Source organism: Aythya fuligula, chromosome 1 (assembly GCF_009819795.1).
Source record: "Aythya fuligula isolate bAytFul2 chromosome 1, bAytFul2.pri, whole genome shotgun sequence".
NCBI lineage: Eukaryota > Metazoa > Chordata > Aves > Anseriformes > Anatidae > Aythya > Aythya fuligula.
Window position 1 is genome coordinate 196,393,455 of NC_045559.1, and position 576,716 is coordinate 196,970,170.

The following is a 576,716-nucleotide window of genomic DNA, read 5'->3' on the forward strand; positions in this document are numbered from 1 at the left end:
AGCGGAACACCAAACTCTAAAGAATTAGAAAGGAATAAGAAGAATCAATGCCAGAAGATGGAAACAATCATTAAAAAAATATGGAATTAGGCAGAACTTTTTCTACTGGAAGTTATTAACAAAGGAACAAACCAGCAAGCAATGAATGGGCTGTTCCTTATGTCTTCATATTTGGCTAGATGTCAGTTTGGAAGGTTTCCTTCAGTCTAGAACAAGACTTAGTCCATGTATGCCTGGGTGAAATGCAGTGGTCAGTGTTATGCCAGGCTTTGTGAATCACTGAGTATTTTACCTTCCCCCTACTGTTGTGTCTTCTGTTGCCTCCCATCTCCAGCTTGCCTGCATAAACACTGAGTATAGGAAACCTGAGCACTTCAGACCTTTTATTATTATTTACCCAGTCCACAGGCCATCTCCTTGAGTGCAGGTTGAAATGATCTCTTCAAACATCAGAACACAGACTCACAACTATCCATGTATTAATCATAAAGTTCTGTAATCACGGGTTCCATGCTTTGAAAACCATCTAGTGACTCATGGATGTTGTCAAGTTATGCAATGTTCACAATACAGTCTACTCAGTGATTTGTTTTTAAATTTTTAGCAGGCTGCTTACAAAGATTTTTTATATCAAGCATTGACATAGAAACAAGTGATATTAATGAAAGATAACCAGCATCTCTTCATAATTAATACTACCTAGTCATCAGCAATAGCATAACAAAGAATCAGGTTGACATTTGTTTCAAACCATTTCCAAAATAATTTTGCCTACTATAATTACATCTGCAGAGCAAGTCTACTTTCCATATATGGTGTGTGCTCTATTTTACTCAAGATATTACCAAACTAAAGAAAAATAAATCAGTTTAGTGTTAGTTGTCAGTTTACCATGCCTTTGTTTATTTCTTCAGACTTTTAGTCTCTGCTATAATACACCTACAATTAAATTTGAGCAACCTGATTTAGTGGCAGGTGTCCCTTCCCATTGCAGGGGACTTGGAACAAGATGATTTTAAGGTCCCTTCCAACCCAAACCATTCTATGATTCTATGAAAATAAGTTTTGATGACAGCTCTTCCCTAATGTGGAATACTAACAAGAAATCTTACTTGTTTCTCAATCAATTTGCTTCTTTTTCAGAACATTTCATAGCAAGCTTTCATATATAGTTTTCATGATGTAAATTTGGGAAAGAGAATGAGGACATAACTGTGTGTATGAATAAAATGATCAAAAATAATTAAATGCATAATTAAGAGACAGTCATGCATTATTCCCTCTATGAATAGGACAGTGTCTATAAATGTGGGAGTGGTTAGGTGTGACCATCGATTTGTGACTCTCTTTAGTTTCCTTGTACGTTTATTTACTCTTGAAAGATGTGTTATTCTTAGAGTGAGAGGAAGTTCCCTTGAAGGTGAGGTGGCCAATTTGTATTCTGTGGTGATCATTAAATTAATTTCTTGCCCACTGCTGGTATTTCAGCAGAAGCCAAAACTGCTACCTATTACATCCTGTGCAACTCCTGTGACTTTTGTAAGATTGTATGAACTATAAATTAGTGCAAAAATTGGTCCAATCTTTATAATATTCTTTTAGGAACTTATAGCACCATTTCCCAGTAAAAGAAAAAACGTGTTTATTTGATAGAAGAGCTACAACCTAGAGTCCTTAATAGCATATGGACAGAGTAAACCACTTGGAAAAGAAGTGTCCTTGAATTTTCTTGCACAATCAAAAGTGCCATTTTAAGTGGCATGATTCATAACTTCGCAAATTCTATAGTTTTGCAAAGAGCATTTATACATGAACTTAGAATACAGGGTGTTTAAAATGAGTAAGTAGTGCTTAGGGTTATTTCTATTAGAATAGATCACATTAATTAGCCCTGGTATGGAGGGAGGAGAATTTTCTCTTGAATGCTGTACTTTGCAGTGCATTATTAATTTTCTCTTTCATTCCTTTTTAGCTCATTAGCTTTTAAATGTTATAGCTTGATGCTGAGGTGAAGCTGGAAGTATCTGTTCACTCTGCCAGCCATTTCACACCATCTCACAGTTGTTTTCATTAGTATTCATTTATAATGTGGTAGTGCCCAATCTAGGTTAAGAGTGCAAACAGCTCGTAGGGATGACCATTATGAACTCTTAATGAGAGATTTCTTTCTATGCCATGTTAACAACATTTTAGGGTCAAAATAAATTAATGGAAGTAATGAATTAGAACCCAAATAACTTTCAGGTTCTAAATGCAAATGGCATAGAGGGAGAACAGAAATATGCAGTGGTGAGATTATGGCATACAATGACTAGGATCTGGAAAAAGAACTGAAGACTGGAAGATTTCCCCTCCAGGTGGAGTGTTGCACTGTGTAACCACATCACTTAACACTGTCTTTGGGCTCTGACTCATGGCCAAACAGCTAACATTTAACAACTGAACTATTCTTGGGAAAAAGTTGGTAAAAATATATAAAAGCCTCATAAAATGTAACTAGCCTTATTGACAATGTAATTTGGATGCATAGGGGAAAAAACAATATGCTTACACACTCCAGTAGTCTCACCTTATGAGACTGAAGAGTCTGACATTCCTTTCCTGTGACAGAGGGAAGGAATAGCTAGTTATTATAGCATCAGGACATTGAACCTCATGCAGTGTTTTAGTCAACAAACATGCAACCAACTGTGGTACAGTGGAGTTTTAAATTCAGTTGTTAAAGGAATGCGTAAGTAAAGGGAGAGCCAGACTGTAAACATCTTTGCTATCCAAATACTGATACTTTATTTGGAAATTTCACACCATAGTTCCATATTGCCTATGGAAAATACATGTTAGCAGATAGTGCTAAGCAACTGCATCTTCCCTCTCTTTATAGACAGCAAGTGCAAGAAGGAAGCCTTGTTATAAGTTGATGATGACAGTATCAACAAGATGGGATAAAAGGGTTTTATTGAAAATGGGAGGAAAGATTGTAAGTGGGATAAGAAATGGCAAAGGGCAATACACCACAATCCTAATGCCATATGGAGTAATTTTAATATACAGAAAGATAAGTGCAAGGTAAAGAAAAACAAAAGGAATGAAAGGATGCGCTGGTTGTTGCTGCAATGTGGAAAATTGAAAATGAATTGTCTGTTTAGAGGAAGAAAACAAAAGATTGAAAGGGAATTATCAGCCAAGAAGTTACAATTAAGTACAGTCAGATTTAAAGTGAACAGTGTGTCTGAACAGAGGGCATACCTTGAAAAACAGTTAGTGCCACAATTTAAGGAGAAGGAGAGAAAACACTGTGCAAAACTATTACAAGGTAGCATAGACCTCATGAAGGTTTGGACAGCTATGTATGATTGTGATTGGGGTAGAGACATTTGGGACAACCCAGATGAATGTGATGGGAAAGTAATTAATTCTGTATTGATGTGACCTCTGAAACAAGAAATCACTAATGGTGCCCCACAAGAGGACAACCCACAGAAGCCAGAGACCACTAAAGTTCAAGATTTTAAAACCTATGATCTGCAGAAAGCTCCAGGAACATATCAAAAACAACCTGTGGAATCAATAGCGGAACGGTTATGCTGACTTTGGCATAATAGGGTGGGAGGAGTGTCTCCATTCACAAGAGAGGCAGATGATTTAGATCCCTAAAGAACCTGCCTGTGTTGTATCTGGTGACACCTGAGGCTGTAAACAGTTGTCCTGGTTTTGGTTGGGACAGAGTTAATTTTCTTTGTAGAGGCTCGAACAATGCTGTGTTTGGATTTTTAATGACATTAGCAATGATAACACCCCGATGTTTAGCAGTCACAGAGCAGTGCTAAGAGCCAAGGACTGTTCAGCTCCTGGTGCTGCCCTGCCAGCGAGGTACCTGGGGGTGCACAAGGAGCTGGGAGGGGACACAGTCAGGAACTGACCCAGGCTGACCAAAGGGATGTCCAACACCATGTGGTGTCATGCTCAGCAATAACAGCTGGGGTAAAGAAGGAGGAAGGGGGAGATGTTCGGTGTTTGTCTTCCCAAGGAACCAAAAGGTGTGATGAGCCCTGCTTGCCTGGAGGTGGCTGAATACCTTCCTGCCAATGGGAAGCAGTGAATGAGTTCCTTGGTTTGCTGTGTTTGCATGCACAGCTTTTGCTTTATGTAGTGAGATATCTTTATATCAACCCATGAATTTTCACACTTTCACCTCGCTGACTCTCTCCCCCCCATGTGTGTTGGGGGGTGAGCAAGCTGCTGAGTGGTGCTGAGCTGCCTGCTGGGTTAAACCACAACAACAATCCTTTACATTATTCTTTTGACATACTCCATGCTACGAATGTCATAAAGCTCTACTTAACTGACCTACAATTTCTCATGGATAATTTCTCAACCTACCTGCAATTTCGCCTTTTGTCAAAGAGGTTTGTGTCAGGTACACTGCAGAAAGTGTACCTCTACCCCTGTGCCAGAAATTAAAAGCACCAGGATCTGGTGTTCTTAGGACACAGCTGAAACATGTGAGTTATCTGAGTGCACTAAGATCTGTCTTTTATGTGTTAAGAGTGTACTGCCAGAAGGATTATACAGGACGACAGGGAAATATTTTCAGGCGGATAAGGTTTCTCCCACACTGTGAAAAACATATGACTCATTCGATGTTAATCACATCATATTTTTGTGGTGGTTTGTGATAGCAATTTCTTCAGTTCTTGTCAGTAATTTACCTTCCTAATAAGGTGGAGCTACTGAAAGGGAACTGAGAATCAGTAGATTTTGAAAGTCAGTGAAATCTGAAATGTGAACCTAATGATGAAGCTCCTCAGCTTTATACTTTCTCCCCTGATCCTCTTATCCCCCTTCAAGTCCCTTCTAGAAATCTGCAATATTTTGGAGATCTGGTAATTTTGTTCCTGAGTCTGACCGTACCTCTGGTTTTTGCACTCATTCATGGATTGAATCAGCACACCTGCCCTTGGATGTCAGCTGTAAAACTTGCACATGTTGTATGGCTTTCAACAGGGGTACCTTATTACATGGCTTTGTGTCCCCTACCTGGAGACAGATGGTTTTCAGTAGTGCCAAATCGTCTGTGGACACATCCTCTCTAGGAACTGGAAGGTCATGCAGAGGTACAGAACCAGTAAAGACTTGAGGCAGTAAAGCTACATTATGTGGTACAAGGTGGCATGGACCTCTGTGCCTGGTAAGAGCACAGTCTTGCTTCCACCATGATGTGTGCAAGCTGGGAACAGCCCTACCTTCCTTCCCTAGCTTAACAGCACATCTTACCCCATGATGGGTAACATGTTGGGCACCAAAAAGGACCGTGGTGGTTTTACTCAGGTGGGCAGCCAAGCTCCACCACAACTGCTCTCTCACTCCCCCTCTCCTCAAAGAGGAAGGGGGAGAAAATACAACACAGAGAACTCGAGGTTTGAGATGAGAAAGGTTTAATTAAAGGGAAAGGGAATGGGGAGGAAAAACAGAAACAAAAGAAACAATCAGTCCGCACGGAAGCACAGAGAGAGAAAAAAAAAATATTCTCTACTTCCCATCAACAAGTGGTGTTCGGCCACGTCCTGGGAAGCAGGGCCTCAAACGCGTAGTGGTTGTTCAGGAGGAACAGCCCCCACCCCACGAGAGCCCCCCCTTTTATTGCTGAGTGTGACATCAGGTGTTATGGAATATCCCTTTGGTTGGTTTAGGTCAGCTGCCCCGGTAATGTCCCCTCCCCATCACTTGCCCACCCCAGCCTGCTGGCTCTTGGGGGCTTGGAAGGAGTCCTGATGCTGTGCCAGCACTATGCAGCAATAGACACAACACTGGAGTGATATCAGTGCTGCTCCAGCTACGAGTGCAGAGCACAGCACTGTGTGGGCTGCTGCAGGGAAAAGGTGACTCCAACTCAGACAGACCCAACACAATAGGGAACTAGCTTCCAGAAATACATGAGGTCTGAACAAATCCTCCATGCTGAAGAGGCTCAGGACAGTAGTCTTGCTCCCAACACAAGTATGTCCTTTAGGAGGTGGCGGTATATTGTTATACTGACTGGGTAGCTCTGGATCTAATGGTGCCTCCCAGCTCAGCAGTTCAGGTACAGCATCGCCCCAGGGAGCAGTCCTATTCCCAGTGAGGGCACAATCCACAGACCTCCAGTTTGGGGTTAACACTGCATTAGAGCTCTCTGTGCCTATGGCACAGGTAGTCTGAGTCATCTAACATGGGCCGTTAGGTGACACGTGGAAAGGAAAGCATTATATGTATTATAATGTTCCAGGGAACAGAGTGTTCATTCAATTATAAATGACTTTGTTAGCACAATTCTCGAATAATTATTCTCTTGCATCACTTTTTTTTTTTTTTATCTTTGCTATGATAATAGTTTTAGTGTATTTCATTCTAACCCATTAGAAATTAAGTTTCCAGCCTCCAGAAATTAAAAGTTTTGCAGATTCATTTGAGCAATGCAGTGTGTGCTACATCATAGATAAAATACAGATTACAAATTCATCCACAGTTAATGCTGTTACTATATAAAATATATGGGGAAGCAGAGATTTAGGTAAAGCTTAAAACAGTGGGGCCATTTCAGCAGCTAATTCAAGATATAAAAAAAGGATGTTGATGCAATGAAGACATGGCAGCCCTGTGTCCCTGAACTCTCTTCTAGATCAGAAAGACTTTTACTTCTACATGTTCTCTTATTTAATTCCTAGAAATATCAGCTTTCTGAGTCAGCCAAGGCCAAACCTGTACATTTCACTGACAATTTCCACAGCACTGAAGGAGGTCAGAGCCCTTTCATCAGGCCAACTACTGTAGTTCCACCTACACAATCTCAAAATCAACATTCTGGATGGTCCTCTTCATTGCACAAAAGCATAAAATACTTTCAATGCAATTCATTCAACATAGTGTTTACAACAAAATTTAAGTGAGATGCAGCTGTTACAACAAAATCTTCCATTTCCTATGGCATTGGTATAAATTCCTTCCCTTTCCCTCTGCCCCCAAATCAGTAATCCCCCCCCCGTTTTTTTTTTCTTTGTATATGTATGTATGTATGTGAAGAAATGAATAGAGAAAATAAAGACACTTGGAGAATAGAGAAAAAATAGAGAAAATACCTGCTTTTTAGCTGAAAGGCCTATTTTACATAACCTGTTTCTTCAAATTTTCCCTTTTTTGTGTGCAACAAGCTCTCTGTCAGTGTCCCAGCATAGCCCATCTGAGTCCTGCCCAGAGAACAGTAACTCCCCACCACGTCTTCTTTCTCTTAATTCAGAAAAGAGAGGCTGGGAGAACCCTACAGAGAGACCCTCTTCCTTTGCAACATGGATATGGAAATTTCAGAGTTATCCAGCTGACTGGGCATTGAAGAAGCTTGGCTCATCTTGTTTTTGAACTTGAGTGTATTGCAGTTAACTGATGAACAGTATGACAAAGAATGAGGCATAAAATTTTTTCTCTTCTCCCTTTCTCTCAAGTGTTTGTTCATTTATCTTTTGTTATACTGGAAACTCATTAGAGAGAAGTGCTCTGAATCAAGGTTCACGTGAGTCATCACATTAGCCATGCTACATGGTAGTGGAGGTGGAAAAAAGTGGAAGAGAAGATTTGAGTGAGAAACTTGAGCAGAAGGTAAAAGCCTTAAGGCACCTGAAATTCTCCAGAAATGCTGCTAACTGGAAACATCACTGGCAAGAATTTTGTCTACTCATGAATGCAAATAGAGCTTCTGGAAAGGAAGACATGCAAGAGGTAGCTATTTTTATTTTAATATTAATGGGTTGGACACACTAGATATAATAACTATGTTTAAGCGAAGAAGAGCATGACAGCTAGACAGTCAGACATTTGAAGAGTTCTGTGCTCTGGGAAAGAATGATTGCATTTGAAAGACATTGGCTTGATAGAGAGAAAGGGAGGAACTGCTGCATCATTTCTAACAGATTTGAGGTCGCAGGGCTGAATATGCAGTTTTGAATGTCTTGCAGAATATGAGCCCAGATATTCAGGTATTCAGATATGTCAGGTATTCAGAAACAGAATGGCTAAAATTACTTTTTTTTTTTTTAAGCTGAGAAAAAGAAATCAGAATCTTTCAGGCTGAAAAAAAAAAAAAAAAAAAAAAAAAAAAAAGCTGCTTGGAAGGAACAGAACAGTGCATAGTGGACTGGATCAGGAAGATCCAACTAAATTTACAGAGGAAAAAACAAGCCACACATCCTGAGAAATGCAAGATAGATTTGCAAGAAGTGGCAAGATAAATAAAGTGAGAGTTTGTCTTGAGGAGATCTAGTATGCCCATAAGAGGCAGTTATTTTGCAAAAGCATTAAAAAAAAAAAAAAAAAAAAAAAAAAAGGAAATAAAGTACTTAAGGAAAGGATTCCTAGTCTATTCAGACAACCAGAAATCCTCGTGAGAGTTGTTCAAGATACAAGTACATCCACTATATCCACTATATAGCTATTACTCTGAGGAAAAATGGAACCCCTATAAATATGGAAGCCCTATAAATAGGCTCAAATACATGGGGTATTGTGCAGAGAATATTTTATATATTTGAACAGAGGAAAAAAACAACAACCTTATAGTGTAAAATTATTCTTTGTGATTGTAGCATAAAATCATTCTTTGTGATTGTATGTCTCTTACTATTTCTTTTTTCATTTTTGCTCAGGAAATAGTTAAAAGCCAAAAGTTATTATTTATTTATTTATTTATTTATTTATTTATTTATTCTCCCTCAAATGTTACCTATTATTGAGTTGGAACTCAGCCTGCACCAGGGCTGGGAACAGTCTCACCTAACTTGAGATGTCTTCAGTGTAGACATCTTCACCTGAGCTAGCCCACTGTGTCCCCTTATATGCAAGAGTGGAACAAAATATTTTTTAATTTAAAATGCAACCAATGCATTTATTTTACATGTCTGCATCAGGGTGGAATGAATTGTGCCTAAGAATTTCCCATTTCTCTCTGCCTGTTGGGACACAGAGGGAAGGTGGCTCGCTTAGATGAATTCTGATAAATCCCACTGAAGGTCTCAATGGTGGGGTTTGTGCTTTAGGAGGGTGAGAACCCAAAAGGTTGCAATCAGTCTGTCTTCTGGATTCAGCAGTGCTGAGACAGAATACACCTTACTATCCCACTTACAGATATTCTCAGGGAAACACGACATTGTGTGTAAAACATTGGGCTTGTTTTTATCCACTGGGGAAAAAAAAATATTTATCCATATCCACTTCCAGAAACCGTCGTGGGTTAAACAGGACATCTTCTTTATTAATATATTTTTACTGATTATGATAATTTGTATGACAAACAATACCACTTATAATAATGGGAGATCGTCATAATTGGATCACGATGATTTGAAGTGTTTCACACAAATACTGTGATTTTAAACATTTGCAGTCTAAAGTGTACACAATATAATGGTCTTACGGGGACAAAAAGCTGTGTGTTGTGATGGTATGAGTTCAAAAGACAGTAATTTCTTGTGAAATGGCATTTCCAGTGACAAATCTAAACTGCACTTCTGAAGACTATGTGTATGGACTGGTAGCCACCATGCTGTGAGGAGATTTTCCCTGGACTGAACAGTGACACGATCCATGAGTGGCTAAGCAAGGCTAAGCAAGGCTCTATTGCATGCTGAAGGGTTATCTCGGGGTTATCTTGGGGGTTATTTTGGTTACAAGCTTCCTAATATAATTCTCTTAACCACAACTGATGTACCCTTGCCTAACTACTCTGCTTACGGAGCTCCAGCCTTGTGTCCGGGCTATGGTGACTCGAAAGACTTTAACAAGTTCCTGTCTGCTGCAATGAGATCATTCTCTCCCTTAAGAACCATGTTCCTAAGTATTTTTTTAAGGAAAGCTTACGATAGAATGTTACAGGATTGTGGTGACTCTTCTCGTAAGCCCATATGACTTTTATGCATCCCTCTTTACCTTTTATATGCAGCAAAGTGAAAAGAGCAATAATTCAAAGCAGGGACTGGCTACAGAAACATCTATGTGCAGTTAAAGGCAATACCAGTTAGGGGCTGAAAATTAAAATTATACAATTTTCTACCCACATTTTCCTGCTTACTCTAAAACACTGTTCTTGCACTGCATGAAGTCTGGTCAGGGGTTGCAAATGAGTGGAGCATCAGAAAATCTGAAATAGCAAAGAAAGTGAGCGTACCAATGGGTCACCTAGCTGAGCAGTTGTTGTCTGATCTCTGAAGCCTCTACCCAACATGGCACAGTTGTACCTGAGGAGATCTGCTGCTTCACACACAGGCTGAGCTGTGCAAAAAAGGCATGAAAAACTCCAGTAATGACAACATGGGCTCCTACCAGCAAATGTCCATGTGGGGTTTTGGCATGTTCATCATGCTAGACCTAGCTGTACATTCTTATGTTGTGTTCAGTTTTCTGATTTCTTCAGTTTGGCTGTTCTTTCACTCCAGTTTTTATCTAGGCAGATAAACCTGCCCTATCAGTGCTGCTTGCCTCCGCCTAAGAGTTTTGGGTAGAGAATTAATTTGAGATATAAAATGAGAGGAACAGTCATCCCGCTTGACAGTCACATTAGTGATTACTCATATTTTCAAATGGGTTATAAATTAACTTGCTTTTCTGGAGTGTTTCAAGTTGTTTGAACTGCAAACTTAACCTTCCCAGGAAACAGAGGGTAAAAAATCTCTAATGCAACAGGGCTCCACAATAGGGCTTCTTCTTGTGGGATGCTTTGCATTTTTCAAGGTAGAGCTGACAAGTGAGGCTTTGCAGTGCATCAATTAAAACAACAATGAATTTACCTTTAATCTTTGAATTGATAATCCTGATAATAGCAGATAATGAATCACCACATAAACAGTCATTTTGTAATTTGTCATGTTTTTAAGAGTAGTATTTTGCTTTCCCAAGTAAGAATCTTGCAGTCCCCTTTCCTATGACTGTCCCCAGGACTGGACATTTTGAACATGCTGGATACTAAACTATTACATGCAATTATATATATATAATATAATTCTGTTGTATATTAATTCTTTCAAGAAACACATTTTTGTGAGTATTACTGCCCAGGGATAGAGAGATGTCATCATTCAACAAAGATCTCCACCACTAACCATGTATTTTGAAGTACACAAGTGGGAAGAACAGGTAACACCTCTATTTCTCCATGCGTCAAGGCTTGAAAAAGTTGTGCTTGCATATGTGGTTAACTCTAGTCTGCCAAGTCAAATTTGCCAAGTGTAGACAGCTGTGGTGGTGTCAGATCTTCCTGTCTTACAGGGTTTGTTACAGCCCCTTTGCCATTGGAGTGGGTGAAGTTGAGTGAGTGCCCATGCCTCGGTTCGCAGTGTGCGTGCCATGACTGCTGTGCATCAGCTGAGACAGGGACCTGTAGTTGTGCACAGCTTTAGACCTTCAGGTTTTTAATGTGCTATTCAGAGGAAAAAACCCAGAGGAAAAAACAAACAAACAAACAAACAAAAAAACACAACATGCTTTTATTAAAGATTGTATGCAAAGATTCCAAAAAGTTCTATACTGTATGTGAGATCAGACTTGAAGTTTTCAGGAATAACCTGAAAATATTTTATTCTTTCCCAATAGCCTTTTTCTTATCTATTAGGGCTCATTCTCCTAGCAAGCTTCCAAGGAGGGTAAGGAGACATCATGTGTTTCTTTGTTCCTCCTTGTGGTTGCCTATAGCCCCCTTCTATACAGAAGGGAGAAACTGTTAAGAAGATGCTGTTTCTGTCTCAAAAAAAATGTTCCAGGATGTAGAAAAATAATTAATAGTTTCATATCTGAATGATAATTCAAAATCTAAAATTATTTTTGTAAAGAACTGTGACAATATTTTGGTTTCAGCTAATAAAAATACTAGCTTCTCAGTCATTTAGAAGGTCTTAGGCACATTTTAATGTGCATAAATTAAATTTTAATTTTTAATGTTTGTGGCTTAAATTAAAACTCTAAAGGAAAAGCTCCTTTTTCTTGAAGAATATCAAATCCAACAACACTGCAAAGAGATGTTTAGACAAGTTGGATTTCTAGACATTTGCCTGGAAGGAAAAAAAAAAAAAAAGTTTGGTTTCACCAAATTGGCATTTAATAAGAAAAATGCAATGATTTTCTGAAATGTTCATTTGTTTTCATGAACCCGAGTCCTTTGTATTTTCTCTAGCATTATCCATCTCAATTGCATTGGTAGAGAGAGTGGAGTAAGGTAAGGGACTGGTTAGCCTAACTTCCCCGTCAGTGTTTTAGGAATGTGCAAAATACTTTGGCAAATCCTGGTAGGAAATGTAATGTCTCCACAGTGGTTGTACTGGGGGTGAATGCATTAGTCTTAAAACTGTAAATTCATTATCATAAAATCCTTACTGTATGGCTGCACAGCATCATGTCCAAAAGAGCTTACTCTCATTGGGGTCTTGAAGCAGAATAATATATGATATATATTCTGATAGCAAAATATATATTCTGGTATAAAAGATAATAAATAATTAAAGGAAAGGAAAGTGGAAATGTGAAAGTTGCACCTGTGTGATCACTCTGTTGCTCTGTTACACCAACAGAGATAATTACCTGCCATTCATATTTTTCAGAGGATAAACTATAAAAGTATTCAGATAAAGAAATCCAAATAAGTCTTGTACCATCTTCAGTTGGATTCTAGTGCCTTACAAAACAAATGAATGTCTTGGGACTGTCTGAAGGAGAGCTAATATGTTCAAAATGAAGAAAACTTCCATCCCCAAAGTGTCTTTTCAAAGTCACAAATGTTCATGAAACACTTGAACTTGTTTTGAAATTGTCATATTTTCTACAAAGGGGTTCATCAGAGGACAGTATGTACCTGCATATTTTTCCTACAGTACAACAGATGCAACCAGCTCACAATATCTGCGCCCATGTCGATAAGCTAATTGCAGGTGAATCAGTGCAAATGTTGTGTATTCACAACTGCTTAGGGCTAGGCAGTCACATGGGAATAGCAATTTCAGCACAACTGTTCCTAAATAACTATCTGCATAAAGACGTTTACTTGGGAATGAGTGTTCATGCATGAAATAGCTACTGTCCTTTATTTTCATAGCACAAATTAATCTGACTTAACTGCTAGATGTAGGTGTATGCATTATAAAAATCTAATTTTCTATTCAAAGTTGAATATAGAGTAGAGAGACAGGAAAGGATTTAGTTAGAAAAGCAAAGCTTTTTTTATTATTATTATTATTTTTTTTCATTTTTTTTTCCAGCTTCAGGCTTCAGATTCCCTGAGAAAAGGGATTTTTTCCTTGTTTTGTCTTAATCCCAGACCAGACCATAGCACAGTCCATCCTGATCCCTGAAGAATTCTGTTGGCACAATGAGGGAGGAAAGGGAATTGTGTTGCTCATAAGGATATACCATGAGTGAGAGGAGGTTTGAAATTAGTAGAAATATTCATTTTAACCCCTAAAATCTTAAAAATCTTTTTACCTTTTTGTTCAAGGAATTTCCATGTTTCCTAGACTGCAGATTAGGCTGCTGTATATGGCTCATTACTTTTTAGCCCAATAAATGAAAAGGGCCACATTAGTAGAAAGTGACACTAATTTTATTAGAATATTATTCAAGAACATTAGAAAATATTATTGTCTTTTTATGGTTCTGGATTTTTTATATGCTTTCTATTTTATCTAACAAGGATCATTAACACTAAGAGAATAGTTCTGTTTTCTTGCACATGCTGCTAAACAAGTCTTAATACTTCAGGTATATTAAACAGAATGCATCAAAATGAAAGACCCAACTTTTAAAAGCTCCCAGTACCCTCATCATTATAAATGTCGAAATTTTGATACTCTTATTTAAAATAAATACGAGTTGAATATATTATTCTGGAAGCTGCACCATTAAGAATAATGGAGTAGTTTACATAGCAATGTACTGCTCACCAAGAATAAGGATATCTGCACAGCCCCTGTATGTAGGTGATAAAATGAAATAAGGATAGTAATATTAGCAGGCCTATGCTGAAATAAAATGTTTTATCAGACATTATAGCTCATGGGAGACAAGTCTGCTTTCTACTTTTTCAGACAGCTGTTAACCTCATCTTCAAGGACTAGTGCATTTGTCCTCATCTTTTCTTGCATTTTCCACTGAGAGGTCACACTCCAATATATTCCTCATCAGAACAAGTGGTAGAAGTCAGTGGTAGAAGTATTTAGGGCAAAGAAGACACCTAAACAGAGATAAGTGGACACTTTATGAGCAGAAACATCCTGCTTTAAGCGAACACATACCATCCCGTCACTTCTATGTGTGAATGAAAGAACTGCAATGGGCAGCACTTTGCATGATGGACTCTTTTCCAGTTTGTCTTCAGCTGCAGAGATGATTTCCTAAAGCTGCAGTGATGTGGCAGGCATTTGTGCTCAGGTGAGACTGAAGCACTGCAGAGGCCAGAGTCTCCAGGGAGAGAATTGCCTCACTCCATTTTCCTTTTTCAAGCATGCAGAAGTCATATGCCTATTACTGCTGTTCTTTCATTCCCTCCCCACCACTGGCTTCTTTCCACACTGCCTGCAAGTTCATGCCAGTCCTGCAGTGCTTTCTGCAGATCTCTGCACAGGTCCCCATGTCATCACCAGGAGACCCAGATATGCTTTGGCTCAAAAGGACTGTGTAACACCCCACTCCACCCCCCAAATACATTTTTTTTGTTAGTTAGCTAGTTTGTTTGTTTTCCAAAATATACCCCAGGAACCTGTGAAGAGATCTGTGGCTGAGTCTCAACCAGAGACTCAGCAGCTCCAGAGCTGCTGAGGCACTGGCAGTCCATCCCCGAGCAGCCATCAGACCCAGGCTTTCATTTATCACTAGTGCGTAGCTTCCAGATACCACCAGCAGGTTCTCAGGGGTTGCTGCTTTTGCATCAGCTTTCTTTTAGGCACTGGAAACAACAGCAGCTGCTGCGTGCTGAACAGAGCTGAAAAAATCATCACACTTGCTAGCATTTTGGGAAATATTACCCTTAGTGGAAACAAGCAAACACACAAACAGAAATCTGGGCAATGCTTTGCAGAAGCAGGTGGTCCTTTTCAGCAGAGAGCACAGGAGACAGGCCATGCAGTGGACTGGATGCTAGAAGGGGCTTTGGGAAGTCATAGGAAATAGTCATTTAGGTTGGAAATGGCCCTTAAGATCATCAAGTCCAGCCATTAACCCACCATTACCAAGTCCACCACTAAACTGGTGCCACGACCACACGTCTCTTAAACCTCCAGGGATGATAATGCCACTACTTCCCTGGGCAGCCTGCTCCAATGCCTATCCACCCTTTCCATGAAGAAATTGTCCCTAACATACAATCTAAACCTCCCCTTGCACAGCTTGAGGCCATTTCTTCATATCCTAAGTCCTTGCTGTGGAGTGCACTACAGACTGCATGAGGCCTAGTGCAGACCACTGAATTCCTCATCAGCAGGAGATGCAAGGTCACTGATGGACACCTCTGTATCTCAGGCCCAAATGGGTCATTGACAGCAAGAGAGAACTGAGGGCCAGAAGAGTCAGTGTGGAAGAAGGCACAGAAAGTAGAAGGTTGGACACAAGGAGAAGAGATCTAATGGGGCCAAGGAAAAGGAGTAAAATGTAGAGAAATAGAAGGCAACTTCTTGCTCCATCCTCTCCATCGTATACCTCTTCCCAACATTTTCCCCATATTTTGATTCTTGAAAATAAGCTGAAGAGCTCTAGTTATGGGATTATGAAAACCACCGTGAATCCATTAGTCCAAACCAGATTTTCTCTCCACCTTTTTCACACTTTTTAATACTGAAGGAAAACCTGTTCCAGAAGACAGAAGTTTTAGGTTGAAGTGACATACAGAGAGACTCCTGCTGGAAAATAACAGTTGATAAGGAGCTGATGCTCTGAGTCAGTGAGCTGTTGACAATAGCATTGCTCAGGCACTTCTATAAACCACGTGCTGTCCACAGCAGACATGCTACTAGCAGATAAAATACACCCTTACCAGATGAGCTGGATTAAAAATCTAATCCAGAAAGACAGCCCGCTAAAACTTTGCTATTAAAAGGTAACTGCAGTTGTCCACTGCTCAAACTAAAGACGAAATAGAAAAGCAGGACGAGGCAAAATTCAGGATTTATCCCTTGCTCCAGAGACTGCAGTTTTCTGCCCCGAATGTGGGGCTTTCAAAAGTCTGCTCACAGAAGTATATGGGGATCCCTGACCCAGAGCCATTCATGGAAGCCTTATATAGGTACTGAAGTGCCACTGCCTTTGTCAGAAAAAAATACATTACTAAGGAGTATGGAGTTTCCATTCTGAAGGCCTTGCAGTGCCTATCACTTGGCCCAAGTGGAGCACCTTAGCTGCTCTTTCCTGTTTAGGGTTCCCTCAGTAGGGAGCCTTGTGCTTGGCAGCTCAACCATGGAGCTTTCAGGCTGTTCTTTCTTATTTCTTCATGCCTGTGACATGTCCTGAGGCTGGAGCAAAAATATACTGACCTTTCACAGGCGGGGGAATACCTAGCATTTAGCTCTTGAGACTGGGATGTCTGGTAGCTATTGCTTCCGAGTGTCTGTGACTTTTTCTATGATGATTATTATTTTTTATTCTGTGATTATCCTACTGAGGAGCTCTCAGTATGCCTATGCATAGTTGGTGGTCTTCCATGCTGTTGTGGTTTAACCCAGCTGGCAGCTAAACACCACACAGCTGTTCACTCACCCTCTCTCCTCCCTCTCTAGGATGGGGGAGAGAAATGGGAAAGTGAAGCCTGTGAGTTGAGATAAAGACAGCTTATTAAGACAGAAAAATAATAATAACAACAATAATAATAACAATAATGATGATAATAGTACTACTACTAATAATGTGTACAAAACAAGTGATGCACAATGCAATTGCTCACTACCCGCTGACCGATGCCCAGCCTAAACCCCACCTCGGCCCCCCCGCCCCGGCTAGCCACCCCTATATGTTGTTTAGCATGACCCCAGATGGTATGGAACACCCCTTTGGCCAGTTTGGGTCAGCTGCTCTGGGTCTGTCCCCTCCCAGCTCTTGCCGCACCCCCAGCCTGCCCATTGGCAGGACAGAGTGAGAAGCTGAAACATCCTTGGCTTGGTGTAAGCACTGCTCTGCAACAATTAAATCAGCACGTTATCAGCACTCTTCTAGTCCTAAGCCAAAACATAGCACCCTGCCAGCTACTAAGAAGAAAATCAACTCTGTCCTAACTGAAACCAGGACACATGCCTACGTTTGTATCTTGCTTTTGTGGTGGGCCTTGGGAATACATTACAGAAACACACACACACACAAAACAAACAAACAAAAACAGCAACAACAAAACCCACCAGCTTTACCCTGTGATATGAGTGAGGATTTAACTGTTTGTCATATGAAAATCACATCCATTACCAAGCTGGTAACCCAAGCTGTCAAGACAGACATAAAAAGACCTCATGGTAATGAATAATTAATTCTCCTGTCCCAGATCAGACTCACTGATATGTTGGTGGAAAAAAGAAGTAAAATATTGTAAGGCAAATAGAAAATACACTAATTAAAATACAAAGCCTGAAGCACGGAGCAATGTGAATGGTAGGATCCTCCAGGAAGTGCTTCAAAAGTGATAGCATTTTCCTCTTTTGAAGTAGAAAGAAGGAAGTTCTTACTGTTTCAGGTTCCATTAAGAAAGAGGAGAGACAAATGGCATTTAAAATAATCAAAATTTCACATAGGAGTCAACAAAGTACAATTTTCTTGGAGGAGTCATTTCACCCTGACAGTCTTTAAACAGTTATTCTGGGAGATCTTTCACTCACCAGTCATAACTGGCGTTAAACTGTGTATGTCTGTGTCCTCCTGCCTGCTATGAGTACTCCTGGCATTATGCACACCGTGTAGGGTTATATCTTAAAGTAAGTGCCATTTTGAAGGCCTCTGGGGAGAGGATACTTCTCCATTCAGGAATGTCATTTTGTCATTGCTGTATATGTATGTTGTTTTCTACCATAATCTTTAATAGAGCCTTAGCAAGTCTAACTGCTGAGATTTACCATTTGAGTGGCCATGTTCTGGTGATGATAGATGTGACTAAGTGTCCATTTCTGAGGAAAATGCAGAGTTGTCCCAAGTGAACTGAGATCCTTGATCTGAAAATGACACAGCTGGAGACACTGTGCTTGCTGAAAGGTTTTCCTGCATTCTCTGCAATGGTCAGTTAGATGCCCTCCAGTAATTTCTCATTCCCATGAAAGCGAATATCATTGTACAAACAAGAGATACAGTTCATGCAGTTTACTGAGAAAAAAAGGTCATTTTCTTTTTATTCTAGACCTGCTGGCAATGCCATTTCATTGGCATGGCTAAAAATGACATTTCCTTGACAAAGGTATATTTACTATGGAGGCTAATTGCAATCTATCACACAATATTTTTATTTATTTATTTATTTCTACCATTTGAGCTTATCTTCAGTGCTTTTAACAGGTCAATACCTGATTTCTGTCCCCATTTCTGAAGGCAGGGTTTCTATTCCTATTGCAATGGTGTCTCCTCAATAGCACTGTATGAACTGGGTTAATGCGTCACTGCTTCCCTGCTATAAGAAATGGCTACGTGAGATGAAATAATGGTGGGTGGATGTCTTGCCTCCTCAGATAGAAGTGGCTTCTTGGGGTCTCTAAGAATCCTGGAAGTCATTTTTTCAGTACCTGAATGCATTTACTGAAGTTAAGTATGGGAATCCTCTGTCTAGCTTTTCTCTGGAAAGGGGATGATACCATAAGTCCTGGGAGAGAAGCTCAGCAGTGTTTCCGGGCTTGGGGGGGGAGGAGGTTTAGAAAAGTTTCTTGGCTCAGGGATTGGACTGGTAGCCCTTCTCCTGACTTATTACTGAAACAAGGTTCAGCTCTGTACAGTCTGCCTCCCTCACTGGGTCTGCTTTGAAAAAAAAAAACACAACTCATCTGTGTGGGCAAGAGGTTTCATATTTCTTTACCAAACAATTTTAACTTGAAGTCCTTATTTTTTAAAAATGAGCAATTGCTGAAACTCATCTTTTTCTGATCAGAGAAGGAGGGTGAGGTAACTCAAAAAACTCCTTATGAATTTCTCATAAACAAGCTTGAGAAAAAAATATTCTGTTTTTGTTTTTAAGCAAGCAGGATCCACTGATGCAAACTCTTTAAGCATCCTTATATTTTAAAAATACAGTGTGCTGCCAGAAGAAATAATAAAAAGCAAAGTGAATCTCTGCCTCCAGATACTCACTGCATCTAATGAGTCATCTAATCAAATGTCAAAGCAGATGCTTGAAATCAGACTGTACTTGAATGCAGAGGAGTGGCCTTCTTGAACCAGTCACCAGTATCACAGTGACTTAGTATTGTACTTGTAGAGTCTAAATTACCTTTTCTTTCATGCAGATAGCCAGGCACTCTCAAGTAAGTTCACCTTTTGTGTATTTTCTGTCTCAGATCCATCCTCTTATTTCTTTTAATATGGAACGTAAAGGGCTGTCTCTGAGAAATAGCTTCATGCTAGAGCACAGGGCTTCAAGTTTTCCACAAAGAAATCAGAAGTTTATTTTTTGATGTGATGAACCCACATTTTTAGGACAATCGTAAAGTGAGATTATGGACAACTGGCCTCCTAAATCAAAGTTTTTGTTTTTGTTTCTTTTATGAAAGTCTCAGATTTGAAGTGAATTTCTTTTCTTCCTGTTGCATGTCTGTAGGCACTCAGCACTACTATCACATATATGAGACATAAGACACAGATGTGAGGTTGCAATTCATTTTTGTCTGCTTATCAATAACGCAGTTCTTTATAATTAGCACTTAATTCTACTGCAGAATGAAAATTATCAGAAGAGCTCATTATGGAGTGTAATCTTTTAAGCCAATTGTAATTTTTTCCATCAAAACTTTTGTTCATTGAGATGAAAAAAGCATTTATTCACCATAACAAAAGGTTGAAGGGAAGAGAGATAGGAAATATCTCTCAATATTTTAGGAAAAAAGCTAATGGAAAAGAATCTTGGTCTCAATGGGAAAAAGTAATAACAAAATTGGGTGATATTCAAACCACCAACATTTTCTTGTGTCCCAGTTTAAGTGGCTCTTGCTTATCTAAAGCTCAAAGTGTTTCTAACGTGAAACCAAATTTTGTGAGTTGATGTTGCAGCAGACATTATCAAATGCTTTCTTCCCACTGTAGCTGCCCAGTATGCTCATTTCATTCAGTTTCCTGCATACCTAAAGTGATGTGCTGAAGAAGGTGATGTAGAAATGTCAGTGGACTTCACAATGCTGTGATTAAAGCAGTTTTCAGGAAACAAGTGACGTGGCTCTAGGCATTCTTTAAATCCATGAAGGGTTGATGCCATAAGTTTCCTGTTAAGGGAATCAAAGATGGGGGACTCTAAAACTCCATGGATTTCACCTTTGTAGCTCACTGCAGATGATGTTGGTTGGGCCTAAGATCCCGGGAGTTCCTCCAGTCTCAGTTCAATAGATGCAACTGCTAAAATGCTGGTACCGACGGAAAAACAAACATCACTGAAATAAACATGGATATCAGACAACCCGATCCTCTTTCTTCCTTTGCTGAGGGGATGAATTTGCTAATGGTTTCTCTCACACACACATCCATCCCTTCAGGAGCTGGCACTAGTGAATTTGTTTATTCAGTATCTGTCCCCTCTACAAGCTCTGCAGGTCCTGGGCTCCTGAACTCTGTGTACCTATGATCTGTGGTCCTATCTTCAGTTGCTGGACCTCAGACCCTTCATCCTGCTTACAAGATAGTCCACCTTAGTGTTCACAGTTAACTACACATGCTTACAAATACACACAGAGTACAGATTGCTCTCATACAGAAAAAAAAATAATATCACAAATAGGGTTTAACAAGATGTAATAGCCTGCAGTGATTAGGTGCAGGGATAGGCAAAACAAACATAAATACCATCAACTTGTTTACCCGTGACCAGATTTGTTTCTGCCTCTTCCTCTCCATTTTCACATGATCACTAACCTGATTTCCTTTTATGATAAGATCACCCATATGGTGGACCAAGGGAAAGCAGCTGATGTGATTTTTTTGGACTTCAGCAAGGCTTTTGACACGGTTTCCCATAGGATCCTACTGGACAAAATGTCCACCATACAGCTAAATAAAAACATCCTACGATGGGTGAGCAACTGGCTAACGGGCAGGGCCCAAAGGGTTATGGTAAATGGGGCTGCATCAGGCTGGCGGGCGGTCACCAGTGGGGTCCCTCGAGGCTCCATTTTAGGGCCGGTACTTTTCAATATTTTTATAAACAATCTGGATGTAGGAATAGAGGGTATTTTGAGCAAGTTTGCTGATGACACCAAACTTGGAGGAGTTGTGGACTCGAATGAGGGTGTAAAGGCCTTGCAGAGGGATCTGGATAGGTTGGAGAGCTGGGCGATCACCAACCGCATGAAGTTCAATAAGAGCAAGTGCCGGGTCCTGCACCTGGGACGGGGAAACCCTGGCTGCACGTACAGACTGGGCGATGAGACGCTGGAGAGCAGCCTAGAAGAGAGGGATCTGGGGGTCATGGTAGACAGCAAGTTGAATATGAGCCAGCAGTGTGCCCTGGCAGCCAGGAGGGCCAACCGTGTCCTGAGGTGCATCAAGCACGGCATCGCTAGTAGGTCAAGGGAGGTGATTGTCCCGCTCTACTCTGCGCTGGTGCGGCCTCACCTCGAGTACTGTGTGCAGTTCTGGGCACCACAGTATAAAAAGGACATGAAACTGTTGGAGAGTGTCCAGAGGAGGGCTACGAAGATGGTGAAAGGCCTGGAGGGGAAGACGTATGAAGAACAGCTGAGGTCACTGGGCCTGTTCAGCCTGGAAAAGAGGAGGCTGAGGGGTGACCTCATCACAGTCTACAACTTCCTTTTCTCCATTAACACCAGTGACAGGACCTGCGGGAACGGGGTTAAGCTGAGGCAGGGGAAATTTAGGCTTGACATCAGGAGGGGGTTCTTCACAGAGAGGGTGGTTGCACACTGGAACAGGCTCCCCAGGGAAGTGGTCACTGCACCGAGCCTGTCTGAATTTAAGAAGAGATTGGACTGTGCACTTAGTCACATGGTCTGAACTTTTGGGTAGACCTGTGCAGTGTCAAGAGTTGGACTTGATGATCCTTAAGGGTCCCTTCCAACTCAGGATATTCTATGATTCTATGATTCTATGATTCTATGATTATTCCTTCCTCAGCTAGCTCTATCCCTCCTTTTCCCCTCCTTTTCTCCTTCCCCTAAATGTTCCATAATACATCTTGCACATCCTCACAGTCCCATTAAAACATTCCATAACTTATTTTGCACAACCCCACAAGTGCCTCAAATATTCCATAGGAAGCTTGATTTTATAGATGAGACCCATGCTAATCTTATTCCTCCTACCCCTTCTTAACTTTTCTAGCCAGACCACCTCAAGAGAGCTCTTGAGTAGTTTCTTCAATATCCCACAAATGAGGGACCTGAAGGTTCTGGTCTATTATATTTTCTCTGTTATCTATACCTTCTTGTGATTTGTGTGGCAAGATGTTTAATTTATTGCTTCTTCTGTTTCTTGTCTATGTCTCCTATGCTAAATAGATGTTTAGCAGGTATTCTTACAAACAGTGATAATATGTATGTAATATATTTCACATACCCTTCCATTCGTTCATGTAACCATGGGCCACAGATTCAGACTCTGCCTTACTTAGATTCTCTTTGGCTCCTTAGATGTGTTTGAATCCACTCAAGCAAAGGAAGACCCAGCATCCTGATCACCTTCTTTCTGGGCAAGTCTGCCAACTTCCAGATTAATAAGCAAAGGCTATTGTGTAATTGCATCTTCTTCTGCCTCTTTTGTTAAAAATCATTCTCTGAAAGGTCTTGTTGTTCCTAATATTACATAAACAGCAGTGATGGCTCCAGTTCAGGCCCATATTAAGACATAGTCTGTGTTTTTTGTTGTTGTTGTTGTTGTTGTTGTTTTTTTCCCTTGCTAGTTGTTTCTCAGTGTCTTTGTTGCTCAATATCAAGATGTTGTGAATCAATCTGTAGAAGCATGAAGCTCTTAGGCATTTTGTTTAGTCAATATAGAGAAGTAGATTCTTTTTTTATGTGCTTTAAATCACTCTTGATAAGAACCAGCATCTCTTCAAAAGGTGTGTACGGCAGCTAGGTGCCTCACTTGGGTGCTCCAAATCATTGGTTTTAGGTAATGCAATAGCCAAGTTAGATACCAGAAGTATGCCGGTCTGAAAACAGCTCCCACTTCACATTTTACAATTCTATTGCTGACAAATGGGTCAAGGGGAATTTAAAAGCGTGAGTATTTCCTTCCTATCCACTCCCACTCCTTCTCTTTGTGTTTGCATGAACAGAAGTGTCTGTCAGCACTCAAGAATGATGTTTGAATCTGTTGCTGAACTTCAAGTAAGTCTATCAGAGAGTTACAGGGCTAAACTATGGGAAGTGCTCACAAGGTTTGTGAAGATGTGGGGCAGGTGAAGGAGACCCTGAAATGCCTCTACAAAGGGAAAGCTTAAGTACTACCAGTTTAGACATCATTGCCTACTCCTGAGACACAAAAACATTGTCAAGAAGGTTCCATTGACTTAGTTACTTAGAGAAATACTTGTTGCTTTAAGCATTCCCCCTTATTTTTCTGATAGAAAAAATAAAACAAGTCAACACAATCATTCCTCATACACCAATGAAGTACACCTTTTAAAACTTTTTAACAAATAAACATTTTTTTTTTAATGAAAAAAATAAAATATTATGTCATACGAACATTTTTTGCTGTGAGATAATCATTCTCATTTGACATTTTAGATGACTTTTTCTCACATGGTCCCTCCCAACCACTAAGTAGTCCAGAGAAGTTGTGGAGTCTCCCTCCTTCAAGGTTTTTAAAAGCTGCCTGGATGTGGTCCTGGGCACCCTGCTCTGGGTGTCACCGTTTGAGCAGGGGGTTGGAACAAATGGTCACCAGGGGTCCCTTGCAACTTCAGCCATTCTATGATTGTGTGATATGGCAGATGTGCTGGGAAATAGGGTTATGTCTACCTTAATTTAACATTTTTGTTTTCTTTGCATGTTTCCACATGAAGGTTTGTATTGGGTTTATGTGGCAAGGTGTTAGTAGTGGGGAGGCCGGAGGAGTGGCCTTTGAGAAGAATCTAGAAGCTGCCTCATGCTTCCTCTCATGAAAAGCCTACACCAAAGAGCAATTCAGTCCTGTGTAGATATATCTACATAGCAGTTGAAAGCCTCACAGCTAATGAATGATTTCATCAGCACAAAAAGCCCTGAATTACTGTCTTAGTTTTACTTAAAAGAAATTGGTCAAATCAGTATGAACAGGCAATGAAACCCCACATCAGTGAGGCCCAGATCTCTTTCCTCTTAGTAGACAATCCTTCCTACGCTACTTTGTAGGTATTGCACGTCTGAATCTGTTCCAGGAAATAATATGAGCTAAGAGCCACTTCTTCAGACTTAAGGGTATATGGCATGACACATCTTGACCTCAGAAAAGAGTGTCCTCATGCATGCAATTGCCTGAGAAAAGTCCCTGGCATGTTCTGACCTCACACCCGGGCATTGCTTGGTGAAATGCCATCTAGCGTGGGCCAGAATCAGACAGCATTACTTATGGTGTCATGCTGAGGTTCTCTAGAGGGGAACAGTTGTCAGAGAAGCAAGAAAAGGTGTCTTATTTTCTCCTCTCAAAGTTTGATCTTGATTTTTTATATCTATGTACTTCATGTCCAGATATGCTGATGAGCAAAAAATCAATGCATAATTAATAATGACGAATACTGACTAAACAGTAAGTCCTGAGGGGATTGCAGCAGCACTGGAAAAAAAATAATTTTGCTACCAACAGCAACATTCTCTTTAGTCTTATAATTTAAGAAAGAAGTGGTAACCTGTAGATGTTTCACTGTGTACTTTCGATACTGTCACCTGAGCCCTGGTTACCAACAGCTTGTGGTGCTTTTATCAGGCAGCACATGAAGCACAAAGCTACCACTCCATGCAGAAATATGACCTGTTCTCAAAAACTGAGAGTGACACTCACAGAGTAAAGGGTAGAACCACAATATTCACTGGTTTGATGTCACAGCTATGAATTATGAATTTCTTAGTCATTGCCTCCAGACTGGTATGCTAATAAGCAAGTGCAATTTCTCTCATTCATTTACTGTGGGTGTTAATATAAAGAGGCTTTTTTACACATCTTTAGCTATCAATGCAGAGAAGCTTTTCATCCATAAACAGAAGGCTTTAAAGTTCCTTACTATGTTTTAAGTGCTATTATGCTGGTTTTAGCTTCAAAAGGAATCAATAATTTTGGCTGCCTGTGTTTAGGAAGTCTCACTCTAAGTCTGAATTCTCAGCTCTCAATATGGGCTGAAAGCCTTTGTAATAACACCATATCTCAGAGCAACCTTCAGAAAGCCTGAAGGTCAGAATGTCGTCACCTTTTTCCAGCTACAGAAATGACAGCATACAGCCCAGAGAGTATCTAGCAGAAAACCAGAAAACCAAGCCACTTTTTTATTTTATTTTTTTTTAATTAAAGTTTCTTGCACTTGATTTTAAAGGGACTTTCTTGAAAAATATACGCTATTCCAAATGCAGATGTGCATGCATATATTTGTCTGTGTAGATTTAGATAGTGCCTTCAGGCCTTGTTCAAGATCAGCCTGCTATATACAAAAATTGTTATAAGAAATGCTTTCCATCCAATCTACTGTGTAGGATAAGGATCTGTGTAGTTAGTTGTCTTGTGCTGTTCAGGAACATAGATCCTCATCAATGACACTCTTCAGGACTGCAGAATCTTTACCCTTATGAGCAGAAAGCCATCTCCATCCTGCACTGTTTCTGTCCAATGTATTCTGTGTGAGACCTTCCATTTCCCTACAAGCAGAGGACAAATCACATAGATTGGGCACACGTTCACCAACAAAGACAAAACTAGCTGGGACATGTTCACACATGGGATCATACAGTAGGTGAGGTGGTGATCTATGAATTGAATTTTAGTTGTTGAAATGAGAGGATAAAAAATAAGAGCTGTTGAGTATCTACTTATACTGCCTGGGACACTCTCCTGCTGCTTCACAACTTGTTTTGTCCACAAAGTGGTTGTAGACCTGTAACAGGTTCCTGTAAAATGCATCTGATTCTTTCTTCCCATAATAATAACAGTTCCAGCAAGTCATACCTCATCTTCTGTTTACCTGGTTCAGACCCACTTGCCTATGTATCTGTTGTTTCTTTACCTGCCTGATGTTTCCTTTATTCTTTCAAAAAGGGATCCCTTCTCTTTGGACAAGTGCCCAAGTACTTTCTGCTTCAAGAGAGAGCTGAACAGGCTCAATCAGCCATTACTGTTAATTTCTAGAGCTTCCTGATTGTCTCTTTTCTTCATTTCCTACCTTCATGACTTCCTTACATAGCTTTTACAAACGAAGCAGGCTGATCTTTTGATGTCTCATACTTTGTGCTGTTGGATGGAGACTAAAGATCTTCACCTAGCCTCTGAATTGAATGATTGTTTTTTTTTTTTTTTTTTTTTTTTCAGACTCTGTAAACCAGGACAATCCAGAACATTACACACATGTGCAGAAAACAAAGCTTTTAGTGTAATGTGCAGAAAATGTATAGTGTTCCCTTCTCTGCACCAATATCACCACTTCACACAGACACACACATACACAAACGCATCCTGTTAAATTTTTCATTTTGCCATAGGATATCATGCATACTTCTGCATGACTGACAAGGGAAAAATGGGCTTTCAGGGAGATTTAGGGAATGTATGTCAAGTGGATCTAAACATTTCAGAAGCCGCTGGGCATACTTTAATGACAATTCCTCCGACAATCTTGTTCGCTGCTGTAGTCATGTGAACCAGACGTCTGATCAGGTGGTGAGCTCGGTGTCACATTCGTGATTTGATAATGTAGAGAAACCTGGAGATGAAACTGTGGAGTTATGGTAGTGTAGGAGACTAGGGGACCAGTGTGGTAATTCACAAAATTCAGTTTAGAATGTTAGCCCAAATGAACAGAAAGATCAGGAAAGAAAAAATACTAAAAAGATAAATTTAAATATGAATTTATGGGTGCAGTTATCTAAATGAATATGTCTAAAATAAATTGGATGATTTATGCCCTAAAAGTGCTCATTTCTTTCTTTTGAATTAAAAGGGGAATTTGATAGTATCTAGCTCAGATGCCAACATACATCTATATGATATTCTTGAACAAAAAATGATAAAAAATAAGTTAATAATATCAACCCACATTGTAAGGGAGCACTGGGTTTTGTGTTCCATAGCATATTAAATTATGAACATAAGAATGTAGGATTAGACTAATAACCCATATGTCATGTCTGCGATGGTGGCTAGTACAAGATGCTCTAAGAAAGAATAAGAAAGAATATAAGAAACAGGATAACTTTAATATGTAATGATCCTAATTACTGGAGAGGACTGGGAAAATCTCTTAGGAAACACCTGAACCAGAGTTTTTATTCAAACAGTTTCATTTAATAACCACCAAGGGATCTATGAAACATTCCCTTTTTAAACATAATTATAATTCTGTTCATATTTTCAGTTCCATTTATACTTTAGACTTCATAACTATTTTAGCAAAGAGTTTCACAAGTTAATTATGTGTAAAAAAATTACTGCCTTCATTTTGTTTCAAATCTACTGCCTAATAATTTCATTTGCTTCCTCTAATTCTGTATTAAGAACAGTGTATGATCATTTCCTAGTCATGCTTTCTAAAAAACACTCAAAATTACAGATGTTTATAGGTCTTTATTGTAAAACCTTTTGCTCTTTCTAAGATGAAATATTATGAAATATGTAAAATATATTACTGTATGGAAGAATACCATTATTGCTATCCATTCCTGCACCCTCTGTAGTTCAGCTAAGTCTAATGTGAGGTGGAATACCATAACAGCATACAGACATAAAGATAAGGGTGCATTGTGTATTTTGAAAAAAGTATAGTTATGTTTTTGCTTGTATTTTCAATTGCTTTCCTAATAATTCCTAAGGAGATTTCATTTTTCAACTTCCAATCATTAAGTTGATATTTTCTGAGGAAACTTCATTTTCGCAATGACTGCTCATGATGACTCCTCTACTGCTTTTCTGAATAAAAATACACAATTAGAGCCCATTATAAATGTAGTCAGAGTAATTTTGTGTTGCACAGTACCTGACATTTATCAACATAAAACTTCTTCTATTTTATAACGCAGTTACCCAGAATTGTGATAACCTTCTGCCTGTTTCCGATCAGCTTTAATTTTGACTATCCTGAATCACTTTTATATTATGTGTAAACTTCAGTACATCACCTCTATAAATAATTTATGAATATGCTGCACTGCCCAGGTTCTAGCACAAATCCTTCTGAAATTATTTTTGTAACCTCTCTGTAATATTAAAACTCATGACCTCTTCTAAACTTTTATTTCTTATGTTTAAAGTGTTCTTCCCCAGAGGGATTTCCATCTTTGCCTATCAGCTTAATTTCTTTGGTGAACTTCTCTTGATGGACCATACTGAAAGCTTTTTAAAGGTCCAGGTAAATCACATTGACCAGACAATTAATACAGCATCTTCACTGATGTCTCCAAAGAACTCAAGCAGACTTGTGAGAGATTACTTCTATTCACCAAATCAGTACCAACTCTCTTCTGATACATCATATTTATTCACATGTGGCTTAATTCTATTCTCTTTCATAGTTTCCCATTAGTTTCTTAATGCAGTGTTTGGACTTCTTTGCCTGTGGTTACCCGGAGCTAGCTATAAAAACTGGCTTCACAGTTGCTGCCTTCCATTCCCCTGCCACCCTTATTAGCTAATGCAGTAAGTGTATTAGTTAGAAATGCAACATTTACGAAAAAGAAAGATAGGGGTAAATCCTAGCTAGTCTAAGGAGTTAACATATCAATTCATGATGGGACAATCCTGGCTTGTTGGTAAATGTGTTTAAAGAAATTTAAATTACACTTATTGATCATATCTGATGCTACAAGAACTTACCTCCAGAAACGTAAGGGTTTTTTAAGCCCCAGTTAGATGAGAACCTTTACCCTATGCTTCAGTTTTGATGCTTTCAATAAAGTAGTACAAAAGAACTTCAGTTTTAATCTGTCTTCCTCTTACTGCTTTGCTTATATTATGCCAAGGAGCAAAAGCTAAGGCCTTCCAAACTTTCAGTGGTCAAATGTTCATGCAATGGAAGAATTTTTAGTATATTTAGAATATTAGTGGGGAATGTCATACATGCTCATTCTGTTGTTTCCATTCCCTAGGCATCCATTTATCGCCACTGAGGGTTTCTTTTCTCCCCACCACCTCAACCCCCTTCCCCAAGAATTAGGGATTTGCAGATGCTGGACACAGCGTGTTTCCTTTTGGAGACACCTGTGCTCTGGCCACAGCAGCCAGTGATAGCTGTGTATTAGCCTCATGTGCTGGCTTCAGAAGTGGAGCAGACATCCATGCTTTAGGGTTTCCACAGATATTCCAAGTCCTTACACAGCTTCTGAGCTGCCAGTGCCATACGTGTTTGTCCATGCATGCCATCCTTCTGCTGAGCCACATGGACCTTGGGCCTAAGCTGCTGTGGCTTTTTCTTTTATGTCCTTATAAGCCTAGGCAAAGCTCTAGGCAATACAGTCCCTAAGTGGATTTGAGTCTTACCACATTGCTTCAGTCATTTTAATTTGTCACAATATTATGAAGCATATTGAATATTAAGCAACTGGAGTTTGTTTGCTTTTATTTTCTTTTTTCTTTTCTTTTCTTTTTTTTTTTTTTTTTTTTTTTTTTTGGTGGGTGGTGTTTTAAACTTAAACCTTTAATTTTATTTTGAGGGTAGCATTGTGGATGGTAGCGGGCTTGTCAGCACTGGATTTTGTTCCCAGCTCAGCCACAGACTTTCAGTGTAACCCAGTTCCTAAGTTCCTGTTGTGAATAGATTGATTTGGTGCATTGAGAGTTAAGTTTTTCCATACTGAGCTAAATTCTAATTATCCCTTCTACTGTAAGTACCCAATTTATTTTGGGAGACAATGGTATGCAACTTAGCAAAAGGGCAGCAAAATTATTGCAATATTAATAAAAATGCATCACAACAGTTGTGGAATAAACTATAGGACTTTAAATCAGAGAAGTAATTACAGGCCTATTATCCAATATGGCTACAGCTGCTCTGTGTATTTATACACACAATTGCTTTCACATATACACCAGGAGGATTAGAATGAAATAAAACCCATGAAAGGAAGTATTTATCCAGGGAGTTAGAGCAGAAGCAAAGATTTCCTTTCCATACCAAGAAAAATGGAGCCAAGCAGCTGCTCAGTTATTTTGGATTCTTTTTCTTACTTGACAATGATTAAAAATGTTAAGAGCACCAAAATGACACATCAAGATAATAAATGAGGTTTTCTTTGCGATCAGCATTTGTCGTCAGAATTTCTATTCGTCTCAGCAGTATTTGGCAATTTATCAGAAATCCCTCCTTCCAAAAACGATTGCACTGAATTTGCTGTTTCACATAAGTCATTTATTTTTATTTTTTTTTTTCCCCCTTGAATATTGATATCTTTTTCATCTTAAACCTCTGGCAATCCAAAGAGGAAAATGAGGAAATCAGTCAGTAATAAGGGATCTCACAAATTGTCCATTTTAACTGAATGAAAATATAAAGCCTAAATAGATGAAATGTTTGTGGGTTTTAGGCTGGGGGAAATCACTGCTGATACAGCTATAAACTCCACTGTGGCCTGGCATCCACTTTCCTGCATTTCTGTTACGGCCATGCACAAATGTTTCTGCCATGCATCTTTTCTCAAATGTGATATTCAGTTGCATTCTGGCCCGATTCACAAATTATGTTTTTAAACGCTGCCTATTTACTGATAATGCTGCACTTTGGCATGGTGTGGTTTTATGTGGGCACAGAACGGTGTTTTATCCCCTTTAATTTGCTTTTAGAGAAAGAAAAAAGCACATGAAAAGAACTTTGAGGAGCAAAGTTTTTATGCTGCACTCAGGAACTGAGGGACAGCAAAAGACAGAAAGATTAAAGATGAAGCTGTATGCCCAGAGGTAGTTTCATAACCAGCTCCACTACAGAGCTACCAAGCTTTCCTTGCACTGCTTTGCAGGACAGAGGTGACACCACCATACACTTTAAGAAGCGATGAAATATACACCTAGAATAACATACCATGAAATCTTCTCAGATGGAAAGAGCGTAGGGAGGAGGAATACCTCAGCTTATCACAGCCACCACAGGCATGCTGGCTCCTGACAGCACCATCTTATCATGTCCTGAACAGCGGCTCCCAGGCAACTGGCTCCTTGCAGTGCCGAGACCATCAAAGAAGATTAGCTCTGAAAACAGTTAGTAGGACAAAAGCAGGTGTCCTGGGATCCTGCAGCATCCTGCTCTGCCAGAAAGCTGTGATATAGCTGACACCATGAACCCAGCCTGAGGACAAGAAGAACCCCCGGGGCATAAGCAACAGAAGCAACAAAGCAAGGGGAAGTGATGGTGGGGAGAGGTTATTGCTTGGTGGCAAAGCTGCATGGATGGAGTGCACATAGCAGGGAACCAGGCATCAGGATGTGAAGGAAAGGGCATGTGAGGGTTGTTGGCTGGTGAGCTGCATTGTATTTGTGCACTGGGCTTACACCAATGCCAGCATCGCTGCTGTGACTGTCTCGGGTCATGACCAGAATCTTCAACTGCCCAAGATGCTGCAGAGAAAAGTTCTTCTTCAGCTTGAGTATTGTCTCCTCCTTGAACCTTCTTTCAGTTAAAGCTGCTTTTTCATTCAGTGTGATTTCCCTGAGCTATTCTTTCCTGTCATCTCATTCCACATCGTTTATATATTTTCTGCTTCTTCAACCAAAAAGGAAAGCAAAGGTTAGAAAGGAGACAAGAATTCAACTAGGGGCTGATGAAAGGTCCAACCTTTCAGGAAAAAGGAGACAAGTATACTGAGATGGGAACAAACAAAAGACCAGAGTAAACATGGAGATGTCTTAGTGCTGGACAGAATGGACAGCTTCTGCCTGCTTCTGCCTTGCTGCCTCCTGTGTGGAGATTTGCTCTTTGCCTGTCAGATTGCTCTGGGCAGGAGGGCAGGAGACATTGCTGGGACTATGTAACCTTTGAGATGAGTCAGTGTATATTATTTCAGTGTTGTCTATCACATATTAGGTATTTGACAGCACGTTCATGAGAGTTTTACATCATTGTGCATTCCTTCATGTCTGGGAGGGACATGAATCTGGGAGTTGATAGCAACATGCTGAAAGATGGTTAGGTGAGCCAAGACATGGTAAATTTTTAAAGCACTTTGACTTGGTTGCAGTTAATTATGTAGCCATCACTTGAAATAAATTACTTGGATTTTGTTGAATTTCCCTAGGGCCATCATGGAATCTGGATGGGTAAACTCATTACTTACTTGCAAGCCTTCAAGTGCTTATCCAGTCATACATGCTAAATGGGTAGTTGATTTTCTTCCAAATCCTAAAAACCCAAGCTGACACTGAGTTTTTCAGCAGGACATTAACCTGAAATTCAGTGAGAAATATGTATCTGACTTGAATCAAAAGTGCAAAACTCAGTGACTGGCTTCTGCTGTTGAGGAAAATTAGTGTGGCAGTGTCTTTGTGAGCACTTACAGAGCACAATAGTTCTGTGGGAGGCAGCAGTAACACCTGACACAACAGCTTTCTCTATAATAAATCTCAAGATGTCATTGTCCTGTCACTCCGACACATATTCTAATTCCAGGACCTAGCTGAAAGCCCCAACTCTATTGTCTCCTGTACTGCCAAGGGTGTAGCTGTGATCATTCCTTATCTGTCTATGTGTGGGAACATGCCAGGGACCTTTATGTTACCTAAAGCATTCAGTCAGAGCTTCTACTGTGTGCTTTGGACAATTTGAAGTTTTTCTTTTTTCCTTAGTTCCTGTAAGTGATGAGTAATTCTCCCCCACATGATAAACTCTGTTGCCCCCCTGAAATGAGTCTCCTGTGAAGAAATCACGTCAAGGCAGTGATCTAATGTCAAAAACATCTCTGGCTCAAAAAAAAAAAAAAAAAAAAAAAAAAAAAAAAAAAAAGGCAGCAAAAAAGAGAGAAAATAAAAGACGGAGAAAAAAACACCTTCCCTGGCAATTTACAGGAAAATTTATTTCTTCCTACAGAGTACATGATGAGTGATTCATTTGCAAATGCTAAATACCCTCAGAAGGTGTTTTGGAGTAATATTGCTGAAGTCTTCTGCTCTCCATATTACAGGCAATATGATGAAACATCCGTGCTGGATTAAAAATATCATTTTACACAAGGAAAAAAGGGGGGTGGAGGGAGCGAAATAAGAAAGAAATATTACAAGTGACAAATTAGTGCTCATAAATCAACTACATGTCCCTCAATGGCTTCTAGCAAAGTTCAGGACTGCTGCAGCTCCGGCTGCTCAGGCACATGCCAGGGACGGGCAGGAGTACTGCAGGGGGCTCTGCAAGGCCCTAAGGGTCCTCTGGCCAGGTGCCATGTGGATTCTGTATTTTACATGCTTTTTGTTTCCTCTCTATGTGAATTGATCATTTATGTATGTATGTATGTATTTATTTATTTATTTAATTTATTAGCAATGGGAGGAATTAATTTTGATGACATTGGCTGGCTTTCTGTGTACCACAAACCAAACAAGTTTCCTGGGTGATCTGTCATTTCTTTAACTATTAGCTGAACCACAGCTTTTCCACCAGAGGGACAGATGCAGAATGGATCAAGATCAGACAGGTGTGATCTAAAGATGTCCAGTGATAGACACTCAATCCAAGCTCTATGTGAGTGATTTCTAGATGTTAATTCCCTGCCTTTGCTGTAGATCTAATCTAAAATAGGAACTTTTTTTTTTTTTTTTTTTTTTTTTTTTTTTTTTTTTCCCCCTGTGGTTATTTTTACCCATCTTTTGATACTAAATAAATAGAGATCCCAAACTTTTATTTTGTCACTGTAAAGTTTGGGTCACAACTCTCAGACCCATCCTGTTGCTTTTCTGAATGCTTTGCAACTTCACAATCTCCCTTTTTGAACTGTGAGGATTTGAATGAGTTATAGTAAAGATGGAAATATTATGTACCTATTACCATTTGGCATTTCCAAATATGCAGCCAAAGATTGCTTCTCAGCCACACATCAAGGTCCTACCATCACAGTTAAAACACTTACTCAAGGATTATCTACTCTACTACTTCTGAGTAGTTTACTAGGACACAGTACCAAGCCACGCTTCCTTCACCTTGTGAAACAGATGTATATTCACTTCTCTGAGATATATGATTGCATGTATTAAAAAGTGCATCCTAATCAAAAGGTTCTGGCTTGCCATATGCTCCAGCCTTCTCTGTATATTCAACCAGTTTCCATAATCATTTACCATTCAAACAATAGTTCTGTGTCATTGCATCATAAATTAGACAAGCAAAGACTTTACTAAGTCTTTTTAAAGACTTCCAGATAATTTTTGTATCAGTAGGACTTGGATAAGAATGGACCTCTTCTCTGTTCTTCTGGAAACTTGTGTGCTGGGTGATGATGATCCACAGATTTAACACTACAAGTCTGATATTTAAGTTATGTTACTTCAGTAACTGTTTTTCTTAGAACGTTTTCACCAAGTTATGCCAGCCTCTGTGGTCTGATTCAGCTCTAAATGCTGTGCATATCTGCCCTTCTATTTTCTTTTAGTTGAGACCTCAATGATATTGAGTTCCAGCTTTGCCCACATTAGCTGCCATTTAGTGACTGAACTTCACAGAAGCCTAATGCCTACTGGCCATACCTTCAAAACATATCGTACTAAGGGGCAATACAGCAACTCTACACACACAGGGCAGGGAATGTGTACCGTAGGGTGTGGAGCTCAGCCACACAACTGGATGAACATAGCCATGGTCAGTGCTTTCTGGTTGTACTAAGATTACTGTCTGTGTTCATGTGAATTACGGCGACTGCAGAGAAGGAAAGCAAAAAAAGATGATTGTGGTCTTTAATACTGTGCACGTGCAGCCCAGCAGCCCTGCCATTTGAACAGACTGTCATTCAATTTTCTTGAGGAGAGGAACAGGAGGGATCTGGGAAAGAAGATTTTTAAGGAGCTGGGCTGAATCAGTTGCCTAAATACAGGCAACTGAGCATGCATTCATCTAAGCCAAAGACATATGCACGTGACTGGCAAATTTGGCACAGAATCTGTAGATGTTTGTCCTTCTATACCAGAGCCTAGGTGGAATATCTGTCATCTGAAATGACACTGAAGTAAGCAGCTGAACTGCACCATAATGTTAATCCAAACGTAGGTGTCTGTGAGTCACCCAGGTGCCTAAACTCCCACTGTAGTTAATGGCAAACTAGTCAAGTAAATGACTCTAGACCAAGAGTGAGCCCTTGAGGACAAGATAGTCAAAGGGCATTGAGTTTACTTCTCTTACTTTATGTTGAAACACACAGTGCAACCATAATCAGACTCTGTAACTGCACATGTCTGTAGTCTGCTCTATAAGGGTCTACATATTTTGAAAGTTCATTCTACCATCTTCTCAACGGTAAGGCTGGTAATAGTTTGGTATAACTTCTGAACTGAAATAAATTTAGGCAGCTATCGAGCTTGCAGTTCGCAAGGAAGAGATACAGTGCTAGCAAAGCAACAGAAAGAAATTTCCCGTAAGGAAATCCCCAGAAAGATCAAGGACAGTGAGGCTTGGGCTCATTGGATCCCAGCAAGACCCAGTGGCACCAACCACAACAGCTCAGGCACCAACCGCAGCGGTTCAGGCAGGGTTTCACAAAGCCCAGACAGAAGGAGGGAGATGTTGGTACCGGAGGCACCAGATTACTCGCCAGAGTTATTAGGGCCTGGAAGCTTTGCTCAGGGGGAGCACAGCACCCTGTAGGGCTGTAAAAGCTGAGGCAAGCTGTGGCAAATGTCTCAGCTGTTAGCCTGGACTGTCTGTATTTCAGACAATATATGACAATTGTTGCAGAAGGTAATGAGAAGCTTTCTTATCATGGTAGAAAGTAGAAAATACAGGATCTCAGGGGAAAGAGAAAGAAGCAAGATCTAAGGTTTATCCGTGCAGCTAGGGCAGTGTTTAGGGGATCAAGAGAGCACACAAGGCAATAAGGGCACTATGTTGATCATAAATTGCAGGGTTCTGGTAGCATGGAGGTTTGGGGGTGACCTGTGTGGGAGGAGGTCAGGAACTGTCCACTATTAGTCAGAGCTGGTTCTGTCCAGCTCCAAAATGATGCAAACAACACACTGGATGCCAAAACTTTGTGCTCAAAGATGTTTAAGGAAAAATGTTAGCTACAAGGGTCAAGCAACATGGGAAGAGACACGTGGGAAGACATGGATGGAGGCATTGCTGGGGACATCTTCATGCCAGAGAAGGTACCTCAGGGGGACTGCGGCCATGGGACACCCACACCAGGGTGAGGACATGACTGGGGACTGCAGCTTGTGAGATAAATATTTCCCTAGCATTTTGTTTATTTGGTTATGTTTTTCTCTTCTTCTTCTTATTTTTTTTCCTTGCTACCCAAATGAGTAATCAAATTTTTGTGTTAATTGGAAGTGAATTAAATTAAGCAAAATTCCCTAAGTAGAGGCTGCTTTGCAAGCACCAACCTCTTTAGTATCACTGAGTGAAGCAATGCAAGTCTCTGTGTTCTCCAGACTCTTACCTGGGGATGTGCTGCTCTGCACCCAGCTACAGGCAGCCTGAGGGAATAACCTGACTGATGGTGGGAGGAGGCTGTACTGTGGTCACCAAGCTTCCTTTGAAGAAGGTGATCAAACTGCAGTATCCAACACTCTGGCTGATCAGGCCCTCATACTTTTAAAATGAAATGATTATATTCTTCTCAAGTTACTTAAGTTATTTCAGTTTGCAATTACTCACTTTTTTTTCTTTTTTTTCTTTTTTTTTTATTTTATTTAATTAATTAATTTATTTATTTTTCATGACATGGCTCTGATTTATTGCTAATGATAATCAAAGAAATATAAATATCCTCACCTCTGGCCTGGGGAAAAATCGATGCCACTTTCCAAAATGAGAGGTCTTTATAACACAGATGAAGCCTAGCACTTAGCAATATTACAGTATTATATTCACATGAGATCTCACAGCACTGCAGTCCTTCTGGTACTTCTGGATGTGGTCCTGCTGTGTTGTGAAGAAATCCTTCATCTTTGGAAGGGCAGGGTAAGCTCACATTTTCTTGCCATACCAGAAGTCACCCATTTTGGCTAATGGATATTCACAGAAAGGGCAAAGAGCATAGTCTTTAGCTTCTCCTGAAAAAAAAAAAAAAAAAAAAAAAAAAAAAAGCTTGGATGCCTCCAGCCTTACTGTTTTTTGATGTAGATTCTTCATATATCAGGACATAGTGTGCTGATCTAGGACTTCGTGGTCCAGGATCTCCTCTGCTTCTTATGTGAATACCAGCACCAGCTCTGTGAGTACCTAAGCATCCTATTCCAGCATCCCATTCCTTGCAGTTACACCAGCAGAGGCTTGTGCAAGCCCTATTCCTCACAGGTGGAGAAGATCCAGCTTTTTTTCCTGCTCTAGGAGAATGACATTGCTTCAGTGAACGTCTGTCCACGAGCCCACACTACCTGGTTCACAGCTGTAGGCCTCCAGAGAAAGCAACTTTCCTAAACACTTCTAGGTTTTTAAAAGACAGAGGGAGGAAAGAGCTAACCTTCTGGTTAACCTAATAAACCCTGTGTACTAAGCAGGTCTCCCTGACTGCCCAGGTGTATTGGTGTTTATCTTGAGTATTGTTGGCTACATCAGGCTATATGTGGATCCGTTCAATAGGAGACAATGTTAAGACACCATCTGTCAGCAGAAATTTTACAATGGGAACTAGGTCTTAATGAGATCTTTGTCTTCTTGCTTTAGGAACATATATATTTTTTCATAGAGTAACATGACTTTGAGGTTTGCATTAATTAGTGCTGCTAGAACTGAACAGTAAGCAGAGATAATTTTTTTTTTTTTTTTCCTGAGGACCTACTAAATAAGATTTAGGTTTACCGTAATTCATAAAAGGCAAATAACTTTTATACATGGCAACAGATGGATTTCAGTTGAATAGAAAACATTTTATTTCTTAGGACGGAACACACAGAAATAGAATCATAGAACCGTGTAAGTTTGGTCCCTTAAATTTTCCCCATATGTCGTATGCTCCAGCCCCCAACCATCTCAGTGGCTCTCCTGCCTCTGTCTGGTTTGCTAATCTCTCTCACTCATGAACAAAGATGCTTAAAACAATTACATGAACAACAATTCCCAAAAGCAAAACATGCACTGAATGTGGAATCCATAGGATCCAAGTTTGTGGCTGAGGCTATCATCTGGAATCCTTAATTGCCACTGAAGACACATGAGCTCTTCTCAGCTGTTGTCCTTCTAAAGTAGACATTAACAATGGATTAGGTGACTTAGCATCCTGAAGTGCCTACATCCCTTCACTGAAGGTAAAGCAGCCAAGGATGGCTGGGTCAAATGGAGGTGCCAACACTGGAGACATGTGAGGAGCCCTTGGCCTGTGACCGCATTTGTTCTTTGCTGGGAAGGAAACACAAGGCACAGTTTTTGTGCTGGAAAACCTGCAGGGAGCAAGCCCTAGTGCTCTGGGTATTAATCTTTGACTAAAAGATGCACAGAAGCTGTTAGTCTTGCTTTGCTCAAAGTGGGATGGGGAATGGATGGCACTTGGTTTCCTTGCAACCTGTCAATTCACACCTACATTGAACAAGGGTATTTAAGTTTCTGAAAAAAAAAAAAAAATCCAGGAGAAATCCTTCCTGCTTCTCTTTAGACAGTGATGTAGCCTCTGCTGTGTTGTAAACTCGCCAGGGGAGTTTTAGGTTAGATGTTAGGAAGAACTTCTTTACTGAAAGGGTTGTTAGGCATTGGAACAGGCTGCCCAGGGAAGTGGTGGAGTCACCATCCCTGGAAGTCTTCAAAAGACGTTTAGATGTAGAGCTTAGGGATATGGTTTAGTGGGGACTGTTAGCGTTAGGTCAGAGGTTGGACTTGATGATCTTGAGGTCTCTTCCAACCTAGAAATTCTGTGATTCTGTAATTCTGTGAAACATCCCATTCTCAGGGAGACCCAGTGAAGTCAGACACATTGAAGACAACAGGAGTGACCTAATGGACTTAATAAAACCAGCACGTCACCTTTTGTCTGTATTAAAGTTAAGTTACTAGCGCAACTTGATTTCTCATATGATCACCTTATGACATTATGTTTAATTAATGTATTTAATTTTCTGTATTTTTTTAAATAAAATAAATCACTTAAAGTGACTTGAATAAAAAAAGTTTGTTCTCTTTTTCTCTTTGTTATTGTCCATACAAGTGTCCCTGCAAACACTCCCAGGTAACTGATCAATAGGCCATAGCAGGCAACTTCTTTCTCTGCTTGGCCAGTTTACAGCAGCATTTATTCCCTTGAGAGCAATTCATGACACGTCTGAGCAAGCCAAGCATCAGCCAAATGGGACAGCGGGAATTGGCTTCTGTGCAGCTTCTTTGTACCTCTTCTCTTCCCTAGGCAACATCACAGCAGCTGAGTTGTGTCCACAGGGCTCAGTGGATTTACCTTGGCTTGCACCAGAGCACGTCTCCTGCAGGAGGTGCCTGCTGCTGTCCTTTGGCTCTGGTGGGAGCGCAGGTGAGGTGTGCTGCAGAGAAGTATTCTGGGGAGAACATACACCTGAAAGAATTAAACTAAAAGAGAAAAAAAACTGCTGTTACATTTTCCTGGCCTCCTCTTGCATGGAACTAGGCATGTTTCTACAGCCAGGAGCCTTTCCTCCAGCAGGCTGGTGTGCCCTTTGGAAAAGGCTTTCTTCCCTGAAACACATGATTGCTGGCTGAAAAGAGGCAGGGGGCTTCTGAATTGCTTTCTCTGAACTCGAGAGAAAGTCAAAGTCATTGCACTGACTTTTCCCCATTGAGTGGTAAGAGTGGGGGCAAGCAGCATGCAAAGGGGAAGCAGAAAGGATGTTACCAACAGGGAAAGGTCTTTGATCTGAAAATTGAGATTAAGTTTGAAGATAGGAAGGGCAATCTCCTCTTCATTTCCTGATCCCCAGAGAACTGTGGAAACCCCTGATTGTTTCTAAAGGGCTGGGAATGCTGGCCCTGCTTTCCATGCTGTTTTGCATTACAGGTATTTCTGTGGAAATAAAGAAGATTCTTCTGATAAAAACTCAGGTCCACTGAAATCACCAGAGCCATGGTTTCATCACCCGCTGCTTTCCATTTTTTCCCATTAGATTTTACCTCCTAACGTTTAGACACTATGTCTGCTGCTGGGTGATGTTTTATTCTCTGGCAGCACAGTCTGTGATAATGGGGGAAGCTGTTTTCCACTATGTTCACCTGGTTGTGCTGCAAATTTGCACAACCTGTTACTACAACACATGGCAGGAAGAAATAGTTCATTGTTGGCGTGAGTTAAGGGGACAACCAGTGGTGGAAATTTTTGACAGGACACTTGCATGAGCTTTGACCTCTTTGCCACCCCAGTTCTCATCTTTTCCATCCTAAAAGAAATACTGATGTTGTTCTCTAGCTCTGGACATTAAACTGAGGCAGGAATTTTAAGTCGTTCAGTCCTGAATGTTCTCCAAACTAGTCTTTCCTGTCTGCTTCTCTGCTCCATCTCACTATACCAGTGAACTTCGCTGACCTCTGGTACTACTTCCACTGCCATGAGTGTTTCACTGAGGATCAGTCAATATCTGCTGGGAAAGGTGGAAAAGCAGAAAAGCTCTTCTACAAGCAGGGAATATACAAACAGTGATATAAAAAGGAAACTGGCTTACTTATCCATTCTTGGAAAAATCTTGTTATTCTTAGGGGAAGAGAGACTTTTAATGTTGACTTGGTATTCTGCCTTTCCACAGTTTAAATCCTGTTTCAAGAATGTTGAAGAAGGGTATTTGTGCCTTGGCTAGCAGGCTTAGTTCAAACACTGCTCTGAGTCTCACATTTTAATAGGATACCACAATGCAAGCAGCATCCCTCCTCCTTGGTAGTGCAAGGCGTGCTCCTAACTGCTTCATGGCAGGGCACTCAAAGAGCCCTGGAGGGAACACTTCTTTCTGCACTGGGCTGTGGAGTAGATCAGATGTGTTCAAGGGGAAGTAGATGGAGTTCATCCCAGAATGAAGCCCCTGAGCAGACCGAGTATTGTGCCCAGCACAATGAGGGCTCTGTCTGGGCCAGTGCTTACACACCTGAGACCTCCCACCTGAATTTGTCCCAGCTGCTGGTGCCATGATGCTGGAGGACAGAGAAGCCCATCACAGGAGGCAAATCTGTCCTGCTGCGCTGCAGAGTGGGCTCCTGCTTTACACACTACCTCCGAGCACCCATCCCTCGTACCTCTGCTAAGCAGCTAACCCAGAACAGCTGAATTGCACCTGAATATGGCTGAGTTGATGGAGCTCAATGCCTAGATGGCTACATGATGTGTTGACACCCTTTGCATTGTTTAAGGTTTGTTGACAACCTTTGCATCGTTTAAGACTGTGGTTTTAATTAGGTAACCACATTAGTATACACACACCAGCCAAGCAACTCTTGGCAAGGATCCTGCAGTGTGAGTAGGGGCCCCTTTGGAGGAATTGCCATGTAATAATGAAATGAATTTGAAGAGTCCAAGCAAGTAGCATTTTCTGCAATACTGCACACAGTGAGGTAATGAAATGCTACATTCCTTGCAGAACTGATGTCTTATCTTGTTCCCTCCTTTGAAAGTAGGAGAAAAACCAAGAAATAATCAACACAGCTGGGCTTTTCTTTTTGTTTACTTGGAAAACTTGTTTTAACCATCAACTTTAGCAAATTTTGGCAGTTACAAACCTGTACACTTTTTTTGTTTTGTTTTGTTTTTATAGCAAAAGAACACAAGACAATACTGCCAACAGCAATTATGAAGGAACAATTAGTTTTCAGATGAGGGACTATACCCACTCAAAGTGATAAACCTTCCCTTTTGCATAAGGTTTAATCTGTTGTCATTGGAGATATGACATCTCTTAATAACTACTTGAAATGGCATAAAACTCATATCTCTAGGGTTGTTGTTTTTTTTTTTTTTGTGCAAAACACATTCATTTAAAAAAAGTCAATAAAAAACATCTTCTTAAAAACAGAAAAAGTTAAACAAAAAGAGAAGAACCAAAAGAAAAGTTACAGTACATTTTGAAATGATTAAAAAGTACCAGTTTTCAAATCTAAAACTTTTTTTTTTGCTGTTACCTTAAAAGTTTAAACCAACTTTGATGACCCTTTAGGTTTATACCAAACAAACAGACGAACAAACAAAAAGAAAATTAAAGCGACCTGATTGGCATCAAATATCTACAAAAGCCTGGTAATTTGAAACCATTATATACATTATTTTATAAACTTCTTTTTAAACACCAAAACATACATCTTTTACAAACCAGCCTGCTTGCAACAGGTAAAATTTACAAGACAATCTTTTCTGATACAGTGCTTTAAAGAGAACTGCTTTCATTCCTAAACATCTTTGTCACTTCCTGAAAAGCGGCAGCATGGGCTCATTGCATTGTTAAATAACAGCGATTCAGGTACTCCTATGACAGAAGAATGCTACAGTTCTGAGGGCTCCAATCTCTTTCCACAATACAGTTCAAGTGCACTCTTAACACTGGTAAAGATTACTTATGGCCTTTGTGTAATACGACATACTTGTAGTTATTGCTTTTCATTATTACATAATGAAATGAATTTAATTTCATTTCCTCCCCATCCACCCATCCCTGTGACGATGCAGCTGATTTACTAACTGAATGCTCCTTCTGGTCATGGAGATGTTAAATGTCAAGTTTATGAAACACAGGCTAAAGGCCATGGATAATGGGCAATACTGTAAATTTCTAAGGCTCTATTCGCAGTTTAGTGTATTGAGATGGACAGAGATGCAAAAAGCACAGTTTTACTGCATGGCAAATGATGGTAAATGATCAGAGGATGAACTTTAAGATGTAGCTCTCTCTTTGGAAACCTATGAAATATCCGTTATTATTCAGTTAATAGATCCCCCAAAATACCAACAAAGCATAAATGTACTTTCACTACTGGCTTTAAATTGCCTTTTTTTTTTTTTTTCCTCCATTATTAAGCATGCAACCTTTCCAAATGAAGTGTAGCAGAACTGGTCCAGGGCACCTTCAACTCTCCTGTGTCTGCAGTTATTAGTGGCTATGAGGATGCACTATAGCATTCCTTTAGCTTTTCAAACAGGAGCTTGATGAGGAGTAAAGCCATATTTTTAACCATTTTTTCTGTCCTGCCCATATGTTTCTTTACAATGGATGTTAAATTGAGCCAACAGCAACAATTTTCATGTCATATTCTTGAAGATTACCACCTGTCTGGCTCTCAGAGACAACAGGCTGCTGCCTCCCTAATAATCAGTGTTTCGGTGTCATGCATTGCTTCACCATGCTGTATCCAGGCTGAGTTTCTCACTGAAGAGGGCACCAATACATCAAGGCCAGCACTACTTCAGACTATACTAGAGAATTTAGAAAACAGAAGAAAAATACCAAGGACCTAAATCTAACTTGCCTGTGGGACATGCAGAGGGGTAGAGCCCGTGATGGAGCACACAGTTTTCTTCTGTCAGGAAAACAGAGGCAGCAAGAAGCCTTTGTCTCCTTCCAGCCTTGTGCTGCTCTACAGGGTAAAGAAAACCACAGGATAATTCAGGATCAAGGATGTCACCAAGCTTTAGGAAAATTTCTGGGCTGTGTGGAAATCACAGTACTGTAGTGAAGCTCTGCTGCCCCATCTTCCTGGTTGCTCTCCTATGCTATTTCCTATAGGAGCAGCGATAGGAAGGCAGCTTTATGGTGGTCTTCTAGCAGGGCTATCCATTTGGCCCTGTGGGAGGGAGGTGATGTTGTGTCTCCTGTCTCCTTGGGCCCTGTGCCCAGCTATAAGATACTGGGTCAGGATAGCAATCACATGCAATACCTTTGGGTCTATGGTTTGTTTTGTTTATTTTGTTTTTAGGATGTTTATAACCCAAAGGCAAAGTAATCAACACATTTAAGTACATAAGCCTTTTGCACAAGGCCACTTATTGTGGTATTGGCAGCATAAATTACGATGTCAGTCACTTTAAGGCTCTTCCCACTGCCAGAGTTATCAAAAGGCTCGCAGTGTGTATGGCATTCGGACCAAAACACGGAGAACATGCATCCTTTTACTCCCACGTACATCCCTCAGCAAAGTCAGTGATTTTTGACACGAGCATGCATTTGCATTTTAAAAAGTTGCTTATTTCTTGGTTTGCTTCTCTACAAAAAGCAAAAACTGTCTTGATCCTAAGGGTTTTAATCCACTGATAGTGCAAAGCACTTAAGTCTATGAAACCTCTCTTACAGCTGATCCTGAAAGAAAACACTGTGTAGTGGAGCCATCTACAGGAATGTGAGCTGAAATACAGACACGCAGGATCAAGGCCAACCAGATCAGCAGATGACAAGAGCAACAAAACTAGGGAGCTGGCAATGGCAGCAACAGCGATATAAAAATAACCATATGGCAGAAAAAGAATTAAATGTTGGATGGAACAATGTAAACACTAATTCTTACATCAGGTTGTGCATGTGTTTTTTATCTTCCAGCTTAGAAAATTAGGGCTTGTCCACATAGAGCAGTAATGAAAAAGAAAATGGTTTGGATTAACAAGAGGATGTTAATATGAAAATCTTACTCCCTAAGAGGTATTTCACCTTGGGATCTGCATTCAGGTTCTTATCACTATGCAAAAGGGCCAGAACAAAACCAGAAAGACCACATCAGTACCAATATCCACAGAGGGGCATTTGTTTGAGATGGAAAAATTAGATTAGGCTCATTTGCTTTGGAGGGGAGGAGATATTGAGGTATAGAAATGAGTGGGACAGAGAAGGCTGAACGGTGATCCTTGGCACCTTCCCCACAGCACTTTAGTTTGTAGGCGTTCAGTGAAATGAAATGGCAACAACATTAAAACAGAAAAAAGTACTATACATTGTATTTATGCATATTTACTAGTAAAATTCACTATCAACAAGATATTACTGAGGCAACAAGCTTGGTAAGAAACATTGATCTTTTCTGTATGGCAATTGCTAGGCTCCTGTGGTGTTCTCCCTTGTGACACTTCTGATATGTCCCAGTAAAGTTTTGATATCAGAGTCTTACTCAAGATTTTTCATTGAAGAAAAGAAGATGACAAGTACACTTCATAACTAGCTGGGGACTAAAACAGAAGTAATTGCATAATAGATAAAAATGTCTCACACCAAAACTGAGTAGGAGCAAACCCCATGTAAACTACAACTGGATGCTAAGAGACTATCACATTCTCAGAAAGTCATACCAGTTTTAAAATTGCTTCAGAGCAGCTAAGCTTGCAGCTTTGCTTTTCCAACTCAGTTGTACCTAATCTTGAAGAGACATCAATCTAATCCTTGCATCTCATTTCCTGCAACACAGACTTCATGAACTATGCAAATCATCCTCTGTCTGTGCCTCAAGGCTTGCCAAACCACTTTGTGGTTTATTGACAAATCCCTCAGTTCCTTGCAATCGCGATACAAATTTCCATTATTCTTTTTTTCTTGAAAACACAGAAAGAATAGCAGGGAAAGGGAGTTGAAACGTACCGTGAGCACATTCAGAATATATCACCGTTACAGAAGCATGTTTACTCTGAGAAGACCAAGTGACATTCATAAATTCAATGGACAGAAACTACTTGTGGACAAGTACTTGATAATACTTGTATGTGCAGTACATGTTATTTCCAGAAGTTCACTCATTTTTTCATGTACCTGTATAAATGAGATGTTTTCTAATGAAGAATTGCCGCATATTGTACCTACTCTGAGAATTTTAGAAATCCTGTTTTATTAAAAGTGTTACAAGCTGCAATTATTTCAATTATATTCTATTAATAATTTCTTCTTGTTGGGGGTAGTCTGTGAACGAACACTTTTTGTATGTCAAGAAATGGACAACAACTTAATTTTGGGTGAAGCTCAAGTCAGTCAAGAACACGCCCTGGAATACAACTGATGAACCTATTCAGTTAACATGTTTGACTAAGAGACAGGATATGGAAAGCAGCATAGGAAACCTGTTAATGAATCTACTTATTAGCAACAATGACATGCATTCAATAGCTTTTCAAAATGACTGAATTATGCCATGGCAGGAATGGATGAAACCGCAGCAGTAATGCAGACTACAGACTCACATTCATTGTATAAGGTATAGAGATGCTGTAAAATGAAGTGGTAGAAACATTTTCATAGCACTGAGCAATGGGTACATGTATTCTGCTTTAATACATTGAGCAAAAATGCTGTATATCCATATTGCACTTAGCTGCTCGGGCCAATCACTGTGAATGGCCATTTACTCCAGTCAGGCTGAGGGAAGAATAAAAGCATAGTGATGCCATGGTTTTCCTCATTCCATGATATTTTGATGTCTGCAAACAACCTTTGGAAGTCCTCAAATCCTACGAAATCACACAGATCCAACAGAAAATCTAAAACCGTATCTCTGGCCATGGCCCATCCGTGCAGTTCCACCGACTCAGTCACTTTACAGCAGCCGACAGCTCATCCCATAAGCTCTAAGGATGGACATTTGCCAAATGATGTTAAACTAACGATTTGAGATTATAGCAATATTTTATGCAACTTAATTGCAACTAATTTTACTGCAATAATTGTAGCATGATGACTGCTGTTAAAGAGGTGATTGCCCAAGCAAGGAATTTCAGAAAAATCAGCCATGCTACATAGATACCTAGGTTTGCTAGCTGTTTTCAGATCCATGTTCACGCTGCATACAGAAGTCAAGAGAAGCTGTAGGTATGCGTCTGAGGCAGAACCAGGCTGCTAATGAACCAGACTCTGACATTGCTAGAAGTTCTCATGGGTGAAGTTGTACACACGCATCTGACATCAGGTGTTAAAACACGGCAACCAAAGCGGGCCAACTTAAATATATAGGCTGTATATATGTTGCTGTATATATGTTGCGGTATATGTATACAAAGTAGAATGAAATGCTATGTAACAAACAAAAGTGTAGATAAATATTTATGGACAAATGACTGGTAGCTTGGCTTTGATATACCAATTTGTAAGTGCTGTTTTTTAAGCCATCTGACATGTTGTACATAGCAGCCTCAGCGATCAATTGCTTTCACTCTTTCACTGACATAATATTTCATGCAATATTGCATCTTGGAATGATCCATACCAGTTCTTTAATACTGTAGGGAGATCATAACACTGTAACACTTTTAATAATACAATACTAAAAAAAACAACAATCCCCAACCCTGGGTAATGGTGGGAGGGAGAGAAGGAATTTATTTAGCAGTGAGATCGTTTCCCCCTTCCTCAAAAGCTCAGTTTTACTCTTGGTAATAAATAGAAGGTACATACTCTCCAGATTGTCTGTAACAATTTTGTGATGTGTAATACTTAACACAATTGGTCTCTTCGCGTCTGCACATACAGTATCATTTCTGAACAAGTTAATAATGGGTTATACTGTATTTTTGCATTGCCCAATATATATAGATACACCTTCAGCAAAATTTCTTCTCAATATTTATACTATTAATTGGACCAAATGACAAAAAATAAAAATAAAAAAGGAAGAAGAAGAAGAGGAAGAAGAAGAAGGGAGCTTCCTTTACACTTGTGTCTGATGCTGGGTCTCCACAAATGGAATGTGAACATTTTCTAGGTTGAGTTCCTCCACGCTTTCATAGTCACTCATGGCTACTTCGGAGTCATCAAAGCCACAGCTGGCTGAGACGTCAGAAGAGGAGGCATCTAGGGAGTTGTGCAAGGATAAGGGCATCTTACCTGCACTAACGTTTTCTGTGTTCTGGCTTGGGCCAACAGCAAAAGTACTAAATTCGTTACCAGTCTGAGCCCCTGCGGTGTCCGTCTCATGGGGGAACTGGTGAGGAGGGAGGTATTGGCTGGGGTGGAAGTGCGGCCGTCGTCTGCAGTCGGGGCTGAGCGTACTTGCCATTGAGACTGGCTGCGAGGGTGGAAGGGTTTCATATTGGTCTGGATAATCCTCTGGAAGAGGAGGTGGTAACTGGTCCTGGCTCATGAACTCCTCTTCGTGAGGGGGAGGGTAGTCGCTGTCGATGTCGTAGCCACCAAGGTAGTAATCTGTTTCCAGCTCTCTGGTGCTGCCATGGTGAGCTGAGCCTCCATCTGCTGTCTCGAAATTGGGCACTTCTTCGATGTCGGATAAACGAGCGCTTGGCATCCAGTCAGAGGTATCCCAATGATACGCTGCAGTGGGGAAGAGAACCAGAGCTGTTAAGATGGGGACACTAATGGCAAGGGGGTGTTGAGCATGCACTGGAGTTTGCTAAAGATCAAACTCTCAATCCTCACAGCACGTTTAAATCACAGCATGCGCCACAGGCCATTGCCGCGGGTCAGCCATGCTCTGACCAGAGCGGTAGGAGAGAAGGACGAAACAGCATGATGATGCTAATGCAAACAAGCAGAGAAACGAAACACAGCTAATCTAAGGCCGTGTTCACATCTTAGGATGTTACTAGGTTGTATTAGAAACTATGACGCTGACAAATCAAAATGACAAAAATCTCTGAATTAATGCTTTTCACAGTTAATTGGAAAAAAAAAAAAAGTCAGCATGCTTATGATACAACATCTAATCTCCCCTTCCACCTCCAATGACTTTGTTTGAAGAAAGGAAGTGTGCAAGCAAACAATCTGATCAACCAACAGACTGAGAACTGGATCCTGAAATAACAAAAAAGTGTCTGGCCATTCTCATGCAGCATTTGCAACCCAACAGAATTCAAACAAAAGAACATGTGAAGCAGTTCAAGAACAAACAGATCAAGTCAGTGTCCTCCCACCCCAGCACAGTCCAACAGGCAGAAAGGGTCTCAGAAAAATCACCTCTGTTGTAGTTCTGTCCTTGATCCATAACAGACACTGTTAGATACAAAGTGAAAAGTAAAAACTGGTAACTTTGAGCGTGTTACCAGCATAGTCTTACACGTGAAAATACAAAACTCTGCATGCATATTTCTAAAGTACAGTTGGCTCGGTGTCATTTTAATAGGATTTTAAATTGTTCTTTATTTTAACGTACAAGATAAGCTTGCCCAGTCAAATGCAGACATACATAAAGAAATGATTGTCATGTGCATTATACTCCTTTTCTATCATATCTTAATTATCTACCCTCACTGAACAGATATGGAATTACATTACAGCTGGAATTCTTAATACAAAAAGGGCTATCCACCATCTCTATGGTTTATAATTGCAAAGTACATTTCTCTCTCACTTTGAAACAGAAAAATAAGAATCTACCATTCTCAGGGCCGGTTCAAACAAATCTGGGCCCACCTGGGCTCAGATACCATGGTGATGGGCACGGTATAAGAACCTGAATAGAATAGAATACAAAGCCATTTAATGGGGCTGTCAGCTACAATGCCCCGCAACCCCGTACCCACCTCCCACCTGCACTGCCATGCTAGCTGGTGGGAAAGGAGGCATTCCAGTATGGAGAGGGTGCAGGGGCTGGGGAGAGAGCAAGGAAAGAGGTTTTGTGTGACAAGAGCGGGGAATAAGCTGCAGCGTTTTCTAGATGGGATGCTCTTGTTCAGCCACATGTTATTGGGCTTCATGCAAGAAGTCACCGGGCAAGGTCTCTGGACTGCCTTGCCGGAGGAGGTCTGGTCAGATGAGCAGCACCTGATGGCATGACAGTCCTTAATCTCTGGCACAGATGAGGTCAGAGAAGGCTATTCTCCAGGCCTCCATCTATTAACACCACTCTTGCCCTTGCTTATCACCACATATGCTGCGTGGTGACAGTGATTTATTTGTTAGCTCGTTAGTCAGATAGCAGCTTTCTACCTGCTCTGCATTAGCCTGGGCTGAGGAGGGTTAGGGCTACCGCAGCTTTAGCAGCACTGTCTGAACCGGCCCTAACCACTCTTCTCCTTTGTCATTCCTCTCTGCTGGATGAGGATGTTGCTGTCTTTCAGTCAGTGTAATGACATTGCACCCGAGATGTGTCGGGTCCTTCCGAGCTGCATGGTTTCAGGATCCAGGAGAACCTCACTAATGTGCTGACTCGCACCACCTGCTGCAGCTCCCTGGGGCAGGAGCCCAGTCCTCCCACCGTGATGCACCTGCAGCCCCTGTGCAACTAATGATGCACTGCTTCCAGCAGCTATGCTGCTGGGCATTCAAGATTAGTAACCCTTATGTAAGGAACTGGGAAGTGGGCAAAGCATTTTCAGTGACAGCCTCTTGAAATTGTTGCCAGGTTGGCTTTTTCTGACCTGTAAAGCATGATAGGAAGCCATTGTGTTTGCTTATGCTTTCCTTTAGGAATGCAGAGACAATTACAGTGGCTGTGCTTTCATTTCAGTGTTTTTTTATTTTATTCTATTTTATTTTTCTGAGTGAGACTTTCTTTTTAAGTTAACCTTGTCTAGTTCATTTTATACAACAGCCAGAAGAATGGCAATATTATACTTCAGAAAACACACTATGGACTATATTTTGGACTTGTGGATAACCAAGTTGATACTGAGTTGACATTTTCCCAAGAATAGCATAAGTGCTCTACAAATAAATAATACTAATATTTATTTTTGGTATATCACATTTCCTCAATGCTTTATCAAAGAGGCAAATTGTAATGTTCTTGTTTTACCGTTAGGGAAACCACTTGTAGCATGATGGGATTACCCTGAGGGCCAATGGCAGAGCTGAACGTTCAGCTCTGTTCAGTAGGCAGAGCAACCTCAGGGGAAAGGCAGTGGTGGGCAGGCTGCTTGCTATGTGTCATACCTGGAGTTGTGTCTATGCATCTGTTTGACACTATTACCTGGGAGAATCCAGCTACCTGCCCACTGCCACTTTGCTCCTCTCCACATAGTCCCAATGGAGTGCATAAGCCAGCTTTACTGCAGCCAGGATACTTTACAGCCTTCCTGCATCTTCTTCTGTTTCCCATCTTCTGTAGATGGGACAATCTCAATGACTTGGCTCCACTGTCAACCTCATCCTACTCTCTCTGAAGGCAATGGCAATAAGCAAGCAATAACATTGACTGAACAGAAGATGATGATGGCCTTGACACCTTTTCTACCACCTCCAATTACCCATAGATATCTTGTGTTACACCACCCTGGTGTTCTTGGGTTTGCTGGTGAATATGCTGATTTGCAAATCCCAATCCCCACCACAGGTTTGCTTGTCAGTGTAGATTAGTGAGGTTCTACTGGAGTGTTTCACAATGAAAACAAGAAGCATTGTTGCATAACAAGAAAGAAAAAAAATTAAATACCTTCATTTTCTATAGTGTCAACTACATTGTTGACAAGCTGTATGACAGTCACTATGGAAGCTTGCAGGGGAGGGAAAGCAGAAAATAAAGGGAAGGGAAGGACAGCTTCAGGTTAGTATTTAAAACACATGTCATATGTTACCACAATAAATTCTCTCAAACAGACAGAACTGACATAGAAAAAAAAAGTCTGCCAACCAATGCATGATTTATGCAGTGGGTTGCAGGACATTTCATTTCAGATAATCCAATACATTTTCAGAGTGGTGATAAATTCCAAACCAGCATTTCCAAAAAGGCATACGGCATGATGTGTATCACCTCATAAATTCAAGCAGACTGGCCAGCTGATTCAATTAAACAAAGCAGTATCTTGTCTACCTGACACTAATTTCTAATTCATTCTTGCTTAAAGGTCTCCAGAGACCATGCCATGTGCTCCAAGGGATCATTATCTTTTAGACCAACGCACCATCTGTAACTGTGCTAAGCTTAATCTATTTCCTAAGAGAATGTTTTACTTATTTACGGTTTGAGCCATGCAATGCAATACCTCTGGGACATAAAGCAGTACTGCCATAATTAGAAGGACACAGTCAAGTAGGTTTGGTTCAAATTCAGGTCTTTGCTTGACAGAATATTTTCATAAATGCCTTGTGTGTTCTCAGCAACTATTTAATCAAAATACACTTTTTCCTTGAAATAATTAATATATGCCACACAATGTTTTAACACAGAGAGGAACAGCGTGGGATCTCCTAGCTGATCTGAATTTTGGATAAACTAACAACATTGTCTTTGACTACTTGAGATAAAACCCAGTGAAACAAGAGGGGACTCCCATTACTTCCATTGGGTACTGGGTTTTCTGACGTCTTTAGCTAAAAGAAAACTGATTGCTTTGGAATAGGCTAAGAAGAGGACCCGAAATGTTGGGCAAGAAATACATTACTGTTTCACACAGCTGATAGACTTAGAGGTCACAAGAAGCATGTTGAAAGCAATTGCAGCTTTCAACTTCATGATGAACATTGAGGGGACTGTGTTAAATTTTGAGCATGGGATCAAGGATCTCATCCAATTTCCTCAGTCCTTGTGAGTGCTTGGCAAAAAGAGTCTTGATAAACCAAAGAAACCATGTTCTATGTCTCTGTTGAGTGTTTATGACATCAGTGGCACTGGTAATTGTGTAAGCAAGGGAGGCTTGTATTGGCTAATGCAAATAAACATTATGGAAAAGTAGGTGGCACCATGTAATTAGCTGTTGTGTGGCTGGAAAAAGAGGTGGGCAGCAGCCAAAAGATGCATGAGGAGCCTTGTCAGAGCTAGGGGGAACCACTGCTTTGGCAGTAAAGTTGCAGCCCCATCCTAGTCCTGGCTTCCCCACATATTGCTGATGTGAGTGAGACAAAGCAAGGAAGGAGTGGAAAGAAAAAGAACTCCACCAAGAAGAAAGTCCACTACTGGGAATGTCAGCCAAATGGGAGTGGGTAATAAGAGAAGGAAAAGTGGTGCTTCTGCCAGGGATCTGGGAGCTATGGACAACTGAGAGTAAAAATGGGAGGTCAAAAATCAGGCCCATCACAAGAGTCTTTGTGGCAGATAAAGGATGGCTCTGGTGAGAGCTGAGCAGAGAAGGGAGGGAAACTTCCACCCCAGGCAGTTCAGTGTAAGAGAACATCCAAATCTAGCACTTCCAAGGGTGGAAAATTGGCATCATCAACAGCAGTTCCTTGGACTGTTCAGCACAACCAGCAATTCAACAGCAGTAATAGTAACCTAAAAGTCCACTTTTGCCACATCCTCCTGTTTCCAAATTGCTTATTATGGAAACCTGCAACTTGCTTTTGAAGTGAGTTTTCAAAACATTATTGCTGAGACCAGCAACTATTTTTCTCTGTGACCATTAACAAAAATTGTTTTTTGATCACAGGGAATACCATTAAGTACTCTCAGCTAGACTAGGGGAGCTGAGAAATTTAAATGAGGTAGATATGAGAGTACACTTGGGCTCAATATCACACTCAAAATGTTTTCAGGCTGAAAAAAACCCCAACTGTTCAACCTAGTAATGCAAATCTGAAGACAAGGCTCCAAGCAACATGGAGAGGGTGAGTGGAGGTTGTCTGCACCTGACAGTAACTGAATAACATAGATCTGGTCACACCTTCAGCAAGATGCATCCCAATGCTTCTCTGGTGAAAAACAGGCTTCCTCAGTCAGAAACAAATCACCAGTTTCACAAGAGAGTATTGGCACATTTGTACAACAGCAAAACAAAAGCCTGTCCTTCCTGTCTAGCCACATGGACCTCAGCTTTGGAGGAAGAAGCCTGGCCTCTCCTGCCTCCCCAGAATGCTGAATTGTACCCATTGCTGTTTCAATGACAACCTTTTAACCTTTGCAGGGCTGTGAAGCAGAAAGAATTAAAATGACAGGAGGGGGAAGAATTTATGGTTTCAAGAGGGATATCCATTATCCCCTATGTACAACTATGTGAGTGTGAATATGCTTATTTATGCCTGTATTTGTATTTTAGGTTCTTCCACTGCAAGACCAACCTGACACTGAAAGAAAGCTAGAGCGTGCAGTCTTGCACTGACCTCTGAAAAATGACTCAGATGATTTAAGTTACTTTCTTCGTTCTCTCTGAAGTTATTGATTTGTTTAGACCTTGAACTTGAGTTGTTGCCTTTAAAGGCCATATTTTCATTGTAGGTTTCAGGAAAAATGAGTGGGCACAAAAGGCCCAATTCAATTTCAGTACCATGCCACTGCCTGAAATGGGGGCAGGATAAGATGCTTGAAAAGCCTTATTAGAATTTGGGAGATATAAAAAAGTAGCCATGTACAATAAATGAACACATGGATAATTATTATAGAAACAATATTACAAAAGTTTTTTTTGGGGGGGAGGGGGCACAGGAAAGTGCTGAGAAGTTTAACAAAAATATTCATGATGCTTCAGTCACAGCTGAACGAAAAGGAGCTGCAAGTGCCCTTCACTTTAAGTGCTTTTTCCAACATTCAGGAGTACCTAGGGAAGAGCTGCGTGACTTGACTGAGGAACTGAGTCTCCTGACAGTTCATTAACTGGCATCTGAGGAATCTAAGTGCAATGTCTTTGTGCTAATCTTTTTCTGTGTATCTGCATGAGGCTTCCCAGACATCCATCATCCCTCCCTGGCAGAAACATCAGGGCTTTTCTCAGCACCACTGCTCAACATGCATGGGACTTCAGAGCAAAGGTTTGGTCTGACTTTGCACACTGCTTTCTGGCTGCGTATGGCTCTGCCCACGTCACCCACAGAGATAATGATGTAGGACATGAGAGGGGCAACTAGTATGCACTGAGCAAGGATTTAATAGCGCTCTATTGTTAGCTGAACTGTGATTGCCAGGGAGAGGCCAAGCCACCAGGGACTGTCCCATCCACTCATTGTTGCGTGCTGAGCACCAGCAGAGTTTTGTTGGGACTGTGAATGAGACCTGGCAAACTGCAGAGAAATTCCCTTTCATTTGACTCACGAAACATGAAAGTCATCCTCTTTCAAGAGAAAAAATGATGGAAAATCTACAGTTTAACTTGCTACCTATTAGTCAACTTCTATCTTGGCAACATGAGTCTGCTCTATCATAACTGATTTACTGTAAAGCTTGGTACTGAGGCAAGAGTTCCAAGAATCAAGATTTTAATTACATTCCTGTAATTTAAAAAATGGCCACAAACTGAGGGTTTGATTCCATGGCTTTCTGACTTCCAGCATCATTAAAGGGTTTTCCAGATGTCATCTAATTGTTTTTAATAATGTTAGAAAGAGAGTTAAATGCCTTTGTCCCCAGCATAATAAAGAGAAAATCATTTCTTACCATTGTCATCACCCGAATCAGACTGGAAAGAGCTGAGGGACTGTACTTCAGAGTTGCTGCCTTTATTACTTCCTGCAAAACAGGTCACTTCTTCAGCGTCATCAACCCCTTTACCTTCATTGACAGCAAAAACAAAGCACAATGGTACTCTATATGTATGAGCATTTGTCTATTTATACCACGGAGCCATCTAAATGCTGCCCATAGGTAGTCTTCTATTATTTTTGTCAGAATAAAATTATTCCCTCCAGATAGAGGAATTGACCCATCGGTCACGAAGGCAGCTGATGACAATACCCAGATTTCTGAAGGGTTTGAAGCCCAAACAGTCTCTTGAGTAGCTAACACCATCATAATTTAGGAATAAACATCTGTATTCAGATACTTTTGATACCACGTAGTCTCAGTGGCAAAGAAAATGATGACTTTAAAAATGTGGTATAAACATCTTATACAAGAGATTACAGTTGCATTTATCTTTACTGTCCATTTTCTAACTTGAGAGCCTTTTTATAGGCTCACTCAAAGCTCAGAAAAGTTATTGGGCATCTTTTTATTTACATCAGTGGCCCTTGGATCCACCATAAATGTAGAGTAGATTATGCTACAATTTAAATTGTTTTTCATCACAGACATTTAGTCTTGACAGCTCTTCTACAGTTCAGAAATGTAACTGCAGCCTGTGGTATAAGTTCACATGTAATTAAAAACAGACATTCAAATACACATTCTATGAGTGATAACAAGGAAAACACATCATTCACAGTAAGCACTGAGAGACAGATGTGTTAGTTAATTATGAATGAACACACTCAGGTGCTGCAAACAGTCAATCCAGGTAAGTACAGCTCTCCACCTGCTATCTGTAGATATTTCTACCCAGCATGGGGCACCTGCATATAGTAACAGCTGATTTACTCCTGCTGAGAAGCAGGGTATATAGTGGATGGAGTGAGTGCTGCAGTAATGAAGCTGCACTGATTCAACTCATTGACAGCTGAGGTCCATCCCCATGGTGTGGTATCATGCTGTGCAGAAATTCATGCAGATACCAGAAGCGTCAGTGGCAAGAGCACCCAAGAGAATACAGAACAGAGCACGTATGGAGGCTTACGTGCTGATACTTTCAATCAGCAGAACTATATTTAATGGCTAAAAAGGTCAACCACAACACAATTGTGAAATACAGCCTGAAGGAATGAAAAATGCTCTATTCTTTCACTAGAAGACCTTGGCCAATGTGCTGCCTTAGATGAAAATGTGGAGGTTGGATATGAGGCAGTGCTAGGTTCCTCTCTCTGATGTCTGTTCTTATTCCCTAAAACAATAAGGCAAAAAAAAAAATCCTAGATCATGGAGTTTTAGTTGACAATTTTGATCAAAGTTGTGTCGTAACGGGGTTGAACACTCATTAGGAAATATTAAAAAGAGGAAGCATGGCTAAGAAAAGAAACCCTGTGCTCTGCTAAGGCAAACATCTCTCAAATAAATCAAATCCCTTCTTTGAGAAATATAACAATTTGAAGTTTGTTAGCCTTCAGGATAGAGCATTAAGTGTAGCTGTGCTGCTCTACCAGCTGCACCCTGAAAAAGACCCCTAGCTATGGTGGGGAAGAATGAGGACATCATGCAGTGCTACTTACTTTCTGTCCCAGCATCCCACGTGCTCTTCCTGATGGAGTCACAGTCGGAGCGACAGGGAGACACGGCGGGCAGGTTGGGAGCCACGCTGCACACCACAACACCCCGCCTGGCTGTCAGGATTCGAGGGGACTCGGGATGAAACGTTGTCATCTCCTGGTGCTCCACGCCAAGCCCATCCACTATCTTGTCCAGGTTATTCCGCGAGTCACTCTGGAAGCACGGGGTATAGGCCATTGGCCTAACGGGCACCTGTGGAGGCCCAACCTCTTGGTAGATGTTCCTGCTGTCGCCGCTGTTCCTGATGTTCTTGAACTGGATGCCGTTGCTCTTGTTGAGCAGGGCGGCAGTGGCTGGATCCTGTACAAGCGTGATGTTATTGCGGGAGTAGTTCTTCCTGAACACTTTCTTGCGAAAAATGATAAAGAGGACGATCAACACAAATATGACAAACAGGACCACAGCTATTCCTATCAGCTCCTCCTTGCCGACGTATGAATGCCCAGCTTGTATATTGGGAACCACCACAGGGCGAAGACCACAGTATTGTCCCACATAACCAGGCGTGCAGTTACACAGAAATGAACCAAATATGTTGACACAGGAGCCACCATTTTCACATTCTTCCCTTTCACACTCATTGATATCTTCTTCACACCTTAAAAGAAGAAAAGGAGAACATAGGGTCTGGGGAACACTTAGCAAACAGCCCAGCTTATAAGTGGTGACTTATCTTCTCAAAGTGGTACAGCTACAGTGAACAACTTGCTGGTGCTTGGCAAATTATCATATTATTATCATATTATTTAATGGCATTTAAATTTTTCTGCAGCTATTCCATGGCTTTTTAAGACAATAAAATGAAAATGTCAAGAATGAAATAAGAGTTTAAAACATCGGATAGGAAAAGGCTCCTTGATCCTAATAAGGCTCACAGAATGTATTAGAAAATATCAGAACTTTTATATCATTTTTGGACCATAGGATGGGATTCAATATAAATATCAGGGGGATTCAAGGAAAAAACAGAGTTGAGAAAAAATGTAGTAAAAATATTCAGAGACTACTAATTTGAGAGAAGAGGAGAATATACTGACTTCTACAATTTATTTAGGACTGGAGATAGAATGAGCAAATATTAGAGAAGTGGGAAGAAAAAATACAGGAACCCTAAACAGAGAGAAATGGGGAGAAGAACAAGTGATCAACAAAAACGCAAAAGAAAATAAAAAGTCCAAACAGACAAAGCAAATGAGAAAAAGGCAGAAAGTGGGTCAGAGGATTTTTTGTTTCTACAGCAAGTATATATATGATCAAGGTTTGAATTTAAAAAATGAATGCAATCTATTAGGTTTTTATGCTAGGTCTAAGGTGACTGAAACTGATCCATTAAAAAAAAATATATTACATACCAGCTACCACAGATTTTAATGGATTTATCAAAAAGCCTCTAACAGTGAAAACCATTTGAAGATCATAGCCTGAAACAAAACTTTGGAGCCAAGTTCAGAAACCTCATGGATTTCTCATCTCTCTTTAGCTTGCACTTGTTATAAGGACTAACTTTGGGGTTGTTATTTTTGTGGAGGAATCAAAGAATCGTCTAGGTTATAAAAGACCTTCAAGATTATCAAGTCTAACCATTAACCCGACCTACTGAGTCCCATCACTAAACCACGTCCCTTAGTTGAGTACAAAATGGCTAATCAGAAAATAAATCCCATCAGTGAACTGAGATGCTCCCGTTGCCCACCTGGGAAAGTTTACTTACGTTACTCCAGTCAGGCCATTCTTGCAGTTGCAGATGAAAGCGTTGCCAATGGGATCGCATGAGCCTCCATTCCGGCAGGGATTTGGGAAGCAGGCTGTGATCTCTGATTCACAATTTCTTCCAGTAAACTGGGAGAGGCAATTGCACTGGTAGCCTGGGAGACAAGGGACACAAAGAAATACATCAGAAGTCCACCGCTGTTATCTATCTAGAAGCAAGGAAATCCATTTGGCTATTGTCCTGGGGGGGAAAGAGGATGTTTATAGACATTCTGGTACATCTCCATGGTCCACACTAATTTCAGTAGAATATTTGCTTATCTCAGATGTCTGAGCAATTGGAGCTTATTTCTACAAGCAGGGGCAAAAGCAATCAGTGCAGCTCAAACTACTCTGAACATCATTCATGTAAGAATAAATGTCCTCTGTGAACAACCTTGGTTGTGGTAAATATTCTGGATATGCGATATATCTCTCACTTTTTTTGAAACAAAAGACCATATTTTTCAATAGTAGCAGCCAACACTTCTGTTGGGGCTCTATCAAAGATCAAACACATGAGCTGAGAGCTCTTCTACATCTGCCTTTTACAAGGACAACACAGCAGGGATGTGACTGAAATAATAAAACACCTGATAGTGACACAACGCTTTCATAAGGTGCATCATGCAGGCACGAACTATAAACTTCATAGCACCAGCTGAACTGGGCAACACCACCTCTAATCAGAGCTGATTAGGTGCCATGTGTGCTATTAAGAGATTGATTAATCACTAGCTGCAGTAAATCATGTGTAGCACCACTCAAGTGGAGGGGGACTCTACAGAGGATCAAAGTCTTTCTTCCACGCTTCTTGCAGAGAGCAACATCACTCAGAAACAGTTCCTGAAACCATCAATTCAACACCCAAGTACCAAATGTCAATCTTTTTTTTTTTTTTTTCCCCCCTTGTGACTTCATATGGCAGAATGACATTGATAAGAACCTTATTTAAGATCATAAAGAAATCCAGTGAGACAATGCATATCTTTATGTTGTGAACTGGATATTGATATCTGAGTGCTTCTTCACTTGAAAAGAGCAAGGAACACCTACTTTCAAAATCTAAGTGTCCCAAACCAATGCGTAGGCAAGTTTCAAGCTTCAGTTATGGGATTCTCAAACCAAAGCAACTGAAAATGGCGTATTAAGCACCTGTAACAAGGAATCTTCCTGCCATTAATACTGTTGAACCTAGAGCTGAAACGGTTCAATGCAGCTCAATTCAATGTCAAAATTACAGGAGATAAAGCTGGTATACCTGAAATACTGTGTCACAGTGGTGAGATTTTAAAACTCTTTTTTTTTTTTTTTTAAATCCCTATATCTACACATTTGAAATATATATATGCATTCTCCTAGTTCTAGGAAACAAGGCAGGAGTTTCTGGCACAGTTACAAGAAAGAGAATTTCACATCAACAGTACAGAGAAGCCCAGTGGTGGTATGAGGCTAAAGTAATTCTGAATTAGGACCCACACATCTTTTATGTCCTATCCAGTTCAATTCACCCTGCTGAGTTACCCTAATTGAATTTTTTCATGAGGACAGCTTTAGAGAACAAACTTGGAACCAGATTTACTGGCTTATTGAGTCAAGAGTCCAATCCCATCTAACTGAAGATATATGAAGTAGATACTCAAATACAATGCTGTTTCATTGTCATGATCGAAAAAAAAAAAAAAAAAAAAAAAAAAAGGAAATAGAAGCACTGTTGTTTTTTTAAAGTTGCAGAATTAAGAAAAGAAACAATTCCACTTTAAGGATTCCTAGAAGTCGTGTTTTGGACAGCACAAGAAAGATGGGATTATTTTTGGTGTCTTATACACATCTCACTCAAACAATGCCAACAGCTTTCTGGACCCGTAGAGAGCTGGGATTGAAGAATTACAAAATTGTGACTGCAGCAGGCATCACATTTTGATGCCATTCTAACAAAAGGTTCATTATTAGCTGGTAAAATACCTGATCTAGAAATGCCTGAGGTAGAAATCATAACATGAATAAGTAAGGCTGTTTCAGTGCTACTTTTTATGACTGAACAGTGACATCTATGGTTCAAAAATTTACAGTAATGTTTTGTATACTTTTATGGTCTCAGGGAGTTTAAGTGAAATGAAAATGTTCAGTGTTTGTTGCCTTATGTAATAGCAGAATAGATCTGTTCTTTTATTTGTTAACTGACATTTTAAAATGATATAGCTTTAAAGTGACTTTAAAAAACAGCTTTCTACACCCATGTTGCTAGTTGGCAGTCAGCAGGAAGACAAAGCCTTCAAATCATTCTTAACACCTCTTCTATTTGTTTCAGCTGCACTTAAGTTCTGGGTTGTCATCCTCTAACACATTCTGTTACATTTATTCACTGCAGACAACCTGAGAATTTGATTCCTTTTTTTTTTTAGTTGAAAAAAATCCTTTTTCCAATAAGTATAAAAGGAAGATGGACTTATTATTATTATTGCCAATTGTTTATAATAGAGATGCACTAATTTCAGTTAGCATTTGGTATCAAGAGGAGATAAAAGTGAATGCATCAGATGGGTCAGAGCTCTACTGGGTGATGTATGAGCAAAACTGAAATGAATAGTCTGCTTACGAAAGCCAACATTCTTGACTGAAGTTGATTTAATGATGGTGCAACGCAGTCAGATATTTGAAGGCTGAAGTATTCGGCATGGATTCTAAGTCTAGGGATCAAAGTTAGTAATAAAAAGGCAACAAAGCTAGGAATAAAAAGGCAATAAAACAAGGCAGTGTTAAATTACAATATTTATCACTGACTTTTCTTCCTTTTAGAAGTGCTGCCATACACCTGCCAATGCTGAGCCACTGGCAAAAGACATCAAACTTTCCCATGACACACACACACTCAGAGCTGTGAGGCATTCATCCGGGAGGGCTCCAGCACAGCAAAGCATATGTCCAAATCCATGGAGTAGGGAAGCGAAGAGCCGATACGATGGCTCAGTTCACAGCATGGGTTGACTCGGCCAGCAGACTTGCCAGACCTTTTATGCGTTTCCAAACCTCTCGGCAGAGGCTGTAATTTTGCCTGGTGCTGCACATTGTGGCCACATGGCCGTGGACAAAGTGCAATCCTAAATAAAACCTTTTTGGTCAGGACTGCATCCTAGGTCTAACGAAGAATTTTTATTACATTTTTATTTTAATATCCAGGCAATGTATCATGTATTTCTTCTCATCTGTTTAATGCAAGAATAATAAGCAAACTTCCCGTGTCCAAGGACAACACAGCTGAAGAAAAGGCCAAGTGCCCCTGTCCTCTCAGTCCAAAAAGAACATTACTCTTTCAAGAAATCTTGGGCTTGCTCCTGTTCACAATGAAGGCACTGGAAATCTTGGAAATTCATCAACATTTAAGATCATACAGTCCATCTGGCTTCCCTCCAAGAAATATGAATATTTCATTTTGCATACTGATGCTGAAGAATGTTGATACGCATTCTCCAAGGCAGCAAATCTTGTGCTGTCACCATTGCATGGCTTCAGAGGGAACCAGCAGAGGAAGACAGAAAGCTCTGACAAGCACATGTAGTAGGGTAGGACCAATGCTCCCAGCATGTGCCACAACAGCCTGTACCAACAGCTGACCTATAAGGAACCACAAGCAATGAACAATACTATTGCCCAACACTTACACAGACATACCCCTCTACTGCCTACATGTAGTTTTGGGCATTCCAGTTCTTTTATTAGGTTTCTCTCATGCTCATTCACTAATCTGAGTGTGTCCTCCTCTATCCCTCCTCAGGTAGCTGTGTCACATCCTCTGACTCCAGCAGCTTCTCTTCTTGACTTCTTGATATGTCCCTCTTCAGTCATGTAAAGAGTCAAGAAAAAAAGGGCTTTTTCAGCTCAGACTTTACTGAAGAGCAACAAGCGGAATGTGAGGACACCACACAGGCTTCCTGTCTATACCTATGTTTGCTTGGCACTTGGTAAGCAGCGACAGTGGCAAAAGGCAGGCACCATGCCATCAGCAGATGGGATGCTGTTATGCAGTGAACATCTCTGTTGGTAGAATTCCCAGCCTGAGCATCTGAATGTCTGTCTATCCTCAGGTTTACTTGGCTTTATTGAAGAGGACGCTCCTAACTGCTGCCAATTCTTTTTTTGAACATGTGTATGCTTCTCTTTCTATCTATCACATGCAAGAGGAGCTGGCTTTTATTTGCTATGTGCATTCGCTTTTGCATTTGATCTCCCCATGTAGTTTCTTCTCCTGCTGTGCTGCTAGACCTGACAAACTCAATGTCAAGAAACAGGCCTGCCCTTGGCCCTGCTTACATAGTGTCTTGTGGTAAGTTAACTGATGGGAAAGCTGAAGGTGAAAAACATCTTTCACAACATTTATGTTTTGGTGTGTTTAGAGATATACCTGGCCAGCTTCAAGAACCGTGTATTCTTCAGCCATACATATTCCTGCCACTTCAGATTAAACTTAAATGTCTTCAAAGAGATGATCATTGCTTTATGTTACAACTTGGTAGGGAAATGAGCCTCAGCCTATGTTGAACTGGTGTTTTCTATGACAGGATTAGTGTGTATTTGCTTTGAAACTGTGAATCTAAATCCAGATGTCTAAAAGCATAGCTACAAATAAGATTGAAATAATCAAGAATATGTAAAAAACTTTAAAAATGAACTGATGCACATTTGGTACTAACTCATGTCACAGCATTTTGTTTTGTTTGTGTTTGTGTGAAAGAGACACCCAGAATAGAGAGCTGGTGAATTCACAGCTATGGCAGTAATCCACACATTTTCCCCGATGTCATTATTACCAACTATCTAGACCTCAAAAACACCCATGTGGTTGATGTTGCCAACTTGCTTTAAAATGTATTAAAATCACCACCTAGGTACCATGCCACATTTTTCCTCCCATTGGATTTTAACTCTGTTCATAAAAACATAAAATGAAGGAAGAAAAAACCAGGGAAAAAAAAAAAAAAAAAAGCACTGACTTTCTGTCCTTACACTGTGCCCACAGTCCTTGACTTCCTTGATATTTTTGCTCAAATGCTTCCTATTCAAATAAAATTGCCTACTCATATAAGCCATTTACTTCAATCAAAGCCAGATGTATATAGGACTGATCACATTAAAAGGAAGTAACTATACTTCTAATTGCAGGCTTTACAAGTACGAGGTTTTCTCTGTGGTTGGAAAGCTTGGCGCAGTATTCAGATTTGATTACAGTAAAGCTTTCTATTGCTGTGATTGCTCATGTTGTTATTCAAGCAGATAAACATACACTTACTATTGGCAGAACTAGTAATGCCACTCTATTATTAAGGTTGTGTGACATTTCCCATTTTAAGACCTCGTATTCAGCAGCTTATAGCTTAACCACACTTTAAACACTTGGTTGAGTTTTCTTGGGAAATTTCAGTCCGAAGAGCCAAGTTGTTAAGGAACGCGAGGCAGTTTGTCAGGTTTCAAAATGCTAACAGCTTTCTTTAAAAATAGCTTTACTGACCCATACTTAAGGGCAGAGACTAAAAATCTGGAAGAATGTGGTCTACATTACAGGGTTGTGGTTTCCAATGGCTCCAAGAAAACTGTACTAAAGCTGAAGTCTCCTTTTGCTGGGATTCTCCTGATTGTTAGCAGCACTACTGGTGAGTGTTTTTCCCCCTTTCCCAGGCCCTTTTAAGCATGCATGAGATGTCCCCGTGGGGTTCCAGGACACACTGTACCCTGTTTCAGCTTTAAACAGATAGCACTCGACATCTACTGCTGCCACGGGACTTAATTCAGACCTGTGGAAACATGTGAGAGCAAGCTGAGGTTCCTGTTGTGGCCACTGGTCCAGAAATCAGATTTTGGAAGCAGAGAAGCTCTTCTGTGCTCCCAGCGATGTCTCAGAGCATCTGAGCTATCTATGCATCCTCCTGTAGCCTAAGATCCCCATCTTGTCCTCCTGTTCCATACCTTCACACTCCTCGTGCATACAAAGCACCACTTTAGCAATTCCCAAAACAGGGCCATAATATTATCCTATTCCCATAGCTGCAGCATGAACTAAACAGCAGTCAGAGGCAGCTTTTTATTAACGGGGAACAGGACAGTAGGCATTTACACTGAAAGGAAGAACTCACAACAGGAGTACTATTACCGAGTTTGCATTTTAGATGATCAATTTATGCAAATTGTGTGTAAATTAGACACGGCCCCTTTGATTTCAGGCGTCTAGCCAGCAACTTTCATGTTACAATGTTGGATAACCTTTAGTTGACTGTTTTCTTTTAAAGTTAGCTACAAATATGTGCTTTCTTTTTCTCTCTCTTAATTTCCTTATAAAGCACAGTAGGGTGTTTTTTTTTTTTTTAAGAAGAAGGATGTTAACAGCATATGAAATCTGCTCTGTGAAATTCATATTAAAGAATTCATTTATTAAAATAAATCCTATTATTATTCCAAGGGACCATTATTCTCCAGAAATGCTAATAGGAAGAAAATATCATATTAGTATGATATTAGTATTAGTAAAGAGATCTTGATGCTACTGAACGCCCTGGGACTGGAAATGTGACTTTGCTTGCACAGTGTATTTTTAAACATTTCCTCTCCCAGAAAGCTGCTGTTTCCTTTCTTAAGATAAAAAAAAAATGAAGATTTATTACATTTTTATTCTATTTTAAATGAAATCCATTTGCTAACGTCTATGTCAGCGAATACAATGTCTGGCGATTCTTAAATGCACATTGCAATTTGTGGCTCCGTAACTAGCATTTGCAGTGCTGTTGGGCTCTCTGCTCTAAGGAATTTAATTACATGGTCTTTTTGTGCATGGAGGACACTAGCAACAGAATTGTTTTGCCTGGTGGAAAAAAAAAAAAACCTGCCCATGACTTCTCCTGACGGGGCTGGGCTACAGAACCACCGATGTACAGTCAGGGCCCATTGCGCTGGAATTATGGCTTTATAACAATCCCGTATTTACATACGCTGCTGAGGCAGTAAAAACAGCAAACAGATTTTTGAACGGCAGGCAGCTGAAACATCCCCACAGGGCACATGCCCCCTCACCGAGGCAGGAAGGCAGGCAAGTTAAATCATCTCTGCATCTGCATTCCAGCAGTGAGTTATGTTGACAAGAAAACTGTGTGTGCCATTTCAGTAATAAAATGGGTCCAACCTTCAGAGCCACTGGTTTCTCCCCACCCCACTGCTCCCCTCAGTGTGAACTGGCATGCACAGGGAGCTGGGAAAAAAACACACACAATTGCTGTGAAGCAGTTCATTAGAAAGGTTTCAATTTACTCATCACGAGATCGTTGAGCAATACTGTAAATAGGCTTAAATAAAATCAATAGAAGGAGTTGTTCTCATGCTTCCTAGGATGCTAACTTAGGGAATGGTTAACCTCATTTATTAAGCATGGAGTCTGAATCAAAGCTGTGTTATGTCCATATACATATTATAGACCTATTTCCTAGGGATTTACGTAGTTTTTAAATAATTCTATCAGTGGCGGCAGCATCCTTCTTCCTCAGGATGAATTTATTTGCCCTTGTTGTGCAGCTCTCCTTTTCTTGCCTTCCCTCAGTAAATAAAGACCTATAATGGCAAAAGCAAGCAGCAGCATCCATACTTGTGCTGCACAGCCCTGTGTCTCATTGCTCCCACCTGACTGCACATCTCCATCCACCAACAGCAACGCCGATGGCACCCCTGCTGCACCCTTCACCCTGCTCACTACAACCCAAGGCAGGGTAGCAGCCCAGCCTCTAACATTTAGCAGGCAGAAGTGCTTGCTGGGCCAAACTATAAATAAATCCCAAATGAGCTGTGGACTTATTCTGCCTGTGGCTGCACAAGACACCCCAGAAAACAGCGTGGCTACACCCTGTGCTCTGCAGAAGCACAATCCAGCTCCTCCACTCAGTACAAACTCCTCTGTTGAAGTGCACTGTTAAATTTTTGGAGGGAGATACGAGATCACTGGCATCTATGTACTGTTGGAGTTCAGGACAGGCATAAATGTATGCATATATGTATTTAATTATTTTTACTAAAAAGGCATGGCTTGAAGATGGCCCAGGGTTTCTTAAGGTAGAAGGGTCAGAGCCACAAAATCAACTAACTATGGAGGACAATGAAAGTAAATGCTGGCACAGGAGATGACAGCTGAATCGAAGCCAAGGATCCAGAGGGGATGCTAGCTGAGACCTCGGCATCAGAAATCCACACTGCTGGGGCTTACTATATAAGGACAGAAAACTTCTGTCTGACAGTCAGTTTTGCTCATCAGATTTCAGCCTTGAAAACTAAATTAAACTGTTCTAAGGCTTAGGAGGTTTCTGAAGTTTAGGAACAAATAAATAAATGAGTAAATAAATAAATAACCAACAAAAGCAGTTCTGTGAACAGGACCTTCACAAAAATACCCAAATTAAAAGCACCACACAGGTTGGGCACAGAAAATCTCAGTCTTGGTGAGGGGTTGGAAGGACTTTAGAAGATACTGGTGCCAGCATTAGGATGCATGGGGAGGACAGGGAACGTGTCCTGCAGCTTCCTCCAGGTGTGCAGGTTTCAAAGACATTCTGAAGTAACAGCCAAACACTCAGCTAAGAAAATGAGCTAGAGAGTGCAGCAAAACACCTACTCCTGGGGGAACTAGGAGGGAAATATGAGAGTGAGGCTGAAAACAATGAAAAGCAGAAATTACATTTACAGGTATGGGGGAACTGCATAGACACCGTTAAGCAAAAAGCCCTGGACAGTGGTTAGATGGTTCATAAAAAAAGCCTAGCGGGATTTTCCCTAGGGAAACATGAACCAAACCACTAACAATAAGTGAATGGAAAGCTCTCTGCTTCCAGAAGACCTCCCTATTAAGCATCCTCCTTTCTGGACTGGAAAATGTCCTTGCCGGGACACGGGGAACATCAGATCTTGTCAGTTCACTGTGGCAAATTTTTAGTTTGCCAGAAAAGGTGAATAACACTTTCTGCTAATACAGTGTAGGAAACTGGATGGGAAAGCTGTACACTGCAGAGATAGAACAGCCCTACAAAAAAAGGCCCTGTATGTATGCCATTCGCTTTTTTCCTACTAAGATATTCTTACGGTCAGGGTACCTTGTGCATTAGATAACTAGGTAGTAAGTCACTATCACCAAATCACGCAAGTCACTGTATAACCACTGGATAGTAAAACCCTAACATGAGCACCGTTTAAATCAATGCCCTATAAACTTTGGTATTACTCAGACCTTGAAGCACTCAGGCCTCCAAGGAAGCTGTAAAATATACTTCTGGGGGTTTATAATAGTGCGGACTCACTCTTCTACATGCAGACATGGAATCAAATTACGTAGTCACAAAAGGTGTTTGTAGACAGCTCAGTAATTATTTCTGACAGCTTCAGAAACAGAGAAGGGCAACAGTACCGCTGCATCTGTGATGGACGTTCGAAATCACCATCTTCGTGTACAACCTTCGATGCTGTAAATGGATCCTGAAAAATCCAGCTGAGCATTACGGTAATTGCAATTCTATTGGTTTCTATAGAAATAGGATTATCCTAACAGCCAATAAATCAATTTCCTCCTGGAATACTAATGCAATGAGAACGGGCATGGTTTCACCCTTATTTATAGAGCAAACAGCTTTTACACAATTTGCAATATCCATCAGAGTTTTATAGAGTTCATTAGATTTTTTTGTTTTTTTCAAACATGCTGCTGCATAAAGCCATCTCCGACAATAAATTGTAGAGGAAAACGAGGGGGAAAAGCCATAAAGTAATGCAAAATATTTACCACCAGATGGCACGCTCGTACAGGTGCCGCCGTTCTGGCAGGGATGCCTCTCGCAGGCGTCGGGGTAGAGGACACAGCCAAGCTTTAATTCAGTCAGGCCAACCACTTCTGCAAAGCTGCTGCGTTTGTTTTGGAGCGGCAGCTCGTTGTTATTTAGGACAACTGAATCCAGGCAGCCCTGAAAGCCGCTCAAGACCTGCGTCGTTCTCTTGTCGGTCAGGCTGCGGACGTTATCCACTTGGACCTGGGCTCCGAAATAGACGGAGCTATCCGTGCTGAGAGTCTGGAAGTAGAGGGGGGCTTTGCGGCGCTCCACGTAGCTGTCGTCCAGGGACAAGCTTGTGAAATTGCGATTCAGCTCCAGGAAGACAGAATGCCAGCTTCCGTCGTTGACGGCCCTGCCAGAAATCCCCAGGATTCCCGGGCCGCTCCCGCAGTCCAACTGGAACCAGAGTTTGCCATCCACAATCTGCAGGAGGAGAACAGAAATCAAAGCGCTTCAGACACTCAGACGTCTCGTAACACGCTCTCAGAGAGAATCTGCAAACACAGAGGATTTCCAGTCTCTGTACAGTGCTAAAGATGTCTCCTACATGACGCTGAAATAGCAAAAGCTGTGCCTTTATCATCAGCAATAAACAAACAGTGGTTAACCATTACTACTTAGAATTCACCGAAAGCCAGTTACTGTAGGCAAACTGCAAATACGGAGAAAATACAGAAATATAGCTGCGAAACACATGGGAAGACTGGGAACCCAGGGTGTCTCACTGAACAGGGCATGGACCACAGGACTCCTGGTCTGCTGTAGTGCTGCTGCTATGCCGTCGTGCTTCTCTGTGCAAGTCCTGCTGTCCACATGTGTGCTGCATTTGTGCTGTCGGTGGTTGATGCTACCAGACAGTGCCTCAGGGCAAGCAGCCACCTCTGACGGAGAGAGATGAAGTCAATGATCACTGCTATCAGCTGTGATGTTACGTGCTCTGGTCACGCATGAATCCCGTGCTTACATAACCTTTTAGAGCATCTCAGCAAGGTGTGCATTTGTCCCTAAGTTCAGTTCCTCTAGGGATAACAGTGATATCGATGGGGAAGGGGACACCATCAGGAACACTGAGGTTAAGCCAAGAGATGGTGCAGCACTGCCTGAGGGTGGCAAGGCTAACGGGAACATTTATGATGCTCCAGGGAGCACTGAGAGTTCAGGAGCACATCCAAAATACTTGTATACCAACACACAGTATGAAGAATGAATGGGACAAAGTGGAAGTTCTGGTCCTTTTCCAGAGCTATGATACCATTGCTACCAGTGGGATGACTCCCACAGCTGGAGTGCTAGGAGGGACAGGCAGAGCAGGCGAGGTAGAGGTGTTGTGCTGTCCAAAAAGGAGAGATGTGGCTGTACAGCCTTTGTCTTGAGGATGGTGCAGCAGAGAGCCTCTGGGTGAGGTTTATGGGGACAGACAGCAAAGCAGATTTCATCCTGGATATCTACTATTGACAGCCCACCCAGCATGACAGCACAGATGAGCCATTTTATATGCAATTAGGGGAAATCTCTGGATCAGTTGCCCTCATCCTTAGGGAAGATTCCTTCTTCAGAGCCATATGCTGGAAATATACTGCTATGACCAGCAAGCCTGGGAAATGCCTAAAGCATGTTGGAGATAACTTCCTGACACAAGCACTTAGTGAGCCAAGGAGGAAAGGTGCCCTCCTGAACCTGCTGGTTGGGTAGAAAAGGCTGACTGATGTCCCATGCCTATCAGTGCTCAAGAGACATTTGGATAATGCCCTCAATAACATGATTTATCTTTTGGTTTGCCTTGAACTGGTCAGATAGTTGGACTTGATCTGTGTAGGTCCCTTCCAACTGAGCTATTCTAGTTCCAGTTCTAATTCTAATATTCTGGTTTGCCAGAAGTCAGTTATTTTCCAGGGAGGCTATGCTATCTGCTCTGCATATACCTCATGTAAGACAGCTTCCAGTTTTCCTCTTTTCCTCATGTTTATGCTGGTTTCATGGCTTTAGAACAACTTTTGTGACTTCTTATGATTGAGACACTAGAACAGGTTGCCTAGAGAAATTGCGGATGCCTCATCATTAGAAGTGTTCCAGGTCAGGTTGGACAGGGCTTTGAGCAGCCTGGTCTCGTGAAAGATCTCTGCCCATGTCAGGGGTTTGGACTAGATCTTTCACAGTCCATGCCAACCCAAACTATTCTATTATTCTGTGATTCTATTTTACGATTCCTCCCTCATGCCCCTTGTCCAGGAGGGTGGCTATAAAGGGAATATGGCTGACAAGTGCTAGGCAATTGGCAAGCTGGAGTGCTGGAGGAGAATGGGATGTAGATGTGCTTCCCATTTAATCTGCCCATGCATTGACTATAAAATACTATAGCCCTTCCCCCCTGATAGGGAAGGTCTAAAAGTAAAATCCATCAAGAACTATCTTATGACATATTAATTGGATTCAAGCTATCTGAAAGTTCTTGTAATTATTTTACCTTGATGCCATAATCTAAGATTTATTTATTCCTGCAAACCCCATCTCAAGACAGTTCTGTCCCATTATTTATCCCTCTGAAAAGCTCAAGGTGCTGTGTCCTTTTGCAGCCTTCCCTGCAGCACAAACTGTGCTGTGCACCACCTTGCCCATAACACAATGCTATTGCTCTCCTCTAGCAAAGCAGGGGTGCAACAGCTGTCAATTGCTCATAGGCCAAAATACTTGAGACCATACATTTTACTCTAGGCAAAGAAATACTCCTCAGATTACAGTCTGAGTACTGTTTGCCACTTGCCAGTGCTCCAGTCTTCACTAAACTTAAGTCTATATCATACATTAAAGCACAAGTTCCCCCTTGATAATCATACTATTGTTATTGTCAGCACTTTACTGCCCTTGGAGGTTCACAAAACTACTTGGAGAAAAACTATGGGTAAAACCTTGACTTCTCATGATCTCTGGACTTCGTGTCTCCACTTTCCAGATCTTAGTCTCATAACCAGTTGAATTTGAACCAGGGTGTAACCTGAAGCCAAGCCACGTGGTCCAGGTGGGGTGCCACCACACCACACTGCTCCACTGCTCTGCAATTGCTTGGACAGGGCAGATGCAGACACCAAACACAGTGAGCTCCACACAAATGCCCACTACCTAAAATATTCTGAATAGCATGAAGGATGAACAGCATGTTGAAGGAGCCAAAAGAACAAGAATTAGGTCCTGCTACGGGCAACTGGTTATATTGAAGTCCTTGACCTGTAGGATGTAATGAAACTGAGAAGAAATGAGGTCTGTGATAGTAACACATGTTTGAGGGATGGATGTTGCTTGGTACTCCTACAGCTCAATCAAAAAAAGGCTAATGGATGCATAGAAAAGTAAGTCTGGACCATTTTTCATTAGAAAGTCTTTTCTCAAAGGACTCAGAACTCAGCTATAAACTATTTCTGTAGATTGAAATTAGGCCTATTAATGGATCTGCTCAGGAGGAATCTCAGTAAACAAGATGCCCTGAGATGATTTCCTGAGATGGTGCAATAGCTTTACTTTTCTCTGTGCAACAAAATAGTCCACAAACCTTGAAGGTGCTGCTCAGAAAGCATGGTCTGTCTCAACAGGAATACAAATCGCACAGAAAAATACATGCCAACATATTACACTATGAAAAATGGCCATCATTGGATAGCAGTTAACTTTCCTCTTATTCTAAAGATTTTTTCCTATGGAAACTGTACTACTGATTGTATATGACATACATATACCTCCCCTAAGACTACTTATACCCTGAAGGACCTACTGCCTGCATGTCTATTGCCCTTATTCACAGAACATGCTTTTCCAATTATCTTTATAAATACAACACCACATATGAGCACCTGGGATAAATATTGCAACATTTATATATGGGAAACGATGATGTATAAGATTCACCATTAAAATATGTTTTATACATCTTTCTCATCCATTTTTATTTCTTTTTGCCAGCAGATGATCTGACATACACGATAAATGTATATTATCTGAAACGCTGTGCTTCCTTCCTTTTATTAAAAAGGCACTAGTGACCCCCACCTTAGGCTAGAGTGAAAGATGGGAAGGATGGTCCAATTTGCAGTACTAGCCTAAGATATGATAGATATGCATGGGAATCCACACTCTGCTACACTCTTCCTCTGGGATCTCAAGCAAGTCATTATTTTCAGGTCTCCATCGGTAAAACAAGGGTAACATCATTTCCCTACCTCACACCAGTGCTTTATGGATAAATACATTAAAGACTCTGACATGCACAGAATCCCCTAGCACTGGGACCATAAAAATAGTTTTATTAAATGGATGGTCACAGGCCTTGCTGTAGTGGGGCAGAGAGGAATTATTTGTCCCCTGCTGGCCCCGAGCCTCTAACAAGGTTGAGGAACACCAGAGGGCTCCTGTCCTGCATAATCAGCAGCTAGGCTGGCAGGGCAGGGAGGAGAAAGGTCTGCTGCAGAAGGGCAGAAAGACATCTCCTCCCCTAAGCACTGAGAATTCAGCTGCAGAACTTCGATTCAGCAGTTAATTCCTGTGATTCCTCCTAACTGATGTAACGTCAGGGGCACTGTTTCATCCTCAAAGAGGAATCCTAGGTTATAGCCTGGACTTTGGTACCATGAAAAGCTGAACTTTAAGTAAACTTCTGACCAAATGAGGTACATGCAAACAAATAGTATGGAAATCCAATAAAAGACCAATGCTTGTGCCAGGGCTCAGCGGTTATCCAGACAACAACCTCAGAGAGATGACTAGACTGACTGACAATTCGTAGCACCAGACTCTCAGCTCAGGACTGAACGTGTGACACTGCTTTTTTCTCCAGCTATGTAAAAAACAAACAAACAAAAAAAAAAACCACAGCAGAAAGCTTGAGTTATTCTGTCTTACAGCAGAGACCTGAAAACCCTGCAGCCCCTTGGTAATGCAGAGACCCTCTGCATCTAGATGAAACTTAGGAGATGCTGCTTCAACCACAGGGACACACAATTCCCATGGCGCTTCCAGCTGCCCACCTCTGAAAGCTTTCTGGGCTCAGTTATACTGCCTCTCATTGCACTCATTAGGACAGTGAGGTAAATGCACACTTAAACATGTATGCTCTTGTAGACACAAAGTTCCTCACATATAAAGTGGGCAGAGAAGTACAAAGAACGGAGACGGCTCCAAAAGGTGATGCAATCTGTTACATTTCAGTGGTTTCATTCAATGAGCAAAATGGAGCCAAGCACATACTGTAAATTATATTAGAATATTAGCCTGGCTAAGATGTTTGGCTAACATTCATATTTGTGTATCAACATAGGTAATAAAATGATCAAATGGTTCTTCTGAGACCACCTTAGGCTCACACAGTCCATCTGCAGTCACACACCATGGATACAGCATGCTGCCTACTAATCTATCTGGGGAAATATTTCGTTAGCTGAATTACATTTCGGGTTCGTTTGTGTAAAACGGTATATTTAATTAAAATATTACTTGTTTCAACTCCAGCCATAGCTGGGATCATATCCAAGCTTCAGTCTTATCCAGCATAAGCCATGCAGCAGTAATGCATTAAAATGTATAATACACACTTAACCATGCAAAGTTTCACATTAACTGCCTGGACGGGAGAACATATGCTTGCCTTTTACCATTTAACAGCTATGTTTCTGGAATGAGGAGAAACTCTTCCTTTACCTATTTTTAATCCTTTGAGTTTTAGAAATCAAATCAAATCTCCACTATATTCCTTTAAAAAATGAAATAAACTGTGGAATTTTCTTTTGGAATGGCCTCATTACGTTTTAAATTGTTAACTTTTATTTTTCCCAGATAGATGCTACATACGAAAAAGGAAATGGTGATGCTGTTTTCGGCATATGAAATCCTCCAAAGGAAAAAAAAAATAGCCATCGACCTGCATCTCATTTTGCTCCAATTGTCTTAAAAGCAGGAGCGCACAATGAAAAAATGGCCAACCTCTCAAAATCGATGGATGAGCTGCTTTATTTGAAACAGCTGAATAAATAACACCCTTATTATATTGTATCAACACAGTGTAGCTGGTAGGCTTTCAGCAAAGTAGTAGACGGGCAGTTTGCTCTATGGAATTGATTATTCATCCAAGGACACCGTGCTATGATTATGAAATATTTCCATCACTAAAGTTATCATAAATGTATGAGTTCACAAAATTAAGCTGGTCATTTAAACAGTGAAAACCATACTGCAGCATTAATTTTTAAATAGACTGCAACAGGGGAGACTTGCTTGAAAAAAATCAATGCCACTATACACCCCAACAATAATGTTGGCTTCTGCCTGTTCTCCCATGGGTTTGTACTATGTGGTGGGTCTAAACTTCTTCCAACTCCACCTTTGTTTGGGGTTTAGTGTTGGTGCTGGGCCTTCTGGTGCTAAACAAGCAACATACTTAAGTATATGCTTAAAATTAAGTTATGTGAGCAGTTCCAATTGCCTTCAAATACAGGAAGTTAAGCAAGTGATTAAGTGCTTTGCTGGAGTGGTGCCAAGGTGCTCAAAAGAGCACAGGATCCCATCCTTTATCATTTATTTGGAAAGCTTCTCCTCATGTTTAATTTAATTGAAAGCAATGCTCAAATGATAACAACTTCACATTTATAGACCTCTAATTAATCTACTCAATGGCCTCGTTTCTGAGAGCCTCCCTATCTCACAACATACGTACTTGGTTAAAAGAAAAAAAAAGAGAAAGCTTAACCTCTGGATTACAAATGAAAAAATATAAGCTCAGAAGATCTAAGGGTAACTTACCTGAAAACATTGGAGTAAGGGATCCCCAAAGTGCAGTTCATGAGTAAGTTGATATCCTTGAAGAGTGGCTAGGGCCACATCCCTTGAGCAGAATGCCACTTGTCTACCATTGAGCACCTTTGTGAGACCTTAGTCTGATGCTCCTCTGCTATATGAGCTTCATGAACAAAATTAGGAATTCCTGACCTTTTAAGTGATACCACATCTCCAAAACCACACCAAATGTAATGCTTTTCTTTTCCTTAAACCTCGTGCTTATAGAATCCAAGGGACAGATCTGGGAAAGGACTTACTTCAACAGAAAATCCTGCCCTACCTAAAAGATGAAAAGCAAGGTGTTAGACTCTAGGAGGGGAATTCCCTGTGTCATTCCCTGCCGGATGCATTGGAGATAATGGCACTCTTGCGTCTTAGCACTGCATACGTGACCCTGGAACTCACCCATCAGACACATGATGGGCCCAAAGATTAAGATTAAGTGTCATGAGATGGATTCAGATCCTTCCTTGCAGCTAGGAAGCAAAAAAAAAACAAAAAAAAAAACAAAAAAACATGACCCTGAGATTGGCCTCTGAGACAGGAGCAGAACACCAACTGTTCTTGTCACTGCTCCTTCAATTATCATTTTGTCTTCCCAGTACCTTTCAAAGCAAAATGATTAAGGTATTGTGGGAAACCATGGCCAAAACCATGAAACTCCTAATCCATAACTAAGAACCCAACCCAGACCACTGCCATGTGGGGCTCTCTTATTTATTTTTATGTAACATCATGAATTTTTCGCTTTTGGCTCCAAAATTGCCTGGCTTCAGCTGGAGATTTCCACTCAATTGCCTACAACCCAAAGATTATCAAACTTCTCCAGAAGGAGAGCAGCCTGAGTTCAGTCCATCAGCATCAACACATCTCCCACTTTGCAGCAGAAGCACTACCCAAGTCATAGAGACAGAGGTAACAGGATAGTGAAGGAGCAATGGCAGGATTTAATCACTGCAGCTAGGTCTATTCCCAGAATACTGTCAGATGAGCTTCATGGGATGTCTGGTTCCGAAGTAGGCTTTGGTGGCTGGCTTAGCTGTTGCAATGGTGATTCTGGGCATGCTTTCTCCTAAAGCCTAGGATACCTGGGGCTCAGGGGTTACTTCCCTAACCAAAGCCCTACCGAACTGCAGTACAGGATGAATTTCCCCATGGAAATAACTTTTCCTACCACCAAAGCAAGGGTTAGTGTTTTTACTTTCATCCATGCCTTCCATAAAACTAGGAATAATAACAATGATAACAAAAATTGTAATAATCAACTCACTTAAAATAATTATGTGGAAAGGTAGATGTTATACTTGCACTGCAGAGTCCACTTGTTTGTAATATTTGAAATAAATGTTATCTAGAACAGGCATGATTTAAAACACCATCATCCTGACCTGTTGGACTCCCTAATCACTACAGTTTTATACACTAAACTCTAAAAAAATAAATTTTCCTATAAACACTCTAACACCATTTCAGTCTGCTTCTGTATCATCTACTACCATTTTCAAGTGGCACCTTTCACCAGGGCCATTTGTTATTTTTATAAGCATTTTTCAAAACTAAATTGCAACATTCCCTACTGATAGATACTAAGAGCAACCTCACTGGAGGCTTCAAAAAAGATCTTCAACCTTTCAGCTTTTTTTTTTTTAACAAAAAGTATATTAAAAAGTTCTAACAGTGCCTTTCTACATGTCTCAAAGCAGACTTTAATCGTCTCATACAAATCTCAGCACTGCTGAGAGTTCCCAGAGAATGAAAGACAATACTCCTGCTGATGAAATATTTCAGTCCAACAGCTATAAAATCATTTGTTGCTTGTTAATAATAACTCATCTAGCAATTTTAACATTACCATTCAGCCAAAAGTGATGTGAAGATTGTAAATACAGACACAAAAGGCTCTGTGGCATCTCTCCCACTGCTGAATTACAGGACATGGCTGAGTTACCAAAGTCAGCATCTTCGTTTTGTACCCTACAGGCTCTAGCAGAAATACTACACACACATCTTGGATGAGCCCATCCCTCCTTTTCCATCCAGCAGATATTTGCCATTCAAAACAAACAAACAAACAAAAAACAAAACTCAACAAAGAATGAAAATGCACTGAGCTTATCAATTAAATATTGATCAGCTATCAATCTCCAGCTACCCCATGCCTCTCTGACAAATAATTTTAGTTCACATAAGGTAGAAATCTACATATTCAGTAGGAGACATGTTCTAAGCAGTTGGTTTCTGGAATTCACTCGACAGCAGCAATGGCATATTCTCTAACCACAGGCATGGACACAGGGGAAGAGCAGCTATTTCAGCATGCCTTGTTTTGACTATATGGTCATATAAATGGCCAAATCTTACATCTTGTGCAGATTGGCTCCTGCATGCAGACACATATAATATTCTCATAATGAACAGTGCCCAATAGAGCATTTTCCAAGTAAAGTACCACTAACAAGCTGCTTTTTTGATTGTTGTTGTTGCTGCCATTGTCGAAATTGCTGTTTTTTCCCTGTTAGCATCAAACTGATCAGGCTTCATCTTCTAAATCTACAGCTGAAATGAGAACAACATTCCCCAAATCAAGAGCCAACAGGAAACATATAATCAAGAAAAAGAACTGCAGAAAAGATAAGTTATTTTAATTACCTTCAGAATTATACAGGGATTCGCTCTGGTGTACATTATAATCCCATTGCTTTGCAGAGTTCGCAGACGTAGAGCCAACTTGAATTCCTCTTTCTTGCTATTTTCAGAAACACGGTATTTAATGTAACTATTCCCAGCAAAGCTAAGGGAAGTGTGGCCTGAAATAATCATTTTGAAAAGACACGTTCTTTTAGTGACACATGAAAAAATTCCATAACTGTCAATCTAGTTAATTACAGCAAATGAGAATGAGTTTAGGATGAAACTTGTAAATAAACTCCAACCTTGATGGGGAAAAAAAGCTTGCACCTACTAGTATATATGGTATTTTTTCATGAAATTGTTTTTCAGTGGATGGGGGAAAGGTCTATTTCTCCATATTTATAATAAAAGAGGGTTTTCTCCAAGTGTTCAGCATTTTTAAGGTTATCTACCCCTGGTCACACCTCTCTCTCCTCACTTGTAACAGAGGGAGTTAAAGACAACCATGTTTGTACAGCAGGGAGTTGAATTATGGGTATAAAGTCTGGTGTGGGCAGATGGCAGCCAAACCTGTACAGTTAATTCCCTGCAACCACTGCCCACGACCACTGTGAAAGAACTTATTATCTGCTGTGCTTTTTCCAAGAACACATCACGCAGCCTTGGATTCACTGAAGTAAATGGAAAGCTCCACTTCATGGGCTCCCTACCGCTCTCTTTGTATCCAAGGGAACAACACAGCTGCAGAGAACTGACACATGTCCTGAAAGTTTCTTTTTGGGATGCTGTAGTGTTTTCATTAGTAAAGGCTGGAATTTTGGTGATCTACATTGCAAGCAGGAGTTAACTATAGAGCTTTGCCCATGGCAGGAAAGCATCTAGCATACCAGTCTCTAGGAAAAGTCCTGTTTACTCAGCAGACTGTTTCAATGATCTGGGATTCAACCCAGTCAGTAGGAATTTCCCAACAGAAGCTTGATCATGGTCTTCATGCAGCCCCGTAGCTGTAAAGCCGATTTTCCAGAGCATATGAACAGATAAGATAGACCAAGTGCCAGTGCTGAGAAGGGTTAAACAGTAGGTCTTCTGTTTACTTCAGTGGCACCTCTATCTGCAATATGAGAATGACAGCCCTTTTTTTTGTTCAAGTATATCCCCCTTTACCACTGTGACGTGCACCTGAGCACTCGCCAAGCTTTCCAGGTGGGCATTGGCAGATGAATGGTCTCCGGTTAGCTTCGTACCCCACACACTGCATGTCCCCTGGACACGGCTTCTCCAGACAGGGATCATTAGACCCTGGGCACAGTCCTCCTGCAATAAGTTAAAATACTGTCAAGGACACGGTGTAAAACATGATCTTTAGTAATGCAGAACTAATAAAAGAAAGACAATTATTGATCTTGCTCTTCAGTACAAGCCAAGCATGGCTTAAGAATAATAATAAATAAATAAAAAATATTTCAGGAAGAGATGCCCTGCAGACAAATACTTAGCAAAACACTGCTAAGTTTTTTTCAAAGGGTGCTCTAAAACCTACGGCAGAATATTATGAAAACTGGCTATTATTAGCAGTGACTGGATATACATTGGTGTTGTGATGCTCAGACCAGTCATTTATTCACAAAGCCTTGTTTACAGGGAATTTAGGGCTACCAGAAAGCAAATAACTTGTAGTTACACAATCCTTTTGCCCAAGCATGCCCACGTAAAGCAAATTTAGAGAAGTAGAGTTCCCTGAGAGACAAAATAAGAAAAAACAATTCCCTGGCTATGGAATGACAGCTGAACTTTTCATCTTTGTACTGCACAGGGCACACTTGCAGTCTGAGCACAAGGCACAGGCTCTGTCTTCATGTTCCTCCTGGCTTTTCCAAGACCTCACATCCAATTGCACACCTTGCCCAGGCTGCCAAAAACCTATCCTCCTTTCTCATGGTTGTAACTACAGAACTTCTGTTGCATATGAAACTCCGTATGTCCAGGCCAAGACCAAGCAAACAAACAAAACAACAAACAAACACACACACACCAAACCAAACCAAACCAAACCAAACCAAACCAAACAAAACCAAACCACAACAACAACAACAAAACAAAACAAACAAAACAAAAACAAAAAACAGCAAAAGAGGAATACTTGTCTTGGACACTAAAAATGCAAAGAAATGTTGAAAATAAAAAATACAGTGACTGTATTTCCTGATATTACCTAATTGAGGAAAGAAACGATTTTAAATAGTTAGTTGCAACTGATGATTACAAAGGGGGAGAGTGTAATTTGGATAGAATTAGTTTGAATGCCGCTGTTAGCTCTTTCCTTATATGTTTTTAGTATGGAATATAATTTTGCTCAAGAAAAGGTGAATTCAAAACTACTACTAACTTCAAAATAGAAGTAATATGAAGAGACAGATGCATACTGTTTTTTAAATTCACTTAGAATACTATCATGTGATACAATTTCATTAAGGTTCTTTGAAACCTAAATTTTTAACGTGTAACATGCTGAGTATGACAATGGCTAACTTTAAAGCCTGCCAACATCATACTTCTTGGATAGAACTTCTATATAACTTTTTCAAAGTGTCTAAATATATGTTTCAATTGCTCTAATCTTAATTTTTTTTTCAAGCACTACCAACAGTATGCAAAACACAATACAACTGTTCATGCTCAATTTATGAATTCTCAGGATTACATGAATTTCTCAACGGTTAGCCTTTTGCTGGTCGTAATAAAGAATTTAGTACATGCAGGGTCAGCTTCTACCTCTGGATGTCTGTGTGCAACTGCTATGAAGTTATATGCTTTCAACTGCAGGAAAAGCCATTCCCGTCCTTGCTTCTATTGATTTGCAGCCAGGGCTTGAACTAAGAGAGACCCAGTTGCTGGGAATGGACTGGCTTCTCTTTTTTTTTTTTTTTTTCCTATCAAATTCATTTACTTCGAGTAATAGATACAGGCGATGATATTAATGATAAAAAGCCAGCACCTTCCTACCCATCAATTTCTGAATATTGGCAGTTCTTGGTTATTGTAGAACCTTAGTCATATTCAGATATTACTTTATTTTTTGAGCATATGTATTTTATTTACAATTTATAAAGGAAGAAATCAACCTGTCATAGAATAAATCCCTAAAGTAATGAAAAAAAGAATCTTATTGCTCTCACATTTTAGTACAAGCCAAGCAGAGCTCATAGCAAGCATAGCTGAAATTACCTGGTACTGTAAGTATTTTCTGGAAAAAGAAAAATTACCGCTGCAGGTTTCAAAGTGGACATGGGCTGACTACAAATATGGCAAGGACTGTAAATGTCTTGCTTGATGTACAGCACAGTCAATTTAATCTTTAACATCCTCCCCTCCTTTGTCAAACATTTGTTTGAGAGGTCTATGCAGTAAACGATTTACAGTACTGCCTGTAGCACTGTTAGAAAATGATGCATGGCAATCTTTATTAATCAGTTTAGTAGGTAACATTAACAGGAATAACAGCTGCAATATACAGTCATACTTTAAGTCTCATCCTATCAAGAAACAAATGTTAGTTTCTGCATTGCAGAATTATATTCTATTCAAATACAAGGTCTACAAAACTTAACCAAGAATATGTTTTTTATAGCTAATTTTTTAACCAGTTCTCTGGAATTCAGTAACAAGTTACAATTACTTCTGAAATTATATTGGGTGATTAAATATCTATATGCTGGGTTGTACATTCTACTTGGCTCTGTAGGCTATTTTAATTTATTCTTATGTGACAAATACACAGAACTGTGCTGTGTGCATAGATTCTCTCTTCCCTGAACACACTTAAACCTTATGTGAAGCTGTAATTCAAATGAACCTCTGCATAGCTGACAGACAAGTCATTTGGACAAAGGCCCCACAGCTTCTTGGTGCGAAGAAGAAAGGGACGGAGATTCTTGAATATGGCTCTACAAATTTTCACAACCCCTAACCCATGACTGCATCTTTGACATGAAGCAATAAAGCAACAGGTTACTTTGTTATCCATCTCTGCCAGTGTTTTAGCTGATTCAAGCTCTGATTTGTACTTGGGAGTCATCTTTCCAAAGGCCAAAAATATATGGAAAGGATCTAATGTGTTTAGTATAACTGCAGATACACTAAAGAACTGCTTATCCTGGCAGGCCAAGAATAGTTCTTCTGCTAAGCTACAAGAAAATCAACTTTTTATTCATCCTGCTGCAGCAGGATTTCATAGCTGTCACAAAAGTTTTAAAATATTCAGACTTGGGAGAATAAATGCTTTGTGCCTGTCTGTATGGTTATAAGTACGTAAGTTACAAATCTGTATTATTGCTTTGCCCTAGCTAACACGCATTTTCAGGCTGATTTCACAACTGTGTGAAGCAAAATTGTGAAATCGTTCAAGGGTACTTTGTCCACATCAAAGATTTACAGCTTGAGTTTAAATAAAATTATTCTAATATTGCATTTCCACTCCAAAGAACAGTCTATTTACCATTCAATAGAGTTTCAAGAAATATGGATTTGAATTGATCTCTTTTTTTTTTTTTTCCTGTACCCAAGTCCAGAAAACCCATGGTATTCTCTTGAAACTCACATTAGTATTAATAGAGCTGTTCTCTACAGGATATCCCAGAGACGTAAGGGATAGTGTCAACCAGAGCATGGCAGGGAAGGTGGAATAGGCCCACTTGATTCTGACAGTTCATCTTCAGTTTAATTGTCTGAATCAAGCTAAAAGTATTACAGACTCCCTACTGGTATACTGAGGAAGAAAACATATCAAAATGAGACATTTATTTAATTACTGTACACCCAAAGAAGGATCACTTCCAGGAATGTAAACATATTTTTTAAATTGCGTGCTTCATCAATGTTAACTTGAGCCTTGAGGTATTTGGTGTGTTTTTATAAGCCCATTCTCCTGAATCTCTTGGAATATATATGTATATATTCAGTATTAGCCCATTTCTCTCATTTGCAGAAAAAAGCTGGAAAGGTGACTCTGAAGGTCAGTCCCAGAAGGCAAATAAAGGGAAGTTCCCATCTGCTACTTTTAAAACAATCTAATGATTATTTTAGTGATATATTGGGTTTATATGGCAATGTTTTGGTAGCAGGGGCAGGTTGCAGAGGTGGCCCAACCTTGGGCTTGAGGAATTTGAGATAAGGGTGATAACTACATGAGGTAACGGACAAAACATGGACTGGACATGGTTGGAGAGTGCAATAACTGTAGAGAACTCGTATCGTAATGTGGTGGAGGGACAAAGAGTGTATGAACTGTCCACCTTTTGCTGCTGTTGCAATGATGTTATGTTGATTTGGTATGGGGGATTTTTTTTGTTGTTGATATAAGTGAAGTTTATGTGATGAATGTTTATGAATGTCTGTTTTAATGACAACTTAAATATGTTTCTCACAGAGGCTGGTAGTGGAATGCATTGGGCTTACATGGCAAGGGTTTAATAGCAAGGGGCTGCAAAGGTGGCCTGTGTGAGCAGAGCCCAGCAGCTGCCCCAGGTCAGATCAGAGCCAGCTCCAGACGGATACAAAAGGGATCCGCTGCTGGCCAGAGCTGAGCCATGAGCAATGCTCATTGGACCTCTGGGACAACAGATTGAAGAAAAGGAAAAAAATAAACTTGTGCTACAGCAGCTGGGAGAGTGAGGAGTGAGAACAACCCTGCAGCCCCCAAGGTGATTGCAGCAGAAGGGCAGGAAGTGCTCCAGGCACAAGGCAGCACAAGTTCCCCTGCAGCCCCTGGAGAGGCCCCTGGTGGAGCAGGCTGTCCCCCTGCAGCCCGTGGTCCCACATGGAGCAGATCTCCACGTTGCAGCCCCCCCATGGGTGGAGGAGCCCCCGGTGGAGCAGGTGGATGTGGCCTGGAGGAGGCTGCAGGCCATGGAGAGCCCCTGCAGGAGCAGTCCCTGGGCTGGAGCTGCAGCCCATGGAGAGGAGCCCACGCAGGAGCAGGGGGTCTGGGGGGAGCTGCCACCCACCCGTGGGGGACCCGTGCTGGAGCAGTTTGCTCCTGGGGGATGGACCCCGTGGGATGGAGCTGTGTGGGAGCAGTTCCTGAAGAGCTGCAGCCTGTGGGCAGCCCCCGCAGGCTCAGTTCGGGAAGGACGGCATCCTGTGGGAGGGACCCCACGTGGAGCAGGGGCAGAGAGGGACCGTGAAGGAGTGGCGGAGACGAAGCATCAGGGACTGACCGCAGCCCCCATTCCCCGTTCCCCTGTGCCTCTCAGGAGAAGGAGGTGGAAGAGGGTGGATGGAGGGAAGGTATTTTAAGTTTGCTTTTATTTCTCACCGATATAGCTTGTCAGCAAAAGGCAATAGATTATATTAATCTCCCTAAGCTGAGTACGTTTCACTTGTGATGGCAACTGGTGAGTGATCTCCCTGTCCTTTTCCCAAGCCATGAGCTTTTTTTATCATCATATTTTCTCCTCTTGTTCCTTTGAGGAGCAGGAGTGAGAAGGTGGTGTGTTGGAGTTTTGCTGCTGTGGTGTGAAACTACCACAAGCGTGAAGGGAAGACAGTCAACCCATGATACTTGGGTTGACTTGGTTAGCTTCTGTTGAAGAAGACTATGCTTGTTTAGCTTTAATTTGCTTTTAGTTTTGGAGCACAGTGACCAGGTATTGTAGGCAATGATTACAGTACACATATAAATGCATACACCACAAACTTGGTTCTGCACAGGCCAACCATGGGTTTCAGTTAGCTTGAGAGCCCCCAGAACACACTCACGGTATGTCCTAAGTATGTCCTACCACACAGTATGTCCCAATGAATCAGTTTCTCTTCCAGTTTTAGAAGAATGGAAGTTTGGCCTACTCCATCCACTGTTTGGTAACAGCTTCCCTTAAGACCTAGGTGACAGACAAAAATCTCCACTCTCCCTGATTCTACAGTCAGGTCCCCACTTCATGCTTCAGCTCTCCTGGGTTTCATATGAGATCCTGCATTCTCAGTATAGGTCTTAAAATAGAGAATATTCTCAGGGAGAAACATCTCCCCTTACACAAGCACAATGTTAAAAGGACTGTAACCAATTTAATGAAATCTATCAAATTTATCTGCAGTTCTTTGTTCCCAAGCATAGACAAGACACCTTTTCCTTTATTCTTCCTGGCTGTCTTGACAGGACAAGTCAAGAGGCACTAGTATGTGTGAGCTTCCTGGAACTGGAAAGAGCAGAGGTTGTTCAGGATCCTGGTATTAGGACTGGAGTTGTACAGACAAGAATCTGGGTTCCTTATGCCCAATACTGCAAAACATTCAGGACTCTATGAGGTGATGTGTGCTCTGAGGAACTGAGGAACAGACCACCATTTAAGATTAGTTCCTAGATAAATAGCAGGTCCTATAATGCATCACAGTCTATGATTTCCTTTTGTGAGAACATTCACGACATGCTAGAAGTGGCTTCATAAAGTCTGAATTGCCTGGTTTCACGAGTGGTCCAAGACTGCTATTCACTTGATTAAATAACATAGATGTGAGTGTCTGCACTTTCGCTGAACACTTCTGGGTCTATTAGAAAAATTCTTTCAAACTATTAAGCCAGAACCATATTAAACACTTGAAATGGAATTCATCTCATCTAACTTTAGGGCATGATTCATCTGACTGATTTTAGACATCCAAGGAGAGATGTATCACATCATTAAAAATACCTCATTCTTTCCACTGTCTGGAAATGAGGCCTGGAGTGACCAGCTCACATGTAGATATATACCCACATTTGTCAAGATAATTTCAATCAAGCCTTCTCCCGTATTAATGGAACCTCACTTTTATAAGGTTATAACACAGAGCCATCCACTATAGCAAAGTAGACCCAACAAAACCTGCTTCTTTCCTGCATCTTTGTCTTAACACAAAAGAATTACTTTGCCACATGAAAAAAGCAAAACAAAACAAAAAACACAGAAAAAGTGAAATAGATTTCTGCTTCTGAAAAATGAGAATGTCATGAGAACTATTTATTATATATACTTATTCTGGTCCTCCTATCTTTATTTCCCACAAGCACTGACAGATGTTTGCATGCCTTATATCACGTGATGGGAGATTGGCAATTGCATAGGCGTTGTAGACCCACTGAAACAAACTCCAGTTTGTTACTATATTTTTCACATGAACACAAGCAGAAGAGCCAGAAATCTAAGGAGACAGTCTGTTATTGGGAAAAAAAAAAAAAAAAGTCATTCAATTTTATTGATTTTAAAGGCTTTGATTGATATAGCTGAACTTTCGAACTTATCCTTCCAGAACTGAGCTGCTGATCCTTAGAAGTTCACACACTGCCTGCTTTACAGTCTCCCTGCATTTTTATGTTAGATAACTCCGTTTGCTCACAAAGGTAATCTAGGTAAGTTATGCACAGCTGGCATGCATAAATTGTGCATATCTGTGACATCTGCCAGTGGGAAAAACACTCCAAGTATGATACATATTTCAAGAACGAGTGAATTAGCTCAAACTCAAGCTTTCAGGGTCATAATTGAATCAGACCACTGAAAACATATGCGATATTTTAATGGGCTTGTCATATTTCAAGCTATTAATATTTACTGGACTGGGTCATTAAACTATCCTAGTAACAAAGGAAGTATAATGCTTTTATTATATTGATAGTATCTTGATAATGGTGTCTTGTAAAAGGAGGTATGATAGATTTATTCTGCTATTCTGTTCTCTTTTCTTCTGGTTTGCTGCATTTACGTCCATGTACAAAGGATCAAAGGAAATATTTGGATTTTTCTGATCAAAGGAAGTATTTGGATTTTTCTAAGTCTTACTGAGCCTAGACCTTAGTATTCATGAAAGTAGTGCCATACTCAAGTTTTCTAATTAATATATCCTCAGAAGCCTGTTAAGCTCCTAAGGGACTAAACAAAGTGATGTATCTGTGTATTTACCTAAACAGCAAGACATTTCTTGTGGCTCCTTTAATTAAAAACATTAGAAGAGGATGACACATTAAGTAATGTGCAGAAGGGCAAAGCATGAGGTTTTTTACTTCCTAACAAGGTCTCTTATTTCTGCACAAGTAATAGGCACCTATAGATCAACTATTTGGTGACCTATATATTTAAATCAGCGGCTTTGGATGAATTTCTGTTACAGTCTGGATGGTGGACTTGAGATGCACAAGCCCATGCTAAGGCTTCTGGATCAACATGGGAAATCTGCACCTAGCAGCTTGAATGGGAGATGTGGGACCCATCCAGCTTCCCAGCTGGACAAGGAAATATCTGCACCAACTGTTCTCAACAGCAGTCCTCATAGCCATGATAGATGGTCCAGAGGCTATGGACCACAGACAGTAATTTAGGCAGCCTGCAATACTTAGAACCACAGAATGGTTTGGGTTGAAAGGGACTTTAAAGTCCACCCAGTTCCAACCCCCTGCCATGGGCAGGGACACCTCCCACCACACCAGGTTGCCCAAAGCCCCATCCAGCCTGGCCTTGAGCACCTCCAGGGATGGGGCATCCACAGCTTCTCTGGGCAATCTGTGTCAGGGTCTCACCACCCTCAGAGTAAAGAATTTCCTCTTTATATCTAATCTAAACCTACCCTCTTTTAGTTTAAAACCATTCCCCCTTGTCCTATCCCTAAACTCCCTGAACTTTTTGAGGATTGATTGGTACATGACAGAAAAAAATAGAAATCACTGTCCTAGCTGATTTTTTGTGTTTCCATTGCAAACTTGCTGAGCAGAGAAGAAAAAGGGGAGAGCTGCTGGATCAGAACTGTTCTGTATTGTAAAACCCTTTTTTGGAGCTAAACTAATAGATTATGAGGCACATCCACTCACTATTAGTTTCTGAAGGGAATATACATCATTACTGACTTTAATAAGTAATGAAATGAAATTATACACAGTGAAAATCTTGGCTGCCAGAAAAACAATTTCTGACACAGTGAGGGCTATCACCATCCCTATGGAGATGAGGATTTGTGATTTCTTGGTACATAAATGAGACAAAGCTATGACTTAGGGAATATAAAAGTGTTTTGCAGACAATGCTCCTGCATTGGCTCCAGGACTCAGCTGGAGGATATTGCAGCATTGTCCCTTTCAAACCTGTGAAAATCCCTTTTTATTTCAGAGCCTTTCATGTGTAACAAAAAGCCAAGTATTGTTATAATAGATGTATCTGTTCAGAACCTCTAACGCTATTACTTAAAAATTGACCAAACAGTCTGCTCTTGACTACAGAAAACACCGCAGATAGAGAATTCTGATATTTTTATAGAGATGAACTCCTAAGGCATTACTATTCATGTGCTGCAGGACACAATGATTTCTGGTTAAGTTTTATGCATTAAGGCCTATTTTCATTCCCACTGAAGGCGATGGTGTGACATGAAGTCCTGCTGACTGCTGCAGAGACAAAGGTTGGCTATTAAGAGACACAGCTACTGAATTCTTGTACAATTGTGTGTGTGTGTGTCTGCATGTGTGTTTAAGATGAGGGAGACTTAGATGTATTGATTTTACAGCAGCTTTTTTCTCTGCTCTTAAATGAAGTGGAATGAGGAGCAAATAGCTTGGCAAACAAAAGAAACAGAACTATTATTATAACTGCCTGAGGTGTTGTACTCCAAGTACAGAATCATAAGGAAGATTGGCTCTTGAGTCTATTTGTCATATATACCCATGCAAAATCGCTGCCAAAATGTGGAACAGTCTGAAACACAGAAAAAAGAAACAAAAAAAAACAAAAACAAAAACAAAACAAAACAAAACAAAACAAAAAAACACCACCCTGACACCTACTGTAGCATTGAAGGTCAGAAATGGTGCTTGCTCTCAGTTACTCAGTGAATTATTTCATTGGTTTCCGCTCCACTCTGCAAAACTGGAGAAAGGTCTTTCCACCTGCATTGCTTAGATCATGGGTCCTTTTCCTTGGGCATTCTTGGTGCACTGCTGCAGACCAGGCTATTCTACTATGACTACACGACAGCTTTATTCCGGTGTTGTTGGAGACTGGATGAGAAACCACATCACTCCCTCTCTTATCCTTCCTCTCCCCTTCCTTCCCCTCCCCTGGAAGTTTGTTGATGGCTCTGATTATGGAGCCTCCAGGAAAGCAGTCTTTGTCATAAGAGGCCAAAGTTCATCAACTTCCATTTACATCAGTAAACACGAACAATTCTTCCTGAGCCTGAGAAATCAATTCCCACAATACATCAGCCAGTCGTGCTTTAACGGGCTGAATTGAAATGCCCCTTCTAATCTGCATCAGAGGAATAAAAACAATCCTATCGCATAATGTGTAAAGATGGGAGGGGACGAGGGAGCGGTACTCACCATTGCACATGCAGCGCACATTCCTGTAAAAGCGGGGGCACACAAAACTAATTCGTGCTGTGCTATAGGTCATCAGGGAATGTGAATCAATAGATAGACTTTGCTCACAGTGTTGTTCCTGACAATCCAGTCCAGAGCAATTCTTCTCCAAGATAGCAGAAATACGAATCACATTTTCCAAGTGTCTCCTTGCATTGGTAAGCTTCTGAATCAAAAAGGCAGGCTTATAGAAACCACCGTTGTGCATCTGAACTGCAAACAGCATGTCAAGCTGATTGTTGCCTGCCACCGGCTGAATACTGATGATGTGTAGGCTGTCTTGCTTTTGGGAGAGCACTGCGTTTCGCAAGGTACGCCGGAACCCATGCATGTGAAGGCCCACAAAGTCTTCTGGGGAAACATTCTCAAAACGAATGGTGACGGTGTTCTGCAGCATTTCTTGAAGCAACTGCTCGACGTGGACCACAACGTCGATGGGTACCTGGAACCGGCCATCACTGACAGAGACATTCAGGACATACTTGCCATTATCGAGCCCTCCAAGGGCAATGATCTTCCCATCATGGCTGTTAACCTTGAACAAACTTTTCTGCTCTGATTTCAGTGTGTAAGTGAGGACATCATACACGTCCTGATCTGTGGCGTGAATTTTCCCAATGACTCCACCTGGAAAATCATCTTCTATGGTGACAATGAAAATCTCCAGTGGAATGGCCGTCGGCTTGTGAATGCTCTCTTCAATAACCCTCACCTGAACGTAGGTGTGGGAAACCTGCTGAGGCTTCCCAGAGTCCTTTGCCTAATATAATTAAAACAAATAAAAATAAGCCAACAAAATATGACACACATACAATGCAGCTGTCAACCATAACTTTTTGCTATATGTATTTTCACAGCATCAGTAATTCTGAAGACCTCTCATAAGAACTTCCCAAACACATTTGCAAAATACATATGTAAAGAAATGTCTCAGCCATTTCTAGCAGTGGAACTTACAAACTCTTTAGGGAAGCACAGATATCTTATCTAAGTGGATTGCAGAGAGAAATGTGTCAGCACTATGTCTCATTACTCAAACTGAAATGTTCCCAGGATCCCACAGCTATCACTTGCCCCCTTCACAGCACAGCTATTTGAAAATGGTATATTCTGCAGCAAATGGAGTTTGGACTCACTTCTACTCTGGAAACGACATTGCATCCCAGTGAAATACCAGCAGCAGTTTCTGTGCTCCTTGGTGTGCACCACAGTGTTTCAGACCTTGCTTAGCTTATGTGGATACAAGGGAGTTCAGAGTTTTTCTCAAGCGCTCTGTGTGACTTTCCCTGAAGCAATGGTTGAAATAAAACCATGCTTGAAATAAATAAAATTTATCATCCTCCAAAAGTGAAATAGGGTGCTTGTGCTGCTCCTAACAATAAAATATGAGAGAAGCACTACACTTGGACAGACGACTCCATGACCCAGAGCACATATGATAGCATCATTTGCACTTTTTTATAGGAAATAAAAGAGCAAATATGACAAAAAACCCAAGGCCATCTTGACAGAAAGGTGTGCAAGCTTGAATCAGTGTCCTTTTCTGCACTAAGAAAAATGCTTCACTGAAGCCAGTATTAAGATAAACCACTCCACACATCCATTTGCTTCAGAGAAGAACAGACGGCTGAAACATCACTGGGCACAGACTTAGCACATATTGAAATAAGTTTGTATTTGGACATGGAGAGGAAGACTTATAAAGAAAAAAAACAGGCAGGATGGCAGTACTAATATGGACATTACCAGGAAAGGATTAGTAACTTGGAGACACTAAAAATCATGCTTCCTAACCACGCTGGATGGAGAATTTTAGAAAAGATTTTATGTAGATATGCATATACACATACAGACATGCATACATGCAGAAATTATTTCCCGTTCCATTTTCGGTTTTAACATTACTTTTTAATAAACATAACACAGAGGAGGAATCTGATGGTGGAAAGGGAGAAGCAGCAATCTGGCACATATAAATGGAAAAAAAGACTTCTATATTCTATACACAACAGAAAACTATAAAATATGATTTCACTGCAGAAATCCCTAAAGAAAATAAGACTGGGAGGAATTGGGCCTTCACAATCCAGCTGCGTGGTTTTCTGAATATTTTGGTGCATCTCAGTGATTGCGGTCTGGCTAATATTTCATTTATATGACATACTTGGATCTATATAGCTGAGGATGCTGCTTAAATGTACTTTACATGCCCAATTTTGGCTATACTGGAACTTTGGCTAGTGAATTGTCCTGAAAGGAGGATATTTTAGGATGAGGACATGGTAAGAATGAAAGATATATATATATACACACACGCACATATATATATTTTCTACAAGGCTCAAAAAATGGGTTGCAAGAATATTAAATTGCAAACCTGTAAAACATTACTTTCATATGAACTGCTAATTAGCAACAGAGCTTAAATTTTTTGAATTGTACCTAGCTGAGCTTGTTACTGCTACAAACAGTATTAAAAGTACTCATAAAGGAGCAGTTATGCTCTGTTTCGAGAAATTAACTCCAGTACAGCAAGCTGAGGAAAACTGCATTTTCAGACTTAGATGATATGACCATGTCCCATTTCAATGAAAAGGTGCAGTTCACTCCCTAGACCTGCATATTTACTGAACCCTATTACATTTTCTCTGGTAAACCTGAAAAACATGGTCCAATTACTCTTGGATTTATAGTTTTCGGTAAACAAAATTACCGTGGTTACAAAGTTCCTCAACAACGACTCTAGAGCTACGTTTGAGCTTGACTGTTATATGTCTTCTTTTTACATGCTTTAAAAGCTAAGCTGACCTTCGAAATGTGATTTCATGAATTCTTGGTAGGCTTCCAAAAATTTGTGATTAAATTTACGACTTAAAAGCAGAAGTGATTTTCCTTCCTAGAACAATATTTTGCTGTCACTCGTTCTGTAGTGTATTTATATGTATATAATGCTTTTTAGCTTATTTTCCTCTCTTAGCTACAGAAAAAAAAAGGATGAAAATCTTAAATCATAACAGCTGCTGCTCAGAAAATCCATTTCATGCAGAGAAAATTGGAAAGGTGGCTGGCTACCTATTTATATTTATACAAAATTGGGTTTAGGGACATCAAAGGAAATATACTATATTGTGTACACATAAACTGGAATGCATGGTATTTACTTACAGAAAAAAGTCAATTAAAACCAACCCTTACAGGCAACTTGCCACTATGAAGGCTGTCCTTCCTTCTGTGCAGACACAAAAAATCAGGGCATACCTGCACACAGAGCACATATTCGGTTGCAACCATGTGCTTGAAGATGACTGCAGATCTCAAGACGCCATGAGGGTCCAGCGTAAACTCCTCCTCTTCATTGCCAGTGAGGATGGTGAAGGTAAAAGGGGGGCCATTGTGGAAAGAGTCTTTGTCCGTCACTACCAGCTGCAAAATGCTTGTGCCCACTGGTTTATTTTCCTTTACACGTATACACAGCATATAAAGTAAAGGATTAAAATGATACATCTCATCATGATGATAAAATACCACATTTCACTATCAAGAATATGCAAGTAAATGCTCTTTGGCCAAGGTGTCATTTCACTGTGGCATTTATTTGGCACTGCTGCACCCCATGGACTAGCATCAGAGATGGAGGCACCCACTGCATTGCTGGGGAGTGGTTGATCATACCCCGTCTGATCAGGACCAACTAACCACTAAACCTTACACCCTGAGCAAGGTGTAGAGAAGTGCAAACTCATCCCAGCTCAGAATTTTGGAGGCCAGAGTACATACCCTGGTGCAACAGGGATGAACAGTAAAATGTGTGACAGATGCTGAGGTTAAGGAGTCTCGGCAAACAGAAACTTATCAAAGAGTCAAGAAAGACGTGTTTATACTTTCCTTTAAATAAGATCATTTGATACATCTTTGGCAGATAAATCATCAAAAGCTGCTTAACTGAAACCAAATGCTTTTGCATTTTAAAAGTCAGAGAAGGTTTTGATGTGCAGGATGAACTTACTTGAATTACAGCTGTATAGTTAGCTGGAGTAAATACCGGGCTGTTATCGTTCACATCAGAAATATCCACGTTGACCGTCACAGAGGAAGACAAAGGAGGGGTGCCACTGTCTCTTGCCTGAATAACTAACGAATAACCAGATATCTGCAAAAAGGTGAAAATATTAAATCATCATGAAAGCGGTCCTAAATTTTAACTCATGTTCTTTACATCCACTGCACCACCTACCATATTCTAAGGAAAGATGTCTGGCCTCATTACCTTCCCTGCCCTTTGTATAACATTAGACTGTTTATTGCCAGATTGTGTCCCAAACTCTATTTTATAAGGCTATCAATAAACCTAACACAGCTTCACTGTATTAAAATATCTTTACTAGATGATGCATTCCTGAAACGAAGGGACAGACATGAAAACAAAGGACGGATAATATCCAAACTCAGCCTAGATGTCAGCTGGGATATGTGACCTGATTCTATTTAACTTATGGGTGGTTTCCAGGATAATATATGTTACTTATTAGAGGAAGCCTCAATTTGACACAGTGTTTCTGACACGGTGATGGAGATCCAACAAAAGTTCACAGACAGTTGGCTTACACACACTGAAAAACATTTGGAATCACCAGGGACAACACATCCTCTGTAGCAACAGGCTCTTATCCACCATTCAGTAGAAGATAAGGGAATTTTTGAGCATGCTTGTTTGCAACAGGCAGAAACAAGTCAGCATAGTGTGGGCTGTTCAGTGCATCCCACCAGCTGCATCACCCACGGGCCCTCTACATAGGGATGTGCACGTGCGTGAGGTGTGAGCATATATGGCGATTTGGAAGAGATCTGTGCACAGTTTATGGATGACAGTTTGATTTTATGAACTACATCCTTATGTCGGCCTCCTGTCTTACGACCATCTTCATGTAGTGCTCCATGCTCCCCAGGGAGAGCTGCCGACACGTCTGCCAGTGAAACCTTCAGAGGGGTGGAAAACAAAGGATGACCTGTGTATGAGATAAAACACCCGCTCCAGCCTCTTGGAGTGGGGCTGGGGAAAAGCATGGTCCCGCAGAGGGCAACAAAGAAAAGTTAAAGGTATTTTTTAGGGTGGGGGAAATCCAAAAGGACACAAAGGTCAAAGCCGTTTGGGTAGGAGGGAAGAGGACAGGCTAAATGTATGAAACAAGGAGGATCTTCTGGGCTGTGGGACCAAACTAAGTAAAAAGGGAACATTTTTAGGTAGTTTATAAGGAGAAGAAAGGGTGCAATTTGCTGAGTGTGTAGTGACAGAGTCAGGAGGAAAAACCCGTAACTATGGAAGGTCAAGAAACTGAGGCAGAGCATTAATAATTTTTTTCCCCTTCAAGCTTTAATTTTTACTGCTAGTCAGGATTGACACCTTTGTGGGATCTTTCCCTAATTTTGTGAGAGTTTGTTTTCATTTCCATATATCCCAGAAAGGCAAATGGCAACAGACATGGTTTGTACATGATTAGAGCTCTGGAAATGAGTTTCCTTAAACTGCTAAAACCTGGGAGTCAGCACTGCCTTTGGGGATCTACAGCAGATGGGGCATCATGTATCATTTCCCCTGACGAGGTCAGAGACACTTGTGTCTAGGAAATGTGCCAAGGAAGCAAAGGAAAAGACAATATTACAGCTCACTTTAACTGAGAGAAACTTAGAAGAATGCAGATCCGAGAGTTGGCCTTAAACACGCACAGATTGGTGAGGGTGAAAGTGTGTGTCTGAATGCAGACACATATGCATATATCTCGTAGCTATGCCAAATGCAGAAACCAAACACAATCATGCTAAGAAATTAAGCCTGTGCCATATAAGAAAACTACCTAATAGCAAATATTCAACAAGCACAGCCATTATTACTTCCTTGTCCTCACCAGTCTGCAGTATAGTCGTTCTGCCACCAGCCACTGGCAATTTAATCCTGCCTTTGTGATAACACAGAAAATATATTTGCCTCTGTTTCAAGCAGTAGCTCTGCTTCCAGCAGAGAGCTGTTCCAGCTGAGCCCATATTCTGGGGATAGCAATCAGCTTCCTCAGCCGCATGGCTAGGGGGAAGGAGGCGTGCATTTCTTCATGTGTTGCAAGACTTCTGAAGTCATGTAGTACTCTCTTGCCCTGCTAGTAGCACAGGCAACTGTATTCATTTATTTATTTATTTTATTTTCCTAAAAGCTGATAATTGCTAGCTATGGCAAAATGGTGATAAATCACCCTGAATGAATAATCCAGTGAGCAAACAAAGCTGCAGACGCCGTTTAATGAAGCACTCTTTCACTTTTGGTGCAGCCTGGCTACTCCATAACATCACCTCCCCAGTGAGATGTTTTGCAGAGCACTAATTAATGGCTGAGGTCTCGGCTCGGTGCTTGGTGCCACAATCTGCAGCTCGCTGTAATCAGTCCGTTGCATACACTGCTGCATGCACGTGCAGGAGAGAGGAGGCAGCTCATTAACACAGCAACAGCTGCCGGTGGCACTACAGGAAAAATCCTGAGGCTTTCTTCCCCAACCTGGCTTCTGCGGTTGTGTTGGTGCAGGATGGGAGAACTTCCAGGGCAGTTGGCTTGCAAATACAATTGGGGATAGGGCTGGGGTGGGAAGAAGTGGAAGAACATTTGAAAGACCTGCTGGAGCATCTTAAGCTGATTGCTGCAGAATGAAAAGCAGCTTCTTCACAACTGGCTAGCAGCAGAGTTGAAATCAATACACATCTGTAAGTCATTGTAAGTTAAGAAATCCCACGTGTCTTACCCTTTCTCTATCCAATTTCTTTTTAACTTTCACGAGTCCCAAGCCAGGATCAACCGAAAATTCATTGTCTCGATCACCACTCACTATGGAAAAATGAATCTGGCCATTGGAAGGACTGTCCAGATCTTCCGCTATCAACTTTTTTGAGAGAAAAGTGAAAATTAGCAAAACAAATATTAAACCATCTGTATGCTCCATTAACTGCTCAATGACCCAAGAAGCAGGACTCCATACACTGTCAGACCAGTCACATCCGAACCACACACCACCACTGCATCAAGCCAATCAGCTTGTCACAGAAGACTCTCCTTGGACCTTTTCAAAACTCTAGCATTAAAACATATAAAAGGTTTTAATCTCAATGAGCTATATAACAAATGGCATATAACATAAATACAATATATTTCACTGAGAAGTTGAATTCTGTCTTCCAGTAAAACACACTTGTTTTAAGCTGGCTCCTGAATTACACCTTAAACATATCATTGCTCTTTGACATCATATAGGGGAAAAAAAAGAAACATTTGGTACTACTTTTTTTTTTTTTTTTTTTTTTTTTTTGAGGGGGGAGGGAAACAGGCAGCTCTTGGGAAAGCAGTAGCAGATGCAGAATATTGGTTAGAGAACTGTTTGGGTGATTCAAGATGCAGTAGTTGCCATTATTAGCGCAGCAGTATTTTACTAAAGGTCAGGCAACAGAAGGCCTCATCCTGCCTAAACACGGCACTCACCATTATAACAGAATCACCGACAGCGGCGTCCTCGCTGATGACTGCACTGTAGACCACCTGGCTGAATTTTGGCGCGTTGTCATTAACATCTGTCACATTCACATTCACAGTCGTAACAGCGCTCAGGGCTGGAGTACCTCCATCTTTCGCTTCCACTACTAAGTAGAAATCCTTACACGATTCATAATCCAAAGCTTCAAAAATGGAAATGGCTCCTTTGAAGCAAGGGAAGGAATGTCAACATACAGCAAAAAACAAATACTGTTGTGGATTAAGGGATTTGACTGTAGTAAACAGTACAGCATGCTATTTATCGCCACTGCACAAACACAAAACATGTTGTTCCATCTTTAACACTGCCCAGTCCAATAAAAATATTTGGTCAGTTTTCTGCTGCTGTCATTTGATTAAAGAATCATGCCAATTGCACTTGGGTTGCCTCTACCAAAAGGACCTTCAAAGACATGAAATAATTAATGGTTTCTCATGAAAATAACTTTTATTATGCCAGTACTGTAGATGGAGAAGTGGGTGCCGTATCCATCCATTTGCCTGGGCTCATGTACAGAGCCCGTGGGAGAATTGGATGCAGACTCTGGAAATCAACACTGACAAATCAGCAGAAATGAACTCCTACGTAATTAACTTCTCATGAATTAAATACTAATAAATGTGGTATGAATCCCTTTGAGAAATGAGTTGTCTATCATTTATGTGATTAAACAGGGACTTCCTCAATAAACTAGGTTTAAAAATTTTGGGTTCCTGCACCACACAACCAAAACTAAGATTATCTGTAACTTGACTCACTCTCTCCTAGACCTCTTTTGGCACAGAAATGCTTTTTATGCATGTTCTCTACTTGTCTTCCATGTATGCATAACTTTATCAAGAAGGGGGGAGTGGGTCGTGCACAGATTACTAGTGATGACTTGAAGGAGGTGATACTGGGCATGGCAGGAAAGACTTAAAAGCAAATCCATAACCTCAGCAAGCCAAATCCTTTTCAGTATAGACTTATCAGGAGAAGGGATGTACAGGGCTTAAAGGTCATTTAGTCCAACTGCTACACAGCAAAGGTCAGCTAAACCTAGTAATTTTTGAAGGTACTCATTTCTAATGTTCTTAAAAAACACCAGCAATATCACTTTCCTGTTCTTCTTAGGAAATGTATTCAAGTACTTAATAATCATTACAGCTAGGAATTTCTTTCTGTCATTTAACTGAAATAATCCAAATGCAATTTAAGCCAATTCAAAACTTCTTTTCTCATGAGTGGACACAGAGAACAGTTTATTCCCCTGCTCTTTGTGGGTACTTTTACATAGGTAAGTACTTTGAATACTATCAGCATGTCTTCTCTTTCCTAGCTTAAATAACTTCAATTCTTTTAGTTTTTCCTGGTAAGCCTCATTTTATAAACCTCAGATCATTCTTCTTAATCTTGTCTGGGCTCTCTCCAAATGAATCCTACCTTTCAGCGTGACTTGCTGAAAGCAGAAGCCCTGAAGAGAAGCTTCCAAGTGGCTAGCAGGGAGTCCCCACTGATAAATGGTGTGAGAAGCATTATTTTTCAAGCCCTGATCAGGCATGCCACATCAGTACCCGGCTGTCTGGAAACTCGGCTCCTGCCTCTAAACCGATAATAATGGAGCTGTCACACATTAATGAATAATAAATAGTTTTTTTTTTTTTTTTCCCTGTGTGATTAAGCTTCATTATGGGTTTTTATTGATTTATCTCCTTGGCTTCATTGTCAAATGTGAAGTTAAGTATTGCTGTCTAGGCGTATTTATGTTTAAATTTTGTTAGCACTAATCAACATTATGAAGATAGGAGACAACACACAATTATGTTATGTTAAGGCCCTTATATGTAAGGCAGTAGCCTCCACAGAGACTGGAGAGAGATTTTTGCACACAGTAATGTAAATGACACAATGCATCATTTTGAGATTTTCCAGGTTACTGGTTATTACAGCTGCACTCAAACAAGTGTTACCTTCAGCTTTCAAAATCAAGACTATTCTGCTCAGAAGCTCTGGTGGTGGATTTGCACTGGTCATCCTGAATGGCATAAGAGTAAGGGCATCCACTACAGGAAACACAGAAGCATCACCCCATGTGGAGCAGGGGCAGAGGGTGACTGTGAAGGAGTGGCGGGTACGAAGCGTCAAGGACTGACCACAGCCCCCATTCCCTGTTCCCCTGTGCTGCTTGGGGCGTGGAGGTGGGATAGGGTGGACTGGGGAAATGTGTTTGTAGTTTGCTTTTAATTCTCACTGCTCTAGTCTGTTAGCAATACGCAATAGATTATATTAATCTCCCTACACTGAGGTGTTTTTTTTTGCCTATGATGATAATTGGTGAGTGATCTCCCTGTCCGTATCTCAAGCCATGAGCCTTTTTCCATCATCTTTTCTCCCCCTGTTCTTTTGAAGAGGAGGACTGAGATAGCAGTGCAGTGGTGCTCTACTGCCCATCGGTGTAAAACCACAGTGATGTACAACCAAAAAAAAAACCCAAACCAGAATGGCTGAAGTCAACTGTCAGACAAGACAAATTAGGAACAAAAAATGGAGAGCAACTCTTTGTTCAATCAGATAATGACAGGACAAGGGGGAATGGTTTTAAACTAAAAGAGGGTAGGTTTAGATTAGATATAAAGAGGAAATTCTTCACTCTGAGGGAGGTGAGGCCCTGGCACAGATTGCCCAGGGAAGCTGTGGATGCCCCATCCCTGGAGGTTTTCAAGGCCAGGCTGGATGGGGCTTTGGGCAACCTGGGCTGGTGGGAGGTGTCCCTGCCCATGGCAGGGGGTTGGAACTGGGTGGACTTTAAAGTCTCTTCCAACCCAAACCATTCTGTTAATCTTGTCAGTTGAGCTATACAGAGTTGTATAAATCGTGTGGTCACTGCCTGGCAAGGTAGGGCTGCCAGCTATTTGGTGCTGATAGTACTGTCTGATGCTTGCTGTGGTCCAGATCTTTACTCAGCTGATAGGCAGTTAAACATTACAAGTGTACATTACTGACAGGACTGCAGAGTTTGGCTAATGGGCTGTCACAACTATGCTGACTTCAACAGAAATACTAATGGAGAAAGCCATTCTCCACTCAAGTCAGGGCAACTGAGTGGGACTGTAATTTACATCCACATCCAGCATAGCATTGGTTTCTAACTATGCAACTAATTTCACATTGACAAGCTCTGAGTCTTTGTCCTTGGAACTTTTTTTATGGTCCAAGAGGTTTCTCCAAAGCACTCACATTTTTTCCAATGCTTTCATGTTGTATTACAAGTAAGAGCCAGTTTACAAACCTGTTTTTGAGTTTATCCTGAACTTCCCCTTCTCATTCCCAGATCTGATGAGATAGGTAATCTCAGCATTAGTCCCAATGTCCTGGCTTGTAGCAAAAACAGACATGACTTCAGTGCCAGGTGAAGTGTCTTCAGGTACAGTAACGAGATAATCTCTTCTTTCAAAGACGGGGGGATTGTCATTAATGTCTAGCACTGTAATGGTAACCGTCGCAAATGAGGACAAGGTCAGCACAATGCTCTGATCTGAGGCCTTTACACTAATGTTATAGGATGACTGAAGCTCTCTGTCAAGTGGATGCTCCAAAATAATGATCCCTGATGAGCGGTCAACTGAGAAGTAACCATCTGCCGAGTCTGCGAGGGAATAGGTAACTTTTCTGTTTACACCTAAAAGAGAAGCAGATGTGAAAATGATAATGTGAAATAAAAAATATTTTTTTAAAAAAGCAAAACAACCTTATCTCTAACCACCTAATGGAAAACCTAAGGAAAATCTGCTATCACACTCATTGTTTCCAATTGGTGTGGAGCACATGGAGGTAATGCTGTACCTGAAGGTACAGCATTGCTGAAGGGTTGGGGGATCAGGACATGCTCTTCTCACATGTCAGATCTCTGTGGATGACTTGAGTTCCTTCCCTCATCATGATGCTTTTTAAAATGATCACTTTGCAGAAGTGCTGCATAACGAAACCTGAAAGTATCCAGATTGTTCCTTGCCCCAAAAAGCTTACAACTGAATTAGGTAAGACAGGCAGAATACTGAAAATGGAAATGTCTCAGCGCACATCCAGAAGGAATAGAAATGTATTTAAGGGAAAAATAAACACATAAAAATTCATCAGGTGGCACAGAATGTACTTGCTACCAGTGCTGCCTTGATTCCTGTGTTGAGAAGCAAAACATTATCAGAAGATGATACCTTTTAGACAAAAGCTTCATCAAACAGCTCCTGCAAGAACATGGACATTATAGAAAGAGAAGTCCCCCGCTCCCCCAGTTTAAGAGCAAAAATTGAATTGTACAATAGCCCATGTTTTTCAAAGCCTGCCTGTATTTCCCAATACATAACAGTTATCCTCCTGGCTGCTGAATATGTAGATCCATGCTAAAGTTGCTAGTAATAAGGCCTGAGGGGAAGGTACTGACTTGGTTGTTTGCTGTACTACAGTGGGATAGCCATTTCAAATCTAATTAAATGTGAACACAAATGCAACCTCACTCAAGCTCCCTTGGTGCTGGTTGTGTCTGTGCTTTGGTCCTGGGTTCTCTGCTAAAAGATTATAACTAAAACACAAAGATCCACTAAACTGGAGTGTCTCTGTTTTTAACATCTCTCACTTGAGCATTTGCTGCCCTTTTTTGCTGGAGAACAGACCTTACAAGCCTGACATTACTCAGATGAACAAGAGCTACCAATCCCTTCTAGGCATATTTTGTTAATTTAAAATTTGTGACAGTATTATTCTGCTTTCCAGCAGCAAAGCATCGTAGAAATGACTGATCAAAAGCAGCACAAATCACATTTGTTTTCTGCTTGACGTAGCAGGAGTAGAGCATCCACACAAGGGGGAGCTGGGAGACTCTTTTCTTCAACCATGCTCACATAAAAGCTAGAGCAACTACAAAGTCCCAGACCCTACTCAGATAGCATTAGGAATTACTGTTTGGCCTCCTAAGGGAATAAAATTTTTATGCTGTGCTTGAGACACCAGAGGATATTTCAAACGTCCAAATGCCTTTAGAACTAAGAAAAGTTTAAATGCCAATATTGTAATGAACCAGATTTTTTTTTTTTCCCCACAACATCACAAATGTAAAAACTGCAGAGAAGCTCTCCTTCAGCAAAGCATACGAGGCAGATGAGGAGACTTTCTGTCTTACACACTAAGAACTGAGCTCAGCACACAAGCTAGTTGGAGACTGTTGTGTGTGTTGAGACACCTAGATCCCGAACACCCTGCAGCCTGACGGAGACCATGCTCATATCTTCACTTCAAATGCACTGCCACCTGACAGTCAACTAAGGTGACCGAACCAAAGAAGGAATAAAACCCTCTGGAGGGTGGAAGGTTTTGAAGGTCTGAACGGCTGGAGATATGTCTGCATTTCTGTCAGGATCTCCTTCTGCTAGAAATCCTCCTCTAACCTCCACAGGGACAGAACTGACCAGAACTGTTAATGAGCTGTTAATTGGAATTGATCCCTAGGGATGCTGGAAAAATGGATTTTGCCTGATTAAGAGCATGCTGCTGAATAGCCAGCTTACACACACACATCTCAACGTTAGAGCTATTTAGAGTTATGTACTTGGATCTCTTGGTATCTTCCAGCTTCTATATAGAATTAAGCACTTCTCTTAAGCAGGGACCTTAACACACATCTTCTGTGCCTACGTGCCTTTGACTGCATGAGAGGCTGAGATTTGTCTTGGTTTTTCTCCGGCATAAAGACCCTGTTTGATACTCATCACAGTGTTTCTTCCCACAGAACTTCCAGGGGTGTGGGTTATCACATAGCAATCTGTCCGCATTAATAGATTGATGACCAAAACAGTCTTATTTTTTCCCACAAGACCTGGAAGAAAGACTCTTACAGGTGAATTTATAATTTTATGCATTGAGATGGAGAAAATCTGCGCAGAGGGCCTGATCTGGGACAGCCACAGGTACCACTCCTTGGTGGCTTCCAGCCTGAATGCAGAGGCACAACAGAAAGAGAAATATCTCTACATAGAAGAGAAAAATCTCTACAGTGCTTAATGGGGCTGCAGCTTAACACTTGTTCCTTGGAAGGACAATGAATTCAATGAAAAGCTGCAGCAGAAACAGCACTTTGGAGGAAGTGTTGTGTTGTATCAGTAGTTGTCTCCCCTCAGCTTCCTGGCTCAAGTCAGGAAAATAAATGGGCAGGAGGCAAAGATGAGTTAGAGAGTTATTTCCACTGAAATCCAAAGTACTTGAGTGTTTAGGGTTACCATATGCCTGGACAGAAGCATCCACCAGTTCATGTCAGTGGCAGCCCCGCTGTGGAGTTGATGGTAGACTCTGCTGTGATTATAAACTTTTTTTCTGTGGAAAGGACACAACTGCTCCAACACCACAGTTCCTGGATTGGTAAAGAAAGCAATCCTCCCACACTGCTTGCCCACAGCTGTTGGGGGATTAATGTTTGCAAACTGTGTTCTGTCTATTCACTTACTCACTCAAACTTCTCAGATTTCTAAGGTGCCAATCACAACCATAAGCTATTTGAACATGGAAAGCTTTGCAGGAATTACTATTCCTATAGAAGGATTGCAGTATATTTTTAAAATAAAGGTAAAAGCTACCGCATTTTACATTTAGACCTGTATTAGCATATGATAGAATATTGCCCTTTGCCAAATCTCTGGTGTGAAGAGCTTGTACAACAGCCATCTAGTACCTCAAATGTCATCCTTCAGCAGGGATTTTTCTAGTTTTCTTCTGTATTAAAACAAAGGAACATATACTGAATGTCACATAATAAGATCTTCTATGTCATTACTGCTTTGAATAGAAACAGGGAAATAAAATCTTTCTCTTTATAATTAAGAAAATCAAATTGCTCCTTGTCTAAGTCAATTGAAAATGGTGGAGTTACAACACAGGTTGATCCAGATGAACATCACTAAAAGGCTGAGCATTAATACACAAGGCACAATCCCCATATGACAGTGAATTTCTGCAGTGGGCATTACCTGCTTACTGCATCACACATGATTTGAAACTTATACATATTCAAGACCTTATATAGTGTGTTACTCCTCTCTAGTTGTCGTCTGTCACCTGAACTCATTTTTTAATGTTTTTCCCCAAGTATAGCTAGCCCACTCATTCTTGTTTATCTGTGGAGAGTGAGACTTAACTTTGTTGTCTGCTCACTTACATTTTGAAAACCTTGGGAAAGAAAAATAATGGCAAGCATTAAAAATAAACAAACAAGAAGTAAAAAAGAAAAAGTGTCCAGAAAGAAAGCTGTAAAAATTGTTATTGCTTATCAACTCAGCTGTTAAGTTTAGGCATTTTACCTGATTATTTATTGTGCTTTGTCCTTCTTCTGTTTCATGGTGTGATTGTTAACAGTGGCACCTATCATATTTTGTGATCAACTAAATGTTAACTACAACACCAGTTACTGGTAGTTAGAAGTCTACAACTTCATTAACAACAAACAAATACTAAACCAGATTTTATAATTCTCCATCATTTTGAGATGAAAGGGAGAGAAATCTTGACAAAAGTACCTTGCTGAACTCTAGAATAATTTTCAAGTTATTTTTTCAATTTAAGCAGAAAAATCTAGCCAAGTTCAATCCATAACACTGCTACTGAGACATGCTTTCACTATGTTGTTCCTTTTCTGTGGAGAAACAACAGCTTTAACTCCAAAAGCAGTTTTCTGGTTTGGTTGGATGTTGTCTTCTTCAGTAGGAAGACAAGGTCTTTCTGACTGGCTCTTTCCTTCTTTCCTTCTTTTTTCTAGCAGGGATTTATATAGCCGAGGGTGTGGGCATACACAAGTTTGTTTCCATCCGTGGTCCTGAGTGCTTCACTTCTTCATGATTATCAGGCATAAGCTTGGTTATGTTTTCGAAGTGACGAGAGGCTATGAAGTAATTGGAGGTGTAAACACCATTTGGATACACCTAATTTAGAGTTATGCTGGCTGCAGTAACACTGCATCTGACAATACTGGGCAATTTATCACTATGCTGAAATAGTGGTGTGTAGCAGGAGAATGCATATATACGTATGTATGCATCTATGCATATATATACACACACATAGACATAAATATGTATGTTTCAGTGGCCCAATTCAAACACAGGCCTTATTCAATCAAAGTAATCCAGGAGGTGCAATTCTTTCTGTTTGTCATGCATCTAGTTCTCTGACACCATGTTGTTAATAATGTCTTGGAAATCTCAAAAATAAAAGAAATTAATGGGAACAACAAAGTATAAGGATAGCACCTAGGCCATATTACCCGTATTTCTTTCCTTTCTACCTGGCCTCTTAGGATGTTGCAGAAGGAAATAAGAGTGTTTTGATGACTTCTGCTTGCTGAACACACACTAACTCTGAGCCATCTCAATACACAGATATACATTATTGTAATGCAAGATGGGTGCTTGAGTTCCCCTGACTACCTATTTGCAGCTTTAAAAATCTGACCCTTTGAAGGATTCAACAATAGGGTCGCATAGTCTGACTGCTAGCAGGATTGGGTCTCCTAAGTGTCAAGGCGTGGGAAGCAAAATATGGAATACGAAGTAGGGCTTATTTAGGTAGAAACCTGAGTTTTCTACAATAATCCCCAAACACCTTGTTTGTTTACCTCCTAACACTAGAGAAGTCTCAACTCCACTGAGTCTGACTATCATTTTTTATTTGGCAATTTTTCCGGGGCCCAAAGTGCAGCATCTCTGCATTCCTCAAAGTGCTCCTGACTTTATTAGAAGGTGAAAGCTAGGTTTTCTCCTGAACAGCTTTCTGAGTTAACTTGAACCTGTACATGTCCTCAGGACTAACCAGTCTGCCTTGGCCAACCTGGTCTAGTAGAAGGTGGCCCTGTCCATTGCAGGGGGTTGGAAATAGATGATCTTTAAGGTCCTTTCCAACCCAACCTGTTCTGTGATTCTATGATGACAGTTCGGGGCTCTTTTATAATGCAATAGTAGCTAAAACTTTTTTTTTTTTTTTTTAAACTTAGCTGGGGAGGATGTAGGGCTTTGCTCTCCCACTCTCCCTATGCAACAAAATTCAAATGCTTAGAGCACCTTAAAGGAAGGAGGAGTAGGTACATTGCTATAGGCTATTACTTTTCATTGAATAAACCCTGGGGTACAGAGCACAGAACCCAGTCACCCACCATGCTACAGAGCAATTCTCACTCGTGTTTTTTTTCTCCAATTCCTGAAACCTTTTTCAAAACAGCTTCAGTGATGATGGAAAAGACCCTCTACTTCAACTGTAACCTGAGTCTGCATAACCCCTTACTTATGCAATGTTGTTTTGAATAGCCTCAAAAAGAGGAACAAATAATTCAGGTCTTCCATATCCTGCATTAGTATACTATCCCCTGGACTATTTTATAAGGCAGTGGGGCAAAGAGGTGAGTAAATATACAAGAAGCTCCACATATGTTTTTTAGAGAATGAGCCTTCCTTGCCATCTTTTTTATAAACGCTCAAACAACATCATCTAGCTAGCCGTGGCTTCACTGCTAAAGCTATCTACCTAGTAGCTGGGTTTTATTACCTCTTCTATCCTATTATTTGTGTTATCCTTCTTATGCACATTTCAATCTTCATTTTCTTCTTTTTCAGATCCTGAATGCCTCAAAATTTTCCAGACCTGCTTTAAGGGACCTGCCTAACATAAACAAACCACATTTGAAGCAGAAGTTTGTTGTACATTTGCTTTGCCAGCGAATGTCAAAATCAATGTTGCCTTCAGTATTTTCATGTGCCATTATGCATTATACAGAAAAGTGCTCTTTAATCAGGTTGTGACTGCCTTGCCTGCTTCTCTGCGATCTCACCTGGCAGCACTTAACTCTTCCCTGTGTGGCCCAGCTGGGTGTGCAACAGGCTCACTTGCCCTAATTCCTTCAAGAGCAAAGCCCGTTGCTGATACAGCTGAAATCTTGACTAATTACTTCCATACATGTGTTGCTGGAAATGGTCACCACTGAACCACCTTGGGTTGTGCTCACTGACACTTTGATGCCACTTTCTACAGGCAAGTGTTTTGTTTCATAAACCCCAGAGTGCTATGTCCCTTGGCCATTATTTTACAAGTATTTAGTTTTTATTCTTTTAATTGATTCTTCAGTTTTCTTGTTGACCCAATGAGAGTACAAGAAGGAAAATAAGGTATAATACTTTTCCTGCGCAACCCTCCTGGGGGTAGATACACTCCAGACTGAACTGACTGAAATCTAAAGGAGAGTCTACATTACCATTCTTCCCTAGGAAATAAAAAAAAATCAAAAACATCTCTTATTTCCTGTGCACCTGCCTTACAAGTGTACATGGTAAGGGATTTTATTGTATTTTTTGGCAAACTTAGTCTTTATTGAAACATCAAAATTCATTGAGGCCTAAGACTGCTGGGAAAGCATCAGTTTTGTCATAGATTTATTTCAAATCCAAGTTAAAGCTTTCCATCAGAGGCATAAAGCAAATGGCACTCTTCCCCCAGTTCACCAGTTCCCCAGCAGCCCACCGTGCAGATGATGGGACACAGTCTGCTCCCCTGCACTTAGTGGTGGAGGGCAGGGTTAGAGAGCAGATGTCTCCCAACAAGAAGGTCAAATGACTTCCCCAGACGGGCTCAGTCCTTTCTGCCACAGCTCTTTCATTTTACATGAAGAGGTGAATAATTAGTTTCCCACACCGAGAACCAGGCCGATTAAAAGCTTGATTGATTAAAACTCTCCACATTAAAGGTACTAATCAGAGGGCTACAGAATCTGTCTCATAAATCTTGGTCCAAAGAGTATTTCACTCTACACAACTCTTTAAAAAAAGCACAGCCAAACTCAAGCACAATTGACCTGTATAACCTGTATGTATAAACTTAAGGTAGCCTCAAGTATTATCCCAGCTCCCTGAATTAGGCTTTCAACACCCATTTTTCCCTCCAACCTACCTGAGTACTGCAGCTTCAAATACTGAGTTAGTTTCTGACCATTCACAAAAAAAAATCAGATCTCTGCTTTTCCCTATTTTTGTCACAATACGTGGTAATTTTTGCTTTTTGTTCAGCCTCCTTTTCTTTCCCTAAATGAGCCAAGGTCACGTGTACCCGTGCTACATCAACACAGCCTCGAGGGGCATCACACAGCCAACATGGGACCCACGTGTCCTGGACAATGTGCCCAGCTCTGTGCTGTGAGGCTTGTAGGTTTGCAACCAGCTCAGTTCATCTCATTCTGAGGCTCTACTCCAAGCACACAGTGTACACACACACACACTGAATACTCAGTTCATAAAATTGCCTAAACATAAAAGTTTTCCCAGACAGCACTGCAATCTTTTTGCTGCCTGCAAGCACCATAACCTGCTTTAGTTATAGCCCAGGAGAAATACCCATGGCCAGAAGAAGGAAAGAAAAGCTTCAGTGATACAACTCAGTACAAATCCTGCACAACTTGGGCTGCAGCACTGTATGCAGGCAATAAAACATGAGCAGCACTGAAAATGATTATGGACCTGCAATTCAGGTAGCAATTTGGGCTCCATGTTTATTTTGATGTTTATCAGCTTTCTAATTTTGTGCTTGCCACAAAGTCCCATATACGTTTCCTCAGTGTTGCTGCTCTAGCATAACCCTAATTCCTTTGAAACAGGCTGATATTGTAGTTGTCTGATGAGCTTGCTCAGATAATTACACCTCAGTGTTCATGCCAGCGCTTCTTGTGCCCTAATTTGAACAGAATGGAGTAATTTGGCACTTTGATTTGAAGACAGTGGGAGGTGGAAAATCTACCTGCTCCCCATGAACTTCTCTAACAAACTGTAAAATCAGCACTTGCCCTTCATTTCTTAGTTTGCACATATCAAAACCTGATGGTGGCAAGTTAGTAGGAAGTATTACCTTGTGGAAATATTAAGGTTTTCCAATGGAAAAAAGGATAGGAGAAAATATTGTTCTATAATAAAGTTATCAATATTTTAACAAAGGGATGTGTGTATCCACTCTCTCTTCTAAGCATTCATTTAACTTAAGATACCTAGATACATGGAGAGGTTAAATGGAAACCAGCTTGCATGCTACTACAGTTAAGTTCTCAATAGCTAAACACATTTATTTTTTTTTTCTGCTGAATACTGTAAAGCAAAATCACAGCTCTTCTTCAGTATGTCCAGGTGGTACAGGCAGTTTCTAAGCATGTAACCAAATTACAAATATATGAAACAACTTATGCTCCAGTCCTGAAATCTCCCAGAATATTATGAGTTCAGGAACTTTAAGAGACATCAAAGGCACAAAGCAGATACAACACTATTTTCCTGTTACTAGAAATTATCTTAATTATCCAGCACTGTCTGACGACAATATTTCCAGTTTTATGTTAAATGCTATTTAGTTACAGGCAGTTGCAGACCACAAATTGACTTATCTCAAGTTTTATCTCAATGGATTCTACATCAATATTCTTACCCTTATGGTACCTGGTTCTCCAAAACCTAGAGCATAAGAACTGTCAAATTTTAAGATTGATTGTAAAATGTTTCCTGAAAGTCAAAAATTGATCTGTATGATGATTCCCAGCTTCATTTATGTTTTTAGGATAACTCTCCACAGGACCCAACAGGAATATCGTATTCCATGGAGAATATCAATAATATATTTCTACTCTGTGTTGGGAACATTACACTACGTAAACTTAATCATTTTGCAGCAACAGGGAATCAGTGATTTTGGTATCAATAGAATAAATAGTATTAATAGAACAGTAATTGATATAAAATCATATTTTAGAGAACAGAGTCACTATTATATGATAGTGTCTTGTCTGATTTTCAAATCTAGTCATTAAAGGAAAGGCGTACTGTTTTCTTATTCATCCCTGTCTTTAACTTATCTTGTTTCAGAAAGAAGATGTAGCAATTAGATCATGTTTTTATTTTTTTTTTTATTTTTTTTTTATTTATTTTTTTTCCATAGCTAACCATCTTATAATGCAAAGTTGGTGCTAACAGGAACTTTTATTGACAACTTTCAACACTAATCCCTTGTGACTCTCCACTCCTTGAATGTCATCTCACCTATGAGAGAAATGGTAATTAAGACAATGGAAACGAACAACACTGGGTGTTCAGACTGTTCAGTAGCTAACTACCAGTAATTGGCTCTTCACTGCAGGACAGTGTCATAAATTTTAATAGTGATTTTTCAGCCAAGCATATAATGCAGCACTTCATAGATACTTTAATGAATGCTTTCTGCTCCTTTACTGATTACTGTATATTTACACTATCAACCTGAGTAAAAATTGGGACTTCCAGCATGTACTGTACTTTAAAAAAATATATTTAGTTATTTTTTATCATTCAGTGAAAGGCCTGCTTTTTATGTGAAGCTACTTAAGCCACAGTTTTTACAAAACATCTCCAAAACCACAGGAAGAAAAAATAAATTATGGGATTTATTTATTCCAGCTGAAGTGAAAAAGCTGAGAACAAAATCCGATATTCATCAGGTTTTACCACTGTGCTATGAAAAATATCTTTAAATATTTATAACTGGGCCTAGATTTCAAGGTTAAGGTCCTCATATAATAAACTATTCCACTTCAAAAGAATCTACATTTAAACAGCTAGAACATTTATAGTGTATATTCACAATGTACAACAATAGTTTCATGCTAAGGTAACCAGCTGGAACAAATGGGAGTTATAGCAGTATAAAACTCCAGCAATATTGTGATTAATCACATATAAGTCCCTATAGCACTTAACTATATTATTTGCCTACGTAGAGGCATGGGTATCCAAAACCATGGTTCAGGAAAGGACGTGAGACCACTCGAGGAAGAAAGTTGGAATTTACCCAAAAAACTATCACTGATCAAGAGAATAAAAGACTACACACTTCTGTAGCTGCTGCAATGCTTCTTCTGTTTGTAACACCATCATGCCAAGCTCAGCCATGAGCATTGCAGGGTAACAAAAGAGAAGACAGAAAAATGGGGATTATCCAGAAACAAGGAGGAAAGAATGAAGAAAGATGAAAGACTGAGGAAAGAGGAAAGAAAAAGTCATCTGCATTGCAGTTCCAACAACCCAGAGTTTTCCTGTACATTAGTTACTGTTTGCAGTGTCACTCTCTTACCGACATCGGGATCAGTGGCTTGGACTCTTGTTAGCAAGGCCTTAGTGGCAGTATTCTCATAGACACACGCGGTGTAGTGATCAGATGAAAACACTGGTGGGTTATCATTCACATCTTCTAAAATAAGATGGATTTCCGATTGGCAAAACCTGCCACCACCATCTGTAGCTCGGGCAATCAGGTTGTATGCAGGGATTTTCTCTCGATCAAGTGGCGCCAAGGATTTCAGCTCACCTGAAATTGATTAAAAGCAGCAGTTGTAATTACTGCTGTAGCAGCATCACTAATACTAGACAGTGGGAGTAGCTCAAAAACATGTATTTAACTGGAATTTACAAGAAGAAAAAACAACCTTGCTTATTCCAATGAGCAGATTAAAACCCCACAGCAGTGTCACTTCTCACCCCTCTCCACCCAAATAATTGAGCTGGTGGCATGATTGCAGGTAGGACAAGCCACTCATGGTGGCCTTTGAGAATCTGCAACTTCTAAGAGCATAACATGGTATGTTTTCTGAAGTCTGTCTTTTATTACTCTCAAGATTTATAGACTTCAAGACTTAGAAAAGTCACCACGAATCTACTGATGACAACAGCCATAATGAACTGCAAAGTTTTCTAATGCTACCATTCGAGACAGAACCAATCTCTTCTCCCACATTTTAACCTCCAATCACCTCTGAATTCCTGTAGATGCCTCTGGCATCTAGCTTGAATATGACTTCTTATTCTTATAACATAATAAACAATAGCAGCAAAGACAGTTTCTCACTCAGACTGTGAGAACTTTACCCACAATCTGCTTTCCACAGCACTGATAAATGACAGCAAACGTGGCCACATCTGCAAACAGCCATTATTAGTCAAAGGGTAAGTTTTGGTTTATTTTGGTAAAGGGAGTAATTTGAAATAAAAGACGAGATTTGGTCTTAAGGAGGGCAAAACTTCCCTTTCCACACACTGCACAGACCTCTGAATGCCTCTTGTCGGTAGCACTACGACAATATCAGGTGCTGCCTCCTGCTAGCCAGGTGGAGGAGGCATTGCACAGGGATGGACTTAGGCTGTCATAACAGAAACTAAATTCCCAGAAGTAACAGAAGTAACAAAAGAGTGGGATTTTTATTCATGGAAAAATTATTTTATTTAGCTTTACTTTATAACAAGCATGAAATCTGGACCTTCGCAGAGATCAAAACCTTTTTCAAGACCCTCTGCCAAATGAACAACACCTTTGTAGCACTCCCCTGTGCCCACAAATTCATTACTGATATCCTTTTTCTACTCAAGTCTGAGTATAAAAAGAATGTTGTTGTTACATGGTATAAAAGCCAGTAATTCCAGATCAGGGTGGAAGACATAAAGTCCAAATGTGAAGGAGGACCCTGCTGGCAGCTTCTCCTGTTCTGCACCAAGACAACTCCAGGACAAGGGCCCCATGTCTCTGTCCTAACTTGAGGTCTGGCTGGGAAACAAAAGGGTCAGCTTCTACTGTCCTGAACACAACACTCAACCTGGCCAACAAACGTCCCACCTGAAATTACCACTTTGGAAGTGGTCATCCATACCTGTCAGAACTGGAACTGGCTGATAACCAAATGTAACCTAACTTTAGTTAAGGAAACTGGTACCCGCTGAGGGATTAAGAAGGCTATCTGAAAACGTTTAGTTGTCATCTTACCATTTTCTGGATCTAAGAAAAATTTATTGTTCCCAGGACCGTAGAGAGAGTAGCGAATTTCACCATTGGACCCAATGTCAGCATCTTTAGCTTTGATTTTTAGAATGACTTTGTTTGATGGAATATCTTCAGGAAACAGTGCTGTGTATGCAACCTAGAGAAAAAAACAAAACAAAACAAAACAAAAATGTAAGCTATGCAATAACAGTGTTTTATAGCTATTGTACAACTTTTTTTTTTTTTTTTAATCTCTCTGTAGTGCATTTTTCTATACAGGAAGCAATTTTCCTTTATGTAATACAGTCCTAGAAATTCAAATTGCTGCTAAGCCTTGAGGTGTCACAAAAACAATGCCAAATTATGACTCTTAATAGGGCTAGTCTTAGGTGTAAAATGCAGTCACATTTTCTGTCTTCCATTTCTTTCATCAACACCCATGAAATGGATAAGTGTGCTAATGAAGACAGCTGTTTTTATCACATCATCCAGTAGCGTTGAGGGAGATACGGATTGTGATTCCCCAGAGTGGTGCTTGTAATGACAGCAGTCCATTGGTGATAATGTAATGATGGGAATTACATGTGTGTATACATATGGATATATAAATAAGATTCTGCAAGCTGTACTGTTAAGGAAATCTAGTTTTTATCGTGCCTTTTGTTTCACACACACCTTCCTATCACAGTAATACTGGTTTCCCACATTACCTCTCCATAGAATAAGAGACAGCTGATGCTGTGAAAGCTGTGGTCAGGCCATACTGAATGCATGCCTGACAGCTTGAGAGCAAGCTATATTCTTCTACCTTTTCCACTGTGTCTCTGGCTGCTAGCCACCTGACACATTTGGGAAGGCTGGAGTTAGATTAGACTGAAGACATTTTCACATTGATTGTGAAGGAAAAGCATTTTTTTTTCTGTTGGGGGAAAGTGGCTGCCCTATAGCAGTGCTACCTCACAACCCTTTGCATTTTAGAAAGCCAGCTAAGAGCATATTGCAGAAGAGGGAGGAGACTCCTCCACTGCCTTTGCCAGGCCATTATCCTTTCACCTTGGCTTCACAAGACTGTTGTATCCTGCTTCCCTCCACATCACTCTATATCCCTCACCTAAGACCTTCAGGATGAAAATGGGCATCTCCTGTAAATACAGCAGTGTCATCCACTGGGAAACTATCACTTCCAGCACCACAGAAGATTGCAGAGGGTGTTGCTAACTCACCCGCTCACAGACTGGGTTATTATCATTAACGTCAGTGACCGTCACTTCCACAGCAGCTTGGGTTACAAAGAGGCCATCCGTGGCAGTGATGTTCAGGTAATACACATCTTGTTCTTCCCGATCTAGTGGCCTTTTTACATAAACCTTCCATTCGTTCTGAACCAGTCCCAGAGCAAACTTCCCTTTGGGATTCCCTCCTGCAATGAGACAAGCAACTCACAAAAGGTTAGGGCATCCCTCCAGGGCTCCCACCTGATTTAAGCACAAATACAGACTCATCCTAGGCGACCAGGAATATGCAATTGTCATTTGTTTTCCAGTGACAGGTGCTTTCAAACTTGCAGATTCAGGAAATCTGTAATGAGATTACGTTCCCTGTGTTTATTGCCCCCCAAACGGCTTGTATGAAAGTGAACCAATAACTTTCAGCGGAAACAAAATCCATTTAGCAGAGCTGAAGATGATCTCTTGTTTAGTTCCCCTTAAGGGCAATCAAATTCAAACTGTGAACAATCAATAGTCCTCTCAGGCTGGTACAATTGTCTTTCCACTTAGTCTCGGGAGAGGATGTAATACACCGCAGCTCTTGTTACCAAGACAATTTCATTAGCTGTTGATTATGCAATCAAGGACTGGAAGTAGGTTCTATTAAGGAATCCTCTAATGAAAGCTTTATCATACAGCTGTGCCTTTCTTCTGCTCATTAAAATTCTATTTTTTAAAAAAGTTTACACGACAGAAGAAGACACATTAGTATTAAATAGTCCTAACAAGAGGTCATTTGAGGAGCAGTTGGAAGATAAGCACTACAATTAGGTCAAATGTATCAGAGAGTGAGAGCTGGGGAAAGCCAGTGAGGAGTGCAGGAGTCAAAGCGGAACAGCTTTTTATCATGCTGTAACACCAACAGCGAACCTCGTAACATTGCTCTTTCACATCATTAAACCACATGGGGGAAAAAGCAGGCTGGAAGAGGGAAAGATTTGATCCACATCATCCTCAGGAAGGAAGGAAGGACATTTCACATGCCGAAGGTACAAGGAATCAAACCAGGGATAGCTCTTTAATGTCTCTCACAATTATTTACACTTCCATTTGAAACAGTACCGTCCTCTGCCAGCTCCACAAAGAAACCACTATCAAGCACCTTTCTTTGAGCCTGTTTTCAACGCCCTTGTCAGACCAGACAGAAGACCTTTTACGCCAACCACCCAGTCTTCTATGTCCAGTATCTAACATGTTTGGTCTGTAAAAATATATCTGCACATTTAAGGATTTAGGATGGAGCACAAAATAGTTATAGCAAACTTGTGTGCTATAGGAACTGAGTGAGGACACAGAAAAAACGATCACACTGCTCCACTGGGTAAACTTTAATTCCAGCTAACCTGGTACTCTTTTCCCACCATATTAAGCTTTCTCCTGTGCAGAAATGCAATCTGAGAACTGCTATCCATGTTTCTCATGTATAAAAGTGGTATAAAAATATTAAGGGAAAGCTTATTCTTTCTTGTGTCAGGATCAAGAATGCCAAACATGCTAAGTTTGGCTTTGCTCACAACTTATTCAGGGTCCTGACATGTGTCAGGGGATCTGTCCGAGCTTAATGGAAAGACCAGGTTCTTAAACCTTCCTCTCTAGTTCAATGTTTGAGTAAATTAGTGTTTAAAAAAAACAACAACAAATCCAACAGAGAAAAGATGTATTTGAGCTGCCTCTGCTGTCAGGAGATTAGGTGTCACTGCTGTTGTTTCTGGTGGCACAATTCTGTCAGTTCCTGGGGACCAGCTTAGCAAAAATAAGGCAGAGAAGATCTGAACTTAAAACTGTGCTTAAAATGAAGCAAAAAAATGTAATGCACATTTCATGCCTTCTTTGTACATCAAAAAGCAAAAAAGAGGTCACGGGCTGTAATCTATGCCTTTTTCATTAGCTACCAATGACAAGATAGACTGGTTTCTATTTGATATGAATGCTAAGTTAGTTGAGATGGGCTGAGGAAATCTTTCTCGTTAAGCATCACCATTTGAGCTAAGTGTAATTGTGTCAGAAAACAACGTTGTAATGAAGAAGATTTCCCAAAAATTAGTCAGATATGCATTATAATTGTAAAAGGCCCTGTAGTCATACAGAGCACAAAACAGATATGTCAGAGATATTTGCTGTTGATAGAAAATCAACTTTTTAGGTCACAAAACCAAGCTGATCTCAGTTTTCCCACTGATTTCTATGACAGTTTGGAGTAACCATCATAGGACTCAGACAAACCTTGTTTAACCTACTGTGTGGTATAAACTGACTTCCCCTAAAGAGGGTTACTTAGTATATTGATGTGCACTGCAGGCCAGTCTGAATACAACCCAAGGCAATGTGAAGCTGTCCACTGACTTGAGTCTTAATGTGATTGTCAAAGAAGGTAGACCCCTGCTGATTAACATTAAATTCTCTCTATTCAGCTCAACATCAGCATAAAAAAGCTTAACGCTCTTTTAGAAAAGGCTGTAATCTTATCACAGTGAGCTTAATGTTGTAAACCATTAATAAAAATGGTCTTAAATACTCTTATTTAGTTTCATGATATCAATCAGTGCTTTCCTGCATATTAGTTCTTTTGTAAAAGGAAATGATTAACTGTCCTGAGCTACTATGAAGCAATGCACTCAAGGTATGGATATCCCATTGCTAAGTAAAGAGGAAAGGTAAAATCTAATTAAAATCAGCTGGTGGCTTTTATGGCTGGCAGTAACACTAGCTTGGAGCAATTTTAAAATCACTGTTGCTTTGTTGTTGATGGAATAGCTTTTGAATCACACAGGAATTTTGGGAGTATATATTAAAAAATGGTCCCTGGAATCCCTTTCTCTCCTCACTTCACTAGAAAAGGATCGATTTCAATGGCCAAGAAACCTGTGTAATAAGCAGCAAACATGTGAAACAGTTTATTTGCATGCATTTTTCATGAGTGCTACCTTTCTTCTCTTTTGCTTCTCAGGACTGGCTATATACTTTGTTGATGGAAGACAAAGGAGGAAGTTGTACTATACAATGTAACAGAAATAATGAGATGTAAACAGTAAAATAATGCCAAGACATATTCTTAAAAAAAGAAATGCAAGAAAAAAAAATCCACACTGTGGCCCAGGGAACCATTTTCTAGTACTTCTACATATGTCTCGATGCAGATCTCATTCTGTAGTGATTAATTAACTTTTTCACTAATATATGTAAGCAGATTCAGTATCCTAGGGGCGTTCTAATTAATTAGTTTTTCACTCTGAATAATGTAGCTTTTCTAAACGGAAGCCTCCTGACTACATGTATTAATGGATTCTTTAAAATCTGTTGGCAGTTTTCTTATGTTCTACTTTGAATGTCACAACAGTGAAGTGCTAGCTACAAAAAACACTCCAGTAACTTTTTAGAATGGCTTTGAGGGTAAAAGAATCAGCATTATCTTTTATCTTTTGTTACTTGAAGTTTAAATAATGCTCTCCCTCCCTCCCTAGTCAGCAAATAGTACAAAGCCAAATCAAGCTCAAGTTTAAGAAAAGAAAGAAAACAGCTAGATACAAATGAAATGCAGAGGCACAGTGATCCAAAATAAACGAATCCTGACACACATCATTACTAAAGCACACACAGAGGGAATTATAACGGCTAAAAGGGAACTGAAAGCTAGAAGCCAGCAATATCAGTTTTCACTGCAATGCTGATCTGGGAGGGAGAACTGAATATTTACTGGCTTATTTATTTAGATTCTCTCTTACATTTATGCATCTATTTAGATACATTCAATTCCTAATTAGAACTCCAGGCATTTGTAACTTAAAATCAATAGGTTTACCCCCCACCCCCCACTTTAAGATGTTGCATGTTTACTGAGCTGCCAAAATTATAAACCCAATCCTTTTAGCTTTACTATTGTAAAATATGCATACTGTTCTTCAGCCTGCAGTACAAGTCTTCCTCAAACATCTAAGCAAACATTTCTGCAGAACTCCAGATCTCAAATATAAAATAGAAGCAAACAAACAAATTTTAATACTGTTGTCTGTTCTTACATTTACATGCCTGATGGAGCCTAATTAATTCAAAACACTTTACGATACCAAAGTCCTAGCAACTGACATTTTTCTGATGGCTTTTCCTTGTTTTCCACTGTTAAATCTCAGTAATACCTAGCTGTCTTTAGGCTGGCTAAACATCCTAGCTAAACATTGACATATCCCTGTTGTTTGTCAAACTACCACAAATTATAAAGGCAATGAGCTTGAATGAGCCTTCAGAAGGAAACTACTGTGCTTCCTAAGTGCACTTGTGTCAACTAAACTTTCTAATGGCTTTCTACTAAGATTTTTATATCAAGCTTTTCCTTTGTGAACATCTCCACTTGTTATCAAACTCCAAATAACAAATGAGAAGTGCAAAATTTTTTTTCCACTATCAAATGCAGATTAAAATGGCAGTTTGAAAAATGGAGTTTGAAAATGGCAACTACTTGCCAGTAATCATGGACACGTGTCCTAAAGGGAAGGAGTTCAAAACAGAATGTATATTTACCCACCAGAATGCATATTTCCCTTTTCAAAGTTGATCAGAAGGCTGCAATAAGTGTTTGCATTTCCTAAAAAAGTGCAAAGGGCTCTTAAGTGATCACATCTGTCCCAGAATGTTTCCTCCTTTCATCTCCTGAAAGATGATTTTTTTCCATCTTTTTTCTGTGTGCTACTTTTCATGACGTGTACTTGCACAAAGCTGGTTTTGATGGATTCAAATGTTGTAATTTGTCTTCTTTTCCCTTTTTATCAGTGTCCTGTTTTTCCTCAGAAATTGTTTATTGTATTCATGGAGGTTTCTACAGCTCAAAATGCATCCAAAAAGATACAACATTTGAATAATCACCTGGCTAATCCGATCCATGAAATATTCAAATGCAGTTCCCAAGCTTAATTTGGGGTGTAGTGTGAATAGACTATTTCATTACTTAAACTATGTCTTAATATCTGAATCAAAAGAACCTAGTTTCTCTATGTGCATCTCCCAAATTCAAAGGATATACTCAGACAGTGGAGTTTCTGAGCTCATATGCTCTAGTAATTGTACAGTAGGCATTAGAGAAAGTTTGTGGCTTTGACATCTAACGTTTTCAGAAACTAAAAAAAATGGCAAAATAACTGACATATTTTGAACTGTGTTAATTAAGGTACAAAATGACCTGAAGCTTTTGAGTCAATACGACAATTATTTAAAAGTCCAATTTTTGCTAAATTAACAGCATAGGAATGTGAAGAAAACAGATCAATACATAATTAAAAGCATAATTCATTATAAGAGATGACAAAGTTTTCAGAACAAACTAAAAACAGTATCTTTGATTAACAGGGCATGCTAAAATATTTTTGTTACAAACCTTAAGGGTTTGCATTTCCTATAGCACTTTATATACTGGCATCTCAAATACTTAATATTACAAATTGCTTCAAATATTACAAAATCACTAAGGTGAAGCACTACTTATTTAGTTTTAGACATGTGGAAACTGAGGCACCAGATAATGCACCTTTTTTACAGCCTTCAAATCCTGTGCTTTACTCACAAGCCTAATTTTTGCCTCTAATTCTAGTATCCTACAACATGTCGCACTACAGACACACTAGCTTTTGCAAGCCTTCAAACTGAATCTAGGCTTTTATGGAAACTATGAATCTCTGGCTCCTTTGAAAATGATGCTACTTCAGATGCATAACATGGGCACTCTGTAGATTACTGGAACATCCCACTTGTCTCTATAAACCATCCCACAAACATTTCCAATTTAATAGCCAACACAGAAGTAGAAGTCTTGTACTCCAGAGCAAAATAAACAAACTGTTGTCCTGTGAGTTGTCAGACTTTTCATTTTTGCCCATTGCCTTCTACTTGTGTGCAGTCTTGTGTAATTCTAATCCTATCCAATGAGATATATGTGAACTTGCCCAATAATCTGGCTATTACTGTGTACTTAGTATTGGCTCTTGGACTGTGAAGTTTAGAGGGAGTGACGAAGTTTTTCCCTAAAAAAAATCTATTGGACAATGCAAGCTGTAGGCAGAAAAATAACTGCAGCACCCCATCACTCACAATAAACTCACACAAAATCTATCCTGAATCTTGGGGAAAAGAAGGAAAGAGCAATGTTACCACACTTTGAAAAATATGTTAGTAATGTAATTGAAATTGCCACATGCTGTATATAGCAATGCATGGCAGCTAACTGGTTCTTCAGAATGGATTACCATTTCACCAGCCAGAAATCTGGGCTGATAAGAAATTGTATCCCCATTTTGTTCCAAGGTTGCTCCAATGTGCAGTTTTCTTAAATAGTGCTATTTTGAAATGGTTCCTACACGCACTCTCCTCTCTCAAAAAGAAAAAGGCTATTCCAAAAAATTTAATGCTTTGAAGTGTGAAGATTTTCTCCTTAAGAATGAAAAGTTCTTCTTCCCTTGGCTGGAACATTGTCATGATATTTTCCAAGCTGATATATTAATTATGATGGGTTGATGGTTCATGCTACATTGCACTGCAGCAAATCATGAAGAATTATTCTGGGAAGTTAGAGAGAGAATCACCTGGACAGACACAGACTGACACAAACACAAACACATATTCCCTTCCCTTCTCAGCTTTGCTAGTTGCTGCAAAAGTCTGTCCAAACTAAAGAAAAAAAAATTGAAGGGAGATGCATTTGTCTGAGTCACAGTGATAACTTAGCTGAAACCCTTCATAATTTTTCTCCTTAAAACTGGACACATGCACAGTTCTTCAGTAAAGCTGTTTTTGGGAAGAAAGCATGCTTGCCGTTTCTTACCTGTAATATGGTAGCTAACCTGCCGGTTGACATCAGATGTATCTTCATCCCAGGTGCTAAGTACAGCCACAACTTCCCCTGGAGCATCACTCTCCTTCACTGATCCTCTGTAGACCTCATGCTCAAAGACAGGTGCGTTATCATTGATGTCTGTCACAGTGACTGAGACCAAGGTGGTTGATGACAAGGATAAGGCTTCCCCTAGATCTGAGGCCACCACTGCAAAAGTGAAAGCAGGATCTTTTTCATGGTCCAGATCCTTCAGTGTGCTAATCCAGCCACTGTTGCTATCAATGGTGAAAGCTTCTGTGATCTTCTCCAGCTCTGATTCCAATGCGAGTGTATAGGTGACCTGCCCATTTGCACTTGAGTCTGCATCAACCGCTTTAACTTGCATAAGTTTGGTTCCTACGGGCATCCCTTCCATTATTATAGCATCATAGCTTGCTGTTTCAAATATGGGCTTGTTGTCATTTATATCCAACACCTTCACCTCCACATCCACTGTCAACACAATGTCCACTTTGTCCAACTGAATGGTAGCTGCAACTTTAAAGTGAAATGCAGAATTTGTCTCATGGTCAAGTCTCTTATCCAGTTTTAAGAGTCCCGTGTCTTGTTCTATGATGAACACACCATCTTTGTTGTTTTCTGACAGCTCACCATTAACTGTGGTGTACAAAGCACCCTGATTAGGTGTAACATGAACAATGTCAATGGTACTGCCTATGAGGGTATCTTCTGCTATGGTGAAAGAATACTGGGGTTGGGAAAAGGAAGGTAAAATGGTTTCTGGAGGTAAAACATGGATGTAGACAGGAATGAGGGAGTGCTTTACAGGAATGCCACCATCAACTGCTTTGACAAAGAATGACAGAACTGTGTTTTTCAGTTGGTTAAAGCTACCCTTGGTGACCATCCATCCATTGTCTGGATCTATTTCAAGCAGATCAGCTACTGAAACTGAGGCCTCACTATAAAGAGAATAGGTAATTCTGGAATTGGCTCCATCATCTGGATCTACTGCTTGCACTTGGGTCACCAAGTAACCCTTCCCAACATCTGCTTTGACGCTTGCTCTGTATTCAACCGTCATAAACTGGGGAGCATTGTCATTCTCATCCACTACTATCACTCTCACAGTGCAAAATGTAGTCCTGCCACCCCCATCAAGTGCTCTCAGAAATATACCAATGTCACTTTCCAGCAGGTTCTCCCGGTCTAGTCGCTCAGTTGTCAGAATCTGGCCATTGTTATCAATCAAAAATCGGTCCTTGGCAAAGTCATTTATTATGGAGTAGCTTATCTGGCCATATACACCTGAATCCCCATCTGTGGCCTTCACATGAAGTACCTTAGTTCCAGGAGCTGCATTTTCTCTAACCTCTGCAACATAAACACTCTGTGAAAACACAGGGCTGTAGAGGTTGGCCCCAAGGATCTGTATATGCACCTGGGCTGTGCTGGTGAACAACCCATCTGAGACAGAGACATTTAGGCTGTACATGGGCTCCATTCGTTGCTTCCGATGGTTGGAAAGGGTGATTACACCACTCTTGCTATCCATAATAAAACTGGTCCGATCGTTTCCTGATAGGATGCTGTACTCCAGTCTGTCAAAATCAGAGCTGTCAGCATCTGAGGCTTGGACGCAAGTCACAAAATGACCCCGAGGTGCCAGTTCACTCACATACGATTCATATATTAGCTGGTTGAAAATTGGAGGGTTGTCATTCATGTCTGTTATTGAGATACTTACAAGAACTTCACTGCTAAGTGGTGGGAACCCATTATCAGTTGCTCTGACTTTCAAGCTGCACTGCTGTATGAGTTCATGATCCAACATACGTGCTGTCAGAATTAGGCCACTTGTGCTGTCTATATGGAAATAATCTGTGCTGTTAAAGGTGTCCTGGACTATCTGATACTGCACAATTTTGTTATTGTCAGAGTCAGCATCAGTAGCAACAACCTGCAATACAGGAGTCCCAATCAAAGATGCTTCAGATAAAGTAGCATTATAAGCTGACTGATCAAAAACTGGAGGGTTATCGTTCACATCATTAACAATCAAGTCCACAGTGACCTCAGCTCGAGCACCAGTGAGAGCATCGCTGGCTCGCACCATTAGCTTAAAAAGAGAATTTATTTCATAGTCCAGTGGGCTGATGACACTCAGAACTCCGGTATCAAAGTCAATATTAAACTGATTGTAAGGATCTCCATCGACAATGATATAAATGATTCCCTGGCCTTCTGGACTGGTTGCATTTATGCTTAAAATTGGTGTGTGAATTTCTACATCTTCATTTACAGAAGCTGTATAGAAGGGCTTGTCAAACACAGGCATTGCTTTGTTAACAATAGTAATGGGGAGCTCTACTGAAGCAGACAGTGATGGGTTGCCACCATCTTTTGCAAGAATGACAACTAAATACTCTATATTAGATAAGTCAGAATTGAAGGCTTCTTTGAGGGTGACACTACCAGTTCCCCTATCAATTTCAAAATGTCCATAATCTTCCTTCAGAAGATATGACACATCACCATTTTCATCCTTATCTTTATCAATAGCTGTCACTCGATATATCAAGGTACCAGGCTCAGCATCAACTTGCACAGCAGCGTAGTATGGAAGCCCTACAAACACTGGTGCGTTGTCATTTATGTCTTCAATGTAAACCCTCACGACCACTCGAGCAACACGAAGGTGATCTAGTTCACGGCTTGCTTCCACCACCAACTCATACAGCTCTTGTTCTTCTCGGTCAAAGGGTATGCCAGTCGTCTGAATGACTCCTGATGTGGGTTTGATTTTAAATTTGTTTCCTGGGTTTAATATGCTATATTTCAAGGGCTCATTAAGACGGTTACCAACAGCATTTACCACAGCGATCTTTGTGATATTGGTGGTGTTTTCTGAGATAGATGTGGAATAAAAATTTTGTGTGAAATGAAGCCCGCTATCCATGGCTTCTTTTACCATTATTGTCACCATAGCAGTGCTATAAAATTTCCCATCAGATACTCTCACTATTAGCATATAATGGTCTTTGGAGAGGCTATTGTTTTTAATTGTGAGTATTCCTGTGCTTGAATCAATCAAAAAATGGTCCAGATTGCCTTCAATTAGACTATATGTGAGTTCAGGAGGGATCTCTGAATCTGGGTCTGTAGCCTTGACTTTGAGAACCTCAACACCAACATATGTGGGCAGAAGCAGGACAGTCTCAAATACTGCCTGACTGAAGACTGGTGGGTTGTCATTGACATCAGTTACCTCAATGGTTACTTCAACAGGGCTCTCTGCTGTAAGCTGAGGATTGCCACTGTCTCTAACATGCACATGGAAGTGGAAGTGGGCTATTGTTTCATGATCTAAATTTGCAATGGTTCTAATTGCACCTGTGCTGGAATCTACTGTGAAGTACTTTTTTGCAGTAGATTCAACGATTTGGTAGACGAGCAAAGCGTTCTGGTTGCTGTCAGCATCAGTGGCACGTATCACAAGGGGGCTGTTATTTGCACTTCGGACTATGCTATTTACAGGAGCAGCTTCGCTTATGCTGCCTGAGTACTGAGAGAAGAGAAAAACTGGTGGGTTATCATTTTCATCAACAATCTGAATGTTCACAGTGGCATTTGATGCCATCCCTGCCATATTTGTTGCCTGTACAATGAGCTGATAAGAGGAAGCACGTTCATAATCAAGGGTCTTTTGACTGGTGATGACTCCAGAATATGGGTTTATAGTGAAGACTCCATCCACATTCCCATCTTTAACCTCATAAACTAACGTGGACTGACTGATTGCAGAAAGAGAGATGACAGAAGTACCAATATCCACGTTTTCATTAATCTCAGCTTGGTATTCTTTGAGAGTGAACTTAGGGTGGGAGTTATCTGCCATTGTCACAGATATCCGTACAATTGCTGTTGCAGAAAGTGGTGGAGAACCTTGGTCAGCCACTTTAACCGACAGAACAAACTGTCCCATTGTGGTTAAGTCTGGCTCCTTCAGTAATGTAATGATCCCTAAAACTGGTTCGATCTTGAATGTGTTTCCTGTATTTCCTAAAATGGAAACATTGCAAGAAAATTATAAATGAAATACAATGCATTTAAATGATAATTAATAAAGGGAAATTATCTGCAATTTGTCAACGACAATTATTTAAAACAAAAACAAACAACAACAAAACAGCAAACAAATATAAAATAATTATAAAGGGCCTTTTAGTCTTTCTTTCTGAAAATCAGGCCATCCCAGTAGGCAGTGCAGGTGTTCAAACTTTCAGAGACTCAGATGCTGCTGTTTATTACCTTGATTCTCACTGTCAACATTTGAGCATGTGGTGCATGTATATTACTACCACCAAACTAGGAAAAAGCATCCCTAAATTATGGGAGTTAGTCAAATACATGTACACCTAAGGCAATGAAACTAGATCAGAGGCTAACAAGCCAATTACATGACAAATGGATAACAACTCAGTCTCTTAATTGAAGGGGATATTAAGCAACCGTAGAGAAGATTACAGTAGTTCAAGACTCAAAGAACTGAATATAAAAAGGTTAAAGTGGCATTTAGAAAAATAAAACTGAACAAATAGCATAGAAAAGAGATTAAAGTATCTTGTGGCACAAAGGTTTATCATACGATCTCTGAGGAGGATGAATCTAGATGAATGAGATTTAGAAGAAAATGTCATGAAATGTCTGGTATAACATGCAAGCAGGGATATCACTGCACAAAGGTGAAAACAGCAAGTTTGGATCACGGACCTTCCTTGGGGTCCTTTTTTTTTTTTTTGTCTTTTTCCTTTTTATATAGCTGCATTGCCTACCTCTTCTTTAGCAAGACAGATTCACATCTATTGCTATGTATCCCTATCCTGTAATTAGAGTTGCTTTTATTAAGCAATCAGTATTTGCTGGTTTCTTGAGTGTCTGCTTGAAAGAGGACATTATGTGCATATATGGCATGAATAAGCATACAGACTCTTTTTCAGAATTTGATTCTAAAAATATACAGCATGTACTGAGTTACAGCGATTCCAATCATTATAACATGTTTCTGATATTGTGGTAGTTTATACTCTAAAATGTAGAACTACTTCCAATCCATCCATGAAGTGAAGAGAAATATGTCTCATGAAACTGGTGATAAACAGATATTTTTTTGAGTGGTGATTGCTACAGGTGCTGTGCACAAAGAAATAAATATGAGGATTGTAGCTGAAATACCAAACACATAGAATCCTAAATGAAGTGAGTTAATGTATATTATTTTATAGATGCAATTCACTATCTGCTGTAAATTCTGGTACTTGGAGGCTAATTTAAGCCACGTAGTACTGTATGTAGTTCAATACTGGTAGTAGCTTTCTATTTATATCAATCCTTTCAGATCAGTAAAGTTTACTTGACTAGATAAAACAAAAATTGTGCTATTCACTGAGGAGCTGAGGTTCTGCCAGAGCTACAAATTCTCATAAAGAACACCGTATTTGTCCCACTTGCAGACACTACAAATGCTGCTGTAGTTGTTTTGTCAGTGCTTGCTAATACAAAAGATTTGTAGCCACGGATTGCCTTACGTAAGGCCAGAGCTCATTCTTCTCCCTTAGGAATCTGCTATGAAATTAAACAAAAGTTACTTTCTCTACCATTTGCTCTCTTCACATGTAAGGTGATGTAAGTAATTCCCCTGAATGAAGGGGCTGTATACTATTTGAATGCTGCAGTTAAAATTAGTATCCTTAACTGCACAGATTTTATGGATCATACAGCAGCAAAAGGCTGAATTTTGATGCATCTGGGATTTGAACATCTGTGGATAATGAAACTGCAGGAGTGCATGGCTTATAATAAATGGAAGTTTGAAGTCTGACACTGCAGAGAGAACTCGATGAAACAGCAAAAGGCTGTAATAGGAGAGAGAGCCTGTAAGAAAGAAAAAACCACGCAGACTGAAAAAGAATCATCTAATAGCCAAAACAACCTTTCTAATCTTTGCTTTTTTTTTTTTTTTTTTTTTTTTTTTTAATCTGCATCATGTATTCTATTACCAGTGGAATAAAGCCATACTCCTAGCATGTCAGAGGGCTTCTTACATTGTGGTGGCACCTAAGAGTGATTGGGTTGGAGCCCATCATAGGAACAAGGTGCCAAGAAAAAGCTGCTAACAGGCTTGAAATACAACACTGCCCCAGGAAGCTGTGTGGTCTACTCAGGGTTTGTTCAGCAATATAAAATGCTGTCCTGTCTGGGTATGTGTAAAACATTAAAACAATAAAAACTCCAAAGGTTACAAATTTCCACTTCCTCCCCTCTTTTCCAGGCACCCGTCTTGGATATAGGTTAATGGTTTAACTTAGAGATAATGCCTAACTTCAGATTCATACGAGCCAGAGAAAGTTGCATTTGCTTGTGCGTGTAGCATAGATAATGTGAATTTCCCATGACCTTGCTGTTATACTGGCAGAGAGATGCTTTTGCTGTTTCAGTTTATATGGTGAATATAAATATATGAGGCTTAACAGCAAAAGCAATTTTATTCTGATATCACTATGGCTTCCCTTAGGCTTCTGTTGACATACAGTTGTTTCAAGAGCCATTGTGCCTCTAAACAACTATGGCTTTGCTGGCAGAAATTTTTAGTCTCCATGCTCCTCTGATCCTAATATTGGCAAAGATGCCAGGTTGTACCAGCTGTTGTGGCATTTGTTTATGGAGGATCACTAGGCACTAGACTGAAGCCAACAACCTGAAAACTGTCTCTATCAGCAGCTTTCAATAACTATTTTCCATGATGTTTTTGAAGGAATGACTTAGAGGTAAAAGGCTCAGTAGCCACCTAGTGAACGTCAATGAGATTCAGGGCTGATGCCACATTTTCAGCCTCTGTCCTAACCTGCTTCAATAGTGTAGATAAGCTCTGCATTTTCTCCTTTATCTTTGTCCAAAGCCGTGACTTGCAAAACTGCTGATCCAATAGCTGCTGATTCAAATACTGAGGCTTCGTAGAGTGGGCTGGTGAAGTATGGGCTGTGGTCGTTGGAGTCTTCCACATTTATGATGACTCTGGCCAGGTTTCTTCTGTAAGGGAATTCTTGATCTCGAACCTATGGAAGAGGTGCATGATACACTATTGGTATCCATTTCCTAAAACTTCACAAATTTTAGTTATCTGAGTGCTAGTAATGCTTTCAGTTCAGTTGAATACAAAGTAATAATAAATTACATTTGACCCAAAGAACCTGCAGTCTGAACCACAATCACATATGAAAAACAAGAGCTCTGAGACTTTTTTTTTTTCAATTGTGAAAAAATGAATGGTAAGTAAATATTGTGGCATGCATTTTTGGAATAGCAACCATATGACATCTTAAATTCAGTTTTCGGATTGCAACACATACCTCTTTTTTTTTTTTTTTTTTTTTCAATACATGTTATGTGGTCATGCCCTTATGCTAACTCTCCCCACTTTACAGCCTAGTGGAAAACATGCCTTGCACACTGCTCATTTCAAAGAACTACAGACAATTTTACCCACTGTCATCAGTCAGGTCACTGAGTCGAGTCATTGAGCACTCGTATCTGCCAATGGACTCTTTCAGCATTATATATGTACATTCCATTTTGAATATGATGATAACAGTAGCAATCAGACTAGGAATAATCTTAAAAATTGTTAAGCACTCTCAGTGTTAGCATCATTTATTGCCCCTCTCTCAACTCCATACTAAAGATCTCTGTACACTGACAATCCTGCCAGCAGCCCTGAAATTCGGTTCCTGATACACAGGGCAAAAAAACCTACTCCATCAGGTACAGATCAAACAAAAGCACTGAGAAGTGAAACCCTCTGTGGTTCAATTTATATTTATTTCTAATCCTGCTCACAAAAGAGCTTGCAGCTTTTTACACAGTGTGCTCAAACCCTGCTCAGCTCCTGCTCACTGTGCCTCCCAGCAGCTCTCAAATCTTGGGCTCTCCCACCCAAAGCTGTCCCTGTACTTAATATGTTGTGAGAAGTTCCTTTACAGAACTTCTCTGCAGGGCTATTGGGTATTTAAAGAAAATAGCAGACTATAATGTTTAAACGAAGACAGATTTTTTTTTGTTTTTATTAACCTCCACTTCACAATATACAACCTTCACTTGAAAACTGAGACACTTATGTTCTGTATCTAGGCATACGGAGCAAAAAATGGTAATTAATTTTCCCTGCATACCCAAACATTTGGAAAATGTAGCTGAAAACTGTATTTATATAAACAGTTTATGTACTGAAATACGTCTGTAGAAGTAAACTATAAATGAGGCTTGTATTCAGAAGGGCTGTAGCATTCTGTATGGCAAGAAAGCCGTTATCTCCCTGTGAATAACTTCTCAAATAACTTTCAGCCTCACTTCAGAAACTCTGAAAATTACCTTGAGTGAGAAGACCAGATGCCAAGAGATTAAATAAATTCCTGCTTGCTCTCCCTTGAGATGGCAAATCATTTCATATTAGATACAATGAATTGACTGTAAGATTCATAGAAGTCCAAATAAAAAGGTAAAATAAATACACAGCAGGGCAGGCAAGATGAAATTAATGACTATTTACTGCAGCGGAAGTACTTTGCTCAGGCAAAGAGTGAGGCATGTTTGCACCTGAAACATCAGTGATTGTGTCTTGAGCCAAGTGAATATTGCATTCTTACCATGACATTAAGGATGTGCTTATCTTGAGCTTCATGGTCTAATCTCTCAGCAGTATAGAGAACCCCAGTGCTGGGATCAATTCTGAATTTTCTCACACTGACTGCATCGATGCTGCTGTGAATAGTGTAGCTCAGCTTGTGTTTTTCATCTCTGTCTATGGCTTCAATTTGCAGAATTTCAGTGTCAGGGAGGATATCCTCTGAGATGGTGACATCATAACTTGGTTGAGAGAATTCTGGGCCATTATCATTGTTATCCAACACTTTGATAAGAACCTACAGTTAATAAAAGAAAAAACATTTGGAGTTATTGAAGTCTAGTCAGACTGCTGAACAGGCACCTGAAGAAATGTAATTTACTTTAGATGGCTGATGATGTTACGTTGCTGTATGGTGGGACTGAGAACCATCATTTAATGGAAAATACTTACTGTTCAGATCAAAACAAATAGTAAGGATATGACTTCGGCGGCAAAATGTTCCTAATTACAATATCTACTTGGAGGCTGATAAAGAAGTCCATGTGAGAGATTTTCCATATCTACAGATTGGCAAATACTCCTGCAATGGTAAATAGTAATGGTTCTGTTGTCCCTTACAAGTGCGCTAGTTACAAGAGACTTCTGCAGCTATTATGGGATTTCCTTTTCCCCTCACTGTTAGTAAGGCAATAAAAGAATCCTTTTCAAGTTACTAAAATCCATCTTTTATACAATCAAGAGTATAAATCCTATGAGTATAAATCCTGCATTGTTCTCTGCCCCGTATATTGTGTTGGGGCATACTAGCACTATCAAACCATGCCATCAGTGGAGACTCCAAGTTGCTGTTACATCCCAGGCTAATGTCAGGTAAGACTTGATGAGGACAGACCAGGAATCACCCTGCCACGACGGTGCTGGCCCACCCCACACTGTCCAGGACAGATAACCTCAAGGTACTGGTGCCAAAGAGGGATTATTTTTATGGTTTCACCTTTGCTCTTCCTTTGCCGGTGATGCTTGTCTTTATTGCCAACTAACACAATTTCCCCTTGAACACCTACTCATTTCCTTTCCATTGCAGTTTATGAATGGCAGGACTGCTGCTAAGAATGTGAATGAACACTATGCCACTGGCTTCAAGCATGTCTTAAACCTTAGGTACTAACCCTTAAAGAAATGCAGAGAGGGGAAAGGCAGCCAGAATAATGTTGTTGGTGCATACTACACCCATCTCAATGCATCACAAGCTGTCCCTGGTAACTAATAAGAAATAACTGGTAACTAATAAGAATCACTATTTTCCAAGTTTTGACTTTGGACAGTTATATTATGCAATGTCATATGTGTGTGGTTCTGATGAGGTTTTGTGTTTTTCACAACTGGAGGAGTCACATACTGGTGAAAATTTGCTTTCCAGACTCTCTAAGCTGTAGGTTACTTTGGGCGGCACAGCAGCAAAACCCTTGAAAAAGAATCTAATACTGAAAGATGCAATGCAAAGAGTTGCCTCTTTTTCAGTACTGAAAACAAAAAGTATCCTTTGCAGAATATGCCCATGAAAACACACCTGATTTTATAATGAAGGAAGTGAAACAATCTTTTTATTCAAAAAATTTGAAATGTCAAATAGTCCAATGAACTGCATGGGAAAGGCTGTGCCCAGGACTCTTCCTGAAGATTGGATGACTTGACTCATCTCTCATAATATTTTCTTGGTTGCTCTGGAAAGTACCTGGCTCATTTTTAAGAATATACTTTATTACTTTGCTTGATCAAGCCCTGTAAACCCATACATTCTTAACGGAAGAAAAATACACTTATACTTTTACTACAATATTGCACAAACAGATGTTGGCCTCAGAGAGAAATGAAACTTTAGATTTCCCTGATCTTGGAAGGGTTTGCAGAACACATTACCAGAAGGAACATGAGGAATTGTAAGCAGCAGTCATAATGAACTAGCCTGGGAACTGTTTAAAAGACAGCTGAAATAAAATGTTCTGTAAGTTAAATGGCATAGAACTTCAACTGTGCATTCCATACAATTTAATTTTCAGCAGATTATGGTACGCCAGAGTGAAGCAGGGAGAAACCTATATTAAGTAATGCTTCAGTCTTGGACAGATAGCAATAAAAATGGGGTGAAAACATACGTTGCTGGGACTATAATAATGATGAAAAGTTACAAAGCTTTTTATATTTTTATCGTTGCTATACAATATATCAAGGCATGTTTCTGACCTGACTCAGAAGAAAACAAACAATCAAAAAAACCCACATCTGAAAAGGATGTAAAGAAATGAGTTGAAATATATGAAAGAAAGACTCAGGGAAAAATAAGCCTCCATTTCTACTCTAATGGGACACAGAGCCAGTGCTGAACAACTTTTGTTAGTGTAAGGAAGGGACATTGAGGCAATCTGAGCTTGGGACAATATGATTATTGGTTTTTAGCATTTAAAGGCACCTTCTCGAGCAGTTTTGATACCCTGAGTTCTTGGCAAGTCCCACTGTAACATGGGCAAATTATCTTACTGCTGCATTGCTAATACAGACAACAAAAAACACATTTAATTTTACTTTTAATTGGTGGCCAAAAGCTCTGTTACATATTGTTTTATATATTCTAACAAAGAATGAAAAACTTTTTAGATGGTTTTGCTGGAAAACACTGCAATTTTGATTCGGCAGATGCTATTACAGCACGGTCTACTTTGAGCAAGTAAGCTGCCATCTGGGGGACAGGCTCCTATGTGTGACTTTGTTTTTAACATTGCTGTGTGCAAGCTCAAACTATTCTGTGGGAAAAAAAAAAAAAAAGAAAAAAAAAGGTAGAGATACACAGCAAAATGTCTTAGAGGTACTGCTAGAGCAGCAATGTGCTGTTTTGTTACTGTGTGGTGTGCGACCACCCCAGTGTGGGGCTCACTTCCCATTATAACTGGTGCATTTTGGGCTCATTCTGGCAAATTATGAAAGCAGAGAAAGGCATAAAACTTTATCTACCACAAAGCTTGCACCGAGACTGTGCAAGCCATGGCTCTGTGATTTATGCCTTTACAAGACTGTATAAGCTAAAGAGGGTAGGACTGCATCACCGTCAGAGACCAGGCTTAAGCCATGAGGCTACAGAAAGTACAGTGTGAATTCATGAAGCAGCACTTCTTCCCACTGAAAAAGGCATAAGATAATGTCCTGACACAAAGATAGCGATCGTGATGGTGCCTGCAGAGTGGAATGGGTAAAGGGGAAAGATTAAAAATGAGGTCATCAAACTGTGTTCAGCAAACTCACAGGGAACTATGTGCAATGTTGTTTTGATAGTTTCAAGAACAGAACTTTATTATTATTATTATTATTATTATTATTATTATTATTATTATTATTATTATTATTATTATTATTATTACTATTATTTCACTTCCTGCCTACTGTAAAACTGATCAAGTGCCTGTTTAAGTGGCAGGCGGTTTACTACCTAGAGATGACAGCATTTTAGTGATTTGTCAAGTGATCCACGTTGCAATACACATTATTTATTACATACTCTGTGTTTCAACAGCCACTTCCATCTGGAGATGAAACAGTGGGTTAGAGATGCTAATGAATAAAGAGGTCGTTACTGATTCATAATTTCTTCTATCAAAACAGAGTTAGAGCATTTCTTATTTTCGTCAGCTGTCCCTCAAAATCCCTGCGAGTCAACTGTGATTTTAAGGTTATGGTCTCTCCTTGCTGGGGGCTGGGGTGGGAGTAAATCTTCCTTGTGACACAAGGAAATCGGACTATGTAAGTGACTACTGATTACAGTGTTCTGGCAAACCTTTCAGCTATGGAAAAAAAAAGTAACTCTATGTTCTTCAGAATTTGACAGTCTTAGGATCTACCTGAAAACAAATAACGTCAAATAAAATGGAACTTAAGGGCCATTTAGAGTAGATATTAGTCCTTCAGTCCTTATAGCATTTTGGCAGAGCAAGTGACTATTATTATCCTCATCCTGTACACATGAAAATACTGCCTGGCAGAAAGACTAAATGATTTAACAAAGCCATGTGAGAAGTAAAAGCGGGGAAGAAGTTCAGGGTTGCATTCTTAGATTTATTTTTCAGCCACCCCACTTTTTATTAGTTCATTTTAAAATCCCACTTTCCTATGCAGAAATTTCCTGCCAGGGCAGCATGACTTCTAGTAAGGTGTTATTTAAAAAGAGGGGAAAATCTTTTCTTTTAATAAAGGACAAATGTTACATTGACACGAACACCAGGCTCATAGAAAATCAGATCCTACAAACATATGTGAGACTGAGCAAGCTCAATTCCACCAGATCGTTAATATGAGGAAAAGTTACTCAAATTCATTTAATGGCTGCCAAACTTGGACATAACATCTTGGTACTACTGGCAAATTTCCCACTGACTTTACAAGGGCCGTGACTCTGCTCCTTGAAGCTTTGAGCTTTAACCAGCCTGGAACATGTCTTTCAAAAAAACACCTAAAATCAAGTCTTATCCTACCGAAGGCACTCAAAGACTCATAGCGTATGTGTACTTTCATATTTCCTTCAGATTTATTTCCAAATGGAATATAAGACTAGAATGAACTGTGTTACATAAATATCATTTATTATTCCGTAGGTGCCCAAGTGTTGAGCTGTGACAATACCCATTCTGCAAAAGCCAAGACAGGCTATAACAGCATCTTCAGAAGGTGACAAATGGAAATGCTTGCTGTTTGTTTGCTGCTAAGTAGGGATTCTTCTTGCTGTGGACTATGCAAGGTCCTAAAACACTAAAACACTTTCCACAGATAAACATTAGCTGCGAGTCTTTTTTTTTTTTTTTTTTTTTTTTTTTTTTTTTTTCCAAGCTCATAAAGTAAACCTGCAGCAAAGCAGTCTCTGCCCAGTTCTCCTTGAAAGCTTGGATCTGTTCCAGTACATGGCGGGCTCCAGAAAGGCAGGCTTGCCGATTGCTACGTCCATTGTGCACGGCCTAATTTATAGTCCGAACCAGCGCCTCACTATAAAAGATCTGCTTCTCCCCGCTCACTTCCTATTTCCCACAGTTAAAGCAAGTTTCAAATAAAGGATTCACGGGCCTCCAAGCTTACAAATTAGGCAAAGTAACACTCAGACCATTTGCGAAGATTTTGTATTCAAAATGGTAAGTGAAAGGCCTAGAGAAATACAATCAAATCAAGGCAGAACAAAACCTAATGCAGGAAGTCTCTCCAAAGCTGTTTTTAATGTTGCCCATCACAAATACCTTTGGTTTAGGCACAAACGTATTTGAGTGAAGACTGGATACATGCCAGGAGCTGCTTTATAGACATTTGAAGCGGGAAGAATCTGCTTGGCTAATTGCTTGGTCTGGGCACAGTGTTGTAATACAACCTATTAAGCGCCTGAATTGCGTAAACTCAGGTTACGCTTTTGTACGGGTTTTTGAAAACCTATTTTGATTTAATATTGCTTTCAACAGTGTTACCACACAGCTTTATTTGCTACTTCCTGACAAGTTTTTCTCTCTCCAAGCCCCAACCTTAACATAAAAATGCAAACAGTTTCCCTGTGAACTTCAATGGCTTGTTATTTATACTTTACCGTGCTCCTTGTGTTGTATTAAAATAGGGGGGAAAAAATCTTTGTTTCCCAGGCAAGCCAGTGCTGAGATTGCTGGATGGGTCAGAAAAAAGTAGGATTAGGATACCTCTAGCTTGGAAGAAGCATTCAACTGAGCAGAAGTAAAAAATTGAATGGAAACACCACATCTTCTTCGTCATCCTATAAGGATCCACTGTCTGCAAGGGCACTGCTCAAGGTGTCTGTTTTCGGAGGAGCGATTTATTCAGAAGCAGTCGACATCTTGGCATATTCCCACTCTGCTGGAGATGTGTGTGCAAAAATGCTGAATTTTGACTTTTCTGAGGGCTTAAACTTGTTTAACAGCTGCAGACTCACCAAAGGGCCAAATGTCACCGTAAAAATGCCCCTTGTGTTCTGATGTCTTATCTACTTAGTGGTCACAGTCCTCTAAGTAGCACTTTTCACAGTTTAGTTAAAAGAACCACCTTCACTCAGTGCGACTGATCAGCTCCTTGTTGTAAAAAAAACACAACACCTTATAAAAAAAATGTTTTCTGACAGGTGAGAGCAAGTTTGCTATCCTGAAACTTGCAGCTAAAGGTCAATCCACAGCAGCAGAACGAATAAAATTCCACAACCTTTTGCAAGGAGAGACAGGAGGGGCAATGAGTGGTAACTTCTCCCTCCTGCTCTTTCAGCCTCGTTGGTTCACGTTGAAGGCACTGCAAGTGACCATGTATTGATCTACAAACACTCAGGGGGAAGTATATGTTCCCCTCTGAGTGCCCACACTAGGTGAACTGCCTTCACCAGCAAATAGTGAGAAGGTTTGTAGTAACTGAAACTGAGGCATTTTTTGCCTGCTAGCTTGGAAGCATCAGGCTTCATGCTTTAAAGCATCTTTTTTTGAGTGCTAGGATGATGAGAAACAAGGAGGAGGCAAGGAAATATATGAAAGAAGACTGCCTTTTTATGTATAATATTGTGACTCCAGGAGTTTGTTCTTCAAAAAATAATTGCCTGCTAGTACAAGATTCTCCATTAAAGTGAAAGATATCATCACTTAGATGATCGTTTCCCAGTGTGCTGTACTTTTGTGGGTATTTTAGCAGTATGCATTATTAAAAAAAAACACTATTCCTATGCTATGCTTGGAAGTAAAGGATGTGAGCTGTCCAGTGGAGAAAAAGAAAACCAACAGCAGAAATTTTGGTATAAACCTGAGGCATGACCAAGAGAATCTCTGATGCCACTTAGTCAAAGTAAGTCAATATTCTGGCAGGAATGGGTGTTTAGATACCATTACATACCATTACACTGGTTTCTTGCTGGAGGTTCCTCTCTCTGCTTGTGCAAGGACAAAAGGCCCCCTCCCACCCTGCTGGTGGCAAAGAGCAGGCTGCTCCAGAAAGATGTGGTCCCAGTTTTCGCCAGCATGTGGAAAACAGAAGCCCTGTCCCCCCATCCCCTCCTCAAGGCCAACAGCTCGCCTGGCAGCTGCAGGAATCATGTTTCGCAGGGATTTAGGGCCAATGTACATGTTCAGCCTTTCATAAATTACCACGTGGCCTTGAGCAATGATGAATTAAGCTAAGGGGAAAAAAAAAATACAAAAGCTCTCCGCGGCTTATTCCTGACTTAGCCTTCCTAGAAGTTAATCAACCTGACAGAAGCTTTGAACCCACACTCCAAATATATAAATCAAACTAATCAACATTTCTTCATCCTCCCCCATCACCACCGTGCTCGGAGCATGGCAGCACGGTGAGAGGCAGCAGCTCAACAAGTCCTGCTGCTGTGCTTCTCACCTGGGAGCTTGCATTCCTTTCTGCTAATCGCTCCCAAACCAATTACACCTTTGGTTACAAAGGAAATTGGTGATTTTTTATTTTTTTTTTAAATGTTCCTTATGTTCTCTTCACCTCTTTTCACAACAGCAAACTGTTAATACAACAGATGTAGCTTTTAAATCAAAATCGTTTCCTTCCTCTGATGGTAGAGCAGTGAACCATGTGTGCAGTAAGGCACGAAGGAAGCAAACAGTTTATCAGAATCCAAGGCATGCAGGAGCATTGCTGAAGAAACTTACGCAAGACCGTGCCAGGGATCATGTTACTGAAGCAAAAATCTTTGGCATTTTTACGCTGTATTTTGCCACCTCCAACTGCGTAACAGACAAAAGACCAGAAAGAGATAAAGGGGAACAGGTGCGGTGGAATAAAAAGCAAGACTGTTCCATTTGGCACGCTGATGATCAGCTGCTTCACAATGAACCACTGCGCTTTTGGGGGGCTTTGTATTATTTGATTGCTGTACAAATGGATGAATTTATACATTTGCTTTCCTACCACTTCCTCTTCTACTGTATCTTTTTGCAGCTATAGTTAGAAATGCAGGTGGTGCTGTGCACATGAGACAAAATAATTCCAAGGTCATTTTACTGGAACTCAAACAAGGCCACTGACAGCCATGAGCAGATGCTTTTTTGACACTTTCTATGACACTTGCTATGACATTACTTATCAGTTTTTTGTATTTTTTTTCTAAAAGGAAATGAAGACGAATAAGGTCACCAAAGGCTCTGAAGTACAGTCAAAAATACAGTCTGAAAGTTTTGTAGCATGGAGGGATAATTAGGCAGGCCATCGTTCTGGCAGGTTAGAGATAATGATTGCTTTTGAAATGTCTGCTGTGAACAGTCAAAGAAACAAATTCTCAGATGTCGTTCAGGCCACAATTAAATCCCCAAACAGTAACCATGTAAAGAGAAGGAAGTGGAGGGAAGGAGGGATTGTACCCATCACTGATTATCAAATGCTATGCTATTGCAATCTTAGATCACTATCTTACATTTTTAAAATAGGTCACATCACTGTTACAAAGAATGTTGAGGCTTCTTTTAGAATGCAACAGCTTTGCTGAAATATGTTTTTACCATATGTTTTAATTAAAAATGTAGGGTTTTCATCAAATAGCTTTTGAGGACTGTCGCAGGGGTCATTTTATTAAATCATAAGCAGCAAAAACAAGAAACACAATATCCAGGAAAATACAAATTATTTGCATCCAGCATGTTTGAAATTCCCCCTGCTTTTTAATACTTGTTTGGCTGAAATGTTTGCAAGAAATAACTGTTGGCCTAGGGATTCAACGCCCCACTTCTGAAATGTGGCCTGAGAATGTCGCCAAGACTGAAAAAACAAAACAAAACAAAACAAGAAATTACTTGAGGGCTGAAGAAACAGCCTTATGGAAAGAGAACGTAAAGAGGTCAGTCATTCTCCTGCGCTTGTCTGCCAGAAGACTGGGAGGTGAATTGACTACTCTGTGTAAGTGCCTTCCTGGGGAGAAAATACTGGTTTTTAAAGAGCTCTTTAATCGAGCAGAGAAAGGCATAACAGGGAATACAGGCCAGATATAATCAAGTTAAAAAATAAGGAATGTTTTTGGCCGAGAGGCAATTAATTACTTAAACTAACAGGGAAAATAGTAGATTTCCTGCCACTGAACTTACTCTCAACTGATGTTTTTTTATCAAGACTGGATTATCAGGAGAAGTTATCAGATAGGGATAATTAGATAGAGATTTTAGGGTTGGTTATAAACAAGAATTTGGATTCAGAAAGCACTCAGTGATTTAACGCTCTCTTAGGAACGTCAGTGTTGCAACTCAGTGCATACAGATCTATATCTGAACCTTTTGAGCACAAAGGTAAGGTAAGACAGAAGAATCTACCTGTGAGTGTATGTATCTATATAAATAAAAAATGTTCAGGCTTTCTTTCTGCATTATCATGTAACAAATAATGTCACAACCCTATTTTTTTTTATTTCCTTTATAAACCATATTTAAACTGGGATTCAAGACTGCACACAGGTGTCTTGTACAAGCAAGTATGTGTCTCTCCCTGTGTCAAATAATATTCAGGCTATAGCAGACTTTACACTTGGACACTAATTCTGATGTAAGATTTCAGGCTCTAACTAACCCATACCCCACAACTCCACCTATTATTGGGTTTTGGAGTCATCCCAGCACTGCCTGGACCGAGAAGTCCTTGTCCCAGTGTCATGTCCCTGTGTCATCATGTCCCGATTCCATAGTGGTGCAAATTAGTCAAATGTCCAACCACCTTCCTCAAACTGGTTCCTACTGATCAGACACCCAAGCTGTGTGTCAAGATCTCCCCCAGGGATGTGGCAGAGCCAGCATTATCCTAGTCCTTCACATTTATCTGGCCTTTTTAATTGCTGAAAGGCACTGACCCTGATCAGAAAGACTGGTTTTAAAGGGTTGACTGGGGCTGTCCCCCAAAAGACAATGTAATCACAGACAGTGACATTAAAAGGAGAGATCCTTTAAACTTTAAGTGCCCCCTCTGAACAATTTTGTCTCTGAACAATTGATTTGGTGTCACACATTTGGGTCTTGGGAGGATGAGAGGTATAAATTCCTTTTAATACAATCAATAGCAATATTCCCCAACATCACAGAAGCACTGTTGTATTTTGGACCATTATGTGGTGATACAATTGTCAAAATCTATCATTGCTGCTGGTGATAGGGACTCCCTCAGCTGGAGGAAGGCAAATTACTTTTATGTGAGCACGAAGAGGACAAAAGGAGAAATACCACTTTGAAGCATTCACCAGTCCATTCTTTACAACCAGACGGAAAGCCTCTGAAAAATATCCCCTCCATTAGTTAACAGTGGTCTCAAAGGATGAGGTTTTAGTTGAATGGCAAAGTTATTAATTTTTATAGCATATACATTCCACTAACAAATGAAAAACTTGCCAGAAAATGAATGTGATATTCTACCTGTGTCGTGGCAATGTTTGTTCCATCGGTGACTTCCACAGTCATATTATATATTGACCTCTGCTCTGCATCCAAGGGTTTTGCAATGACAATAGTGCCCACTCCCTTCTCCGCGTCGAAAGAACTATCGTAATTCCCTCCTAATTGTTGCACAAAAATACAATTAAATTAGCCATCTCTGGAAAATTTCCATTGCAAATGTTCCTACAAGTGGGCATATCTGTTTACTGGCATCCATCTTAATGGCTTGCCTTAGCATACACAGTACATCTACTGATATTTCTTTGTTCGTAACTCATTTATATTTCAAAGCACAGTTTGTATATTGGAAAGCAGATATCATTAAAATGCACTGCAAGAAAAAAATCTAGCTGTATATTTAAGCGAACCATAACTGAGTCTATAAAAAGAATGCAATGGCTATAAGCCCGTAAGATGTTGCCCTTGCAGTTTGAGTAATGAACAAGCACAATAATCTTTTTGTATAAAAATCATTTTAAGATGGTTTTGTTCCACAAATTTTATTTTCAGGAATTTCTCACTGATGCTTGTGGGTGCGAACACCATTGAGTCTAAAAATTACAATTATAATAAATTTTAAAAATGCAAATAGAGATTTGTTATGTTAATTTCAAGGACAATGAAAATTACTGGCAGCAAAGGTCACATTCTACTAGTCTTTTAGGAATTATTTAAATAGATCTGACAGGATACACATCATAAATTCCTTTCCATTAAAAAAACCCTCACAAAGCACTGTTCTGAAACTAATATCCCCTTATCCTGTCACACACTGAATGATGCAGCAGTGAAAAAACCCTCCTGAGTCTCAGGTAAAAGAAAAAAAAAAAAAAGTAAAAGAAAAAAATCTATTAAAAAGTAGGAGAAAGCCATAAATAATTTGAGATTAAAGGGTTACAGGATTTCTCAGCCACAGCTATAGTTTATAAATTAGAACCACTCATTATGTTCAAAAGTAAAGCATACACTCCCTGCTGCTAAGCTGCTTCTTACTCACTCAACTCTAAAGTGAAATTTATTATGAGTTGAGTCTGTAATTTTCGGAGGCTGGGGACAGGGAGAGGTGGAACACAACACTGCTGACAAACGAACTCTTAAGGTATATTCATCACACAGCAATGCAATGCCACTAGCTACAGACTCTGACAATCCAGTTCTGCAAAGTGGTAAAATGCTTTCAAGTCCCACTGGCAATAAAACTTGTGTAAGAGCTGCTGTCTTGGCATTAGATCCACAGGTAGAAAGACATCTCCATTCCACTGACTTAGTTCTTATGCAAAATAAATATGTATATATATATTGTACCTGCTGTATTACCATAAAATGTCTCTCATTTTAGGGCTGGAGACAGAGAAGAGGAGGGGACAGTTTTCCTTGCTCTGCCTTCAAGTCCTGTATCTACATGGTTTGCTGATCAATAACTGGACTTATTCTCAGAAATAGTCATGCATTTAGTGAGAGGAGAAAGGCTTTGGGATTCCAAGAATTTTCAGATTTAGAGGAATAACTGCAGGTGAGCAGAATGAAATTGCAGCCCCTAAATACCTTAACATGGAGAAACCTTCACTTCTCTCTCCCTTTTGCTCAAGTTACTTCAAAGAAAGAGTAAGCTAGAAGAAGCACTGCTTTGTCCGTATCTGCCTTGGAGGCCATTCAGGGAAGGTGAGAAGAATAGGGGGGAAGGAATAAGAGAACAGGTGATCTATGCAAAAGAAAGACAGAACCAGTGAACTTCTGCCCTTTGAAAAAAATCCAAATAGAAAAAAAATCCATTTCAGACTTGACATCAGGCTTCCCTATGCTGAATATATGTATATACATATTTATAGCTCTGAGCCTAACAGATGCTGTTGTGGTTCTCCAGGAAAATACTGACACTGGATCTGCTGTGATTTATGGAGCATAGAAACATTGCTTATTCCCTAACCTCCTTCTGCAAGCCCAAGTTGCATATTTTTTCTTGACTGTTATATATATATATATATGTTTAAAATTATTTGACACTAGGAAACAAAAGTAATTGTCCTTGACATTTAAGCAATACTGAAGTATTTGGACATTGATCATACGTTCAGTTTATTATTATTATTATTATTATTATTATTATTATTATTATTATTATTATTATTATTATTATTATTAAAGTTAGTCTGGCAGAAAAAAGATGTCATCTCCCAATTAATGTTTTAAATTGATTTACTTGAGAAAAACTGTACCATGAAAAGTAATGCTGAAAAAGCATCCTTTGAAGAAGAGAGTTTGAGATTCTTGCGAGGAAATCTCTGCTGAAATGAAGCTAGCCTTGGGACAGTAGGCACTTTACAAAGAGAATGTTTCATACTGATAACCATGAAAACAAAATGAAAGCCTATACTTCAAGATGCATAATAACCATCTTAATAAGCACTCAAAAATTATATGCTATCAACTGGCATACATGTCCAAAGAAACCCTGCCTTTAAAAGTTCCAAGAAGGAAAACGGAAGGATTAACAATAAATGTTTCAAATGCCCTTCTTCTATTGGCTTATTGCAAGGTGTGGAAGGCACTGTATGTGTATTGCAAATACCCCAACTTCTTAAAAACACTTTCACAAAATGTAGTATACTCTTCCCATAAAATATGAACTGAATAAATCATGAAATCACGTGATTTTTTTTTTATATGGTATAGACATCTTTCAAAATAGTCTAGAGATAAACAAATAAATCTTGGGCACCAGCCACCCCACTCTAGCCTATACTTGTAACTAACCAGGCAATGCACTTTATTCCATATCGATTCATCTTCTATTAAACAATGCAGAAACTGCATCAAAACTGAGTCAGGGATGGGTCAAAGAACAACCCATTGTGAGATCTGTGGTTATTATATCTTCTGGAGTGAAATACTGATTTATATTTTATTCAGCTTGGTACACTTTAATAGACAACAGTCAGCTGTTGGCAATGAAGAACTTGCCAAATGGTTGAACTTCTGGGAATAACTTCTCTTCTGGCCTGGTATATTGTGTCCTGCTGCTCATCTAAAGTACTAGGGATGGTCTGGAAATACTTTGTACTGCTCCTCAGCCTTGACATACCCTCAAAACAGAACCTCATATGATGAATTATTTTGAAGTTACACTGAAGTATAATTATTGAATTAGGCATAAATGCTAAACTATAAGTCTTAATAGATGTGTAAAGTATGTGTAAGGCCTGTTTGAAGACCCCAGAGAAGCACTCAACAGAATTATATTTGAAAGACGGGTACTGAAAGTGTATAGACAGAGAGGAGTCATATTAAAAAAACAACAGGATTTTTCTATTAAAAACTAGTCCAGCTGAACTATTCTGGGAACTGCATGGGAAGCAACTTTCTTCCAAAATGTGCTCACATCGAGGACAGAGGGCTGAGGCTGTAAGAGGTGACAGCTGAGGAGGTGTCAGCGTTACACATTTCTGGAGTACTGAGTATTCTGAGGCCAGTTTTCAAAAGCATGCTGCTGTGTAACTCCAAATCCTTTTGATGCAAGTGTATTTGCATTGCTGTAAACTTCAGCAGTATCAGTTTTACCAGTGTTACTATTGACCATTTAACAATTTCTTTGATCACAATCTTAGAATGAAAGCAGGCTAAGGATGATGAAATTTTGTTCATCTGTTCAGTTTTATTAATGTGAATTTATATTACTTATTCCATTTTCTAGCACATGGCACATGCTTTCCTTTTTATTATCTAGTAAAACCTGCTTTCAAATACAAGATATGTAGAAACTGTCTTTGCTAATGTGCTTGCAATTGCATTAGGAAAGAAATATTTCAACTGAAGATCAAACACTGTAAGTTCCTTGGGCACTTTAGGAAAATCAGTGATAAAAAAGGCAAGTTAACTGAATGAGCAAAGTGGCTACTCGTTGTCCTAAGACATTTTAGCACTGAATGACTTAAGAGAAATTGGCTGTTGTTGCCAATACACTGCAGGCTAAGATGTAATATTGATACATCTTCAATACAGATTAAAGAATTCCCTTAAAATACCCTGATAAACTGAAACCCTTAAGGTGGGAAAAATCCACATCTAGTTGCAATGTCATCTTTAGGTGAGACTGCATATTGTGTTTGGATGTTATAAATTAATCCAGAAAGTGTTTTGTTTCTCTATTTGACTATTAAGACTCCCAAAGACAGCTAGCATGGATATTTATGTCTATACTTCGGACATCTAAAGTGAAATGAGATGATTTCTACCCTTACTTTCTCAAGATTGATCTTTATGCTCTTGCATAAACTGTGGAAGCAGTAAATTTCCATAACTAGGAGATTTTTATGTTATCTGAAAGCATGTTGTCATTTATATAGGATTTTCCAGTATAACTGTAGCCAATTCCAGATGTTATCAAACTCAGGACAGCTGCAGAAGAAGCCCCTGGTACAAAGGAGCTTATTTGTTGGTCCTTGCTACAGCTTCATGACTTCTTTCCAGCACAGCCCGTATTTTCAATTTGGGAGATGCTATGTAGCACATGTAAGAAGGAGGTATCAGGGAATTGAACCTGAACACCTCTGATTCAACAGCCTACCAGTTGTGTTCTTGGTTTAGATTTTTTTGATTACATTTTTTTGACTGAATCTGGAGTGTCACCTTGCTTCTTAGCTCATTTCTGGGCTTCATAATCACTATCAGCATATTTTTCTTCTCAAAAAAAAAAGTCCTGCATGCTAGAAAAAAAATAATTTTCCTTTTATAAAAAGAGATGGCTAAGAAAAAAAAAAAAAAAGGTATTGAATCTTACATGACTAACAGGAGGGGTCTTCTGACGTCAAGCTTACCACACATTTTGTGCAATTTGGTCAAGGAAAGATTCCTGAACTGTTTAAAAGGGATTTCTAATGGGATTTCTAGACATCAACTAGAAAATTCGTGTAAGGAAAGATACAGTGCAACTACCACTATACCCTTTTTGAATTCAAGAAAAAAAAAATCATTTTCATGCATATTCTGCTTGCATTTTGATTATTGTATTTGCTGCAAGCAATGAAGGTTATTTTGTAGTGCTCGTCCTAGATGGAGCTTATTTTTGGTAGGAGGCCGAGCCTCTTTATGTTCCTATCAGCTGCTGATACGCTGTTTTAGACAGGATTATCCTGCTGTGAGAAATCATTTCCTCCTCTGAGAAGAAAACATGTCAGCAAACCTGGAGGAGTTGTAGGCAAATGAGTCCCATCTGAGGGCCTTTCTTCCTTTTTTCCAGTGGAATGATCAAGAAGAGTGGGATTGAATATACACCTGAGAAATGTCTGATGACTGTGGAGATTCTGAATTGCTGGGTCTTAGATGCCAAGATTAATTACTCTGAATTCTGGAGGAGGACATCCCCAAACGAAGACCCTTCCTTCACTGGCAGATAGCAAAGAACATACAAGCTAAGCTACATGTTCACAGAATCACAGAATTTTCTAGGTTGGAAGAGACCTCAAGGTCATCGAGTCCAACCTCCAACCTAACGCTAACAGCCCTCCACTAAACCATATCCCTAAGCTCTACATCTAAGCGTCTTTTGAAGACTTCCAGGGATGGTGACTCCACCACTTCCCTGGGCAGCCTGTTCCAATGCCTCACAACCCTTTCAGTGAAGAAGTTCTTCCTAACATCTAACCTAAAACTCCCCTGGCTCAACTTAAGCCCATTCCCCCTCGTCCTGTCACCAGGCACGTGGGAGAACAGGCCAACCCCCACCTCGCTACAGCCTCCCTTGAGGTACCTAAAAAGAGCGATAAAGTTCAAATGTAAAAAAGCCAGGATGTATCACAATCTTCACACAAGACTCATTTGGCTTAACATGACGGAAGAGTGGAGAAGAGAAATACAGGAGACAACCTAATTTAGAGAGTAATACTCTGGGACAACTTTTCTCAGAGCAGAAAGGATTCTTACTTGTCTTGCCCCAAAGTAAACTAGCAACACTGAGGACACTGATGATAAAGTGGGTCTATTGCTACAACTCTCACGTTGCTCAGAGAAGAGACTCAGAGGAGAATACAGAAAGCAAATTCACCCTGACTCTCACGGACAAGTCTGAAGTGCCTCTAGGATTTCCAGGGAAAGAACCAATAGCCAAATTTCAAATATTTCTGTTTCCAAAAATAGGAAATAAACTTAACGATCACCTTATGAAATACTCATTTGACTACAGACTTTTGTTAATTACAACATAATACATATTAGTAACATAACATGCAGAGATTTATTGTCTTATGTACTACATCACTCTAAGAAGAAGAAAATACTGCAGAGTTTAAGTTTTCAGAAAGATAAAACTATTGCAAGGAGATTCAAAGCTCTGGGTTTGCTGCTAAGAAGCCAAAGGTAAGGGCAAAAAAGCAGAAAATAAATTAGAAGGTATATTAGCTAGTTCTCAGAGAATATAATTGAAAGGAGGCTAGGGAGGTACATGTTTTTGATGTTAAGGAAAATTTGCAGAACTGTGAATTATATGGACTATTAATTAAAATTAATAGATCTTAAAATTATTGCCATTTAAGCACCCTTGATAAAAAACTCCAGATGTACTTTAAAATTTTGTCTGTTTTATTAAGGCATGGGCTGGGAAAGATAGAGGGAGGCCTATTTGGAGAATCAGAGAGATGTTGTGCAACATGCTACTTAAGCAAAAACTAGCACCATGCAGCTTAGCTCCAGTGGTCAAAGTAATCATCACACCATTTCCACCACTAACAAAGGAAGAAAGAAACAGAGGGTTCAATTTACCTGGGAGAAATAAAGATGTCATGATTTATCTTGGAACTTCTTTTAAAATTAGACTTTTTTTTTTTTTTTGGAAATGACTGAATAAATTTAACATAACTGAAACAACCTGCATTCATGTCTTTTGCATTGTTTGATCTGCATGAACTGAGAATGGTATTGAATGCATTCTGAAAACAGAAAACAGCAGTGACATCTCAACCATTCCCAATTAAACAACAAAATAACCAACCAATCCTGTTTGTCTCTAGTCTCCCTGTCTGCAAGGCACCATTCCCTATCTTAGAGGTGATTAGCTGAAGAACAAGCAGTATTTTAAGGTGCATACAATGTATGTGTAAATTAGATACTAAAGTTAGGCAAACAGCAGCCTAGAAAGCCAAATCTTCAGCCACCCTTCCCCCCTTCTTTAGCTTGGAGAAAGTGCATGTTATGCATTAAAAAAGAGGTCCTCTGGAATTCCAATGCCCATTTAGTTTGAAAAGGTCATAAACATAAAGGTCAAGCTGCAAACTCTGTATTAAACCATGTCTCTACATAAGCCTTCAGGGCTTTTGTTGACATTACTGTGAACTGTGCGCAGAGGTCCAAAATCACAAAATACCAGATGGAGTGGGATCAGGTCTAGGTTTTACAACAGCATAGCAACCCTCTCTTGCATCAGCAGTCCAGTACAGCTTTCCATTTCCTAGAACTAACTTCTACTAACAACCTATATCTTTCACTGGGCTTTTCAGCAGGCACCATTGTTAGAATTGTAGAATCACAGAATGGTTTGGGTTGGAAAAGAACTTAAAGCCTATTCCATTCCAACCCCCTGCCATGGGCAGGGACACCTCCCACCAGCCCAGGTTGCCCAAAGCCCCATCCAGCCTGGCCTTGAACACCTCCAGGGATGGGGCATCCACAGCTTCTCTGGGCAGCCTGGGACAGGGCCTCACCACCCTCTGAGTGAAGAATTCCCAGTGTTCCTCCAAAAGGAAAGTATTGATATCTCTTTTTCTACATGATGATATTGCAGAACAAGAAGAATAAGTGTTCTTGATACTGACACTGACTAAAGGCAGCAAAGATAATCTAAACATGAAACAGTATCTATAACCCTCTCAGGGTGGACTTTGTGTTTGCAGCCTGTATGCAGAGCGTCTGAACAACAAAGTCATCTGCATGCCTGGGATTGCTGGCTGTTCATATTGCAGAAACGGGGGCTGTTGCTAGCGCTGTTGTTAATAACAGCAGTAATATTTAATGGCAACATTCATATGGCAACAGTACCAAACTGGATGGTCAGGGTCATCGATTTCTCATTAAGTCTAGGGGAGCTCTGTCTCCGTGACCCTCTGCATCGTGCAGCATCAGGAGCTATAGCCTATAAGGAAACCATTAGCATTGTTTGAATAGCCAAAATCTTCTAATCCATTTGAAGTATTTTAGCCATAAAGGTCACAGTAAGTGACAAATTAAAGGCTTAAATTTCATTATGTTCTTCCCATCACCTCTGTTTGTGAGGCAAATGTGAAATATTATTATAAAGTGTTGCTAGATTGCAAATGAGTCTAACAATGTAAAAGAAGGCAGCTGAAGAATGGGGGCTTCTCTCAGTGCTTAACACAGGCAGCATTTTAATGAGTTGGTGAATTCACCAAGGAAAAGACCAAAAGGCTGTGAAGGGCAGAGGAGTCCAGCAAAAGGTTCAAATGGGAAAAAAGTGTCAATAATATCAATAAAGACGGATTTCTCCTGGGACGAAAGTTAGGGTCAGTGAGGAAGAAAAAGGGAATGTAAACATTAGCTAATAAATTGCATGCAGCATACTGAAACAGCCAAGGGAATGGGAGGGAAACAGTAGGAAACATATGCTGTCCTTCCCCAGAGGCTAGCAGGAACCCCGGAACATGATAATAGCTTTGGGTTTAATTTTAATGCTGTTGGCACCAGAAACCTTGCTACAAATTCAAAGAGGAAATGCAGCTGCTTCTGCCTTTCATCTGCACAAATTGGCAATAAAAGGTGGATGAAAATGACTCTGACAGACCCTTTCTCTTGTGGTCCTTGCCCTTCCTGTGGGCTAAACCCATCCACAAATAGCTATGCTGAAATGGAAGCCGGGCTCAATCCCTGTAAATAAAGACTGCTGATGCACCCTTTCCACTAAGTCTGTGGCAAAGGCCTTTGTTTCTCTAATCTTTCATATAGCATTTGCTTTATAACCCTTCATTTAAATAACACTGCTTTGTGCAGGCAGTGTTTGACATCCCAGGATACACAAACATTACCTACAAGTATCTGCAAATATTAAATACCGCTGTAACTTTGCAGGGTCATTGTGCTGCTGGGGGAAGTCTCAATTTGGAGATCTTTTATTTTAAATGACATAACCGAATTAGCAGCAGAAGCAAGGAAACAATGCTTAGGAACATTGATTCCTGTTTCTCCACTGCAACCAAGTGAGACCCTCTAGTCCCTGTCTTTCTGGCAACTACATCCTTAAGTGCATTTCACTGGGATTTTAATACTTCTTTGGCATTCCCTCTGCTTTGCTAAGTATACTTCTCTCTCCCTATTTTTGTAAGCAATTTTATGTGAGGCAATTTTGTGGTTGAAATCTCACATGAAAACACATTTCTCTTTTTCAGCTTGCATTCAAGACAAACTTTTGGTGGCTCCATTTGTAACCCATATGTTGATGCATCCCATTCTGTTTCACAGTTAAATGGATGGCACTGGACTGTGAAAAGTTTGAATTAATTATTTGTGATAAACTGTGGAAAATCCGTGAATAAAATGATAATAATTGGACACAAATACGGTAAAAGCTGTCATAGAAAGAAACGCAGCACATCCATGTGTCGCATTGCATCCTGTCACAGGCACTTATGAAAGATGTAATATAAATTGTCTCAAAGAACTTGCAAAAATAAAAGGCAGCCTGGATAGTTGTATTTTAGCAAATGTGTTTGCACTAAGGGTACCTTCTGTTGAACAGTTCTGCCCACAAGCTGTCTGTAGAATATAGAACATCTCTCGAGCATGCTTGCCACCTTGAAGCAGGGCAGTCGGAAGCAGAAAAAAAAGAACAGAATGCAGAAAAAAAGGTGAAGAAAGAGAGAAATGAGGGACAGCAAGTCTAAGTACCATAAATACATTTAGAAATGAGATTAGCAAAGTATGACAATAGAATTTAAATGACAGACAACATTAAGATTGCAGTAAATAACATACTATGAAAAAAAACAATTCAGCCATACAGCGCTTTTTTCAGCTTAGCTAAGGAGTCATAACAAAAGCAGGAATATTATTACTATTGTTATTGCTATATATATATAGCATTTCCATTTCAGCATTACAAAAGTGGTTTTAATTTTGGGGAGACAGTTCATGTTAGTTGTCTTGCTCTTAAAACCACATATCCATACGCTTTGCTTTTGAAGCTTCTTCCTATTGCCACTGGCTCCCAACTTACCGACAATATCAAACCAGAGAGGGATGTTAGATGGCTGCACAGAGACCACCCCAACGATTTCCGTCACTTTATCACTTTCCATGATGGTGAAGTTGTAAAAGGGTTCATCAAAAGTCAGCGGCACTGGCGAGGGCGCAGGCTTTTTTATCCACTCGATGTGGAGGCGTGCAGTTGAAGATTTTTGGGGCCGGCCATTGTCCACTGCCTTTATCTGGTGGGTGTAAAGAAAACAGGACCCAGACTGAGCATCCCAGCTTGGCAGTTCAGACCTAATTCTATCACAAGAAGACACCTTCTTGGAAAATGGCCCTTTAATTTTTTATGCAAAATCCCAGGGAGAAGAAAAAAAAAAAAAAAAAGAGGGATTTAAGCATTTACTTCACTGTTATTCATTTTTTCCATTACACTTTGACTTTACATTGAAAAGACTGATTTAAAAGTGAAATATTTTGACAGAACTGATGGTGTGAGACCTCCTGGAGATGTGCACCATACCCAGATCCCTGTCTCCAGAGCTGGCTTCCCTCTCTGATGACATCTTCCAGCCAGTTCTGTCTTGCAGCAAAGGTGGCAGTCCCTGTGTTTTAAGCCATGCACTTAACAACACATGCTCACCCAGACCATGTTTGATTGCTTTCAAGTCATCAGTATTACAGATAAGATTGGTATTCCTTATATTACCTTAATTAGTATTATATTTGAGTTAAATATGTTTCAGATCATTTCCCCCGTTTTCCCAAACAAATATAACTTAAGATTTTCCACATCTATTTTCCTTGTTTTCGTTTCTCAGTAGTGTTCATTAGTGCCTCCCAGCTTGGTTGTAATTCTTTATTTTATAATATACACTAGAGTGATGGATAGACTCAATATTTGCCTGTCATGCTTTATGATTTTAGACAAGATGACCAGTGACAAACACTAGGGATAAGACAAGGGAGAATGTAGGTTACAAAATGGGTGCTTCAGTGAACAACATCAATGCTCTGGGAGTACGAGGGATTTTTCTTTTATAAGTAAATGCTTCTGGCTATATAGGACCACCGGCGTACAAAAATGCTGTTACTATGCCTGTTAAAATAGGAAATATTTTCCTGAAATACCATACCCTATTTCTTTCTCTGGAAATGTGTTAAGTGGGTTTGGTGTTAGCGCTCGTCACCCTGCTCGGCTCAGGCTGGCAGGCCCTTAGGGGAAAGAAGCTGAGTAGAAGACCTTCAGCTGTTACATTACAAAGGGGGCCAGATCCCAGACGTGCCTTCCACCTCTGCACAGTGAAAAGCATTCACTCAAAGGGTGCTGGCCTCTGATTACTGGGTATCTCTCAATATTTTGGTATTTATGCTTTTGTTTTCTTGTCACAATTTTCAACCCCATGAAAGTATCTCAACAGAGACTCATTATAAATGTAAAATAGAATGTAAATGTCATTGCTTCCTTTACTACAGGCCTCACTGTGGACCTCTGACAATTTTCTGTCTATTATTTTTTACATTTTTGGTGAACTCCTCCAATACAACTGTGGCTTGTTGCTGTAGATGAAGATTACACATGCAAGCTCTGTCTTTCTTCATATCAACAATACCATCTTGTCTCCTTTCTGTCTTTGGCCACGTTTACATGGTTTGAATTGTGGCAGAATAATTTTGACAGAGATTACTTTTAACTGAAATTGCTGCCACGCTTAAATCTTTTAATGCACCAAGAAAGGTACTATTACATACAGTACACAGTACTTCCCTTCCCTGAAAGTTTCCAGATTTGGACAATATAAGGACCTTTCCATGAGGGCAAGCAGTTATGTCCACACAAAAGTTGTATATCCATTTGTAGCTGCATCAGCCCAGTTCAACATGATATAATTTTGTAAGCAGACAAGCCCTTGGTCTTCAGTTTTGTGCATTTAAGGGAATGACTTAGTTCAACAATCTGCAAGCTAATTCTGAATAGTCAGAATAATTCAGTATATGTCACAGCATGAACACTCGCAAACTCGATTTTTTGTCTGTAGCTATATGTGAACATGAGATTTTTAAAACACATTTAGATAATCTATGACTTTATATATAGGTCACAGATTAAACAATCATGTATCACTCTTTATATAACAGTGTCTGTTTTTTAAAAAAGTCACACCATGGGTTTGTATACTGATGGAAGAGTACTTACTGTTAAGATGTCATAACTCCCTGCTGTGAACTGCTTTCTAGAAGAAACCATCCCTGTTTTAGGATCAATAAAAAATTTCCCATCATCATTTCCATCCACAATGCTGTATGAGATTTCTGCATTAGGGCCTTCATCTTTGTCAAAAGCAAAAGCTCTGTAGATTGGCTCCCCTCTTTTCTTACGGTCCCTCTCTGGCAGTTTGATCTGATAGACTTTCTCCGGAAACTGTGGTTTGTTATCATTCTCATCCAGAACCTGAACCACCACCCAAACCGAGGACTGCTTGGGAGACGTGCCCCCATCCGAGACGGTTACCTGAAAAACAACAGCAGCAGAGGCATTATTCTGAACGGGTAAAGCAGAACTTCATAAAAGGGCATCGTGAAACATGAGGAAATATCCCTCTTTCCCCAGACCTAACCTGTAGTTTACAAGGTCTTCTATGTGATAAATACTTCTACCCAAGACATCCTCACTACAAGCATGCTGAGTGCGTGTCTGTAATACACCCAGAATGGCAAATAAAGGAATCAGGAATATTTTTCCTTTTGAGATGAATCTATAACAGGTAAGTTGTGGAGGAGGAACCTATTCCTCAAAACAGCAAATCCTTTTACCTCAAACTTGGCAAGACTTTATCTCAGAAGAAGAGTGAACTGGAATTAAGCCATAAGCAGTATATCTACTTTTTTTCCAAACATATTTTAAAATTTCTTCAGTCACACAATGAAGAATTTCTTCCTAAATCCTAAAAGAATCTCTGTCATTTTTTCCCATTAATTATTTGGAATTTCTTAAACAATGACAGGATTTTCTGTCGGTTCTTTTCATTCATTACCTGGGATTTGACAGCTCATTACTTCCAAAACTACTTTATATGAGTGTAAGAAGCACAGAGAGGCATGTAGTAAAAAAAAGTCTGCTGCACTTTGTAAAGAGCACACTATGCTGGCACATATACTTAAGAAATAAAATCTTTGAGACAAAAGTTAATTAACAATTTAGCTGCAACTTAAACATAATTACTAATACTTTTCAGTGTGAAACACTGTGAGAAAAAGATGATCAAAGTTCAACAAACACTCAAGAGCTTCATTAATATGCATTCAAAATGCAATCAATATGTTTCAAGCTGCTCCCTAAAATTTTTTATTGGATTTCCTAAAGATAAAGAAATAATACAGAAAGTTATTTCTGTTTTCATGAAAGAAGTTCAGATTTCACTTTCAGCTATGTATGCTAACATGGAAAATGCCACAGCAGCAACTTTTTGTGATAGCAAGCCAAGATATTATGTGCAGTCGCCTGGCCTGTACCCATCCTTGCACATCGATTGCTTTGCTGGTTAACTGCTCAGTGCTTTATTTCTCCTTAAATGTTTCTGTGCTCCTTTACTATAATATATTCCTCATGTCCAATCCTGAGGCAAAGCAAACATTTTCTGGGAATCCTGTCCCATGCTGTTGTTCTTGCCTTGCAACAAGATATCTAAACTTACAGTAACCCTGATTTAATACTGAGATCAGCAGAAAAATAACATTTTCAAAGAGAAAAGCAAAACACCATTTGTATTTCCTGGTTTTAACTCTACTATTGAAAACTGATACATTAGAAGCGACTAAAGCCTTAAGGACTTAAATCCCTTATTTACAGATGAATAAATAGTGTGGCAATATACAGCGGCAACATAAAATCCCCCAAATCAGTCTGAAACTTATTCTCCCAGAGATGTGTAATGGCCTCTTGCTCCTAACGTTGCCACCAGGGTTGGCAATTAGCACCTGCTGGGATGGCCACCTCATGATGGGGAGCTGAGATCCAGTCGGGATCCAGTCCCCATCACGCCTTCCACCAAGGTGCCACCTGTCAGCAAAGGGGGCAGTGGGTGCTGGCAGGTTGTGGGGAGAGCAGATCCCACTCGACACACTTTCCAAAATGTAATTTATCCCACCAAACGGCAGCACATGTGGCTGTGGATCTGCCTTTCCATCATGAGAGAGCAATGCCACCGGGGAGCTCAGCCATTCTGCTTTACTGCTCCAGGAAAACTTCAGAATTTTTTCAGCAAGTAAAAAGCCAATTCTACCAATATTCCCCCTTCCTATTACAGGCAATGAATAACTTTTGACCCACTTTTAAGGCTGATCCCATTTTTGTTCTACTTTGGCAGAACTGGCTGAGCTCTCAGCAAAAACACAGGTTAACAAAGAAAAAATGCTTTTGGGATTTCTGCTGACTCCACAGACAAAGTATTCAGTGATACTGGGCAGTACAGGACAGCTGTACTGCTCAGAAACAAGGGGAGACACACTTATTTAAATGTTGGACAAGAATACAAAAAAAAATAAATGTATTTTTGGTGGGGCTAAGGCTTTTAATGTATAGGAAATACAATTAAGACTAGGGAAACGTGTTTTCTGAACAGAACATGAGTGAAAGTTTTAAAAAATAAAACAAACACATTTTCCTCAAGTTTTAAAAACAATTACCTAAAAAAAAAAAAAAAAAAAAAAAAAAGGAAAAAATGAATCAGGGTGGAGAAAAAATTTACAAATAGTAGTAATAACAAAATCTCTGTAAAACAGTGATACAAGCAGCCAAGCAACTGTTATGAAAAACCTGTTTAAGTCAAGATGCTGCTCGAGAAGCTAAGCCATCCTCATGTCTTACCAGCACACAGTCTCACAGTTTGTTAGGTTACTGCTGAAATCACAGCTAAAATGGTATGGCAGCAAATAGGTACAGGCATTTGTTTGTTTTTGAAAGCTAAAACTTGTGGGAAATCCTTTCTGCAACAGAAAAGTTGCACTGAAAATATTTGCTGACAGCTAATTGAAAATACAAATGGCTAAAACACAAAATGACAAGCAATTAACAGAAATTAACAGAGAAGTCCCGGAGTTAGTGATTTCAGCTCTGTCTAAAATTTTACATCCCCGGAGAGGACGACATACCAGCTAAGCCCTTTTCTCTGGGTAACACTCAAAACTTTTCAAAACGACAGGTTCCAGCTCTGCTCGAAAAGCTCCGAGTGCCAGACATGGGAAGCTGAAGTGTAAGTTAAAGCCCTCTCATTGCAGGCGTGTAAATTAATTAACTAAGCCGCCCCCATACCAGAGATGTGATTATGTGATTATTATGTGAATATGACCCTCTTTTCTCCTTCATCAGCCTAACCCCAGCCCAGGCTTTTTATATGCCAGCTATGAACAAGGTGAAGAGCTGCAGAAATTTCCTCTGCCCCCACAAAAAATAAAAATTAAAAAAAAAAAAAGCTAAACCAAAGCAACAAAAAAATAGCACCACCACATTAAAACAAAATAACTTCTTCTTTTTTTTTTTTTTTTTTTTCTTTTTCCCAGACAACCCAGCACAGTGTCAAAACAAACCATAAGGAACTGGGGTGACTGGAGCATCTGCCCAACATTGCTCTGCAGGTACCACTTCCATCAGGACACTGCATCACGCCAGCATTTAGGGGCCCCTCTAAACAATGCAATTTCAGTTCAAACAGAACCATAGTTCTCAGCAAAATTCTTAAAGAGCCAGAAATCACAGAGAAAAGTAACAGAGGAGGGAAGGGAGTTTGGGACATTTGTAGGACACAGAAGCTAATTCGCAGCTGGTATCTCTGGAAATGAGAAAGGCAGATGTGCAAGGCATCAGCTTGCCAGGAGAGAAGCTGTCATTCAGGACCAGCAAGGTCCTTTCATTTAGAAGCCTGCAGATGGCATGGTGGGAAGAAAACAGAGAAGAAAAAAAGGTGATATACATCAATGACAGAGAAGACACTCTTGACATACACTTGTGAAGATATGGCATCAAAAACCCCAGAACAGGTGAATCTCTGAGTCATTAAGGTAGGGAAATTAGCTAGGTCAGCATCAAACCTTCCCAGAGGAGATGAGGAATTGCTGCTTGGTCGGCTTGTGCTTTTCTAAATGCTGAACACCTTCTCCAGCCATGCTGACTCTGGTATCCAGACACCAATGGGTGCAGACACGCTGATCCTTGCCCAGGTACAGCATGAGATGGGGTTCGCCAGCTGCTATTCCTTCTGCCCTTCTGGTTATATATCACTGCTAAAGCTGTGTCAACACAGACTAAATGGAGGCCACCACCTCCCAGAGCTGGGATACAGCCATGGAAACAGCTGAGGTTTAATTTCTTGACCCACCATACAAAGAGCTGGTCCCCCATTCACCAAGGCAGAAATATCTTAAAAGGAAAATGAAAACATGTTTTATGGGGTCTGATGGCACCAGATAGCAAGAATATGAACTTTAGATACCACTTTCATGGTAAACTCTTAGGTATCACTGCTTTTTTCCCATAATCTAGACAATTCCTCTGTAATTTTCTTCATAAAATGAACAGTTTTTTAGGTATGTGAATTCACCTGTTAGCTTTAATGTTTATTATTTTACTGAACCATGTTAGCCAGCATGGCTAGCCTGCTGGCTAACATGGTTCAGTAAAATAATAACAAAATAGGCTGTTTTGGTCACCTGGAAATCTCTTTTGTAGAGTAACAATAATGTACCTTCAACAGGTACACAGGTATACTTCAGGACATAACCTCCTGAAATTTCTTCTATTTATATTAGACATTTTATTATTATTATTATTATTATTATTTTTAGAAAAACACACAAAGACTATCTCCTTCTGCAGAATACAGTAAATTCAGTATAACAACAGACCTTTGAAAATCCGGGTAAGGCAATTTCCACCTCTTTTGCAGTGCGTTTGGTCTGCAGACTTTAACACTACCTGAAATAAGTTTACAGGAAACCAGGACTGAGAGATACTCGGTCATATCCATTTTTATGCTGGAGCCCCAGAGATCAACTACAAAGACATTTCAGCAGTGGTGGACCTTCACAGTGAAAACCAAGGTCAACGTTATTACCATGCAACATCTGGAATGTTAGATATGAAAACTTCTTATTTTTGTGACCATGGAGAAGGCATGGAGGAGACTCTACTGCCAAAGTATTGGTTAAAACACGGGCTAGGTCTAGCAGACCTCAATGCTGGTGACATTAATCATTGGTCTTGAGACAGTCACCCCTCCTAGGAATTGGAGGGTGACACTTAACTGAAGAAGGATTAGCACCCAAATTTTTTCAGAATACCTATGCATCTGTGAGGACCACCTTCCTGACTTCGAAGTACAATGCAGAGCCTCATTAACAAAAGCTCATGACTTCCAAGATAATTATTAGCTCAGCTGGAGAGAGTAGCTAGCAGGGATCTTACTTTAACAAGTACAACAAGACAATCAGCAGGTGTTTAATACGAGTTATCAAGCCTTGAGAAGAACAAGAATCTTCTTCCATACCATTCCTTGGCAGGAGGAAATACTCAGCCTACCAAATTTTTAAGTCAAGAGAGGCTGCCACATTACTGTCATTAGCATTGCAAAATGCTGAAGATGTCATATTTGCTTGTTTACTTTCCTTCGTGTGATACTACTTAATGCAAAAAGACTGAGCCGAGATGCCTGCCTCTCATCTGAGGAGTGTGCATAATGAGGCTTTCAGGTAAAAATTTCTCCCTTCCCTCAGCAGCAAAGCCAATTTTGCTTAGAAAACTTAAGAAAAGAGAATCTGGTTGAGTTACTGGAGACAGAAAAATGATCAAAGGGAGTCTGAGAGCTGAGGCATACCCCCGCTGTTAGTGACTAATGGGTTTGTTTCTTCTGCCAATGCGCAAACGAGCTGCAATACCTATTGTAAGAGTGTCTGGAATCCAGCCCAAGTAAGAGAAATAAAAGACGATAAAGGAGAGCTCATTGAAAGCTGAATGAAACCTTAAAGTCAAATACACTGAATTACTCTCTATGCCTACTTCAGAGAGAGACTGAAGTTTGCAGCTAAATTCTTACAAGGAAATATTTTTCTGAAATACATGATACTACTGAACTACATGTCAGATTATTGGTACAAAGTGAAGGTAGCCAGGGTCAAAGACATACAAAATAGAATAGAAAAACTCCATGTTACATATTTTATTTATTTATTTGTCCAGCACAAATACTGGTTTAGCTGTAGCAAACTGGACTTTTTTTTTTTTTTTTTTTTTTTTTAAGCCTTTATTTGGCAGCTTTGGAAAAGAAGTGGGCATCTGTTTATTTCACTTACCCTAACAGAATTTAGCGCTGTCCCAGAAGACAAATTTCTTAAACACTTCTTGTAGGAAACAGTGTCAATCATATCAATATGATCTTTCCTGATTTCCTTTAAATGTGTTAATAAGGGGGACTCTTGTTTTCAATCATAAAAAATTAATACATTCACTCTGGCCAACTATGAGAAATAAATAATTTAGAGTACTTCTAAAAACCAGATTATTACTGACACAAACTCTCTAGGTGGCTGATTAGAAAAGTCAATGGCTTCCAGCCACAACCAAGCTAGAAAGCAATGCATAATGGTCTGTTACACCATTTGAGAATTAACGATGACATCAGGTAATTTCAACGCTGTATTGCCAAAAGACAGGAAGGAAGGAAGGAAGGCTTTTTCATTTGGAGTTAAATGCTCCCTCCAGTATCTGCAAACCTAAATATTAGAAGAGTGTGCTGAAGAAAGTCTTACAGGCTTCAAATCTTAACTTTTGTCACTCATAGTACTGAGACCAGAAGATGGTAAACAAATGGAAAACTATGACCAGGTAGTATGAAATATCAGAATGGGTGACCTGAAGGTCCAGAAATACTCCTAATTGAAATTAAAAAGTCCCTTATTTTGTGTTCTACTTTATTCTACAAGCTTTTTGAAAAATTAAAAAGTAAACAAGAGCCATAAACTCTGAAAAGAAACTTTGGACTTACATTTTACCTTTAGTAGCAACACATGGAAGGATCTGCATAGCTTTCAACACTGAGTCTATAAAAGAAAAATAATTTTCCATGGGCATTACTTTTAAAACTTGTTACAGTTTGGAGACACTGGCAACCTTTATGCATTAGGCTGTGTTTAGAGTATTCTTCAATGGGTATGTGCTATGATGAGTGCAGAACCAGGTATTGCTACATCAAATTCCCATGATGACAGAACAGTCTGCTCCATTTCACAAGTAACTCCTTTAGGTAATCTCAAAATAGCATCTTCCCCTTCTTTTCACTAAGTAAAAAGAAAACTATAGTCCTCAGGAGTAACAAGCTCATCTAATTTTGTCTGTGACAAACTGTAGATAAAATTTTGCCTGGAAGTGACTCTACGCTGATCACTCCCTTCAAGTCCAAATGTGCCTCCTACTTCCCTAGATGGTGTTAAATACCAATAACCTTTACCTCTACTACCTAACAGTAGCATGTAGTCAGTTATCATTCAGGTGACAATCATCTGTTAGGAGAAAGTATTGTTCTGACCTCTTAGGCTATACTGCCACCAACTAAAGTGACGCTTGATCTTGATGTTATCACATCCCATGTCGTGGAGTTCGTAACTAGAGGAGTGGAAATTTTGAGATGATCATAGTAGGACACCCATCTTTGTCTCCAAATTAACAACTGTAGAGGCATTTTGAATACATTAAAACTTTCCTTTTTCAGTTGAAGAGGCTACAATAACGAATCTTGCTAACCCAACATACAATGAAGGGAAAACTGGAAAGCTGAAGACACTCCAAATAGTCCTCTTATAATATCTGGACCCATGAATGTTTAATCAGCTTCGAACTGACACCTTACAAACATGATAAAGACTGATACGTGATTGCTTAAGAACAATTTTTAAAGGGATTTAGAACTTCTTTAGAATAACCTATTACTAAACAGAAGTATAACTACCCTCATAGCCTCTAAGCAAGAAAGAGGATAAAAGTTGTGTATTGATCTTCACAGCAAACTTTGAAGAAGGTGTTTAGCTCCTGCTGATAGTGAAGATTAAAATCAAAGAGTTTTGTGAACAGAAAATGATGAGTAGTCAAATCTGAGAATATTTCACTTCAAGCAGCTTTAAATAAAGTCAAGCTTGCAAATTAAGATCCTAAGGCAGTTTACTGTTAGGAGTAATTTCTATGTTGATTGTAATTCCATTCATACCTGAATATCTACTTCAGCCATTTGTGGATTTTACTTTTCTCATAAAAAACACTTGTGATCAAATATTGATATGTGAGACCATTCATCTATACTGTATCTACTGCTACGGATAATGCCCTTCTCCAAAAATCTTATCTCAGCACTCAAGAAATACAGCAGCTCTCAGTCTCCATGCTTCAGAAGAGGTATGTATCAACTTCTAAGCTCACTGCACTAACCTTTTCTCAAATATTCAACTACCTTTCATTTTCCATCCACAAAACTCACTTGATTACAATCTTCACTATAAGCAGGAACCAAACTCCTTCTTCAGAGTTTACTCAAAATTATGAAGATTGTTGCACATTACCAGTCTTCTCTTTTTCATACTAGACCAGTCAATATGTCTAATCATGTACCAGTGAGAGAACTATTTAATAAAGATACAAGATTTTATTGATGCTTCCAAGAATTTTTCTTAGAGCTAATGTTAATAATTTATTTTATGTCTCAACTATCAGCAGAAAGACTATGCTCAAAAATACATGCTAATATATTGCCAGAATTTAATCAAGCTATAGTCATTGTGGAGTTAATTAATCAAGCAGCAAAACAAATTATACTTTGCATCCTTGCTCTGGTGTGCAGCTGCATCAGTTTGTAGAGTACGTCCCCAGATATTCAAACTGATGGGAAATTAAGGTACAGCAACTCTTTTAGCAGAAACTCTCAAATACAGTGCAGATGATTGACTCTGTGTGGCAATACCCTTCCAAATATTTTGCTGTAAGTCAGTAGCACTGCCTCCTGCTAACACAGCACATGTTGCTGAACTTACTCAAAGAAAAGACATAATGTAGGAGCTTGTTTTGCATGTCTTTAGAGATATCATATGGCATGCAGTTTCTGTTACAATAGAGTAATAACTTCAAAGAAAACTTTCGGTATTCCAAGGAAATGTTGTCCTCTGTTCTGAAGTATAATCTTAAAACTTACTTTTAAACAATTTTAGGTGTGCCAACAGCCAGTGCTTACTGCAGGTTGATGAAACAGCCTTAGGTGAAGCTCTGTGATGGTCAGTCTTGAAACAATATTTCTATTATTCAGTAGGTAATACATTTATTTGGCTACCACTGAGTTAAAAGATATATGCTGTAATTCTTTAAAGTTATTAACTTTATAGGTACAACACATCCAAATTCTATTCTGTTCTGTGAAGCAGAACTGTGTATTTTCAAAGGAAAGGTAGCAGTATTTTTTTGTTTTGTTTTTGTCTTTTTATTTTTTTTCCTTTCTTTTTAATTGCTCTAACAAGCAGCCCTAGGTTGTGTTAACAGTGGATGACACCACCTTGTCTCTGGCAGATAGGCAGATTAAGATGCATCCATCCCCATCTCCAGCTCCTCCTCCAGCCATTTGTTCTTCCCCTGTCATCGGTTTGCAGCCACCTTCACCCGTCAATAAACTGTTTGTGCATCTGTGCTACAGACAGGATTACCGAAATAATCAGGGTTTAAAATGCACTGCTGAAAGAAAACAAAATCCCCCCAAAGGCAGATGGTTAACTAGTCTTGGGGTGGCAGTGAGGAAGCAGAACAAGGCAATGAGCGGCAGGTCCCTAATTCAGAGGAGGGAGAAATTTCTAAGAATGCTTTAGACACTGAAGGAAAATGCATTGTTTAACTACAGCTTTGGTGAGGAATTCTGCTATTTCTCTACAGATAACCTCTTACTCATCTCCCTATTTCCCAAACCCTACCACAGAATTCATCGCTTAACAACAAGCCTTTGATTAATATCAAAGTAGCCTAAACCAGAACCAGACATCTCAGGGTGAAAGCCATAGAGTCCCCTCAGCAATTGCCATAAACATCCGATTTCTATCTTACACTATTTTTCTGCAATGCACAAGAAATAATGAATGCTCTCTATCCATGCATATGCTGGGAAAATTCTATGTAGAATGTCTCAAAGACAGTTTTATAGCTGATAGCCTGACTTGTAGTCTCTGACATTTAAATGCAATTTTTATTTTTCCATGTAAAAATGAAGCTTCTAAAGTTTTATGTTCAAAATAAAGCTTATCAGTTAAAAATCTGATTAAGAAGAAATGAATTTCTTAGTCAGGTAGAAAACATATAAAATCAGACCCTTAAGGGGTATAGTTCATTTCCAATTTTTGATCCTAGGGAGATATTTTAAATTTGTAAAAGGCCAAAAAGGACTTTTTATACCTCATAAATTTCACTGGTTTTAGTGAACTGTCACTCAGGAAGACTGTTGTGACCTTGCTTATTGATCTAAAAGGAAAATAAAAATCAAGAGTTTTTTTGGTGATATTCAAGTTATCCAATATAAGTTTCTTTTATTGACAATGAGGTACAAAGTAAGATTTCAGTCCACTTAGATGAGAATATAATTGCAATTACTACGTAATTCAAATGTATGTTTGAATAAAGTGATTTTTTTAGTTAGGTGAGGACTAAAAAATGCTCAGAAAAATCAGGTTGCAAGATAAATATAATAAGATAAAGGAGATAAGCACAAATAAGGAGGTTCGTTGTTGGAGCTGTTTCTAGAGTTGTGTTTTTTTAATTACAATTTCATCCTGTTTTTGTCAGACCAAGTTAAAGTAAACTAAATCAATATTTGCTTTGATTTTAGCAATAAAAATACTACTTGACTTCTTGATGTCTACTTCACAACTTTCTGTGACAAATTAATTTTAGACAGATAATAAGCATTAATTGGGCCGTATTTAATCACAGTTTCATCTAATAGGCGACACAGACAAGCCTGATTATCTCGCTCTCCACTTGTCTTCAATTCGAAGTGTCTATAAATATCTACTATCCAGTTTGCATTGACATGGGGGTCACTTCTACAAGCTGGTTGAGAATCAGCATGGGACTGTGAGCCGGGAAAAATTCAGATGCTGATTTTGGAGCAAAACTAACATTCATGGACAACCTTTTTACTTCTTCCAAACTCAGTATCCCAATTTGAAAAGTCAGCCTGGAAAGCAGGCTCAGGAATGATGTCCAAGACAAAATATTTGAAACTGAAATTCAGCTAACTGTTCCATCAGTAAAGGACAAGAGCCACTGCTTCCTTACCTGATGGGTGCATGAGGTCTCTGAGTTTCATTGGAAAGAGTAAAACCTTTTTTAAAACCTTTTTTTTTTTTTTTCTTTCCTTTAGACAACACTGACACAGCAAAGCATACATTTAAGGATCAGTGCACTGTAATACTTTTTCATCAGTTCCGTTCTCTTCTCAACTTTCTCTCTGCTCAATTACTACAAACATTCACAAGTACCTGATTAGCTTCGGGATCCCAAACCACACCAGGGACAGTGGGGTATGCACATACTGCATGGCTAGAGATACAGGTAAAGTCTAAAGACGTGTTTCCCTGCTGAATCAAGCTCATGTTATCTGAGCAGCCAAAGAATTACAGATAGCTGCTTGGTGGAGAAGGACTCAGCCAGCTGTGGAATCCTCTGACTTGGAAGTCAATGGGAATTTTCCCATTGACTTTGGTGATAACAGGGTTTCACTAGAGCTCAACAACCTCAGTTGGGCTTGTTTTTATTTCTCATTCAGCTTTTGCCCAGCCCTCACCTCCAGCTGTATAACAAGTGAAGTACCTGAAACTTGTACACCTTCAGCTAAAGGGTAGAGAAGATGTGCACCACTCTAACAGCACCACAGTAGGTATCAGGAAGAATCATACTTTTACACCCTGGCAAACGTATTATGTTTTAAGAAACAGTGATATACATAATTTCCATCTTTATTTATTTATTTTTTCCTGTTGGAAAGATGTTTACGCATATAGCTAGTGATCTTGCAAAGAGCAATGTATATGAATAATTTTCAAAATGTCTTGAGACCATATTGACAACATAAATAAATAGGTGTGAGTATAGGAACAAGGTCATCTTGGGGATTATGAAACTCAACATGAAACTCAGTCCCGCAGTTTTAACATTCCAAATGTGTTGCAAAGAAAAAAAAAATCTTGGCCAGAAAACTGGATTTCCCTGAGTAACACTCAGAACCCATTAAAAATGTTCAGTTTATTAATATTAATTAATCAATTAATACTATTATAATTAATTAATTATACAGTTGCCTGGAGTCCTGGAGAGGGATCTTTGTGTGCCTGAATAATAAAAAGATGACATTCTACTCCTGCAATGCATTAGGAATTTTAAAAGAACACAACTTTTAAAATATTCTTAGCACTTCTTCTGCAGTATTAGTCTTTAACGTGCATTTGATTTTTGCAGCCACAGGATGGCATTAACTGCTGTGCAAAGGGGCAGTGAAATGCCATTTGACCCTGGGCAGTGTACTTTCCATCCGGGGAAGGGAAATATTTCATTAAGAAGGATTAATATAAATTCACTACTTTCTACTGATGGCAACCACCTCTTCAAGAATGCAGTATCAAGATCTTACCATGCACATTCCTGAAGGTTCAAGTTCTGAGAGTGTGGATATCAAGGCCCTCAACAGATACTTCTTTTTCCTGACTTCAGTAATTTGGGACTTTCCAAAACCACAGAGCAACAATTCCAACTTCAGTACCAACAACTGCATAGAGCACTTTCACTTCCAAGGTTTATGGAGTCATAGTAACTCTTTAATGGATTTATATAGGCTCATAATTTACTGTTTTTTTTTTTCCCATTAAGGCTGTATATAGAGTAGGTGGTGACACATGGCATGCCAGCGGGAAGACAGTTGGACTGAATGAATGGCCAAGGTGACTGATAATTGGATTGCAAATGTCAAACCGTGTGGTTGAAAAGCTGGGTATATCAGCCCACACATCCTTTTCCCAGTTGTGAAATTAAAGTTAGGAGCAGGCACAATAAGCTACAAGTAGTTCCGATTTATAGAGGAGGGTCTGAAGGCAGCAGTAAGCAGCATCCAATTAACTTCAGTAGAGATGTCCAAGGCCACTGGTAAAATGACTGGATTTAGAGTGATGAGCAAGAATGTCAGACCAAGAGACAACCTAGCAATGCTATTAACCTTTGTGAGATTGCCCTGCCGATAATGTGATCTGGGGGACAATAAAACATGGCATGAGACAATATGCCCAATTTGGTAGTGCAAGACTGATACATGGGAGAAAAACAAGAATTTTCCTTGGTTCATTTTACAGGCCTCCAATTAGCCCTCAATAGGTGAAGGGAGAGAAAGGAGGGAAGCAGAAGGAGTCCCTCTAATGAGTTGCTTTGTTGGTTTGTAGCAGAAGAGATTGAAAAAGAAAAGTTTTAGGAGCTGCTTTGCTTTTGAGGAAGTCTCAGGGGGTGTTAAATGGGCTGGGCACTTCGCTGGAAATAGCCGTGAGAAAGCTCCTGATTTATGGGAGTGCTTGAACAGCACAAGTGCATCCTGTCAGGCTCAGTACTGGAGGCGTGATCCCTTGGCACAGGGAGATCAGATATGTCAGCCCCATGTGCTAATTCCGATGGTTAGATGCTAGGGTCATGATGCGCTGATGCTTACCCATGATGACACCATCTATAACACCACCACTGCTTCCTTTGGGAAACTGTACACAAAATATGCAGATATTATGCTTGTTCTCTGTAACTCCATCTAGTTTTAGAAGTGGAGGATTAAGAGAGGGTCTTATCCATGGATTACTGATCTGACAAAATATCTAAATCTTATTCACAGGCTTATTGCAGCAAAGGCAGATTGTCAATCACGAGAAGTTTAAGATGCAATTCCTGCTTTGCTTTGTGAATCTGGTGAATCTATGTGCTCAAGAACCTTTACAAAATAGAGCATGAATATGTAACTGATTGAGCTGCTTCTGTTTAGGCATCCAAGGACCAGTAGAGCATGGCTGCACACCTAGAGAAGCCGGGGGCTCTGAAGTTGCAGAGCTTGGAGGTTTTCAGTCCATGCTATGGCAATGAAGAGATGGGACACCAAATTAGCCCTGCAAGAACTGAGGAGCTGAAAACACAGCCCACAGCTCCAAATAGGATAATTTGCTCTGTCAGGAAGCAGAATAAATGACAGTCCCATGCTGAGCACCATGTTGCAGCAGTGTGGATTTTTTCAGGAGCTCAGCAGCTTTATGGAAGTTGGATTTCCTGTCACTGGTGTCATCTACAACCAGGCAGCCTCCAAGGCATGCAGAAAAAACCAAAATCTTCTCTATGCATCAGATTCCTTTTTATTAAAAAAGCCACAGCTTTGAATTAATGTGTTGATACTGAGAGTCGGATATTAGAATTAAATGCCTGAACAGAAGACACTTAATGCAAATATTATTTTACTTTTTAAAATGCCATTCCTTGGCGGAGATGCTTGAGTTAAGACTTCAGTCAGGCTATATGCAGTGGTTTGCAAAAAAAAACATGACAGATCCTTAGCTGTAGATATACTTGGTAAATACCAGTGCAAAAAGGACAAGATCAAGCTTTAATATTTTAGTTTATCCCACAAACATATGTCCAAAACTGCAGCACAAAGAGCGAATTTGTGCAGGTCCATTGAAAAAAAAAAAAGTTTTGTTGGGGAGGATGATATGCAATTGAACCTCATGTGTCGATTAGCACTTTTATTCCTTCAGCTAAGTGTTTTGGACTTCTTTTGAGACTAAGGTAATGCACTTATCTTGTTGCTTTCTGCTTCTTGTTCAGTCAACAGAGGCCACACCGCTATGGCACACTTTGCTGTATCACATAACAAGAAATTGTCTCTGTTGAGATAAAATGGGTAGTCTAAAACTTATGGCTTTCTGGAAATTTTGGGGGTATTTTTTAAACTATGGTCCTGTTTTTTGAAAAAATAGGTGCCAATAGAAAGTGACAAGTTTAAAATCTCCATGTCTTTTTCAATTAAGTCTTTTAAATACCTTTGTGGCCTTGAAGGTTAAGAACACATTTTTATTTATACAATACCTTAAACGTTATCTGGAATGGTAGTAGAAGGGAACAGAATCCACAGGGAAAAACAAATATATCTTAGGCTATGACAGAAAGTATTAAGCTTTCTATTGGTATCTTGATTAAAGATAACATGTTGGTCTTCAGAAATGTTGAAGTCATAAATTGACAGACCACTATTAACAATATTTGTATTTTTTACTTTCCCAGGGAATGTGAGAAAAAATAATTCACTATTTTCATTCTGACATTTTTGCTCTCTGTTGTTCATGTTAATCCTTGCTTTTGAATATTTAGAATATTCCTTGCCAAAGAAAGCATTATTTTTTTGCCAAAACATAAAATGTACTCTAGAACTGCTATGATAACATTTTCAACATCTCTGTATCATGAGATTAGCAAACAGCAATATTACATTTCAGAATGAGGAGATTAATCTGTTTCCTGACAACTGAAATTCGTTAGGCTGGGAAAAGAAAATTACTGCTTTTGAGGGCAGATTTCATTGCACTTGATGCTTCAGGGCCTTTGTACTTTTCTGTTTAAATCATATCTTCATAAAAAGCAAAAGAATTGTTTGGTATCTTATTATCAAGCTGAAGTCAGATAAGAAAAGCATTAGGATTCTTATGTTCCATGATAATATATTTAGAGAGAAAGAAGGTGTCAAATATGCTTATTAAACTGATTCTCAACCTGATTAGATGTTTTCTTATCTCTAGGCGTCTAGTAAATACTTTAATTTGTGTCATGTTACAAATTATGTTAAATACTCCAATCATATTTCACCACATATCACACAATGATGCACTTTTGCCACAAGAAATTATTCTGAAATACTAGAGTAAACAAATTTTGCGGACTACCACATTTTTGCATGACATTTTCCTGCCCTTTTTTCTATGTCTTTTTGCTCAAACTGCATGTTGGAGGATTATGTGGCAGGGGGACAGGGTGGCAATCTGGTTAAACAAAAGTACAGACAAAGAGAAAAATATATAATATCAAAAGACATTACAAGATATGGTGAGGAGACTGTAAGAGATGTTATAAGACTCAAAGAAAATGTAGTGAACTCAAAGTATACTAGAAAGAGGTTCTCACGAACTGCACAGCCTGGTGAGGCAGTTTTGGGGAATGAAGACCTTCCAGTGCATCACCAATACTGGACACTATGAGACCCTGGACAATATGAGCATTAACAATGTGGAGACAAAAAAAAAAAAAAAAGTCAGAGGAAGAAGCAGACAAAATGTGGATGATGCAAGTGTGGACTGACAGATACTATAGGTACTCAAGGGAGTGGACCTCAGGAGTAAGGATGGTCTTAACCATGATGGAGAAATGAAGGTTGTAGGGAAGATAATTCAATCTAACTGAACTTGAAAAAATTGTTCTAGCTTTTCCCTTGCAAGGGGCTTCCTGGAAACCAAAGGGCACACAAGTGAAGTGGATCTGTGGGTGTCCTGGGAACCATCTGCAGTCAGACTTCATGGACACTGCAACAGCCTGGGATCAAAGAGCATATCTCAAACCAGCTCGGAGTCAACGCATGTCAAAGGAATTGCAGATTTAGTTGAGATCCCAACAGGATATATCACAGGGTGGGTGGATTGTGTGCGTATGAACAGCAAGTGTCCCTGAAAGCACACGACGGATAGTAAAGATGTGAAAATACCCCAGGTTCAACTTTTGTTAGAGATAACAGGCATGAATTCTGAACAGCTGAGTACAGATCATCCCAGAAGAAAGGACGAAAGGATGCAAAACTTGTGTAATGGCACGTTTCTAAATTCTGGATTAATTAAAAGGCATTCTAGGTTTTTCTGTGCCCAGAAAAGACTTTAGCACAGATGCAATGTATTGCTAATGGAGAAAAAGATGTTTCCCTGCCTTAAATGCAATACTTAGCGAGAGAGGCACGAAATGGAGACCTCCACAAAATGTGTGTGTGCATACATGTGTGTGTGCTCACACTTACAGACATAAATTAGCAGTCTGGCAGCTGATGGGTATTGCAAATGCTACAGAACACACGATATAGCACTAAGGCAGACATGCTTCAGATAACACAAAGACTCTGTACATTTAAAATAGATTCAAATCATGTGAAAGATTTCCTGCTGCTTCTGCAGAAGATTAAAATATTGGTACATTCATAACACAAATGTGAAATTTAGTAAAGCCGTGTGCCCTTCACAAGGACTCTGTCACACAAAGCACGGAGCCTGGCACCAGAGACACTCTGAAAGCACACATTTGACCAATTTGGGGCTGGTAGGTGGGCTGCACCCCACAAGAAAAAAAAAAAAAAAAAAAGAGCTACAGGTCTTAAGAAACATACAACAAAGAAAAATCCTGAGCTTATCTCTGAGGTAATCCATCAGCGGGAAAGCAACATTAGAACGAATTCCTAAATCCTGACAAAAAAGAACTTAGTACAGATTAACCACAGAATTTGCCTATGTAACCTTAGCCTGAGGAATGATTTATAATACAAGAAGGAAGACCATTAATATATCCTTCTCTGTTTCAACAGCATTTAACACATGGCTGCAGACCTAATTTTCAAACCACACAATAATGTTTGGTGTTTTAATAATACTTTTCCATCCCATTTACATTGATCTAATGCTCTGCCATCACATAGTTCTGCAAACAGAGCAGAAAAAAAACAGGTGTTGGGTATATTTTAAATTGCTTTTCTCTCATGTGCTAACTCACCCATTTCCAGACATATCTGGGGAAATGCAGCCATGGGTGCCAGTGTTTAATTCCCTCATCCTGGGTATTACCATGGATAACATCAAGAAAATCAATGCCTCTAAAACAGGACTAAGTGTATCACTCAGGGCAAGCAAGAGAACTCAAGACTTTTCCCTCTTTATGCTGACAACATATGTAACTTAACATAATACTAGTTAACTGAAAGGTCACTTGTACTGTTTGAATTCACAGCTGCATGATGCTAAGTATAGTGAGATTTTAATTAGGTCCAGCAGGTTCAGAAAATGCTGATGCATCTCTCTGCTCCCAGGAGATGCTCAAGACCTTGCTGGGTGGCAGCCTGCAGGCTGGATTTGTGTTCTGGAACAATTCCACCCTTTCTATTATGCTTACAGAAGAGGTGGGAAACACCTGATAAAACAGCACATGAAGCCTACACACTGAGTATCTGCTTCCACACGTGCATGTGATGAGGTGCTTAAAGCCAAGATCTGCTGCTGGATTGCTGTGGGTCCACAAGGAAGATCCTAGAAGAGGCATTTGATGCCCAGCATGAAAACGTTGACAGCTCTATGCTTTACAGATTTTCATTTCTTCATTTCATGACCCAACAGCTCAGGTCAGTGATTCATGAAATCTGTAAAACAAGCTCCCTCCCCTCTGCCAGCTCCAGATATATGCAAATCGTTCCTTCACTAAGGCAAAGCTCTAGGCAATCAGAAATGTGATTTTTCAAGTGAGACACAACACTTGTAGTAGACGGCAGTGTGTGAACCAAAGCACTACCCCTGGACAACTCTGATCTTGCCATGAACTTCAAAATTTGAACCTGAATTCATACATGCAGAATCATCAGTATTTTTATACTGGATCAAACTGTAACTTCTCATCTAAATGGCTAATAGTTTTCTAAACCCATGTTGTAATAGTAATGGTTCAGTGCTCATTTCTAGGCAGACTCATTGCCCAGTGAAACACTGTTTTGTGGAAGATATACCCAGGGCTGTATTTCGCTGTGGATGGATAATCTGCCATGATATATTTTGATGAACTGGGAAAATCAAATCTCTTACTAGAGTAAAGGAGAGAGCAAATAATAAATGAGCTGTGTTTCTGTATTTTAATACCCAAATAAGTTAACACAAGCTTATAATGTATGTATATAAGCTGTGTAAAGTATTTGACTCATTCCTATAACTGTAACATTTGTAAGAAAAACAAAACAAAAAACAAAACAAAACAAAGTTCTGCATACTGAGTTATCTTTGATTTAGGAAGTTCATTGAACATAGAAAAGTGGATTGCTTTTCTTCATTACTCTTGGTATCCCAAATCAATAGAATAAATTAACGAAACAAGTGTGGGAGATTTTTAATGTTGGCCTGAAATCCTGCCCTGTAACTTCCATGCAGCATCAGATTATCTAGATGGCTAAAGCATTCTCCACCAGAGGCCAGAATCAGATATTTGAATATAAACAATGCACTTATTGAACTATTAGTGGTGTGATCATCCTTTACATCATCCTGGTGATAGCATGTCTAAAACATTTTAAAGAAAAAATAGTCTAATCTTGAGAGAGCTAGAAGAATTAGATTAGTAGTGTCTAAAAAAATAAAGACTGAAATCAACCATAAGCACAAGGCCAAAAGCAAACAAAGCATTCACAGGGGTGACTTAAAAGTCTACAGATGTTGTAGAAATGTCACAGACATCCTTAGCGCATCCAGTCTCTCAAGGCTATTGGTATTTCACTGAATAACTGAAATGAACTGAGGGTCACAGCTGTAGATATACACAGACCCATTCTTGCCCCTTGCCTTTGGTCTGTATTATGTCATCAGGGTTGTGAGCACAGTTCCTGTTGGCTATCTGAATTTCACATGGGAAATTAAGGAATTTAAATAGAAAACTTTTTTTTTTTTTAAATTTAAAATTATTTTTCCCTACTATAATCATTTCATGGAGGTTTCTTTCTTATTTAACAGCAGAGCAAAATTAAAATTCCACACGCATGAAGAAAAATGTTATTAAACTCCATCTTCCCAATGCTTAGGCTTTGTCGTCTGTGTTACTTCTCAAGTCGCTATCTAAAATAAAAGGACATCTGGGAGCTATTTAAATTTGCAATAATCAAGGAAAAGAGAAGAATCTGTAAAAATGCCGTGCCTTAATTATTTTGCAGTTTAAAATTCCTGTTCATATCTCTTGCACAGAGGCCAGTGAACTACTAATATTTTCAGTGATGCACTTGACGATTCTCCATCTTATTGGATCACATTAGCTAGAGATGATAGTCTGTGCAGGGAGACCACTTATCAGTGCAGACAGATGAATCACACCAGGACTTTCCCCATATTTTGCTGTGTAAGACTTTATGCCTGAGTACATATGAGAAGCAGCGTGCAATGTCATATGCAAATCTGTTTCTGAGAGTTTTAACCTCCGGTCACCTCCTGTCTTTGGGAAGTTGTTGGCTTCTTCTGAAAACAGCAACTTAATGGGGAAAAAAAAAAAAAAAGGAGTGAAGGGGAAGAGGAAGAAAGTGAGGCCCCTGCGTTTCTAGAAAGCTGGTGCACAACAACAACTCTCAAAGAACAGAGTGTGCAGGATGGAAATCTGCAGCGTGGGATGGGTGAGCTCAGTGTGTGACTTTCTACACCATGAACCCAGGTCTCAGCTAGAACAACCACCTCACCAACCTGTCCCATGAGCAGCTCCACCCTTGGGGCAATAGCCTCTGTTGATAAACCCACAGAAGACTGGTATCAGATGAGAATTGTTTTGCTGGTTTTAGAACTGCATCTTTACTTCCCTTTGTTTTTTCCCTTTCCTTCCCCCCCCAGTTTAGAAGTTGTCATCCAAGTTCAAAGCATCACCATTCAAAGTGGACATCATGACATAGATTTCATTGACTTTACTCTCTATACTTATTGTTGTTCCACTACAAACCCTTTCAGGCAAAATCAAAATAATAAAAGGCAGCAAGCACTGACATTCTGCAAAACTTTCAGCAATCATTTTTAAACTCAAGCTGAAAATAAGAAGCTGTTTACCTACCCTTTTAATCTTCCTTGCATCATCTGAAAGGCTTCAATGTTAAAAACAGAAAGGCATGTGCCTTTGGAGCCTTTTAAACCTCAAACAAAATGTTCAATCAGACACACTACCTCATTTTTACCCCATCACCAGCATGTCACCAAGAAAAAATGCAGCTTTCTCTGCCAAATGTGGGCAATGCTAAAGATCCATGAAACAAATGCTTACACAGATTCCTAATCCAGGATTTTAGCAATCAATGTTCTGTAGAGTACTATTCAGCTACATAAACCCAATGAACTTCAGCTTTAGTACTTCTGCTGTGAAAAATACACACAAGCATATTACCACACTGCTGTCTATATTTTACAGAAAACATGCCAATTTCTCACAAAGGACCACTTGCTTTAGACATCATCAGCAGTGAAGGATACAGCCTAAATGAACAGACTCAAAAGCAAAACAAGGTTAAGTATATTAAGTTCCTGTGTGGGAGAACTCAGAGAAAAAGAGGAGGATGGCAGAGAATGCAGTGTTGGTTCAGCGCTGAGCCACCAGCGTGGTGTTTGTGGGAAGAGCTGAGGAGGCAGAGCTATTTTTAAATGCTGCTTTTCAACATTTTAAACCCCCCTTCCCCCAGAAACTGTGGCCACAAAGTTTCCAGCAGCTCTTCCCCCTGTGATATTCCTGACCAAATTCCAAGGGGAAAAATGATAGTCCCTCCATCAACCGCCCCCCCCTCACAATTACAACTTCCCATTCAATGAGTGGAAATTTGAATTCTTTTTAGAAGGCTACAATTACAGCACATTATTACTTTTTCCTCTAATTACTGCATATAAATGCACGCTATGTAACAGTTTATTGCACCCTGTTAGTGTACTTACAGTAAATAGAAACCAATATGCTTCATTCAGCCCATGTATTTTGACACTCACATCAGATTTACCAATTTATCTTCATTACAACCCCTTGCACTGTTACTGACATCCTTCTCAGAGCTATGCTAACGCATCACAGTGGGAAGATTGATGAGGCTTGTATATACTGATTTGCTGCCGACGCAAGGCACTTGAGAGGCGCTGTTACTGTTCTGATAGCACAAAGTTGGCTAAAAATTAGCTGCACTAAGCCAATGCTCTGCTCTCACTTCTCCTCCTCATTAATTACGGTACATGGCTTGGACCTTGGAAGGTTAAGTCTGTTGTAACTATGTTTTTAAACTTATTGTCTTCAGTTGCTTTGTCACTGTGGCAGAGATTTAAAGTTCTGACCATGCCTGTTAGCAACTACTTTTATTCCTCAGATCTAAATAGAGGCTCTAAATAGATAGATTTTCCACCATGACCGATATTAGAAGACATTTCTGAATGAATCTACAAGGATACATTTAAACTTAGTTTGGAGTAACGGAGATCTGATATGGCTACAATTTTCAAAACCGGCTAAATGACTTAAAAGCCTGCACTTTGCGTTGTCATCAAGGAGAGACAAAATAGCCTCAGCACTTTAAAAGCACCGATCTATTATATTCCTTTATCGAGAGGATGAAGAGGTCATATCTCACCACAGATTATTTATCTCTCCAATCATAAAGTTACGGCACTTCAAAGACTTGCTACAGCTGAACACTGCAGCCCGTAGCACTTCTGGCTCATTCTTTTACTGAATACAGGTCTTACACCCCAGCAGTTCCCAGCAAGCTGAACTCTCCAGCAGTGGGTATGTTTTGCAGAGGCTTTCCTTGCTAGATGCTCAAGTAAAGTAGCATCTCCAATAGTCCATTCAGAAACCACTCAGACTGAGAAAAGCACACACTCAGATCTACTTTCCAGGCTGAATGAGCAAGTCAACGAGCTGTAGCCTGGATTAAACAATCCTCTCCTACCAAGCTGCACATGTACGCTGGAAAGCAGAGGAGGAATTTTTCATATTCTGGACATCTCAAAATCAGCTGACATAATACAAGGCTGCAGATACTGCAAGAAATGGTTTTACTCTTTACACTTATTACTGGACCTCCAACACTCCAGCAGCTGTTTGCATATAATCACATAGCAAAATCAATATAGGTAAAGCTGTCAGACCAGGATTAGGAGGCATCTACAAAAAAAAAAAAAAAAAATGGGAAGAAAAAACTGGCAGACTGTTTTCTGTGTTTTTCTATAGCTCAAAATCTTCTACCATTCTCCACTTGCAGCTTCTTATTTTTACTAAATTGGTGTAATACAAGAGAAGATAGAGTTAAGTGTTACAACAAAAATGAATAGAGGAGAACAAATACCCAGAAGACGAAAAAAGTGAAAGTGAGTAAGAAAAGATGGAAAACTTATAGCCATAGAGCTGATCTGTCCAATTACTGAAGCAAAATAAAGACAGATTACCAGAAAAATGCAATTGCACCTCTCTTGGAAATACATTGTTATTTTCATTTCCTTGCAAAGCAAGCAGGTAACTATTAGAATTGCCTTTCTTGTTTCAGATGAGTATTTAAATATTTCATCCCTGCTACAGACTATTTAAAAAAGTCTGTGAAATATTTCTAATGTGTTTGGTTTGCTTCATGTGGGAATGTAATGTAATCAAGTGGTCATTTTCCTCCCATTTCAGGCAGAAGCATTCCATTAGTAAGAATCCACTAAAGCAAGAGATCATCCTGTGTAAAATCCAGTGACATCCAATTTCAACCTAGGCAGAAAAATGCTACTTGATACCAAGTGCTGAATAAAACCTACAGCCTTCCAGGACATTACAAATGTGTCGAAAAATTCAGCCCTCGACTTGGGACCTGAAAAAAAAAGTAGCATGGGCAATGCAATGCCACAATCAGTGAAAGATCTAGGAGAAGGAATATGTTTTTTTTTGTTGTTGTTTGTTTTTTGTTTTTGTTTGTTTGTTTTGTTTTTTGTTTTTTTTTTTTTTTTCCTCCTCCGCAAACACACAAAACAAAAATACAACCTCTACAAACAACATCACCAAAACAAGCAAAAAAACCCACAAACAATTATTATTAAAAGGAGTCCGGTTCTGACTTCCTGATGCATCCTTTAACCCAGGGTCTAGAGATGCTTTTGCATTCACTTTGAGACACTCATTGGTAACTTCAAGCCTCACAGCACAGCCCTGTGACAGGAGCCTGGGGGTACCATTAGAAAAGTCACACAGACAGATCTGTTCAGAGAAGGGAATTCAAGGAGGAAGGAAGAAGTGATGGATGGAGGATTTGGGCTCAGAACTTGCTTTGCTAGAGATTTCTTGTGTAGTTACAAGTGCAGCCATTTAGATTCACATTTCCAACCTTGGCAGACAAAAATACACATACAGCCCTTGCTGGGAATTCCTGTTTTCTCCAACATGGACAGGGACAGGCTACTCCAGAAGAGTCACCCCTATGCCATCACCTGGAGATGAGCAATGGCACTACACAGAATTATAAGGGCTAACATCTCCCGTGTTATTTGACCTAATTTTCTGAATAACTTCTGCAATGAAGTGGAAATGCTGTCACTAATGGAATCTGCTCAGTAAATACTGGCCAGTGTAGTATAGCATCCATGTCAAATTCAAGTGGGAAAAAAAAACACAGGCTTATTAAAAATAATTAGCAAGTTGTATCTAGAAAAGGTCTGTCAATGCCTTGCACATGCACTGGGCATAAGGGACCAGGGGTTGTCAGGTCAAGCCCTATCAGAGCTTTTCAAAGGGAACCACATTTGCTGTCTTATAGAGCAGACAGACTACTGCAAGGAGGGTATGAAATGAAGCTGAAAGGGAAATACTGTACTACTGGGAGACTGCGGTTGTCTTGGCAATTAAAGCCTACCCAGGGGGTTAATTACACAGAGCCAGAGCCAGGCATTTTATAAAATGTGTTTTGAGAGTGCCACAAGAATGCACACACCTCAGCCAGCCCAGCTCTGAATCTCCAGCAGCGAGTTTGCTCTGATCCCAGGGAACCCAACTTCCAAGACATTTCATTAGCAGCTCAAAAGATCCATTTGGCCATTGAGGTTGTGTCTCCACCACTGCGTGGTTCCCTTTCTCACACAGCATTCCCAGTTTGGCTTTACAAAAATGTGGTCCCATCCCTGCTTCTCCAGGAGACTGTCACAAACCTCCACGTTAAGCAGTTTCTCTGCTCTACAGCCTGCCCTCCGTTTCATTCTACTGCTCCCCATTCTACTGCTCCCCATTCGAAAGTCTGGGAGCAACCTATGACTTTACTTTCCTTCTGCTGTGTCTTCAGTCTTCAGAATATTATACACCATTATTTTTTTCAGATGAGACAAAAAACAGAGGAAAGAATACATTAGCATGTATTATATTGTCAACTACAGCTTCATTCTTATATTTATTTTATTTTTATTTTTTTGCTATTAATAGTAACACTTTCCCATCGCTATGGGAATCCTCTGGCAAGTGTGATTTTGGCATGTTTCACAGAGCTCTTAGGGAGGCACATGAATGTGAAAGAGACTTATAGACCTAAGATTTTCATCAATAGATATATTTCAAAATCAATGCTAATTTCATTCAGTTTACGATCTTCTCTAACAGTATAAACTGGAAAGCTTGCAGTTATTTGAACACATGATTACTTAACAGTTTCCAGTGTAATAAATCCTAAAAAGGGCAAAATCCTTTTATTCCTTCCATTTATTTATGGCCTGGAATGTGTGGGAATCTACAGTGTATTATCAAGGAAAAAAAAAAAGCCATGTACAGTAGTAAATTAACCCTTCACTTTTGTGTTCTCCATTACACAAAAATAATATTGGATTTATAACAAACTAAAATAATCATAGAATAGATAAACGTGCATTTTACTGCATTTTACTGCCAAACAGTGATTGCATTGGGAACTATTTTGTCTGGATGTTTTTTAACTTGTATGGATTTGAAGAGTATTTCCTAAAATATATAGTAGGAATGATTGATTGTTTGGGACAATATAGTTTTATTTCATTTGCACCACTATGAATCACAAATTTCTTATTTCACAAATCGATTAAAAAAAAAAAGTCATGGACCTTCTACCCAAAGGAAAAAAAAAACAACACACACTATGGTGTACAGCAATGCTGAAGAAAACACATGTAGTAATACCACTAGTATACAAATATATCACTCTATATCCAACATGTGAGCTATTTATAAAGAAAAACTTTCTGTTAAGATTAGACCAAGAATATGGTTGATACTTAGAGAACATTTTTTTTTTTTTACTTGAAAATTGTCATTGGTAGTGCCAATAAACAAAATTAAGAAATTATACATTGATTCTGATGATGCAGTGAAAGTGAGAAAGGTCAAAGTTGGCTTTCATCCAAAAAAATATTCTTAGACTTGAGATTCAAATTTTAAACTTTTCACTTCAGGGGCTGGAAACAGTTTGGTACACAAATTGCAGACTACGCAGGGTGTATGAAGTAGTGCCTATGCAAATCTTGCCAGGGTTGGGGTGATGCCACAAATTTTAGAAAAAGTATTTTCCTCTGGAATATTCTACAGTTCTGTTAAAAATAAAATGTAAAAGCTACAATAAAAGAGGTAAGTGAAGCAGATTTGAGGTGGAAAACAAATGTTGTTCATATTTGTTCATTTTTTTCCTGAGCTTGTGAATTGCAAGATGTATTATTACTTCCATATAATCAGGCACACATCTTTGTGTGTGTCTGTCAAACACTGAGAGAAGGGAGAATTCCACTCTCCTGGCATAGGAAGAAGTTATTTTAAACTACAAAAATCAGTTAACCTTTTAACATATATTTTCCACTTAATCTTACCTCCAAAAAATGCTCTGCTTGCTGTTCCCGATCCAATTTTCTTGACGTTGTTGTAATCAGACCTGTGAAAAGAGGATGATATTTGATTGTCAATACCCGTTGAAAAATATATGTCTCTATCGACCAGAAGAAACAAATTCATTTTTCAAACACTCAAAAGGAAAAAATCTATTTGAAGCTATATCAGACACAGATTTCTTGACATCTGTCAAGCCTTTTCTTTTGCAGCACAGCCATTATGACTTTCTGACTAACAATAAATCTTAAAAGAAAATAGCTGTGAGAAAAGTAACTGAAAAACAGTTAGCTGTGTATCTACACTTAACATGCTACATTTATTACACTGAATAAAACACCTTACTAAAGAATCACTATTTGTCTTATGATTAAGTGCTTCAATGAATCATTTGCATTTGACTGAAATCCTTCCGTAAAAAAACTCATTAAAGATTTCAGAGTTCTCAAACAACTAATGGGATAGGATGCTGATTACTTCCATGCCAAGAATACTTGACAAAGAAGGTTATTTCTGTAATAACTACTTGTATACATAATGATTTCCAAATGTAATCATTCTAATGCATTAAAGGTTTTGTACCACAATTTCATCAATTTGTTCCATGCTCAAATTGAGTCTTTAAAATAAAGTACCCTTTTACATGAGGATGATCAAGATATCTTTTCTTTTAAAGCAATGCATTTTCACAAATGATTAACCTCTTGTGAGATTTATACCAAGTAAAGAAAATTAAGAACTTCCAAAGTTCCCTCAAGAAAAGTAATGCATACTGTTCTATGAATACAACTTTTTTTTTACTTTTTTTTGGTAAAGATTTAAAGGTTAGACTTGAGTTTTCCCTCCTACAAAGTGTTTCTTTGGATAGGGAAATGAATTGTTTGTCCATTTCGTGATAGATTCTGACAAGAGTAAAGGGACCAAATTTTCCTATAGGTATGTAAGTTTTTGGAGATAATGCCAGTGGACAAAGTAGCTCTCAAGAATTCCTCCTCTGCAAGACTACCAAGGAAGATAAATATTTCATGGATTCCCTATAAGACTTAGTTATTTAATTAGATTAGATAATCATCTAAACACATATCCACGATGACCCTGAATTCTTCAGAAAAGAGTTGCAACAACCTCTTACATCTACATAACGCCTTTAGTCCCAGAAGGCTTCTACAGCTACTGCTCCTCATACATTGTCACCTTCTGCCTAGAGGATCACTTCATCTGTTTTGGTCAGAAAGGGGGGTAAAACACATTGTGAAAAAAAGGTGAAGCGTTACTTGAAGTAATGGAAAGGAAAGTCCATCCTGCCTCCAATATTTCAGGCTCCTAATGAGATCTACCAGAACACAGAAGTGACATCCAAGGGGAGGTCAAAGACACCAGAGTGGGTTGTGACAACAATCTCTGTAATATTATTACATGGAAGAACAAGGTGCTGGCAAATGGCTGAAAAAGCGAAACAACTGGTATTTCCTGCATTGAGCAATTGTAAGTATTCAAAACAGTTACACCATATGGGAGACTTCTACTCACTGCATGAGTTTTAACAGACATGACAGAATGGATGACAAATTGGTGTCATTCACACAAGATCCCCCATGTCTAGAGAGAATGCAAAGATACAAGGAAGAAGTTCTTAGTTATAAAAGAAGCTTAGCCTCAATAATTGGATAAATGAAAGAATTCAATTGTGAAATAATCTTCTTTGTCCCACGCATGGTCACTAGGGACATTTATCATGACCTAACCACAGTAAGGAATATGATCATTTTTACACCATCTTCCATTTTTTTCCTCCTTAATATGCCACTATGAACTACATCTACCTTCCTTTTAAATAAGAAATGTTTAGGGTACTTAGTATGTTGAATATTAGTTAACATCCAGTCTCCCCCCCAAAAAACAAACAAACAAACAAACAAACAAACAAACAAAAAAAACAAAAACACAAACAAAAACTACCGAATGCCCAAGCAATGCTTTAAATCATAGAAGCTCTCTGTCCTTATCATCTCCTTTAGGCAAAGGATTTCACATTTGTTTTGAAGACCAAGAGCTAACATCTGACACTGAGCATCACTAACTGTCAGAATTTATAGTACTTGTCTTTCACTGGTAGAACTAAAGCATTCTCACAGAATCGCTGTTACCATTATAGGTTTGGGATTTTTCTTTGTTTTCTTTTTTTTTTATTTATTTTTTTTTTCTTTTTTTCAGTCTAGAGCCTTTTGGATTGCCATAACAGTCAGAGCGCCTGCAGAACAGGATTTACTTCTAAAAGAGGTGTATGAACATATGGCAAGTCTCTACAACAAAAGTGCATATATCTTAAAATTAGCAGATCTTAACAGATGTAGTAACGGGACTTAGCAGCCAGACCTGAAGGACAGATAACCAGGCCAATTAAACAGAAACAACAAAACCTTGGACTGAATACTAAAATGCAGTTGTCTTTGATGAGTGTCAGGCAGCATAAATACAGAGCTCTACAACACAGGATACCACCACAAGCAGTTCTGCAAACCTGATCCTGAAGAATGGTGCTAGCACAACTCATTGCTTCTGCTGTACTCTTGCATATGCATTAACTCTACATACAAGCTCTACCTACAACTACCAGTTACAGGCAGATTCATTAGGTTGTTACAACAAACTGGTCATTTGCAGAGGGGTCTCTAGTTTTGGTTCCTGTACTCTGGAGGATTCTCCCATCTGATCTTCTTGGTTGCCCCATTGCAGTCTCTGGACTACTCCACAGATGTTCTTGAAGTCATTCGTAGATCCTTCTACACAACAGTGGTGCTTAAAGCCACATACATGTGTACATAAAATAATAGCTATTTGTTAATACTTATTTAATTGTGGTCATGTATTGATACAAGTAAGAATTTGTTCCTTTTAGATTATAAAACTGTATTTCAGGGAATTCTGTCTAAGACAACCTATAGCTTTACCACACCAGTTCCTTCATGAGTTTTATGAGAACATTGCTGTGTCCCTTCTGTATTCATTACCCCGTGCCACAAATTCATAATAAAAGTAATATTTAGCAGGATGTACAACTTTCTTTTACAGATCCAGGGGCAACTGAGAGAAACTTGGTTTTGCACAAGGGAATATGTACCAACTTTAGTTCTTCTCTAACTGGATTAAATCGTCATACTCTGTTATGATATGAAGACATTATCTAAAGAAAATAACTCACAGAGAAAAATAAGCCCAAAGAAATGAAGTTAGGATGTACTGCAGGTTATGATATAAAATCACAAGGGGACAATGATGAAAAATGACCATTTCTTTTTTTCCCCATCTTCAATTTGTGCCATAGCTCTTCTAGACACACCATCTGGTCAACTGTCCAAAGCCAGCTGGGAAATATAGCAGGCATTTATCACAAAATAGCAAAACCACTAATAAACTTCAGAAAGCATACCACACCTCTCAGATGGTTCCCCTCAAATTTCCAGTGAAACACTGTGGTCCTGATAGGTCCAGGAGATACTTATAACTGTGATGATTATTGAAGAACAGCCACGACATTTAAGAGAAAAACTGGACAGTTTTCTGACTTAAAACTCTCTGTGCATCCTGGCCATGTAACAGAGCCATTTTGTCAAACTCCAAAACATTGCTTGATCTGGTGTTTCAGCCTGGAGATAACTGTTCTTATATAGTTTGCTTTTCTACAAAACCTCTTACTTTTGATACTGGAGCACTTCTCCCATCCTAAATAAATGAACTGTTACTCTTCTCCTGTTACAGAGTTTGGAAATGATGGAAGATGAATAAGCTCGCCCTGCAGAATATGTCCCTTTGGCTTGCAGGACACAATTCCCAGCTAACACTGACTGCAGAACACCCTTCCAGCCCCTCACTCTACACTAGATAGGACTATCATCCTTTTCTGCAACCTTTCCCTCAAAAAGGAAACTCAGCCTGTAGATGGAGAATAAATTCCACTGTCCTTCACCACACTGCCTTATAACCTCCATGAGACAGCTGAAGAAGTGGTGTGAGCAAGAAGGCAGGCCTGCTCACAGCTTAGGTACAGCCATAGCAATACAGAGAAAAGAACAGGACCAACACTAAGAATTCCTGACACTTTCACCAATACATCAGCCTACCCAATTTTCAGCCAATGCATCATCTTGGAAACGAATCAGCAGTTATTAGGGCTCAGACATGTGCTCAAGACATTTAAACAACACTTAGCACTGACGCTTGGCAAAATGCTTTAAGTGCACTGCAAATGCAAGGTGAAAAAAATAAAACGTTCACTGAAAGATTAAAATCTGTATGAGTTAACTTTGCATTTGAAATGAGTGAAGCATGACGTTTCTAGTGAGCAAATGAGGAAATTTAACTTATTACTAAATGATAACTTGATCATCATGTCTTAGAATTAGTTGCAGATATGTGTGTCTGTGGAGGCATGCACATGTATGTTTATATATACGCAGAATGAAGACGACATAAAGTCAGGAATAGTTATGAATTCAATAGTATGATGAATCCTTTAGAATTATTTTTATAAAAAAGTATCTTTATTAATAATAAAGCCAGCAAACCTTAAAGAGGAGCAGCAGCTTATAGGTTCTATTGAGTTTATATGTTTTATTATTCAGAAGAGGCATGATGTTCTGTCTAAAACTGAGTCTTTTGTGATTTTTTTTTTTTTTTTGAACTGTAGTTCTGCTTGGATGCTTAAAGATGTGGCTAAGCCAAATGTCTCTATCTGAGTAATATCCCACAGCATTCATTGCTTTCTGATGATATGCAGGTAGTAGGCTCAATCTAGTGCAACTCCACTGCAATCAAAGCAGCTCTGCAAATTTATGCTAGCTAAGAATTTGCTTAAATGACTGTAATCTTTGCATTTTTTAGTCAAAAATACATGAAAAAAGGCACAAAATTATTAGTTTATTTAACATAAACAAAGCAAGGAAAACAAATTTAGAATCAAATGTAATTTAAGGCCAACATCTTTCACTTCAAAATGCATATTTGCATTTGTATATCCAAATTATTCCTTCCTCAGAAGGCTGTGATACTGCTATTAAATCCAACCATAGCTCCAAAATTTAATTTAAATTTTACCACTTTTGCCAATCTGTATCATAATTTCTATTGGACAGTACTAAAATGTAAGTGATGGTCTGAAGCTAAAACAGATAAACTTAAGTTTATTGTAATTTTTGTTATTAACTTGCCAAGAAATGCAAGGTAATATGCAAGCAGGGTCAGAATCTTAGAGATTTGTCAAATTTTATACAATTATAGAATGGTTTGGGTTGGAAGCGACCTTAGGGACCATCAAGTTCCAACCCCCCTGCCATGGGCAGGGACATCTCCCACTAGACCAAAACCCCATCCAACCTGGCCTTGAACACTTGATGCTGATCAAAGTGAAGGTGACAACTAAAGCTGGGGGAAATAATGCCAAAACTTCACTAGTCCAAATATTGTTATCCGAGGATCCTATATTTAATAGGCAACACTATTTTATCAAGTCCATAAACTATCAACTAGTCAGACAGTGTAGACAATGTACATAAGCTTTAATTTATATGCTGGAAAAGTTAAGCATTTCTTTATTTTCTTAACAGTTATACAGGCCAGCATGTCTAGACATTTCACCAATTACTTTCTCTAACCTTCACTATGAACTGCTCAAACTCCTGGAATAATAGGTTTATTATGGCAGATAAGAACTGAAACATCAGTGTGACGAGCACCATAATGAAGAAAACCGAGAGGGGCATCCTGGGCAGCAGGGGCAGACCAAGGGATACAAACTGGCTGGAACTGAAAAAGACACAATTACATTGTCTATAACCTTTTGCACCTTCCCAGACAAACAGGCATCCGACGACTCTATCTAAGAGCAGCATGGATGAGCTGGGTAGGCATTGCTCACCAACATGGCAATGACTCAAACACATCTCCAGAACATTTTGTTTTCTCTTCTGGAAAATTCGAGGCACTCACAATTGCTCTTGGAGACTGAAATGGTGATGGCATGTGGAGAGCTGCAAACCTGTTTGCTAATTCAGATTTCAATGCTTTAATTATAGTGGCCAATTGCCAATTGGGATTTTCCAACTGAATAATCCATGTTCTGCCTTCAGTTAGCTCTCTTCTGTCAAAGAAGCGTACTCATACAAATGAATCATAGAATCATAGAGCCACAGAGTGGTTTGGGTTGGAAGGGACCTTAAAGCCCACCCAGCTCCAACCCCCTGCCATGGGCAGGGACACCTCCCACCAGCCCAGGTTGCCCAAAGCCCCATCCAGCCTGGCCTTGAGCACCTCCAGGGATGGGGCATCCACAGCTTCTCTGGACAGTCTATGCCAGGGCCTCACCACCCTCTGAGTGAAGAATTTTTTCCTAATATTGAATCTAAACCTTCCCTCTTTTAGTGTAAAGCCATTCCCCCTTGTCCTATCACTGCACACCCTAACAAAGAGTCCCTCCCCAGCTTTCCTGTAGGCCCCTAGATACTGGCAGATCTCCCCAGAGCCTTCTCTTCTGCAGGCTGAACACCCCCAGCTCTCTCATCCTGTCTTCATAGGAGAGGTGCTCCAGCCCCTTGATCATCCTTGTGGCCCTGCTCTGGACCTACTCCAACACTCCAACAAGTCAATGTCCTTCTTGTGCTGGGGCCTGAGCACGGCACTCCAGGTAGAGTCTCATGAGAAATCCTTATGTGTCTTGTGTGCTTAAGGAGATAGACAATATTATACAAATACATATATATGCATTGTATATACAGTTGAATATTTGAGCATACATATGGTATGCATACCATGTAACATACACAATGAGTGAATGTTAAAAATTATCCTAAAATATACTCTTTTACAGAGGTATATTAGCTCTGAGGTTTACCAATTTTCATTCTTTCAATATATATTGGTTGTCTGAAACCTTTGTGTCAGAAACAAATTAATCCCTGGACTTAAGAGAGTCACCGAAGAAAAATTCACAAAGGTCAGTTATACACGAAGCCTATGGCAGAGGAAACTTCTAAGCACTGAATCACTTGAACAGTGCACAGAGGGAAACATTGCTACGTTTGCTTCTTCTGATGCTTATTCTCTATGTGTCCAGACCGGCTCACGGCTGCAGGTGTGATCCTGAACTAAACTGACCTTTGGCTTAGAAGAAATTCACATATTTTTCAATACCATGGCACTTTGGGACCAAAAATCAGTTTGCCACAGGCTATTTTCTAACACAGATTGAATTTCCCTAATATGGCTATGAAGCCAAGGAGAGTTCAATAGCCTTCTCCTTAGGAAATTAAATTATTTTCATTCAACCTGTAGATGGATAACCTTACCTGAGCTGTGTCCTGAAGTACTGCTTAAAAGATAACAGAACCTGCTACGGAAAGACAGCATATATTACTGCTGTCTTTGGAAATACTGCAAATTTTATGGCATAAAGCATACATTTTTTGAAAATGAAAATTTAAAGAACTCCTTTATTAATATCTCATTTCCAAACTTGATTTAGATGAGATATGAAAAAGTATTTATGTAACAGGTAACAAGCAGGCTAAAGTAAAAGAAGCCCAATATGCTCCTCAGTTTTAAGCCAATGACTGAATATCTCATAGAGATACAAAGATGAGTAGGAAAGCAACTTCCTCCCCTTCCCCAGAAATTCTAACTAGATACAATTTACTTCATGCTTTACTGCTCATTACTAAATCACTTTTTTTTTTTTTTTCTTCTGCCATGCCTATTTATAAAATCAGTGAACGTACTGTTTGCCTCGGAACATACTGCCTAGCTACAAGTCATAGCAGAGCATGCTTTACATCTTCTTCATTTATGGTGTTGGGGTCTTCTCCCAGAAGAGCCAGGCCAGCGCAGGGCCATAAATCTCAGGGCTTGTCCATTACATCAACACGGCATGGTGTAGATGGGTTAGCCAAGGTCTTGGCTAGAAGCTTTTCTAATATCTGGTTATTGGGGAAAACTGTCTCCTGATTAAGATACTGATCTCCGTCTTCACAGAAATCAGTTTTGAAATGGAAGTAAAAAAATAAAATTAGAGAGGGTTCTCTGCAGAGGTATTGTGCCTCACTAGATGCTTATCCTAAAACACAGACACTATCTTGCCACAGTCCAAAGTAGATGTGCTTCCCAATCTTTCTCAAACATTGTAAAGAACTAGAATACAGAAGGAAAAGCACATGAAGATATCAAAGGAAACTTTCTGTAAAGCTGCCCTTGAAAGCTTTGCTTGGGGAGAAAAATGCCTTGGGATTGTTTGCTGAAAACATGGGCCTTTTAACCCAACAAGTTAAACAGACAAAAGGAACTGCTAAAGCAAACACTACTTTTCCAAAAATGCTCTGTAAATTCAGCAACTGGTTATACACACCACTCATTTCCTCAGGCTGATTTTGCAGAAATTCATATGGGAATGTATGGGTTTACTGATGAGTTTTCTAGAAATCTCAAATATTTATTAACAGTATACACAAAGGTATGAATACAGCCTACATATCCTGAACACAGAGAAGAGTACACAGCTGTTCAGAAATAGAGCCATCATCTGTCAACTGTCCCACTGCTCTTTGATAGTATGAAAGTAAATTTAGGACTTTAGATAGAAAAAACAAGGCAGCCAAAACAAATAGCATCAGGATTTTCAACCTAATTCAGGAAAGTAGAACTATCAAGTATTCCTGACCATAGAAATGCAGAAATGAATTGCAATAACCAGGGTAATTTTATTACCCACAGGCAGTGAGAGGCGTTGTAAACACTCTAACAGCACATTCATCTCCTGCAATAAATTAGGGATCGACAAAATGAAATTGAATTTCAAAGATAAATGATAGAAAATGATGTAAATTTTACTTGGAGATGTAAACAAACATATCATTTTATATAATTACACATGTAAACCTCTAATTTAGGAAGGCTGTATTCTGATCTAAATGAATGATACTTCATTGAACAAGAGAAAAAAAAAAAACACAGCAGGCAAGCCTGTGCAATTACGTGAATGACTGCTGCCTTATTGTTTTTCCGGAGGTGACAATGAGTGAAATGACCTCTTTGAAGCAAGCTATGTATAAAAAACGATTGCTTTTAAAAACAGTTATGTTTTCTAACACGTAGTTATGTCTGAAAAAAAAAAAAAGTGAAGAAGGAGCTGAAGAAAAATCTTTTAATTCCTTTTTAGCTGACCCTTCTGTCTCTCGTGAGACTTCTCTTTGCTTTTCACTGAAAATACCAAAACTCTGCATAAAATGCAAAGCAAACATTTACTTTAATGAAGAACTTGGAGTACGCTGTTAAAGCTTTTTGGCTTTTTTTTTTTTTTCTTAAATTATGTTTAAAATGGCACTATGGTGTGACAGTCTGTTCAGCCTTGTGAAACAGAGGACTGAAAGGGACTTCCCTTTTTCCCTTCAAAAGTCAGTAAGTGCAGACTTCAGCTCCTGCAGGCAAACCCACCAGGTACACATTCTCATAAATACTTCTTTTCTCTCTAAGAGGTCAGGTTTTCTGTTCCCACATTGCTCCTGGAAGGCTGTTTGGGAACATGACTGCTCTCATCAGAACCCCCTGATTTCCAGACCAAGTGCATTTCTGGGCACTTTACACCTATTTATTCTTTTGCTTTCTGGCACTGAGAGGGCCAGAGGGCAAACCTGGGCCATAGACCCCGGATCAAACCTAGGCCATAAACCCCTGATCACTCACAGCTTTCTCCTTGGCTCTGCCTTCAGCTGCAACTAAACCGACCGAGCTCCTTTGGCTTCCTCTCACCTAATGAATTTTCCAGTGCCCTTCTTGCACTGTAGTTCTAGCACGCTCTCCCCCCCCCCTAACCTGATGGATGGGGGCTAAACACCGTGCTCCAGATAACATCTCCACAAGCCTCATGAAATAGCCTAATGAGTGCCTCCATTGGATGCACTGTGAGCAGAGAGAGGTAGTCTTGTTATTAGACCCCCAGTGCAGTGTTTCCTTTACTCTGTTAATGAATCTCATCCCATTTCTGCTCCTTGAACCCTCAGGCGTTCATTCTTTCCTTCTTTCTTCCCCGGCCCCTGCGAATTCTGGTTGGGAGAAAACACCCACTTCTGAAGCAGGCATCCCTGACAGAAACACCGAACAAGATCATTTGTCTAGCCAATACTTGGAAATAATTTGTTAATGTGTGCCCTTCAGCATGCAAATTCCTCTTTCAAGACTCATCACTTTTACTTCCTCTTTAGTCAGACCCATATGCACATATCAACTCTCCTATTAATCTCCATGTCCTCATGCCTCATAAATTCCACAGGGCAACCATATCAAATGCATTACTGAAGTCCACGTGGATGACACATACAACATTTCTTAGAACATCGTTTATCTTATCAGTGACATCAAGATAGGCTGCTATGATTTATTTCTGGTAAACATATGAGCACTTTCATCCTATTTTCAGTGTATTTCAATGTTTTTAATTTTACTGTTCTTCTAAATATGTCCAAAAGCCTTGCAGATGACAGAGGTCAGACGAAAAGTACTGTGACCACAAGGCTTATTCTTCATGCTCCTGCCTGCCTGCTCTGTATCATGGACATTTCATTTGTTATCTGCCAATTGTACAGTTCAACTCCAAGATTTGATAATACCACTCGATAAATTACTGGCTGCCTGAGTTCAATGTAAGGTGCCGCTTCTTTCACATTTCTGGAATGGAGATTATCATTGTTATTTTACTTGCTAAAAGAGTGATGTCAGTGAACTGTGTTTCGCCGGGTAGAAGCCAAATCCCAAACAGCTCTGGACAGCAGGACACAGTTGCAAAGCTGCCTGTGGCATCCTGCAATCACCACTTGATCCTGGCCACTTTAGACCATAAACAGTGCCTGAACTCAGGTGGGCTGCAGCCAGTGCTTCTGCCACCCCAAAAAGGCTCCCCTCAGGGCAGGGTGGTGGAGCCACCACCACGCACACTGTCTGCAACCCACGGCTGCAATTTTAAAATGCAAAGACCGATAATACACAAAGTGCCCAAGCTGTGCTGGCTCCTCCAGCACAACTGATGGGCAATTTCTCCGCAGTGGCATCGCCGCCTGAGTCATCTGTTAGGGCCATCGTGCTGTGAAACAATTGAGAGAATGCCCTTGAGGGACTGTCATGCAGGGGCTTAGCTCTCCTAAAACACTTCACATGGAAGTTCACCGTTTGCGGGATCAGGGTTTTTAAAGTTCATGTCCTTTATTTAAGCTTAAATGAAACCATAAGAATAGAAATGGCATTCGTATCTTCTTTTGTTTTCTGCTCTTAAAAAATGCAGTGCTGCCTAAAAACCTAATTGCTAATACGATGCCTCAGCAGAGATTTTAACATCCCCCTGAATCGCTTTCATTTTCAGGGAGAAATTACTGAATTCTATTTGGGTTATAATTAGCATGTAATTATTACTTGCAGGAATAGCTATAAATATATATAACTGGTGGCTAGCTTAGTAACCAGCACACATAATCATTATACAATTTTCTTTAATTTTTTTATGCACAAAGGCCTCATAATTCTGCAAAAGTGACAACAGAGCCTAACTAGACTCCAGTTATAATTTATGCTAATTAATTTCACTGTTTGCAAGAAAGAAGACTTACATAACATGGGAGGTGGGGGTAGGTGGTGCCACTTTCAGTGGAAAGGGGCTATGCAAATGTTCCGCATCCCATCCTGCATGTTGAGCCTTGTTCAATCTCTTTCTTTGGCATGCTATGATATAACAACAAAGGCAGGAAAAAATAATAACAACCAAGTCTCCAGCGTACGCTTTTGTGTAACACATGCATAGGTCACTGCATGATGAAGTCCTGGTATTTGCTTTTCTCAGTTGAGGAGGAGGTGTGGAGGTGTGCAGGGCACAGCTGTCAGTTCTTCCTCCTCATCAAGACGCCCTCATTACCTTTTAAAGAGAAATGATTTTGCGTTTTTCCACATACACCCTCAATGAGTGCTGTTCTTGACAATGGGAAAACAAGCCCGTGTTTCTTCCAACTGCACTCAGAAGGAAGGCGTTGATCTTTCTTTCCCGGCAATTGTCTCCCGCTCAGCAAAGCCCCCATGCTGGGAAAGCAGCGCCTTGTGCTAACTGCAGATTCCGCAGGTCAAGTAAATCTCATCTTCATCTCCAATAAAGTATGATTCATTGGCGAGGTGACCTTCCTGATCCAAATGAAGAACGCAGAGCTGCAGAAAGAAGCCTCGTAGAAAAGATATATGGCCTTGTTTCATGACATACAACTCGCAGATAGACCTATGTATATCTCAACACTCTTAAGATCCACTGCCCTTCCCAGGGTGGTCTCCTGCCTAGAGACCATATAGAAACGTGTCTGTTTATTTCCAGCTCACCCTCTGCCTTGGTCTGTAACCTTCCATGTGACATTCGATGTCTCTGTGCTTCAGTTTCCCATCCCATAAAACTGGGATAATTGATATCTTTCTCTGTAAAGTGCCTTGCGATCAATAAAGGAAAAACTCAGTTGTGTAAGGGTAAGATATTATTATTAACTAACAATCTCATAAAGATCTCACTAAGCATTTTCCAAAATTTATTGATAAATAAGTAAAGAAAATCATTTAGTTAAAGAATGAAATGGATCCTCTGCTTTCTTTTTTAACTCCTCTGTGCAGGGATTTATTTAAATTATTATCAGCAGGTGAAATGTAGCATTATCTCTGACCCCCACTTAGTGGCTCAGCACGTAACAAATACCAAAAATGCACAGTGAGACAGGAACAGAAGCAGCAACTGCTTTTCTCTGCAAAATAAGGCCAGTACGTCAGCGTTGCTGAGCAGCTGTCAGATCAGAGAGGCAATGTAGTGGGCCCTGAGTACCAGTGTATCTTTGGCCGAGGAAGAGCAGCAGAATCAGTTGATTGCAAAGAGCTCTCAGTTAGGCACCAGATGAGAGGAGGGATCCTTCCACATGTACAGGCAGATGGAGCAGAGGAAGGACAAGCAGACCCAAGTTGCTCAGCCTGGGGTCTTGGCAGTACCCTGAGCACTGTACCCTGCTGGCTGCCTTTTAAAAATGGCACTGATTTCTTTATAGCTCCTTGAGTGACTGAGGAAGAACCTGAGGGGACTGGGATGAGAGTGTAGAAGGGATGGAGGAACTAGGAGGTGCGCAGAAGTGAGAGGATGTGGGCGTGCATCAATCCTGTGAGACTGTGCTGAGCAAGTCTTTGCCACTGGTGGGGCAGGTGACAGAGGAACAAGGGCCGGGTGTCACCAACACAACCAGAGCTGCAACATATTACTGCTGGAGAACAAAACCACCACATTCTTTTTATTTTCTGTCTGAAGCCCAGGCTCATTGTATTTTATCTATCACTGCCCATATACTCCTTTTATGGCTCCATCTTCTTTCTATGTTCTACCTTCTCCTTTCTACTTTCAGTTAGCACACAGGTCTTCATATCCCACTTCTTCACCCTCCGAAGGCTACAGATGATGTTGTTCACCCACCCAGAAGAGGGCTGAATGTGACTTGAATGAGGCCTCACCTGTGCTTCTCTCCTGGTCATACTGATGGAGCTCTGAGGCACTCCTGGCACTACACGACAGAACCGTGAGGCCAAGCAGCAACTGAAGCCACTTCTCTCTTCCTTCCAACAGAGTAAATCGAATTTTGTCCTTAGCTGACTCTCTCTTGTAAAGATCCCTATCAGAAATATATTTAAGATGGATATGGGTTAAGTATGAATGGAAACATATGTGTGTGAAAGCACTAGAAGAAATGGCAGTCAGGCTTAAAAGAAAGGTCCTTGTCAATAAACCAAGGAGGTAAGTGACAGCAGGCAAACTGGTAAAGTGAGGAATGTGCTGTTTACATCTGGGCAGAGAGCACTGATAAGGTCCCAGCACTGATGACTTGTCAGCAGAAGACTTGTGGTCTGATAACAGGAGGGCAACAAGGTTACAGGACAACACAAATCCCATCATCCCAAGAGAAAGACAGATGATGGCCCTAAAGAAACCAAAGATGAGAGATGAAGTCAACAGGCCGTGATTAACAGAAATGGAAGAAAGCAAGCTTCTGATGCTAAGATAACTGTTAATCCCTAAATGCTTTAAAAGACCTGTCCAAACTCAATTCATTGTCAGTTGGGAGGAACCTAAGAGACATAGTGAGGATTTCAGCTTTGCACGCAATTTATCTTGGCCACAGCAACTGGACACATGCCCTGAGTATGAAAGTGTGAGTAGCTAAAACCAACTTACAGAACAGGTTAAATAAAATAAAACATCCTTCTAAAACATCCCTGCAGAAGGTCTTGGACTGAATTTTGTATCATTTACCTGTAGCACTCTTATTTCAGCAAGTTTTAATCTAGACAACTTTTCTACCAGCTTCTCTACAAAGCAGATGCCACTTTTCCCTATCCTGCTGACCAGAAGCTGAGGACAAGCACGAGGATAATACACACACACGTTGAGAAATCTATTCTGTACTAACCTATCATGACTCAATAGCTAGTTGTTATTGCACCACTGGATACAAAGGCTCTGAAGCAGAGTGGGATGCTTGGTGTGCTCATTTGCATCTCATTACCCAGCATGCTCGTCCTCCTCAGAGCTATTTTCATAGCGGCATTGTTGTCCGAGCCCTGGGAACAAGTGGAAAGATTTGGTGATTTTGGATGCATGCAGTTCTTTTCTACTTACTTTGCTCCCCTTTTACAATGAAAGGCTTTGCAAAGTGGTGAAAATGAACCATTTTTTTTCATTTTTAAAGCTGGATGGGTGTTGTTTCTTTCTTTCTTTCTTTTTTTTTTTTTTTTTTTCTTTCCCCAGTAGTTTAAGCTATCAGGAACAAATCTTGAATAATAAATAAGATTACGGAAATGTGAGCCTAATGTTCCTCTCCACAAGGTGCTCAAGCATGAAGGTTTTGATCACAGAGTAAGAAATGAGATTGAACTTCCTTCTGATTTAAGTTTCGTTTGTACAAAGAACTATTCCAGCAAAATGTGATTGCAAGCTCATCATTCAGTGAAGGGCAAATATCTTCAATCGCAATCCAGTAAGATTAGCAGCTTTCTGTGTGCGTTACAAGCCTCAGTGAAGAGAACTGAACATACTGGCTTCTGTCATTGTCTACATCTAAGACTGTGATGATTTCACCCTGTCCAATTCATCTCAAAAGCTGTAGCTTCCAATTAAAAGTATAAGTTGTCAGCCAGAATAAGTGCCTATCATTTGAGCCAGAGCAGTTTTGGTTTCTGGCAGTTGTATTGCATCAAAGGGTTGATTTACAGATCAGTGTTTTTTTTTTTTTATCCAGTAGTAAAGGGAATAACACTGCCTCAGACATAGAACTCAAAACAACACCAAGTTACTTAAAATTTCCACAGTTCTCTGTATGCTTTGTAAAGTTGGAAATAAAATTTCATTCCTCAATGACTTTATAGTTTTTCAGAGGCACCTCAGAAATAATAAAAGGGAATAAAATCCAGGAAAGTCTAAGAACCTCAACATCATATTCTTTAACATCTATCATACAAAGATTACATTGTACTCCATAAATGTCAATGAATTCAGCATCAAAAGCCAGCGTGAGGTTTGGAGTTAACTGCTCTATGGGTTAAACAGATTTCTCTCATTTTACAGATAGGGAATCTTAGCTATGAAATTAAAAATGTGTTGAAGACTGGTGCAAACCATAGCAGCAGCACATTTGTAACTCTTATCTTCAGTCTCTCAGGTTTGTGTTTTAAGAATGAGATCAATTTTGAGATTCCTCTTTGGGATAAAAAGTGCACTGTGTGGCTAAAAATCATACAAATATATGACAGAAAATCTCCAAATAAGAAGAAACCACTAGTGAAAAAACGTGTTTTTAAGGGTAAGATTCAGTACCTCCTTAAAACGTTCAGAGCATTTGCTGCAGGAGGCTGAGTGGCATTTCACAGCAGGATTGTGTGACGATGCTTTTAGTGTTCATGCTGTACAACCCTTGATGAATCAATTAGGCATTCTCACTCACCAAGTTATTCATTTTACTAGCAGCATTGTTTTTACAGCACAGTGCTACATCTAGAAACTGGTCCTGTAGGATCCAAAGGGATCAGGTTATACCTGTTTTAGGTCCCCAGGATGTGCTTGGTGAAATTAAAACCAACCCAGAGAAATCAGGAAAATGGATTAGGCATTTAAAACTTTTTTAAAATGCAGGAAATCACTGCCAGCTTCTTTAAAACCCAAAGCTAACACTAGTACAACATACTGCATTCAGCTTGGAGCCAGTGAGTTGGGGCATCACAGAGATGTGCAGGCACTGGGAGCAGAGACCAGAGACCACTTGGCAGCTGGGACAAGGCTCCATCAGAGCCAGGAGAGGCACAGACCTAATCACATCAACAACAAAACTCACATCCCATCAGGATTCCAAAGGGCTATGATATTTGGTATTTGATATTTGGTTACAGCAACACCCAGAGCTAAGCGCACCGTTAGCAGCCAGATGATTGTGATCGCTGCTGCACAAGGCATGGTGGTGGTGGTGCACACACAGGGGCACACAAACCTGCTGTGTCTGTTTCTCTTCCACAGGCAATGCTTGTAAGGAGCAGGTGGAACTAAACCCAGTCAGAATGGCAACAATGCAAAGTAAGAAAATTGCAAACAGTAGTTCAGTAAAAAATGAAACGAGCAACAGTTCATTAAAAGTTCACTAAGACACACTACGCCTGACAATAATTTTGCTTGGTCAGTCATAGGCAGGAAGGCAAAAAAAGAAAGATTAAATGTCTTTTTAATAAATGGATTACATGTCAGTAAGCATTCCTGAGTCACACCACTGCAGCCCCTCTCAAAGCCAGGGGTTAGTGCAGGTGCCCCAGACCAGGGTAGGATCCAGGTTCAGGAGTACAGACAGATTCACTGCACTCACCTGCTTCTTTCCTAGTTACCAAATATCCCTGTATGGTGAAAGGAAAGAACTGGAGACTTCTTGAGAATGATTTATATGGTTTATTTCAGATATCCAAGCTAAGAAGAGATAAAATGCAGCTTAAGGGTGTCTATCTCTCCAGCCACTACGGAGGCAGTTTACAGAACCAGCTCAGGTGTGGATACCTATGGAGACTGATAAGAGGACTCCCACCCTGTGTGTCCCAAGAGATAAAAAACAGCTGGCAGAGGGAAGCAGAAGGGGACTATCCTGCACTCCCAGATTTGGGGCTGTCAGCGTGGCCTTATGCCATAAATTAGTGTAGCCCCAGAAACTGTCTGGGAGCTGCAAAGCAGCTCTGAATCAAATCCTTTATTTTTCTAGGCTACATCACTCTCTGCCCTCACTAATATTTCTGCCCACTGGACCCTTTCCATGCCCGTGTGCAAGGTGCAGGTCAGGAGGGACCTCCTCCATCCCGCAGCTCCTGCAGCTTGTTCATCCTCTGGCCACCAGAGGTGGAGGAAGGAGATAACACCTGTGACCCCTATTTCTGCCGCGGAGATGATTTCACCTTTCTATTCAGTTTTATTTCTAGGTCAAGATAAGAATGATAGATTAAGAACAAAAATAGCTGAGCATTCAGTCTGGAAGATGTTGCGCTGCTCATCCAGCCGGCCGCCCCCCCCCCAGCCAGCCGGCTGCCTCTAGCTATGCCAGTTATTGATTTTTGTACCCAAACATTTACACTGGCACAACCCCTAGCGAGTGCAATTATGTGGGTATAAAGGTGCTTTATACTAGCATAGATTATGAGATAAACAAGCTCATTTATACTGCCGTAACTGAATTCACTTCAGGGTATTTGCACCGCTTTAATGGTACCAGCGTCGTTAAAGCAATACAACTTGTGTCTCCAGACAAGACCTCAGCCTAACAGTAATTAACACAAACACTTCCAGCCACCCTGAGCAGCTGAGGTTTATGTTAGAAATAGCAAGTGACCCATAACAATCTGCAGCTGTATGAGAAACCCCCACAAAACAGCTCAACCTTCACTTGCTTTTGCCACTTGTACAGGAAGGATGTTTTAGCAGGAGGCCTGAGAGCTGAAAGCCGCCAGCGACCACTTTTCTCTTGAATCTGGGCAGGGAAACAAACAAACAATCCATTCAGCCTACAACATTTTGCTGTAAAAGCACTAAAAATGGGGACGGGGTGTCGTGTGGCCACAGGACCTACCAAATGGTTCACTCGTTGAGGGCTTTGGATAGACATCAAGATTGGTTTGTATGGGGCATGTGTCAGCTCATCCTGGGAGAAGCTGTGCCCTGCCTGGTATGAAACGTGATAAAGGGAAGGGAGCAAGAGCCCCCCTCTCTCTCAAAATCCCTCCACAGGTCAGACTGAACTCCAAAACACAGAAAAACAGATTGCGCCTTCCGCTGAGGCTGGGTTTGCCAAGAGGCTGCTGAACCCATCAGTGAGATAATGGGTAAACATTTTGCTTAGCTGCATATTCCCAGTCTCTTTATCGCTTTTTCCTAAATGACACTAGAAGAATCTCATGGGAAAGTACAAGAAATTCCTGGTCCAGAAAGCACGAGATCCAATAAGCTGTCAATGCAGACACGTGGGAATGCTGCCACGCGACAGGGAGCTGAGGCACAGCACGGAGGAGCTCGGTGACTTGCTCGAGGTCCAACCCTTGTATGCATGGACAAGGCAACACCAAAGCTGTGCCTGCAGCAGGGTGGACACTGAACAGCCACACAGACTCCTGATTTCCAACCATCTTCCCCTTCCCCAAATGTTTGGGAATGTCATACATCATCAGAATAAAGTGCGTGTATCATTTAAAATACACATGACATAAATATGGAAAATGCCCAACAAAACTGACACGTAGAGTAAAAATCGTGGGGTGAAAAATGCAGAAGTTCTATTTGGAGGTGTTGAGTTTTTTTCCTTAGGAATGGAGATGGGGAAAAAAACAAAAACCCAACTTTCTTTGTACAGGAAGCAAATCTGTAACTGAAAATACAGTAATGCCAGATGGGAAAATGAAATATCAGATGGGACTCCTCTTGAGATTAAGACACTTCCATTTTGGTGTCTACATGCGAGATAGGGGACTCATCAGTACTTGTTTGCCTACATGCAACCATCGTGGCCTTAGGGTCTTTCTGCCAACATTCACTGAAGCGATGTGGCCCTCCTGCAGGTCCTGTGCACTTGTCAGCCCTGCAGGTGGATGCTCAGGTGTCTGAGGGCTCCTCATTTCATCCCCACGTCCATGTCTAGCCCATGTTAAACCCCTCGTTGCAGGGAGAAAAGAAAACGATGCCCCACCTGGTGTATCATGGCCATGTGATGACAGGGGCTTCAGTGGAGTCCCTCCCACCGAAGAATGATATAGGACCCTACTTTTGGCAGTCTTAATTTCATTTTCATCCTGCATGGCCTATTCTCTGGACCTTATTTAGCATAGAGCTGTGCTAATTCTTACCTCCCTATACTGCTCACCACCACTGATAGACTCCCTCGCAAATGTTTTTGACAAAAATGGGCATCAAAAGAAGTGCTTTTCTCACTGAGTCTCAGCTTTCCAACACTTTTTTTTTTCTCCTGAAAAATCCCACACCTCTTCATTGCAGTGTTTTCAATTTCCATATCTTTCTCTAAATTTAGGAGTTTGGATTTGAGGATCCCACTGTGATGTCTAAGTGATACAGTGTAGGTTCCCACAGCCCTCGTATCAAGAGGACAAAAACTGGTGCTCAGAGCAAACAGTCTGAGCGGGTTGCCCCAGTCTAGAGAACTGTAACCTGCAGAAAAAGCAGCTGGACTGCTATTCTTGTAAGAGCAATGAAATGCTTTTTACTTTGATTTTTCATTTAAAGAAAAATGAATTTGTATATGACATTTGTAACAGGAAAAGAAGAAGAAGAAAAAAAAAAGACGCAGGCTCTCATTTGCTTTACACTGTGATACATAATTTTGTGGCATGTCACCAACTGAAAATCGTCCTTGCAGAAGGGATTTCTTGGCTGACACATATTTGGTTCTTGTAGCACTGTCATCCCTTGACTGTGCAATACGTCCGATTCAGAAGGACTGTGGAGCTGAGTCAGACCCTCAACAGCTCTTGAACGAGCAGGTGCTCAGGGCTATAAACAGGCATATATATTTTTTCCTGTCCTTTTCAGTAAGTAGCTACCACCATCAGCAGCTCCTGAGTGGGACCTGCTCAGTGTTTTCCTGCCCTACTGCCTGAAGAGGCAAAGGGTACCCTTTGAACAGGGGGCTGGGAGATTCATCAGCCACAGGGGATGCTGTGCCACCATTCTTGCTGCATCTTCCACAGGAATAATGTTTATATGCAGTTGTTTGATGACTCTGTGTTAAAATATCTTCTATCTAGAAAAAAATACCTTTCCCATAAATTTGTGAGAGCTATACCATGGCAACACTGTGCTGTCACAGGAAGAGAATTAATATTTCAACTGATATGAAGCCAAACAGCGCACAGGATGGAAGTCATCGTGTCTAATTTTAACTGAGTAAATCTGGGTGTCCCGTCTGAGGCTGTAATTTAGGTTTCTGCTGTAAGAGGCACAGGAGGAGCAGAATGGCATTGGGACTGTGGCTGTCTCCCCACTGCCTCCATGTCTACATGCCTGCCTTAGCATGGATGCCTAACTCAAATGGTGACACAAAAACAGGTCATTCCCATCCTTCATGGCCAGGGACACAACCACAAAAAGCTTTCCTCACCACTTCTTGCTCTTCTCCCCTCATTTCCTTCACCCACTCAGAGAAGCTCAGTACGTCTGTGGGCAGCAGTGTGCTGGTATTCAGAAGTTTGGGCTCCTTTTGGCAGTTCAGTCCTGAGGTTTAACTGTTTATATGGGAAGACTTAATGAGTACAGTTACTTGTGTGAAAACACAAGCATCTGTGGTTGTGATTATGGCTAAATTCAGACTGGAACCTCAGCTGTCAATAGTTTATTATCTTTTCCAAATTATTAAATTGCATCCCCTAATTATAAACGGTTTATTTTGAAAAGACTGAGAAAGGTGACCTGCACCTTGCAGGCAGGAGCGTGCTTTCCGTGTGACCTTCCTGTCACCCGAAGCATAACGATGCAGAAATAATTGGGAAATTCCCTCCGATGTCACCTCTCGGATTGTTCTTGCCGCTCCTCGAGCCTGTCATCGCGCTGCCGCCTGCTCTCGGTAATCGCTGCTGGCAAGGGCCGTGCTCGCACCACGCTGCATTATTAGCAAGCTGTCAGACACCGGCAGCTCACAGCCCAAGTGCCAACACGGGGAGCTATAGGGGTAATAATGTTGTGCGTTAGGTAAAAAATAACTGAACTTTTAAAGTTTAAAAAAAAAATAAAAACACCACACACACTTAAACAGCCCCGGGGATTTACGAGGTGGTCGCAAACTGATGTTGAAGAGCAGTACTTTATTTGCGATTCATATTGCAAGCCTACCAGGGTTGGTGGAGGGGGTCACTGCTGTGTTTTAACAGCTTTTTACAGGCTGGATGGTGCCTGCAAGCCAAACCCTGAGAAGGACTTGACTAAAATTTGCACCCAGTACCCACGCCGGCAGGCACCACGACTCAAGACACGTGCTCCTGGTCCCAGACATCCCACGCTTGCAGAGGCTGTCACCCACCACGGGCCTGTGGCAGCGACAAAGCCAGCACCACTCCTTTGGCTACAGCTCCCTGCAGAGTCCAGAGGAAGAAGGAGAAGCTGCCAAGGTGCTCCCCATCCACCTGCACAGGGACACAGGAGGGGACACTGACCCCCTGCAAGCCCGGCCTCATGTTTCAAGCAGCCTGCAAAGGATGGGGGAGGATTCACACTCTGCTGTAAAAAAATATCCATCAGGAGTCAAAGTCCAGCTGTCAAACAGTTCATTCCTATATACCATCTTCCCCTGCATAAGGAACAGCCTCTCAGTTCAGTTTTCAACCTAACACCTCATTTAAATCTCTCCTGAAGCCCATAAAAATCTGTGAAAGGCAGTAAATATTTCAAGAATAACTCCAAGTTGCTTCCCTCTCACCAACTTCCCAGCATATCATTTCCTCCGCCTTCCTCGTTTCTCTTGTAAACCCAGGATATGGGAATGCCATCAATTTGCAGCAGTGATGATTGTTCAAGTATTACAAAGACAACAGGATAATAAAACAATTTACAAGCAACTTGAAACACTTAACAGCTGACCTGCTCTCTGTGCCTACGAAATCAATAGCCAAAATCTTCCCTCCCACAACAACTGCAGTTTAGGAGTTTGGTCACTGTACTTCACTCCATAGTGCCTGCTTCCAAAATACTAAATGCAAGATTCATTTACAAGACACAGGAAACTGGACAAAACCTGTGTGACTCCCAGAAACAACAGAGAAATACATTTCTCTCTTGCTTACACAGATGATCAATACTTGATTTTAAAGGAGCATTTTAGCCACCATCAATTTTTTAATCTGGCACTTAGGAGAACACTTTCACTTATTATTCTCCTGGTATTGAAGACCTATTTTACCAAACTGAGCAAAGGTTGTGTAGACGCTGAACCCCTAAGACATAATGGGCAATTCCTCTCGCCAAAACATCTTTCAGAAAGAAGATAGTGAACAATATACTGGATGTGCCTGAGCCAAACTTTAATTTGAATTTTGGCTCTGCCATATCAAGTCACTAGCCAGTTGGCAAAAGGATAAATCATCAGTCATCTGTGCCCATTTTGTCAAATCTTATCATGTTTCTTAGTACAGGAGTATGACTTGATGTGGTGACATGGTTCCCACCCTTGCAAATCAGAGCCAAAGGCCAAGACAAGTGACCACAGGTAACCAGGCCTTGCATGTCTTGAGCTGCATGGGGCTCCACTGTCTTCTACATACATGCAAGGTCCACACAAACATCTAGGTCAAGCCACTGCCAAAAACTATAAAAAAGCGTGGCCCTGAATGGCTGCAGTGCATCAGCATGCTGACAATGTCTACTTCTGAGCCAGCTTGCCAAGCACACAAATCTACACTTGAAGGAGTCATAGGTAATTTAAGTTAATGCTCAGCAGGAGGGTTTATGTTATTATGCACCTAGGCATAAGGTACAAAGCTGTATTTCAATATTTCATATAGTTTTAAAATGTAGTAATTTGGGATGCTTCAAACAGAGGTATCTTAAAAAGGTCAATCTTTTAGAAGACTAAAGAACAGCATCTTCTGAAATCAGATCCCTGCTCATTATTTCATTTTGGGTGCCTCTAAACCAAAGTAACTATTTTACTTTTCAAAATCTGTCTGAATTTAGTTAATGGCTTTAAATTAGGATAGATAATACCTGTGTGTTTAAATTTAGCACCTGGGAAAGACTCTTAGGAGTCAGTCCTATCTGTTAAACTCCTCTCTTCATGATGAAGTCAGGTGCAGATTTTACCAGATAGAGTGTCCCTCCCGTTAACCACTGAACACTTGTTTGTGCTTTTTGCTTGATGCTCTGCAAACACACGGTGACACCTCTGGCTTCAGATCAAAGGCCATGGGTAAAGACTCTTAAGCTGGAAGCTCCCCTGATAAAGGGGAGTAGGCTTACTCCTAGAGCCACTTCTTCATGTGCAGTGCTTGTCAGAGAGAGGTCCAGGCAAAAATGTCCATCTCTGCAGGCAATGGAAAAATGGAAGGAAATACACTGTTGCCAAGGGAAGAGGAGATACAAAAGTTGAAGGCTCCTGAGCGATCTCTACAGACACTGAGGCAGTGTAAGAATCTGGCTGCCTCTGCTCTTCAGACAACCGAGGAAGTAGGTAAAATGGGGTAGACTGGGGTAAAAGAGCTATTAACTATTGCTCCTCTACAGGTAGAAAAGGGGGGAATCCTGACAAGAAAAATAAGAACATAACTGTATGCACATATATAACACATGAAATAACAGAGCTCTAAGGCTATAACCTATGTAGGTCCTGTGGGGAATGTATTAGGCTTCTCTGCTGAATATGGATGGGAGGAAAGCAAGGAAAGGCAATGCTGATGGGTGGCCTCTCATGAGGCAGCTGATAGATCAGATAGACCTGTCTGATTTTCCTATGAAGTGGAAGTTTAGAAAATATTACAACCATCTGTATCTGTTACACCTGTCAGAACATGATGGGTCCAGTCAGTCAGTGATCAGGCTGACAACTGCATCAGCTTCTCCTTCGCTTGGGTAGCTCTAAGGAGTAATCAAAGCTGCTGTCAACAGGAAGCCGTCATTTAAATTTGGGGATCAAGCACACCTTTCCTCCACAGTTTCACGGGCACCCTGTTCGGTGCCTGTCTGCAAATGAGATATTTTCTCAGCATAAGTTTATCTGAGAGCTACACTTCTGCTTGCCCATCTGGTCTTATGAGATAATTCTTGGGCATCTTTTGTTCTCCTTATTCCTAATGCACTCTTTGCTTGTTTAGCTAAGCTGAGGAATAACTCAATTTATTCTGCCCTTAAAACGAAATATTAAAGAAATCTACTTGTTTCTCTGAAGAAGATAAGCTATCCCTTTGAAAATGATAAGCTATTTCTTTTGTAGACAAAAATTAAAAACACCATGAAAAATCCCTCTGGCATTAACATGTCTTCACGTTTAAATAGCTAACAGCAAAATATCCATTTTAGTGGACAGTATCTTTGTATCCCATCAGTCCCCTTCTACTAAAGACTGGACTGTCAAGAGGAGTGACCAAAAGTCCATCCCCAGCGCCAGGAACACAACTTTCCATACCTGCTTTCCTATAAAAAAAAAAAATCTTAGTTGAGAAGGGGTTTGCATTGAGGATCTGATCAGCATATAAGAAAGCATTATTAATTTAAAGACACCAAGGCAGTAGTTCAGTGTGATACCAAATACACAGTGGACTAAAAGGAAGGATTTAAACAAACTTGGCTCTGACTTTCCACATTTACACTTCTTGGTTTTCAGTCTTTGCAAAGAATGCTTTCTTTCTCTCTCTCACAAACATAAGGAAGTAAAAAAGTGAGTGACTTGTAGCCATAGGGAAGAAGTTTTTCTGATTTTTCAAGAGGACAAAAAAAGTAGTTTATGCTTGCACCTATGAAAGTGAGGATATGCTGTGGCTAGACAATCTAGCTAGCACACGGAAAGCTACACGGGGGATCTCTACTGGATGCTGTAATTATATTTGCATCACCTGGGCAGTAGGAAAAAGGTGGAAAGAAGCAAAAAGAAAGACTCAGATAACAGGTTGAGTTACAGCTGCTCTGCAGGTCTTCCATATGGTGAATCCTTTTGCAACCCGGCAAGGGCAGCTCCTGCAACTAGAGCCACTGAGCTTTTAAAAGCTCAGCTTATCTTTCCAAAGGGGACAGAACTAGGATTTAGTAGATACTACTCTTTTCCTCCATCTGAAGATAAATTAATCTTCATATATTACAGAATACACTGCAGGTAATCTTTACTGATTCAGAACCAAAATATGAGATGCAAGCTTGAAAAAAGCTGTAGATGGGGCAGAATATCTCAAGATTGGATTCTGGGGCATTAATATAAATTTAGGAACCAAAGAAATGGAAAGGTGATTGAATAATATATATATTTATATATATACATACGAAACTGTAGGTTTTGTAGGGAAACTTCAGTATGATTTACAATGTGATAATGCAGCTGAAGACTAGCTTAACTACATTGGCTCCACTGCCCCTGTTTCCCATTCATGCCATTGTAATTTGTGTGAGAATTAGACCTGGCATCCTAATGAAATTTTAATTAATTATTCAGCACAAAACCTCAAGAACATTTTAAAAACAGCAGAAAGCGTAAGCAAGTACAGTGCAGAGACTAACCAGTTGGGAATGCTGTAGTGCTGAGACAAAGAGACATTGTGTCAAATGTATTTTTGAAAGTCTGAAGCAGCCCCAAAGAATACATCACTGACACAGAAAATTACTAAACATTTATAAATAATACAGTATGCTCAAACCTATCACAGTGCAAACAAAACAGATCAGCAAGCTATCAAGTAGCTGATGAGAGAGGAAGACATGAAGTCAGCCTGCAGTCAGCCAACTGATGACAACTGGTGTAAGCAAGGGGGCAGGTGAACCAGGGTTGTAACAAGGGCTGTAGCAAGGCGGGTGCAATGGTGCTAGCCATGCTCACTTTCCCGACTGTTCTTACAACCACACTATGCTTCAGTTCCTGCAGCTACAGCCACTGCTGACACTCGTCAGCCATTGGGAAATTCTGCAAGAAAATCAAGGTACAGGGAGGAGAGGGATAAGGGAGTGAAAGGAAAGTTGTGATGCTGAAGATTATCTCCAGCAGCAAAATGGAAATGACATTGAAAGTAAGCTTCACGGATAAAAGACAAACGCAGTCGAGAAATCCTAAGTACTACTAAAAGGCTCTGCGAACGGATATGTCTATTATGAGAAACAATATAATTGGCTCTCTTGAAGTTTGAATGTCACTCAAAGAGTTTAACAAGACAAAGAAGTAATAAATTGTATCTAGAAGGGGAGTTTTTCACTAAACCATCACTGAACAATAATGCTAGATAATACGTCGTAATGCTATAATTTAGTACTCCTGTCAGATAGAAATTAAAGTAAAGCAGCATGGCTTTATTTATAGAATTTGACCGACAAGGTCAAATCATCACTATATAAACAAAATTGGTAATGAAATATAATAGGTTGCAGCCATATTAACTACTTTAAGATGTAAAAAACCTTTTTCCCTATCTTTTTGTTGATGTCCAAATGCCAAAGGAAGAATGATACTTACTTCATAACTTACTCTCATTTTCACCTTCTTTTCTGAGGTAAGGAGAGGACATGATTGTGCTGACTGATAAAAGCCCTCAATAGCTTTGAATAGGTGATTTCAACAAAATTTAACACAGGGGTGTGTGTCTCAATGGTACCGATTCAATATATTTAGGTTGGACTAGATGTTCTTAGACATTTTTACCAACTTAAATAATTTTGATTCCATATTTTGGGAAAATGAGCAGCTGTAGACAGAAGAGACCCAGGAAGATCAGGGTGGTTACAGTGGACCTGCTTGTGATGAAATGTAGAAGCTATATTGCATTTATGTGGCAAGGGTTTGGTAGAAGGGAGGGCTGCAGAGGTGGCCTCTGTGAGCAGAGCCCAGCAGCTGCCCCAGGTCAGATCAGAGCCAGCTCCAGACAGCTCCAAAAGGGACCCACTGCTGTCCAGAGCCGAGCCATGAGCGATGCTGGGTGGGCCTCTGGGAGAGCAGAGTTAAGGAAGGGGAAATCTGCTGTGCTACAGCAGCTGGGAGAGAGGGGTGAGAGCTGAGAGAGAAGCAGCCCTGCAGCCCCCAAGGGGAGTGCAGCAGGAGGGCAGGAGGTGCTCCAGGCACAAGGCAGCACAAGTTCCCCTGCAGCCCCTGGAGAGGCCCCTGGTGGAGCAGGCTGTCCCCCTGCAGCCCATGGGTCCCACATGGAGCAGATCTCCACGCTGCAGCCCTCCCATGGGTGGAGGAGCCCCCGGTGGAGCAGGTGGATGTGGCATGGAGGAGGCTGCAGCCCATGGAGAGCCCCTGCAGGAGCAGGCCCCGGGCCGGAGCTGCAGCCCATGGAGAGGAGCCCACACAGGAGCAGGGGGTCTGGGGGGAGCTGCTGCCTGTGGAGGACCTGTGCTGGAGCAGTTTGCTCCTGGGGGATGGACCCCGTGGGATGGAGCCATGTCAGAGCAGCTCTTTCCCTATTCTTCCTGTGTTGCTCAGGGGGAGGAGGTAGAAGAGGGTGGATGGAGGGAAGGCGTTTTTAGTTTGCTTTTAGTTCTCAATGCTCTACTCTGCTAGTGAGATGCAATAAATTATGTTAATCTCCCTAAGCTGAGTCTGTTTTGCCTGTATGGTAACTGGTGAGTGATCTCCCTGCCCTCATCTCATCCCTTGAGCCCTTTGCATCATATTTTCTTCCCTTTTTGTTTGAGGAAGGGAAGTGAGAGAGCAGTTATGATGGAGTGCAGCAGCACAGCAGGTTAAAACCACCACAGAAGCCTAAGAACAAGCAGGCACCAGCAAGGATATCCAGTCCTGAGCTCTTGATTTCGGGTTGTGAATTTAAAACTTGCTGTCCTACCTCCTCAGAGAACAGCAAAACCTCAAGGCATGTTCATGAAAAATCTTGTTCACAGAAATCTCGTTCTTTCCATGGGCACTACAACACAGCAAAACAAAATATCTAAAATTAATTGGCTCTGAGAGAAGGCACAAACTGGAACACAAATCGAGGAGCTCATTTGTGGAGAGTCTTACCTCAGAAATCCTCTAGTTCTGTGTTGGGCATTTTAATCCAGTTGTGGCTAAGTAAGAAACACCAAAGCAGCCTCAGCAGTAAAGCACAGGGTCTAAACATACCCTCCCAGGTAAACGCTCATGACACTGTGAGGGAAACTCACATTTCTCTTATTGCTTGCTGTGTTTCCCTTCTCTCCTTCCATTACAGAAAGTGTTATTTTTATATCGAAAGCCAGCATAAAATAAAGGATACAGCAGTTATCAGTATAGTGCATCCTACCTATTACATTCTCTGATGTGGAAGCCAAACTCATCTCCTGGAAGAGCACAGATGCCAGCTTGAACCTTCAGGGTGAGAGGACACTGAATTTCCTGGACGAGTGCTCTAACCACAGCACTAATTCATCAGACACAGAGATTCTCTGTCCTTCCTACAGCCTTCTTCCAAAACAGCATGGCAACAGCAAGGTGCAGGGAGTCCAGCTCTACCAGCAGGTGTTCCTTACGCTCAGAGAAAGCATCCTGGATTGAGTCCATCCCATTTTATATGTGAATTACAAACCAGGCTGATTAGCCCTGTTGAGACCACAGCCATCCAGGAAGGAAAGTCTCAAGACCCTGGGATAGGGAGGAGCATTCAGCAAATGCAAATGATGTGAAAAGCTGAAGTGGCCTCAGGGTTGCGTGTAAATAATTACAGCTTTTGGGACTGAAGTTTTAGATTTGGATATCTACATTCTAAATCTCATTTTAGGCAATCAAGACATTTTCTGGATCGTGCCTCCAGTGGCTAGGTTTCCTGTTGCCTAAGTGTAAAATAATTACTTTCTACTGGAGAAAACACTTGAGCATCCATTTATAACCAATGGAGCTTGGCTCCAGAACTGCTGATATTTTGGATGTTGGTTGAACAATCCCACTGCAGGTGTTCATTTCACACAGAAAAACAACACTATAAGCCCCATTTTCATCCTCAACAGCAGTTTAACCAGCACCCTGGAGGTAGTGCGTGCAGATTTGGTGATAATACTGGGGGGAGGGAAGCAGGCGATGTTGGCTTGGATACTTGCTCAGAGAATTGGAACAACTGCAGAGAGTTGTCCCCTTCAGAGAGAAGGGGACAAGAAAAGAGAAGGTTTTGCCATGCACTGTGCAGTCTGAATGCTCTGTCCCAGCATTGGTGCTAGCCTCAGGCACACAGCATGTACTTTGATCACCCTTGCATACAGCAGGTCCATCCATCTCACACGCACAACACTTTCAAGACTAATCCCAAGCAATTTCCTACAGACAGTTATAAAACTCAAACAAGATGATTCCACAAAAATCCCCAAAGCAATTCTTGTAGTAAAACACTATTTTTCCCCCCCATTACAGTCTGTGTTAGGAAGAAAACTCACCCATTGTGTCTCTTACTGTACAGCTTAACCTTTTGGATGCCACACATGGTGACAGGGTTGCTTGTGGTCTAGTTTGAGCAGTCACACACTTCCATGCCATGAACTTACTATGCCATGAAATATGCCCCAAACACAGCCTCTAGCTACAGCCTCCAGAAAACTTCCAGGGCCAAGTGTCTGTTTTGTGCTCAGTGCTTTACAACACAGTGGTTATGCAAAAGTGATACCAGCAGAGTTCAATGGCCAGAAGATCTGGGTCATAGCTTTTCACTGGGAGAGCAGCTGGTTCTCACATGAAAACACCAAGATTACACTCAGTGTACTTAAGGAACACTGTCTACTTCAAATCTGTTGTCTGTAAGAAAGGATAAAAATGAAGGTAGTTTGCAGCTATTGTATAAAGCCATCAGTGTGCCTTCCATCAGCGTGTCTCAAAGCAATTAAAAAATAATTTTAAACAATACACCCACCTAAGACATCCTACAAAACATACTAATTTTCCAGTCCTGTTTTGCCATTTAAATACAAATGTGTTCCCATGCAGATACAGATTTTCAGCTTCTTTTCCCAGATCCCACTTTCATGGCATGGACTGTATAAAGTCAGGCTATTACGGGGATCCCCCTGCCTGCAATGGAGATTGTTCCAGGGGGATGTGGGGAGAGGCAGAGTGTGATGCTGTGGTGAGGGGTCATACTCCTCTGCTGGGGGCCAGGAGGCTGATGGATACACAATGTGTATGAGCCTGGACACCAGGGTTGCATAGGGTACAATAGGGCAGATGGGTTAAGTCTTTAATAACTAGAACGAGATTCTCAGTATCCCTATGAGACAAGTTTTCCAGGAGAAAAGACCTTGTAGACATGGAAAAAAAACATGCAAGATATACACAGAACACATTCAGACTCACGCTGCTCTGTGTCCTTCCCTACTTTATTTTCCAAACAGAAAGATGTAAGAGATCTGAGTGTGGGTAAGGGCTGTGCACTGCTAAATGGAACTACATGGTAGTAACAGAATGGAGCTTAAAAGCACAAGAGATGTTAGATTCCAAACTTAACAAATAGGAGAAAAATAATTGAGAAGGAAAGCCTGTCACTTGGACAAAGAGAAGTAAAGGTACCCAGTATTGAAATATTTCCCACAAAAGATTCAGTTTCAGGACAACTTGGTGCTTTAAACATGGGACTGTTGTCAGATTCCAAGGTTTGGACTGCTGCAAAGACCAAGACCAACTTTAAGTGGTCAAAGGATAAGGAAGGTGTCCAGAGTGAAGTGAAGGGAGACTAGATTAAGCACTTCTTATTTCAGTGAAACAAATTCTGAGTTTCTTAAGTCCTTGGCCTGCAATTGGATTTGCACAGCTTGAGTCTTGAAATCCACGTGGCTCCATGGGCAGCATCAGCAAGGTTACATAATTCTTCGGCTACCACTGAGTGGAACTGTCAGAAGTCATCAGTCAGCGATAATTTTCATAAATACGAAACTGATTGAAATTCATAATAAGAATTTTCCTCTTAGAGAAAAACTCAGAGAAGCCCCAAGATTCCACTGGGAGAAATTCCTTCTCTGTAAAGCAGCTGGCAGAGCCTTCCCATGCAGCTCCAGAAAATCACTCAGACTTGACCATGTTTGAAACCTCGCTAGGGCTTGGGGTCACTTTTGCTTCTCCATGTTTTGCAAGTCCCCATTAACCCTTTCCACACCTGTTATTGCAACTTTTTCTGCAGTTCAGCACCACTCTGCAGCCTGGGAAAGATCCTGCTGAGGCTTATGGAGCTTCTCAGCAGAGAGGTACTGAGATCTCTCCCTAGACCAGAAAAGGTATTAAACTTGTAACTCCATAGTACTTGTGTTTGACTTTCACAAGACCGCAGAAGGATGTTTTGTTGGAGCAAGAACACAGGCAGACTGAGATGGCAAGCTTTAAATCCTGAACAAGGGCATCAGAATTAGTCCTTCTATTGCTGTGAAAGAGACCTTTAAAGTACTTCACTTACTGATAAACCCTTCTCAACATATTCATAAATTATTTTTGAACCTCAGAATGCTGTAAAAAACAGATGGAACAACTCAGATTAAAAAAAAAACAAAAAACAGTTTAAAACACTGACCAATTTGTAGTGTAAAAGATTAAACCATAAACTGTTTTCCTGCACACCTAGAGGTAGCCAATGTCTTTAAAAGGAGGATAAAAACCTAAACCCAGCAACAACCAAAATGCAGAGCTTTTCAGCATTTACAGGTTATTCCCTAACCATGACTAGATGTATTGCATCATAAAATGTCAACATCAAAACAATATAGAAAAAATAATTACAGACAGTGTTAGTGTTGTAAGCTGATAAGGACCAGATGGTCTTTTGTATTTATGGTTTGCCTTGTGCATACAAATGCTTTTGGGATCTAATTAGCCTTCTACAAAACTCAAACTGGGTAATTACTATCATTATCCCCTTTTCAAATAAATCTGAAGTCTAAACTGCAATTAAGTTTTTTATCTTACAATTCATATCTATGCATTTTAAGAATTGTTCTTTGCTATCTTTTCACAAATCTTCTTTCGGTGATTGACATAAATAAAAGGAAGGAGCTGAAAAAAAAAAAGGAGGATGAATTTGTTCAAAGATGAGTTTTTGGTTAACAGACTTAAAGCATTTCAGAGAAATGCAGCATTCATGTTGAACAGGTTACTGATTTCCTCAGCATTCGATTCCTCCACCTTCATGGCTGTTGAATGTCCCATATCCATATTGACAGGAATCACTAAAAACAAAAAATGAGGCACAACCAGCAAGAGCTGATGACAAATGCGTATAAGGAGATGTATTACTTCTCCTGTACATACAGTGATCATCTTTTATATGACACGAAGTGGCAGTCATTCTAATTAACTTTTGACTTTCTCCTCGTAGGCAACACATAGGTTGATGATGGGCTATGAAAGGGTAGTGGTGCAAATAATAAGCAAGAATGTCATTTTTATTGGTTTCTTGCCCTCAGGACAGCTAATCACATGACAAAGGTAGCACGCTACAGAAGAGCATGACAGTATAATAATGTACACCACTGAATTCGTTTAATGGAGAATTAATCAAAATCTGTCCAAAAATAGATAGCAGATGAGATTACTGTGTTATAAGTTAATCATCCTCCACCCCCATCCCAGACAAATGATTACAGGTTATAGAACTGTGCTGCCATTTCTTCTTCCGTGAAGGAAAGGACTGAGCTAAAAGCTGATGCTGTAAGAAACAGCACTTCTGGAGATGAAGGGAGTACATATCAAGTGGCCGAAGTTTTGATGTAAATGTCTGTTTTACTGCTGGAATGTTTTCATTTTATTTTACTACTTCTGTGAAGCCCATTAATAAACAATCAAAATCAGTATTAAAAACAGACCAAAAGCTCTTATATTTCAACCTGGATGTATCCTGGAATAATAACACCAGAGGCTTCCCAAAATAAACTTTTACAAACATTATCTTCTTTCTCACATCAAGTGCTTACACTGGAAATACATTTATTCTAGATTATGCTGTGAACAAGATTTTGAGGATTTTTAACATCCCCAGTTATGTCAGATGCTTCTGCTCAGGACCATGGGGTAATTCAGGCTGAAAAGGCCCCCGTGAAGTCCAGTTTGCTGCATTTTCCACATGACTGCTCATCCTCTTTAAGTTATGCATGCACATGCACGCTTATACATGCCTATGTACAAACAAGGTTCACAACTGCATTTTTTATTAACATTTTCACAACACAAAACCTTGCAACTTTGAACTCAGAAGAGAAATGCAGGCTCCTGAGGAGAGATTCCCCAAACCCCTGCTAGGTTTCCACCCAGACACCTAAATTCCCATCAGTGCCTGCATTCCTGAGCCCGCATCTGTCGTATTACGAAGAAACAGTTTCACACCTGGCTGAATCTTCATGCGACTAAAATTAGGCACCCATTTGTCTATCACCTCATTCATTTGAGGCAGTGTTGGGTAAGTGTGCTTAGAGCTTGCCTAATCATACAGAAAACGAAAGGCAGCCCTGTATAGCCATCTTGCCTTTCCTACCTCCTCACCCAACGATTTAATCCCTTCTGCTAAGGTATATGAAATCGAAATTCAGCTCTTCCCTCCTCCTCCTGCCTGATAAGGACCAGAGATTTGCATCCAGGTCTGAAGGAGCACTGCAGTCACCTGGCAGTAGCTTTCTGAGACATACCCTTTTAGTGAATCTGTTTCATTAGAGAAAGAAATAATTATATATTCATGGGAGTAGGGGCAAAAAAACAGATTTCTCTTTTCCCAGTTGAGTGCCTGTATCACCTGGCTACTGAGTCACTGTCACTCTTTGTGGCCTAATTCTGTAATGATTTCCATGACAACAGAATGATTCCCTATTTGAATATTGTGGAGTCTGAAAAAAATCTTTGCAGATAATAATGCAAAGAAATATCACAGATAATATTAAAAGCAGAAGAAAAAAATGGTAAAAACAGCCACTACCCAGGAAGCAATCATCATCTCTGACTTCAGCAGGCAATTTCTCTGTGTTTGCAGGCTAGCAATAGAAACTGCTTATGTGCATCAAAATATCTTTTCTGCCATAGGGAGATAAATACATGCTTAGTTGCTGATTTCCTAATCTTCAATTAAGAAGTGCAGCATGTCAAAATGCAGCCTTCCTTGGCTCCTTAAATATCTATCCTTTGTGTTATTTGTTTTTTTTTGGGGGGGAGGGATTTTTTCACTTGTATATTTGATGTTTGTGGCATGCAAGGCAATCTCGTTTTACATTAAAAAGACTTTTTATAATTGGGAATTTATAGCTGAAAAAGGCAGCTCACTTCTCAGGAGCTGGAGTTCTTTGCAATGTGCTTGCATTGCATGCACATATGCATCCTATGTGCCCAATTCATTCAGCTCACAACAATTTGTTTCTTTCCCACTATTTGTCACAGAGCACGTCTGTCCTATCTCTCCATGTGTTGTACATCAAAGGCAGAAATTCCGGCGCTTCTTCCTCCTGTCATCCCTCCCACAGCAGACCCCAGAACACCACTCCGAGAAAAGAAGGAGGCAAGGCAATACAGTGAACACATAGGAACTGCATTGTAAAAGATTCCCTAAATAGTTCCTCAGCCTCTGCCAAATGCTCGTACAGATGCACAGACTGCAGAGCAGACCCCAGCCCTCTGGAAAGTGAGCCCTGAAGCTCTGAGCTGGTAGCAGCTGTGGGAGTACCCTGGAGACGCATGCTGTTGAAGCCACATCAAGCACCATGCTAGGGTTTTAGGAAGCTTCAGAGAGGGGCTTTGCAAAGGTCAGGAGAAAAAAAAAAAAAAAAGCTGCTTCATGAGCTACAGTGAAATAAACTGACCACTGCAGCTGTGTTGAGGCTTGAGAGGCTGCTGCAAACCTCGATACACACGGAGGTTAAGTGAAGAGGGTAAGTCAAGTCAGGTTCGGTCAAGTTTGGGGCTAATATCACTGTGATTTATATCTTCCTGTTATTCAGATCCATATCTATAATGATTTCAGGAAAGGCTCCGTTCAGTGAAGGTAAAGAAAGAGGCTTCTTTTTACGTTAAGCAAACATGGCAAATCCTCAGAAGTGAAATTAGTATGCAAAAAGAGACAGAAGGCCTTGCATCTCCCTTTCTCAACTAAGTGTTGTCCAAATCACGTGCAGGGACTTCAAGCAATGTTTTTGTCAGTAAAGATGGGCTTAATCTGATGAAAAGTGAATGTCTGTGTGTGGTCCTCTCTCTAGTCAATACAAAGGAAAAAAAATAAAAGAACAGCACCATGAACTTTTCTGGGAGACCTTCATCTCTCCCTAAGTGATGCATCTGTAAAACAGACTATGTCTTGGAATGGCCTATGTCTTCCTGCTGATCACAGAGGAACTGGAGGAAAACAATATAATTCAGGATGAAAGGGTGTGTGGAGGACATTTAGCTCAATTCACTGTTCACGTTAGCACCAAAAAGATCAGTTTGCTCAGGGACTGGTGTAATCTCCAAGGAGGTATACTCCATAACTTCTCTGGGCACATGTTCCAGCGGCTGACCACCCTCATGATGAAAAAGTTTCTTCCAATTTACAGCTGGAATTGCCTGCACTGCAAACTGTAAGCCTGGTGTGAGAAACTCCGTTATGGTTACAGAGGCTGCAGGTGAGGAGAACACAATCCTGGGTGTTCTTCCACTGGTAGTACAACTAATATCCTTCCCTGACTTTCCTGACTATCTGATAGCAGATGTCCAAAACATGCAGCATCTGTAGTCTCTAAAGACCAACAGAGTGTTTTGGCATTCTGGCATCAGAAATCAACACAGGGCTGCAGTTTTTGCTGTTTTTGGTAGTGGTGTTTTTTTTTCTTTATCTTCAGAGCTTTACACCACAATCTCTCATGTCTTCTGGCCATGGAAACAACTGAGAGAAAAGATTGGTGGTGAGAAAATAAAAGAGGACCATAGCCTTGTAAGGGCCTTGCCAGCCTTCTGTGTGGGCAGGGTATGAGTGGCAGACATCTGCCACACAATTCTTGTGCTTCTTGCTCTCCAATGGGAGGATGAGACTAGCTGGCTGAGCGCAGACTGGTGCAAATATACCCCTGAGGTAAACTTCTCTGACTCCTCCATGGGAATCTGTAAAGCTGGACTTCTTCTTCATGTGCTCCTCCATGCCTCCAAAGACACACATCTGTGAGGCTGACAGAGTGATAAGCACTTATCAAATGAGGGGGATGAATCAGACAATTTAAAACTCAAATCAGAAACTCTTGTTCTACAGCAATGGAACGTAAAATACAAGCAGAGGAGGATTCATGGTGTTACAACTACACATCCTTGGTGGTGTGATCTGCTTACGGAATCAATACTTAAGTGGAAGGAAGGCCCATAGCCAAAACAACCATTTTAAGAGGGCAGAAGATGTCTCTAGAGCCAAAAGTCTTGGAGTGGTGAGCTGGCAGCAGGCAGGCTCAAAGTCTCAGGAGAATTTCTTTCAGAGGGATCCCATGGCTTCTGTGGGAGGTGAAGATCACCCAGATCAGCAGGTGTTATCAAAGAGAGAGCCTGGAAAGCACATCTCTGTAGGCAATGCCAATGGAGCAGAACTAGGAACAACTTCCAAATGGAGTTGGAAAGATGGGAAATGCATGGCTAACACTTCTGGACCAGCACGAAACATTAAAAAAGTGCAGTTGCAGCTGCATCTTTCATGAGCACAGTGCTGTGAAATCAAGTGACACCTCCAGGCACATCAATACTGATGGAGAAATGTGAGGAGAAGTCTACCAGTATGAGACACTGAAATTCACCATGCAAAGACACAAAGCCATGCTTGTGTCAGACGTGCAGTTGCTAGCAGCCAGAAGAGAAACTGCATTTGCTTTGTACTTCCGTACCTTCCAGAAGCTGAAGAGCAGAGCTCTTCAGGGAGCTGGGCCAGCATCAGTACAGCATCTGTGGACTGAGCACCACGTGGAGCTGCTAAAGTTGAAAAAGCTGGAAAGAGTTTCTCAGAGAACCTTGCAGCCAATTTCTCTCTCCGAAAAAATGTTCTGGCCTTGGGTTTCACTACAAGCTTGTGCCCACAGAAGTTAACTGCATGCAGCTCAGTCCTCTGCAACACGAGCAGACTCCATTAGGCAACCTGCAGTCAGCTCGCAATGTGCTCTTTCCTGTACAAAACACGGACAGCACACAGATAGCACAATTCCCATGTACACAGGAGACCATGGAGATGGATTCATAAAACCCATTGACCTCAGGAGAGCCACAGTGGAGACTGGAGAGTACAAGTCAGTTAGGAGATGATGGAGGCATCCTTATTTACCGAAGACATTCAGTGCCCAGTGGAAGCACATCGTGTCTGAACTGATGTTGGCCCAAGCTTTGAGCTTGAGGTTGGCCTAGACAACCTCATTGGGTCCCTTTCAATCTATTTTTTTGTTTGAAATGATTCTGTGGATGAAAACAAGTCAGAAGAGAGAGGAAAGGGAAAGGAATGCCAAGTAAGTTATTCACAGGACATCTGCAGAGTGTGCATGCTCTGTCTAGAGTAACAGCAGTCAAGGGGAGCAGTAAGTATGTGAAGTCACCCATGGCTCCTTTGCATGGGGTACTTAGAGCATCTGGCTATACACATGACATACAGATATGCTAAGCAAAAAGCCTTAGCATTTGTGTGCTGGAGGTGCATGGAGGTCTGCAGTGCAGTGTGCATGCAGACAGGCACTCTAAGGATGACTATATTTTATTCCCCAGCATAAAACTCAATTGTCCCAATAATGGCATGGCTTGCAGCCAACAGTACTGTTGTGTTTTGCTCCAAACAATAATTGAGTTGACAGTCCATTTTTTCACTAGGGGTTGAAATATCAAATTTGATCAGATATTAGTACTGATGCTGCTGCATTTTGCCAGCTTTCCAGTTTTTCTGGATGACAGGTGGATTTGTGATCAAAGCACCATGACTGAGGTCCACAGCTGCCGCAGGAGATTGCCTTGGTCATGGGTTCAGAAACTTGTGCTGGAGAATATAATACAGTGCAAGGGTGGGAAAATGGGTCAGAAAGATAGGAGTCAGACTCATGAATGACAGGAGGCTTTGCTTCGAAAGTCAGGCTACTGTAAATCCATAGTCAGCGAAAATGCTGTGGTCTGTGATACCTTTGCTGCAGTTTCCCAACCAAACTCCTGCCCCTTTTGGGCTTTGTTTGAATTAGTATTTGGAAGAAAAGTGAAATGCAACACAGACAAGGAATATTACAACATGCTTCTTCTGTAGCTTTGTTAAACTTGAAGCTGGTGACTACATTTCCAGTCACTGAATCTCAGATTTTATTTAGGCTTTTATTCAGGGAAACACACCGTACATATGGTTTAGTCTCCTTGTTTTCAAGAACATGCTTAGCTTTAGGAGTGTGCTTAAATGCTTTCTCAAGCTGCTTTGCGATATGTGCTTTAACGCGGGCTGGCATAACGGCTTAGCCATGCAGCAGCTCACCCAAAAAGTTCTTACTACCCAGATGGCTCATTACACCTCTCTTTTGCAATCTCTGCTGGATGCCAAATGGCTCCTAAGTGAAGCTTAAGGAGTTGTACTTGACCTTCTATTGCCATGTAGAGTTGATATTGCTTGGGAAACCATCCCTCTTCCCCTTTATAAAGGCCAAGCAATCACACTCTTCTGATGCAATGGTGGTGAACGAAGCTGCTCAGCATAAAAGCTCCATGATTTGAAAAGGATGAGAGCAGGTAGGGAGTTCTTGAATATGTACGGCTTGATGATACTTCCTCAACTGTGAAATGCAGCTTTCCCCCTTCAGAAGCTACACCTGCTGACACTCTGCAAACCTCACACAGTCCCTGTTTCCAAAGAACTGAGAGTTAAGTGAATATATTACATGTGCCTGTCATTCTTCCCCAATAACGTTTCTTTTTTTTTTTTTTTTCTCTCTTAGCCAATTTTAACCTTAATTTGACAGAAACGAGAATCTTCTATCCAAGTTCTTACGAATTTGATGAAAACAAGCAGCCAAGAAAAGGATGGAGGCCCACATTAATGCCTCTCTCTGCTCTAAATGTAGCACAACTTTAGCTGACTTAGTGGTAATCAGAGACTCCATGTGGTAAAAAATGAATTATGAATGGGAGAGTCACGGCAAATCTGCAACTCATCAGCCACCAGCCCTGAACAGGAAGCAGGACCCGGTAAACTGCAGGCCTGAAAGAGCTACTGTTTTGGGGTAGAAATGAAGATGGAAGAAGGGCAAAAGTTATTTTTTGTTAGAAGAATATAGGGATGGTTCAGTTCATTCTGGAATCAATAAATATGTTTTCTTTTCTGGGAGGAACATTGTAAGGACAATCACGTTTCCTGCACTTGGTGCATCCTTGATACTCTTGTGATTTTTTATCCTTTTTGGCCAGTATTAACCAAGCATGACAGAGGGACAGCTAGAGAAAGGAGAAAAATACCCAAGCATTCATTTCAGTTCACTTCTAAAATCCCATCAGTTAATCTCTGCAGTTGTATATAGCAGCCCATGTGTCACTGTCAGAATACTCTGAGAACAGGAAGGCAGAAGAGGGGAATTCGAGAGATGTATACAGGGAGAAGAGAATCATTCTCTTTTCCAAACTTATGAAGTATTTTGGTTGTTTTTAAGCATGATTTTGATTAATGTTTTTTCGTAACACAACAAACTTGTAACAAGCACAGCAGAGGAAAACATCCTAAATAGCAAAAAAAAAAAAAAAAAAAAAAAAGAAGTATTATTAATAATTACCATCATTATCATCTCTCTGGAAGAGCACACTTTTCTTGCTGTCAGACATAGAAGTTCAGTCTGAGGTAATACTAAGGACTATCAGTAGGTGTACCAAATGTAAAACCATTAATCACTCTAGTTCCAGGCCAGTAAAAGAATAGGGTAATTGCACCCAACTGACACCAAAGGAGGAGGAGAACAACCTCCCTCAGTTGCCCTGTACCTACCATTCTTTGAGGAAACTTCTCCTGAGAAGCAAACGCCCAGTTGATGCCTCCAGGTTTATGGCCCTTTCTGGAGTGGAAACGTGCGTAAACCTACAAGCTGGGAACAGGCCCCTGGGCTAACCCTCAGCACCTGCTCTCAGTTCTGGTACAGACCTGAGCCAGCAGCTCTTTCAGGTGCTCGAAGACTCCCCCCTGTTTTGTTACAGTGCTTTTCTTATTCAGATACAGGAGGGCAGTGAGGTGCAGTGCACAATACTCCCCTAACCCCAAAACGTTAGCACCCATTGCCTAGCAAAATGATCAAATGTAAGCAGAATTTTAAAATGAATTTAAACAGATGAAATGAGCACAAGACCCAACTCCCTTCTCCTACCAACACTAGATGCTAACATTTTACTCTTGGTCGCAATGGCTTTCACAAGGGATGAAGTTCACGCATGTCCTACGGGCTGCCGTAGCTCTGAAAGAAAAAAGCTGGGTTTGCATTTCAAATGATGATGCATTCACAAATATCCTCCCCATGAGATCTCTTTGGAGGAGCGATGATGACACAATTATTACAAATAATCTCGCTTCATTTGCCAAGCTGATTTGATTCACAGAAATGACTGAGCCATAAACTCAGTGGAGTTTACACGGGACTTTGAGCTAGAGATAACCAGGGACTCCAAGCAGTGCATCAAATGAGGAATGTGCTGCTAACCCCAAACGGCTGGTGTTGGCTTCCCAGTTGCTCAGAGTGTGGCTCCTCCTTCACAAATTAGAAATGCTAAATTTAGTTAAAGTTAAAGGGAACAGTACTGATATAGAAGCAAGGGAACCATGTAACCTGATGTACTGGTACCAAAGCATTGGCTCAGTCAGTGATCCTTGCATGCAACGTATCTCTTTGTCATTTCTGCCCTAACCAATGGGTCTTCCATGCCTTAGCACAGGATGCTTGATGTTATGTGGCTCAGACGATTTCTCCTGGCTTTTCAATTCACATGTCAATCTACAGCTTGCCTATTTACTCTGGTTTCCATTGGAATTCAAAATTAAAGGACATTAAAGGACTAGTATAAATGAGCACTGTTTCAGTGAAACCTCTAATCATTGTAATAGAGCAAATCTACTACATATCTCTGATCAGAAAGGCGGCAACTCTAATCCTCCTCATCACTCAACCCTTGCTTCCTCCCAACTGTTGCAAGCTTGACAGGATCTGCTGCCATCGGTCTGAGAGTAGTTTTATTTCTTTTCTCTGCTTAGACTGTGTTTTTATGATATTTTATGACCATTCACACACTGTCAACAACCACCTGCATTTCAGTATTGGACCTGGAATGTGAACTGGAAGGAAGATTGTGTCTGTGCTTCTCTCTTCTCACAGACTGTGCCTCTTGTAGACCAGCTCTGCCGAAGGAAGTAGGGGGTGTCCCCTGAGTCAAAGCCAAGTGACAAAGATGGACTGGGGCTATATAAACCCCTCCAAATGTTTTCCACTAAAAATGCCTGGTGATACACAGCCAAGTCCAGAATGGTGAAGTAACATTGTGTGCTTCAAGCATGAAGGAACAATGTGAAAAGTCTTTCAGCAGGGAATTGTCTAAGACATAATAAGGGGCTGCCAAAGAATTCAGGTTCCTAATGGTCCTACCACTTCATAACAGTGACATCTTGAATGAATGTCTGTATTTGATTAAATTATACTGTAACCGGTGTGCTTTAAGGCACATTAAGGCAATTGATCTCTATATTTGCAAGTACTCCAAGCAAGACCATATATGACAATGGGTAGCCTGCTACAGAGAGCATGCTGTCTGCACTCCAGCCTCAAGAGCTTTGGATCTGTTAAAATACCATGGAATGTATGTTAATATATCCATGGAAAGGGGCCATCATACTGACTATTACCCTTGCTGTTTCATTGCCAGGCTCTTTCAGAGCCAAGGCAGGACATTTCTTTGAGCATTTGTATTTCACTGTGCCTTCACTCCCATCAAGCCACCCGTAACACATATTGCAGTCTGTTGCAGGCTTCTTTATACCCTGAGGGAAGAGAGAGGTGTGAGCTGTTCAGATCCAAATCCTCACATAAACATGATGCAGCCTTTTAATTCTGCTTTTGTTGTAACTCAGTTCCCGAACTCACCTTTCTGCAAACCTGAGAGAGGCAGGACTTGGTACACACAACACGCCTGGAGGCCTCTGGCTCAGCCACAGCCCTGTTGTCAAACTCTCATGCTCATGCTGTGCCTCCAGTTTTACAGCAGTAATTAGATATAAGATCTATGCATGACCAGAAGCTTTGTTAGGCTTTGTGGTTTTAGTTACATTATTAACTAATTTGCTTTAACTGCAATCTTGCTTAACTTCATGCAAATGCAGATTGTCTCCCCCCCAGAATCATGCTCAATACAGAGAAGGATTACCAAACCTAAGTAATCATGATACAACTAACCCCATGAGTCAACAGAGTGCAACTTATGAGCTACTCTAGGGTTGAACCATGGACAAGTAATTCTGAGTGAACCAAAAACTCAGGAGAAGGAAATTGCTATCATCAACATCATACTCCTGTTGCAAAGAGCAGATGGTACTGGCAGCTCACCCTCCTAATGCATCAGAGAGTGGGAACATGACACTGGAGGAAAGAACATATACTCGTGGACATGGCTTTTCCATGTTACTAATGATCCTTTACAGAAATTTGGTGCTGTGTATTAATGTTATAACTTGTCTAACAATAAGCAGTTGTTGCATTTTGATTGAACCATTAAGACATTAATTAGAATAAATATAAATTTTGATTCTTGCATTCTCCAATCAGATATCTTGCTTTTGGTCTCCATTTTGTATGAAAACATTTGAAATTCTGTATGTAAAATAAGCATATGTATATATACACTTAAAGTGATTTACAGAAGACTTGCATTTAACAGCAGTGCAGCTGTGGAAACTATCATAAGGTTGAATCATGAGTTTAAAGTTAATGAGACTAACTCAGTTGCTAGAAGATCTCTACACTGGTATGAAAATCAGTTGATAAATTGCATGAAATATCTGTGAAAGTGGTCCTCTGAATCCCAAAGTTATATACTTTTCTAAACTGACTATCAGAAATTATATTCTTTCCATTACTTAAAAATATTTAACCGTAATTTGTGCTACCAAGACCATTTTTCCTTCTTAAGAGAGATGATCCAGCATGAATCAGAAGACAAGAGCTGCTTTTATAGCTAAAAGGGACCCAATCAATCAGATCTGTGTTGTTCTTAATAACAACAAAGCTCTGAATTCAGTCCTTAACCCACCTAAAATCCGTAAACCAAAACAATCTCTTTTCTTTATTTTACTTATAAGAGTCACTACAAAAAAGAGCTGCTAGTTAGATGAAAATCTTATGAAGATTTACAGTGCTGACCCTTTCAATGCTCTTAATTTTTAGTGTCATATCAATTTCACTCTCATTGTAACTATTATCATCAAAGATAATCACTCTTTATAATCAGTCAGAAAAGACTTCTGAGAATTGCCAGCAAAGAACAGTTAAGGGAAAACTTTCCCAATTAATAGACTATTTTCCTTTTCCTCCTGAAGATAGGCTATAAAATCTTAACAGTAGATTACGGTTAAAGGAAGTCTTGGTGAATATGTGACAAATTTCATTTGATAAGGGGTCAATGAGTGCATTCACAATTCATTATTAGACTTCGCAGCAGAGGATGGGTGGTCAGCCCCTAGCTCTTGCCACAGTCATCCCTCCCAAGGTAAAATCAAATCCTCCAGCTCCCCTGCTGTTTCACGTTGCTCAGAGGGCAACATCACAACACTACAATCCCCTGCAGATTTTTTCTCGGCCACCTTTTGCCCCAGTGAGTGATTACTACAAGTACTACAGAGTACTCTGCTGAAGGGTTTATTCAGGCTTGAAAAGTGCACCCATTTTACCAATGCTTTAATCATCAGTTAGTACACATGCTGCAGCTATTAGCTCATTACAACTTTATCTATGGCGAATAAAAGCCACCAGCTTGCTTCTGCTTTAGGAAAGGCAATGAGAATGAGGAGCACAGCTCTGGCTGAGTTAAACAGTAGCTCTGTTTTTATGAAGATAACCATGTCACAGGTTGGACAGAAAGCAGCAGGCATTCCTGGTTTTCAGGAACTGGACAAATTGCTTCAAAATGCTTCAAGGTCAAAAATCTTTTAAAATACATTCCAGCCAAGCTCAAGATTTAGCATGTCTTTTATCCTGTACTGCAGACAATTATGGAGTAATGCCAAAGCAATGTTATATGCAGGCATAATGGTGAGCTGAAATCCTAAACCTCTGCAGGTGATTTAACAATATATGGCGCAGCTGGTTTTACTGCACCTTCCTTTCTCTGTGCATTGGCTGATTCCTATTTTATTTATATCTTGGTCACTATTTCACCTGCGTTTTCAAGCACACATCTGATTTCCTGGTTCCAGTCATATATCAGCTCTTCTTACACATTTTTTCTCCAAGGTAGGGGAATCATTCCTCCGTTGACTAATTAATAAAATTCAGCTCCATGTAGAAATTTAATGTCCTGTATAGCAATGTGTAATCAGCATCATCATCTTCAAATTTATAATAGCTAACCAGTGCCCTGAGCAATTCTTATTTCTGCCAGCTACACTTTAACAGGGATAAGCACCAGCTATTCTTGAAAAAGTTGCAAGAAGCCATCAAAATATGTACCTTATGCGCTGTGGAAGTTTCTTCATACCTCCCTGCCAATTAGTGTCTGGTTCTTAAGCATGAAGGTTTATAATTCTTGTTTTTTTCTCTTTATCCTTCCTAGTACAACTGCGGATATTCTCATTAGCTCGTTTCCTATTAGTTCTATACCTTGAGGCCACAAGCAGCATAGGTTCATTATCTGGCATTACTTTTAATTCTGATTGTTCAGTGCTTGAAAAAAATGAATAGTAAAAACTTCTAAATGCCTTAATGACATGAGATTCTCTAAGGGTACTTCTAATGGGAAGCAAACCCACCTTTTTTCACAAAGAATAAAGTACCGGTGGCAGATAAACCTTACCATGACCAGTAATTGTTCCTTACAAGCCACAGACATGCTTTTATGTTCCTAAGTTTTTTTGCTAAACATTTGTTATGTGGATACAACTTCTCATCCTACTCTTTGCTGAAGATATTTCAAAAACATGTAAAGCCCTAACAGCTTTAGTTTCTTCTTCTTTTCTCTATTTTTGCAAGCAAAGCAGCAATTTAAGTCCACATAACAGACCCAACAGATTTGCATTAAAAACATGTGACTTGAAAACAAAAACAAGGAGCCTTTTGACAAGCTTACTCTACAAACTGATGAATATAGTGTACCTAACTGTGATGAAATATTTAATACTACAGCCTATTTGCAGTTCACTTATAAAAAGCCACTGACAACTTTGAGGAAACTGTGAAAAACATACTAAAGAATTCTGCTGATGAAATACATTTTTAAAGGGAAGAGTCATTCTTATATTTTCATAACTAACACGGTTAGCATTAAGAAACTGCTATTGTGACTTTGACAATACCCTCCTGTGGATTCGCCCTTACCTGCATTCATAGCCATGTGCTTATGACTGTGCAAGCCCGAGTACTACACAGGGAACAAAGAATCACAGATGTCTGAGCATGAAGTTGTAGAGCAGTTGGTGTAGACCAGGTCTACAAAGACTATTTTTTTCAGAAGCTTATGCCAACAAGAGCACCTTTATCTTGGATATATCCAAACACAAAGGTTCCTCTTAGTGTGATAGCTCCATATTAAAGAACTGATATGATACTGGGGAGGAAGCTGGAAATGGCATAGGCAGAAAGGAAAGACTCAGCAAACACAGAGAAAAGAAAGCTCTCCGGTGGATAATATCCCAAGTGAAGAAGCACAGCCAACATGTTTTGGAAATGCAGGGGTAGAAAGGGAGCGCAAATGAGTAATAGTAGTGCTGCAAGGATGATGATTAAACCCAACGATGGTTCAGGAGAGGCAAGGGGTTGGAGTCCTCTCTTATGGAGGCATGTACTGTACATGCTCTCTACAGCTTGCTTTGCTCCCCAGAATAAATCTGCAGTCAGTGAGGAATATGCTTCATCCTCACACAGAGGCATAACTTAGGTCCTACTCGCTTTGACAGCGCATTTAGGGAACTGCAGGAAACTAGCCCAAATGCAAATATCCATACTAATGTTTTTAAAAATTAGATGATGTAAATTCTGCTAACAAGTCTTAAACAAATGGCTCAGCATTTGTTTACTGATTTTGAAAACAGATGTCTGAGAAGGTGTTGGAAACAAAGCATGGACAGTTGGAAACTTTGTTTCCAACTAGGAGCACTTTTTAGGAAATGTCAGTGAATTCTAAAATTTAAGACTTTTCATAATATAAGTGTTCAGTACTTGTGATTGCAACTCCTTACTAAAAACAAAACAAAACAAAACAAAAAACATCCCCAGGATTCATCAGAATGTTTACGTAAAGCAGGAAAACATAAAACAAAACTTGATTTTGATAAAGCAAAATTAGTCCAAACGGTAACACTTTAAGCATGCAACCATCAGCTAAGAGTGTAAACCATGATCAAATGATGTGCAGATTTTTATCCCACTTACTGTTACTGACCTGGACATACAACCCGGATATAATGACTTGACTGCTGGCAATCCGTCAGTACCTTCAAAATGTTAATCTGATTTACTTTGTCACACGTCTTCTTCCATCATAGTTAAAACTTACAGCTGTGTACATATTCATAGCGAACCTGTCATCCACAGCTATTCAAAAGCTCTATTGAAAGAGTGTATCACACTTTCTCTTTAACCCAAATCATTTTATATTCAGAGACTATGAACAGTTGAAGACACAGGTAACTTCTGGAAAGTGGCAGGGAAGAAAGCTTGTGTCCAAACAGGAGCTTGCAGTCCAGGTGATCAGGGACAAGATCTTATGTCAGCTCAACAATCTGTCACCAGACAGATGTGACTTCCAACCACAGAGTCTACATCAGGCAGGCAAACTGATTCAGACTCTTTACAAAAGAGATCACTAGGGATTTCTCAAAATCAGGTCAAAGTGCTTTACTTTTACTCGTCTCTTATATGGGTTGTTCTCCCTCAAGTAAAGTAAAACAGACACTGAGCACAGGATGCTTGTTCATCTGGGGTTGGCAATCTCATGCTGGCTTTTTAGGGATTCTGAAGCTACCTTATTTTTGGTGTAACAAAAAACAAACAAACAGATTTAAATGTACATCGACATTTCATCAAACTATCTGTGGCTACAGAACATATGTCCTTACGGAAGGATGACCAGGAAACTTCATCTCTACGGATATAAAGTTATCTTATTTACAACAGCAACTTCCCAGATCAAACATTAGTACTGGGGAGGAAAACATCATATTACATCATAGTAAATAAATAGTTTTATTAATATTTATATAATTAAATTACACAACTATACAAAAACATAACATAAAATAAAGTAACAATGAAGAATTAACATATCTGAACAATATTAAGTTATCGAAATAATGTGAACAAATCTATCAGTACCACTCTGCAACAGGGTTTGCACCTTCTATCCATGCACACTTCAACACAAGCAAAGAAACATCCATGATTATAAAATCAGAGATGGATGCCCAGCAACACAAGAAAATGTAGGAATGCTTGTGAGCATTCATTTACATCATGAATCAATCTAGCAGATTTAATACTTACACAGGATAAATTACATGACTGTTGAAATTCAGCTGCTTATAAATGCTCTGTGCTTGAAAATATTTGTTATTTGTCCTACTGATTTCTGTATTTAAAATGACAGTTTCGTGAGCTGGTTAGGAGTTATTTACCCATATATGCTGCACTTGAAAATGGCTGGACTCCTATCCCTCACTACAGAAAAGAACTAAAGTGTTCTCTTGGGCCTGATGGAAATATAAGAGATCCAGTATCTGGCAGCAAATAATCTGACAGCAGTGAGTCTTTTGTCTTTCAGCCAGTTTTCAGAGAGACTGGCAAAGGTGGATCCTCTTCATTTTAAGTTTTATCAGGAGCTTCTTGACTTGAAAATAACCATTTCTCTTTGGAAATGGCTAGTGCCATTCGCAGGGTCTATTCACATCACCTTTAGAGCCTCCCCATTCCAGTAACTTTGGTTTTTGAAAAGTCACAGATGAAACCACACTCCTTTGACACAGCTTAGGTCAGGTATTGTCTCTGTCATCCTAAAATCCTCATTCCATGAGGATTCATGAAACAATAAACTAAGGAAAGCAAGATTACCAAAAAATAGAATGGAGAAGAAACTGTCAGCCACAAATTTAGTTAGGTATATCCAAAGAGGCACAGATATTGTTGGTTTGCAGTTTACTCTTGGTTTGCAGTTGGTGGTTTACTGATAACAACTTTCTAAGGATCACACAGAGTAAAAACCCTTCCATGTGCTGAGCCTGGATATATAGCCCTGGTAACATCAATGAAAAGTCATCACTGCCTTTGAAAATTCACCTTACTATGCTGTTCGTTTTATTACACATTTCATTGCTCAGACACCCTCGTCCAGGCTGAACAGTATGTTCAGAACAACCCATTAATCACCAGATTAAATGAAAGAATATGGAAGACAAGACCAGAAGGACTTTAAGAAGTTTTGTCCATCTCACAACCTCAAAGCTGGCTCACCAATACCTAACTCATTCCCAACAGATGTTCTTTTTCCTCCTCTTACCCAGCTTCTGAAGATGTTTCATGACTTTTCATGTTTCCTTACTTCTGTGCTTTGCTATCCTTACTGTTACAAAGTTTCCTATAAAGTTTGGCCTAAATCTCTCTCATTACCATGAAACTTACTGAAAAAAAAAAGAGCCTGGCTTTTTCTTTTGATGACAAGTCCAGGGAAAAGGTGTCATGTAAAAAAAAAACTGATGTAAGAAAATCCTTTGGAAGCCTCCAGCCTGAATATCAAGTAAAGGAGAAGAGCAGGAGTGAGATGAGCTGTTCAGGCAGCGCACGCCTGCAGAAGGGGCAGCAGCATCACCATCTGCTGGAAGGAGTGAATTTAGCTAATGTACCAGTTGCCACCAAAGGAGGAGTGAGAAATGCCTTTGGCAGATACGCAGCATAATGAGAGGAACACGGAGAAATTGTACACTGCCCAGTTCACAGGAAGTGAAAAGTTTAATGGCTTTCACAGACCACAGAATAAATCTACACGGATAGTCTTAACTCAGGGTAATTTCAGATGTTTTGTATTTTCTGTATTAACTATCATTCAAATAATAAGCCCAACCTTTTTAAAATTCACCTCCCTCCTGTAAGAGGCCTCCTGCTATTGTGGAGGACTCTCTACCCAAGCAGACCCGGCGCAGGCCCCCCGTCGGTGTGATGGAGGGGTCAGGACAGCAGGCATGCATGCACTTCACGATCTGCCCATCAGTTTGGGGTGAATAAGAGCAATGAGAGTGTGAAAGGCTGATAATCGCCTCGGGAACAGATTGGGATCCTGCTGAGGAGGAATTTAGCACTTCTCTGCAAGCACCGCCTGGTCAGATGGTGCTCCTTCTCGCCGCAGCTCCGTGTGTGTGGTGCGACAGCTAACTTTCACAGTATTTCCCTGATATCTGTTCTCCTCCTCATGACCGTTGTAGTAGCTCCAGGGGTCCTGTGAGGCAGGGAATGGGAGGCCTCCCACACAGTCGGAATCGGAACTCCCTGTGGGGGAGCTGGGGAGGTGCCTCCAGGGCAGCTGTGGGAGCGTGAGGGAGTGCAGTGCTCTCCAGAAGGACTCACACCACCGCTGATGACTTCAAAGGCAACTGAGACAGAGAGAGCAGTGCCTCAGAGCACTTGGCCGCTAAGTTTGGCAGCCACAGCTTGGCTCTCGGTGCTGAGGCCTTCCAAGAGCTCATGCGGAAAGCAAGTTTCAAGTTTCTGCACGCTGATTTCACAGCCCGCGGTATCGCTGGTGGTGGTGAGAGCCCAGTCTCCACGAGGAGCTGAGGAGGGTTAGCACATCAATTAACCTCACCTTTCGTCGCTGATGAACGGTGTTGTGAGGTGTTGTAAGAGGAGAGTGCACAGATGGAGAACAGCAACAGCCATCAGGGATCCAGCAGCCACTTTTTGTTGGCTCTAGCAGTAAAAAAGGCTGGGAACTGAGGCTGAGAGAAGGATGCAATCACCAAAAAAGTCATTCCTGCTGCACTGCTCTCTTCTCATCCCCCTTCAGTACCACCAAACCTTTCCAAAGCCGTGGCCTCCCAAGGCCCTACACCAAGCCCCAGTAAAAGCCAGAGAGGAAGGCGTATTTAATTTATATTAGTGTACAGACGAAGTGGTGACAAGGCCCTCTGGAGCTTGTTGAGACAGGGAGGATTGCTCCTGGTTAGCTTGCTAACAAGCAACATGGAGAAGTTGTCACCACCAAAGATTTTAGAGCAAAGCAACTACTGTGTGGTAGCTCACTCTGGGGCAAAATAAAGCAATGCATCTGTCTTTGTGTCACGGGAGATGGCCCCTGGGTCTCCTTCACACTTTACCCACACAGTCGCTCTTCCCCCATGTCCCTGGCCCAGTGCCACCATCGCAGTCCCACGGAGCTCCCAGCTCAGCAAGGCACCTACACATGCTCTTCTGATAACACCCTTCCTATCACAGCCCTAATCCCAGGAAAGTGTGTGTCAGTGAGTTAATTCCAGTCCCTCACACCTAGCGGTAACACTCCATTTACCAAGTTTTTGTGGTATTCAATAGCGGCAGCTATCTGCGGCCCACACTCTGCAGTCTGCTGAAAGCTGGCTTTGCACTACATCACCAGAGCCTTCACCAGCATCTAATATTGGAGCTATTTTTAAGGCATTTGTGTTTTTCTTTTGCTGTAAGAAAAGACCAAAACCTTAACACTTAATGCCTCCTCAGAGCCCACAAGGCTGAACAGTGAAAATGATTATCACCAAGTGCCTGAAATTGCTACATTTTATTAAAGCTGGCATGTCACATCCAAAGATTCTGCAGCAAGCAGGCTGCCTCGTGGATGTTATTACTGTGGAATCGCAAGTGTGAGCGTGGCACCACTCTGCAAGCTGCTAGGAAGGCTGATCAGATTTCAAATCTAATAAAAGATGGGATACTGAACCCCTCCTAGCCTGTACTGCTAATTGCAAAAAGCACCAATCTGCTGATTTCAAATGCTTCAGAAGCAAATGCCCTAGCTCACAGTCCCCAGAACTTTATAAACAACATGAAATAAATCCCTACTTATAGTAAACAATGTCATCATCACCCTGTCATGCTTGATTACTGTCCAAAAAATAATGGTTAAGCATGGCAAAACATATCCCTGTGCCATCCACTTTTTAGGTGATACACCTACGTCTGTATTTTCAGCCTCTGGTGGTGTTACCCTTCTGTAGCCTGTATGGTCATGGACTCCTGGGTCAGACTGGACCCAACAGGTGCTCTGAGAGTGGAGATGAGATTTTGTCAGTGCATCACTAACACCATGATGGTTTACAAAGATGACATTGTTTACTATAAGTAGGGCAGCATTTTGCTGCCAGCAAGGCCCAGGAATAGCAAAAGCAAATTCCCTCAGGTTTTATGCCTTGTGGTAGATCGACGCTGGTGCCTAAGATGATGGAAACAGAGAAAAATTGCCTTGTTACAATATTTCAGACTCCCTCTATTTTGTGCCCTTCCAGCTTTTGACTTGATTGCCCATCATGCAGATTTTCCAGTGTCTAGTAAGTCATGAAGGTGTAGTACATGCTTCTGTCTCTTCTTTTTGTCCTGTCATTTCTTATCCTTACATCACTTGAAAGAACTTCATCATCTTCATGATGCTTATCTTACCGCCAAGGTCGGAGCTAGTCAATGAATTTATATATATATATATGAATATATATATATATATTAGGGGTATGCTCAGCCACAGAGACAAAGACACAAATCAGATGATCATGGAAGAAGGTAGGCTGTAAGAAATCATTGTGTGGTGGAAATATATTTGATTTATACCAGGAACCATGTCCTTCCTGTCAAACCTTTTTTCAGAAAGCAGAAATAACTGATTTGAATGATGAAGAGCATAAGGCTCCCTTCCAAAAGTTGCCACTATATTTCTTTAATATAGAGGTTGGGGTGTATTTAGAAACGTCTTCCAGAGTAACACTTTGTATTTAAGTGAGGATCTCCAGAGAGTGTTAATTCTGAAAGCAAATATGATATTACAAGGGAAGCTACTTGTAATTCACAACAGCAACTGAACTAACATCAACTTCTTCTCCGAGTATTTACAGTTGCAGAATAATAGCAGTGCAGGAACATGCCTAGAAATAAGTCAGCATTCAGGCCTGTACCTTCTGTTGTTCTGCACTCTGGATAGTCACTTAAAACAATGAAAAATGTGTATTTATCATTGCAACTCTAGGTGAAGAGCATGCTGTGTTCGTTTCATGAAGGCATGACTGCAAACAGCTCAGTTCTGTGGCAAGCCAGGCTTAAAGTGCTTATTCATTTAGGACACAGAAAGCTGATGCCAGTATTCTCAGTGTGTTCTTTTGTGGTAAAAAGCCAAGAAGACACTTTTGTCTGAAAGTAACATACTTTCTATTATTTCCAATAATGAACATTCAGAACTGTTTTTCTTGTTTTGTTCAACTCAGTTATCTAGGTATGACATTAAGTAACGCCAAGCAACAACACTTGTGACAGAAGCACAAATTATAAACAGATTAAAAAAATAATCTAAGTGATGTAGAAATCTAAGTTTGTGGTTCAGTGAATATGCTATTTAAGATAAGACTTGCAGAGGTGTTTATGTATCTGAATATTCAGACAGACATCAGGATATACAATTGCACTAAACCAAAAATGGCAATCAAGTGCCTGGACTGTGTTCTGAGGCACCTAATTAACACCCATGAAAATCTGAATTTTGTATTTTCCAGACATTTTTACTCACTGTCCCTTCAGTTATGTGTCATACTGGACCGCAAAACAGAGACCTCTCCTGGGGAGGTACCAGTAGTTTTCAAATGAATACTCTGTCCTGGTTCACAAGGGCTCCCAGTGGTCACCCTAACAATGATGATACCTTCCAATAATTATGACATGATGATAAATAGGGTACCATGTTCTGATTTAAAAGATTTTCAGTATGAATCTCTTCTGATATTACTGCCCCTGGGAACAACTGTGTGTTCTTACCCTAATCACACCAAGGAGTCAGATTAAGTGATTCCAGTGTTTTCACACATCTGGGAAAGACGTTTCAAGAGCAGGAAAAAAAAAAAAAAAAGAAAGAAAAGAAAAGACTAAATGATTTATCACCTGGAGAGAAGAGATTTTAAAAACAAAACAAAAACAAACAAAAAAAAACATGCAGGTGTTTATACATTTAAGTAATATCAAATGTCTGCTACAGAGGAAATGTCTTTACATGTGGTAAGACTGACCCAGACTTTCAGGTACAGGTCCCTAGCAAATGGATAGATTTCATCAGCGCTGTATAGCTGAGGTTCCAGCTATTGCAATGGCCAGTTATGGGCTGCTCAGTGCTGATGAGAACTGAATTTTGTACTCTGGTGTCCACAGATATAAGGGTTTACCAATGGGACTACAGGTTTCCCCATCATCCCAAAAATTAATAAAACTCCAATCACAAAGCTCTGCCCAAGAAGAGTTTTTACTATGAAGAGGGAGAAACGTCAAAGACTTTGTGATGTCCACTTAGGGCTTTGGCTTGTGAAGGAATTTCAACAGAAACAATGGCAGTGCTACCTACAATGGCATCAAATTCGGGGAAAGTGACAAGTGACCAAGACCTGCTGTTGCTCAAGAGTGCCAGACAAGATTTCCTTGCATTGACAAGGGGCAATCAGTGGGCTCAACATACAAATGAAGCCTGCAGTTCTTGGGCTTGAATACAGTGCTCAGCATAAACCCACAAACTGGCATCCTTGCAAAAGAGACTGCTCGCATTTTTCATCACTCTCTTGCATTCAGACATCAGAGCAAGTGACTAAGTTTGACACAGTAAATCATCTGAATACAAACTATATAATTGTTTCTGATTTTACATGGAAAAAACTTGGATAATATTGAAAAGGGTATCAGAGACATTTGAATAATGTTGTATTAAAACAAGTCAAGCTCATGAGCAACAGAAAACACAACACTAGGAAAAAGCAAGATATGTAATAGTGTCAGGAGGTACCTCTTCACCAGAGAGTTCACCGTGTCCCATTTGATTCAGAAGCCATTACCCTGCATCTGTATGTTAACGAAGCAGCTGTTCCACTGCTAATTGCTCTTCCGACAAATTGCTTTTTTCCAATTAAGATTTTATTATAGGATTTATCATCTCAAACAGAAATAGATGTATTTCAATTTTAGAAAGACAACAGAATGGTGCAATTATCCCCCAGTCTTCCAGAAGGGCATAAATCAGAATCCATAATGTCAAGGTTTTACAAGTTCTTTAGAAGTTGAGCAGACATCTAGGTATACACTTCTTCTGTCAATGTCTGCCTCCACAAGGATACTCAGATTAGCCTGTTTCAATTGGGTTGCCTCAAGCCAGGCATTTAAGTCTTTATCTAGGCATTTAGGCAAATGGCTTGATTTTTCAGAAATGCTGAATGCTTACAAACCCCATCCCCATTGAAGTCTGGAAGTCTCACATATCTGATTCCACAAGGTGAATTAAAGTAATAATTACTTTTTTTTTTTTTTTTTTTTTTTTTTTTTTTTTTAAAGTCCTCTACTATAAGGCTGTCTCTCAAAATGGTATTTTTTATGGTCACTTTTACATGATCTGAAACTGAGTAAATTGAAGTCAGCAACACCTAAGGAATATGGGATCTGAAGAACCTCCTAGTAAGTGTACATCTCAAAGTTCCTGCAGTGGTCCAACATGGCTGAAGTACATTTCTCTGCTTCTTGTTTCTCAACAGAAAGTAACTTCAGAAAGTAACTGAACACTGAGTTAACTGCAAAAGCTGTGTAAGTGCGGTGTCCTCAGGTGGAAGATGGAGGTATTGATAAGCCTCCAGCATTGTACCAGGATCCCAGTTCATGCAGGTCCTCAGGTTTGCAAGTAGCCTCACTGGAGACAGAAGAACAGCTTCTGTGCTGGGCAAGAATGAGTTTAACTTTGCGGCACTGGAGGAAGCTGTGATACCTGGGACCAGGGGTGTTTAAGTTAAAACTAAGGAGGAGAGTAAAGCATTATTTGGTAAAAAATAATAATAATAAAAAAAAATAATTGAGAATTCTGCAGACACGTGTAATTTTGTGAGGATAGCATTTCTAAGACACTGTATTTGTTTCAGGAAGACAAGAGAGGAAAAATTCTGACATCTATTTTTTATATTTATTCTTTGAAGAAACTGTGCTTTATAAACATCTCCCCAGCTCACAGAGATGTCATAGAAAATTCATGCAGTATGGAGGTGTGATCCCAAGTTTTATGAACTTAAGTACTGGACTATATACATCTTACAAAATACTGCTACCAAGACCCTAAAGCTGTGCGCACTCACTGGACTGGATGAATAATGTTATTTTATCTTCAGAGGAAAGCCAAATGGTTACCACAAAAATAAAGTATTTATCATCCTTGCAGAAAGATCTGAACACCAATTTCCTGTTCAGAAATAGGGTGCACAGGCAAACCAGAAGAGTTTCAAGGGCGCAGCTGCTTCATCCTATTGCTCACAGTAAATGTCTCTGTGAGAAGCCAAATATCAACCAGCAATAGTACACGAGCTGAAGGGCTACAACTGCAACAAGGATGGCCAGTCAGAGACAGCTGCCCCTCTATTGCCAGTGCTTAGGAATGATTAAGGGTAAATTTATTTTCAAATTAGTTATTTTTTGTTGGTGTTCTGTTTATGAACATAGAAGATGCTTCATTTTTTAAAATTTCAAAACAGTGAATTTTCTAAAGAGATTTCAGGGGCTTTTTAGACAGCTGGAAACAACTCTGACAGCAAATTTATAACTGGAAAAATGTAACTACTTTAAATACAAACGTGGTAATAACCATCCATCTATCAAGCACCAGATTAGAGTAATGGATTACAGAGAAGAGCCACTTTAGTTAATCAGGTTGGACTTTGTAATATTTTTGTGTTCCATAAATAATTTCTAACAGGAGCTTTACTGTTAGAGACCACTTTGAGCAAATGGTGAAAATAAGTCTGTCCTCTGCTTTGTCAGAAAGTATCAAAGGAAAAGACACACTGATGGATACCTCTGCCCTTTGAAGCAAACTATTAGAAAATCAATCTTGTAAAAGATGACCTGCACCAGTACCAAGGAAGACCTAGCAGCTACAAAATCATACACTGACTGTCTGAAGTAACAAGGCTAAAAGGGGCAAGTCACAGAGATGCAAATCTGGTTATTTTCTTCAACTTAAAAGGAAAAAAACAATCAATCAGTCAATCAAACAAACAAACAAACAAACAAAAAAACATCATAGAAAAACACTAAAACTTTCAAGGTCTCAGGCATGACTTGAGAATACAATGTTCACTAAGGCACTTTGCTGAATGTTATACTAGGGGTATATGATTAAAGGGTATGATTAAGTGGTCATGTAAGAAGAGCATGGGTATTTTTATGTACTGGTTTTTACCAAAATTGCCTATAATACATCATATTAAGCTGAAGTATGGCAAAGCCAACAAAATTTATAGAGACTAAGGAAAGTAAGTTTCCTTAATTATGTAAAATCTTGGATTCCCTAGAAACATTATTCTGGGCTACCCTTAGGAAATGCATCAATAATATAGTAACAGCAATAAGTTAAAATGATGAATCCATTTATGGCAAAAGAATCTGAAAAGCTTAGAAACACTGCAGTCCTGATGCCTTCAAGCTTCACATGCCCTTCAGGAAGATGCAAGCCTTTCAGGAATGTGTGTTGTGATGATCAGAAACTCAATGTCATTCAGTGAGATGCGTGCCGCCAAAGAGGCATTCCCCTGATGGATAGGTAGTGCAGAGTTGAAGGCAGTAGGCAATTAGTAAACAGCACATCATGCAAGACAAAATTCTGTCTGAAGTGATCTGGCAAATTTCTGCTGTTACGGAAAGTGGTAATGGAATGTAATGGCCACATATATCAGATGAGGTCTCAGTCATTAAGATCTCACCCAAGAGAAGAAAACACAATAAAATGGGCAGTCTTTAATCCACATAACACGAAAGGATAAACACTGAGGTGATTCTGCCAAGATTTACATCCATGGTTCCAGGAAATCAAGGTATTTTTGGCTTGATGGGTAAGGTTAATAATCAATCTCGTCTGGCTGCTCACGTATCTTTCATCCTGAAATATTCTGTAGCACTTAAAAATAATATACAAATCGAAATTTCTATTCATAGGAACATTCACTCCTACTCTTCACAGTTAAAGAGCTCATAGCACATGCTAAGAAGTAATGGACAGGGGCAACTTGATGTTTTATGGCCAGTGAAGATCATTTTATGCTACCTGTAACATTAAATAACCATACAGTTATCCAAGCTCTTCCACCAAGAAGTAAACAACTCAGTCTGGCTCTTGGGTTTCTGTAGCTTTCTTTCTCTTGCTTGGAGTGCAGGCCATAAACAAAATGGGGATACACTGAAATTAGGCACAGGATGAAAAGACAATCTTTGATACAGAGCAGGGTAAACACATCCCTGTCAACTGTTATTAAATACTTCAGTATTAGCCACTACCTCAGGAACACAACAGCTCCTCTGATAGATCTATAATGAACGCAACTGAAGTTGCACGCAAGTCCATGCTCTAAGGTTGCATCTTCAAAAAAAGAAAAAAAGAAAAAGGATTAAGTAAAAAATCTCTTCCATGTAATTGGTTCCTATTTCATGAACTGTAGCTTTTGTGAACTCAGGAACTAGCCACAAGGACTTCTAAATATCTATAATATCTATGGCCAAAACCAATAAGGATGCATGGGTTTCACAAGAAACAATGAGCCTTGCCTTCCGATGTACATGCATTTTTAATTCATGTAACCCATACTTTGCCCTTCATTAATCTCTTCTCAGTTTCTTTGCTTACCTGAATATTATCTCCTCTCTAACACTGTTAAGACAATAACAATATTATTTGAGAGAACTGAGTGGTTCATTGAGAGTAATGTAGTATTATACTTCCAAAAATGCCCAGTACTGGATGCTTCCTATGGAGGTGCACTGTAACCATCATCTGTAGAAGACTAGACTCCATGGAGGAAAATAGACTTTTTAACTCTATCATAAGCATACAATTCTTTTCCCTTTTCCCCCAAAGCATAAAATCTGATATCACTTACCATTTTTTCCTCCCAACTGTAACTGTGACCGTAATATATATATTATATATATATATATATGATTTATATATTTCCCCCTGAAATAGTTCTACTTCACATCACCAGAATTTCTGAAAACAGCTCTGGGAAGCTCTAGTACTATCACCCTGCCTGAAAGAGGATAATACCCTCAGGAACCTAAGAGTAAACCATATCTTTTAAACCATACTCTGTCAAGCCTATCAACTTCCCAACATGAGAAGAAAAAGGGCTGCTTGTTATTTAATAGTTGGAAAGGCAAGTGACTGAGGTTCATGGATCTGACCAAGAGTCACTGCTGCTTAAAAATAAAACTGTGGGATTCTAAGTGAATACTTTTTTTTTTTTTCTGAAGCTCAAATTCAAAAAACTAAATTTAATTTCCAGACTGATAAATTTGACTAAAAGCAGAAAATACGCAGAAGACTACACCATGACGACATAGGTTGACATCTCCAGCAAAGAGGAGAGACAAGCACTCATCTGTCCCCCAAATTATATTTCATCAGTGAAACAGAAAATAAATGTGCGCCTCATAACGCAACTTTGCATCCAGAGTAACTTCCTGGGAAGTCAGCAGATTTTTTGTTACTGAAAAACTTTTTTGTTACTTTTTATTACAGAAAGCTTAACCTGAAGAGCAATCTTGATGAAGTTATTAATAGCTACAAGAGTAAGGTAAGTGAAATAAGCTCTTTTATATAAGAAATCTGCCCATATTCACACTAAACAGGAACTATTGGTTCAGTATATCACCAGGAATGCTAGTTAGCACTTCTGAACAGATCATCTCAAAGTATCTTTACAGAAAAATTAAAGGAGGTTTCTGGACCTGGGAAGACACATTTGTCCTGCAGGTCCCAAGGTATTTTGGAGATGTGTCACTGTCGATCCTGCTTAAGCTTATATCCCCTATCCAGCTTGACAAAGACTGGTTTGGGTACTTTGCTTAAATTTAAACAGCAGAATCATCTTCAGCAGCAGTAAGTAGCAGACCTAAGGACACAAGTAATGACCTTCTCTACACCTAGCAGAAAGAAGAAAAAAAAGAAAAAAAAAAAAAAGAAGCCATAAACAGCAAAAGATCACATACTCTTCCAGTTTCTAATGCTACTGTAAGAAAATTCAACTTCCAAATTTAAATATATTGTGAAGAATTTGCCAGGTGTGTGGATGGACTATTTGTTGGTGAATTCATACTCAAAGTATGAATTACTTTGAGTGAAGTAGCTGGCCATTCTATCTCTTCCTAACTTCATGGTGAAGGTAGTACCCGAGACCTTTCCTTTCTCCCTTCTGCTGGCTAATCATGAGAGAAGGGCAGAGGAGGTGAGCACCTCTGTGTGCTGCTTCCTTTTGAGGAAGCAAAGCAAGCCCTGGCCATTCCCAGAACTAACTCCTGAACCTGATGGCTGCTCTTCAGAGACTAAATCAAATGCCACAGCTAATCCATCATTTCACTGCAACAGGACTTTCCCTAAGAAGCACACACGGAAGGCTCTGATACAATAGTTGCCTGATTACACTTCTGAGAAAACCCCATTTCTTCTTTTTTCTTTTTAAGAAAAAGTGCTCTGTAGTACAAAACCTTGACAAATCCTACTTGTTGCTGCATAGACAGACTACAGTAAAAGCTCTCCTCTTTTTCCAAGGTGCTCTTCCTCCATTTCGAACAGATCTATGATTCGCTGGACAGCGAACCATTGACTGAAGCACCCAAATGCTAGCAGGAAGCCTGTTTAGGAGTAGGTGCATAGGAGTTCTACACTCCCATTAGCTTCTGCGAGATTGATTTCCTTTACTTATGCTGCCTTGCATGACAAATTGTTCTTGATGCAGAGGCTGATGGAAACATGAATGGCCCCACTGAGGATTCTCTTTATTAAGGATGTATGAGAGGATGCACAACTTGTTTAGCTGAAGGAGAATGACTCAATCCCTTCTGACATTAATGTAAAAATCCTTTAAAGTGTAGGTCAGTCCCTTGGTTATTTTAGGGACCCTGACAGCATAATATTGGTTCTTTAAGCTGTAAGTTTTTTTTGTTTGTTTTCTTTCAGAAATGCCCTTTCCTTTAGGAAACTCCAATTACTACTCATTAGGGCTAGATATTACTAAAAGACTGAACTACAGCCATCCTATGAAACTACCCCACAGCCTTACAATATGTGATGAGATATATCAATAACCTTCTGAATGTCCTTAATCTCAGGAGTGCCATTATTGCTCTTTGATAGGTTTGAAACAGAAGTATAAAGAAGACAGGACAGCACATTTTACATTCCCCTTTGCATTACACATCACCAAATTTACTTATCAGAAGAATTATGATGGTTCCAAAAAAGAAAAAATAACCTTGGATGTCTGACTGAACAAAATCTGTGCATTTTCCACCTCTTTAAAGTCAGTCAAGGAGCTTCTCGTATTCGTTCTTTGAGGCTTTAGGCAACTGATATTCAGGAAACCAAAGATTTCATTATGATTTCTTGTATTTTCAGTAATGGTTTGATGGAGATTAACCTCTGGGTTACAATGAAAGCTCTCATGTCTTCTGTTTGCAATGACTAAAAGAATTACCCAGCTGCATAAGATTATTCCCTTTAATGAAACTGAAAAGGTAACACAAAACTTTTATTGTACAAAGCCAGACAATACCATATATTGTCGTGCTGAATTGTGAGACAGACAGAAGGACAGAAAGACAGCCATAAGCAAGGTGGGGGCAATCAAACAAATTACTGCAGTTTAAAGACTTATTACTGACCAACAGTAATGTACTGAGTGCATGCTCCATCCCTGCTGCAAGTGCAAAGGAAAGCATGTAAACTTCAGCTACCCTCATGGTGATTTTTGCATTGTAATGAGTCAAGAGCATTTGATGTCGATCACCATGCTCTGCTGATGAGAGTAATTCATTAACCACAGCAGCTGTAGTATTTACATCTGTCAATACCTTCCTCCTACACAGAGCTGGGAAGAGTTGTCAAGGAAGGCATCACTACAGTGAGGAAGGACAAATGAAACAAAAGACATTTCAGACAAAAAAAAATCAATACGCAGGGTGAATAGAGAGGCCAAAGGAAACGGTAATTAGATAACGTGCTATAAATGTACTCTGTATAAGCAGAGGGAGAAAAAAAAACATGCTCGAACAACTAGTGAAGGGAAGAGGACTCAGAAATGTAATTGTGGTTAACTAGAGGCAGTTCTGTCATTGTGGGAGAGGAAATAATGTCAATAATATCTCTGGACTTGAACTGCCAGTCTCCAAAGCAGTCAAAACTATCTAAATAGAAGTGACTTATATCACCCATTTTAATTGTGATTTAAATCAGCAAGAGGGAACAATTCATTTAAATAATCAATTCTAATCTTGTTTTGCAGCAGCACTTTTTATGTATTTCCCTAAAGTGAGTTTTGGTCGAGTGACTGGTAACCATTAAAATACACTAACTTGTGACTAAACTGTAACTACACTAAATTGGGCACATTTTTCTAACCAGGACTGTATGTTAAATCTGCACATATTTTAGAGAAGTTCTATGCCTTATTATGCTAGATTTGAGAATTTTATATTCGCTAGATTATTTTTATTACTTCACTTTATATTTTACTCCTGTATCAAGTCACACTGGGAGGCAAACTAGAATTCAATTACCAAGTCCATAAACAATTTTTGAAAGTTACGTGTTACTTACTAAGAAATGATAGATTAATTGTAGGAGATATGCAATAAAAACTAACTGATTTATTAGGTCAATGAAATGTTCGTCAGCAAGCTGAGCTGCTGGTTTCTAGCCACGGTCTGTCTCAAAATTTCGTTTTTTGTGAATCTCAGTCTGTGCCTCTCTAATCTAGTCTGACACTTAGACAAAGCCATTTTCTTCCTTTTTGTACTTCAAACATGTTTCTGCAGAACAGGACACCAAAGTGAACTACCAGGAAAAAACAAAACAAAACAAAACAACAACAACAAAAAAAAAAACACAATCAAACACAACACTAAAAAGAAAACTAAAGTAAAGGCTCAGACTAAAAAGAAATGGTTCCATTCACTGACTTGGTGACATCCAGACATTTGGCAACAGGACCTGCTCTGAACATGGAGGAATTTTTAGCTTTGTCAGAGGGCAGTGCTCAGGAACATGAGCCCATCTGCCACATGTGATGCTCTGGGAATGGGAGCTCTCCTATGGCTCTCCTATAGCCTGCACAAGAGGCACATGAGAAATTTTGAACATTTTGGTAATTTTGGATGCATTTGCTACCAAATTTATGCAAAGATCATGACACTGCCAATCGTATCTGTCAGCATATAAACATTACTGGATTGCTCTAGGAGAGAGAAGAAAATGGCAATGAGATCAGTGTATAAACAGATTCATTATGCAAGATATCCTTGCTCTTCTGTGATGATGCTGCTATGTGAGGCATCAACAAGTATATCGGTTTTTAGGCATTTGTAATACAGGGGTGTTAGGGAACTTCACAGAAATTTACTACTCATCTTACAGGAAGCTGGCTGAATCCATACAGTACCAAATATCAATATATCAGTTTTACAGACTGTGAATAGATTGGGATCATGCTGGTCATCAGAGTGACACGGTGAATAAGGCGTATTATAGGATTTGCACAGATGTGTTCTGGCTTGCACTCAGTGAATCCCAGCTCAGAGCCAGGGGAGGCCACATGAAGCAAGCCATCCCAGTGGGGTGAGCCCATTTCGGTGCCCTGTGGGCAGGCTGCAGCCAAGGGACCCCACAGCCTCCTCCCTGGGCAACAAGGGGCTCTTCTCAGGCACAGAGCATCCTCCTAACAGCACCCACAGCCCACTGCAGGCATTTCAAATGCAAATGTGGTTAATTGTACTTAATGATGCACCATACTTCTGTTTGAATATTTACCAGTTGAGTTCAAGGTACTTAGTATTTTAATGCCCCTGCCCTGAGCACTGAGCAAATGGAAGCAGCATAACATGTGAAGGGGCACAGAGGCCACCGGTCTTGCCTAATGTGTGCTACTGAACAAATGTGACATAATTGCTACTACCAAAAGAATTAAGTGAAAAAAAAAAAGCCAATTCTCATTCACACGTTATCTTTATGCTGGAAATTTTGAGTGTTTTTTCTGCGTGTGCGTAAGGTTTTTACTGGATTGTGCAATGGGTGAGGATTCAAAACAGCTCAGAAGTCATTAACAAGAGAAGACACAACTGTGCCTTATCTTAAGCTGCTGCAGAGAAAATGACTGACATGAGGAAAACAACAACATAATAATGGGATGTAAGCAGCTGATGTTTCATGACAAGACCGATTCTGCTCCAAATCTGGATCTGTGTTGTAAAAAACAACCAAATCAAATAAAGCACACTTCCCTCACCTCAAAATGAAGATTTCATACAGCTCTCTGCTTATTAACCTATTAATTGTGTGCAGAACCAATGCAGTCAGAGGGCACAAACAACTGCTGGTGGTTTTTTTAAACACAATCACAGGGTGTAAGGGCTGTTTGGAAAATGTAACACATTGTGTTCAGTAATGCTACTAATTATAATACTGGAATATCACAATTGTACTCATTCTGAAAGACAGCAGTAATTGCTGCCTCTCTTCTGGACTGGGACTTGTTGACTTTTTAAATTGTGTCAAATCTAAACTCCTGGGAGGACTGCCGAGCATCAAGTATAAGGGAAACAGCAGCATGGCTGCTCCACTACCTCTGCTTTTAGGATCTCTGGTCATCACCATACTTCTTTTCTACTCAAAATGTCGTCAGATCTGGATAAAATGAAAGGGATCAGTCCTGATAATTTAAAAGTCACTCTCAGGATGACATTTCTGAGTTTTAATAAAGCTTACATATTTAGTTACATTTATCTTGAGTTATTAACTGTACTTATCAACCGTCCCTGTCATCAGCACATTCTATAGAATACTCTGCATTATTAATGGGACTGAAAATTGCATTTTTAATGTAAAGTACTAGCAATATTGAGCTTTTCCTTGCACTAATTCAGAATAATACATCCAATTATATGTCTAAAACACAAATGACAGAGCTGTATCAGACAAGAATATTCCTAAGTATGTGTTATTCCCATTTTTTCTCAAGCACTTTTCTTTTTTTTTCCTTAACTTACAAGTAACTGAGTAATGTCTACATATATATATATATATATAACACTGCATCTTTTTTTATTACTATTTTTCCCCACTTTTGCTATTCAGTCATTAATAATGCAAGAGACGAATTCTATGCTGACCTTTAAGACATATAATCCTAACTGAATCATCTGAGTTACACCAATTTGCAGTCAGTAGAGAATTCTGTTTTCAGGAACCATGCTATATTCAACCCACATTTATTGCACATTCTCCTTTTGCAATAATGAAATCAAATTTCTTTGTAAGTACAAACACAGCTGAAGAGATTTAAAACCCTTAGATCAGAATATACAAATCACTTTCCCACAGAATGGAGATTTTGTTCTATTTATTGATTTTTAAAACATTCAGTGGGGAGATACATTAGCCTCCTCTGCTGTTTCTTGTTTCTTCTTTTGTATCTAGCTTCAGCCACAAACTGGGACAACCCTAAATAAAGTTACGGTAAGAAACATGATTCCAGTAAGAAAGATTACTCTGCAGTTTTTTTGCTTTGGTGGGAAATTGTGTATTCAAATTGAAAGAACAAACCCTCTCATGGTACAAACTCAAAGTGCAAAGACAGACCATGAGTTCCTTTTTTCAAGCAGGTAAGAAGATAAGCAGGTAAGCAGAGATGAAAAACTTCCTTCTCTTCATCCTGATTTTCTGCAATTGTAAAATATAACTTTTATGGAAAAGACACTGTAAAGACAAATGTAATGGTTTTCCATTCTCCTAAAAAGCTCTCAGATCCTGACCATGTCTTACCCTGTCTTGTTCCTGGAGCCCATCCTAGTGGATGAGATAGCCAGCTCAAAACCACAGGACAGAACCTCTCTTCAAGGAACTGATTTTAGTGTGAACTGATACAACTGTTATTGCTCTGGACATGACATTACAGACCTTGGTGGCTGCCTCTGAGAACCATACGTCAGACTTTGCAGAATAAGTGAATGAGGAAAAAAAAGAAAAGAAAATATTTTGGTGAAAAAGAATTTGAAGATCCTATTGGCATCCTTACTCTAGATACTAAAGGACTAAATGTAGCCTGCATTTCCACCTACTTTTCCAGAATGACAAAAATACCACTGTGTTGCAGAAACCCTTATGTGGACAAAAAAAAAAGAAAAAAAAAAAAAAAGATTTATAACTTTGGGCTTCTAACAGATGTCAGTGAAAGGCCTTTTAGAACGCCTTCGAAAAAACTCAATACGCTTTATCAACTGGGCTACCCAATTCATTTGTAGAATGCCACATTGGTTCTGGAGACATTGGTATCCTTTACAAAAGCTACACTACTCTACTACTCCACTGCTAGTATGTACTACACTAACTGCTGTTTTAGGTTTACTGGCCTGAAATTCCTGGCGGCATCTTTGTAGCTTTTGTTGAAGACTGCTACCAAACACTCTAGGTTACAGAAAACTGAATTCTGGATTGGGAGGTAGTAGCCTTATAAAAAAAAACTAAGACTACATAAATTTGTGAGATGGAAACTTGTAGAAAAGGTACCATGTACCACAGTGGGAAAAGCTATAAACAGCACTTCTGGTTGAGACTACCTTTGAAAGAAAACACATTAGTCATTTTTGAAATAGTCTAATAATGATAGCAGAGAAAATGATGCTGTAGGTGAAAAGACCTTTCTTAAAACAGAGCCCAAAGCAAATCTAGAGTAATTCCACCATTTAGCTCTCTTGTTAAAGTACAATCTCAAAGATGTAACTGTCTTGCACAGATACCTTTGTTTAAAGAAAAAAAAAATTGTTTCAACCTATATGTGAAACACATAGGGAACGACTAAAGTGACTTAACATGCAAAGTACATTGTCTATCTTGTCTTATACTAAGGAAGTGACTAGAATCTCTAATGAAGCCAAGCACACCTCTCTCTTTCATATGCTCAAAATGCCCTACTTTCCTAACAGCATTGCCTGCACTAGAAACATCACCCATGCAGAACTGCTCCTCGTACTACGCTGCACGCCTTTCCAAAAAAAAATTATCTACAGCAGCAGACTCCAGTTTATTCACAGGAGTGTTTTTATTGGATCCTCCTCTCCTTTATCCTCGTACAAACTTGAGTTGAGAATAATGTGCATATGCGCTCTGCTTTCTCTCCAGGAGTTGTTGGTATTTTCTATGTGCTGGCACCTGGGGAATATTTTTTTTGAAAGCCTCAGGCAAACTGTCTCTAAGATTTAGACATTCCTTTTATACTGGAGAGTTTGTGCCTCTCCTTGAGCAGTTCAAATGCTGCAGTATAAGGTATGTCTTTTGGGTGCTGCCTTGTAGCAGTTAATAAAAGTCAAATCTGAGAACCTTAAGATAAACACAGCAACAAGGATGAAAACAATAATAAACAGGGAAAGGTGTGCATGGACATTTTAAATGTGTATGGCAATGAATCCAGGATACAGTGGCTCTTTCTCCATATAAAAATAATGCGACAGTATTCCGATGTCCTGTTGAACAATGAATTTTACAAAGCTGTTTCTCACAAAATACAACTACAAGTGCTAAAGATTCTTCCCCGGTGACCTTTTGGCACCAGACTGCCAGGTTAACTTCAATGTAAAACAATTCATATCTTTCATCTTATGCTACAAAAATCCAGCAGTGAACACACTAAGTATTTTTTTTTTTTTCTGGTAAGATTAAATTAAATATTAGTTTAATATATGACACAAGATTCAGGCAGGCTATAGCTTATGCAGTGCATCTCATCTGTATCCGCACCCTCAGTCCTAGTGAACCTGTAGCATTAGAATTAAAGTGCCACAAATATGGTTGGTTCTGTAAAAGAAATGACCTATAAAAAGTTTGCTCTCAAACCCAGATAACCAAAGAGTTATAATATATATTAAAAGGGAAAAAATAATAATAATAATTAAAAAAACAGTTAATGTATATGCTGTGACTTCGCTGACTTTTCTGCTGAGTATCATAAAATTGATGCTTTTTAAATATGGAATGCCTTATTTTCTCTCATTCAGGGCCAGCCCGAAGTGGTTTGTTCCAGAATGCTAAACTATATACTGTGTGATGGAAGATTGTCCAAGAAAAAAAACCAACATATATATATACATATATATATGTTTTTATGAAAAGATCCTACAGAGGTAGAATCATAGACTCACTTAGGTTGGAAAAGACATTCAAGTCCAACCTGCTGTGTGACCTTCCAAGTGTCATCACTAAACCGTGTCCCTTAGTGCCACGTTCACGTCTCTAAAATACCTCCAGGGATGGGGACTCCACCACTTCCCTGGGCAGCCTGTTCCAATACTTGACCAACTTCTCCATGCAGAAATTCTTCTTAATATCCAAACTAAACCTCTCTTTGCACACCCAAAATCTTTTTGTTACGAAGAAGAAATAAGACAGAATGGTTTGAAGCCCCATACACCGTCGCTTCTGCCACAAAGCATACATGTAGACAATCTACTTTTTATGTCTGTTAGCACAACTAAGTGAGCAGATCTTTGTTTCCAGATTTCCCAGTGGAGAAAAACCTCAAACACAAACTTAATGTGGAGCAAAACAATGCCGGAGAGCTCTTTGTGGCATGTGTGTGCGTGACAAGGTGTCATAATGACAGACTGACGAGCAGGCTCAGCCTCTGCTAACCTCCTTCACCTTGTCACAGAGACATTAATCAGGCTTTGCTCTTCTGCAAGGATTTCAGGATGTTTTGGTCAATGTCAACACTGTGAAAATGAGAAGTTTGCCCTTTTATTAAACTTGCCTTGAGAGACATCTTCACCAATTATGTCTAGGGGCCGTTCAGAAAAAAGCTCCAACTGTATGTGATTTGTACTAAAGTACTTGACAGCATAAAAAATGACCAATGACTCACAGAGTTCTCCTTCCTGTGTTTTACTGTCTCTTTATATCTTGTTCAAAAGTACTATGCAAACCTATATTGTTCGTCATTAATCCACCTCCTAACAGCTTACTGTGGAGCTGAGGAAAGCTACTTGAGAGCACTCTGAAGCTGCACTCCTTGTTCTTTGTAATCCCAGCAGTAATTTTGATCAACCGAAGTACAATACTGGGACTCAGGTTCAAGACATTCATTTTAGGTTTTAATACCAGGAGAGGGTTGCTTCCAGCATCCAGAGGCAGCAAAAGAGAAAACCACAATGAAGTGTTATCAGTATGGCCAACCTGGAGAATTCAGGAACTATGAGGTTGCTCTAAGCAGCATGCGATTTGTAAGCAAATGTAAGCAATAAAACACATGGGGTGGGCTGGTAATCTCTCTTCTCATTTTCATTGATTTCTGATTACAGCCCCTGGACCTCACAACATGAAAGTCAGCAGACATTCCCCATCTCCCTTCTTCAGAGTCTTCTCCATCTTTAACTTATTCTGCACCACAATGGGAACAAAGAGAGCCCAGGGTGGATATGCTTCTCCTGCACTGTCTGCTCTGAGTTCGTAGTACTGGGACGCTGTCCCAGCTGCTACCAAGCTGCTTGTGTTTTGTATGGAAGATTATAAAAGCTTCCTCTCCATCACACACCTTTCCTATCACCAAACCTTCCCGTCTATCACTCATCTCCTGGCCTTCTTCTCCCCACACCTATGCACACAGACGATGCTGAGGCACTTGCTGTGTGGTATTTTTGAAAATGTTAAGACTGATCCAGAACCCTGAACAACAGCAGTTTGTGCAGTGTTTGGATGTCAGCCCGTACCTTATGCCTACACCTACACAGCCTCACTTAGCCAGACTCTGCAATGCTCCCCATGTCGCTAGTTAAGTGCTGACTGGCTGGCTGAGTTTTATCAGCATAACATGATTTAAAACTTTATGGCCTTTGACACACAATTCATATGAGCATTGAAGAAACTATGTTAATGGAGTCATGTGGTTACAGCCCAGAAGTTAAGATAGTAAATCACAGAATCATCACAGAATAGCTTGAGTTGGAAGGGACCTTCAAGATCATTTGGTTACAACTCACACCTCCCACCACACCACTTGCTCAAAGCCCCATCCAGCCTGGCCTTGAACACCTCCAGGGATGGGGCATCCACGGGTTCTCGGGGCAACCTATCCCACTGCCTCACCACCTTCCTAACCTCTAATCTGAATCTCCCCTCTTTTAGGTTAAAGCCATTGCCCCTTACCCTATCACTACACCCCCTGACAAAGAGTCCCTCCCCAGCTGTCCTGTAGCTCCCTTTAGGTACTGGCAGGCTGCTGTAAGGTCACCCCGGAGCCTTCTCTTCTCCAGGCTGAACAACCCCAACTCCCTCAGCCTGTCTTCACAGTAGAGGTGCTCCAGCCCTCTGATCATCCTTGTGGACCTGTTCTAACAGACCCACATCCTTCTTGTGCTGGACGCAGCACTCCAAGTAAGGCCTCACAAGGGCAGAGCAGAGGGGGACAATCCCCTCCCTCCCCTGCTGGCTACCCCTCTGTAAATGCAGCCCAGGATGCAGTTGGCCTGCTGGGCTGCAAGCACCCACTGCTGGCTCATGTGGAGCTTTTCATTCACCAGAAGTCCTTCTCTGCAGGGCTGCTCTCAATGAGTTCTTCTCCCAGACTTTGCTCATGTCTGGGATTTCCCTAACATAGGTGCAGCACCTTGCACGTGGACTTGTTGAGCCTCATTAGGTTCACATGGGCCCAGTTCTCAAGCTTGTCCCTTTGGGCGGCATCCCTTCCTTCTGTTGTATTGACTGCATCACTCAGATCAGTATTACTGGCAGACTTACTGAGGGTGCACTCAACCCCAGTGTCTGTGCCATTAATAAAGATATTAAACAGCACCAGTCACAAGACAGACCCTTGAGGGACACCGCTTGTCACCAGCCTCCACCTGGAGCTGTTTACTGCAACTCTGGATGTAGCCATCCAGCCAACTCCTTATCCACTGAATGGTCCACCCATCAAATCCATCTTTCTCCGATTAGGAGACCAGAGAAGGCCACCAGATTAGTCAGGCATGATTGGCCCTCAGTGAAGCAATGCTGGCTGTCTTGGATCACCTCCTTGTCCTACATGTCCTTTTACATTGCTTCCAGGAGGATCTTTTCCATGATTTTGCCTGGCACAGAGGTGAGGCTCACTGGTCTCTGTAGTTTCCTAGGTCCTCCTTTCTACCCTTTTAAAAAATGGGAGTGATGTTTCCCTTTTTCCAGTCACCAGGGACTTCACCTGGTGGCCAGGACTTCTCAAATAAGATGGAAAGAGGCTTAGCACCTCCATCAGCCAGTTCCCCCAGGACCCTGGGATGCATGGCATCAGGCCCCACAGACCTGTACCTGTTCAGCTTCACCAGGTAGTCCTGAACCTGCTCTTTGCTTACAGTGGGAGGGACTTTGCTCCCCCAGCCTTTGCCTAGAGGTTTATATATTTATATAAATATATAATATTATATATTTATATATAAATATAAATTTATAAATTTATATTTATATTTATAAAATATATTTATTTCCTAAATATAACATATAGTGCTTGTTTTGTTTTTAGAAAACTGCAAATGTCTAACAAAGCTGAGGCTAAGCTGCAAGACAATTGCTAACCAGCACTGTCCGAGTTTATAGATAGAGCGTCTCTTTGCACTGGCGCAGAGATTCTCCTTTGTTACACAAGTCCCTGACAAGTCAGGGAATGCAATTGAGCATCTCCTACTACAAAAGCCAAGGGGTTTTACAGTTTCTTCTCCAAATGTCTGGCTGCTGCAGGTGTGGAGAGTCTCCACCACCTCGGTCCCTTCTACTCGGCTGCTGCATGTGGCCACCTGGCCCCAGCTCTGCTCCCTGCCTGCAATGCTTCCCCTGGGAAGCACTTCAAAACTGCAGTGTCGAAGATGTTATGGTCTGTGAGAGACTTCACAGCCAGACTTCTTGAAAAACCCACACAGCCTATTTATACCGCAACAGCTGCAGCAGAGGCAGAACAGACTGAACACTTGCAGACTCAGGAAAATAACACGGCCTCATTTCAGAAGATCATTATAATACACAAAATGTATAGCTCTTTTGTTCATCCTTAAAGGAAAAGCTAAAACTGATCAATCTGCTCTTCGCGATGGCTAGAATGTGTTCCTCCTTAACGACTTCTGAATAGTAAGCGCTTGCTGGAGCCCAGAACAACTGTGAAGAAAAAATATTGAGCCCTCGATTTAAAAAATGACTAGCAATTTTATCTGCTTCAATACCCGAGTGGTGTACGTTTGCAGTCGATTAGTCACTGCAGATTACTTTTCAGCCCACGTGGCAACATTTTTTTTTTTTCTTTCTACTGAGAACAAGGAAAACCAGGCCAGAATGGTGAAATTCAATCCTAATTTTCTGATGTCCCCCAAAATATAAAATTTCCTGCTTACCTGTAAAACTACAGCTACACATCTCAATGGTATTATGATAAAAAAGTATTATTTAGTAATTAAAATTGTACTTTTTCAATTGTATTAAGATTTGGTTTAAATACACAAGAAAAAAAAAAAAGACAATAATGCCTGGCATTGTATTCCTCTTAGCTTTGATTTCTAATCCTTAAGTAACATCAGAAGAATATTCTTTCTCCAGAAACTGCCTTCTGAAAGACAATTTAAGTATCAACTGGATTTGCTATGTAAATTAAAACTTGGTGAATCTCAGTATCTTTTTTTTTTTTCTATGCAACCTCTTCAGAAGGATGCACTCTCCATTTTACTTTTCTCAGTAATGTGCCAAATCAGTGGAGGTAAAGTAAAGTAAAGGTTGAAGATGTTTAATTGTTACTAGATGACAATCAGTCAGAAATGACATTCTGGCATGTAGCTGGATGGCAAAGATGTTGCATTTTCAGATTCACCCCCCCCTAATACTTCCTTTCCCTTCGGAATTTATCATTAAGCTGCATTTATGTGTATCGCATGACATGTACAGTCAGGAATCAATCTGAAAAGCCAAATCTGAAAGCTTCTTGTCATTTCTCATTTTCTGTGACCAAGTAAGGGAAAAAACCTACATGATTTCTTTGGTGGAAAAGACCAGCTTCGCCATTTTCATAATTTACACTATGACAGCCCTCAGAGGCCACAGATGTGGACCAAAATTAATTCTTCCAGACCCAGCGTAAGCAAAATATGGAAACAGGCTGGATGCCAAAATACATGTATATATGTACGTGTGTATAATTTCCCACCTCTTTTTCCTCTCCCTTTACTGAAAGCGTTGCTGAGCTAAGTTAGAAAGGAAAGGGAAAGGAGAGTAAAGGGCCTTCTCATGCTACCTGTCCTGTGGCACCCAGCAGTGGTGGGTGACAGGGCACAGCAGGACAAAAGAGGAAGAGTTGTATAAATTCCTTCCCACTCCTTTCTCATCTTGTCCTGATCTGGAGCCACGTATTCTGCCATGCTCATGGTAAGACTCCAAACAGCTGTGTTAAAGCACCCAAGCTCTTTCATTAGCACCTTCAAAGAGCCATTCACCCCCTTCTAACTAAAACCGTAATGGGAAGAATTGCCCTCTGAAGGGCTTTCTCTCTGTGCTTTCATTTCAGAGGGAAACTAAAGAGTTCTTTCAGGCTTTTGGTTTACACAAGCTCTAATCCAACTGGGGTATTAAACAGTATATTAATATTACTTATAATTCAAAATAAGCCTCTATCTTCCTGGAGATGTTAAATGGGGTGGTTCATGAATTTTGAAAGGTATTCAGATGCTGTGGCATTAAAAGATGATGCAAAAATCTGAAAACAACAGAGCATAATGCAATTTAATATACACTACAGTACAGACAATACAGTATTTCAGGCACCAATTTAAGCAGCAAATGGTATCTTTTAATAACCTCACCTCTGCCTTTGATCAAAAAGAGATAAAAAACACACAACAAGGGCAGAATAGTCTTGAAAGTTGCACAGTATATAAAAGGTCACAGAACCGGATGGAAAAAGCTCATTCCACTTACATGATATTTTGAAATTTGCACTTCTCCAGATACTGAGTGATACTGCAAGGTCTGCAAAACTTGGTGAGAATGGGAATGAGCTCACGGCCTTGGAGGGCTGGCAGGGGCATGGGCACAGAGCCCTGAGAGTGAGCAAGCCCCCAGCCCTTTGCTGCCATCTCTGTAGAGCAGGGGCTGCGTTGGAGGTGGCAGAGCAGGACCAGGGGCTCAGCCCTGCAGGTTTGGGCCCTGCAGGCAATGAAACACCCTTGCTCCCCTCCACATCCCCAAAAAAAACCCTGCATTTTCCTTAACTGGTTGTATCAAATCACAGCAGCTCCTTCCAGCCTTGAAACCTAGGGCACCATGTGTTGCTTTGGGCTCAGGCATTGGGAAGAGAACAGGCTGTAACAGGTTATCATCACCGACAGTAAAGCCACACTTTTTAACACCTTTGAAAGCAATCATAAAAATCTGTAAAGAACTGGAGTCAACAACAGGGATGACCCAAAGGGTATCATGGTAGGCTCTCTGTAGCAAGCAGTACAAAACCAGGCACCGATGGAAAACAGAGAACAGGTACGGCAGCCCGAGGCACATCACCCTACACTGTACCAGGGAGCCCTACAAGCAGGTGAAGGTCTCAGTGAAAGTGCAAGACCAGCGAGCAAAACCAGGGCTGGAGCTGTGTCCTACAGCAGGGCCAGGGCCTGAAGGTCACCACGCTGCACCCTGAGGGGCTGAAGATGGAGCAGCAGCAATGCCAGATGTGACTTTGACTCTGCGGGTTGACTTTGGTGATGGAGAGCATTTACAGTGAATGCAGATTGCATTTTAGTGAAATCCAGTGCCGCAGCATATTATATCCTTCTAAACAATATTATTAAACTACCATAATAATCACCCTGCTCTTCAATCCAAGGTCTCAAAGCACATTACAGGCGGTAATGAAATAACTCACACAAGACCACTGCAAGGAAGAAGGGGATCATTACTGCCAGTGCTCGCAGTCATAAAGTTGTGCTCAACAGAATTTCATTGCAAGGAGCCAGGCACAGAAGTGGTCACCAGATATATACTTCTCTTCGTGGAAGTCTGAGCTCAGTATGGGTTCTGTCAAGGATTTATCATCCCTTCCTTGACATTCAGTATTTTAAACTGAAGTTCCAAGGTCTTGAGACTGTTGTAATTGCAAGAGACTCTCAGCTTTCATTTACAAGAAACAAAATGAAAACAATCCCCAGAAAAAAGCTATATTTGTGGAACCAAAGGTTGGAAAATCTGTTCAGTCTACTCTAAGACAGAAGGCAAATGAAAACAACAAAAATGTATTTTCTTTTTGTGCTTCAGATACTCCCATTCTCTAAAGCAGTCACAGTATCTTCTCGGGGGCTGAGTCACGATTTCTTTCTGCGCGTGGCCACCAGCCCTGTCCAGCTGGCATGAAGTCAGCTGGCTGGGACGCAGCCCTGACCTCTGTACCGAGCAAGCTGCCCCGAGAGACATTTCCGAATCAGGCAGGAGCCTTATGGCAGAGCTAAGGAGGGGATCCAGGCCTTAATTACACCACACTTCATATCAACAAAGAACTGTTAAGACACAAATGAATTAACTGGCAACACGTTAGAGGAAACAGGATGCAGCATCTTGCGATTCAGACTTTTAGCTGGAGTTCAGAGGAGCTGAGTTCAAACTTGCAACCCTGTCACAGCTTTCCTGCATCACCTAAGGCAAACCACTTGTCCCTAGAGCCCCATTTCTCAAAAACATGACTCCCACTGATTTGTTTCTGTGCCAATAGCCACATTTTGCTTACGGGTAACAAAGCGAGCATCGCTCTGTACACACAGCGGAGCCAATGGCTTGATGGGAAAGCACCAACCAACAGCCCGGACTGCAGCACTGGTGCTTTGGTGGACAAATGTGTGACCGCAGGGTTATAAGCACCTGGGTCAGACCTTGCTTCCCTGCTGCAACATGCATTGATTGTGATCAATAAACCCACATCGGTCAGGCTTCCAGTGAGTGCAAACCTGAAGGCAGTGGTAACAAGTAGAAAACAAATGGGAATTTCGATAAGCTTCTGTCATACATTTCAGAAATTCCAGAACTTGTGATTTTTTAATCCCTTTTCCTTTAAACCCATACTATGAAGCACAGAAAGCTAGTATCTGTCTAGGTTCTGTGTCCCCAGAATGCTTCCTGTGTGTTTAGATGCAGTACCAATTTTTCTAGCTTTCAACACTAAGTAAAGCATTAACTGGGGTGGGGAAAAAAAGCTGCAAAAACTAAAACACACACACACAAAAGCCCCCAAAACTTTCATCTATAGATGTAAGAATAACTCAGTGATTTGCCCTTGGGGAGGGAGGCAATGCACACAGTGGATGACAAATGACTAAACCATATGCATTCACTTCCTATCTACCCTGAAAAGAAATTAAGCAGCTATCAGCTTACCGTGGAAGCCAGAGACACAAGCAATAATTTTTGTGAACGATAACCTGGCACGTCTCCTCAGCTGCTGCTGCTCATGTTGGGGAGGTTCTGGGAGCTACTTCGGACTCTCACAGTCACACCTGACCCTGGTCTATCCTGCATGCTGGGACTTGGACAGGAAGGACTTTGGAGGTCGCTGCTGTACTGTGACCACAACTTTATGGAAGCAGAAGAACCTATGTTTTCCTTACAAGGAAGTCAATTACAATCTGGCACTAATTAAATCAGTGTTTCTTTCCCCCTCTCTGCATTAAAGAACTATACCATGTGTAATTAATTAATAATTGGATTAATGCACATAAGTACCTGCAAAGGGAGAAATTACAAGGGAGTAAAGGGCTCTTTATTCCAGCAGAGAAAGGTAAAACCAAAGCCAACAGCTAGAAAGAAAAGGCAGACAAATTCAAATGACAAATAAAGCAGAATGATTTCAAAGAATGAAGGAGATAAGCATCAGGAAAAAAAAAAAAAAAAAAAGGTGTTGTAGCCTTTAAATCAATATCTTCCTGGAATATAGGTTTCAGTCAAACACCAGTTAGACATGTCAGTGTAGGAGTAATTAGGTGATTTTCCACAACTTGAACTGTGCATGGGGTCAGAACAGGTGATCTAATAACCCCTCTGACCTTATGACTATGAATCTGTTCATTCACTACTCTATCACACTGAGAAACCTCTGCTTCCACCTCTAAAGCAGAAAATAATGTAAGCAGGAAAAACAGAGATCCTGGAAGGTCTGGGAAAAAATCACTTCCATCAGCAAATAAATAAATAAATAGAACACAGTATCAAAAACAGTAGTATAATACAAAAATAATGGGATTACAACTATAGCAACAGAAGTATCATCTTCAACCCATTAATTTTTTTTTCCTGAAGCTAAAATAATTCCTTAAATGCAGTAAATTTCTATAGGCAGAGAATTCAAAGATTTGCATTTTTTTCTGTGTTTTGTTACAATCCCCTGAAAGGGAAGAGACAGATATGGGGGAATGGGTTATTCCATACTCATGACATACTTTATGGTCAATACACTGGAAGGCCACAGAGATTAGCTACAACCATTATCTTAGATGAGTATTTGTATCTAATAGTCTCCATATAAGCCCAGCTAAATATATTTTCCCTCATTTCACACTCAGACAATCACTAAGGGTTCAATCCCACACCCATCTGCGGCAATGGCAGAAATCCCATTGACTTCACTGTGAGCAGGATAAAACTCATTCCTTGTAGGTGTTACAGCACAGTTACAGTCACTTTTTTTTTTTTTTTTTTTTTAAGCAGCCATGAGACAAAGGAGTGGGACTTTATTTTTCCTTTTTTTTTTTTTTTTTTTTTTTTTTTTTTTTTAAGATTAAAAAAAAAGAAGATGGGCTTCTACACCAGAACTGAGTTAGACCTAAACTAACAGTGTAAATGCCAAAGCGTTTAGCCCATGGGCTGCATTATAAGACCACATGTAAAACTGGGCAGTAGTATTTTCATAGAAACAGAATCACAGAATGGTTTGGGTTGGAAGGGACCTTCAAGCCCACCCAGCTCCAACCCCCTGCCATGGGCAGGGACACCTCCCACCAGACCACGTTGCCCAAAGCCCCATCCAGCCTGGCCTTGAAAATCTCCAGGGATGGGGCATCCACAGCTTCTCTGGGCTAAAGCAAAGACCATCTAAACTTTCAAAATTCAAAGCACCTGCAAAAGCATCTAAAATGGCTTCTCACAAGTCACTCCTAAAAATCATTCACTGGTATTTTTGACGACTTTACTGTGGTCGCTGTGCCACCTATCTTACGAATCAATCTTGACCAGACAGAATGAACGATTGCATCAAAATTCAAGGTGGGGAAAAGGATAAACTCTAAAGTAATAAGATCGGGCTGTTATTCATTTATGGTACATTCACATCCTGACAGTTCCACAATTTCTGGGAGAGATTTATCTTGTCTTAAAATCATTTCTCAAGTGTCATGACTCAAGTGGACCTCTAGAAGAAGCTGGGCTGAGATACGTGAGCCTGCAGGGAGCCAAGGACTGCCCTGGTGCAGCGCTGTGTGGCACGGATGCAGCAACTAGAGGGGAAGTTTTGGCCTGAAGGGTACAAAAAATGATCTTGTGGTCATCCTGACATCACACCAGCACCAAAACGATCACCGAATCGAAACAAGTTAGTCTTATCTTTAAAAAACAAAATGTGTATGTAATTTGCAATTACAATTCAGTGCGTATTTTATGGCAAGGACTCACTTATGAAGGGCACTTCACGGACTCTAGTTTCTTTAAAGCATTTCTAAGCCACTCAGAGCTACATTTCTACCTTTTTCCATTTTAAAAGCAGCTGAATATTCAAATGCACTTTTGTATTTTAAGTGTAATTTCTAATTACATGCACAATTGCTAATCCATCTGTTTACTACATACTGTAAATGTCTGTAGTTATATATGCTTGAATAATTATTGAAAATTAAATATCGTAAACAGTCAAATTAATTTCTCTCAGCATACCAAATTGCAGGAAGTCTGCAAGATGATAAAATATTACTCGCCCCCAGAAATGGAAGAAGTCACTCCTATCCCACACCTCACTGAATGTGCTTATTGCTGTGCTGTAACTGATAGGAAACTTTTTAATCCAAAAATTTGTAACAAGAAGAGTCTGAAAAGCTCCATTACACTCTGCTATCAGTGAAAGAGTGATTTAAGAAGAATGTGGTCTGCAAATGTTTCAACTGTGTTGGAACAAGAAAATGATGTTCCTTATGTGAGGCAAGTTGCTGTTAACATTTTCTTGTTTCTAACAATCCTGTTAGAAGCACTGTAGGAATATATATCATAAAATAAGGAAAGTGCCTATTTTCTTTTATTGATTTGTTTATAACATTGCATGGCAAAATGCTATTCAAGAAGCCCAGAGCAGAAAAACACGGGAACGCACAGATGTATATTTGAGTATACATCACCTGTTCCCAGAACACACACAGCCTTTCCTCCAGCTTTCAGTGCAAAAGTGAGCTGTGCCACAGTTCCCCTCTACTCTACAACTACAGTCATTTTGTGTTTAAACTTCATTTGTTTTTCATTAATAGGTTTTCAGTGCAAGTAAGATCATCTCTTCTGAGCTCCTACATAACAACATTTATGCAATTTTACTGTTTGGCTCCTGCTCCTAGACCCATAACATCAGAACAGCATCTTACAGCTAATACTACTATCCTGAGCCAGAAAAATAAGATATTTTTTTTCTGGTCTGAATTTCTCTAACTTCACCTTCCACTGACTTTTATGCCTTTTATCTGTTAGATGAAAGAAAACTTTTGTCAGAAATCCTGTCCCTGTGTAGGCACACACAAACCATGAAGGCATCACCTCTTGAAGTTTTCTTGACAAATTAAACAGACTGAATTTTTTCAGCTTCTTACAATAAGGTGGTGCAAATTTTAGATTTTAAAAAAGGTGACTGAGAACCTCAGTGGTGTGATCCTTTCAAGTACACGGCTTGACACAGGATCCAGACATGCTTTAAAAGAGATGAGGAGCTGGCTCTAAACTTCTAACTTCATCATTTAAAAGTGAGTCCTACTGTCTAAAGAGGCAGCTGAAGAACACCTAGGTTCTTAATTCTATGATGCGTGTCTACAGCTATCACTGCTGTCATCCACCTAGCAATGGGAAGTGCACAGACACCTACCCAAATCTCACCATGGCTGTAGACAACAGGACTCTGTAAACTCCCTCTACAAAATAAATAAATAAATAAATAAATAAATAAATCTCAAGCTACGGTTTTGGAGGAAAAGACTGGGATACTCCATTAGATATTTCATTTTTTAACTATGGTGAGAAGACAAGCCAGCTTTTCCAGAATACAAAGGAATTTCACCTTTCAGAAGCACAGCTGGGTACCATTTTTGAAAAGCTCAGCCTTCCGGGGTGGCTTCTCCTTCATATTCTAAGGAAACAGCAACTAAGCTTTTTTATTGTAAGACTCTTGCTGTCTTTCTTTGCTTATGAAAAAGGATGAGGAGAGGAGGGAAAAAAAAAAACTAAAATTATATACATGCCATGGAAGGAAAACTAAAAGAAAAAAATCCACTTCGAATGTTTCTGTTGAAAAATCTTTCAGTTTTTAAAAAAAAGCAAAATCTAAAAAAAATACTTCGCAAGTCGTGCAAAAAAATTTGGGAAAAAAAAAAGATACATATAAATAAAATATATGCTATATTTTATGCTCTGTATATATATATATGTATATATTCAGAGACACTTGAGAGAGGCAGAGGGAAATGTCTGTAGATGTAGGCACCCGCTGCCAGCTCAGCTGAAGGCAACAAGGAGCTGAGGAGCAGACACCCATGAGACAGAGAGCGGGGAGGAGGCCAAGAGCATGCATCCACTGTACCAACAACCAGACAGAATTACCAGCCACGTCCTATACCCCATTTACACCATGAGACTGACGGGGAAGCTGTTGAGGGATGAAGGTGCAGGGCAGGCAGGGAGAGCAGCGCGGGGCCAACAGCTTGGACGCCCCACTGCCAACACCTTCCCCTCCCCTGAAGGCCAAAGCCTTCACCGAACCTGGCATGAGGCTGCTCTGCCCTTTGGCAAACATAAATTCCCCTTTTAGTGGGGAGACAGTGCTATGTGAGGGTGTCTGAATTGCCATGTGCTTGAAGTTATGGCCTGAATGTTACCTGAGGCAGCGCCAAAACTCTGTCCCCCATGAAGCACCTAAAGGAGAGCTGCTGGGAGACCAGGCCAACTCCTCCAATGCTGCTGCCTGTACACAGTGTTCAGAGCCTCCTTTCAAGCATACAGGTGTCATACAGCTTATGAAACGCACATTTTATAGTTTTTCAGGCTGTTTGAGCACTTTCCTCGTGGTGCCAACCAGGCAGTGTGGCCTGTTCCCCGCTGGAAGAGAGCAGAGGGCTGCAGCAGTCCCAGCATCATGGGGCCAGTCAGGATTTAGCGAGCATGGCCTCCACCACCCATATGCCACCAAAGTACCATTCCCCTCTGCCATCCCTGTGATAATTTGGGGTGAAGCCCCTCCAGCTGCTCCTCCCTGCTCTGCACAGTGCCAGGATCTGCAGCCCCAGGACAATGCCTGTGGTGCATGCAGGCACACCAGCACCATGCCAGCGAGGGACCGAACTGCCCGCTCCTCCATTTTAACAGCATGGTCTCGACTCACTTAAGGCTGATCAATACCACCTTGGTTTTAATTCTGCATCCCCATCTGCTTTTTCCCATCTGTTGTCTCAGGCTCCCTTTAGACTGCGAGTTTTTTGGTGCAGCGACCATCTTTTACTCCATCTACGCTGCCAAGCTCAGCAGGGTGCTGCCTCATGACTGTAGCTATAAAGGTGTTACAAGATTGCAAATAAATACTTAAAAAAGTCATAGTTTCAGATTACCAAGAGGCAGCACAGGTTTTGCTTTTCCTCACAGAATTCTTCTTAGTTCTGAATTATTTCTAAATACTACATGAAAAGTAAAAATGAAACACAGTCGTCTCTCCTTTTTGTGCAGCACTCATTGTGGAGAATTAAGCTATGTTAAGGGTACAGGTGTTTTTTTTTTGTTTGTTTTGTTTTTGATTTTACTCAAAAGCACTCTCATAGGTAAGGGTGAGAGTTCTTGATGACACAAGCCAAATACACACACGGTCCATAGTTTTGTGTGAAACAGTCTTCAGAGTATTTTCTGTTTGAGACAACTGTCTTTATACAGTCACTTCATCAAAACATGTATTATTTTATTCATGTTTTCATCTCTTTCCTCATATATGTTCATAAGCAAAAATGGCATCTCTCTACAGAAATTTTCCCTTCTCTGACATTTCTGTTTTCCTATTAAGTCTTTTATGCCATTCCCAGTGCTGTGTATCTGTTGTTAACAAAACCACAAGTTAAAGAGGTTAGGCTGATGCCTTGCAGGGTGTTCATAAAATCCCAGTTATTCTGCACAATGACTCCAAGTGAAAAGCAAGAACAGAAGTTTTGGAGGTGGAGAGGAAGAGGCTTCCTCTCCAGTATAAATAACTGGGTGGAAATGCCGTTTTGATCCTCCCTCCTCAACACCAGGTAGCAGGAGGGGAGAACAAATCAGACAGATGGGAGCTGAACTCATGGGAGGGTGATGAAACCACTGGTGAAAGAGTGACTACATCTAAATCCTGCCTATTGCCTCTCTGACACCATGCTGGTCATCATCCGGTGGACAACTCTCCTCACCAAACAAACCCAAATCAAATTGAGGGGTTTCCAGACATAAAAATTCAGATCATGGGCATCTTACTGAGGCAATGCTGCAGTTTGCCCCTGTGGACTACTTTAGAGTTAATTTTGGTCATGTGGTTGCTTTATTTTTTCTCCTTTAATACATAATATTCATCTAATCAGTTTGGATTACATTAAGTATTACAAGAAAGAAAGAAAAAATGAGATAAATCCCATAAGAAATTATAGACTCATTGAAAAATATCTACAGCATCATACAATTTTAAGCCGTTAATGCTATCTAAGATTTTTCCATCCTTGCACCTATTTTGGGTAATCTTGTGTGTGTTTATTCTCTCTGTTTAATCAATCTAATTCACACATACTCAATAAATTAAATTTAGTAACAATTATTCCCCGTGTCATTTGTAGTATGTTCCCAGGTTCCATCTCAAGAATTGCCTTAAATTTATAGAATAATAATGAAAACAAGAAACTTCTCCATTCTCAGCAGCGTCTCCCAAAGGATCTCTCTGAATAATGTAAATCACGGGCATACAACATTTCTTCAGAGATTAAAAAAATGCCTTGTTCTCACATTAACAAAAATAACTTGAACATTTTTAAGCAATGACAGCATCCTGCCATAATAATACCTGTTTAAGGATAAGATGGCCAAATCCTTGGGTGGCATAAACCATATAATTCAGCTGAAGCTGTAGTACCATAAGCACCCGTGCTTCTCTAACCAACTTTATCTCTCTCTCTATATATATACATATATATATATACACTGCACATTTTATTACATAGTGTCTATGATTCAAATGAAGGTTAGAAAATATGAACATATGGTGAAGGGATGCAAAATTAATTATAATCAAAATATTCTCCTGCTGACCAGACTTACATTTATCTTTTGTGTATTGTGGCTACATTAAATAAATGGTGAATGTGCATTGATGTTCATATGCTGTTATTAAGTTGAAGTTCAAGAAATATGCAGTTTTAAAACCAAGGTCTGAAAAGCTACTTGTTAATTACCATACAAATAGATTACTGCAGCACAGATTCCGTGCACGTAAATCATCTGAAAAAAAAAAAAAAAGAGACATTTCTCTTATATGACAACAAACCCACAGTAGATAATGACATTGACTCATATTTACAGGATGCAATGAGCACAAATATTCTTGCAAAGCAAATACAAGCAAATGTACTACGGAGAAAGAAAGAGTACAAATGTGTGAGGCCAGCCTGGGACTTCAGAGCTCTGGGTTTGCCTCCTTGCTCCACAACAGTATCAGGCAAGCTGCTGTGCAAGCATTAGGCTGACAGCGAGAGGTTTCGCTTCACACACCCAAGGGACATGAGTCATCTTGGTCTTTACATGCCTTAGAGGCTTCATTAGTGCCATCCTGGTCCTGTGCCTGATGCCTTTAGTGCCATCCCTATACACACTGGAATCCTTCTTTGCCTTTGGGCAACCCAGGGTTGCCTTTGGGCAAGTGAGGAGGAGGTGAAAGACAAGGATGGGAAATGGTGGGCTAATTGGAAACAGGATAGGAAATAGGATAGGAAGCAGGTGAGGCTCCTACATGCCCAGGTAGTTTCTGCGCAGGTTGTAGGGAAAACAGCAGCTGAGGGGAAAGAGGTATGGGGTCAGCCTACATTCAAGGTTTCAGTGGGGCCAGGCTGGTCTGGACCATCGCCAGGAAGGTTTTATATGTGGCCAGTGGTTTTGAAAGCAAATTAAGACCAAATCTTCATTATTGGCATAGGTTGTTAGCTGCTTCCTTTGCCTCAGTTTCTTGTTTGCTCAAAAGGTACAGCAGTGCTGCTCTGCCTTACCATATGGTGTGGAGGACTTACCCATCAAGGGAAGAGAAAACATTTAAGCACAACTGGTGAGGAAGTACAGGGATTGTTGAAGCCACAGGATGATCAATGTGAAAATATAGCTACAAGACCAGGGTCCCTTGCAGGGAAATTTATTTTTTTTTTTAATTTAACTTCAGAGATGTAAGAGTTCTGTAGAAAGTTTTGTATAAGATGAAAAACTGTGATTAGGGGGGTCTTTCCAATATTTAACCCCCAGATACTGCTTTATTTTTATACATATATGTCTTCTGTTAAATTAAGCTCTGTGCATCTAGACATATGGCGACGCGATCTGTACAATTATACTGATAAGGTCACATACTTAACTGGCAAGAACTGGCAACAGCATTACTAACTTCAAAGAAGTTGTGTCAATCTTCACAGTGAGAGAAAAGCACTCTCATTAACATAAAGGGAAGGGGGAAAGTGAGGGGAGAATAATTTCACAGGAAATAATTATCTTTGGATATAACAGTGTAACTCTAATGGAGACAGAGAATCAGAGAGAGACAGAAGAGGAAAAATAACACTGATTTACTATTAACCTTAATTTTCAACAGACCAGTTCAGCTGTATTGCAAGGTGATGAAGCTTTGGAGGTTTATTAGGTGCTGACACAACCTCCTACGTGACAGAAGACAAAGAAAAATTAATAGTTTGTAATTACTGACATCATGATGGCTTATGCAAACACACCTGTCTTTACAGTTGCCCTCCCTTCTTATTCCCATTTCCTGACTCTTTTTTTTTTTTTTTTTTTTTTTTTTAATTATTCACACATAGAATAGGTCAATCTCATTCTCTCAGAGAGGAAATGTCTCCACCTCTGCTTTTTGTTAAGTACTGAGGACCGGATGTTACCCTGAGAGTAAATTATGGCTGCAGGCTTTGTTGCTAACTTCCAGTGAAGTCAGTAAAGAGAAATTAGAAAATGCTCATACAGTAAGGTGAAGATACACCACTCAAGCCAAGGAAGTGTGTGTCCTAAGATGACAATATGAATATATTCTGAGCAGCTACGGAAGAGGGAAACATGCTGATTGATCCTTGTATTGTCTGATCTGATTTGCAAGATCTAAAAATCATAGACAGACAGCGTACCTCTGACTGTTGAGCAACAGCAAAATGCAAGTTACTTGATTGATTAAAAAGCAGAAGCAATAAAAAGAAAGCAAAAGTCAACATTCCCCACCCCCAAGCCTTCACCTTATCTGGCCCAACATCAAAGCTTTATTTTCCTCCCCGGCAGCTCCACACCCCTAACCCTGCATGAACATCACACTCACAGGCTCCATGTCCCTGCATCCATAACTCACAAACCTAATTTCCCTTGCCAGAGTTCAGGCTTGGGCCACAAGCAATTACTGTAACATAAGGGCATTCACTGCTATTACCGTAATAATGTATGACAGGATATGACAAGTGTCCATAGCATGTGCATGTGTGCATATGTTTAACAGGGCTGTGACTCGATACTTAGGGTACACAGCTTCACCCAATAATCTCGATTATGCTTGTCATTGATAATAATTTTATCAAGAGTAGTTGGTTACCTGAAAGTGAATGCAACAGCCCTAATTACAAATCAGTGAAGGAACAAAACAACTTATAGATGGTTTCTTGACCAGTTCTGACTAGCCGTGGCTTCTGGAAATGTATGAACAGAGAAAGTGGACTGACAGACAAGGTAGAAAAATCAGATATACAGCTAAGGTGATAGCCAGAGTTTTGAATACAACAGAAGCCTGTTTTCCTGGTGTTTTTTGAAAATGATAAATGACTGTTGTAACATACAACAATGCAGATTTATGGGATCAGCGGCAAAATTCCTGCTGTTCCAGAATCTGTATTGGGGCAGGACAGGAAGGAGTTATTTTTCTGCAGGGAAATGTTAAAAAGAGGTTCACCGTGGGATTGTCACTGTGATTGGGGGGTGGACTAATGCTCCTAACATCAGCAGGGGCATTCCTCCCCACTGGCATGGCATTAACTTAAGATCAGTATTTCCCTGCCTCTTTCTCTTATCAGGCAGTAACCTTCTCCAGGAGAAAGCACTGACTCGCAGGCCCACGCCACACTGCTGCACTTCAGACATACATCTCTACTGAAACAGACGGGGAGTTCAGGTTAAAAACTGATGTCTTATTGAATAAGGATAACAATGGCCCAGTTGAGTCAATGGTAAAACTCACAAAGCTTCTTACCATGAAAGAGGGCTAAAAAGGTCATCATGGAGATCTAAAGAAAGGTTAAAATTTCTATATGCCATGTTTAAATCTGCTGATTACAGAAAAAAAAAAATATGCATTTATGAGCACTATTGTATCTGCTAATATAATTTTAAAAGAGACACTTGATATCAGAGTCATCCAGCAAGCTCAACTGTATTCAGTGCTTCACGAATCAAACCCCACTGCTAGCAGAAATCAGGCCTACTCAGAAGAGGTGATAAAGCTGGATTTATTATTTTATTAATAGCAGCATTACCGTAGCCTCAACTAAGGTGACACAGCTCACACCTTTATCCCCTACACAGATAACACATACAGAGTAAGGAGAAAATCACTGCCAGAGAAAAGGGAAGAAATGGATGGGCTGGGCCCATGTTTTCTCATTTTCTGTGGAATCAGTGGTCTTGCCACGAGACTATAGCTACTTAAATTAAAAAGGTTTTATATTCCTCTTCAACCATTCTAGAAGTGATATTCCTTTTTCTTTTAATATGCCTATGAATATATGACTGTGCATGGATGCCTATTAATGCTGAGATGCCTGAAAAATCAATAGTTTGCATTTTCAAAGCCTATTTGATCTGCAAACTGGACTAATTTCCAGAACAATCACATAAGGTAAGAAAATATTTCCACTTACACCAAAAAAAATAGAAACAGAGTGAGGCTACGTGACTCAATCAAAGTCAAAAGAAGAGTTCATGTCACTGCTGGGCTGCAGCTCAGGAGTTAATTGAAAATGTGCTCTGGGGAATAAACGTGCACTGGCAAGCAGATGGACTTGATGATTTACATCCTTTCTTTTTTTTTTTTTTTTTCTCCCCTAATTATTATTATTATTACTATTATTGTTGTTGTTATGACAAGCTCCTTAAGGCAGCAACTTTGACTAACATGTTGTACAATGCCTGATGAGCTTCTAGGTCCCACTGTGATTTAGCACATAACTTTGATTTGCGAGCTGCTAACCTCAGGCTCAAAGCACTGGAAATACGGTGTCAAGTAAAGAATGAGCCATCCCAAACCAGAAATTAAAGCTTTTAAAATACTCAGAAGCTCAATTTTTAACAATGAGCACATAATAAAGAAGTCATTGAGAGTCACAGTTAAAAATATTGAGAGGTGAAAGAAGAAAGTAGATCATTTAGCATGTGTTGATATAATATAAATTACAGAAAGTGGAAGCTAGCTAATGTTCTAAGGGAATTACATTGTAAAAATCTGTGTTAGTTATGGGTAGTTAACAGATCAGTTATCGATATATTGGGCTGGATGGCGCAACTGTTAGAGAACTCAGTATTTGTCCAAAAAAATGCTGGATACCACAGAAGAGAGACAGAAGTCCTCAAATTCACCATTAATTTAAGAGACCTACAATCAATGGTTGCTTGCTCCGCAAAGTTTTCTACAGTCTTGGGCAGGGCAGCTGAACCACGGGGACACGTGCAGTATGAATGGCAGTGGGCACAACACGATCTGCACAGCAGTGTTACAACGCACAGAGCTACCGGATACGGCACTGTGCCAAACACACGGGCAGGAGGTGCCACCAGATGCCCTCCAGAAGGAGCCTCCAGCCTGGAGGGAGGTGACTGCCCAGTTTGATCTCTACTGCAAGTAAAATGTGCCCAGGAGGGAGATGGATGGCAAGTTACACAATCACAGGGGAAAGAAGAAAAAGAGACCACAAACAAAACAAAAAACTAAAGGTCTTCATTTACAAAATGTCTAAGATGGGGAATTTTTTTAAGAGTTTAACAGCATGACCAGCAACAAGTGCAGTCGCAGCCATGTCCCCCACTAATGCAGCAGAAATACCATAACAGGGGGAGGAGGGAGAACCAATGCTCAAGAATGAACACTTTAATTGTCTATTCTTGAAGACTTTAAAAAGTAGCATGAAATGCTTCTTACAGACCAAGGTAGTACTACATTTAGTCTCATGCTATTGATCCAAAGTCCCTTAGAAATGTTATCAAAAAATAATTTTGTTTAATCTTTTCAAATGGCTTGGCATTTAACTTTGATTATGATATTGTAGAAGGTTTTAAATGCCCCTTGCTTTCCAGAACCAATAAATACTAGCCTTTCCCCTAACTCAGTGCAGCTTGGATTTAAACCTAAAAGATGTTACAGGCTGTAGCAGGAACTAAGTTGCCTCCACTCCCATTCGTTGTCCATATGGCTTTTTGCAGCACCCAAAGTACAGCACAAATGTTAATAACTGGATTACTAAGACCACCAAAATGTGCTTCCAGTGCAAGGTGAGTTCCCTTGAAATGTTATCTACCCCTAAATCCCAACAGAATTGAAAAAAAAAAAAAAAAAAAAAAAAGTGGCATCTTTAACCATCTTTCTTTGTCTGCTCTACAAAAAATAAAACAACAAACCAGCAACAACATGACAAACTTGGCTCTTGGAGATCAAGAATTTATTGCAGAGTCCCAGGAGTGCTCTCCTGAATATACCAGCCTCAGTCTCTCTCCTCACCGGCATACCATTACTTCTGGGCTGAGCAGAGGCACTAGGCAGCCAACAGCAGTACTGGCAACCTTCAGGACACGGTACAACAGCTGAGCACCTGGCTCAAAAAAAGGAATACATGTGGGGATTTCAGGAAAAACAAGATAAAAGTATCCATAAAAATCGGGAGGTATGGCAGGAGGGTGAAGTACTGTTTTCATATGGCATTGCAATTCAGCCCCAGCAGGATCCTGTGCTGTCTCAGTAAGCGCTAAAGAAAGAAAAGCCTGCTTAGAAGAGGTATCTTCCTTAGCATTCATACCAATTTAAACATGACACTCGCTATTCCCACATTAGCCTATATAAATATTAATATTACTTCAGTATGAAAATATCCAGTCTCTTTCCAAATCTAGGTGCAGCATGTGACAGTTCAGAGACGACTTCCAGAAGCGGAGAATCACTGCTCTGAAATGATGTACTGACCTACATACACAATTTCTAACCCCACTAGTGCAGCCTGCTTTAAAGCTGCAGCAAATACTATTTTGGGAGTGCCAGAGCTCTGTCTTTGTTAAAACACTGCCAGCAAGAGCCAAAGCAAGGTGTAAACAAAATTCTCAGACACACCAGCGTGAATTTAGAGTAAACTCATTACCATCAACAGAATTGCTGTGCATGAGAGCTAAGTTTGGTCTGCTGGCTTGTTAGTTAAAATATCTCTTAATCTCATCTCCATAAGGCTGAAGAGAAGCTTATGGGGTTTCTCCAATATATGTGGAACACTAAAAAAAAAAAAAAAGTGATGGCTTGAATTAAAATTCATTGTTTTCTTCAGAGCACAGAAACTAATAAATCAATGCAGTAAATTACCACTGTGCTGTGCTGTGAAATTAACGCCTATATACATGAAATAAAAATAAGAATTTACGCCCCTAATCAATCTTCTTTTATATATAACTCCATCATACGTTTTATTTACCTTCTTCCACCAGCTTCTCACCCCGAAATAACTCACCGGGCTGGGGGCTGCCGTGGCATGCCACGGGCTCAGCGGGGAGCCAGCCGCCCCAGCTGCCTGCCCAGGCCTTCTGCCCGTCTCATCCCTGGCTGCAGCCTCAAATCACAGCCCCAACCAGTGCTGCTGGGAGCAAAACCCAGAGGCCTCGTGCTCTGATAAGGGAAACCGAGCCTTCCACTGCACAAAAGTCATGGTAAGAGGGAAAACCCCCGGCTCCCACATCAGCCCCATTAGGTTGATCCTAATGACAGGCGTTGTGACTTCTAAACACTTCCATCACTGCTGGGTGCAAAGTGTATCTGGGAAGCAAAGGCACTGAAGGAATTAGTGTACCTTTCCCTGCAGTAATATAACCAGGAGGGTCACTTCAGCTACTTGAAAAACATGTTAACTGCCCCCTCACAAAACAGCGTACTGCAATACTCCTTGCCCACTAAAGGAAAATCCAGATTTGCTCTCTTGGACGTGCTAAACTTAGAAGACGGCTCCGCCAGGTTGCAGAACAAGGCCCCCTTGTTCTCAAGCGTGGGTGATTTATGGTTTCACACGTACTCATGTGCTACATTATCCACTCAGTGCTTGTACCTATGAATATCAGCTCACAAGGTAAAAATGCACTCCGAGGTGTAGACTGATGCTGGGCGGTATGATAGAAAAAAATAAAAAACACAAAGGAGGTGACAAAAGAAAGACCTTAAAGGGTGGTGACACCGGCTAGCTTTGTGCAGGAGGGCTGCACGTGTCCCTGTCCTCCTGAGGAGCAGGCACAGAGCTACTGGAGCCCCCCTGGCATCCCCACAAACCCCAAACAGAAGCCAGCAGGGCCAAGTCCCAGTGGCCTACTTGCACTTCTATTAAATACAGTTGGGAGCTTGAGGGACCGCAGATAAGGCACAGGAGGTTGCACAGAGGTGGAGAGGGACACAGCATGACTAGGGTGAAGCAGCACCCAGCGCATTTTTCTTCACACAGGCAAGGACTCTCTAAAGAGAAGGGATTGCCCACCTCGCTCTGTCTGTGCCATTCATCAGTGCCACAGACATCTGGCAGAGATGTCTGAAGTAACACCCACCCTTCAAACAGCCATGATACACCCCGTGCCCTCTCTGCACTTTGTAGGAAAGCAGGTCCTGAAAGACACAAAGGAAGAAGGCACAGGAGGCCAAGGCCAACAAGGCCTTGTTCTCCAGCAACAGGGGGAGATTTGTTGCTGAAATATATCCTGATGATCTAAGGAAGCAAACCATGATCACTGCTTCTTTGCTGCAGAGGAAACAGGCCTCCTGTCATGCCTGTCATCCCAGCCTCCCCATAATCTGGGTTTAGGGGACATTTATTTCTGACAGCAAATCCAACGAGAAACTTAACCCGAAAGCCCCATGACTTGGGCATCTGAGAAATGTCTGATTGCCACAGAAGCACCCATATGCTCCAGCCCATTTCCCATCTCCAGTCGAGGCCAATTTCTGCTGCTTTGCACTGAAGGATGTGAAAAACGTGATATGGGGCCTTCGTGCTGCCTCTTGACACCCGATTAGTCACAGGAGAAAGATGTCATTTTTTTGGTGCTGTTTAAACTCCCAAAGTGACAAAGAAAACAAAAGATACCTCCTCACAAATGACTGCTCTCACTCAACCCACACACACTGTCATCATCACGTATTTGGGTTCACATTAAACCTTTTAATCTTGACTATACAGCACACGGCTGCACTTGTGGCTGCTATGCAAAGCGCTGGGTGAGTTATGGCATCGCTGAATCCCAGCAAGGACACGGGGCCGGCACACTTCTCCTTTCTCCTGTGTGTGCAGAAGTCGCATCTATAAGCAATTGGAGCATAAACCACTGCCTTAGAGAAGGTAATGCCCTGTGAGAATGTACCGGGGACAGATATCTCAGGGAAACTTTAATGCAAACCCATCCTCCTCCTGGGACGCCAGCCTCCCAACACAGAGCACGGGGCAGGAAGAGCTCGCCACGCTTCGCTACTTCACAAGGGAGGAAGAAATCCTTGTGTTCAAATGACAGAACTCCCTTTTTGGGGATCAAGGGACCTCAGTGCACATGGACTCCATCAGTCCAATCATTTTCAAAGGAATAAAAAAAAAACAAGAAAAAAGCAGCAATGCCCCTCCCCAGGGGTTGCAGAAATAGTGAATTGTTAACTATGCTGATGCCCTTAAGTTCTCTGACAACAATTTTAGCAGCACAAAATGAAGATGAACCTCTTCAGCACGACCTGCAATTCAAGAGGATGACAATTTTCTTACCAGATAAAACTATTCTTGCCCTCTGCTCTGGCATGGGGAAGGGCCACCAAAACACCTGGTGCTACCAGCAGTGGCACCCAAGCACCCATGGCTGGGACTTGTCTGAAACTCATGGCCATGAAGAGACATGTGCTGAGCAGGATGCTCTGTGGGAGGAGCTGATGGCAGGGATGCACGTGCATTAAATGTAATTAATTAAATATTGCAGAGTCCTAACTCTGCTATTTTGTCCAGATGGGATTTATGGGGCAGGGGGAGGAAGGGAAGGCATGCAGATGGAAGAGCCATCTTCGGCCACTTCAAGTGTTAAGAATAAGTGAGATATGTGCCTTAGGGCTCAGCAGATTGAACGGTGTGAATACACATGCTCTATGATTTCTTCACCTGAAGAAAGGCTTATGTCTGAAACGTTCCCAGCCCCTTCTTAAGCTACACATTGCAATAGGATTGACATATGTTGAAAAGTTATTTAGTGAATATCATTGCCTTATAAATTAAAAGTGTTCACTCAGGTATATTTCTTCTGACTTCCTAAGCTGCAGCAAATACAAATAAACACACACACAAAAAAAAAAAAAAAAGGAAAGAAAAGAAACTTAATCAAAACCCCAGAATAAAGCCAGAAGCATTGCAACAAGCACAAGAACTTGAAGCAAGCATGAGCACCGGGTGTACAGCAGTGTGTCTGTGACACTGCCCACACAGGCCACTCATCCCTAAGTGTTACAAATCAATGCAAATGCATAGATTCTTTTAAGGGCCGGAAGGACTTTCAGATTTACTCATCTGTCTTTTTGTATGAAACAAGCTGTAAAATTATATCCAGCTCATGTAACATACAGCCTAATTACATGTACTTGACAACTGTAGTGCCACTCACTTCAGCGGAGCTATGCTGGATTACAAAGGACAAGGCTCTGCTTCACGAAATCCAACAGCTTGAATCTGCCTGTTAGTATTGCTCTGCAGACTCAGAGCAACAAAGTCTCATCCCTACAGACATGGAAAAGAGGCAACAGCCAGCAGCTATTCAGTGACCTGCAGACGAGCGATTGCTGCAGTAGCACATGTGCCCCACATCAGCTGCCGGCACGCTCATTTACAAGTGCACAGCAGGATGCTTCAGACAGATAACTAACAAGAAAACATAGGTTGGGAAAAATACTGAAAGGAAGGAAGCCAATAAATATTTAAATTGCGTTTTTCTACCATGACAAGGCAGCAGGATTTTGTTACCTGTTTTGGGATTGATTACAAAGAAATTCTGGGGATTTCCACTTGTAATCCGGTAAGTCAGCTTTTCATTGGTGCTGGAGTCCGGGTCCTGGGCTTGGATCTGAATGACAGATACATCCTTCGGGGAGTTTTCCATGACAGCTGGGTAATAGATAGGTTCAGAGGTGAGAGGGGCATTGTCATTCACGTCCTCCACTTCAATGTAGACTTCGATGGTTGTGTAGAGTGGGACGACCCCGTGGTCAGTCGCGTACACCGTCAACCAGTAGGACTTGGTTGTCTCCCGATCGAGAATATCTGCTGTGTAGATAACTCCTGCAGAAAAACAGCAAGCAGAAGATCTCAGGAAGAGGATCAATGAAAAAACACATCTCTTTTAATTTGGCAGTACTATAGAAATGTACTCAGATTTATTAAATGCTCCAACCTTACAAAAGCTAAACATGCTTATAAGTAAAACAGTCATTGCTTCCTGAACCCTGCTCAACATCTCAGTCCTTTGTATCACAATTTTTTTTGTGTAAGAAGATGGCTCTTCCTAAGTGTCCTAGTGTCATAACCAGTTTTCTGCTGGGACTGCAGCTGGCTGAGTAACAGAAGAAATGCCATCATCTTCTGCCAGTAGTGTAAGCTTGTATGAACTGTGGTGGACAGGGAGATCACCATTGAAAGTGAATTGCACAAGGGAAGGTGGCTGCTCATTTAAAAATCTTGCCAGTGCCCTGCTTAAGAAAAAGCCCTAGAGGACACTTTAAAATAATCCATTCGAGTTCAGAAAATAGACAGCACATTAAATATTGAGAAAAGTCATTGCACATTGCCAAAATGCCAGATAATGAGCAATTGAAAGCTAGCCTTGTAGTAGCTCTTAGACAATCAGTATATCCTCCTTCAGCACAGAGGAAGGAAAGGTTTGCCCATGCTACCTATTGGTGTAAAACATCAGATGGTTTTCTTTGTGCCCCTAAGAAACCAGGAGAGAAAGCATTTGTCTGTAACAGAGCAAAGGACTTCAAGGCACCTTCAAGTCTACCTAAAGTGATGTAGAAAGCCATCCTCCTTCTGAAATGAGCATTAAACCCACCATGACTTTAGTAATATCAGATACAAGGCCTTTCTACCAGGAAGACCTGCTAGCACTAAAAGACCTGCTCATATTTGTGTACTCAGAGCCTTCACTGCCTGCAAACACACAGAGGACCAAGTACACCAGCACCACACATGCATTCACACCAACATCAAAATAAGCAAGTGCCCTTTCCCACAACTTTTGCGACACATGTCCCAAGAACATTTTCCTATTCTATCCAGCACTAAATCTTGGACAGCACATGAATATGATGGGTCTCAAGCTTGAGATAGATATATTCAAAGGACAGTTTGCAAACAAGCAAATCATGTCATTAACAGAGAGGAAATAGTAAAGAAGTAATGCAAGAAACCTGAATTTAGTCCCAGATGTGCTTGATGCTGCTTAGAACAACCTCACCAGTTAATTCCAGAGGAAAGTTAGGAAGGGAGGTAGGTGTCTTTTTTGCCTTTAGTTTTATATATTTTTTTAATTATCAGACTGCTCTAAAATTTCCTAGGACATCCTGATGTCTTAAAGAGGCTTTAAAGATCCTGGAATGGGCACAAACAACTCTTCAATCTCCCTGCCAGCAGCGGCATCCAGAGCTGCATGTGAGAGGGGTTTCAGGCAGGCTTCAGGTGCTGCTTTGCAGTGGGCTGGGTGTTGGATGATGAGAAGGGCTCCTCCTTGCTGGTCCTATCATGAATCCTTCTTAATGGGCTATGTGAAGTTCAGCTGTAATTCATCTACTTTATTCCTTGCCCCAGTCTTACAAGTTATGCATCAAATTTGGCTTTGTAGATAGCAGCAATTATTCCATTTACGACACTAGATGAAGCCATGACCTTTGGTTTAAAAGCGAACTGGAAAGGCTATTCCATTTCTTGACAAGCAGCCATGAAAATGATGGCCCTGCGCTTGTGAGACATCAGCAGAAGGAAGGGATTTGATGGCCTGATAAAGCTTCTGATCTGTAATGATCTGAACAGCCCTGGTGTGAGCTTCCCTGGCCATTTGATAGCAGAACCCATCCTATGCTCAGGGCTACCAGTGAACTCACTGCATTGTTTTCATAAGGGGTAGCAGCAAGAGGCAAAAGAGGTAACTTCCATCCTCAGGGACCACCACTCCCCAGCGCAAGACAGAAAGTCCCCTAAGAGAGAAGAGATGGTGCCTGTCCCCAGGGAGTCAGGCTCCAGATCCTGATGGCCCCCATCCAAATCTGTGCTGAGGTGGGAGGCAGCACAGGACTCACCGAATGGATGCCTGTTGTATTAGTTCTTGTCTTCTATCACAACTCTTCTTTTTTATACTTTTTTCAAGTTTGGATTTTTTTTTTTTTTTTAACACTAGTCTGAACTGGCACATATTTTCCTACAGTTTCATCAACCATACAGAGAGAAGACAGGGAAGAAGGAGCAGCACCAGTTCCAGACATGTGTAGGCTTAGGTCTCTTTGCAGTAACACCAGGTCCATGTCCTTCTTGCTCATATTATTCACAAAACAAAGGTGAGCAACACGGCACTGGAGGACAAAGGCAGAGTGTATTCTAAATATTCTTGTCAGCAGCAGGCTGTGCTACATAATGACTTTCTGTAGAAACATGGGTGAAATATGTAGCAGAGTGTGATGAAAATGCCTAGAAGTCCAGAAGAGAAATTACATCGCCAGGATGAGAAGAGCCCATAATAAACAACACCCCCTGGAAATAAATAAATAAAATAAATCCACGTGGGCAAGGATGAGGCAAAAAAAGATGAACACTGGTGCTTCTGGAGATGTTGATTTATTCAGATGACAAGAAGAATTATTTTAGATCTTTGAGCAAAAATTGAAATGAGTGGGGTTTTCCCCCAGTGCGAGCAAGGAAGATTTTAGCAGATTAACCTCTGTTTATGAAGCTGAATTTCACCAATATTGAACTGATAATAAATCTATCTTCTGAGTTTTTCCTTCATTTTATGACTCCTGGCAACAGTTCCTTTCCATTTGTGTATTTCAGAAGGAAAGGATAATGAAACAAGTGTTAGCAGCTGCCAATGGGTCTGCTACACTGATTCTTCCTTTTACTTTTGATTTATTAAAAGGTCCCAGATCCAGATTAATTCCTTTTGCTCAATATGTCTTGTCATTTAACCTGTCAACACACAGCGGCTTGATGGATAGAGAAGGAGGTCTTTGTTCCCTTTCAGGTTTTCCATGTGGAGACCCTGTGTCAGCCCTGGGATCCCCTTCCCCTTCCACTGCACTCTCAGTTTTTCCAAAGTTCCTCCCTGCTGTCTTCCTAAATGTGTGTCTGAAGTTCGTACCCACAAGAACACATACAAGAATATTTAACCAATATCTCCATGTAGATTTGGGTAACGCCTTTCGAGCACATGTCAAATTTAATTTTCAGATGAGGTGCTAACTCTGAAGACTGATGATGCCATTTAATTATCACCATTTCTTCATCACTTAAGGAAAAAGGCTGATAGTGCTGGTATCAGAACAGCAAGATATTCCCTGGGGCTTTCCATGGGTAGGCCCTGAGGTACCTGAGGTTAGCTGAGTGGAAGTATAGGAAAGAATGAGAATATCCCTGGATAAGACCACAAGAAAATCAGAAAAGACCTCACTTATTTCAAAGCTTATTAACAGATACTAAAGAAGGCTAAAAGCTTATTTTCAAGTTCAGAACAGAAAGGAGGAGAGGGTTTGGGGAGCAGCCATACAGCTCTTCTGGGATAATTCTTGTGATGCACTCTTCCCAGCTGCCTGCTAATTAGAAGAGAAATATGGACAAGGTAATGACACCTGAGCTAAACAAATCGAGAAATAAGAAGAAACATCAGCAGAGATTCTGAAAATTTTGAAGTGATTAAAAAGACAAGTTCACGATTTTGCAGACACATTTATGAACGAGGCAGAAAAGCAGATGCTCCCGTCCACCGGGATGCTCCATCAGTGAGGCACTACTGCATTGCCACATGGGGCAGCTGAAATCCAGGTGAGCAGGCTCGAAGCCAGCTCTTTACATCCCCCTCAGCAAGAAATGCTTGATTTTGCAGTATCCCAAAAGAAATGAAGCCAGCACTTCCTCGGGCTGCTGGCACCCTCAGAAAGAAAGCCGGTCATCCATCAGAACAGCAGTGCCACAGATATGCTTTCCACTGCAACCCTCAAAATCCATTTGTCCTACATGATCTGCAAAGCACCACGTGCATTATGAACACTCTAAGTGAAAAATAACAACAGAGTGCACTAATCTCTGATTAAAATCCTGGTCACATTTATATGTAAATTAAGTGCAGCCCTCGGGCTCGGCAGTGTGCCAGAAATGCAAAGGTTGTGCACTTGTTTCTCTTAAAGGCTTGTTTTCCCTCTTTCCCCAGGAAAATAATGGGGTAATGCTTTCTGCACGGCTCCCGCAAGTGGCACCCAGTGAGGGGCTGCATTATGATGGGCAAAGGCAAAAAGGGAAAAAAAAAGGCAGTGAGAAGCTAGCGGCTATTAAGTGGACAAAAATCAGCAAACTGGATTTCCTTCTTGCCTCTCCCACTGATTTGCTGCCCATCTTTCAGCAGACCACTTCAAATGGCACAGTCCACTCAAAAATTATCAGAAAGTTATGTATTTACTACAGCCACAAGATACCCAAGAGGCTCTTAAAACAAAAAGGGATTAGAGAGAAGCATTATTTCTTTCCTAGCCTCTTTTTGCCCCCTGCTTGTTTACCTTACACGTCTGACAGTACTTTGTGTATAGGTCGCGTGATGAATGAACCTGCCACAGCTCTGGAAGAGAGTGTTTACTGGAGCTGTCAGTCCGCGTGTTTACATAGGTGCCCATCGCCATGGATATCTGCTTCGCACATACGTTCCTCCTAAGAGTCACACCATCCTTCATGAATACCCTCAATAGCGCAGACACTGAAAGGAGTTCAATTCTGTTTAGCTTTTTTGGAAGGCAAGATTAAAAGACAACTTGGTGGTCTGTAAGAAGCCGGGCAGGGAAAAGACAGAGGAGAATAACGAGGCTCTTTAATCTCGCTGAGAAAAGCAAATCAAGGTCTGATGGTTGGGAGTTGATGTCAGAAAAAGGAGAGTGCAAACACGCACCGTGGAGGATACCTGGCAGGAGCACCTGAGTGATGGAGATGGGCCAGAATCTCCCACTGCTTGGCGTCTTGATACTGGGATGAGCCACTGTAACCTATTCTCCTACCCACCCATTTTTATTGGCATAGATACAAAAGTATTTTAGTGTGTGATTTTGCTGAATAGCTTGGTAGCACGTGTTATAGTTGTCAGTGGAAGTCATCATAATCTCATGGCTTCAGTAAATGAACGAGGCAGGCTCCTGAGCAGTCAGGAAGAGGACTGACTTGGAAGCATGAGCCACTCCTCCAAAAACTTCTATCCAAAAACTACTTCAGGAAATCCCTTAGTTACTTCTTTTCCAAAATACTGCAGTGATTTTGCACAGGGGCACCCTGCGTAATGGCATCAGCTCTCCTTGGTCATTCAGTTGATAAGAGTGTCAGTGACAAGATCATAGAATCCTAGAATCATTAGGGTTGGAAAAGACCTCCAAGATCATCTGGTCCAACCATCCCTCTACCACCAATGTCACCCACCAAACCATGTCCCTAAGCACCACGTCCAACCTTTCCTTGAACATCCCCAGGGATGGTGATACCCCCACCTCCCTGGGCAACCCCTTAATGCCTGACTGCTCTTTCTGATTCCAACCTGAACCTCCCCTGACATAACTTGAGGCCACTCCTATCACTAGTCCTATCACTAGTTACCTGTGAGAAGAGAAGGACAATCTGCACCTCAAACTGGGAAATTAGGAAGGGCCAGATGAGGTAGCCAGCCCAGATGCTGACCCAGTACAGCACAGAGGCAGGCAGGAGAAGTGGTGGAGGCAGCAAGGGCAGAGCCTGTCCCCATTAGAAGCTGCCTGGAGGTGAGCCCACACCAGCATGCTCCAAGTGCTCCCACTTTCTGGGTGGCTCTGGGAGATGTATGTAGGAGTACAGCACACTCTTTCCAAACAAAGTCAGCTCCTCGCCAATGCAAATGTGATGTCTGAGTAGCTATAAAAATGTATAAGCTTTGGGAAGGACTGAGAATCATTCACATACCTTCTGGACCTACAGACTTAGCACCACTGTGTGCAAGGGCCACTTTGGTTTGTGCCACAAGAAGCACTACAAAAAGGCATTTCCAGAGCACTAAGTGTGCATCTCCCTCCTCCAGCTTCAAAACTAAGGGGATTCAGTACAAAACAGCTACAAAGTAGAAGCTCGTCTCTGCCCAAATTAAAATGATGGGAATGAGGCAGTGTCAGGAATGAATACTGACAAGAAAATATTCAGGGCTCCGTTTCATCACTCAGTTTCAAAGGAAAAAAGGAAAAATCACTGATTCTGAAATACCACTAATTATTTATGACCCTCAATCAAAGGCTCTGCCAGTCTCCCGGTAGTAAACACAACACCTTGTTTGTCACCGAGCTACCACCCAACGGCCCTTGCTTGCGTTTCCTTGTTGGGAGAAAAGAAGTAAGCAAAAAGACGCAGATAAAAGCTTTATAATGACTTTTTTTTTTTTCTTTTCAGAATTTCAGTATAAAACACAGAGGCACAGAGGGGAAGAAGGCGTTTACCAAGTTGTTCCAGCCTTCCCAGTATGAAGGATCCACAGACACCTCTTGGTGCTCCTACCCCCAGCTGCCACCATGCCCAGAGCCAGGGTCACGCGGAGATCTGTGAGTGCAACCCAAATGTCAGAACTAGTCCAGATTCCTCACGGGGAATAAGTACGTGTTTTCTGAAGGATGTTTACCAGAGAGCTAACGTAGGCAGGAAAAGTATAAAAATTATGGAAGCCCTTAATTCATCAAACCAATGAACATAAAACCAACTAAAATAGCATGATTTGTAGACGGGAATTACACTTCCAATAAAGAAAGGAAATTTATGATTTAAAGAAAGCTGACATTACGCATAGTGCATACACTGTTTTATTTAGGTACTTCACATAAAATAGTTCTGATGTGTATAAAAGCCAAGTGTATACCTCTTTTAGAAGATATTTCTTCCATTACCTCCATTAAGGGTAAACTGTAAATATAACCTACAGCACTGAACTTCTTTAGAATAACGAAGATGTGCAGTGGATCTGAGCACCAGTGCCTGACAGACTGGGCCCACTGGAGCCAGTGGGATAGAGAACAAACCACATGTTATATTCACCCCTTTTCAAGTCCTCTCAAGCTTTGAATCACCAGGGCCAAACCTGACTACGGATGGCAGCATCACATCAACCACAAACTCCACTGGAGCGTGAAGGCGGCTGGCCGCTTGTGCCACCCACTGCTCCCAGCAGGCAGCTCTGCAAATCAGGCTCCTTATTCTGGTGATTAAATGCTATCACAGGACCTTCATTTGAGCCCCCCCACTGTGCAAAGTGTGTCCTCCCATTTTTACTTTATTGCATGAATTTTGTAAGCTTTAATACATATTAAAACGCAAACCCAGCTCCTATTGAAGTGAATGGAAATATCCCCATTGACTTAAATGGAGATTAGATCATGCCAAGGAACGAGTCCAAAAGCAATATTAACTTTGTGAGGTTATACGTATGTAGAACTTTCTAATATTCTTTTGTCTGGTTCAATTGTAAAACATACATAATAAACCATGTTCGTCAAACAATGCAGGACAGGTAACACTCCTGTCTAGGGCTTAACTTTTAATTTTCTCTTTTTACTGATGTTTTGAATGTACAAATCTGCTGTTACCTCAAAATGCAGTTTCTGCAGTGGATATTACATCTAAGTTCCCAGGGCAGTAAAAGAGAATTAAAAATCCAATCCTCAGCAACGTTATTTCAACTGACACTGGATTAGTCTGCAAATACACCTTTTATCCGGTTATTGCATGCAATTGCATTAATATCACATCCAGTCAGGATCATAACCAGGACATTAACATTACTCTTAGTAAATGTAATATACCTGCATACAAGAGATAGATAAGTAGATAACATGAAGGTTTACTGCTCTTACTCTCCATGACATGCCACCATACATTTTAGGGGAAACTTCACTTCAAGCGTGACTCTTTCCGAAGGCTGCTGGGCTGTGCACAGCCTTTTGGGTGTACCTCGGGGCTGCAGACAGCTTTCGCTCATAAAACCAAACACAGCCATGCAATGGTTTAGACAAAACACGTTCAGTTAGTCAGAAAAAGAACAGATAGGTACAGGAAAATTCATTAGGTATGGAAACTTCACCTAATCTCTGGGTTTTGGGCCAGCCAACTGAGGTCAGGGATACCCCGTGTGACTTGGACACATGGTGTAATTGCATGGCCAGTCTGGCAGGGGTCTTTAAATCAGGTGCAGCCCCATCAGCATGGCTTTTGTGGGCCTGACCCTGACACGGAGCTGGCGATGGTGTTCCACCTGAGTACAGACCCCGGCCAGCCCTGCCTCGGGCTGCAAAATGTAAATTTAACCTCATTTGCAATGGCTAGGGGGGAACTTCAACTACTTAAAGGTGATACTCAAGCTTAGGTCTGGCCAGTGCCCTCTCAAATCAATGTATCAATAATAAGAGGGAACATATGCATTTTTTCATATTTTTTGCATATATATGTGCATCTGAGGCAAGTTACAAGGTGAATGTTGTGCCCTGAACTGACAGTGCAACCCAGCACCGGATCTGGGTTTTCTCATGGGACTGACAGGAGCTCCCCAGGTCTCACAAGGCAGCACCGAGACGGTGGCACTGCAGAGCTCCTGGTAAACAGCACCTTTATGGCACTGGAATTAAAGATTTCCTTCTTTACCTTCAAACGACTTAAACCCGATGTGGCATGTTTTCTTTGCTTGCTGTGTTTGGGGCATGGAGGTGGAAAAAAAGGCTTACAACTTCAAATCAAAATGAGCTATTGTTTAAATATGACATCTTCAAGGTCATTTACACATCAATTTCAGAGTAATTTTCCAAACATATCATCAAGACACTGAACCAGACACCTAGTCAAATAAATTCTCTATCTTCTTCCATTTACGAATTAAATAAAATAAGATGTGCCAACATTTAAACCTGACTAGACTTTATTATACTTTCTATACTTTCCATTACAGCCTTCTATTTGTTGAAGAAATATGTATATTCTGCTTGCTTTAATGTTTTTTTTTGCTTGGGAAAAAATCATAAAGATAATCTTATATGGATAAACAAAAATACACAGTGGGGCATCTCCAGAAGAACCAAATTGCCCTCAAAAGCACAAACGCTATAAACCCCTCTCTAAATTATGAATAATCTCTGCCAAAGCCTCGCACACTCCATCACTGCTGAGCAGCGCACTAAAACCCTGCAGTAAAACCAGGCTGTGAGGATCTGGGAAGCCCCAGCGATGACTGTATGCTACCACGTGCTGCTTCCCACTCGGTGCAATCGGAAAGTGATGGGACCGAGCGTAACACTGCTCTGACAGATGGGATGTGCTGCAAGGCTGGGTGGCTTCAGCCTCCTCCTGCAGCCTTGACGGACAAGGGCTGCTGCTTTTTGGTCACCGAGACACAGCAAAAGGTGATGCCTATTTATGGGATCTGCTTTTCGCTATTTGCTGGACATGTGCAGGCTCAATTTTTCAGCCAGCAGAGCAACCAGAACAAATGAAAAGTGCAATTTTGTGACTGGGGAAGGTGTCTCCCCAAATTCAGACACCTCAGGCACTTGTAAATGCTAGAAGGAAGATGCAATGGGGTAACATTTGCTTAAGATAACTCCAAAAGGACAACAGCTGACTGTATAATTTCATTCTATTGATAACGATTTTTTTTTGCCTTTTTTTTTTTTTAAAGCACTGGTGGCTACTGGGTTTCCAGCTACATGTGAATTATAAACTGTGAACTCTCTCTGACATTACAGCACATTTGTACACATTTATGCCTCTGTATCTGTTTATCTCTACAGCAAACTGAGCTCTGCTTTGTTTCCTGAGCCCTGCTCGGATTATAAAACTCACCTGTGCAGCCCCCCAAAGGAAGGGGAAGGGAACACAGGAAGCCCACAGCCAGTATCAGCAGAAATTCTCCCATTGTTAGCACCAACAATGGAAGTTGTTAAACCTTGATAATAACCCGCTTGCATGGAGGCACTTTTTCACAAAGGGCCTGCCTAATGCCCGGAGTAACCCAGATTTTCTGTACATCCTCTTTAGTAGATTAATAAAGAGATCAAAGTCCGACCCATGTGTCCTCTGCCAGGAGGACTGGGAAACTATTTTAAAAAGAAGGGTTTGCTCCCGGTTATTTTAGAAACGAGATCAGAAGCAGAGCAAAGCCAAAGCAGGAAGAGGAGACAGAGAAAAAAAGGCATGGGATGCTCAAAAGGATATTGATGAAAGTCCTGGCCTGAACAACAGCAGCAAGGGACTTCTGTGCAGGTTCCTCTTCCTTTATGCAGGGCTTTGCACCTTTTGTGTTGCCTAACATAAGAGGGATTGTTTTGGGAACCCTTCTACTAAATCTGTCCCAAGCAGCTTCAGGTTTTTTGTACCTCTGGGGAGGGACTGAAAGGCACTGGAGGCAGTTCCGTGGCAGAGTGTGGCTGCCTGGGGAGGCTGCCTGGTGCTCTGTGCCCGCCCTGCACCACGATGCCCATGGAGGACACGTGAAGTTGACTCTACCTGGGCTGAAATAAAGCATAAAAGGACATTGATTCCTCTGATGGATCTCGGTGCCAAGCACAGTCAGCCTGGGATGGCTGGCCAGGGTAAACAAGGGACTGTCAGGAATACATCTCCCCGTAAAAGTCTTTCACCTTGGAATTGACATTTTATTATACTGGAAATAGAGTCTTTTTGTTTTTCCTCCTTTGCTGCTGTTTCTTTCAGCTGCCTGTCAGCCTACAGCAAATGGGTAGCCCTCTGAAAAGAGTAATAACATCAACCCTGAAACACGCCTTTAAGTTTTTCTCTATTCAAAAATAAACCCAGAGGAGTAGTCAAACAGGAGAGAATGAGTACCTCTGGAAGGGGTTTAATAGTCACGCTGTGCTCGAACACAAACGCTGCGGGGAAGAGGCGAGAGTGATGCTCAGTGTAAGCACCAGAGCACCGCTTAACCCCTCTGCCAGGCACAGCAGCATTCCCTCTGTCTGGAGACATTGCACCTGACTCTGCTTTACAAAGCACGTCAAAAAAAATTGGAGAAGATATAAAAAGAAGAGCTCCACAAACAGCATGAGAAGCGGGGAGAATGATTTACAGTAAGAGAGTTTAAGACTTCGATCTGCTAAGCTTATTAAAAAGAAGATTGAGAGAAAATTTGATTATAAAATCCATGCAAAGTTCACGGGGAAATATGGGAAACTAAAGGGCTCTTTAATCTAACAAAATAAGGTGGAGCAACATCTAATGATTGGAAACTGAAGCCAGGAAAAATAAAATTAGCAATCAGCTTGATACCCTATTTTATTATTTATTTTTCTAAAGTGGGTGATTAATTCTTGGTATAATTTTTCAATCTCTAGATATCTGCCAATGAGGTCTACAAGCTGTTGGGGGAGAAAGATTTTGTGGAAAATGTATGATATGCTTCAGTCCGAGGGAGACTACTAAATAGAGAGGTAAGAAGGTGAAATATAATAGGCAGTATTGTATTATATCCAACATAAGAGGGATAAAACCAGACAATCTGGTCCCTTCAGGACTTTAAGCACACTGAATCTGCAAACACTGCCATGGTGCGCTAACTGAAGAATCCTGGAGAGAGGAGGTTCCCTGTATGGTGCTGGGTGGCTCCATTGGATTGCCCAGCTTGATCCCCCAGACCACCATTTGGTTGTTCCAACAGCCTCTGCATTGCCATCCCCATGGAGGGGAAAAAACACATATAGTGAAAAAACAGCCCCTTGCCCACCTCAAAATCCTGGCCACCAAAATAGTTATGTCTGTAGAAAAGTACCATGTCCTACACTAGGAGGTAATTTGGGATTCAAAGCAGAAGTTGCACCAAGCATAGCGAAATGCACAGTTCTCAAGCACACAGATGTGAGGTGGGCGTCCAACAGCACTGCCCAGGTGGGCACTGAGTGTGACAGAGCCCAGCAGCACCAGCAGTCACGTCCCCTCTCTTTTTTTAAGGGGTTAAGCCAGAAGCTTACTGGTATCTTCTCACCAGGTCATGCAAGAAACCCACGAGCCTGTTCTGGAGATGTGCACAAGCCATTAGAAGCAGCACAGCTGCTGGACGTGAACCCTGGTGAGCCTGGAGCAACATTTGTCATTCTGTCCATGCCAAGCACCGGGCCAGACAGACATGCAGCAAACAGCCTGGTCCCCTTCTGTGCTTGAGCAGAAACTCTCCGATGACAAGAGGCTCTTACACAGCAAACCTGGCTTTGTAAGAACAATTGTTTGTTCACTCTTGTGTTTCTGAAAATAAATTTTCCGATGGATAAGGGCTCTCTAGGCAGTATACTTCATAAATATTTTCCATAATGTAGCAGAATATTACTGTTTTGTAAGGCTTTATGCTGTGAAACACAAGTTGGATGCACTGAAACCTGCAGTTTTATCTAGACCCATTTGCAGGGATCTCCCCAGGACTAGAAAATTCAAGTTTTCCTTCTGTATCACAGATTTGTGTATGTGGGCCATGGTAGCAACAGCCAGCATGTCAAAGAAGAGGCATCTTATTTTGAATCGGGATTACTGTATGTACTGTACAAACCACTCAAAAGCAAAGCTTTCCATTTTTTCTTCAGTACACTTTCAGCTGTACTCTCTCTTCTCTAAAGAGGCTGAGAAGGAGAATCCCCTTCTTATCCTCCATGTCCAGGGGGAGTAAAAATACCTCAAGCTGCTGCTTCTCCTCTGGGCAGGAGTTTAGGTGGCTGCAGCCGAGGAAATGCAGGAGGGTTTCCTGAATGCCAAAATTTAGTTCAGGCCTCTGAAGGAAAGATCACTTGCTAAAGCCAAGAAGACTGGGAGCATCTCTCACCATTCACTTCAGGAAGGATGTGAGTTCAGTTTCCCTTCTTGAATAGACAAGAGACCAGAAACACAAGAGTGGTTCTGGTCTCACTCCTAAGCTTACCAATAGGTCTCACACGCCAGACCCCTCTCACTAGTGGGGCATTGCCCTCCATAAGGAAGTCCCCAAAAGACATCCTTTGCATAAATGCTGCACCTCTGCAGGGAAACCACAGTGGCATCATGGTCTTGCCCACGCTGTCATACCTGTAGTACCCTAAGGAGGCCACAGCCACCTACAGAGGGTTGATAATAAAATAAAATAAAATAAAATAAAATAAAATAAAATAAAATAAAATAAAATAAAATAAAATAAAATAAAATAAAATAAAATAAAATAAAATAAAATAAAATAAAATAAAATAAAAAAATAAGGGTGAAAGAACTAGAATTGATTTCCATTATGGATTTTTTCCAAAACACTTTGAGCAATCTTGTGGCAACTCTGCAGGAAAACGCTGCACATGATCATGAAGGGAGTCAGAACTTTAATTTTCTACCTCGTGTAAAGTGTGGCAGAAATGGAGCTGGGGTTATAACAGCAAACCTAGCACAGACCCTAAACAAGCAGACAGTAAGGGCACTTCTATTTCACTCTCCATACTCTGCGTGATAATAAATCGAAGGGTCAAAGAGTATATGGGAATATGCCGGAGTGTATTAGTGGAAAGTACTATTCTTTTAATCTTCTGGTAGCTTTAGTCTGAAATTTATCATCTTCAAAAATATTCTGAAGGTAGAACACTCTTCTTCAGACAAGAAAATGGAAGGAAGCTGAGATACCCAAGGGACTGTGGCAAATCAGAGGATCACGATAAAAGCCTTCAAGCAGACAACCCTACCGTGATCATTGGGAATGGTGCCAGTGACTCAGTGGGTGCTTCCTTTTGGCTCAGAACAGAGAGAATCAAATAAATGTGCTGTGGCTGCGTTTCTCCTAAGTACTGTCTTTCATGTCAGACAGAAAACTAAGACCCTTATCTCATCAGAGTCCTCAGAAGTCATGGTACTTTCTGCCAGCTCTCCCTGCCCACTCTTCCAGGAGATGATGCAGCTCCATTCAAGGGGCCGGGAAGCAAAGCAGGCAGTCTGGCATCTGAGGGGTACCAAGACATCAGCATCTACCCAGATGCTCCCTTCCTATTCAGGGCAAGGCTCTGATGGACTCAACGGAAATAAGCACTGTATTTCCCAGCTGATGTATACATACACGCACAGGAACTGCAGCAGCTCAATTTTAGAGTCTCTTACGATGAGGTGGACTGAGCTCCCTGAAGAGGTGGGGAAGTGAACGTCTTGATAAAGCAAATAATGAAATGTTGCAGTGCCAATATACATTCTCTAGTCCTTTGAGAGAAACCACAAGCATGAGACATAATAAAAGAAGACACAGAAAATAAGGGCTTTGTTGTGGACACAACCCTTATGTGCTCATTATGCACTGCAGTGACTTGTGTCTCTTTCTGACACTTAGACACCTTGGTGAGATGTTGTATGTATGTACAGGCAGATATGATACGTGTAAAAATACGTATACATACACTTGCACATACATCTATCCTAAATGGAAGAGGGCAAAAGAAAAGTGATTTATTTTCATTCTGTAAATGGACACATCATAGACACATAGTATGCTTCTCTGCATGGCTTGCCTTACATCATCAGATGTAGTTTGAGGCACTCATAAGCACTTAACATTTGAATTAGTGTTTGTGAACATTTTAGCTTTTAAAAACACCCTTATATTTTATGCTGTAAATTCTTAAACATTTAGTATTACCAGTGTGGGCTTTGCCTAGGGCTAATCTATAGGCTGCACTTAAGACAGCAAAAATCCGTTTGTCTGTTTATACACTATTTTGAAATGGAGTTTATTTTTTTCTCTCTGATATACATCAATTTGAGCAAATCATGAAAAGGGTGATTCAATTATTTATTTATAATGCAGCTTGGCCAACAGTGGAAGCAATAAAACCATCCAAACAAAAACCAGGAAATTATCCCAGATCCAGGAGCAGAAGTAAGCATGGCTCCCTCTAATTGAGTTTCCTCCGTTCTTATCTCCTATAGATCCCCTTAGATTGTTTTCCAATTTTCATTTCCATTTCTTCCATTAAACGCCTCTAACCTATGACCTCCATTTACTGCCACCCATTCATCTTCCGCTTTTAATTGAGATGTAACTTGTCCACTTGTCCAGCACTGAGCACTAAAACTCTGACAGCATGCTTGATAAATACTGGCTTCCTTCAGCAAAGCTTACTTGGGAAAGCGCAATTCAGAACTCGACTTGAACATCACTAAAATGGGGTTTACCTTATAAACATACCGCAGTGAAGACAAATAGAGCAAATAATAATATCCTTGGCTTGATTTGCTTTTTCCAATACAAGACTGGATTAGATTTGTTTTGACCCTGGGACAGCGAGGGGTGGCAGGGCCAGTGGGAAGACAACAGATAAGGCAAGCTTTCAGCAGTCAATCATTTCTTACTTTCAAATAGAATAATTTTAAATGTGGTGGTTTTCAATCAATTTCCTTCCCCCTGAGAATCAGTATACAGGAATTTTGGAAGGATGGCATTGTTTAGAAAACAGTTAGGCCTCATACAACATCACTGCAGGAACTCTTGGCAAACATTCGTGAACTCCCACCAGCCATTTGCCTCTGCACCATTTAACCGAGGGGCAAGGCCAGCATTAGGGGGGTCAGAAACACAACACAAAACAAAGAGTAAAGCTCCAGCTACTAAGCAGTTGTTTTAATCCTGTGGAGGACTTCTAAACCAAAACCAGAGAGAACAGCAAAAGCTTAGCCTCTTAGAGCAGTACAGCAAAATTTATACAGCACTCCAGGCCACTACTAAATTGTAAAATGTAAGAAAACGTACTGTGGTCTGGCATTCAACCACTCAAAACAAATAGATGAATCACTCCCCAATTACTCTAATGGCTTGGTGTTTTCACCAGTGATACCAAGCAAAACATGACTTCGCTGGAGTCCTGAAGGTGAACATCCAGGAGGAACATTTTTCATCCACAACCATCGTACCAGGGCCTGGGCTGGAAAGCACCATGGTCAAAACACCTGAACGCGGCACTCTCATGCCACACAGGTGTGACTGATAATGGTGCTGACACAGCCCAGATAGTTTCAAATTAAGGTTAAAACTTGGTAGTGACAGACAGAGAGGTGCAGCCTCAAGGCCCTGAGAAGGCTACATGAATCACACCAGGGTTGTGGAGCCTGAGGACTGCTCAGCACAGCAGTGGCTGCCAGAGCCCATGCTAGGCCTCTCCCCAGATACAGTGCAGAGGAGAAAAAGGTGTCAAGAGAGGTTAGAGAACTTTGGGTAGCAGCCAAAGGCATCCACGGACAAGAAATAGGGGCTGCTCTATCTAATTTTCTGAAAGAAGGTGACAGGCAAACCAGCTCTTCCCCCTGTTGTGCAGTAGAGTCTCCAAAATTTTTATGCTTTGTATGGGTGCCATTTACACAGATAGTGATGGATAATCAGGTGTGTATGTGGCTCCCAGCAGAGCAGGATATTGAACTTTATATTACAGCCATCGACAAGCTGAACACTTCCCTGTGTCTGGCTGCCTGGCTGCCACCATGAATCCCATCTGAGGCCCATGTCATCCATCACCGGCATGCCCAAACTGACTCCCAAAGGCTTCAGTCTGGTTGATACTGGAGCAAGTTGGTTGGCACTTCTGCTACCTGTCACCCTGACCATGATATTGAATGGCAGCATGGACTTGGCTTTAATCCCTGTTTAAAATTCCAAGGGGAACTGGTCTCTTGGAGAACCACTACTTGGGCCCCCCTAGTGATGACTCCAGAATGGGACCTGTCAATGAGATTTATCACCACCAGTACTGTTATACAGCTTCTGAACCTGCATGCTGATGGAAGAGATCTTGGGAAGACCCAGTGGCATTATTCCTGCTTGTCAGTAATTTTTAAGCAACACATAAGGTCAGGCAAAGGAAGGTCTGATGGAATGGTCTTTGTAAGGGACTTGAAAGCACAAGGACAAGGAAAGCAGAGCCTGAGGGTTAGGAGAGACTGTGGATGGTCATCACAGAGAGCATCACTCTGAGAACAAAACGAGGGGAGGTGGCAATGGCACTGTGAGGACATTGGCATTCTCGGCATGAGCCCGCCTTAATTTGCTCGCCACCAAACAAGCATCTGGTGCCACCTAATTAAAACACCAGTTCCAGGAGGTGACATCCAGCATCATGAATCAAATGAAACATCTGCTAATTCTTACAACAGCGAGACAAAACAAGCCAAAAAATGGCAAAACAAACACAGATACATAGACATTACTAACTTTGGCACTCATATCCCCACTGAACATAAGAAGCATCTAAAATTCCCACATTATTAACCAGCGCATCTTCAGTTTAACTGATCGACCGTGCAAATTTGCTACAGCACATGTTCAGCGGTTCAACGGGCAAAAATGGATCAAGTTTTCTAAAAGTGGGTGAACGCCTCACCGCACAGCATTGCTCCGCAGAGGGGAAGCCTCCCTCGAGCTCGCACAGTCTGACGGCACAAGCTATTAACTCAGATGATTGAAGGACTGGAGAATGCAGGAATCTCAATACATGCATGGCCTATAATAGAAAAACGCATGGTGTGTTCTCCCCAGCGACACACAGACGCTGTATTTTTCTTTCTGCTATAAATAATTGTTGTTGGTTTTTTTTTAATAGGTATAGATAATCAGGCATTTACATGGTTTCCAGCAGAGCAGCAATATTAAACTACTACGTTACAGCCATTCATAAACTGAATACATTGCTGGAATTACTTTTTAGTGTCATTATTATCCAACGATCTCTACAATATGTGTTGTTACCACAGCAGTAGAGTGATTAGATTCCGAACATTGCTGGAAATCTGTAAGTAACACCATGGTAGTGAATCCTTAGAGAAATCAAGCATTTAAGGAGAACTTTCTGGCGTCACTTGCACAAATCTTTCACCAGCAACATTTCATTTACTTGGTTTAACCCTGCAAATGAGCCTACAACACAGGTGTGTAATGGCACTTTTTAAAGTGTCTCATTTCAATACATAATCTTGTTAACGCTTTGTTAATTCTTATGGCCTCTCTTCCCACTACTCTTACACAAACCAGTTGCATGTCTTGCTTTGAAGTCGTCTTTTTTTTTTTTTTTTTTGCTCTACTGCAAGACCTTACAGGCAGAGGATGTGTTTAACCTGAATGAACCCTCTGGAATGTAACTTTGCTTCCTTACTCTGGTACTGATTTTTAAGCAGCATTTTGTATAAAAGATGTAATCAGAAACCGAGCAAAAGGAGAAAAGATATTCTACTTCTACTCCAGAGATCACTAGGTCAACCCGGCACTAGGGCTGGAGACACATGAGGGCACTTTGGAAGTGCTGCAGAAGGAAAATCCTACAGCAACCTTTAATGACCTATCTATGTTAAGTCAAAGAGAAAAAGAGCTTATCTCTATTTTTTTTCCCCTATGATGGAGAAGAAAATAGGAATTTCAGGAAGGGATAATATGCAAGCTGATTGCAGCAAGTTGCAAATGAACTAGTGGGGGGTATCTGGGAATAGACACTAATTTCCATTCCAACAGGAATGGAAGTTTCCATATTAAAGAATATTATTTCTGAGCAGTCAGCACAGAAGGGGAAGCTGGTGCAATAAAACATGAAATTTCTAAGCGATCAGGAACAGAAAGAAAGAAGGAAAGTAACTGAGGCTGCAGTCCTGCTAAATACTAAGATGGGGGGGATATGGAGAAGATGCAGCTGCCAAGGCAGTCACTGAACAACACACTTCAGAGATAAGAGGCACCAGCCATTCTTCGAAGAAATCGTGGCTGCCAAGAGCTACAGAGAAAAGAGTGAATTGAAGGGATAGAGAGGTCAGCTGCAGTGAATACAAAAACAAGTCAAGGCCAAGGACAGGCAGACGCTTTGGGATTTGGCCAGGAGGTGATAATTTGTGGGTTTAGTTAACTGCCATCTCAGCGGAGTAGAGAGGGCAAAAACTCGATGAGAAAAGAGAGAGTTGGCAGCAAAAAACCGAAGGCAGCCAAAATACGGAGCAGGAATAAGGAGCTTGGGTAGGAGAGAAAAGGAGAAGGGGCGTCTGGCAGGAGCAGATATGCTTGGAGAATTGTGGGTTTTTCCCAGTCTGGGGGACACAAAGGCAGATCTGAAAACTGAAGTGATGCCAAGGGAGAAAACAGGGTTAGGTGAGGTGGCAGGAACAGCAGTGAATGAAGGAGGTCACAGGGGATCACAGGCGGAGCTCAAGAGGGAAGTCAAGAGTGGAAAGAATGAGGTTTATCCAGTGCAAGCAAAGGAGAATTTCCACCTCGAATCGCCACTGACTGCTATTCTTCAGCCAGGGGAAGAGCCGTGCTCTCTCACTGCATCCTGTTCAATCATCCCTTTAAGGCATCATGCCACATGCCAGCAGTTTGGGAAACGACTTTCTAGAATTCCTCAAAGAGCAATAGCATATTTTCCTGTCTTCTGTTTGAAAAATCTGAACTACATTTCTATAGTGTCTATGTGAAAACAAGGTACAGTATATCCTTATTTTATCCTAGTATTCCTCCCAGTTTAAACTCTGTCTAGTGACAAGAAGCAAGGAATTTGACTTGCTGTCATCTGCCCTCACTGCACTGACGGAGGAATTCAGTGACAGTTCCATGGAGTCTACCTGCCTGAATTTCTCTCAGGGCAATGGCAATAACCTCTAAGCAAATGCTGCATGAAATCATAACCCCTTTTATACCAACACTAAACCTCTCATGCCCTCTGAAGGAATCCAGATCTTACTCTCTGCTTTTAGAAGTCTCCTGTAAGAGAAGCAATAACCAACAGAACATAGCATGTACTGGACATGGTATCACTTATGTGTCAAACGGATCACTGCTCTCACTTGATGTATTTATTACTAAGTTCAGGATATAATTTCTTATATTTAGAGAATGCAAAAATATGTGCTAACAGTTTACAGGAAAAAAAAAAAAAAAAGTGCTATGAATAGACAAGGACAACAGCATTAGAACCACAATGACAACAAAGCTGCACTTATTGACCCCAGCAACAAAGGAAGACTTGGAGGAAAATTCTTTGTAATATTTTATATCCTGAACTAATTAAAGATCTCATTCCCCAAACAGCCAGATAGCAAACATAAGCAGTGCCTCCAGATGAAGAATTCCTATTTTGATGGTTACTGTAATGAGCACACTCCCAAAGGAAACAGCCAATAAAAAGCATCTCCTATCTGGAGGATGCTGAATGAAAGTTGGACTTTTCTTCATTTTACAGCAATTCCTTATTGCATCATATCAGCCTCCACCAAAGGTCTCAGTTCAATTTTTCTGTAATGAATTTGGAGACTCCAAAGAAAGATTCTATCCCATCTTCGCTGGCTAAATTTCTCTCTTTGACTTAGAGCTGACAATGATTACGAGAAAAAACACCATTTTTACATCACTGTATGCAGTTTTAATTAAAGTTTATTAACTTGAGAGAAACTATCTTCTTATCACCACCAGACACTAGAACAAAAATGCCTTTTATTGTGTTATTAAACTGATGTTTTGTGCAGAACCATCTCTACAGCACATGGTAGCTCAATTGCCTAGTGGCAAATTAAACCGATCTTCTCCATCCCCCACTATTTCTTTTCATGTGTGTTGTGCCTCTGGCAAAAAAAGATCACACCAGTACCTTCTGCAAAATTTTACACCTACAGCCTGTGTCTGTGGAATCACATAAAGCTTTCCTTACAGAATTGCAGAAGGAACGAGATCACTTAGGTCAGAACTATGCACCCTGCCCACTTTTATAACACAAAAAAAGCATACACCAGGGGCCAAGCTGTGATGCATTACGCCCAGTACCACATTCACAAAAGGATATTTGGAGTGACTATTTGCAAAGTGACAGATGGGGTTAAGAAAGCCAGAGTGAGAGTACATGAAACTAAGAACAACTTTTCAAAATACTTGTAGAAAAGCAGTCATAGAATCATAGAATATCCCAAGCTGGAAGGGACCCACAAGGATCATCAAATCCAACTCCTGGCTCTGCGCAGCACCACACAAAAATATGATCGTATGCTCAGAGCATTGTCCAAACACTTCTTGTTCAAACACAGCTCTGTCAGGCTCAGTGTCATGCCCACTGCCCTGGGGAGCCTGTCCCAGTGCCCAACCACCTTCTGGGTGAAGAACCTTTTGCTATCACTCAGCCTGACCCTCCCCTGTCCCAACTCCATGCTGGTCCCTTGGTTCCTATCCCCTGGCACCAGACAGAAGAACAAAACTTAAAATGCCAATGAATATCACCACAGAGGTTAAGCAATAGGGAATGATTAAGGGAGCTGAAAGGGTGAGTGGTAAACCAAGAGGACTGAATACTCCAAATGGGAAGAGAGTTGAACATGGATTGGGAAGATGGTATTTAAGATGATGATCCAAGAGAAGAATTACTAGTGACCTTGCCAAGAGTATCTCCAGAGACAGACACAGAAGAAATTAGGAAAATCACTCAGAACATACTTAAGGTACTTGAAAGTGCATGCTGGAGATGTTATTACAAATGAAAGTCCTTAATCTGGGATAAGAGTTATGAAGAAGAGGATATCACTTGAGCAGGAATGGATGTGGCTTATATCAAATAAATAGACACAGGGGGGCAATAGGTGAAAGAAGAGAGATGTCGCAGGTTTGACTGCAGAGGAGAGTGGTGGGACTGAAGGCTGATCAGCCAGGCAATGCAGGATGGGGCATGGCTAAAAATAAGAATAGGAAGGAACAAGCAGTGCTCTCAGCGGTGTAACTTGCGAAACACAATTTACTGCGGGTTTTATTCATAATGTTTTTCTTGTATGGGGAGGAGAGGAATGGGGACCACAGACAGAGATAAATACAACTATCATGTACACAAATCTTTTTTTTACATTACGAGCAAAACTAAAAGGTTAGCAATGGCATGGGGGTGAGGGGAAGTTTTTTCTCTTTGGTGGAGAGGAGACAGGGGGCTTTCTTCAGCACTAGATCAAGGGCAGAAAGCACAAAAAAAAAGGCTTCACACAGGGAGAGGCTCACTGGCCTGAAGTGGTTAAAGAGGGAGTAGGAAGATTAGAAAAAGCAGAGCAAGGAATCAAATTGTTTCAGTGATAAAGGACGTTCAAGGTGACAGAAAATACTCTGCAATAGGTATTTACTGGAGCAGATTGAGTTGAGCGGGATCATTTACGTGGGCTTTGAAAAGCAGTACGAACACAGCAAGCAATTACACTGCAATAAATAAACCAGTAGCACACGTGCAAATGAGGAAGCCTAGAAGAGTGCACACGGGAGATACAGCAATCGCCAGGAGACTCGATAATTGCTCCTCGGAGCCTGACTTTAAGGGACTCAGAGGGTGGAACAGAGATGTTGTGTCCATCATGGGCACAATGAAGCAGCTGTGGCTCTGCACAGCCCTTCCCATACTAACCTGCTACATCCAGACACAGAAAAACAAATGCCCAAACTCAGCAAAAAAAGCATGCTTTCAATCCCCTTTCTCACCTCCCTGAAGATGACCTGCAATGCTAGGCACACACTGAGCTAGTTCAGGTTCCCAGTCCCAAAAAACATTCCACCTCAGTTTTAACAGGGTTTTGCAATTTGCCTTGTTTAGGTTCCAGCAAATTTTTGAGGCTTCCTTTCCTTCCAAATATTCTTAAAATCATAACCCTTCCTTCTGCCACATGGCACTTGTGGGACCGTTCACAACTAACACAGACTCCAGAAGGCCTCGGTCCCCCACCTGGATTCCTCCCTGTGCATGCGCTACCAACCGTGGTAAAACATTAAATTTTGGAATATAGCTATTTTCACCCATTACCTACAATTACCAGCTCTTAACCTACCATTTCAGCTTCGCAAAAAGCCAACACAAAGCTCTTGGCAATCTCCCCACCCGTTTTGGCTGGTAACAGTCCACAACCCACCGATTAATCCCAAGGCCAGGCCTATTCCAGTGAGAGCACACCTATTGCCAGGAAAAGTTGAAAGCTGACAATCAGTTAATTCTGTCTGTAAAACCTAGGGACAAAACCACAGAAAAATGAGGTAACAAACCACTCCTCTGTATGTCCACCCCTTGATTGTGTTCAGGAGCTTTTGGGTGAAGGCTGAAGTTGAGGGTGACCTCAGGCATGAGGGAGAGAATGAACTTCAGAAAACTACTGCTTGTACTCCAAATCCATTATTTTTACCCTTTTTCAACAAAGCTGGAATGTAAACTAAAAGTGTATTTGACTTTGTTGCTTTCCTGCAATTTTCTAAACAAGTTTCAAAACCACATCTATTTTGCTACTTTCCTAAGTCACTTTTTTGTCACTTTCCTAAGTCACTTTTTTGTGTACTGGCTCTTCCTTTGGCTGCTCAGTGTCTGGGAGATAAAAGGGATAGCTTTACAACTAGCTGGTAAGAGACCCAAGAGATGGACTCTCCACACGCTGGCAGAGCTGGAGTTGTGCAGTTGCACTTGAGCTTTTTGCAGCTCTGCAGATGTGCGGAGCTTCGTTTTCACCGCCTGCTTCCCGGCAGCATCTCCTGCTAATAAGCTGCAATTTACACTTGAAAAAGCACTTACCCTTACAGCATTTCTGGGGCTCCCATAATTCATCTTGCACTGTGAGGTGTCTCTGAAAATCCCATCGCCTGAATAGCAAAAATGAGTGTTTGACATTAACAGGCCATCTTCCTCCTACTTTCTGCATGTTTATGATGAGGCTGGGGGCGATACTACCACCTCGGAGGTAGAGCCTATACACAGATCCGCTCACCGAGCTCAAGAAAAGCTTTTGTCTTCTTTACTCACAAGCATCATGACTTTGTCAAGCTGCCTGTCTCAACTGAAAACAATCCGGGCATTGATTGGCACTGGGATGGGCTTTAAAGGTGGCAGGGGAAAAGTACTTTCCCACTTGTAAGCTCAGCGAATTTGACAAAGAAGTGTGCTTGGTCTCTTTCTACAAAATCAGTTTTCAGAGTAAAATCACCCAGCAAAGGCTTTTTCCTGACAGTCACAAATAATTCCAGCAGCAAAGTTATAAAGTGTCTAAAAGATGTTTTAACCTGTCTCGAAGAACCTGTATGACATCTTTGGCTGTCATGAGAAGGACGAGGATTGAAAACATAGTTACTGGCACTAGGAGTTGTTCTTAGAAACTGGAATAACAGGCACACCAAAAAAAATATACAGAGAATGAACAGAAATTTAAAAAAAAAATAAAAAAAATTAATAACTCTAGCATCCTCTAAGGATGAGTCCCCAAAACAGATACTACAGGAGCCTCTTTTCTCTAACCCCTGGTGCCATCCTCATTGCCTCCTGGATGGAGAAGTCCCACTAGAGACGAGGTATTCATGTCCCCACCTCAGCCACATGCAGCTGTAGAGACATAAGTGACACTTCATAGAAAAGAGAGAAGAAGAAACCACAGATAAACACTTCACTCCTCTGTCCTGAATACAGCTGGGGAAAGCCATGCCATGGAACGAACTAAAAGCTAGCCATGCAGTCCAAAAAATGGTATTTTCAACGTTTTGATAATGAGCCCCTCAGCTCTGTCAAGCTTCCTGCCTTGTCTTCTTGCCTCTCCAAAGCACGTGTCTGTGCTGACCGCTAACATGCAACAGACATCTAACTACGCAAAGTCCGAAATAGGAAACACAAACACACAAATCACAAGCACACAGACAGCCGGCGTTCAGGCTTATTATCATCATTACTTAATCACATGTTGAACGAGCTAAGAATTAACAGTTAACACATGAAAAAAGTTGGCTTTCCATCAAAAGCAATTATAATTAATTCCTAAGAAACGTATTTCTGGATGCCAAATCAGATGGAGGAATCGACTGGGGGATAGATGCACTCCTTCCATAGCTCCACTCAAAATTCTAATTAAGACCAGAAATACAAAAGTGGTTGTGGTGGAAAGGTTAATAGAAGAGGAGGAAATCTCAAGAGAAACCATGCCAGATATTCAGTCCCTGTTTTTGGCTCTTCTGCACTTTTTTTCCTTAACAGAAATTCCCTAGAGACAAGAACACACGTGTGCACACACACACACTCTACCATGTGGATATTTTAGAAAAATAAGATGACCACAAAACAATACGTTCTGCCAGCCTAAAGGTCTTGTGGAGAAAGTGGCATTGAAATCTTAGTCTCGACTGCAGTCAGAAAAATCAGCTGTGTCACAAAAGTTCATCTCCTCGAGCTATTGAAACATGGAGAGAAAGGATTTGTAACACTGACGATACTGAGCGTGCAATCTGCCCCCTAAGCAAGAGCAATGCTGAACAATTAAAGTGTAGGCAACAGGATGATGGCGCTTGGTTCGGAAGAGTGAGGAGAGCATTTCAGCTAAAAAGCCCCTTTATTTTGCACAGATTCTCCTGAAATATTCATAATGTAAAGAGAAGCTGGAGAAAAGAAAGGAGATTTCTAGATGAAACCATCTTCAGGCTGGGAGAAAAAAGAGGCGAGTGCTTCCGGCAATGCTTCACGCTGCAGTCTCCAACTGGGGTGCAGAAAAGTAGCTTGAGAGAAGCCTTATGAAAACCTCCGAGACTGGGCTGGGTGTCACCAATTTGCAGTTTATGTAAAAAAATAAAAAATAAAAAAAAAAAAAAAGGAAAACCCAGGACCGGCCACCAGGAGCAGGAACAGCCTGGTTAAAAACAGACTTTTCTGAGGACAACAAAAAGAGGCTTGGGGGAAAGCTATCAAAAAAAAATATTTCAAGAACTTGTCATTTTTCATCTGCTTCTCCCATTCATCAATGCTTAAAAAGACAGGAAGGAAGTGAGGCATTCCAAAAAAAAAATCTTTGCCATCTCCCAAATCCTCGTGCATATGTTGCACAGTGGCAAATTCTCCTGAAGGGAAAATACAACTTTCAGAAAATATGAAACACTGTCCTGTGGGAAGTGATTTCACAAAGAATCACAGAACTGAGCTGTTTTTTATACTTCCATGTAAGATATTTTTCTCTGAGAAAGAATTTTCTCCGTCAGATCCCACCCAGCCGCAGCCACTGAGATGCGCTATGAGCCTCCATCCTGCCTTCAAGCGACCAGACCTCTTGTATTTTACATCAGTTCAGCCAGAAACAAAAACTGTCCATTAGGGAGGCTTTGTACTAAAATGTTCACCTACAACACCGTTTTCCTTACCAATTCTCTTTCAAAGCCTTCTGTCTCAAGGTACTGCCCCCAAAATCCCTAAACTCAGAAAATAATACTGATTACCATTGTTATACCTGGTAGCCATGCACAGTATGAAAGGAGCTGTACAAAAATGAAGCAAGCTGGCTGTAGCTTCAAAATCTGGTAGCAAAAGGCAGAAAGTAAGGCAAATCATTGTGGCTATGTTTTTTTAAAGCTCACTGAAACACCACGTGCCAAGAGGTGCGGATCCCCAGGTGCTATTCTCAGACAGTGAATCACTTCCCAGTCCCAGGAGAATCTGTCTGTTCCTCCTCCATCTCCTCCTTCCCTAAAGGCATGAATGGAACCTGGGGTCACCAAATGACTTAAATTAATGTAGTTAAAAAAATGCAACACCTTACTGAATGCGCTTTTTCTGATGACTCAAATGTCATTCATCTGGAAACAAACACGCACAGAAGTCCCACTGTCTGTGACTTTAATAAATATTTAGGCTGTCTTACCAAAGCATCCTAATGCTTTAAATACCAAATCCTAAAGGTATCTTTAGGATTATTTTATATTTGCCATCTTATCAGCAGAAATGCTTCCCTTCCTATTATTTATCTTGCATAAAGTGAGCCATCAGTTTTTTTTTAATTATTATTTTTTTTTAAGAGTAATTTATTGGAAATTCTCTGTCTGCATTAAGATTAATTTAAACCCAGTAAAACTGATAAACTGTTGTTATTGGCCTCAATCCACACTACCTTTTAAATCTTTGGTTTTTCATTCCAAGGCTCTGATGAAAGATTCATTCCAAGCACCTAAAGTAATCTCTGCTTTCTACTCCCTCTTCCACACTCCGCTCTCTTCCAGTGTAATCCATTTTATGGTTTCAGTTATAAAAACATAGTTCTGCCTACCTGGCACTTCAGATAACAGAGGTCCCATATAACACAGTCTGCCTTGACCATGTTTAATGCCAATCATGGGCACCTTCTCTCTTATTGATGCTGGTCACCTCATGCTTGGTGTAAAGACAGAGGGTTGAACTATTTCCAAATTCAAGCTGGAAAAACAGAAATCATGCCTCTGCCCCAGGTCTCCACGCTTCAGTAAAACACCGTCTATAAAACATTACAAATCTATCAGTTTGGGGATCAAACCTGGTAAAAACTGACATCCTGAGGAGACAGGACAAATTTTACTCAAATGGAGGTTAGTTCACACTGTATTTCTGCTGTTCTTTTAACTAACTGAGATGCAAAAGGTAAGTGCTGTGTACAACACTTCCTGCCACTGAAAACTATGAATCACAATGGAGGATTTCTGTAAAACTACTTTTTCAACTACATTTATTTTTTTTCTTTTTAAATCAAGAATCTCAGCACTCTGGAAAATATCTGATGCCACAGGAAATAATTACCTGCAAAGAAGCCTGCCAGCTGCCAATATTCACCAATTCACGTGTACGAACACAGTTTCACACTGAGAGCTTTAACTTCACGGGAGCTGGGCATATAGCTGAAGTTCAGCGTACTCAGCTACATAATTTCATGCTAAATAAGCATTAAAGCTAAACTAATATTTAGTGTCTTTGTGATGTAGGACAAAAAAAAAAAAAAAAAAAAAAAAAAAAAGGTCAGAAACATAGAAGCTTCTTCCTAATACAATATTTATACGAATCAGCTTTATTTTTTATGACACCTTGAAAGGCATAAAATGCTTTAGAAGGTTAAATAATAAATGATAGGAAAGAAATGAGAATGTTGTAAGGACTAAAATTTGTATCATCTGATGAAATGTATAATGACATGGGCTCACTGAAGGAGTAAGATACAAAGAAGCTGCCCCAGATAGGGAAACCTGGGGAGGTTCTTCAGTGTGAAAAGTGCTTGCTTTCTCATTTTCACCTTTAATTTCTTTTTTTTTTTTTTCTAGGATAATACAGTATTCACAGCCCTTCTTAGGGGTAAGAGCTTTGTGAAAGGACGACATTTATTAAGTTACTATCAAATACTTTCCATTCATATTCTCTTGCTTTTTCAGATTGTAGATCAAAATTTAATTTTTCAAGCAAGCCTTGCATCCTTCGGGTTACTTGCCCCTCATGAGTGCATACCAAAGGGAACAAGGGCACGTGGGCACCTCACAGCCTCCCTGTTCTGGGAGGGGGCAACTCAGACACTGCTCCCCTCCCGCAGTGACTGCCACCTCTGCTGGAAGCATCGCCTGCTCCAGCCACCCAAAATACCACCTCACAGGCTCTGCTGAGCCGATGGTCATGCTCCAAGAAATATTCCTACCAGATCCAGTGAATTACTTATGATACCAAAGTTTCTTACCTATGAGAGTATCACATTTCACGATGAAGTTTCAGCAAGATGGTTATGGGACTCCTGCAAGGCTGCTGAACACAGTGCTCACAAGGTTATACTGCATAAATAACAAGCATTTTCTTAACTGGGTCTTTCAATTATTTAGAAATACTTGGCAAATGCGCTGCTAACAGCTGTTTTATAACAGATTTCATGGTACTGTACACCTGGTGCTAATGCTTCAGCATGTCTAAATGGTTTTCTAAAGATTACACAATCAAACATCATAAGATAAAATCACGGTAATTGGAGCCCTCATCAAAGAAGAAATTACTGTTACACTTTACAAACCATATCTATTACTTTCCAAAGCTGAGCAAAAGGTAATAATAATACGATAGCCACAGAGCCAGAAGATCTTTCCTGACCTCTCCCCAAACACAGGGATCCTGCAAGAGGCATACACCGTCCTTGTGATAATAGGGAACATAAAAGCTATCTCTGATGCACCTACTCTATTCTAAGCAAAATAAAGATTTCAGCTAAAAGTCTGCAGCAGAAAAATATCTGAAATATCGTGTCACAGACCCCTTTTTACTTATCTGGTGGCATCTCTAAAGTCAAAATATATTAGTGACCTTTGAGTCATGCCTTAAAAATTGATTTCCTCAGCACAGATATCATGTTGAAAGCCTTTATTCTGATCCCTAAATACTACATAAATAAGTGGATGTTTTTTAGATGCTGAATATCAAATCAGTGCCAGATAACTGTGAGCTTTGCCCAGGTGTTTTCAATAAAATGAGCTGGGTAAAAGTAATGCAATACAGATTTACTGAATCTGATGATGGCTTTAGAGCATTCGCCATTAAAACAACACACGGGAATCACACACGTATCTCCAAGTTTATAATCTGTATGTGATTTCTTAACTAGGAAGAGAATTTTTAACTATGTTAATTTTCGCATCTATTTAAGTGCTGCAGAATTACGGTGACTGTGATTTGCACAGAAATGGCTCTGCAGATGGCTACATGAGCAGATATCCGTACCAGGTGAAGTCCCAGGTTTGTCAAAATTAATGCAACACTTTCATCTAACTTCAACAGAGGGTTAGAACACAAACAGATTATGTTAGAGGAGCTCACATTAGGTCTCATCAGATCAAAGATGGGGCTGAATAAAGCAGCAGAATGACTGATGGGCAAAGCCATGGGCACAGAGCAGTGTGGGCAGCTTCTGCATGGGCATTCAGGCACCCTCCTGAGCTGGGAAACCCAGCAGGGTCTAAATGGGAGAGTCGCTACTCTCCTCGGTTAATTCCTATGGAAAATAGCTCAGTATTGGTCAACGAATGAAGCAGCCTCTTCCCTGCTCCCAAGGACCATTTCACAGGATGCATTTTAGCTCACAGAGCAGAGCAGCAACCTCTTTCTCAGTGCAGACCTTTTCTCCACCGCCAAGCTGAAAGACTTGGTTCGTGGTCGGCATGAATGAACCCAAATGCCCACCTACTTCTTGGAGCAGCTCGACATGACTGAGCAAGTTAAAATAAAAGTTATCCCGATTAACCCCATTCTGTTGTTTTCCCCTTGGGGAGTCACACTCCCACTCCAAAAGGCTGGAAATAAACTGTTTTTATTAAATCACATTCAATTACAGCAGCATTTATTAAAACCAATAACTGCAACTGGTAAGAATCCCCCTGTGCTTGTTTCTAGGTATTTAAATTAAGTTAAATGCACAATAAACTTTGCATTGTTTCAATTTACATGACCCCAGAGTCTTTAGACATCCCGTAGGCAAAATTCACAGACTTATAAACTGCTATTAAACATGAACATATGGTGGACTCAGCGTCCTGCACTGTATCTGCTCTTAAAGGAGTGCTGTGAAGTGCCTTGCTGCCTCTAAATCCACGAAAGCAGCCTTACAGCAGGCCAAAATCCCCCTTCATCCCACGGAAAGGTTTCCAGCAATGTCTCCAGTGAAGCAGTGATGTGCCAGGCGCCAGCTGCTTTGTCGGACCTGTGTTTTCCACTTCAGATTCAACATTATCTCACTCACTGGGGCCACTACAGCAGCTCATGGACCTCAGAGCCCACCAGGAACATGGCTCTGAATGAGCTCAGTGACTAGTAGGTGGAAATTTCCTTACTGAAGGATGGTCTGAAGCATAGCAGGTGTTTCTCCTCCTCTTAGAGCACCACCTCACCCACTGCTCTTGGGCTGGCACCCAGGCATCCCCACCACCCAAAGGACCCAGCTGCTTCTTGTGTTCAAACACAGATTCCCTGCCTTCACTCACCATCTTCTCGCTGTTGTGTGAGGCACTGCTCTGTAATCCTTTTGATTGGTTTTTCATCCAGAATAGAAGCAAATCACTGAACTTCTTTGGTTAGTTCTCCTGGAGCATGCCCAAAGACGGGCTACAAAGCTGGTGAAGGGCCTGGAGCACAAGTCCTGTGAGGAGTGGCTGAGGAACTGGGGGTGTTTGGTCTGGAGAAGAGGAGGCTCAGGGCAGATGTTATTGCTCTCTACAGCTACCTGAAAGGAAGGTGTGGAGAACTGGAGGTCGGCCTCTTCTCACAGGTAACCAGTGATAGGACCAGAGGGAATGGCCTCATGTTGTGCCAGGGGAGGTTCAGGTTGGAAATGAGGAGACATTTCTCCTCACGAAGAGCAGTCAGGCATTGGGACGGGTTGCCCAGGGAAGTGGTGGAGTCACCGTCCCTGGGGGTGTTCAAGGAGAAGTTGGATGTGGTGCTTAGGAACATGGTTCAGTGGGTGATATTGGTGGTAAGGGGATGGTTGGACCAGATGATCTTGGAGATCTTTTCCAGCCTTAACAATCCTATGATTCTGCTTTCTCCCTTTTGAGCCACACTGCTGGATTTAGTTCTGTATCACATGCAGGCAAGCATTCAGTTTCATCCCATACCCTTAGTAATTCTGCCCATAACATTTCTGTCAGGTTCAAAGTTTCCTGAGACACTTTTCACATCTTTTTTTTGCACATCCCTCACTGCAGAAGTACCACAGTTTCCTCGTTAAAGACAGCTTTGTGTCCTATACTAAGAGCAAAGCCCAAGTTACACACAATGTAACAACACATCTTCCCTAAACAACAGAAATCTCAGACAGTATTTTCCAAGGACTCTCAAATAGGGTCATTTGTCATTTTGTGAGTTAAAATCAATTGAAAATGGGTAGGTAACAACCTCCCTCAGCCCCTACTCTAACCATATCTTCATCCCGCAGGCACAACTTAAGAGGAAAACATCATTTGAAAGACCAATTTAATCTGTTCCGGGACTTTAAAAAGAATAAAACCCTATTATTCACTCACCATAATTATACAGATATTACACAACCTCAATACAGAACGGAGTTAGGATTCTTTGGGTGAATTGATTGTGCATTTCCATTCCTTTGTATGTTTGAGTTCTCTTAAGGTTAACCTTACCTCTAGATACACTGCATTTATTAAGTTTGTTTTGGAATAATTGCAATATCCCTGTAATGTGCCTAGCCCTAAATTACTTCCACATACTCTCATCCTTAACTCCATTTTAATAAAACTTTCATTCTGGAATATGTTTTAAATTATCCCCTTGCAGATTACAAAGAAAATTCAAGTTTACTTTGACTCTGTGACTCTTAGGAAACCTTTATTTGAAGTTGATTCACCTTTTAATGTGTCTATTCATGTCTATTTTGCTTTGAGAAGTTCCTATCTCACTTCAAAGGGTAGAGAGTGTCCAAACAAGCTCATTTCTTGCTCTGAAAACCCAGCCTATACTGTTCCTGCTTCTGCCATCTGTTTCCTATATGGTTTTGCTCTTATCCTACTATACAAAGCAAAACTCATTCTACTTCTAGCAGCCGAACTCAACACCACAATACTCGTGTAATATGCTGGTGCAGAAAGACCAACACTATTTATTCAGTCATCTACGTGATCACCTGTAGTACCTGGGTTCTTCACTATTGGTCTCTGCCAAGTGTTGATTAAGTCTCTTACTGCTTATCTCTCTTCTGTAGGCATTACCTGGTAAAACTCAAAGAATGAAAACAATAATCCTAGTCCATCTCATAAGAATTCTAAAATGGCCATTAGTCATTAATCAGTAGGCCCCTTTCAACAAACTTTATCTGGCAGCCTGACAAAATCACCAGTCTGTATCTGTATTAAAAATAGAAGACCACAGGAAAAATCCCCAAAGAAATCTGGTACAAAGCCATAAAACTCATATACTACTTATTAATTTTGACATTCCTCTCCAGCCAAATAGCATCATAACCACGGACTGTGTATAACAGATGTGGATTATCCATATCCAAAATGGATAATGGCACATAATGATAGTTTTTAAGCTCCACAAGGATCATTAGACCACCTAAACTGACCTCTGGTGTAACCCAGGCAACATCATTTCACTCATCTCACCCCCGACTGAACTTCATAACTTGGGCTATGTAGGTTGGAAAGGCAACATAATAATAATAATCCCTTAAGGTTTATTTTCCTGAAAAATAGGGATATAGCACATATGCTGTCCCAACAGTTGGTTGTTCATACTTGGGATTGAAATGTAGCACTGACATCCAACCTCAAGTTATTAGGCTGCAAGTTCCCCTTTTGGGGTTCTTTCTTTTCCCCCCCCCTTTCTCTACTGCAGTGAAGACCCCAAGGTACCCAGCGCTGTCTCTAGGTTAAGGCTTTTACAATGTTCACCTGTCATCACTTGATCTGATTTGATAAACTAAGCGGCATATTCTCTACAGTTTTCAGATTTCTACCTGTAAAGCATCTTCACAAAAACTCCCAATACTGTTTCCTTACCAGCTCTTCTGACTCAGGCAAGGGCACAGATATCCTGTCCAAGCTCTCATCTCCAGCACCATGTTAGAAATCACTGATTATTTTTCCCTTATTTCCTCTCACTGTCAGTCAAAGATGAATTATTTCATTACAGCATCACCCGACCCAAAGCTTAAACACGTTGTTCTGAACAATATAAAACTAGCCAAAATACCACTGTAGGTCTAGACAAATAATAAGCAGACCTAAATGGATGTTACAACTTGGGCCAAAAGGACAGCCCTCTCCATGCACCCAACACTATGCTGTGTGCTTCCAGCCTTCATGCCTGTAAGCTTTATTTGCTGGTTTGATCCTTAATCACCAAGCAGCTTGGCAGGCTGCACTATCCAGCAGCTATGAAATGCATGGAAAAGCAATGGAAAAGTGCTGTGCTGCTATCTACAGCACTAGTTGACTTTAAAAAGAATAAAGAGTAACAGATACCCAGCATATCATCCTAGCATCCTGCAGCAATAGGTGCCAGTAGAGAGGGAGCATGAAAAACAAAGGTAACTTTACACATTGCTTCCTTTTGAGCTGCAATTCTACTCATTGTACAAGCATCTCATTTCATAAAATCTTGATAGTCTATTGCACTTGTTTTCTTGTTTTCTGCTACTGAAACTTCTTCCTGTTGCCATCTGCTTCTAAAGGTCCATCTCCCCCATTCCTAGGACAGAGAAATAGTCTACTGCTCTTGAGGGCTTTACTTTTCAGCCAGAAACACAGACAAAAACTATAAAACCTGGCTAGCTCTGAGGCTGAGGTGAGGAAAAAACATCTGTAAGATTTTAAAAGCACACGCGCACACACACACGCAGATAAAACAAAGAAACCATTTCAATGCGGAAGCTGTAATAAGAACGGTTTGTATCAGAGTCAGAAAAACTTATGGCAGGAGGCCTGGAACAACCAACAGCAAGAGGTATCTTCTCTTTTTTTTTATTTTTTTTTTTAAATTTTTTTTTCTTTTGATAATTTAGATTCAAATACAGATTTCTCAAACAAAAAAAAAAAAAAAAAAAAAAGAAAAAAAATATGGTTAGCAATTGCTGGCTGCTGGGCATGGCCATTAATCCAAAGGACCATGGTGACGTTAGCGGCAGCATTTTCCTCTGGACTTGCTTCGTGAGGAGGGGAGGTGTCACTTCTCATTGAGTCTCTGGCTGCCGGAGGGGAAGAAACTCAATGAGCTGGACCCAAAGCAGAATTGCTTTTGGGATGCTGCAGGAAACATGCATTTTTTAACTTTTTTATTGAATGCAAAACCAAACCAATCAGCAAACGTGGCTATGTGTTATAGATCACATCTGTGAGCTGTCACACTTCGACTATCAAAAATTGTTATATTAAAATTGATCATGTCTGGTGAAGTCAGCACGCACATTAGGTAACTATTTTGCTTTTTCCCATTGATAACATGGTGTAACAGAGAAGTGGGGGAGACTACAAGATTCACCCAGGACAAGCATTGTCTCTTGCCTTGTGCCTGGTCTGGCCTCATGATTTCCTAAAGGTGCCAAATCCAGGAGGCTGCACTGCAAACATCTCCTGCTGCCCACTGAAATAGCTGCTGATGTGAAGAATGGGTTCTTCCACCTAGTGGAAATGCTTGTAAGGTATGCTACAAGGAATCTCTGAGGTCAGCATGAGGCTTTTATTTAGGATTTCTTCCTGGAAAAGTTTTCCAAGCTTGGGGGCCACCAAAAAAGACGATTCTGTAAAGAAGACCCATAAACAATGTCATGGGTAATTGCCACTGACTCACTTCAGATGAGAGAAATTATTAATATTAACCCAATTATATCTTACAAATTTTATCTTCCGCTCCTTTGCTCTGCCAAGGAAGGCAGATGGCAAGTCAGCCTACAAATAAGACATGAAGGAAAAAAAAAAAAAAAAAAAAAGCCTTAAAGACAAATAAGTGCAAACTGACCTACCTCCAAACAAGAGTTTTAAAGAGTTCTGGGTTTTAATTACAGCTATATTAAAGCAATGTCTCCTCAAAAACTTGTAATAATATTAGAAAGAACTGATCTGAAAGCTCAGCAAGACAACAGACACTGGGATGGGTGGACTGAATCAGCCCAAGCTCCGTTTTGCTGGTGCATGGAGCCAGATATAGGGGACACACAGAGTACAGGGGCACCTCCCCAGACAGACCTCAGCAGCTTCTGGCAACCTAAAATTAGAGGTTTCCTGAGCCATGGGAATCAACTGTGCCTTTGTAACTAATAGCTCGTGAAAGGTTTTTCATCCATGAATTTCTGCAGCCCTTTTTTGAGAACAACTGGATAGCAGAGCAGCCCGCAGGTGCTGGGGGAAAATGTCCTCCCACCTGTTTGCTCTCACTTTGCTGCCTGGTTGTCTCACTCGAGGTCCATAGACCTTTCAGCAGGCAGACCCATGAAAAATCGTTCCTTTCCACCTTTTCTTTTTGCCACTTTGGAGCCTCCACACACCTGGTGTTTCCACCCTCAGCCTCCCCTTGCCATCTAGCTCCTCTCCTCCTGCCCAAAGCCTTCCCACGCACCTGGTCCTCACCATCCCTTCACCGCAGCTCCCCTGACACCACATCCTCGTGATGGGCATGTTTTTGCAGGTCTGTTTTATTTCTGCAGTCTCAGTGTCTTGGCAAAAGGGTAATAGTGATGACTCAGTCTCGCACAGCACACACACAGACGTACGCGCTGCGCACCCGCTACATAAGGGGAATGTGCACTTCCAGTCAATTCCCCGTTAAATGCGTGCGCTCTCAGCCCTGGGACCCTGCTCCTCAGCACTCTGCCAAACTTTAATGATTCAGTACTTAAACTTTGGTAACGGAGCTCTGTCTCACAGCAAATTAATTATCATCACTCTTTCTTTCAGGCCAAAGCAGAAATAGCTACTATTTCTCTGGATCAAACGCTTTGCTTTATACATTTAGTGAGGAAAATCTCAATTTTCACGGGATGAGCAGAGATGCGTTTGAGTTAGCCTCCTCAGGATGCGCTTGGTGTCTGAGCTGCACGTTCAGGGTGAGATGTCCCTGTGTCTGTGGCTGAACTGGGAGGCAGGGGTATTTTTACATGGTATATGAAGTGATAAATGAAAGGGAAAAATTGGGAAGCACTGGACTGGGAAGACAGTGATGGACTAGGACAGGTAGGTGACATGGGTAAAAGGAAGAGTGAAGGCTTGTGATGTCCTCTTTCCCCATGCCTGGGACTGGAAGTGTCACCACTCTGGTGTGCCTGCAAATATCTGCAAAATCCACAGGCAGTCAGCCCCTGCTAGCCCTGCTGGGGCTCACTTAACACATAAGGAAAAAATATAAAAATAGCAATAATAATTTAAAAAATCAACACTAAGAATACTAAGGTTGCAAAGTCAAGCAGTCAAACTTAGAAAATTCCAGAAGTTCCTACCATACAAAACTTAATTCATCCCTGATTCACACATCTATTTTCTTCAGCAGCTTTTGTCTAGCTTTAGGCACCAGAACGTGCATCTGCTCCTCCACATGGGTCCCACAGCAAGACCCACTGAATCCTACCAAAAACATATATGCTCCCCTGCCACACACAAGCTCAGCTAAAGTTACCAGCACAGTAGTTCACCCTGTTTATTGTCTTGCACACAAAGACATCCTGGCTCCTATCCCTATACACAGGAAATAACAATGGGAAGGACAATAGAAAAGCCCTACAAACTGCAGTGATTTACACAGTGCCTTTGTGTGAAAAGACACCAGCACCAGCACAGTGTGCTGCTCTATAGGGATGTACAGAGAGGGTGCACACACATGGCTCTGGATAAAGGCTTACCCACAGGATCCATCTGTAGGCAAGGAAAGGAGGCCCAGAAAGCAACTCCCTACAGAAGAAAACCATCAGCACCACATCGTTTCTGCCATAGCTTTACAGTTTTGTTCCCCAAATTTGTTCCCAAGTTTGGGGTATTTTCATTTCTCTTTTGAAACTGGGGGGGAGATAAGGGACCTCTGCTACAACATGCTTCTGTGTACAATGTTAGGAAACCCGTGTGCACTTTAAAAATCATGACAGTGTTATTGGTTTTGCATGAACTTTGTGGGGCAAAGCAAACAGGAGTCTCCCAAGGCTTTCAACATTCAAATATAATTCCATTAGTTTTCAATTAGCAGTTTGCCCACGTACATGCAAAATAAATTGATTTAGCACCTTAGTCCTGAGATACCAAAACCTAAATGGAGGGTTTTTTTCTTCCTCTATTGTATCCTGTCTGCAAATATTAGTTACCATACCGGAATATCACGTAAATCAAATAACCGCCTCTCTTTCATAATCACGCTGGCAGCTGCAGTGCCATGTTTCAATGGCTATCCACTGGAACTCATTAAGAAAGCATTATGTATAGTAAATTAAAATGCAGGGTCTCTGATCTGCAGACAAAAGGATGACAAAGCTTATCAAATGTGTGCTGTGGACTTCTCATTAACTCGGGGCTTTAAACGGCATTGTCCTCCCTGAGCAGGTTCCTGCGCTCGAGGATATTTCGCTTTGTAATGAGCAGCCTGTATCTGGCCTCGTGGAAATTGCTCTGAAGAGAAAGCCGTGTTCCTTAATCAAAATAAGAAGAAATTTTGATTGGGATGAGATTGCACTCTGAGTCAGCTCTGAGAAATGTGGCTGCTGAGGGGAGAGCCGGCAATAATTCACTCTCTGCAACCGGAGCTCAGCGGGGACGGGCGGCCTCAGAGGACATCAGGTCGCAGCCCCCGTCACAGGGGAACACGCTGCTGCTGCAGTGCCACCAGGGAAGCTCAGGAGGGCTTCCCCTCCTTTTTCACAGGGGACCAGAAGCAGAATCCATCCCTCTCAGCTTATAATACTGTGGGGTTCATGCTCTCAGCGTCCCATTTCCTGAGCACTTTCAGCATCGTGCTCCCAATGCCCCAGAAGCGCCACTGCCACTGATGGAGGCACGAGGCTTTTGGAGCAACACGGGGAAGTTTGTCATGCACTGCACAATGTTAGTTCCTTACGCAAATTAAATCCTTGCCTTATAAAATGTCACGGGTTAGTTCCACAAGCTGTGACAGTCTTCTGTTTTTCACTCCAATTTCGTGTTATGGGTGATTGTCTTTTACATTGCAAATGGTGCGCAGAGCATCCACACCTCACAGCACGACAAGCTATTGTAAAAACAACCCGAAATCCCAGTGGTTGACACAAATTTTCACAAGTTCCACGCAGGGATGCACAGAGCATTTCTCAGTGCAGCTGACAGATGCATAATTAGCTTTGCCCATAAGCTTTGCTATAATACTGCTGGACTTGCACCGAACATGACAGCGCAGACAACGCTGGTGTGCTTCAGTACATCTCTGATTTCCCCAATGACAGCTCTCTTTGAAGAACATCATTCATTCACCAGAAAATTAAAAAACACATCAACAAACTGCCCAGACCCAGACAAGTGCTTAATTATCTACAGCCTCTTTAATACAACTGGGGCTATCAACACTTACGCCCCGTGCCTCACCTCTGAAAAGAAGAAGAACCAAATCCACCTCCCAGAGATCATTTATTAAAAACTGCCATCGAAAACTCATCTGGGCTGCAAAATTCACAAGCAGAAAAATGCAGGGAAGGAGTACGTGCTGGGGACTGAAAGGTTAATAGCTCTTCTTTAAACCCCAACTACTGTACATGCCTTAGACCTTTATAAATGAAGGAGAAAATTTGCTGTTTTCAATGCATTTTCCTATCTGTTCTCAATGCATCTGGAGCAATTACTTTTTGGTCCTTTCTGGTGCTCGGCATGCTGACAAGCAGCGCTACAGAAAATAAAGATCAGCAGCAAAGGAAATAACGTATGGCACAATCATGCGTTAAAACTGCAGAAAAGTTGTATCTGAGCAGATGCCAACACAGAGGTTTCCTGTTAGAGTAAAGCTGCTGTAATGCCAGCAAAACAGCCTCCAGGACTACCAGGCTTTGGCTCTGTCAGCCTTTCCAAACCCAAATTAAGGCATTGCCAAGGTGTGCTCTCCTGCGGTCGCCCCACTTCCATGTGCTAATGCCTCCCTCCTGCAGAACCTGGACCACAGGCTCGTTGCTGGCAGGTTAATTAAAGTGGGCACCCACAGCAAAGCAACCACATGACATTTCCCTGTTTTCCACCAGCAGCTTCCTGAGCAGGGCTGATGGTGCTGAGAAGCACAGCCAGGTGTCCTCCCGCACCACTTTGGCTGCTCTGTCTCTGCATACAGACCTTCATCACCCACAGGTGGTGGGTTACAGGTGGGTTCATTTAAATTCACTCCCATGTCCATACTGTGGCTATCAGGCAAGTATTTGGTCAACGAAAATGTGCTAAGGGGCAGGCACGGCTCTCCCATAGGGGATGCTCATGCTCATGGGCTCTCCCATGGAGGATGCTCAGCAGATGCTCCCTTGCCCCAGCATGGACATCACACAAACTGGTGGGAGCAGGGACTCTCCTACAGCAAAGCCAAAGCCGGGATTAAAATCTGGAGTCCTCCTGGAGCCAAAGGAAAACTTTGTTGTGTTGCAAGAGACCACATCTGAGCCTGTGTGGGAAAATCACCCCACAGGAAAGGGCTCTGTGGTCAGACCACATCAGCTGTTCAAACCACTGAGGTCCTGTTTCACTTTTCACCAAAAAGTCCAGCTCTTCAGTGCCATCCTAAAGGCCCTCACTGTGTGATTTGTCCCTTCCTTCTTCTCCCCCTCTTGGCTGTCTCCTATGTGAGGCTGAGGTTTTTGTATTTATTCACACTATGGGGAGATAACAACAATGTGGCCAGACAAAGAAAACTAAAATGGAGATTGCAGCCCCCGAGCTTTGCCAGATGAGTGAAGCTTATACAAGCATTGCAGTTTTCTCCACTGCACACAGATGTGACTGAGGATGTGGCATAGTTAATGCTCTTCTGAAATACTCATATGACATTATTATTGACTGACAGTGTGGAGGCTACAAGACCCTACAGAAGCAAAGACAGGGAGAAACCTTGTGATGCTCAGCCCCACTCCTTAAATTTGGCATAGGCTCAACACTTCCCATGCCACATACTCATTGTTCAACTGAGCCAAGAGATTTGGAAAATGCCAGTAATGGAGATAATATTGATGCCAACAGCACTGAAAAAACAGGAATTCCTGACAGCTTGGGACTTGTAGGTAATAAGGACCATGAATACAGAAGGACACAGAAAAGGCAGGTTTACCAAGAAAGCAGTTTTGATGGGATGAGTAAAAGAAGCATAACGGGTTGGGAAAAACCTACTGCAGCACCTGGTTAGCTTCTGAGTCCCAACGGGATTTAGCATTTTCAGGGTACTCCTCGGGAGGAGGAGGAGAAGGAACAGAGCTTGTCCTGCTTGGCCCTTTATTGCTGTTTGAGGCACTGGCCAGGCCATGCCATGGGGGGCTCCAAGGGAGTTGCTGCCCTGCTCCTGGCTCTACTCAGCTGCACAGGAGCTCCGGGCAGCTCCCCAGGGAGCACCACAAACTGCAAACATCTGCCAGAAGCAGACACATGCTGCCACCGCTGTGACCTCAGGAAGGTGAAAGAGAAGACAGGGCTTTAGAAATAGGGATGGGAGGAAATCAAGCACATTGTAAAACCCACGTTTTAAGATCTCATGTGGATTTATCAAGAATTTGTGTGTTTTAGGATTTGGCTGAGCACGCTGACTCCCCAGGGATGGAGCAGAGGCTTCCTGTGCTGCTCGTTCAAACTCCAGGATGGGGCCATATGGGGTTAATGCCGGGCGAGGGCCCAACCTTCCTGATAGAAAAAATACACAAAACTGTAAAAAACGCAAGTGGTTTTAATCTGCACTGATGTCCTTGTGGAGTTAAGAAGGCCAAAGCAAACCTGCACTGAGCCGTGCCACCAGGCAGCGAGGACACCGCCACGGCTGAGGCATTTGATCACTGATGACCCCAGGTTATAGCAAACAGACTGTAAAAATATTCAGATGTGGGTGTTGGTTTGTTTTTGTAAACATTTCCTTTTTCTTTTTCTTGTGGGTGTCACTAGATGGCAGAGCCCATCACCGGGCTTCCTAATGACACATTCCTACAGCTTTCAATATTTGGATTTCAATTAAGCTGTAAATTCCTGAGGTTTTCAGTGGCGATCTCCGGGGTAATTACAAAATCAATGTCCTTTAAAACAAACAAAGAAAGTGTATAGGTTAATGATATGAGTGATCGATCCACCTTAATACACTGTATGTTTGGGATGATGACATAAATTTAACCTTTGATTTAAAAATTATTCAAAATAGCACGCTCAGAGAAGTCACTTTGGTGTTGAAATGACCCGAAGGGATGAACTTTGCTGATGCTCTCCAGAGCAAAGGCATCTGGAAAGCACAAGCTCCTCATGCTGGGAAGCTTCCCCTTTCCACGGCAGAGTAAAAAAAAAAAAAAAAAAAAAAAAAAGAGCAGCCTTAATGGCTAACCTGCAGCTTCTTTATGGACTGAAGTTATCACTGGCTGAAGGTGACGAGGGAAATTCACCAACAAACTGGGAAGCAACTGTCACAAATCCATCGTGCAGAGTTTGCAGAGGCTGCATATGTCTATCATTTAAATCACCTGGGCTGAAAACAGGCTTTAACACACTGCTGCTTTATTGTCTAAGAACCACTTAAAATATAAATGATGGGGAGTGAACTCATTCAAGAGACTGAACCGTGTCCTCAGCACCTGTGGGTGTGCAGGTACCCCCTCCACCAGCTGGGGTCAGAGCATCGCAGTGCTCAGCATCTCCTCTGGCTCCAAATTCAGCCTCCAACACAGGACCACAATTGCCAGTCACCACAACTGAAATACTCACATGCAAAGATGCACACGCAGGTGTAGCTTATGTATGTGCAGGAACAGGGGGGAGCAGCTCAGCCATCACTACAGTTTGGAACAAGAGATTGCTCAAAAGAAGCAGAATCCTGCTGTGCTCGTCTCTGGGTTGCTTTGTGTTTGTTTCTATCCATTTTCCAGTAAAGATCCCATTCATAATGTAATTTACTGCAGGAAGCTATACATTCACTGTCTGTTAAAGCTCTTGGAAAGGAAGACAGAGGCAGTTCTTATAAGAGTTCAGCCAAAAAATTCTGTCTTCTCCCCCCAAAAATAAAAAAAAAAAAAAAAAAAACAAGATCAGCGTTTACACAGGTTGTTGAAAATTATTCTCCAGGAAATTAAACCTCTGTAACACCTTCATCTTATTAGCCTACTTGCCAATTACTTCCCTCCCTGTGATTACAAAGCACTCAAAAACCAAACCAAGTTGGAAAAGCAACCTGTGCTGCTCTACATGAAAACCCATCATTACCCTGCTCGTGACAAGGGAAAGCTCTTGTGTTTCAAGGACCGTTCTTTCTTTTTTTTTTTTTCCTATAACTGCTGCCTGCTGGGACAGCCAGCCTTGCCAAACCCTCCTCGGTCTGCGGCACGGCGGGTGGCCCAGGGGGACAGCGGGTCATGTCCCTGGGACTTCAGGATGTTGAGGGCTGCAGGCAGCGCACTGCCTGCTCTCTTCTTCATGCTGGGGTCCTTTTCTTTCCCCAATAGATGCATGTCTCACTCCACAGCAAAAGCTGCTGAGGTGGGTCCCAAGGAATTCAATCATCTCCTTAAAAGCTGTTCATTTTAATTAATCTCCCCAGTGTCAGTGAAAGCAGCACCACACTCAAATGCACAGAGTACACACTCAAAGACACACCTTCAAAGTCCAATCCTATGCTGCCCCTTAAGGATGCTGAAGCTGTACTCTTGAGGATATGACCACAATTGGTCAACAGCAGAAATCCATGGTAATATGGGATCATCGAGAAACTCACTGCCTCTCTCTCTACAAAACTGCTGTACTTGAGTATTTTCTTTAGTAGTATTTACTGTAGAAGTAAATATTACTTTAGGACTCCTAAGTGCTTGCTTTGATTTCATTTGTCCCAGAATTTCTTTTGCTGCCTGAGGAGGAGAGATGGCCCTGGCCGCTGAGTGCTCCCAGTTACCTACTGGAAAGAATCTCCTTCTCCTTTTTTTTTTTTTTTTTAATATATTTATTTATTTTATGTTCAGCTCCTTCACAGGGCTCATCAGAAAAGCCCACCAGTGGTAATTAGGCATGTAAATTGCCTTAGCTAGCCAAACTGAAACAGCTCTTTGAATATGCATGATGCACATCCACGGGAGCAGTTTTGAAGGACATGAGACCTGCTGACAGTATCTTGATTTTATAAATGCTGTGGCCACTGAAAAAGCAAAAAGAAAGGATAAAAATCCATGTTCCCATTTAACTATGTATGAAAACCAGCCAGAATGCCAAGATGCATTTGCTAGCACACAGAAAGCAAACCTCCTGAGGAAGAAACAGCTCTGTGAAATGATTGAAGATGTTAGTCCTTCCTTCAGCTCTCCAGTCTGCCAGTCTGAATCTCACTGAATCTCAGGGTAGCACTGACAGCAAACGTGGCTATGGTAGGGCACGTGTGATAGCATCAGCACAGACCTACCGCTGTGAGGGCACAGGAGAAATGCTGTTCTTTCCTTTTTTTTTTTTTTATTTTTTTTTTTCTACTCTGCCATGCAAGTTTTCAAAAGGAAGCACTGTAAATGTGTGCTCTGCATTGACAACGTGGGCCCATGCATGGGAGAGGAGTTCTGTGACCTCAGGTGTCCTTCTCTTCTTTTAAATCTGAGCCCCAAAAAAGAAGGAAGCCGTACACACATAGGAAATCTCCCCAACCTGCACCCTGTGTCAACTCCCATGTATTTTCTCAGCCAGCACGTTTCACTCAGTCTCAGGGAACATGACTTGCCATCACCATCTGAACACTTCAGGGAATGATTTTGCCAGAAAAGCTTCCATCAGGCCTCCTGCTCCTCTGCACAACTTCCTACCCCCTGTGCACCCTCCCTCCCAGATCCTTATAACACATTATTTTATCTCGTTACATCCCAACGGAAAAATAAGTCTTTAAGTAAAAGTAATACATCCACACAGTCCTGGATTTTGTCTATCAGAGCAGTATCCTCAGCAAGTGACACCTCTCAGGGCTCAGATGTGATGGTAACACTATCACAGTGACTGACAGGAACGGGCTCTTCCAGTGCCCATCATGCACAGCCACAAACACAAGCCCCAGAAACAGGCTGAAGCTAAAACTCTGCAAGCTGCCATTAAAGGGATGTCCCAGCTGGCCACTTGGCACAAGCAGATTCTTAACTTTCCCTGGGACAGCTATATCTAAAGGTGTTTTGTTTTTGTGTTTTTTTGGTTCGCTCTGCAGGTTTGGTGTCATGTCAGACTTGTGAGGCTCCATGGCTTTACACAGGACAAGACATAGGAGCAGGCATTCTCAGGATCATTCAAGACCACAAGCTTGGTTTAGAAAACCGAACAACCACCTTGACTATGTCCTCAAATATCACTATTTTTCTCCTCAGAAAGAGCAGTCAGGCATTGGGACGGGTTGCCCAGGGAGGTGGTGGCATCACCATCCCTGGGGGTGTTCAAGGGAAGGTTGGACGTGGTGCTTAGGGACATGGTTCAGTGGGTGACATTGGTGGTAGGGGGATGGTTGGACAGGTGATCTTGGAGGGCATTTCCAACCTTAACGATTCTATGATCCTATGATTTCCGAATCAGCTTGCAATGGCACAGCCTACGGGTTGCACACAGGTGGATAAATACGTGGTGACTTCAAGGATTTCTTACTGAGCAGCAAGACTTCTTTTCGAGCAGTGTGGAAGGCTGCTGAGAGATGCCAGGGTACATTTCAGTGCCTACTTCAGCCTTTCCACGCAAAGAAGCTTCAAAACATCAGCCCCACTTCACAGAAAACACCCTACTTGTTGGCAGCTTCAAACCATGTCAAAATCAGCAATAAATACTACCAAAACCAGAAGCTTTGGGAAGCAGAACGTACCTGCAAGGAAGCACAGGGTATTTGGAAGCAAAGTATTATTTTTACAAATATCTGTACAATTCTCTTTGAACTGGAGTATGCGAATGTGTAAAATATGAAACCCTGTACTTAAAAACAAGAACAGAAGTATCAGTCCAGAGTTTTCATTTTTAATCTTTTACATGAGAAGGGTTGCTGTTATTCACAGATAGAGAATGTATAAAGCCACATGTATGTAATTATACTATGTTTCATACTGCCTGTCCATTTCCTAAATTATTTTCCCTTGGGACTGGATATTGTACTGTTACTATATTTGTTCTCCTGTTATTTATATTTCTCCAGATTTATTTCAAAAATCCTGCAACAGATTATAAATTTCTGGCTTGGACTGGAATTTTCTGAGAGAAATGTTTTGTTACATTTTGATAGAAGTGTAATTACAAAAATATAAACATGCAATTTACATACAATAGATATTAAAAAAGTCAGCATGTAACCCACTTAAAATAGTTGGCAGGCTATTTATCTAAACTATTTCAATTTAACGCAGATGTGCCCTAACAAATAAAATGTGCTTTAAAACCTGTCGTCATCCCCAGTCAGATATCCAGTTGTCCATGCCCTTAAATTGATGTATATTTAGCATTAGAAGAAAATGTTGAGGATGGTGACAACACTGTTAATCATTCTATTAATCAGTAAAGCTGGGGAGGAACTCTTTGTCATGGGTGCAGTGATAGGACAAGGGGGAATGGCTTTAAACTAAAAGAGTAGATTTACATTAGGTATAAGGAAGAATGTTTTATTCCAAGGGTGGAGAGGCCCTGGCACAGGCTGCCCAGAGAAGCTGTGGGTGCCCCATCCCTGAAGGTGCTCAAGGCCAGGCTGGATGGGGCTTTGGGCAGCCTGGTCTGGTGGGAGGTGTCCCTGCCCATGGCAGGGGGCAGGAATTGGATGGGACAGTTCCCTTAAGTTCCCTTCCAACCCAAACCATTCTGTGATTCTATGATTCTTTATTTATGTAATGTTCGTACCCGTGATATAATGCTGGTGACACACTCACCCAGTAAATATTAGCAAATGCCCCTGATAAAATTTGCAAAACTCAAAAAAAAACACCCTCAAGCATCTTCCTGTCCGAGTGCAAAGTGAAGGGACCCCGCTGCATTTACATTGCAGCCCTGAGTCTTTTTGTCTATTGTGTCAGCTTTCAGTTATCCCAAAAGCACTGTCATTCACATGCTGATGACAATTTTTGAGATTTTGGTTTGTTGCATTAAACAGGACCAAAACCTTATGAAATCTAACAGAGTTCAGCTGTACCAGGTGCTTGAACACAATCCCTGTGCCATGAGCATTTGCCTCAGCCACATCAAGTGGTTTGATACAGGTCAGCAGCAAATGCATTTCAGGAATTTCAGCTACTGGCATCATCTGCCAAGGGTTGCAGAGATGGGCGGAAGCAGGAAAGGTCATTTTTAGGAGTGAGAAGCATTCTTTTGCATTTATTTGTCCCAATGTTGATATAAAGTCTTGTTAATTGTCAGGTAAAAACATGCCAGACTAAAAAATTATGTTTTCAGCAAATCTAAAGAGTTATCACTAACAAACTTCCACAGCAAAACAGCTTTAATTGCTGTTACAGAGAAATGGAGCTTAAATCCCAGCACATTTGTAGAAAGAGACATTAAGGGCAGAGGAGGTGCTTGGTCAGTGCAAGCTTCCATTTGGGTATTTGCAAAGACCTCAAAGCTTTTTAAAAGCAGAAGTGCCCCACGCAAGGCCAGCGGCAGCTCTGCACAAGCCTCCCAGCTGTTGCTGGATGTCCGATGCAGCAGTGTCACTGGTGTCACCTGGAGCAGGGCCACCCTCCCCACCACAACCCCAGCTCTGATGCAATCAACCCAGAAGACCAACCCAAAAGGAAGCCGCACCATTTGGGAGCACGAGACACCCCTCGGAGTCACTCACAAGGCCACCTTCCCAAAATGATGGCTTCAGAGGTGACCAGCTCACTGGGGGTCTCCCTGCAGCCGGCGGTGATTGAAGGTTGAGGACCAATTCCGCCTGGTGTTGCACACTTTGGAGCAGCATTTACAGTCTCCGGGTAATGATTTACGGGGTTTGATTACCCATTTTTCATTACGACCAAAAGTGAGATTAAAATGTTTTGGAGGCAACTGCTCACATCAATCTCCCGGGCGCGGGCAGGGAGCGTGGCTGTCACTCCGGCAGCGGTGGCACGGCAGCTGCCAGCGCCGCTCCGAGGGGGGGGGATCATTAAAAGCAAATACCTCCTCGTAAGATGGACCGGAGACAGGGAGAATTACAGCCAGCCAAAGAGGGTTTCTGAACGCTGGCCAATGCACACAAAAAAGCAGCCAAAATGCACTGACCATCTTCTGCTGCTTTCATCTCAGAACAAAAAAAAAAGCCTGAAAGCACCAAAACAATACGAAGCATTGTATAGGAATACCACATCTACTTTAAATACCTGTATTTAAATCACCTGTGCCTTTGCACCTAATCGGGAGCAGAAATTAAAACACAGGAAGGATCGATGGTAGCAGCTGGAGCTGCTCCAGTGAGGCAGGGCAAAGAGGCAGTGAAAAGAAGGAGAGAGAGCACCGAAGTCTCTTCTCAAACTTCGAACTGCATGATGATGCCCACTCAATGTGGGAGAAAAATTTAAAAAATAAACTAACACCAAGCCAAAAGTCACAATCCCTTTTCAAGGGATTTTGCAAACACCTGAGCAAGTGCAGTTGCTAACAGTAGCTGTGTCCGAGTGCCTGGTCCAGCACGGTATGATGCAGCTCAGAGGGGTGTTGGGTGTGCTGCACATCAAAACTAAATAAATCATAATTATAGACTGCTTTGCTCTGTTGCAGGGGGAGACAAACATTGCTTTCTCTGCCTGTCTACCCACCCCCATGCCTGACATTACCTTTTTTTTTTTTTTTTTCCTCTGAAAATGAAAAATAAAAACAAAAGCCTTTACTGTAATAATTTACTGCTGGGGTCAAGAACATGCTCCAGGGGTGGTAGTGGCAAAGAGGAACTACAGTGGAAATACAAACAGATACTTTCCTCCTAAACTGCTTTGATGTGCCATTCCTACGAAGACTGGCTTTCTTCCCTTTATAGCTTTGGGCCTGTGAAGACTTTACACTTTTTTTCCTTCTTTTTTTCTCCCAGATATCCTTAATGCAGGACCCCTTCCTGACCTCACAGTAATAACAAACAGGAGATGAAAAAATCCGCATGCCTTCTTATCAAAGCCATCTGCAGAATTTAAGCTTTCATTTAAAAATAAAAATTAAGCTTCTAGCCTTTAAAGGTCGTAGAGATAACCTTCTCTACGTGAACTGATCCACAGCCATCCTCTGTTTCTACAGAAGGATAACTCCCGTGTCAGATTTCCTTCAGGTCCCTGACTGCTCCCCCTCTCCAGACTCACTATTTGGGGAAAGGAGGTCCACAGATAACGTTGTCCTGCCTTTCCCAAGTGACAAAGCACCAGCTGCCCCCCACTGATGCTTAAAGCTGATAAGCAGAGGGAAAGTAAGGCTTTTTCTGGAATCTCCACAAGTTCACAGGAGCCAAACGTGAACCTCTGTAACAAACAGGCATGTTTGTACCTGAGCTCAGTGCCCAGGAGTCTCATTATAGCTCACCAATAGAAAATAGAAATATCCTTTTGGGGAGGATTCATCTCGCCAGCCTTCCACGTCTGTGGGCACATCTAGGTGAGGCTCCTCAGGCAAGGCTCCTCAGCCACTGACCTGAGGGTGAACTGCTCTCAGGATGCCTGAGGCTGAAATTAAGGATTGCCTCAGTGCGTACAGCCCCTACTGGAGACGAGGCAGGGAAGTGATTACAGCAAAAATGTGCAACATAGCAGGGAAAATACAGCAAAAATGACTGCCCCAGATGACGGATGAGCCCCGCTGAGGAGATGAAATTTTCCCAAGTCCTCAGTTAATCACAACAGGGAAAAACCTTCCCTGGCTTCAAAGAGCCATCGCTGTGATCTTGACCACAGAGACAAGCCTTGCTGGCCAAATTGGTAGCAGCAAGCATTCGTTCATCATGTTCAGTCTCTTATCTCCAAATGAGGCTCCTCTCTCCCCTGAGAGTGCAGACGGGGAAAAAAAAACAAACCCAACAAATAAAAACAGACATACAGAGAGACCAGGCACATCCCTGGATAATTACATATTGAGAAAGAAAGTGGTCATTCATCCATTCTGACCCTGGCAGACAACAAGTTCTAGAGGAGAAATATGGAATTGATTGTGTTTATCAGCAGCACAGAGAGACACAAGTATTAACAATTTCCTGAAGGCTACGCAGGTAATCTTCATTCTGCTCAAGGGCCATCAAGGGCCAGGATGAGCAGATGGATATATGACTTCCATCTTTCCAGGTCAAGAGCATGAAGTATAACTGCCCACCAATACCTGTATGCTTTTCTTTTTCAGAAATAACTAAACCATTCAAAAGTCTTCAAGCCATGGGTTCGTTACCTTCCTTTGTAGACATTCTGATTTTTTATGACTTTTGTTGGTAAGAAACAGATTTCTCACGTCAATTCTGAGTCATTGCATCTTGTCGTGCTTTCACCAAGAAAACCACAACACCTTCAGCAGCCCTCCTGAGTGTATCCACCTGGAGGGGTGAAGATACTGGCCAGCCTTCTCTTTGATGAAAGCAAATACAGCGAGATCCTTGTTTTTGTGTCTTTTTGCAGGGGCTCAAGTTTCCTCTGATCTCTGTTCAGTACATGCATTACCAGCGCTAGAATATGAGAACAGTTTTTTTTTTTTTTTGGTTGTACCCACTTTGGAGACAGAATCTCTTCTTGGCTTCTCCTTTTATGCGTCAGAGGACTGAATTAACTCTTTTTGCTGCAGCACTGCACCTCCTCACTTTTCAGCTACCTTTATGCCATCTGCAAAGATGTCATACCACCATCTAGGTTCCTGCTAGAAATACTGAGCAACATCAGCCCAAGAACTGTTCCCAGAGGCATCTAGTGAGAAACTACTTCCTTGCTGACATCTTCCCTCTACCTTCTACCTTCCCCCTACCAAATACAGTATGACACATGTCATCAAAGTGTTTTTAAACCCACCTAGTACATGCTGTTATGTCTATACAGGCTTAACCAAAAGATCTGGTGTCACCAAGTCCAATGCCTCGGAGAAACACAAGTATACTGCAACGGTAGACTTTGTATTATCAAGCAGGTCTCTAAATCCTGGACCGGCAGAAACTATCTTTATAGATGTGGTATTTTCATAACGGAGTGTTATCAAGGGAGCTTTTGCTTTACCTAACAAAATGGTGAAGTATGAAAGAAGATGTAGGAAAGAGACTGAAAAAAAACAAACATAGTTCCAAAAAGAAGCATGTATGGAACAACAGATAAAGGGGAATAAAGAAGAAAATGAAGACAAATTCAGACTGAATTCAAACTGAATATTTTGTTCACAGTAGGAGTAAAAAAAAAATAAAAAATCTGTAAATTGGTCTATTGTTTCCTAGACTAAAACTGTCTGTCTAAGTGATGTGTTCCAGCACAAAGCTGTAAGAATCACTGAGTTACATACCATTTCCATTATTCACAAAGGTTAATAATGGTCTTTTTGGGTCTTAAATTCTTTGACTTTTTCAGACAGAATAAGTCTATGCCTATGTTAACAAGAGTATGAGGTAATTGGAGTGGGTCTGTAAAGCAAAATAACTTGTACTGAGGATCCCAAAGCCATACTGTGCATCAGGGAGATGTGCTCCAGCCTGCACTCGTGGCTGCATGCCCACACTGCTGGAGAGCACCAGGTGTACCTCTCCTTGCTCAGTTTTCAAAGCAGAGGCCAGTCTGGGGATTCTGGGACCATTCCCCAGCCTGAACAAAAAAACAGTAAGTGGGGACAACCAGATCAGCTTCCAAAAGACCCTCTTGACCCAAACAGATCCACGCATGTGCCTACAGCCTGGAGAGTTAAAAGGAAGACAGAGGCTGGATGTAAAAGGTGAGCAGGTATCACCAGGTGACCTGATGTGAATCAGGGCAAAAAGTTCCTTTAGTTAATGATGACTCTACTAACAAAATGTAAAGCTGTTAGTAACAGGCCTAAGTAGGAGCACACCATTAAGAAGCTTATCAGTAACAAAAATACCTAGAGGACTCCACTAGCACCGTGTCCCACCCCATCAGCCACTGCAGAAATGGTGGGATGCTGCCTCAGAAAGACAGAACAGCTTGGTGAGCTCACTTCAGGCTAGTAAAATGCAGGTACCCGTGTCTGAGTCTGCAGGAATTATGGTTGGTTGTATCATGAGTAACCCCCAGGACGTGCCCAAGTGCTCATTCCTGCAGCTTAGTGCTTCCTTTAACTATTGTGTAGGAGAGGAACATGGTCTCACCACGAAGCCCTCAATGTAGATGAAAACCAAGCATAAGGCACTTGGATGACAGCTCCCACAAAACACTGCAGTATTTCAAAACACTTTTTTCCCCCAGCTTTAGGCCAATTTTTTTTTTTTTCTCCTTTTTGTTTCTGGTACTCTTTGTCTGAAATTGTCTGAGCTTTGGCCAATATATTTGATTATTTCTATTTTTACCACAAACTAAAAAGGCATCGTCCATGGAGAGGGGCACACCACTCTTTATTTTTTTTTGGCTTTCAAAGCATCCATTTTCTCCATTAGATCACATCTGTTTGCTTTAGACCTCAGAAATAAATAGCAGATGACATTATGCTGCAGTTACTGTAACGTGTTTGCTTTATCCATTTTTGTATTTATTGAAAAAAAAAATTAATTGGTGAATGCTTCCCCAAATGCTACCCTTCCCCATTTGTATTTGTGTTATACACATGTATTATACACCCTGGAAATGATGTACCCCTTGTTTCTGGAGACAACCCCACACTGTTCCCAAACGCTGTGATGAAACTTGCACAGTGACCTTTCAGTACTAAGAGGTTTTTCCTTATTGTATTTTTATTTTTTTGATTCAGAATCTTGGTGAGTTTGGCAATGTTCCTTTCAGCTGGGCCTTCTTAAGGGATGGGAAAGAAACAGCCTTGGGTTAGTATAAACCAAAATGTATTTAAACAATTCTCAGAGGGTGCCCATTTGAAAAAAGTAGAAAACAGCAAAACCCACAAAAAAACAAAAATCAGATTTGTCCTGCCATCAGTGCTGCTGAGCTGCTTTGTGGCACAGCACGCTGTAGAAATCTTCCCTAAAGAAATGTGAAAAAAAGAAAAAGAAAAAAAAAAAAAAAACCCACACCACAAACACAAAAACCAAAAACCCCAGCAGCAAGCATCCTCCTCCAGGACCTTCCCAAAGAAAGCCACCAGGAGCAGAGGTGGAGCTCGCCACATCCAGACACAGCTTTCTAATGCAACAAGTCTGAAGGCTTTCACTCAAAACAGTCAAAAGCATAGAAAAAAACAGGGGTCTGACTGATGGGCAAGGCTTTGGGCAACTTTACAGCTGCCAGACGCTCAATTTCCTTCAGGTCAGCCAGCTTCGTGCTGCAGGACTGGGTCTGTGCTGCCAAGGGCACTGCAAAGATGATGTTGTGCGTGGTGTCTTCTCACCATCCCTCCCCACCCAGCACCCTGCTCCTTACCCCAGGTCCCAGGTCCCCAGTGGGGCTTAGCAAATAGAGCAAAATGTGTCCTCTGCATCTCTCCTCATAAAACACAACTGTGAAAGAAGGTGGATGCTCCTCTTCAGTCCCCTCTAGCACAAGAGATGTTGCCTATGTTAAGGGTTAAAAACGAAGTGTACAACAGTGAGAGCCTCCTCGGGGCCCAGGCCAAGCCTGCAAATGCAATTCCTCCAGGAATACAGGCACGGAGCAGGCATGCATATTTAAAAACAAAAGGCAAAATGCTACCAAGGAAAACATTTCCCTGCACGCACACGCTGCTCCATGCGGGGAGGGAGCGAGCCACACAAGACAAAATCTGGCCACCTCACTCAATGCCCTGGCTTATATTTAGGAAAGCAGGGAAGCAGCTGGGCCAGATGATCAAAAGACACATTATTAGAGCATCACTGCTAATGCCTAAAGCAAACATGAGGGGACTGTATCTTAGCAATGCGCGTAGATTGGAGGGAAAATGGCCTTACTACAGAAAAGCGAAGGACACAGAGCGGGTAGCTCCCCACGGAGTTGTACTTCGTGCAGTACGTGTTTGCATGCCGTATGATCTGACTAATTTAATCTTATAGCCAATATACAGCATGAGGGCTTTGTGGTGGGGAAAGAAAGAAATGTGAGGGGAGGGAAGGGTTCCACTCATTTTTGTTAGGATGCCTAATGACTTCTGGTGTTAGAGAAACAGAAATAGCTGTATCATCATGAAGCAAAGATTAGATTTAAAATAGATTTAAAATATTCCTTGGAATGCAAAAACCATTTTCTTACAAAGGTCTGGATTGACACATGTGGAATAAGGCCATTACTTGTCACGATGCCCAAACAAGTGGCACGTTGTGGAGGGAAGACTTATGAGAGCGTTCCTCTCTGAGACAGCTCTTTGCTCTTCAGGAACAGAAACACATTGCTATCTCATCTGGAGCAAGAGTGATTTCCCTCTTTAATACGCATGTGAGAAGGAAAGTAGATCAGCATTAAAAGTTTGCTTGTTTCTACGTGCAACAAACATCAAGCTTCACAAAATAATGGTTTTGATGGTGGTGTGGTTTGTATGTTTTTTGTTTGTGTGTTTGTTTTTCCTTTTGAACGAAAACTCTCAAGCTGTCAGCACTAATTTTCTGTTCAGTGATCAGTGACCCATTTAAAATCATCCGCTACAGGGCAAAGCACCCTTAGGATGGGCTCGCTGAACTTCAGCAGGTTTGGTATCAGTGTCTTTGCTGATTCTTTCTCTCTTTGCCCGGAGTGCCCTAAAGCAGGGTAACTGGCAAGCTGTTGCATACTTAGGCTGTGTTTTGGGGATCATGAGTTACAGTAATATGTGCATGGCAGGAGTCCTGATTAACATTTTCTTAAGAAATCTTTACACTGGCATTAAGAAGCTTTTTTGAACTCTTGAGCACGTGTACCCCCCTCCCACCTCGCTGGCAATGCGATATAGTCCCACTGTGTGACAATGTCAAAACCTTACTCTTAGCAGCCCACAGGATCCCAGATGAACGAGACTGTCAAGCCTGTCACTCGTGCCTGGGGATGAAAGAGGACGGCAAGGCAAAGCCGAGCCTAAACAGCTCAATTCTTACAAAAATGTGCTTTAATGCTGCACTGCAGTGCTTGGAATCAGCCTCGTGGCTGCTGGTGGAGGCTGCTCTCTTCTTCTTTCTGCTAATCCAAAAAATGAGAAAGCATAAGTTTCGAAAACTCATCAGCCCCTACCATCATGAGAGAAGTATACCCAGTGCCTTGAGGAGGAAGGTGAGATTTGCAGTGGTATTCCCCAGGGGAGCTGTTTCGGTGTCCCAGCCAATTGACTGCAACGGAAGCGTCATCACGCCTCAAGTGTCCTCTTATCCATGGAGGGCTCTCATCTCCCCTGCACCGGAGCACCTCACAACAGCTAATGTATTTCTTGCCAGCATCACTTCTACAAGAAAGGCTTTTATCCCTGCTTACAGGCAAGAAGTACAAATCTGTGCAAGTACTCGGTATCAAACACCCTCCAAGATCAAGAGGAGCTTCTTCTATGCTTGTCAGGATCTTGGACCTACGTGACTTGCTGAAAAACTTCCAGTGTTATCACTTGCAGGGTAAGAAATGGAGCCTGCAGCCATCCTGCAGCCGTTTGTCCTCTCCAGGGCTGTCACACAAACAGGAGCCCAAAGGTGACCAGTGGGATGCTGTCCCCGGGTACCGAGCGCTGCCTATGCACCACCCACATCACATAAATCTGCCCCAAATCAGCTCATGGATCCTCTCTACCATACCCAGGAGCTGGGTAAAGGAGAAAGACATCAAAGAGCCACAGGTTTGTCTCATCAACATAGGCAGGGATGTGTTCGGTCACAAAATTGATCTACCCATGAGGAGAGCTAGAAACTGCCTTAATTAATTAGAGAATGATGGCTTTGTCCTCCTTCCCCAATGTGGATGTTACAGGACTGTAGACTAGAAAAATATTTTAACACTGCAGATGACCACAGCAGTCCAGAGCCCACACAAGCAGTCTGCTTTATTCCCAGCTCAGCCCTGACGAGCCTTGCCAACGCAGCACCTTCATTGACTTAAATAAGAGATTGAAACAGAACATAAAGCTATGGCATCTCTAAGTCCAAACGTTGCTACAAAACCTGCCCACTGAGCACTATGAAATACAACCAGCAAAAATGGGTTCCTCAGGCTCGATATTTAGGGACAACACCATTTCCTTTACACTGCTCTGATTTTCACAAGCTGAGTATCTGGTCACATATTCATAGGACGTTCACTGCACACAGGTGGATGGACTGGAAAGAAGAGAGGGCAGGATGGATGGATGGGTGTTGACTGTACATATCACTACACCTACAAGCATCTCATTTGGGTTCTCTTTCCTTCAGTGTCCCAGCTCTACATAGTGTGAAGAAGGACATGGTAAAGACAGCTCTGCAGAGATCTTTTCTTAATGCAGAACTCTCAACTGTCCGTTCAGCAGGTATCAGTTTTGAGAAAAAAGAAACAACACGATTTTTTGAAGCAAAACCAGAAACATCAGGTAGCAGAGCTAAAATCTCTATCTGGTGTGGGTTGTTTATTCTTACACCTGTTAGGAATAATAATTCCTACATCCATCGTCTGTTTACTTGTCATAACTAAGATAAGATGAAAAAAGTCAAATAAAGACCATGAATAAATACTATATATGGACACAAAAGAGTGCTGTTAAGCTCATTTGAATCATGCTAAACGCAACTTCTTCACAATTAACCTATATAAATTAACAAAAAACCTCTCAAAAATTAAGACAATGATTTGATATCAAAGACGAAGACCTCAAACTTCGTTATTTGGAGAAGTCCTCCATAAAGGAGGCATGATTCTTCATACTGCATCTCTAGTGTACTGTAAGTTCTTAGGCTTCTACAACACCGAAAAAACATCATGTACACACAGTATGTGGGCAAGGGAAGTATCATATGTATCAGCTATCCTGCATGACACCAGGACAGGACACCGACACCTGTCTTGTGACCAGCTCATGCAGTTCTCAAAGTATCCCCTCCTGGTGGCCATGGGAGACCTTTCTAACAAGTCCAAACAAACAGAAATATAAAGCACATTACTTTTTATTGTGTAAGCGCAATGATAGGAAGTAGAATGATTGATGGGACCACTACAAAATCAGCTCCAAAAAAATATAGCTGCATGTTTTTTTTCCCTTCTAAGTGAGCTTCAACAGACCATTCAGCTGCTTTCTCCTTACACCCTCTTTTTTTTGTTGTTGTTTAAATCCCTTGGGGCAGAGCCAAGAATCAAAATGTGCCACAATAACCATGTTTACTTATTTCCAACTTGTATCTGTAGTATCATATCATATCAGCTCAACCTGGCATCGACATGGTGCTTTTCGCCGATGAGCCTAGTAAGGAATCCAATCTGTTCCTCATTATGTGATGCTTGGGAGATACGGGAGGGTAAAAAATGGAAAGGAGAGAAAGGGGAGATAACCAGGGCAGCAGTGGACAGAATGAGAAATTGGTTAAAAAGGGGTAATGACAGACAAAAGTGTGAGGGAAAAACATGTTGCTGGGACGTAGAAAGAGTGAAAAATAAAAATACGGTGGTGAAGCAATGAGGAAACGGGATGGCTGGGAAGGAGAAAAGCAACAAGACAGCCTGAGTCAGAGTGAGAAATCCTGTAGAAAACAAACCCTGTAGGAAAGGAGTCCTGTCCCTCCCTCAAGTGTAGGCTTTCTGAATACTTCTTCCCAGAGCTTAATTTGCTGACAGAATTGGAAAGAAAAAAAAAAAAATCAGAAAACAAAAAACTTTCAAGGCAGGTGAAAAGCATCAACCCACTCCCAACAGTCTGTGATTTCCTTTAATTGCAAGTGAATAATCAGGTTCCCCCCAGGGCAAGATGTTAGTGAAAAACCAGAACTAAGCAAGCAAGGGAACACCTGCTTAATGAGTGGATTTGCCTTTCCAGAAAATCTGGTGTATAGGTACATTATGCAGAGCCACAGCAGAGTTTAGGTGTGGGTGTGAGTTTACACAGTCGATTAAGCATAATTTAATTACATTTAAATAATTAATAATGAAGCACTTTTTAATTGCATATAAATTCTATGCTGTACAATGTTGGGCACCTCATAAAGCCTAGCTCGCAAACATGGGGCAGTGCCAAGTCCCTGCATGCCTGTGCTTTGGACACGGTGTGCAATTAGCCCGATGCACGTCATTACTTCGTTTGCACCCTGCCTCTTGCAGGGCACAGAATGGACACAACTCCAAGGATGAGGGAGCCATTCAGCATTGGTTTAAATCTGCCACAATATATTATGGGCCACAGAGAATAAAAAGGCAGAGGAAACAAGTTGATGACTAACTAAACTGAGCTTAAACTGGCAGTCAGGCAAAAGCATCCACATGATACTGAAAGTGTGGTCTCATCTCAACCTACAGGTGCCTCCCTGGATGTATTTAAGATATACGTGGACAAGGCATGATAGGACAAGGCTTAGGATGGGACTCGGTAGGTTGATGGTTGGACTTGATGATCTTAAAGATGTTTTCCAGCCTCAATGATTCCAGCATTTTATGATTCTCCTGAGAGTCTTCTCCAGAGTGCCTCTGCAAGGCTCCCTGCTCAGCACGCAGATTCAAAGACCATTCATTCCTCAGCCACAAGCCTCTTTCGTTTTTCTTTTTCTTTTTTTTGATACGATAAGGAAATCCAGATGCTTCATTTCAGTTGCCTGCTGGAGCTCCATATATACTGCTGAGGCTTTATTTAGCTATCAGAAGTATGCAAGTATGGTTCTTGTCCCTACGCTTTCAAGTCTCCCGTTTCTAAAACAGCTGCTGACTAGGTTTGCCATATACGGTTTGCATGATGGTGTGATTAATACCACTTTCCCTGGAACTAGCTCAGGTTGGTTTCCACATCTCACAGCCAATTAATCAAGAAACAGAAGAATCTCTTTTGGGCCTGAGGCTGATCCACATAGGAGATTCTGAGCAGACCACAAGATAAAGGCACTGAGAGATGCCTGAGGCAGTTGCATTGCAGAGGAGTGGTTATTTAACTCCTTTTGGACACCACCAAACTTCCTATGGCATCTATGTCTGGACACAGTGAGGTCCCAGGTCACCTGGATGTGTCAGTATCTCAAAACTCACCAAAACCAAAATGTAAGGGTTATTTGCTCCAACATGCATGAATAAGCAAGCTGGAAAGCAAGGGAAGGGACACGATGGATACCTTGGGAAGCAGTATGGATAAGCATTTGCTGTTAAATTCACAGTATTTAAGTTCAGAAAACTCCATCAAATCATGCAGAGTGATCTGTACACCACAGGTAAGTATACAATTCCCAGCCACTCCTGTACAGAGCCTGGGAATCTGTTTTTCATTGAAGCATAGCTTTGTTCAGCTAAAACAAGAGCCAGCAAGACAGCCAGCCTAATTTGAGTACAGAGAGAAAAATCCAGTGCTTTCAATGATAATTTGTTCCAATGGATTGTGACTCTGTTAAAAATGCAGCTCACTTTCTATGTGAATTTCTCTGTCTCCAGCTTTCAGAAACCAGTTTGTGCTATGCCTTTCTTCGCTGGATTGAAGAGCCCTTTAGTGCTAAATGTTTTCTCTCCTTGAAGGTCCTTAATGCTCACAGTAAAGAACTAGCCATTTCAGACAATTTTCCTCTCAAAGCCTGTTATTTTAGAGTAACTGCATACCAAAGTTAAAAATCACAAAGTGTCTAGACTAGTGAATTCACTCTGATAATGTGCTTACCAAGCAGGATTATTGGCTAAAGCTCAACTTAGCTGGTCAACTGTGTAATAATGTCTTGTTTATCTAATACTGTTACCAAAGGCTTTACAAATTGCCTGTATGAAGTCTGCCCATCTCTGAAATCACTGCAAACTGGTGGCTGTTTAACAAGCCTGAGCAGCGCTCTGCTCACGGGCGAACGCAGGCCCACTTGCTGACACTCCTGCTGACAGCACTGTCCTGCCTTTCTGGGCTGCTCAAATGATGTTAATTACCACAGAGGTTATTAGATTTCATTGTAACAGCAGCCCAAAACCAAACTGATGTTTTAACCTCACTTCTACGGTGAGGCCCTGGCACAGGCTGCCCACAGAAGCTGTGGATGCCCCATCCTTGGAGGTGCTCAAGGCCAGGCTGGATGGGGCTTTGGGCAACTTGGTCTGGTGGGAGGTGTCCCTGCCCATGGCAGGAATTGGGATTACATGGTGTTACATGGCAGGAGTTGGGATTACAAGGTCCCTTCCAACCCAAACCATTCTGTGATTCTATACAAGAAAAGACTGTTTTGATTGCCATCCACATTGAATGCTATATGGGCAACAACCGGGTGTGCACACACACCAACCCACGCTTGTTGGAGCGGTGGTCAGTACCACCACCTGTTGTTACGGTTGCCCTAAAATCCATTATACAAACACTGTTTTCAGTGGCTCACTTGCTACTTGTCCAACTGTAACCACTTAGCCTGAGATTTTCCAGGCCTGAGTGTCTGCATCACGGTGAGTCCTTTCAAAATTGTTACTGAAGACAGTATAACTACTTCATTACAAGTGCTAATAAAACAGAGCTGTCTGAAAATTTCCACTGTCCTTGTGTTTGGGCTTGAAGTTGGCAAAGGGAGCAGCCTTCATGTCAGAGATCTATTTGCTTTCTTTCTCTGTTTCAATGCTGGCTGTTTTCTCTCCCAAAGTTTGAAGTGCTCCAAGAACTGTCGCTCACAAATGCTGGCTGCTTGTTTCCTAGAAGCTCGGAGCCCATTTTGCAGTGTCCCTGCACTGTTTGGTGTGATCTACCCCATATAAAACAGGTCACCTCACACTACTGTTGGTACAGGCAGCGCCAGGCCTCCTGCTTGCTCATCCCAGAGCTGAGTTGGGGCACTGCGCACGCTGATGCTCTCAGCGGTCTCCCAAGACAGTGAAAGAAAGAAACATTTTTGGAAGCATGCAGAAGTTTGTATAAAAAACGAAGCCTGCAAGTGTGCAAGAGAATAGGGAGAAGAGATTATGGCAATGATGCTGAGGAGGAAAAACAGGGAATTAAAAACTACAAAGTAGGTTCGGGAGATTTGAGACTCCCACAGAAACAAGAATGCAGCTTCCTGAACACCATGAAAAAAAAGGTCTGCGACCATGAGCCAAGGTAGGAAAACTGCAATTACACAGAAATGAAAGAATCCCTTTTGCAGAGTCAAATACTGTGGGAAAAAAAAAAAGGTTAGCTTCCAATGTGCTTTGACACCTGAGCTCTTCTGAAACTATTCTGCAACAGAAAGAAACCTTTGGGGAGGTTAATCATTCTATACTCAAGCCCTGCCCTATAAATGTTGATTAAATAAGTGCCTTACTTTGAACAGGGTGGAAACGAGAGCTTGACAGTCAGTTCAAACCCAGGCACCACCCAGGGAGGGGACTGCATAAGGTGGCAGCCCGCAGCAGCCCCGATGACATGATCCTTTCAATTCAAAGCCAAACACAACGCAGGACATAGGGCAGGCAGGGTACCACCAGCAGCCCTTAACCCAGCACGATGGCACCCTGAGAGCTCACCTTCCCCACCCTGGTAATCCTCTCGTAGCAGACCTGCCCGCAAAGGACAGGCAAACAGGCAGCTTGTTCCCTCAAAGACAGGAAATTTGTTTTTTTTATGACTGCAACAACTTCCATTTTTGTTAAACAATGAATATGTATTATTGTTTTGAAGTTTACCTGATCAAACCCATCAGCAGGTTGTGTTTGCTTTTTGCTACAACACATTGTTTTCTAACAGGAAGGCAGAATTATCTGGTAGGAAACACAGCTAATGTAGCACAAGCAAGTTATTAAATGGAGTCCAACTGGGCGCATGATGAGCAATCCCAAAAACACAATTCAAGGGGTGAAACACCACCATGCAACTGAGCATAATAACCTGTTTGCAAGGCTTAGAGACTGTGCGACAGAAATAATTTTAAATCAATTGAGTTACTGTTTCTTGGCAATTTGATAGAAAGGAGAAACAGTGTAATTGGCAATCAAGTACTCCTTTGGGAGCTTCCAAACAGCCAGCTGGATTTGTAAATGCATGGTAATCTGCCGGGACCAAATCCTGCAGCTGCTTAGACAGTGGTGTAAATTGCACACTGGGTGTAAATTACTCCGAACATGGATGTAAGCAGCAAAGCACTACCATTGGTATGTCAGAGAAATGCTGCTTTTGTCCCGAACTGTAAACACAAACCTGCTTTCACTCCTCTGCCAAGGCAGGGAGTGCACTGAATGCAATCAAGCACAAATCTACTTACCCTTTGCTTGCTAAGCTGCAGCCAAATATAGCTCAGGGACGAAGACACAGTCTGCATGATTAATTAGCTGCCTCCTTTATCTAACTTTCCTTCAACCTTTATACGCTTAATAATATCTATTTATTAAATCAATGAGCTTACATTTAAAACCAAGTCCACCAGTTTATTTCAAGTCACTGTATAGATGGGATTTCATTGCAGGAGCAAATAGTGTGGGCAAACTTCAGCACTAAGCTGGAAAAAGTGTCTGGGAGGAGTGAGAGGAATACAGATTCTCAGCTCAGCTCAAAAGGACGTGCATTGCTATGGTGCTTTAAGGATTGTTACAGGGTTTACTTTGAAAAGAATCCCATTTCATTTGTGCTAATAACCTGTTTGCATTCCTGGAAATAATCTCCTTCTAGTATTGATTGTCTTTATTTGATAAAGGCAAAATTTAGCTAATGTCCCTTGCCATGAAGGAAAATGAACTGGAAGTGACCTTTCTTGCTTACCAGTCAGACCGTTGGGATGAAAAGATTCAAAGATAAATTTTCTCCAAAGAGAAAGGCACTTCTTGCCCATGACAGCATCTCAAAACCAGCGACTTCAGGTACCCGACTGAGAAGGACAGCATTGCAGAGCTCCTCTCTGTCCCTTACAGCCCAGACAACCAGCCAAAATTAAGCATTTAATTCTAAATGACTAAAGTTAGGTAAGATGAAGCCACTCCATGTGGTCTCTACAGGATGCTGATTCACAGCAAATCACCAGCACGTCTCTGACAGGAGGGCGGACCTTCCACAGAGCATCTCCAAAGAGCTTCCCTTTAGCGGATTCCTAACAAAAACCCTTCTTTTACATAAAATTAATGAAGGTTTCTGCTGTTTCTCTGTATCCATACATCTCTTCTAACTTCTCTGAAAAGGTGAGAGGGTTCTAAATCCTAGTCCCACAGCAGCTCAGCTGTTTCTTGAGAGGTGTTTGAAGTCACTCATAAAACCAGACCCTCCAGCTGCAGGGGCAGGCATCCTGCAAATAAATCCTCTAAGGTTGCTGTGGGATGCCCAGTGGCTCAGCCAAGCCAGCACCTTCTGAATGCCCTCCGGTAGTTTGATATTCCACTTAACGCTGTATTTCAGGGGGTTACAAGCCAAAATGGGGTCAAATATGAGAAGTTTAGGGAATGTGCCCAGCTGACAACTAAGGTAGGACTGGTCGTTTATAAGCAACACAAACAGTGGGGAGGAATAAATTCTTCCCAGGCGAAGAATAAATATAAAAAATAACCTACTCCGTACACTTTTATACCAGTAAAGAACACAGGCTCCAGGAAACTGAATTTTCTATGCTCCCGTAAAATGCCACTTTCCATGTTAAACAAGGCAAACAAATTGTACAAATGCAATATAATTCCAGGAAAGCAAAACAAAACAAAGCAAGTTTCACATCCCCTAAGGAAGCAAAATCACGTAGTCCATGGCAGTTCCAAAGGTTCAGACTGAAATTAGCTGCCTCCAGGTGTAGCAATTCATCAGCGTGGAAACTGAAGATGACTTCTGTTATTCTTGAGCCATTTGAGAAAGATTACTTCACTCTGCATCTGGCCTGAGCCTGTTATCTGAACGTCTCTCAAGAAAAGTGCTCTAACGTCCACAAGAAGTGAGTGTTTTAGAACCAGAACAGACTAAACAGTAGAAAATACAACGGGAAGTAAAATACAGCACTTTTCCCCCAGAGATGGCTCCATTACAGTTTTCGGTAGTGCAAAGGACCACAGAATTACTTCCTTTCTCCTGGTTATGATTAAATGCTAATTCGGAAAAATGTACCATAAAAAAAAAAAAAAAGGAACTTTAAGAGTTGAGGAAAGAGTCTGATGGTCTTAAAGCCAAGACCAAATCCCACCACAATCGATACAAGCTGCTGCTGTCCATTGTTTACTTTTTTTTTTTCTGCCCTACATTTGTACCTTTTTCTTAGTTTATTTGCTGGCAAGCCTCCAAATTTTCCCATCTGAGCCCACAGCTTGCTGGAAGACCTCCAGCCCCTCTTGCTTTGCATCACCTTTCCCATGGTGGAAAACCCAGGTAAGAAAATCTCCCTTGGCCAGCCAGGAGCAGGTCTGTGGGAGCAGCCCCTCAGGCCCCCTGCTTTCTTGCAGAGGGGATCTAGATGTGGGTGCCCGGGTGCTACTGACAACGTTCAACCAGGCATATCGTAGGGATGCAAACAGCAAGCAGACATCGAGGTGGATGTCCTGGCCTTTGCCAAGTGGAGTGTAAACCTGCAGTCATGGATATGGGATGAAAACTAGGGGAATTATTCTGTTTTTTGTTTTTTGTTTTTTTGTTTTTTTTTTTCACTTATAACAAGGATGAATATTGTGCTAAAGACTACTGTAGCATCCCTCCGGGAAGCGAAGCTCAAGCACAGAAACACCAAACCCAGCAGTCCCCTGAGATAAAGAACAAGAAAAGAGCTCCCTGGAAGACCTTGGAGAAGAAGAAGGGAGTGGGATAAGACAGTTTATTTTTGGCTATGACTAATACAGCATTCAGAATAAATGTTTCACACAAGACTTGAAAGAGAAAAAAAAAAAGAAAGATCCATTTGTCTCTATTAACAACCATAAATACAGTACTTCAGCCTTCTCTTTGACTAATGCTGTGATTAAAAGGTATATAAAAAGAGCTGGGATTTCACATTTGAACCTGAACAGCAGGGAGAGAAATCGTCTTATTTTAGCTGTTTAAAGATTAGGAAGTCTATTGTAAGGTAATCATTTTAGTTCCCATTATAATTCCTGAAGAAACAGACCCCCTACGTGTGCCTCCAAAACAACTTTTTGACTTACAACATTAAAATGCTATGAATACTGTTGCTGCTAACCTAAGAGACGACATCGGGAAACATTTGAAGACTCTCCTGTCAGTACTGTGCCTATTTGCTAACCAGATAATATATGACATTTACTGACAGGAACTTTTATGAATTGGATAGGACTAGTTTGGAATTTTTCTCCAAAAACAGTTTTGTGGTGGAAATATCTTCTTTCTCCCCTCCCTTCCTTCTTTCCTTCTTTACTTAACTAAAACTGAAATTAATTCAATTAATTTAGAATTTATAAGATAAAAAAAAAAAAAAAAAAAAGAAATTTTCTATTTTGAAAGTTTCAGAATTCAGAAAAAATCAGTTTCTCAATTCAGTGCAAAAATTCAGCTTAAAATGCAAGGTTACCATTCAACACAAAAATAAAAAGTCTTAAATTGAAATAGTTCTCTTAACCCTCTCCTGAATTTTCTAGACTCTTCGTTTGTGAAAATGTTCAGTTCTGGCTTTTTGGATCAATTAAAGAAGAAAAAGCCTTCAAAATACCAAAGCTAACCCTTAATTAAATCAGTTCCTACCTAGAACATACTTTTGTGGCTCCTAGCCACTAAAAGTTTGGGGCAAGATTAATCATAGCCAACTGATATTCTTGTTAGTTGCTTGGCTTTCAGCTTCTAGAAACTTCAGTAGAAGGATAAAATAATAATAAAAAAATATCAGTGCTCCCTCCTTGTCTAATAGGATGAACCTGAGCAATCTCTGCAGTCAGTCTTTCATTCCACAATGCCAAATGGACTGTGAAATTGTTTACCTTAATGGACAGTGCTGGTTTCTTTTAGAAATAGAATGAAATTTATTGGGTAATCTAAACCAAGATCACTGAATTTGATTCATTTTTAGTGAAACTGCTTCTGTTGTTTTTGTTCTTTTTGGTTCACATGGCCAACAATTCACTAGGGAAGGGGAATTTTTAGCAGTCACATCTGTACCTTTGTTAGGCACAGGGAGCAGTGGTGCAAACCTCCATGCTGACACCACTTGGGGTGGGAGGGGAATAGCCCATTTCCTTTCGTTGTCACCAAACCCTTTGCTTTTTCACTGAGACATACCAATACAGGCAACACAACCTGCTAAACAAAATACAGGACACTCTCTCTGGATTTTAATCTTTGATGCAAGAATTACCATTTCCAGTGACCACAATGTTGTGTACTTGAAATTTCAAATACAATAATAAAAACCCAAAAGAAACTAAACATATGATAAAAAATAAAAACAGAAAAATCACCGTGTTTTCATCTGAACAGGTTTAGACTCAGAATATGTTTAGTGCCCTGGCCTACTTCAGGGATTAGATCATCAGGCCCCTTTAAAAGGAATAAATGGAAGAATCTCCTCTTTTAAAAAAGACTGCATCTGGACATCATTGCTCTAACCCAGAGTCTACAAACCACAATTAGGGTTATGGCAGTGATAAATGGGGTTACAGGCCATCCAAAATTCAATCTCATTTGATGTTCATGTTAGTATTAAAGTAACATAAGACCATAACAGAAAATAATTCAGAAACTACTGGACAAAACTCTGAAGGACAAGATCCAATATCCCTTCTGAAATTAACATCAATGATGATAAATCTTCTTGGTCTTAAAAATCTCTTTTAACATACAAGATAGCTTCAAATCACTTCCTGCGAGTTATCAAGCTGATATCAGATGGCAACATTATCAGCCCAGGGCTATAAATGAAAAAGTCTGCTTCCACAAACAATGCCATAAGCCCTCATACATTTCTTCAAATTTCTCTTTGGAAAACGCTGCCAGAAGCAATCATGCAACACACGACAAGTACACAGCACGCGAGGAGAAATCCTCCTCCGTAAACCCAGGCGCTTCCCTCGAACTTCTGAAGCAGACAGTTGCAGCATTTGGGTTCTTCTTTATTTTATTTTATTTTTTGAGGGAACATAAGAGGAAAAGAAACTTAAGATTACCGAAACTGCTATAAATACCAGATGGAGAAAATAAGGCGAGTTGTAAAAGATACAGGGTAGAGACAGAAAACAGGAAAAACTCCAGGATAAATGATTCCCTGATTCTCCACCCGCCCTGACTGTCCCACACCATGGAAACAAGGGCACCCAGGAACCTCACAGTGTGAAAAATAATGAAAATAGAGAGCAGTTGATTTTCAGCATAATGTAAATGCCACAAACAATACTCTCTAACTTCTGAATAAACAAATTCAAATCCAAGGAAAATTAGACAGAAAGCATTAATGCTCCCTACTATTTATTCACATATAATTTATACAACTAATTTATAGAACATATCTGAGACGTTCTACAGGGTTTGCTTTTAAATCTGTCTTCCTTTCAAATTAAAAGAAAATAACATATTTCAACTTCAAATGCATTTAAATTAGGGTCTTAACCTGAAATCCACTGCAGAAGAAAAAAATCCAAGCCCTTATCTTGAAATCTAATGGAATAAAAGCTCCTCACTGCAGCTTACAAAATTCAGACATGATTCTAGGTGAAAGACAAGGAGAGAAAAGATTCCCTTTCTCCCTCCCAAGAGACAAAACCATAGAACAAATCTTTTTTTCAGCGAAAACACTGGAGTTCCTACAAAAGGCAGTAAAATAACCTGGATAAAATCACCACAGTCCTCTACACTGAAATTATCATTTCTATAATCTCAGAAGCACAAACCTTTTGTCACACATTGCCAAGACTAACAACAAAATGAAGAGCCAGCATGCACCAAAGATCATGGCATTCAAACCAGACAGCGGCAGAAGTGAGAGCAGAATGGGAAGGTCTACTGGACCTAAAAGTGGAGCTGGTGGGAGAGAGTTGCTCCTTGGCCTGATAATTCAGGGTCCCGAAGTCTCACCACTTATGTCCCTAAGGTTATATCTGGATGGTATTTCTGGATGGTCTTCGTGTTGCTCCCACCATGTTGTCAACACATCGGCCCTCTGGCCATGCTGCTCATCCTGCCTCCATCTTGGGGTCCAGCTGGTCTCTTCTCCATGGACACACCAGGTTTTCCCTGGTTGATGTGACTTGGGCACAACACAGTAAACAAAGGTTAAGGCTGCATATCACAGAGCCTAAAACCACAAATCGAAAGTTTCCTCAGCCCAGCTTCCTCATGAGAGAGGCAAGCTTTAAGAACAAAAACCAGTGACATTTTCTGAAATCCCGGAAGTCAGTTTGAATTTGATATAAGGTTATCATTTCTCTCCATCTACCGTTACATGTCTAAAAGTTCAGTGTCTAGTCCAATCTGGTTTGATAGACTCACTTTGCAGCCAGTGGAAAGAGACAGCCATTTCCAGAGTGCAAATCACCCGCAGCACCTCAGCAAGGCCTATTACAGACAAAGCCCAAATGATGAGATGAGACACAACTCATAATTTCTAGATGACCAACGTCAACTGTGTGCTACATCACCTGACTGGCAAAACACAATGCCATGTGTTTTGTTTGCTACATCACCTGACTGGCAAAACACAATGCCATGTGTCAAGGTCCATCCTCCTTGCACCTTCCCTTCATGTATTTATAGACGTGGATGATTTCCCCCTAAGCCTCCTCTTTCCAGGCTGAAAGTACAACTGAGAGTCCCAGCAGCCTCAGTCTCTCTTCAGAGGAGACGTGCTCCAGTCACTTTGGTGGACCTATGCTGGACTCTCCCCAGTATGTCCAGGTCCCTCTTATACTGGGGGGTCCAGAACTGGACACAGCACTTCAGGGGAGACCTCAACAATGCTGAACAAAGGGAAGGGATCATCTCTTTGGACCTGCTGGTGATATTCTGCCTAATGCAGCCAAGAATACCATTAACCTTCTTGGTTGCAAGGGTACGTTGCTGATTCATGTTCAAACAGGCGTCCACCACAACCCGCAGGTCCTTCTCTGCAGAGCTGCTTCCCAGCTGGGTGGCTCCCAGCATGTCTCAGTGCCTGGGGCTGTTCCTCCTCAGGTGCATGATCTGCATTTCTCCTTGTTGAACTGCATGATAAACTGGAAGTCCTGACACTTGGAGTTCCTCTCACGTCATAAATTGAGTGCACACATGTAATTTTATGAACAAGTTTTATTAACTAGGCCTAAATAGTCATGCTGCAGCACGGACATAAGATTACTATAAATTAATTTCAGAATTATTTTACTTGTTTGAAAGTTTGCCCTATTTTTTCATTAAACCTTCTGTACCACATACTTGCCTTCAACTCAGTCTCTTCCTGTATTTCAGCCTAAATTAATACCATCTTCAAGAACTGCATCAGTGAAAAAAAATGTTAAAAAAAAAATATTTTCCATGAGAGACCACAGCATTTTTATGATGCACACTGGAAATGGGTCTGAAAGTGCTGGGGGGGGGGTATGGAAGCAACCCAAGTCCCTGCAGAGCCTGCTCCAGGCTGGGTCTGGAACCCACCGCAGGTGAACAGTGGGCAACCCATGATCACAAAATGAGCAAAATGGGCTCAGGAAGCAAAAGGCAGCCTGAGAAGTCGTCAGACAAGAAGGAAATGCTGTGAGGGTCTGAGAAGGTTCATGTTGGACTTTCCACTCAACCAGGAGCACTTACGGCGATGCCAATGGGACCTGCCAAGGGGATGTTAAGGCAGGAGCTGGCTGCCGGAGACTGTGCACTGGCATGGACACCACTTGAAATACAGTGACAAGGTGCCACAGCTCACACAGCTGAAGCACTGCCATTAATTTTTGAGATAAACAGGCAGAGATAAGGAAAAGATAGAACTGCATGGAGGAGGCCCTGGCGAGCTGAGAGCCTGAAGCTCTGAATCAACACAGAGGCACCATGCTGGCATCTGCGACAGTCTGTCCTGTAAAAAGAAGACGTGGATGGAGCTCTCTTTAAACTGGAAGAGAGCTACAGTCATAGATTGTGGTAGTCATGGCGGTTTTACTGTAGTCAGATTAAAGTTTTACTTTAACAAAGCTTTCAGTGTGGTTTCCCCTATTGTCTGTAGCCCACTTGAGGGGATCTGCACTGGATGGGCAGACTACAAGATGGATGAGTAACTGGGTGGACTGATGGGCCCAAATAGGGCCCTAGTTTAGAAGGAGCAATGGATATTGCAGAAGGCTGGGATGCTCTCCAGAAGCATCACAATAAGATGGAATGACATGAAAATGGTTGACGTGAACCTCCCAAAACTTCAAAAAAAGCCTGTGCCAAGTGATGTATTAGGATGCAATAAGCCAAGACGTGGTGGGAGCAGAGTGGCAGAAAAAGTCATGGTAATCCTGGTGGACAACAAACTGAGCATAAACCAGCACTGTGCCCATGCAGTGATGATAGCTAATCAGATACTGGGCTGCTCTGGGTAAGCCAGAAGAGTGAGGGAAGTGAGGCCACATCTGAATAGCATGTCCAGTTTTAGACTCCTCAATGCAATGAGTTTAGGACAAGTTTTTGTGCACCCAGTGAGACTTCTGGGGAGCAAAGCATATGATGTAAAACAAGAAGCTAAGGACCTGGGTTTCTGTAGCTTGGAAAGGAAAGGTTAAGTGTTGCAGCGGGGACTCTCATTGCAGTCTTTCCCCACCTAAAGAGGTGCTGTGGAAAAGAGAGAGAACAGAGAGGCAACAGTCACAAGTTGCAGCAGAAGAAATTCCTCTTAGACGTTAGTGAAAGGTCACAGCAGTAAGAGTGGTCAAGCACTAAACCAACTCTGACAAGGCCTGGAGCAAGAGTATGGGATGGAGGACCTTCCAGTCTCAAAGTTTCTGCAATTTTATGATGTTCTTTGATGTATAGATTGATATATTTTCTGAAAAATCAGACCTTAAAATTGCTGTATACATGTATGTTCTGTCTTCAACTTGTTGGGCTTCTGCTGCCATCTGCAATGTGATAATAACATCAACATTAAGGATGGAATCCAGCTCCCGATTCACATTCCTAGATGTAGGTATCCACACGTGAGCCAGACACCTACGTTCCCCTCATACTCACTGAATGTCTAATACTTAAATCAGTTCCCTCCACACTGGCATTTAGTGCCATTTAAGGTTCCCCAGCATATCTGAGACATCCTCAAGGGACTGACAGATATAACAGAAATTGTGCACGGACCAGTGCTCCTCCGCAGTTAGAGCAGGAGACCAGGTAGGCTGTACTGGGGCTTATTAAATGAACTTCTCAGGGCAGTTCAAGTGGGTTCAGCTGATCAAATGCAGGTTCATACTCAGGAACTCCTGATGCCAAGCCTACAGGGCTACACCTGCAAGTCTGAACCTGGGGCTGAATCCTAACCACAATTTCCACAACAAATTAGGGTTCTGATGAAAAGAAGTTGAGACACAGTGAGGAGTGAAGAGCACCAAAGGAAGGTATAATGTAATTTATCCTCAGGAATGTTAGAAAAAGGTAAACTGAGCCCCAATAAATGAAAGGGAAGAAAAACAAACAAACAAACAAAAAAATGAACACAGCAATAAAAACACGAAGTAATGAGCAATCTCTAAGAAACTGTGCTTTGAATGAGCAAGATCATGCAAAAAATACCAGCACTACTACTAACGATGATCTTATAATTATCGAGTGTTTGACAATGCAAACCCAGAGAGAACAAATCAGATCTGCATAGACACTTCCCCAAATCCCAAGTTTTTTGACTTTGCCACCTTGATCATACTCTTTTTTGTGCACTTTCAGTGTGTGGTATTCCAGGCACAGTCACAAGTACACGAATACTAAAGGGTGAAGTTTTCAAAGACACTCAGTGTTGGATTAACATTTCTCTCCCTGAAGACCAGGGTAATTTCTTTATGCTTCTGACATCTTCTTCCCCCTCCTCCCCTTCCCAGCCTGAGATTTATAATGCAATTTCATACAGCCTTACTTTTTCTTCTTGAAATCATTCCTGCAGCTTTATGAATTACATCCATAACACCACATTCCGAATACCTATTTTAAGGAGTTTCTTTTGTCCTAATAGTTCATACAGAAAAGCGTCCGAAGCTGGCAAAACTCCAATAAAATCCACATTCAGTTATTCCATTAAGGAAAAAAAATGAGTACTTTTGCATATGCACTACCCTACAATATAAACTAGCACATAGCTGTGAAATACTGTCATTATTTTACAGCACTGATCTAATTTTCTACTGAATGCCCTAAAATGAAGGGTTTCTTCAGAGTACAAAATGCAAGGACTGGAACTTAAAAATGATAATTTGGTGGCACTTAAGTCTTTTTTATTATTATTATTATTTTATCTCCTATCATTTTAAATAACACCAACTGACAACGACTGTACATGCTGAATGAGTCCAGATGCATTTGCTGACTGTAAAGAATCACAGAGATGTAATGCGGCAAGAGACTGGTATTGTGCTCATTAGATCACTAAGCAGCAGCGCTTATAAACAGAATATTTAACTAGACTTTACAAAGATATTCAAATGTAGCTGCCAGAATGTACTTTGAAATTTTCTACCTAATACAAAAATGCAAGAGATGAGAAATTATCTCCCTTTAAAGTAAAAAGTTCAAGGTGAATGTTACCTGATTAACTCACTTTGTTATTAATTAAATTCAATAAAAGTCCCAAATATGGCATGCCATCCTTTATTAGCATTTCTGCAGAAATAAGAACCACGCTTATAAGTCAGCCAAAAAAATTTAGCTGGAATTCATGAAATATCAAAGAATAATCCCATAGCAGAGGAAAGAGTTAAGCTCAAAATATGACACTGAGGGGAAAAAAAGAAGCATCTCCTAGAGAGGTTTATTAAGAACTGAAAAAAAGTATTGCTATGTAATTTGCATGTATTTATTTATACATATGTAAGATGTATATTTATATTATATACTCTTACATACCCTATATGCAATTCATAATACAGAAAGAGTAACTTCTTTGAAAGTGGTAAGATATTTTAAGGAGAAAAATGTTAATCTAAGACTGAGAAGACGTGAGAGAAACAGTTCCTTCCTCTCCTCCCCCTCTCAGTTGGACTTGGTTCTTGATTCAGTCATACGGTTCTTACCTCTTAACCATACACTGCAAAGTTTCATTTATCTGTGATAAGAATTTGCCAAGAAATGGCCCAGAAAATATTTGTCTATGAGCTCACTCTAGTTTCAGCATTCATGTTATCCACCTACCACACCTTTTCAATAGGGAACACAGATACAACTGGGCAGGGAAACCGGGCAGTACTGCCCCATTTATTCTGTACATTATTGCTGAGTGCTCTGATTAGCCCTGGGAACTTCATAGCTCTGCTGCTGTTCCAAATTTTTGGGGTATAAGTAGGAAACTGCAGTCTTCACAGGCATCTTTCAAAAACACAGAAATGAGCATTATAAATGTACATATTCCATATAAATCTGTATTTCCATATAAATGGAAAATTAAATTAGTTGAACTTACTTTTTTTTTTTTTTTTTTTTTTTTGAAGCTCAAAATACTTATTCCTCAGGAAGATACATTTCCAGTAAAAGGAACTTTCTGTAGTACAACCTGTACTAGCACCAGGACAGAGAAGGATCTCCCCAGGTATTTGTGGAGATGGGATAATACAGCAAGACTCCCTTCATAATTTAGCAAGAATTAATGCCCACTTAATATAAAAGCATTGCCAAATCTGTGACTTAACAGAAAGCTATAACGGGTATTAATTGATGTCATCTGTACACAAGTAAGAATCCATTTGTGACACAAGTGTCATGAAAATCAACATAATTACACACTTTATCGTTAGGGTGATTTTTCCATTAAATTAAGAGTTCAGAGTGTGACTACAGCTTCATCATTTGATTACCTTTATCTCACGGTGTACATTTCCTTCCAGCTAAATCTGGAGATCAATGCCGGGCATTAAATACATGTGCAAACTATGAGACACGTAAAGGACATTAAAACCAAAAATATGCCATTGTTCCAGTTTAGGAATTGGTAGTTAACCAGGAGGTACAAGAAGCTACCAAAATAACACAATAATGCTGAAATATAAGAAATAGGTAGCTCCACCAGGGAGAATGGTGCCCTCAGAGGACCAAGAAGACCATGAGGAGAAACAGTAAGAAACTCCACCCAGTCCCTCCTCAAGGAATGAGACAATGGTTGACTCCAAAAAATACAAGAAACCTCCAAAAATGTGAGATTTGATTCAAAACATAAATTTGCCCCAAGCTAAACAGTTATGAAAAATGTTCCCAGTAAATTTATCCCTGAGACAAATCCATCATTGCCATACAGCAAGAAACAGATTGTATTCAGGAGACAGAGAACTGCATTCTCTCATGGCGCAAGTAATTTGGGAGGCACCATGGTATTTATTTAGGGAATGACTAATTAGGTGTGAAGCCAAGGGGAAAAAAGAAAAGGCAGGGGGGAGCTCTAATGTGCTAAAAATATAATTATTAAAAAAATGCATGAACTACAGCTAAAAACATGCTCTTTGGGAGAGCCTAGGGACACGTCAGGTTTAAGCTTCAGCTCTCTGAACTAGTGACGCATGAAAGGGTTTATTTGTCACCACGCCAGGCACCTGGACGTCACTGAGGTAATGACGAGGCTAAGGAAGGGGGACCTGAGTGGCAAAAAGGAAATCCCCATTAATTATAGAATAGAATAGAATAGCATAGCATAGCATAGCATAGCATAGCATAGCATAGCATAGAATAGAATAGAATAGAATAGAATAGAATAGAATAGAATAGAATAGAATAGAATAGAATAGAATAGAATAGAATAGGTCCAGTACGTGCTGTGGGAAGGAGGGACAGGTATCTGGGCATGAAGGCACCCCAAGGCAGCCACTGTGAAGAAGGAAGGAGGAGGCTTCCTGCGATGGGGAAGGCAGGAGCACTCTGCACTCTGCTTGAGCACCCAGAATTATTTACACGTAAATGCATCATGGGTTTCTACCCCCTGCCCAAACAAAGTCACAAATCCCTGTGCTAGTAAAATCCTGCTTGGTGAATGGAAGAAGTCCCCACACTCAGGACATTTAAAATGGGGGTCTGAGGAAATAATGCAAGGGGTCAGCAAATGCATAACATGACCTGCATGGTCAAGATGATTTGAACCACTGATTTTTACGATTTCATCAAGTGCTCAAAAAAAATTTGGGACTGAACTATTTCTATTTAAAAAAAAAATGACATTCAGCAGGCTTCTATACACCCACGCATGCACTTATCCAATGTATTAGTCATGTACCACTACCAAAACAGAATAAAAATATATTTTAACAAATCTTGCAGGAAGTCAAAACATTAATTCCTTTGCAGACATGTTAGTCCAAAACCCTCTTTCATTCAGCTTAGGTTGTCAGAATTTCCTGTGGACGTCTATGTCATAGATCTGCCAAACCTGTAATTCACTTTTTGACATTAAGTAATAAATACACAATGCAGACACACATTTGTCCTTTTCAAAATTCAGCTGAAATCCATTTCCTTAGATAAGAGCATGCCCTGTACAAGTCACCTTCCAAAATTCAGCAGATCTCTCTACTGAGGCATTCAATCCCATCTTCAGGTCTTACCAAGTACTTGGACAACAGGAATGATGCACATCCATGCATTTGACCTGAAAAAAGCGATTTATTCCTGCTGCACATGTCACTGGCACCTGCAAATGCCAGCCCTGAAGAAGAGTCCTGTTGCAGAGCTTGCTGTAGAGGCAGAAACAGAGAACACCAGGATCCATAATGAAAATTTTCATAAAGAAAATGCTCAGAAGCCTGCTCCCTAGCCCAGGAAATGCTTTATTTCAGCATCTTTAACCTTAGATGATGTCTATTCCCCTGGAGGGTGGTGGGTTAAGCTAATAATGAACTCTGCACTTTGCAAGCAGTTACACTCACATTGTCTCCTTAAATTTACTTCTAAGAAATGAAGCTGGTGTTGAGACAAGAGTTCACATGTAAGTAAACACCTGGCTCTCCACTGCTTAAAAACATTAGTGTTGCCTTTCCAGGGCTAATGTAGATAGAAAGGGGGGATCTGCACTCCGTAACGCCAACAAAAGTTCCCAGATAGCAGCCCTGTGCTCAGTGCTTCCGTTTCGTAGTCAAATGGAGGTCACTGCAGTCGATGCTTTTCAGGGGAAATGATTAGGATGGGGAAGGATGTAGGGAGGATTTGCAAGAGATTAAAACAAATGACACTGGCCTTGTAATAAAAATTCAGAGTGCAGCAGGGAGGGAAAGATGTATCATCATTAGCTCATTTACCGGTTGTGAACTACTGAGGACTCACCGCCGTGAATCTTTCCATGCCACATGCACATTTGTAAGAAAGCAGCAATCTCTAGCACGCATTCCTAAGATCAGACTCAATGATCACACAAGTAATGTGCACCCAGATCAGAAAAAAAAATAAAAAAATAAATGAAGTTTTCTAGCTTCCTAGCACACTTCTGACTCCATGGACACTCCATGGTGCAGCAACCAGGGCCAGCATCTAGGAAAAATGAGCCGTGCTGTTGCGGGAACCCTCCACTTACAGAGGTGAAGCCCATCCCAGCCACTGCTGTGCCAAATGGGGACTAAGCTCACTGAAACACTGAGCCTTACCAAGTTCAAACACTAACTCTGATCCAGGAATGTGCAAAATTAGGCGCGAAGGAAAGCAGGAGGGCACTGGCATTCTTGTGGATTACCACCACCCGTCCAGAAACACAGCTGGATTTTCAAACCTAGCAGAAATATTCAGGAAATCTGACTTTTGGTGGCACTGGTGCTCCTTTGTTGCACGGAGAACAGCAGTGACACAATAAGGCTGAGGTTGATAAAAGAAAGATGAGACTCTGGGTTCGTGCAAGGCAAGACCCTTTCAGGGGAAGCCACCACTCCATCTGCCACTCCTGCGAAGAAAAGCCAGCAGTTATTAGGAGAAGCAAGAAAGAGATCAATGGAAGAGACAATTCAAGGGTCTGGCAGCAATTCAACAGGAAGATTTATTGGTCGTGTTTTGTGAGTAAAGGCAGAGGATGTCCTCATCTCTCAGCACTGGCCCCTATGTACAAGTAAAGACTTAAGGATCACACAAAAGGAAGAGGAGAAACAAACAGCAGCTGTGAAGACAGGAGGAGATGGTGTGGGAAAGAGAAATCATCCTCAGGGAGGACATCTTCTTGTCGGGGATGTAAATTGAAGGCTGGCCTTTACTTCTGCCCCATGCCCGCTCACTTCCTTAGCCAGAAAGAAGTTGGTGCTGGGGAATTGAGGAGAAGGTGGGCTCAGCAGCACGGGGCAGTCCTGGGACCAGCTCACTGGATTTGAACATTGGCAGTAGTGGTCTGGATCTACAAAGGAATTAAAAAGCCTAAACTACAGTGAAGCAAGGCTCTTAAACATAAAAAAAAGTGATCGCAAGCTGATTGCAGGCCAACCTTTCTTCCCACCTTCTCCCTGGGCCTCAGCCTTCCGTCTACACAACAGGACAACTTTGCCTTCATTTGAAGACTGAAACATTAAATTTATAAAAGGCTGAGTTCAGAAAAGGGTAAAGCTAATCCCATTCTAAGACACTCAGAGAAGAGATTTAAATCCCACTGGCTTCATTGGGTTAGCAGCATTTAGCTGTATCGGCCCCAAGCTGGTGGCAGGGACAATAAGCAAACCTGTGACAGATAGGCAGGTGGAGGGGACACGTACCAGCATATGCATGAATTCGCTACAGAAGGCTTTGAAAGGCAACAAGAGAATTAAAAAATGGGAGAAAGCTTTCTAGTTAATTGAAGATTAAGAAGAAGTAGAAATGGAAAGTGTAACACAGCTGAAGGTATGAGAGGTTCACAGCAGAAGGAAGGAGATTACTTAATATTCTTACAAAATAAAATTAATTCCTTTTAATCTTTTTATACACATTGTAAACAAGATCTCTCTATCCCATGAAAATTACCTTCTAAAGACTGGGTAAATACATTAACTAATCCTAAAATCCCAGAAATCCCAGTTTAATTTTTTCTTTTTTTGAAGAAAACAAAAGCCAAGCAGGGAAGAGCTCTGTAAACAGTTTTGACCTTCAGAGAGCCTGACACTCCTCTTATTTATTCCAAAAATGAAATGCTGCTAAGGGAAGAAAAAAAAAAAAAAAAAAAAGGTCATTTAAATGGAAATGGCTGCACCTCATTTGCAGTAAGCAAGAGAATGAACCCTAAACATTTGCAATATTACAGAAAACCCACAGAGCAGATAACTGGTACCAGCAGCAAGAAGTGAGGTGGAAGATAAAACTCTTCCTTCTCTTTTGGGGAAAACGCTTTTAAAACCAGCCTAGAACAATCCAACAAGACATGGCAAAGGAAATAATTTTGACGGCGGCTCCGAGTTTACTACAGACAATTACTTAATTGCTACTATTCATGTTTCTGTCTGCAAAATATCGTAATTCCTGTTGCTACAAAGCAGACCCACACTTGTGCCCTGGGTAAAGCAGCAGCACCCCGTGCCATCTGGCTGCAGACCCAGAGGGTGCTCGTATGCACATTTTGGGGGTGCTGTGTGCACAATTCACAGGTGCTCTATGCAAATTTGGGGTGGACCCAGCCACCCTCAGGGCCCAGCAGTGTCACAGCTTGAGCCCCCTGGCTGGGGACGCACAGCACAGCCCAACCCCATGCTGCTCCCAACCACGGCCACAACACAGCCCTCTGAATTGTCTCATTTTACTTTCATGGAGTGTTTCTTCAGAGCGGAATATCCCAATGAATAATAGAAATACATTATACTCTTTCTTTGTAAATGTAATCAAGCATTTGAAGGGAGAGTTAAAACATGGCCATGCAGTGTAGTAATCTAAAGCTGCTCAGCCACACTGTGTGTAGGAAAGTAGAAAGGGAAATTAATAGCCATTAAGAAGTTTTATAGTTTTGGTTCCCACTGTCTGCAGTGGGGAAAATGAAAATCAAGACAGCAAAATGTGAGATTTAAAAATACAGGCAATATCATAATGCAAAAAAAAAATACTTAGGATAATACAAGGGACATAGTGTATGTTTCACTTTGGTCTAAACATGCAAGATAGTCTGTGAAATGAGCAGGAATGTTACTTATAGCCCAAATAATTCCTATTCCACCCTAACAACAAAATCAGAGTCCCATCACGTTCAGCGATACACAAATCTAAATTAACACCATAACATAAATGCTCATTCCTCTTGGAGCTGCTTCATGAGAGCAGAGCTTTCAGTCCGCTACTTACTGTCCAGCTCCCATTCAAGAGAGAAGCCATCTAAATAAATAGCTAGACGTGAAAACGTTGATGTGTCCCAGGGCGAGCAGCTCCGCAGGCAAATCGCAGGGAGGTTACGGGATGCAGACGTTGCTGATGATGAGAAACATGGTCTGGAGGATTTCGAATTGAAGTTTCAGGACAATAAAACTCAGATTCAGCAGCTGCTGCTGTGGTATAACAACTGGCAAGACGGTCCTTTTTTTTTCTATTTTTTCTTCTTCTGTGATACTGTACATTTTGCTGCCATGACAACTGAACATTTTTTGCCCATCTGTATGGTGACAGAGTAGATATATACATCTGTTCATGAATCTTGTTTTTAAAAGACAGATAATATTTTCCCAACTTTTGTATGTTTTTAAACGTCTCTTCGGAATGAAGCAGAATATTGCAGCTTCTCAAAAACAGTGGTCCATAAATCACACTGCCCAGGCAGTGCATTGCCCAGGAGACACTCCAGCATCACTCATCGCCACCACAAATGAAAAAGTCGAACAGAGGCTGGTGACAAGGACCAGGAAACATTACCCTGAGCACACATCCCCTATCCTTGCTGCCTTTGCCTATCACCATTAGCAATATAACTACTGGCTGATTAGAAACACAAAGCCATTTTCACAGAAAAAAAAACCCACACAATATATGAATGATTAGGGACAGGGAAAGGTATTTTACTGCTGTGTAGTTTAATAATTCTTTACAATATTTGTAAGGTCTTCCATCCCAAGGCTTCCACATCTCTAGAACACATAATTCAATAAATAAATTAACTTCAGTGACATCGAGCGACTCAACCAAGGCTGTAGCATCAATAATCTTTGTGTTTGCCTTGTCCCTAGGCACTTATATTAAATCAAAACTCCTTTTTTGCACTACCAAGTCCCACAGCCAGGCCAGGTTGTGAGACTGGGACATGAGCTTATTTCCAACCATATAAGCAACAGATCCTTGAAATCTTTTTAAAAAAATGTCCAGCCCTGTGCTGTAAGTACAACTTAGTGAAAAATTGGGGGGGGGGGGGGGGGGGGGGGGATAATTCTGGAGTTAAAAGCACTGCAACCTGGAAATAACAGTTTTGATGAAGAATACCTTGAAATTTAGATTGACCAGGAAAAGAAAAACTAAAATGAAACAAAAAGCAAAACAAAACAAAACAAAAATCCAACAAAGCAAACAAACAAATAAAAAAATCCAACAAAACCAGAGAAGGGCAAGCATCGCATGTAAGAAAGGAGTAAGAAAGGAGTAGTTTGCAGATCTGACCACAGAGCTCAGACTTGACATCTCTGCACTGGTTCCCACTCCCCATGTGACAGAAGTCGATACCTTTATCAAAACAGAGCCCCCTCCAGAAGGGAATAGCAGAGCTGTTCCTTAAAAGAACTTCTACAGTAGTTCTATGTGGTCTTCTAATGCCACATAACATAGAAGAAGTTTTGGCAAGGTCCTGAAACTACGTTAGACTTGTCACTTCAGCACATTTTCAAGCCAAACCATCCCGTGCTGCAGGCACCACTAATCTGCTCCCCTTTCTTCTGCGTGCTGCCCTCACATCGCCTGGCCCGAAGCCCAGCCACGGGACTGAGCTGCTCAGATGAATTCCTGTCACCTCTCTGGTGAGCCTTAAGCTGTATTTAAAACAAGGACACAGCGGCAGGGTTCTTTATTGACACGGCAATTACTAGAAGAAAGCAACACCTAAGGTTAGCTGGTAGCTGCCGAAACTATTTATTAATGTAAATCAAGAGAGAAATGGAGCTCCGGGCGTGCGTCGCCCTCACCTACAGCCATCCCGCTGTGCTCTGCTCACGCTGCACACTTCAGAGCACAGCACAGGGCAGAGGCAGCACTTTTGGGGGCTTGGTTTCCATCCCATGGGGTCTGGAAATGCATTTGGGGTGGTGGCGAGCGGCCACAGAAGCCTCCATGTCCCTCCACAATCTGGGACAGAACCCACCACAAAACCTCCCCTTCTGATTAGCAGTGGAGCCTGATCACACTCCATAATTAATTTACCATACCCCAAGTCCTCATTAACTAATTTACCCTATCACAGAAAGTGCTGTCTGCCCCGTAACACCCAAGCAGCAAGAGAAGCACAGTCAATGAACAGCAGCGAGGGTTTGTTTGTCTCACTTGATACTGAAATTAATTTTCCATTTTGTTTTTGCCGTGCATTGCATCGAGACATGTTTCAGGGTATCATTCACCCCCAGAAGGCTGAAAGGAAAGATTGGGCAGCCTGGCTGTGGCTGTTGGGTACGCCCAGTGCAGTCAATGCAACATTTTTACAGTTAATTATTTGGAATAAATGTACTAGCTTAAATAGATCACCGAGACGCTATAGTTTTCCTTGGAGATTAGAATGGAAAAGACGTGAATCCTGAAGGGGGTTGTGCTCTAACACCCTCCAACTTCAAATACCAAGTGACTGCATTTACGCATGGCCGCTGCAATGCATTTTGATATGTGTTTCCATCAAAATCATTCATAGCATTTTAAAGCCATTAATCATGCGAGCATCACAACTGGCACAAAAATGCCTTTGACAATGTGATGATCATTAGGCTTATTGTACAGACAGGTAAAGCGAGGCATGAAAAGGTTAGTCACGCTGCCAGAGGGATTTTGTATCTCTGTAACATACAGTAAGCAGCTTTACCCATCCGATAGCTGTTCTTGCTTGTGATACCAGCTCAAAGCTCAGGGGCCCATGCCATAAACACCACTTAGCAAACAACCATCCTATTCAGCTTAAAACACTAATCTCCATTTTAGCACACATCCTTCTTGCTCTGTCACAGCTGCTCCTTCCACGCCAAAGCCTGGACAAGGCAGCAGCTGATATGTTTGATGAGGGAACCGACCCTCTCACTTTTCTCTCCAAAAGATGAGGTCTTCCCTGATTGCTTTCTTGAAGGGGCTCAGCAAGCGGCTCACGAAACAGCAGAGCCCTGCAGGGAGGTGGCAGGAAGCAGGAGTCAGGATCGTGCCTTTATCATGGTCAGAACAGATACGTGCCAGGTTGAAGGGAGCTGGGAATCACAGCCTTATTTTATTGCAAAGACGGGATTCTGCAACAGTGATTCAACTTAATCCAGAACAAGCTGCTTGCTCTGTCTGGATGTGGCCTTCGGGGACCACGCTGCGGAAGACAGCATCTTCCTGGAACAAGCTGACCCGAGGAAAGGGATCACAGCTCCTCTGGCAGAAGTTCCCAATCCCTCCAGGGACTTTCCAGGACAGCCTAAACCCTCTTGACAAGGTGGACTGGATTATAACTGGCAGTACAAAGCAGCACGGCTTCCCTTGCTCTGACCACACGGTTAATTCTGACCACGTTCAATGTCTAGACAGAGCTTCTAACCAGTATCAGAGGAGTTTTAATTTGTGGGTATGGACAAAGAGAAACAGATTTTCTGAGAATTAGATGGATTTTATCTTTGCCAGTGACAGATTAATGTTCATTATGAAAGACTAAGCAATTAAGGGAAATCCCCATGAAATAGCTGAAACATATGCAAAAAGTTTCCAACACTGGTGTGTTTACATGAAGGCAACAAAAACCCTTCTGTGCTCTTAACAATATAACAGTACAGCACTTGGCATTTCAGGAGTGACTACAGCCTGCGACCTCTACCAGTAGAAGGCTTTTTTACTTCCAGCATCAACAAATTAAAACTTCATGATTTGCAATTCAGATCTTGCCTTCCATGTTCAGAAGGAAGCAGCAATGATTTTGACAATAAATAGAGGGGGAACAAACTCCAGAATCAGACGTCCTAAATTCATTAGGTCACATTTATTAAACAGATTTTGCCATTTACCCCTTGGACAGCACAGCTAAATGCCAGTCCTCTTCCTTCCTCTCCAAATGTCACTGTGGGCGCACGCTTCCTTTCTGATTATTTTCCCTTTCTGTAGAAGGATGCTGTGCACCTCAGAAGCTGCTTGCTGCCCACACTGAGCCACACACTGCTGAAATGAAGATATCTTGTTAAAGGCAGAGCCACACCAGGATGCAAAGGAGCTGCACGCTCGTAAAAAGCACTCGATCTCATTAGCAAATGGCTGGTGTAACCGCTCATCACAGAGATGAGGACACATCATCAATTTGCTCTGCGTGTAGGTACCGAAGGCGCAGAACGCACTTCTCCGTCCCTGGTGCTGCAGGAAGAGAAATAACACATTAAAAGTTTGTGAGGCTTCTAATGGAAGCCCTATCGGTATTTCGCGTGGGATGAATTTGCCATCCAGCAGCTCTACAAAGGGTTTCCTTGACTGGGAAGATGAGGCGGGTGTCTCTGAAGAGCAGCGATGAGCTGACCGCCGCTGGGAAAGGTTAAAGCGAGAGACATGGCCATGGCTCCAGGAAGGAGCCCACAGACACTCACTGCACTGAGTGCCTGCCAGAAGCATCGGCCCCAAAGCCCGGCCCCAAAGCCCAGCTGAGGTCTCACCCAGAGCCCCTGAGGCTGCCAGCAGCTCTGAGAGCCTGGGGGGCTCCTGCCATCCCCTGACCAGGGCTAGCTACTGGTGCTTGTGGTTACCAGTGCTCTCCCCCAGTGCAAAATATAGGCTTATAGTCCCAGAGGAAGCTGCGTTAATCACTGACTTGGACTGCGATCTGTTATCACCTAAGAGTTACTGCCTAATGATAATTAGGCGAGGTTAACATAAAAAACCCTCAGATAGCCAATGAAAAGTAGCACAGCACAACACGGTTCTTCCTTACACAGCATCTCAAGAAGAAATAATACCAGATGATCTGGAAGGTCTCTTCCAACCTTAATGATTCTATGATGCTAACAAAATCTGGTCCTCTTAAAACCAGCTCCAAGATCCTGTGTAGCAGAAGATGGGTGGTCTTGTATAGAGAGACATACTGCAGTCAGAAGAATCCATCCCACTGTATGTTCTGGCCAAGTATAGGTTCGTAACAAAGATGTTGAACACCTGAAGTTCCAGCTGTTTTTAATGAATTTCTACATTGTCCCGCTTCCCCCTCAAAAAAATCAAACTATTAACTTATCTACACCTCTCACACCCTATCACTAAAATGGGAAACTACACAAACATCACACATCAAAGAGCTTCCTTCATTAAAATGTGAAAAATAATTTGTGTACTTTAGATGAAAGGTATTTGGGGACTGTGAAGTATCCTTGCAAATTTAATTAAATCCCATAGTTATTCATAAAAAATAAAGCTTTTTGGGAAAAAAAAAAAAAAAAGTTATTAAAATTTTAACTGATTCACAGTTAGGATTTTTTTTTTCATTTTGCAAAATGTCACCTTATAAAGTGAGCCAGTGGTGAGAAGCAAAACTATTTTTAATGAGCTGTGTGTGAAGTTACATTTCCAGGACATGAATCTTCAGTAAAACTTTCAAATGAAATAGGAGGAAAAATCCCCAAATAAACAGGCATACCATTCATTATGGGCTGCAATGATCTACAAGTCAGAAACGAATCTGCTAATGTACATTTCGACAAAACTGAAAAACCAAATGCTTCAATAGCGAAAAAAAAGAAAAGGACCAACCTAGCCCTCACATTGTGGAAACAGATGGCTATTTAAAACCACATACATTCAGATTACTCTCAGGCCAAAGTAAACACTTCTTAATAATTGGTCCTCACATTACTTAGAGCAGTTAGGTTGAAAGTTGTTCCTTACAGTCGCTAGGATGATTATCCATCAGCGTTGGTCACATGGCACACAGGGCACAGGCACCCACGTTTCGCTCTGGACAGAGGTTGTGTTTCTGCCTCTAACACAACCCAGAAAAAACTCCTGTTAGTTCACCCTTGTGTCTCCCCACCCCACTGAGCCCAGCACCCAGATCCTTTTGGGTAAGTGACCCCTGCATGGTCCTCGCTACAAATCCCTGTCCCTTGTATTGCTTGTTGCAACCTCCTCGTCAGCATCCACCTCTTGTGCTGGGCCCCACTCCTGCCATCTCAGCACAGTGAGCACGAGGAGTCCCATCCTTTGTGCTCGTTATCTTCTGAAGGGGAAGCTCAAGTTGGTAACTCAAAACTGGTATTTTTGCTGGAATAATCAGCCACCCAGCTCAGTCCAGATGCAGATCTCTGAAGCTCTGTAGCCTGGAGCTGCATACATCTCAAGTCTGTCATTTCAGGGAACTGTCAATCATACCTGTAAAATGATAACATTTTGCTCAACTATCAGTGAAAATACCATCAAAGTAACCGAAAAGCATCTTCCAAGAGAAGAAACTCCAGGGCACCTCTCTTGTGAGGTGGGTTTCTGGTCATCACCTCTAAACAGGAGGGAACAGCTGCAAAGCTGAGGCATAGCTAGCTGTGACAAAGTTTGGCTGCTACCTTCAGATCACGGCACAGACACTCAGGAGCAAACACCACCTGCAGTTGAACGGGGTGGGTCAGATGAGCTCTGCAGCCTGTGTCTGTCCCCCAGTCACGTAGACAGGATAGGCTGGAGGCTCCCACAGTCCTGTGTGCCCCCATGCTCATTTTCTTTCCACTCTTCGGAGTAGAATGGTGAAGGGAACACAGGGGGATCTGTATTGGGTTTACACGGCAAGGTTTGGTAGCAGGAGGGCTGCAGAGGTGGCTTCTGTGAGCAGCACCCAGCAGCTGCCCCATGTCAGATCAGAGCCAGCTCCAGACAGCTCCAAAAGGGACCCACTGCTGGCCAGAGCCGAGCCATGAGAGATGCTGGGTGGGCCTCTGGGAGAGCAGATTGAAGGAAGGGGAAATCTGCTGTGCTACAGCAACTGGGAGAGAGGGGTGAGAGCTGAGAGAGAAGCAGCCCTGCAGCCCCCAAGGGGAGTGCAGCAGGAGGGCAGGAGGTGCTCCAGGCACGCAGCACAAGTTCCCCTGCAGCCCATGGAGAGGCCCCTGGTGGAGCAGGCTGTCCCCCTGCAGCCCACGGGTCCCACATGGAGCAGATCTCCAATAGTTTCTCACTGCTCTAGCTTGTTACTAATAGGTAATAAATTTCGTTAATGTCCCTATGCTGAGTCTCCTTTGCCCGTGATGTTAACTGTTGAGTGATGTCCCTGTCCTTATCTCAACCCTCTAGCCCTTTTCATCATATTTTTTCCCCCTTTGAGGAGAGGAGGGGGAGTGAGAGGGTGGTTGTGGTGGAGTTCAGCTGCCCAGCTGGGTAAAACCACCACATTACCCAGGACAGCCCTGCATCTGCACACACCTCCTACTCCCACAGTTCAGCACAGAAGGGCTTGTTAAAGCCAAGAGCACCCACCTAAGACAGGCCCAGTCTGACTCCCTCAGCTTTCACCACCTCCTCAAGACTCACCTCACCTTAGCTGAGCTACATGTTCATGTCCAACCTAACTTAGATATTTAAGCAGGTGAGCAAAGGCCAGTGAGATGAGCACCACCTCATGTTATGTGGCTGACTTCACCTCCATGTCACCTACACACATGCCTGGAAGACCAGGAGCTGCAACCTGCAGACCATGCAGCTGCCACCCCGTGCTGCTGCCCTGTTCTCTGCAAAACACTGGGGGCATGGAGCCTGCAGGAGTGTCCTGAAAGCAGACACAGAAAAAGATGTGACAATCTGCTAACTGCATGTGAACATGCCTGGCAGTTTTTATTAGGTGTGGATAAAATGATCGGGTCAATGCCAATGGACAAGTCAAGTTTGAGAAACACAAAAATGCATGGGCTCAAACGCCTAATGCAAACCAACTGCAGTGAAAACTCCCCACCCACATGCACAGAGTTTGGCTTTCCCTCAGTTATTTCTTACTGGCAACACTTCAATGCTAATAAGACACCATAAGTGTATAAAATGTAATAAAGATGTTTACATTAAACAGCAGACTACAGATTAAAATAATCTGTTCCATGAGCTATAGAAGCTCATCTCTGAACATCTATTTTCAGGTAAGCCTGTATGTAAAAACAGAAAAATATCTGATAGTAGGAGTTGGCTTTTTTGTTTCTTTTTCTTTTTCTTTTTCTTTTCACCTTGCTGACAAAGACCTAACAAGTTCCAAGACTTGAGTGATGAAATTAGCCAAGCTCAGCCTTGAAGTATGACACAATTTTTAAGCAGTGAGAGCAATGAAAAATTTGGAAGAGCTTTCCAAGAAAGTGCCCAATTCACCATCACTTACGGTCCTTGAACAGAGAACAGCTTTGTACATAGCATGCTTTAAGCCAGCTTCCAAGTTAAATCCTGGAGCCTGCACATATACTGTAGTAGGGTGAGAGATATATGTACTTGTATTTTTAATTGCTCCAGTGTTACCACCTGTCTGTGCTCCAAACTAGTCCCAAAAATTCCTGACCAACTCTGTCCAGTTTTATTGCTCCCTAAAAAGTCACATAACCCGCTGCAAGGGTCAGGTTGGAGGATACATCCTCAGTATTACTGGCCACTAGAGAATCCTCTTTCTTGGACTTGTTTCAGGAAAGGATCAGGCAGTGCAGCAAAGTGGTTCCATGTAATCTTACACACTGCTGCAACATCCATCTTCCTTCTCCTCTGCACATCCCAGGAGGACAGGACTGCTTGCATTGCCCTCAACATGCTCATCAGCTTGCAGTTTTGCATTAAAAACATCACTTCCCATGCCTACAGGCTTCCGCTTGTGCCTTGGAAGTGATAAAATGGATTTTTCCTATCAGGTGTTCAGCTGAACTGCTCAATTACCACAAATCGCTCATAAGGGAAGGTAGATCATGGTCTGAGGTGATCCCAGGATAAAGCTGGTGCTCAGACATTCAGACTGAATGGCAAATGCTGGAAGTAAATTTTCCCTCAGTCCAACTGGGGCTACTGAGTGGCTTGGTCCCATGGCTGACTCTTGGGTATGAGCTTGACGCAGGAGCACCTGGTTGTAATTTAATGGACTGTGATGCACAGGATAATGCAGGAGTCACTTCTGGATTGAAATACTAGGGGACAGAATAACAGAACACAGCAATGTAAAATAGTCTTGAAAACAAATCTCAGGAATGATAAAGGTGACAGCTAGGAGGAAATACAAACAGTGTATTTCTTTATTAAATAAATTAAGAGATTGAAAAGAAATGTCCTATCATCAGGAGCCTCCTGAATAACAAAGGAGGTTCTCTAAACATTTTTCAAAGAAGGGACAACACGCAAATAACAGCTAACTATAAAAATTGTACATCATGAGCTGTTTTATGCAGTACAAAGCCAAGAGAGTTGAACAGCTTGAATGGAACAATTCTGCATGGCTGGTCTCACTTAGGAAACTTTCAAAATATGTCAGAATGATATTAAGGACTCTTTAAAGTAAATATTTTTGTAAGCTGATGCATTGTTTTAGGGTTCGTGTTATTAAATAAAATCTTAACAAATTCATTCCAGTGAAACCAAGACAGGCCTTGTTTCTTTACTAATTTACAGCTACGAATTATAAATACACGGACACGGAATTTATCAAAAAAACTTGTTTCTCCACCACAACTAATTTTAAAGAAAAAGAAAAATGCGAACAATTACTTTCCCAAAATTGGAAATCATAAATGAAGGAAAGATTGCCCTATTAAAAGCTGCCAGAGATAACACAGAGTAATGATAACACGTTACGGCAGACTCCAAAATAGCTGTTCCCAGGAATGCTTTATTCATGCCTGACACAGATAGAGGGTGACAGATCAGAGTTTGGCCAGAGCTGAGCTGCGTGATCCATCTGGCGTGCTCCGCCCCAGAGGGGACCACGCAGGAGAGCCGTCGTGGCCAGGCTGAGCGCCAGCAGCTTGGTCCTGGGTGACCCCTGAGAGCATCCTCCTCTCCCGAGGCAGCACCCACCAACACCACTGGCACTGCTCTGGTGTCTGGCCTGAGGTTACTCTGAAAACTTTGTTTTTGGAAGCCTAGGCTACTTAAACGGCTCAGAACTACTTGCTCTGGGCAATGAAATTTTCCTACTCTCACCAAGAAAATGAATGATGTCTGTAACACTCACTCCTCAAAACTCTGCAGTGAATTCAAGTCTATGGTGAGTCTTCACAGATTTATCCACTAGCTCTTACATACTTTCATAAAATTAAACAAGCAGGGGGAGGAAAAAAAAAACAGCACATTTCACAAAGCATTTTCATTTTTACTTGATGTTGTTTCAAGGAAGCGCTAGTAATGGTCTCACATAAATGTTTATCAGACCACTCAAATTGTAATAAATGAAAGTATCCTTCAACTTGCATACACAATAACCAAAAACTATTTTAGAAGACAGCAACAAGATGCAAGGAATCTGAAGCAATAAATTTATTCCCTTCTGCCAGACAGTTTTAACGGTGCGAGCAGGTCTGTTTTATTATAAACTGTATCTTCTGGTGTTTCTTGTTTCCATTATTAGTCATTTGAAGCCATTATTAGGGCTTTCCAACACCAACTGGCTTCTTTTTCAACTCCCAGCAACAGTCTGTCAGTAATTTCAATCACTCCTGAGGCACCTTAAAAGGTCTCAGAACAGAACATCAGACCGCTGTACTTGGCACCGTAAATCAATCCATGGACTTTGTAATAATTTGAAATCCACCTCCACTTAACATGGTCTTTAAGATTTCAGTGCTGTGAAAGACAGGCTTGGCTTATTCATTTGAATTGTTCAGGGCTGAAAACACCTAAAGATAACAAGTTATCAGGGTCATCTCCAGCTTGTGTTCTTATTAGAGGGGCTCTGCAGGGGTGGAAATCTGTGCCATCTAATGCCAAAATTTAAACTCTCAACAAAAATCAAGGGACTCAAACTCCAGAATAACCTCAGAAAAGGAGGCTAGTAGGTTTTGAGTGTTAAGTCCACACTTCTGGGCTTTGCAAGAACATCAAAGATCCCATAAGCATTTCGCTAACAGCACTATTGTGTCTCCATATTCTATTTCAGTGCAACTTAAGATGTTTTGATGCTTTTGTGAGAAGCTGCAAAAGACTGACTGCTTCAGCTTTTCCACCTATGCAGTGGGGTTAGTCATTCTTTGCATCCTGGGGCACCATCACAACAACTCCTGTCAAGCCTGTAGAAGTGTCTGCAGCAGCAGATGCTGAGTGTGTCTAGTCTCTGCTCCTCCAGAACTCAGTTCATTCCCCTTCTATTAGCAGTACATCCACGGGTAAAGTTGGGGTAAATATAGAAACACTTCTAGTGCCAGGCTGTTACATCAACTGCTCAAAGAGTAGAAACACATGCCAGACTGAAAAGTGGAGCTGGAGTCAAAAACACTGCTGTTTGGTGAAACCACAAATCATGAAAAAATGAGAAGGAAGACGTCAGCATTTAGGCTAGAACTGATCTCATCTAAGTCAACCTTTTGAGAAGTCAGGAGATCTCACTAGCTGTCGAAGTTCCTGTTGCAGCCAGCACAGCAGCACAGCTGGATGGCAATTAGTCACCCAAGGTAGGTGGTATCATACATGTATGGCCATGTGCGCTTGCTGGAGTCACCACAAGCTCCTGAGACAGCAAAAATACACCACTTTTGCTGTGGTATCAGCACTGCAACCATGTATACACCAGAGCGGAGAAAATCCAGGATTTTAAGTGAGTAAGGGACTTCTGACAGAGACCACTTCCAAAAGACCAGTTGTATCTGTTAGAGCTCTTGCTAGGATGAAAACTCAGAGCATGCTGCCATCCCCCTAAAAACTGTTTATTTTATATTCCAACACTCTAGAAATAAAGACAGTTTTTACACAACTCTTTTCTAAAGAACTGCAATTAGCAGACTGGTGAGGAGCATGGAGAAATACACCAGGTGACGAGGGGTACTAGAGATGAAGAAATGTCTCCATCTTCTCCATAGCCCAAAAGCTGCATAAGGGGAAGCTTACCACCCATTTCAGCAAGTGAGATCAAAGCATCGGAGTTTAATGTCTTTCTGTAGATGGAAAAGAGGGTGGGATGCTCCTGTCCAGTGCATTTTCAGAGCACGACTAATCTAATTTATTTTTTACTACAGTGTAATATGAATAATTTCTCCATCAACTGTTTTTCTCTGTCAATTATAAGGAAATCCTGCAGTGACTACCTCTGACTGTGCATGAGCACATTTCATCATGTAGATTACATCTCAGGAGTCCAGAGAAAGGGAGAGATGTAAAGAAAAGTGGTTCTGAATGGAAGACAGAAGGAAAAAGAGAATCCATAAATGGCAAAATCACGTTACATCTCTCAGTGCGGGGTTCTTAAATGGCAAGCTTGTGACATTTATACCAGCAGTCAATAAACAGACCAATGAAGAAAGAAAATCAATGAGTTTGAACTGCACACATAGGCTGGTGACAAACTGAATGTCCATTGAGGCAGGCATCAACAAACAGAGTTCTCAATTTAAAAAAATAACCACTTTTTTCCTTCTAGAAAAGTCTTAAACCAGTTGTTTGTTTGTCCGTTAATGGTTGTTTGGTTCTTTGTTTGTTTGTTTTTTTAGGGGGTGTTGTTTTTATGCCAAGAATCATGAGTTGTGTTGTAAACCCAAGAAACATCTAGTGTGATGGCTAAGGTGCTAGTGTGAAAGTAGGGATGGAGTTGGAGGAGGTCTGAATCTACTGCCTTCTACAGCAGGAGAGTTTCTATTGATTTAGAGATTTGCACTGGCTTCATCTCCTGGTAAGAGAAGTTACAGTAAACCCAGAGAAACAAATTAAGTAGTAATTCAAGAGGCTGTGGGACCAAATATATGTAAAATTCAACTTCATCAAATACTTCTAGCTGGCAAGTGCTCACTATGCTTCTGGTTACTACCATCTGTGAACTGGAGTACCTAACAGTGAATGCTGCCATGCAACGTCAATCCTCAACAGTGGTCCTCCATGACACAAAACAAAGGGACACACTGCAGGAAGAAAATCCCCAGCCCAACCCTACGACTCATCTCATATCAAAAATGGCAACAGCATCAAGATTTGCACATATACCCTTTGCAGAGAGATCCACCTTGGCCAATATGGAGAGACTCCAGGCCTGCAGACCACACAGACCACTGCTCAGACCTGAATGCAGAGGACCTGTTGTGGCACCTGCACCAGCAGTCAGCTCAAGCTCTGGAGAATTAGATGCACCTACATGCATCTGTATGTACCTGTAAAGGAATGAGAACAATGCCAAGAAGCACGTGGCAGCAGGGCACAGTGAGCATGCACTATGCAGGTCAGATCCTCCTTGGGTATCTCCATACCCTCTTCCCCTCCTCAGTACAGACGTGCCCCAAGGAGCACAGGCACAGCTCACTCAGCACACGGGGTGACACCATTACGATTGAATATTGTGAAAGAACAAAAATAATGCACCCAAGCAGAAATATGCTGAAAGCACAGACTTGCTTGGAGTCCAGCCTGCTCACATCAGGATGAATTTGGCCCAGTTTATATCCTAATGATTATAATGGATACTGCAGTCTTCTTTTCATTAAGGCAGCAGCCAAAAATATTGATTTGTTGTACTTCATGCTCCTGCTTACCTTCACAAATTTCGTGAGAGACGGCGTATAAGCCAATAGAGTCGGTCAGTTTAAAAGTGACAAATTAACTGCACTGAAAGTAAATAAACAGCCATCTCTTTGTAAATTAATTCAATATGCGACTTGAGCTCTTTTCTACAGCTAGATAGCTGATTCATCATTCAGCAGTGTTTAAGTTGCCACCAGTTCAATAGCAGACTATTAATGTTTTGTCCTATTTGACACAGCAGGTCAAATTTGGCACTCAAGTTACAACAGCACAACAACAGTGGGGTAATACCTGAACCCCAAATCCTGCTCTCCATGCATCCCTGGCCCAGTTGTGCACCCAAGCGTTCTTCAAGTTGGTTTTGAGATGACTTAAGATGTATCAAACAGCTGGGGAAAATATACAAGAAGAATCTAAAGATATCTTGAACTACTGGATTATGAAATATCTCCTGGAATGGCTTTGTGAGACAGCACGGGCAACAGGGTTGGCTCTTCAAAATACTCTTGAAAGAGCAAAAGACAAAGATATGCAACTTTTAAAACTCTGTTTTATTGTGGTGTGATTTTTTTTTCTTTTAATAACTTAGTTTCTTTCTAGAATTGAAATCAAGTACATTTAATGTGTAATATCAAGTATGACTCACACTCATCTCAGAACATGATCCATGTTTTTCTGAAGAGGGGCCCTAACTCGGTGCGAGCTATTACCCTTAATAGTCTAGACACACGGCAATAACTTAGGTTAATTTATTAATGAACAACACACATACTAATTTATCCTCCTGGAAGCTTGTTCCCTAACAATTCCTTTCAGTTCACTAAGTATTGAATCCCAAGATTTTCAGAACAAGGCTGAAGCATTTAGACCAAACTCCCATTGCTTCAAAAGGAACCCTTTTATCTGAAGTCCATGCTACTCAATAAAGTAGGCTAACATTTTTAAATGCCGGAGCTTAAAATTGAAAATCATGTTCAACCGCCTAAATAATGTTGCCCAAGTTCATTCAACTGCTATTAACACTGTAGGATATGTGAGTTCTTAACATTTCTAGAAATTTGAGTAGGTGCCCTCTTGACTTCTGACACTCAAGTTTAATGTTTCTCGACACAAGGTTTTGACTGTCATCTGTGCACAGCTGCAGCACAGAGACTACAACACAAATAGAATAAAAATATTTTCAACTGCTTATGTTCAGACGAGATCCACAGCATTTGTAATGTCGTCTGTTTTTCATAATGTTCAGTTTAGAAAGTTGACATTTGATTAAACAGTTTGAATTTGCCAAAACATACATTTTAATCTTATGCTTTAATACCACATTCTCAATTAAAAGCTTCAGAAAAAAAGACATACAAAGTCTGCTTAAACCACAGTAAGCCCACAGACCCAACATATTTAATATAATTTTTAAACTGTTGACTAATATTTTCTAATGTCTTCACTTCTTCTAGTACCACAGCTGCACCATTACTCCCAACAGCTATCAGACATATAAACAGCCAGATCATTAGCCGTGTTTTACTAGATAGCCTTTTATACTTGGTGTTTTCCACATTTTCCAACAGGGTGTGGTAAAAGTGAAGATTAACATCTTCAAAACCTTCACTCTGTTAATACTACTGCCACCAAGGAAAAGTCAGCACAGGCTGAGTGCATCTTTCCCTGTATTCGTACCCTTCACAAGCACGCCTACGCTGATGAAGACAGCATGCTACAAGAAAGCATATTATACAGAATGGCACATCATTCCAGATTGCTGACTCCCATGAAAAATTACTCCCAGCAACAAGGACAAGACCAAAAATAAGTTTTAGGATGAAATAATTCATATTTCCTGCCCCTCACTTCCTTCCATTGGGTTTAACACTGCATTCAAGGCCATGAGTGTTATGACTCTGTGGAGGTGACCTGAGTAATTTACAACGATCAACAGATAATACAGTGACTGCAAGAGAGTCATTACGCACCTATCACTGCTTCTTAAATGGAGTCATCACATAGCAGCTGAAAAGCCATGTGCATTATTTCACTCTCATGGAGTAATGAATGCAACCAGGTAATTAAATCATGTCATCACTGTGCCTGGAAAATCCTTATTTGTAATTTTATCTTGCCTGTTATGAAGAATCAAACTTCTTGTAATGTGCAGAAAATAATTATGCCTAGGTTTCTCTTTTGCAAGAACCTCCATGAAAGGCAAAGGAAATTAGAAATGAAACTCACCTGTTTCTTCATCTATGCTGAATCTCCCCAGCCCACTGCCGTCCCTGATGGAATACTGGATCTCTCCATCCCTTCCAGAGTCCTCGTCTCGAGCAACAACTTGCAAAACACTTGTACCAATACGCGAGTTTTCCTTTACAGATCCAATGACAGCAAAGTCAGGAAAATAGGGGGTATAGAGATTTTCGTTAACATCCACTACTTCAACTTCCACAAAAGAAACAGAAGAGAGAGAAACCGGGCGCCCCTTGTCCTTTGCGCGCACCGTCAGGTTGTAGAACTGCTGCTTCTCATAATCGAGCTCTTTGCTCAAGCGGATAGCACCGCTTGCTTTGTCTATCTCGAATCGCCCGTTGTAATCGTTCACCAGAGAGTAACGGACTTGACCTCCCAAGCCGAGATCTGGATCATGAGTTTCCAACCAAGCTATGACAGTGCCAACTGGCAGGTCCTCAAGGACCTTCACATTGTAGCTGGATGGTATAAAGGCTGGAGAACAATCATTGACATCGTCTAAGAAAACCTTCAGAGGCACAACAGAAAACTGCTGATGGCCACTGTCTGCTTTGTCCCTAGCCTCAATTTTTAGTGTGTAGTTTGCTTTTGTTTCCCGGTCTAGCTGATCGGCCACGTACACCACTCCCGTGGAACTGTTGATGGCAAATTGCTGGGTGTCCGTAAGCACCGAGTAAGCCACCTCCCCATTGGATCCTAGGTCTTTATCTCTGGCTTCTACTTGGATAATCTCTGTACCAAGACTTGTACTTTCTAAAATGTTAACTGAGTAACTGTCCTGTAAAAAAACAGGCTTGTTATCGTTTGCGTCCTCTACAGTGACAGTCAATAGTCTCCATGCAGATTTCTGTGGATTACCTAAATCATAAATTGTAATATTAAGGAGATAGAGCTCTGTTTTTTCACGGTCCAAGGGCATAAGAACTTTAAGTACCCCTGTTTCCATGTCAATGTTGAAACAACTATCTCCGTTACCATCAGAAATTGTATAGACTACTTTTCCATTAAAGCCTGAGTCTGCATCATAGGCTTTTATCCTTAGGATGGTGGCACCAACTGGCAGATCCTCTGAAACCATCACATCAGTAGGGAAGGTTTTGTCAAAATGTGGTGCCTGTCTGTTCACTGAATAAAAATCAAGAAAACCGTCTTCCAAATTCAGCTTCACATTTGCTTTTGCCTTTTTGAGCAATTTTTCTGCTAGCTTCTGAGCAACTCTAGTCTCTCTACAGCTAAAGGTCTTTGAAGACACTTTCCCATGAACTACCGAAATATTAACAAACATAGCATCAGCAAAGTTCTCTCCATCAGTGGCTGTTATCTTAAGGCCAAAATTGCTGTTCTTTATGCCAGAAGTAATTAGAGATTTTTTAAGTTGCAGGACACCAGAGTCAGGATTTAAATAAAAAATGCCAAGCTCATTTCCAGAGATTATTTTGTACTTTACAAGCTCTAACTCATCTATGTCTATAGCAGAAACAGCAGTAATGTGACCACCAACGGGAAAGTCAGATGAAATCACTCCCTGACATGCCACTTTTTCAAAGAGGGGCTTGTTATCGTTGACATTGCCAATGTATATGGTGACATTCACCTCGCTTTCATGGCGGTAAGGAGAACCCCAGTCAGAAGCCCTCACAATGAACCTGTAGCTTTCTGGTGAGGACTCAAAATCCAGTTCTTCAGATGTGCTGATGATACCTGTAAACTGGTTTATTATAAATGGTAGCGAGTTCAGACTGGCAATGCTGTATGTTATGTATCCATTTTCTCCCCTGTCTTTATCGACTGCTGAAACTGCCAAAACGCTATAGCCCACAGGGACACTTTCATTGACAAACGAGCTGTACGAAGGCTGCTGGAACTCCGGAGTGTGATCGTTGGCATCTTCTATCCTGACAGTAACCTGTGCTTTTAAATCACCACCTTTGTTTGTATATACTTCTAATTCGTAGAGGTCCTTCTCTATGATTTTCAAAGGACGAGCGGTAGTAATAAGGCCTGTGTTGGGATTGATCTTAAAATAATCAGCATCCTCACTAGGAGATAATCTATATTCCACACCCAGTGGCTCAGGCGTAAGCTTAATTACTGCAACCACCACACCTGGAGGTGAAAATTCATTGATCGAAACATCATAAGTTTCTTTTTCAAACTTTATGGGTATACTTTCTTTTTTGGGACTAGCAATGTGGACCAATTTGACCGCAGAAAATTTCTGAGGAGATCCTTTGTCCTTTGCTTGGAGAGTTAGGTTATAACCATACGGGAAACTGTCCCAGTCAATAGGCTTTCTTTCCTTTATTTTGTACTCATTCATCCATTTACCTTCTTTAGTCAGAAAGAACTGTTCTAGCGGATCTCCTGCCACAATTGAAACAGATTCAATTTCTCCATTGGCTCCTTCATCTAGGTCATCAATGTTAACAACTGCATAGGTAGGCTCCTTGTCTGATGGAAAGGGAATATGCGTTACTACATTTATCGTTGGAGCATGTTCATTTATACGTTCAATGTGAACATAAAGCTTGGCCGTACTGCTTACACCGTTGTTTCCATAAAGCTTCATCCCACGGTCCACAGCCAGAATCTCAAGGTCATATCTGTTTTTCTCATCATAGTTTAGCCGGCCACTTAAGGAGATAACACCACTCGTAGGATGTACTGAGAACAGATCAACTTTGTTTTTGAAATAATAATAAAATTCACCGTTGGACCCAATATCCGCATCTGTTGCGGTCACCTGTGCAATGCTAGTCCTTAAAGGAGTGCTTTCCGCTATTGTGACAGAGTATGTGGTTGGTGAAAACAAAGGTCTTAAGTCATTCATGTCCAAGACCTGGATGTTCACTTTTGTCCACGCTTCTAAGTCCTCACCTCTGACGGACCCTTTCACTATCAATAAATAGTTGTCCTGAATTTCTCTGTTTAATATAGCAGAATTCCCACCTTTAGTCCTTATTCTTAGGAAACAAAAGTCAGCAATGATGACTTCCTCTGCTTTAAAAAAGCCCTCATCGTCGCCAGATACTATCCTGTATTTGATATCCCAAGAAAGGTCGGCCAAGGTAATGCCCATTCTTGTTTGACTGTTGACATAGGTCCTGGCTGCCGAATTTTCGTACACGGTAGCATTGTAAGTGGAATGTGTGAAGTGAAAGCCAAGTGGTGCAGTTCCACGAACTACCTGGCAAAGGGAGGCCAGGAGCTTGACAATCAGAAGGGCAAGGCAAGACGGAGGTGGCCGTGTGCCTGACCAGAGGCCCATATTCACCTCCATCACATCTTTCTTTCACCCTGTGACAGAGAGAGAAAAAGTGAGATAGTTAATCAAGAGATAAAAAAGGTACTGGAAAAAGCATTATTTCAATATTACTTACTAAATTTGTACCTGAAAATAAAATATACAAAATAACTAGTTACTACATATTTAATAAAACAGAAAGGGAGAACACTACACACAAAAAAGCAATAGTTTTGCATTCTTTTTTTACATGTGATAACATATATACATAACCACACATATATACATATGTATACACACATGCTCATACTTTTTTAATATAAAAAAACGCTATGGTCCCAACCGCATCTGTATGTACATGTGCACAATACAAAATAATAATCACAGTAAAAAAAAAAAAAAAAAACACATTTGGGTAAAAAATATATGGATAATTCACACTGAAATTGTTATTTTTATTTAACAGTAGTTGCAACTAAGTCTAAACTTGTTCATTTTTAGAGCATATTGGAAGACTCCTTTTCAGTCCCAGCCTTTGGGGATGAGACAGGATTTTCATTATCTATGTAGCATTGTGATAGTCAAATTCCCGATAGTTATCAGGTTTAATATGGACAGTTAAGAAAGATCAGATGGTTAGTGAAATTTGAGCCACCAAGAAAAAGCAGTACATAAAAATCACCAGCCAACCATTACTGCAATTACAGGTGCCTACAGTAAAATCAAAATAAAGGTAGAATTATGGCTATTTAAATGCAATCACATACACATACCCAGATAGTGAGAACAGACAAAATACAATGAAGAAAATAAAACTACTCGATAAAGTTCTCATATAAAGAGTCAGGTTAGTAAATGTCACAGCTAAGATCAGACTTAACTCTGCCCTTTTATATGTACTACAATGCATCTGTAATTATGATCACTGCTATCCATCAAGTACATGTGGTAACACACAGTAAATAAGGACACAGATGAGCATTTTTGAACACTGATGAACACTGAACACATTCAGTAAATGCTCCATTATTTATTTATATCACTCCCATCTTAACCTAAGAAAGGTAAAGACCTTCTCCAGTCTGCTGCCTGTCCTGCTGCAGAACGACCATCCTGGCTAGCAAGAGCATGAAGACATTCTTAATTGGATAGAGTCAAATCCACCTTGCACCAAATTTCACTCCAGCAGCTCCAAGCAGAATCTGGCTACAAATAAAGCACGTGGCTCCATCGCCAGCAGTCTTAATCCACAGGTGGTTCCATTTCAGCCACCTCAAAGTAGCAAAAGCCCTTCCAGCGAGAGCCCTTCATTGATTGCAAAAGGCTCATTTTAAGTATTGAAATGCAATTAGTTAGCAGCCATTTGAGGAAGATATGGAGATCCTCCATACAGTCCCATTGTGCATTAGTCCCACTGCCTCACTTCATATATCTGAATTTCCAGGTTAAACGGAGACAGGGTTAGCGGAGCCACTGGCTTGAGACTGCTGGAGGGTGCTGCAGCAGCTGTGCGCCAGGCTGCTGCTGATTGCTTTCCACAGAAGGAATGGAAAGGAAAGGAGCCCGAGGAAACTAGTCAGATGCTTAAAGTGAGGCAGTGTGAAAAAGCTTCTTTGTTACAAAGTACGTTCACCACTACTCATGAAAATCTTAAAAATCAATTGTAAAAGGCAATTATTAAAAGACCCACCGCACACATACATTGTTCTCATTGTCATTTAAAAGCTGCTTGAAAATGCAGTTTTCTTCAAGCTAGAATATAGAGTGGATAGGAAAAGTTGTCGATAATGACAGGAGTTAATTTGAATTTCCAACATGATTTCAGCATCCCCTAGGAGGTTTATAAATTGCAGACAAGTTTTGGAATATGAATTCGTGTTAGTTATCACTTCCAATATAACTGAATGACTACTGCATTTTTAAGTACTAATGACAATCAATTTATTGCACTGATGTTATAATGTTCACACAAAACACTTAACTTCCTGATCCCACAGTCTATATCCCATTGCTTAACACGTTAATCAGTTTGATCAGTTCTCCCAAGTATTTGTCAAGGCACCCATCTTTCAATACACTTATTTTCACATACAGCCTCCCCCAACCCCCCCATGTTTCTGATTTATTTTCCATTACACCAACAAAAAAGGGAACTGTCCATACTGAAGATAAAAATCTAAGATCTATCACCTCTTGGACTTGCATTTCCAACTAACAGGCAAATCCCCACAGAAGTACTTGTGGCACTTCCTTTTCTGAATATCATACATCATATAAATAACATGTTAACCCCTGTAGTTTATACAGAGAAGATGTACAAACATAGACTTCTCCAGCATGCTTTGTGTATGAGCTCCCCATGCTCTACCCATGCCCAGGGTGATCCCCAGAACACCTAAGATGAAATTCTTCAACTAGGAAAGACTTTTTAATGTTGTTGCCATTTCACTCTACTAAAAGATCAGAGCAGTGGCACCTTATTTTTCAGCACACTAAACATTCATCAACTTAATCCACCCGTGTGAAAACATCAGAGTCCCCTATTTTCATGGAGCTTTATGTGAATCACTTTGAGCACTGCCATGAAAACTGCTGCTTCAGCCTACCGTGGGAGAAGATGCTCTCAAGTAGAAAATACAAGCAATATACTGTCTGCTGCGTAGGAACAGCCAGCCAAGGAAAATGAGAAATCCTAATGGGAAAATCCCAACTCATGACAAAATAAAGGGCTGTGTCTCTTCTGTGAAGTGGCACTATTAAAATCCTCAACAGGCAAGTCACTGTGCTACCACCACATTTTACCAAGAACACATCAGCATCCTCTCTCCATACTGCAGTACCAGCTTTCCAGGTCCTCTGTAATCAGAAATCAGCTACTCTGAGAAATCTGTTGCTGCAAGCAAAATGCTACATGCAAAACAAAATAAACTGTACCTTCAGGTTAGCCATACACAAGGTTACAGACTCCACAGTGGCAGACAGGCACCACTATATATGTAGTTACAAAGCTCTGTGACCAGGGGAACCTAGCAAAAAAGTTGTGCATATCCCAGGTAATATGACAATGTCATGCTCCCACTCCGTTTATTTATTTATTTTTAGAGAAAGCCAGGGCTGAGACCTCATCTTGAATACACAGCCGCAAATCCAGTTACGTCAATGGTCTGTGGTTTGTGGTGCGGTGCTGAAACACTCGGTTTCCACCTACAAACAATGCATGACACACACACGCATACATGCGTATGTATACATAGCATGTGTGTTTGTGAATGCACTTTAGTTCTGTATACATACATAGACACAAACACACAGTTTGTATATTTTTAAGTATAATTTCAGGGTTGGCACTGGAAAAAGTGGGCCTTCCCATCAGGCAGCACTTTCAGAGTTTGATTTCACTTCAGATATGGTATGTAGTGCTGTAACAAGCTCCTCACTGAAGTTATTCATCTATCCATATATTTATATGGCCATCATCATTATATTATTGGAAAGTCCCAACAGACAAGCTATTAAACTGCCACTTGGACTACCCAAGAATGTTTTATTCATTTACTGAATTCCTTTCTTCTGGGATATTTGTTTTTAAGAGCTCATAATACATACATACTTAATGCACAGGAAATGTAATGCGATAGGTTACAGAAACAAAGTACAAAGCAACCCACCGTAAATTAAGAGGCATTTCTTTAAAGGCACTTCTTGTCAAAAAAATGTTATGGTTTCGAGTGAAGAGAAAGATTGTAATTACTCGTGGCTGATTTTGAAACGTTTGGGCAGGAGCTACTCCAAAAAGGAAAATAAATCCCCTGATACTGCTCAACATAGTCTGAAGAAGCAGAATAGCTCTTTAGCAAGAATAGAGGCTAAAACACAAAACCTTCTAAGTACCCAAAGAGGCAATAAGATGACACAGAGAAGGAGTCCAGCATCCTTCCACTTTAGCTCACATTAAATCCTCTGGTCTTGAAGTGAAAAGAAAGAAATGGAGAAATGGAACAGCCATTGATTTTAAACTCTCTTAAAAATAAAATTGAACTCTATGATTTAGTTCTCATATTTAGTTCTCCACTCATCCACTTGTCCTCTGTTCTTTGAACAAGAATTATCTATGTAATCCAAACCTTGTAGAGTTTTGTACCTGTAGGGACCTGTAGGTGGCTGGTGCTCCATAGAGGAGCTGTGAGAGGTACGAGTGTTTTTTCATCTCGGCTCTGGCAATCTGCAGCCTGGGCTGTATCCAAACAGACTGGGAACAACGACTCCAGTCCCAGGGACTGCCAGGATTCCCACACACCGAATCTGTGGGTCTGATTCAGTGTGCAGACACAAAACAAGTGCTGTGTGATCCTCTGTTTGATTTCCTCTCCCAAGGCTAATTCTCCTCATCCCAAAGATCTCTATACCATAAAATACGTGAAGACGAAAACAATATATATATACTCTTGGGTAAACTCTAAAATTATTAAACAAGTGCCAAAAGGACTTTTAGAGTACATAAGGAAAACAGCAGGTAAACTTCTTCAGCAGGCAGAAGGAATAAGCTTTTAACAAGACACTACAGGGAAAAGAAAAATTTCCTCTCTCATCCTTCAAGCTCAAGTACGTCCAATGAGATAAGAGTATTTTCAGCTGACCATTGCATAAATGATCTTAGTGAATGTAAGTATATAATACAAATATTTAAGAATTTCTACAGGTCCTTTGAAAGGGAAGAGAGAAGAACCCAATCTGCCCTTCACCTCCCATCTTCAGCAGAAGGACCCAATAAAGCTCTTATCTAAAGGATCCTCCAGGCTTCAGTATGCTGGGAGGAGAAAAAACATATTTTAAATTCAGATGACAAATTTATGAGAATCAAGGTGATTATGAGCCTTTGTGCATAGGGGTAAAAAAGGTCAGGAAACAGGGTTTGGTCTCATTTAAAGGTTTTTACCATGATTTTTATGTTTCCAGAACAACCTGTGAAAGTCAGGCTGCTTCCTCAGAAAGGACAGGAGTGGTGACCTCTAGGTATGGAATAATACTACAATTCAGAAATACTACTCTATTCTCAGGAAAGGAGTCACAATTCTCATTCAAATGGTAGCTATTAAAGTTCTATTACATAAGCAGCTTTACAGCAAAAAGGTGTATAGATGAAAACATGAAGGACTTTTTTTTAAAAGGCAGGAAAACATTAGCTTCACATGTACATGACAAATAAACAGTATGTATTGAAGTGATGAAACGGCAGCAGGAACAGCAGCAGATTTTGTTGTAAGTGACCTCAATCTTGCAAGTAACTCCTTCCTATCACTCAAATAATGTCAACATCAGCAGTAGTCTATCTCTTCTTAGGGTCTAATCATCAGATCAGCAAACCTACAATATCGCCATGCGGCTCCATCCACCTGAACAGAGCCTCTTATTCTCAGTGCTATTTTCTATCAACAACAGCAATCTGCCCCTACAAAAACTTCTGCATGACCAGGTCAAGTATACCTGCAAAAAGGTTAAAAAGCACTCTTGATTCTTTTTCAGTTGTTTCCTATTTAAGTTCCACATCAAGCTGCAACATTGATAGGAAAAGATGTTTTTCACAATGCTGTCAATGTCAAGACACGGAGGGGGGACCCGTGTACGTCGCTGCCCTCTCCTGGAAGGAACCTCCTCCGTAGTGCAAAACTATGGAAAACTTCAGAACTCATGGAAATTAGTATTTAAGGCATATGGAAGATGGTGATCTAGGAGTTGGATGGATGTCTGTCTACCAACCTTAGGCACAGACTAGAGACAGCGGTGGATTTTATCCTGTCCCCTCAACATGCAGGCAGTATCATTAGCACGTGGTCAAATGAGAATAGGGGGAAAAACATTAATAACGGCATGTTATTTTAAAAAACAAACAAACAAAAAAAACCATACCTTAAAATGGCACATTCTCTACTCAGATATCTTTCCTGAACTGCACCCAGATGTACCCCACAATAACTTACCCAGCTAGGAAAGGCTTAAAATTTACTGGCCAGGAAAAGAAATTAGAATATACAATAAGAATATAGAGTTTGTGCCATATGGAAATGAATTAAAAATGCATGTTCAGCTCTAGGCAGGAGGGAAAAAAAACGCCTGACTGACATTGACGGTAGATTTATGCCAGGGGATATATATTCACAGGGCTACCTGCTCCCTGATGAATACAAAGATATGATTTTCCATATAGATTATTACATCATGATGTGTTTATCCCAAAAGAGAAGATGAAGACAAACCAACCATTTCTGCAGAATAACCCCTTGCAGGAGACAGCGCTATAAATCCTAACCTTCCTTGTAGCTGCAAATCCTCCCGCTGCCTGCATCTATTTCACAGGAGAGAAAGGCCGCTCAGCATGTAGCGAGTGTAATTCCAGGCCGACCCTAGGAAGTGAAGATTTAGCCACCCAGCCGTATGTTGTGAATAACTGGGGTTTGCTAGCAGGTGCTGGGGATTTTTCCATACGACACCAATTCTGGACAAGGATCAGTTCATCAGCAGATGCGGATGATAGTTGTGAGCAGGAGCTGGGCATCTGTCTTCCTGGGGAACTGCTGCAAAGGGTCTTTGGGACTCTCCCTTCCCCCTCGAGGACGAAAAACAGCTTGGGGAAAGAGTAAGGGGGGGGAGAGGGGAGGAATAATTTGCTGCCATGTGAGATTTGTCAAAAGGGAATTCCAGGGAGCAACCTTACAAGGGATTTGAGCTTGTCCCTTGGTGGTCTGTCCCGCTGGAAACAAAGCCTGATGGCCAGTTTTTATGCTTTATCTCCAATCCCCCCTGGCTCCTGCTTCTTAATCACTGTAAAATGGGGAAGCTCTGGGGCAGTTTCAAAACGAGCAAGCTATTTCCACTGGGGCTACATGCTCCCTCATGAAACACACTCAGAGATGCTATTACTTGCTTATTTGGCTTCTCTCTTTTTTTTTTTTTTTTTTAACTTTATCTTATAAACCTACTCTAACCCCATTCAGGGAGCCCTGGTTTGAAAGCCCCTTCTAGACACAACATCACGATAAAAAAATCTAGGTCTGGTTAGTGTCACTTGTGTCACTGCTGGTCCTTCCCATCTCTCTTTGGGACCCCAAATCAGTGCCCTGGGACCCCAAATCTGCACTCTGGGCAGGTGCCTGGCACAGGCAGACAGAATCCCAACCTGCCACACTGCAGCACCCAGCTGCATCATCTGGGACTCCAGCAGGATTTATGTTGGGCAACACAACTGGGCTGTTTGAAAAAAAAAATTGCCCTTACTATACTGAAAATAATATAGGCAATTAAAACCAGACCAACTTTTGTAAAAGACCCTGGAGCAAGCTGATCTCTAATTTCTATGCCTGGTGAAAGGCAGCAATGGAAGGAGCTCCAACCCAACGTGATCTGTGACACAGCACTGAAGCAAATGTGCTGGCCCTCCTGATGAAAAAGCATCTCCCACCTTTCTCACACAAAGCCCTGTGAACAGAGTCTCTTCCATGGCAGCTTCCCTTCAGACCCACGACTCCTAGGCGCTGCCGGCCCCTGCAACCAGTCTGCTCTGTGCTCAGGATCCTGCACATACTCCTCCTGACAGTTTGCACTATCTTGTATAAACTATTTGGCTATAGTTTATAGTACGAAAGAAGTCTATCAGATTTACAACTACTGTTTCCAGGGCCATAATAGGTATATAGGTGTAAGGACTGGAGTAAGCTGTTACTCTCAGAGGGAAAAAAATACTATATATCTCCCTTGGCCGCTCTGTGTGTTGAGGCCAGGCAGCTCAAATGGTCCAGACTATTATATACGGGCAAGAGGCAGCTGCTAGGAAAAGAGATGAATATACAAAAGTTCTTCCCAGTTGACAGCCCCATATTAAAAAAAAAAAAAAAAAAAAAGAGAGACTAAGAGAAAAGATTACAACGTGGCAAGTCAGAGTAATGGCAGTCCAGTGAGGATTTCACAACAAAAAGGACTGTGGAATAGTGGGGGTGGAACCAGATGATCTCCAAGGTCCCTTCCAACCCAGACCATTCTATGATTCTATGAATACAGCATTTCACCCCACACCAGAGCCCCGCTGCAGGTTTGTCCCCAGATGACTTGCTGAGTTAGAGAGAGGTGGTCTCAGCAGGACTGCTCCCTGCGGTGGCAGTCAGTGCTGCGAGGGCAGGTATGGATGGAGGCCATGGGAACAAGCAGGGGCAGCCAGGAGAGGGATGCACAGAGACAGCATGGGACCCAGTGTCCTAAGCCAGCAGAGTGCCATTTATCATGTACAGTAAGAGAAACGGAGGCAGAGGCATGTTCTTGTCTGCGGCACAACCAAACTCATTCTCCAGAAGTTTACCCTGGGTTGCTGATCCTCTAGTTTCTACCATAAAATGATAGTTTTCAATCCATGCAGGAGAAGCACTCAAAGTGAACTGAGAAAATGGCACTGCCTGAGCAATCCGGGGAGAAGTCTGCAAAGAAAACATATTTTGGATGTATCCAAGTGAAGCTTAGGAAATAATAATAATTAAACACAAAACTATTTGAGAGAGAGCTAAATCTTACCATGCTGAAGGGGAGAAAAAGAAAATAAAGTTTTTTTCTTTCTTGAGGCTAGAAACTGGATTGTTGTTTTTGCAAGGCTGTTTTTCTTCAAGATGGCTGTGTCACATGGCAAAAAAGAGAGATCATACTTGAAGCACAGGGAGCAAATATTTTGATTGAGATTCTCAACAAGTTTGAGATTTGAGAACGAAACCTAGATTTAGCAGCGCTGATTTTCCTTTTGATAGGGCAGGAATCTGCAGGGCGCTGGCACCTGCTGCTTCGCAGCAGACATAGCACAGAGCTGCCTCCAATCCTGAGCAACCCACTTAAGATGTCTACAACCAGCTCTAAATGCCTACAAGGGTCTGACTTCCAGGCAATGCTGAGCAACCATCTTCTGAAACACCGCTCCCAAAAAACTACCTCCCGCTGGCCCTCTTATAAATTAGCCTCTGACAATTTGGACCAAGCCTGAGCCCTCAGATGTCTGTGTAAAACAGAGAGAAATAATCACCAATAAATACAGCCACTGGTTTCTAAATCTTCCTGTGCAAAACATCAGAAAGGCTGCATTTTTATTTTTTTTCTAACAGGCAGCATTTAGAGAAAGGGCCAATGCCATACCTTTTTAAAATTACATCCAGTTCAGGCCATGGAAATTGGTTAACCTGCCTAAGTAAGAAGCCAAGCAATCTCTCAGATAAGCAGAATCCACACTGCAGACATTGCACTGGAAATAGAAAAGCTGATGGAGTTAGACTTAAACTGAACAAAGCTACTACAGAAACCTACACACTTCCTTTCCAAGCTATGTGTTAAGGCCAAAGCACGGCAAGGAGCAAAGCTTTCCATCAAAGATGGTCTTGGAACGTTACCTGTGTTAGAAGTACCTAAATCCACGACAGGCGCTGATTGCAATTATTTTCACCAGGACATTATAACACTACTTCTGATGCACAAAGCAGTGCTGATGGCACTAGGACAGACTTGCATGAACAGCACAGGAAAACTTATGATAGCATCTCCACCAGGTATCTGCACCGTGGCCATTAGCACAGCACTGAAAGGCTGCACGCTGAAATTTCTACCACACCCAAACAACTTACCCATACTGAAACCACACACACTCCTGCCCCAACCCCACAGTGGTCAGCTCCTGCACAGATATTTGAGATGAAAACCACTTTTTAGCTTACCAAACACAAGCACAACCCACTCTGGCTTCAGCTTTCCAGCTCGGCCCGTTCAGTTGCCGCAGCTGGGAGTCCCTCGAGGGCTGCTGCGTGCCCGGGGAGCTGAAGGTCCAGCATCGCAGGCACAGCCCAAAAAAAAGCTCCAAAGAGCAGAGATCCCTATTTAAAGCTGAACCATTCGCTTTTGTTTATTTATAGCAAACCCATTAATTGCCAATCATGTATTTGTTTGTTGGAAAACTAACACTCCAAAATAAACACCAAGTTGAAAGACCGTTCCCAGAACACTGAACGATATCAAGAACAGTGCTAAAAATGTAAATCAGAAACATCAAAACACATCATGATCTCAACTGAAGGAACAAACAATCCATTATTTCTGTGCCAGAAAAGAGGTTACCCATAAGCCGCCAGCTAGCTGCACAGTTATCTACAGTCCAGCAGTTATTTATGTCCTGGAGAATGACAGACACCACTGTACAGTATGTTGAAAATATCTTCGTGGCAATCAGCATATGCCAGATTAAATGAGGTATCTCTTAGCGCAGAGTCTCAATAATCACCTTGGAAAAGTGCCTTTAAAATGTTTGGCATTAGAGGCAGAACCTCAGAAAAAGTACCACAGCATTTATTCATGTGTCAAAATCACACACAAAAAAAGGAGAAGAAAAAAGAAAAAGTAGATGTATTTGTTTTAGCCCTCTTCACTAACAGAGCTCCATGCTCCCCTTGGGAGAAGGCTGAAATTCCCTCTAAAATCAAGGAGTGCTGCATGGAAAACCAGTGAAAACAGCCTTACAGAGCTAGGGTCCGTCCCTTCCACCCCTTGAAAGGTGTTTAAAACAGGTCAAGTGCCCCAGCTGCCTGGGAAGCCCCCCAAGCAGCCGCACAGGGAAGCAGTAACTGCTCCAAAGCCAACTGCTCTTTACCTCCTAAAATCCTTACAGATTTAGGATTTTCCTAAAGCTCCCACATCCACCGGCTGTCAGCAAAACCCTGTTTCCAAAGTTCCTGCATCCACTCTGAAAATGCTGCCCTTCCCTTGAGCTTCCTGATCTTCACACACATCTGAAATCTAGGTAAGCGCATACATTCATCCCGTTGCCAGATGAGGAATCAGGCACAAATGGACCAAGCCCCTTGCTCCAGCCACACTGGAGAGCCCCGAGGCGCTCCCACTGCCAGCTCTTGCTGCCTGCCTGCACTGCCCTCTGTAGCTGCAGAAGTTAAGGCAGGAAGGTTTCCCTACGAAGCAATTCTCACCAGCATCACATGGCTAAATTTCCAAAATCTGGGGTCAAGCACTGATTTTTCTCACCGTGTTGCAGTGGGTACCAATGAAAACCTGTCATTTATTCACAGTTTGGGAGCTTGGGTTTGGTCTGCAAAGTGAAACCTAGATCTTGAAAAGTTAACTGGAGACAATTATCACAAAACGTATAGTGTTAATAATAACAACAACAACAACAAAAATATTGTGAGCCCATTATGTTGTTGAAGATGGTAGCAAGAGGAGGGTCACCTCTTCATGCCTCACCCTTCTCCATTTGCTCTCCTAGAGTCAGGATCACCTGCAAGCCAAGGTCAAGCTGCAAAGCCTAAACTCTCAAGTTCTGGACAGAAAGTCCATGCATGCCACATGCACACCAAGCACTGGTTAGGGTAAAGCACCAAGACACACAAGACAGGTCCAGGCCTGGTTGCTCTGGCCATGCTTTCACCCTGTCTCCCCTTTAACTCCAGTTTGCTGCTTGCCTGCTTGGTCTAGATTTCTCCCCTCCTCCTGCGTGCGCACGTGGCAGTGGTGCCACGCCAACTCACCACGCACCCCACAGATAAATCTTCCTTATGGGAGCCTCCCCTTCCTTTCCACGCTTTGACAAGCACCAAACTCATTAGCAAGGTGAACACCTCACAGCAAACAAGGCAGAACATCCATGCCAGTGCTTGCCAAGACAAACAGGGCAGGTCACTCCTCCGAGCCCCAAGCCACATGTTGCTGTTCTCCCACTGCTCGTTCTTCTGACAAGAGATGGGGAAGGTTGCTCACCTGAAAGTCCCTGAAATTAAAGGACTCCAGCCTCAGTTAGAGCTGTGAGCTCATGTCCACTGAGGCTCGTTGCTGCTGAATTTAAAACTTCAACTAAACATGAAGTCTCACATATCAAGGCACTGCTTGCGTGCTGTTCTTCCTCAGACTCTGCTGTGCGCTCATGGGAAGCCAGCTGCCAGTTCAATATCTGATGCCTGGAAATCTCCAGAAAGGTAAAAAAAAAAAAAAAAAAAAAAAAAAAAGAAAAAGCTTTGCCAGACAGCTTCAGGTCACAAATCAAAGTCATCAGGAATAATTTAGCCTGAGATGAGGCTGCTCTATCTGTTTCCTCTATACTTTCAAGATGAAAGTAAAGAACAAAAATGTAAGAGTTATAAAATTGCAATGTATCCCCTTACTAAAGCAAATCTAGCAATATTACAAATCCATACAGCAAGGAAAAAAAAACAAAATGCGTGTCACACTTGTGAAACTAACTATAGTGGATAAGGAGAAAACGTCTGTGGGTATAATATATTTCTAGAACACTTTTATAAGAGAAGGCTCTCAATAGCTTTTGGCATATGAAAGCCACTGTAAGGACTGCAATAAAACTGAGTATACTGTAAAAGAGCCATCTCGCATTCATCCCCAGAATTTATGTTCAAATGCTCCCGTACAAATTCTGCGTTCTGTGGCTTTGGGAAAAAAATGATTTTATTTTATTAAATGAACAATAATACACATTGTTTCTCCGAAGAAAAAGTATCGGTAGGAATATAAACTAAGGAGTTCTTTTCACACTAAAAATAACTGGTTGAAACTTTCAAGCTGCTTTCAGCACGTGAGCACACTCAGCACTAGCAGGGGGTTATGCACACATGTACAGCCTGGTTCTTGTGCCCGGCTGCCCTCACAGCCTGTGTAACTCACAGCCTGTGACAGCTGCGGTCCCTTGAGAGTTTAAATCCTTGCTGCTGAGTCCAGAGGATATTCTAAGGCCCAGTATGATCTCAAGAACACTAAAGGATTTCTTTTTTTTTACATGTAAGAAGTACAGCTCCTGAACAGACATTCCTTGAGTGCATGCTTTCCAGCGAGCAGAACAAGTGGAGGGGCTGCAGGACATAGAGGTGACAGGCACAGAGCTGCTCAAACAGCATCAGGGATGTGCCATGCTGCATAGGGAATCCCTGTAACAGCCTGGGTCCCACAGCCTGATGCCTGCTGAATCCTTTGCCAGAGCTGCAGGCACAACTGACCCCAAGACCCGTCACATTTTGGCACCCAGAGCTACAGTCACTTCATGCCGCAGCTCGGCGACTGCAGCAGGATGAACCAGCGTGGGCACCAAAGCAGCTGTTCCATGCTTAGCCCTTTTTTCCTTTTTTTTTTTGGTGTGGATTTGTTCACACTGTGGATTGAGCTCCCCCCCTCAAAATATACCTGCAAACAAAAGGAATGGGGACAGCAATGGGTCCTGGAGCAGGCAGGATGGATTCTTTCCATGTTCGTGGCAGCCCAAGCTGTTTGTCCAACAACAGAGTTGAGGCAACCAAGATGGTGTGCGAAGCAGAAAGTACCTTCAGGAAACACACTGAACACTATCAAAACACCAAAGTCTCAAACAGACACGTGAAGTATTTAAATGCTTTCACACCCATAACAAATTTTGTTTACTGCCCAGCATTTAAACAGCTTTTTCTTTGCTATTGTAAGGTTATTCCCAAACAGTGTGAATTTGATGCTACAGTGAATAGTAGCACTTCAACTCCTATTTACAACCCATTCAGCAACATAATGCCACAAATAACATGCAGGATTTCCACACTTTATGAAATAAAACCTGTTTTTGGCTCAAAGGAAGTTGTGCAAACTAGCTGACGAAATCACGTCCTTTTGTTTCTCTTTAACATAAAAAAAAAATCAAATAAAAAGGAGAAGCCTTATTCAAGTAATAGGAAAAACTTTAATAAAACCATTACAGCCACCCAGCCTTGTTAATGCCATGCGATGTAATGACATGCAAATGTCATGCGTGTAATGACATGCAAAATGCTCAGTATCCAGGGAAACGGCGTCCTAATGAAGTTGGAGCCTACTGTATAAACGCACCTTCTAAATCACCACCAAGAATGTCGATTCCTTAGGGGCTGGCCACTTTATTAGTGTGACACCCTGATAGTTTCGTCATGCTACAGCTTCAAAACAAAAAGCTAACAAGCTACTTTTGCATAAAGAGCCCTTTTGTCTGCAGCACAGGGACAGCCCCTTTTTAGCATCTTGCTAGATACAGAGCTGCTGCATGAAGTAGCACATGGCCGGCTTCTCTAAGCCCATATTCACCTTCATGAGAGTTTTTCAGAAATCTATAATGATGGGCACTAATTAAACTGCATAACCAGCAACAAATGAAGCAGAGATGCTGTTTGACACCTCTTCTCAGCGAACTGAAATTTGCAGTAGGAGAAACTCCAAAACCTTCCACTTTTCTCAGGATCCCAGTGGTCTGAAATCCATTTCATTGGCACCAAGTTCTTTCATAAACTGACTTACAATCACATTAGTAAAATTAAATTGAGAACAAACAGTTATGCTTTGACATTTACTTACTCACAGGGATGTTTTCTAGGAAAACAGGCAGGTCTAAGGTAAAGGAAGCCAACGCGAAATTCACTCCTGCTCTTCAGTGTTAGCATTTAGCCCACTATACAAAATCCACAGTTTTTTCAGCAACCATTCATTTATTCTCCTGATTTCTGCAGCAGCTTATTTCACCCAACAAACCACTGAATATAAAGCAGTACCAGTCAGGTTCACTACCTTGTCACTTCGTGGCTAGACTTCGGTATTTCTCCCTTCCAGTAAGCGTCACAGCTTAATAGGAGCACATGCCTTAACATTACTGCTTCTTCCATCAGATGCCCCTGTCATCTTCACCATGACCTTTTCGTCCTGGCAGAACTGAATTCCCTTTGGCTCATTCTTTTCCACAACTGTAACACCCTTTATGAAAGTACACAACCTGAGCTACAAAAAGGGTTTCCAGCGTGGCCTCTGGACAAGGGAGCCAAGTGGTAAATAACCCAACTTCCAGCTGCTACCCAAAGGCACCCACAGTCACACAACTCCATATGATCTACCTGATGCTGTCAAGCATAGAGTTATATGGTATAAAAGGCTCCATCATCTTCATGCTTCTGCTTCTTTGGTGCCCTGTCCCTTCGATTTTCAGAAGCTGAACTCCTTTCCTGTTGCAATCCTCATTGCCTCTGTACTCAGATCCTCAGGCAACTTGTCTACCTCTCCCCTTCCACCCACACTGCTCTGGGGGTGTCTCCTACCGTTCCAGAAATGCTTACATCTGCAGTAAAGTCTGTCACCTTTCTCACACCACCCTCATCTCCCACCACCACAAACAGCTTCACCTCCTGAAACACCTGGCGGCTTTGCTGATGCTTCCTCCTCTCAAGCTCTGAAACTCACTTTCACAGACTACACGAACTGATCCTGCCCGATTAACCTTTTTAGCTGGTTCCTGTGCCTGAGACATCTTCTTAAAAGGCTGTAGAAATTAGGGCCATAGCTTTCTCTCACTACTCCTTTTTTTTCCCTCTCTGTCAATATATCCCACTTGTACAGCATGCCCTAATGGTAATTTCTGCATTGTATCTGTGTATCTGGAAATCTGGCTTGTAGTACCATAATTATCTGATGCTTTCCTACATCTCCCTCTAGATTGCTTTCATTAAACCCTCTCTATAATTTTATAAACAGGTTTCCAGACTAGCTCAAAATGTTATTTTCTCTAAAGGCATCCTCTTGTGCTCACTGGAAGCAATTAAGCAAGTGAACTTTCTCATTCCCACTCCATTTTACTGTACCAGCTCCAGCACTGCTTCTTCTAATGCCTAAGACCAAGAGTGACCACAGCAGCAATATTGAGAAGATCAATCCTCTCTCAAAGGTCATATCAGAGCTGAAATTCCTAGAAGCACTACACCAATGAAGTTAAAACCCAGCAACAGTCAAAACCTGTCAGCACTCTAGTGGGAGCTGATGCACATCAGCCAGGCACTTTTTTTTTTTTTTTAATGCAAAATGATGCTTAAAAATTAAAATCCCAATGAAAGCCACTAAATTCAGAAAGTTTAAGCATGGTGCGAGAAGTGGACATTTCAATAACCTTCCAAAACACCACTGCTTATGCAGATTCATGAAGAACTTTAAGCTTTAAGGTTAGGAGATCTGAACTCATTTCATCTCTAAAAGGCAGCTGCTGGGTGCAAAACCATAAATACTGACTCCATGAAGCCTGTCTCCAAAAGGCTGGCCCACCCAGCAATTTCCAGAGGTACCATTTCCAACACCATTTCCAGAGGTACAAAGCACCTATAGCTCCTCTTTGTTCAATGGGAACACTGCCCTGTAACCTGGTCATTGCAAGGAGAAAGTTGAGCTCTGCACCACTCTCTGTCTTAGCTTGCTTACTTGTGGTTCGCACTTATCTGCCCGCTGTGAGCATTGTGAGGTTTTAATTAGTTTTGGTCTGCAGAACACACCAAGATCCCCCGGAAAAGCCCTACAAGCACTCACAGTATGATGACTGCAAGATAATTTTCTTGGCACCCCTGGAGTAACCAGCACGAGCAGCCAGAGGACAACCCCACAGACAAGATACTCTAAGCACTGATCTGCCTGCAATTCCAGTCTGTAGCCAGAAGATCAAAACTTTCAGGGGCAGCACTTATGTGCAACACATGCTTAAACTGATGTGGAACTTAACAGAGGTTTTCCAGTACAGCACTGGCAAAAACATTCTCATCAGCATCTTTCAACAAAAATAAAGAAGGCCAGAAAAAAAAAGCTCACCTTAAAATGGCAATAATAGGAAAATAGAAATCAACAACACTAACAAAAGCAGCATATGGGTTTTTTAAATATCCCAAACACGCTTAAAGTTGCTCAGACTTCTGTATTCATTAATTGCTCAGGACACAGATTTATTTATTTATGGCTCAGAAAAGAATTCCCAGCTCGGAGGCTTTCCAAAGAACAGCCCTCCCCAGTTCTGCATGGCCACCCCAGCCAACTCACCCTGCCGTTTCTCATTCTGATGCTAATGCAGTTCAAACAACCCAGCCCTGCATTTTTTATGTATGCAATAAGCCTATCTTTAGGTCACTTAGTTGTGTCAGTTTAAATCACAACATTCCCATAGAGAAAAAATCTGATCATTTTATTTACTTTCGGGGAAAGGGAAGGGAAAAGAAAAAAAGAAAGTTCACTATAAAATGCTTTTTTGTTTCTAGTGCCTAATTCAAGTCTCACTGAGATCTGCATGAATTAGCAGCAGTTGAACCCATGAGAAACAACACATTCTAATTAAGACTTGCACAGCTACCTTCAGCCAGCGTACCCTGACAATATCTGACCAGGCATAGGCATATCATATTATATATTTCCATATATTGTTAGGTTTTATCTAGAGATCGCTGGAATAAAGGCTGAGATCCCATTGATCTCTATGGGCTTCAGTTTTCTCTCTTTTGTAAAATAAGCCTGGATTCTACCACTCCAGCTTTCACAGGCATCCACACAGGGATATTCTCAGGGCTTCTCACAAGAGGAAGAACACATGAAGTTGAAGCCATCCATGAAAGGTACTGGATTTTTTCCAGATGTGTAGCTGTTTTTAATTAATTTGGAAACATCTGAAGTATTTGTTCATTAAATATGCTTTGCATTTCACACATACACATAAGAGAGTAAAGAAACCTAAAACTGAAGCCAAAATCATAATGTCTTATTAAATAGACTCTTGACATCACTTTTAGGAAAATGAGGCTTACATGCAGACCACAGGTAGAGCACTGCTGTAACATGGCACATGGTACTGAAGGTATGTGATTCCTGAACAGGTCCCAGCAAACCTCACCTGGACCTGGAGGAGCCACTGACCAGGAGCTCTCCAACCATCCTTCAGCCCTGCAGCTCCAGGTGCAGGATGCTTCCCGGTGTGCCCACCACCCAAGGCAGTGCTTGCTCATGATACCTATCCACTAGAAAGAGATGAAACAACTTACAGCAATTCAATGTGCCAAATCATTACCTGGCAAAAATGTGGGGTATGATCATAGGGAAGAAGATTCAAACAGCCTGGAAGCACAGAAGAGACATTCAACAATTTTGAGATTTTGAGCCACCCACCACTAACTCCAGTTAAAGCACTCTTTGAACATGCTGTGGACACCTACAGCTGCAAGAAGCAAACAAAAAAACTTACAGCCTCCTGCTTTTGTCAAGTTCTCAGCAAAAAGATGCCTATACCTATAACTTGGGTGTTAGAGAGCTCCAGCCCAACACCCAAGGCAGGGACCACTGCCACCCAAATCGGATTGGGAGCAAGGAGGTTGGGTGCTGCAATGCCTCAGCAGCTTCCAGTGCTGAAAACCACGGAGCTTCCAGCACAGACAAAGTATAGACACATTTCTTCTACATCTAAAAGTGCAACTGGATGCTCTTTACCCTAGAAGCGTGGCACTCCTCGAGGATGAGGAGCTGCATCAGCCCATGCTGTGCCCCGCGCTGCCACCACTGGGCTGCTCCCGGTATCCAGAGCATCCAGGTTAGCTCGGATGTTTCCACCTTACGCTGCAAACTGCTGTGTAGACATCATCATACGGAGCGCTCGGTGGTGACACACATTACCATAACGCAGCTCTTGTCTCCCCTCTAGTGGCTGACCCACCACAACCGCTCACAGGTCTTCTGCTGCCGCTGCCAGCAGCGCCCAGGGCCGGAGCGTGTCCCCCAGCACGGTCACCCAGAGCTGCGCGGTGGTGGTGGTGGATGCTCAGCCCTGGCTCAGTGCCATGGTCAGGCTGGGATGGTGTGGCACTGCGAGAAGGCACGGGGAAGAAATGAGCACATCTGGCAGAACCACAGCTCTTCAATGCCTTGGGTGCCCAAGACTTCGTGTTGTGAGGTGAGCACAGTCACCATTTAGCACGAAGAGGCACACCTAAGTTCATAACAAAATGGTTTATTTCTCAGAGACCTGAAAGAACCAGGTATTTGGTGACTAAGAAACACTCAAACTTTTCCTGTCCAGAGACTAAGTTATATGTCTGACAACCATGGTTTTGCCACCAAGGGTCAAAATCAATCCTAGCGATCACCAGACAAGTCAATGTCTCAATGATCTTTAATCAATTTTACCAAGCACTACACGGCATGTGATGCTCTCCCCATTCTAACAACGGCATACAAACATTAGGGGAAAAAAAAAAAAAAGAAAAAAAGAAGAGAAAAAAACTTCACATTTCTTCACAAGTCATCTTTAAAAAAAAAATATATCAAATTTCTTTCCTTTGGTTGCCAGTGCTAAAATATGCTAACAGCATTAAGGCAAGGGACGACTTGCAGAGCTCACAATCTGTATTCAGCATAATTAGCAGATGCCAATTTAACTTATTACTGCTTCTTCCTTTCTATATTATAAAAAGGATGTCAATGAAAACCTGTTATCTAAATGACTGTTTTCTCAGTGCTGATATAAAGCAACAATCATGGGAAAATACAGTCACAGAGCATGTGTTGGGAAATATCTGATTCTGAAATGACATTATAAACAGCTACATTATAAACAGCTACTGTAAAGAAAAAAATTAATGCCTTCAGACAGGACTTTCCTCTCTTCCTTCACACTTTAGATTTTCAGACTGTTTTTAAACAAAACTAATTACATATTTGGTGGCATTCCTAGTTAGTCAAATAAGCAAGACAACATTCAAGGTAAGGCAGAATTAGTAAAGGAGGTTGCTCAACTGTCTCAGCCACTGATTACTATAAAGCATGAGAAACAAATACTCTTAAGATGCATTTTCCAGTCAGAGAACTAACAGTAAGTAAGACAGAACAGAAATACCTAAGAAAGAAACCAAAGCAAGTCTTAAAAATAAGCCTCCTCCAAAATGGCAAATAATGCACTGTGTCATAGCTAAGGGGACAGTTACCGAGTGCACTTCTGCTGTCTGCAAAGCTAAAACACATTTCATAAAACAAAGCCCTCTTGAACTAAGAGGGAGGCTGTTGAAAGATGCATACAGCACACACACATGCAAAAAAAAAGCAAAGCAGCCCAACATTATGGATTAAGTAGGTTTCTAACCCAGAAACGATATAAAGATCCAGTTCAGGCATCACTTGCTGCTACTTCTCGTTGGCAAAGATGCCCTCCCACTAACATTTCTGCATATTGCAACGCAGTGCAAAAAAATATTTTAATAAACTCTCTTCTGACTATCAGGGCTGAGTTGAAAAGCCTTGTAAGGCTATGCTTCTCTGCAGCTTTATTCAATTTCAGCTGTAACTTCATTTGTTACGCTGAACAGAAAGTGTAAACTTCACCCTTCACAAGAGCTAAGGAAAAGAAAAAAAAAAAAAACACATTTCATAGTCTCCCGTAAGTAGTATGTGTAAAGCACGGACCAGAACCGCTGCACACATACCCCCAATTAAATTGGTCTCTCTGGAAACTAATAACTTTCCACAGTATGCACTGTAATCCAAGTAATAATTTTAAACAGGCATAAGCTGCAGCGTGCTGAACTAAGGCATTCTTACCTTGCAGAGAGTGCTTTTGAAGATGTTTAGTTACAGTAAAAGAGGAGAATGTGCACGCCGCCAGGCATTCCCCATGTACAAGGGTGCATGCCTTGCCCCACACATGCGCACGCACACACCAGCCCTGCCTGTGCTTCCTAGGTGGAGAAAGAGGAGCAGGAAAGATAAGCAGCGGTGATAATGCCCCAGCTTTATGTCTCAATCAGGGGCGACTCAGGCAGGAAGAACCATTTGAGATGAAAAAGGAAAAAAAAAAAATATATATATATATATACTTTTCTTCCTCTGGATGTAAAGAGCTTTGCCTGGATGATCTGTTAACACCTTAACACAAAAATCTCCATAACCCACGTCCCTCACCAGCCTATTAGTTGCACATGTCAAACGACTGCACAAACAATGCACAAAGACTTTAGCAATAAAAAAAAAAAAAAAAAAAAAAAAGAAAAAAAAGAAGAATCCCTTACCTTTTAGTCAGAATAAGTGACAGATAACAGGCACGAGAAACTCAGTTGGCACAGTTGCTGTACATATTTCTCTGCGGACTTCCCTTTAGTGGTCCCAAAAGCACTGAACATAAAAAAAACTCCAGCCTGCCTGCTTCATTCTTCAGCAACAGAGATACACGCTGTCACGGTAACAAGCAAAAGCAAAAAGAACTACAGATCTTAGGTTTTTAAAGCCTTTGTGTTTATGGGGAAGAAAAAAGAGGGAGCAAGGGAAAGAAGGAACAGAGCAAACACTTTTTCTAAGAGAAATCTGGTCTTGGCTGCAGAACTAACCACAGCACAGGATCATTCAGTTTGAATTTCCCTGTTTCCAAGCTCCTTGGGAAAAAAAAAAAATCAGTCTTTAGGAAGGAAAAAAAATCAAATGCATGGATTGGGGGAAGGGAGAGGAGGAGGAGGAGGAGGGTACTGCTCCTATGTGACATACATATGGAATGAGCATTAGAACAATGCTGACAGGACAGCTAAGCAACTGCACTCTGGGGCAGCAGTTTTCAAAGCAGAGCTTTTGCAGCTTTGCAGAAAGGAGAAGAAAACAATAAAAAAAAAAAAAAAGACTCCGCAAAGGGGGAAGGAAAAAAAAAAAGAAAAGAAAAGGGAAGAAAAATAACAGAAAAAGAAAGGAGCTGTTAATTGAAGAGGAGCTGCCGGACTTCAGAAAAAAAAAAATAATAATAATGAAATGAGTTGCTTAATTTTTGAAAGGGGGGTGGGTGGGAAACGCCGCGACTGCTTTCCAGCGACGCGAGCAGAAGCCTTGGTGTCTGGTGCGCTTCGATTTTATGCGGCGCGCAGCGGGTCCCCTCCTCCTCGCCTGCCTCCCTCCGCCCTCCCAGCCTTGGAAGCTCTGGGTCCCAGGGGGCTGGAATTCCAGTGGACCCAATTAACACTGTACTTCGCTGGTTCCTTGGTATGATCGATATTAAATAAGCTGAGTTTTAGCAGCGCTGGAAAATAAAGCAGCCATGTAATTTGTGGCTGATGGAGGCTGCGGGTTTTTTTTTTTTTTTTTTTTTTTTCCTCTCCCTGTTTCCCTACTCCCTCGGTCTCAAAAGGATCCAACACGGCGAAAAAAAAAAAAATAGAAAAGTATGTGCCAGAGCTAGTGACACAAGCTGCATCAGATATTTGTTAGAAACTTGATAGAAGGAGAACATCGGCTGCTCATTTCACTAGCTTCGCCAGGACTTTATTAAAGTGGATTTACAAATCAATGGAAGGAATCCAAAGGTTCACAAACGGGCTCTTTCATCAGGTCCGCCGCCTGGCGTACAGGAAGTTTGCTGAAGGGGTCTGGGGGCTGTTTCGCCAGCACGCTTGTTTCAAATGGACTCCCAACAACATGACTTGTTTGGTTTGGTGAAAGAAATGCAGTAAGAGGTTCGCTGCTCTAAGGGAATGCAGCCTAGTGTGTTTACTGCTTCATTCCCACAGCACGTGCTGCAAGGCGCCCTACAAATTGGGAATTATTTTAATTTGAAGGGGGAAGTGGTTGGGAGGCAGTAACCTTCTTTGCTCCTGTTTTCCCTGATCTATCAATCACAGATTGCCACGTAAAAACAATCTACTACAGGCTCTCTATAGAGGAAATGCAATTACTAGCATTAACTCTTGCCGTCACAAATTAATACAATACAGTCCACAGCCAACTGCCTGCAAGCCATTAATCAAAGAATAAATGGGTGGTTTGCTTAAATCCAACCTGTCTGAAATTCTCAGGTTAAGAATGCCCCTTCCCCTTTCCAGATTTCTGCTTGTCTGGGAAAGTCAGCAGTGAGAGAAGGCAAAGAAAAACATTTTTATTTGCTGGGTCCAGGACAAATGCAAGCTAACAACATCCAGCAGTGAACCTGCTTACAAATACAGGGTTTCAGTACCAGCAGTCGCTTTTGCTTTTTTGTTTCTGGGGCGGCCATAACCTTCAAACCAAACCTAATAAAAAGCACTGAGCAAAATCCTTGACTGAACAGCTGGGTTGACCAGTGACTTGAATCCATTTTGTTAAATTAATGCGAGATTGCGTTTCTGTATGAATAAGATCAATTAAAAATACTCATAAAACCATGCTACTAAAGGCAGTGAAGAGTTAAATTAATTAACTGAAAAAGCCTCCAATTAAATAATGCTAAGGTTACAATTCTAGCTGAGGAAGGAAAAAAAAAAAAAAAAAAAAAAAAACAAGAGCAGGATGAAATCCTGCTAGTCAGTGACTACAAGTAGTAGCTCCAAATGCCACAGTGTTTGTCACAAATTCTTGATGATGCTTAGTAAGATCTTTTACATTTTGACAAACGTGGATTATGCAGATATTCTGAGCAGTCGTCAACCATCCCACCAGGTATCACAAGCCAAATGCTTTTTTTTTTTTTTTTTTTTTTTACATGGGAAGACCCAAAAGAGCACTAGCAAATTGCTTATGCAGAGAAAGTCCATGTTTCTTGAGCTACCATCACTCCAGGCTCCTGCACACTTGATGAAGATGCTGTTCTTTACATTTATTGACTTCACACATTTAATCTAGCTGACATGGTGTTTTTTTTGGTGCAGGAAGGGTCAAGAAGGAAATATCCCTAAGTAACGCAGCACTGAGCAGGGAAATGCTGGGTCAGAATTTGAATGAGGGCAGAACACAGAAACATCTGCAGGACGTCAACAAAAATGCTGCAGAACCTCCTGCTCCATAGCTGTTATTGACCCAGTGCTGCTGCACATCAAACACAGCCCAGATGACGGAATTGAAATGAGAATCAAAGATCACCGGTAACATCAACCTGACCGTCCAGAGTCTAAAACATTACATTTGCCCTTCAGTCCCCTATCCTAAATTAGGAGGCAACGTGAATTGGTTGAGCAACCCCAAAAGTGGCCTCAACCTTGTATATTATGCTTCTCTTCGCAAGGGACCAAAGCACTTTGCAAGTGCTCTGCATCACCTCTCGATGTGAGAGCATACACAACCCACCTGCTAGAGGAGAAGTGCCCTCCTTCCACGAGAGCCTGAGCTACACAAAGTCACACTGCAGCTGGGATAGCAGAGGGGCTCCCGGAAAGTCTTGAAAATAAGGGACATGCTCCCAAGGGGCACCTGGCTATGGCTCTCTTCTCCGCGAGCTGCTGGGATACTTCAAGCCCCATCTGACAATAGGCAGGGAAAGCTCACCCCAGCAATCAAATTATTTTCACAGAAAAACACTGTAATAAGAACATAATCCACTGAATACATCCAGGCTGAAGAGGTCCAGTGGGTAGCTGCATTTTGGGAAAGGTTGATGTTTACAACTGCACAGGGGATCGTAAGTGTTCTTAGAACCCATAAAGGATCCATCAGTCGATCTGTCATCTCAACACTCCCAGGCAGTAGGAAAGTCTTTATTATCCCCATTTTAGAGATGATGATTTGAACACTGAAAGCCTAAACTGCCTCCCCAAGGAGATGCAAGAAGTGCTGGAGAATAGCAGGGAACTGATTCCAGGCTTTTCAAGTCCCTTAACTGCGAAGACAGTTCTTGTTTCAAACACAAGCAACTAAATTTGACATATTTTGAAAGTCAAGCTATTTGTTCCTTAAAAAAAATATCAGCATCATCCCAGTCTACCTTTAAATATGAGCCAAAGCACAATTTACAGTGTTTAAGGAGCTCCAGCACTCTTAAAAAAAAAATAAGCACGTGTCTGTGCTGACAGGTTTTATTCCAAATAAAAAAAAAAAAAATCATAATCCACTTTGTAGAAAAAAAGTCAAATATAATTCCCTGATTAGAACTACAGTCCCAGTTTCATAGACCATTTCAAGCCAGTGGGTAATTGCACAGAAAGACACTCCGCAGGTGTGGAGAAAAACGGACAGAAAACATTTCTGAAAATAACCCAATGCACCAGGATCAGCCCACGTTATCGGTTAACCTCTGGGCAGAGGAAACAATTGTGAGTGCTGCTGTGGAGGTCCCAGCTCCCAACAGCCAGCAGAGAAACACGTGCTGGTGCTACTGGTATTGCTGGAGGCTGCAGGAGGAGGCTGGAAGCCTCTCCAAGCAGAGGCGGCCTCCAGTGACACCAGACTGATAAACCACAGGACAGCGTGTTCTTACCTTAATGTGATTTGGAGGAGGAACATGACTTTCATGTGAATAAAAGCAAATTCTGAGAAAAAACACAATGCTACAGAAGCCGTAATGGGTACCTAGCAGAAGTCAGAGCTGGAGAGAGCTAACAAAAGGAAAGCGCTGCTACCAAAAGAGAAAGAAGTCAGTATTTACTACTTGAGGGCAGGAACTAATGACTGCTAATGGGGCAGCACCCAGAGGAAAAGCTATAAAGATTTTTCTTTTTTTCTCCTTCAAAAACTGTATTAAGCACCAGCATTTGTAACACTCTTTGGAGAAGTACAACCTAGCCGGGTGCTCCTCAAGAACCTCTGAGAGAAACTGCAAACATGGGAGATTAGCTACGTAAGGATACACGGTGTAAAACAATTTGTAACAGCTAATCCACTTTATTACAAGCATCGTCAACTCTGTTCATTATCTAAACCTTCCGATTCAACTGTTCCTGTTCTCAAAGACTACAGCCCTTGGCATATTTAAAGTTGCTTACATTTTCTTTTTAATATACTCATTTGGATTATTAAAAGGCAAATCGATTGATAGGCTTCTCTCTTTCCCTTTAACGTCAGGTTTCATATAGTACAATAAATACCAGAAATTAAAAAAAAAAAAAAAAAAAAAAAGTAAAACATTTAACTAAATAAGCCCTGTCTTCATAAGACTGATACTTAGAAACACTGGTGAATACATGGCAATGTGGTCTTTGCTCAAGAATGCGAAAAACTCTCTGTGGATATTTTAAATATTTACCAAATGAAGGGGATGTGTATCAGGTTGCAGAGCTTTGGATTGCACACGGTTTCAAGAGATGACAATTCATGTCAATCTACATCAGTTGGCTTGTAGGCTTGTTTTGTTCTTTTTAATTTCTAATTACATTTTTATAAACTGAATGAACACAAAAAGTCAGAAACAAAAAATAAAATAAAGGAAAAACTACTATTGAAGGCACTTAACATCAGAGAAGGTTAGTCGGATAACTAGGATTTACAACTACACAATAAAACATGGTGAAGCTCAGCTGACTGCTGCTCTGCACTACTACGTGGTGAGCACTGAGGATAAAAGGCCAATTTCCCATTTGAAATTTGGGTCTTAGGAACTTGCAGCCACCAGGTTGTAGGGCCAAGTTTTTACCCTCCTGTAACAGAGGGATGCCCAGTGCACCCAAATGGAGCCACAGCTCCTGTTTCAACTACCCCACACCTGAGCTCCCCGGTGGGTGCCCACACAGCCCTGCGAAACACGAGTGGGTCACAACACCCTCAGCCAAAATGATCAGTCCTGAGCCAGATGAACCGGGAGTGAGGAAACCTTGTTCCAGCCCTCGTGCTGCTCGGAACTGCTCCAAAGGCAAGATCTGCAGAGTGAACAGGACCTCACATCGCCACAGTGCACAGGCTAGCCAGATGCTTGTGGTGCCCGTCAGGTCCCTCGCTCCACCAGCACACGTTTTCTTCACAAAAATTTTCTCAGGTCTTGAGATCCAAAAACGAAGCTCGCAGGTCTGCCTGCAGGCACCCTTGGTTCATCAGCTGGGCTCTTCAGTTTTCTGTAAATTCAGGGCCCCATGCTCCAAAAGCATGGGCAGACATTTCTCTGCAACTCTGGAAGATCCTGAAAGCCTGCTGAGGAAATAACTCAGCGCTGAGAGCGGGGCTTGGCATCTCCTGCAGCCCACAGGAGACCCAAGCTTGGCATCCAGTGTGTCAAAATGCACCAGCATTGCTTAAAGTTTCCTTTCAATCTCAGCACCTCCTCCACCTCCATACAAATGATTTTTGAACTTTTTAGGGTGCCTTCTTTTCACCACTGAGTACAAAGGCTCTTGTTTCAGCTCACCAAATTATCTTGCTGCATGTCATTTTCATGTATTGTAACTCCTGAGTGCGTGGGTACAAAGCAGACCCTCCCAAGAAAAGTACCACGAAATAAGACCAAACACCAGGTCAAAAAGCAACTGGTTATTTCTCACCTTTCCCACCTGAGATGCTCGTTCCCTCCTAGCAAGGTGTTGGTGCTGTATCTGAGATCTGACTACAGCACAGATGAGCAAAACCTAAGCAAACTGCAACCTAGGCTGAACAGTGCTGCTGCTCCCATCAAGTGAAGCTACAAATACCAGCACAGACCACATGAATCTAATCAGGACACAGCAGGCTCTGACCACTGACCACATCATGATAAAGCATCTGTTACTGTAACTTCACAGCCACAACCACCCAGGCAAGCCTGGTTACTGCTAGCTGGAGCACTCGGTCTAGAAATACCTGTAATTTACCGGGGAGCGAGGAGCTCCTTCCAGACTGAACTGAAAGGAAAGAAAAACTGTTGGAAGAAATTCATACCCGTTAGCTGCAAGCCCTTGGCTCCCCAGGCGGTGCAGGATGACTCCTGGGGCAGCTGCCTGGCCCTGGGCTGACACCACGTCCCACAGCATGCTCAGGGTTATGGGACCTGCCTTCCCCCCCAACCCTGCTCACAAAGGCAAAACATCTGCATGGAGCAGTGAAGGAGGACAGCTCTTGGCAAACAGCTTTTCTACACCACAAGTCCAGTCTCCCTTCCCTGTCCTGACAGCGTTACTGAACTTTGATTCCTCCCCTGGCAGGGTGATGTTGGGATGAAGCTGCCTCAAAGGCAGAGAGAGACTGGTATCCTAACACACAACCATAAAAACCGCTCGGTTGGTCAGGGCAAATCAGCACCTCCCTGCTGGAAAACCACCAACATGGGCCCAGATACTGGGGAAGGGAAAAATAAGTATGAATAAAAGCATTACAAGTACCTAAGTAAATTGCTATGTAGTGGTCTGAGATACCACAGGGAAAAAAAATAAATAAATAAAACGTATTATAATGATATGGCTCCATTGCTAATTTTGGTTACTGATCCATCAGGCCTTTCTATAGGATGCTGGCATACAATGTGGAATGTATTTTAAGTGTCACTTTGCTTGAATATATACCTCCAACACATGCTAATAACAGTTTAAATGCAAAACCCTGCCACGTCACAGCTGCTCACATCTATTACTTCTGAAGACAGAAAGTAACTGCTAAGCATCATTCTTCAGAAATGGAGAGAGAATGTGGGAAAAGAGATGGATGGATTTGGCAAGAGATTGCAAATGCCTAGGATTTCTGTCTCCTGCTCACTGCAAGCTTGCATACTTTATTCCTTCTCCAGTTTTATTTTAGCACCAACTTTTCTGAGCGTCTTTTGCAAGCCAGCTCAGCCCAGCATGAAGTGCGTTGGCACATTCCACCACCGCAACCCCGTCACTGTGGTCAAGCAGTCAAAATCCTCATCGAGTCGCATTTTCGGAATAGACGTTAACGCCAGAGCAGCTGAAAGCACTCCCTGTTACACGTGGACAACTCCAGTGCAGCTTGTGGGAGGTCTTCGGGCATACCAGGAGGTGAAGACTGCCCGTGCTACCGAGCTCACCTCCCCATTTCATGGGCATCTCTGAAGGTCTCTGGTCAAGCTGTAGCTCAAATATATCAGCTGCAGGTTGAGTAGGTAAAATGATAAATCTCTCTTCTGAAGCCTTGTTTTCCACTGTTTTGGTATCACTTCTCTCACTGAAGCTCTTTTTTTCTCAGAGAAATACTTCATCATCTATGATTTGCCTATACAGGGCACAATTACCCCTTACAGAGAAAGGGTGAGGAATAAACAGACACCTTACAGACTGCACCTTTCTAACAGGTTTCCAGCATAGCCAGACTGATGGACCCTTTGCTAGGAGAGAGCAGATTAACGTAATTGCCTTATAGTTTCAACGTTTTTTGTCATCTTCAGAGCAGATGTTCTCCGAGTTCTGCCCTATTTGCTAAATGCTGTCAAGTGACAATCCCCATCCATTTTGGGGAGGACTCCTGAAGCGAACTGCATGGATGTTTAAAGAGACTTGTGCTTAGGACTACTCCTTCAAAGGCTGTGAGGCTGGTTGCCATGGTTGCTGGAGGCTAAACCTGGCAGGGCTGATGTCTTTATCAAAGCCAAGCTGCAGGAACGAGCCCTGAAGGCTGGGGATGCTCCACAAAAAGCATCATCAGGGCTAGAGGTCCTGGCAACAGGAGCTGGAAGGGAGGAGGAGATAAAATGCAGCACCTGGTTAGAAAAAGGCAACTGGGATGGTCTGATCTTGGCGCAGGGGTAGGAGGAAGGAACTGCCCAGTACACAGGAAAGATAATAAAGAATCAGGCATTCCCATCCAAATTAACATTGGTGGAGATGATTCCAAGTTTGGCCCAGTAACAGGCAGGCATCAGCTACCCGGCAGCTTGGGAGCAGGTAGTACTGGTGAGCAGGGGCTCCAAATCCCACAGGCAGGGAGGACGGGAGCTCAGTGGGTACAGAGTACTTCTCGAGACAGCTCCGAGCCAACAGCCTGGAGGATCACCATGCCACTGGCTTACTATCTCCATCAAAGGTCTAAGACCAAAGGTTAGGAGAATCCGTTGTCCTTCAACAATTCCACATTATTCTTACAAGAGATGAAAAACTACGGATTAATGCATTTCCCTAGCACTTCTTCACCTCCCTAAACACACACAAGGAAGAGAGGAGAAGAGCAGAAGGGGAATAAATTTGTTGCACTCTTTGCATCTTGGAAAATACGGTTACTGTTCTCCTAAGCCATTTTGAACCCATCCTTCCTCAAACATCCTGCAAGACATCTCTGATGGACAGAGCAAGGAGCAGCTCCATCGCCACCATGCATGGTGTGGCTCGACTGTGCTGGCGATCAATGGCCTCTGCTCCAAAACTCAGGTTTGGATTGTAATAGCAGTGCTGTAAAAACAAGACTTTACAGCTCCTTAGCACTGCTCCTGCTCTTTTATCCAGAGCAAAAACTTCAGGGCAAAAGACATCCAGGTCATTCCCTATACTGAGCCAGCTCACATCCCATCTGGTGACCCAGTGAAAACATGGCAAAAGGAAGAACTGCTGCCCACAATATCCAGCACTACGCAAAAACACAGGCAAAAAAAAAGACAGGTATGGGACAGTACACAGCACACCCTGCGAGGTTCTTGTTATGGTAAATGATGGGGATGACAGATCAGGGTTCACCATATACAAGGCACGGGATTCAGTTACTGAACTACGCGAGTAATTGGGTTTATGGATGTTCCTGGAAGAGGCAGAAGGGAAGCCATCCTCTCAGGGCAGCTAAGTGCTTGACTTCTGTGTATTTTTATGTGTTTGTCAAACACTTAGATACTACATGCACTTAGAATCCTTTAAATAAATAAAATGCATCGGGATAGTTCAGCGCAAAAGGCACTGTACCAGCGCATGTTAACCACTTCCAATGGAAATTACAACAGTGTATAGGCATAGTACATGCAGCCAAAGGGAAGCCTAATAAAAATAGGGTAGCAGGGAGAAAGAGGAGGAAATCTAAGACTGACAGCATTGCTGCCTGAAAGAAATCAGGACAGTAGATCTGAGAATAGCTCAGATCATAAGATAGAGAGGGAGGAAAAGCACCTCCTGTTTTACCACGATTGGGCCAGCTTACATTTCATTACAGGCAATCCAGGATAGGCAATTGTGTAATCAAGAGCCAGACGGCTTTACTCATTTATAATTAATTCAGAGTACTTTGAAAGTGAGCTCAGAAAATAGCCAAGTGCTTCCCTTTAAGGGAATCTCTCATAATGCTTCTGCAGGGCACCGCAAGCAAAGCAGTTGTTCAGCTGAAGACAAAAGGGTTTCTCCTGCCATAAATGAATAAAACGTTACCACAGGCAGTGAAGCAGAGAACATGGCCCATCCTGAAGGAAGGCTTTAATCCAAACACCGGAGTTTTACAGTGAGAAACACCATTCTGGACATTTTTACACCGTTTTAAGGATTGAGAGAAATCTCAGTGCATTATGGACCAAGGTGGAGACAACTCAGTCTTCTATTTATTGTACATGGCAAGCATGATTTTTGGCTCCAGAAACACAACCTGCGCTCCCATATACCCACCACACTCGCCAGGAGCGTAGGTGTTAAAAGCCTTTATGGTTGCATTGGCCCCCGTATGTTCCCCACCCTCCCCAGCCACCCTGCTGCGAACCGCCTCGACAGCAGAGCCCCGCGTCCCAGCGCTCCTCGTTTGTTCGGATCCTCAGGTATTCATTAGCTGTCCTGTGCCCACACAAATAATTCAGAAAGTTAAATGCCGCCTTCCGTTTTGCGTGGTTACTAATTTATCTACACTTAGCTTTTCATCTGTAATTCACATTGACATTAATGGAGAGACAAATATGTGTGTAACAGAACAGAGGCAGACCAAAATAAATGAGAAAAAATGTGGTCACCAGAAACCAATTATACATTCAAAACTGCATAGTGGAAACCACTGGAGTGTTGAAATCAAGTGAGGAGGAAAATGTACCAAAAACACACTTGGACTGGGGGAAGGAGGGAGTGCAGGGACATAGTTGCTAGTACATACAATCAGTCTCAGCCTCATGGAAAAGAATATAAATATTTAGACATGAACAGACCTCTTAAAATACAGTTGCAGAGCCTGCTGGCACGTGGACAAACATACAATAAGCCCACCAATGTGGAGACACAAATCAGGTAAATCAGACATGAAATTGGCAGGCAACACATGCAAGATGCGTTCTGTAAAGGCAAAATGTGTTCACCACCAAATACGAAGATGAATTTTCCAAGACAATCTGAAGCTGAACTGTAAAAGAAATAAACATTAAATATTTAAAGCTGTTCACCTAAATGCTATCACTTGGAGCACATGGTGGCTTTTCCTTCCACTAGCATTCTTCTCGCTGCAACAAAAACCCAAGTCTTTAAAGAGAAACACTTTAGCAGTCTTGCTACTTTGCAAGATGAACATCTGCCCAGATGGCCCTGAAAGAGTTAAGAGCTTCAGAGCTCAGATATTCTCCTTCCCATGTCTCAGGATAAGTACTAGAAGATTTATGTGCAATGAATTTTCAATTACAGATCTCCACCAGCTGGGCTGTCAATCAGCCTGCCTATCCAGCGCATGTCTTCACCTCCCCATGTTCTCATTGCTCATAGAGGCTCCTTCTCCCCCCAGGAGCACACACAAAAGCATGCAATTCCCACATTCCTGCCAACCGAAGCAGGTTAAATGGTGCTTTGGACTTCCCTTTCTCCTCCAGTTCAAGACAAACATTATTTTTTCACCACAGCATCCAGGAGAACTATTCCAGCGATAAATCTGAGACACCAAAACCTATTTTAAAAGCAGAATGACATTTCCTCCAAGGCTTTTCCCATTAGCAGCCACTGGAAAGGAATGCAGGGTATGAGGGAAATCTGGGAGGGAAGCCCTAGGATCAGGACATGAAATCTTCCTACACTGGTACCCAAGGACCATATACAAGGTATAAAGAGGAAAAAAAAAAAATCCACTGCCCTAACTTTCATTATGTTAAGTTTTTCATTATTATTTTGCCCAGGTAAAGAAGTGCGAAGTTGTCAGAGAAGTAGATATGGTAGCTTTAAGATCGCCAATGTGCTCCTCAGATTCATCTGAAAGAGGCATTATCTCCCATTAATTACTAACTTACTTCCTGCATCTCACCTAGTTTTTAGCTCAGCATACATAAAGTGTTCATGAAAATGAGTGTCCTGCTCAGGGTCACCACCCACCCCATTTTAATGGATTATCCTTTATTTCTTTAATACTCCAACTTGCTCTTAGCACCACCGCACGTCCTTTACTTCATTTCGCAGCCACACGACTAAGGGAAATGCTGAATCAATAAACCTTTGCAGAGCAACACTAAGCAATATAACCAGTGATTAAATCTTGTTTTCAATGTAGAATTCTACTTGAAGAAACATAATTTAAAAAAGCTAACCACAAAGCTCTGAAAAAATATTTTCTTCCCCTGTTTGCTAAGATCTCACTAAGCCATACCCCTGAAATGAAAAAACCACAGACATGGCATCATCGCTGAGACTTTGCCTGTTACAACACGATTTTACCCCAGGCTGTTGTTTTTGCACCTGCATCTCACTTCCTAACCTGGGTTACAGAGAAGATGATTCTTGAAAGGTTAATTAGCAGCTATGTAAACAGAAAATCCTTGCTATGCATCGGAGTGAACGTGTTTCACCGCAAGGGTTGAGCACTGTGCAAAGGGCAGGACTTTCAGAGGTGGTACCAAGCCAGGTCCTCCAGCAGGACCCGTAAGTTTTTTTTTTTGTTTTTTTTTTTTTTGCCTGCAGAGGCCTTACCAGAGCTCTCTGGAAATTTTCATCCAGGCTTGACTGCCTATAAATAGCAAAGTGCAGCCCCCGGGGGCTGTGTGGCTCTGTGCTGTGGTTGCTCCGAGTTGCTAAGGAGATGGCAGAGCGACGGCGTGCAAACCCAGAGGAGAGCGGCACTGCTCCGGGGCTGGGCCCAGAGCCAGGCAGGTATCCTCTGGATCAGAAGCCTCCCTTGGAAAAAAATAAAATAAAAGGATGGAGACTCTCTTTGGCTTATGGAAACACTGGAAAACAAGCCTGAGAGAGGCCAGGCATGGGGAACATCAGGACAGTCATTGCCATCGACAGACTCCTGAATGATTATTACAAACCACCAACTGTCTGGGTTCTTGCAGCATCCCTGCTTCCTCAGTCCAGACCTGGGTTCTTTATCTAAGAGGAAAGTAATTATAGCCTATACTACACAGCACCTTCCCAAAGCAAAAGGAATTTTCGAATCCTTTTAAGTTACTTCTATGTAGGCTTTACAAACATGACTGATATGCAAAACATCAAGCTTTGAACTGCAGCACTGGAACAAACTACCTAAAGGAGCTGAGACTACAGGATGACCCCTGATACTCACTCTTTTTCTCATCTGAACATGCACCCAAAACACTTATTTTGGGCTAGATGATGCCTGAATGGAGAAGGAGTCTGCTCAAGACACGGGAGGCAAATAAGGGTCATCCTGAATTAAGCTTAGATGTAGATGTGACTGTCCATCTCAGCTGGTCAAATTGCATCCCTAAATAGAGGATGACTCGCAGTCGCTGTGATGGTAGCAAACTTCAGCCAGACGGAGTGCACATCCTGAGAAGAGGAGGTTTTACATTTCCAGAATGAATGGAGATCTGATTTTACAGGGATATATAAGGCTTACTTAAAGTTTATGCAGGAGCAACTTTGCAATTGCTCCTGGTGGACTGGAAAACAGCCTGGAGATAAAGATATCTATAAAGAAAAAAAAAAATCTAGAGTAGTTTCTAAGAACAAAACCCACAGGGAAACAGTAACAACAAAAAGGTGTAGGAATTCCTCAAAGAAACACAAATACAAAAGAGCCAAGGTAGCTCCTACGAACACTGCAGAAATATTTTGTTTTGTTATCCGCAGTTCCTCATGCAGATTACTTGGTTGTGATAGAAAATTAAATGCTTTTGTTTTCCAAGACTCATCCACAGCTAACATGATACATCTTAGCAGAACAAAGGCAGTCTCTCTTGCCAACGTTGTATTAGCTCATCTCTCACAGAAAAACAAAGACTTAGCAGAAAAAGGTATATTTTTCTCTGTGGCCACTGATGCTCCAAGCCACGGAAGTATCAAAGCGCATCTGACAGCCGCTCATTATTACACAGCTGAAAGAGAAAACTCTACTTTTTTCTTTTCCCCAAGACAGCAATGAAACCACATTAGGAATATTTGAAACGAAAAGCACGCAGAACAACCGAGTGATTTGAACTTACTGTCTTCCATCTTTTACAGATGAGAACGCTAACAGTAACTCACTAGCAACAAATCGACGGAGAAAGAAAGAACAGACGATTGCAGCTTATTTCTCAGCAAACGTATTCCGTAACACAGAGAAGTGTACGATAGATCTGCCACCATCTGATCTCGACTGTTGTAAAACCAGTCATTCTTCCTTCATCTGCCAAAAGAGCTCAGAATTACTGGGGATATTTTTGGCAACCTTACGGACACAGAAGCGCTGAGGCGTACTCCCAGAGGACAGCTGAAAGTTTCTTAACAATTTCCATCTATTAGATGCCACTTTCGCACATTACTTGAGGACTGTCCAGTGCGATTTTAAGTTAATTAAAGATGATGAAGATGGGGAAAGATGCCTCAGGTCTTATTGCTGCTGCTGCATTTCATTTCTACCCACAGATATTTTTTTTATGACAGTCTTAAAAAAAATCAGAAATCTGATCTTGTATCCACTGAAGTTTATGACATAATACATCCACTGAAGAACAGCTTACAACAAAGAGCTGATAAAATATTCTTTGGTCACAAATAGAAAGCTTAACTGGGAAAAAAAAATACACAAAAACGCACCCTCTCACATATTAAGCAGAAATAAAAGTGGTAAGAGTCCTCATTCAATGCTATACACTACTTCGTAAAGTCCTAACTTCCCATTTTGATTTCTGCAAATAAAACTATTTTTGACCATATTTTAACTATTTTTACAGGAAATTACAAGCATGATTGAACTGATGTAATTTGACAAGAGGAAATACAAATTATTCCTGTAAGAATTATTATTATGGTCACGAAGCAATGGGCATGAACCAAAATACAGGAAATTCTTTTTAAACATAAAAAAAACCTTTTCCACCATGAGGGTGGTCTGGCACTGGAAAGGTTTGACCAGATGGGCTGGGTAGTCTCCCTCCTTGGAGATATTCAAAGCCTGACCAGACACGGCCCTCAGCAACCTGCTCGTGTTGACCCTGCTCCAGGCAGGGGCTTGGACAAGGAGAGCTCCAGCGCTGCCCTCCCACCTCATCCCCCCTGGCTTTCCTGGAGTATTAAGCACAAAGATTCCAACGTAGTGGTTGTGGTAAGGCTGAAACTCATAAAATGTATTGAAACATATTAAAACTGATAATCAAGTATCACAGAAATCTGAATTGATTGTATTGCATGTTTGTTAGCAAAAGCAGAAGTGAACTAGAAGAGTACAATCAAAAGAAAAATAACATTTCTTTTTACATACTTCTATTTCCAACAAATGAAGTGGTGTGTCAGGAAATCCTCTTTTTTCATCAAACAACAGATCTGGAACATGGATTCTGGATTTCTGTCTCCACATTGTTATCATCTTGATGGCTATGGCTCCTTTTCTTGTCAATCTGTACGTTCTTACGTACTTTAATTAACTGTCACACTTCCTGTATTTCCCGAAATATTCTCTCCATGTCTCAAACTTCACGAACTAGTCATTTAAAGTTACTAAAAAACAGTAACACAGTGAAGCAAATAAATGACGCAGCCCTTCAAAAGCGTGGCAGAGCTAGCCAGGGAAGCCTCTTCAGCTTCCAGCTGAGTCTGAAAATGCCTCTCATCAGTCTGAGACACTCAGTCCAGCACTGACTGTGCAATTCCACAGCTCTTACTTAGCCATCACTGCTAATGAAGAAGGGAGTTGGAACTAAGCAGTGTTAGCAGCTTTGCCATCAATGTCACCCATTCAGCTCAGATTCGTAAGTGTCTTGGACAGGTCTGAGAGGTACAGGAGGAAGTGGGGAAGCTCAGCCTCAGCTGTGAGTACACGGCTGAAGCACAGACAGGCAACCAGAATGTGAAAAACTCCAAACTATGCTGAACAGCAACAGCTGAACAAGCAATATCTGGGCACACACAAATCTGGAAGATAACAGCGCGCACAGCAAGCACAATGGTGCAAGTCACCGGAGTGCAATGCTAGAGAAGGCAAGTATTTGAGGGCTGGCATATTAAATTCATAATCCCCTGAATTCAGCTTTTTTGACAATGCCAAACAAAGAAACCTTTCATGCAACATGTAGTTTTCCTTTAATACACAGATGTTAAAAATAGTTTTAAAAAAGTGAGGGAAAATGTAAAAAAAGAATCAAATTAAAATATATTCCAGATAATAATGTCTCCATATACATTGTATGAACTCTTTCAACACCCTCCACATGGGTGTACTCTGCACATTTCTCAGCCAGCCTACTAGGAGAGGGGGAAAATGTGGCCAGAGTCAGTACAATTTTCAGGTCTGTGATGTCTAAACTGCTGATTAGTAAAGGGTTTATTTCTCTATGTGAAGCAAACCACTTCACTGGGTTAAAACAGAATAAAATTCCAGTAAGCATGAGGATTCATACAGGAGTATTTGCTAAATGCTCTGCACCCCTGGACTCTTCTTGCACATCCACAGCCATCTCCCCCCAGAGATTCAAGTCCTCACCACTTCCCTGCCAAAGCATACAGGGAAAAATGTGCTCAGCAAATACCGTATTGCTGCAAATGGGCTTGCACAACTTTCAGAGGCTTGCTGCTGAGACTGCAAAGAGTTAAACATCACAAGGCATTGCTCTGATCTCACACACCAGTGAAAGACCAGCAGCAACTCTACCCAAAGCAATGCCGCAAAATAAACATGAAGTTGAATCAGACCCATAAGTTCTTAAAAAGAGCCAGATATAGATATGGATTTCCCAAGGTGAACTCCTTTTGTACCAATGCAATCTCTAAACCTATTATCATTTAACCTTCTTCAGGATTTAGGGTTAATTTCCAACTAATAACTGCCATTCAGATCAGCCATGTAAAGCAAATTGATAGAGCTCCCACGTACTGAAAAGGGATGGGAGCATCCACTTGCAACACTTTGCCAAACCTCTGCAGAGCTGAAAAATAAAATTACTGTCTGCACAGTGGGCTCAACTCCAGTTACTCTCTTAGTGATAACATCAAATGATCCATTTGCCACCTGAAGCTGATGCAGGCTAAGAAACTAAACAATGAGACCCTAAAGGCACATTTTTCCCTATTTGGGGTGACAGCGCCTCTATTCAAGATACAGATAAAATTCTTAAAATTTCTCGCAGCATTATCACTGTCCATCTGAGTCCCCACAGAATTAAAGTTTTAAAATCCAACTCAGTTTCTCCGTCTGGAGCTTTTTGCCACCGTGACCAGCTGTTAAAGCTTAGGCGTATCATCAGGAATTCAGTGACACAGCAAAGGTTTGAATGCACACATACATTTCTGACTCCCAGCCAGCAGAAAGCAGACCAAAAAATTATGCCCATGACTAACAAGTCCCATCATGCCCCCTAAGCCTCTTCAGTATAAACTGATTTGAGAATGTAACAGTGGTCATAAACATTACATTCTCAAAAGGAACTTTTTTTTAAGAAATGTTTTTTTTTTTTTTTTCTTTTTGAGTTTAAAAAATTGTATATCAACGTAGTCGTATGTGGCAGAGAGACAGCCACTTGCAAAACGGCTCAGTCCTCTTCTGAACCTTGCAAATGCAACTGGTTTGGCTTCTGCATTACTGTAAGGGCAGAGAGAAGTCAGGACTGGATCACAAGTGTGAGCTGCTGCACGTTTTTCTCTCCAAAATAGCTGCCACCTGGGGGCATGAAGCCAGGCTGCCTCCACGCTCCACAGCTGTGGTGAAGCTGTGGAGAAAACTGATCAGGGAAGGAAAATGAACAAAAATTAGTATCAAGCACAAAGCAAAGATTTTTTTTTTTTTTTTCTGAACGTTAAGCATTACTTTAAAACCACTACCAAGAGAAGGAAAGGGAAGGAGTGGGATGTGTTACTCAGCCCTGCCACACGCCAGGGCAGAGCCGAGGTGGGGGCATGGCAGTGGGTCCTGGTCTCGGCCTCTGGCCGTGCCACCACACACAGGGACACCTGATAGGAGCTGACAGGACTTCCTTGGAGAAATGGGCTGGGCCCAGACGCTGCCCCACAAATGACAAATAAAATCGGGTTCTGAATGTGAAAAGTGGGTCACGGCAGCAGAGAGGAGGACGAGCCCAGCACAGTGGCAGCGTGCAGCAAAAGATGGAGGAGTGACCGGTGGGACCCCGAGGCCTTCATTAGTGGTGTTATTATGCAAATTTGGCAGCGCCCGTCAGCCTGTCAGTCCTGCAGCGGGGAGCTGCCCTAGGTGAATCTCATTAAATGTCCCTTGCCCCGCCTGTGCTTATTAGTTCTCCTGTCACCCCGCCGAGGATGCGCTCCTCCTCACCCAGCCCTGCCGAGCTGCTCATCCTGGCCTCTACACCCCCCATTCCCCCATTCCTCACAGGTGATCTTCTCCTTCCACCAGCTCCATCTTCAGTGCCACATCCTCAGAGTGGCATAGAGTGGGGCATTTTGGGACAGGGGACACATGGACAGCTGGCTTGTCCCCCACCACCCCTGCCCTGCACTTGCTTTCTCACAAAGCCAAAGGATGGGGCCACACAGAGAAGACTGGAAGCTTTTTTAAGCATTAACCGTTTTCCCCAAAAAAGTTCAAGTCCCTGCATGCCTGGGGATCCCAGGGAAAGGGCACATGTCCACCTCCATGCTGGGACATGTGCCCGAAGGACACGAGCACTGCAAGCACACAGTGCCATATGCAACATCCTCAGCTGGACTCTCCCAGCCCTCCCCTTAGTTATCGTTACCATTACTGAACAAAAAATCTGGACTTTTTAAACAGTGCTTAAATGATTCTCTCCCCCAAAGAATTAAATTACCATTTATAGCCTATTCTTCCTATTAAAAATTTATCAATTTATTCATCACTTCTAGGACTGAGACCTTTCATTTGTTTTACAATGAAGAAACCTTTGATCCGCAATTCTCCAAGGCTACCATTTTTTATTCTTCAGTTCTTCTCATTAAAAATAAAATGCCTCTATTCTCCAAAACGCCTTGATGGCACACTCAGAATGCCCACTGTAACAATGAGAAACTTATTTTAGCCTTACCTTGTGATAGGCACTTCAGAAGTTTAAAAGGCTTCTTTTTCTTTTCTTTTCTTTTCCTTTCCTTTCCTTTTTTTTTTTTTTTTTTTTAAATCATAACAGTGTTCTACTACAAAAAAAAAAAAAAAAAAAAAAAGGAGGTTTTACATCCAAGAACCACCAGCCAGGCTGGAAGACTGCAACCAGACAGTATTTAGAGAGTGAGCCAGAAGAATGCCTTTCTCCCAAGTACAAACAGCAAAAATAATGTTTTGCAGAATTTCACCCCCTGGCATTCTGAATTGGGCTAACCTAAGGTGAGTTTGCTCTGCAACACCTCCCAAGCACCACCCCAGCCCTTCCAGGCTGCCTACAAGGAGCAGCTCTTCAGTCGAGCGTGAGCCAGCCCAGGCATCAGGGCTCACAGGCACAGCTTGCTGAAGAACATTTGGAAACCACGTTTCAGCAATTCTGCCCCCCCACACCGCAAGTTTATCCTGTTCTCAACAGCTGGACACACAAAGATCCCTCTCAGCAAAACAACCGTTAGCGCTTGGGTGTGACTATGACCACAGAAAGCAGATCTGCCCGTCCCAAGCTGCTAAATGTGCGTTTTGCATCAGCTGCCTTGGGCTGCTTATACAGACAGCAAGACAAAACGTCAAAGTGGATTTGCTGGATTGTAATCCCGGTACATTTCACATCTCACCTCTCTGAGGACCACACACATTCACATTTCTTAATCACGTAAGATTTATATCCCCTTACCCATCAATAAAAAGAGCTGAGGACCATTTGCCCAGCCTCAGGTTGCATGGCACAGCCTGGCCACATCCCCCTACTTTGGCCCCGTATGAAGAACAGGACGTCACTACTATCTGTCGTATGCCTTTTGGATCAAAAGTTTGAAGCACGTGTCGTGGATCAGAAGTTTGAAGCGACGTGAAAGCTGTGTCAGGCCTACTCATCAGAGAGGCTCCTTCATGCCCTGGAGAAGGCTGCAGGAGGGTGTGACGTCAGCAGTAGAAATTCAGCCTTTATGTCGTTGTCCCATTGCCAATGGGGAACAGCCCGTGGGCCAAACCTGTGCCAAGCAGCAGGATAACACATGTAGAAGCTTGTTCTCCTCACTTAGGAGTTGAGATGCAGCACGAAGGGCCACAATTTGATGCTGACCCGGTGTAAAGCTGGCATGCGAGACGCCAAGTGATTCCCCAGCACAAGAGTATCTCGTGAACTTGTGCAGGTCTGCCAAGTACAACTCTGCATTACACAGACGCTTGCAGGGGAAGATCTTTTCTGATCTTTCAATACACCTAGCTGACAATTTTCCTTCGAATTCATTTTTCATGGAAAAATTTGATTTTTATCCAAAATACACATTTCCCCACATTTGCTCTCTACTGAAACTCTGATGGCTGTCAGGGAGAACAGTGCTTGAGGAGCAGGATGTGCTGTTTGCAGTTTGATTTTTAAAACCGAAACATTTTCTATATACAAGAATGCTGTTTTTTGCACACCTGTCACAGAAAGCTGAAGAACGAGCTAAAGCTGAACTCTGGACAGAGACCAGACCTTGTTCCAGGCCGTGAGTTCAGCTCACATGCAATGCAGAATCAAGTCCTCAGTCATTTCCTGAGAGGTGAAGAGGAAAAAAAAAGTAAAATCTAAACCATCCAATTCCCAGCACTTATATTCAGCAACACCAAAGCAGAATGACCAGCTAACTTGGTAGAGAAAGAATAATATACTCCCCTACCAAAGCAAGATCATATCAGAGGATCAAAAACCACTTAGTGTCCAAGCCGCTGTTTAGTGCAAAGTAAACCCTCCAGCTGCTACAGGGAGCGGAAAGGCAACTTTTGCCAGCAGACACATTTGTGTAGAAGCCCAAGCTGTAACCACAGGACACCATCAAAAGTACCTGTGGTCCCTCCTCATTCCCAACATTCAGCAGTTACCTGTGTTAAGGGAGAGCAGAGGACAGACAGAGCCAGTGGAAAGCACAGAAATCCAGAAAACCGCTCTATAAAATAGCACGTGGCAAAGCGTAGCTAATTATGCTTTTGTCACCAAATACAAGATGGACCAAAAATATTACTGTCTTGTAAGTCACTCACATATGCCAGAATATTTCCACTCTGCATAAATGGATTCCTTTCAAATATTGTGAAAATGAATTCATCCCGCAGAAACACAACAGGCCTAACTGCATGTCACCAGATGTCACCCGGGCTATGATACAGCCACTTGAGTATGCTCTTCACCAGCATCGCATAGGAGCCACGAATGTCTGATGAGCCCCAGGAACACGGGCTTGCCAAGCGCTTGTCAATCTCCAGCGTGTGTTATTCCTCTCCAGTAATCTCACGCCGGCATCTTGTTCCTGTGTACATAAAAGCTTGCTCAGCGTGTTCAAATTGCTGTAATTCTGACAGCCTAATCATTTGGTGAAATGCTGCCATATTAACAGATAACAGCTTGCCCTCTCTGCAAACAGGAGGCTCCTACTCTGCATCACTTGTTCCAGGGACAGGAGGGACGAGGGGGTTTCACCTCCTGCTCCTGTTGGCATGATAATATTAATGGTATTTAAATGCCCACTACGCCCCATAGCAGTGCTGAAATAAATCATGGGGGTTATTTTACTTAAGCAAAACAAAGCACACGCACAGAAAAAGAGGCGCAGTTCCCATTTTTATTCCCATTTTACTGAGCACTTCACAGAGACAGAAGAGAACTTTATGTGACAAAGGAAATGTGTGGGCTGAGAAGGCAAACTGTATTCATCCCACCCAGTCTTAGTCCAAATAACCATAATATTATTGAATTAGTGCTCTGCTTAAAATGAGTGGAGATCAGCGGCTCACCAAGTGTGGTTTGTAGTTAACCTTTGCTCTGTGAGTCACGGGAATGACTGACAGAGGTCAGGCCAAAGGTTTCCCTAGCCCAATATCCTGCTTGATACTGGCCTGCAACAGATGCGTATGGAGGAGGAAAAGCTGGCAAAATACGCTGCAATAACTCTATGCCACAATCTAGTGATCTGCAGCTCCCACATTTCAGCAACCAGAGGGGATTTCTCTCTTTTTAAGAGCGTTTGATGGATTTCTTTTCCGGGAATTCGTACAGATGCTGTCCTTTGGCATGAAAGCTTTTGGCATCAACAAGGTCCAGGGGCAGCAAATTGCACGGATTCACTACGTATCTCCATCAGGTCACTTTAAGCCTCATGCCTCAGACTTGAAACAGCTGGAAGCCCAGTCATGTGAAAGACCAACTAATCCTTCCCTTTCCAGCTAAGCAGGTTTTCCTTAGTGGCAATAGTTATTTTAGATCCCATTACTGCTCAGATAAAGTTAAGGTTACTCTTTGCACTACTTTAGGTCTACCCTGCAGATAACGCCACATCTTGGTCAAAAATGCAGCGAAGTATTAAGGCAAATTATATATTTAAGTACAAGGCATATTTTTATGGATTAAATATATACACTTTTTGAAAAAGGCAGGAAAGTATTAGTGCCTTTCTCCCTTCCACAGCACATGACTGGGCAGGAATGACTCCCATCACAGAAGTCTTGTAGCAGGTCCTCCTAGTATAATTGCAAGGAAAGTGCTTCACGGTTTAGGCCAGTGGTTCCCAAATGGCCTCTTCTAAAGCATGAACCACCTACACCCAATAGCGCACATTTCCACAGAAATTCCTCAACCCATTCTTCCATTAAATACGGGATCAAGCTATTACTAACCCTGTCCTCTTGTTTCTTTTTACGTTTTCTCCACAACTCTCGCTCACAATATTGTCAACTCTTAGGCCTCTCAAAGAGACCAGTAAAGGGAATACCTTCACTGTATCAACAATACATTGATCAATGTGCAAGCTGGTTTGTACAGGAAATAAACAACCTCCATCCTGATCAAAGGTCCTGAACATGTTGCTTGACAGACTATAAGGAAGTGTTTTAAACACTGCAGGGCACTATGTTTGCATTTAATCTTTTCTTTTTTATTACTTTCTTTTTTAAAACATTTTTCCCCAACCTGTCAGTGTTTGCTTTCCATGATTTGTTTATGCTATGTAAGCTGTAGGTTATTTCTGTAAGAGACCCTAATTTCCTCCTCTGCTGGGACTATGGCGATAGCCCCAAGGAAGTTTACACTGAAAGAGAAGAGCATGACAGGCAGTGAATTAAGTGGTTCAGAAAGAGATTCAATTAGCTTTCTCGGTGGAGGAAAATGAAGATAAAAAAAAAAAAAAGAGGAGATTCTTGGCTGTTCCACTCTCCTGTCTCAACTTCTGCAAGTGGACACCAACAGACAGTCAAAGAAAATAAAAATCAAAATAAAAATTCAATAGAAAGGGTGACTTATCAACACAAGAAAAAAAAATTCTTTTTTTTTTTTTTTTTCTTGCAGGTATCGCATAAGACAGAAAATGTCTCTTTAACCCCTCCTACTGAGAATCCCAGCACCAGCTTCAGCAATGGATCTGTGGGAGCTGACTGCCAACGCTCATCCATGGACGCAACCTTCACGAATGTGCAGCATCTCCCCTGCCTCTCCTTTGCGCCCCGTGGTGAGGACCACTGCCGGGCTCAGAGAGGAAGCAATCCTGAACAGGTATGATCTACATAATAATAATAATAATAATAAACAGCAGGAAAACAGCCAGTTACCTGCAAATGAAGTTACACAGGTGTTGTCACCACCAGACCAGCCATGTGGCTGGAGCAGCCCTGGGCTGACTGATAGAGGTTGCAAAACTCCTGTGCCCGGGCACCACCTTGTGTCCCTGCTTCAAGGTCTGACTTGCAGCTAGGAAGAGTCTTCCACCCCTCAGGGTCTTCCTTTAAGAAGGATCGAGTTCTCCTGACAGTCTTTGGTCTTCTTCCTTCCTGCCAAAAACGTCTGTAAGTTCCAGGTTTTGCCTTGGCAGCCCTCTCAAGAGAGAAAAGTGTAAGGGAGGAGCTTTCCACCCTTCCCACACACCCTTTTTTTTTTTTTTTTTTGGTTGCCGATTCACCGTCTGGCTGAATTCATTTCATTTGTTTCTACTAGATGTTTGCTTTTCGAGCTGCTGTAAAATTAGATGGCAGGAAGCCTAGAGCTGCTGTGTAGGCATCTTCCTTACCATCTCCTAAGCCGCAAAACACAGAAATGGTGCATTCGTTCCAGTGAAGAAAGCCTGGCTAACATTCCCACAAGCCTTAAAAATGCTTTGAAACCCAGTGTTGTAAGCTCCCTGGACTGACTGAGACTCGTGTCCTCCTGGAGAAATCCCAACCTAACAAAACAATACCGCCAGCACTGAGAAGGAGCCAGACCCTGAGAGGTGTTGGAGCTCTAAGTTTTGAAAATGCCAGATATTTCTCAATCTGATGCCTAAACTACTAAGCTGTTCCATCAGGCACCAGTGGAGTATTTATTATTTTTAATACATGCTGCCTGCAGGCGGAAGCAAACAAAGTAAAAGAGAGCGACAAGTGCCCCTTCAAAGGGACTGCCAGCTGAAACAAGAAAGCTGCATGTATAGTTTAGACTTTGTACTTTCAAATGCATATGCACCCACAAAGAGAGACAAAGCATTACAATCATGCTACTCCTGACTCCAACCATTTCTTTGCATTTAAAAATACACAGAATGCCACGAACATTCATTATTCTTTAATGGCACACTTTGGCCAAGAGAACCAAATGCAAGAAAATGAAAGACCTGGTTTGCTATTGAAAATTGAAGGCTTCTCATTAAAAGTTTTAAAAAAGAAAAGTGTAATAGTCAGGAGAAAGTGTCTACTTTTAACTCCCTTCTCTTGTTCCTCCCCAACTGTGCTCTCAGCCATGAAGATTAGGAATGTATTAAGAAAGAATGCTGAGGGAAACTTAAATAAAGGTGCCTTTTTCTTAAGAGCAGATTGCAAAAACTGTAAGAGAAGCTTAATCTGATTAAAATAATAATGACATTTTCCAAACCAGAAACTTGGTATTTAATAAGGAAGTCTACATGCAAAACAATAATTTTCGCATTTTGTGAACAGAAGACTGTTTTATGATATACTAAAAAAGGCTGTGATCAGCTGTCCTTGGGATTTACAAGATGCTAATAACAGATCTCCTGTAAGTTGTTTACCACTCCAGAAATACATTTAGAGAAATGCCAGCATGGAGGATGAGTGATGCTACCCTAAAGAGGGTTCAAAGTACCCTTGAGTCAATGCACAACCTTTTCAGTCTTCCTTGGTAATGTCTTATCTGAAATAGGACAGGCGTAACAGTTAGATTGTGTTTGTAACTGCCAAGGACATGACACATGGCACATGCAGTTCATGAAAGCTAATCCATGGAGAGACAGTAAATTACTCCCTCGTCAACCTGTTTTGTGCACCACAGAGTTTTGCACAACTGAAGCTGGCAGCGTGCAGCACAAATCTCCCAGGACAGACCTCAAACAGACCAGCAAATGCCAAAGCTGGACCTTGTAGCATCCCAAGGACTCTGCAACAGGCAGCAGTTTTCAGCCTCCACTCCATTTCTACTGGCATACGTAACCTCTAATTTAGGAAAAAAAGGCTACAGGATGGCACACCCTCACTGAGTGAGTGCCAACACCTGCTTTACAATAGTCCTTTTAAATTCCAGGATTTCTTCCAGCAAGTTTTGTCTAGCTTCCATTTCGTTTTATTTCTACAGCCTACAGCCTCTTCACTCACATACCTTTTAAGTCATTATTTCCCAAAGTGAAAGATAATGCACCATTATTATCCTATATCTTAAGAAAACGGGATACAATACTAGATCGATATCCCAGCCTACTATTAAATGGCTGCACAGCCAGCCACAAATCTTCCTGTCCTTATCATTCAAATACTGAAATACCTAAGGTTCTTCTGTCCCGCAAAAAGCTCTTAAACATTTAATATCTTTTCTACTTAACAGCTTTATTTCTTCTTAAAGTTAGTGGCGCATATTCTAATGATGCATTTCCTCTATTACTTCTCCATCTGCAATTTATGCATTTGTATGAATTTAACTCCAGTGAACAATAAATTCAGAGACAGAAGAAAGAGACAGCAAGCAGTCATCATACAAAATTCTTCAAACCCATCTGCTTTAGTTTTGGTACAAGAGCAATCAAACTTCTAGTGCTCAGCAGGGAACTATCCTCCGTTCCAGCTGACATACCACAAAGTCTCTGATGACAAGGCCAGCAAGAACAAAATTGGCATCTCTCTTGTAGGAAAGGGACCTTGAACCTTTGTCTGCTCCACACATCTCATGTGGGCCAGAACTGCCATCTCATGCTAGCAACCTTGATCCAATACTCTCCTGAGTCAGGCTTGAAGTGGCCGCCAAGGACTAAGCTATCCTATGCAGATGGTCTCATGAAATCAGAAATGGCTTGTGGAAGCACATGGTCTTCCTTTTATATATGGCTTACTTGGAGAAATGTGGCTCCTTAGGAGAGGAAAGGAATGGAGGGAACTTCCTATCATTGTGGTACTACAACAATGTCATTAAAAACAATGGTCACAAGGTATGATTCCTTACCGGTCTTAAAAGTCAAGAAGCACCTAATCTGTCCCTTGATTAAAAAAAAAAAAAAAATCCTCTAGAGAAACTACTTTTTTTTTTTTTTTTTAATAAAAACATTATTTTTTTTTTTAATGAAAACACTTCTGGCTTCCAAGCACAAACATTTTGGCTTGATCTGAAGAGTTCTTCCAGTCCTGATCTTTTCCCTTTTTTTTTTTTTTTTTTTTCCTCCTTTTTGTACAGCTTTTCACAAAACCATAGAAACACAGTGGGAGACAAGCAAACAATGATTTAAAGTGATAATTCCAGTTCTCAGGTTATGGACCTTCCTACCATATGGTCCCAGCAAAATACCATCTTACCATGTCCCCAGAAAACCATCCCAGTTCCCCTATGGCAAACACAGGACAACTACTCCTTAAATGTTTATAGCCAAAAAAGTTTACAGTCCTCCATGGGGGAGCATCTGGGGGCACCACAGCTGGGGACCCAGACCCAAAATGTCCGTATCAGCACCCACAGCTCTGCAGTGCTTCCAGGGATGTCAAGAGGAAGAAAGAGCTCCAGCCATGCAGGGAATATTGTTAATAAACAGGAATTGCTCAGATGGCTCTGCTCAGCCTGCAGGAGGCTGTGTGGAGCCTACCATCAAGGTCAGTCAGTGCATAGGGAGGAGAAAAGGAGGATTGTCCAACCCTGGAGGATGGCTGTACTTCACCCAGAGGACACCCAGCACCACCATCATGTTTGTCCCCCCTTCACCAGGTCTTGGCCTGTATGGAGCCCTCCACCAATTTCCAGTTCCAGGCAGGATAGCAAAACTTTGTCTCGTTCCTCAGAGAAATATCATTATTTTGTATTAATTTGTTGTAGCCTGTGTCCCTCAGGAGAGCAGGGTGGGTGACAGGTCTCCTCAGGCAGTGGGCCTGGCTGGGTGCACATCACCACCGTGACTGCTGCCTGCTCTGGCCATGCACTCTCCCCACAGATTTTGGGGACACAGGAGGGGCAAAGAAAGGGACCTCACAGGACACAGCTCCCAGCACCAGGTATCAGCCCTGCTCCACAGAAGGTGGAGTTTCTCTTTGACTAAGTGTCACCTATACTAAAGTACTCTGCCAACATCTAATTGCAGCTGAAAACACCAGAGGAAAAATTCTGCAATATCACAACCTGAAAATATCCAGGTTTCCTCACCCAGGAGTGTCCCTGTGGACATCACAGGGCAGTGAGGAGGTCTGGAGCCTCCTGCCCTCTCACCAGGCCAGGCCCCACCAGTGACACAGCTCAAGGACGGCTCTGTCCCAGACAGAAAACCTCCAATTTGGTTTCAATTAAGAGAAACTATTTTGAAGACAACTCAGTCCCAGTTCCAGGCACTGCAATTTCCAGCTCCCCATTTTAGAAAGCTCCTTTCCAAATACCGCCCGTCCTTGGCCGCTGTACAAGCTGCACTCTTTTTAGGTTGTGGACGTTAATCAAACTGCTCTTTATTTTTAGATTTTCTTCATATGACTTTACGCCTCAAACTCTATTAACGTTATGTCTTGGAACATCAAAGTTAATCACAGATCAATCAAACTGACAGAAAACGTTCCTCCTGCTTTGGGAAAACTGAACTCAGCTAGCTTTTTAATAGGAGAATCGGAGAGAAAATAATAATAATAAATCTAAAAAATACCCCACACACTATAAATCAATGGATCAGACATCCTGACTGTGAATGAAATTTCTCCAAGGAGGTGGGGAGGAAGCAGAGCAGCAGTTTTTCCCTGGAAGTGCCTCTGTGCACAGGTTTCCCTCAAGCAGGATTAAAGGAAACCGAAAATAAAAAATGAAATAACTTCAAATCCCATCTTGCTGTTTACTGCACTGAAGCCTGCTCTTGAAAACAGCCCCAGTCCTTCTATGCAAAACGAAAAAGAAGTCACAGGTCAGCACCGTGTCCTGTACAAGAGGCTGCATTTTACCCAAATTTCCTCACTGGCACTCAGAAGTACTGCTGAACCTTCTGCAGTGGTTTTTGTTGGCACCTGGAGGCATAGGTAAACCACAAATCAGGAAAATATACCACTGCATATATGACAAGTGATAGAACGGAAAAAAAAAAAAAAAAAAGCAACCGTGTAAGTGCAAATTAAAGATTTAAGGTACTGTCAGCTAGTACCACAATTTGTGATTGGAAAATTCTGACCTGCTACTATTACTAGTGATACTTTTTAGATCATGTAAAAGAAGGCTGTTAAACACTTTTTTTTTTTTCCCAGGTCACTTACCCTGAGCACAAAAACAGAGCCAGTGACTCTCCCAAGTTCCCTGCAACAGCATATATGATGCCACAGGAATCTGGAGTGAGACCTGAGGCTTTGCAGCACTCTCAGCTTCTATGGATATCAGCAGCTGTAGCATCAGAGGTATGCAGTGAGGTGTGAGCAACTACAGACCGTCTGCTCAGAACAAGCAGAACAAAGTTAGACCAGGAGCAATGAATGAGACATCTCCCTCCCACACCCCTTCAAACTGATAAAAAAAAAAAAAAAAAAAAAAAAAAAAAAAAGAAAAAAGATGACAAGACAATGCTCACTGAATATTACAACACACCTTGATTTCTTTACATCCAGTGAGAATACTTTCTGCTTTTTTTTACTCATCCATTTAAGCCACCAACCAGGCCTGTGTTCTGCTACCACTTAAACAAACGAACAGCACCCCACATAAAACAGCTGATGAGGGAAAATGTAAAAGATGTTATCTCAAGCCCCTGCTAAATTAATGCCAGCTAAAATTCAACACAGAAAAGGATACAAATATTCGGCTACGCAAACCTTCCTCTGTTCGAATTCCATGCACCAGAACGTAATTGGGTTACTCTTAAGACTGCAAAAATTTAAATGGCAACTTTGTGAAAAAGCTGCAAACTCTGGGAAAATTCTGTCAGCTGCAAAAGCAAGGTGACATTCTCCAACACTTCTCCAGCTTCATGTTTAAAATGAAAGGGATCATTCTCTAATTTCTCAGCATGAACAACTTGATTAGGCAAACTGCAGCCAAGAAAAACACCTTCCTATTCAGAAGGTGTTACAACTTATCTTTGAGTTATCCTCCAACCCGGGGAAATGAACCGAAAAGCACCAAGCAGGAAGCTGTACATTCACATCGGAAGCTCCTGGCAAAACTCCAGGCATTCAAGAGCTTCCCCTTGCACTTCATGGACCATCCTCGACAGGTTAAAGACAGGAACCTGCACACAAACCACCATCATACCACTGAGCAATGCCAAACACCTGGATCCCAGGCATCACACCTGACTTCAGTTCTTATTTTCCACAAGGAAAACTAACTGTTGGTAAATATGGAACTTTTACCATATCTACAGATGGGAGGGAGAGGATTTAAGAAAAAAAAAAAAAAAAAAAAGGAAAGAAAATGAAATCTAACTGAAGCTGGGCTTATGATTTAAAGACTAGAGGAAGCAAGTTTAATCTGTGAATGTTTTTTGCCCTGTTACCAGTCAAGAATTACTGGTTCTGCCATGTCAAAGCACACAGGGCTTTTGTTACACTTTTCTGAAGTGTTATATTTACACGTTGTGGCTATATTTTTTCTGGCTGCTGCTCAGATGCTTAAGGAATGATAAGGATTCTTTACCGCATTAAAGGGGTTTAAAATGCAATGCACAGCCAAGCAATTTGGGAAGCAATCGCTATGTTTCTAAAGTGAACTTTAATCTAGAAATGCTCATAAAAATCATATTATGGCATACGGAAACAATAATGTTAATTAAATAATTTGCATTTACATAGCAATCGGTCCCAAGGGCCAAGCATATAGTAGCACAATTCACATGAAGTACACCGTGTGCTCAGCAGCAATAGATCTTAAAGGTTTGACCTGAAGAAACCCAAGTGAAAGCAACATCTCTTCTATTTTTCATCTCCTGTCCTCGCGTCCGAAGGCAGCCACCAGTTTTTGACTACTTCAGATTATTAAACTGGACTTTCATTCTTGGTGATTAGCTGTGTGAGAAGCATCCACAGTTAGTTTATTTTATATTTTATTATATACCCAAATGACAACAGGTCTCTGTGTAGCAAGGAGATGCTCCAACCCAGCACAAGCACCTTGCTCAACTCTCTGTGCCAGGCCCTCTTCAGGTGTGTGCAGGGTTGCTCCTCCCAAGGCAACAGAAGCACCCAGGACTGTCCATCCTTGAGCCTCTTTTCACTTGTTCAACTCAAGCAGAGATAACTGTGGAGATATTTAACACCCACAAGCCAGCTCTAATTCAATATTCTTGGTCAGACAGGATTTGTACATGACAGAAATAGAACTAACCGCATTACAAGAGTAATGAACTCTTTCCAAGATACTGCCCATTTTAAGAGCAGTGCCAAGCTCCTTATATTTATGTAGGTCTCTTAACGATTTTGTAAAGAATTAGTAGTGGCAAGAACCAGAAACACTAAAAGCACACTATTGTTTTTAAATGAGGACACTGTCAAGATAAATATATATATATACACACATATACATAAAATGTAGACAACCCCATCTTCATTTGTGTTTTTTTTTTTTGTTAGATTTTCTGCCCCATTTATTAGCTCTGTTGGGAAAGCAGCACTAGCTAATTTCAGTATTTGTTCTCAGCCAATTTGACTTTTTGGCTTCCTTCCTATGCCCTAACAGAGTTGCTCTGTTTCCAAAGAAGGGAAAACAACCATTGCATTACTGGAGATCGGATAGTCTTCCCAAATCTGCTCAGGCTCTGTGGGAGAAAAGCATCCCGCCAGCAGCAGGAACTGCCACCTGCAATGCCACCTCCAGCAGGGACGAGAGCAGGCGATGCTATGGGACAGCCTGCTGAAGGGCTAGAGCTGCTGAGTAATGGAAATACCCCGAACACTGGATGGAGAAAAGGCAAGTTGTAAGCACACCTGAGACATGGTGCTCAGCAGGGACAACAGCCAGGTGTTGAGAAACATCTACACAGAATGGTGAATACCTTCACACACCTGTCTCAGTCTGCCCCTGTGATCTGGGTTTGGAACTGCTCATTTAAGGTCTTTTGCTTCAAGTTGAAGCACTGAAGGTTTTGGAAGCTGAAGCCTGACTTAAAAAGAAAGCGATGTGCAAGACTAGAAGACCTCTTGGTAAGTCAGAAGGACTGAGAAGTAGAAGTACCAATGTACCTTTTCAAGAAGGACCTCAGTTCTTGGAGATGATTTTGCATGATGGGATGGCAATGCTTGTTCCAACAGAGGCTGGAGCCCTGAGGCTTTGCTTGGGGAACATCTCCAGCCCTTGCCTTCTTCTGGCCACTACACAAAGTGCACACCATACACACAAAGGGGCAAAATGAACCCCCTGCAGACTTTCCTCTTAAATAGGCACTTCATGTTGCATGAAGCTGAAAGACTTCACTAGTTCCACACAGGTGCAGCTTCAATCTAAGCACCCAGTTCAACCCCATTAAATCAAAAGGATGTTTTAACCAATGCAGGTCTACATAACCCTGGAGATCCCAATCCTTTTGTACAACACCCATTTATCAGACCTATATTACTTCTTTGTTTCTGGCGAAAAAAAAAAAGCCCTCAAAACCCAAAAACAAAATACAGGATAAAGAACTAATAAAAGGTAGGCCTAATCAAAGTCCCACCAGTTTCAAAGGGATTTGCATATGGCCCAGTGCTGCCAGAGTTCTTTTCACATCTGTGGGGCATTAAAGGAAATAACCAAATTTTGAAATTAAAGTTGGGTGTCCCTTGTGGCAGTGCAGAGGAACTAAGCCTTTTTCCTTGCCCCTTCATTTTCTTTTCATCTTCAATTTTGTTTGCCACTGCTAACTTAATATACAGGAGTTAATTTCTTTCCTGACTTGAGGTATCACTAGGGGAATATTGTGTGTTACTGTGGCGGCTGGAAGTCATTACATCTATATAAAAATTAACCTGTGGCAGTACTCTAATCTTCTTTTTTTAAAATTTTTTCTTTTTTTTTATTTATTTATACAAAAGCACCTGCCTTATTAATACCGCAGTTGAAGCAATTGCTAATGCAAATAACTGAAACCTTAACTACATTAAATATGCAAATACAAATCTCTAAGCATTTCCCTCAATCAGTATAAAAAAGATCTTAGTCCTTGAGATGCAGAAATACAACGTATCCTAAAGCAATGCAGTGTGCACCAAGCACAGATTGGTTTTCCATCCCACCCACCTTCACGATAAACCTTTTGTACAAAATCAGCCCTCCTATTTAAGCCAACCTCACAAGCAAAAAGGGATACTAGTATTTATATTTCAGAAACAGATATGAGACTAAGCCCTTAAGGAAACACGTTAAATGGACTGAAAAAGAGGAAATGATAGACAGAAAACAATTGAAGTTGTTGAACACATAATATAGTGCTTATACAAATTCAGACATACAAACCATTAATCCTTAAAGTCTTCATTTCTGAAATAAACTCTTCCATGCTGAAATACACACCAGGTCTAAACTTGGGGGGGAAGCCAGCACGCCCCCAAAGCTTGCTAATCGGGCTGTTTTTATGTATAACACTTCTGGAAGAAGTGTTCTGTGTATGCCTATCCCATTTTCCTAGATGTTTAGTGCACACAAGCAGCGGGGAAAATTAGCCTGTGCTGAGCTCCGTGCTGCCATCACTACATTGCAGCTGGAACCCGACACATCATTCAAGGCAAGATGAGGTGTCCATACACTGCGGTGGATTTTCAGGACTACTACATCCATACCTACAAGAGAGTACCCAATAAAGGAACAAAACTTTAAGGCTTATGCTCATCCCAGAACTGTGTAAAAATCTATCCAGCCACTGTCCATTCAAAACCGTCTCAGCCATTCTACGGACACAAAAAGCACACTTTTTAAGATTCAACACCCACAAGAGGCCTTATCAAGAAGCCTGGCAAGAAGTGATGATGTGCATTTACACCTCCCCCGACACCAAAAAATATACATGATGCCAGAGCATGGACAGCATAAAGGTAACAGAAGAAATCCTTGAAATGCTGAAAACAGAACAAGTTCTGTATGTTATCAAATGATGCCATCCCCAAGGACTACAGCAAAATTCTCGATCTATGGCAGACTGCAGTTTCCCAAAAAAAAGTATGTTCGAACAAGTGCCAAGAAACCAAAGAGCTTTTAATCAGAGAGCGAGAAATCTCACTTAAAATTAACTCCTCTGAAGCCTAGTCCTGAGGAAGTCTCCCACCCTTACAAGTAGAAAGGAGCCAGAACCTTAGCAAGGCAACATGCCTGATCCCAAAAGAGGTGCCTCAAAAGATGGGACGAGCCACTGCTGGGTACCAACCTTCTCTCTCCACATGCAGCATGTCTGGCTCCCTCCTAGCTCACAACTCGTGATGCTCAGCATGAGGAACCCAGCCTGGTGGACATCCCACTTGCTCCAGCAGCACCGTGTGATGGCAACGCTCCCCATAGGGCTTGTATTCACTCAGGGTAGAAAAATGAAGCCCTGGGGGACAGCTAAGTATTGTCCAAAAAATGGACATAATTAAAAGCATAGCTGTGCAAAAACGTGAGGTAAGCAAAGGTGGGCAATTACAGTGTTTCTGATGGCTTCTGTGTATTTTGCTACCCTGAGATTAAAGGGCAGGTCACTCCACTGCCAGCACTCAGAGAGAGGGACGTGTATTTACCAAGGTACTTACACACAGCCTGCTACAGCTGGGAATGTAACGCACTACCAGTCACCACCTTGCTTTACCCTCTGACAACCTGAGAAGTTACCTGACACTCAGAAACAACAACATTTGGCAGCCCAGTGCTCCCTTCTCCTGCAGCCCTTCTTCAGCACTCACCACCACACTTGTACTCTTGGAAAATCCTCTGCCCAGGGAACACAACCCTGCCCTTCAAGCACAATATGAATAACTCAACATCTAATGGTGCCCTGGCACAAATCTAAGTGCAACCCAAAGGGCAACACTAGACCTGGAGGGAGACAGGAGACAGCACATCCAGACTGCAGGGCTGGAGGCAGCTCTTCATCAGGAGCCAAGCTTAGCTGCTTCTGATGCCCCTGCAGAGGGACCAGGAGTTTTGGCCAGGACTAAGAGCCGTGCTTCAGACCTGTTCCCCTTCCCCCTGGTTTGGCCTTTGGGTAAAAGGGACATTGCAGCAGCCTGCCATCACAAGCCATACACCAAGTCCCAGCGTGTTGTCTGCAATGTATCCTGGCTGTTCTCCTCTAACGCAATAGCCTTGTTATTATTATCATCTGTAAATGAAAACTATCAAGCGGTAGTTCGATACTATAGATTTTTTTATTATTATTTCACAGGACCAAGGTTTTACATACTCTGTTTCAGCCAAAGCTCTGACTCATCCCCTGTCCCAAGCCTTTGTGCTGCAGTGGATGAGAAATCAAACACTGCAGCACCTAAGCACCTTGAGGCTAGAGCCTGAACTTGAACCTGGCTGCTTTCTTCTCCTAAAGCTGTTTCCAAAGCAGCTTAACAAATGGGAACTTTTTAATGTATTTAATTTTTGCATCCTTCTCAACCCTACCTCCCTTCAAAAATACGATCCTGTACAAAAACCTCTCGGGATCCCATCTTTTGATTTATTGGAATAATATTGTAGTGCAAAAGTACAGTGTCAGAGTTTGGGGATATGAAAAATGATACAACTTCTGTTCCACTGACTCTCCCTTTCCTGTAATAAACTACTACTGCACTACCCAAGGATAATAAGACAATTTTTCTCCCGCTACTCTAACTCTTTAGCATCCACCCACAAGAACTGAACTAGATACCTCTTTTTGCTACTGTTGTTTGACATCTTTCACACTGCCGCAAAATCTGATGAATTTCAAAGCATTTTAATGAGATTTAGGTTTCATCAGTCGAGGTGCTATGAGCACAGTTTTGATCATCACTTAAACCATTTTTTTTTTTATAAGATAGAGTCCAGTCACTGTATTCATTACAGTCAAACCACATCAGCAAGCTTGCTACTAGTCGGCCCCAGCAAAGAGGTGAAAATGAAGTGAAGCAAGGACCACCAAAAATAGGTGAGGAAACAGCTCTGGCTTATGACCTGGCAATACTAGGTTTACTTAGGGATGGTGTTTAACCAAGAAACAGTTTATTAATTCAAAACACTAATTTCAGAGAAATTCAATGTCCTTAGGTACGCTGCAACCTGTGGTTCTTTATCACTGCAGAACAGGAGGACATCAGATTTCACGTAACCTATCTAACATACTCAACCAGTAAATGTACTCTAGATTGTAGCATCTATTTTATGAAATCCTACTTCATCAGCCTACCTATGATAAAATTTCCATCTTTTCCCCTCCCAAGCTACATATTTCTAGTACTGGGGTTCAAAATTACGATATCTTGCTCAGTATTTAGAAAACAAGAACCCCTGTTCAGATGCAAAATCTCCAAAACTAGCATCTTTCTGTCACATTCCCTACTGCACACACTGGACTTGCAGGCTGCTTGTCTGGTAACAACTGGTTCTTGTATGTCCACACACCTGGGGTCCTGGTCTGGCTTTGGTTGGGAACAAGAGTTTGATTCCACTGAAAAGAAAATCACTCCCTTTTTTCCCAGAAAAAGCAAGCCAGGAATTTGGGGTCCAAGAGAACAATAGACGTGATGTGCACATGCTGAGTTGAACCTACCTCTGAAGGCTTAGAGGCATAAGAAAATTAAGCAAGTGAAAGCAGGTCAAAATTTGAGCCCGTAGCTCAGAGAGATGTACAGCATGCAGGATGTGCCAGTTTCCTTCCTCTCTCTATAAATGACCTGCCAGTCTGATAAAAGCAGCAGCATTTGGATTCACCTCTACCTTTTTCAATGTAAAAGGTTGCAAAATAGAAAAAAAAAATACACAGCATACTTCCCTTCTTTTTTTTCGAAATTCCAGTCACCTCTGGGCTGTGGAGACAGCGGTCAGTGCAGCCAGAGCCCCCAGCTTAGGGCTTCCTGGCCCATGCCCTGCATGTGAGACCCTCTGCTGCTCTTCCTGGATGCCAGAGAAAGCAAACCAAAGCAATTCCTGTGCCGTGAGCAAAGGGGCACTGTGCTACTTGCAGGTGCAGCATGTTTGGTGCTGCTGCCCAAAGGCCAGGGATACTCAGCTCTGTTCCCCTGGAGGCACGCGATGCTTTTGTCACGTTGGCACTGAAGTTTTGCAGAGGAACTAACTGGAAAGCAGCGATGGCCCAAAAATTAGAGACCTCACAGTCTACCTTTAATACCTAATCCCACAGACCCTATCAACACAAAATTACCGCTGGCTTTGACAAGTCATGCGTAAAAATGTATGCTGCTGGTGGGAACAGAAAGCACTGAGTGCAGGGCAGATATCTTGGGCGATCGTCATCCAGGGGGTTTATGCTCTTCCCTTTTGTTGGGTGATTTCAGCTCCAAACATCACTTCTGTGGGGAAAGGTCATTGCCAAGCGGTAGCTAAGCAACAGCCAAAGGGCTGTGGCAGTCAGGAAAAGCCACGGCATTTTGTTTTGTCTAAGTTAACTTTTTAAAAAGTGACGGGCAGCCCCCAGAACAGCCAGTGAAGCCCCCCACAGGAAGCCACTTAAGGTGATTTCTTTCTGTTTCTCAAGTAGTTTGCATATTTGAGCCAAACGAAGCTAGGAACTAATCTGGAAAAATACTGTATAAACACAGAAGAGATACTTGAATTTCCCCCAGTCATGTTTTACATTACAGCAGCAACTCCCGCTTGCAAAAGACAATGCTGGGAGGCCGGGGCTGCTGCTGGGAGGACAGCTCACTGCGTGCTCCACTCCATGCTGCTCTGCAGCCCCCATCTTACCCGGACAGGGCAGTGGAAAATGCAGTCTGTCTGCATCTCACACTGATCTGGAGATGCTCAGTAGCACCAGACCCAAGCCCTTCTGCCTCCCAGAGGTCAGGCTGGCTGGAGATCATCCACCCTGCTCACCTTGTGGTGCACAAACACAGACCTCAGTCACAGCTGCTCATTCAGGGAATCCAAGGGTTCCTTAATATTCCTCTGATCATCTGGGTAAGAGCTGGGTGAACCCAGGCTTTGAGAGGCTTCGGACATGCAGAAGCCTCAAGGTGTACAATGAGTGCAGGCGACTTTCTTAATCATTTTCATTCTTTTTTCCTCCCTTTCAATGAACACCTCAAACTTTATGCTACAGCGTTGGGTTCCCACTTTGTTTGCTTTTATCCCAGCCCTTAGATTGCTGGCTACAACAGCTTTAAGAGGAGAAAACATAGGTCTATGTCCACCTCATCGAAAATCACTGCTGAAACACAGGTGCTGCTCTGCTGTCAGTGCCTCTAGGGCCAGAAGGCCTTAAATCTGTGTCCTGCAGTGCTTTCTGCAATTCAAACTACACACTGAGCACACACTTGAGCAGAAAATACTACTACTACTACCACTAATAATAATAATAATAATTAAGCACTCTTGCACTTCATCTGTGCTTTGACTCACCTACCTGAAGCATTTACTCTTGGGCACAGGACAGTCTTCACAGTTTGCATAATGCCTGCTGTCCTGTCACACCAGAAAACTCAGGTCCTTATAAAAATATTAATGATAAGAGCAGGGAAGTCAACAAAACCCTCCAGCATCTCATTCCCAGTCAGCTCCCATAAGGAAAGGGATGAGCAGTGCATCCAGGCTGGTTAGAGCCTTGGCGCTTTCAGCTCTCAGCACAGCCCTACCAACACAAACAAATGTAAGCAGGGCAACCTCTTTTCATCCATCTGTCCTCCTCCCTTTTCACAGACTACGGTGCCATTGTGGAGCCGCCACTGAATTTCAGCTTCCTAACGATGATGAGAGGAACTGCGCGCGGCCACACGCTGTGCGACTAATGGTGCAGCCCACCCCACGCCCTCAGCATTGCTGTGTTCTCCTCTGTCCCATCCAGATCTGCCTTTACAACTATCCCTGAAGTTTCTTCCACATCCCCTCTGCCTTTGAAGACCTTTCCACCGCTGCTTCCCTGCTGCCTGGCACGGAGATGAATGCACCATTAATGCCACAGCCAGGCAAAGCACCGCAGCCCAGCTGCAGCCACTGGTTTGTGCTGCTGGCAGCAGTAACCCTAGAGCCAGACTTAAGCTCAGATATAAATAACTACTTGAGCAATTTAATTTAAATAGGAAAGGCTGGTGCTTGAAATGACAGAACAGCCTTGAAATGGATTGATGGGTGCAGAAGTGTGGATTTGGAAGCCTACTTTTAAGCACCTGAGCTTGATAAAGTTGGCTGGGAGACCACATAGGGGTCCCAATATCAGCTGTGCAGCATCTGCAGCTCATCTGCAAGCAGCCAAGCTTCCTGCAGGCATGAACCTGCTCTGCACCTGGAGGCTGGTCCTGCAGGGCATGTCTGCCCAGGGGCAACCCTGCTGGCTGTCCCCACGGTGCCTCCAAGCAGAACACCTCCAGGCAGTTATCACGCAGTGCTACCCCATCACAGCATCCTCCAGTCACCTCCGAAGGGGCTGAGCTCAGCCCATTTGCACAGACGCGTCCCTGCTGCAACCAAGGCTGGCAGCTCACACGTAGCAAAAAGCCTCAGGTTTGTCTGGGCAGGTTGAAGCTTTGGCACAGGCTCACAGAGACCTGACCGCTTCCAATCCTAACTCCTGTTCATCTGTGGGATGGATGAGCTGGCTGGGCAGCCTTTCCTGAGGGCTGATGACAGCATCTCCCCTTTACTACCATTTCTCACTCATCCTTGCAGCCCTAGGGAAACCTTTAAGTCTGTAACAGTAGAAAAGAAAAAATCCTAACTTTAACTGTCATCTTCAAATGGGGGTCTATTATGCTAACTGTAAGGCAAGCCTCATCCAGCACCTCTGTATAATATTAAATGAAAGGCTAATAAGGACAGAAGCCATCCCAGTGTTACAAGAACAGATTGACCTCCAGCTGATTTTCTTCCTCATCTTATGAGAAGAGAAGAAGAAACAGTCCTAACCCCCACCAAACATTGCATCTAAATCCTGGTCCAGGTGCGTGGAATCATCTTTTAATGTTTTGTAGTTTGATACCTACTGGGACTAGCAGAGCTCCCTGGAGCACTCCTGCTTTTTTTTTTTCTTTCTGCAAAGGAGCTTGTTGTGCAATACCACACCGGTATTGCACAGTCCCCTTCCTAAAAAACACTATGCTATTAACCTAATTAGCTGATTAATCATTTCAGCTCCACTTAGCATTAAATAACCACCTGGCTACAGAATGCTTTCTCCTGAAACAAAGTGCACCCCAAGTGTTTATCTAGCACTTTAGCACAAGGGATACCACCAGCAGTCCAACTGGCTGTCAAGACAGAAAGCAAAAAATACTGCTGAGCACACCAGGGACAAGCAGGTAGTGAGAAATACATCACAACAGAAAAACACGAAATACAGCCCTTAATAAATACCCCCTCCTTAGGATGAGACAATTACCATTTTCTAATTACAAAATAACTTTGAAGGAATATATTGAAAACCCACAGCTAAGATTGATTCATGGAAGTGTCTCACAGAATTTCAGGCCAAGAGCACACTGCTTGACTCATCGGTTCAGTTCCCCTGTACAGGTCATGGATTTCCCCAAATAACTGCTGGATACAGCCTGCCATTTCTAACTGAGCCTCAGCACCTCTTCCAGGGAAACACCAATTGTGAAGGCGGGCGACAGCCACGCATCATGCTTCTGGGTGAGTTCATCCCAACAAGCAATTGCCCCCACTGTGAAAAGAAAAACTCAAGCGTTGTCTCTTTTCTTTCAGTTCTGCTTTCTATAACACTAGGGCTCATAACACCTCCACCTGATAGACTGATGCACCACCTCATCTTGGTAATCTTCTCCCTATGCAGGTACAAACAGACTAATAACAAATCCCTTTTTCATTATTACTTTCACTCCCCTTCCATCTGCTGGTGGGCTGCAGGGCTTTTTTGGCTTCTCTGAAAAACAACGCCTACTTTCCAGCTTGCAAAATTACAGGGTTTGGTCATCAGGTGAAATTTCCTTAAGCTCCCAATTTTAATTCACATTGCCTCCTCCAAAGCTTTTGTTTTGAAATCACTTGCTCATAAAGGGTGTAAATGATATGCGATGCCAAGACCCTCCTCCCATTTTCCAGACGAATGGAACATGCGCAATGATCCAAAAGATACAGAGCAATACACAAACAAGTGAGCAATGCCTGTTACTCATCTCTAATAAAATGCTGGTTTCTTGTGTATCTTAAGGGAAGTGAAACCTCTGTTACCTTCATTGAACAATTTGCCTGAACCAATATGTAGGGAAAAGTCCTGCTGCAGTGTTTTAAAACTTACTGTTGAGTTGTAAAAAATAGATAAAATAAGCCACCAAAAAGAGATTAAAAAGAAAAAGAGAGAGAGAGAGAGAAACCATTCAGGTCCACTTTGCAAACTTCATTAAGAAATGACAACTCAAGGTAATTACTGCAGATAGTACACTACCAGTGCAGCAGCACTTTCTTCTGTTTTCCACTCCTGGGCAATGCTGCAATGTAATCCAAACGGCTCTCGTAACTTTAAAACAACCTCACTTTCCACTGTTAAAGGGCTCTTAATAAAAAACTCAGTATTTCAGACAGGAAAGCTCATCTTGTATTCCCTTTCACTTCAACCAAGCATCAAGGAACAAGATGAAGTGGACGTTAAGTACCCTGTCTCCACGACAGACATCACACAACACCCAGAGCACTCGTACGCCTCTCCCCATGAACTGCGAATACAACATCATCAATTACCAACATTATATTTAGCTTATGTGACTAGCTTAGCTACACACATAGGCCAGTAATGAGATCTTGAGAGCAGAATTTCCCCCTGTCACTCATATAGGGAGGGAAAAAAAATCAAATTAATTTTATTATTGTAAGTAAAAGTAACGCACGCCAGAACAGAAAAAAGAAAAAAAAAAAAGTGATATTCAAGCAAAGATCTGCCTCTCCATTGCCAGCACTTCAAGCAAAACAAAGAAATATACAAAAAAATCACATTCTCTGTCTTGTCTGCCACTTTTGTTGTTGTTGTTAAGTTTCAGCAAAATCCCTTCAGGCACATTAGAGCGCTGCAAGGGCATAATTAAACCCTCAACGACCCTGAAGGATATTGCCTTTCACAACAGGAACGTGAAAGAAAGTCCTATTCTTCTCTAAGGACCAGATCTGCTAAGTGTAACACTTATCAGCCCCTGACTTAAGCCTTCATCATGTATGTGTAAGTAACAGTGATAAATACTAAACATATGAGATGTAACTGAAACCTTCATATCCCTGCAACACTGGGGTACCAGTGATCCCAAAAGGATCACCAAGCTACGCTACCATGCATACACCTCTCCCATATTCCCTGCAGAAACTTCCCTAGGTTGGCAGGAGTGCTCTCTTCCCTGTAAGAGAGAATGTCCTACATGTCTCCAAACTAGTGAACAGCTCAAGGACAAAATCACATTCTCAGTTCAATATTGGTCTTCGTACTTCGCACACAGCTAGACAAGAACACAGTGCAATAGGAGAGCAGCTACGTGATGAGTCGGGCTCAAAGGGTTACGGTAAATGGGGTTACATCAGGATGGCAGCCAGTCACTAGTGGGTTCCCCAGGGCTCCATTTAGGGACAGTTCTCTTCAGTGTTTTCATAAACAGTATGGACGCAGGACTCTTGTGCTAAGTCTTTTTTGTCAATAATAAATCGGTAGGAGCTGTCAACTCCCTAGAGGGTAGAAAGGCCTTGCAGAGAGATCTTGACAAATTAGAGGGCTGGGAAATCACCAATGATACGAAGTTTAACAACTGCCAAGTGCTGGATTCTGCATATGGGACAGTGTGATGATGGATATACCTACAAACTGGCGTATGGTTCGTTGGGTTAAAAACTGGCTGGAGAGCCAGGCCCAAAGAGTTGTGAATGGAGTCAAATCCGGTTGGAGGCCAGTCACTAGTGGAGTTCCCCAGGGCTCGGTACTGTGGCCGGTCCTCTTTAATATCTTTATTGATGATCTGGATGAGGGGATCGAGTGCACCCTCAGTAAGTTTGCAGATGACACCAAGTTAGGTGCGTGTGTCGATCTGCTCGAGGGTAGGAAGGCTCTGCAGGAGGATCTGGATAGGCTAGACCTATGGGCTGAGGTCAACTGCATGAAGTTTAACAAGGCCAAGTGCCGGGTCCTCCACCTGGGTTGCAATAACCCCAAGCAGAGCTACAGGCTGGGAGATGAGTGGTTGGAAAGCTGCCTGGCAGAGAAGGACCTGGGAGTATTGGTGGATAGTCGGCTGAATATGAGCCAGCAGTGTGCTCAGGTGGCCAAGAAGGCCAACAGCATCCTGGCTTGCATAAGAAGCAGTGTGGCCAGCAGGGCTAGGGAAGTGATTTTCCCCCTGTACTTGGCTCTGGTGAGGCCGCACCTCGAGTACTGTGTTCAGTTTTGGGCCCCTCGCTACAAGAAGGACATCAAGGTGCTCGAGCGGGTCCAGAGAAGGGCAATGAAGCTGGTGAGGGGTCCAGAGAACAAGTCTTATGAGAAGTGGCTGAGGGAGCTGAGATTGTTTGGCCTGGAGAAAAGGAGGCTCAGGGGTGACCTTATTGCTCTTTATTAGTACATTAAAGGAGGCTGTAGTGAGGTGGGGGTTGGCCTGTTCTCCCATGTGCCTGGTGACAGGACGAGGGGGAATGGGCTTAAGTTGCTCCAGGGATATTAGGAAGAACTTCTTTACTGAGAGGGTTGTGAGGCATTGGAATGGGCTGCCCAGGGAAGTGGTGGAGTCACCATCCCTGGAGGTTTTTAAAAGACATTTAGATGCTGAACTTAGCGATATGGTTTAGTGGAGGACTTGTTAGTGTTAGGTCAGAGGTTGGACTCGATGATCTTGAGGTCTCTTCCAACCTAGACAATTCTGTGATTCTGTATGAGAGGCTGGAGAGTGGCCCCACAGAAAGGGATCTGGAGGTTTGGGTTGACAATAAGTTGAAGATGAGTCAGCAGCATGCCCTGGCAGCTAGAAGGTCCAACCATACGCTGGGGTGCATCAGGTACAGCATTGCTGGTGAAGGGAGGGATTATCCTGCTTTGCTCTGCACTGGTGTGGCCTCCCCTCGAGTACTGGGTACAGTTTTGGGTGCCACAGTATAAAAAGGACATAAAACTATTAGAGAGTGTCTAAAGGAAGACTATAAAGATGATGAAGGCTCTAGAGGGCAAGACATATGAGGAGCATCTGAGTTCCCTGGGTTTGCTCAGCCCAGAGCAGAGCAGGCTGAGGGGAGGCCTCATGGCGGCCTGCAGCTCCCTCAGGAGGGGAGCGGAGGGGCAGGCGCTGAGCTCTGCTCTCTGGGGACAGCGACAGGACCCAAGGGAATGGCATGGAGCTGGGACAGGGGAGGGTCAGGCTAGGGGTTAGGGAAAGGTTCTGCACCCAGATGGTGGTCAGGCACTGGGACAGGCTCCTCAGGGAAATGGTCACAGCATTGAGCCTGACAGAATTCAAGATGCATTTGGACAATGCTCTGAGCATATGATCTGATTTTTGGGTGGTCTTATGTGGAGCCAGGAGTTGGACTCGATGATCCTTGTCGGTCCCTTCCAGCTTGGGATATGTTATGATTCTATGCAGTGATTTACAGACTCAACCCAGAGGCTTTTCCCTGACTTCTTCTCTCCTTTCCATATTTGTAATCAGCTGTGGTAGACAGTCTCACATCACCCTCACAGCTCCTTCCTGAAGCCTGAGGAACCTACCAGGCACCTGCTGCATCCAGCCAAAAATCCACCCTCCTGAGCACTTCTAGTGAAAAAGTACAAAAACAAAGCCAGCCTACCATGCCTGTTTCCATAGGGTGATTTATGAACTCATAAAACTTGAGAAGTGAATCAACAGGTAATGAAGTAAAACAGCAACAATGACAGGCTGCTGGCTGTCACTGACATGTCTGTGCTGAAAAGATTCAGTTCACTTACTGAGAAGAGCTCTCACCCCCTGACAAATGCTGGTTGATGAACAATGCAAACATGCAGTCTGGTGCCCAAGCTTTAAACTTTTTAATCACCTCTTTGATTTTTTCAGTTTTAATTGAATTCCTGAATTACCATCTGTCTGAGCATTAGTAAATTCCATCATGATTTATCGAGGCTCTAGTTTCAACTAACATATTTACTATCTACTCCTGTTTTGTTACCATTACTATCACCAAAATCCTTGTTGCCTACATGCTTATTGTCAGATTTGTTTAGTCGATGTGGTGGATATAATGAGGCACAACGCACTTCAGGGTCATCTTAATGTTAGAGAAAGCCTCTGCTCCACATAATCACTGCAGCATGCAGGCATATCTGCAATAGGGCTTCAATGAGGGAAGATCTAAAGGCTGAAACTCAACATATCCCCAGCTTCCATTTATACCATCAACACAATCATCTGGTCATTTCTCCTCTTCTTTGACAGCTGTAATATCTGCAATTAAAATCCAAATCAGTGGGGGCTATTTTAAGAACAAAGAAGGTATTTCAGCTCAGTGGAGCACTGAGAGATTGGGTGGGATATGCTACAATCAGCATTGCAGCTCATTAAAGCAGCTTTGCTGAGGACTGTTCATTCGGAAAGCATTCTACAACCATATGTAAACAACACAGGAATCGCTCAGCACCAGCATTTGCTAAAATCCAGCCAGCTCAAGACTGGAAGCACTGCCCCTTCACAAAGAAAGAACAGGACACAACAGCCCAGTGCAGACAGATGAACATCAACTGAAGTCAAGGAGAATTTGAGGGAGGCAGTGTGATTTCTAGCTGGGGATTGAGGATGGTAGCACCCTCCCCTCTCACACAAAGCATCACAGGAACATTGCTTTAGCAACCAGTCCCAGTCAGGAATTTGGTCCATGTTTCATCCAAGAGGTACCAGAATCACTGAAGCTCCAAATTCCTCCTCCAAAGCCGAACACAGCACACCAAATCCCTGTTGATAACTGAACCCACCATAAGAAGGACACCTGCTATAGGTGGCCTTGCCTGAGTAGTGGGTTGGAGCAGGTGAGCTCCAGAGGTCCCTTCCAACCTTAACCATTCTGTGAATAAAAACAGAGAGGTTAAGATCACAATTTTAAAAAATGTTTAAGAACCGTATTTCAACCGGACTCTGGTAGCTTAATCTTCAGTATTTCAGACCCTAAAGGCACATGTGCAGAAAGAACCCCAAACCCAGCAGCTGGATATGCATAGTGTGGGGCAGATGTGGAACAGACATGTCTCTTCCTCACCTCTGAGCAAATCCTTGGACCATCTCCTAGGTAAGGCAAGGAGGGATTCCGCACAGGGGATGCTGCTCACCTTCACTTGAACAGAGACATGCAGCCATGCTGCACACACACCAAAGCACGTTGTAAATTCAGCCATTTCTGACAGCACGCCAGTACACGTCAGGACTTAGATATGCACACGAGCTGTCCAATAAAACTGGTATAAAAAACTACAATATCTTTTGTCTGTAAAGATAATTACCAAATGTGGAAAAAAAGAAAGTCTAGATCTCAAGAAACATAATCTTGCTTGGAAATGTTTTAATGCAGTACTTGGAAGCACAAACATTCATGTTCAAGAGGGGAGAAACATGTAGATCTTCCGAGCTGCAGGACTTTGGTGCAGCTCAGAAAAACACAATAATAAAAATAATTAGGTTTTGCTTCTCTCATGTTGGGTATCCAGGACAAGTACTGAATCTAAATCACTACTTCTATTTATTTCCCTGTTCCACCTGTTCAGAAAAATCTGTTCATGTAGGGCCAGATGCAAACTGCCTGTCTGTAATGGGCTTACATGGCAAGAGTTTGGTAGTGGGGGGCAGCAGGGGTGGCCTCTGTGAGCAGAGCCCAGCAGCTGCCCCATGTCAGATCAGAGCCAGCTCCAGACAGCTCCAAAAGGGACCCACTGCTGGCCAGAGCTGAGCTATGAGAGATGCTGGGTGGGCCTCTGGGAGAGCAGATTGAATGAAGGGGAAAAAAAAAACAATCCTTCTGTGCTGCAGTAGCTGGGAGAGAGGGGTGAGAGCTGAGAGAGAAGCAGCCCTGCAGCCCCCAAGGGGAGTGCAGCAGGAGGGCAGGAGGTGCTCCAGGCACAAGGCAGCACAAGTTCCCCTGCAGCCCCTGGAGAGGCCCCTGGCAGAGCAGGCTGTCCCCCTGCAGCCCATGGGTCCCACATGGAGCAGATTTCCATGCTGCAGCCCCCCTATGGGTGGAGGAGCCCCCGGTGGAGCAGGTGGATGTGGCCTGGAGGAGACTGTGGCCCATGGAGAGCCCCCACAGGAGCAGGCCCCGAGCCGGAGCTGCAGCCCGTGGAGAGGAGCCCACGCAGGAGCAGGGGGTATGGAGGGAGCTGCTGCCCATATGGGGGACCCATGCTGGAGCAGTTTGCTCCTGACGGATGGACCCTGTGGTACAGAGCCCTGTGGGAGCAGTTCCTGAAGAGCTGCAGCCTGTGGGCAGCTGCCGCAGGCTCAGTTCGGGAAGGATGGCATCCCGTGGGAGGGACCCCATGGGGAGCAGGGGCAGAGAGGGACTGTGAAGGAGTGGTGGAGACGAAGCATCAGGGACTGACTGCAGCCCCCATTCTCTGTTACCCTGTGCCTCTCAGGAGAAGAAGGTGGAAGAGGGTGGATGGGGGGAAGGTGGTTTTAGGTTGCTTTTAGTTTCTTATTGTTCTAGTCTGTTAGCAATAGGCAACAAATTTCATTAATTTCCCTGTGCTGAGTCCATCTTGCCCATGGTGGTAATTGTTGAGTGATCTCCCTGTCCTTACCTCAACCCAGGCTTTTTTTTTTCCCCATATTTTCTCCCCTTGTCTTTTTGATGGGGTGAGTGAGAAGGTGGTGTGGCAGAGCTTCATGGCCCATCAGTGTGAAACCACTGCACTGTCACATTGCCTGATCAAGACAGGGAAAAAACTTGGGAGCTTGGATTCTTTTCTCTCATTTAATGCTGTAGCTCCTTTCATTTATTTTTCCAGCTTCCCTTTGCTAAGATTTATTTTAACAATATCCAGTTATTAAATGTACCAGATAGCATGAGACTAGAGATAAGTTTCCAATACACAACAGCAAAACAAATTAAAATAATGGAAGATGTCAACATACACCTAACTCCTCCCGTGTAATGCCAACCCCCTGTCCTGCGGCTATGGAACTCTACTGAACAGTTAGATACATGCACACCCCGACAGATTTATCACTGTGAACTTATTTTAACACATTGCTACCTTCCAAATCACCATTATTGCACTTTCTCCAAAAAATAAAAATATTGCTACTTCCTGAACAATGGATGTATTAAATTAGAATCAATGGATCAGTATCAAATAAATTTCTGTTATGCCAAGAAAGAAAAAAAAATGTAAAATGCTACTCTACACTAAGATATAGACTGATTTTCCTTCTTCACATAGCAAGTTATCAGCTGATTAACTGATACACACAAGTTTCAGGTGCCCAAGCACAGGGGCACAGTGACGTGAGAGACCCATACTCTCCTGTACCAATGATGATGTGGTAACTTAAAGTTCCCAACACGGCTGTAGATATCTGTGTTTAGGCAACCCAGTTCCAGCCTTCATGCCTATTTAAGCATTGCAACACTCAGTGAGCGTTGCACCAGTTGGCTTTGGGCCTTAGTCATTTGCGTGCTCTCCAAAAAGAGCCCATGAACACTGCCAGGACAATGGGAACCAGTCAGAAGCTTTTAAAAAGGAGTTGAGATGGAAGAGGAATACAGACTGCATCCAGCCTTTCTCACAGAGACAGACAGCTGATCAGATCATTCCTTAACCCAAAGGAAAATAAAATACTCATGAATTTTCATACTGCATAAAGTCATTACAAAGAGCAAGGTTGAGAGGACTTGGTCTCTGCCAGCGTGGGTGTACTGTTTGGGTCGCTGCATTTGGCACCATCTACTGCAGCCATCAGTTGTCTTCTAGGAAGAGATTAAAAACTGAAGCACGGAGGACAGGCTTTCACTAAATTAGCTCGCAACTTCTCTTTTGCTTGCAGATCACATCAGTTCAGCACAGAGCAAAGAGGGCCAGAAACGCACCAACCCGGGATGTGGACAGTCTGAGGTCAGGCCCCTGCACCACTTGATTCAAAGCAACCAGGATGACAAAATGTGCTGGAGTCAGAGATGGTCCATTAAATGCAGTTCCCTGAGAATCCTGACTTTATGGAGAGGCAGGGGAACAGAGGGTGTGCAGCCTGGTACAGTCACAGCAGATTTCATTCTCTGCAAGTTACTGAAAGCACAACTGCATTTCTGCAGTCAGCTCTCCCCTTCCCAATGGAGTTAGCACAGATAAGAGCACCTGGGACTAACTCAGCGGTGCCAAGTTACCACAGTCACATTGCCCATATGTCTATATAAACCCGTTTGGCTTCCTTTGCTTTAAAAGTCCCTGAGTGAGTAATCACAAGGACTTTTTCATTGCTGGGTCAAGCACTTCTCTGATTCTCTGCCAGCAAATCAGGAAATTCATCCATCCCCTAAGTTACCTGGGGAAAAACGCAAGAAAGCTCTGGATTGCATATCAGTTCTCAGCTGGATCTTGCCTGAGCCCTCACTGAGAAGAGGGAGGGATACTAGCTCGAGCAAAGGCAGAACATGGACTCTCAGCCATCATCAGCACAGCCAGCTTGAAAACATCACCACATGCAAGCACAGGTTTTCTGCCTGGGCACAGGAGGAGACCCAGGATTACGAGCAAGTCGGAGGCAGCACGGACTCTGCAGCGCAGCATGTTCCCAGCAAGCTGGTCCAACCCTGCTGCATTTCAGTCATGGAGAAGCAGCTCAGGTTTGGTCAGCACAAGCAGAAACGCTGTGCACCTCAGCTACATCCTGAGCTCACATCTCAGGACTCCACCTTGAAGCCAGAAATTCTAGTTCCAGTCCCCATCTGTGCAGCAGCAATAGCTTCATCACAGCAGCCCTCACCTACAGGAGAATAATAAATCAGCACAGGCAAAGTACCAGCAACACTCACTGTCAGAAAGCCACCACCAAGAGAGACCACCACAGTCAGCCTGAATGCTGTCTGTTCAAGGGCAGCTCCTCAAGTAAAATATCAGGAATCTTGTTTAAAGAATGAAAATTAGCAATTTTCTCTCTCTCTCTCTCTCTTTTTTTTTCCCTCCATAAGATGTCCATAGCGAATATCAGGTCAATCTCAGCTGATGTTCTGCCTCCTCAACCTGCTTTCTCACCTCTAATGATATTCTTTTAGGTGGTAGGATCCTGCTTAAAAGCAAGGAATTAGGGCCACAGTGCCAGTGAATAATACTTTGGCAACAGACCAATCGCCATAGCAGAAAATGCATAATGTGAAATAAAGACTTTTTTTTTTTTTGCATTACATTTTCTCTGATTTAAAAATCTTAATAACTTCATGGGCAAAGTGATTTGCCTCAATAGCCTGTGTGTGGCATCCCTTTACACGGGAACTCTATGCAACCTTGTTGCACTGCTCCATTACTATGTCTCCTGGTAGGAACAATAATAATAATAACAACAACAACTATCAGCAAAGTCATATAGAGAGTATATTCAAGATGCAAAGGAGGAAATAAAAACGTACCACACCACAACTTTGGGGTTCATGCTCCTCCAAAAATGACCTTCTGTCAACCCAACAGCAGTGATGACCATGCTGCTCTCTACATTTCAACAGACCCACAAACTTTTGTTTTAACTACATTTCAGCCATGACGTAGAGAAGTTTGGGTGGATCTGGGACCTTTTGGTGCCTCACACAAGCAGGAGCAAGCATTTGCTAAGCATTTAAAAACAACACACTACTGAAATATTCATTCATCTTTGGCAAAGACAAAATCCAATGCCTCCCTATCTGCCATAGTCTCCCCTGCTGCTCTCAGATTCTCATACAGAAAATAAACAGTTAACTCTATTGCATGCGTTCCTGACAAGCATTTTGAACTACATTTTGCTACTGCACTCAACAGCCAACCTCTCCTCATCTCATTAAGGCTGTGCTGATGTGCGACACAGTCACAAAACACAATCGCACTCCTAAGTCTTGTTTTATTTTCATTCAATGCTATGCCAACCTCAAATTTAGGAAGGGCACAACGTTTTCTCCAGCATAAACACAAGTGAAAAATAACTTAAAAACAGACTACAAACCCAAAATGTTATTGCACTTTTCCTCTCTCGAGTCTAGCACTGTACAGTAAAAAAAAGTCTGGAACATTTCCACAATGAAAATATGTAAATTAATTACCCTCTTATGTTGATTGATGCAAGTTATTTTGGTTGAGAACAATGCAAGTCACCCGCAGTTTACAAAACAATATGTCAATAAAACGAGCTAGACCTGCTGAAGAAAATATTTGTTGTAGCCTACAGCTATTTTTGCACATGCATAACCTTGAATTACAGTTTTTAGAAAAAAAAACATACCACTTCCATGTTCTGATTAGCAACTAGTAAGTTGAGACTTGCTTTTCCTCAAGTACTAAGGAATCTATTAACGTACCAGACAAAAATACACCAAAGAAGGTTAGGGAGCATATTATCATCCTTCATAATCCCAGCAAATGAGAAGTGACAAAACTTAAAAGTTTACAGAAGAAAAAAAAAAAAAAAAAGGTTTTTATCACGAAAATAAAAATGCTTCATGGTGTCAAGTGTTACTATCTCAGCATGTTTTCCTCCCCCACCCTCCCTCACGACCCAGGCAGATTTGCATTAAGAAAAAAAAAATATATTCACCTGTACAAACAAAACATCACTACAAATAAAGCCTCCGCTGGCATCAAACCTTTAAAACACTTCACAGCATCTTCTGGAAGAGCCATTGATGATTGCTGGTCTGGCCTAAAATGTTACTCACATACAACTCTTCACCATGGCCAAAAAACAGGATACAAGGCAAACCAGGGAGGGCAACAGATTATAACAAGTCACAGAGAAGCAGCTCAGGCTTGGGCAGTACAAACTGGGGAAGTTTTGTACCAATACCTCAAAGGTGCTGGTACAAAAGGGATTCAAGGGTTGTAGACGATCAGACAGTGGTGGATCAAATCCCTTCATGCTATTTTAGGTGTAATAACTCTCTAATTATCCATAGGATGCCAACAGTGAGGACCTGCAGGTATGTTACCTCTCAAGTGGTGGGTAGGACATGCTGGACTTTCACACTTGAGGCACACAGCTCAGGGCACGCAGGCCTTGAACCAGCTACTCAAGGATCCCACAGAAATTATGGGGCTTGCTTGTTTGCTCTTTTTCAGACTTGGGCAAACTAAAATGAGTCATAAGTACCAAAAAGCTTCAAATATGCAAATATGCACCGCAAAGAATCAAAACATTTACCCAACACCTGCTTGCTGGAGGATCCAACTCCATCAACAAAATTCTTGGGTAACTCCCGTCTGAGCACCCAGCTTCTTGTCACCATCTCGGCTTCTGGGAATGAAGGTTCTGGGATTTCTGTCAGAAAACTGTCTCCAAGGCCTATCTATTTCTTGTGTTAACTTTCAAGAGCGAGATGGGAGAAAACTGTGAAGTTTCACATTCCTCTCCAATCCAAGTTGCTGGAGAAAACTCACTTTCTCACCTCCTCCCCTCTTTCTGAGCTTTTCCTGAGAAAAGGAAATCTGTACACACTCCTCCAGACTTTCAGCATCCCATGTTACGACCTCTCTAGAGGATAACTCTGGCATCATTCTGTGCTGTTCATACTCCCTGAAAGGCCAGCAGCCATGATGGGGAGCAGGGGGACAACTGCCAGTCCCCCAGCCACAAAGCTCCCAGCATCAGCTGCAGAACAGACCGTGGGTCTTGCTAACTTCACTCTGCAGCTGCTAGGAAAAGTATTTCAGCTGCTGATCTGCATTACATTAAGTTGTTTCCCTAGAAACATAAGTGACATTGCAAATTCAAGTTTCAAAAATGAAATAAAATAAAATGAAATTACATTTTGCAAAAAATTTAGCACCTTCCTTTATACCTTCCTCCCTCTCCTTAAGTTCCTAAAAGGCTTAAAACCCAATAAATGCACAGAAAAACACAGAAATACAAGAAAAAGCCTTCCAATTACAGACAGGCAGCAATTTCCAAGCACTAATAATAATACCTGCATCTTTTTGGACATCATATTTAAACCTAGCAAACTAAAGCACTTTTTGCAGTGGCATTTTATTATTCAGGTCCAATTAACAGCGGATGTAAAGCTGAAATGAGATAAACACCACTTTATGCTAGCAGTCTTATTGAGTCTGTGACATTACCAAAGATCAAAAGAAGCATCTTAAGCAAGCTATTCTCACTGCAAAATAAATAAATACATTTTAATGAGAAGGAAAATATCCTGTGTGTCAAGACTTTGCAACCCATAAGTGGAACAAGACTATCTGCCTGTAAAGGAAAGGACACCTTAAAAACATGAGATTACTTACAAACTTGCAAGAATAGCTTCTTAGACACAGAAAAAAAAATGTAAACTAATATATATTCTATTTCAGCAGGATACTTATTTTTCTACTCACCTCCTCATAGACAAATATTACTTCTGTACAGGTGTATTATCCCTCTGTACTTCTATTTCCAGAAAGTAATATAAAAAAAATATTAAGCCAGGTCTGACTCAGAAACATGAAAAAAAGGCTTCCAAAAGTCACTCCCTTCCTCTGAACTTAGACTGCATCTGTATTTACATGCCACAATGTCAGAATGAGGGTGCTAAATCAGAATATCCAACATTTTTAAAAGGCACGTGTGATGTGATGTTTTTTCCATGTTGTTTTTTTATTTATTTTGTCAATGATGTTTTTATATATGATAGGGAAAGGGAAAACTGGCAATCTCTTAAAAAAATACTTGAAAAGTTAACTCCAAAAATCACTAAGTAAGACCACTACCTCATGAGGTACACCTTTACTGTCCAAAAGCCAAAACAAAACAAAACAACAACAACAACAAAAAACTATCTTTCAGAGTTCTTTCTGCACAGTGACTTGCTGAAGCCACAAAAGGCAAAACCAGGCAACAACCACAGAAAAGAAAGGCATATCTCTGTCTAGCTGCAAACTGGACACAGATTAGAAATGCCAACACTACACCTGATTAAAATCCCCAAAAAACCATCCGACACCATCATTCTTTACCCATTGAGCTGATGAGGATTCCTCCTGAAGTGCAACACTGGTCTGGAGCTGTGCTGTAAACCTAAGGATATCATGGTCTCCAGTTCTTCTTGCTTTATGTCATGAATGTGCAAAGATGCACTGCAATTCTCCTTTCAATTTTAGCCTAATATTTTACTATAAAGTTGAAATTCATCTCAGACGTTTTCATCCCATAATAGATACTCGCTTAGGATGATTTTTCTGTTGTATTTGTGTGCTACTACCTAAAGACAGTGTTTTTGCACAAACATACTTTCATACTTACAACAGGAAAAAAAAAACAAAGAAAAGAAAGAGAGAGACTGACCCAGGAGTACCCAGCCTGAAGAAGCTAATGCTGTGTGAGAGAAGTGATGTTTCCAGCTGGATGCCCTACCTCAGGTTGAATACACAGCATTGATGAAATAAGGGGGAGAAGGAAAAGGAAAAGGCACATCCTTTTTATTGTGAATTCATTACAACAGCAAACAAAAACAGAGAGATAGGAAAATATGACACTCCAAAACATCGCGTATTTTTTGAGACAGTTGTGCAGTGAGGTAGATCAAAAAAACCCTATAGCACAGGCTGTAGAAACAAGATCCCATGGCAGATGGATTGCCATTCCCCTCCAGAGGCAAATAAGCCACATACACTCCTCTAATCATTTCTCTAATTTACAACTTGGATTAATTTATCCCACCACTTCTATGGATTCAATCAGCAACTTAATGAACACTGAATTTGTCTTTTAGCCCCAGTCTTTTGGTGGCCTGACTTTCATTACTGCTGCAACTGATTCCACCACACAACTGTATTAAATGAAGAATTATTTCTTCTCTGAAATTATCCGCTCCAAAATACAATCTTGTAATGCACCAAAAAATTATTTTACTATGTCATATCCTTTTAGCACTGCATTACTGGTTTTACATATTCTAGAAGACTCTAGAAATTGTTTGCTTAACTTCCTTAGCCCAGAAAACAACAGGTGACTCAGTTAATTTATTTACATTTCTTGTAATTTAGCATTTGAGCCCATGGAGACATTACTTTGTTGTCATCTCCACTCACATTCTGCCTTGTTAGTGTCTAGAGAAATCAATGCCATGCAGCACTTCATTTTTATAACTTCATCTTCTTTCAGCATAGATCTTCATAAATGTGAAAATTGAACAGGTACATAGCTTGCTGTCTCTCTAGGCCTTAAGTGTATTTATAAATAAATAAAGAGAGAAAAAAGAGATGAGGATACTTGTTAATTCAGTGCATGCACATACTTATTTTTTATTAATGTGTCCCATTCGAGTTTATGAAAGTTTTTTACACTGCAGAACGACTGGGCAGACAACCCACTCTTCTTTGTTATTTCTTTTCCATTTTGTCCCCTAAAGAATGGAAAAAATATATATACTGAAAGAGTCAGAAAATGGGAGAAGTGCAATCAGGTTTTTTGTTTGTTTGTTTGTTTTTTTGAAGGCTCCAGGATGACCTTACAGCTGCCTTCCAGTACCTAAAGGGAGCCTACCTGGTCTGATGGGAGGTGTCCCTGCCCATGGCTGGGGGTTGCAATTCAATGGTCTTTATAGTCCCTTTCAACCCCAAACATTCTATGATTCTGTTGTTCTATGAAACAGAAATAATTTTAAAAATGAATGGTTCCAAAGCACTTTCCAAACAATGCATAACTCTGGTTTTCTCATCACTTCCCAAGGTGCTGCAGCTACGTGCAAGCACTCAGCCCCAGCCATCCTGCTGACCAGCACCAGTGCTTGTCCCACCCAGTGCTGTCCTTCCAGTGGCATCCTGTCCCCTCCCAACAGCAGCTCAGTTGTCATCATAGTTCCCACAGTTTCAAGTTTTTTGGATTGAAACTTCACTATTTTAATCCCTCACTTAATGAACAGATTTCTACATAAAGATAGGTTATTAATATTTTCTCCCTAAAAAAAAAAGGACTGTTAGTATTGATTATTTTTTATATTGACATTCCCATATTCTAAACTGTGAATAATCTTCCTTTTTGATTACCCTAAGATGTTTCCAGAAAAGCTTCACTATACACTTAGCTCCCCCAGCAACTCTTCCTGCACTACCCTACGTGATCCTCAGCCATACCATGATGACCACTGACTCTTTTCAAGCGCTTTAAAAACCCAAGAGCCAGAACTTCACTCATAACCACGTAACCAAATAATGAGGTTTCCTGTGCAAAATGGAAGCACGAGAACGCTCCCATTCTGCCCTGCCAAACTCCAGTCCCTCATTCAGCAATCTCCTCATTATGTACAAAATAATTGGGCTCCTACCCTTGCGTTCATAGGAGAAAGGGGATGGGTGCTGTCACTCGCCCAGCACACAAATGGCTTCTACAAGCTTCAAAGCAGGGCACCCCAATTCCAACCCCGTGACCACAGCCCTGCACAGGGGGGCCCCGCCACACACACAGCAGCACCCTTGCCATGTACAGGACACACACAGAGACACCACCTCGCGCCAAGGTCAGCAATCACATGTGCTTCCCGGAATAACATTGTATGGCCTCAATTAATCCGCTCTAGCCCCTCCATCCATAAAACCCAAAGACAAGGGGTTTGGCTTGCTCTGCGTGGGAATGCAGGGCTGACACTAGCTCTAGCTCTGTTTTCAAAATCAGAATATAAGATGCTTTCTGCAGTTTTGACTATGTATCCAGTATTCTTTGCTTTACACGAGTAACTCCTGATTAAATCACTGCCTCTGCTTCAGCATCTTTCTTCCAGCCTCACTGTGTGAGAATTACAAGTCTGTCTAAGGTCTCTCTCAGCTCACTGACCTACTTACTACTACAAAGACAGACATTAATAGACTTTTCTTTCTCTTTTAATTTCTACTAATTCTTCCTTTCTAACTACTGCTTTCCAACGACAGTCTCTCTGGAAGTTAAGTGTGCTTAGCTTTGTCAAGATCTTTGGTCCAAAACCTACTTTCACAAAATGCAACGCCTACATGCTCTCAATAGCAGACATCTTCAGCAAGGCGCATTAGCAGCTGCTAACCACCCTGGGTCTTCAATTTAAAAGAAAGCTACTAATGACAGTCTCTCTTTTTTTCCTACAAAGGCCTTTCTTTACTATTCTTTAACCAATATCCTTTTCTAACAGCCAACAGTATAGAGGCACTGCCAGAGAACACTGAACACACCCAAGATGAAAAGTGCGGAATTTGTCTCATATACTTTCAGCCAGCTAAATGTTAGATAGTCAATGTAGGTTAGTCAACACCACCGTCACTACAGTCAAGAGTGGACTGAATCACCTACTGCAGGTGCCCTCCCAGACACCGGGGAAGGAAGGAATCTCACTTGAAGGTGCTTATCATCAGCCCTAGATGATAGCAGCCTTTACTGCTAGGCTGAGGCAACCCTTCGCAGATAGGGTTCAGTTATCTTAAACTCTGCTGATGTCCTCAGTTCATCAACTGAGTTGTTTTCAGATGATTTTGGTCCTCTATGGACAAACCCTGAGGCTCACAGATGTGACTCCAGACTACCTTAAAGTCTAGAGCAAGATTCTACTTTCTCTGTAGTATTACCATTCAATTAATTTTAATTTTTATTCTGTTGTTAAGTGATCTTTACAGGAAAGGGAAGAGTAGGAGGGAATTCGCAAGTTAAATCAACAAACACACCATGCTAACCAGCATGATCTTCACTTTGCTACCATGATGGAGCTGGGCCAAGATTACACAAAGCACAGCTGAGGACATGGATGAGACATGCCCTGCTGGAGTGACTCAGGACCTACAAGGCAATAAACTGGGATTTCTTCTTTTCTATCTTCCCATAACTATTTCCTTTTCCCTTGTATATTCCTTACTATACACATACATACATACTCTGCACAATGTAAAGTCCAAACAGTGCGAAACAAATAAAAATGAGCAGAGGAAAGGTTGAAATCACAAAGCTTTGGTTTTCAGAGAAACGGCAGCTAATTCTCAATTCCAGAAGAACTGGATCAGCAGAAAAAAAATGGTGGCAGCATATGTGGTGGTCATCAGGGGGTCTCCTCCAGGCCACATCCACCTGCTTCTGTGTGGGCTCCTCTCCACGGGCTGCAGCTCTGGCCTGGGGCCTGCTCCTGCGGGGGATCTCCATGGGCCGCAGACTCCTCCAGGCCACATCCACCTGCTCCACCGGGGGCTCCTCCACCCATGGGGGGGCTGCAGCGTGGAGATCTGCTCCATGTGGGACCCATGGGCTGCAGGGGGACAGCCTGCTCCACCAGGGGCCTCTCCACAGCCACAGGGGAACTTGTGCTGCCTTGTGCCTGGAGCACCTCCTGCCCTCCTGCTGCACTCCCCTTGGGGGCTGCAGGGCTGCTTCTCTCTCAGCTCTCACCCCTCTCTCCCAGCTGCTCTAGCACTGTTGTGGTTTTTTGTTTGTTTGTTTTCTTTGTTGTAGCTTTTTGTTTGTTTTGTTGGCGTTTTTTTGTTTTGTTTTAAACAACATGTGAACCCGATACAGCAAAAGAACAGGGAGCCAAAATCTCTTACACCCACCTGTGCTCTTCTGACCCTAAGCAAAACCAGCAAGCACGTTAATTATTGGTTTAAATGGAATGAAGCGGTATATCAACCAACATATTGTGAAAGGCTGATGAGGTTTATACTCCACACAAAAGAAGTGTAACAGGCTGCAGTACCAACAAGCTCACCCCAGAGTTTGTCACCTCCTAAGCCCACCAGCTCTGTACTGACACACTAAGTAGAAAGCTCCCACCCAAAAGAAGCCAACCACACAACTACCTTGAGGCACCTTCTTCCCCCCAGGAAGAACTACTGAGCATGGCCTGTAGCTCAACAAAAGTTTGAAGACAGCAGGGCCTGTAACTTGTTCAACCACTATTGCCTGCGTGACCACGAAGCAAATCAATTAAACTGCCTCTGCCTTGACTCCTTTACTTCTAAAATGAGAGTGAATAAGGATTCTGTCTTTCCTCATGAAGCTTTTTGAGATTTACCAGTGAAATAAATTACATGTTTGTGGGCTGAAGCTGTATTCCCAGTAACTACGTGCAACTGAGCCTCCTGAAGGGGCTGGCTGTGAAGCCCTGCAAGCCAATACCAGACAGCAGCAGTTCAGGGCAGTTTAGCAGCATTTTATCTCATTATCAGTCATTCCTATCAGACTGCTCCATAAAACCCCTCCTTCTAAAGAAGGCATCTTCCTAAACACACACATGTTGAATACCAAGATACATGAAATGTTTTGGAGAACTCATTAGAGAAAGTTATCACTGGAAGAAATCAGAATCTCATGTGTTTACAGTACCTCTTGAGGTCTAATGCAAGTCTGTCCATTTAAGAAAAGCATGCTGGTTTGTTTCTTATCTCCGCCTAAAAGACACAGCTTTGGGAATTACTGCTGAGGGTAAGACAAGCCCACCAGACCAGCACCTGCATTGAAAACTTGTCCCTAAAAGCATTCGCAAAGTTGCACATGCCAAGACCCGAGGGTGACAGGCGGTAACATCTCTCTACACGTGAATTTGGGAAATCTTCCAAAACCTGTAAGGGTTTCAGGGTTTCCACTTCTCCCTTTAGTTTCTTGTTTCAGTGGTCCACACCGGGAAGAATGCCTGGCACGCAGACAAGGATGGTGAAATGATTTCCTTGGGGGAACTCTTGGTCTGCAGACTTATTTCTTCATTCCTTAACTACTACATGGATATCTCTGGCTGGATTTGAGAGTCTGTGTATTAGAGAAATAGTCTAATCTTTATAATGTTAACAATACAGACAGCAATGAAGTCAGCTCCATTCAAGGTCCAAGCTGAATGCAGAAAGAGTTGCTGCTTCTGGAAATGGTAGCAAAACCCTCACTTTTATTCCTTTTGTCTGCACAGAGACCAATGTCAAAGTCAATCCATGAATGGCCATGAAAAAGATGCTGAGCCTTAGAATCAGTAGAGGAAAGCCAGCCAGAAAAAGTCTTTTCTTTAAAATTAACTAGTCCACTAAGCCCATAGGCTAGTGCATTTTTAGCCTAATTCTTTGGTTTTGTTTGGCTTATGATAAAATCACAGAATCACAGAATCACAGAATTTCTAGGTTGGAAGAGACCTCAAGATCATCGAGTCCAACCTCTGACCTAACGCTAACAGTCCCCACTAAACCATATCCCTAAGCTCTACATCTAAACGTCTTTTAAAGACTTCCAGGGATGGTGACTCCACCACTTCCCTGGGCAGCCTGTTCCAATGCCTCACAACCCTTTCGGTAAAGAAGTTCTGCCTAACATCTAACCTAAAACTCCCCTGGCGCAACTCAAGCCCATTCCCCCTCGTCCTGTCACCAGGCACGGGGGAGAACAGACCAACCCCCACCTCACTACAGCCTCCTTTAAGGTATCTGTAGAGAGCAATAAGGTCACCCCTGAGCCTCCTTTTCTCCAGGCTGAACAAGCCCAGCTCCCTCAGCCGCTCCTCGTAGGACTTGTTCTCCAGGCCCCTCACCAGCTTCGTCGCCCTTCTCTGCACCCGCTCAAGCACCTCGATGTCCTTCTTGTAGCGAGGGGCCCAAAACTGAACACAGTACTCGAGGTGTGGCCTCACCAGAGCCGAGTACAGGGGGAGAATAATGTTAATTAAAATGAAAGGCTCCGATTAATAATCAGGAAGAAGAGATGAGTACAGTCTATGGTATTTCTGAACCTAGATCTCCACAAACAAATTCCTCGCACCTACACCTGAGGCTGACCTGCTGGAAGAAGCTGTTGAAGTACCTATACTTGCAAGGCAGAGCATGCCACACTCTGAGATGGCTGGTTTTAAAATGCTGCTCTGTAAAGTGCAGCAGCTCAGCCATCACTTTGCAGAGAACTCTGCTCCCACCTCAACCGAAGAGATGAGCCTCAGCCTTATGCTCACAGCATCACCCAGAGAGAAGGATGGAAATAGCAAGCCAACCAGCCAAATCTCCCTCATGAAACATGTCCAAAGTGAATCCATCTTCGTCATTTTCACAGGATCTCAGCCCTATGACTTCCTAACAGGCTCTCAGAGAAAGAGAGATGCTCTCAAAGACTTGATTTTTTTCTCTGGATGTGAAACCTTTCACTGATTTTATTAAGGCATATTTGATCAAATGCCATGCCACAGGCAGGCAGCTCTGGCTCTACAAGGCTGTTTTGATAGACCTACTGCTGAATATTACTGCAGATAAAGCTACCCTAAAATCCAGCCCTGAGCTGTCATTCCTGTTACACTCAGAGCTGTATAACCAAGCAAGGCCTTAAATTACAGCCCAGGCTTACATTTTTAAATATTTGTTATAGTTACCCCTGGATACTTTGCTGTGAAACTTGATCAACGTGTTGATATATGCAGAGATTAAGTCATCTAGCCTCTACTGGCAGAGAAATGAACACTCACAAGAAGAAGTTACTATTCCTTTTGTCCAAAATCCAAAGAATTCTTAATCTCAGCTTCACTATGGTGGATTGAAAGCAACTCCACGAATGCCAAGAACTACTTAGCTGAAAGGACAGTACAAACCGGGACTTCTGCTGACCTCCAGCAACAAATACAGTTATGCAGTCAGTACAATAAAGAGAGCCCACGCATAAAATGAACCCTGAAGGTGGCCAGTCCTATTATGGATAACTTTACAATCACGTAAGAGCAGCATTATTTGAACTCTTTAAGGATACACCATAGTAACAGACAAAATCTTCAATGCACACACGCGCTGCAAAAAACTCCCACTCCACACAGGATAATGATCTACATAATTTCTGCTTAATGATTCCTATTAAAGTCAGTGTGTGTCTCTGTACAGTCCCTGAAGGGCATCTGTAAGAATGGCCGTGAGCACAGCATGCTCTGTGGCCACGACAAGCTCCATGCCCAGCCTTTCTGCACACAGCTGCTGTTAGAGCCCCCAGCTGCCCAGGAACAACAGCACCAACCAGATCTACTTGGGTTCACAAGCTCCTGACTCAGTACAGGGCTGACCTCTGGCTACAGGAGGGCAATGTTGGTCCTGACAGCAATATCTGAGCAACTCTCATGATATGGGGCTGACGTACCCAACGGGGCTACCTAAAAGAGTAGCAATGCTCCTAAAACTCTAGCAACACAGAAATCAGGCAACAAATGACTTCTGACGTAAAAAGCTCTTTGACACTGGTAAATGGACTGAGAATGTCTCACCATGGGAGAAGAGCATATGGTAGCTCAAAAGCAACAGAAGTGAAACCGCTAAATTATATGCACAAGAGGTGATCATTCTCCCGTCTTGCAAATGACCCTCTTGATGCAGATGTGATCCATGCCAGTAGGGCAGCCTAACACCTTGAGTGTACACTGAAAGCTGACTGTGAGATGGATCCGTTATGTCTGCAGGGGTGATGGCATGCTAAATTCGTTTTATGAATGCTCTGGCTAAAAAATACACAACAGAAATTATGAAGCCAACAGAAAATACCTCAAAAGAGTTACTGCAAGAAGTGACGTGATTTTCTGCAATAAACATGCTCCTTTAGCCTTTGTCTGCCTATCACAATGACTACTTATTCAAAGCTTCTGGGAGTAGATATTAAAATTCCCATTATTATTATTATTATTATTATTATTATCCTCTTCATTTCTGCAGGTGAAACAACAAACCAGTAATATAAGGAGAAAGACATGCAGAAAGTTACCAACACTTTTATAAGAGTCAGAAATTCAAATCTTGTTTGCTGTCAGCAAGGTCATTTTACATTGTTGTCTCCCCACATCTGTGTGCAGACACACTTCCTGCTTGCACATACAGTTAGCTGATGAAAAACTAAATACGAAAGCACACTCTAGGCTTGCCCGTCTAAGAACACCAAACAAAAACATTAACTATGACATTTTAGCTATGCTGAAAATTTCAAGTAGTTATGAGAGCTTAAAAAAATTAAACATTTAAAGTTGGCTACAAACAAGGCTAAAACTCCTTCATCTTTCTCCCCCTCCCTATTCCCCAAACAGGTACGTAGCATAGCCCAGGATCCCAAAACTTCCACATTCCTTTCCTCAGTAACCACCATCAGAAACCAGCACCCTCCCACCATTTCTTTGCACATCCTTTGCTCCTCAAAGTTTGTTAATCCATGCCCAGCGTAGTGCCCTCTATCCATTCCTTATTCATCTTGAGATCCTCTCTCGTCCCTTCCACTTTCTCCCTAGTCTCCCCATACGTACACCCTACACGTGAAAATATCGGTAGTGGGGACAACTGATACTTGTTGATGTTTCAGAATCATTTTAGCTGTCACCAAAAAGCTCCGAACAGTGGAAAACAGCTCTGGGAAGGATGTCCCAGGATGCAGATTCTGGGAACAGCTAAGGAGTAAGAGAGAAAAGGAAAAGAGCTTGCCAAGGCATGCCCACAGGAAGCTCAGAGGACCAGGACTGGGGCCACAGTGTAAATCCAGCTAAACCCAACAGTGTAAATTCACCCAAAGCAAAGCCACTGCAAAAAGACCCACCACTTGTTGGAGGGAGCCAACTTGCTAAGCCATGTCAGCAGGATACACTCCTCACCATTTATTCCAGACCTCACGGTACGGCTGCAAATGCAGAATATTTGCTTATGCTCCTATCTGTATCACAATGCTCTTTAGTAATGCAATAAACCACACCAAAAGAGCCTTGTGGGCATCTTTAAATATTCCCTGCACAAACCACGCTGGGCAAAGAGCCTCCCAGGCAGACACTTGCTGCACAAGACAGAGGGAAGCAGGCCAGCAGCCCACTGCACGGTGAGCAGGCAGAGCACCATCCAATGCCCCAGAGGTGATCCAAAGCTCACAGATCATTTGGTGAGAGCTGCATCCACGTGCAGCAGGTCAAAAGCAGGATTTTAAAACTGGACTGCTTCATGAAAACTCACAAGAATGATGCTAGTGTTCAATAACACACACACACACAAAAAAAAATCAAGGTCCCTCAGAAAAGGACAGTTCTGTACTGGCTGCAGATGAGAGGAGAAACTGAAATGCTAGAAGCACTACCAAATCTGCCTGTCAGATGCAAACAAAAAAGAGGAAAGCCCTCTCTCTGCATTCAGAAGAACAGCTAAACCTTGCCGAAATCCCCCGTGCTGCCCAACCTCAGGGCTCCTGCATGCTGCCCAGCACGCTGCCCCTCGCCTCCGCACCGTCCCTCCCGCTGCTCAGTGTCTGATCACATCGAAGTCTTTTGGCTACCGAGAAGTAGCAGCTGCTTTTTCACTCTGTTTGTATCCTGGCCATGAATGAAAACCTCCAGCTTAAGATAATAACAGTAATAATAATTATTATTGTTGCTCCGCCCAATCCTCTAGCTTCTTTGCCAGAGGAACATTTCCTTCTGGGTGGCATACAGTTTTTTTCTAGCCCCGGACCACTACAATAATACAGACACCCACCACCAAGGGCAAAGCAAGAACAGAAAATGGTATTCTTTCCAAAGTGCAGGAGCAAAGGAAAAGGCTGGGCTTTTCCAAAAGAAACCAGCAATTAGGGTCTGTTGAAGATCCTAACTGTGAATAGCAGTGCTTGAATTTTGTCTAAAAAAAAAATCACAGCATGCCTTTGGAAAAAAAAAAAAAAAAAAGAGTCCATGTAAAACCTCAGCTCTGGATTTATTGACTGCCTGTGTATCCATCATATGCATCGCACTGCAGTGAAAATCCATAAAGATAGGTCATCCCAATGAAACACCAGCTGGCAACTCCACCTTGCATGTGATCACACCACAAAGATGCAGCCATGCAAGCCGTCACTTAACTCACCTGACCGCAGCATGAGCTGCTGTTACTTAATCAACACTTAGAGGATTCAAATGAAAGAATTTCAAACACCACATTTAAAAAAAAAAAAAATAACACCCCAGACATGTAAATGTCAAAATTATTAACTAATTATTTAAATATGAAGAGTCAACAAACAATTTCAGCCTGTGGCAGAACAGAGAGACATCCTCTTAAGACTCCTGGATGCCGTGATTTGTTTAAGCAATATGGGACATAATCACGTTTAATATTAAAAAGATACCAACGTAACATGTCTGATAGCAAAACTGACATTTATACTGTCATTATATGCACTTGTCACTACATTTAATCTGCATTATCATGTGAAGTGCTCAGATGGCTTGAAGGCAAAAGTGTAATGTATGTTCAATATTATTTAGGAATATTAATAAGCTCCTTTATTTTAAAATGTGAAACATTAATAGTTGTTCTGAAGAGGGCTCACTTTTAGCCTTTAACAACACTCAAGTGGCTGCAATTTTTATCAGATTGTTTGGAGTTTGATTTAGTTCAAGTCCTGAAGCCACAATTAAACTTGCAGCTACCTTCTCTCACTAGGCTTCCTCCAACAGCTGGAATAAGCTTTGAAGTCTGCAAAGACACGGGAGAAATGTTATTTACAGCTGGTTTGCACAATACAAGCAGAAACAAGTTGTGTTGTGCGTTTCCAGGGCTGGTGACAGACCATTTCTCAGCAGCTCTACAGGAAGTCACCGAAACTATTTTCCCCTCCCCAGATGCTCTACAGGCTAAGAAGCTGGAAATGCTGCAAGGCTGGATTTAAAGAAGTGCCCAGAATAACCCGAAAACAGATCTCATTACAGTCAGCATTAAACCCCACCACTCGCTCCACTGGAGACGGACGTGGCCCAACTCACAAGCATAAATTCAGGCTTTCAAGCACAAATCCCAAGCACAAATACAGGTTAGGTGGAGCATGGATTGAGAGCAGCCCCAAGGAGAAGGACCTGGGGGATGAGAGGCTCAACATGAGCCAACAATGTGCAACCGCAGCCCAGAAAGCCAACCATATCCCCGGCTGCATCAAAAGCAGTGCGGCCAGCAGAGTGAGAGAGGGCATTGTTCCCCTCTGCTCTGCTCTGGTGGGACCCCACCTGGAGCCCTGTGTTCAGCTCCGAGGCCCCCAGCACAAGAAGGACATGGACCTCTTAGAGTGAGTCCAGAGGAGGGCAACAAAGGAGATCAAGGGGCTGGAGCACCTCTCCTGTGAAGACAGTTTGAGGGAGTTGGAGTTGTTCAGCCTGAAGAAGAGAAGGCTCTGGGGAGACCTGCCAGTATCTAGGGGCCTACAGGAAAGCTGGGGTGGGACTCTTTGTCAGGGTGTGCAGTGATAGAACAAGGGGTAATGGCTTTAAACTAAAAGAGAGTAGGTTTAGATTAGATATGAGGAAGGAATTCTTCACTCAGAGGGTGGTGAGGCCCTGGCACAGGCTGCCCAGAGAAGCTGTGGATGCCCCATCCCTGGAGGTGTTCAAGGCCAGGCTGGATGGGGCTTTGGGCAACCTGGTCTGGGGGTTGGAGCTGGGTGGGCTTTAAGGTCCCTTCCAACCTAAACCATTCTGTGGTTCTGTGATTCTGACTTCTGAAAGCCACCCACCTGGAAAGCCCAAGACTTCAGTGGGATGCTAAACCTATTTAAAAGTAAATTAAAACAGTAATAATAACAAGAAAAACACAGATGCATTTTTAAGAGAGAAATCCACTTAGTCATCCAGGAGGGGAGAAGGACTTCAGCCCAGAGAAGCCACCCCACATGCTGTCACCTCTCTCCAAGCAGCTCACCAAAAAAGGAACAATACTATGGTCTCTGCACAAGCACATAATGACCAAGGCAACGTTCTCTGATGTCAAAGGAAGTTACACTCATGGACTGAAAGATATACAATTAGTAGAAACGTCATCCAGGAGAAAGAAATAAAATATTGTGTTCTCCCAGGCAAAGCCACTGGTGTTTTCTGTTTGTGTTAACTTGCTGTAAGTGCCTGCAGGGTCTGTACTTTGATTAACTGGGGATGACTGGCAGTACAGGCACAGACACGTTTAGGTAGAATTATTATAGTATCCAAGCTCATACACCAAGAAGGGCAGAAAAATCAACAACAGCTCAATAAAACAACAGTGAATTTTCCAACACAAAATGCTACTACACTCCACACCAAGGTCTGCTCTTGGTGCAAGAGAAGAGAGTGAAATCAGGAGTTTTTGAGATCAGTCTTAGCATTGCTACGAATCCCACAGAACACCATTTCACCCAAAATGACTATTCATTTGCTTGGTTTTGTATGAAATTAATCAGAAAACAAGCTAAGAACACTGTCTCTTAAACCACCACGTGATACATACTCTGGCCCAGCATGCAGCAAGACCTGCCTCCAGCTCCCAGGTCAGCCCTCCACTCCAAACACTACAATGAACACTGTCCCTAGGGTTTAGACAACACACAGAGCAAAGAACATTAATGGTTATGATCAACTCTTTGAACAACTTGAACCATGCTTATAAAAATGGCAAAAGATGGAAGTCCACGCAGACCCAGGAGCTGGGGTGTGGGCAGCGGCCCAGCAGGGCTGTTCTGCAGCCTGTTCACAGCGCTGCCATCTTCTGCATCCTGACAGTCCCAGCAGTGCCCAAACCCAGCTGCCACCAACACACTCACCCAGATGTAGCACCACTGGTATGATTTTAGGGTCTGATTTGATGCCTGGTACAGTATCTATTATTACCTATACCTGCACAAAATGAGGCCTATATGCTTATTATCTAAATGAAGTGAGAATTGGGATTGGTTTAGTGTGGATGCATAAATTCTCATCGAAAACAAGCTAAGAGACACTAACAAGCTATAATTTATAACTGTTTAAGATATCCTCGTTATGCACATCTCTTACACTCAGGACAAAGTTGCACATGGGAGACAAACTACTCACTGTCACATCTGTTTATATTGTCTTTTGTCATCATACATGAAGAAAATGTCTAAAAGTCTTGGGTGAGTGCACGGTAAAAAAAAAATGCTTAGCCCCCCAAAACTGCCTGCCCTGGAATTACAGATACCAAAATATTCCCACCATAAACTATTTTTTTCAAAATAAATAACAGACAGATCCAAATACCCTAGTCCCTGTCAATATTTTTGTTGCATACTAACAAATCCTCTCGTATGACACTTGAAACACATTCCTGTTGAGAAGAATAGTTTTATTGCATGGCCACGACCTGGAACAACTTTCAGCCAGCACTGATTAAATGCAAATTCTGATATGCTGCACCACACACCTTCCACACAGAAAAAAAAAATAGTATCAAACACTTCCCATTTGTCTCTGTCATTTAATATAAAACATTTATCAGGATGCTGGATATATGAAGTGTCTCTGAGAATAGCTCTCCAGATCACACGCACAGAAAAAAACTCACTCAATGTGCATTGGCTAAGTGGAAATGAATTAAAGAATGTACCATTGCTGCGGATAATATAGTCTATCACTAAACTGATAATTTGCAAATGCAGAAGCCGAGATGCCTTAGCTGCAGCCACTGCTCTCTCCAGTGCAGTCCCAGAAAGCGTGCAGGTGCTGAGTGCCTGATCCTTCAATGCTCAGGGACAGGCTCAGGACATGAGCAATGACACAGCCAGCACCTGCCCATGTTTACTTCCATTCTTATTTGCCCTGATTTCTTCCCAAGAATGCCTTGCTTGTGAAAGGCACAGCATGACATCCTAAGCAACTTGCACCCTCCCTGCACTGACAGACAGTCTGGAAGGCAGCAGAAAAGCAAAAGCTCCCCTAGAGCCCACTCCAGGATTAACAATAAGGGAGGACTACTTCTGGATGGAAGCTTTGGCCCATTGTCATCTATGGCAAAATTCCCAATAAAGTCAACGTAGCCAGGATTTCACCTCTCCTGCAGCGATCTTGTCTCCCTGCCCGTTCTGCCCTGGGACTTCCAGCCAGCACAGTAAGGGTGGTATCTGTGCCAGCAGCTTTTGTGTTGTGGGCTGCAGGCAGAAGTCGTGAAACCCTTCACATAAGCAATCAAAGGCTCATCAGGCTGGGAGAACTTTTAGGCATTCCCAAACCATGCGGGATTCCAACCTGCATCCAGAAGTAGGATGTTTCACATTGGCACACCATGCTAAAACAAACCTTCCCCTAACCAACTTTCTGTCCTTCAGAAAAACCTGACTGTAAATACAAGCGATATGAGTGCAGCTGGCATGTGTCAGAAGACATTTGAGAATTCGGCACAGAAATACATCTGTAGTGGAACAGCAGCTACGAACTCCTAACAAGCAATGGCTGAGCACCTTAACTCCCTCATAATTGCTCCCTTCATTGTATTTGACAGAAACCATCAACCACAGTACATCAGGTCACAGCAGCACAACTTCATGGTGGGTGACCACATAACCTGATGTCCTTATGTCAGAAACAGAGCAAAACAGCACGCAGGGAAATGGGGTAGTCAGACCTTATCTCTGCAAAGACGATAACCACACAGAAACGTAACATACATTTAAGGAAGCATCCCATGTACCACCAACACACAGGTACAGGGCATGGTCATTAAGAAGCCACCGGATGCTACATCTTGTTAAGAATCAAGCTTAAAAAGAAAAAAAAATAATAATTAAAAAAAAAAAAAGAGCAAAACTGAAGAAGTAAAGAAAAAGACACTATGATTTGCTGCATCAAGGCAAGTACAGCCAACCTGCTGATTTTCTACAACTCTAGCACCACCAAAGGATCAGGCAGAGGGATATCCCCAGTTTCCAGTCCTGCAGTATGCTTGCTCCTACCTGGCTCTCTCAACAAGACTCCAGTGCTTTTTGGGTGCAAAAATCACGGCTGTAAGCTCTTTCTCAGCAGCACTCTCCAAAGGCAGGCTGGCTCCGTAGGGATCTTTCCTTTTCTCCTTGCTTCTGCCACCAAGTCCTTTCCAAGCAACAAAAGTAACTTTTTGTTCAAGTGCAGGATAAGCACTCCATATGTCAGCAGGAATTAAAAAAGGCAGATGAGACCTGCCCAGGCTGTTTTGCTATGTTCTGCTTTCCCAGCTAGAGCCTCTGCACAACTGCTCCAGACCAGGAACAAGCCCTCAATGAGCAGAGACAGTCCGGGCAGTGGCTAGGAAACAGTGCAGCACTTCTCCACATTTCTCATAGCTCACCCTTTCTTGCTTCCTTTGCTGAGAACTCGAAACAGCTTTCATACAGCAAAGCATCTGCTAAATGAGAGAGAAGTTAAAACACCTATGCCTATGGAGAAGACTTTTTTTTTTTCTTTTTTTCTTTCTGCTGGACAGAGATTGGTTAAGGATTCACAAAACCCCGATCAAATGGTGCACCTCTCTAAGCCTGTCTGACAGCGTTGCAAAGGCAAAGCAAACGAGTAAGAAGGAAAGCATTCATTTCCACGAGTCTCTTCCTTTTAACCAGCCTTGATGCTTTAGTGCCTCTGCTGGGATGCCAGCACTGACTTCCCTTTATGTCCCATTTACTTGCATTTATTTTAATTGGATCTGGGACTAAGGACACTCGGCAACCCTTAATCCTCCCAACAACAAAGCAAGGGCACGAAGCCACCACGAACAATAAGAAAAAAAAAAAAAAAAAAAAAAAAAAAAAAAAAAAAAAGAGGGAAAAAGACACCCACTGATGCGTTTCTCGGGGCAGCGCGGCTCTCTCTTCCTCCTGCAAATAATCCAGCTGGGTTCAAAAAGTGGGCAAGGAGAGGCTGGATTATTTCCTTTAATAGCACAAGTTGGAGCTGGGAGAGCCACGTTTAACCCATCCCCGGCCGGAGCAGGGGTCCTCCAAGTGCCTGCAAACGGGAAGGACAAGACGAGCCCTCCCTTTTGGACGCATGTGGGGAAGAACTAGGCAGAGAGGGAGCAAAATGCGACCAGCAGGTCCCCTGCTAACATCCCTCCCTCTCTCCCCGGCCCAAGCAGCTGCAGCCGGTCCCCAGGCTCGGCCAAGAGCAACTGCAGCTGAAGAGCAGCGACAGGCACACACACACACACACCCCGTTACCCTCACCCTGAGCATAAACAGAAAAAAAGAGGGGGAAAATTCAAAAAAAGCAATGCGGAAGGATTAATGCTATTAAAAATTCTATAGGAATATGCTCTGGTCTTGCCTGCACGGGAGCTAAAACCCGGTGCAAAGCAAGGAGCGAGCCGGGGAGCGGCCGCTGCACCTTGCAGGGCAAAGCGGGCGAGCGCCCCAAAAGAACGGGCTGCGGCTGGGGGGAACCCCCCAGGAGCCGCAGCCGCATGGGGACAGCGATAGGGCCGGGGCTGCAAGGGGAGCGAAGTTTTCCCCGAGCGGCAGCCCCCGTGCCCTGCCGAGCCCGTAAGGTGGAAAGTTTCACCGCGGACCCCCCCCCCTTCCCAGCTTTGCACCCACCCTTCCCCTCTGGCACATCCCCACCGGGTACGCACCGGGCGGCTCAGCTCCGGGGGCTGCCCCGCCGTCCCCCCCGGCTGGTATCCATGCGGGCAGCGGCGGCGGAGCCGGGGCGAGCAGGGAGCGGAGCGGAGCGGAGCGGAGCACAGCGCAGCCTGCCGGGAGCCCAGCCCGCACCCGCCTCCCGGCCCGCGGGGAGGGACCGCGCCCACCCCCGCCCTCCCACCCTACAAACCCCCAAAGCCGTGCTCCCCCCCCTCCCGGAGGGGCTGCACCCCAAAAGTGTGTGTGTCGTGTCCCCCCCCCAGGGGTTGGGGTCGCCCCCTGCCTGTCCTGCGGGGGGCATCGCTCCTGTGTCCCCGCACCGAGAGAGGGCTCTATGGTGGTCCCCCCCCCCCCCCGGCTAGGCTAAGGGGGTCCCGGGGAGCAATGCCCGAGCTATGGGCACGGCCACAACTTGCCTGGGGGCTCCTCGCCCGACACCAGGCTGGGGCACGATCCTGCTGGAGGTACACCTGCCCCCAGAGCCTCTCGCTTCGGGTTCAGTGGCCAGGGAATCAAGCGAGTGCTGCCTGTGCCCCTGAATTGATGTCCAAGTTCCAGTTTTGCCTCTTTTCGCAGGACGTTGTGCTAAGGAGCCTGTTCCATCACCAGGCTATTTCCTCTCCTAGCAGAGGAGCCCAGGCCCCTGCTCCACCAGGGACCTCATCCAAAAGAGAAAGGCAGATACCACTTTTACATCCTTTTTCTTTTTAAACGCCGGCCAGCTTCAGCTCTCCCCTCCTCTGCGAGAGCTTTGAAGTGCTGCTAATTGTGTTTGTTTTCTGGTCTGCTGCTCCTTCGCTTTGTCCATGCCTCCCACTTGGCTGCAGGTCACAACCGCGAAACCGGTGTCCAGGTACGAAGTTCTCCGTGAGGACCAGCACTGCAGAGCCCTTCGCTGATCCCTGAGCACACTCGCATGCCCCGGTCAACCTGGGCTGTAATTCCGTGTGAAGGTGAAAAAAACAAACGAGCAAACCAAACCAACCAGCCCCTCCACGCTAATCACAGGGAGCGGGTTAATAATCTCAGAGGAGGAAGGCACGGTCTGCACTGTGAAAAATGAGAAGGGGAAAAAATAAATAAATGCAAAACACATTTGTACATTTTGGTAGCTGGAATTAAAAGCCCCAATGTTCCGCAACGGAAGTGTATGACAAATACTGGTCTTGTCTAACACGTACAATGGAGTTAATAATTTTATACCCTCCACATGGTTGCATTGATTGTGGAAGGTGATCCTGTGCAAGTCACCTTTTTCTAGCAGGTTCTTACCAATTACATTTAAAAACTATCTAGAAGTCACCAGAAAAGCTCAGAGCCTTGTCGTGTCAGTCGCTAAATAAACACGGTGAGGGGATGTCCTACTCCGAAAAGCTCATAATCTGCATTGGCGAGACAAATTTAGAGTGGGAGGAAAATGTATTATACTGCAGATGGTGCTGAGAAAGAAACCGATTTGCCCAAGGTCATGCAGGAAGTCTGTGGCAGAGCCAAGATCTAAACACAACTCTCCTGAAAACCAGTCTAAAAATAGTGTTTGGTAATTGCACATGGGCTCCAGAAAACACAGATTACACAGATAATCATCTTTGGACCAGTATTTTGGAGGTGCCAGGCACTATTTCATTATAATTTTCAACTGCATTGATAACTGAACAGTCACTTCCTAAATTTAAACCACATTATTTGGAAGCCCCCAGAGCACAAATTCCAATTGTGGGACAACAGGCGCTAGTGGATAGCATCATGGCTGATGCAGATGCTTTCCTAGGTTGCCTGCTCTGCTTCCACTGCCCCATTTCTAGGGGAAGGAGTGAGTGCCCAGATCTGTATCCCAGCTTTGGAAGGACAAACCTTGCTCATCAAAGTGTTTTCTTGGGGCTCCAAGGGGCCGTGCTGTCTGTACCCACACTCTGCCTGGCAGCAGGAACCTGTATTTGAACCCACGTTCCACCACCTCCTGCTTAGCCCCTTTAAAATATTCCCTGGAGTACATCTGTCATCTGCTCTAAAGGAAAACCTGTCTCAGGCTACACAAGGTGCCTTCCTGGGGTCCTCCTCCTGTCCCGACTGCCTCTTACTGGTTTTCTTACCCAATACTGATTTTTTTTTTCTTGCAATGCAAAACTCACACAAGCAGAAAACAACACCAACATCGTGTGTCACCCTTCAGGCACCCTTACTTGTCACTTAGGAACGCTATTTACACATAAGTTTAGTGACTGTTAAAACGTATAAATGCTAATGAGTATTAGTAGAAGTGGTTAATGCAGTTTTCCTTATTAATCAATCCTACCAGCATGGTAATGATTTCTGTTGTTCTTCTTGAGCTTCCTCCAGCAGGGAGTGAGCTCTTGTTGATTAGCAAGACCATTTTGCATGTGTATAACATTTTGTTCATCCGTAACAATCCTATTACCGTATTTTTTTTTTCCTCAAGGAGGTGAGCAGTTCCCAACTTATGCTTAAGGAATAACTGGGGCAGAAGGAATTGTGTCGTCTCCCATGCCACAGCTTTGCAGTCGCGTATCTGTCAGGTTCAGTAGAGTTACACAGCTGTGCAGAAGGCTGGGGAGCAGGATGGTCAAGATGCCCCAAATCAGATAACAAGTCAGGGACAGCCAGGAGCAAAGCTCCTAGCTTCAAACCTCAGAATAATTTGCTATTTTGCAGCTGATTCTTGAAAGGTAGACAGCCTCGAATGACTATTGGAAGCACAGTAATGTAACCATCGTGCCTGACTGATAATGTCATCGTGCTCTACAGATCCAGACCAGGAAGCAGCTTTTAGATTCCCACATCCTGAGTAGCAAGAAGAATCTCTCCTCATTTTCATGCCAAGATGATCGGATTCAAGAAGATGTGAGTAAACTGCTACGACAGCAGAGCATTTCACTTCCTCTAAACTGAGTAATTTACATTGAAATGGTCATAAATAATTGAGCTAATATAAATAAAAATAAATCCAAGCAGAAAGAAAAGGTTTTCTGAAAGATTCAAGGTTCAGAAGACAGGAAGACAGGTTTTAGACCTGATGCTAACTGAACCTGCAGTGAGCTCTTGAAGCTGAATCTCAGCATACTATCATAAATTATGAAACATTGACATTTCACTTTGAATTAACACAAAGGGCTATTTATACACTGTTTTAGAGTCAGTTGCCTGGGCAAATTAATATACTTTTTCCTTCACCAGGCCAAATGTTAGCAACACTGCTATTTTTCAAAGTATCGAACTACTTGCATATTGAAAATGTTGTTTAAATACAAGCCCCAGGGCTGTTGTATGAGTTACTTTGAAAAGGTAATCAGCCATAATTCACTGGCTCCTTGATCCAAAATCTGACTTGATTCAAAATACTACTGATTATTTTCAGTGTGAGAGGTTGCTTATTGTCTGGGAATTGCTTTCTGCTTGTAGGGCCACAGGCTACCAACATAGGAAAAGCCGTTCAATGGGCTACAATTGCCTTTCTGGGCTTACTACCAACAAAAGGTCTGGATAGCAAAGAAAGTCCTCTTTGGCAGTGGAGAAACTAGGCATGAGCAAATAATAATAAAAAAAATATTCACTATATTTGCCCGAAATTTGAACTTTGGATGTGACTGCATATTGAAACATCAGCATATTTCTCACCGGCATTGGCAATGCTTTTGTTTATTAAAAAAAAAAAAAATCAAAAAGAGGGAAAAAAATACCATTCTGAAGTGTTTTTTTATGTGACTACTTTTTACAGACCTATGTTTTAGGCATCATTTCAGCAGAGCATTGGTGAAGAATGTACTTAAATACTGAATGGTTAGACCTACAAACATGCTTAAGTGCTTTGCTGAACTGGGGTTTACCATAATTGAAATACTTATTTGAAAAGTCATCCAGTGGTATGAAAACAACTCCTCACTTCTAGCAAAAATCATGGTTTCCAGGTCCATAATTAGGAACAAGATACTCTGGTATCTCCAGCTTGGAGCCTTTTATTTATCTCAGAGAGAAAATCTCCCAACTCAGAAGTGCCTCAGGACTGATGTGAACAAAAACACAGTCAAGAAACCCGTAGGTGAGTTTCTGTCTGATTACCTGATTCCCTTTAGAGAGGCAGGCTCCTGGGCACACCAAGGACTTCTGTACAAATTTCTTTTTTTTTTTTTTTTTTTGTCATGTCACATGGTAGTGGCTAACACTAGTGTGGTATTAAGGAAGTTAACAGATTGTGACAGTGCTCATGTCCTTCTGTAGAAACGTGATGTGGCAGTGCGGGACAGCTCGATGATGACGACACCAGAAATTTGCTTGGAGGCCATTCTTCACGTTTCTTCTAGAAGTGAGTCTTATACCAATGTTATTCAAGGGCATTGCATGGCCCTGCTCTGCAGGAGGATCTTCAGCAGACGCTTTTGCACCCTGTGGGTGCTACTGCTGTCATAAGGAGGATGGGTACGGCACACATCTTATCCCTAGCTGGCGGTGCTGTTCAACAAGGAAGATCTCCTGTTGATGCAAAAAACATTGTAGTTAGGTTTTGCTGGGTCTCTCCATCTCGTTCAGAGACTGCAGTGAGATCACACATCACAAAATCCATTTTGACAGTTCGTGTTGAAGCATTTCTCTCCTATTATGCCAGATTATGCCTTACAGCAGGACGCTATTAGCACTTCCAGCAGCAGGATGACAGAGGTTTGACTCAAGCCCACAGCAGTGAGGTCGTTCAGCATAAAAGAGAAACATTTGTGCCAGTGTGCCTGCAAAGCCCACCATCTCAAAGATGCAATGTTTGTGGTGGGTTCTGCTTAGATTAGTAGCTTTGATTATTTAAGTTTGCTCCTGTTTTCACTCTGTTTAGCTCCCCCTGGCCATATTCTGGATGTCTTTCAAGGCCAGCTGCTCATGAGGAGCAGTCCAAGAGGGTTGCAGTGTCATCAGAGAGCCCAAGGCAAATAGCAGAAGGTGATACAGCAATGTGTACCCTTTATCAGAGTAATGTGCTACATCTGATAACTTGATCTAACATATCAAACCCTGTTCAGAGAAAACTGAGAGCGGGGTTTTTTTGTTTTTTTTTCCTTTTTTTTTTTTTTTTTTTTTTTTTTTTTCTTCAATTGAAGCTGATCTGAGAGAGGAACAGGGTGCTATGTGGAGCCAGAAGTTTCCTTCTTCTCACAGCTCTGCCAGGGAGTTTCTAGGTAGCCCTTGCCCTTGAGTCTGATTTCCCATTGTGAAAATATAAAGTGAGAGAGTTGCTGTGTGTCATAGGACAAGAAAAAGTGATCTTTTTGTGAAGTTACTGGTCAGATACAGTTTAATTCCCTATTAATCTTGTGAGACTAGAGAAATCATGGGTAATCTCTGTGCCTCAGTGTTCCTGTGATACAAAACCAGAAACACTTTTGGCCTGTCTCCCGCTTTTAGACAAATAAAAATGCCTATTGTTATGTATTTTGCAGTGATTTACATTCTAGAGGTTTGACTTTGACTGAGGTTCTGTAATTTTAATAACAGGGTGAGATAAATAGTTCTGAGGTTTCTCCTTGGAGCTCTCAGAGGTTATTGGGAAGATGCTGCAGAAGCATGTTATCTGAGTTTATACACAAGGAAGAATAAAATGAAAGCAACTTGGTTGTATAAAAATCACGAAAGGTCCTGCAAACAGACAATAGAAACCCCTAAGGATTCAGGATATTGTACAGCATAAGGAAAGGACTGATCTTACCCACAATAATTTTGTAAAGATTTTTCTGTTCATTGTACCAAGCACTGGCTCCAGCAAACATTTAAACATGTGCTTAACTTGATAGACACGAGTAGCTTTTTGACTTCAATTTTAATGCACATTTAAGCTTACACATGGCTGTTTGCAGGGTGGGGATTTAGTTTGGGATTCCCTGGTCCTTTACACCACATGATTTCATTAGGTGTTGTCTGTTTCTGTAGCACTGCCTTAGGGCATGAGCCAAGCCCAGCTGAAGTCAGGGGGAATCTGTACAGATTTTGATGGCAGTTGGATTGGACCCTTTATAGGAAACAAAAACAGATTTTGTGGAACATGAAAGCCAAAAAAAAAAATCCTCCTAAATTTGTGGGGATGAAATACTCATTTCCTGTTTTAGGACTAGAGACTTTATAAATCAAGTTCCTAACCAGAGCAAAATTTTACCAGCTGTACTGTAGACCACTGAAAATAAGGGTAAAGTATAACACTCCCTGAGTTTTAGCTGAGCAGAAGGCATTGTTTGGCTGCATGTAGCAGTGCAGCAGGAAGTAATGACCATGTTTATTTGGGTTCACAGGTTCTTTTGCTGTTACATTCTTTCATGGTACCTGGTTTAAAAAATACACATGAAGAATATATTTACAAATGCTAGCCTATCTGTGGTTTCATGCCATAGCTGTCATCTGACATGGGGTGAGATGACTTTCAGTTGCCATGTCAAGCTATCCAAGCTTAATTTGTGTCACAACTTCATTTTCTGCTGTTGGCATCATCTCTTAGTAGAGTTGCAGGATTAAAAACTTGTCATTCCTGAAAGACTTTTTGGTAATGAACAGCATTTGAGGCACAGAGTTGGGTCTGATTTGATAGCATTGTTATTCTCTCCTTTTTTGGTGGCCACATGTCGTGGTTCCGCTTGAGTGGGCAGCCGAGCTCCACCACAGCCGCTCTCTCACTCCCCCTCCTCAAAGAGGAATGGGGAGAAAATATGTGAAAAGGGCTCAAGGGTTGAGATAAGGACAAGAAAATCACGCAATAATTATTGTAACGGGCAAAACAGACTCAGCATAAGGAGATAGTAAGATTTATTGCTCATTACTAACAAGCTAGAGAAGTGAGAAACAAAGGAAAGAAACCAAAAGCACCTTCCCCCCCCATCCACCCTCTTCTACCTCCTCCCCCCGAGCAGCGCAGGGGAACGGGGGAATGGGGGTTATGGTCAGTCTACAGTGCTTCTTCTCTGCTGCTCCTTCTCGGTCACTCTTGTCCCCTGTGCTGTGGGGTCCCTCCCACGGGATGCAGTCCTTGATGAACTGATCCGGCGTGGGCTTCCCACAGGCAGCAGCTCTTCCAGAACTGCTCCAGATATGGGTCCGTACCACGGGGCCCATCCCTCAGGAGAAAACTGCTCCAACCTGGCTCCCCCATGGGCAGCAGCTCCTGCCAGGTCACCTGCTCCTGCGTGGTCTCCTCTCCACGGGCTACAGGTCTGGCCAGGAATCTGCTCCGGCAGGGGTCTTCCACAGGCGGCAGCCTCCGTCGGTGCAGGGCCACCTGCTCCACCGTGGTCTCCTCCACAGGCTGCAGCATGGAACCCTGCTCCACCGTGGTACTCCATGGGCTGCAGGGGGACATCCTGCTTCACCATGGTCCCCACCACAGGCCTCAGGGGACTTCTGCTCCGGTGCCTGGAGCACCTCTCCCCCTCCTTCTACACTGACCTTGGCACCTGCAAGGCTGTTTCTCACTCCCTTCACTCTCCCGGCTGCTGTGTGGCGCAGCTTTTTTTTCCCTGTCTTAAATATGCTCTCACAGAGGCACAAAACAACATCGCTTATTGGCTCGGCTCTGGAAAACAATGGGGCCCTTCCCAAACGTGGGGCAGCTTCTAGATCTTTCTCACAGAAACCACCCCTATGGCCCCCTGCTACCAAAACCTTGCCACGTAAACCCACTACACCACATTAATGACAAGTTGGCAGGTGTGCTTCATATTACTGCTGTTGGCTTTAAATGCTGCCCTCTGTCCTCTGCTTCCAGCTGAACCATTCCCAAACCACAATCTTGCACTCGGTGCTTGCACTCGGTGAGATGAAGTAACAAATAGCAATGTTGGAAAGCAAGAAGGGAATAAAAAAGGAAGAAAGGAAAAAAATAGCTGTCCACTGGCCAAATAAAAACAACATGCCAGTGGTGGATGACTACAGTAAAGACAGGTGAGAATGGTCAACTATCTGTTAGGACAGAAGGAGGAATACTGGAGACCACGGAGAATGAGAGAAATGAAAAGACAAAACCTGATAAAAATTAATCAAGACAATGATAGCACTGTCAGATTGGTGTGCTATTGTATTGTGCTTTGAGAGATGGTACCTGTTGAATACCTGCTGCCACACAGCTCCTCAAAGCATCTATGAAATCAGAAGTCCCAGCTTTAGAAAACATCTATTTCTTATTGCTACCCTTTCCCCATTTTCAGGCAGATAGCTACAAAGGTTACTGTAGCTGCAACTTACATCTCCAGAAGGTTAATCTGTCTGGGAGTTAAAGGAAGATCCAAGGGAAGAACAAAGGCTGAGGATGTTTATAAATATCTAATTACAGATGCTGCAAGTTTTGTAGGGCAATTTGCAACAGCTAGGAAGGGACCTGGTTAATTGTGGGCTGTTCAACACCAGCTAAAAATCAGGAAGCCCTATCATTCCCTTCCATATGGGCAAATGAACCATAGTTGCAACTCTTATCCTGGGGCCACACGGGCAGAAACGGATTCTCTGGTTTCTATTAAGATGCAAATTGAGATCTTTTCCACTTTAGAGAAGTGATAGTATCTCTTTGTAGAGTGAATTTCATTGGTATCTAGTAAGTCTGCTTCAATCTTTTTCTTCTTACATGTATTTGTAAGTCTTATAGGAATTTAATATCTTTGAGATCCCTATCCTTCCAAACAGGGGTTCAAAAGTTTTGGGAGCAGACTGACTGACAGTCTCATGCAGTGTGACTGAACCAGACATTTCCTCAGCAAGCCAAGCTGCAAACACAGAAAGCTTGGAAGGAGCACTGCATTGAAATCTGAACGGTGGAGACCCTCACTGGGTTGACATGTGCAATTTAAACCTAATGAAAACTGGGCCCTTGACCAAAGTCATTTTCCTTTCAGTCCTACCTCAGTGGTGAAACTGTTGTGGTCTTTAGTGAGATCAAGATTTTGTGTCTTAATTATCATGGAAAAGAACTTGGTATCACAGAGCATCTATCCAAACTTATATCAAAAGCAATGTTACAAGAGGATTTGCATTGTAAACCACTGAAAGCTGCAGCTCTTCGCTTTTCTCACCCAAATATACCTCACCCACACAACCTCCCGCACAAACATAACTCATGCCTCTAGAGACAACACAAATCGAGGCTCTTTCATCCCACACTGTAGAGATCCCCTCTCCTCTTCCCTCATCATCCCCTTTTCAGACATAAAGATGTTTCAGTCTGAGCAGCCTGTAAAGATATCATGGCTATTTCAGGCTGGTGGAAGAGATAGCAGCCCATGGGAAAGATATCCCTTGAAAGTGCAGTGGCTTCTGTCTTACATCCAGGAGGCTATTTTACAAAATCCCCAGTCATTAAAAAAAAAAAAAAAAAAAAAAAAAAAAAGTTAAAGATTGTGCTGTAATGCAAAAAGCAATTTTGTTCCTATTAGCAAAATTTCCAGCCTTTTAAAGTTTTCTGTTACACTCTGCTGTTGCTCCGTATATTCCACAGGGCCTCTGGAGCCATTAGGGTGTGTAATATGCATACAATAAGTTTGTCAAGCTACTCGTATTTCATGCACGTCAGTTAGTTGTGGGGATTAACTTCACTAGGGAGAAGTGGCAAGGACAAACTGAGGGAACCAGCAAAGGAGAAGCTTAGCACAGCAGGAGAACAAGTGTAGAGATGGAGCTGAGATTTAAGAGGCACACTTCGGAGAGATCTGGAGAAAACAGAAAAGAGCTTTAGGAACACAGGTTAGGCGCTGCCTGGAGAATGATGCCTCTGTGAGAGACATAGTAAAATGCTGAAAGAAACTATAACCCAAAGGGAGTGGTTGAGGCACTTGAGGCATGGCCTGCAAGAGGAGAACACAGCAGGTAGTTTGGAAGACTGAAGGCTGTTTGCAGGGATGTGTGCCTCCTAAAGATGGCTAATGCAATATTAAAAGACAGAGAATCATAGAATCATAGAATTATTAAGGTTAGAAAAGACCTTCAAGATCATCTGGTCCAACCATCATCCAATCACCAATATCATTCACTAAACCATATCCCTAAGCATTGCTTCCAACCTTTCCTTAAACACCCCCAGGGATGGTGACGCCACCACCCCCCTGGGCAACCCGTTCTAATGCCTGACTGCTCTTTCTAGGAAGAAATGTCTCCTAATTTCCAAGCCTCCCCTGGCACAATTTGAGGCCATTCCCTCTAGTCCTATCACCGGTTACCTGCAAGAAGAGGCTAATCCCCAACTCCCCACACCTTCCTTTCAGGTAGTTGCAGAGAGCAATGAGGTCTCCCCTGAGCTTCCTCTTCTCCAGACCAAACACCCCCAGCGCTCTCACCCACTCCTCATAGGACTTGTGCTCCAGGCCCTTCACCAGCTTCGTAGCCCTTCTCTGGACACGCTCCAGGGCCTTGATGTCCTTCTTGTAGCGAGGGGCCCAAAGCTGAACACAGTACTTGAGGTTTGGCCTCACCAGAGCCGAGTACAGGGGGATGCTCACCTCCCTACTCCCACTGGCTACACTATTCCTGATCCAAGCCAGGATGCCATTGGCACTTCTTGGCCTCTGCCCATCAATCCAACCTTTCCAGGTCCTTCTGCAGGGCCTTCCTACCCTCTGTCAGATTGACACTTCCCCCCAGCTTGGTGTCATCTGCAAACTTATTGAGAATGCACTCAATTCCCTCCTCCAGATCAATAAAGATATTAAAGAAGATGGATCCCAGCACCAACCCCTGGAGAACACCACTTGTGAGCACTCTCAAGCTGGATTTAATTCCATTCACCACCACTCTCAGCCAGTTTTTAACCCAAAAAAGTTTACCTGTCTAAGTCATGTGCTGCCAGCTTCTCCAGAAGAATACTGTGGGAGACCGTGTCAAAGGCTTTGATGAAGTCTAGGTGGACAACAACAGCCTTTCCCTTATCCATTAGGTGGGTTACCCAGTCAAAAGAAGACCCAACAGGTTTTAATAGAGTCCCAAGGCAAAAGCTGAGACTGTAACCTTCTGTATCACAAGTATCATATAAGGAAGAAATTTTTAATGGTGAGGACGATGAGACACTGGAACAGGTTGCCCAGAGAGGCTGTGGATCTCCCATCACTAGAATTGTTCAAAGCTAGGTTGGAACAGGTATTTGAACAACTTGATCTAGTGGAAGACATCCCTGCCTGTGGCAGGAGGACTTGATGAGGTGATCTTTAAGGGTTCCTTCCAACAAAAACTGTTCTGTGTGATTCACCATACTGTTAATGTCCTCCTCACCACCTGAAAAACAGAAGCCTATTGCTATTTCATTTGCTGTTTGAAGGATTTGGACATAGCAAGGAAAACACTTGAACTAAACTTATGCAAATTTGAAAAAAAAAAAAAAATTATATAATTATTTTGGTAAGCATAAATTACATGGGAAAATCCCTGGATTGACTTTCATTGGATATCAATCATTTGATAAAGCGAAGTGTCACAGTTCATTTATGTGTTGCAGTAAGAACAGAGGAATTGCTAGACTCGACCTAACAAGATACCAGTGGGATTAAGCAGCCTGCCTCGGAGCATGTGCCTCCTGATATTTTGCAGAGAAAGGCAAGAAACACCCTAATATATGATAAGAGAATAACTTGTGCACAGAAAGTTTCTTCTGGATAACTCCAGACAGTCATTGATTGGCTTTTGTCCTGAGGCATTACAATTTATATCCCTATTATCTTTTTATATTGCCTAATAAAACTGTTGGCTGTTGCCATTACATGGGTAATGGACATTTATATAAAACTCTTTATGAGCTGTAGATGGAGATCATCCTCCTCACCACACACATGGAGCCACCTCTGGAGTAAAATGCAGCAGCTGTTTAATAGTCTGGTTTTATTAATAAACCCCGGTAAGTTTGAAGAAGGACTCCAAATCAAGTGGAGATTGCATGAGAAATTTGGAAAAATTAGTTTTTCCTTCTTCCAGAAGAGGTTAGACCACTACAGGCCCTTTCTATGCTTGCTGGAAGTCACTGACTCCAGGCAGTTCAGGTTTCAGTTGTATATTGCCTTTAGAAAGAAAGAAAACCAAAGCACTTCAAGTGTACTATGGCTGCTGCCCTAAAGGGGTAGGAAACAGCTGCTTGGCTCCCCAGACTCAGTTTCTGCAGCTCCAAGGTGTTCCTCTCTGAGGGTCATCTACCATGGATTGATAGGGACAACAGTGAAATATTCCAAACATGTTTCTTCAGTGAAATTTGATGTAGAAAATTATGTCTACTTGAACACATTTGCTTTTTATCATTTATTGTTTTGTATTCTTCATTGCTAGAAATAATTTTATGTGTTTTTCTTTTAATTCTGCTTCGGCAGAAAGCAAGAAATTATTTCTGTAGGAATGGAGAAAAGTCTTCATGGAAACTAAAAGTGATAACCGATTGCTATTTCCTTTCACAGAAGCATTATTCAAAAGACAGAAGGAAAAATATCTATAGAAGTTATGAAGTCCTTGGTCTTGTCAAGGGAAAGGGCTCTCTGATAGAGGTGTAGATGCCTACTTTTTTTTTAGAAGCAGCACAGACAATATCTGCAAAAAGTCTTCATAATATTTCAAGACTCTGAGAGAAGAATGATTTCTAGTTTCTGTTTGTTTTACATAATATATAGCATTTGATGCAATAATATATTTCATAAATAAATACATTTTTCCTCTCATTGCTTTTGTATACTTAATAATATTCAGCACTCATGTAAAAATTTTTATCTTCAAAAGCTGATTATTAGTTAAAAGCATTAATAGATTAATGTCCATAAGGGCATATATTTCCCCTAGAATAAATATTCCCTTCATATTTCATTTGGGGAAACTGAGAACAAACCTTAAGTGGAGTGAGGAGGGCATCACGTAGCTGAGCCTGTATTAAAACAGTGGAGTCCTTGTCTCCCACGTTTCCATCCAAAAAGGAAGAGGGTGGTTGTACCCACACCATTAATTTCTCTGTCTTTCTTAAATACATGCCATCATTATAACATATTTTACCCATTTGAGTTAATCGGATATAAAACATTAACTTTTGCAGAGGTATTAGAGCTTCACTGAAGAGCACTCACAGATATTACAGAGTAAAGTGAAATTTAACATGGAAGAAATTTGGTCCTTTGGTTTAAATGGACATGGAATTATCAGAATGACTCCAGAGGAGGGCCACAAAGATGATCAGAGGACTGAAGCACCTCTCACATGAAGACAGGCTGAGGGAGTTGGGGCTGTTCAGCCCGGAGAAGAGAAGGCTCCGGGGAGACGTTGCAGTGGCCTTCCTGTACCTAAAGGGGGCTACAGGAAAGCTGGGGTGGGACTCTTTGTCAAGAGTGCAGTGATAGGACAAGGGGGAATGGCTTTAATCTAAAAAATGGGAGACTTAGACTGGATATAAGGAGGAAATTCTTCACTCAGAGGGCAGCGAGGCCCTGGCACAGGCTGCCCAGAGAAGCTGTGGATGCCCCATCCCTGGAGGTGCTCAAGGCCAGGCTGGATGGGGCTTTGGGCAACCTGGTCTGGTGGGAGGTGTCCCTGCCCATGGCAGGGGGCTGGAATTGGAGCTGGGTGGGCTTTAAGGTCCCTTCCAACCCAAACTATTCTATGATTCTATGAAATGCCTTCAGTGAAGGTTTAAGATTTTCTCATCAACTCTCAAGCACTTCCTTACATGTACCCTAATTATCGTGCTCCCCTTACTTACTGGGCTAGTTACCTTTTTCAACATAAATACAACGCTGGGACTCTTTCCTTTTGTTCCTGATGGTTTCATCATTCAATTAAAAAAAATAAAAATAAAAAATAATTTAAAAAAAAAGTGCTACTGTTTTTATCAGAGTGTGGTTTATACTTTCCTCTAGATATTACCTATAACATTGTGATGACTTAATGTTTGTGAAGCTTCCCTTCCTTAGGGCAAAGACTGAAAATAAATGCTGATATGAGAAGGATTACTGGATGGGGAAGGCAGCATTCATTAATACATCCCAATCAAGCCTGATGAAAAAGCCTTGCATATTGACATTGTGGATTAGAAATGAAACAGGATAAAGCAAACATTTTCCTGCTGGTAGAAGTGATAGCGCAGCAAAGGCTGAGGGCTTTTTTTGCTTGTAGCAAATAAGTTCCTCTCCTCTTGTAATGCACCAGGGGAAAGGAAAGTTTTCTACTGGCAGATTACAAGAGATAGTGGAGGTGGAGGTGAACTTTAAATGTAGCCATCAGCACATTTTAGAGAGTGGCAATCAACATGAGCTTGATACATGCACCCACGCCCCATTAGATACCAGAACCTGCATTTTATAAATTTTTGCAGGTGACCTTTCATGTGACATACTGATATAATTTGCCTGGACCCCTTTCAACAACCCACTGGTAGGTCTCAATTTTAAGCAGCACTGCTTGCGTGGTGAATGCATGATGTGAAAGAAAGATGCATCAGCTCGGAGGCTCTTGCTGGTGGGAGGAAGGGAAAATGAATTAGCTGAAGTGAGCATCAGAAGCAAGAGTGCCCTGGGTTGGAAGGCAAGAGAACTCTGGGTCCAGAAGGACTCAGAGTACATAGTAAACTCTGACCTTGGAGGGACATAAAGAGCCTTTTGATGCTTCTTTTTCCTGGGATTAGATTAGATTGCCATAGGTGGTGTGAGGGTGTAGAGTAGGAATACAGAGGTGGCAAGTGTACTGGGGAGATTTAGGTACTGAAATGGGATAAATAAGGGGGAAGGTGCAGGCAGGAGCACAGTTCTGCGTGGCAGAAGGGGTGAGACAGAGAGATGTGGCAGGGAGACAGTGAGAGAAAGAATGGACACAGAAAGTCTAGAGCTTGCCTTAAGCAGAGAGAGCCTATAGGAGAAGAAAAGAGGTTTAGTCAGTTCTTGGACAGCTATATTAATGAGGAAGAGCTCCATCACCTGTTTGAACTGGATATCATTTATACCTACAAGGTATTTATTGAAATTTGTACACCTCAGTTTTGAAGTGAATTTTTTCCATCACGTCTCTGAGCTTAGAGCATGAGCACGAGGTTGTTAATTGAAGGGCTCTTCTCACTTCCAGAAAGGGAAGTTCACTTGGTGGCAGGTCAAAGCTGGTGGTTCTCAGTGATGAGCCAAATGCACATTTCTGAACCTCAGATTATCTCAGCTACACAGTGAGTGATGAAAATGGCTCTATGCCATGGCCATAGCAGTTTGCTGTGGTTAGAAAGGTACCTTTGGCAACTGGGAGGAAGGCTGGACTTTAGAGTCTGACTGCAGATGAGGTACAAGAAGTGGGGAAACAGATCTAGAGGAAGAAAATATATCAGAGCTAGGAGAGATTGTGCTGTTCTCTCTCACAGAACTATACCTCCTTTAAAATAAAATGTGTATAACAGTTTGAGTCCTCTTTCAAGAATAGGTCATGGTGATGTTGTCCAGTGCAGAGGCTGATGGCAAGGTCAGCCTTATGGCTTATCTCAAAAAGTGATATTGCAAATTGCCAATGGTATAAATGACCTGGTGCTATGAGACACTTTAAGAGTACCATTGCACAAAGCTGGGGTTGCTTCCAAGGTAAAGGGCAAGGTTGTGATAGTCTGGGCTGCCCAATGGAACTTCTAGTCTTTCCCTTGGGCTGCATGTGAAGATGAATGAAGCAAGACTGGGAGGACCTGTATGGAGATACTTCTTTCCCATTTCTCCTCCATGTGTCTGTTCCATTCTTCACAGCTTCTCTCAAAAAGCCAGATCATAGAATCACAGAATGACAGAATGGTTTTGGTTGGAAGGGACCTTAAAGCCCATCCAGTTCCAACCCCCTGCTATGGGCTGTCTGGGCTGCAAGCACACATTGCCAGCTCATCTTGAGCTTCTCATCCACCAACACCCCCAGGTCCTTCTCAGGAATGAATCACACAGAATCACAGAATTTCTAGGATGGAAGAGACCTCAAGATCATCGAGTCCAACCTCTGACCTAACGCGAACAGTCCCCACTAAACCATATCCCTAAGCTCTACATCTAAACGTCTTTTGAAGACTTCCAGGGATGGTGACTCCACCACTTCCCTGGGCAGCCTGTTCCAATGCCTCACAACCCTTTCAGTGAAGAAGTTCTTCCTAACATCTAACCTAAAACTCCCCTGGCGCAACTTAAGCCCATTCCCCCTCGTCCTGTCACCAGGCACGTGGGAGAACAGGCCAACCGCCACCTCACTACAGCCTCCCTTGAGGTACCTGTAGAGAGCGATAAGGTCGCCCCTGAGCCTCCTCTTCTCCAGGCTGAACAAGCCCAGCTCCCTCAGCCGCTCCTCGTAGGACTTGTTCTCCAGGCCCCTCACCAGCTTCGTCGCTCTTCTCTGCACCCGCTCAAGCACCTCGATGTCCTTCTTGTAGCGAGGGGCCCAAAACTGAACACAGTACTCGAGGTGCGGCCTCACCAGAGCTGAGTACAGGGGGACAATCACCTCCCTAGCCCTGCTGGTCACACTGTTCCTGATACAAGCCAGGATGCCGTTGGCCTTCTTGGCCACCTGAGCACACTGCTGGCTCATATTCAGCCGACTATCCACCATCACTCCCAGGTCCTTCTCTGCCTGGCAGCTTTCCAACCATTCCTCTCCCAGCCTATAGCTCTGCTTGGGGTTATTGCGCCCCAGGTGCAGGACCCGGCACTTGGCCTTGTTGAACTTCATGCAGTTGACCTCAGCCCATCGGTGCAGCCTATCCAGATCCTCCTGCAGAGCTTTCCTACCCTCAAGCAGATCGACACATGCGCATAGCTTGGTGTCATCTGCAAACTTACTGAGGGTGCACTCAATGCCCTCATCCAGATCATCGATGAAGATATTAAAGAGGACCGGCCCCAGCACCGAGCCCTGGGGAATGCCACTAGTGACTGGCCTCCAACTGGACTTGGCTCCATTCACCACGACTCTTTGGGCCCGGCTATCCAGCCAGAATGGATTGAATGCTTTCAATCCATTCTCTGCCCAGCCTTTATATGTGCTTGGGATTGCCCCGGCCCAGGTGCAGGACCTTGCACTTGGCCCTGTCGAAGCTCATGAGGTTCGCACAGGCCCATCTCTCAGGCTTGCCCAGGTCCCTCTGGATGGCATCCCTTCCCTCCTGTGTGTCAACCCCACCACACAGCTTGGTGCCATCAGCAAACTTGCTGAAGATGTACTCAGTCCCACTGTCCATGTCACTGACAAAGATGTTGCACAGCTCTAGTCCCAATATTCACCCCTGAGGGACACCGTTTGTTACTGATCTCCACTAGGACATCGAGCCGTTGACCACAAGAAGTGCTTCGTTTCCTGCAGAGTTAGCACCAAAGGGAGGGACTCCCATGACCCCATGACACTGTCAGCCTTTGGTCTGGCACTGGGCAGCAGTGCATAGGATATGGCCTCCCTCCCTCAGTGATGGCAGGAGTACTGCTCTGTCAGCCTGGGCCATCTCCATGCTATTAAACCTATTCAACTCTTTTTTTTTTTTTTTTTTTTTTTTTTTTTTTTTTTTTTACCTTGTTAAAACTGGAAAGCTGCTGCCAAGCTGCCTGTTAGCCTTTAGTCCGTGCTAACATCTGTTCCACAGCTGACAGAAGGGACTTGGTCTGGGATGAGTGATGTCAGGGACTCTCCAACCAGTCAGCAGCATAGAGTTCCAGCACTTGGGAACATTCCTGGCGCTGTTTGTAAGCAGAAGTGTATATAAGTTTATAAGCATATGTGTAAGCATACTCTCTAACTACTGTTTCCCCACAAACCCTGTCATCTTTCAATGATCCTTCATTTATTCGATCCAGATAGAAGCTGGTTCCTTTGATTTACATTTTTTACACTCTTTCATGCTTCTGCATATTTTAAATCTGGAAAGAGTGTTTGTGATCTTCCAGTCTGATTGCCCACGTAACACTGCATTTCCCCATCAGTCGACAAAACTGATAGCTAAATGGTTAAGGCATTCCCTTCATAAGCAAACAACCTGTTCTTTTGGCGCTTATTGGTGCACTTGGAAATGCTCACTGATAGATTTAAATTAGCAGGATACCACTCAGAATGCAAGTATACCAGCTTTTAGCCTGCTTTCATTCTGAAACAAGGCTTCTGTGCTCATATTCTGTGTGCATCTATCTATCTGTCATTCTCTTCCCCAGGGTTTTTTGACTTGTGCAGTTTCAATCACATTTAGCAATGGTCCCAAGGAGATTATTTTTTGACAAGTTCTAATATAACAGAAGGTGAATTGATGAGAGAGGCACTGTTAATATCCCTGGGATAAGGGCCACAACATGAACTCAAGCATTATTAGGCATCAGAGAATACAACTGCAGGGTACAGGTCCATAGGAGACCAGGCTTCCCCAGTTACACTGCTTGCTGTTATGCATGTTGTATGTTTTGTCCATATTTACCAATTTAGCCTTAATTTATGTTTCCTGGATTTTCTTCAGTCTTATTTTCAAATTCACTCCCAGTGGGAGTCCGGGATGAGCGGGATCCCTGCTTTTTCTCCTCCTATGCAAATCTGAAGATATTCCTGGATCTGATCCCAACAGGCCTTTTGCTTTGGAAATGACTATGATCAGAATATAGAATTAGAATCAATAGGCCAGCAAAGCTCAAAACCTGTTTTTTTAATGAGAATGAATTATTTTTTGGCAATTTTCAGTTTGAATGTCTACTCTGCTTACGGATCACAGCAGAGGGGAGTTAAAAATTATTTTTGTAGTTGAATTAGAAATGGAAAAGATGTTCCAGAAATCACCTCTGTATCCGTGACGGTCTCTGGTGCTGGCACACTGTCTCGGGACTTGCTGTTGGGTTTTTAAGCAAAGGCTATAAATGGGAAAAAATAAGGCAAGTTGAATTCCTATAGCATCTATGCACTGAACTGTATCTTAGCATGGTGGAACAGTCTTCTCCTGTAGCAAGTGACAGAATATGAAGCAGCTGGTAGCACCAAAAAAAAAAAAAAAAAAAAAAAAAGCAGGAAAAAATATAGAAAAAAAGAAGAAGAAATTAGAAAAGCCTCTTGCAAACACTAGTGAATCATTCCCACAGGCTTTATGCTTGCCCAGAGCATGCTTTCTGTGTGCCAAGACCAAGGAAAATCACACCACTTCATTAAGGTAAGCTGCTTTCCAAAAACAAGCCTGGTGTCTGCATGCTCTGATTGAGGCAAGGTGTCACAGCCTTAACCCATAGTGGAAAGGACCAGATGATGGTGTGAGATTTTTTGGAAATGCAGCAGAGACTGAGCCCCAGCATGCAGGAAAGCCTTGTCCCCTGGATCTGTGCTCTCACTGCATAAATGCATGCCAGACACTATGTAAAGTACCACCCAGATATTCTTCATTTCCAGCTGTAACCATAAGTTATGCAGCTGCACTAGCAGCCTTCTGAGTGCTATTTCAGCCCATTTGGGGATGAGAAGAACATAAGGATTCATCTGATAGCAGCAAATTGGGTGGATTCCCCTGCAGTAGGGCTGCAGGTGGTGGTACCTAAGCTGTACCAAGGCAAAGGAAAATTCAGAGCACAAACCGGAGCTGGGTGCACACCGAGCAAACATACAGAAAGAGATGGGCTGAACTCAGATTAGGTGGGAAGAGAGCATATGGGGAATTTTTGGCATTTCCCTTAGTGAGAGTATCTTGAATGGGATATGGCAGCAATATGTCCTTCCTGCAAAGAAGGCTAATGGTGTTCTGGGCTGCATTAGGCAAAGTATCACCAGTAGGTTGAGGGAGGTAGTCTGTCTACTCAGCATTGGTGAGGCCACATATGAAGTGCTGTGTCCAGTTCTGGGCTCCCCTGTACAAGGGAGACCTGGACCTACTGGAAAGGGTCCAAGGCTGGGTCTCATGGTAGAGAATGGACTGGTGCACCTCACCTTTTAAGAGAGGCTGAGAGAGCTGTGGCTGTTCAGCCTGGAAAGAGGAAGCTCAGGAAGGATCTCATCAATGTCTATAAACAGTTAAAGGGAGGATGCAAACTGGACAGAGTCTTCAAAAGCCACCTGGACATGGTGCTGGGCAGTCTGCTCTGGGTGTCCCTGCTTGAGTAGGGATTGGATCACATTGACCCCATAGATCCCTTCCAACTTCAGCTATTCTCGGATGCTGTGAAATTCTGGGATCAAGATTGCTTAGGAAAAAAACAAAGGCACTGAGTTAGGCTCAAGTGCCGAAAGCACAAACTGTGGGATCTTTAACAGGCATTCGGTTGGTCAGCCCAGATTGGAATGAGTAACACTCATCTGGGAGACACTAGTGGGTGGATTATATCTCCACTCTTTGGAGCTGGTCACGTTCTTTGACTTCCTGCAGCTTCTTTGCGTAAGTGGTTAAGCATCAACTCAGAAAGATGTTCCTATTTTTTAAAGGCATCATAGATGGTTAAAAATGTTCTGTCTGTGCTGTGTGTAAGGAATGTTTATGTTGCTTGTATGCAATGATGATTGCTGTAAAGCTCAACAATAACAAGATTCCCCACACAGAACAAATGTTGAGAAAATTAAGTTCATATTTTGGAACACCCAGAATCAACAAAGACTTTTCTAGACACCAGAAACAAGTCCTGATGAGCATTGCTGATACACTAACATGAGTCGAGTGGAAGAAATGTCTCTCCCTTTGATACCACTGCAGTTTGTCAGTAAATAGATTCTCAGTTTCTGGAAATCAGTAGCTAATTATCCTGAAAAATCATGATCCTTTAAAAGTATAAATATCTTTAAACAGCAATTAAAAAGTAATTATAACCCAAAAGCAATCAACAAATTTGTGAAAAAGAAAGTCATTCTGGCTGGTGGAATACATACTGTGAATTGAAGAAAAGAAAATTTGCTTCAGATTTTGTTTTAGTCCCAATTTTTCCTTCTGCTGTGGGTTACCTCTTCACTGACTGCCCCCTGATTGTGGTTAAGGAAGCAGTGCCAGCCAAAAGGCTCCATGACCTTCATAGCATGGATGGAAACACATCCCAGTTTCTGGGATTCATACGTATTTTGGGTCACAGCCACTCCAGCATGCTTTGTCTATGTCATTGCTTTTCAGGGAAGGTTTTTTTTTGAAAAAAGCATGTTTTTTCTGCCTGTCAGATTTGCTGAAGTATTTTTTTAAGAGCTAGACAAGCTTGAAATTAAAGCAACAAGCAATGTATTTACAGGATTAACTGCTTAATTATGAAATTGGAAGCAAGAAAAAGAAGCCTGTGGAAGGCAGTCCTTGATTATACTTAAATCCACATTCCTCCTTAGCTATTTTAGTGCCTCAACTGATGAAGAAAGATGTAACAGCACTGAATTGTGCCCACTATTGGTCTGGCTTGGCTTATGAGACCAGAAGCTCCATTTACTTTCTTTCTTTATTAAAGATTGATTCTCCTTCACTTCTGTTAACCTGCCTTTCTCCTAACTACTCACGGTTGTTTTTAAATGGGAATATAGTATTTCAATTTATACCACATACAATCGTGATGACTTGCATTTTTTCCCCAGGTCTCTAGGACTGTGTTTCCCAGATGTCTACTATTTTTCTTGTAGCTGGATTAGAAAATACAGTAAGCTGGACCTTTTTTTGACTCTCAAGGTGTTTCTCCAAATCTCCTTCTCAGTTTTCCACTGGAGTTTCACATTACAAAGAACATGGCCTCAAATATTCCTCTCCCTTACACTGAGTAATTTTGCATCCCCAGGCTGTGCTGTGCTGCTTCTCCTCCTGCTGAGAGAGCTGTTGTGGGATTGCCCTGTCAACTGCTTCAGGAAACTTTTCTTTTTGTCTGTGTAGCACCTTGCATTTTGAAACCACATCCTTACATATTAGAAAAAGGTAACCCTCATCCAGACTTTTATAGTTACTTTTCGTATTTCTGTGATGTCCTAAAAACCAAGTTGAGGAAAACAAGCGAGGACTAGATTAAACAAGTATGTAGAGACATAGCCCCTTTGAAATGCACTTAGATACATAATCTCAAAGTCCAAAGTGCCTCACACTTTCTCCTTGAAACTTGCTTGCAATATATGATTTCTTTCTGGAGTGGGGTGGGGTGACTAATTCTCAGCCTCTTAGTGCCACATACATAAGCAAAAAGGATTCAAACACTGGAGACAACTATGATGAATTGTGCTTTATTCTTATAAGAGTCTTGAAAATAGCCACTGTCCTCCTGTTTCTCACAAGCTGTGGGTGAAAGTGTTTTTATAAAGCACTTGAGATCCTTTCCAGCCCCATTTCCTACAATTTCTATAATATTGTTAAAATTATTTCCCAATTTATCCTTGGCTTTTCTTTGAAAAGGCACATATTGCCTAATAATATAGATGGCAGATAAAGTATTTTGAGTAGTTTTTAAAGTTACCTCCCTTCCCTGACAAGTACCTTCTGTCAGGTTTGGGGTCCTGCCATCACAGCTATATTCTTCAAACAAGACAAAAAGAATTGGCTCCAGCTTAAACTATGAATCCCCTAAAAATATCTCTGAAGCCCAGATTGCAGATCTATGATGCCAGATTTGCATTTGTTTCTGCTTTAGTTCAGTCTCTGAGGTTCATTGCTATTGGCCAAGGTTGGCCCTGACCTGTGCCTCCCTGTCTGTCTGGAGGAGTGACAGGTTCATTTGGACAAGCTGTTGGGTGTTGAGCAGGTGAAAGGTAAAGCGCTTCAGCCAGACACAATGAAAATGTCTGCTGAGCCTTTAGTAGGCTGGATTGAAGCAGTTCTGACAGCAGGCAAAGGCCAAGATTTTCCAAATGGTTGGAAAAGGACATGGACTGAAGCATGGCTGTGAAAATTAAAAAAATCTGTGTAGCAGCACCAGAAGACAAGAAGACCTGAGAACAAAGCAGTAGGTCAGAAAGGACTGATGAGAAAGCCTGGATAGCAGAAAAAGGACCAAACACAGGCGTATGTGGATGAAAAATACCTACATCAGCATGAAGCCTAATAGGGTAATTTTATCATTTCAGCTTTTTGAAGAAATTTTCAACCCAAAGGAGTGACTTCATGTTGACATATAGCTGCAACTGCACAGACCCTACAGGACGTGCCCTAATGCCAAACTTGATGTCTAGACCTGTGTTCCTCCTTGCACAAGGGAACCTTCACTCAGGTGTTACATCAATGTATTAAGTCAGGGTTGTCCACTTTCATCCCTTTTTCTTGGACTCACGGCAGCAAAGAGGCTTAAAAATTAGAGAATCTAATGTGTGGAAGAGTATCAGGAGTATCTACAGTGAGGGAACCTTAGTGAGTCAAACCTTGGTTGTGAGCAGCTGAATGCAGAGAGTTGAAGGCAGGAAGGGACCAGTAAATCTCTGAAATTCCTGCACATAACAGTGTATTGCATTTCATTCAGTTACCCTGCACTGAGCCCCAAACTTGTGTTTGTCTGAAGCATAGTTTATGGAAAGGCGCAGAGTTTTGCTCCAGAGGCACTGAATGATGGGGAATTCACCACTTCCTTTGGTAGTTTGTTCAGGAGGTTAAGCACTCTCAGAGTATTAAAAACGTTTGTCTTACTGTGTTCCCAGCTTGTATTTCTTCTCTTTAGCTTCCATGGGTTCATGTTTTGTCCATTGCTGCTAGGCTGGAGGGCTTTTTCTGGTTCACGTTGGGTACCCTTGTTGAGCTGTGCTGCTTTTAAGTCACTTCTCAATTCTTAATTTATCAGCATATTGAACTCTGTCATTCTTTTACAACTATAAGTTTTCTCTGCCATTGCATAACTTTATATGGTCCTTTCTAACAAGAAGAGCAATTTTGATATCCGAGCATCAGACCAAATTATCGGTGTTGCCTTGCTAATGCAACAAATGGGAAGAAAAATATCATCTTGTCACCTGCTCTGTGCTTACATATACAAAGACTGTTAGATGCATTCCTCAAGTATTGCTCTAGGGAACAATCCATGGCCTGTAAGCACAGGGTAAAGACTGGCTCATGTATACACAGTTCAGGGCCATGCCCTTTAGAGAGAGTCCACATCTCCTCTGTATAGTGCTTGGTCTGGGTCTCCTCTGAAGCATTTGAATTTTTTTGTTGTTGTTATGCTTCTATGTTGTATAGAAATGGAATTTAAAACAAACAAACAAAAACCATCAAACAAACAAAACAAAACAAAACAAAACAACAACAACAAAAAACAGACTTAGCATCTTTATTCTAAAGAGGAAGGATGTGTTTAAAAAGAAAGGGTAGAGCAGACTTGATTTGAAGTCAGTGTGGATCATCCATATCTGATCATCAGAAACTTTAAAGTCAGATATAAAGAATACTAAGCTGAGCTGCAAGAAAATCAGAGTGATAAAAATTGTATTTTCCCCTCAAGTTCTAATTTTTCTTTAAATTAAAAGTACAGTATCTTTGTGGTCTTTATATAGATTTTGGTCCTACCAGTACGAGCTCAGCTCCATCCTGCCTTGAGGCAACCCATCACAAGTATGAATTTTTTCAGCTGCTGTTTTCTCTCCACATTAAAAGTTAACTTTTCTCTAAGGTTTTGCCAGTGCAATATCAAACCATAATAGCTGCTAATGCAAAGAATTAGGGTGTATTTCCTACTACTGCTTTCCACAAAGTGTTTTAGCCCAGTTTACTTATTCTTTCACTGTATTAGGAAGATCTATACCACTGACAGTGGTAGAGAATGGGGATATTTAACAGAGAACCTCACGAGTAAAGGAACAAGTGAATGAGTTGTAATAAAGGCAAAGTAGAAAGCACTCGCTCTTTCTTTGGCCAGATGCCTCTGTAGCTGTGTGCCATCTGGTGGACCCTCTCCCCATGTAATGGAAAGGAGACTGGCCTCATTGAGACCCAGAGGGCGTATCTGGGAGCCTCATGGAGATCCCTGACCAGACAACTCAGCACCAAGCTGCCTCTGTCCATACTGTGGAAGCAGTATAGGCAGTGATGAGCAGCTCTGGGCAAAAGTGCTTAGTGCTGCTTTGCTGTGGACCGGGAATTCTGGCTGAATTGTTGTGCTGATGTATCTGAGCTGCTTCTGGAGGTGGCTCAGGTGGTTCCACCCAACTCAGCATCGCCCCATGGCAAAACATCAGAGCAGATGTGTGAGGCTGGCTTATCAGCAGCACACGTATTGGAAAGCCAGACAGGCTGCTCCTTTGCTTGGTCTTCTGGGCATTGCTGAAGGACTATCCCAAAGGGAAAGGCACTCAGCACAAAGTGTGGAGAGCTTCATATGCTTCCTGCTGTGCCTTGGTGGGCCAAGAAACAGTTAACAGCGGTAGCACTTAAGCATCTGAGTTAGAATCTTTACTGTGAGGAGTGAAGCAGTTTATATTTCTTGGAACAATTGTTCCAGGCTCCTCTGCTGTTCCAAGCCCACACTGCTGCTTTAGAGAAGCTCAGCTTGGGTTTTCTTCACAGTTGTGACAGCCAGAGACATCTAAAAATACAGAGAGCTGAGATTCCTCTGAACAATTGTGACTTCTGTCTCTGCTTTCTCCCTACCTACTCCTTCTGTTTCCCTGAGGAAAAAAAAAAGTTGTTGTTTTTTTTTTTTTTTTTTTTTGTTTTTTTTTTGGCGGGGGGGGAGGAAGAATGCTTTTAGATTAAAGTAGAGGAAATCAGGGTACCAATAGACAATAGATGCACCATCTATAAATATACAGTGAGCACAACACACTAACAGTTTTGGAGATTTAATCCATGCTTCTAAAGACTTGTAAAATCCCTGAATTAATATGTTGTGTTGATGTGAAGTATAATATATAACTGCACAGCAATAAATCAGAAACTGCATGCTAATATTTTACAGGTCAAATATATTTTCAACTTAGGAGTGAAAGGAGATAGTTTTTTTCTGAGCAGCCCTTGCTTCCAGGGCTGTAATGGCTTCCCAGTCATCCCAGTCATGGAAAGAATTTTCTTCCAATTCTATACACAGCTTTTTCTTTCTTTCTTTCTTTCTTTCTTTCTTTCTTTCTTTCTTTCTTTCTTTCTTTCTTTCTTTCTTTCTTTCTTTCTTTCTTTCTTTCTTTCTTTCTTTCTTTCTTTCTTTCTTTCTTTCTTTCTTTCTTTCTTTCTTTCTTTCTTTCTTTCTTTTTTTTTTTTCTTTTTTTTCTTTTTTTTTTTTTTCTTTTTTCTTTTTTCTTTTTTCTTTTTCCTCTTTTTCCTGGGAACTACATTACCATAAGCTGCAAGCTTTGGTTTGCTGCTTGTGAATGGCATATGGTTCCTCCCTTCAAGGAATGTCATAAGCATATCACTTGATCTTTCATGTTTAGTAGGAACTCAGGAAACAAAAGAGATGCCAAAGATGCTGGTTTGTAACAGAGGATCTGTCACTGGGTCATTGCTGTTAGTTTATTACCAGTGTTGTGATGTAAATAGTTCCTGAGGGAAAAGCAGGAGGGAAATAAAGGCACCACATAAGCAAAAGGCACTGCCCAGCCAGTTAGAGGGAGGACTGGTAAGTGATTTCCCACAGTGCTTAGTCCAAGCACACTGATGTTCATGCTCCATCATGATTCCTTTATGTTAATATTCTTACTGCTTTTGTGGCAATTGTTACTTTATATGTTACCTAGAAGAGAAGACATACTCTAAAAATTGTCCACATCCCAAGCAAAAAAAAAGAGCACTTGTTTGCATTTAATAATCACTAAAAACTTGAAAGTCTAAATTGGATTAATTGTCTCTATTATAAATTGATGGGGGAATAACTATGCATTAGCCCTGAATTCTGATTACCTGAGAGGTTCCACTTGTAGTATAATTAAGAGCAACTTCATAATAGTGGTAGGTGTATGATTGAATAATAGATGCATCCCCTGCTGATGAAATTCAAGGCAAAGTGTTCATGAAGAACTAAAGCTTTTTTTTTTTTTTTTTTTTTTTTTTTTCCTTCTTCCTGCACTTAAAATGTTGAAAGATTTTTCAATTACAGCCCATGTTTGCACTATTAGCAGAGACATGCCAAAGCCCTTGGTGCAAACACCTCCAGACTTAAGAGGGTTTGGCAAAAGATCCTGAATTTTGTGGCTCAGCTCTTGTTTTGAATAGTGTCATGTTCCCAGGTGCCTGTGGTGGGTGGTTTAATTAGGAATATAGATCAGACCTTGAAAGAGGTGCAGCAATACAAGGGACACCACTTTGTTGACGGCTCTTTGCTTAATACATATGCCCACTAGATGGCTGTAATTGGTGTGGTCATTTACTACTTAAAAATTTTTCGCACATTCCTATCTTTGAAACCATGCTTAGTGCTGTCCTGTGGTGACTTCCTGTGCTTTTTGATCTTGCTATATATATGAAAAAACAGACAAAGAAGCAAACAAACAAGCCCACCAAAAACAACCAAACAAAAACACACACATGCCCACACAAAAACCAAACCAAATCAAACCAAACAAAACAAAAGAAAGAAAGAAAAGAAAAAACAAACAAACAAACAAACAAACAAAAATTTTGCAGCTGTTTACCAGATGGTGCCTGAACACTCATAGGCTGTGAGTCTGGAGGAGCCCCATGGATGCTCTGGTCTGAGCTCTTGCACAGCACAAGGTTTTGCAGCACTGTGCCCACAGACTGGGTGTGATTGAAACCTTCCTCCCCTGTGATGAAAAATGCAGCCCAGCCACGTGTGCCCTTCACTTTCAAGGACAAAATAATCTCCGTCCTTAGTGGAATTGCTCTGTGAAATGGCTCCAGCTAGATATCAAGCAGGGTTTCAGGAGGGGAAAACTCAGCCTTGAGGCATGGGTAGCCCTGTGCAGTGTTAGTGGTGCACCTGAAACACGGGACTGTACATCCCTCAGTGCCGTGCCCTGGTCAGTACTTCTGGCTCTCCCTTTTCTGATGTTCTGCCTGGTAGATGATGTTTAATTTTGAAATGATGCATTTATCATCCTTGTCACCACAAAGGCTAGTCTCTTTCTTCACCATATATCGATACGATTAATGGCTCATCAGTAGTGTGGAGGCATATCTAACCACATTTTACTGATATCAGATTGTGGGGAGATGGGATACTGTTCAGTAGTTTTGAAGCCCCACTCATGTATTACAGACAGAGTGACATGGCAAAGTTCCCTTTATGTTGCCACTTTGACTTCTAGTCTCAGTGCTAGAACCTGTGCCTGGCAGAGGCACTGCAGGGTTTTGTGGTGGCTTAGCAATTCCGAAGTGGTAGTGTGGTGACCAAGACAAATGACCCACTCGCAGCTTTGGTAATTTTTTTTTTTTTTTTTTTTTTTTTTTTTTTTTTTTTTAAGCAGGATTTTCCACTACACCTTCAGCTGGAATCTGAATGTAATGGGATATGATCATCCGCAAGAGCACTGAAGCTCTGTTGGTCCAATTTGAGAACCACCACAAGTGTTCACAAGGAGCAGTGTGTACATGACATGTGACCACACAAGCCAGCTTTGTGAATTCAATAGGCAGAAACCTTTACTCTAAACCCAGCACAATGTTGTGTGCAGTCTACTGAAGTGTTATCACCTGGACTTTTTGTCACTTTGTAGGCATTTGATAGCACCTGGTTGTGTCCCTGTAGATATGCAGACTGTCCTTAGCTCTTCCTGGGGTACAGCAGCAAACCCCTGCACATCCAATGCCCAGTCTCACTGCAGTCTAACAGCACACTGCTGTTTGCCTTGGTGCAGGTGAGAGAACGTCTTGGAAGGCTCTGATTGATATGCAAGCCCTGACCAACCCTGCAGAAGATGACACACTTGTATTTCAGGGGAGGTTGGCAGCCGTGCCTGTATGATCATTGCTCCTTCAGTAATTTTTGCAGAGCAGTGTCAAGAAAAGCAGTATTTTCTGATTTTCCCTTCTCAGAAATCTTGCTGCTTACTCTCTGCAGGCTGAAATGTTAGCTGAACTGATGGCTTCAGCTCTAACACCCACCCTGGGTTCAAGCATGGTGCTTGCTGAACAGAAACACAGTCATCATAATCCCTAGCAAACAAGCTTTCTTTTTCTGTGTATTTTTCAAAAGTAGATTTTTCAGTTACCTAAAATCTTCAACTGACCTATGCTTTAGGATTACTTTTTAGCTACTTGTCCTTTATGTTGTTGGCCATATATTTTACACACGCACTTAAATAGAAAATGAAACAACATAGAAATGACAACAAAAATAGAAATGACAACAAAATAGAAATGACAACAACAACAACAAAACCCTAATTTTAAACACTTCTTGAGACTAATTATATCATGACAAAAGCTTTTGTTTTGTTTTAATGGGCTGAAGCATTTATGCTTTTCTTCCTTTTTTTTCTTTTTTCCTTTTTTTTTTTTTTTTTTCCTTTTTCTCTTTATATTTTTTTTTTCTTTCTTTCTGGCTGGAAATGTGTAATATGCCTATCATGGATACTGTGACAGAAAGAGCCAGCCAGAACATTTTCTTTAAACTGACTAGTTCATAACCCAATGGTACGTTTTCCAGTGTTTTCGTCTGAGAAGTTGAAGTTGAAATTTGCAAACAAAACTCTCTGTATCTTCAGCATATGAGGATAGGAAACAGTAGAACAAGTCAACAGCAAGTTGTTTGTGACAGACAACACGCCATCAAAAAATTCTTACAGTCTGTGTGCCTGCAAAATGTTTCTTTGTCTTTGTACTCCTACTACAACAGTACAAAGAAAATGTGGTCCCAGTTTTCTGGTATGGAAGAAGAAAGTTTCTGTTCTGAAGGATATCAGGGGATTAAAATGGGATTAAAGGAAAAAAAAAAAAAAGGAACCTTTCCTTAGACATGGGATGCTAATTTTTGCACAAGGAAGCATATACAGAAAACTGGAATTAGACTTCCTGTGTGTTAACCCCAACATTGGTCCTGGTTCTCCTGCCTTGGAAACCTTGTGTGGCATTTGTACATTGTTAACTCTGCCATTAGTTCCCCTGCTCTATAAGGGGAAGCTCGGTATTACCACTCAATTGGGATTTTTTAAGAAATTTGGCAAAATGTACTTTATTTGTAGAAGAAAGTACTCCACCCCAAAAATCTCACCCATTCCAAAGCCAGAACCGTGTTCTCCTTCTCTAAAAAGCTAGCATTTCCAACCCGGCCTGACTCCACTAAATTTTGACCCAACACACACTGTATTTCATATTCACTGCCATGTTTTCTTGTTTTTCTCATGAGTAAATCATGCTCAGTTGATTTGCTCAGGGTTTTTGATTAGAGGCAGACAACTCTGTGGAGGTCAAGGATCTGGTTGGTTGTATTGAAGTGGAGGGTTTTCTGCAACCTTCTTCCCTAACAGTTTCATAAAGCAGTGAGGAAATACCACTGACAAAGGTGTTCCTTATTTCTAGAGCTAGCTGAAAGCCTGGAAGAGACTCCTTGCAGTATCTGCTACAGCCAAGGCAATGGAGGTTTCATCTGGGGCCACCATCCATTCCGGAACGGCCACTGGTTTGAGCTGGGGATCAAGCCCTGGCAGTTAATCTATTCCTGTCCACTCTAAGCATGCCACTATATGCACAAACAAATCATCTCATGGCAAGGCAGAGTGATGAAAGTGGGAGGATAGTTTCCTCCCAAACTCATCTGATCTGTTTGGAGCACGTGTACCTTAGGCTGGTTAATTCCATTCTCCCACCTCAGGGCTACAGAAAGGCTGCCCAACTATTTCTTTCCTTTGAACCTTAGTTTTTGTCCCAGAAAGGAAGAGAGCATGAAGCAGCACCCCCTGACCATTGCTTCCGTTCTGCACATACAAAATCTAGTATTCTTAGGCCCCTGCCAAATGAATGAGATAAATTCATGAGACTGTCAGATCATTGAAAACCCAATTTATCCTCCTACCTCCCACTGTATTCTTGGCTTCCTTTTTTATTTGTCTTCATATATTTCAAGCTTCAAGCTTTCTTCTCCAACCATAAAAAGATAGAAACATTCTTGAAAAATGAAAATAAAACTGACGTATAGTCACCAAACTCAGGGAGCTGTGACTTTAAGAAAATCAGAAAATATCACAAGCCTCAATAAAATGGCAAAAGTTGGCAGCCCTGGTGCACTAACCATGCAACCTTATTTATTTTCTGTTATTTCTTTTCTATGCATATCTACAGAAAGCAGCACAGCATGCTATAAGCAGTAAAAAATCCTCGGCTTTCCACAACCCTCAAATGTGACCCATTGTAATCCCATTTTCTTAACGTGTAAATACAGAGAGAACCGTGTCACTGGCTGGGTCAAGAGCCTGGCAATTTGGGTGCCTGAGTCAGAAACACAGGAACATTAGCTTCTGCTGTCATCAGCAGCCAGGTAGGACTGGTTTTTGAAGGTGGTTCAAATCTTATGTAGAACAAGGTCAAAAGCGTAAAGCTAGAGCTTTTTTTTTTTTCTCCTGTTGCTTTCATTATTTGGTAATACCTTTAAATTGAGGATATTTTCTGCCTTCTTTACCATAGCTTTTACATGCAACACACAGATGTCCCTTTTGACTTCTCAGGACACTCAGTCAGGCTCAGATCACTGTTCTCTGCAGGACATCCTGATACAAAGGACTTCTTATTCCAAGTGAAGCACATGGGGTAATTATGACAACAGCTTCTTGATGATTTTTCAGATGAAAAGATATTTTGAATTATTCAAAAACACATGTATAGGATCGAAGAACATTGCATTCATTTTGACCAGCAAATACAGATGTAACTCTCCTTTGCTCTGTCTCCATGATGCTTTTACAATATGTTGGATATCAAATTTCAAAGCATATGCCTTTTTTTTTTTTTTTTTTTTTTTTTTTTTTATCGTGGATAGAGTTGAAGACAGTTTTGTCTTCTCAGTTCTTCCTTGAACTTGTGCATAAGCATGCAATTCCTCTGGGAGAGGGAAAATATCAGAAGCTACCCTAATGTTCTTTCTGCTTTGGAGACATAAGGATTTTCAAAGTTGCACATGCCAAAAGGTGATGTATCGATAGTAGAAAATATCACATCCCTTGACATTTGAATAAGCTAATGGTAACTCCCTTGGGCTGTCTAATGTTGGAAAAACCCCATGTATTCTGACATTCAACTTGCTAGACATGGAAATACAGATGGCCACTGAACTCATTTCAGTGAGCATGAAAATTGAGGGCAGGGGGTAAGGAGATTGGCACAGAAACTCCATATTTCCTACTGATAAAATGGAAGTCAGATCTGAAAGCTGTTAAGCATAGAAGTCTCATAGGACGTGGAGTTGATCAGTCCTCCTCCCCTTTCCCCACAAATACATTAAGATAGAGCAATCTTTGAGGTAAAGAGAGCAGGCAAAAGATATATTTTCTTGTTAGAAAACAAAACAAAACAAAAAAAGGGGGGCAGTTTTTCTTAAACACAGATGGCTGGAATGCACTGCACCATATTCAAAGGATCCAATCAATCTTTCTTCTGAGGAAAAAAGTACCCATTTATTTGAGCAAACTGCCAGATTCCAAGAGAAAATATTGAAGTAACCAGAAATACAATTTCTAATTGTTTATAGAAATGTTGCTGTAGTTTCCCTTCCTGGGGTACCCAGAGGCTATTGACAGAGCCATGTAATCTGGTGTTTCTCATCTTGAGTTGAACTGTGCAGGTTATTCCTGAGGGATTCATTTTACCTCCTTTAGTTTCCACAAATCATCCAGGTAAGTCTCTGACCTCCAACCTCTAATACATGCCTTTGTAGGAAAAGAAAAAAAAAAAAAGAAAAAAAAAATTCTTACTCTATAATGGCTTATAATGGCTTGTTATAAAATGTTTGCATCACTTGGAGAAGTTTGGGGAAATTGTACCAGGTAAAACACCCATTTCACAATGTCTCCTGAAAGATGTGCTAACTTCCGCAGTTCTGACAGTAGTAGGATGATCTTGGCAGCCACACTAGCCCTACTGCATCTTGGGCAATAGGCACTGATTCATAGTGCAAAATCTGTTTCTGATAATGTCACTGGGTTTTGTGGGGTTGAGAATATGCCCCAGATGGTATTGCTCTGCAACATGCAGAGCACATTGGCCCTGATCCAGCACAGCACGTGAAAACCATGTTTCTATAAATATGTGTTTAATCCCCATTTTCAATGGAACTGTAAAGCCCTCCTCATCTCTCAGCACTGAAATTTAAGGGAACAATCCTGCTGCTGTAGAGGACAGTAGCAAAATGGGACAGGCTTAATGGTGTGAATGTGATCTAGGGTCTAACCTTATTATCACCAACATAATGTGGTAAAACTGGCTATTCATGACTTAGTTCTATCCAATCTTTATCTGGAATGCTTTCCCATTTGAGCTGGAGATACCATGTTGTGAGAACTCTTCTTAGATGAGGAAGGAGATCACATATAATTTGGTACAACCTTTTTTTTTTTTTTTTTTTCCCAGTGGACACTGTTTTTCTCTGATGTCCTCACCATATCCTCCTAACGTCTGGGGCAATTTTGTCTGGCTAGTGCATGCCCAGATATGAGCTTTGTCTTGCACTGTTGAGTCTGTCTAAGATCATTAGTTTAAAGTCCAAGAAAAGAAAACAAGTTGGCTTTCCTTTGAATCAAATGCTTATTTTAATCCAAGGGTAAATGTGAATTGTGTGCATGGGCTGTGTAATTGAAATCTCTTGAGTGAAGAACTCATATCGTAGACAGGAACGATCATTTTGTGGTGAAATGAATGGGTAAATACTCTGGAGACTTGCCTTCTATTCCTGCTTCAGCAACAGATGTCAAGAATGGTTTGAGACGTGTTACTGAATATCTCTCACCAGCCTGTAATATCCTAAAGCCAGGATAGTGGTGAAAGTGCTTGAAGAACAGTGGTTATTTAACCTGCTTGTGGCAAGTGCTGTAACTGTGCAAAGTGTTATTGCTATTACTGAATTTATTTTGATATGTTGCTCTAAAGTCACCCTGTGCAGAAGGAAATGATGTCATGAACTGGAAAGAGGATAAGGGCATTTCCTTTTCATAGTCACTAAATATCTGCTGTGTTAAGTTCAAGTTACAAATCTTTAATTTAAATGCTATTTCTAACTTAACATATGGATGGAAGCTGGACATTCATCAAAGTTACAATATGCATAAATGCCTTTGAAAGCTCTAGAAAAATACTAGGCCCTAAATGAATTTATAAAAATATTGAGATTCATCAAAGAGCTCACTGACCTCTTTATCTTTAAGGTTATCCCTCAAATAACTGGGACACGTTAAATATGCAGCCAGGGTCTCTGCTGTGGCAGACACGCCTTTGCACAGCTGAGAAGCAGAACTTCCTTTGCTGCCTCCCAGAGAGGGATGTAACGACAGGGGGGACTTGCAAGGAGTATCTTAGAAGTGGCTGGTATGACAGTCTTTCTGTCCTTTGCAAACAGACTCCCAGTGAGATGCCTCTCCATGTGAGGGGACTATTCCCTCCTCATCTCTCCTGTACCAGGAGCTTCTTTCAGCTTCTACCACACCTACAGGCCTGATGTATCTTTTTTTTTTTTTTTTTCACCCATATGTAGGAAGACATGATTGCATTAAAAACATACTTTAGTATATCTCATACATTTCTGAAATCTGGTACGAGAAGGGACCAGTGTAATAATCACGTCTGACAACCTTACAAGACAAACTGCAGACCTTCTCTGACATAATTCATTGTTGAAACTAGAGGAGGTATTTCAAAGACCAGAAAATCTACTTTTAGTTTAAAAATCACCAGTGGGAGAGAGCCCTAGCCAGTCATATCAACAAGCAATTATCTTTGCTAACAAAAACACACTCCTGTTTTAGAATTTGTCTACCTGAAATTTTCAGCCAAGGGTGTTCATTGCATCACGGCCTATGGGGCTTAGAGCTTGTTATCAGTGCTTTGTGCAGGTACATATAAACTATGACCAACTAACTCCCTGATCTTCTTATCACACTCCAGTGGTTACAGACAGTCCAAGTTTCCTTTAATTAGAGTCATCTTCCAACAGCTCAGAGAGACAATTTTCAGAGCTAACAGAATTATCTGCCTGATCGCTTAATCGCTTAATATATCATAGTCCCTTATATTCTGCTTCAGACAGATTTTTGAGCTGATTTGTAGATAATCTTTAGCAGTATTTCTTATCCATAAGATACTGAATCTAAGTACTCTGAAGAATTTTATGATTCAGTAAGTGTTCTATTTTTATATATTTTTTAATTTTTAATAAAATCAACAGTTATGATGCCATTTGCAATGGATTGTGTCTGGAACTAATTGAAAATTTTGTGTCAGGAAAAATCTTTGCAGGAAATCAACTTTTAACTGAGCAGATATTTTTATGAGTGTTATCTGCTTCCCATAAAAATTGTGCATGTGTTGTGGCACTGAACACTTGAAGATAAGTTCTGAGATGCCGGGGATCTTTTCAGTTCACATGTCTCCTGCTGTGTGTGTGCCATGCTCCTGGGCTGTACTTCATCCCCCAGTACCCAAAAGGATCACTTCTTTCTCAATGAGAAAATATTTCCTCCCTTTAAATAAAAATAATGGTAGTGTGAGATGAGAGAAAGTTTTTCTGAGCACCTCAGCAATTAAAGGAGCTGGGAACTGAGAAGGAGTGTTGTAGACTCTTTGGAGGCTAAGAGGCATGTCCTAAAAGCTTTAGAGAGTGAGGAAATACATTTTTCCTTATGCTTATTGGGGTAGCTGGTTCATATAGCAGAGCCCTTTTGACTTCTCTGAGGCAGTTCTTGTTTGAAACAGAGTACATGTTTTAGAATACCAGAAACAAAACCACAAAAATCTAGTCTTGGTTTCAAAATTACTAAAAGGAGGAACTCATTCCTCCCCTTGTAAACTGTCTCAACAACAACCCTCATCCATGAAGATATATGTTTTACTTCTAAACTGAGTTAGTCAATGTTCAACCTTCATTTGGCAATGACCAGTGCCCTGTTTTCTGTGGGACTATGTGCCTGTCATCTAGGTTTTATTTCATCAAGGCTTTTTTATAAATGTCATTTCCCTCCTTACACATCTAAACACATTTCTGAGGGCACAGCCACTTGAAGCAGGAGTATCACAAGCACATCAGAAGAAAGTTTTCAACATGATATGGGCAGCCAGAGAGGCCAAGGACTGTTTGGTGCCAGGAGAAGCTCCAGAAGAAGACAACCCCAGTGACAGTGCATCTTGATCACTCACTGGTATTCATGTGGGATATAGTGGGTTCTCTGGAAAGTTGGAGCTGCATAGGAGATGTCATTAAGGGCAACAGAAATCTGAGGGGAGTGGAGATGATAAATGCTACAAAGCTATTATTAGCTCATGTCAAACCTGCGAGCAGGAGGAGAACAGCAGGGGCACATGTTTAAGTTACAGACGTATGCTGAAGGCAATTAAGTGGAATTCCTTGCCCAAAGCATAGTTATGTGGGGAATGTACTTGCAGGCAGCAGTGGAGACAACCCAGATAAAAATAAGGGAAAAGTACTGGAGGGTGGCATGGGAGAGACAACTGCGGTCTTCGATTCATCCTGGTACTTAAGCACCTACCCAGCCATGACCAGCCACTTGAGGACACTGAGACTGCTCATGCATTTGGATACAATAGTCAGCTGAAAGTTCAACCTAAAGCCAACCAAGAAATTGTGGTGGTATATTACATTATACTAAGTATAAGATTTTCTATACATTGCATACACAATTTCTGCTTCTCATGAGCTTCCCTTCAACCAATAATTGTTCATGTCTCCTCTTACATCTGATTTGTAGTAGAATGTAGAGCTGCTTTTTTGGGGGCACCTTTTCCCCCATAGCAAGACTGTCTTTGTATGGCTTTGGACTGAATTATGTGTCATGTTACTCTGATGCCTCCCTTTGACTCATTAATTCCCTCGTTGTGTTTTGCATTCTGCAGCTCCAGTTTGTGTCCCATATACGGCTGCTTTCCATGAACCCAGAACACAGAAATTCAGATTTTTCCTCCCCCCTTGTTTAAATAGAGCACAATAAATAAATAAATAGATAAATAGATAAATCAAAGTGCTTGCAAATCAAATGAAGCCTCTGCAGCCCTTTCCTGATAACTTTTCCAGCATGAAGAGGAAAGTCCTCTTGTAGCTCCTTTCTGTGTGTTTAGTGCTTTGTGCAGCCAGTTTTTGATACAGCAAGAACCAGAAAGTTCCCCTGCAATATTCATTAGACATTAACCTCACAAGAAGAACTTTACTGAGTACATACTTGAAGCTGAAAGGCCACAATGGCTATTGCAACCCTTTTGTTTGTTTTTAACTGGGGCACTGACATAGTTAAGAAGTTTCTGCAGTGAGCTGGGGTGGGAAACATACTTTCTTGTTTACTTTGGAGGAGTGATAGATTTCTTTCTTAATGGTATTTCTTGCTATGTTTCTACTGTGTTTGTAGAGATTAGGAGATTTCTTGGATTGATTTTCAAAATGATAGTCCCTATCTTCCTCCCATTGAAAGTCAGTCACTGAAAAAGAAACCCCAGTATACAACATCTGTGACTTGATGAACGATGTATGTTTATGCCTTTTGGAAAAAAGAAAAAAAAAGAAAAAAACAGAAACAAAAACAAAAACACCAAAGTTATAATAAATGCTCACATACATTTCTTACAAGCTTCTTTGGGTTGGAGGTTGTTGTTGGCTTTTTTTTTTTTTTTTTTTTTTTTTTTCCTGTATGAACGGTCTTATCTTGTTTGATCAATGCTGTGTGCATACAGTAATTATACCTTGATGCTGAAGGAGGCCAAAGATAAAAGGCACCACATTTGTTTTGGTGAAATTCTCTCTCCACCCCCACCCCACCAGAACAGGAACAAGAGAAGATATATTCCAATTAACACACGGTTTCCACTTTTGAGCTCAGAGACAAAATGTACATTTTATGCATAATATAGAGTTGAAAAAGACAGTATCAACTATTTGACACACAATAAATGAAACACTCTCTTGTGGTATCCAATATTCTTCATTTCAAGCAACCCACTGCATTCTTACAGGGATATTTAAATTGCACATGTGGTCTCTTCATCAGCCACTGTAATGCATCTGTCTCTGGGGAGAAACTTCTTAAATATTTGACAACAGTGTTTAAAACAATCACAGAAAGACGTTTTAAATATGGAATACAATTGGTTAAGCAGGAATACGGTAGAACATAGATGGAGGCTGCATTCTTATGCAAAGTATTTGGGGATTTTCAGTGAGAAGTGCCAGAGCTATAATTTTACATATTTTTCATATATGAAGAAATGATATTTGATATCAAGACCTTGCTTTCTCCTCTCTTGTCAATTTTAAGTTTACTTTACAGATACAAAGAAAACCAAATCACTTCAAAGCAAAACTTCACAGGTGACAAAACAAAGGCATAATGCTTGTCCTGCTTTACATCTCATTAATCTCACAGCTTCATTTACACCTGTGAAAGACAAGTACATGTAACCCTCCTGTTCTGGTTTCAAGTTTGCACTGGGCCACTTTACCATGGACAAGATGCAGAGGACAGTAGATCTTTTCATTTCCAAAAGCCCACAGATCTCTGGAAAATATAATTTAGAGTACAAGAAACCCAGTTCTCTGGTCTGTGAGATGAGGTGCCAGGGCATACTTCTGCCCTTTAGGAGATCTAGATGCCTTAAAACCCATGCAGTCTTTTCTGGGCATTGGGCTAGTGGCAATTTCAACTGATGTAACCTGGCAGCTAGTATAAATAAGTAAGAAAGAACTAACTGTTCTCCCAATTTGAGAGACTCCTTCAAAGTCCCAGATAAGCTCAGGAGATATGTAGCGTAAGTGCAAATCAGAGACTTAATGTGATTTCCCAGTCCTCTATGCAGATATGTAAGTGCAAAGGAGTAAAGGAGAAAGTTAAGCCGATGAAAAATTCAGGAGTCCCTGAGCATTTAGATATTTCCCTTTCTGGGGGAGGGAAAGAAGCCGTGTGCCTCTCAGAGCTGCTGAGAGCTGCAGTGAGAAATAACTCTTTGGTCCTTGTCTGCTCATACGTGAAAGGCAACCACACAGAAAATCAGTGGAGGAAACCTGGAGCTCAGAGAAGGTGCTACTTTCTATTTGCCATAGGTAACGAGACAGATGGGGATGAAGAGGTTTTTGTTGTGGTTTGATTGAAACTTATTTTTGGAGAGGAAGAGAGATTTCCTTCTTTCTCCCTCTCTCCCCATTCTTCCCCTTTCCCCCCCCCCCAGTATCTGTGGCTGTATCTCACGGGGGTGTGGGTAATATAGGGACCCAGGCTCACGGCTGATCTCTGTCTCAGGAGCAGCTCAAGCCCGTCTCTCAGATCAGAGAAGCCGCTGTGCTGCATGCACGCATGGCTATGCATATGTGCAGTGTGAAATCCAAATTTAAATCCAAGTTCACTTCATCCCATCTGTGGTTTTAACTTATTTGGATGCAGTTCAAACCGTACAGAAATGAAAGTCTCGAGCAAAGTTTCAAGTAGCAGTGGGGTTGGCCCTGCCCCAATCCGCAGGGCAGCCCCTTCTGAGCAAATGATCTCTGGAGTTTCAGCCCTGTGGGTCACCATCGTCCCAGAGCTGGAGGAGTGTGATGGTGCCAGCACCTCCAGCTATCTGGTTGGGTTTTTGCAGCTAGCTAATGATGGCTGTGCAGAGGAGGAGTATATGCTCACCATGCTGCTTCAAAGCATGCCAGTGAGCCCGCTGCTCAGTGCTCCCTGTGGGCTGTCTCTAAGTCATGCTTCCCACCCCAAATACGCACAGGGCTCTACCCGTGAGAATGGAAGAACAGCTATTGTTTTCACTTGGATCTCTTCATTTCAATGAGAAGGAGACATTTTTCCCCTTCATCACAGATGGCTTCAAACCACATGTTATCTGTGGAAGCACCAAAACAAGCATACTTGCAGAGGTACCAAATGACGTGACCTTTCTTTCATGAAGCTCATGCAAAGAGCTTCACTTGAGTCAAGTGACTGAGCTGTGGATGTCATGGTGTGCTGGGGGGTGTCCTTTCTGCAAGGGCTGCTTTGAAGATGGAGACTTCCTCTGGGAGGCTTTTTCTGCCCAGCTTCTGTACAGCATGGTCATCAAGAGCAGTAATTGGTGTCCATCACCCTTTTGAGACCACTCACTATGTACAGACCTGTCACAGAAGGTCACAGGGTAAGAATAAGGCCTCAGAGCTACACTTCAGCTCTGTAAAGAAGAATAAAGAGGAGGAATAAAGAGGAAGAGTAAAGAAGAGGAATAAAGGGACAAATAAAGAGGAGCAAGGCAGTTCCTCATCCTAGCTTTGGCAGGTTTTCCCATGTATGCACTGTGTGGCTGTGGCTGCATGTGCCTGCAAGGATTCACTGCTTGGCAGACTTGATTTATCTCTCTTCCTCTGAAAATCTGACTCCAATTTTTAAGCAAAAATAGAATACTTTTTTTTTTTTTTTTTCCCTTTGGGTGTTGCATTTTATATGATGTTGCTACCAATGCCAGACGACAACATTCTCCCCTGCAATTGTGGAATGAAATGAAGCAGAAAATGTGAAGACAAAAGGAAAAATTGTTTTGATCTGGGAGCATTTGTTAATGATTCCCCCATTGGTTCCAGGCTAGATTGGTTTTCTTCTTTCACTGCTTTACACATATCTAGGTATGGGGAGATGGTAACAGGCAGCCTGAATGTCTGGGTCGCCATAATTTGACAAGACATCATTCCAGAGATACCATTAGCATTCATGATTATCAAAGAGGCAGTAAAAAAAAGGAATTGTCCTACTCTTGTCATATGAATATATCTATTTCACAACTTTTTGAAGGCAGATATAAGACAATCAATTGCAAGGCTGGATTTTTAAGTTTCACCACCACTCTGCACTATTTTTCTCTGTTGCTTGAGACATCTCATCCCCAGAAAAAGTATAAAGAATTTCAAGATGGAAAAAAAATGTCCATCACTGCTGAAATGGCCTCATATCTAAGTGTCAGTGGGGATGTTACATCACTGATAAATTCAGCATTTAACATATTCAGGATTGCTTGCCCTGGGGAGGTGGGGGATAGAACAGGTTATTTCACCTGATACCATCAAGTGATGATTTATGGCCTACTATCTTTTCTCTGACATTTATCTAGAGTTTTCATTGTTCATAACCTTACAAAATGCCTATCAGATTTCTCTTGCTCTTCTGTGGGTGCAGCAGAATTTTAAATAAGAGCACAATTAAATGGAAAGCTGAATTCTAGCCAGCAGGATGTTCACAATAATCCAGTACACTGGGGCGCTATGCAGTATTGATCTTCCGATGTTTCAGTGGGAGATGACTTAAAGCCAAGTTTCTTTATAAAGGTGGAGGTTTTTCATTGAAACCTCCCTTCCATTATAATGGTGAGTTGTGCCAGGATGTAAGGTGAAATAATTAGTTCTGATGCAAAACAGAAGTTTGAGGTTAAAAAAAAATCTGTCTTGATTGTTGTTTAACTTCTGTTAATGACTGAGCTCTGTTGGCTGTGACAATTTCCACTTGCTCATCACCATTAAAAAAAAGAAAAAAATAAACCAAGAATACAGCCCCCTGCAACTTAAAAACAATTATTGGCTACAGACAGAAACAGACTAAAGAATTAGTGCATGCAAAGATTTCTAAGAGTAGATAGTTTCACAAACAGCTTTTTTTTTTCTACCTCATAACTGAGAAACTGCCAAGAAATAAATTGGCTGATACAAACTGAGTTAACTTGTCTATATAAAGGCACTAAACTCACATACACAGATATTAGAATTTGCACATTTGCTAGATTTATTCCTAAAATGTTGGCACACCCAATAAAGGAAGGAAAATACTGCACATCATTCAGTATAAATCACACCTAGGGCATAAACTACTTGTTATTGTTTTGTTTTTAATTGTAATAAACAATAGGGGAACAACATCATCTTTTATTTTTCAGCCTTTGAGGTACAAGTCAGGAGGTTATTGCACATAAAAAGAGAGTTCCGTTTCTTTACAGAGATGTAGAATATAAACTGAGTCACACCAGGTATTTGTGGGAGGGGGAAGGCCAGGCGGCAAAAAATTCCTCTTGTTTGGATTTAAACCTCACCAATGGAGATGTCTGTGTGAGAAAAAGTCAATCCTGAATCCCTGCCTAATAAAAGGAGATGAGCAGGAACCTCCAGGGTGTGATTCATCTCTTTCTCAGGTGGATGTCTAAAATAGATGAAATGAAACATGCCTTGGCAGAGGCAATTTCTCTCCAATTTCCAAAGGGCTCTTGACGCATGGCCACAGATTCATTCATCCATCCCGTGTATCCCTCAGCACACGATTATACGACTTCAACACAGGGTGAGTGCCTGTTGAGTCAGTTGTCAGAAGTGCTCATGAATGTAATGAGACCAGCAACTATGGTAGGGACCTACCAAGTCTAGTGCAGACATGGAATTCTGAACAACAGAGGCTAAGGCAGGGAGATTAATCATATTTATGTGCCGTTGTGGACAAAAGTCTTGGTTTCGAATGAAGCAGCTGTCTTCAACCTTAGTTCTGGTAGGTGCAATTCTGGTGAACCATGCTGGAGACAGAGCTTAAGCTGGCTTCCTATTCCAAAATTATTTTAAAACTATATTTTTCCTTGAATTAGTTTAAAAATAAATAAATAAAATAAAATGAATTAATGACAGTACCTGACCTTGTTGTGTTTCTTGGTGCTGCTGGAATAGAAAATCATTTATGTTCACTCCATGCTGAGAGTGCATTGAAGACTTCAAATTGCCAATGTCATCTAAGACTTAGGAAGCAGGAGAATGTTCATTTAAAGATGTCAAAAATGAGGGTGGGAGATAGGATCCTAAATCTTTTCTTTACAAAGACACCTAAAGAAGAATGAAGAGAGGGAATTAGAAAATGGGTAACAGTCACGTCAAGGAGCTCTCTGCAAATTCAGCTAAACATAAAAACACTGAATACAGGACTTGCACTGACAAGATCAGAAACAGTGTTAGTACATCTCATTACACAGGATCTAAGCAGTCAAATGCCCAAATTTATAGTTCTGTGGTTAATCACCTCACTAGCTGTTGGATATTCCTGCCTCTGCCTTGTTGCTGATACAGACCAGCAGCCCCTTATGTCCAGCCGCATCTTCCAGGGCTCCCTTAGGCTCCTTGGTACCATTTATTTTGATAAAGAAAAGCAGTAGGAACATCTGCCAGCTGGTTCCCTTCAGGAAAAAGTCATTGTCCAGTGTACTTGGACAGACCATGGCATGGGAAATACACAAATTCTCTTCTCTTCCTTGAAGAAAGAAGTCTCTCCCTTGATTTCCAGACCTTTTGTAGACCTATTTCTCCTGACTCAGTCTGTGAATGTGCTTAGCTGTTAGTGTGAGCTCCAACAGGCAAAGTTACCTTACCCTTGTGGTACCAAACACTTTGTCAGGAAGGTGCCATATATAAATTCCCTTGGTGACATTCAGTATATGATGGGGCTATTCCCACATGCCTGGCATTGAAGGCAAATGTTTCTTGGCACATTAATACACAGCAAACATTCAAAAATACTGGATACACCACCTTGACCAAACATGTACACATTCCATTATGAAGAGGCCAGATGTGTGGCAATCAAAACTGAAACTCTGGTCTCTTTGGTCACAAAGCAGGCATTGTTCAGGCCCTCTGACAGCATGAGTAGTCTGTTCACATGGTCCAATGTCCACAAGCACTGCTGCCGAGTGCCTCGATGGATTCACCATAACTTGAGCTCTTAGATACACATGCCAAAAGATGCTTTGGAAGGATGGATGAACCTATGGTCATGTGGTGCAGGAGGCTTAGCAGAGCCCTCAGGAAAAAGGATGATGTGGGTTGTGCTGAAGGCTGCCTAAATAATTATGTTGACCTGCAGTTCGCTCCCAGGTACATATGAAGAGCTCTTTATGAAGAAAGCAACTGTTTGGGATTTGGCTTTGGGCAGATGGTTTGGCCCTCTTTCAGCTTTTTTGGTGGTATTACCGGGGGCTGCAACTGTGCCTAAGAGTGAAAATTCGAAAGGTTGAAGTTTTGGAATGAAGCAGATGGATATTTCTGAAATAACTTCAGTGACTCAGTCAGATATTTATTGATACTTCAGACTTGGGGAAAGATCTGCTTCAGTAATTTGGAGGTAAGATATAAATCAAAGAACTAGAAACCCTACAGGCCTGAAAGTATGTTCTGAGTCTTTTCTTTCCTTCAGGTTCCCAATTTTAACCTAGAACAAATGGTAAGCATATTAAAAAAACAGAGGCTTGTTTTTATTCATGCCTTCTGCCACTTGACAAGTTCTTTTATAGGGGCTATGTTTCCTGGAGTTTAAGGTCAGAAGCAGACAGATTATCAACTAATCTGACCTCCCCTGTATCCATCCCAGGCCAACACACTTCATCCAGTTTTCATCTCTTGGTCCCAGTTTCTTGGCTTAGACTAACGAAAAGTTATTTCTGGTCTGGAGGTGAACGACTGCTGAGTCAAACTGCGTAAGATAAGGATTTTCTGTTTTGTGAGTAGTTGTGTGAGGTTGACATATTTCCTTCCACTCCAAAATGGAATGAAAACAATGTGCTTGTTAAAACAATATCCACAAACACCCTTTTAAGAAACAATCCCAAGTTCCAAGCAAAGTATTTCATACAAAGAAAACCAAAAGACTTTGTTTTGATAACAAGACGTAAAGCATTCCATGTTTCTAACTTCCTTCTCTTGCCAAATTTTTAATGTTAAATATAACTATGGAAACAAAATGTCACTGGAGGTCTAAATGCTCTGTTCTGTTTTTAAAGTGAAATCTCACTGCAACCAACATGAAACATTTAGATTTAGGCAAAGACGACACTGAAATAATTTAATTAATCTAGGCAGCTAAGAGAACTAGCTGGTTTCCTGCTGAACATTTTGTAGTTCATAGGATAGAGCAGATGAGTCAGAGATCAGGAGAATTTGCCTGTCTACGCAAACTAGGTAAAGTTCCCATGGAAATTATGTAATTAAATTGGTCCTAATCTGGGTGCTGTGATCACTCCCCATAGTGGTGTTTTTGGATAGCAACCCAGTTACTGGGAAATTCCTCATCAGTCCATCTGCTAAGCTCTCACATGAGTACGTCTCAGAAGTAAAGGAGCCCGTGGTCATCTGGCATAAAAATCATGTAGGTGGCAAATCTCCATGGGTTTAATTGTGTGATGCCTTTCCTTGCTCTTCCCAATTAACATGATTTCCTCATGGGTCAAAACGATGGATCACTTGGTGGTTAATGAGCATCGTGATCCAAATGCATCGAACACATTGCCACACAGTCTGTGTCTTAGTCCTTTCTCCCTTCCTCAGCCAAAATGGTGAGAGAGTGTCCTATTGCAGGAGAGCACAAGGGTTAGAGTCTGTATTCAAGGTAAGTCTCGGTGGCAGACTATCACACCTTCCATGATAAACTGCAGATTATAAGCAATAAGTGTCACACATTGAGACTGCATTACCCAAACCATATTAATGAAAATGCAGCGTGTTATGTGGCTTTAGAGGAATGCAAGTGCTTCCAAGAAGGATGTGCCTTTTAAGAATTTACATGTACCTAGAAAAATGGGGCCATATCTTAGTACTTACATTTCACAAGGTAAATCACAACATCATTAGCAGCCAGACAAGAAGAACCATCATGAGGCAGGGATTTTTTTTCTTGCAGTTCATCTCCCCTGAGGGTTTCTCTAAGTTATTCTGTAAAGGGATATGTCTCACACCAGAAAATCGCTCTGAAATGGTACCCAAAAAATTCTGCTGCTTTGTTTTGTGTTGCAACATTGATATTTATGCAATTTGGACACTTCCCCCACCCCACCCTCCCTACCCCCAACACACACATGCACAAATCTGCATTTAATATTTCAGCTTCCTTTTAATCCAGTTCTGAATGCAAAGGAACTGTTCTGAATACTGTCTGAAGATGCCTGCTGTGAAGTATGTTTCATATGAAACTGTTATAGACACTTCAATAACTTTCAAAGAATTAAATATAATAATCTGACTGGCTATAAGTGTTGGTCAGTCTAGAAAGCCAGTGTTATACTGACAGCCACCAGAAATGAATGATAAAAGGGAATTTTGATAAAACGGTTCTGTACCATATTCCAGAGAACATCTGTGCACTGTGCTGAAGTTGAAATAAGTTTTTTAATCTATGAAGAGAAACAACAAATGGTCTTGGAGAATTCCCCTTTCACACATCTGCCTCTGCTGCTGCTGCTGCTTTTGTGTTTGGAGTCTTATGCAGAGCTCAGCTGTTGATTACAAATTTGGAAACAAAGCCCCATGAACACTGACCTGGGCAAATTTGGTGACAGCGGTCAAGACCTACTCCCTGCTGTTCTGTGTGTGTGGTTTTGATCATTTTTTAGCCAGACACATGGCGTTTCCCGCTGTGGGGTGACTCAGCTTCATGGCCAGGGTAATGGTGGGTGAGATAGTACCTGCTTTCCTGCCAGCCCCAGCTGCTCTCCTAGCCACGGGCAAGCCCAAGCACAAAGCAGCACTTAAGGCTGGTGTTCGAGGGGTGGCAGATGAAGCACCATTTAAAGGTGTCTGCCCCTCTGCAGGAACTATATGAAGAATATAGGCTATATAGCTAAAGGTTAAATTTGTGGAGGTACTGGTTAGCAGGGGCTCTGAATTCTAGTGATCCCATAGAGTACCTGACAGACAATGTTCCCAGGGTCCCTGCACTTACTTCCTGATCCTCTAGATTCAGCAATCTAAAAATGATGAGATGGATGGATGTCACTGAGCTATTTGCTGGTACCATTTGCTTTTTTTTTTTTTTAATTGAATTCTGCTTAACTAATTCTAATTCCTTTTGATGTGATATAGTACCATTTTGCTGGACACCTTCATACAGTTCATTTTCAGTTTGTTAATCTGACATAAGAAGAGGAGTTTCTGGCTGAAGTATGTGTAAATTAAATTGCTCTAAGTAAAGGAAATCCATCCCTCTGCAGGAGTTCAGCACAGGACCTATTCACTTCTTACTTTCCATTTTATGGTAACTATTTTTTTTTAAGCTTTTCATATATAGGTCATAGAATAATTTATGAAAGTGAGAATATCATTTTCCAATGTAGAAGTGTAAAGAACCAGTACAGGGTTCTAATGCCTTAGTAATACTGATTCAAGAGCTCACATTTCTGAATTTTAATACAAGAACACTGTCCACTACATGAAAAGGGGGCCTCTGATGGTGCATGATGATATACGAACCATTTCTTGATCTTCTGTACAGGGACAAATTTTGCCTGTCAGAATTAGTAAAGAGCAGTCCAAGTTTTAACCCAGTGCCTCATCTGTGCACCTAATTTTAATTTCATTATTACCAGCAGTTTGGAATTGGACTTGTTTTGATATTAACAACATGTATTTGTACAATACTCTTCCTAATTAAACTGAAATGTCAACTTTATGCCTGCATGCAATTTTATTTTCTAATTTAAAGGTCTGTTCTGTAGAAAATGCTTTAATTTAAGTAAGTCTCTTCGGGGAAATTTATTTTTTTGTGGCTTTCAAGTAAATTATTGTATTTGAAGTAGACAAGCCGTATGATAGAACTGTACTGTCTAAAATGTATGAAATAGAAGTTGGAATGTTGCAGAGCTGCAGACAAGGGGAGTCTTGAGCCCTGACCAAAGAACAGCCCTCCAGATGGGCTGTTATAGAGTCAAAGACTCCATAGTGCCCAAGGCTGTGAGACTGAGGATTTTAGGACCTCCTGGATTTGCTGCTGAGTAGCTGTAGAGATTTGATATGGACTCTGTAGATTTCCCTTTATCAGACAATTTTTAAATACTGGAACTTTTTAAATGGATCTAGATGGAATTTCAACATCTCTGAATTCCTTCATGAAATATGATGACTTTTCAACACACGGCTTTGATAAGAAAATGCTTAACTCCTTTTCTGAATCAGGATCACACAAGGAGAGGCTGAGATAACTGGGAGTGCTCAGTGTGAAGAAGAGAAGGTGCAAGGGGAGCTTTATGAAAGTCTGTTTGATGGAGTGGGTTAAATGATGGGGGTGGGTTTTTCTCAGTGGGGCCCAGTGAGAGGACAAGAGGCAATGAGCACAAACTGAAACACAGGAAATTCTGTTTAAACTAGAGAAAAAAACTGTTACACTCTGCAGATGGTCAGGTTGCAACTTGAACACGTTGCTCAGAAAAGTTGTAGAGTTTTCATCATTCAAGACATTCAAAATCCTACTAGACACATCCTGGAGCAATCTGTTTTTGCTGACCCTGCTTTGACAGAGGGTTAGACTAGATGATCTCCAATGGTTCCTTCTCCCCTGCACCATTCTGTGATTCTGTCAAACTGGAGGAAATTTAGTCTATCCCCATCTGCCTCTAAGGATGCTGGGGAAGGGGACCTTTGGATATGGGAGGTAATGTTTGACCTTCACAACCATTCTAGCAGGTGCTGAGGATGCAGTGTTGTTGGTTGCTTGAGGCTTTTGAAGTAGGGATCTGTGTCTTAAGCATTAGATTTTATTACTATTACTATTATTATTTTTTATTTTTAAATATTTTAAACTATTATTATATGTTATTTATTTATTTATTTATTTATTTTCCACCAGGAGATGTGCTTTCCACCAGGAGAACCCAGTGGTTCTACATGAAAACAGAACAAATAGATGAAATACTGGGCCCAGACAGGTCAATGGCAAAATTCCCAGCAACTTTAATGGAGCCAAGAATTCACTAAGACAAGGTATTTGTAACAACAATGCATTTATGTTATATCTGAAGCTTGTTTACAGCCTTCCAGAGTACTTATCTTTGACAAATAATCTTTACAGAACATCTGAGTGTCTAACTGCCTTGAAGCAGAGCCATTTGCTAGTGGATATTGAGGAATGTGTTTAAAAATGAAATAATGGGGCTATATGCAAAAGCCACTTTATTTACAGAGATGAACCAGATACTCCAGAAATTACAAACTTTTGCATCTTTGCACAACTTTACATAAGCAACTTGGGAAATCTGAAAGACAATCCAAAAATAATCCTGACAGAGGATGTTAAAGTTACATCAGAGTAAACAGAGGAGACAGATATAATTAAAATAACTGTTCTGAAAATTTTATTCTTTGTTTTCTCTAATTTCTTACCAAGTACTATTATGTCAGGTTCTTCACTAAGTATTTCTTAGAAAAATGCTATAAATTTTATTAATACATTTTTATTGGTGAGATTAGCTAATAATTAGTTTTGAAAATGAAGGTATAGAGATGCAGGATTTGCATACATATTATCATTGTGTGGTAAGTGCATTCAACAAGATATAAGACCCTGTATTGACTGGGAACACCCTTTGGACATTGGGTCTTCAGGTCCTTAAGCTGAGGTGCTTAGTACACATCAAGAGGTGAAAATCTAATCTGGCTCAGTCCTCCTGGAGACACATAACATAAGCATAACCCAAGAGTGCACTACAGAGAAAATTCAAGACCAACTATTTCCTAGGTAATGCTACAAAGAGGATTCTTGTCTGAAGAGGAACAAAATTTGTTTTCAACTTTCTCCAATTTTGTCAGTTTAATACTGAAGATTTATTACGGAATCTTCAAGAATAATAGACATTGAAATAAATAAGTATAAAAACTCAGTTCCACCTTCATCTGGGTAAAAGCTAGAGCTCAGAACCAGCGTAGGTTTTGTCACAATATTTGTTGCTTGCTTCAGCCCAGGGAGGTCAGCAGTAGCATGCAGAGCTCCTGGTATGTGCTGTGAGATGTCACTTAATGGAGGAGCAGTCTGCTCTGTTGCCCAGAGAGCTCCTCTAGCATGAGCAGAGCAGGCAAGCCACTCCAGCTCCCTTGTAGCTTTCTCTGTCATTACAGGAATAGAAAGAGTTTGAATGACAAGCAAACTCAGGCTCCTTTTGTTCCACTTCCAGATGTGCTGTATTTAGAAAGTTTTTAATTAACTTAGTTGTTTGCACCATGTTCAGAGAACAAATACTGTATTAAAAAATGTTTAGTATTTCCCTTCTTGCTCACCACATCTCCACAAGATGTGTTCATAACACTTGCTTCTGGTGGGGAGTCTCCAGATACAATCTATTTGATAGATATTTTCTTGAGCAAGATATTGAACATCCATAGCAATGTTTCACAGTTATTAGATTTAGCCATTTCCAGAGAACAGAGCAGTGGATTAAGTTCCCAGTTAATTTGTCTTCTCTTTAATAGCTTATAAGATATTTTCCCATTCCAAGTAAAAAAATAAAAAATAAAAGCCCCCGTATTCTCTAAGTAATATCTGTAATGTTGTTCCTTACAAAGAGTGACAATGCCAGCAGTTGTTCCTTGGCTGTGTTCCCAGCGAGTATAATTTAACAGGTGAGAAATAAAGTATGTGAGTGAGATAACAGTGTGATACTCTAAATTTAGATGATACTGAGGGCTTTTTGTAAATTGTAATTATTCTTTCTGTTTTTCCTTAGAAGGCATGGAGAGTCAATGCTGTCTTTATTAAAAACGAAGAAGGTTCTGGAGTTTGACAGAAAAAATATTCTAGCTTCTTACATGTTATTATAAGTCAAAGAGCAAATTCAATTTAGTAAGTTTTTTTGTTGTTTTACAGCCTTCTTATGAAAAATAACTCTTCTGGAGCTAGTGTTAAAAGATAGCTGGGAGCCAGAGTGTTACTGTAAATGATGCTTATAGATTGTACTTGATTAAACTCCAAATTTAACTGGCTGAAGAGCTCGTTTCTGCTCTATGAGGAGTTTGGTGGAAGGTAGTTAAGCCATTTAGCTCTTGACTCCTTGCTTGGAAAGATAGGTTTGACCAGTAAGTTTTGGAAAACCTTACTGTCCAAATGCCTTTTTTTTTTTTTTTTTTTTTTCTCCTTTCCCCCCTCCTCCCCCCCCCCCCTTTCTTTCTGTGTTTTGATGAAGTGACTGCCTGTGTACTGGAATTCTGAGTCACCTTGATTTTCTCAGGACCTGGTAATGGTACTTCGGAAAATAGGAAGCATCAGGTTGGATTTGGGTCTGTGAGAAAGCAGAGCCTCTGCCCTGCTTCTCTGTTTGATAAATGTGTAACAGATACCTGCCTGGTAGGTTTCTACAGAGGAGCATGTTGAAATTATGGTGACAGTGAGAAAGCTTGTTTGTGTGGCTGACACAAAATCATCCTGGAGTTTCAGACCATTTTCCATGAAAAGAAAACTTCTTTTTACTTGAAACAGCACATTTTGAGGCAAAGAGGAAGACTTTGGTGTAGCTACCCAATACATGTATGGCTAAAGGTAAATTTAAACCTGATTAATTTAGGATTCTGATCTTATATTCCTAAAAAGGTAACAAGACTGTATATCACCAGAGCAAAACTTAATGTTGAGACACATTGTGATGCAGTCCTTTTTCTTGTAGATAATTTTGGAAGTCTTATCCATTGTCTCTATGACCAAGAGTAATTATGTAGCAAGTATGATGATCAGATTTTTTTCCATAATATTAATACAGTCTGTTCAATGAGAGATAATGATCACTGTTTTCTGATGTTGCTAGGAACTACCTGATCTTTTGAATGTATTCAGAATACTCTTTGTAATTGCTATAGAGAGAAAGCTCTGTCTCCAATATTCTACATCAGTATCCCTATTATAGTGTTCTGCTGTGAGAATGAAAGGTCTAGTTCTTTGTGAAATGTATTTGTTCATTTCCAAAGGCCTTTGGTTGCAGAACTAGGAAATAAAATGTCTCTAAAAATGTCTCCCTAAACTTGTTTTAATGAGTCTGAATTTTGTTAATTTATTTGGAAGTGAATTTTTAAAGCCAAATATTATTATACTATAATGTGCAATATTGGGCTTCTTTGATTAAAGATTCTGGTGCCCAGTCCCGCAACTACAACATCATCGGCATAAGCGAAACCTGGTGGGATGAGTCCTGTGACTGGGGTGTTGCGATAGATGGTTACAGGCTCTTCAGGAGGGACAGGCAGGGTAGGCGAGGTGGTGGGGTGGCGATGTATGTGAAGCAGGGGCTGGACTGTGTGGAACTTCAGGTCAGCAATGGCAAAGTTGAGAGCCTCTGGGTAAGGATCAAGGGACGAACGAATAAAGGGGATGTTGTTGTGGGAGTCTATTACAGACCGCCTGGCCAGGACGATAGCGCCGATAAATTAGTCTTTACAGAACTAAGAGAGGCCTTGAGATTAACTCCCCTTATCCTTATGGGGGACTTCAACTTGCCAGACGTTAACTGGGAGTGCCACACGGCTGACACAAGCAAGTCCAGGAGGTTCATGAAGCACCTAGATGATAACTTCTTGGTGCAGGTGCTAACGGAGCCAACTAGGAAAGGTGCCCTCCTGGACCTGTTGCTAGAAAACAGAGAGGGTCTGGTGGGAGATGTGGTGATTGGTGGCTGCCTTGGTCATAGCGACCATGAAGTGGTTGAGTTCAAAATTTACGGTGACAGAAGGAAAAATGCCACCAAAACCTCATCCCTAGATATGGGGAAAGCGGACTTCAGGCTGCTCAGGGAACTAGTCGGCAAGGTCCCCTGGGAAACTGCTCTTGAAGGCCTCGATGTCCACCAGTGCTGGTCATTCTTTAAGTGATGCCTCTTAGAAGTACAAGATCAGGCAATTCCTAAATATCGCAAGTCAGGCAGGCGGGGCAGGAGGCCGGCGTGGCTGACCAGGAACATTGGAGATTAGGCGGAAACAGAGAGTGTTTCACTACTGGAAGGAGGGCGAGGTGTCATGGAAAGAATACAGGGATGCTGTTCGTGTTTGTAGGGAGAAAACTCGTGTGGCCAAAGCACACCTAGGGTTGAAGCTGGCTGTGTCTGTGAGAGAAAATAAAAAGGTTTTTTTTTAGATATGTGAATGGAAAAAGGAGAACTAAAGAATACATAGGGCCGCTCCTTGATAGGGAAGGTCTCCTCACAGACAATGACATAGGCAAAGCAGAGACGCTTAACGCCTTCTTTGCCTCTGTCTTCAATGCTGATGATGGGCTTCGGGACCCAGGGTGCCCTGAGCTGGAGGACCGGGACGGTGGGGATGACAAACTCCCAACTGACCCTGAACGTGTGCGGGATTTGCTACTCCACCTGGATCCCTACAAGTCCATGGGTCCGGATGGGATTCATCCCCGGGTGCTGAAAGAGCTGGCGGACATCATCGCCGAACCTCTCTCAATTATTTTTCAACGATCCTGGCAATTTGGAGAGGTCCCAGTAGACTGGAAGCTGGCAAATGTTGTGCCGATTTTCAAGAAGGGTAAGCAAGAAGACTCTAGCAATTACAGGCCTGTCAGTCTCATGTCAGTGCCTGGTAAAATCATGGAGAAGATGGTTCTCGAACTTGTTGAGGTGCACCTGGGGGACAAAGCAGTCCTTGGTCCCAGCCAGCATGGGTTTCTGAAGGGTAGGTCCTGCCTAACTAACCTGATTTCCTTTTATGATAAGATCACCCGTATGGTGGACCAAGGGAAAGCAGCTGATGTGATTTTTTTGGACTTCAGCAAGGCTTTTGACACGGTTTCCCATAGGATCCTACTGGACAAAATGTCCACCATACAGCTAAATAAAAACATCATACGATGGGTGAGCAATTGGCTAACGGGCAGGGCCCAAAGGGTTATGGTAAAGGGGACTGCGTCAGGCTGGCGGGCGGTCACCAGTGGGGTCCCTCAAGGCTCCATTTTAGGGCTGGTACTTTTCAATATTTTTATAAACGATCTGGATGTAGGAATAGAAGGTATTTTGAGCAAGTTTGCTGATGACACCAAACTTGGAGGAGTTGTGGACTTGAATGAGGGTGGAAAGGCCTTGCAGAGGGATCTGGATAGGTTGGAGAGCTGGGCGATCACCAACCACATGAAGTTCAATAAGAGCAAGTGCCGGGTCCTGCACCTGGGACGGGGAAACCCTGGCTGCACGTACAGACTGGGCGATGAGACGCTGGAGAGCAGCCTAGAAGAGAGGGATCTGGGGGTCGTGGTAGACAGCAAGTTGAATACAAGCCAGCAGTGTGCCCTGGCAGCCAGGAGGGCCAACCGTGTCCTGGGGTGCATCAAGCACGGCATCGCTAGTAGGTCAAGGGAGGTGATTGTCCCGCTCTACTCTGCGCTGGTGCGGCCTCACCTCGAGTACTGTGTGCAGTTCTGGGCACCACAGTATAAAAAGGACATGAAACTGTTGGAGAGTGTCCAGAGGAGGGCTACGAAGATGGTGAAAGGCCTGGAGGGGAAGACGTACGAGGAACGGCTGAGGTCACTGGGCCTGTTCAGCCTGGAGAAGAGGAGGCTGAGGGGAGACCTCATCACAGTCTACAACTTTCTCGTAAGGGGGTGTCGAGAGGCAGGAGACCTTTTCTCCATTAACACCAGTGACAGGACCCGCAGGAACGGGGTTAAGCTGAGGCAGGGGAAATTTAGGCTTGACATCAGGAGGGGGCTCTTCACAGAGAGGGTGGTTGCACACTGGAACAGGCTCCCCAGGGAAGTGGTCACTGCCCCGAGCCTGTCTGAATTTAAGAAGAGATTGGACTGTGCACTTAGTCACATGGTCTGAACTTTTGGGTAGACCTGTGCGGTGTCAAGAGTTGGACTTGATGATCCTTAAGGGTCCCTTCCAACTCAGGATATTCTATGATTCTATGATTCTATGATATGTTATTGCTTTGAGTTTATTAAAAAAAAAAAAAAAAAAGTAAATTAAGTATCCCAACCTTGGAATTTGAATTGAAATATGTAACGATCCATGTAGTCTTTGCTCTGATTAGCCTGTTAATCTACATGGATTTCAATATTCTTATATTTAATAACTCTCTTTCTTACCTTTTCTTAGTGTTTGTCATTTTGATGGTCTCCATAGATGTCTTAAAACTTAAGCACCTTCTGCAAATGTTATATTAAGAATATAATAATGAAACTCAAACAACAAGAAGTCATAAAAATGATATTCATATTTTCTTTCCATTTTAACGAGTCACAGTTTGATATTCTTTAACCAGCTTCTCTTTACCTCATGAGTGATCCCAATGGTTTCAGTGAGAATACTGAGAGAACAGGATATTGTTCAGTGTCAATAAAAAGACAGAATATAGCCTCAGAATGCAGTTATTTTCCAGTAGTAGGTATTTCTGCTGTAAAACTCTTTAAAAACTGAGACAAAAAATATAGGGAAAAAACCTTCCCTTCATACTCATGGAGCAGCTTATGCATAGCAGAAAAGTTCTTTACTAAGCCAATGTTTTCAGCATTAGTCATCATTTTCCTTTAAAAAAAAAAAAAAAAAAGGCTATTTAGGTTCAATTCCTGAAGTCTTTCAATGGCTGTTGTCCATTCAGCTTAGAATATCAATTACTGTATAGTTATACGATTCATCACAGTTACTGAAATTAAATCTAAGTAAAATGATATGACTTAGCTTTTCAGAACACCTCTGCTGAATTTATAGTTCAGTATTGTTCTTTATAGACAAAGATTGATTGTATCTCAGGCTGAGAAGGAGGCTGGAGCAGAGCTAAACTAATCTATGGCTTTTCATGGCATTACTTCTCTATTGCCTTTAAACCATAAGCAATCAGTTTTGGAAATTCTACTATTTCCTGAATGCAACTGGAATGAAGAAAGGCAAAAGACCTGAAGCTTTGAAAATACACTGATAGACACCACTCTGGACTTTGACCACGATGGCAAATGTCAGGGGCAATGAGTTGCACTTATGTCACACAGATTATTTTTGCCCATGACATAGAGATCTGTGCTGTAGGCAGCATGATCAGTCTTTGCTCTGGCTGCTGCAGCTTTCTGTAGAAAGTTATACTTTATTAACTGGCAGGACAACAGTGTATTTACTTGGGAAGAAGAAGTGAAAATTAGTCTGCCCGTTGAGGCTTCACAGTGTCAGCTGATAGGAAAGTAGGGTATAGCCACCTTTCCTCTGCAGTCCTGGCAGTAAAAGGTTGAGATCTGTATTCCATGGGATCTAGCTGTGAGAATATAGTGATCTGGTATACTGAATTTCCTTCTTATTTTGCTGACTGATCTTATTTTATATTAGATTTCTAAGTCCTACATCCTGTCTTTTTATAGCCAGGGTTTGCATTTGATTACTCAAATGAGTAATCATTTGATTACTCAATGATGAGTAATCATGAGTAAACCATTCAACCATTACACTCATTAAATGCCTTGTCACAGAATCACACAGAATTTCTAGGTTGGAAGAGACCTCAAGATCATCGAGTCCAACCTCTGACCTAATGCTAACAGTCCCCACTAAACCATATCCCTAAGCTCTACATCTAAACGTCTTTTAAAGACTTCCAGGGATGGTGACTCCACCACTTCCCTGGGCAGCCTGTTCCAATGCCTAACAACCCTTTCAGTAAAGAAGTTCTGCCTAACATCTAACCTAAAACTCCCCTGGTGCAACTTTAGCCCATTCCCTCTCGTCCTGTCACCAGGCACGTGGGAGAACAGACCAACCGCCACCTCACTACAGCCTCCTTTAAGGTATCTGTAAAGAGCAATAAGGTCGCCCCTGAGCCTCCTCTTCTCCAGGCTGAACAAGCCCAGCTCCCTCAGCCGCTCCTCGTAGGACTTGTTCTCCAGGCCCCTCACCAGCTTCGTCGCCCTTCTCTGGACCCACTCAAGCACCTCGATGTCCTTCTTGTAGCGAGGGGCCCAAAACTGAACACAGTACTCGAGGTGCGGCCTCACCAGAGCCGAGTACAGGGGGACAATCACCTCTCTAGCCCTGCTGGTCACACTGTTTCTGATACAAGCCAGGATGCTGTTGGCCTTCTTGGCCACCTGAGCACACTGCTGGCTCATATTCAGCTGACTATCCACCAATACTCCCAGGTCCTTCTCTGCCTGGCAGCTCTCCAACCACTCATCTCCCAGCCTGTAGTTCTGCTTGGGGTTATTGCGCCCCAGGTGCAGGACCCGGCACTTGGCCTTGTTGAACTTGTATAACCTTTGGTTGGTCTCTCACCCACCAAGAAGGTTCACTTGGTCTGTGGACTGCCAATGAGTTTCTTGGGAAGGCCTCCCAGAAATGGGCAGGTCTGTAATTTGGTGCTTGTGTATTCAAGGCTTTTGGAGAGGAAAATGAGTTATTGTGCACATGGAGATCAGCTGCACAGTCTATATGCAGTCTACTCAGATGACTCATCATAGCAGGAAATTAAGCTAAGATGTGTGCCATGACAAGAAATTTGGGCACTGCTGGCCTAGCACCAGGTAGATGAGTTCTCCTGGCTCCATCACAATTCAAATACTTAGTGTCACAGCTGACACCAGATATGAGCTGGGAAAGAAAATAATTCACAGAGCTTGCCACAGAGAAAGACAGACTGTCAGACAAAAGGTTAAACAGAACTTTACTTGAAATTGCAAACATCAGTATGGTAAGTGGTGCCAAAATAACGTAATATGACATTAGAGGGTCTGCACAAGGAAGAAATATACAATCTACTGACAGCAAACAGAAGTGAGAAAACAAGCATTTAATACACAAAGGATTCAAAATTATTCAACAGAAATCACCGGTAAGTTGGCTGGTTTATTAGGGGATAAGACAATGCTTTTCAGGGACTGTATTTTAAAAACAGATTGAGGCATGTATAGACAGGAGTTTCTGCATGAACATGTTCATTTAAAGCAGAACGCTATATAAAGCTGTTAACTCTAACTAGTTATTTATGCACAAAACTGTTTTCCTTGTCCTGATATTGGAAGATATCAGTTTATCTCTCATTCTTCATGTTTCTGTTCTGATGTTTTCCTGCCATCTTAACTCACATCAGTCTGACATAGTTTGCTGCTAGTACGAGGCCTTCACACTTTTTCTCCTGTTCTCCAAGGGTTGTGTCTACCATACCTACAACCATTTCTAAATCAGTATGTCCCTGATCCTTAGCAGTATAGCCAAAGGCATTGCTTCCAAACCTGTTACCCCAATAGAAACCAAAGTGGGTCTGAAAGGAGCTGTTAGGCTTGAAAAGTTAATAGGTTTCATGCCGCTAAGCTTCATGTGAAGAGGAAGGGGGGAAGCTGTGGAAATTCTTTCAGAGTCAGTTTTAAGATATAAAGAAATATTTGAAATAAGTTTTATTGGAGGTCTCCAGTCTGACTTTCAGAGGTGTGAATTGAATTTGCTGACCTTGCTGGGATACAAATCTAGGACAATCCAAATACTGGGGTCTAAAAACACTGATATTGCTGCTATGACCAGGGTAACTACCAAGAGTTAGTGAATGTTTCAGTTGTACCACTTCCATCAGCTTCATATTTTGCTTCTGTAAAAGTAGGCACACTAAACATTTTTGTATATAAACTGAGATCATCTGCAGTTAGCAAAGTCTTCGCAGCAGTTGTGACAATCAAAAGCAGTTTCTCTGCATCGGGAGGAATGTCTGAGCATGGGATATGTCATATGTTGGGTAAATTCGTAACATTTTAATATTATAGATACAAAAGACATATTGAGTAAGCAGTTACTAAATAGAGTTATAAAACACACAGAAACTTCATCCAAAAGCTGGCAGTATTGACTCAAAAACAATCTATCAAGGAGCTTGATGGATAGGCAGGCAGACAGCAAATCTACAGGACAACTGTAAGGGTCGAGCCCCGAGGGATGGTGCTGTGGGCCCTGACAGCACCCTGAGAGACAGGCAAAAGGGAAGTCATGTGGAGGGGCCTGGTGTCACTCCTCTTGATTTACCCTCACGGTATGGAAAAGTACTGGTGTCTCTACCACCCCCAAGAGCCAGGGCCAATAAACTGGAGCACATACAGATTCTTAGGGGGGGCTTGTCTACACCAAATACCCCCGTGGGCTGCTCCGATGCTGGATCCAGGATTAGTGATCTCTCCTTCTCTCTTTCTCCTTTCCCTCAAAGCTGCCAAGTAGTGCAAGGCCTGCCTTGATTTCTCATAAAACTGCATAGCTCGGGTGGATACAGCTGTGAGAGTGCCAACATTAACAGAATATTTGTTCTCTGTGTTCCTATTAAAGTTGATGTTTATCATCAAATCATTAAGGCTGGAAAAGACCTACAAAATCATCTGGTCCAACTATCACCCTACAACAATGTCACCCACTAAACCATGTCCTTAAACACCACGTCCAACCTTTCCTTAAACACTCCCAGGGATGGTGACGACACCACCTCCCTGGGCAACCCATTCCAATGCCTGACTGCTCTTTCTAAGAAGAAATGTCTCCTAATTTCCAAGCCTCCCCTGGCACAACTTGAGGCCATTCCCTCTAGTCCTATCACCGGTTATCTGTGAGAAGAGGCTGACCTCCATCTCCCCACACCTTTCTTTTCAGATACCCGTAGAGAGCAATAAGGTCTCCCCTGAGCCTCCTCTTCTCCAGAGCCCAAACAACCCCAGTTCCTTCAGCCGCTTGTCACAGGACTTGTGCTCCAGGCCCTTCACCAGCTTTGTAGCCCTTCTCCAGACATGCTCCAGGGCCTTGATGTCCTTCTTGTAGTGAAGGGCCCAAAGCTGAACACAGTACTTGAGATGCGGCCTCACCAGAGCTGAGTACAGGGGGACGATCACCTCCCTGGTCCCACTGGCTACACTATTCCTGATACAAGCCAGGATGCCATTGGCCTTCTTGGCCACCTGGGCACACTGCTGGCTCATGTGCAGGAACATGTTTATGCACAGACCTTGAGTGTTATCTCACCTTAACCCACACAGAAGGGATTTGTGAATTTGGGTCGCTTCCCCCTTCCCCAAAGGTGGGATGTGACAACAACCCCAACCTTCCTTTTCCTCCTGTGCCCCTGTGTGTCACTGTAGTGGCAGAGCTGGTGGGACAGTGACTGACCATGCTGCTGCCTGAAGGCACCTGGCAGGTGTCAGCTCCTTGCCCCACACATAAGCTAAAATCCTCTCTGAGCTGCCTAACCAGTGGCTTCATTTCAGCCATGGCTTTGCTTCTTTCTGATAACAGTGTGTTCAAAAAATGCTTCTAAAAATATGATTTGTGCTGGCCATCCTAATGCGGCCTTGCAGGTGGCTGGGGCCTTCAGGAGAAGTAGAAGAAAAAACATTTTTTTTTTTTTTTCCCAGATACAACTGAAAAAAAGTGACAAATACTTTTGTTAACGTGACTGATCTTCATGCTTAAGAAAGAAGCGATTCCTCTTTGGGAAAGCTGTTATTCACTGGCAGCAAGCAACACAGGCTGTCACCTATCTATCAAAAGAGAAAAAAAATTAGCATGACCTTTGCACAGAAGAGCCTTACACTGTTCTGTTGAAACAAGGGAAATTATAAAGGGGATGCTGTGGTGAAGTATATGATTAGATTTCCTTTTGGCAAATTCTAGTGTTCTGGATTTGAGCTGCTGGTACAAAAGAACCACCCTATGTTTGGTACTCTGCATCCTGCAGTGGAAAGCCAACATAAAGCCAATGGCTGGCTCCAGAAGCAGACAATTTTCTGTGGGCGATAGGAACAGAACAGAAAGCTGTGGAAAATGGGGAATGTCGCTGAGTAGCTCAGTCTCTTTTACTGGAATTAATCATCAACTGCTATGCCGTGTTTCTTGGCTTCAGTTTTGCTACTGCCCACAGACTTTGAAGGTGCTTATCAGGTTGTACTCTTCATACTTTGATGTGTCTTCATCTGATCCTTCCACCGCTACAGCTGGTTTATATCAAAATAATAGACAGAAGACCATGGTTTAAGATTTTTTAAAAGAAAATTCCTCCCTTCCCAATTAAAAGTGATAACACATGACAGATTTATTTTTCATTGTGAGAAGAATGCTTAAGAACGACACTTACTTTAGATACTCATGCAAAATCTTGTAGTTTATTTCATCCAGGCACCTTACAGATATCATTCTTATTTCTTGTCTGTCCCTTTCAGTTTTCACCACTTTCATGTGATGATTAAGCCTGGATTGGAAAGCTATCACAGTAAATTCAAGTGGAAGATGGGATCTGAAGGCCTATGAAGACTTACTTTGCTACATCAATCAGAACCTTTAGAAAGCTTTTTTTTTTTTTTTTTTTTTTTTTTTTTTCCTTTCAGATTGGATCTCTTGTAACTTAACAGAGGGGTATTTGTAGGATGTTTTTTTATGTGTCTGATTTTGGTGTGATTTTTTCATAGTTATTGTGTAAGTAGAATGCACTTAAGCACTGTAGAAAAGATAGGTAATATTGTAGTTGGAAAAAAAAAGTGATATATCTGAACACCTTGCAGGTTGCTCTTGTTTCACTGTTTGTCTATAAAGACATAGTTCATTTAGTTCATTTAAGTTTGCTGTAATGCTGGAAGTGCTTTAGACGGTCAACCGGCACACTTTTCAGAGCACTGGGAGATGAGATAAAAATGCATTTGCTCCATCAGAACAAGGAAAATCTGGGAATCTAGACAGTTGTCTTCGAGTGAATGTCATAAATTGCTAAATGGTAAGACTTGGAAACAGGAGGGAGAAAAAAAGGAAGTGACCCACATAGCTCTGACTCTGAAGGATAAATCTTTTAAATTTCTTTGCTATTCTCTTGTGACTGCTGAGTCAGTGCAAGAAGCTGGTGACAATGAAATGGATTGGTGATAATCGCTCTTAATAAGTAGAATAGTTGCAATAATATCTAATTTTCCTTGGTGTGTACTTGATGGATTCATATTGTACAATTATAATGGAAAAAAGTGTGTTATAGAAGAAATACCAAAAGCATACAAGCATACATGTAGTACTAGTCCTCAAGCATAACCCTGAAGTACAGACTTTGTGGGAAAGAACTTAGATTTTTTTTTCTTTATTTAATATTTCAGCTGGAAAATTCACACTTGAATCAAAAGGGAAAGTTACACAGTGTAGGTTAAAAAACAAAAGCCAGAATTTGCAAGGCTGAGTTTTGCCACAAACACTTCCCCACATGATTAATTAAATGCTACTGTAAGACCTAATAGGTCAACAGCAGTTTTACAGGAACTCCTCTGAAGCTAGTTGAAAATGTCCTCTGTCTCCATTTCATCACTCAAAACATTTGTGTTGTGTTTCTCTTGCAGCTAAAAACTGTTTGCTTTCTCAAGATACATTGTTGTACTTACCAGAACATGCTCTCTGTTTGCTGGGAGCAAATGGTCCAGGGGAATGAGTGCTCAATGTGATGGGCAACATATGGGATCGAGTGAGACATCCAGTGAATGTGGATGCAGTAAAAGCTGTTCTTTTGCTCAGAGTGAATGTTAATGACGTTCCCGCGGTTCATGAATAAACTCACTCAGAACATGAAGTTCTCAGGGAAAAAAACAACCTCCCTTATTTAAGAAATATGCCCATGTTGCTATTGAATTAGAAGCCAGCAGTAGCAACAACAGTTGCTGGCAGTATTAAAAAAAAAAAAAAAAAAAAATTTCTTTCCTTTTTTTTTTTTTTTTTTTTTTCTACAGTCAAGTCAAAATCCTAACAATATTGGTGCAAAAATGCCCTAGGTCTGTATTCCGACAGTATGTAGCCCTAGTTCACAGGATCTGGTTTTCAGCCAGCTCTTATCTCTGGCTGTGTCAAGGCTTGTTGACTCACCTGGATCCAGATCAAGGCTTTGCTGGCCTCATTGTGGCTCCAATAAGCTCAGATTTTCTTTCCATGGATAGTGGGGCAGTGGGAGGGAAGGAATCAAGATGTCTGCTGTGTTGTGTCACTATGCAGCCCAACAGCAAAGCTGGAACATGCTGATCTCCGACATCTAACCTCTGCTTTCTCTCCTGTCTGACCACTGTGACATTTTGTCTATGAAGATTTCCAAAAAGCCACACTTAACCTGCTCAACCCTTCCCTCTTTTTTTGGATATGGAAATAATGGATGAAATCTTCTCTCTGGTCATCAGCAAGGGGCTCTCACTGTAATGGGTTTACATGGCAAGGTTTTGGTAGCAGGGGGCAGCAGGGCTGGACTCTGTTAGAAGAGTCCAGAAGCTGCCCCATGTCAGATCAGAGCCAGCTCCAGACAGCTCCAAAGGGATCTGCTGCTGGCCAGAGCTGAGCCAATAAACAATGTTTGTGCCTCTGTGAGAGTATATTTAAGAATGAAAACAAACAAACAAACAAACAAAAAAGCCTGCTGTGCTACAGCAGCTGGGAGAGAGGGGTGAGAGCTGAGAGAGAAGCAGCCCTGCAGCCCCCAAGGTCAGTGCAGCAGAAGGGCAGGAGGTGCTCCAGGCATGCAGCACAAGTTCCCCTGCAACCCATGGAGAGGCCCCTGGTGGAGCAGGCTGTCCCCCTGCAGCCCATGGGTCCCACATGGAGCAGATCTCCACGCTGCAGCCCCCCCTATGGGTGGAGGAGCCCCCGGTGGAGCAGGTGAATGTGGCCTGGAGGAGACTGCGGCCCATGGAGATCCCCCGCAGGAGCAGGCCCCGGGCTGGAGCTGCAGCCCATGGAGAGGAGCCCACGCAGGAGCAGGGGGTCTGGGGGGAGCTGCTGCCCACCCGTGGGGGACCCATGCTGGAGCATTTTGCTCCTGGGGGATGGACCCCGTGGGATGGAGCCGTGTGGGAGCAGTTCCTGAAGAGCTGCAGCCTGTGGGCAGCCGCCGCAGGCTCAGTTCGGGAAGGATGGCATCCCGTGGGAGGAACCCCACGTAGAGCAGGGGCAGAGAGGGACTGTGAAGGAGCGATGGAGCCGAAGCGTCAGGGACTGACTGCAGCCCCCAGTCCCTGTTCCCCTGCAGCACTCGAGGAGAGCAGGTGGAAGAGGGTGGATGGGGGGGGGAGGGGGAGGAGCGGGGGAAGGGGGACAACACGACAACAAGTGGTCAGGAGTTTTTATTTATTTTATTTTATTTTGTTTTATTTTGTTTCCAGCTGCTCTAGCTTGTTAGTAACAGGCAATAAATATCGTTAATCTCCCTATGCTGAGTCTGTTTTGCCCATGATGTTAATTGTGGAGTGATCTCCCTGTCTTTATCTCAACCCTTGAGACCTTTTCATCCTATTTCTTCCCCCTTTGAGGAGAGGAGGGGGAGTGAGAAAGTGGTTGTGGTGGAGTTCAGCTGCTCAGCTGGCTAAAACCACCACACTCACACAGAAGTGTATCTATGTATTTATAGTTTGGAAAAACTAGATTGCATGTGGACTTTGGCTTTTGGTGGGACACAGCTGGAATCTGGAGCTGGTAAAACTCTTGGCATCATGGATCTTTGTTCAAAGGTTTAATCACTCTAGTATTATTGTAATGTGAAAAGCTATCTAGAGCTTACAATCACAGTACTAACAATGAATGTTATTATTATACGCTGCTACCAATAAGAAGTATCTCCATCAAATAAATATGTCCTTTAAAGAAACAGAACAGTAAGAGTTTTTATTGTTGTTTTGTCTTGTATTTTGATATTGCTGCAAGTGCCAGCAAAACCATTGAATACAGCCTTCATTTAAAAACAACAAACAAAAAAACAATGCAGAGACTCTGCTCTGGAGAAGCTGCAAGAGTCCAAGACCACACCAGTACCATGAAACACAGCCCCTGGACCCTGCTGTGATTCTTTTCCCTCTTGCTGTCACATCCACAAGGCTCTTGCAGGCAGTATGCCACAGGATGACTTGTTTTCCTATCAATCACCAGAAAATGGTGACTATGGTTAAGGTGTAACAGCTTGTTGTGATCTTTTAAAATGATGATCATCATTTAATCATCAAATGCATTTTGGGTTAAGTTTGTTGCCCACTTGTCCTTCAATTCTAAGTGTTATTGGTTATTTCTGAAAATATTGTCCAAAGTCTGCCCTTAGAAAGACTCTGAAGTCCTGTGATCTAAAGCTTTAAAGTGCCAAATAGCTGTCAAATACCTGACATATCAATTCATGTTCACTGTGATAAAAAATATATGAATCCTGCTGCATATAAACTCATTATGATGGACACCAGCCTTGTTTTGTTCCTCAAAAAAGAAACAGTTTCAGTAAGTAAGCATCCAGTAAGAATAAGCTTTCATAGCTATAATTTCCAAGAAAAAGCATGCTTCGTGATGAACAGGAGATAAAATCTGTCTTGAGCAGCTTATAGTCTAAATAGACAGATAATATATCCAGAGACAGTCTCAATCATTCAATAAAGTGCCAGTAAAAGCTTTTTATTGAGTGTGGATTTGATTTTAGTCAGTGTATTTTAGGGTTACCAAACCTTCCACGTTTTTTTTTTTTTTGTTGTTTTTGTTTTTTTTTTTCCTTCTTATCTGGATTATATGGCAAGGCAAAGTTTCCTAAATAGGCTGCATCAATCCAGACATTCCATCTAAAATTCTCAGTGCAAAGTCCTGCAAATGGCTGCAAATAATTCATTAGTGGACACATCCTTTACCATTTCTGAAACAAACACCAGATAGGAACAGAAACACTGTGTAGCATTTTAGTGATGTTTTTATTAGACAGAAAGAAAATATATGACTAATTCTTACTTGGAGGAATTGCTCACAGTTATGTAGTTAACTTCTAATTTATTGCCAAAATTTATTTGCTGTTAGGTGACATTGACTCTGGTGACCAGTGCCTCAGATTATTTTTTAAGGAACAATTTTATAGCTGAAAAGACCACATATTACAGAGCCATTTATAAAGTTTAAATGTCTTAAGCTAACAATATGTGATTGCACAGCCAAAAGTGAAAATGTTATGGCTTGCTAGGAGAACTCATAACTCTAATACATGGTTATGAAATTAGGCTTACGACAATGAAAACACAGCTTATGTCAGCACACTTCCTCTAATGAGGCTGCAATTGTAATAGAAATCTCTGTGCTTTATCTTACCTAGGCTCTCAGTTTATGCCTGTTCCCTGATTGTTCTGATTTCATGCAGTCACACTATGAAGCTTTTGTATGAATATTTAATACTGCGATTTGCATTACATTGGTGCCTCATTGTGCGAGGGACTATACAAGCCACATAGTGAGAGCCAGTCTTGCTGCATAGAGTTTAAATTTTAAATTGACAAGAAGACAGGGAGAGTGGGAGAGGAAATAAAAGTGTAGAGAAGGAAAGACGTACACCTACAAGCTCCCTGCAAATCCGTGGCAGAGAGAGAGCATTTCTGAGGACTGTGTTCTATTCCCTCTCTAGGAAGCCTCTTACTCATATCTTTGGGTTGTAATGACAATATTAAGCATTCTTGATAATTTACATTTTTACTCATTAACCAGTTATTGGCTCCTTCAAACTGATTGTATCTCTTTGTGTTCTAAAGTACATCTCAACACAACCAATATTTCATTCCCAAAACAAAGACCATGAAGAGCCTATTGTAAAGCCACCTCTTCTCATATTTTGCAGGCTTTTGTTCTTGCTCTAACCTATTTTATCTCATTTTTTGCCCTATCTTGTTCTTAACTACCAGCATGCAGTGACACCTGCAATTTCACAACAAGGCTATGAAGCCACTGAAAAATTTAACACTTTTTATTTAGATGAGACCGATAATGATGCCAGTGGTTTCTATGCTAAAGTGATAATCTTTTCTTCACTCCTTTTTAATCAGCATCATTCATCTATGTCACCGTGAATGCTAAATCTACCTTCAAGAGCAAATTTATTTTGGGGACTGGGTACAGAAATTTATAATTTGCTATTCCCACTCCATATTTTATTAATGGTTTTGATGTTGCCAGTTATTACTTCAATAACCTTCCATTCAAGCAGTTAAAATGCAGATGATATATTTGTCTCCTAATGGTTCTTCATCAATTAATTGGCAAGGCTGGAGATGTGTAGAGCCAAATGATGGCCAAATGCTCTGATGAGCTGGGACAGAGGAACACAAACGCAAGTGAGCAGTACTTGGTTGTGATGTGATATATATGAGAGAAAGTTAATTGGAAGCTGTATTTTTGAAATGATGAAAAACCACATTAGGGTTGAACTTCACAGTGATGCAGAACAGGTAGTTTATACACTATTTAACTTTTTTCAGTGTATCCTAGCATTTATATTGTGTATTCATACTGAGGGTAAACAGGGGAGATTCATTGGCTGTCTCAAGGTACATGTTTGTGCAGAAATGTAAGTTTTTGTGAGTATGCATGTATGGTTGTAGCTGCCTGTTTATCCATCTATACTTCTGTCCACTTGATCGTTTTGTCATTTTCCTGAAGGCCACGACCATTTAAAACTTCACACCAACAGCAAAGGGAGTGCTTAATCCTTATACAACTATGTGCATGTGTGCAGATATAAGTTCTCCTAGTAAACATATGCTTTGTATTGCTCTTTATACATATTGTTTTTATAAATATGTTACACTTTTGCATATGTTTCCGTATACAAAATGAACAAAATGAAGTGCTGAAGGAAGGCTTTCGAAGCAGCTCAATCTAGGGATGGAGGTTCTCTCTCATAAGGGGAATAAAGTGATGTGTTTACCTGACATGCAGTTGAAGAAAACTAACAAGTTTTAAGATCCAGCCCTGTGGTTCGTTTCTCTTAGCCTTGTAGCTTCTAGAAAGATGCTATTTCTATCTATTGGCCTGAATTTTCTAATTTCTTACTCATTTTCATATCTATGCCTTTAAAATGAACAGGAAGGAAAGTTGTGCTTTTTTAACTAAATTCTTACCAGATACTCATTTCCACTGCATCACACATGCATACACACAGAAGATGAATATTTTATCTTAACTAGATATCATGTGTGGTGAGGTGGAAGAACTACAGGAATTTTTATTTTAAAGAATCTGTAAAAAAGGAATATCTGAAGTATGAATTGTGTCGTCTTCTAGGAGAAGGTGCCTGAATTGTTGGGCTATTTTTGCCTTTTATGTATATTATTATAACTGCTTCTGCATAGGAAGTGAATAGTATTATCATCTCCAGGAAAAAAAAAAATAAAATAAAGAAAACCCAGCAACAACAGACACTTCCTAATCATCTTGCTTGAAGAGAGATGCTAGCTGTGAGCCATTAGTGTGTGTGGAGAGAGATAATTAGAAGAAAAGCAGAGATTAAACAAGAAAATTTAATTTATGTGTGAAAAGGCAAATGCTCTAAGATAAATGTTTAATCCAGAATATTTAACTATTTCATTATTCAGCTTCAGCCTGCTTATTGAAAAGAAACTCAATTGAAAGAAACATAAGCTCATGGTGTCTTTTCTAACTGGATCCACTTGTCTCTTGTCATATTTTGGGATGATAGACACTGAAAAGGAAGGCTTATTTCTCCCACCCTTTTCCCCCATCTATATCAACCAAAGTGTCGTGAATGCCAATATACAAATGCACATGCATATTTATAAAGTTGTGGAGTAGCTACACTTTGTGATAGTTCAACACATTATTGGCACACCGGGCAGCAAATTAGTTCTTCCAAGAGAGACAGATCATGAAGGTAAAAAACAGCCAGAGGAGGGTCCTGCAGGGTGTGATACCAAGTGCTCTGGGAGAGACTGAAGGCCCAAGTGGCCCCCAAGCCCACTATGTACTCCTTGGCTACTGAACTCAGTACCTACTCTTGACCCTGCAAATATATATATATATATATATATATATATATATATATATATATATATTTATTATCTTTAGGAAGTAAGATGCTTCTGGTATTGCTACAGTGTAAAAATGATGCTGTTTTCTGGATATTCATAGGGTTCAGCCTTACTGCTGCCATCCATCCTGGTTGCTGTTCTAAGAGCACCAAAGGAGTGTGGTGCTTTTCTCATGTGCATCTGCCAGCCAGCCAGACAATGGACACCTGGTAGTTCCTCACTGCAGAAGATACTATTGATCCAGAGGGAGCACTTTGCACTTTGAGATACCTAAATGACTCTTTACTAAATCAACTCTATTGCTAAGGAAAGAATATAAAAATAAAATAACTGAAAAATGTCATATTCACCCTGAAACACGTCCTTACAATACATTAGCAACACAGTGTCTTGGCACTGTGTATCTTATCATTTCTGTTATCCTGACAGGGCTGATTCTTAATCTTCTTTACCAGGGCTGCTTTATACTGTTCTGTCAAAATATAGGATTATTTTATAGTCAAAAAGTGCACAAATATGACTCAAACACACTGGGTGCATAAAAGTATTTGAAAAAAAAAAAAAAAAAAAAATGAGATTCAGGAATATTTAGGGTGCACGGAGCCTGCAGTTTTGGCACATGAAGCTCATCCAGCCCATATATTGGTTCCAATATTTTCCTTGTCTGCACAGCTTCTTTGTGCCTTTATTGACCAGGCTGTGATTTACAGCAGTGTAATCAAATCGAGAATCCAGCCCACAGCAAGCTGCAAGCACAAAGGGCTCTGACTAGGTCTGTATCTCAGCACATCTAGTACTTCACTGACAGGCTTTTTTCTTTAATATATATTTATTGGGAAAGAGCACACATTAATTAAAAACATAATTTTGGATCATGATGGGTGTGAATTTGAAGTCTGCCTGGAACAGAAAGATCACAGTTCTCCTGTCTGGTCTTGTTAAAACACTAATGAGGTAGAGTGTTGTATGCAAGGGTTTTCTGTTGTCTTTTTCCACTTTCATTGAAGAAATCTTTAGCTGGGGCCTATTTAAATAAATTCCACACTGAAATGCTGAAAACTGCCAGGGAGACAATATGACGAGGGTGCACTGAACTGAACTCTTTGTGTCCCCTGTCAGAGGAGGGTGACCAGTTCAGCTGTAGGAGCTGCATGTAGGGGTCTGCTTTCAGTCTGACACATCTCACCGAGGCATCAGTGAGATCTGAGGGCAGTTGCTTCTGGGCATGGTAAAAGCTTTGGGGATTTCCTGGTGTCAGTGAATTAAAAATGAAAAATGCAGATTCACAACTTAGCAGGGCTGTGAGATGTGGTGAGAGGAGAGTGACAGGAGCACACCGCTACATGTGTTAACAATTAGCATCACTCATAATTTCAGCTACAACAAGAAAAGGCCAACAAGCAAGGGCTGCTAAAATCTACAGTGATTCCAGGTTCCAGATATGTGACAGTGAGAAATTTTCCTAAAGCCTGACATGTTAAATATGCTATTGTAACTGAAATCTGCTGTAATATACCTGGATAAAGTATCATTGCAGCTAAAGAAAAGGATATGTCTATGCCAGAGCAAGCTGTTCTGAAATACAGGAGGTTTGGGTTTGTCTCACCTAACTGTTGGTGCTCTCAGCACAGCTTAGATTGCAACAGACCAGAGCCTAGGGAGCGATTCTCATCAGCACCTCATCACACAGTGGATACCCATTTTTGATTCAGGTTATCACTGTAAACTCTGCTCACTGTATTGACTCCTTGTACTCCACATAGATCTCGGTTAATAATGGAAGCCAACACACCATGCTAGCCATCTGCAAGGATGGGATCTGTATCTCAGTTGATGACATAGGCTTCCTGTAGCTGATAGCACTACATATACCTTCTGGTTGGAAGCAAATATGTGATACAGGTATGATTTTTTTTTTTTTTTTTTTAAAACAAAAGTCAGTCTAGTTTATGCAGGTGCATTATGCACATGTCCTGAGCACTGCAGAGCATCCCCATCTGCATGTGGTGCTTTACATGGTATCTGCCACAAGCAGCTCATTCTCTTCTGTCTCAGCCGAGGGACAGAAATGCATCACGACTAGCTTGTTGTGTTTTGCTTTTTGTTAAGTGATTTTGCTTTGTATTGTAAAGGATTGCCCAGGCAACACAAGTATTTTTGCAGTGACTGAGCACCATGCCACTAATACCTGGTGCTAGGGATCATGTGAGACAAAGGAGCTGCAGAACAGCAATAGAACAGCCCAGAATAAAGTTGCAGAAGGAAAATGTGCTTTGTTAGGGTAAGGGGAATGTGATCCCTGCTGCTTTGCAACACCATGGCCTCTCTCCTGCACTGGTGCTTCATGCACCGGCTACAAGAGGATGCAAAAAAGTTGCAAAACCTGTGAGCTACCAGCCTTGCTGCAGGGTGTGATAGGGGAAGCACATGTTGGAGCAATCACTGGTCAATGGCTCAATGCAAGACTGATCATGCCTGAGGCTGTGTCTGTCTGGAGGGGTGCAGACAGCTGTGGATGCACCTTCCCCACCTGTGCTTTGGGCTATCTGGCTTCAGGCCAGCTCTGATGGGGAAGCCATGTGAAAACAGTCAATAAAACAGTACCTGAACCAGAGCTTGCTTCTCACCAGCTAGCACCGAGCAGTGAATGACTGCTGGCATCTTCCCCACACATACTTGAGTGCTCCTTCTCCTTGATTGTCCTTGCAGAGAACAAACTTTGAGGTGTCATGTGGGTTTCTTTTGGCAAGTTAATTCCAGGGATTCAGATCCCCTTTCTTAAAGCTGTGTCTCCTTCAGAACAAAGGGTTACACTGGGGTCGAGAGCTACGTGTCTAAAGGGCTTTCTCCTTAGATGTCTTGATGTACTGTCTTGATATACAAGTCCGGGTGAATAGAATCTGTGGCATCTAGTTACTGTGAGTTCAGATGAGCTGACCACCTTGCAGAAAAGCTTGGGGAAAGGCCAGAGCAGTGAGCTGCCTTCTCCAAAGCCTAACAGTAGGCTAGTTCACCAGATATGGTTATAGGCATGCCTTCCTTATGCTCTGCAACAATTTGGATGTACAATGCCTGCCTTCTCATTATCCCTAATCCTTTAATATAACATCTGGAGGAGGAGGAGATGAATATGTTTTCTGTGTGCCCATGCAAGGTCCAAGGACAGGCTGAGCTTCTCCTTTAGCATAAAGGGAAGATCTCTGGTTGCAGACTTTACTTGAGAGCCTGCAGAAATAAATCCCTGAAGTCACCTTCCCATCTAGCTGTTTGCCATTTGATAACACCAAGTCCATGCTTTAAATATGTCCTGTTAGTATTATTTGTTAAGCACTGACAATGGATTTGGCAGCCTACAAGAAATGGCAGAAGATGACGTTATCTGGCACTGCCAAGGTGGGGAAAGTGGACATGGGGTAATTGCCTAGCTGTGTCACTGGGCTCAGTTCTATATGTTTCTCACAGCAGTAAATGTTACATCAGGAGTACTATATTTTTGAAGCACTGAACTGCAGAACACTCTAAGATGTTACCCATGAAGGAGTCAGTCCTTTGGCTGAGCCTTTATTGTGGGGGACTTGAGCATCTGCCCAAAGACTTTGAGGTTTGCTTTTGCAAAAGTGCTGCCAGATCCAGTTGGAGGACCTAACTCCTAATTATTATTCATGGAAAGAACAGTCCATCTGTCATCAAGATTTATTTGGGGATAAATATTAAAATTCGCTTCTGATCTGAAAGGATAGTATCTGTCTGGTGTATATTCCCTAAGGATGGCAGTCTGGTTAGATGTCAGCGTGGTCAAAGCTTGACCCATTTCAGAGAGGGAGCAAAAAGAGAGGGATACACACACGTAAATATATATGTACATATAGTCTGTGTATGTGTGTATGTGTGTATAGCCTGTGTATGTGTGTGTATATATATAAGTACATAAATATGTGTTATATAAAAATAAAAGTCAACATTGTTGACAAAATCATTGTTATCAGTCATGTATGATCTCAATGTATGAAAGGTGAAAATATTAGAATCATTCTTAGCTGGATTTTTTTTTCCTAAACTCCTCTTCCTCTCACAAAACTACCAGAGTGACAGAATCATCCATATTATTTCATAAAAATATATATTTATTCTAACAAAATAGTAAGATGCACCCTGACCTCAGATATAGATCCTGAGTTAGTATAGTTAGTATAAAATATACTAGTTAATACACTAATTAATGGAGTTTTGATTGGTACAACAATTTATAGTTGAGCTACTGCCCTTTAGATTTATGTTATTTGATTTTATTTTAAACAGCAGTAAATTCTAAATCAATCTTTTTTTTTTTTTTTTTTTTTTTTTTTTTTTTTTTTTTTTTTTCCCCATTGGCGAAAGATATATTTTTAAAGGACTATATTATTATGTTGTTTAAACATCAGAATATAAATCTACCAACATCATTGTAGTGAAACATGACCTTTTCCTGCTTTAAAAATTTTAAAGTAATTAGGTCAAAATTGTCGTTGTTGATATTTGTACTTCAGTAATTCATGGCCGATAATTTAATTGAATTTTCATATGTATGAAGCAGATGTTATAAGTTCTCTACTGCATCACTATGGCAGTGTTATTCATGCAGATTTATAATAAAGCAATCCTGTATTGTTCATTCCCACATTTATCTACATTTTGTACTGCAGCTGATTTTGCAATTGTCTCATTTAATTATGAACATTGACATCATTTACAGGATTTATGCATCTAATTAAGTGGGCTCTAATAGAGAAGTTTCAGAAATAAAGCCAAGAGGCTAATATATGTTTGCTAGTGGTTACGCTGGTTTCTATTGTTTCTCTTAAGCAAGAAAGAAATAAGGTATTTTTTCCTGCTATCAGAAGAAGTCTTAAAATAAAATATTTTCAGTCTTCTCAGTCATGATACATGAAGGAATATTTTAAAATGTTAAATTGATTATAAATAGTAAATTAGTTATAAAAGTTACTGAAGAGAATGCAAAAGCATAAGTGTTAATGGGAGCTGAGAAGCCATGCAGCCTATTGACCAAGGTGAATTTATAACTACCAGTAAACCATTTATTAAAGCGTCTATTTATTCATTGAATAAGCCATTATAAACTACATGTGTGTGACATTAATACAAAGTGTGAACCTTTTCATTTTCCAGGCAAAGATTAAATGAAAGAGATTTGTTGATTAACGATCCTCTAAACTGGTGGAATGGTCCAGCAAGGTCAGGAATGAGAAAAAATCCAGTTCATTAGTCAGCAAGTTTTCCTGTTCATGGTTTTATTGCTCCAGTTTGCTTATTTATTGGTCAAGACAAGTGAAATGAACAGGAAAAAGGCCAGCTAGGGTTACAATCTAGCTCTGTAATAGACAGATAAGGCTTCCTGTCCTTCAGGATTTTCCATTTCTGCTTTCTCCAGCCATCAAGTGTTGGTGTGGTCATGATTCACTGCAAACCACAAGTAATATTCATTTTGCCTGACTTCCATCAATACAGGACAATAACTGTTTGTTAATTTCATAAATCTATGGAAGCTTGTTAGTCCTTCCTGTTTTAAAGCCTTTCAGTGAAGTGAAAGTCTAATATGAAGACAGATGCTTTATCTGGAGATTTCTTCAGCACTGTGTTCATCACCATGAGCCCTTTTTTTATTGTTAAATATGACAGTGGGGTTGTTGGGGTGCCACTGGTGAAGGTGGAGATGTCCAAAGCAACCTATGTGTAATCAGTACTTCCTATCATGGAAGTACCTCTTATTTTTATATTATAGAGGTATTACATGGTAATACCTCTTATCTGAACAAGTCATAAGGAGGTAGTGGGCATTCAAAAGGATCTGGACTCTGAGTCACTCACAGCTAATGAAAAATGATGTTTGATGAACCAGCAGAGGTATTTAGCCTATCCTTTTGCCCCAACCATTATCCCTGTTTGCCTACACTACCTTTCCTCATTTCCCTTCCTTGGTCAGGAATATTCAGAGGTCTCTCCAGAAATCTGAATGTTTATGGGAAACAGCTGGGAAATGCAATGAGTTTAAAATAATTCTGTCTTGTATGATTAGATCCTGTAATTTTTTCGTGTCTGTTCCCAGAAAATATGAAAAATTATTAATTGCTTTCTTTAACATCTTTAAAGGTTTGTATGTGTTCTTTCCATCTGCTGTAAATTGAACAGGATTTTTTTTTTTCTTGTAGGGAATGTAGAGATATATTCAATACCTATGAACTGAATACCTATGTACAGTATTTTTTTAATTATGCAGCTGTCATCTGTCTCCAGCAGCTTTTCAGCATAATTGTAATGAACATTATTTCTTTCCCTTCTGATTCTTTCATCAAAATCTTGTTATGTTTTATGTTTTCCTTAAAGTCAAAGATCCAGGAGTCATGGGATTATTTGAAATTCAGCTTTTCTTAGAACTTTTTAGAGAGAAGGATAGTGCAGAGAGAGAAGAAAAAAAAATAATAATAATAATGTTCTGGGCCAGCACACACATTCTTCTTCTCCCTTCTCAACCATTTAAAATATTTTTTTCTCTCTCTAAAATGAGCAGATCAGCAAAAGCTTTTCTTTTGCTTGTTTTAGCAATTCACATGAAAGAAAATTTGCTAACATTGTGTTGGCTAGCAGACCACACAACAGCTGTGAAAGCTTTCCAGCACCTACGGTCAATAAGGAAATGGCTACTGTACTAGTTGACAAACTGCAGTGTTTTTGAGAAACTCATTACCTCCAAGAGACCTGTGGTATCGTTTTCATGGAAATCTGATGGCTAAAGTATGGTATTTTTCATCTCTGTGCCTTCATCTTGAATACAAAACAGATGCAGAGGTACTAGCTTCCATTCCTCATAATATTGTCATTCTTATCAGCAAGCTGAACTGATAATAGGTTGAAAAACTGTAGCTGGGTGGCCATTACTTTTAATCCTCTAGCAGTTATTTTTTGCCCTATTGTTTCTCACCCTTACGAAGATTGCCTTGCAAATACCCCAATTTATCCACCACCATGGAGCAGATATTTACTGTGGAGTTCTTCTGTAGTCACATGGAAAGCAGATCAGCCTAGCTGTAAAATCAGAAATGAATCAGGTTAGGTGAGACCCACAAGGTGACTTTACAATAAGAGCTCTATCACAGGAGGAAAAGTGTGACTGGAATTAAGCGGAAGACAACTGTGGCAACAGGGTGCTAAATGACAGGACGGTGTCTTTTATTGGAAAATATCTTAATGTCTGCCACTGAAGCATACACCAGTACTTGAATGGGTAATTCATTAGAGAGGCAGAGTATTGCTCTCCTTGTTTATGTTCCTCTGCATATTAGAGGAAGAGGTATGTTTCATCTTAATATGCTGAATGTGTGTTTCTTCTGTCCACAATCCACAGTTAAATGATTTAATTTTCATGTCTGCCTTCTATTTATTCCACAGCCAGAAATGTTACATCTGTAATAGTCTCATGCAAGCTCCTTTAGTACTCAGTGGAAAGTTTTCAGATGACATTAATGGGCTTTAAATCAGACTTAAATCAAAGTTTTAAGTGAAGAATCTAGTTGGTAGCTTCTGTATTTCTACAGATTAATTTATTGATAACATTGGACTATATTTTTAAGAAGTGGAGTTCACTTTAGCAAAAGTACATGCAAATCAGCTAATTGCTTTTCTATGTGCAATGCCTGAAAACAAGCATGCTCTTTTTTGATAGCACAGTGGACTTTTTTTTTTTTTTTTTTTTCTTAATGTGGTTCCATCACGTTAAACCAAAAGGAAAATTAAATTGTTTTATTACTACAAGCTATTCATATTGTTATAATCTGTGTATCTGTCAACTTTGGATATACTTGAAGGGGAGATAGAGAGTGAGCTCATCTGAGGAGGATGATCATCAAGGAGGTACTTGAAAAATAAAATGGGAAACAAATAGAAATGCTTGCAGGGAGGGAAACAGAATTAATGGAGAAAGCATCTGGGAGTAAAGGAGAAAGAGTTTATTGGTCCAAAGCTAAGGGTCCATGCCCGAAGTAATGATTAAAGAGGATAACAGGGTGTGGGGACTTTGTTCTTTGCTTTCTTGTGGGATCTAACAATTACTGATCAGCCAGGGATGTACAAGGTTGGCTTTTTACATGCTCTCGTGTGCTCTGGTTTCAGAGTGTGTGAACTATGAGCTAGCAGAGGTTTTTGCATTCAGGTTTTCTGTCTTCTGTGAATGCCTATGAATCTAAGGACTTCTGTTCTTTTGCAGGTTTTGTCTTGTCTCTCCATATGGGGAATAGAGGGAAAAAAGTGTTTTAAATATGCTTTTAAGACAATGCTAATAGAGGAACTGAGAACAGGTACTCCTGATGCACATCACAGACTCTGGTGTGCCAGTGCTGCTGTGTAGTAGTGATAGCAAGACAGCAGTTCACAGCTTTTGGAGATTCTCTTACCACATCTGTATTTATGCCCGTGGAAATTTTCACTCTGCTGAGAAAATTGTACTTAAAGGGAGATGATTTTCACACATGTAATTACCATTCATTGTTACCACTTTGCAATAGAAGTGCTAACATGTGAGGACATACACTACATTTGTGATTTTTTTTCAATGGTCTAATGAATGTCTTGAAAGTGTTTCAAACACATTTATAGCCTCCAAAGCAGCTTTACAATGTATGCAACAGACAGCAAACGTTATAGAATAAAGTGGTTTCCTTATTTTTATCCAAATATCCGAATACAATAGTGTCTCCCTGCAAAGCTAACTGTGAGAAACTACTACGTGCTTGATTGCTATCTTGTCTGAGAAACATTTCATCTTTCTGAAACAGACCCCAACACTCTCCTGCCCTTCCAGTTTTCCTCCAATATTTGCATGTAGACAAGGTAAAAAAAAAAAAAACTACCAAAGAAAGCAAAACACCTTAGGAAACAGAGGTGCAAAACTAGTTAAGTAGACCTGAAGATACCCCAGGTCCTTCTGCAGTGTTGAGTCCACTCAGCTCGAATCTGTAAGAGCAAATACAGAGGTGAGGAGCACATCCACAGTTCTGCCATCTCCAGGTGAAATTATATATCTTTACTACACACATTCTCCTTGTCTTCAAAATGAATAGAGCAGGAAATGTGTGCTGTAAAATACTTTCCATGCTCCTCTGAAAAGGCAACACATCTGCTAATATTTATGGTTCTTCCATTTCCTTTCACAGACCCCTCACCCTTCACACACAATGCCATCGAACACCGCTCTTTCATTTACCCGGGATAAGGCCCACAGATTTTACTCATCTCACATTTAACAGATGATAATCCCCAAGACAAAAAGAGAAATTATGCTAAGATTCTGGCACAGCCTATTCAGTACAGTGCTGAAATGAGGCACCACAGCCTCTGTTGGGGTGCTCATGTATCTCTTCCTTTTCCCATATATGCAGAGGTTGTCTGAAGTGCTTCATGTCACAATCACAGCTCTCCCAATTTCTCCATATAATCCTCAGCCCTTCAGGACACCTACAGCTAATCTGGAACCAGCTAAACTATTGGCAGGTTCTCACTCCTTCCTATCGTATAATTCAGGATCAGCAGAATTAAAGTTGTTTGGATAAATAGCATATGTGTATGGTTTATCTCTGTTATTTGCTGGTTTTCAGAGGTCTGAGTTTTAGGAATGCAGTTGCAGAAAATACTGTTAGAAGCTGTGAATATCCTTGGGCTTTTGGGAAGTATTATTCATCACGGTGAGTCTGAGTATTTTCACAAGAATAAGAAACTCCTCCCCAAGGGTACAGCCTGAATTACTATGCTGGGCATAGTCTGGACTTCCATGACAAAAAGTGAAGGTATTTTCATTCCCTGAGTTATAGTTGAAATCTGTGTGAAGAACAACCTGATTCTTTTGTAAGGTTCTTGTCTTGCAGGTTTTTTTTTTTTTTTTTTTTTTTTTAATGCAAACAGGGAAACCATCTTTGAACTCTCACATTACAGACCGTGAGTGTCACTTCTGCAAAATGCAAAATGCAACATTTTCAACATTTGAGCACACCCTGGGTTCCCATTTACTTTAGTGGGCATCATAAGCCTCAGCAAATTCCAGAAGTACCCACTGCAGTATTGTCTACCAGTGGGATTTATGCCTTATGGAGGAGGCCCAGGAGGATTGTTGCTTTTTGTGGTGCTACAGACTGCTCTGGCACAAAATTGCCCCATGACAATACCTGTGACCTCAACATGCAGCCTCCTCCTTCATCACTAGGAAAAAGCAGAGGAAGATCTTTCAGAGTAGGGTTACAATCATGACTGTCCTCATAGGGAAGAGTGACTGTCCTTAATTAGCTTAACAGGTAACTTATTTTATCTTAGTTTAACATGAGTTATCTTAGTTTAACCTGAATTAACTAAGTATTTGGGGCTTTTCTTCTTAATCTAGATGGAAATTCCATAAAATTTGGATAGTTTAAGAAACTGTGTAAAACAACTATTCCTGTAAACCTTCTGTTGTGGTGAAGAGATATTTTTGATCAAGATATGTTTCTACTTGTATTTAGAAAGCTCCTTTCACTGGAATGCTTTTTTTTTTTTTTCCCATAAAGAACAGGTGACCTCAGTAGTATGATGAAATGCATGGTGATTTTTAAAGCCACAGAGACAGGCTACCTCAGACCCCTGGAACAATTAAAGATGATTTTATGACATTAAAGTTAATGACCAGCAAAAATTTGCAAACAACATTTGCCTACAGAATAATAGCAAAAGAGCCCAGTTCATTTTGGATATGCTTTGGAAAATGAGGAAAATGAAAGGCAACAGTTGAAACTCGTTCCTGTTCTGCAAAGATATTGTTAAATGAAGTTAGCATTTGGAAAATAATCCCTTCTGGTCTTTTTTGCCTTTCAATAAGATTCTGTAGCAAATACAGCCTGTATGTACTGACAGAAAAAACACTGAAGATATTGTTTTTGTCTTCTCTGGCAGAGATGTGTTTTTTTTCTTTTCCTTCTATGAAGACAACCATAAAGGGCTGGACAACAATAAAAATCAGTCATCAAAAATTTTTCCTGTCAAAAACATAAAGAAGTAAAGCTTACAAGTGGAGCTATATCACACATTGAGAAGCTCCAATGTATGTTACTTGGGAAAGATGTAGGTGTACCAGCTTCCCTTCCCTTCCACAAAACTTCCCTTCCACAAAGAATCTTTATTATATAGAAATATACTCCATTGTACTTAACATAAACTGACCTTGCTCTGTGTCTTCTGATGTAAGGCATGTTCACCTGACCTGCATCTGGAAATGGAGTTGCAGCTCTTCAGACAAATTAAGGATATCAAAATGCCTGACTTCCAGGAAGTTCTGTACCACTATACTCCCATATATTACTGATGTGATGGTGATCTGAAAAAATAGGCAATGACCTAATTCCTTAGTTAATAGAATTTTTCCTATGGACTTAGCTGGGGTAGGAATTTTTTTGGGGAGGGAAATGAATTATGCCAATAAAAGCAGAGTCCTGTCAGTAATGTTCATTTAGTCCATATGGAGCAAAACCATAAAGGCCTCAATTTCTAACAGTAGCCACCAAGACTCTGGCTTTTGCTATGGCACTGCTGGATCACTTTTCCAGTCCCTTTGACTGATTGTTCATATTCATGTCCTCTGTGCTTGCAAAACACTGTTGCAGTTAATTTTGTGCGAGTGATAATTCCCATGATTCCCATCTCACCCCTACACTCCTGCAATTACTCTTGTTCCTTTGCTACAGATAATTAGTCTCACATTTGTATATTATTTTTGAAACATTTCTCACACAGAGCTCTGCTTATGTCTGCAAATTTAATACCTGTTTCAGCATGCTGTACTTGTCCTGTCCTTGATTTACTATTTGAAATAACAAATGCGGAGCATTTATGTAACACTTTGCCTATGGAGACTCCATGGTGCAGAACAAAAAAGGTAGGTAACACTAACCCTGTTTTGCAAGTAGTAAAACATGACATAACAGTGGTTTTGGCCATTTCAGGCAGTCCTAAAATTAGGTCTGGAATTCAATTGAGTTATACCAGTATTAGGCCAGTGCAAAGCAGTGTTGAATCAAATATTTATAAAACACTAACCCTGTAATATCTCATTTCACTGGCATGAAACTGAAGAACAGAAGTATTGAGATGGAGGGAGACAAAGTGCCAAAACAAGCACCTGTGCTGTAGTGGTCCAGGAATGAGCTATGTGTGTCAGCCTACTGTGTTTCACAAGCACTAAAGGGCAATATTTTTTTTAATTTTTATTTTTTAAGTAATTTTATTATTTTATCATAATATTTAATTTATTGCAGCCGAGTCATTCTCCATTACGGACTGTAAGGAGATGAGGCAGGCTCTCACCAGGACTGCTGCAGACAGGTGTTTCACATACCTTTATGCTGCCCTTTGACACCCCTGTTATGTATATTGAGATGCTAAGCTGTCCTAAAGCAGAGTAGCTCTGTGAAAGCCAACAGAACGACTCCACTTAAAGCCAGCTGATGGCTTTGGTCATAAACATCCCAGGCCCTCCTGTGAAGAGACAGATTCAAGCTTGCTTTTTGAGATGCAGATGGAATATCGATTGAAGAGTAGATGAAGACCACCAGGATAGTTTTGTTTCCAGTGCAAGCATCAGTCTTTTTTATAGATTAAAAGTGTGTCCATGCAATGACTCCATTTCTCTCATCATTTGTTTTAATCACTGCTGACTCATTGTTTTGCCTGCAGTCACTTTGCTGTGACAACAATGATTAATAAGGATCATTCAGAAAGTTATGTTTATGGAGAAAGTAGGAATTAATATCCAGGTGACAAACATATAACTTAGCTTTTAAAGAGAGGGGTATAAAATTAAATTGCGATTTAGAAAATATTGTAAATTCTGTAAGCTCTGCTGTGCTTTTATGTGAAGAGCACATTGTAACCCAATCATGCTAATGAATCACCATAGAATTTACATTAAATAACTACAAAGAATTGGGATACCATATTAAGAATGCATAAGAGTTTCATTTTCATTAATCTTAGGGTATTTTGAAGGCTAAAGTGTATCAGCAGTAAATGGACATTATGTGATTCCTTGTGCAGTTCCTGTAGAAACCACATTCAACTTGGAAATGAGGCATAAACAGAGGATTTTCACATGAATTAGCAATATATGGAAATCCAAAAATCCTTTTCATGTTTTAGATACCCGCTGTGATAAAGAATAGCCATAACCTATTTCTTCTTTCAAGAAATAGACACAAACGATAAGTTGCAAAGGTTCTGCTCTATTTTGTTTCAGAATTTATCTCACTGGATGAGACTTTGTAGACACTACCTTTTGCAGCTAAGATACAAATACACTTCATATGCTGCACAAGGCCAAAGTTTCAGCCACATTCAACTTTTGCTAGTGCAAACACATCAGCTTAGTGTTTTGTTTGCAAACGGATGTTTGCATTTTCCAGGGGGATTATGGGAATAATCCATACAATATTAAAAACCGTCACACAGAGCTTGGTCAAAATTTCCAAATCTAACATCTGACTTCTAAAACTCTAGACAAATAAAATGAGATTAATTTTCAAAAATACTAGAAACCCATCACTATCATTGACCTTAGTGAAAGTTTGGGGTACTCCACAACTTGGAGAGTGAATTTACTTTTATTTAAGTGCTTAGATATGAATCTAGGACTTTAATTTAAATGCTCTATCTTAGACAGTCCATGGCTATCCTAACAAGTTAAACATGCCAGGGAAAGCTGCTGGGCCTGGAGGCGGTTTGCCTTGGAATAGCTCACATCTACACAATTTAGCTGCTTTAGCCACCAAGAGAGGGTCACTAAATGCAAACTATCTATTGGGAATGGCCCCTGGGCCATATAACTGCCAGGACATGCCAGGAATTTGACTGAAAGATCTGGTGTGAAACCCATATGCATGCCAGGGAACAATCTCATGGTTTATTAGCAGAAATGACCCTGTTCCAGGGTGCAGGAATGTTCTTGCACACATTTGGGTTTATTACTGTAGGTACAGTGTATTGTTTCAAAATTTTGCATGGTGATTTTATGAGAGTCAGGTTTAAAGTTCTGCATTGGGGTTATCATGTGGTTTTTACTCACTTGAGAGCCATAGCTCTCCAAGAAGAGAATTTTTAGAAACTTAAATCCACTTGGGTACCTTAGGGTGCTTGGCTACTTGTTCTTCTAAACCTTTGCATCACCGCAAAGGATTTTGCTTCACTCTATGTGAGGCACAACAGCAAGTATTTGCCCAGGACTGAATGACGAGTGGGGAGCAGGCTGTAGCAAAGTCCAGAAGTTGTACACAGCAGAAAACATATGGTTTATGTTGAACGGGATATCGGTTATACTTGGCTTCCTACCCCAGTAACTAGTAGGCATCTCATTCCCTTGTCTCCTCTTCCCTTTCCAACACACGTATCGGTTCCTGGTTAGCTGTGGGGGGCTTGCTGGGTTGTGGTCTCACACTTTACTGAGTACCCTGCTGTGAGTTGTGGGCTGGCAGTGAAATTCTGAATCAACTTGCTGTGAATCTTTAGCAAAAGGAGTGAGCTTCCATGCAGGACCATTTATTTGGAAAGACAATGTTTTTGTATTCTTTCTCTTAAGGCTGATGTCAAGCCTCATGACAAAATAGTTTCCTCATATTGTACAAGAGAGTGGGGTGCAAACCAAGATCCCATACTGTCCCCACTCCTTCTCTCCTGCAGCAGAGCCCCAGAGTTGGAGTAGAAAAAACATCCTGTCCTCAACTCGTCCCATCTCAGTCCACAGCTCAACACCATGACACAGTTTGTGTAGCAGCAGTACATAGCAGTCAGTGCTATCATTGTACATGAGTTCAGACCCACTGCAGCCTAAGGTTTGAATTCTAAAACATATTGTTTTTCTCCATTCCTTTGCCCCTTTCTTTAATAGTATATTAATTGTACACACTTTATAAACAAGTCACAAAGATGTCCATACCACCTGAGAACTGCTTGGCACCTGCTCATCCAGTGGCCAGATAAGATATTAGCTGCCCCTTCTGAGAAAGATCACAGTATTACACATCCCACAATGCCCCAGAGTGGGAATGCACACTTATCTAAAGTGGATCAGGAGAACACACACATCTATACTGCATGTTCTCTTAAATTAACAGACACTTTAATAGCACAATAACTTGTATTCACAAGATGCAACTGAATGGAAAACTGACTTTAGACTTATTGAAAACCTCTCTAATGAGAAATTAAAACTACTGAATGATCTTATCAAAAAGGATTCTGAACACTTTCCTTAGACTGAGAAACAAAATCTTTGAATACCCTTTTGTGCTCAGAGTCACTGAACATTGCTGGCTTTTTAAAGGAACTTCTTTAGCTGGCTATTAAATGAGATTGGAACCAATCAGGCAATCTCTTGCTGATGATTTCTGGAGCAAGGCATGAAAAGAACCAGAGAATATGATCTCTCATTTCCTCTTCTGTTCCTTTCATTATGTTTAACTCTGTTCCCTTTTTCTTGTTGACTGATTAAACAGCATTCAAATGCCATCAGAGGCAAGCAAGGTGGGATATGTTTTGCAGGTCTTTGCCAAAACCAAAGTTCATTAAGTTTCTTTGCAAAGAAAGCTTAAAACCTCTGGGGAAAAACAGCCATGCCTCCTTGGGCATGGGCGGCTAAGGAATAGAGAGAGGATTATCTGAGGAGCACTTAGGAGCATAGTTTCCATAGGCTCCCATATGTCTGTTCAGTTTTCTAAAAGTCTTCCTCTGCCAGAAGAAGAAGGAATATTTCTCAGTCTTTCCAAATATGAACCAAGTAGGAAACCTGGTAAGAACACACAGAGTTACTGCCTTCCTCTCAGAGAGGAATTTTTGAAGTGGCAATGCTTAAGTGCAGCAGGAGCACTGTGAAATGTGCCTCACAAAGGGTTAACAAACTAGGCTAGCAAGAACACATTGTACTGAAGAAGACAGAATTTGGATCTGTGTAGCTTGCCACGAGCTCTATCAGGACTGAAATTTAGCTGGCCTCTAAAATGATGAAGGGTGTTAGTGAAAAGCCTATGAATTCTGAACTGCAGAGTTTTCCTGGCTTTGTAACACTGAGGAGGTATTTCTTCAGGCTAAACAGATGACTTACAGACCTCTTAGAAGTATCATAAAAATGATTATTAGGAAATAATATGCTCCACGCTATGTTGGCTTTGTGTAACACATAGCATAATATCTTCCTGTATATTACACTTTTCTTTGTTATGTGAACTATGCACAAGCTTTTTCAGAGAGAGATAATTTTTGTACTGTGGCATCAGCTGTGTAATCAATGTTTTATTGGCCAACAAGATTGAAATGCAGCTTGCTCAATATTATTATGTGATTGAAGTTAAAAATCCCTCCCCCACCCCCGAAATAAAGTATTCAATAATACTTTATAACCTTTATTTAACATTGTAGTGGTAATTCATTTCAACTGGATACTTATCACTAATACTCACAGAAAATACATTTCTATAGCTGTGGAGGTCAGGACAGTGAAACTGCACATGTTTAATTCTTTATCATCACACTGATCAGCAATGTTCGTTTGCTAAATGCAGGTGGGATGAAGCTTGGAATGGTAGAGATTTGATAGCGGGGAAAAATCATGTACACATACCTCTTCCTCACATCAACGAGAATCTGGGAGAAACTTGCAAGATCACCATGTTCATCATTAAGTTCAAACCTGAAAACCTTTCTGTTTCAGAATGGTCTGCACAAGTACTTGACCTATGGAAAATCTTTCTCCTAAACTTCACAGTTGCAAAGTATTAGATCACTTCATAACTGTTTTGAATGCCTGCTCTGAACAAATATATGTCTGAGTTAGTCACCATCAGCTCCCTGTAGTCAGTGGAAAGAATTAGGCATTTAAGGGCACAAATGAGCTGTCTAATTTCAGATGTATACTTTAGGATAAAAGAACCCATTCTATTTCAATACCTATTTATCTTCAAAAAGTATAAGGGGAAGGCTAACAATCTACCTCGTATCTTGAAGTCTACACTAAAGAAATTTAGTCAGTGAAACCCAGCTTAATGAAAAAGCCAAAATGAATACCAAAAAGCTCTTTACAGTTGTATAGAATATTGGCAAGGAGTACACAAATCATCTTGTAATAAAGACCAACAAGTAAAACACTGGCTTTCCAGTCAAAATGGCTACTACACATTCCTGTTTGTGCTTTCTCCTTTATTGAGAGATTTTCAAAATAGGAATGGTAAGAGAGAAAGAAATGAAAAGTATATAGTGAAAAAATTACTATAATATTATACTCAGTAATCTTCTACTGAAAGCTTTTTTTTTTCTTTTCTTTTTTTTTTTTTTTTTTTTTTTTTCCCAGAAGAGTGCAGATAGAGAGCTCTGCAAGTTGCTACACATAAAAATAATCAGATAGAACAAAACCCACTGAAGGTTCTTTCAGTGAAATGTAACTCACAAACAGCAACACCTTAAAGTTGTAAAACATCTTGTCATGCATCTTGAAACATGTTGATATGACAAGTTACCAGATGAAGCAATTTGGCAGGTATACATTAGGACTAGTATTATATTGTATGTAAATACTTCACTGGTTTTAATAGAATTTGACTTTCTGATATTCTAGAATGCTTTTGGAAAGCCCACATGAGCCTCTTTAGGCAATGTGGGAACAAATGACTGTGTTATTCCTGCAAATGAATCTAAATTACACATGATGAAATACAATCAAGCCATGCAAACTTGGAAAGTTACTGTTCATCACCTGAGCTCCTAGCACTGATCATATGTACCTTTTTGGCATATCATCAGGAATGATTGAGTCACTGTGGCATAAGGAAGCATTGCCCAGCAGCTGGGTGGTAATAACTGACTCTTCATGTTTTTCTCCACTGTTGGGGAAATACATTTTAATTCATCTAATGCATTCTGTTTCATTACTGGAATAAGCCAGGAGGCACAACTGGCCAGCTGTGGGAGCTCAGCTGCGTAGTAGCAATTTGTTCACCTGTCATAACTCAGCCTTTGTAGATTGTGTCCACACCTGCTGTGCTACAGACCCTAGACCCCTCTCTTTTAAAGTGGGTTCTAAAATGTAGATTTTTTGTTTTTGTTTAATGTTCCCCTTATTCACCAAGTGCTCAGAATTTTTAATTACAATCCAACCAGCAGGGACATTTTACAAACAGTAAAATCCTTCCATCAGTTCAATCTTTTGCTTAGCTTTTCACAAGATTTGCTTTGGAAATTGTAATCTTTTCTGCTGGTGAAATGTTTCATAGAATTAATTCAGAGCAAAAATTTAAAAAGCATTTATGTTAAACAGCAATGAAGTCTACATATAATCTTTCTTTAGAAGCATCAATACAAATGAAAGAAGGATTAGAAAGCTTTTTTCCTACTATTACCCCCAGGACAAGATATTGATATGGAATATGAGGCTATCCCTATATTCACAGGGACATGGTCTTAAACTAGTGCTCTGAAATAACCTTAAACCTTAGAATTTGTCTTCAATCTTTTTTTTCCTGTGCATCTTCTGTTTCAGTAAGCTTCATCAGCAGATTTGTTCTGAAAGTCTCAGGGACACTAGAGGTCAAGTAATTCCTTAAGGTAGTCCTTTGCGACACATCACTGATAAAACTGAGAACAATTCAAACTGTAGGAAATGTTTCCTATAAAATATATAGTACATCAGCACTGCAGCATAGGATTCCATGAATAATTGATTTGTTGGTTTGCCTGCTAAATGGGAGAGAATGTTTTTCTTCAAATGGTAACTATTTTTTCACTTGTCTAAACTAAAAAAAAAAAAAAAAAAAAAAAAAAAAAAAAAAGGAAAAAGAAGTCTATAAAACATTTAATTTGACCTGAAAGAGTCTCATTCTCATTTTGGACATCTTTAGCAGAAAAAGAAACCTATGGCTCTGGAAGACTTTGTGACTTTGTTCAAAGCCCTTTCATAACACAGAGGAAGAAAGGGAAATGTTTCCCTCTTAATCAATAGTTCAATGTCAAGGCAACTTTTCCAGGACTGAAAGACTTGAGCTCAGTTCTTTTCTTTGTCTAGGGGAAGGAGGACTCACATCTCACGGATGTTTCCCTAGTTAACCTGCTGCTGGACTCTTTGAGTGGATTGTTCTCAAGCCATTGTTTCATAATTGGTAGAGTCAGCAAGAGACCACCTTGCTGCTGAAAGCTGTGGGACTGCTCTCCTTCCACCTTGTCCTCAGATAGCTGTCTCTTTAGTGCTGCTGCTTGTATGGCCAGGAATATGGCCTGGATGCAGACTATATCCATGTAGAAAAACAAAATAATTGCTTTCAACTGGACCTGACCCTGTCTCCAGGCTCACTGTTCAGCTGCCCAAGTATGAGTGCCAGTGCAAAGGAAAGTTGGCCACATTGCTGGAGATGGAGACAGAGGATGCAGCCCAGGGTTTTAGCTGCCTGTGACCCACGACCCTGGGTTGTGAAGCTGAGCTGTCTGATCTCAGTTCAGCCTTACTAAAAAATGTTGGTGCTGAGCTCTGAGGGAACAGAAGCCAAAGTCATGCAAAGTAAGCAATGTAAAAACACAGACAGAAGTGAAATTGTTGAGCCATAAATTAAACACTCAGGAGAAAACTACTGACATGTTATGGTATAAAGCTCCAAGAAATAAAATGAAAGCAACTCAGTAAGGTCAAGGTTCAGTCATTTACAACAAAGAGGCTGACACTTCCCCACCTGACTGATGGCTGCCCAGCCTGAAGATGCTCATGGAGCATGAGTATGCTCATGCTGAGCCTGGTAGCTTTGGTTGTCTGCTGTGTGTATTCACCAATAAATAAGTGTTGTTATCTTATAAAATGTTTACAGTCCTGCCTGCATCATTTCTGCACTAGGCAGGCTACAGGGCTGTCTACACCTCTGCTTCTTCCGATTCTGTAAACATACCACCAGAACTTCACACTGGAAGAGATGTTCATGAGAGATGCTGATAGCTATTCACTGCATCATCCTGTACAATGGAACAGTTACTGCAGTCAGGAAAAGGTTCAGATCCTCTCCAGCAGAGCAGTGAACCAAGCCTCAGTCAAAGTCCCAACCATGGTGCTACTGGATAAATCAGCATGACCCTCAAACTGTGCAAACGGTGAACTCACCGCGCTCTGCTGCAGCCCTGCAAGAGTCATCCACTGTGCCACGTCCTCTCCTGTTGCAAATTAGCACATGGCCCACCACCAGCAGACAGGCATCACATTGCTTGTCATCGACATGCGTGGAGCTGTGCCAATTGACACCAGCTGAGAATCTGGCTTATATACAACTTGTGTTGGATTTATTGGCAGCTCGGTTTGTGCACATAGGCTTTGTCTTCGGTGTAGACGGGTGTGTTTTTGCCGGATTTACAGCTACCTTGCTGTAAAATACTAGTAGAGACAGGATACTGGTAGCTTTTGCTGCAAATAAGTAGCCAGAATTGATTGCAGGTGAGGATTGTTGGGCTGAGTTCATTTATTTTTTACTGAGGCAGATGGTAATCTGCCTTGTCATTAGTATTTTGCAGCAAGAGTGATCTCTGTGTAGAAACAACCATCTCTTGAGTGAAGACAAGCCATTGCTGACACCAAAACCCATGTAAAACATCATGTTTCCTCTACAAAAAGAGCACACGCTGGGATGAAGATGAAAAATTCTCCGATACATACTGTTTGGTTTAGTAAGAAGACACATTACATCTCTTTTGTGCAATATAACCATCAGCTAAATTGATCCTAAAAATGTACTGGTCCGTACAAGTAGGAAAGTGGTTGTATTAATGTGTATGTAATAGCGTCATCCCTGCTGGGGAGCTAGCGATAGGTTATGGGTAGTTGAGAACCGACATGCCTAATTGCTTCACCTTGGTAATTTGGGACAAAACGTGGGGCGAAGAGCAGGGGGAAGGTAGCAGAGGCGGCTATCATGCAAGGCTCATGCATTATTCAGCTATTTCTTCTCATGAAGCTTCGTTTCCTTACTAGTGATCCTCACTGTAACTCCCATCCTCTTTTTCATTTGTCTCATTAGACCCGTTGGACTCATTTCCACCTGTTCAAATGAGTTCACTTTCAGAAGCGATAAATGAAGGGGGAAATGAAAAAATTGCCTGCTCCCCAGGGGTATTTTCCTACTAACCCATTCATTACTGCTTGACTAATGTCCTGAAGCATGAGATTTTATACCCTTTACGCAGTTTTATTCTGTTTTATGTAACTAGCTGATATTATTCCTATGTCTAATTAAGATTCCCATTCCATAATTCTGAAATAGAAGAAAATTACAGCTGTATTTCCTCACATAAAGCTATTTTATGAGCTGGTAAAGTGATCTTTGTTCACAACCTGTAAAACTCTTTGCGCTTCTTGGGAATGAAGAATGTTAGTGAAGTTTTCTGGAATACAAGCATAGAAAGGATTATATTGGCATTTACGGGCTTTTCTGTATCTGTAAATCCAAATGAATGGATTGAAATCAGTAAGTTGTTTAGAAGTTAAAGGGCAGATAAATGAGTCTGTTACCTGGTGCTTTTTTTTTTTTTTTTTTTTTTTTTTTTTTTTGCTAAGGGTAGGTATTCACATCAAGAAATATTCAGCAAAACTGGCAAAGTAGCATTGTCACTGAGTTAAACTCTTGAAGATACATGGCTCCAAGGCTGAAAACTTTGTGGATCTTTTTTTTTTTTTTTTTTTAAATATTCCATTATTTTCCACCACTCCTGTGGTTTCAAAATGCAAAGAAAATCTGCATGAAAGCATTTAGAACCTTTTCAAAATTAACTCTAGTTTTGCTCACATGTTTTGAGAGAAGCCTGAGTTGCTCACAGAATGTCTTCTAAAGGCTTTCCAAAATTTTATCTTATTTTAAAGTTTTCAGTTGCAAATTTTCACAGACAAAGTTTTTTTTATTATTTTTTTTATTTTTTTTTTTGCTTGTCTGTGTTTGATGTTGCTTCATTTCAATGTTATAATAAATGGAGATTTTTGCTATTATGAAGAACCAGCTGGAAATCAGTATAAACTTTGAGGAAGAAAACTGTTAATTTTTATTGCTGTAATTTTAGGATTCTGGTGCCAGTGTTCTGTCCCAACTCTTCTGGGGTTGCTGTAGTGTACAGCTCATTAGTGTCTCCCAATGTGTTTTCTTTTATAAGTGTATTTAGTCTACAGAAATGCAGATGCTCAGACTCCCACCCTTTCATTTGGTTTTTATTCTTCACTTGTACAGACTTATAATCATACTGTCCCAGAATACATCTTCTATCTGTGTAGGCTCTGACTAACACTAAAATGGTAGATATTAAGCATCTTCTTTGTATGTCGGGGTGCTCTCGAATCTCCTTTAGCAATTTTTTTTTTTCATAGTGGCGCCTGTATAATTTAAAGTGCATACAGGATATGCTAACGAGCTGTTGAAAGTATCAATAGCATTTGCAAAATTAAGAATTGGAAGTGAGTCTCAAAATGAGCTCTTTGAATTTAACTAAAATTTGCAAGCACAAATAAACACATTTTCTGTTAACATCTTTACAGAAATTTTACTTTCTTCTGTTTACAACAGGAGATTTTTATTTAGCTTATTTATTATTTTTTCTGGGAATGTGTTTTCATGAGAAGACAGGGAATGTTTCAAGATGTATTTCCACAGCTCTATCTACTCCTTGAAGAATATGAATGGTGTTTTCTAAGTGTAAGGCCAATGGATAACCTTCATCTTCGTTGTCTCCAAAATCAACCAAACAATTCCCTTGCAAAACAGGAAAATAAGACATATACTTAATAAGCGCCTAGCACAGCAAGGGCAGGAACAGAGGATCGTTACTTATCTAAGCTGAAGACTTGAGCCAGCTGCCTCCTGTACCCTCAGCTCCCATGCTGGCTATCAGCAGCTGGGGAAGACCCACATTCTCTAGATGGGCCGCAATGCAGCACCTTGTGTGCAGCACCCATCCTAACACAAGCAGGAAAGGAAGCCGGGAGCATGGCTGGGGGCTTCAAAACATGTACAGGAGAAGTTAGGTAATGTTTGCTACTAATTTTCTCCATCTGGCACTAAAGATACTGACATTTCAGTGCCTGAAGAAACCACGTTCATGTTTCCATGTTGTGTCAGAAGAGTTTTCATAAGCTTCTGTAAATGTCTAATGAAACCTCTTCTAGCAGCAGCATTTTTCCTACTGAGGCAGCCCTTTGGGAGAGAAACCAAACTGCAAGCATAGCTTTATCTATGCATTTTTTTTCCACGTCCTTATTATATCTGATACTGATCATAATTTGCAAAAAGCTGGAGGCTCTTCTGGTTTTCAGTGTTTTTCCTTGATCTTTTTCAAATGACCATCTATCTTCTATATCACAGAGTTTTCTACAGCATCCATCACTGTTCAATCTACACACTTCCCTGCTAAATCAATTCTATGTTGTGAAGTCCCCGCAGGACTCTGGGGCTGTTTCTGCTCAACTCCACAGTCTGTTTGGGGAATACTTTGTTTTAAATCATCATCATTCTCAAAACCTTTTAAACGGTGCCAAAGTACAACCATCTTTCTAGTATGGACAAAAAAGGGCTTAGGAGTATGTGTTTGGAGGGATATGAGATAATTTAAGAGATGTGGTTTTGGTCAAAGTGCCAAGATCTTTTTTTGAAATCAATTTATAGGGAAAAAATTATCTCTCAGCAATGTATATTGAATCTTCATTGTCTTGTGTGGAATTCTTCACTGCTTCAACAGGGGTTTCATTCAAGGAAATGAGAGAAATGAAGGAAGTAAAGAGAAAGACATGCTGGTTAAAGGATCTATTTGGCTTTGTTGCAAGGTCCTGGAAAACAAATTCTGAAATACAAATGTTTGTTGATTTTTGTCCATTGGGCCAAATTCTGCTGCCAGTTGCAAACTCAGCTGAGTTGTAAGGGAATAAATACATGAGCACAAACGACAAAACAATGCTGCTTCAGACCCAGTGCAGCAGTCCTTGTGGTAGCATGGAGTGTGTTACCATGTTATCTGGGTAATGCAAGCACTGATGCTGGAAGCCATATGGCTGCAGCCATGTGTGGTGACTGGCCTGACCCTGGTGCACCACTTGTGTATCTGGTTGTAGTGTATGAGCTCTGCTGAGCCGTGAGGCCACACTTAACTACCTTGCCTTCCGGGCTGGCTGGTGTTGAAATGGTGGAACTGGAGTTGAGCAAGAAGGTTGTTCTGTGGGCAGAAGTTCACCACACTGCCAGTGTGCTAGCATTCAGCAATGCTCATTGTTGAGGGTGGTAGTGGAAAAGAAAGTGGAAAGGTCTGGTGTCTGGTTTTGACCCTACTACTGATTGGCTGTGTGGGATAAGGCATGTCACTTAACCACTCCACCAGCATAAAAAACTGCCCAGGACTTAGTTTCTGTGCAAATCTCATCCATGCAACCATGTATTCTTATTGCTGTGACTACTGCTTTCCTTCCCTTCCATTCTGGTTTCTGTTTCACTACTAACCCATGTTCAAATTGGGTTAGTAGTACTCTGATTTTTTGCAGTCATGGAGGAGAAAACTACTGTCTCTGCACAGAGCCCCTCTTGGAATCTAATAGAGAGCCTGCACAGGCAGTGGCACACTGCCAGTTGCCAGAACCTAGCTTGAACTTAAAAGCTTCTGGAGTCAGGGCTGTCATCCTACCTTTTGTTTGTTCCAAACAGTGGTGAAACAAATGGAGCTCCAGTCCTGGACAGGACTTCAGGGCAGTGTCACCTCACAGATCCTAAGGTCACCCTCAGGAATCAATGAAAAACAACCTGCAACCTAAGGCAAATAATGCAGAACCAGCTGTAGTGAATGCTTGAAGATCTCTTGATCAGGTAAAAAGAAAACAGGACTTGTTATAATATTCAATTGTTGTAAAGTCAGAGAAGTTTAAGAGGACTATTCCTCATAAGGGTAATTTAAGCTCTTCCAGACTAATAATACTGAAATGTGGTTTCACTGTAATGCTTCAGAGAGCTGCTTCCCATTGATGAACAAAAGCTTCCACTTCATCCATTTCTAAGGGAGTATTTTGCCCTCCTTGCCCGAGCTCACTGTCTCTGGTTATCTCTCCTCCCATGGTGGATACATAATTATGAAATGGTCAGTGGGTGTGCCAGGAAAACTCCCAGCCCTGAAAACAAAGAGTTTCAGGAAGAAACAGGGCATAGCCCTGTGAATTTATTCAGGGCTGTCCAAGAGCTCAGAGAATAGGAGAGCCTCCATCAGGTATCAGCTAGTGCAATGCTGGATGCCTGGAAGCTGAATGGGACAGTGTGAGGCAGTGCATGGAGGCTACGGTCTAGCACATGAAACAGGATTGTTCCCCCCATTAATTTCCCTTCCTATCTCATCTTTGCACATGTAGTCTCATTTCCCACCAAATCTGGCCAACCTGCTGTTCTATACAGTTTCTGTCAGGGCTGGGGCTTCTCATTGCTACTGCCCTGCCTGATGCGCAGTCTAACATGACTGTGCTTTTTGCCTCTGGGCTGTTAATTTCTCCTGCAGTTAGGAATGAAGAGTGGCAATTGAGGAGAAAGATCAAGGGCAAAGCCTGTGCTGTGGGATGTGAACTTGCTGCATATTGAGCAGTCTGCAATCACATTGACTTGTACTTTCTCTTAGATAAATGTTTCTGATGTAAGAAATGAGAGGTCCTGACTCCTTTTATTGTGATGGTCAGAGTATCTTGTATATAAAGTCAGATAAAAGCAAGCCCATAAGCACATCACTTGTTGATTGTAAGTTCAGAGCCAAGAATATCCAAAGGAACCTGCTTATAAGTTCCTGCTATAACATAATATTGCTTTACAGCTCTCTTGATTTCCAGTTTGTCTTTTGGGCATTCCCAGTTAAGTATTTTTCTCCTGCTGAGAGTCAGGATTGCGTTTTTATTAGTGACTGAGTAATATGTTTGAATTGCAGAGAAACAAATATTTAAAGCTCATGGGGAGAGACAACAGAAAGCATTGAGGAATAAGATACAGCTATTGAAGGTTGTTATAATTATTTGCTTGAAATTCATATGCTCCAAGTGTAGGTTGCCACAGTTAGGCATTCTGTGAGAATGTGTCCCTGTGTTTAGAATGGGAAACACCACAGAAACAGTAACATCATTAGTGTGGGAAAAGGGAAGGGTAAGGGAAATAAGAAGGGGAAGGAGAAGGGGAAGGGAAATGCTTATTCCAGTGCAGATGGCTTTTCCTCCATGAAGTGGCAAAACTGTAGGTGTCATATGATCAGCTAGCATCGTAAGAAATCTGAAAGACTGTACGTCTAAAGTATATCTCTGACAAAGCCAGGGAACTATGTACCAACAGTTAAGAACAGGGAAATGAACTGATATTTGACAGAACCAAGAATGACAACTATTTAACTGAGATCAAAAATTTGTAAAAGAGAAAAGCAAACAAGTAAGAAAAAAAAATCAGTGTAAACAAACTAGGTATGGATTTGTTTATCTGGAGAATGTTTCTTTATATGAGCTCTTTAATTCTATGCTTACTACTTTCTTGCAATTATTCATAATATATTTTATTTTTAAGTCTTCTGAAGAGTGGTTTGGAAGAAAGTTTTTTGGTTTCCTCTCCTCTCCTCTCCTCTCCTCTCCTCTCCTCTCCTCTCCTCTCCTCTCCTCTCCTCTCCTCTCCTCTCCTCTCCTCTCCTCTCCTCTCCTCTCCTCTCCTCTCCTCTCCTCTCCTCTCCTCTCCTCTCCTCTCCTCTCCTCTCCTCTCCTCTCCTCTCCTCTCCTCTCCTCTCCTCTCCTCTCCTCTCCTCTCCTCTCCTCTCCTCTCCTCTCCTCTCCTCTCCTCTCCTCTCCTCTCCTCTCCTCTCCTCTCCTCTCCTCTCCTCTCCTCACTAAATATTGATTATTTTACTCTGCTTGCACTGGAGCTTGAAATGAATATTTTTGATAGTTTCTTTCCTTGTGCACTAGCACTATCAATAATACTGGCAGAACATTAGTAGGAGTTGGTGAAACCAGGCCCAAGCACCCTGATTGGCTTGATGTAACTGTAATGATAAAAATAGGATTGCTACTGATTTATACTAATGTGATTAGGATAAAGCTCTATTTAATGAGAGCATAAACATTGTGTGTTCCTACTCTGACTTTAAGATCCAGGGCCTGTTCTTGGTGATGTCAATAACAGAAACATTGGTAATACTAATATGTATTAGCCTGGATGTTTTTTGTAGTATTCCTAGGTTTAATTAAATATATTTTCTTTATACTAGACTCTAATGGAAGTCCCATATCTCCATGATGTTTGGATGATATTAAGACATTAGAACATAGGTATTCCTGCAGGTAGATGATTTAACTGGTAGGATGAAATCCGTGTTGTCGATGTTTAGCTGTTTATATTTATGAGTTGCATACACATCCACTGCAGCTGAAAGAAACAATCACTCTCAGAAAGTTCTCCAGAACAAGAAAGGCACCAGCAAAAATGATTCCCCTGCTCTTATTATCCCACCCACTTCTATCCTTTGCAAAGAGCAACCCAACTTCTTCTGAGACTAGTACACAAGTAACAGACACAGTACATCCTCCTCTTCCTTCTCAGACACAGAGGCTTCTTCATTTCAGGGTATATATATCAAAGAGTACGATGGAGCAAATTTGCTGGGTAAAAAACTGTCTGTATAGCTGAGCTCAAAGGGTTGTTGTGAATTAAGTCAAATCTGGTTGGCAGCTGATCGCAAGCGGTGTTTGCCAGGCCTCAGTATTGGGGCCAGTTTTGTTTAATATTTTTACCTATGATCTTGATGAGGAAACCAAGTGCACTTTTGGTGTGTTTGCAGATGACACCAAGTTAGGTGGGAGTGTTGATCTACTTTAAGGTAGGAAGGCTGTGCAGAAGAAAAGGACCTGTGGGTGCTGGTCAACAGCCAGCTGAGCATGAGCCAGCAGTGTGCCCAGGGGGGTAAGAAGGCCAATGGCATCCTGGTCTGCATTAGAACTACTGTGGCCAGCAAGGAGTTGATTGTCCTCTTGTGTGTGGCACTGGTGTGACCTCACCTTAAGTCCCATACTTTGGTTTTGGGCTCCTCACTACAATAAGGATTTTGAATTCATTTAGAGAAGAACAGTGAAGCTGGTGAAAAGACTAGAAAACAGGAGGAGCATCTGAGGGAACTGAGGTTGTATTTTCTGGAGAAGAGGATGTTGAGAGGAGACCTCATCACTAACAGCTACAGCTACCTGAAAGGGGGTTGCAGCGAGGAGGGTCTTGGTCTCTTTCCTCAGGTGACAAGTGATGGGAAGTGAGGAAACAGCCTGAAGTTGCAACAGGAGAGGTTTAGATTTTCTGTCAGGAAGCATTTCTTCCCAGAAAGGGTGGTTAGGCATTGGAACAGGCTGCCCAGGGAAGCAGCAGTCACCACCCCTGAAGGTATTTGAGAGACATGTGGATGCAATCTTTAGGGACATGGTTTAGTGGTGGGCTTGGTAGTATAAGGTGATGGTAGTTGGAGTTGAGGGTCTTTTCCAACCTAAATGATTCTATGGTCATTTTTACCCTCCATATCTGTAATGAATTCCTCACAAAAGCTGTCTTGTCCATCTCACTATGCAGGCTTCTAGGAAAACTTTCCTGTGCTGCCTTATGTTTTTCTCACCAAGCTTTCTCTTGAGCTTCACTGAGCTGTATGAGCAGGAGGGAGCAATAGCAGTGCTGTTTAGACAGGCCATAGCTGCCTGAGGCATGCTGTGACATGCCTGGGTCGCAGCTTCTCAATTTCAGTAATTCCAGAGGTTTCAATATTACAGGGTTAAAACTGCTTACAAAATGTAATTACATTTTGATTTGAACTGGAAGAAATGTTACAATAGATATTATATTCTGCATTTCGGGCTGGTGACAAGAAGCATGAGGAAGACAGCTATGTGCATATAAGAGAGGCAAAATAATTATTTGCTCTCACTAGAACTGCTTGGATTATAATTGGAACACACCAGTCTATTATGGGCAAAGACAACACAGTAAAATCAGGGAGAATTCAGAGTAAAGGTAAAAAATAAAAAGTTTTGTGAAAGAAAACTTCTCTAGGTTTCTCAGAGAAGGTCAAGAGAAAGAGGCCTCTTTGCATAAAAGGAAAGAAGATTAGCAAGAGACAGAGTAAGTACCTGTAAACACAAAAAATGATAATATGAGCAGTGGTACTTTGCCCTTGTGTAGCACCTTGGTATTGTTGTTTCTCATTAGGGTTGCTTGGCTGGGGCTAGCCTTGTGCAGGAGGTCAGCCAGCATGGTCCTAATGAGTCCTGCAGCCTCTGCCACCCAGCTACTGCTCTGTGATCTGCACAAATACAAAAGAAAGCCTGATAGCAGCCAAAGGGCTTACAGTTTTCCCCCCAAGGAGCTCTGTGTGTTTACAAACACATAACCAGAGAAAAAGTAATCGAGAGTATTAAAAATCATTACTTGCAATTCTTTTTCTTTACAGTGGTTCAAAACATGCAGGCTTTCCACTCTGTGGCTCACAGTAATGGAAAAAGAGAAAGCAAAGCACCATGGAAAGGCTTTTTTTTTTTTTTTTTTTTTTTTTTCTGATACTGCTCAAACTAACTATACTCTGTTAGGAAAACCAAATTTATCTGTAAATACTTGTCTGTCTTTATGCTTGTCAATCTTTTTTTTTTTTTTTTTTTTTTTTTTTTTTTTTTTTCCCTAAAGCTTTTCTAAGTCCTGTTATTACCAGTTAAAAACAACAACAACAACTAATAATTATAATTGCTTTTATATTTTATTGGTTTGGCATTAAGCTATGTTAAGTGAATCCTCATGTAGAACAGCTGTATCAAACACTACAAAAATATTATTGAGTAAACAGCTGTATCTCTAGAGCTTCTGTATGTATTATTAATTAGAGATGAAAACAATGCTGCAATGAAACCTCCTTTATTAATATTTTGACTCACTTTCAATTTTTATTTTTTTTTTATTTTTCCCAAATAATCCAGTCTTTCCCAATTGAAACTCTTAAAAACAATTTTAGCTTGTGTCTGATTTTATGTTGTAAAAGGCACTCAATCAGTGGCTGAACAGAAATTATGCAAGTTGAAGTCCATCAGCTGGGAAGAGGCTCCCTGGGCAAATAATCCAGTCCCCATGGAGCTGTATGCATACTCAGACCAGGGGAAATCATTCCTAATTTTCCTATCAGCCAAACAACAGATCTGGCAAGTCAAACACACACCACACTTAAGTGCTTTGCTAGCTTAATATCCAGAGTTTGAATCAGCATATGCTGCTTTATTCTGCTTGGCAAATGCTGTATTGCACTTCCGAGTTACTCTCCAGGCAGAGAGAAGAAATTTTTGTTAACATCTGCTGGTCCATGCCCTTCTCATGGCTAATGTTTGGGTGTGTGCTGCAGCCTTCCACATGTTTGCATAGACTCATGAACTACAAGAACATAGAGAGTAACTTCCTACGTTGCTGAGCTGTTCTATCACCTTTCCTATCACAGCCACATTTCTTATTTTGCTTTAATTTCTTTCCCTCCCTCCCTCCCTCCCTGCCTCCCTGCCTGCCTTCCTTCCTTCCTTCCTTCCTTCCTTCCTTCCTTCCTTCCTTCCTTCCTTCCTTCCTTCCTTCCTTCCCACAGCAGCCCAAACACCTTGATATTCCACTGCAGCCACCACTATTCCTCCAGATACTGGCTCATTCCCAATGGTCCCTTAGAGCAATATGCCTGCTTTTATGGGGATACAGACCACCGATCCATTCCTTGTTCAGAAAGTAATAGCACAAAACACACACTGTCTCCCTGAATATCATAATTACTTGGTTTAGAAGTTAGGAAATTAAAACACTTCTGTCTCAAAGATGACCTCTCAGCAGAGAAAGCACTTTGGGCAAGGAAAAGAAAAGTCTTATTTTTCTGGCTGAGGATTATCTCAATCTGAAAGAGAAGAAAGCTTCTTTATTTTTCTTCCTAATTATATTTCATAGATGTCCCAGAACAAGCCATTTCTGCAAAGCCCCTTGAAAGTGCATGGGGTGATGTGAAATATGGTGTGCTTTCCCAGAAGAGCTATTGGAGTGCCCTTTCTTTGGTAATACAAAGTACACACTTGAGCACTCAAGGGGCAAGTGCTTCTCTTCAAATACTTCCCAGTTGAAAAGGAGGCAGTGAAAGAAAAATTGCTTTCCATGAGCTTTGACATGTTGTATAAAGCAAAGAATGATCCTGAAGAGACTTACTAGACTGAGGGTCTATCTGCACTGCCCTCAGTGTAGCTCACAACATTGTGTCCTGGAAGCTGTCAGCTATGTATCTTGGGTGCAACCCACAGCTTAAACACCATTAAAGAAATCTCAGTTTGGACTGAGCTTTTCTGCATTTGGGTGCATACATTTCCCCTTTGCTTATGGAAGGAGAGTTCAGATCCTACTTGTGACCTCAGAAATGACATGATGCTTCCATACTTCACCCCAAATGATCATTGACGGAAATCATGGAATCAATCATAGAATGGCTTGGGTTGGAAGGGACCTTAAAGATCATCTAATTCCACCTCCCTGCCATGGGGAGGGACATCTCCCACCAGACCAGGTTGCTCAAAGCCCCATCCAGCCTGGCCTTGAGCACCTCCAGGGATGGGGCATCCACAGTTCCTCTGGGCAACCTGTGCCAGGGCCTCACCACCCTCTGAGTGAAGAATTTCTTCCTTGTATCCAATCTAAACCTACCCCTCTTAGTTTGAAGCCATTCCCCCCTTTAAAGCCTGCACGCCCTGACAAAGAGTCCCTCCCCAGCTTTCCTGCAGCCCCCTTTAGGTACTGGCAGGCCGCTGTAAAGTGTCCCTGGAGCCTTCTCTTCTCCAGGCTGAACAACCCCAACTTCCTCAGCCTGCCTTCACAGAAGAGGTGCTCCAGCCCTCTGATCATTCTCATGGCCCTCCTCTGGACTCATTGTAACAGGTCCACATCCTTCTTGTGCTGAGGGCCGCAGAACTGGATGCAAAAAGGGAAGTGAGACATCTAACCTAACCACATGACATCTATGAATGCTCTGCGAAAGGTGCTTCTACCAGCAGCTAATCCCAATCAATTTCTCATCTGAGCTCATTATAACATAATTAAATTGAGATGTCCAGTTTGTGACCTGTTAAGGTTAGAGGAAATGAACTGCACTCACAGCCTTCCTTTGTTTTATCTTCTTTCCAAAAGTATTTGGGCCAAAATAACTACTTTCTTTTTGTGCTTTGGAAATTTAATCTTATTAGGACCATCTACAGCTTTCTAAACTTTCAAGTGGGAACCAAATTTATTTTCTGTATTTGTACAAGAAGATTACAATCCTTTACTTTTTCTTCTGTGCAATGCTGCAATAAGATAGGTGCAGATGAACACAATAATAAAAATAGGATAAGTCTTGCCTTATAACTCACACTGTCTTCGGTTTAAATTATAATATCTGTAATTTAAGACTTGTTATAAGAAAACAAGGTGTAGTTACAATAAATAGAAAACTAGATGTAGTTATAATAAATAGATTCTTAAAAAGATAAGGCTGGTCATATTTCTGAGCTGTGCAGTCCTGGGATTACCAGAAGCATCTTGCTACTTTCATCATCTGAAACAAGAACTGATGCAGAATTACAGAATCGCAGAATCACAGAATCACAGAATGCAACCCTTAACTTTAGGAAGCAAGCCAGAATGTCAAGCTCAGATATTCAAATGGGACAATATATGGGTAAAGATAGCCACCTTTATAAATAAGATTTCATTTTCAGATTTTCTGGGTCCTCCTTTAATTTTTAGAGGTAGTTGACAATTTAGCCTGAAATTTAGCCTGATTTTGTTTAAGTCCTTAGGTATGGACTCAGACATTTTGGTTCAGGCACTGAACTAAGTAGGAAACAAACCTCTTCACAGCCATTGCTGCTTTACATTTACAAAGCATAATGTTAAAGACAAAGGCAAGACTTGCACTAATTTCCAAATGCACACTTTGACAGCCATAAGGCCTTCTCCAGATGATCAGAAGAAGGGTTCATTTGCTTGGCTGTCATGCTTAATTTGCCACCACTATTAAGTAGTTAAACTTGCTATCAAGAACTGCACAACTGTGCATTTGGCCCCCTAATTACTACTTAATTTTCATTTTTAACACTCATTTTGTGAGAATGTAAGTGAAATTAAACAATAATTAGAGGACCTAATACACAACTGAACAATTCTTAGGAACTGTGTCATGTAGACCAATGACTACAGGTCTTGACTAAAAATACCAAAGGAAGCATGAGCACTGGTTTTGTGCTACTATTTCAGGCTTTGGGAAATGGGTTTGAATGTAACTGCATTGCTAATCTTACTCTTCATCTGTTCCTTTATTTATTTATTTATTTATTTATTTATTTATTTATTTATTTATGTCATGGCAGCAAAGTCCTTTGATAAATAGCAGATATCTTAATTCACTTGCTAACAGGGAACTTCTAGGGTAGCAGTGTATTATTTTGTATTATTTTCTTTCTGGACAGTGAACACTTAAAACATGAAAAGCTGTGAGACTTAAGGATAAGATGATTTTTGATACTGGCTTTTAAAAATAAATATCCTTTAAGCTTAAAACATATGTTTGATCCATAAAAGCTTTCATCCCAACTGGTCTAAAATGTACACAATAAATCACACTGTGCTTGAAGATAACCAAGATTTTGTTGATAAGATAGAATATTCACTTGACAATGAAAGGAAATGAGCAGAAAAACCTTTCTGATGAACAAACTAAGAGAACAGCTCTTTTTTTTTTTTGTTTTCTTTCTTTTTTTTTTTTTTCCACTTTGCTTTCTCTGCAGCCCCAGGTTAAATCCATCACAAGGAGTGTTCCCAGAAAACAGACTGATAGGTAAACCCCATTAATAGAAGATTAAACCGACTTCAAACTGCCCTTGTTCAAGGAGGAAGCATATGGGGAATCCCAAGTGGAAGAAGAAAGTACTTGATATTCCATGGAAGGCAGCTGGAAATCCTTCCTTTTGACTTCATGTGCATGCATTTAAATACACGTGACCTTGGATATTTTTGTCCTTTGCAGTACACAATTAACACCGTCCAGAATGGTAGTTTACTAGTCATTTTTAATTGTGCAGAAGTAGTGGTGTTTGTAGTGAAAATGGTATGTCATTGAATCATCATAAAATTCATAGTAATTAAGCGCTTTATACTTTCTAGCAATTAGGGTTGTGCAGTAACCTGTTGCCATTTCCCACATTTTTTTAATATTTAACCACACATACTTTGCAGGCATGGATTTGAGCTCTGTTGTGATTACTGGGGAGGGAGGGTAGGGGGAAGTGGGTGGGTGGGTAAGAAATAGTCACAACAAAGGTTTTATTTCATCCTGCAGGTGACATTGAAGACATATTGCCATCTGGCATGATAAACATTATAATACATCAGTGCTTGTTTGCCAGATGTTGCTAGACACAGATAGACAGTAGTTCAGATGCATGGGGATGATTTAGCAAAATGAATCTTGCTAAATTGGAGTATCTGAGTTGTCACGTTGCATCTTGCTTCTACTGACTAGGTATGTAAAGCAGGAGGGAAATCAGAGTTATTAAGAATTAAGCAAATTGTACGGTAAAGTCAATTTTCTACTGCAAACCAGCAAAAATACAGCCACTATGTGTAATAACTAGTTCAAATTGAAAATGTTGTTGAAATTGGCTAACATGTGACAGTGTGCCATGCCAACACTTCATACATTCATGCAAGCACTTTTCAAACATAGATTGCAAGGTGAATAAATTCTTCTATCCATATTTCTCAGTTTTTCAAACCAATTTCCATTTTGATCAGTGTGTGTGTGTCTAAGTGCATACCCAGGTCACTACTGTCTGGGACTAATGCTGGGGACTTTTTTTTCTCCTCCCTAGCTGAGACCAAGAATGTCATAAACATCAGTATGCCATTCACATAGAAAATCAGATATTTTTCTGTCCTGAGTCGCATACACATTCAATAAAGCCAAAGTGGAAAGGGACGCTGGACCCTGTGAAAATTGAAGGGGAACATCAGTAGGCATTGCAAAGCCTGGAAGGAAAATTTGAGTGGCAAGAATTCTGCGTTGCCCTGACAATACTTTGTTATTTTCATCTGTATTATAATTATGCCAAGAATCAAAACAAACTGGAAAAAAAGAAAAAAATAAGGAAAGTTCCCTTACTCTATCAGCCCCATGGGCAGTCTATGGAAAACAAAAACAAAACAAACAAACAAACAAAAACAATGAGACCTAGGTCTCTTCATTCTTTTTTCTTCCATATATTTTCATGTCTCCCAGAAACATCCTGTCTGATTAGGGTAAGAAATGGGGGAGTGAAAACTGAGAAAGTTAAGAAATGGCAAGGAATCTTCCATTTTCCACCCTGATAAAGCATCTATCTAGGTCTAGATCGCTGCTTTGACATCTTGGTGATACTGATAGTGTAGACCAGACTGATGGATTATACCAGGAGAAAAGCAGAAAAGAATAAATAAAGCATTGCTATAGAGATGCCCTCATGGCAGGGCTTGTGTCACATTATTTCATCTCTTAAGAAAATATGAGATGCCCCTCAGGGCTAGACCAGTGGCCCATGTAGACCAGACTTCTGACTCTGGTAGTGGCAGAAAATGAGTCTGTGAAAGGAAACATGAACCCAGCTGTCACCTGTAGTATGGTTTCTCTTCCCCTGTACACCCTGTAATCTGCTGTGCTGCAGACAGTAACATGCAGTAACATGATAATCTATTTATTTATTTATTTATTTATTTTGTGGCTTTGTTACATATGTCTAAGCTCTTTTTGAACCTGCTGATCCTATCTGCTTCCAAAACTTCCTGTGGAGGAAACTTTCCTACTACCTACCTTTCAACTGTTTTAGAACAACCTCTCATCTACTTCAGTCAGAGTCCCTAGACTTGAGATTGTGGGATTTGTTGAACAACAGTTCTGCATCCAGATTATCTACTGACTTCACAATTTTTCAAAAACCTTCATTGTTGTCTCTCCAAAGCGAAGAGTAGAGATATTCATAATCTTTCTAGATAAGTCAACTCCATCCTTATATTTATTTTCTTCTCTTTATCTTCTCTATCTCTGCAATGTCCTTCTGGAATTATGGTGATAAGAACCTTGCACAGTACTCAAAATGTGTGCGTGCCAAGGTTTTATACAGTTCCAACAGCTGTTTTGTTTTCAGAGCCCTTTCTGGTCCTGGAGCTGATCCTCCGATAGCCTATTTCCTGATTTTTCTCCACTCTGCAAAAAGACCATTGAGCCGTACCCTCTGTTTTCCAGCCCCTAAAATGCTCCCTGTCCATAAAAGAGCTTTTGTTCCAACCTCCTGTCACTGTTTCTTTGGTGAGGAAACATCGAGCAGGTTTTCTGAGGAGTCAAATCTATGATGTCGATTGGATCCTCCTCACTGGCCTGCAGACAGCCTTACTGAACCGAGGCAGGAATTCCCTTTACATTTGCCATGCTGCTCCATTCCCAATGTCTTTCTCTATAGTATAAACTACTGTCACACAGGGACTGGAAGCCAAACTTGTAAGTCTGGGACTCCCAGAAGCCTAGCCTGATGTTTTTTCCTTTTTTTTTTTTTTTTTTTTTTTTCTGAAGACAAGTCACCCTGACATGCCACCAGTTCTGTTCCAGTCCAGGTGTTCCAGGCTGTGATGCATTTGATATGAACCAGCTGTGGCTCTGCGATTTCTCAGTTTCTTAATTTCTCACAGGTAAATGCCATTCAGTCCTGTTAACACCTTAATTGCATGATGGGTTTAAAACACCCAGTGAATTTCTTTGTATCCTGCTAAACCTCTCTGACCTACCTACCATGAAAATATTTGGTTGTGGGCATTTCCCCTATCCCAAAGATCAATGTGAAGAGTTCATTGAGTTCCGCTGCAGACTGGCCATCCTTGAGAGATCTCTTCATAATTTTGTCATCAAGCAGTCACGCCGATTCCTTCACCTGCCTCTTCCTTTTGAAGGATTTAAAGAACTATTAGTAAAAAAAAAAACACCCTGTGCTAGTCTAACCCTCTTAATATGCTGTTTTTCTTTTGACCTGCTCTCCTTATTGCAGCAAACTTTCAATTTTTTAACTGCTGACCTTTTCCCTGTGACAGCCTTCTTAACTTTCCCATTGAGCCATGCAGGGGCATTATTAGACTGTTTTGTTTTCTTTTTGAATTATGGCACCTATTTTATCTGGGCTTCTAATACAGTATTTTGCAGAAGCCTTAAGATGCTTATGAACTTCTTGTTTTTGATACTACTTTTAGGTTGTGTTTTTATTTGCTTTTATGGATCAATTACCTAATTTTTCTGAAGTCACCTTTCTTTTGTGATTTAACAATGCGGAAATGATTCTCTTAAAAAAATTAATGGGAAAAGTGGGTCTTTGCTAGAGATCTAAGTGGATGGATAAGAACCAGTCAGGGGCTCTGAGTCATTCACAATAACAGAGCAGATATTGCTACTATCATTCTCTCTTTACTTGTTTTTGGATCAAATAAAACCAAATTTTTTTAAACATTTGTCTTTTCCCCAGTGTTATGTGATGTCCACTGTTCATTCAGCTATTCCTCTAATTTTGCAATTAATAATGCAATGGTACAAAATGGGCCTGGTTTGTTACTCTGTCCTTGTCTTTCTGCATTTGGTGAATTTTCTGTTTCTCTATACCTCCACCCATTCAAACTTCTTAGCTCTCTTCTTTGATCAGTGAAACTTTCTGATCATAAACAGGGAAAAAAGGCAATGAAAAAGAGAATAAACCATCACGTATGCTGAGTAGGATGTACAATATTTATTGTGTATGAGAAATGATATGTGAATATCACATATGTAAATATCACATATATGTTATATTTATTGTGTATGTAAAGTGTGTATGTGATATTTATTGTGTATGTGAAGTGATAGTGTGAGAAGATGGGTGTGAAGAGGCCTTTCCAGTGCACTAATATTTCAGCAGTAACTTTCAATTTCTTTTCTCAATTTCTTTTGTTTGTTTGTTTTTCTTTCATTTGGCATTTCACTTATGTCTCTAAAGCTGGCCATCCTCTTGATCTTGTTTCATTTTTATATTTTTTTGTGATACAGCATTACCAAGTGACACCTCATAGACAACAAGTACAATTAGCTTTGGGTTTGGCTGTTGACAAAACTAGGAATCATGTGAATCAGCAATAGAGAAAAGGAAATGATTCATATTAGCAATGGCTGCTATAGCCTTTTTATAATTTATTTTTTTTTTCCTGAGTATTTAAAATAGTCACCTTCCATAGCACTATACATCAGACTATATTTCATCCACAGCATAAAACTCAGGTGTGGGCCATTGACTTTTCACTTAGAGGACATTACTAGAGTCTGCTCTTCTACAGATGAGAAAATTAAATTAGATATAGAATGTCTCATGCCATGTGCAAAGATGTCACCCACTAGATCAGGTTGCCCAAAGACCCATCTAGCCTAGCCTTGAACACCTCCAGGGATGGGGCATTCACAACTTCTCTGGTCAACCTGTTCCAGTGCCTCACCACCCTTATAGTGAATTTCCTCCTAATGTCTAGTCTAAATATATCCTCTTTTAGTTTAAGACCATTCCCCTTTGTCATATTGTTATCTACCTGAATAAAGAGTCCTTCTCCATCCTTTTTATAAGACTCTTTAAGTATTGAAAGGCCACAACAAATTCTCTCTGGTGCCTTCTCTTCTTGGTTTCAAATGCCACCATTCATTTGAGGAAATATCATTTAACTTCTCATGGTGCAAAGAGAATTTTAAAGAAACTGAAATGAACAAGGGATTGGAGGAATCAGTGAAAGATCAAAGAATTAAAAGCTTGACACATGAACAAAGAATTAGAGATCTCAGTGTAGGCTGGTAGCTTGCACTTGGGTCTGAAGGTCTTCTGTATGTGTTCCAGTACTACTGCCTGGAAGCCCTTTAGTTTGTCTGATCTACTTTAAGTTTCTCTGTAGTTACCAAAAATAGGTGAGATGCAGTGAGACAGTGAGATAAAAAAGAAAATAGTAAGTATATACTAACCAGCACAGGACAGTCCATCTTCAATGAAAACCTAGAGAAAGGCAGGTATGAGAGCTGATGCAGTCTCCTCTCACTACTATAACTAACAGGCTCCTTCTGAACTGACCTTGGTGGCTTCATTTCTTTGCAGTGGTGAAGTGCTGCTCGTCTCTGATTTCTCTGAGGTACAATAGGGCCATGAGTTTCTGGTTTTAGAAACAGCCATCTGAAATAGTCTCAGTACTGGATTCTGGTCTGTGTGTACATCCCTGTAGCAGATTCACGAACAATTAATGCAACATACTCACTATTGACAAATATGGTTAAGGATGTTCTATTTGCTTTAAAACTTGTATAGTTACAAAAAGACCCATTTTCTTTCTGATAGGAGAAATCTGCACCCACACAAGCTATGAACTGTAGCTTGCTCATTTGCTGTGTACAGCCAATTACTTTGGTTGTTCCTTTTGTGTTCCGTATTCTGGAAAGAACCATCTGGCTTCACAGAGACTCATCTAATGAGAATGATAAATGCCTGCTGGAAAACTGGTAACTTCCTATGAATTCAGTAGGTACTTCAGATATTCTTTAGACGGGGGGCTGAGAAACATTAAGGCTCATATTTTTAATAATGGACTTCTAAGGTTGCACGTCACATGCTAATATTTACCACCTGTAATAAATGAATTGATTTTCTCTGACAGTGAGCAGTTCAAAAAAATCAAGGAAAGCTGAAGGTGTATGATGTGAAAATATGTTATCTTTTGCTCTGATGCACAGATTTAGTGCACGTGGATTTTAGCAAGTCATCCTGAGCCTTCAGTAGAGGCAGAATGCAAGGAAGAATTGTCAGATCCCATTCAGTGACCTCTGGTCACATATGCTGAATGAACAAGCTCCTTTCCAAGTTTTGTAAAGGGGAAATTGTTGGCAGGATCACCTTGTTATGCTGCATAGCAGGCAGGAGTCAGTCCTGAAGAACACTTCTGATCCATCTGTTTGTCTTACTCCTCAAAGTACCTCTTGTCCACAGTGAGGTCTAAGTGACTGCCTTCAGCAGACTTCCTTGATGATTTTTTTTTTTTATTATTCAGTATGTGTATTACCTCTTAAAAGAGTATTTTATGTAGTTGGATCCAATTAGCCTTTTTTTTTTTTTTTTCTTTTTCTTTTTTTTTCAGCTTTGCAGTTCTGATTACTTGCCCTAGCCATTCAAACAATCTTTTATGCTTACTTGCAGACTTTTGAGGTAGTACTTCTGTGAAATTAAGTTGTGCAAAAAACTCGGGAGCTTTTCATATTCTTGTTAAAAGGAGGGAAAATAAAAATGGTTATTTCTGTATGTAAATAGGAAATATAACTGTACTGAGAGAGAGATACACAACTTCTCTGTTGCTGTAATGCAGCTGATTAGTCAGAATTCTGGCTGTAAATGAGAGGCAGGGAGTTTGAATGATATATGTGATTGCCTGGGAAAGGAAGCTAGCCTGTGCTGTTCCTCCGCAGATCAGCTGAATGGTGACAATGCATTGTCACTTGATTAGAAGCAGCTTCTTCGCTCCTCTCTAACAGCAGAACAGTGGTGGCTGTTAGCAGCTCCTCTCTGTAGAAGCACTGCAACGTCACTGTACAAATATTCTTTGGGTATAATCAGTGTAAACACTTAGATCCTTTACAGGGAAGAAAAGGGAGAAAAGAGAAAAAGAGAGAATGATCAAATTAGAAACATGCCAAAGCAGAATCTAAATCTTAAAAGGGCAGGTTTCTAGTTGGAAACTCTTTTTAATAATAACAGTTCCTGTACTAATAGTGTAAAGTTAGAGCAGACTGAACAGTTATGGTGCAATGTAAATGATGGAGAAAAGAATGATCCTGAAATAAAGATTAGGCTTGAAGGAAAGATTTAATAATTGTTAGTCAGTATGGAGTTGAAGTGAAATGTTAGGCTTTAGCACAGGCGAAGACACAGAGGGCGTCTATGGGAGCTGAGATCCTTCTCCCAAGCACTGATTCACATGAACCCAGCAGGAAACAGCCTGCACAGCACTTTTTTTTTTTTTTTTTTTTTTTCTTATTTTTTGTTTGCTTTTTTTTGGGAGGGGTTGGTTTTGGGCATCTGAGGTTCTGGAGGGAGGATTTCAAGGGATGAAAGTGCTGGCCTGAGATCCATGACTACCTGTTAAGAGAGTTTGAGACGTTGGCTAATGAAGGTAGTAAGATTCCCTTAGATCTTCCAGGTGAATCACTATCTCTAGGTAGCTTCCAAGAGTCTTAAGAGAGTAAACTAAAACGCCTTCAAAAACTTAAACTAAAATACATGCTTAAAAATTTGAGCATGTATTTGAACATGCTGTTGGACTCAAACTTCTTTGGTCTCACTGTTGTAAGCAGTTTATATTGTACTGTTCCTCCTACAATGTTGTGTGGATTTTATAAAAAAGCCAGAAAACAATACGACATATGAGAGACATTTTTTGTTTCAATCCACAGGAGACCCCTGTTGCTTAGTAGTTGAGAGAGACCAGAAAGGGCTGAATGAATTCTTAAGAATTAGAAAATAACTAATTGTTTTCCTGGAACCTAAATGTGAATGTGTCTAGAAAACATATTTTTCCATTTTATTTTGTTTTGTAATAACACTTTCGCAGATCATCTGCATACTGTGAAATGCTGAAAATCTGGGTAAAGTCAGAGAATTGGTAGAATTTGTTGTGACATTGGGTTGGGCTTTTGGGTTGAGGCCAAAACTGATTTTTGATTGTTTGCAGCTGGGGGTGTTAGAATGAACTGCTTGACCAGAATTGTTCTACAACAAATGCTTTCTAGTGGAAATAAGGAGATAATAACCACTAATATCAAGTCCTTCATAAAATGAATTCAGTCTTTTTAATGTTTGTAAATTGTTAATGAGCAGTCTGTGATTTTATTTGAACTTCTAAATTAATTAAATTCATTTTCTAAATACATGTGATAAACACTTTTATTTTTGTGGAATGTTTATAAACAATTAATTGCAAGTACTTCTCCACCAAAATTTCATTGATGTTCATTAAATTGTATCACAGCCAATGTTCTGTGTTCTGTGTATTATACTTAGAGGTAGGCAATAAATATTTCTTCTTTTTTTTCTTATCTTATTTTCAGTTAAGATAAAAAAACAACAACCTATGGCCTAATGAAACTAGACATTTAGAATTTTCTCACAAAACAAAACAAAACTAGGCTCTCAAGACACTTAAATAGTACTCATGTGGACTGTATTAATTCCTACATGGGACATGGCTCTTTTTATTTTGAATTGAAGACAATTGAAGTGATTGAAGGCAATCACTGTGAATGTTGGCTTCTTTGGGATTTCTTGGTCTTGTATTTTGACTTGGAATCTTGGACCTAAGAAATCTTTCTTGATGAATGCGTTATTATTGCCAGTAAATCTAAAGAAAAAACATTTTGATTAGAGCAAAGAGTATTTCCAGAAAAAAACAGTTTTGTTGAAAAATTCTCAACTACTTCTAATTATAACACACATTTTAAAATAGAAATGACATAAACTTATCAAAATAGTGCAGAGAAAGTACTATTAAGTAATGAAAGGCTTAAAAGAAATCTCTTCCCTTCCTTTTCCCCTTCCCATTTTGTCCTTGCAAGGTAGGTCTTTTCCTTTCTCTTAATCTCTTGAGGCTGCAAGCAAACTTCACAGTATTTTTGGGATCCCTGGGAAAGCCTCCTTTCCATCACTTGTCTAATTTGACTTCAGGTATGTTCTAGGCTGCCAGCAACCCTTTAGCTGTGTTCATGAGTTTCCTACTCTGCGTTTAGGCTTACTGTATCTTTCAAATTCCCTTTTTGTCCTATTGCATTTCAAAAGCTTCGCCCAGCTGTGATTACTCTGTTGCTCTCCAGGAAGATGCTATTTTCCCTCCATTCAGAACAAGCCGCAGTGTGTAATTAGCAAATGGAGACCAGAGACCAATGAAATGGTTGTAGCATCTTTTGGATATACGAATGCAAGGCATGATTTGCTGCAATATATCCTTCTGTTCTTCAAGTTCTTCCTATAAGCCATAATAGATGTACTTATTTTATGTAGTAGTTTTATTCTGCAGCTTGCAAGGTCTGTGTTTTGCACAGCCTTTGACAAGCTTGCGACTGTAGTACATGTGCTTGCAAGCATGCATTTTCATTGCTCTGGTAACCTCTTCACAGGGCTCCTCAGCTTCAGAACTTGTTTGGGATGCTGCGGCACAGCTGTTCTTTGTTGTGAGCTCGCATATAAAAATACACACAGGCAAACTTAGACACACACTCACACAAATATATACATGCACATGCCTGCCTTGCATTTTTACATTAGTAGCCTATATAATACTTGAAACTAGCCAGGGTTGTTGCATAGAGAAATCAACAGAAAATAGTGAGCGTGATATTTTTCACTTCTTCATTACTACCCAGGTGGTCCTATTGCAGGTTGAAGACCTGTTAAACTCTTTGACACCTTCTGCTCTGTTAAAGAAAATATAAAATGGTACACATGGTTTGCTTGAAAAGCACACTCTCCATGCTGTATTGAAATGTGAAAGATAGTCACGATTTTACCATGGGATGGCTAAGAAGGTCTGTAGTTGAAAACAAGAAGCCAACAAAGTTACAAATGGACATTTCTAGAGGTTTAGTTGTTAGCTTATCAGACATAAGGAGAAGGGTTTATTGGAACACCCAGAACTCAGTATATTATGACAACGTGTAGTTTCCTCTGATTATCCAGAAATTAATTACAAAGCACATAAGCACTGGAGAGCACACACAGAGTAAGAATCAACCTTAGGAAGTGTCTATTTTTGGTGGAAAGAGTCAAGTGGAGGAAGAACATGAAAAGACACTAAATTTGTCTGCCCCACCGATAGAAGTCCCTGGGACAGCAAATGGTAAATGGTAGTTTAGAAGTACATAGATATAATACACAAAAATATGAGCTGCATGACCCAAAGAAAATGAAAAAAAATACAGCAAACTAGCAGTAAGTCCTCTCTTGTTTCTTTCAGGTAAAAAACAAACAAACAAACAAAACAAACAAACAAACAAAAGCAGAAATTACAGTGTTTGTCTTTATCAAGGCGAAAATATATATAAGGAGGTGGGTGTTTGTTTTCTTATGTTTGACTGGAAGCTAAAGGAACCAAAACCAGATTGTTCTTTCTTTAATTGCAGAACATACATGCTTGCAATAGCTGACTGCCTTTTCCCACTTCAGTTGACACTACAGATGTTTTATTAAGTGAATTGTAATATCCTTTCGCCTTGAGAGTCAAACATCATGTGGTGATGTAATGGGATGTTCTTCCTTTTATGTTCTTTCTGATTCTTTTTCCCCTTTATTCATTTAAATGGTTAGACAGGTGGTTTGAATAAGTCAGGAGTACTGAATTTTTATGCACTTTCTATCTTGTATCCTATGTTCAACTGTTTCTACTGAGTAATAGGAGGTGTAGTCTCTTGCATGAATATATTTAGGCATAATAATCCTACTCTTTGTCACAAGGATGGGTGGGTTAGAGGAGGTCTGTTCCAGGTCTTTTTCTAAGGTTCTAAAAAAGTGATTTTTAGATGGTTTTCTCTTTCAGACAAAGGTATTTGCTCTTTCTTCCTGGTAGTTGCATCACAGATTAACACAAAAGAAGTGTCATTTGTTTGAAGAGTTCACCTGTCTTCCTTATTTTTAAATGCCAGCTTTTTAGGGAGAAGGGATATATTTATCAGACAAGTTGATAGAGCTGGGGAAAATGAATGATATTTTATGCTCAAATTTTTTTCGGGTCTCTGAGTCACCAGGACTCTGAATGTGAAGCCTGTCTATTTTTTCATTTGTATTGTTTGGTTCAGAAAGAAATGCCACATGTCTTTGTAACCCTTCCACCTTAGGCCATTGTTGCTATCACATCTTTATTTTATTTTTCATATTTTGTTTTCAGACTTGTTTGTACATGGTGATTTCTTTACATGGGAATTGCTTCTCGTTGGTTACCCATTTGCTCTCTTCATTTCAATTCTCATCACCTTATATACATGTCCTTCTTTAAAAGTTTCTTCCCTTTATTCCATGAAATATTTCCACTGAAAATAATATTGCACATCTCTTCATTGCTTTCATTAGGATTGCAATTCCTTTCTTTGCAGGGAAGCTACCTAAATGATCATCCCTGCTTTCATGGTAACAGATTCCATAAATTGCTGAAAATATTTAAATAATTGATCATGTTTTCCATATGAGTAAGTGAGTCACTGAGCTACCAACCCACCACCATTCTTATGCCAGCTTTCAAGTATGTACAGAACTGGGAGCAGAGAAAAAATAAATAAATAAAAATAATAACATGATCCTTTATAGTGAAACGTCTATTGAAAACTCCCTGGCAAGGAGTGAGTTCTGAAAGATTTCCAAATACAGAAAGGACCATCATCTGATCCTGATTAGTCCAATCTGTCAGCCTGAGCATATGTCCACTTGAAGGCTTTACAAAAAAACTATTACCATATAGAATATGGTTCAAAAACGATTGCTTGAAGTATGGACTTGATCTGACTGAAAAAAAAAAAAAAAAAAAGCAAGTAAACAAAACTGCTGTGCCTGTGTGAAATCCCACCAGCACTGATGGGGGGGGAGAAAGGAGGGGAGGTTATATCCAGGGCAGTTAAGTTATACATTGCAATTTGGTGAGGAGAATAAGCTGTTCAACGTTAAATAAACACAGAGCCTAATCAGTTTGCAGGAAATAAACAAACTCCCTATCTCTCTGTGAAGCTACTCAGGGCAAGGCTAAAACAGTATGGGGAAATCCCAGGCTTCAGATCAAGATGCATGTTGATTATGGGGCTTTGGAAGCAGAAAGCTGAGCGAACTCAGCTGTGACACATAAGATCACTGGCGTGC

At 41.3% G+C, this 576,716-nt stretch overlaps 1 protein-coding gene across 7 annotated transcripts; it reads right to left on the reverse strand.

Moving 5' to 3' along the window:
- Positions 1-43,384: 43,384 nt before the first annotated feature.
- Positions 43,385-462,272, reverse strand: FAT3 (FAT atypical cadherin 3). Of its 7 annotated transcripts, XM_032196201.1 has the most exons (30): positions 462,220-462,272; positions 367,234-370,545; positions 272,544-272,858; positions 179,143-179,204; positions 152,636-152,950; positions 150,467-150,677; positions 149,976-150,044; positions 140,233-140,372; positions 129,840-130,115; positions 128,042-128,252; positions 121,126-125,199; positions 114,276-114,472; positions 113,056-113,209; positions 111,376-111,609; positions 100,505-100,894; positions 97,185-97,399; positions 96,454-96,591; positions 93,678-93,821; positions 92,930-93,127; positions 89,633-90,431; positions 79,474-79,608; positions 78,313-78,470; positions 68,802-69,270; positions 58,965-59,118; positions 57,196-57,851; positions 55,553-55,666; positions 51,683-51,742; positions 49,687-49,762; positions 49,267-49,302; positions 48,593-48,624 (listed from the first exon to the last, which is right to left on the reverse strand). In XM_032196201.1, exons 2-28 carry the CDS (start codon positions 370,526-370,528, stop codon positions 49,692-49,694), a joined length of 13,254 nt encoding a protein of 4,417 aa, XP_032052092.1. In that variant the 5' UTR covers positions 370,529-370,545; positions 462,220-462,272; the 3' UTR covers positions 48,593-48,624; positions 49,267-49,302; positions 49,687-49,691. The 7 variants fall into 7 exon arrangements, with proteins under 7 accessions (XP_032052073.1, XP_032052039.1, XP_032052056.1 ...); XM_032196182.1 differs by lacking the exon at positions 49,687-49,762 and having other exon boundaries at positions 43,385-48,624; positions 55,553-55,624; XM_032196148.1 differs by lacking the exon at positions 49,687-49,762 and having other exon boundaries at positions 43,385-48,624.
- Between the last annotated feature and the right edge of the window lie 114,444 nt (positions 462,273-576,716).

What these genes read in the sequence shown, in the direction of transcription:
- FAT3 (XM_032196148.1), bottom strand. Translation starts at nt 370,528, where the DNA reads ATGGAGGTGAATATGGGCCTCTGGTCAGGCACACGGCCACCTCCGTCT. An exon ending in CAGGATAAACTCAAAAACAG is followed by an intron (nt 97,400 to 100,504) that starts GTTTGTAAACTG and finishes CTTGCTTCAAAG; the next exon opens with GAGCCATTTCCATTTTTGAA. An exon ending in AAAGCTTGGCGAGTGCTCAG is followed by an intron (nt 78,471 to 79,473) that starts GTGCACGTCACA and finishes TGATTATTTCAG; the next exon opens with GCCACACTTCCCTTAGCTTT.